A 538,971-nucleotide genomic window follows, 5' to 3' on the forward strand; every position below is an offset into this window, starting at 1 on the left:
CCCCAAGCAGGAGGCTTAGGCAGCTGTCTCGGCTCCCCTTAGAGTTCCCCCAAATTCTCCCCACTTTGCACCCCTTTGGAGAATTGAAGGAAATAAGGCAGGACATGACTCTGATCCAGTTTCTGGCACCTCCTAAAACTCACCTATTTGCCCAGGAGTTGGATGGCTAGTGGTCCATTGTTAGGTCATTGTGTTTTATCGGTTCCAGTGGTTTGAGTGTTATTTTAAATGTTAGTGTTTGTGGGCTTCATTGGATTATGGAACTGTTATAGTAAAATCCTTGGGCTCACTTGGATTGCCAAACAAAGAAACAAGCCAGGAATATAGGAGCAAAATAGCAGCTGGTAGGTCTGATTTTTATTCAGATGACTGTTGCAACAGGACTTCCACCCGCCACATGGAAGAAGCAGGAAGTATTTATAAAATTGAATTGTGTTGGTTTGGGGGATAGGCTGGGGGTGCAGTGTCCCGTTTAACTGGAACCCCCCCCACCTTAATAAAAATTCTAGTAACAGAACTACCTTCTCTCTCTGCCTGGATTCTCACCCACATTCTCCACATCTAGGCATCTTTTTAAAAACATGTTTGTGCACCAAGAGGTCTTTCTTGGTGTTTTACTGTTTTTTACATGAAAACTCCATCTTTTGTCTGAGGAACAAAGTACAATTCCTCTCCAAATTATCCTCACAATAACCCTGTGAGGTAGGCTAGGCTGAGAGTCTGAAACCTGGTCCAAGGTCACCCAGTGAGCTTTATAGCCAAGAGGGGATTTGAACCCTGCACACACGGGTCCTAGTCAGGTCTGGACACCCTGGTATATAATTTAACTGCCCTGTTTTGTCAGCTCCATTTCCCCCCTGTATTTCAAAGCCCATCTAGTCCAGCCTCATGTTCTCATGGTAGCACCCAGATGTCTCTTCTGGGAAGCCCACAAGCAGGACCAGAGCACAGCAACAGCAGCAGGGCTTCCCCCACTTGGAAGTCCCAGCAACTGGTATTTGGGGGCACTCCTCACTGCCTCTGATACTGGAAGTGGTAGGGGGCTGTTGTGGCTTTTAATGATGAAACAAACACACCCTTGCAGATGAATGACTTCCAGTGAAACTGGGTGAATTTAAATACCAAGCAGCCACTAGAGGGTGCAACGGACACACATTAGTTCCTGTTGCAACTGGGGGTGCAGTGGGGTAGTAGGGGCTATGATGATGATGATGATGATGGTGATGATGATGATGATGATGATGATGATGATAATAATAATAATAATAATAATAATAATAATAATAATAATAATAAAATTATTTATACCCCACTTCTGGCTGAGTTTTCTCAGCCACTCTGGGAGGCTCCCAATCGAGTGTTAAAAACAATACAGCGTTAAATATTAATGCTAGTTAACCTTAGTAATTTATTACATTGTGCCTTTATTTATTTATTTAGCATATTTTTACCCCACTCTTCAGCCAAAAAGGCTCCCAGGTTGACTTACATGAAATCAGAACAAGACATATAGTCATTTACATAGACACTGTATATGGAAAATAAAAGTATTTCTAATGTTAGTTGGTCCTGATTACTTAGTCTGATGAAAAAAAAAAGTCTTTGGACTAGGACCTGGCAGACCAAGACCCCCCCCCCTTCAGCCACGCTGCAGCTCCTTGATCCAGCCCTTGCATTGCATTGCATCCAACGCTAAGCATACACTTAAGACCCACTTAAATTATGATTATGTCCCTTTTTGTCAGTGGGTAGTCTGAGTAACAAGAGATGTGTACAACAAACTGTATTGTAGCCTGCACTACTTTGCAGGGCTGTTGTGAGGATTCAACAGGGAGGTGGCCACGGGGGGGGGGGGTGCATAGAGGCTCCTGCCCAGTCACAGTCCCATGGCCAGCCTTGTGTTGTTGCACATGTGGCAGTGGGAGGAAGGTGGGCGCCCTGCCTGAGAAAGCGTGACGTGCAAGGAGAGGCTATGGCCCTTGAGTAAGCACGGCGGCGGCAGCGCCTCAGGCAGGCGCCCACTCCTTCACTTGACCGGGGTGTGGGGTGGGCACTTCCTCTGCCACCCAGCCGGCCAACTCCCAGTAGCCCCAACATCCACCAAGGCCAATAGTTAGTGAAGAAGTGAGTTGTGAAGCTGAAGATAGCTTCTTGAAAGTTTTCTATGTGCATAAAGAAAAGGGGGGGGACTTTTATTGTGGTTTCCAAGAACTTCTGAATGAGTTTGGACACAAGCACCCATGTGAATAACCTGCTCTCTCCCTTTTGCTTTTGGGCCTTGCCTTTTTTGAAGCCTAGATGGGTTTTTGCCCTTCCACATTTCATAAGTTGCTGACAGCAGCAGCAGGGCAATTCTAACAACTCAGGCCTGAGGCAATATTCTGATTACCTTTTAGCATGCTGAGATCAGCAGGTTTCGTAGTCCAAATAAACTGGGTGTTCTTCTTAAACCAAGGCCCTTCTTTCATTTGTGCTCTGATGTTGAGAGCATCCAGAAATGGCTGTTTCTCCTACAGGTGAGATCACATGTTTAAACCTCTGCACATTTTGCAAGGAAAGGCAACATGATAGATCAGGCATGTCCAAAGTCCGTTTCGGGGGCCTAATCTGGCCCACTGGTCAGTTTAATCCGGCCCCTGTAGCAGTTTATTTCCTTGGGTAAAATCCTAAAAAAACCCTCAACAACTTTGGTCAGCCCTTCGGTCGGCCCTCACGACCCTTCACTTCATCAAATCTGGCCTTCTTTGAAAAAGGTTTGGACACCACTCTGTTAGATGTTTATAACATTATGTATGACAGAGTAAAAGTGCCGGATAAAAGTTTTTCTCCCTCATAATGCTGGAACTTGTGGACATTCAATGAAGCTGAAGGTTGGAAGATTCAGGACGAATAAAGTACTTTTTCATGCAGGGCATAGTTAAACTGTGGAACTGACTCTCACAGGAGGCAGTGATGGCCACCAACTTAAAGGTAAAGGTAAAGGTACCCCTGCCCATACGGGCCAGTCTTGTCAGACTCTAGGGTTGTGCGCTCATCTCACTCTATAGGCCGGGAGCCAGCGCTGTCCACAGACACTTCCGGGTCACGTGGCCAGCGTGACAAGCTGCATCTGGCACGCCAGCACAGCACACGGAACGCCATTTACCTTCCCGCTGGTAAGCAGTCCCTATTTATCTACTTGCACCCGGAGGTGCTTTCGAACTGCTAGGTTGGCAGGCGCTGGGACCGAACGACGGGAGCGCACCCCGCCGCGGGGATTCGAACCGCCGACCATGCGATCGGCAAGTCCTAGGCGCTGAGGTTTTACCCACAGCACCACCCGCGTCCCCGCTGGCCACCAACTTAGATCCCTTAAAAAGAGGATCAGACCTATTCACGGAGGAAAAGGCTATCAATGGTTACTAGTACCCACAATGGCTATGCTCTGCCTCCATGACTGGAATCAGTAACTCCTCTCATACCATTTACTGGAAACCACAGGAGGGGAAAGTGCTCGTGTGCTCAAGTCCTGCTTGAGGGTTTCCCACAGGCATGAGAACATGACGCTGGACTGGATGGGCCATTGGCTTGATCCAGCAGGCTGTTCTTCTGTAAAAGCTTATCTTGCAAATGCTGGGGTCAGCTGCCACCTCTGCTTTCACCCCCTCCCTCCCCCTCTGGGCATGATGGACACCTATGACAAAGGCTAAAAAGGCACCCCAACAGCATTTCATGTACAGAAGCCAATGAAGCACTCCATCCATTGCACCGAGGGCAATGGGCAAGCTTGGGAGCCACAGGGCAGGTTGTATGTCGTACACAACTCTGTTCCCCATCATCCTGCCCCCTCTCCCCTCTCCCCGCCCCGCGTCTGCTGCCTCACTCTGCCTATTGGTAGGGCCAGGCCTGTGAGAAAGCATTTCATCTTCTTGGTGGATTATCCTTTGTTGTCATGGACAGGGGCTGGGACTTTTTGTCACAGCATCCCCAGTGGCAAGATGATGCTATTCATGTCCACTTCCATTGGAAGGATGCCTCCTCCCCACAATGCTCTATTGATGCACCTTAAGTAGTTGTTGCTGCTATTACATTTCTACCCCACCTTTCCTCCAAGGAGCTCAAGGAGACACACAACAGTTCCCTCCCTTCCATTTTATTCACACAACCGTTCGGAGGAAAACAACAGCTCCTGCAATAAGCTACTTGGAGCCAGTGGGTGGCGACAGAAGGGCAGCCTGTTCTTCCGCCTCATGGATTCTTTCTCTTTTAGCAACTAGTGTACTTTCGCTTTTTCCCTTCCTCCCTGCTACTCCAATTTTATTTTAGTTCAAGCCAGTTAGTATGAGTTACTTTGTGCTAGTGCCTCTGTATTAGCCAAGTGTGAAGCTTGTGCTCAGAATAGCTTTGTGTGCCGTGACTAATCAACCTTAAGTTTTCTTTGTCCTTTCAACCAGTAGTCTTATCAGACTATTTCTGTGTGCACTCTGCTGTAACATATTTGCCAAACTTTGACAACAACCACCTTGTGAGGTAGATTAGTTTAGGAGACAGTGCCTTGCCAGAAGTCAGCCAAGTGAGCTTCATGGATTTCAACTCCAGTCCTCAGGGTCCTAGTCCAACACTCCAACCACTGCACCATACTTTCAGTGATGCTGAATCCTATTATCAGTGGACCACCCAAAGCTTCATTTCTCCAGAAAGCAGTCATTGTTGCTGTTGTTGCAGAGAGCAAATCGTATCTGCAAGTCATCTGTCTTGTGACTGTGTGACCCATCCGCTTTTTGTCTCTTTTGGATGGGTTGCCTGCACTGCTGAAATGTGATATTCTGCCTATGTTTTATTCTTTTCATTCATTAACCGCTTCCCGTGAAACATCCTGAAGTGATTTAACAATAAAAACATCCAAAGTAAAACCATTTCAAAAGTCCGATACAGATTCAAACTGGGATAAACAAAATCTCCACAGAAAAGGCTTGTCAAAAAGGGGATTTCATAAGCACTGAAAACAGATTAGTGATGCACACTTAGGAGTAAGCCCCACTGAAACAAGCAGCAAGTCTGCCAAACAAACCTGACCCAACAATGAGTTTCTCTCACATACGTACCGGATTGGGTTATAAGCCACCTCCCTGGCTACCTTGGAGGAAGTGGGGGGCCCACAGATGGGGAACAACAGGGAAAAGGCTACATTCTCCCACTCCCTCACAATATGGAGATCTCTGTTTCAGCGTTTGCCCCATGCCCTGTTTGTGAGCTCAGTTTCGGGCCTCCTGGGTCACACACCTGCAGCAGGTGCTTCTATCACTGTTATTCATGATTTATTCTAGAAAGCGCTAAAATATACTACGCACTACAAGGGAGTGAAATGAACAGGCTCTGACCTGCAAGCTGATGATCTAATCTTTTAATCTACCCAAGGCTGGTTTGCTGAGGACTCACCTTTTCCTAAGGGAAGCTGTCTCTCTGTCTGACTGTCTCCTTTTTCTCCAGCCAAACTGTCTACTAGCTCGCTTCCCAGTCCCCTCAGGCTTCTCCTGTGGGCCTCTAGCTCAGTTTTCAATCCTCTTTCTGAAACAGGTTTCCTAGCCTGTAGAGCCTTTGGCACAAACACAGACCCATCCCACATTCATCTGGTACAGTTTCCACCTGTTCTCCTGAGAACAGGTGCCGACTTCCCCTTCTCAGGGTAAGATGAAACTCATTTGGTGCAGAAAGGATTCTCAGGTGTATCTCTATATAAGGTCACATCTGCCCCATCTATTTTGTTAGCATATACAGCAGCAAAAGTCAACTGCAGTTCACTGAATCCTTGGTTGCAACACACTTGCTCACACCTTTGTTCTCAGAAGGTAAGATTCAAGATGACTGCAGGCCTCAAGGTCCAGAGAAAGTGTGAGGAGGAGGAAGTGGCAAATAGGATATACAAGCTAAGATGCATCAGTCTAAACCTGAAAGGATAGAGGAAAGCCAGCAGAGATAAAAAGATACAAGACTAGTCTGGGAATCTGGAGGTCCCTTACCATCTAAGCTCCAAGCAAACCTTTCTCGGCAAGCTGAGTTGCACTCTAACTTCCAACACACACTTTAAACAGTCTTGCCTTCCCCCATAGACTCCTGAAAACTGTCATTGCTAAGGATGCTGAGAGTAGCTAGGAGGCACCTATTCCCTTCAGAGCTACCAGTCAGTGTTGATAGACTAGAAGACATCTAAGGCCAAATCCTGTACCAGCAGCTGTGGCATAAGGCAGCCTGTGTTTCTCTCTGTTCAGTTTCTTACTCAACTTTAATGTTAATTTTTGTGTTCTGGAAACTAGCACCGAACTAAGAAGCATTGTGTGGATAGGGGTCTGCTAAGATACCAGAAGCAAGCAAGCAGAGACCTTTATACAAATGCTGTATCCAGCAAGGAACTTCTTTCCTAAAAGGCAAACTTGACCATGTTTCTCCTACTTGGATAATGAAATGTCTCAAGCACAATGACAAGGAAGGAGGAGCACCTTTGCTGTTCTGCCCTGCAGGTGATTTTCTTATGATGGGGTCCTCCAAGCTTATATTTATTCCTAGTGTTGGGAATTTCACCTGCTCGATGGGCATATTGCAACTGTACACAAACTTGAAGTAGCCCAAAGGCTAAAAAAGCAGACAGTGGTCCTGCAGACCTAGGGAGTTTCAAAAGAAAGGAGTATTTCACCAGGAAAAACTATTCAGAGTAAATGGGAGAAAGGCACATCTACTACGCTTTTTTAAACTTCTATGGACCTCCTGGAGTCTTCTGGTCCTGCTTTGCGGGCAGTTAGGGAAAGCTCCATAATACAGTGGTACCTCGGGTTAAGTACTTAATTCGTTCTGGAGGTCCGTACTTAACCTGAAACTGTTCTTAACCTGAAGCACCACTTTAGCTAATAGGGCCTCCCGCTACCGCCGGAGCATGATTTCTGTTCTTAACCTGAAGCAAAGTTCTTAACCTGAAGCACTATTTCTGGGTTAGCGGAGTCTGTAACCTGAAGCGTATGTAACCCGAGGTACCACTGTACTACTTTAGTCAGATATAGAGATTTGGGGTTGTCAAAAGCCTACTTAGCACCATGGATAAAATGCACCCAATTTGGGGCATGTTTGTGGTGGTTTAACTACAAAAGGTTCATTTCAGTCATTTTCATGTTTGTCATCTGGTTTCAAACGATTGGAAAGTCTGCAGACTTGCGTTATAGGCTCCCATTAGCCTTTAAAAAGGCTATACAGACCACACCCAGCCAACACAGTTCAAAGTTGTCAAGTTTAAAATACTTTTATTTTTCTGAAAACATTTTTCTTCCTTTTATCTGTATGAAAGAGCAACTACAAAATAGGAAAATTGTCTCCTTTTTTCAAACTGCATTTTTAGGTGCAGCAGCTGCATTTATCCGACAGTGGCTCTTTGCAGACACAATTCTTAGCACATTTGGCGCATCCAGCTGGGCAACAAGAGCAGCAGCCTGAAAGAGATGGGCAAAAAATGACATTGGATGTTTAGCGTGCCAAAGAGATTAATGACCTTTAGTAATTTAAGTGGCTGGCATTATAACAAATTAAGCGGGATAGTGAAATGTCTCAAGCACAATAAGGAAGAAGGAAAAGTGGTTAAGGTGCCATCAGCTTGTATAAGGGGTACAATGACTGCACAGCAAATACAGATACAAACGTAACTAGCCCAAAATCTGAAGTCACTTTTGGCAGATCAACAGCTTCAAAAAAAATATGAGAGGAAAACAAATTCTTCCAGCTTACTAAAGCTTTTATGCCTCCTTGCGTCAAGTAGTTTTCACCCACATATTGAATGTCAGCTAATAAGGGGAACTTTCTCTATTTCTTTTCCCCTGATGCTGGGCATTTAATAAGCCTGGCATGATTTACACTGGGTATGGGTGAGAGAAATACAAAAGTTCAAGTTTAGGAGGTTTCCCTAAATTCAAAATTAATACCAAGAGATGTTAATTTTTAATGAATTTGTTCAAGAATAGAACTTAACCTTGTGAAAGGACAAGCCTTGGAAAGGAGGCTTATAAGGGAGAACATTATGTCCAATCCTATGTATATTTTGTCAGAATCAAGTCCCAAATAGTTCAGTGAGAATCACTCTCAAGTACACATGCTAGGACTGCACTGCAAGTTCCTGTGTGAGATCAGCAGCCAACACCATTCATTTAGAGCACATGGCTGTTCCCCAGTATCCTGGAAACTGTAGATTACCCTTCAGCGCTGTGGTTCCCAGCACCCTTAACAAACTACCATTCCCAGGATTCTTGGGGGGGGGGGGAGGAGAAGCCATATGCTTTAAACATAGTGTGAATTTACCTGCAAAACTCTTAGCTTCTAGGTTTTAACCAGCTCCTTCTGATGCATGGAACTTTTATTGGGTTCACAAAGAAATACTCACTTTTTTTGCATGAAGTGCATTTGCAATTTTTGCATTTGCAGGAGCCGGCACAGGAACAAGAGCCACCTGGAAGGGGGAGAAATATACATGCCACTGAGTTAAATTAAAATAAAACTCCACCCTTCGTCCCTTTCAACAGAAATATATGCTTGCACTGAAGCCACTGAAACCAATGGCTATAGGGTTGCATACAGACAACTTCTTCTCGTTAATAAAAAATAGAAGCAATACAAGTTTGCCAAATTGCCACCTATGCCTATAGGATGGAAGAATAAAATTCAGAAGTAAATTGGAGGCAAAGCTCCTAAGTTTAATGAGAATGCTTTGGGAGGGTTCCAGGACTCAGAAGCCAAAAGGGGTAAGTTCCCAGAGTTTATACTGTGGGCTTCTTTCTTAAGTGGGACTGCTTTGTGATGGGGAACAGTACCACTAGCTTGGATCAAGCACTAGAGCCAGTTCTAAAGTGTAGAAAGACTGATGTTCTGAGAATCTGAACAGAGATCACAGGTTCTTAAACAAGTTAGTTACTAAGCATCCCACAGCATTACCCAATTAATGAATGCATTGGGACAACTGTAAGCAAGAATCTCCAGGGTCACAGATTCCCAGAGAGTGCTGCAATACTTTTTTTTCATAGTAGTAACATTCAAGTGCAGAAGTGACTAGCTTTAGTGCATCAGAGTACTTTCAAGGTGATCAGCACTGCCAAAGCAGGCATCTGAAGAGCAAGGAAATCACATTTTTGCTCAATATGATTTTGTGGATGCTGTAAGGAGGCTAAACAGAGGAAAGACGGGTCTGCTCAAATACATCATCACACCTGGCATCAGTAAGCATGGCAATTGTAGGCCTGTAGATGTCGGTGGCTAAAACTGATTAAAGATAAAGGTAAAGGGACCCCTGACCATTAGGTCCAGTCGTGGCCGACTCTGGGGTTGCGGCACTCATCTCGCTTTATTGGCTGAGGGAGCCGGCGTACAGCTTCGAGGTCATGTGGCCAGCATGACTAAGCCGCTTCTGGCGAACCAGAGCAGCACACGGAAAAGCCGTTTATCTTCGTGCCAAAGCAGTACCTATTTATCTACTTGCACTTTGATGTGCTTTCGAACTGCTAGGTGGGCAGGAGCAGGGACCGAGCTCACTCCGTTGCGGGGATCTGAACTCCCGACCTGGCAAGTCCTAGGCTCTGTGGTTTAAACTACAGCGCCACCCGCATCCTGTATCTTAAAAGGGCTGTTGAAAGCAGGACTCCCAATGAAAATGGATGCTGCACCACAATCCTAAGGCAATTTACTTAGAAATAAATATTTGTGTAGTAAAGTGCTTGAGAATCACACCCTTTAAAAACATCCCCTGTGGTCCCCCCCACCATGCAAGCTATAGAAGAGTATAGGAAGCAACCCTTATTGCAGACTCCGCCTCCACCCATCCCCTGCTCTCTTTAGACGGCAATGAGTGTTAAGCCCAGCGCACTGCAGCATTTGGGATCCTTTGTGCTCATTCTGCAGAACTGGCCCAACAAAGGCCCATTTTCCCTAGCCGGGCAGCTTATCCCTCTGCTTCAGCCTTCTGCCGCCCCGTACCCTCCAGATGCTGTTGGGACTGACTCCCATCAATCCCGGCCAACACAGCCCATCCGTCGGGGATTATGAGTGTTGTTGTCCAACACATCTGGAAGACAGAAGGCTGGGGGGAACCTGCTCTAAGTCACCTGCCAGGCCCAGCAGCAGCTCTGCAGAGGTACAGACAAAAGTCTGAGACCAGGGATGGAACCTGGAACCGTCTGGGTGCAGAGCGCGCTCTTTGAGCCACCGATCCCTGGCTCTTTCTAAAGCAGTCGAGCAAGTGGAATGAAGACTCACCAGTGGCGCAAGCGCAGTCCTGAGGATCCATCGCAGTTGCAGGAGTGATCACAGATCGGAGGATTAAACGAAGCAAGAGGAGATGTGTGGCCTGAGGGCAGCCTCTGCCGGCATATTTATAAGCAGCCGGAAGGCAGGCGCGGCGAGTGCAAAGCGCCCGCCCCTTTCCTGCGCACGGACCGGCCCCGGGCAGCGGGCAGCGGCGGCGAGGGGTGCAAAAGCGAAACCCACGCAGCGCCGCGTGCAAAGGAAGGCGGCCCGTGCGCACATTTCGTAATCGGCGCCCTTGCCAAAGGTCCAGCCTCTCCTCCCCTCCGCTTATGGAGCTGCGTGCAAAAATTAGTCTCTCTTTCTCTGAAGCATTGCACGATCGAGCCGTCGGCTCCGCGTGCAAATATCGACCGCTTCCAGGCGGGGGAGGCGCATGAAAGATTTTGCAAGGAGGGGGAAAACTTGCAGTGAGAGGGAAATTCAGTGACGGGTCATTTTCTCTTCCCGTTGGAAGAGCGTGTCTATGTTTACTTGTGTGGATCTGAAATGGATTTCGTTATTTAAAGCATTAAAAAGAGATTGTGGTTGTTGTAAACAGAATCTGCCCTTTTTCCCTTATGGGTTATCCAAGAACATGGTCATCAACGCAAAAAGGAGCCCAGATAAGTGCAAGTGAGAAAACGGCCCCAGTTCTGAAGCTTTCAGTATTAAAAGACGCCGCGCAAAATGGAAAAAGTGATTGGAAGGGGGAAAGTAAGCTCTATTTCTTCGTTACCCTGTGCATTTAAAGTATAGTCGAGCTGCTTCATTTTATTTAGGGCATCCCTTCCCAGCAGGGGATTAATCTGAACTCAGGAGGGCTGGATCCTGAGACCTATTTACAATTATGGGACTCGGTGCTGTGACAGCTGAAGGAATAACAAGTAATGGCTTCTGAACACCGTAAAGAGTAGTTTCCACCTCATTATTTAGCTACACATCTGGGGATCAAAAAGGAAAAGGCGTTTGAATCCCACTTTTCATTTTCTTAAGCTGTTCAGCCATGAATCTTGTCAAAGAAGGAATCTTTAGCCTCAGTTGTCCATTTGTAAAATGGGGGTAATAACACCAGGAGATTACAGTTCCAGGTTGGTGGCTCTGTTTCTCAGTTATGCCAAAACCAGAGTCCTCTGCCACCTTTAAGACACTGACCTCAAAAAGGTTGAGATTCCTGCATTATAACGGGGTTGAACTAGGTGACCTTTGGTGTACCTTCCAACTCTGCAGGTCTGTGATTCTACAAGGACATTGTAGAGCTAGAAAAGTTTCAAAAACAGGCAGTTTGCCTCCCGCAAGATATAGTGACATCCACCCACTTAGGTTTGAAGAAGGATTGGCCAAATTCATGGAGGGTAAGGCTGTGTGTGGCTGCTAGTGACACAGTGGCTGTGTTCTTCCTCCGCTGTTGGAGGTCCTGTTTGCAGACTTCTCAGAGGCATATAATTGGCCACTGTGAGATCAGGATGCTGAATTAGATATGCCACTGTTCTGATCTTATGTTCTTATACATCTATGTTGTAAAATGCAAGGGTGTTTTTTTGTTTTTTTACAGGAGCATTCAACATTAGGCTTTCTCCTGCCCTGCAACAGCAGTTTCTGACTTTGGAAGGCATAATGGCCTTCAGGCACAACTTTCTAAATGGTACTGTGCATTATTTCATTTGCTTCCTAATTCAGCCCTGCTGCATTTGGGGGCTCATTCTTCTGAATGGGGGGCCCTGGACTACGGCCACCAAAGTCCTGCCTTGACAGCGCTACAGGTCACAGTAATAAATCTGATATCTTTTGGGTTGCTTGCTGTTGTGTGGGGTGAATCTAGTAATAATGTTAGAGCACTGTGTACACACATCCACCCACACAGAGAACAAGAGCTGGAAATGACTGAGGTTTCTATTTTGGAGAAGAAACAGACTTCTGTCACTGAACTTTTTGAACAAAGCACACTGAGTCCTGTACACACGGTATGCCTTTCATTTGCATTTCCTCTGCACCCCATTCAAAGCAGGCGCTACTCCTCTTGCTCAGTCTCCTGTGCTGTGTGCAAACAACACATGGCAATACAAACATATCTTGTGCCATGTGCAAACTCCTTCCGGGGGCAGTGCAGCAGTTTTATCTGGGAACATGTTTAATGCTGACTCAAGGGTGAGTCAGCCATTGTGTGACCAAAGGGAAAGAGAAGTAAAAGTGAGGGGGGCAGTTCATGAGAAATATGATTGTGTTGCAAAGGTTTGTGCTCATGGGATTAAGCAAAAACTTACATAGCAAAGGCGATTTCCAAAATCCGCATTTTTATTAATTTTTCTTTCCTTTCATTCCTTTTTCATTATTAACGAAGTGCATTTAAATCAGACAGTTTTGACATTCCATCTCCTGATGAAAATATTTCTTTTTTTGCCATTCTTAGACAATTTGATTCATCGTGAGTCATTTGTTCTGTATTTTATTATTTTATACTTTAATAATGTTATTGTTCAGTGCCATCTCCCAATGTTATTCTCACAACAACTGTGGAAGCTACGAGGGTAGGTAAGGTTAGTCTTAGAGATGGTGACTAGCTTAGGGTTGCCCAGTGAGCTTCACGGCTGAACAGGGATTGCAGGGTTTATGACACCAACCAAAGTACCACAAAACAGTAACAGTGAGCAAGCTTCTGTATTCTCTGGAACACTTCATGAGGCTATATGTTAAATGCAGCAGGGCTGAAAAAAAGCATACTCACTGATAGTGATGCCTGGAGTCTGCATTTAGTCATCATCTTTTTTTTAATTAATATATATTTTATTAAGGATTTTCTTGTTTTACAGAAGTGTAGTGCCTCATATTTTTCCCCCCATGTAACATTTTTACAAATCCGTTTCATTTGTTGAGGCATTAGGGGGAGAAGAAAAGAAAAAAGAAAGGGGGGTGGAGAGAGGGAAGATGGATAGGGGTGGGGTCAGGTGGCGGTGTTTCTATTATGTTTAATGTATGTTTTAGTCATCATCTTAAGGTGGAACGTGGGAGGAGGGAGCAGACAATGAAGTTAAACTGTCCTACCTGCCCTGAAGGGTTCATGTTGCATCACAAGGGGTTTCTGTTGAGTGATTTGAAAAAGAGAGAGAATTATCATTATGTCTCAATGATGATACACCACTGCAGTTCACACTTCAACACTGGTGTTGTCAATATGTGCCAGGTCTTGGGGGAGAGGGCACCATTGCCATGATAGAACCAAGAAGATACAGTCAAGCTGCTTGAAAGGAGTTGCTCCAGCCTGAGGGATGAAATTATTTGTTTAGTTGTGTAGGTGTGTGTGTGGGGGGGGGGGGTTCTTCCCCATCTTGCCACTGTGGAACCTTTAGAAGAGTCTTCCTCTTCCTAGTGCCCTCCAGACTACATGTTCCACCAGCAACGGCTGGTTGGGTCTGGTGGGAGTTGCAATCCAAAACATCTGGAGGGCAAAACATCTGAAGAAGGCTGAAGTGGAAACTGATCTATTAGGGCAAACAGGGCTTTGCCCCTGCAGCCTCAAGCCCACCTGCCTGCCATCTTACAACCAGGCCAAGGGGTGGTCCTCTTGGCTCTCTGCTTCCACCTTAGTCTCAGTTGTGTCTGAGTGAAACTTAGCAAGGAGGAAGATGAGGACAAAGCTAGAACTGGTTAGCTCTGCTTGTCAATGGTTGTGTACACACTATACAAACACATATTACCCCTCTCTCCTTACCTGTTAAGGGTGCTGGGAATTGTAAGCTACAGTTTCCAGGATCCACTGGGGGAAGCAAAGTACATTACATGCCTGGTGTGTACACAGCTGCCATTGGCTTCCCTGCCTTCTGCCCTACCACCCACAATGAGCACCAGTCTCCACTACATGTGGGTATAAGTGTGCATATTTGTGTAACATTTGCAAGGGTGAATCTCTCCTACAAATACCCACCCACCCTTTTTCATTACTTCTCTGTGGTGATCCCTGATTTTGGAATGTTGTCCCTAAGGAGACACATCTGGCATCAGCTGAAGATTTTCTGAGTCTGGTTAACACTTCCCCATTTCTCCCAGGCATTTTAGATACAATTTGTAGTCAGAACTGTTTTTAGTCTTTAGTTTTAGGTTTTCAACTTGCCTTTTATTTGTTGCTTCTTCTTTTTAAATGCATTTTTGCAATGTGGGGGGGTCTGCTTTCTCCATAATCTTATTTACCTTTATCATGTACCTTACTTTCCCTCGCTAAATTAAAAAGTCGTAAATGAGGCAATCTCCCCCCCCCCAGGAGAATTTATCCAGTCCCTTGGTCATGTTGGTTGCCTTTTTCTTAGCCTTGTCTATCTCTGCAATATCCTTTTTTAGGTGAGTTGGATCAAGCACGTTTTGGGTGGTTTGCCTTTTTGCCCCAATTGTAGCAACACTTTCTGGCAGAGAAATGTGGTGGCCTTATATGTTGACACAAACGTTCCAGCAAATGTTAGCACTTGTTTTGTTTCCAAGGTGCTTGCTCTCAGGCCCCAACAAATGAGGACCCTGCCAGTACCAGTCATTCATTTTGTGAATGTTTATTCACAAATGCTGACTTCATTTTGCTCGGATGCTGGCAAGGTTTGTGCTGTGTGTGTATTTAATTGCACAACTGGTAGCTGGAATTTATGTCTCCACTGCTCTAGAAAAGACACGGTGTTCCTGGAAGTAGTTCATTAATTTCCAAATGTTTTTGGTGATGGCTGTGAATAGGGAAACAAACCCCTTCCTCTCAAAGTGATGTTGTTGACTCACCAATGACAAGAAACCAGCCACCCAGTTTAGATTCTGTACAGGTTATCTTTTGGTAAGCAGAGGAAAGAGACAGGAGTGAGGAGAGGAACTGAACTGCAAGGAGGGTGTATATTAGAGGGACATTCAGAATCAATGCCACAGGACATGCAAACATGGGGCATTCATTGAATCACACTGAATCCTGGAAAAAAAGTGTTCTCAGTCTAGGAGGTGGGGAAGCATCCTGCCCTGGGGGTTTCATTTTGGGGGTGCTCTTGGAGACTCAGGTGGCCTTGATGGCTAGGAGTGCCTCTTCTCAGCTCCGGCTGATTTGCCAGCAGAAACCCCTTTTGGAAAGAGGATCTGACCACTCTACTCCATGCTCTGGTAACTTCCATATTGGATTGTTGCAGTGCACACTACATGGGGCTGCCATTGAAGACAACTTGAAAAAGCTTTATTTGATCCAAAATGCAGCCAGATTTATGTCTAGGGTTCTATGTAGATCTCACATAAGCTCTGGTTTAAAACAGCTGGCATGGTTGCCAGTTCACTTCAGGGCCCACTTCAAGGTGGTCACATTAGTGTTTAAAGCCCTAAATGACTAAAGACCCAAATATCTTAAAGATTGCCTCCTTCCCTACAAACCCTCTCAGAGGTGTTTAGATCAGCAGAGGCTTGGCATGGTGGTGGCCTGAGAAGCAGCATTATCCGTGACAGATTCTCCAGGACTTCAGACAGGAATTTCCCCCAGCCTTACCCTGGGATGCTGGGAATTGAACCTGAGGCTTGCACTGGCTTCCCATCTGCTACCTGGTCAAGTTGAAGGTTCTAGTGCACAAAGATCTGAATAACTTGGGCCCAGGGTAGCTTAAGGATCACATTTCCCCATACACCCCAAGTTGATCACTGAGATCATCAGGGAGCAGGGAATCCTTTTAGTGGCTCCGTCTCTGACTCATGTCAACAAATAGTTATGCCTTCAGAGCCTGGGGCCAAACTCTATGGAACTCCCTCTGACAAGGAGTTAAGACAGGCACCATGCCTACTGAGTTTCAGGTACCTGCTTACCGGTAATTTCATTTCAGGTCTTTGCACCCTGAATGCTTCTCATGTTTTGTGTTTTTGTTTTCTTGAGGTTTTAATTGGGGGTGGGTGGGTTGTGTTTTAAAATTTGTATATTGTATATGTTAATGTTGAGACCTATGTGGTGAAAAATGGAATATAAAATTTCAATAAATAAATTCTACTTACAATACATCCGTTGAAATGAATGAACCTAACTTAGTCATGTATACTTATTCCAGTGGCTCTACTCTTGAGTAAAACTTAGTTGGATACTACCTCATTTGAGTATAGGCTAACCCAGTCTCTTCGCCCTGTTGACACCAATTCCTTGGGGTGAAAGGGGAGCCACTGGCCTGTTAACCACCATTTCTTCTGCTCCACAGAATCCAATGACAACAACTGATAACTAAATTCCTTCCTTCCGACCTCTTTACTGATGTAATCCCTCAGTGCATTATTTTGTTCATGTTGAACTATGACATTAGAATGTGACCATGAGATAGAATATGGAAATTAGACAGATAACCTCCCAGATTCGGTGCTAACAATTGCTCCATTTATACATCCCTCCAGCAATGACTAGATTAGAAAGACCTGTGTAACTGGTGTTCCTTGTGTGGCTTCAGTGTTCATACACACAGTGGAACTGTGTGGGTTGGCTTCTGTGCCAGGAGAGCTGGATTAGGTGGTGCAGTTGGAATCTGCTTAATACAAGGATTCCCAGTGTGTGCCTGCCAGAACCTAATATGGTGCTCACAAAAGGTCATAGTAAATATCCCATCAAAATAAAATATTTAATAAAAAGTTTTTTAAAATAATAATGCACAATGATCTCTCTGCTCAGGTCCTGTTTACGGTGGCTTAGCCTCTCCTACATTATTCACCCCCTGCTACCCAAATGCCTACATACATTGTATGGCAGGATTGGAGACCCACCCTCTTGTCTGTTCTGAACTTGGGAGAGGTGCAGAGAGCACCTTTTTTAAAAAAACAGAAAACAATGATTCAGTATGGCAGCAGGTGATACTTTTCCCCCACTGAGTGGGTGGCTGATGGGTTATGCACCCACACCATTTTGTGGTCTTGTCTCTTTTTCTTCCCTTTTGGATGTGGCAGCCATTTTGTGCTATGCCATGCCCTCGTGGCAGCCATTTTGAGACTGGTACCCACAGCTCAAAATTCCAACTGCACCCACTGGCCCAAAAACGTCTTTTAAGACCTAATCAATTCACCTTGTGATTAGATGTACATTGGCAAGGACTCCTAATGCCCAGTTGTTTAATAGCAAAATGATTCCTCCTCTAAATTATATAGCTTAAATGAAGAAAGCTGCTGCAGGTGGAGCATAGATGAGTGGATTTTTGTGTGGAAGGACTAAGAGTTCAGTTCAGTTTTAGTATTCAGAACAAATCCCTGGGCTCCGGAACCTTTAATTCTAAGTGAATGCTGTTTGCATCTGGCTGTGGTTGGTGGATCTTGGGGTTGTAGAAGATCTAGCAAGCACTAGCACTACAGACATATGGCTGTGAATGAGGTCATGGGTTTATCATAGCATCTTGCTTAATCCCCTCCAAATATGGAATCATTATGGACAGTAGTTTGCAACAGTGCAAAACTTCAGTAGTGGGAGAATGTGCCCATCCAGATGCTTGTTGAAGTACAAATCCCATCAGCCCTGAACATTAGCTATGGCACTTGGGGCTGATGGGAGTTGCCATATTTGAAGAGGGCAGCCAGCTCACACTCTGCATTTAAAGCTTCCCCTCACAGAACCGTAGGAACAGTCATTACCCTCACAGGGCTACAATGCCCAATGGTCTCAGCTAGTGCTTTAAATGTATGGTGTGTGGATGTACTTAAACTTGGGTTAAGGAGAAGGAACTGAGAAGAGGTTCATATTTTCAAGATGTGCATCAACAGTTAGAGCATGGGTAGGCAAACTAAGGCCCGGGGGCCAGATCTGGCCCAATCACCTTCTAAATCTGGCCCGCAGACGGTCCGGGAATCAGTGCGTTTTTACATAAGTAGAATGTGTCCTTTTATTTAAAATGCACCTCTGAGTTATTTGTGGGGCATAGGAATTTGTTCACCCCCCCCCAATAAAGTCCGGTCCCCCACAAGGTCTGAGGGACAATGGACCAGCCCCCTGCTGAAAAAGTTTGCTGACCCCTGAGTTAGAGCCTGGGCAGCAGACCAAGCAGGCACACAGGTGAGCTGGGCAAACTCTTCTCAGTTATGTAGATTGTAGATATATGTGCTGCATTTCCATTTAAATCACAGCAATTACTTGTAACATTTCCACCCATATTAGCATATACAAACATTATGTAAATCTGTCTTCTGTCCTTTTTTACTGATGCTAATGTAAACTCCTTCTCTCTGATGGGATGGGTGTGTTGCACAGTAATGTCTAGTTGGGAGACAGAAGAAATGTGTGTTGTGCATGATTTGTGTTGCGCATAACAAGCCTACTTTGTGCTTTGCCAGGAAAGCATGAAAAGCTGTTCAGAGAAGCATCTTCTAAACATTCTTCCCCAGACCAGCCTCTTCCGGGCAGTGTAGCTATCCCCACACCACCAGCAACTTGGAATTCACCAGGAACAGATTCATGATTAAGGCTCCACAAAGTAGAGCTCAGAGGCCATGCACATTTCCAATGTTTAAAGCAACCCCCCCCCCAACATCAAAAGAAACCTGGGAACAGTAATTTACTTTCACAGAACGATTGCCAGCAACCATAAAAAACTACAGTTCCCAAGGTTCTTTGGAGGGAAATGTGCTTTAAAGGTGTTACGTGTACAGAGTCTGAGTTTCAGGGCTCATTGCCTCTGTCCTCTAAGAAGGAAAGAACCACTACCAACAAAACATTCTCCAAATGTTTCTTATATACATACAGCTTTTATTATTTTCCACATAGCTTGTGTTACTTCCCACATAGCTTATTTTCACATCTAAAGGCTACAAAAATGCACAGGCAAATATATAAATGGACAATAAGGTTACATTCCTGCTGGCAATCAAATATACAGATCAGTGCTTGGAGAGCCAGAGAAGATTCACTTGCAGCAGCTGCATTTGGTGGAAGGGGGACCTTTGCAGATACATCCCTGGGCACACTTGCTGCAGCCCACCGGACAACAGGTACAGCAACCTAGAAACGGAAATGAAAATTTACCTTTGTGGTTTCAGCCAATGAGGATCTCTTAGCAGAGCTGGGGAGTGGACCCAGCAGACAACAATGCTGCTGGGATCAGAATATGAGAGATGGATGAGGACAGCAATTCTGATATATGTGCACATGCTTTAACCACACTAGCATCAGCAGCAAACCATTTGACTCCAAACAGTTTGCAATGCCATTTCAACAGGGATCAACTGAATGATGTTCTCTGCTTTATGTTCCGTGAAAAAGATATGCTCTTGCATGGAGCAATACAAGCAGGGAAAGGATGCTAGAATTTTCGGATTTGTGGCTGTAATGCGAGTCTGTTACTGAAAAACAAGGTCATTCTAAGGAGCCCTGGAAATGGTGGTGAAAATAGAACACAGTAGGGTCCAAAGAGCTAAGGTGCCCTTTTTGAAGCAAGCATCCTTCACATTTGCTCCCAGGGCTATTGCATAGTCTCAGCTGCTACATCTGGCTCTTTTTTCTGGTGGAAATTCTACTCCAAGTCACTAAAAATAAACTCTGGGGTTTTATTGTATGGTTTTAATGATACTTTTGTACCCATTTTCAGCTGCGATATTTTTCTACCCTGCCCTGGAACCCTTCAGTCCAGGTGGACTTCAAATACAAATAATATCATTTTTAAAAATGTACATAATAAAAAACTCATGTTATCTTCTGTTTTTAATTGCTGCTTTTAAATAGATTCATGCTATTTTATGTAAACCACTTGAGTTCTTAAGCACTATATAATAATTATTGCACAATAAAAAATAAATAAAACCTGCAAACTGACCCATGGCTACCATACATGAAGTCGCAGTTACACTAGCCAACCAGTGCTTCATGCACACTTGGTAACAACTTGCTGAATGTCAGACATGCAGGGTTATGCCCACAAAATTCGCTCTCTAATACAGCATGTAAGTTAGGGCCAGTCCCATCTTACCTACTCTTGTCCCAAGTACTGTATCTACTCGAGTCTAATGCACCATCGAATCTAATGCACACCTCAGTTTTCGGAACCTTGAAACCAAAAAACGTATTTGCTGGCAAATGTAAATGTGCCATCGAATCTAATGCACACCTTATTTTTCGCAATGTAATTTGGCCAAAAAAGGTGACCATTAGATTCAAGTAAATATGGTAATCTTTTCATGTGCTGCATTCGATTGTGGTTTTTGCCATTCCAGTACTAAAAAAGAAAAAAGGGCTGCTCCCAGGAACAAAATACATAGGAAAGGAAGGAACTGTTCATACTCACTCTTTCTGCATGACTTGCACTTGCAGTTTTTGCACTGACAGTTGTTGCCACAGGTGCATGAACCACCTAAAAGAGGAAGGGTGGAATCCCATTACAATTACAAACTTAGCATCTCCTGCGTACATTTACATTGACACTCAGTAAAGAAGCCTTCAGAAGCCTAGAAGAATTTAGGAGGCAATTAACTTTCTCTTTCCCCCAATAAACACCTCGAAAAAGGGCAATATAGCGTTCTATAGGACTTAAATATTCCTCCAGAAACTTGAACACTTGACAACGATTTTATTGTAGCAGAGTGGAGATATAGCAGAAAGGAAGAAACGAAAGACCTCCGGTATAGGGCGGTATATAAATTCAATAAGAAATAATAATAAAAGGAGGAGGCGGCGGCGGCGGCAGGGAAAAGTCATAGTCCCCCGCCGCCACGTTGGTACCCTCTCTCTCATGCCCTTCCAGATGCTTTGGACTTACAACCCCCATCGGCTCCTGATGGGAGTTGTAGTCTAAGAGACGTGTGTGTGAGGGTGGTGAACAAGGCTGACCCAAACTCATCCTGGCAAAAGCGGACATCATCTTAGGTCAGTCTCCTCCCCTCGCCTGTAACACAACCGGCCTGATTCGCCCTGGAGTCAGAAAGAGGAAAGAGCGTCCCTCGTTGATAGGGACGCAGAGAATCCAAGTCAAAAACAGAGCGCTCCACGTGGCCCGAAGCAGCGCCTTGTCAAGCAGCAGAAGCAGGGGAAAGAGGGGGAGAGGCAGATCGGAAGGGAAAGCGGGTGGGATCCAGATGTAAGGAGAGAAGGATGAACAAGCGGAATGAATAGAAAGAGGAAGGAAGGTTTCCTCACCACTAGAACAGGGACAGTCCTGAGAATCCATTTCTCCTGGGCTCGATCTCTCCAGCAGCTAAGACGACGTTCGGGTGATCGGTTAGCAGCTGAGCTCCGCAGTGCCGTCCGCGCCTCTTTTTATTTCCCGCCGGCACCGCGTGCAAAGCGGCCGGGCTCCGCCTCTGCCCGCGTCCCGTGCGCACGGCGCTCTCTCTGCGGCTCCGCCCCCCGCCAACAAACCGGCTGGTCGGGCGCTCGCCTGCGTGGCGGAGCGATGCGGGATGATCAGTGGGCTGGCGGGCGCGGACACGCCTCGCTTTGCGCACCGGAGGGTTCTCACGGCCGTGTGCAGCCCAGGTGGGAGGGGTGCGGCCATCCTCCAAAGCGGTGGGTGCTTGCAGAGAGCGGCTTGGGGGGGTTGTCTTGGTGATGCGTGCAAAAGTTTCCCGGCATCAAAATGCCTCCCCCCACATAATTTGGATTTACTTTGGCGGGGGGGGGGTGTTAAAAAGCTGTTGTCACCGTGGTCTCTTCCAGAAGACCTTTCAATTGAGCATCCATCGTGATTTGTTTACCCAAAGTTTGGAGGACATCCAGTGCTTCCAGATTGTCAGCAAATGCAAAGTGTGCAATTGGACAATCTTGCGCAACAGACATACCCCCATTTCCCAGCCCCGCCGACTGTTAGCATAAAGAAAGTGATGGCAAAGTGCGCAGGAAAGGGAGGTGGGGACGTTTGCTTGATGCAACGTCGTCTAAACACATTGCAAATAAATCATAGTTAATGCTCAATAAACAGGCAGGGAAGTCCCTGATGTTGTGCCAAGCAATTGTTATTTTGCACTCTCCTTTTCATCCTCAAATTGTTCTTTTGACATGTAAGGGGGAGCAGGTAGGTTGTGCAACAGTGCCAGGTCATCTTTAATTGCACACCCTGAATTTGACTGTACTTTATTGAATCCCACCTGGAAATAGCTCCGCCTGAAAGCAGCCCAGATGCAGAAAAGCATTTTTTCCTCTTTCCTGAGCCACTTATCAATTTGTGGTACAAATTGTACCATGTTGGACCACCACAGTGTCAAAGTTCTTGCCAGCTTGTCCAGAGCATTGTGTGGCTGCCAAGAACTTTGCATATTGAACATCCTTCAGCCAGCTTAGTTCTACCTCATTCCCACAGTGTTGTGACTACAACCCTTTGGGTGGGGGGTGCTGGTGGAATGGTTTCCTGACTCACCCCTCTCTAACAAATGTTCACAAGCCCACAAATTGGGGTTAAACTGTTGAATGAACTGCTGGAGGATTCTTGCATATGAAAGATGAAATATAAAATAGATTCTTTGCTCAGCCATGAAGTTCACTGGGCAGTCTCAGGCCACTTACTATCTCTCATCCTAACCCACCTTACAGGGTTGTTGTAAGGATAACACTAGGAGTGGAAGGAACCTTGTATCTGCACCTGAGTTTTTTGGAAGAAAGTCAGAATAAAAATCTGTTAAATAAATCGTAATCTAATTTAATAATTGAAATTTACCCAACAGCTTGTTTTTAATGAATTGTACAGAACAAATGGAGTTGTCCCTATGCCCATTTTACAGATGCAGACCTCAAGGCAAGGAGAGGCAACATAGTGATTTCATGCCTAGGCCTGTTAGTGCTTGCAATTTTTCAATTTAAAGTAAAGCCTTTGTGCTCAACATACTTTAAAACTAGGTCAGAGAGAGAGAGCTAAGTATAGAAGTAGAAGCCTTTACCACTTGCTCTAATTTGGACATAGTGCTTTAAACAACTTGTCTTCCCAAGCCACAGAGCAAATGAGTGGTCAAACCGGCACCTGTGATGTGTATTTTCTATTTCCCTAGCTGTTGCCTCCAGACCACTGTGCCTTGTAAAACCTAAATTAGGCGGAGTGCACGCCTTTCACTTTGTGGTGGCTCAGCTGGCAGGCTGTGGGTAAGACATCTGCATTTATTGCCAATCCCTGAAAATTTCAGATTAGCACTTGCACGCCTTATAATTTAGCACCTAGTGGGCAAGGAGATGTGAAACTCTTTTGCAAGCTGGAAGAATGATGAAAGTGCTTTTGTTTTCCTTACCCATGCAGGCCACCAAACGAAAAGAAAAATGAAGATGGGAGAAACTCCTTCACAGAAACTACAGGTTCAAGGCTACCATATGCCGTAGTCAGACTCAAAATGCTGTAGCAGGAGTCTCAGGCAAGAGAAGAAGAGTTTGGATTTGATATCCCACTTTATAACTACCAGAAGGAGTCTCAAAGCGGCTAACATTCTCCTTTCCCTTCCTCCCGCACAACAAACACTCTGTGAGGTGAGTGGGGCTGAGAGACTTCAGAGAAGTGTGACTAGCCCAAGGTCACCCAGCAGTTGCATGTGGAGGAGCGGAGACGCGAACCCGGTTCCCCAGATTACGAGACTACTGCTCTTAATCACTACACCAGAGGCGGGAAATGCTTTCCAGCTCTGTTACTTGAGCATCCTTCCCCTACCTGGCACCTTCCAGATGTTTTGCACTACAACTCCCTTCAGGCCTAGCTAACATGACAAATGGCTGGGGATGATGGGAGTTGCAGGCCCCAGGTTCCCCCTGCTGAGGCTAATCAAAAGCATCTAGTGGACTCCATGCTGGACAAGGCTGAGGCAAGGCTTTACGGTAGCTGAGTTTCCAGTTTCTTATCTGCTAGGGAGGGTGCCTCACAAAAAACATACAACACCTCCACCCAATGTACAATGGGAATACATACTCCTTATCCCTAGGTTGGATGCCCCAGAAGATTAGATATTGTTGACTTCATCAGTGTGCTCTGGAAACTATCAGATTAGATATTGAAAACAATAGTCTATGGGTGGGGCTGTGTTCCATTCCTGTACCCTTCATCGGCTGATGCTCTCCAGAAGTTGCAGGACTACAGTTCCCATCAGCCCCAGCCATCATAGAGCGCTGGCTGGGGCTAATGGGAATTTCAGTCTAGTAACATCTGAAAGGTGCCAGCTTGGCCAATGCTTCATTACCATGTAGAAGATGAACGTGAGACAAGTCAGGCTTAGATGCTGGTTGCTTCTGCACAGCAGGCTATTGTGGGCTTAGTGCTGTGCATGTGTGAAAGTTTGGTGCCACATTCACACAAGACATTATCCTCAAATGACATCCTGTATCACCCCACCATGATTTAATCCAGATTTACTATTTCTGCAGAACACTGCATACATTGTTAAGGGAAATTTTCTGTGAGATATTTCTCATATTATGAATAGCCAGTTTCCATGAATTAATCTGATCTCATGCCTACCTATATATATTATCTCTACAAACTAATAAACAAGCAGGCATCATTGGCACATCCTCACTCCAATATCACCAATAAATTATTTTCTGATTGATGTTCCGATTTATATAACCAATCCCAGTTGCTGACTCATCTAGCCTGGATATTGCCAGAAAAGGCAACACTGTTATGTAGGGCAATTAGCTTGTGGTAATTCAGTTTTTTTAACAGGGATGGATGAAACTCTAAATTTCTCACTTTCCCAGCCTTAAGTTATGTTTTCTGCATTTCTGCATAAGTTTGCATTTGTTAAAACTCTTCATGAAAATAAACCAGCATCTTGGTACACATTGTTCTTAATATGAACATTTTTAATGCAATTTTGACTATTGCACAAATTTATGTGAGGAATTCTTTTTCTAATACATTTTTGTGTTATTTCCACCACCATATGCATTTATATGCACACTTCTCCCTGATGTATACACCTTTATATACATTTTTGGGGGGATGCAAACTGGCTTCCCTTTCTCCCCCATTTCCCTTTCTCCTACTCTCCCATCCTTTCTTTCTGACACCTCTTCTCACTCTCTTTCTAACACATCTCCCTCTCTCCCTCATCTTTTCCACTCCATGAGCTGCCAGAAGAGGGACAGATACCTCTTGCCAGGCCTGATTGCTTGCAGGGTGCTTCCCTTTTCTTTCTGCTTCAGCCAATCTGTCTTGGCTTTTCTCCATTTTCCCATGCCCTCCTTCTCTCCCTCCAGGCTCCCCGCTGCATGAAATTAGGCTGAAGACTGCATTTCCCACCCCAATTTATGACCAGATTATGTATGTGCGCATTGCTTTGAACATTTGAAATCACAAACATCAAGTATTCTCTTTTTATTCTAGGCCTCCTGATGCTTGGTTGTCACTTTGGGGAGCTAACTGGGATTTCATGACAGCTCGCTTCTAGCCCCACTGGATTGGACAGACAGCCCTTCCTGGGACCCAGAGACATGCTCCCTTGAAGCCTGGCTCCTAGTGGATCCAGACATGTGCTCAGAGTCAGCCTCAAACCAAGGATTTCTTAGCTCTTCATTTGAGTATCGACTGCAAACCTGCGTCACCTTAGGTGCTGAGTGCTGACAGGCCTGGAGCTAAAGCAGAATCCCTACAAAAGAAGAGGACAGTATTAGTATCCTTGAGGGAAATCTGAAGCCTATATAAGTAATTTAAAACCACAACCTTGAAAGGGGCAATTCCCAAAGCCCACGAGGACTGAGCATTCTCAGTAGTCCCAGACAGTCAAAGGGAAAAGAAAAAAGGAGAACTCTTTTATTTATTACATTTATAACCCATCTTCTTCAAATAAGATCCAAACCAACACCAGCAAGTAGCCCCCTGGCCAGATTATTACTACCTGCTTAGTGCTGTTTACATCTGTAAAAGCGAGATTTGAGCTTGCTCCAGAGGTGTCATTACGCCCCAAGGTGGTGTGTATGCATGTCTGTGTGTGCCTTCGACACAATAGCCAGCATGAACAGATCACAACTGTTGATTATATCAATGTCAAAACCACACTGGGGTGGGAGGAGTCCCACATTCATGGTGATTCTTGGTCATGATGCTCTTGGGGCAGCTGTATGCGATCCTCCTCTCATTATTTTTTGTGCCTGTGACAGTTTTGGGGCAGTCATACTATTGCACTTACATTCAGTGCATAATGCCCTGTAGCTTCCTGCTGACATGCCATAATTTCTTAATTATTCCATAATTTCAGTAGTTTTTTTCCTTTTTTTGTCCTGCTTTTTAGTGCTAGAGCCTGCCTGGATAGCAATAATATGTTCACAATGAGGAAGCAGAATGAATCTTCCATCAGTGGATGGTTATTGTGTCAGGAACCTGTTGCCAAAAAAACGCCAGCATGGAGGGACCTGCAAGCACCCAGTATTGCTCAGAGGAGACAGGAGTGAGTGGTGCAGGTACATCACGTCAGAGACTGACATCTGTGAGAGCCTAAGTGCCTCCACCCTTGAAATTAGGCATTTTGAAGAACTATGAAATTGGATATTTGGCACTCGAATATGCAGTTTCACTTAAAAAACAACAACTTGTCCCACCCCAAAACTTTAGGTGCCTATAGGTCTCCTATCGTCTCATAAGGCCAACAAACTGGGTTAGCTTTCCCTTTATTGAGCTCACACGAAGATGGTTTTGGTGGGGTGATGCCCTCTGGCTATAATTCTAGTAGGAATTGGTATGTCTTTGAATGTGCCGATGTGTGTTTGGGCCTGTCTGAAAGATGAAAGGAGTTTGTTTCCCTTTGATGTACATCGGTAACTTCTATAAATGTTAATAGAAGGTATAACATGATCATAAGACATGGGGGGGGGGGACCAACTGTTGTCTCCCTTCCAGCTTCTCTGAGTAATCTGGGAAGGAGGAACCTCAGAGCTAGGAAGGGCTTGAGTTGACAAAGTATACCTAGAATTTACCTTGCTTCATCTTGTGACCACCATGTTCCCACTAATCCCCTGGCACTTCTGTTCTTGGCAGGCACGGATTCTGACAGGACGACCATCATCCTCCAGATAAGATCTAACAGGTTAATATCCAACAACATGGGGAAAGTGCCCTTCCCCCGACTTCCCAGTTCAGTCTGGGAAATGCAAAATGAATACCAGCAAGTGCTTTTGAGTCAAAAATGTGTTGATACGAGTTGGAGGGGTAGGCTGTATGCCTGAGCCCCCTGCTAATTCATGTATCCAGCACGGATTCAATTTCTGGAATAGTCAGGCTAGCTTTCTGGTTAGGTAATGGTCTTCTAAGTACAGGCCATTAAGGTAACAAAGGAAGTAGCTCTGTGCTAGATACCAAATGGGTGGGCTGTAGGCTAGGAGCCAGAGCCATGCCTGATTTCTGTTGGAATCCAAGGCTGTGGCTATGAGAGAAGCCAGACCCTCTTGGGGTGTTACTGCAGTGAGCCACTCCATTGTAGGCTCAGGTGTAAATAAACCATATACTGTATCCTAAAGATGCCACAGTCTCCGCTGTCCCTCATTCCAAGGAAACTGAACCCTGGGCAAGCACCTGGAAGCCCTGAATCTTGCATGGCTTGGAGACTGGGGTGGCATGCAACAGTATTGCTATTATTTGGTAGCCTGGCACTACCACTGGACAAAGTGAAGCCACTCCCTCAGGCACAAGATGCTGAGGTGTGTCAGTGACATGGAGGACAGGGCTATGTGTGTCACTTGCTCTCTCCTACACTCCTTAAGCTAGCCTGCTGACCACTCCTGCTAGCTGCAGCAGTCTCGTGATTTTTCAAATAATTTCCTTAGAGACATTGCTGTCATTACTAGTAGGGTGAGTAAAAAGAAACCCATTAAACCTTCCTCTTGGCTGACGTTGGCCCTAAGCATCGTCAAGCCTTGGAGAAAGCTATTTAAGTTTTTGTTGCTTACTAATTTTCAGAATTAAAGGGAAGCTTTCAAGAAAGCCAGTGAAATGAATCTTCGTGATGCTAAGGAGATGCTTGTCTGGGCTTGTAACATCCAACCACTTCAGTGTTTCATATATATTGGCACCCGATTTACAAGATCTGCAGCAATCTCTTAATGCACTGACCATGAGAAAAGCTAGGTAAAGATTTTTAAAAAGGAATGGAATTGTCACAAAACATTTACCTAGGGATAGCTGTTTAATGTATCTGTTTTTGCCTCACTTTTCCCTTTAAACGGCTCTGGGTGTGTCAAGTTATCTCATTTTATCAGCACAACAACCCTCTGAGAAATGTTAAACTTGGAGAGATCAGTTTGACCTAGGTAACGTCTAGACCAGTGTTTCCCAACCGGTGTTCCGCGGCACACTAGTGTGCCGTGAGACATCGGCTGGTGTGCCGTGGGAGGAAGGCGGGCGAGTCGGGCGGTGAGAGGCGGCGGCGGCGGCGAGGATCCGCGTCGAGCCGGGGGCGGCTCCGCGGTGGTGGTGCCGAGCGGCGGGGCAGCGTGCGCAAAAGGGAGGATCGCGAGACAGCGGAGGAGGAGGAGGCCGGCATGTCCGGGCAGCAGCAGCAACAACAGCAGCAGCAACTCCCGCCGCCGCCCCCTCCTCCGCCCGCTATCGCCGCCACCACCACAACAGCCGCCGCCGCCTCAGCTGCCCTCGCTCTGCTGCCTCCTCCCACCCCGGCAAGGGGGAGGGAAAAAACTTTCGCTTTTGTGCGTCCCTCCCGGCGTGACGCTGCGCGCTGACGTCACGGGGCGGGGCTTTAATGGTGGTGTGCCGCGAGATTTTTTTCCGGCTAACAGGTGTGCCGTTGCCCAAAAACGTTTGGGAAACACTGGTCTAGACAACCTATTTATTGAGCAACAACCCCCATTTGTTTAAGGGGAGACATTGCTGTGCCAAGCAATTGTTGTCCAACACTTTCCAGTGCATTTTCCTAAGAACGTAAGAATCTGCTGGATCAGACCAATGGTTCGTATAGTCCAGCATAGTGTTACTCACAGTGTCCAACCAGATGCCTGTGGGAAATTAGAAAGCAGGTGCTTCCCACAACTAGTATCCAGAACCATTTCAACCTCTGTGGAAGCAGAGCATAGCCATATCCTCCATTTGTCCAATCCTCCTGGCCAAGTTGATGGCCATCACTGCCTCCTGCAGGCACAAGTTCCGTAGTTTAGCTATTCACAGTTCCTATCACATTCCTTACTGTAAGACATTCATGGTTTTCTTTTTGGTTGGGGTGGGGGGGAGCAGTGTTAGGGCTGGAATTTCACAGACATTTTCTGAGAAGTCTTCTTTTTCACACATCCTAGAAAAAAGGACACGGGTGGCGCTGTGGGTTAAATCAGAGCCGAGGACTTGCCGATCAAAAGGTCGGTGGTTCAAATCCCCGTGATGGGGTGAGCTCCCGTTGCTTGGTCCCTGCTCCTGCCAACCTAGCAGTTCGAAAACACGTCAAAGTGCAAGTAGATAAATAGGTACCGCTCTGGTGGGAAGGTAAACGGCTTTTCCGTGCGCTGCTCTGGTTCGCCAGAAGTGGCTTAGTCATGCTGCCCACATGACCCGGAAGCTGTACGCCGGCTCCCTCGGCCAATAAAGCGAGATGAGCACTGCAACCCCAGAGTCGGCCATGACTGGACCTAATGGTCAGGGGCCCCTTTACCTTTACCTAGAAAAAGAAGGCCACCTTGAACAATTTTAAGAACATAAGAAGAGCTCTGCTGCATCGGGTCAATGGCCCATCTAGTCCACCCTCCTCACAGTGGCCAAGCAGATGCCTGTTGGAAACCCTCAAGCTTCTTGATGCCTGCTGCAACAACCTTTTGCTTACCTGTGTTTCTCGGCAACAGGCATTCAGGGGCATGCCACCATCATTTTCTTCTAATAATGAGCGTGGTGTTTTTTTTAATGCATTAATCTTTCTTAAGCTTCTTGAGATTGGTTCTCTTTTTGTCATGCCATTGAACGCTTGCTATTTTCTGTGTGCATCGTAATATTCTCTGCCACCATCCATCCATCCCTGCAGTGGCCACTATTCCGTGCCTCTCCCCCACAGTGCTAGATCTGGGGAATTGCAATGGATGCAAAATGGTAGCCCTGCTGCTAAAAGAGTTGCAGCTGTAGTAAAAAAAACCAGCCACCCCCAAACCAGTAAACTGTTGTCACTGCTAATGGTGAGTCCTGTCCTTGAGAAACTATTGGAGATTATCCTACTCTCAAGAGAAGTTCCGTGAAATGGTCCCCACCCACCACACCATTTCCCTGCCCACAAACTGGGAAGAACAGCACGGCTCACTTATTTGGACAACCACAGCACCATGCGAATTGCCAGGAGATGGGCAGAAAAAATATTTTTGGGGTGAGCCAGATCAGGCCCCCAAACTGGAGGTTAGCTATCTCTAGAATGGAGATTTTTCAAGAAGTCATTTATGCATTTATGCACAGGCAATAATTCAAAGGCAAAGACAGAGAGCTTGTGCTGGATGCAAACAAGATGAAAAAGCAATGTTGTGATCTGAGAAGAGGCCACCTCATACAAGTGTGAGACGTGAGTGAGGTACATTGGTAGCAGAGTATCAGGAAGATATTTATTTTTCGGTTTCTGTGAGTTTTGGCACTGTTTTACAATTTTATAGTATCACATTTCCTTCCATAGATTTCATTTATCTCACATTGTGTGTTTCAAATCTGAAAAACAAAACTCCCAGTTGCTACGTCTTGGGCTCATCTTTTTGCTATGCTGATGTCTGAGAAGCCTGTAGTAGTTTCTCAACTCAAGAAACTTGCCAATGTTTTTATGTGTGGACTGGCATTGTGCCCAGGCACTCTGTTACATAAGACTTCCCTCAATCACGTGAAGAGAAGTCACAGTTACGGCTTGTCAGACCAAACTTGCATCTACCCACAACAAAATGACACCACCAAACAGCATTATTAAAAGATATGAGGTGCCAAAATCAAGGTAGTTTGTGTTTATTTTTATTTTTTAAAATTCCCATCCACCTTTATGTCAATATTGGCATCCTGATATTCTTAATTAGGCCAGGGGACTGAAGCTGAACCTATTACTCTGTTTCCGCTCACCCCATCTCCCCAACTTCTCTCTGAATGCTTCATTTGAGACCATACAATTGAAATTCTGAACAGTGAAGGTACTGTTGATTCAAATCTTGCAGTACAATGCTGCACAGATTTTATTATTCTTGTCATGTGTTAAGCAAAACACAGCTCTCCCCTCATAACTCTTTCTGAATGAGGTTTTTTCTTTTCTGAAAGCCACTTCATCTTATGTCTTTCCAGTTCTCCAAATAACAAACTGTTGAATCCTGTGCATGTTTACTCAGCAGTTGATCTGACTGAGTTTGTAGGTGTAGAGTTTGCAGACAGGCCCAACAAAGCTCTAGCTACAAGTTTTTCTCCTTGAACATCTGCTGAAGTTAATGGGACGACACATGGTGCATTATCTAACAGGCATAACACTTTGCAGGGTTGTGTTCAATCAATCTTTGATTCCACCCCACCCACCCACCATGTCTCAGATCGTAAAGCATTCTTGGATTTGAGAGAATGGGATTCCTACTACCTAGTGCCCAAACAAGTCACTTACCAGTTACAGCTCTGACTTCAGGACCAATGCAACATAGTGACCAATGCAACATTTGTAAGTTTCTTTACATATTTTGTGTTTTAGTTAGTATTATTTGAACTCCATTTAACACTGAACAATTTGTTTGTTAACTGGATTGATTTTCCCTACAAAAACAATCAAGAAATATAACACAGTAAGTTGGAATACTTCCTCCCCGCAGTGTGTTTCAAAATACATGTCTAATGTAACAGTTTTGCATCGTTAAGAATTTGTATCTTGAATAAATGTTTTCTCTAAAAGTATAAATCATTTTCCCCATCTGTGGCCATATATATAAGGAGCTTGTGTTTCATGAGTAACTATACAATTTATGGTAATGTTTATTAGAAACTGGAAAAAAGGGTTTTCTGGCAAATGAGCTGTGACCAATCTAACATGATCATTGTAATATGTGTCAATTTGTTGACAGACATGCACTAATAAATGCCTCCAAAGCAAGGTCCTGAGCATATTACACTTTACTATGCATTCATAAGTTGCAGGTTGGCATTAAGTCCATGCAGGAGGTTGTAATGCCCATGGGAATTTTTACTTAACTGTGGCAACACCCTAATGATTTATCATTTGCAGGGAATACAAATGTCACAGAAGTCCTGCTTTAAAAAAAAAAATGATTTCGATGCAGGACAGAAAACAACATGGCATCAGCAATTTAGCCGAAAGAAATATGAGAATAAGTGATGTATAAGAACAAAGATGAAATTTGGATTAATATTATGTCAAATTCAAATATCTAAGTATAAAAATATCTAAAGTTGGAGACATAATATTTGAAAACTATAAAACAAGAGTTGAAACAAGGGGATAAATTGCTGCTTATAATTTTATAATTGGGAACGCAGGAAAGGGAGATGTGAGGAAGTCCGAAAGGTTATGGAAATATGGTTTTATGACACTTGATTATGTTGTATTTTATCTATTCTGTGTTAATCTTTTTGCTTTTTTCTTTTTTTCTTTGTTTGTTTTATCTGGGTGATGGTATTTTATGTGTTTGGTGATTTATTGTTTAAAACCTTTAATAAATATCTTTAAAAAAAAATAAAAATAAAAAATATGATTTCATACTAAAGAATAAAATATTGCATCACCTGGCCAAGAAATTTTATTTTATGTTTCCCAGTCTCAAACTCAACAATAATGAAGTTGCCAACTTACAACTGAACTTCAGTGGTTGCTTCTGCACTTTCTTTCAAGATAATCAAATTTCCCATAGGGACATTATTCCCTGTGTCTATGGTCTTTACTTTAAATTATACAGTGATACCTCTGGTTACGTACTTAATTTGTTCCAGAGGTCCGTTCTTAATCTGAAACTGTTCTTAACCTGAAGCACCACTTTAGCTAATGGGGCCTCCCGCTGCCGCCGCGCCACCGGAGCACGATTTCTGTTCTCATCCTGAAGCAAAGTTCTTAACCTGAAGCACTATTTCTGGGTTAGTGGAGTCTGTAACCTGAAGCGTATGTAACCTGAAGCGTATGTAACCCGAGGTACCACTATATTAGAATTCATTTAAACTTTCTGTTCAAAACTGCCTTCAACCTTTTACAGGGTTGTACTGTTCTCACACACTTTTCCAGCTGTACCAGAGTTGAAGTTACTGATAATTAAACTAAGGAACACATCTAATTACTAAATATATGAACACATAATTATATAATATTTCTTCTGAAAGCAATAACATATGCCCATTGCCCTTGTCTGATTTGTCTTTCAGACTGTAAGCTTCTTGAGGGCAGACACCTGTCTCTTTCTGTGAAACTCTGTAATATGCCCTACATAGAGGCCTGGATAGCTTAGTTGGTTAGAGCATGGTTTTTATAACACCAAGGTTGCAGGTTTGATTCCCATATGAGACAGTTGCATATTCCTGCATTGCAGAAGATTGGACTAGATGATCCTCATAGAGTCCCTTCCAACTGCACTATTCTATGATGCTATGGTTGATGGCATAGTGCCAATAATTGGCTTTGGGGGCACACCTGTGAAAAAATCCACCAGGATGAGCAACTTAGGATGCAGCAGATCTCTGTTGGCAGATAATAAAACTTTGGAACTTAATAATATAGCATTTGTTAACTATATAGGAAAATGAAAAATAAGTCTATAGGTTGACATTTTATGAAAACATTGATAGGTGGGAGCAGCTGATCTGTCTAATGTCACAGAAATTGCTTAGAAGGGTACCTGCACATTTTGCTTTGTAACTTCTTTCCTAGGAAGACTAGAGACTTACTTTTAAAAAAAAAAATTGAAAGGTTAAGAGTCTGAGACCCCTGCTGGGGGTGCCAATGAAGGCATGCGAATGGCAACCTCTGGTATAATTGATTATGATTATACCCTCCTACTCCTGTCCAATGACTACCCATGATGTTATTGGGGCAGTTATGCATGATCATGCTTTCAATACTATTTCTGCCTGCAAACATTTCAAGGTGGTCATACTGTTTCATTTGCAATAAGCATGTAACTGCCTGCCTGCTGAAACCCTGTAACTTTTCACAGCACAAATGTTCCTGCTTCTGTTGCACTGTGGCTACAGGAGCGCTGCTTCTGATAGCAACAATGCATTAACATTGCAGAAGCATCACAGAACAACTAATAAGATGGAATGACGGGTGGGCGGTGCAATATAGATCCACTACTAATGCACTGCTTTTGTGTAAATGGCATGCTGCAGAATACAATCATTCTAGAGGTGCCCAAAGATGACGCAGTGCTCTCTTACAGAACTGTCCCCTGCACCATCTGGCGTTGGCAAGAGTGGAACATGAATGCTGCAGTAGACGGATGGCAGGTCCGATCAAGGGTGCGCAGTAGGAGCATTCCCCAGTGTTACGTCATATGATATGCATGCTCTCGGCATGCGTGTTCTGGATTTGCAACACGTCCCTTGACATCTGGGGGAAAGAATAGTTCTGTAAACCTGACCAAATAGATTCATTACAAAAAGCTGCATGTACGCAAAAACAGCTTTGAAGTTGCTTTTTCCCCAGACTACTGAGTGGTTTTAAAATATGTTATTTGTTTTTATAGGTTCGTTAGCTTCGTTTGAAAATCTATTTTGTAAGGGAAACAGAATGCTAGTAAAAATGCGAATAACATCAGTAAATTTCATTCTACGGAAGTAGGTAAGATGTGGTTAGTTGTTTAAGATATTGTGTCCTAATCCTGCCAGGGTGCCCTGAAGTGTATGGAGGGCTATCAGTCCTTTGCCTGAGTTAACTGTATAAAATTGCACTACCCTTCATTTATTTCAGAGGTTGCTAAAATGTGCTAATGTTTCTGGATTGCAACCAGTATTGGTGCACGTGGTGGGACAGAGCTGAGCTCCTGATATCACCATGACTGCTGTTTATATGGGTGGGGCAGGCTGCTGGGGTTTGGGGTCACATGGTTGCACTGGCACCAGCACTAGATTGGCAGAGGGGGGTCTCACTGGTGTAACTGTGTGGCCTCTGGCCTTGCCAGAGCCCCATTGCAGCCCCATCTAGGTAAGCTGCGCCAACAGCGGTGCCAGGAGGGCAACTTTGTCTGACCACATTAAAGAATCTACAGTAGGGGTAGCCAACCTTTTTATATCTACCGCTCACTAGTGCATCTTTCCTGATGGTAAAATTTCCTCACCGCCCACCAATGCTTGATGGAAGGAGGATTCAGCTTGTGCCATAGAACCCCCTACTGCCCACCTAGAATCCTGAAGCGCCCACTAGTGGACTATAGGGACCAGGCTGACAACCCCTGGTCTACAGGCTGATGGGATTTGGAGTGCCACAGCTTAGCAACCTGCTGATTTTCTAACACAATTTAAAGGCCCCCAGAGTGGCTTAAACAAGATCTGCCTGCAAGTTTACAATCTAAAAGCCAAAATGGCACAAAAAAGGGGTGGTGGTGAAGGATGAAGAGGGAATTTTCCGACATGACTAATTATTGTTTTGCAAGTAAAATAATTGATTATATTGTTACTGGCCACCCTAATTTCTGCTGAGAAATGCACAAGATTCCAGGGGTCTTGACACTTAACCAGGGTTTTTGTTCCTTTGGAATGTGGCATTACAGAGACTGTAGTTTCTTTTTTAAAAAGGTTTATTTACACATATTTACACCTGAGGTTTTTATGTATCTGAAGAAGTGTGCATGCACACAAAAGCTCATACCAATAACAAACTTAGTTGGTCTCTAAGGTGCTACTGGAAGGAATTTTTGTATTTTGTTTCGACTGAGGTTTTAATGGCGTGCAGAGCATTACACCCCAAGGGTGTCTCTTGTTGCTCCCCTCATAGCTTCAGCAAGCTTGGGTCCACAGTGAAGGCCAGCCATGCTCCTCAGCCTCTGTGTGCAGCCTCTCACAGTGAGCTCCACATGGAGTTCTCCTCACTTCCTCCAAACCTGTTTTAAAAGGACACCTTTTTGCCCTGTGGTGACATCACACCTTCTGTTACCCTGGCAACCTCCCCCTCCCAGCTTACATCACGAAACACTGAAATCCTAAATCTCATGGGAGGAGGGGCTCACACTCCTTTGCTGCTTGACACAAGGTAACTCTTTGTGTCAATCACCCATCACTTTGCACTACATATATTTCTTCTTTCTAGTGATTTCTGGCCAAGAAAATATGTTTTTATGAAGCCTTCCAAGTGGCCTGGTCCTATGAAGATTAATGGGTTGGGTAGGCCGCATTAACCTAATGCCCTGTGTGACCATCATCTTCCAGACAACCTGTTTTTTTATAATTCATCCTGTTTCGTTTTGAACAAGAATTTGCAGGAGGTTTATACTGTGTATTAAGCATTTGTTCTGATTTGTTTGTATGTGGGTGGGTCAAGTTACACCACCTTTTCAAGTGCAATCTTATGTCCCTTTCCTTACCACAAAAAGCTTGATACTTGAAAGTGGCTTTGTTGCCAAAGAGTGTGAAATCCATTTTGACTGTGCAACCTGAATTTGCCAGTATGCTAATGAATCTCACCCAGAAAAAAGTGACTGCCTGGATTTGGCTCAGTGCCAATTTACTTGCCATGCTCACACAGATGTAGGTAGCCTTACTTTTGAAACTTTATAGAGCTTACAAGGGCTTTGCTGCAATATGAGATGTGGCTATTCTGCTGCATTGTAATTGGCCTGGGGAAGTGTGTACTTCATGAGTCCTGTGGAATGACAGGTTATGGACATTATGGAGCTATGGGTAGCTCTGTTCGTGCTTTTATGAAAGCCTGATTAAATTGGCTACTTTTAGTTTATTTATTTACTTGGCAATGGGGCGCCAATCCAAAGCACATCTTATGGCAGTTTCCTGCCCAAAATTGCCTGCCCCTCTTCTGGCTTCTGTCTGTCCCTGAAGGTGTTGTTTCTCATCCATGGAGTGTGGCCCTCAACATGACACATGGACATGATACAGAAAGTTGTGTGTGTATAAAAAGTAGAAAGAAAAGGTTATGACAGCCTTTCTGGGCTTGAGGATATATTTGGAACTCTAAAAATACTGTTGTGAGCACCACAAAATACCCATTTCACAAAAGAAAAACTGGTGGTCCACAGAGGAACCCCACTGTAAAAGGGCAAAACAACTCTACCCACCCCAAAACAAATAAAACAGACAAAAAAGTTGGCAACAACCCACAAAAGCCAATAAAGAAACAAACCTCAGGCATCACTCTCATTAAACAACCCCTACCCAAGGTTAAGAAAAAACATCAGTTAAAAACAATTGAGGGCAGGGAGTTTTGGTGAATGTCAAGGGGGTGTCTGAAAGTGCAGTGGTGCCCATGGTCATCATGGGGTGTGTGTGGAATCCGAAGAGATATTATATGTAGGGGGCAATAGTAGGTCAGTGCCATTTCTGTGCAGACTTAAATGTATATAAGAGCAAACTGACCCATTCTCAACAGGAGTTATATTTCTAGATATGCTATATTAATTTAATACACGTGGTGGAAAAGAGTTCTGATCAAGTCCAAACTGAATGGAAGAAAATTTGCTGATTAATGTTAGTTCTGTTGGAATAAGTTTCCTTTCAAAGTCCTGTTGTTGAAGTATTGTTACTTTGACTTTCAGCTGCTGAAGTATCCTCGAGACTGAAATGTTCTCCCACGGGTGTTTGGATGGTGCCATTTTTCATATCAGATTTATGCCCATTTAATCTGAAGTGTCTTCTCCTAGGTAGACAGCAGACAGACACTGTTGGCAGGTGGTAGCATACCACGCTGGGAGGAGAATGAGCAGGTGGAATAAATCCTTGAAGCTACAACTGATGTTATTAGTAGTGCAATAGTTGTTGCAGACAAGAGGAACAGGAAGACCTGCTATTGCCAGTCTGAGGAAACTCAGGTTGCTACCTGTTTGTCTCCTAAGAAATCGCTATTAAAAATCAAGATAAATACCTTATGCATGTACCGAGTTAAGCAAATGCAGACAGTATGAGGAAGATTGCCTGTTGAAAAGGTTGAATGTGAATAGCAAATGGCGCATTACTTGTAGCTTATGATCTATGATTATTTCAACATGTTTTAAACTAGATTAACATAAGTAGTGAATGAAACTGATTTTGATTTGTTTGTTGTAACCAGAATGTAATTCACTTTTGTGTGATGCAGCAGTTGAGGTAGCACAGTGGCTAAGGCTCCATTCCTAAGTCTGAGAGTATAAACCCCACTAAAATCAGTACTTACTTCTGAGTAAAGATATTTAGAAATGCAATGTATGGTTTCAATTATAAAGATACTATGGAGTAAGCATTATTGAATGTGTTTGAACTTGTTTCTGAACAAATATGCATGGGACTACAATGTAAGTCTGTGATCCTGTGCACACTTATTTTGGAGGAAACCCCATTGAACTCACATGAGAATGGCTGTAGCTCCTTTGTAAAACACATGGTTTGCATGCAGAAGGGCATCTCCAGGCAGGACTGGGAGAGACCCTGCCTGAAATCTGGAGTCACTGCCAGGCAGTATAGGCCAGGTGTGAGGAGACTGTCTGCGGACAAAAGCTAGGTCCCGCAGCCTGAAGCAAGATGACCATAGTCACCTTTGACTGGACCTAACTGTCCAGGGGTCACTTACCTTTTAGCTATATATACTGTATATATATATATATACACACATTACTGTTCACCTTTTTATGTGCACAGCTTCTTTGAACTAGAATCTATTGCACCATATATTTAATGCACATCATCAGTGCTGGATTTACGTGTAAGCTAAACAAGCAATAGCTTAGGGCCCCACTCTCTTGCCCCCCCCCCAATTTTTTTTGAAGGAACAAAAAACAAACAAACTGGATTTACATTTCCAAAATATAAGATAACAAATAAAATAAAACCTACGTACAGCAGCAGTGTTTTGTGTTATGTAGGCTCCTATGAAGTAAGTAATGGGCCCTGCCTACTAGCCTGCTCCCTAAAATATCACCGGTTTGCTCATTTCTATATATAGGGTGCCCATAAATTACCATATAGCATATATTCAACAAAAAAACAGCAACAATTTGTTGTTGACAAAGGACAGCTGGACATATAAAGGGCCCCATTACCTTCAGTAGCTTAGGGCCTCATCAAACCTAAATCTGGCCCTGCACATTGCCGCCACCACGCCACAATAATTTTGGGAACTATAGTTTTCCAGGATGCTGAGAAAGGCCATTCTGTGAGGGGTTATGTTAAGTTGTGGGTGAACATAGCAGACGACACAGCGATTCTTCAAACAGCTCTTGTTTATTCGCAGTCCAGAACAGAACTAAACTGAAGGGTTCAGCCAGCCTGCTTATATAGAGCTCCAGTACAATGTAACTGTAACAACTTTCTGTAACTATCCAATCACTGAACGTCACTTTTGATCCCTTATTTGCATATGTGGACCTGAGTGAAAACTATCTACAGTATCCCCCTGCTGGCCCAGGGTGAGAACTTCAATCAGGGGCGCCGACTTATAAAAAATATTGGGGGGGCCCATACCGGGGTCCTGCCGCTGGTTCGCTCGGGTAGCCGGGAGAACGCAGTTCGAGGTGGCGGTGTTGGGGAGAGACCCTCGCTCAGGGCGCCACTAGACTTGGCGGCCGGCGGCCTATCTGGGGGGTTTTGGAGCGTATTTCGGTGGAGCGATTGGGGAGGAGGGGGCTTGTTGCCGGATTCTTCAGCTGAGCCGGAGATCCGCTGCTGGGGGTCCCTGGGCCGAGTTGTGAGCACGGCCTGCTGAAGGGAGATCCAGCCGATTGCGCGACAGGGACGGCCGGGGCTCTCCGGCTAGGGCGCGCGGCTGGCTGGCTGGCGAGGGAGCAGGTGGGGAGGAGGCGGGGGTCCTCACTCTCTTAGGAAACGCACCCGTGCGCCCGATTGCCATGAAGTCCGAAGGGTGCGTGTGTGGAATTAAAAAGCAAAAACGAGATACGGGCAGGGCAGGCAAAGAGTTTTCTGCAAGAGGATGGAGGGCAGGTTGAAGAGAAAATCACTCAGGATGAGACAGTCAAATCAGCCATGATAAAATGGGCTCAGGATATTGGGTATAACATCATGTTTGAGGACTGGGAAAGGTTATGGACCACCGGAATGAAATTCACGGCATGTAATGCCTTGAAGGAAAATATTATGAAAATGTTTTATAGGTGGTACATGACCCCAGTCAAGCTTGCAAAAATATATCACCTGTCTGATAATAAATGTTGGAAATGTAAGGAGGCTGAAGGGACATTCTTTCACCTCTGGTGGACTTGTCCAAAAGTGAAGGCCTTCTGGGAAATGATCTATAATGAATTAAAAAAGGTATTTAAGTATACCTTTCCCAAGAAACCAGAGGCCTTCCTCTTGGGCATTGTTGGCCAGAAAGTGTTAAAGAAGGATAGAACTTTCTTTATGTATGCAACTACAGCAGCAAGAATACTTATCGCAAAATATTGGAAGACACAAGATTTGCCCACACTGGAAGAGTGGCAGACGCAATTGATGGACTACATGGAACTGGCTGAAATGACTGGCAGAATCCGAGATTTGGGAGAAGAAACAACGGAAGACTGGAAAAAATTTAAGGACTATTTACAAAAACAATATAAGTTGTATGAATGTTAAAAATTTACACGATTCGGAAACTATAGCTTCAGCAATTAGATTTGGGAAACAGGAAATTATATTTTAAGTAAGAAAAGGTCAAAATCTAAGGTAATACTATGTTTAATTTAAGATATAAGTAACTGATGAAAAGTATGTTAAATTTAGAGGTATAGTATTTGAAAAGTACAAAATAAGGTACGAAACAAGGTAATAATTTGCTGATATCTTTATTATAAGGAATGCAGGGTAAGGGAGATGCGAGGAAGTCCAGTTAGTTATATAAAAAATGTGTTGAATGGTTGGTTTTCTTTTCTTCTTTTTCTTTTTTTCTTTTTCTTGTTCTTTTACTTTTTTCTTCAGTGTATGTTTCTAACTTTGTATTTGAAAACTTAATAAAATATTTATAAAAAAAAAAGAAGAGAAAATCCTTTCGCTTTTCTGGGGCGCAGGGAAGTCTCAGAGCCGGAGGTTGGGGAAGGGACCCCCTTTGCTCTGCCCTCTTCTCCCGTCTTAGATTTGCATGGGGGTCCCCGCCCAAGCTTGCCTGGCCACCGGGCCACACAAGGGCCGCGCTCTACGCGGCACACCTTGCTAGCCGCGCAACTGTCCTCCGCGGCTGTGGAGCGGCCCTGCCCCGGTGCCCAGCCCCTCTGGGCGCCCGCTGCGCTGCCAATGACAAGCGGGCGACGTCGCGGGCGGGGAAGGCGTCGCTTTCTTTCCCGATCCTTCATCCTCCCAGTCTTCCAGCCCTTTTTTGGGTTGGAAGCTCGTCTCGTTCGCCCTTCTCCTTTCTTCACCCTGCGCGCAATTTTCCTCCCTCGTCTCCCTCCCCATTTCTCCTTCCTTCCTGACTGACTGACTGGCTCTGGCTCTGACTCGGGCTCTGGCTTTGGCTCGGGCTCGGGCTCGGGCTCGGGCTCGGGCAGCCACAGCGTCGGCGGTGTTGGCGATCGGCGGCGCGGGGGGATGGCCCTCCCGGGGGAGCCGGCGCTGCTCAATGGGGTTGCCAAGGAGACAGGCCGGCCGCCCCCCTCCCCCGGCCCGGCGCCCCCCGCCGCACCGGTGCCCGTTATTGAGCTGGTGCGCGCCGGGCGCCCTATAAAAGCCGCGGACGCGCCCACCGCCGCCCGAGATTATTGGGGGGGCTGAGCCCCCCCAAACGAATTTTTGAGGGGGCTCGGGCCCCCTCAAGCCCCATGGAGTCGGCGCCTATGACTTCAATACATAACAGGTAAACTAATATCCTCTTCCAAAGCCCTCTAAGTTGGTGGCCTACACTTCCGCCTGTGGCAGAGAGTTCCATAGTATTAACTATGCGCTGTGTGAAAAAGTACTTTTTCTCTGTCTTGAATTTCCTGAGCTTCCTCCTCATTGGATGTCCAGGATCTCTACTGTTAGGAGAGATGGAGAAAGACTTATCTATCCACTTTCTCCAGCCCATCCATCATAAACTCCTATTGTCTCCCTTCTTGCTCGGCTTTTAAACTATAAAGTCCTAAACGCTTCTACTGTAACTTCCGTTACAGGAAAGTTGCTCTACCCCCGCTCACAGCCCATTCCCGATTATTTTGGTTGCCCCTTTCTGAGGCTTTTCCAGCTCCACAATAACTAATATCCTTTTCTTTATTTTTTAAAAATATTTTTTATTAAAGCTTTCTTACAAAAATCCGCGCATTGTCTCTCTTTTTCCCCAAGTTGTGTTTTCTACAGATCAGCCACATTTGTTGTGAGACATTTAGTGTTGCATGCAGTATTAGGTTGGGAAGGAAAGGGGGACGGTGTGGGGATGGTGCATGGGGGGGGGCGGCAATGCTTCTATTTTTCTACTTAGTGTACGTGTGGGGTTTGGTGGCAGCGTCACTTGCGAACAACATCCTTTCGAGGCCGCAAACGATATTCCACATGCGATGACGCCATGGATTAGCATAAGGGTTTAGTGATCTCGGCAGGAGGAGCCCCACCTCCTCGCCCTTCTGCCCAGGCGCGCCCCCTCCCCACCCACGAGTCAGCTGGGCCTCGCACACACCCTTCTAGCTCGCGACCGCCGTTTCCATAGCAACGGCCCAACATGGCCGCCACGTCGACGTCGTGACGCTACGGCCAAGCGCGACCGGGCCTGTCAGCGGCGGCGTTAGCGGCGGTCCCTCTTCTTGTCTGGCTCGGCTCGGCCTTCCTTCGCTGCCGCCATGCTGGTGCCCGTCTTCACGCTCAAGCTGAACCACAAGATCCTGCCGCGCATGGTGGCGGTGGGCAAGTACGACGGCACTCATCCATGTCTGACGGCGGCCACGCAGGCCGGCAAGGTAACGCGAGGACCGGCGCCCCCCGCCTGGTGGGTGGTGCGGGCTGCGGGGCTTAACTTCCCCCGGCCGAGGCTCCTCTGCCTGCTCCTCCGTTTCGGATGGCCCCTTTCCTTTGGAAAGCCTGTGAAGTGGGCGCATATTCTGCAAAAACGCCCCCCTCCCCCCGCCCCACGGCTGTTTCACAGAAGAAAATGCAAAGCGTGTACTTGATATATATGTATCCTGTGTGTGCAGTTTCGAGGAATGCAAGGCAGAATGCAATTCCTCCCTTCCATTTTCCTGCTGCAACAACCCTGTGAGGTGGCCTTGGGCAGGACTTGGGCCAGAGGCAGAAGTCATGAGCCTCACGCAGCAGGATGAGCAAGCAGGGCTGGCTTATCCGTTTTCAAGTGTGGGGGTAGCTTTAAGGTCATGGAATTTAGAGTCCCTGGGCTTCCAGGCAAGTGTTTATTAAGGGATCGGTGCTCCTTAAGCATACCTTTCTATATTTATTTTATAGTGTCCACAAAGGAACATGGGACGCAGTCTTATGTGAGTCAGACCTTTTGTGTCCATCTAACTCAGTCTTGTATCTGCTGAATGGCAGTCACTCTCGATTTCGGGCAGAAGTGTTCCTTTTCCCTACCTATAGATGCCTGGGGTTGAATCTGGGCTTTTTTGCATGCACGTCAGATAGATGTTTTACCACTGAATTAGGTTCCTTCCCAAAACATCCTTGTCATTCCCCCTCCCCCGCAACCCTCAAATTATTTTGGGTTTATCCCTTCTGAACAAAATTCAGTAAGGAAAAAAGACCTGTTGCCAGCATTCCATTTGTAATTCTCAACAACCTGTTGTATGATATTACGCCCCTGTTCTGGAAGTGCTGTGAAATCACTAACAGCAGTTTCTGCCAGTGATCAGCATGCCAAGTGAGAGAATTGAAACTGCTTCTCCCCAGTCTTAGACCAGCACTGTATAACCACTACTCTACAGTGCCTTGACATCATCCCATAGATCACTTAGGAATGCCATCTCTTTTAACTGCTACATGTTGTCAAAGTCTCCCTGGTGCTGCTGCTTTTATTTACTTAGCCATAATCTGTATGGCCCTGATTTAAAAACCAAAGTTGCATCCCCAAAGCATAATTGCCAAGCACTTCAAAATGCACTTTGCAGCTGTAATTTGCCAAATGTGTTAAGGCTATTTACTACTGTGCCTTGGTGTTCATGTACATTCATTTACAGAGATGTATGCTAGAGGCTGTGATCTTTCAGATATTGCTGAACTACAGCTTCCGTCCCAAACCACTGACCACGCTGCTTGAGACTGATGGGGTCTTAACAGCATCTGGAGGACCACGTGTTCCCTATCTCTGCCCCAGAGATGCTAGGAAGGGAGTTCAGTTTTGAAGAAGCAACTTTCTATTGGGGTTATTTCTGTCCCCAGTGAAGTGACTCTATAAGGTGTGGGTACCTCTGAGCACATTTAGAGTGCCTTATTTTTGCCATTAACTAATGATGTCTGTAAGCTGTTTCCAGGTATGTCTCTGAATGCCACTTGCTGGGGAATAACAGCTGGAGAGGGCTATTACCTCATTTCCGTGCACGTGGGCTTCCCATCAGTGTATCTGCTTGGCATTTGTCGGAAACAGAATGTTGGACCAGACAGGGCTTTGGTCTGATCCACAGGGGCTCTTCTTGCATCATGAAAAAACAAAACCATTGTTTACTGTTTTCAAATTTCTGTCTCCCCACCCCCAGGTTTTTATTCACAATCCTCATGCACGTGGCCAGCGTATTGGTGCAAACCGTTTAGTGCCCAGTGCCCAGGATGCTGATATTTCTCTTCTGAACATTAATGAGGCAGTCAGCTGTTTAACTGCAGGACAGCTGAACCCCGACCTTGGCTGCGATTCCCTTCTCATTGGCACACGGACCAGTTTGTTGGCATATGATGTGCACAACAATGCTGACTTGTTTTATGCAGGGGTAAGTTAATTCCTTTTGTTTGTCCTTTCCCCCCCCTGCCCTCCCACCCTCAGTGTTTAAGCAGTTTGAATACTTGAATTTATTCATAGAATGCAGTGGGACTGGACCAATGTTTTTCAAACTTAATCAGTCTTTGGGCTACACTTTGCACATTGACTTGTATGCTGAGAAACTCCAAATTGTTGTACCTCTTCCTCTGCCTGCTTCTTGCCTTTTGCTCTGCCCACCACTAGTATGTGGTCCCCAGAAATGTCCCCCTACCATTGATCTAAGGCATACATTCAAAGAAAACACTAGTCAGGCCTTTTGGGCCTCACTGCTGTTCTGTGTGAACTGAGCGCACACCCAACACATCCAGTACACTCCTGTTGTTGTACATTGAAAAATAATATTAGTCACTGTGGGCATAAGGTTTTCAGGGAAGCATGTCCGCTATTACTGATTGTCTGTTTTAGGAACCCTCTAAAAACTTCAAAGGGATCCCAGGAATCCTCTGAAACACAGTTTAATTGGGATTGCTGTGCTGACGCTCGAGTCAGAGAGTTTAAGCCTAAGAACATGGGCATGACATGGTCACTCACCGTTACTCTTAAGGCTGTGGTACCTAAAGATTCCCTTTTTACCATGTACCATTTAATATAACATAGATTTTACTGTTTTCTTTTGAAACCTGAAATTGGCTGGTTCTGAACATTCTTGTTTACATAATATGCTTCTCTGTGCATTGTCTGCAGAGGGGGCAGAGTTACTATATTTCTATATTTTTTCTTTGAAGGTACCTGATGGAGCAAACACGATAGTGCTTGGAACCTTAGGAGATATTTCTTCACCTCTTGCTATTATTGGTGGGAACTGTTCTTTGCAAGGCTTTAATCATGAAGGAAAAGACCTTTTCTGGACGGTGAGGGCAGTTTTATGTTTTTGGTATCAAACAATATTAATTTTTCACTTAATGCAGCACAGCATCTAGTGTGGCCAAATCAGTCACACTAACCTAAAACCACCTCTAGTGAAACTGAAGGCCTCTCTGAGGGGGAGTGGCCTTAGCCCATCTCAGCCCAGTCAGTAAGAGAACCTGTGCACGGAGATGGCAGCTCCTTTCCATTAGCGGCTTCTTTTCCAGCCCATTGGGGCTTTTCACCAGCCTCTCCCCCCAAGTGGCCCACTCTCCCTTATTATGCATCTTAGCTACTTTCACCTGGCCAAGTAGAGCAGGGGTCAGCAAACTTTTTCAGCAGGGGGCTGGTACACTGTCCCTCAGACCTTGGGGGCGGACTATATTCTGAAAAAAATAAACGAATGAATTCCTATGCCCCACAAATAACCCAGAGATGCATTTTAAATAAAAGGGCACATTATACTCATGTAAAAACATGCTGATTCCCGGACTGTCCGTGGGCCGGATTTAGAAGGCGATTGGGCCAGATCTGTCCCCCGGGCCTTAGTTTGCCTACCCATGAAGTAGAGACACTGACAGTGGGCTCTTTATACTCTCTCCACCCCCTCCCAAGAATAGCTACTGGAGACTACTGGAAACTTCACCATGCATCTTAGTGCTCATGAAAATTAGCTGGCTGAAATGTTGAAGAGGGGAACCTGCACAGAGTCTCTGTGGCTGTTAATCTCTGTGTGTGTTACAGATAGGTAGCCGTGTTGGTCTGCCATAGTCAAAATAAAAAAATTCCTTCCTGTAGCACCTTAAAGACCAACTAAGTTAGTTCTTGGTATAAGCTTTCGTGTGCATGCACACTTCTTCAGATACACTGTGTGTGTGAGAGAGAGAGAGGGGGGGGAGGGGCTTGTGGAGATTAAATACCTCTTTTGTCTGTATCTTGGAGTGTGTAGCTGTGTATAATAAAGGGAAGCTCTGCCTATAGCCCGTTTGGGGAGGAAGAATTTGCCTATACTTGTGCTGTGCAGAGACACTGTTGCTGGATGTTCCATCCTTACTCAGACCAATATACTAGCTAGCAGCATTTAAAATGTGTTGTTAATACAAAAATTAGTGTGAGGCTAAATAAGTAGAGACACTGCCATTTTAAAATTTTTGATTGTAGGTTACTGGTGACAATGTCCGCTCCCTGGCATTGTGTGACTTCGATGGTGATGGAAAGAAAGAGGTAAGTGGTTTTGTTTTGTGTGTGTGTGTGTGTTGCAGGAACTTGCTTATATCTTTTCTTGAAGTAGCAGATTTTGCATCTATGGCCCTTGCTTTATGTGACCTGCTGAGGCGCCCCTAGTGGGAATGTTTTGAACTGTGTGTCTCAACAACTTTCCCAGCCTATCCCCTTCCCAGGGCAGGAATGCAAGCAGACTTGCTGGAAGAGCCATGCGTGTGAGGGCAGAGCACCCCACTGATCTCTCCCTAGGCAAAGGGAGTGTATCCTTGTAATCTGAAGCCACATTTTTCATGCACTAAGTTATACTTATTCCTTTGCTGTGCAGTTTGGTAGTTAGAACTGACATTCCTGATCTGACATGTATTTTAATAATTGGTTGTAATACTTAAGGTTCAGGGTCGGTGAAGAACTCTGTCCAGAAATTGGTTCCTTAAATACCTTAAGTCTGGTCATGGGTTACTTTGCACTGCATTTTCATTCATGGATGTAATGAACCTCATGTTGAGCTGACCACTTCCAGCAGTTGCTGCAACCAAGATCAGGGATATATTTCAGAGCCTAAGTGTTTTAAGAAGTTGCTGAAGCTATGATCTAGAAGATACCAGCTCACATATTACATTAGCTATGTGAGTAGACAGTCCTTTTGAGTAAAATAGAGTAAAAATGTGAGTAAAATGAGGTAGCACCCACAGGCTCTTAAAGTTGCAGAGAAAGTGGGCTCAGATTTCTGGACTTGGGTTTCTAAGACTGGGTTGGCTTGCCAGGGAGACTGGTTCTTGTGGGCATGTGATACCATGTATTAAATGTTTGTTGTTCTTTTGTTTGTTTGTTTAGCTGCTCGTTGGATCTGAGGATTTTGACATTAGGGTTTTTAAAGAAGATGAGATTGTGGCAGAAATGACAGAGACTGAGGTAAAGGGAAATAGTAAATTGGGAAAAAAATGTGCCAAGGGATTTAATATGAATAGGAAGATAAGAGAAATATGTGAATATGGTATTACAAGATGGCCACACAATTTTTGACTCTAGAACAGTTTCTTCAAACAGATGAGAAGTGTTTTAAGATTCTTATTTTATTTATTACTTCCATGGTAATCATTCCTGCCCCAACAGGCTCCTTTGATGCTAGCTCCTTCAGGTAGTTGCTTTGCCTGAGGTCTTATTTGAGGAAAGTAATAAGGGATTTGGGGTGGAAATTCCCATCATTACTTCGATTGGTTCCCTCTCCCAAGGTTGGTAACAAAGTGGGAAACTTGCCTGATCTGAGCAGGTATTACTTTGAGAGTTTGGATATGTAGCTTTCATCCTAGGAAGACATTGTACAGTGGTGCCTCGCAAGATGAAATTAATTCGTTCTGCAAGGTTTTTCGCCTTGCAAATTTTTCGTCTTGCGAAGCACGGTTTCCTGGGTATTAACGGTTTTAAGAAAAAGGAAACAAACTCGCAAGACGTTTTCATCTTGCGAAGCAAGCCCATAGGGAAATTCGTCTTGCGAAGCAACTCAAAAAACAAAAAACTCTTTCGTCTTGTGAGGCATTCGTTTTGCGAGGCATTCGTCTTGCGAGGTACCACTGTACTACAAAGTGGCTTGATGCAATCTTGTCCTTTTTGGAGGAAGATTCACGGCTCTGTTCTTCTCACACCCCTTCCCCCAGGCAAGTCATTTCATCTCAGTTGGTAATCAGGATGGAGCAAGGGGCTGGATTTGACCCAGGAACCACTGGCAGCTGATCCTTATTCAATATGCCTTTTCTTTCAGAAGCAGCCCAAGTGGGTTGGCCCTCACCTTGGAGTCTTGACTCAGATGATTCTAATACAACTGCTTTCGGTCAATTTAAAATGGGGATTGAAAAAAAGAACAAACTCAGCAGAGTACAAAACGGGTGGTCTAGTTTCAAGAACTAGTTTCATCAGACTTATGGCAAGAGCAGTCTGTCTCTTCCCCAGCAGCCAACTAGGCAGGGAGAAAGATGGAGGGAAGATTGAGAGAAAGGGAGGAGGAGGGGAGAGCAGGTGAGGAATGGAATGTCCCTGTCCACTTTTGGCTTGGGCCCTGCATACAGTTGGCATGTGGCCTCCAACAGATTACATGGGGAGAAGCTGTGGATCTGTGGTAGAGCAACTGCTTTCCAAATAGAAGGTCCCAGGTTTGATTCCTGGCATTGCCAGGTAGTGATGGGAATGTCCCCTGCCTGAAATCCTGCAGAGCTTCTATCAGTCAGTGTAGACAACGCTGAGCTAGGTGGACCCAGGGCTTTGACTCACTATATGTTCCTACCTCTGAGGGCCTGTGGCTCTTGGCAGGAAAAGAAAAGGTTGCCCACCCTGGCAGAATTAGCCTTAGCAGAATGCATTTTGAATGTACTGTTGGCATTTGCACACTGAATCTTGCTGTGATAGGCTTGTTGAAACAGCATAGTTAATGAATGTGAATAGCGCCAATATCCTACAAATTTAGCTGAAGGGTATCTGCTTGATAGAAGTGGTTTGGCTTTTCCAACTATTTACTGTTTTGCTGTAGCAGGTGTTGCTAACTGTTCCCTTCTTTTCCCAGACTGTTACTGCGCTAACCTCGATGTGCAGCAGTCATTTTGGCTATGCCCTTTCTAATGGAACAGTTGGCATTTATAATCGGACAGCCCGCTACTGGAGAATTAAAGTTAGTATGATCACACTGAAAACAAGAAGGGGTAAAGTCAGAAATGTGGGGGGGGGCATTTGGGGGCATCCAGTTGCAATGAATGAATGCTATTGAGGCCTGCTTGTCAAGTTCATCATGAAAATGTTATGTTGGATTATAACATTTTTATTACAATCAAGTGGTATATAAATCTTGTGAAGTAACTAAACAAACCATCTAGCATATACAGTGGTACCTCTGGATGCAAACGGAATTCATTCCGGAGCCCTGTTCACATCCTGAAGCGAACGTAACCCGTGTCTGCGTGGGTCGCAATTCGCCGCTTCTGCACATGTGTGTGATGTCATTTTGAGCATCTGTGCACGTGAGCGGCGAAACCCGGAAGTAACGCATTCCATTACTTCCGGGTTGCCGCGGAGCCCTACCCGAAAACGCTCAACCCAAAGCTACTTCAACCCGAGCTATGACTGTACACATTAATAGTTTAGCTTTGCATATCTGTTAGTGTAACCACAGCAGTTCTGACTTACCCCACAGAGTTGCAGTAGGGATGAATGAAATGATGCATATGGAGCACTTGAACACTTGAGAAGTGCTATATAATTTATCAGTGCATTTGTATAGTCCTTTCTGAATGTTCAAGGCACTTCATATATGTTATCTCAAACATCAATGCATCAACTCTGTGGGGCAGGATAGTAGCGCTCTGTCTGTTTGGTGGGGAGGAGAGCACATGTGTGCTGCTTGTCTGGAGCTACCCAGTGAGCTTGTAATAGTTGGCGAAATTTGAACCTAGGATTTCTCTTGGCCTTGGCTGCTATGCTACATTAGCAGCTCCCCACCATTAGATGTGTGAAAAGCTTAAAGTTAGTCCCAGGAACTTGCTTGACTTAATAGTTTTATTTTCCCCTCCCTCCAGTCTAAAAATCAGGCAATGAGTATACATGCATATGATATCAACTCTGACGGGGTGTGTGAGCTGATCACTGGCTGGTCCAGCGGGAAGGTGAGCAACAGTTGTCATTTATGCAATTCTCCCTCCCTTTTACGAGTGTGATACTTCTTTCCAGCTAGATGTCACCAGGCCTTATCCAGAGACCACTACAAGATACTGCTGGCATTGTTTGGAATTTTGCAGCTAGATAAATCATCTCCTGCAGTTAGAATATGTAGTAGGCAAATCTTCATAGAATTTTTAAATGGATTTTTTTTTCTTTTGGCTGCTTCCCCCCCTACAAAAAAAGTAACTATCTTTTCTTAAAGATTATGAAAAGAAAAGTTGTTGAAATGCATATGCAGAAGGGCAAATGACCCACAGGAGTGATTTTGATGTAAACTGATTTTGTACACCTAGAAACCCTGTTTTGTACACCTAGAAACCCTGTAAAACATGTAGTTTTGAACACAAATTTCCCATTTTAAAAAAGCCTTTCCTCTATAACAATGTGAATTAGAGGTTTTTAAAAATACATTAAAACTTGGGGTTCTCAGGCTCTTTATTACAGGCAATGTTTTGTGGTAGTCATGCAGCCTTGATATTAAGGATTTTAGGCTCCAGTCCTAAGCCTTAGAGCATCTCCCTGGAAGTAAGTCTCATTTATACCCGGTAGGACTTACTTCTGGATAGAATTAACATGGTTAATTCACCCCCTCGTTTTCTTTTAATCCTGATTTGGGGAATGCTTTGTGTTACAGGTTGATGCACGTAGTGACAGAACTGGAGAGGTCATCTTCAAGGATAATTTTGCTTCCTCGATTGCAGGAATTGTGCAGGGTGATTATCGAAAGGATGGCAATACAGAGTTAATCTGCTGTTCGGTTGATGGTGAAGGTAAGAGCATCAATCCCCTTTGCAGGTTTAAGGCCTTTTGTCTAATATGAGTTGAACTGCGTGACTGTTTGTATTAAATTAGAAATGTTTTGTTGCTCCCAGGGCAACCAGATATGTTGTCTAGCCTGCCAAAACCAGTTTTCTAAGTCTTAGGGAGTACAGAGGGATGAAATTGGATAGAATTTACACTGGATCTTGCAGCATGCAGCTGTTTCATGCAAGCACTCATCCCTGTGTTTTCTGTGTGGAACATTGGTACACAGCTGCAAGTTGTATGCTTTAGCATGTTGAGACCCCCCCCCCCCCCACAAGTTGGATGCACTTGCACTTAGCTCCCATTGAAATCAATGGGACAGATTAACTCACCATTACCTTTTCACATTGTTTCCTGTGACACCTAAATTTAGCTGACAGTCTGGTTGTGTTTATGCAGGCAAACATTCTACATAAGATACTTGGGGATACCACGCAGTTGTATGTTATTTACTTTGATTCTGCTCTTTTTCTGGAGTCTCTCAACTTTCTGCATGCCTTGGACCAGGACTTGTCATACTGCAGAGTGATTGTGGCAGTGGGCGGGAAGTTAATGGGTTGGAAATGAAGTCTGCAGCCTGCTACCTTTTTGGAACAGGGGTTTGCTTTATGATGGTGTTCTTTGGAATGATACATTGACTTCCATGAAGTCTGTGCTTCAAAAGGAGCTGTTTTAGTTTTCCTTTTTTTCTAATGAGTTGTTCTTGTGTAGTGACAACTTTTCTCTGTCAAGAGCCCCTCTAGGTGGCCCGGCAAATATTTTTGCTTTGCTTTTGTGCAGTGCGAGGCTACCTGCCAGCTAGCCAAGAGATGAAGGGGAAAGTGATGGACACCAGTGTGGACCAGGACCTGATTAGAGAGCTTAGTCAAAAGAAACAAAATCTCCTGCTTGAGTTAAGAAATTATGAAGAAAACACAAAGGTATTACTGAGTGAGTGGGAGGGTCTGGTTCTGATCGCAGTTCAGAGTAAAACCTGACTATCCCTAGCACAAGCAGTTGGGTACAACTTAAAAGAGAACCGACTAATCATCTACTGTATTCCAACATTAGAGACGACCCTGCCTCTTACAGTGGTGCCTCGCAAGACGAAAATAATCCGTTCCGCGAGTCTCTTCGTCTAGCGGTTTTTTCGTCTTGCGAAGCAATCCTATTAGCGGCTTAGCAGATTAGTGCTATTAGCGGTTTAGCGGCTATTAGCGGCTTAGCGGCTAAAAGGCTATTAGCGGCTTAGCGGCTTAGAAAAAGGGGGGGAGCGGAAAAAATCGCAAGACGTTTTCGTCTTGCGAAGCAAGCCCATAGGGAAATTCGTCTTGCGAAGCGCATCGAAAAACAGAAAACCCTTTCGTCTAGCGGGTTTTCGTCTTGCGAGGCATTTGTCTTGCGGGGCACCACTGTACTTTATTTAGACGTTCTTCCCGTTTTGTAGAGAGGGACTGGAGAATGAGTGATAAAACATCTAGAACAACTGATTAAATTTAGCTGATCAGGGAGGTGAATTAAGACCTCACAAGTCCAGTGCTAAACTGGGGTTAATAAGCAGTTTAAACTTGACTTAGCATTTCAATGCAGAGTAAAACATAGTCATATGTTTGGACAGAAACAAACTACAAACCCTCATTTGCACATAACGTAAACTAGTGCTGTCCTTTGTTGTCTCCCCACAAAGTGGAGCAGGGTGGGCACAATTTGAGCAGTACATGTTCTGGGTAACCTATTGTTTGTTTTTGACTGTGGCTTACCACTACATGTGAACAGGGTTGTTGTCAAATAATAGAATGTTAGCACTATTTTCTTAGAAAGTAAAAAACAAAACAAAACAACAACAACAGAATTTGATGATTACATAAACAAAACCTGCCATATTCTAGAAAATGACAGTGCTCAGTGGCTCCCATAAATATTACAGAGCATTATTACAGGTCACATGGAGGCCTTCCTCTCCACCTCAAATGCAGTGAACACTATGATAGTAGTCCTGCCTTCCACACACACTGGGTGACCTGTGTCCTTGTAGTGGCTCTCATGTCCTTTTGCTTCATTCTTCTTCCTGAACTTTTCTGTGGTCTTGTCTCTATTCAGAGATACTTCGGTTATAGTCAGGTCAGATGAAGAAGTTGGTTTTTATGGCTTAATGGGGAGAGGAGATGACAGAAGAAGCTCTCTGCTGACAGTTGCAGAACAGGAGTGCTTTCTCCTAATGGAGAGTTGGGGGTGTGTGGAGAAGAGAGAGAGGATATCACTGACTGCCTGGGTCTGGGCATTCTTGCTGTTGCTGTCCAGTGACCACATGATGCACCTCATGATGCACCAGGAAACAGGCAGCTGCTTTCACAAGGGTATTTGTGACTTCATGGAGTACAGTGGTACCTCGGGATGCGAACGGGATCCGTTCCGGAGCCCCATTCGCATCCCGAAGCGAACGTAACCTCTGTCCGTGCATCTGCGCGTGCACGGGTCACGTTTCGGCGCTTCTGCGCATGCGCGTGATGTCATTTTGATGGTCTGCACATGCGTGCGCCGCGAAACCCGGAAGTAACGTGCTCCGTTACTTCTGGGTCGCCACGGAGTGCAACCCAAATTTGCCTAACCCGAAGTGTATTCATGGTATGACTGTATTTGTCTGCAGTCAGATAAACAGGTGGTCAATTGACCAGTATTCCAACACCAAAAAGAAATGTGGAATTTCTGGCCATCTAAACAAGGGTTGTTGATGCAGAACAGCAGATCAGAAGCAGCAACTTTTGGTAGTATTGACTGGGTTTACATTTCCTGGGTTCACATTTCCTTTGGGGAACTTCAGAAGGCAGCTTTAATAACCTTCCAACCCTGATGTCAGAGCTATATGCCTCAGTAAAAGAAATAGAAGCAAAGCTAAAATATTCTGTGAATACTAAGGAAAGCTGTTGCAATTCAATGCCTTTCCAGGACACGTAATCCAGTTTTGGATGTGTTTTGTTTAATCACTTCTGAAATTACACTCGCAAATAATCCAGCTTTTGAAATGGTTGAATTTGGAATCATGTTTTACAGCAAGTGGAACTAAACACCCAAGTGAATGAGATGGATGGACAAAGGGGTGTGATTCCTGCAAACACTCAACTCCAAACAGCACTCTCGGTCAATCTGGGCTCAGATAGTGAATCTGCTCACGTTGAATTATGTATTTCCACGTCCAATGGTGAGAAAGGCTTAGTCCAAAAGCTTATTTCCATAGGTTAACCTATGCTTTCTAGCTCTTGTTTCAGCTCTTTCCAGTCCTGAGGTGCATATTTCCTTCTGTTTGGATCATTTCTCAGATTGGCATGCAGGAGGCCTCCATGAGACATGGAAGAGCAGCTCTTCAGCCTTTAAGCTTTCTCAGCTATCCATGCATGGAATATACATGTATTTGGGCTACTTGGTCTGAAGAATGCTCACTATTTTAAGCTTTTAGCATCCTTTTGTGTTCAAAGATACAGGGTTCTGAAACATTACACTGAACTACTCTTTGGCAAGAAGCAAGATTGTTTGGGAGGCATCTCACGTTGCAAAGATATATGGTTAGCACTAGGCAGCATAAGGGGCATACATGGCATAAAAGGCACAAGGCTTACAAGGCATAAGGCATATATGCCATACGATAAAAGGCACAAATGGCATAAGGCATACGGCATAAGGCTTGGAACAGCCCTGCTTTTTTCTTTTCTCTGCAAATGTTTGGACAGCAGCACTCTAAAAAGGCAGAAGGTGACCCTGCTTCTCTTTTGGTTCCCTTTAATTGTTTCTGCCCTGTCCTAGAGAAGCTCATTGGGCCTTGGGAGAGGAATGTTTAAAATCACTCAGCACTTTAAATAAATAGCTATTGCTGTTTTTCTGGTACTCACTGGAGAGTTTCAATGAATCTTAGATGCTGTGAATCGCACCCTGAAGGGGAGTGTGTTCATATGGTGTCTGTTTTATGAAGGTTAATAATATCTGGGTCATACACACCCTCATCACCTAAGCACTAGTATATTTATTGCAAGCCCAAAGATTGGAAGGTATTGGAGAAAGAAGAGAAAATAATTGGTAATTATGAAGGATTCCAATAACAGTGGCTCTTATTGTACTTTTATAAGATTCCTTCATAGTTGTCAGTTACTGTATTGCTTTCATTGTCTTTAACTATGCAGCAGAGTTTGGCACAATATGGTGCACCATTAAATCTACATTATAGTACCCTCCTCCCCCTTGCTTAATTTTGAAAGCCATGCCAAAGAAAAGCCACTTATTGGTCAGGTCTTTTCTCCTCTTTAAGACACAATCATCCGAGCGGTGCTGATCTTTGCTGAAGGAATATTTGAAGGTGAGAGTCATGTGATCCACCCTAGTCTTCAGAACCTCTCGAGCCGCATTAAAATTCCCCTCACCCCTCCCAAAGATGTTCCAGTGGAGCTGAACATCAAGGCCTTTGTCGGCTACAAGAATAGGTAAGGGTGATGCTGGCAGGTAGATACAAAAGAGGCTTTATCTAGCTGTGTGTGTGTTTGACACATTTGCTTGAGCTGCCTGGTTACTGTCACTTTGATGGGGTGCAGCTTCACTTATGCTCTCTGCTTGGGGAACAGTACAATCTAAATCATGTGGGTTAATAGTCTTTGTTTAGTCCTTTGAGCCCACAAATACCAGCTTCAGCATTTTCAATTTATCTGCATATTTTAAAGGAGAAGGTTTTAAACAATTATCAGTACAGAACTGGATTATTTATATTGGATCTGTTCATTCTTTTGGTGTTAAAGAAGTCAAAGCAACCTTTCCCCCTGCTGCAAAGTCATGCTCATGATCTTGTGGAATCTATTTGCTTGACAATTAGGATTCAAAGGAAGCTTTGGTCATGGCCTACAGTAGTCTGAGAAGGCTTCTCTCCTGAACATCCTTGTGTCTATCTCTCCCTTGCCCCTTCGTCTGTCTTGTCTTTTCCAAAATATTCTAAATTTGGTACCAATCCAAATGAAAGTTTTGGAAATAATGTGTGCATCAATAAAATGCAGCACCCCATCCCCCCTCATTTGGATGCTCTACCATAACAATCTCATATGAGATACTGACTTATCAGCATCTTTAAAACAGAAGCAAATTGGCTCTAATCCTACCTTCTTTGATACAGAGAAGTCAGATCTGTGAGGTATAAAGCATGTGAGGTATATAACCATGTGATACCAGTTGAGTCCTCTTGATTGTTCTGTTGGGTGTCTTTCCAGCATGCAATTCCATGTCTTTGAGCTGTCAAGGCAACTCCCTCGCTTCTCAATGTATATTCTGAGTAGTCCAGACTCTGCTCCTGGTCCTTTAAGCTTTGTACGATTCACAATCAGTGAGAGGGTGCAAACAGTAAGTCTTCAATTCTTTTCTCAACCTCGATGTAGTTAATACTTTAAATGTGTATTTATTAATTATTTTACTTCTTTTATGAATCACTTCCCATCAGGCATCCCAAAGGGATTTGCAGTAACATATATATAAAAATAGTTCCGTATGTGGAAAGTTAAAACAGTTGCATGTATAACATCAGTTTAGAAAACAATTATAAATATTAGAACACTTTGAAACAACAACAGCACATACATAAAATCAGTTCCAATCCAAGGCAGAGATTAACCAGGATATTTTTTTAAGAATAAAGATCTTACTTAGATCCCTGTTCTCATCACAGAGCTACAATTCCCAGTTGAACTCTGAGAATTTTAGCTCTGTGAGAGGAAAAGGGGTTATCTTAACAATTCTCAGCATCCTTACAACTTCCAGAATTCTTTGGTTTGAAGTGGTATCATAGTGCTTTATATGCATGGTGTGAATATCGTGTTCCCGGCATCTCAAGCTACATTTAGTTCTTGGGTAGCAGGGCTGGAAAAGATACAGTACCGAGCCCATGTAGACAATAGTCCAGTGGTGTTCATATCTGTTCACTTAATGCGATATGCAAATATTATAAATTTAACCTTTTCTCTGGTTCTTTAGATGGCTTCCTTTTAATTTTGCCTCCTGTTTTGTGGCACTGGGAAAGGACCTGATTAGTAGGTGCTGATACTTTGCTGCGGGGGAAGAGAGAAAATAGCCTGTTTTATAAAAGAGGCAAAAAGGGGTGGCAGCAGATAGCAGCACTCTTGCCCATTGAGGATAATTTAAAAGAGAGAGAGGGGAGTGCCCAGGACACTGGTGTAGGTCAGATGCACACCTTGTAACACAAACCTGGTTGGAGATGTATCAGGGTGACCAGGTGCAGCTTTTGGGAGCAGGAATACAAAGCAGTCTAGGTAGGTCAGGCTGAGAGCTGAAACCTGGTATCATAAGCTCATTCCTAGCATCACCCCAGAGGTATAAGGCATTCTGGAGGAGCAGGTGATCGTTGCCACCATTGCGGCAATGCTGCCTAAATTGCAAAATTTTCATCGGGAGCTTCCTGTCATCGACCTGCAAGACTTGGAGCAGGTTATTAGATAAACATGAAATATCTAGTCTGAGTGTGGCACTTGGTAGCCAGTGGTGAGAGAGTGCAAGGAGCTGGTCCTGGATCCATTGATCCTGGTGCCACATCTGCCACTGATGCTCCTCTCATGAACATAAAAGGAGCCATTGTTCCTCTTGCTCCTCTCCCTTTTCCAGCAGCCCCACCCACTCTATGAACCCTCATTAGGAGCTAAGGCTCCCTTCCACTGTATCCAGAGCACAGCGTAATCTGCGAAAAAGGCCAGGCATTGATGGTGTTGGTAGGGGCAATACCGCCTGGATCCTTACTGATGCCTTGGTAGGTAAAATGCTTGCGTTTCCTGATATGCTCTCTGCTTAGAATGAATGCAGCTGCATGTTCTGCCTTAGGCTGGCATTCAGAGTTTGCAGGACATGGAAAGCTGCACATCCTGGCTCCTTGTGCCAGGCGTGGTGTATACGTACCACATCAAAAGAGCTTTGAAGCCTTTATAGATTACTCATGCTGTGAATTTATGTTTTCAAGGTCATCATGTGGCTGAAACAAAATTTCCTGTTACCAGAGGACATGGCGATCCACAATGAGTCCTTTGAAGTCTGTTTTACCTCCCTGCGTGATGCGGGGCAGCTGTGCATCAAAATGAAGCCCAGTGGGGAGGTAACATTTTGCTTTGTGGTGTTGCAATTAGTCTTGTAAATAGGCACTGGCTTGGTCTTGGGGCAATGCAAAATCTCACCTAAGGTGCCCAAGTAGGGAAATGTTAGTTAAAGCATATATAGCTCTTTTCTTTTTTCTTTTGTGTACCACAAATGATTAGTAGGCTAGTAAAAACATTTTTGATTAATTACTTTGGTGGACTTACTTGCAGAGGAAGGGAAATTCTGCTCTCCCCCAATAGATTTTCTGCCATACTGCATTATTGGAACTATGTGGCAAGATTCTCAGGTGAGCACCGGAGTTGGTGACAGAGAACGTGATGGGGAGAACTGCTCAAATGGGCCAGGCAGTGGCTTTCTGCTGCCTCTTCATCTATTTGGTGTTGATTCTTAAGTAATGTGTTGGAAGCCTCACAGTGGACAACTAGACACTAAGAGATATAAGGGTTGAAGTGGACAAAGAGGTTTGTCCCAAACAAGGATGGTGTTTTCTGTAGGGTCCTCTTAATGAAAAGCTCTTTAACCACTGCCTTTCTCCCTTCTCCCCTTTAAACTCTGCTGCTGTTACATGGGTCTGTCAATACTCTCCCATCCAATTGAATTCCTAGGGCTACACCAGCTCTCAGCAATGATGCAGTCTCAGGATCAAGATAATCCACTTATCCCTAGTGTTGTGAAGTGTTTGAGTTGCATTCAGCATGGCACTAAGGCTCTGTTGGTGTGAGAATTTTTCCTTGTGCAACAGAATCAGCTCTCCAGAGCTGATTTTGGGACAGTATAGGGCAAGCAGCAGGGGGTAGTGGCAGAAGTCCTATTGTACTAACAGTAACCCTTGTGCTTGTGGAATAATTTATTTGCATACTATCCTTTGAAGCGCTGGAGAGTGGTTCAAATCTGACATGTCTCTTGTTCTTTTTCTGGTCTATTAGATCTCCATTAACACCGACAACATTGACTTGGCTGGTGACATTATTCAGTCGATGGCTTCCTTTTGGGCAATTGAAGACTTGCAGGTTGAAGCAGATTTCCCAGCATATTTTGAAGAGATGCGAAAGGCCCTAGTTGTTGTAAGTGAGAAAGAGTTTTCAAATGCTGCTGAGGGATACAATACGCTGGAAATAAGCTTACACGAGTTGGAATGGATAGGAGCTAAGCACATCCTTGGTTTCAGTGGGCCTTGTACAAGGGATGTTTTTGAGGAATTGCATACAGAATATGTTGTTTATCCTTTTGCCTAAAACTGGGGGATCTGAAATGGGGAACTGGTCTATCTAGGTAGTAGCTGAAACAGCACCATGCTCTAGTTTTCCCCACTGTTTGGGAATCGACTGCTTCTCTCATAGTAGCCAGGCTATTCAGATCCATGCCTTCTGTTTGGAGAGTTTCTAATTTGAGACCTGCTTTTAACAAGAGAACAAGTTTCTAACATGGTTGAGGAACCTCTGGCCTGTCAGCTCATGAGGCCATTTCCCCCAACCCATTCCCACTTGCCCATCAGCTGACATCACTCATGATGCCAACTGGTGGGTGCTAGGGTTGGTTTAAATCCTGCACTTGCTGTGTGTTCCTGTTCCCAGCAGTGAATAGCAGCATGCAGCCAAACAGAACAAAATTTCACTCCTGTTCATCAGCAGATCCCACGCAAACCTCTTCCAGAATCAGGAAGGGATTTTCAGAGTTTATTTCCTGGTATTTTCACAGGGTATTTTTACCCTTGATTTAGCAGGGGTTCTATAGAAACCACTGCTAAAGGAAGGGGACCTTCCCTTTTAGCTGTGCCTTATAGGGGGCTTTGAAGTCCCAACTTCAGGACTTTGCACATGACATCATTCTGAAGCCATATGATTGATCTGGGTGACCTGTTTAATCCGACCTGTGGAACCAAAAAGGTTCCCCACCCCATTTAAACAGCTTCAATTACAGACTGCATTACACAAAAGAGTGTGAAAGCCTTTTTCTGTCATTATGGTAACTTGGGCTGGACTGGGAGCTTAATGACCTTGGGTGCCAGATAAGCAAGACAATGGGGTAGAAGTACCGCAGCCCTCTGAAATCTCAGGGAGGGCCCCTGTCCTCTTACCTGTCCTGAGGAGGGAACTAGCCCTCTGGCCAAATGTCTTTGAGAACTCCAACATCATGGGTGCTGAGAATCTGTTTGGCTTCTAGGTCTTGACCAATGCCCTAGTAGAGTGTCCCTGCAGCCTAAGACAATTTTTGCCTGTTATTCCAAAAACCGTTTGAATCTTTTGAGTCTACCTGATGTGTACCTTAGTTGCCCTAACATGTGATTGATGCTCCTTCGTAGGTGGATAATTCTCACACATTCTCTCAGAAGCTCACAGCTGACATGGCGGAGCACTCCAATCTCATTCGCAGCATGTTGGTTCGAGCAGAAGATTCACGCCTCATGGGAGACATGTAAGTTGGCCTTGTACCATTTCCCCTGCATTAATATTTCTGACTAGCTATTGTTTTTCTGGCTCCAGGGTGCACAGCCAATTTTTTTGACTGTAACTTGTTTAAACTGTTTTATTTTTTTTTTTATAAAATTTTTATTAGTTTTACAAAATTTTTGAGAACAAACAAACACTTAAAAAGACAAACATACACGTATAATTTCATAACATAATTTCATAAACCTCTTTTCTGGGACTTCCCCATACCCCCCCTTTCTGCATCCCAATGTCCATAATTTTAAGCAACTCCCAATTGTTATTTTCCAACCTCTGTCATCTTAGTCATCTCTGTGTTCTGACCTTATACCACTGTATCCCTTTGTTCCAGAAAACCACAACACTCTAACATTCATTAAGTTTATAATAGTCCTTAAGATAACTTTTGAATTTTCTCCATTCTTCTTCCGCTGTCTCTTTTCCTTGGTCACGGATTCTGCCTGTCATCTCAGCCAGTGTCATATAGTCCATCACCTTCATCTGCCATTCTTCCAGAGTGGGTAGATCTTGTGTCTTCCAATATTTTGCAATAAGTATTCTTGCTGCTGTTGTAGCGTACATAAAAAAAGTTCTGTCCCTCTTTGGCACCAATTGGCCGACAATGCCCAGGAGAAAGGCCTCTGGTTTTTTAGGAAAAGTACATTTAAGTACCTTTTTCATTTCATTATAGATCATTTCCCAGAAAGCCTTAATCCTCGGGCATGTCCACCAAAGGTGATAGAAGGTACCTTCAGTCTCTTTACATTTCCAACATTTGTTGTCGGGCAGATGATAAATTTTTGCCAGCTTGACTGGGGTCATGTACCACCTGTATACCATTTTCATAATATTTTCCTTTAAGGCGTTACACGCCGTAAATTTGATACCGGTGTTCCATAACCATTCCCAGTCATCTGACATGATGTTGTGACCGACATCCTGTGCCCACTTAATCATAGCTGATTTGACTGTTTCATCCTGTGTATTCCATTTCAGCAACAAGTTATACATTCTAGATAAATTCTTAATACTGGGTTCTAACAATTCAGTTTCTAATTTTGATTTTTCCATCTGGAAGCCAATTTTCCTGTCCTGTTTGAAAAATTCCATTATTTGATGGTATTGAAACCAATTTTGTACCTTGTGCTTCAGTTTCTCATAACTTTGCAATTTGAACTTATCTCCATCTTGTTCCAAGATTTCCCAATACTTCGGCCATCCGACCTCCATATTGAGTTTCTTCACTGCCTTGGCCTCCACTGGTGAGACCCATCTAGGGGTTTTGTTTTCCAACAGATCTTTGTATCTTATCCAAACATTAAACAATGCTTTTCTAACAATGTGATTCTTAAAGGCACTATTGACTTTATCATACCATAGATATGCATGCCAACCAAAAGCATTATTAAAACCTTCCAGATCTAAGATGTCTGTATTTTCGAGGAGCATCCATTCTTTCAGCCAGCAAAATGCTGCTGCCTCATAATACAATTTCAAGTCCGGCAGGGCAAAACCCCCTCTTTCTTTAGCATCTGTCAATATTTTAAATTTGATTCTGGGCTTTTTGCCCTGCCAGACAAATTTCGAAATATCTTTCTGCCACCTCTTGAAACATTCCATCTTATCCAGAATCTGCAAGGTCTGGAACAAAAATAACATTCTAGGCAATACATTCATTTTAATCACAGCAATTCGGCCTAACATTGACAATTTCAAATTTGACCATATTTCTAGATCTTTTTTAATTTCTGACCAACATTTTTCGTAATTGTCTTTATACAAATTCACATTTTTAGATGTCAAATAAACCCCTAGATATTTCACCTTCTTAACCAATGTCAACCCTGTCTCCTCTTGAAACTTCTCCTTTTCTGTATCTGTTAAATTTTTTCCTAAGACTTTGGTTTTTTGTTTATTCAACTTAAATCCAGCTACCTGGCCAAACTGTTGTATTATTTCTAAAACCTTTTTCGTACTAGTGTTTGGCTCTTGCAAAGTCAATACTAGGTCATCTGCAAACGCTCTTAACTTGTTTAAACTGTTTTAAATACTGTATTGCTACGAGCCACCCTGGGATTTTCTGGTGAAGGGCACGTAATAAATCACATTATTATTTATTATTAATAATACTATGCAAACAATTAACTTATCTAATTCACAAAATTTACTTAAAGCAGTGTGAAAAATTTAAAACAACAATCTTAATAAATGTAAGAAACAACAATCTTAATAAATGTAAGAAACAAGAGTGCTTTGAGTACCAAGCATTTTCCAGTGCTATTGGCTTTTTTTTTGGTACTGGAATTCCTAGGTTAGCAGAAGCTGTTCTTGAAGAGCATCCTGGCCAGTGTGAATAAATGGTTATTGTAACACACACATCTCAGAGCCAGGACCCACTTTTAACTCAAATGTGCATTTGGGAGCCCATTTTTTATTCTTTCATCATATATTTGTCATCTTAGTCACATTCCCTGTAACAACTGAATGGGACTGGTTCTGGGCAATGATTGATTTCCAAGGCCTGTAAGTTACACTCTTTGTGTTTATTCTCACAGGAAAAATATGAAGAAGCGATACAAAGACCTATATTATCTCAACAGGGATTTGCAGTCCCAGTACAATATTCGCTGCAGCAATCACGCAGAACTTCTAAATAACATCAAGGCAGTAAACCAGGCTATCCAAAGAGCAGGACGCTTGCGTGGTATGTGCTTGAGAAGGGGTGGGGTGAACCAGCATTTTCCTTGTGCTCATGCCCTCCTTGCTGGAAAGATGAAAAAATGAGGGCGTTTTCAGGCAATGGCTACTTTTCATCTCAGCTTGGCAAGCCACAGGTTTTGGAAGTGGATACTCAGTTGGGAAAATAGCCAAAGGTCCACCATCTTGCCCCACTACATGCCTTCTTTTCCAGAGATGTATTTATTTGTAGTTCAAACAGACTTCAGACTTCTTCCAACACAGAGATGTTCCCAAATTATGCAAAAGGAATGTGAAAAAGGAGGATTAGGGAATATGGGGTGGCAGTTTGAAATACAGTGGAACCTTGGGTTATGTACAGTCTTCCTTATGAACGCTTTGGGTAATGAGCTCCGCTAACCCGGAAGTAGATGCTCCTGGTTGCAAACTTTGCCCCGGAATGCGAGCGGAAGTTGCGCACTGGCTGTGTGGCGGCAGGCCCCATTAGTGAAAGCACGCCTCATGTTAAGAACGGTTTTGGGTTAAGAACGGACCTCCAGAACGAATTAAGTTTGTAACCAGAGGTACCACTGTATCTTGAAAGGATGTAGGAAGGAAAAAGGGAGAGCAGTTACTCACCAGGCTGCTTGAGGGAAGGGCATACTGGCATTTCCTTTCTATTGGCAATTAAATCTGTTAGTTTGTCATGTGGTAAGAGTAGGGAAATTTGCTGAATACTTTTTTTGCAGAGCTTCTGTTTTGCAGTGAGGGTAACATTTTGGGAAGTGTGAAGTTGTTTCTCTGAAAGAACAGTGCTGTACTAGAAACAAAGCACTTGCAAAAAGGATCTGGTTCCTTCTGGACATTGCCTGTACCTGTGGTTCATCTTCCTTTAAGCAGCTGCAGTAGCCACTCTAAGACAGTTGAAAGGCAGAGGGCAATCTGCTCCTCCTGTTGCAAAGGTTAGGGGAAGATCTAATTTTGCTCCCCATACCATGCTACCGATCGCAGTGTCTTCTATATCTTCCCTTCCTGGCAGCTGAATGGGGTATGCTTTCTGCAGGGGTTAAACCATTGTGTATGTGTGGGAGGGACATAGAATATAGCTGGTACAAAAAATTGTTACTGGCACAGTATCTTAGTCTAATCCTGTGACACATTTGTCAGAGTTGCAAATGCTATGACACCGAGATGCTCCTTTACTCCATTTATTTTGTATGGAGTCATGAGGGTTGTTTCCCTTGCTTTTAGACAGGGCTTTGGTTTTCTGTTGCATGATATAAACCCCCTAATCCTTGGCCTCTTTTATTCTGCATTACCAGTGGCCTTTTCCTAGCATCCTGGATTCCTCCTCCTGTGTGTGTGTGGAGATACTGGCACACAAGTGCCAGTTTAGCATTCCTCCCAGATAGAATTGGTCAAAGAGGACAGTTAGAATTTAGAAAAATCATGAAGTAGCAAGATGGATGAGAGCAGGTATCTCTGAATAAGCTGTCCCTGTTCTTTATGGGAATATGTCAGTGGATGGACTCTGTTCTTGAACACATTCCAGTGGTACTGCAGAAGCTGGTTAACAAGATTCTTAAACTTGTTGCAGTCACTTTGCAATTTGAGAAAGAACCGAGTTTTTGAGGTGCTGAAGAAAATATCTGATTTTATCAGGACTCAGGGCAAAATGACAGTGTGATGATTGTTTCCCTTCATGTCTTCATCCCTTTTGTAACATACTGCATCAAAAAATATTATGCACATTCAACCTACTCCCATTATTCATGTTTAAGGTTGCAGAGTTCATTATGTACTACCAGTCTTTAATTATTGTTTTTCTTTCTATCTTGCAGTTGGTAGGCCCAAGACACAGGTGATTGCTGCATGCCGTGAAGCTATTAAGCACAACGACGTTAATGCACTCATCAAGATAATGCGTGTGGGAGTCACTTCCTCTTTATTAAAGAAAAGATTGACAGAGACTGCAGTGGGATGATTGTTTTAAAAGGCAGTCAGCTCAGCGAGATGGGCAAAGTGGTGTAGCAGCTGACGTATCACACACCCTGGAGCCTGCTTGGGTAAAGGAAGTCCAGCAAAATAGGATGCACATATAGTGCTCCTGTATAGAAATATTACTATGAAACTGTTAGCAGGAGCTGAAGCCTATAGTAGTGGGAGGAGAACAGAGAAACAACTGACTGTTCTATACTGTCAGAGAGGACCAAAGTCTGAAGAGGAAATGTTGGTTATTTATGAATCTTATATAGCCATGTATAGTATTTTTATTGATGAAAGCAATAGTATGTTGCAGCACTTATCGGTAATCTTCAATAAAACAAACAGACCTCAAGCTCCCTCTTCTCTGTGCTCAAGAAATTTGTGACCACTAAATATCATTAGTTGATATTCTTATGATACTTGAGCCCTTGTAAATGGCAAAAAGGGAAGTATATTTGATTTTCATGTATAAAATCAAATATACCCCTTTGTAAGCTACCTTAAGGCCCCCATTCAGTCAAAAGGTGGGTTATATAATGAAATCCTAGAACTACAGCTTTTTATTGTGACCCTCTTGTTTTAAATTGCTAGGACACATGTCCCTAAGTTCTGTTTTAAAAATCACTCTTATCATGCCTGATGTAACAATTATGCATTGCCCTTCCATGCAACAACCCACAACCCCTAAGCACTACAGCAGCAGAAACCGGCTGACCCCCTTCCCAGGAAAAAAAAAAGTTTGTCTTGGGCTTCCATACAACAGTAACCACACTTGCCAAAAAGGATGACATGGTGGTAAGCAATGACAGGAGGAACACCCTGCCCTTCCCACCATTGAGAAGAATGTGTTTGCAGGCCTTGCATAGGATGAGGTAATGGTACAGAGAATGAAATACACATTCCAAATCACCAGTAATTAGATGAAAATGAAGCCCTCTTTTTGTAATCCTGGTTTCCCTATATGGTTTCAGCTTGCACATTTGATTTCTGACAGTAGAGCTCATTCAGACCACCATCTCCACTTGCAGCAAAGATGAGGTGCAGGTTTTGCTCCCTATCCTATGTATTGGACTGGTGAGAACTTGATGCAGCATTAATGTAAATGTTGAAGTTGCTCAGGGGTACTGTCCTAGGTTCCTCCAACACCATATTTGTTTACGGAGTGCAGGTAGACCAGCAGCATTCCCACCTGTCTTTGGGAAGAACCAGCTGCACCAAGAGTCCTGTGTCCAGTTCTGGGTGCCACAATTTACAAAGGATATTGACAAGCTGGAACATGTGTAGAAGGGGATGATCAAGACAATCAACAGTTTGGAAGCCAGGCCTGCTGAGGAACAGCTGAGGGAGGTGGGTATTATGCAATAGCCATACCTAAAGAGCTGTCACACGGAGCAAGCTTGTTTTCTCCTCCAAAGGCTAGGACCTGAACCAATGTCTTCAAAGGAGATTCCGACTCAACTTCAGGAAGATCTTTCTGACTGGAAGAGCTGTTTGACAGTGGAACAGACTCCTATGAGAGGTGGTGGACTCTCCTTCCTTAGAGGCTTTTAAGCAGAGGTTGGATGGCCATCTGTCATATAAGATCTAGTTGAGATTCCTGCATTGCAGAGGATCGGACTAGATGGCCCTCGGGACCCAACTATACAACTCTTTGAGTCCATGTGGCGACTGTCATTCATAGTAAACAAAGCAAATGTCCCAGAATCCAGTTTGCTCTGTCTCTCTGGCTGTTTGCTTCAAACAACGGTGGTTGATATACTTCACAAATTTCAGCGACTCTGGGTCTCTATAAACCAAGGCCAAACAGTTCATCTCTGGAGTGATCAGCAGCAGCTTGAAGAAAAAAACCAAAGGAAGTATTAAGGAAACAAGCTGATACAATTTACTTCTGCAGAAGACAGACAGAGAGAGGAGACATTCCGGTATCAGGGTCAGGTTAAAGAACTTATTTTGTACACGTGTAGAATAAGTGAATCAAACTCCTGCTCCAGTTAAATTAGAAAAGGTTTCAGTGCAGATTCCTTGAAAACAGCAACACTACACAGCCCTCCAAATGAGAGGTGTGAGCAAGAAGATGTCCCCTCCCCACACCACTATACTGTCGTCCCCCCAAGCTTAAGCCAATCTATGTTTTGCCATAAGAAAAAAGAAACGGGCAACGTGAAGTGCTGACACTTCAGGAAAAAGTACTCAGTTGCCCTGTGCATGTCCCAAACCTATGTATGGGTCATGGGGAGCACGGAGTAAACTGCTTTCAAAATGGTCTGATAAAGCACAAGAGGGGTAGAGACAACTGCTTACCTCTTCATCTTCATCTTTTGCAAGGTATGAAGTAAAGCCACCATACTCCACGTCCCAATCTTGAAAAAAAGAAATGAGCAGTTGTCATTTGTTTTGTAAAGTTTTCCAAAGTCACTGCTCACTCCCATTGAACTATTAAGAAATGTTGTATGCCAAGCATATGACTTGTTTTAGATGTAGCTTTTGTCAAATTTACCTCAAAAGAACCTTCTAGGGGCAGCTTATGGTTTCTAACACAAATACAGTGGTACCTCTGGATGTGAGCAGGATCCGTTCCGGAGCCCCGTTCGCATCCTGAAGTGAACGCAACCCGTGTCTGTGGGTCGCGATTCGCCGCTTCCGCGTGATGTCATTTTGAGCGTCTGCATGAGCGACGACATCCGGAAGTAATGTGCTCCGTTACTTCTGGGTCACCGCAGAGCATAACCTGAAAACGCTCAACATGAAGCACATTTAACCCGAGGTATGACTGTACTCATATTCATGGGCTACATAAAGAAAAGCAGCAGTATAAAAAGCCCAAATCCAAGTCTTAGCATTAAAATGATGGAACAAAGGTTTTACAGCTTGCCTTTTAACTTTTCATTATGTTTAGGGCAGCCTTTGCCAACCACGTGCCCTCCCAATGTATTGGACTACAACCTGGTTCTGGCTAATAGTTGTAGTCCAAAACTTCTAGGGAACATCTGATTGGCAAGGGTTGCTTTAGGGGGTGGTGCTTCCTGGATGTCTGAAGGAAGTTTCATTACTCTCCTCTGTCTCAGGCAGCTGAGCAAGTATTTCTTATTCGTTGTCTTCCTTTTAATATAAGAAAAACCCTGTTTACTAAGAGACAAAGCAAGAGGACCAGAGTTCTGGGAAATGCCAATAGACCATTCTTGCTTCCAGTCCCCACAATACACACATTGGCTGAATGAGACTAGCTCAGCTGAACTGTTTTCCGGCTGACTTTTGTGCTCAAGCACAGATGCACCTACAGGATTGTCCCTACCTGGGTTGTGCTGAAAGCTGTGTGCTATGACATCCTGGATTGCTCCCTCTGGGCATACTTCAAGAAACACTGCGGGAGATGCAAGTCTGGAACAGACCCATCTTGCGCTATTTATGGGTCTCTACCCAGCTTCACATAAATGCTCAAGGCAGCTTAAAACCAAAAGAAAGCACACCAATGCATTTGAGGAAGAATGCATTTAAGAAGGGCTTATCTTAAATTTAATGATATAACTACAGGACAGTGGACAGTGAAATACATCAGGCAGAAGAAGAAAAAATTACTTAGAAAATAAATATATGGATTTTGAAGCTGAAAAAAAAGGTGGCCTTCTAGAAACAGTTGCTGAATGCATCAAGCACCAAAGAGTTTAGTGGTGATCCCTTTTCTTTTTTCACGAAGGCAAGACACCTATTCAATTGTGCAATTTGAGGTGGGCCTCCCATAAGATTTAGCCCAAGTTCTTTTATAACAGAAAGTTCTGCGATTGGGTTCACTAAGAAATACAAGTGAGTGTGTTTATATATGGACCATAACTTATTGGCCGTTTGACTTGCATACAAGTTTGTATTATATATTGTCACATTTTAAAGTATTTATAAAAGTTTTATGTAGCTTAGAATCTTTACAGCATTATCTTTGCACATAAGCCCTTAAGACATTCTTGCCAAAATGCATTGGGCGTATTGAACAATAAAAATTGGCATCGAGATATATTTCTGCTTTTGTTTTGTCAGCTTAAAACCAAACTAACCTTCACACCCACAGAAGAGCAGCAGATCTAGTGAGAACTCTGTTGTTTCAGCATCATGGACTAGAGTGTAGCAACCTTTGGTCCAATGCCTCAGCTCTCCAGTACACAGAGGGACACTTGAGTCTGAGGAGGAAGATAGCCAAAAGGACATGACTGGTGAGCAGGTGACAGACCCCACAAGTCTCCTATATAGAGCCTAGCATAGCTTCAGATCCCAAGGTTTCCCCATTCAACCCCATTCCCCATTCAACCCAGCAGCTTTCCTCCAAGCTAAATGACAGGCAAAACACTCTCTAACCCTCTCCAGATCTAGTAAGAATAGCCAGAGGCTTTGGAAAAAACCCTCTCCAGTTATGTGCACTTTTGATCCCCACATGCACAAAGGCAACAGAGAAATGGATGCGAGCTCTGGAGAGTCCCTCTCAACATACTCCAAGGCAATTCAATTGCGGCACCAAGGAAAGCTCAATTCCACAATGAAGTGCAAAAATTTCCTCAATCTGTATACAGCTTCCCTATTTTGCATAGTTCCTTCTGATTTTGCTAGTCAAATCATCAGGAGGGGCAGGAAGTTATCTGGGGCATCCTGTCACACTTCTGTCTTTGGAGATTCCAGCCTAGGCAGCTTCAAACATACCCACGCAACTTTAAGGGATACAAACTAAGTTATAAATATTAAATCTGTGTACTCCCAAGGAATCATATATGCTTGTCTACTCTTAATAGTAACATATTTAAAAACTCCCACAAAGACCCTCTAATATAGGAATGCAGGACTTGATAGTTTTTGGCTAAATTTCCTCTTCGGAACTCACAACTTTCAGAATATTGATTTATTTTAGGTCAAATGATATTTGATCAGCAGGTGCTAGTCTTGTGACAAAAAATGATCCCAAGAATATTAATCCAGCCAAAGTAGAATGTAGCAACTGTGGTTTGAATTGTCTAGGATCTGGGCCCTGAGCACTTCATGGTTAAGGCATACCATAAAGCAGTGGCTATGTTGAAAAATAAGGTATCATTGCAACTAGATAGCAGTGATTTACACACCACACTCTCTGTTGACCTTGTCAGAGATGCTCCCATGTGCCTCTGTGTACTCCCGACTGCAAGTTTCCTCTTGGCTGCTTTCTCCTTGTGTGCATCTGGAAGAATCGCCGCCTGCAGCAATTTCTCCTTCCCCTTCCTTTTCATCGTCTTCTTCCCCAGGAGCGAGAAAGTGCAGCTTCAAGCCTGTGAAGTTGGAAAGAAGCAGGAAGAAGGCTTCTGAGCGGAATAGCTCCATGCAATTTTTCAAGATGTCCGGCAGGCTCTCTTCTTCAGCTTTGTCATAATGCCTAAAAATGACAAGAAGCATTCTTAAGAGGGGCTACATCACTCTGCACACCTCAAGGATAGCCTGTTCAAATTCTGAACTAAGGCAACCCCAGTTATACAAAGAGATTACATTATGCAAATAAAGCACATGATGCAATCACAAGCATTACTGCCTCCAACAATGGAGGCAAAGCACAGTCATTGTGGCTCGTAGCCATTGACAGCATCATCCTTCATGAATTATATATATAGGAGTGGGGGGGAAAGAGTGGGAGAACGGTTTAACGGGAGAATGGGAGTACACTTCTACGCCCTCTGCCTCCAACATTACCAGTGGGGTTAGGGACATGAAGCAAGGCAGGATGCTGAAGCCCTAGATCCAAATCTAAAGGAGTCCTGCTCAGCCCAATCTGTCTTCAGGGATTTCAAGCAGCGTTAAAATATAGAAGGCACTCTCTTGTAAACGTAAAGATTACCAAATGGATTTACTGAAGTTCTCAGCAAATCAAATACACTCAAATTACAATCGCAGAACAAAATGAGTTCAAAACACACAGCCTAGGTGAGCTAGCATGAACACAGCTGACCATAAGAAGCAAGATGCAATATAGACAGAAGCAGCCTGAAATGGCCCTACCTTTTGTTAGGGGGCCCCCTGCTGCTCCATTTGAGTCCTTCCTTCTTCAGAGCCTCACAGACGAGCTGAAATTTCTCTCTCTAGGAACCAAGGCACATTCAAAAAGCTTTTGAAGCAAGTCCCACATTTCTGCCTAAGCAGTACTAGCCCTTCTGCTGCATGCCAGGCTTTCTCTAGAAAACTAGAGAAAGCAAGTAGGTCCAAATAGGATTTAGTTAAATCACACATGGTTTTTCATTTTCTTGCAGGGGAATGCCTCACGTAGCTGATCATTGGGCCTCCATCTGATTAACTGCATGAAAGTAATGGCATTCCCAGCAGTGAGGAACCTTACTCAGCCCAAGGACTGCACCATCTTATGGGCAAGCTTTTAGACCATGCCTTAGTGGTAGAGGGGCAAGAAGCAAAATTGGGGCAGAAATTGACCTGAACTACCTTTATACCACAGGCTACATTCCAGCCACACACAAGTCACAGGTTTTTACACACAGGTGCTGCAGTACGATAACCGACAGGAGTGAGACCCTGTCAGAGTATAATATCTCTACTCAGATGTGCACTGGCTGTGATTTGCGGGGATTGGTTTTGTTTGGGCATAATTGTTTTGGTTGTTTTGTTTTCTATTTGTAAATGGAGGTTAGTATGAGGCTTGGGATTGCGACCGTGGAGGGGCGAGGGAGGTATGGCGGTGGGGGCAGATGTTATAGGCGAAGGGGATCGAGATATGGATATGCTCGTACCCCTTCCAATCTGCGCCCCATCCCGAGAGACGAGGGTAGGGTGAGCAAGGATTACTCACCTCCTTCACTGGTGTTGTGCAATGCCAGGTCTATAGGCAACAAAACTGCTACCCTGCGAGATTTCTTTATCTCGCAGGGAGTTGACCTGGCTTGTGTGACGGAGACCTGGGTGCGCGAAGGGGTAACTGTTACCTTACGAGAGATGGCGCCCCCGGGTTTCTCCGTCCTCCACCAGTCACGGACTGTGGGCCGGGGGGGAGGGGTGGCAGTATTAATCCGGGAAGATTGTTCTTTCAGGGCTCTACCATCGCCATCGATCCCCGGCATTGAATGTGTTGGCCTAGTGTGGGGCTCCGAGGAGAGCTTGGCTGTCTGGCTGGTGTACCGGCCACCTAGCGCACCAGCAGCCACCCTGTCAGGCCTGCTGGAGGCGGTGGCCGGCTGGGCCTTGGAGTTCCCTAACCTATTGGTATTGGGAGACTTCAACTTCCACGCTGATGCCACTCCCTCCTCACAGGCTCTGGACCTGGTGTCTTCCATGGCGACACTAGGGCTCTCCCAGTTTGTTTCGGGCCCCACACATCAAGCAGGCCACACGCTGGATTTGATCTTTGGCGCCGGTATAGATGTGATCATGTCTCCTTCGATGAAGGTGCCATGGTCTGATCACTACGCTCTGAAAGCCAGGATTGACTTTCCACCCCCACCCTGCTTAGGTGGCGAGCCGATTTGGGCTCGCCCGCGGAGGCTGATGGACCCGGATAGATTCCGTCAAGCCTTGCGGGACCTTGCTCCCCCTGGCGACTCATTGACTGAGCTTGTTGAGGGCTGGAATACCCAGCTCCTGGCAGCCATCGATGAGATCGCACCTAAGCGCCCTCTGCGACCCCGCAGAAACCGGGCTCCCTGGTTTACCGAGGAGCTTCGGAAAATGAAGCGGGACCTCAGACGGCTAGAGCGAGTATGGCGGGGTGCCCGTGACGGAGCCTCAAGAACATCTTATAGGGTTTTTATGAAAACCTATGAGATGGCAGTGAAGGCTGCTAAGAAGTCTTACTTCTCGGCCTCCATTGCATCCGCTAGCTCTCGCCCGGCGCAATTATTTAGTATAATCCGGTCTTTAACGTCCCTTGAAGGACAGCCAAATTTAAATAACAATCTGACACACAGCTGTGAGGCATTTGCGAGCTTTTTTGCGGAGAAGGTCCTGTTGCTCCGCCATGACCTCCCTGCCAATTTGGATACAATAAAGGAACTGGAGGCCCCTCGACTGTCCTCGGGTCCAGTATTGGACCACTTTGACCGGATATCTCCAGCCGATGTGGACAGATTCCTCCAAGCTGGAAAGCCCACCACCTGTCCTCTTGACCCGTGCCCGTCATGGCTGATTAGAGCGTGTCCAGACGAGGTGCGGGGCCCCCTGGGGGATATCATCAATTTGTCCCTTGGCACCGGGATATTCCCAGGGGAACTGAAGGAGGCGGTGGTGCGTCCGCTCTTAAAGAAAACATCATTAGATCCCTCAGATCTATCCAATTACCGCCCGGTCTCGAATCTTCCATTCCTGGGTAAGGTGATTGAGAGAGCGGTTGCTGAACAGCTTGGTAGGTTTCTGGATGAAACATCTGCTCTGGACCCATTCCAGTCCGGCTTCCGCGCTGGTCATGGGACCGAGACGGCTCTGGTCGCCCTAACAGATGATCTCCGCAGGCAGCTGGATCGAGGCGGGTCAGGGCTGCTGATTCTTCTAGATCTGTCAGCAGCCTTTGACATGGTCGATCACGAACTCCTGGACCACCGCCTTGCCGACGTGGGGATCCAGGGCACAGTCCTTCAATGGCTGCGCTCGTTTCTCTCTGGTCGGGGACAGAGGGTGGCGCTTGGGGGGGAATTGTCATCACGCCACTCCTTGGTGTGTGGAGTGCCTCAGGGTGCAATTCTCTCCCCGATGCTTTTTAACATCTTTATGCGCCCCCTCGCCCAGCTTGTCCGGAGTTTTGGGCTGGGTTGCCATCAGTATGCTGATGACACCCAACTCTATCTGTTGATGGATGGCCATCCTGACTCGGCCCCAGACACACTGACCAGATGTCTGGAAGCTGTGGCTGGATGGTTACGTGGGAGCCGGTTGAAGTTAAATCCTTCGAAGACAGAGGTCCTCTGGCTGGGGCGGGACGATATGGGATCGAGGGGGCAACTCCCATCTCTTGCGGGGGTGCAATTAGTGCCAGCACCGGTCGTTAAGAGTTTGGGTGTAATCTTCGATACCTCCCTCTCTATGGAGTCGCAGATTACAGCTATAACAAAGGCGGCATTTTTTCATCTCCGCCAAGCTAAGCAGTTGGCCCCTTATCTCTCTCGTCCTGACCTAGCCACTGTGATCCATGCGACGGTCACCTCCAGACTGGATTATTGTAACTCGCTCTACGTGGGGCTGCCCTTGAGACTGACCCAGAAACTCCAGCGGGTGCAGAATGCCGCGGCGAGACTCCTTATGGGGTCTTCGCTGCGAGAGCACATTCATCCGGTATTATACCAGCTGCACTGGCTCCCGGTGGAGTACAGGATCAGGTTTAAGGTGCTGGTTTTAACCTTTAAAGCCCTATACGGCCTAGGACCCTCGTACCTACGGGACCGCCTCTCCTGGTATGCCCCACAGAGAAACCTACGGTCTGCAAATAATAACATCCTCAAGGTCCCAGGCCTCAGAGAGGTTAGGCTGGCCTCAACTAGAGCCAGGGCCTTCTCGGCTGCAGCTCCAAACTGGTGGAATGCTCTGTCAAAAGAGACTAGGGCCCTGCGGGACCTGACATCTTTCCGCAGGGCCTGCAAGACAGAGTTGTTCCGCCAGGCCTTTGGTCAGGGCGCAGCCTGACTCCCTCCTCTGGCAACCTGCACATAATTCTGCTTAATTGGTTGCCATCAATTTGATTTAATTAATTTTTATAATGAAATATTTTTAGATTGTGTGATTATTTGACTGATTATTTGATTGTTGTTAGCCGCCCTGAGCCCGGCTTTGGCTGGGGAGGGCGGGATATAAATAAAATTTATTATTATTATTATTATTATTATTGTCACTAAGCCAAATTCAAGGCATTACTATTAGTATATCACACCCTTAACAGATTAGGATCTATTTCCATATATCCCCTCTTGACCATGTCAATCTGCAGAACTGGCACTTTGACAAGTGTCATGTAATATTTGTATCTCATTTGCAAGAACTGATCCTTCAGGGTAGCACCTCCTCCTCTCGGGAACTCCCAACACATTATTAAGCAGGCATCCCCATGGCATTTTCAACTTTTCTCTTTCCCTTTTTAAACCGTCCTTCTGCTCACCCCATTGTACTGAACAACATTGTAAGGTAGGAAATGACTTTCCAAAACCCACCTTGAGAAAATCCTTTAGCAGGGTCTCAGACCGATCTTCAAACTCCTCTTGGATCTGGGCCTGGGAATCCATGTCTAGATAAACTGGATTGATCCAATCATATAAAATTTCGTGCTAGGGAAAAATGAAACAAGGAAAGGCTAAGAAAGAAAAATCCAACAAAATATCCATTATGAAGAAATCTCCCTCACCAGGAACCCCCTTTAGGACAAGAATCTGGAATAATTTTACTGAGTGGACTCTATATCTGAAAAACGTGCCCTCCCCTTTACTCTGAGCTAAAATTTGATGAAAAATTTGGCATGGATGCCAGGAAACATAAAACTGGTGTCCCCTCATTTGGCCTGTTACAGGCACAGAATTTCCTGCCCCCCCCTTGAGTGGAATTAAACTTCAGCCCCAAAGGATTCTCTCTTGTGTGGCAGCCTAGTGGCAGAAGAGAAGCAGAGACCAGTGTGGAATCTGAAAAGTAGGTGTTTGTGCTCCCCCGTCCCATACAGCAACTGAGTGGTGAATATACTGTTGAATTAGGTCATAGAAAGAGCAACATTTATTTACATCACGAGGGAGGTGAGGGCTCCGTGGCAAAAGCGGTTCCACATAGCGCACTGGCCTTGCCACTGAGGGACCGTGAAACCAGCCGCTCACAGACAAGCGGCACTTCCCTTCGGAAACAACCTCAGCCACCTGGAATGGGAGAAATCAAAAGGACATGCTTTTAGCACTTTTGTCTTTGGCACAGGGACCAAAGAGAAATCACAAAGGGGCTTCTGCTGATTTAGAATTGTGTCTTACACCATCCTGAAGACTGGGCCATAGCAGGATTTGAAAATAAATCTAGTATCAATTATGAAGCATCAGCTAAATGAAATGTCACAGATCAAAGCTGCACCGAGCCAGATTAACTCAAGTTTTGAACCAAATAAATAAAACATGTCTGTGGGGTGACCAAACTATATGAAGCTGAGACCGCGGAGATCTTGAGCACCCCTAGCACTAGAGGATCTGGCTAGGGTACTGAGTCTGTCTGGTATTCCTATTTGCCTCCTGCTCCCAAGTGCTCTAGATGAAAGGCAAACCTACCCCAAAGCACAGGGGTAAGGCTACCTATGGACTGTCAGGCTTACGCCAAAGGCAGCTGTCAAAGCAGAACGAGGAGCTGAAAATTTAGGTTTGGAGAGTCAAGGCAGAAGGCTAAAAGCTGGGCTCACAATGAGTTTGGCTTGAAGGTCTACCTCCAGGCCCACAAATCACAGGAAGAGGGCAAGCATCAAGTAAACTGGAAGGCCGAGTTTCCTGGAACATAGGGTATATCAGAGGCTAGGAGAAGAATGTGGAGGAAAATTATGGACACATGCACAGAGGATGTAAAGAACAAAGAGAGATGTTCCTTGCCTGATGGAAAGAGACTGGTGATACTTCAAAGAAAGTGAGCGAGTTCCATGAAGGGACCACAGACTTGACAATCTCCAAAGGTTGGAAGTTATCTGCCAGGGGGAAAAGTATCACACAACGTACACAATTGAGTATGCAGTTCTAGCACAGTCACATTTCTACCATGACATCTCCAGATCAACCACAAAGCCAGGGAGAAATTGCCGGTTTTGAACCAATATTTTACCTCCTGCTCCTACAGGCCATTAACCACCACCTGCGTTTGTGCAGACTCTCACTATGGACAGCATTCATGACCCACTGAGGTAGATGGCATCCAATCCAAAGTATTGAAAGAGATGGAACGATCAGGTTTCCAAGACTCAAGTGTTGCCCTGAAGCTACAGACCACGACCTATTAGCAACTAGGCCTGGGCGATGTATCAAAACATCGCCAGGACCAGTAAGAGGGCCAGAGCATGATGGCTGTTTCGCCTGGCAGTATTTCGCAGGTGAGGAGATATTGCAGTATTTTTACAGGCACCACATAATATTCGTACCACATCTGTTAAGAACTTGATTGTTTAGCGTGGCAGCACCGACGCTCTGGAACTCCCTGCCTATTGATATCAGGCAGGCGCCTTCACTGTATCCTTTTTGGCACCTGCTGAAGACATTCTTATTTAGACAAGCCCACCCAGATGTTTAGAAGGTTTGTATGAGTTACCGTATTTTTCGCCCCATAGGGTGCACCGGCCCATAGGGTGCACCTAGTTTTTTTTTTTTGGGGGGGGGAATCAAGAAAAAAAAATATTCCCCCCCCCAGGCGCGGGTCTGGGGCGGGGCAAGCCCGAGCTTCCCCCAACCCCAGAACAGGCTGCTATCCACAAGCCTAGGGAGCCCGCGGGAAGTCGCGCCGGTCTCCCCAGGCTTGCGGATATCTGCCCGAAGGCTTCGGGATGCAGGCACCTCTCTTCGGGATGCAGGCAACTCCACAAACCAGGTCGGGGAACAGTGGGATGGCGGCGCTCCGCCTCCCCGTTGTCCCCCGAGCTTGTGGGGCTGCCCGATATCTGCACGAAGCCCGGGACGCGCTGTGCAGTGCGCCCCAGGCTTCGGGATGCAGGCTGCTATCCTCAAGCCTTGGGAGCCCGACGGGAACTCCCAAGGCTTGCGGATAGCTTCCGGAAGCCTGGAGAGCGAGAGGGGTCCGTGCGCACCAACCCCTCTCGTTCTCCAGGCTTCAGCGAAAGCCTGCATTCGCCCCATAAGACGCACACACATTTCCCCTTCATTTTTGGAGGGGAAAAAGTGCGTCCTATAGGGCGAAAAATACGGTAATTTGTTTTAGTCTATTGTGGTTTTTACTTTCTGTATGTTTTAAATTATGGTTGTGAATTTTTAGTGATAATTTTATTGTTTTATCTTTTTTTTGTAAACCGCTTTGAGGTTTTTTCTGCAATCAAGCAGTACATAATACTTATGAAATAATAAATTAATAATAATAATAATAATAATAATAATAATAATAATAATAATACCAGGTTTTAAAAATGCCTAGATGGCTGCTTGTCCCTTGTGCAGTCTGCTGGCCATCCAGATGCTGCAATATCAAGGAATGTTCACATACACTCTAACTTGTGATCAACCAGGGTTGGCAATCAGTGCAACCGCTATGATGGAATCAGATCCCTTGAGTTAGAGCGGCAGTGAGGGAGAATCACAGAGAGCTTAAGGCTAACCTGGATTGTGTGGTATTCATGAGACATGGTAGGTGGTTCTCAGGATACCAAGCATGGGGGAGAGGGTTACAGGAAAACGCTGGAGAGGTGAGGAACATAAAAATTATGTTTCTCACAGAAAATACGGTTTGTCACAGAAAAGGAAAACCTTACAAGCACTATTTTAGAAGCACTCTAATGCAGAGTTAAGACAGCAATCCTGCTATTCAAAAGAACCAGCTAAAAGTAGCATGGAAGCTTTACTTTTATAGCTTGCTTGCTTAGAACCTGCAACAGTAAATACTGCAGGAGGAACTGGATTACTGTATTGCACCTACCATCTGTGCTGAACAGATCCAGGGTACCTCCGTCACTTTTATCCCATGGTGGTACAAGGTAAAGGATGAAAGCAATTCGCCGTCCCTCCAACTCATCATCATGGCAGAGCAAGGCATCTGCAACAGCATATGATTTAGTTGATCAAGATCAGTGCTGAGTGTACTGGATGTGCCAGATAAACTACCAGGCTTCAGTCTTTTGCCCCAACCCTAAGTCAACAGCATCCATCAGAGATACTGTTCCCAGACCCTCCTACCAGCACAGCGAACTCATCTCTGCAACAGGTCCTGCAGGTAGGTTGCTTACCTGTATATTCATATTTAGCACAGGACAGATCAATGGTTGACTCCAGCTCCACTTGGGTTACATCAGAAAGCCAAGCCTGGAACTCTTCAAAGAGAACTTTTCTAAAAGGAGGAACAACATGGAACGTGAGGCTGCTAAACCTCAACCATTTATGTTGCATGTGGAATAAAACATGACCTTTTGGCATCTATCTTTACTGATAAAAAGACCATGATCCACCTGAAAGGTCTCCATATACTCCAATACATGTTAAAAAGCAAGCAAAGGTTGAGTAGGGTGTGGGGGCCAATGATTAAAGATATTGTAGCAGTCAGCACATATCTCAGTCAACCCACACATTCTTCAGTCCACCCCCACCCTAAATCTTGTCTAAAGGACAGAGACCTGTTAGATCAGACCAAAGGTCCATTTGATCCAGCACTCTGCTCTCACAGTGGCCAACCAGATGCCTCTATAAAGCTCATAAAAAGGACATGAGAGCAACATAACCCTCCCCTCTTGTGCTCTTTAGCAATGGGTATTCAGAGACATACTGCCTCCAATACTGGAGTTATCTTCACATTTAAAAGGAAAAACAATTAAGATGGACATGCCTAGTGCTCAAAATCCAACACTGAAGCGTGGCTTATGATCGCTGACCCAGAAGTAAGTCCCAAAGAAATCAGATGGGCTTACTTCCAAGTAAGTATGCATTGCTTTACAAGTGAGGGGATATAACTAGCATAACACAAGCAAGCAGGCCAAATTGCCACGATCTTTTTAAGTATCTTGGAAAATTAGGTCGCAGTAGTTGCTCTTGTTCTCAGCATACACAAGAACACCCCTGCATCTTTGACTTGGCCATCATAATCCACAGTAGTCTTTGGCACATTACAAAGCAGCAATTTTACCTTAAAGCAGTGATGTAAGGCCCTCCTTTGTTCTTCAGGTCATCAGACTATGCAACAAGAAGCAAAAAGAGTTACAACTTTTACCCTACACTCCAAATGGCTTTTATGGTAACAGCAAATTTCATTTGTATCTGGATGATCTCCCTAAAACAGCTGGCCAAATCCAGTCCCCAACCCCCACCGCATGTCATCTAAAAGGTGTGCAAGAAGGATAGGGATTTGCTGAATTTGATGGTAAACAGGAACACAAGGAAGGGAGGTGTGGGGAAGTCAAGAAACAGGGTTAAGAAATGTAGAACTTTAAAGGGGAAAATGTTTAGTCTTTCTTTTTTTTCTTTATGTATTCTTTATTTTCTTTGCTTTATGTTTCGTATTCTTTTATTTTTTATATGTTCTTGTGTATCTCTTTAAAAAATCTTAATAAAATATCTTTTAAAAAAATAAAATAAAAGGTGTGCAAGGAGAATGAAGAGTCCTCTGTGAAGAGGGAGCTGACCAAGTAAGCTTTGCCCTCCTCGGTATGGTCACTCAAAAAACCAAAAACAAACCACAACTATACAATAGCTAGTAGTATTTCCTCCTGATTCCCCCCCCAAAAAAAAAAGTATGGAAAGGAGAACCCAAACACATGAACAGAACTTGAGGCCATCCTGGTCTCCCAGCAACATTCTTATTGAAGAGGTTGGGCAGTGGCTGCAGCTGTTGTAAAGAAAGCTCTACCAGCCTGACATAAAACTGCATAAAACTGATCCGAGCTCTCAATCATTACCACCACTGACACTACTTCTGAAAAATAGATGTATGAATCCGATAGTCATGCCCTATAGGAAAATGACCATAAGAATCCATCCAAAGTAGGGAATTTTGTAACTAAATAACTAGTGCCAGAGTTTGCTTTTTCTTGCACTCTTCCAATCCCTTGTCTTTTGGTGTCATGTCTTCTAGACCATAAGCCTGGAGGGTAAGGATTGTTGATCATTCTAAGATGCTTTAGCAGCCTTCTTTGGCTAGGGCAGAGTAAAAAACAAACAAAAAACTTTTAAAAAATAAATATGCCAAATAAAGCACCTGCTTGAATTTGTACAAGTCATTGCACTTTTCATGGAAATCCAGGCTCAAAAGTTCCTTTTGCAGACCTTCTGAAAAGTCCTCATTTTGGAAGAAGTTTGGGATGACACAGTGATGGAAAGGAACAGGATCTAAGACAATGGCCTCTGGAGAAAACAAAACAGACAACAGCTTCCTGAAACACATAACACAGCCCTGTATACATTTTACTGTGCTATCTAGCTGCAGGCATGTAACTCTTAATCCTGACAAAGTTGGCCTTTTCATCATCAGTTCTGATACTTAAACCAAATTATAGACAGCATATTAGATTATAGTTAACTTGCAAATAATTCTCACTGGGTGAGGTGACCTTGGGTCAGTGAGTCTCTCAGTCTAACCTACCTCACACGGGGTTGTTGTGAAGATAAAAAAATAGCGTAGGGGGAGAGAACACCACCTGAGGTGCTAGGAGGAAAGGTGGGGTATGAATGTAATAAATAATGAAGCTCATTAGTTGGGGGCCAAGTGGCATTCAGTTTAGGAATGCAAGGCATCCCTTAACCCCACATACATTATCGCTGGCTCAGGGAATGCTGCATATCCTCCTTTCAGGCCAATTTGTAGGGCTTTGTCAACTATTTTCACACTGACAACTTCAGGGATTAATGAGAGTCTAGCTGAGTCCCAGAGCTTGCTTTCAAGGACAGCATTTGTCCCTGCAGTCTCAAGCAGTTTTTGAACACTGTACCATCAGATGACTCTTCCAACATCAATCTGTGAACATATGGAAGGCCCTCTGGGTCAAGCCAAAGACCCATCTAGTTTTGCATTATATTCCCACACCTGCCAAACTATGGGAAGCCCACAAAAAATCATACGCCCATAGAACACTCCCAGTCATGACTCCCAGCAACTGCACACAACCTCTGATCCAAAATAGCATGGAGGCATCACAACCACTAGCAATTGATAGCCTTAAATTCCATGGATCGATCTAATCCTCTTTTAAAGCCGTCCAAGTTGGCAGCCACCATCACATTTTGTTTTGCTGAAATCCACAGTTAAATCTGGGCTGTGTGAATAGGTATATCCTCTAGTTTGTCCTGAATCTCAGCTTGGCCCTGAGTTCTACTATTATGAGGAAGGGAGAAAACCTGCTGTCTCCCTCGCTCCACATGTGTAATTTTAGAAATACTGTACACATTACCCACCCTTTTTCTAAGCTAACAAATCCCACGTGTTGCAGCCTTTCCCATAAGGAGCTGCTCAAGACCCTTGATATACAACGTACAAAAAGTTATTAAACCCAATTTGGCTATTAATTATAAGGCAGCCGACACCAAGGCATAAACACAGTAATTTGGCTTCTAATAGGCAAAGGGCTGTTCTTTTACAAATTCAGAGTTCTCGACCGTTCTCCGATATTTTATCCTCACAGCAGCCCTTTAAGGTATGTTATGCTGAGACAGGTACCAGCCCAATATCCACCTAGCGAGGTCTACGGCCGAGCGGGGTGTGTGAAGTCGGGTCCAAGCGCAACTTTCTGCCCCACACCACTTCGCGAAACCGGTTCTGTCGGCGCGCCCAGCTCCCGCACTTCCAGTCTTGGGCACTTGGGCAGCACAACGCAGGCACTGGCTTCATACTTCCATGAGGACTAGAGTCTTGGAGGCGCCCATGGAAACGGGGTCCTAAGACGGAGGGCCCCGCCCCGGTCCCGCCCCCCTCGCCTCCAAGCCCCGTAAGCCTACCGTGGTCGAGCGCTTTCTGGCAGGCCCAAGCCGCGGTCACCTTCTCCTTCAGGGCCGGCTCCCTCAGGGCTGCAGAAAACTCCGCGCGAACCTCTTGCTTGACCCGCTTCTTGGCCGTTTCTCCGTTGACGGGCGAACCAGAGTTTTCCACACGAGCCGAGTGGCTCCTGCTGCGCCTTCCACTCATCTTCCCCGCACGCATGTGCACAGTACGCAAGAAACTACGGCTCCCGTCACACTTCACGCTTAAAGGCGGGCCTTATTCCTGGTCTAGCCAATCGTAGCGGTGGGCGCGAGGCGAGAGCGGGAATGAGCGCGAACGAGCGAAAAAGGTGAAGGAAACCACGCAGAGATAGGATACGTACTCTTACGCACTCTAGAGTCTCCTAACTAGCTGCTAGGATGGTTAGTTGAGAGGCGGGGCTGCCGCGGGATGTTTTCATTGGCTGTGGCGTTTCTCATTTGCTCTCGAGTCATGTTTGCTTTCTCTATGGTACTCAGGCCCGGCCAGAGGGGCCGGTACGGTTTCCTCAGGAGCGTTTAACACAGATGGGCGGACTCGGCTTCATTCCACCTTCGTCTCTATGGTTCCCGGAAGTGTGGCCTACTGGTTCCGGTGTGGGATTCGGCGGGTGTGAGGCGAGCGGTGTGCGGGACGGAGCGGAGGTTCAGCGCGGCCGGGGAATGCTCGTGGCCTTCTGAGCCGCTTTCCGCTTTCGCCATGTCCGTCGTGCCGCCCAACCGCTCCCAGACCGGCTGGCCCCGTGGGGTCAACCAGTTCGGTAACAAATACATCCAGCAAAGCAAACCCCTCACGCTCGAGCGGACCATCAACCTGTGAGTGGCGCTCGGTGCCCCCCTCCTTCCTCCCCTCCCAAGAGCAGCGGAGAGCCACAGCGCCACGCCTCCTCCGCCCCTTTCTCCCGCGTCTTTACTATAATAGGGTTGTTTCCCCCCCCCCCCCCAGCATCCTCTCCCTTCCGCGATTCCCAGCACTTTGTCTTGCTCCCCTCCATGCGCGATAAAAAAAGTCGAGGTCCCATTCACATGTGCATAATTTGCGCGGTTTCCCTGCGCTTGGTTATTATCGGCACCTGGTTCCTTTGTGCATGTGTCGTAGCTCAACGGTAGAGTAGCTGTTTGCCGCTGCATGTCGGGCTGGGAATACTTGCTGCCTGGAACCCTGGAGAGTCGCGGCCAAATAGTATAGGCGACCGTGAACTAGAGGGGGTCAGACTTTGCTTTAATGTAGATCCCTAGGTTCCTCAGTCGCCCACACTTCCGCTCTGGGGACACCTTAATCTGCCTCCACCCCAAGTGTCTTGCAGCTTGCAGACCACATTCTCTCCCCACCCCCACTTTTTATTAAAGGATGTGTATCTGTTTACTGATGCATTTCTTTTCTGCATGTATCACTTGGGGGATTTTCAGTAGTAAAATCGTATGGGGTGGGGGAAGGCAGTCTGGATCCCCTGTGCCAGCTAAGGAGCTTTTTGTAAACTTCTGGCAACACAAAATTACAAATATAAGCAACTGAGTAAGAAAACAGACCCAATGATTTCCTTTTTCATTGAGTCTATATGTGGCATTGTCATTTGAATACTGTATATATTTCAGTAAGTGCAGGACAGGAGGAAAAAGGTCTTGACCTCCAGCCGATACGTACGGCGAGGTGGGGGGGGGAGAACAGAAAATATATTAAATGTATGACTCCAGGTAGGGCTGCGAAATACTCTTCACTGAAACCCTGGAGAACCATTGCCAGCCGGAGTAGATCCCCTGTCTGAAACCCTGTAGAGGTGCTGCCCGTCATTTTGTAGACTAGACTGAGCTAGATGCAGCAACTGTCTTGGTTCAGTGTAGGGCAACTGTCTGTTTTGTGCACGTTGTTTTGTGCACGTGGGGCTGCAGCTCCAAAGCATACAGTGGAAACGGACCGTGTAACACAGCTCACAGTCACTGGCCATACCCTGCTCTGTGTTCAATGTTTGAACTAGATTGTCAGTTTGCATGAAATACTGTATTTAAGGTGTAATTCCTTTTAGGTATCCACTCACAAATTACACTTTTGGGACCAAGGAACCCCTATATGAAAAGGACAGTTCAGTGGCTGCCCGGTTCCAGCGCATGAGGGAGGAATTTGACAAGATTGGAATGAGGCGGACTGTCGAGGGGGTCCTCATTGTGCACGAACACAGGCTGCCTCATGTGTTGCTTTTGCAGCTGGGCACAACTTTCTTCAAACTGTAAGTGAGCTTTACCAAACCTAGCACTGCGTAATGATACATGTTTGAAGCTCCACAGAGAAAGTAAATGACTTGTGCATGGAGGGCAAAGGCAGTTTTAGGGTAGCTCAACCAGTGTGGCTGCACTGCAGCGAGCACCATAACAATGCTGTAAAACTGAGTGAGAGACGGGGTGCGGGTGGGATTTTAGTGTTGCACAGAGCACCACTGCAATTTGAGAGCCTTGGTCTATCACTGTGGAGGGGCAATTTGGAGTGGAGAAGCAGCTGGGCCTGGGTAGTGAAGCACCATTCTCCCCCTGCCATTCTGTCAGGGAGAGGTGAGAAAGTGAAGTCTGTCCTTCAGCCTTGTGTTGCAACCAATGTTCTTTAGCTCCTACCCTCCCAGAACTGCTTTTTACAGTACCATTTCTCCTTATTGTTAGGGTTTGAAAGAGTTGCTCCTACCTAGAACTTGCTTATTTTTCTTGCATTTCTCTTTGTTTGTACATAATGTTTCTTAAATTGTGAACCACCTCAAGTGTTTCAGCCAGAAAAACAAAGTATCAGTGTTTCAAGTAAATATGGAGGAATGTAAAAAGCAACTTTGCCAGATCCTTAAAAGGCTCAGGTAATAAGTAGCATGAGAGAATTCTACCTGAGACCCTGGAGAGCTACTGCTAGTCAGAGTAGACAGTACTAGCCTAGATGGCCAAATACAGTCCAAACTGATATAAAGATGTAGCCAATATTCCTATGCATTTTCTGTAGCATGCTGATTCCCAGTTCCAGTTCTGGGGAGTTCACACACAGTTTAGGCAACTAACTGTCTTTGTAGCTGGCCATAATAGTAGCTTTAGACTGCAGGCTACTGGGGAAATCTGAAGAGGGTAAATCATATCTAACTGAGGTCCATTGATTTCAATGGGTCTGTCTGAGTAATACTTAGCAACAGACCATGGTCTTCCATTTTAAATAGATTGTTGGTCAAGTAGTCAACTCCAGTGGGGCTTTCAGGTAATTTGGGTTACTTCAGCTTTATTCCCTCTACAAATTACAATGTAAAGCAGTATATAAATGGTTGAAATAAATAAAACGCTGCGTTTTTTCATCTATCCTTTCTGAATATTGCTCATTACCTTCCTCCTGCTTCTCTTAGAAAACTAAAAGGTGATGGTGATCCGACTGCACCACACATGACTCTTCTAATCTCTTTGCAGCATTAGTTAGTCTAAATTCTTGGGAATAGTTTCACAAGTTTCTGAAGTTAATAGGTAAGCCATTTTTAATGCCCTCAGCCAATTCTGGAACAAAATCTCTGGGTCCATTTTTTGATTGCAGAATTTGCACAGAAGTAAAGCAACACCATAGTTCTTCTAGGATATTGTCACCTCCACAGTAGTAAACTACAATACCTCAAGGACTGTCTCTCCTCATATTAGCTGACCCTGCAACAGAGCAGAGCTATGGCCCTTCTACAAGAAGTCTGGATAGTGCCAACACGAGAACAGGCCTTTTCTGCAGTGGCTCCTCTCTTGTGGAATGCTCTCCCCAGGGAGGCTCCTGTGGCACTTTCATTACATATATTTAGGCACCAGGTGAAAACATTCCTCTTCTCCCAGAGCTTTGACTAATTAAACAATCTATGGCCTTTTAAAGTTGGCATCATTGTTTTGTTTGTTATTATGTTTTGTATTTTTGTGTTTTTATACTGTTCTGGGAACTTCAGATGCATGGCGGTATATAAATTAAACAAACAAACAAAGTCCCCAAATTTAAGCTGCTTAACCATTGGCAGTTTTCTTTATGTAAACAAATAAAGAGTCCAGGACATAAAATGTGCCATTGAATCTATTGATTTTTACCACTGGTTTTGTGTTGTATTAAAAAAATATATCTAATAGGACTTAATGGGGGGACGGGACCTGGTCAAGATTTGTTTTGATACATTTTACTATCCTGAGAAGGTGAAATTTGGCTGAGGTAGTAAAACATTCTCAAAACAGCTTTCTGGACATTTACTGCAGTGTTACTTTAAAAAATATTTTAATTATGACTGCACCTAAAACACATCCTTTATCTTTTCCACAGGCCAGGTGGTGAACTTAATCCGGGAGAAGATGAGGTAGAAGGTCTCAAACGTTTAATGACAGAGGTAGATGTCACAATTATTTGCATTTATATCCTGAGGCTTTAGGATGGATAACAATAAGCCTTTTATGGTTGCATTCACATGAACAAAGGTGAATAGCATTCAACACACCTGTAAGGTAAATTCAGGAATTAAAACACCTTAATTTTTAATAAACTCTTAGGTGCGGAAGTATGTTTGCAGTTTTGCCAATCCATGAAAATTCCAGTGAGTATGTATTTTGAGTTCTGAGTTTTTCTGGTTTTCCATATGAAAGCTAACAAACCCTCACTCTAAAGCAGCTCTGGTGAACTTTTTCTAGCTAGCTGGCAAGGTCCTTCACTCCCCACCCATGGAGAGCCAAATTTGACTGGTGGTCAGAGCTGCTCACCTGTCAATCACCTTGCCAAGCAGAACATCATGTCATATTAATACTTCATTTCCTGTTCTTTTCAGCAAGCTTGTAAGGCACCCAGCTAATTGATCCCCAGTGCCTTTCTTTCCCAGTATTTGGTACTGGTGCTGGCCTCATCTGAGGCTTGTGTAGAGTTTAGGCTTTGGGTAAGGTGCAAACATCTGGTGCTGCTTTTGACTGACCCTTACATAGGAGCACAAATTCTATCTTAGTTGTAAACTTTGTGTTTATTGAAAAGTGCCTCTTCAGTTAAAGAGGCCCAGCCTTCTCCACAAGTGAAGCAGGGAAGGCTCTGGGGCTTCTGTAATGGAGACTTCTGTAATGGATGACAATGGAATATTCTTCAGACTAATGTGCTCACCAGTTGTTCCTGGGTCTGACCTTTGATGCAATTCCGCTTCTGACTCAGAGTCATCAGTTTCACCTCCTGAAGAAGTGGGTCATGACAGCTCCATACCTCTCAGCTCACTGTCTTTCTCCTTGGAACGCTGGGCGCTAGTTGCGTTTTCCTTAACTATGTTTTGTTTTGGATTCTTTTCATTCAGCTCTCTCTTTCTTTTCCCTTCACTTTGTGTGAGCTTCATCTGCCTCCACCTTTCCTGCACAGCTGGTGCTCAGCTTGTTTATTATTTTAGTTATGCAAACCACTTAACTGTGGTTTTTTTGGAAATGGAAAGACAGCATATAAACTGTCTTAGTATTCCCATGGGGTGGGGGTGGCATTGGACAGTGGAGATTTGCATGCTGGGCACCAGCTATATTGAAAATTTTGCACCCTTTGATAGAGATTTGCATACTCAGCAGTATCAGTTGATACTGGGAAGGGAGTGGGAGGGTTAGGAGACAGGAGCTCATGTACTTGGCATTGACCAATGCTGGGAAGGTGCATGCAGGAAAACGTGGCAGCAGCTGCAGCTTTGCTCTTTAATGCCATTTTGTCTTTCTTAACTTCCTTCTCTTCTCTCCCCATCTCACTCCCTGGTCCAAAAGTCATTTCAGATTCCATTACACAAAGAGAAGCAGATGAATGCCAAGTGTTGCAGGAGACACAGGTGAAGCTAAGCTAGTGAGCTTCTCAAAAGCAATACTTGGCCATTGTTACGAGCAGGCTACTCGACCATATGAATCCTTAATCTGCCTGAACAAGGTCGTTCTTAGCTACAGTTCTTGAGATTATCCACTTAAAGAGGGACTATACCTTTGAATACCAGTTGTTGGGGAGAAATATTTGTTGCATAATGTTCTGTAAACAAAGTATGGCTAGCACTAAAGAATGCATCTTTTTTTTTTTTTGGTTTATTATACTTTTTCTTAGTCTAACAATCTTTTAAGTAACAGCACCATTGCTTATATTTCTGTACTTACTCTTTTGTGAACTAGTGAAAAAGTTAATCGAAACCTATTACTTTTTTTTAAATACACCACTTTATAAATAGCGTTTTCTTAGCGTCATACTGTAAATGATACACTGTAAATTAATGGCCTGGTTTGCATTTAATGCTAAATCATGGTTTGTTTAATGAAACCATAGATTAACCATGAGTTGTCCCACAGACTATTTTTTTAACAGCTTGCTCCTCCAAGCTTGTTTTGTTTTCCACCCTTGTTCCTTTGTTGCTTGATGAGTGTCTGGGGTGGGGGTGGTCAAAGAAGCCATAGTTAAGGAATGGGGCTGGGTTCTCACATAATGCTAAAACAAACCAAAGTTCATAAGCAAACAACAATTGTGGTTTGACTAAAAACAAATAGTAGTTAAATCACTGGGCAGGGTTTGAATGATCAAACTATGACTTAAATCATAGTTTAATAAACCATGGCTTTGTGTTATACAGTGGACACTCGGGTTGTGAACGTGATCTGTGTGGGATGCACGATCACAGCCCGCAGCATTCACAACCTGCAGCAGCACGTCTGCGCACACACAGGCTGTGGTTCGGTGCTTCTGCACGTGCACAAGGCGTGATTTAGCACTTCTGCGCATGCGCGACCGCCGAAACCCGGTGGTCCATAACTCGAAAAAACGCAGCCTTAAACATCTGTAACCCGAGGTATGACTGTATATGAATCAGATCATTCAATTAACAGTATTTGTTTGCACTTCTATATTGATTAAAGAAATTTAAAAATTTAGACGATACTGTTGGGGTAGCATTCTTAATATATGACATTCTGCTATTGTGAAGCACTGGCATAGAGCATGTCAGGATTTTCCTTGCATTTCGATTTTGGCAGATCCTGGGTCGCCAGGATGGAGTGCAGCAAGACTGGGTCATTGATGACTGCATTGGTAACTGGTGGCGACCGAATTTTGAGCCCCCACAGGTGAGAATTGAAGTTGCTACTAGCATTTTCATTTGATTTATTTTTTGGGCTTACAACAAAACCCCTCCCAAGAACTAATTAATTATCCTACTACACGACTCTATTGCTGGTAGAAGACTGGCAGGCTCAGGCTTCTGTAAGTCAGAGAAATAGAATTAAGTCACTTAGGAGCAGCATAGTTTCTTTGAACAGGATGAGAGGTTTTGAAATACAAAAACAAAAAAAGTGCATTAAATAAGGAGCAATGGCATTCTCCTCCCAGAACAACTGATGGCCTTTTCAGGAGCAGATGGCACTTGCCCTTGAATTTTCTTTCTTTTGTCTTCCCTCACGGTATGCAGGCCTTTCTTAAGCAGCCCCAGGGAATGTAGGAGAAGAGACTGCCTCAGCTGTTCTCTCCTCAGGGTGTTGATAGTCAAACAGCCAATGTTGCATGCTTCCTTTTTTTCTGCAGATCTTTGGCTTTTTGTTCAAATATTTGGTTTGTCAATTCATACTAAAGTTAGACTTATTCTTTGCATCAATTGATTCATTATGCTGTTCTGAAATTACAACATTGAAATATAAGTGTTGTGTCCAATGTTGGTGCCGCTTCTGTCCATGCATGGAAAGGTTGCTGATTCTCCCTGTGCCATTCCTCCCTGGCTAGCAACATTGCATTCTACTGCAGAACATGAACGGAAAATGACCTGCTGTGTTCATGTTCACGCATACAGCCTTTTAGTCCTGGCCCTTATTTTACCACAGAGCCTTAACTTTTTTTAATGCACAAATTGTAGCTATGTGAAATTTCTGTGCCAAACCCTGAACAGCTTTGAACCTGTGAAAGACTGCTAGCCCCCGTGGAGTCCTGGCATATAACCCGGGGAACTCGTATCAGTGGCACCTCATATTGCAGACCATGGTGGGGACCCACAAAGGTGCATTTTCTGCTGTCACCTCAGTTCTCTAAAACAGTCTTCACCCTGCCATGCAGGAAGCATCACTGCTTACTAGCTTTAGAAATCTTTTGAACACCTCATCCCTGCCCCCCGCCCCCGGCTTTACCTAATTTGTTAAAGATGGATCCTGTTGTTTTGCACATTGTAATGCTTTATTGCACCTGTACTATTTATTGCAATCTTTAGTAACTGGTATTATTAGTGTACATTTTTGTAATATATTTTTCTTTAGCTGTAAATGATTTAGTTTTATATATAGGTGGTATAGATACAAGCACATTTCTAGAATTTGCAACCTAGAATTTGAAAGCAAGTGTTTTGAATCTGACTTTAAAAAAACCCACAATTATGCATGATCCAGTGGCATGATTGGCATCATGTCTAGTTTGGCCCTTGACCTGTGTTAGAATCTATCTATATTTTGCATTTGAAATATATTTGGAAAATAACTGAAGTGCTCTGGCTGTGGATATGATTCAAAGCAAGTAGATTCTAACTGTCCTGGTTCAACCCCATGAACTCTCATAACGTGTTAAGTACTTCAGTTTCAGGAAAGCTGTACACAGACACGAACTAATCATTATTTTTTATTGTTTCCCACAGTATCCGTATATTCCAGCTCACATTACGAAACCAAAAGAGCACAAGAAGCTCTTTTTGGTTCAGCTTCAGGAAAAGGGTAGGCATTCTGTCACATCTTTAATTTTCATATAGGTTTTCATATAGGTTTTATTGAGAGATGGCAGCAAAATCCTGGGCAAGGTCGTTTGTGTTATCTAAACTTAAAAGAAAATTCTGAAAATTCATTTCCACTGTAGTGGTTTATATGCTGCTCAACAGCTCCAGTGGTGCTCCTCCCCCACTCCTGTGCCGTGGATGAAACAAGCCAGAGTTGTTGTGAGAAGTGAGGTTACAGGGAACCAGGCAGAGGGCCTTCTTGGTAGTGGCACCCTCCCTGTGGAACGCCCTCCCATCAGATGGCAAGGGAATAAACAACTATCTGACTTTTAGAAGACATCTGAAGGCAGCCCTGTATCGGGAAGTTTTTAATGTTTGATCTTTTAGTATGTTCTGATATATGCTGTGTGCTGCCCAGAGTGGCAGAGTTGGGCAGGGTATAAATAATAAAGCTATTATTATTATTATTATTATTATTATTATTATTATTATTATTATTATTATTATTTATTATTATTATTATTTATTATTATTATTATTATTATTATTATTATTATTATTATTAATAATAATAATAATAATAATATTTATTATTTGTGTGTTACAGTATGATGGATTTTATTGTGGGAGGTAGCATTTCTTCACATCTTTTCTGTACACAGTTTCACTTAAAATTGCTTAAGTTTGGATGGCTGTGGCCTTAGGTTTTTATGACTCATTCCAAGTTGCTTTCAATTTGTATGTTGTGCCTGGATAACTTAGAATAGCTTGAGGAGTCCTCATGCCAGGCATGGTATCTGTATATTCAGACTGTGCAAACCAAAGTTCTAAATATTACTATTCTTCATATGATGCAACCTAGGAATTAAGAAAACTAAGCTTCACTCAATATTTGTCTTGTCCTTGCTTGAAGCAGATTTTTATTTGATTTGATCTCTCTTGATTTGTTCTAGCTTTGTTTGCGGTCCCCAAAAATTACAAGCTGGTAGCTGCTCCATTGTTTGAGCTCTATGACAATGCGCCAGGTTATGGGCCTATCATTTCAAGCCTCCCCCAGCTTTTGAGCAGGTAGAGTATGCTGTGAGATTCCATGTTGTGGTTTCATACTGCTGCAGCTGCTACAGAAAAGCTTTCTTTAGCTCTTTCACTTGCTTCTGTAGGGAATAGCTGACTGAGTGCTCTGAGGATTGTGGTGCTTATGTATCCACATTGGCTTGGATCATAGGATAAATTGACTTAAGGAAAACCACAAAAGGAAGGTTTCCATCCTCCCTACAGCTGCCTGAAAGGTGCCCCTGATGGGTTGGGCCTCCTGAAAATGTATGTTGGGTTGCCAGGAGGAAATTCTACAAACTTCCTTAATTTATCTTAGGATTCAAGACACTGTATTTACATCATATCATTCAGCAGAGTACTTTAAATTAGTTTTGAATTACAAACAGTACTTCACATTCCTTATATGTTCCCTTTCACTTTTCCTTGCTTATCAAAAGCCAACAGAAGGCACCCTACAAAAATTTCCTTCTGTTGCTATAGTCATTGCCTGCCTTATCGTATGAGTACATTACCTCAGGAGAATCAGGCTTGATGTACTTTCTTGAACTTTGTTTGCTTGCTGGGCCTCCAGTTGATGTATTATGTGCTGGCTGGCTGTTTTTCAAGCTGTGTCCCCTCGAGATTTTGGACTATAATTCCTGTCATCCCTGATGGGAGTCATGTTGGCTGAGGCTGGGATTTGTAGTCTGGAGAGCACCACATTGGCTACCCTTATGTAGGGCAATGCTAGGCTCAGTAGAGTAGAAAAAAGAAAAAAAACATCAGCCCATGGGTTGGATTAAAACTAGTCAAACTTCCAGGGTGCACATTCCAATGGTAGGTGGGGAAAAAACCCAAATAAAGAAAAACCACTTATCCCCTAGCCACCCATCTTCAAACATACAGTGGTACCTTGGGTTACATATGCTTGAGGCTACATACGCTTCAGGTTACAGACTCTGCTAACCCAGAAATAGTACCTCGGGTTAAGAACTTTGCTTCAGAATGAGAACAGAAATGGTGCTCTGGCGGCGCGGCAGCAGCAGGAGGCCCCATTAGCTAAAGTGATGCTTCAGGTTAAGAACAGACCTCCAGAATGAATTAAGTACTTAACCCGAGGTACCACTGTATTGGAAATCAACACAATGGGAAAAGGTGGGGGGAGCAAAGCACACACACAGCCACCAGCACCTCAACAAAACCAAGTTCCCCACTGGATGTGGCAGGGGGTGTGGAGGTGGGCTCGCTGTTCCTTTCTGCACCCCTTGAGATTGTTCAGCCAGGTGAAGGAGGAGCTGGAAACAGGTGCACAGCTTCTGCATACTGTGAGTCAAAGGTGGGTGGCAATTTCAGGCTATTAGCAACATCCTTAGAAGCAGCAACGCCTTGCTGCTTCCTAAACAGGCCAGTGTTGTAAGCAGCAACACAACAGCAGCTTCCTCCTTCCTAGATCATAGCAAATTCAAAAGCAGGTCAGTATTTTATTTAATAAAATGCCTGCCTCATGTCAAGAGAGCAATTCCCAATCAATGGCTTGCATACGAGCCAATTGCTCTGAATTTCCCAAGGTAATTGGGATTGATGTCACATGATGGACAGGTGGATGTGATTTGACCAAAATGACCTCAGGGTCCAAATGGAGAGTCCCGGTAAGCCTAGTAAAATCCATGGGCCAGAGGTTGCCTACCATTGCAGGAGGACCTCTGACCAGTGATCCAAGTGTGTACCTATAACCTGCTGGAGCATCTTTTGCAATTCATAGAAAGCAGATCTGTTATCCAGCCGATTAAGTGTGTAGTTCATGATCTTCAGTGTGAGTAATCATTACTTATTTTCCCCCTCTGCCAGGTTCAATTTTATTTACAACTGAATTCCTGAAGTATGTGGTAGAAGCCGTCTCTGTGAGAACAGCTTTAAAATGTAGAAGAGAGAACCTGACACAAAGATTTTTTTTTTATGTCTCCCCCTTCCCCAAACTCTCTACCATCTGAATAGGAAAGTGAATCTTGACTGTTTAGATAGTGGAATGATGAGTGTATTTGCATTTTAATCACCTATGTTGTAATAGTCACTTGACTTTTTTTAAAAATAACATTAAAACAAAATGATCTCCTTTCTGTTTTTGTGTGTTCCTTTTCCCAATGGGACTTGATGAGAGACACCTGCCCACTGATTGATACCACAGCATTGCATGTGAGAATGAAAGAGTACTATCTTCATCCATCTAAATATACCTTTGGAAATGTAGGCCACTTGTTAACTAACTAAAAGCAAGGTCTTTTGTGCACAGGAAACATAGCAGGTGTTGGGACTCAGGTTGACAGCAGGTCTTGAAACAGATGGAGGGAATTGATAGCTTGTTCTATCACTCAGTGCAGCCTGAAGGAGGGAACTAAGCTAGGCTAGCTAACAATAAAAGAGCAGTGTTTTAGGTGATGCTGCCTTGTCACATAAAAGTTCCCAGTTTTAGTTTGCTTGCTACTCTTATCAGCAAGAGGAATAACTCCGATTTGGAAAGCTCTGCACTAGTCAGTCATGTGAGGTGGTGCTGAGAATAGCTGATTGTCAGGCCAGTTGTCCCAAACGGGCGTAGTGTGAGGGGTGCCAGGGCTCCAGGCGCACAATTTTTGAGGTGGCATGAACCAGGTGCCCCCATGCAGGCGAGCCCAGCACAGCCTGGCGCTCCTCTCCACCCCCTAAGGGCTGCATCGACTGGCTGGGCTCCCCACTGTGTGGAGAGGCAGCTCAGCATAGCCCTGCTTTGCTCCGGTGGGGTCCCTCCAGCAGCATCTGGCATGTGTGCACCTGTTCTGGGTGCTGGCAAATGCCACTACACTGCTGGTCTCGACCACCTCAAAGTTTGGCCCCACCCGTTCTGCTAGTTTCTGGATACAGTATTGTTATTTCTGCCCTGTGTCCATTTTATTAATTTAATTTATGGATTTATCTATTCAATATCTATACCACCTTTCATCCAAGGATCACAGGAAATTTTACAATACACAAACACCAGAATACATAACATAGTAACAAAACAAAAACAATAACCTCTCTCTTGCAAGGAGATTGGCCTCCACATTGGGAGATGAGCAGGCAAACAAACACATAACATTGCGGCTGATGTAATTAGGGCCTATGATAGTGTTTGCTATTTGCTGTTTATAAACAAATGCAGACCTACAACACAAGACTTGTGAGAGAGGGATCAGAAAAACCTTTCTGTTTTAGTGGGACAATCCAGACACATGAATTGGTTACAGAAGTTCTTAAATTTATTTTAGATGCTTTATTGAGGGAGTGTGGGATGTAAATGTAATAATAAATAGTCCATACTGACGCAAGTTCTTTTTTAAAAAAATATATTTTTATTATTTTCCTCCTTAAACAATATTTTCGATAATCCAATAACACAAAAACTTTTTGCTCTGCTGAGCACATTGACTCCCCTCCTTCCCTTCAGTAGGTTTTCAACTTTCAAGTCCTGTCTCGCAATTTAGTTCTTTAACTTCCATTGTCCACATTGTAGGATTTATTTCAATCTTGCTAGTGTCTTCAAATTTTTGCAATTGTTATTCAAATATACCATAAATTTACTCCAATCCCTTTGAAATTTTTGATCGCCCTGGTCTCGAATCCTGCAGGTCGGTCTGGCTAATTCTGCAAAGTCCATCATCTTCACCTACCACTCCGCAATCGTAGGTACCTCCTGTAACTTCCATTTATGGGCCATTAAAATTCTCGTCACAACTGTGGCATACACTGATGCAAGTTCTTTTGACAGACAGTATTTGAAAAATGTGGGGGCGGGGGTGGAACTGAAATATGCAAAATGTGTCCATGCTATGGGAATTTTATTATTCATAAAGCTTGCAGAGGGCTCCAACCCTGATGTCAACAGATGGAAGATGTGCATGGTGATATCTTCCAGGAGATACAGTATGTACTGTACCCACTCAACTTTGATCTGCACAACTGGCTCTTTTACAATCGTTCTGCACTTGCAAGGAATTGCTTCTTCAAGGTGGAAGCACCAGCCCTTTGGAACTCCTTCCTCATTAATATTAGACAACCACCTCTCTATTGTGTTTGGTGCCTGCTAATTTTATTATTTTTTAAAAAACCCATAGTTTCATCTGTTGTGATGAGGCCAGGGGAGTTTTACAAAGGACTGGAAATGTAAAAGATTGTGTTACAAGGCAGGGGATTAGTTGGCAATAGAAAGAAAGAAACCTCAATTTAAAAAAAACCTAATTATTGGTCAACAGGTATGCACTATATTTTAATAAGATGGGCAGAGAAAATTGGACTACTGAATTCTGAACTGTTTGCAAGAAATGTGTTTGAATATATTGTGTCATATACATACAAACCCATGTCTCACACACAATATATTTATTTAAATTTGCCTGCTCTTCATGTTTACAAGACACCACCAAGGCTACAATGTTAAAATCTAAAGCTGTATTTTAAACATTTAAACAAACTAAGCATTATACACCCAAGCATGCATTACATTGCGTATATAATTAATACACTTTAATTAGAAGTATAACTTTTGGCATAGATTATGCCTGATGATAATAATAAAGCGTGCGTATACTGTCCGTAGTGTGTGTGTCTAACATATTGTGTGTCTAAAATAATATTTTGTGTGGTTAATATATGCACACAGCACAGAGCGTGCGTGTTTGCCTGTGTCTAGGTGTCTAAAATATATGTAGGGGGTGTGTTGTGTTAGATGTGTCAGCGTATTCCGACAAGAAACCCGCCCCGCGCGGCCTGTTCCCCCCAAATCCACCCACCTTTCCCTCTGTCCGTCCCCTTTCTGTATTTCCCCTTCCATATTTCCGCGCCCGCCGGTCACTGCCTGGGAGGGGAAAGCTCAGCTGGGCGGCCTGTCTCGTCCCTCCACCCCGAAGTCAGCGCCGTCCGCCTTCTCTCGCAGCCCGAAGCTGAGCGTCTCCTTCGCCCCTGGCCGGAGAGGCCTCCGCCTCCGAGTCAGTGGGCTGGATTCGCTCTGCTTGCCGCGACGGAGCGGGCGGGCTCCTGAGGGAGGCGCTCATTCGCTCGGGAAGAGGCCCCGGGGCGGCCAGCAGCGGGCGGGCGGGCGGGCGACTGCGCGGCTTTCGCTCCCGAGTTCCGTGCGTGTGGGCCGGAGTCAGCGGGAGTAGGCCTCTCACTGCGGGCGCTAGGCCGTTGCCGGGAGACCCCGCGGACCGCGCTAGCGAGCCCGGGCTGGAGCCCGCCAGGCCTCCGCGATGCCGCTGCTCTTCTTGGAGCGCTTCCCTTGGCCCAGCTTGCGCACTTACACGGCGCTCAGCGCCCTGGCCTTGCTGGGCAGCAGCCTCAGCGCCTACCGCGCCCTCAGCCAGGCCGCCGAGCACACGGAAGAGCCCCCTGGGGTGCGGCTGCAGCAGGAGACCGGAGGAGAAGAAGGAGAGGAGGGCGACCTGTCGCCGCGGGCCGGGCCGGCCGCCCTGGACGTCGCCTATTACTTGCTCTCCGACAGCCTCTGCGTCTGGGTGAGCCGCCCGGGAAGGGAAGGCGAAGCGGGGCCTGAGGGGATTCCTTGGAGGTGGGGAGGCGTGATCCCCGGGGTCAGGGGGAGATAGACGGCCTGGGGAATAGGCCCCGGGTGGGGTGCGCCAGGGGGATCACTTCGAAGAAAGGGGCGAGGAGGACGGGGCTGCTGAGGGCGAATTAGGAGACGGGGCAGGAAGGGGCGCCTGATTTGGGCGAGAAGGAGAGAAGTCATGGGGCACAAGTGGCCCACCTGTAAAGGAGGAACACCTCTGGGCAACGTGGGGTGGGAGCCAACAACCCCACTCAGGTCGGTGGGCTGGATCCCACGAAGTTGTCCTCGGAGTAGACCCAGTGAAATTAATGGGTGCAAGGTTGTGGGACTAGGCCCACTGAAATCGCTAACACTTAAGCATGTCTGAGTCTGGATCCAGCCCCGTTGGTGAGTTTGTTTGCTTTTTTATGGAAGAGAAGGTGCCTGGAGGAGAGGAGGGTATTGTGGGGAGTGGGCACCTGATGTTTGGAGGGAGTAGGTGTTTGGAGGGAGTAGGGCAGGGGCCAGCAAACTTTTCCAGTAGGGGGCCGGTCCACTGTCCCTCAGACCTTGTGGGGGGCTGGACTATATATTTTTTTTTGGGGGGGATGAACAATTCCTATGCCCCACAAATAACCCAGAGATGCATTTTAACTAAAAGGACACATTCTACTCATGTAAAAACACACTGATTCCCGGACCGTCTGCGGGCTGGATTTAGAAGGTGATTGGGCCAGATCCAGCCCCCAGGCCTTAGTTTGTCTACCCATGGAGTAGGGTGTATCTCCCATCTTATTCCCCATAGACACCCTTCACAGCAGTAATTCCCTGGCCAATATGCTCCTCCCTCTCAAAGAGGCCCAAAGAAATGTGGTCCTTGTGGGGTGGGCCAGAGGGTTTCATCTTGCAAGGTGTAGTGACATAGTGGGACACACTGGTGAAAATATTAGGAAAGAGGATATAGATTTCTCTTTCCCGCACGTTATGGGATGTGTGTGTTGTAGGGGATGTTCAAGGTAGCATCAGGGTGATGAGAGTAACTCTGCATGGCATGGTGTGGGTATAATGACAGGGAACAGGGTATGTATGCCTAAGGATCAGTGCAGGGATTACATGTGCTTGTTTGGGGAAGAGGGTGTTAGTCACCCACTGCTCCCTGACATTCTGTTTCTATTTGCACATCTGAGTAGGTGGGGGGGACATTTTTTGGCAGAGTGATAAAGCTTCTGCCAGGAGAAGGCATCTGAAAGGCAAATGTAAAGATCGTTAAGGGTCAAAAAGTGTGGGGACAGAGTAGCAGATTAGGGAGTACTAAGGGTTATTCATTGTCCCTAAGAAAATATTTAGTGGAAAAAAGTAGTTGCTGGAAGTGGTTTTGATTCTTTAAGGAGTAGCTAGGGAAGCGAGGGATGCTGGCCTAGGAGTTTTGGGGGATACATGATAGACAGCACCTAGAAGAATAAGGAGGCAGTGTAGTAACTAGAATGTGATGGTGCTAATGAAGAAAGTTCATTTAATGTTGATTCCAAGGTTGTCTGGTTGCCTTGTATTCTCTTTCTTGCCTTGTTCTGAAGGGGTATCCCTAATTTCAAAGCATCTTGACTCCATAGTTGTCTGGTTCAGGGGATTTGCAAGGTACTGCAGGACTTTAATTTTATTTCGGCTGTTTGTCAGTTGCTTTTCAGGACCAAGTCCTCACAAAATGACAGAGAGAAAGAAATACAATAGAACCTCAGGCAGAATATGAAGCATTGAGAGGATTCAGACAAATAGATGTATTGGAGATACTGAACTAGATTACCAAAATTCTCTTAAGGAAAGGCAGTAGTAAAAATATAAGTTTATGGCTTTCCTGAATTTGGCTTAAGGGGCCAAAGCAAATATTAAGTCGAATACAGTTCTCCAACTGCAGAACCACTATTGTAAAGATCCTGTGTTGTGTGCTCAGCACCCTAATTGATTTCCTGCCCAGAGTGGCTGGGGCAACCTAGGACTCAGCTAGACTGGAAAAGAAAAAGTGATTTATATGCATTGTAAAAGCAAGATGAGCGCCGCAACCCCAGAGTTGGTCATGACTGGACCTAATGGTCAGGGGTTCCTTTACCTTTTACTATGTGCGATATAACATTGTACCACCAGATGGCAAGCTGGAGTCTCATTTTTCTCTAAGTGTTTTCCCTGTTTAAATTTACAACACTTTAAACACTTCTTTGATGTGTCTAGATCCAGCCCCAGTCAGTTGGGCAGCTAATAATAATAATAATAATTTCACCAACAGACACACAAGGAGGACCTCAGACACAATTCTTAAATTTACAGGTAGGGTCATATGAGAGCAGGCTTCATTTTAGATGATACAGTCTTGAACCATTTAGGACTTTGCAGGTTAAACCATTTAGGAATTAATAATTTTATTATTTATACCTCGCCCATCTAGTTGTGTTTCCCCAGCCACTCTAGGTGGCTTACAGCATATCTAAAAACATAATAAAAACGTCAAGCATAAAAACTTCCTGATACAGGGTTGCTTTCAGATGTCTTCTAAAAGTAGTAAAAGTCGTGTGTATCTGAAGAAGTGTGCATGCACACGAAAGCTTATACCAAGAACTAACTTAGTTGGTCTTTAAGGTGCTACAGGAAGGAATTTTTTTATTCTAAAAGTTGTGTAATTCTTTATCTCCTTGACATCTGAAGGGAGGATGTTCCACAGGGAGGAATTGGGCCCAGACATTGATGATGATGATGCCATAGAATGTTAATCAGCTAGAGGCCTGGTTATAGAGAAATGTTTTTGCCTGGCACCTAAAGATATGTAATGAAGGCATCAGGTGATTTTTGCTAGGGAGAGCATTCCACAAATGAGGAGCCACTGCAGAAAAAGCCCATTCTTGTGTTGCTACCCTCCAGACCTCTTGTGGAGGAAGCACACAAGGGCCTAAGATGATGATTGCAGGGTCCAAGTTGGTTCATATGGGGATAGATGGTTCTTGAGGTAATGCGGTCTTGAGCCATTTAAGTCTTTATAGGTCAGAAGCAGCACTTTGAATTGGGTCCGGAAACTGATTGACAGCCAGTGCAGTCAGGCCAGGATTGGCGTTACTGTATATGCTCAAACCAAGTGAGCAACCTGGCTACTGAATTCTGCACCAGCTGAATTTTCCTGTCTTCTGAGGCAACCTTACATATAACATGTTGCAGTAATCTAAGCTAGAGGTTAGCAGAGCATAGATACCAGACCTGAGGCTATCCCTGTTCATATAAGGATGCAGTTGGGCCCCCAGCCAAAGCTTATTGAAGACACTCTGCACTACTGAGGATACCTGACCACCAGGCTATGTACCCACTCCTTCAGAGGGATTGTAACCCCATCACGAGCATGCAACCTCCCTTCCATCCAATCTTGTGAACCACCCACTAACAGTTACTTAGTGTTACCTGGATTGAGCTTCAGTTTGTTGGCTCTCATCCATTACTGAGACAAGGCAACAGTCCAGCACATCCATTGCCACACTTGTAAATCTAAAGGAGAAGTAATGCTGTGTGTCACCAGCATATTGCTGATGACATACTTCAAAACTTTGGATAATCCCACTCAGTGCTTTCATGTAGAAACCACTGAATGGGGATTAAACAGCACAGGGGATAAAATAGAACCCCAAATTGAATGCTTTACAGGGCCTCCCCAAGTATCACCCTCTGGAAATAATAATCCAAGTTGAATTGGAACCACCGCAAAACAGTGCCACCCAGCCCTAAATCAAACAGCTGTTCTAGAAGAATATCATGGTCATTGTTATCAGCCAAGAGGAGCAAGGGTCCAGAGTGCAAGTGGTTGCCCTGACTCATTCAAGTATTTTGTCCACATCCTTGAGCCTTACTAACCGAAACACATCCAACAATAGGACTAGACAGTGCTCTGGACATTCCTTGAGATTCATCTCATGTAACGGCAGAGTCAAGATCCCAGTGGATGCAAGTGATTTTATCCTCAAATGCTTTGCAAACAAGTCACAGCAAGCTACTGTCAGTTCTCTCACCTCATTTGGACCAGACTGTAAGGGGCCCCACACACCTGCAAAAGCTCTGCCAGATGGCACATTGAAGATGCAATGGAGGCAGCAAAGTCTGCTTCAGGAGGCAGCAACAGCTGCATAAAATGACTTTGGCCCCTGAGTCATAGGTCATAGAGTTTTGTCCTACTCAGTGCTTCCTAGATCTCCCCAGCATAATCTCCCACAGCTCTTACACAAGTTCAGTGTTGGCAATTTGTGACACAGGAAATATATCTTAAGTACACCTCAGGCATGGTATGAGCAGGCTAGCTCCTTGGTGTCAATGAAGTGATCTGCCTTCCAGAACATTCTCTGGCCAGTTTTAAACTTGTAGAGCAAGGTCATTGCCTTGGGGTTGTTGTTAATGCTTATGCAACCTGATCAGTGGCCTCAGTCCTATTGCTACAGGCTAAGATTATGCTTGAGCTATGTATTTCATGTTTGCCCAGAGTGTGTGGAGAAATACACAGGGGTTACTTAGATTTTGCTGGCTGCATTCTGAAGCTAACATCCAAAAATTGTACACCTCATTTCTCATCAGCTTTACCTGATTTTGTAAGTGAAATAAGACAGCGTACTTGATGCATTTGATAATTGCCTATAAAATCTCATGCCAAAACAGCAGGTAGAGTTCAGTTCAGTTAGAGTTCAATTCTGTACATCATAGGTGGATAACCTCATGCCTGGGGTCTGAATGTGGTCCTCCAGGCCACTCCGCCTGGCCCTTGGGACTTTCTCTATGCCACACACTCACCAGGTCTACTCTGCAACATTCTCAAGTGATTTTTCCTTTCTGGAATGTGTCTTTGAACTGTGATAATGCCACTTCCTTGTCTGGATAGAGAGAGAAAAGTGTGTGTGTGTGTGTACGTGTACACAGACACACACACACAGAATTCTAACATTTGCAGAATTCTGTCTTTAATGGCCTTGCTGTACAAAGTTAAGAGTTGCATCCATTGCTTTTGCTTAGGCTCCTGTGTCCATTTGTGGTGTCAGGGCAGGATCTGGGGCCAGAAATCTAGGGCCACAATATGCAGCAAGACTGGCTGATCACATTTGAAGTAATACACGTTACCATCTAAGAGGAGGGGGCCTATGACCATTAGGTTCAGGGTCTAACCCAGGCTTCCTCAATCTCGGTCCTTCAGATGTTTTTGGCCTACAATCCCATGATCCCTAGCTAGCAGGACCAGTGGTCAAGGAAGGTGGGAATTGCAGTCTCAAAACATCTGGAGGGCCGAGGTTGAGGAAGCCTGATCTAACCTCATCACTGCCCCTGTCTAGTAACAAAACATTCTGACTTCGCCTTGGTTAGGACTGAAGACCCATTCACATTGTATAGCTATTTCAATCTGATTATTTTTGTGCTGTAATGTTCACTGAATTGAAATTACACACTTGACCCAGAATATCACTTAACTGATAAAGAGGTAGAGCACTTCAGTTATCTCAGTTTTTGAAAGAGAGTTTGTAAGCCTTGAATATCCTGCACTTCATAAATTTATTTATTTATAAAATATTTACCGTATTTTTCGCTCTATAACACGCACCCGACCATAACACGCACGTAGTTTTTAGAGGAGGAAAATCCGTAGGCATGCCACCCGTAGGCATTCCCTCCATAACACGCACAGACATTTCCCCTTACTTTCTAGGAGGAAAAAAGTGAGTGTTATGGTGCAAAAAATACGGTATATACTGCTATGTAATTAAAATAATCATAGTGGTTTACAGCAATAAAACACAAAATCATATTTTAAAAACTCTATAAGCAAGTTAAAAAGACGTTAATCATTGTGGAGAGGCAAGCTTGCACATGAGTCTTTTGGGGGTAATTCAGATGCAAGATGTATTATCCCGGGGAGGTGACTTAGTCTTGTTAGTCTTCAATATTATTCAGCAGTGTTTTTATGAACACCTGAAATGCCAGGTGCCTTTGGCCAGCCTTCAACAGTGGCATGTATTCTTGCGCAGCAGGAGCCACATGTGATCATTGTCTGATATTTGAACAGTGGTGATTCTGTAAACGATTGCTAATTGAAGACATTAATCACTCACCAGGATTACCCGCATCCTTACAATTGTGTCGTTCAAACTCTTTCCTTTCTCACAGCCTCTGGGGAAGTCTGCAGTGTTCAGTGAGATTTTCATCACTTATTTATTTCGCATCACTTGTTTATAACTGTGAGCTGCCCCAGCATTAACAGTATCAAGAGTCTTTTAAGAAAAAGTTATAGCAAAAATGTTTTTCTTTTTCTCACCATTTACTTTCAATACTATAACTCCTAAACATTTTTCAGTGTTTATGAATAGTCATAAATATGAATTGCGACATAAATAACAATAGTAGGATAACTTTGACAAAGATATCTCAACGTCTACCATGTCTTGCAAAGGGAGTCTTGTGTTTCATCTTTGCAATAGAAATTGGTCATGTTGTAACATTATGACAAACCAGGGTTGCTGAATTTTTGTGGTTTCTTTTGCACAGGCAGAAATCTGCACACAGCCCGATTGCTCCCATTTGTTCCTCCACTGGCAAAGCCAACTAATAAGCTGTAATTGAGCTTGGCTTCCCATGAAAGTCAAACTCCCCAGGATCATGGTTTATTTCTTAAAAACAAGCCAGGACAGCAAACCATGGTTGGAGGTCAGCTAGTGACCCTGGTTTGTTAGGGAGCCACAGACCACAATCCCTAGTTAGACGTCATGGGAAGCAGAACTTAAATGCAGCTTTCTGACTTGTTTCTCCTGCTCACGCCAGAAGTAACTGGCCATGATTAGTTGGCAACACTGGTTATAATAATGCACTAATGCAGTCAGTGAGCAAGGGTCAAACTGCAGATGGATGAGAGAGTTGGAGCCTTTCCTCTGTTTGCTGCATTACCCCATGAACCCCCCCCCCCCCGAGACTGACTGAGAAAGCTGTAGGCTGTTGTAAAATCTTGTTTAATTGATGTAAAATCTTGTTTAATTCTGCTATTACGAATGAGGCAGTAAACTTAGTTATATACAAATCTTGCTGGTAAGTGTGACTGTATTTTTAAATGTAGAAATTTGGTTGCACAATTTTTAAGAAACATAGCTCTTCGCTTTCAGAATTCAACATTTTGGAAATGCATTGTACTATTGTTCACATTGCGCTATCTGTGTTACAAACCACAGACTTGAGTCTCGAGGTCTGTTCAGCTGGGAACGTTGAGCAGCATTCATTTTCATTTAAAAAGGCAAAGGCAAACTGGCTCAGCCACATTTTTATGTTGTTTGGTTCATGCTCTTATTTGACTTATTAAACAATATACAGTGGTACCTTGTGTTACGGACAGGATCCATTCCGGAGGCCCGTCCGTAATGTGAAATGCCTGCAGCTCAAAGCGCTGTGTCTGTGCAGGCGCGTGGTGCAATTTGGCACTTCTGTGCAGGCATGAAGCGCGATTTAGTGCTTCTGCGCGGGCACGAGCAGCAAAACCTGGGAGTAACCAGTTCTGGTACTTCCGGGTTGCCGTGGGATATAACGCGAAAAGATGCAACACAAAGTGGACGCAACACGATGTATGACTGTATGGAATTTTAAACTGGGGGAAGTATTGTTTTTGTTTGTTACCATGTTATATATTTTTATATTGTAAACAACCTTGCGATTTGTTGAAATGAATTGTTGTATACAAATATTTGTATAAACAAAACAGTAACATAGGTTTCTGGAGGTATTTTCTTGTATCCTAGGATGTCCTCTTTTCCAGGGAACCTCCAACATACGTAGCCTTTAATATTATTAGGAGGGAGAGAACCTAATAACCACCATTTTATACCACTAAACACTTGAAGGAGGCCAAGGCTGATCACAGTTGGGAGAAACATGGTTCTTGATCAGTTGGGCAAATTGGCCAGGGGGTTCCAAACCAGTGAGTTTTAATGGAAGAGAATTCATGTTGAGACTCAAGACAGGATAGGCATAACATATAAATATATTTTATTTTTTGTTCCAGGTACTGGTGAATACGGCTTGCTGTATTTTGATGCTGATTGCTAAACTAATACAGGGTGTTGTGTTTGGTCCCCTCCGTGTTAGTGAAAGACAGGTAAGAAAGGCCTGTAGGTCTTGCTGGTGGGTAGACTTAACAAAAAACTTTGTGATAGGTGGATTTGTGATTTTCATTTTTCATCTGGGAATATTTAACTTCCAGGCATATGTTCGTACGTAACCTTCTTCCTCATTCACTATATATAGAAAATAAAGTCTTGCTTACAGGTATATCTTGATCTGACCATGGTATGCAGATCAATTCAGGTAATTATAGATAGTACAGAGATTCAAAACGTAGGCTGTGTTGCTTAGAGAGGTACTGGCTCAGCTCCAAAGTTGAGAGGCCTTTGATTATACTAGATTAGAGAACAGATGGGGAATCTGTGGCTCTCCAGATGTGTGGCTCTCCAAATGTTGTTGCACTAGAGCTCTCATCATCCCTGACCACTATCCACACTGGTTGGGACTGAAGGGAGTTGTAATCTAAGAACATCTGGAGGACCACAGGCTCACCATCCTTGTATTAGAAATTGCTGCTGAGATATTTTGATGGAGGATGGTATATAAATATATATATATTTAAAAATAATGTTAATAGAGGAAGAAGAGTTATGCTTATGTACTCTAAAATGAATTATGGGTTTGAAAATGAAACCTAAGAGACTTTGGCCACCCTCATTAAGCCATAGACTAGATTTTTCAAGCAGCCTAACAAGCAACAACATCCTGATTACAGAGGAAAACACCAAATCTCTCAATAGTTCTTGAACTTGCAGCATGTACATGTGCAATCCGAGTAGTAATACGTACCCTTGTGGGGTTTGTGTAGACCAGGTTTTTGACTGATTTTTTAAATAATCCACCATTTTTGTAGTATCCTCCAGAATTTGTAGCTTACAACTATCATTATCTGTGACCATTGGCCAAGCTATCTGGGGTTGATGGGAGTTGTAGTCCACACAATCTGGAAGGCAACACTTTGACTAACCCTGTCTTAAGAGTATAGCCTGCACCATATTTTTCTATCTCTTACTTGCTAGCAAGGACCTCTTGCATTTTAAAGAATCAATGGCTTTGAGGGTTAGATGACAACGCTCCACATCTAAGGTAGATTCTTAGCTAAGAATGTGGGGATAACCCCTCAGCATAATAGCTTTAACAGCTGTTTTCATGTGTGTGTCAGTAGCTCTATTCTTGAAGAACTCTTTTTAACTACATGTACAAATCTCTTTCAGCATCTCAAGGATAAATTTTGGAACTTCATCTTCTACAAGTTCATCTTTATTTTTGGTGTACTAAATGTTCAGACGGTGGAAGAAGTGGTCATGTGGTGCCTTTGGTTCTCCGGGCTCGTGTTTCTGCATCTTATGGTTCAGCTCTGCAAGGATAGGTTTGAATATGTAAGTTTTTGGCTGGTGGTTTGAAGTTGAGGATGAGGGTTCTTTTATACAGGAGTGTATGTATTCCCTTGCCAAAGAAATCTAAAGTTGATACGTAGATTAAATGATGGAAATCAGTTTGAGTTGTTTATTTTTGCTTGAGCTTGTCGATCACCTCTATGGTAAAGAACAAATAAATACTGGAAGGCTTTTCAGCATATACCTCCTGTTCAAGTTGTGCTTGAGAGTTCAGTCTATGTGCCAGTTTTCTGTGCTTTTTTCAAGTTCTTTAACATATTTTGGCTCTGCAGGAATTCAATGTGTTTTGGAAGTAAATAGGAGCAACTGGAGTTTTCCAATGCCTTCATTTGTATATTTCAGCTCTCCTTTTCACCCACCACACCAATGAACAGCCACATCAGAGTCCTGACCCTTCTAGTAGCTATGCTTCTTTCCTGCTGTGGACTAGCAGTAGTGTGTGGTATTATTGGCTATACCCATGGAATGCACACATTATCTTTCATGGCAGCAGAGGTGAGATTTCCTGTTAGTGTGAGATTAATGTGCTCAACTTTTCTGGTTAGCCTTGTTTTATTTGTGCAACCTTGTTTGTGTATGCTCTAATTCTCTAGCAGAATATATCAGAATTTATTTTTGATTCATAGAGTATCCACAGAATAGGGCTTACTGCATTTTTATGCTCAAGATTATGAATATTTTTTGCAGAAAGCAGTATGAGCAGTTAACATTCTGTTGTCTGGGCTTAGGAAAACTTAAGCCACTATATGAAAAATTGGTGAATGTAGTCTGTTTAAAATAATTGCCATCTGTATTAAGGGTGGAAGAGGGTTCTAAAATAAGGGTTCTAAAATATATTTTAATTCAGGATGATTTACAGCATTCATTCATAACTGAGTTTGTGAGCCCGTTGATCTCCAGGAGTCCCCTAAACTGAATGAGTATAAGAGAAGGAAAGGAAAGAGAAAAATCTAAATTTAAATGACTTACCAGTTGTATAGAAAAGAAAATAATGTTTGCAAGAGCAATCTTCTACAAGCTAGTGCCTTTCAGGTGTTTTGGACTACAACCCCCATCAGTCTCAACCATCATAACCAATGGAATTATGCTTATTTGAACATAGAGTAGCACATGCAAATGCTCTCCTCCCATAACTTGTGAGGAGACAAGTTGCCCAATAATGCCTGTAGTAGCAGTTTTGGTGAGCAGAGGAGGAATTACTGAAAAAAGACACCAGACAATGTTTTTAAAATGAAAATTTAATTAATTAACAACAACACCACCAGAGTTGTACCAAATTCAGCCATCAAGGACATCTCTTTTTATACGTGGCTTATTATTTTCTTATTTCCTTATACAACAAGCTACTACTTGTGGCTCTGACCTTTTAAAAAATAAATGGAAATCTGAAAGAAATATAATCCTCTTATGTCTTATGACAAATAATTATATCAATTTTCACTTCCATCTCTAACCATTCTTAAGCTTGTTCCCTAGAACAATGAGAACCATTTGCAAGAAGCTCCCTTCCTGCTCTGATCAGTCTTCCAAGGGGGAGAGCTTACAGACCATCTATTGTATGGTACCATTCTGTTCTCTTCTGAAGGAGCCTTTCTAATTCCTGGAGCTTATTCCTTCCCATCTTGGGCATATGCAGGAAGACAGCATAGACTTGTTAGCAAAAGTTTAATACTGAAATTTAAGAAGCACATTTTGTCCTGTCTGTCTGGAAAATCAGTTTTATTGTTTTTCTAGTTCTCTGCCTCAGGTTTCTAGTTCTCTTATCAGATTTCAAACAATTCCAGTGAATTGTTTCCTCTTTTTGTTCCCTACAGTCCCTACTTGTTACTGTGAGAACTGTGCATGTGATTTTACGGTAAGTAAGAGATTGGGGTTTAGGTAGGGAACAAAGGGCATGTGTTTGATTTCACATATAGAGCATGTGTGTTGTGAGGAGCATGCTTCAGTTGCCAAATTGTTCTTCCTTTTCTGTTTTTTATTTACCCATGCAATTATTTTCAATAAATTATTGAAGGGGATTGGGCAACCTTTGGCCCTCCAGAAGTAGCTGGACTACAACTCCCAGCATTCCTGACCCTTGACCCTACTGACTGGGGCTGATGGGAGTTGGAGGCCAATATCTGGGTTACAGCTGAATTGCAGGATGATATGCTTTGTTTTATGTAAAAGGCATAGAATAAAACATTAGTGTATTAAAATATAATGGTGTTATTCTGAAACTTTGGGTTAAATTATGGTACTTAAAAAGGCATGCAGTAGGACTAGGATGTACAGATTGATCAACACCAAGGGCTACAACAGAGTGACTATCATGAGATAGAAGACCACATCTGATTTTCATATTAAATTTTAAAAAAATTAGTACTCTCTTCTTCTAATGGTATAGTGACCATTTCAGTCTGGCTGGTGCACCTGTTCTTATATTCTTACTTATTCAACAAATGAGTTAAATGAGTCAGTCTTAAGAAGATGTCTGATTTTATCAACATTAAAATTGAAAAATATAATGCACTTGAGTCCTTCCCCGCCTCCTTTAACATCTTAGATTGCTTGCCTCAATATTTTCTGTTTTTTCTTTAAGGACTTCAAACTTCTGTAGAAAAAATATGCAGTTAAATCAGAGTGGTTTATGGAATTTATATAGGTTCCTTTGATCATATCTCTGGTGCAGTATGTGTTTTGGAGGCTAATTTTTTTCCAAATGGATATTTTTAATTTAAATGAAAGTGTTAAAATTTAGATTCATATTTAAAAACTGTCAATAAGTGCCAGGGTTTAAAATCAAATCTGAATCAAAATGTTTAATATAAACATGTTATCTATTCACTCATAATCTCTTCCATCTTAATATGAATCTCTGTGAAACACACGAGTTAAAAAATAATAATGTAAAAGACTGTATCAGGAATGGTGGGCTGGCATTACACGCATGCTTGTATTTCTTCTTGTGTGAGCTGTAAATATTTACTTAGATTGTTAGCCACAATTATTTTATTAAATTTGTATATTGCCCATCATCCAAAGATCACAACATAAAAATACAAAATGAGAACATAGATACATAATAAAAACAAAAACAAACCAATAACCCCACTTCAACAAGCACATCTGAAAGGCCATAGATTGTTTAATCAACCAAAGGCCTAGTTATAGAGAAACATCTTCTCCTGGTGCCTAATGATATGTAATGAAGGCACCTGGCGAGTCTCCTGGGGAGAGTATTTCACAAGTGGGGAGCCACTGCAGAAAAGGCCTGTTCTCCTGTTGTCACCTTCCAGACCAGGATTGGTGTAATATACTGAGATCGCATTATTTTCCTCAAATAAGGACACTCGGGTCTCTGAGCTTTGACTCCACCTGCCTTTGTCATTCCTAGCCTGGCCAAGTAAGGGGAGAGGGGAGAATAGAGCCCACATGATGTAAAACCCTTCTTTACAGATGTGCTTTAGGTGAGCAGGTATGTACTAGTTTGTGTTAAGAATGAGTCTTTAATGTTGATATTTCTAAAACTGGCAAAATGCTTTTCAAATAATACAGTGTTCACTCCTTCCCTCACTTAGGTATGTCATTCATCTCTGGGATCTCAACCATGAAGGTACCTGGGAAAGCAAGGGAACGTACGTTTATTACACAGACTTCATCATGGAGCTAATGCTTTTGTCCCTGGATCTGATGCATCACATTCACATGCTGGTATGCATTGTTAACTGATAAATCATGGCCTATATAGAATGGGAATAATATAGAACTGGCTTTTATAGAAGTGTTTAAAAACACCTTTATTGTTACTATTTATGGCTTGTTACGTCCTGCATCCTTAAGCCATACTAAAGAAGGGTTGTGAGCATGTGGGGAGAGAACTGTGTGGGAGAGAACTTCAGCTTTGATTGCTATTTTTGCTGCAGTATTTCCTGCTGTAGAAGAGAAGAGCCACTTTCTCTTCTGGACTCTCTGATTGTGGGACCTGCTGTGGTTAAAACAGCAAGCGTAGCTCTATTTATGGATAACACTGCTGCTTTTCAAAATTAAAAGTTTTCCCCAAGTGACATACAATTGATATCATAAAACATTTAGTGGCAGCCCACCTTGTTATAGCCCAGATTTTTACAATCAATAACTGGCTCAAAAATACTTTCTCTGTAAATTGTGGGGGCCTGCAGTGGCCATAATCTTTATTTGGGCCTACCTTTAAAACCAGCCTGAAACATGGGACCCATTTTTACCTTCTATCTAAATGGCCCCATGTGTCACTTTCAGCCCTACAATTCCGTGTTTCTGTGCTGTTGTCACTCTAGTTAGGTCTTTCTCCTCCTTCCTTAATATGGGGGGGGGGGGAGAGAAGTTTGTTGCTGTTTGGAAGCCCAAAGTAAGCAACACTCTGAATGAGAACTCCATGAGCAGCTTGTTTCTAGTAAACTCAGACAGAGTGCTGTGGCTGCACTGGGACTTCAAAGAGAGTGCACCGCAGGCTAATTTCTGGCATTGTCTTTTTATTGCCTGGTGTGTTACCATGCCATTCATGCCATTCTCTTCTTTCTCTCCCTGTCCACCCACACCTTCACTTATGTGCTGCTGGATTACTTAATGCTCTTTTAAACATTTGTTTGGAAGCTGTTTGGCAATATCTGGTTGTCGATGGCCAGCCTGGTGATCTTTATGCAGCTGCGTTACCTGTTCCATGAGGTTCAGCGCAGACTTCGTCGCCACAAGAACTATCTCCGTGTGGTTGGAAATATGGAAGCAAGGTGAGCAAGTTCCTCTAACTGCGCAAGACTAGGAGAGAGTCCAGTCTCACAGTCTTCTCTTTTAGGGTTGTACCCAGTGTTAGTCATGCTCAGAGTAGACGCATTGAAACATGACTAACTTAGGCCCATTAGGTCTGTTCCGAGTAAAACTTAGTTGGAGACAACCCTTAATTTCCTTGCCGTCTGACTGTTACAAAACTGGTTTGCGAGGAGTAAACTTGCTGATCTTCACAGTTCCAGTGATGATATGGTAATTTATTACTTATACCACGCCCAACTGACTGGGTTGCCCCAGCCACTCTGGGCAGCTTCCAGCATAATAAAAGCACAGCAGAATGTCAAACATTAAAAATCTTCCCAATAAAGGGCTGCCTTCAGATGTCTTCAGAAAGTTGATAACAAGGATAGGCTTATTATTATTATTATTCCTTATCAGTGTTTCTTTCAAGGCTGTCACTTGGATGATTAATTTCACGAGTCTTAATTGTTTTCAAATCAATTGGGTGGTGGCAGAGTGGGAGCCTGAAGCTCCTTGGGGTCTGTTGTAATGACCAGCCATGGCTTGGTGTTATTTCTGAAGAGGCCCTTGATGAACTAGCCGAGCAGGTATTTTGAGTCTCCCAGTTCTAGCATAAATAGGCACTGAAATGGCATCCTCTTCAAGTTGCAGTTTGCTCCAATGGCATTTTGGTCTAGCTAGATACCATAAAGAGCCATATGCTGATGGTGGTGTGACCATCTTGGCTGTCTCTTGGTCCCAGACCCAGGTCATCAAACCGTCACCTGTCATGAACCACCATTGTCAGGATTGTCAGCAGAAGCAATGTTCTATGCTTATGATAATATCTTATTTTCTTGTTAATTATGCTGTTTTAAATGCACATTTTATGTTTAACTTCCTTTAGTAATATCTATTTATGAAAAATTAAAGATAATTATTTTTGTTAACTTTGCTGTGTTAAATGTGCATTCTGTAGTTGCCCTCCTTTTATTTTGAAATCTTTATGATAATACGTTAGTTTCCAGTTAATTACATTGCTTTGAATGTATACTTTTAATGGTATTTGACTTTCTTCAATAATGTTTTATCTGAGGTTTTAATGTCTTGTAAACCGCTGTGAGGTTTTTTTCTTTATAAAGTGGTTTAGAATTACTATTATTATTATCAATCATAACCAGAATTTTCACTTCTCTTCTAGGTTTGCGGTGGCAACACCTGAAGAGCTGGCAACCAACAATGACGACTGTGCCATCTGCTGGGATTCCATGCAAGCTGCACGTAAACTCCCTTGTGGGCATCTTTTCCATAAGTACGCACCTGGGGAGCAAACCAGGGTAGAACAAGTAGTGTGCTCTAATTGTCTATAGTTAATGGTTGAATCTCACTAGACACTCATTTTGTCATTTTCATATTTTTTTTTTTTAAGAAAACCAATTCAACACTATTGTCAGGGAACTGCCATCGGAGGAACAGGTGGTGGAAGGGCTCACAGAGGCTGGGAGGGAGTCAGCAGCGAAAGCAGGGACCAGCAGGGGGAGAGATGGGTCTCTGGAGGAAGGTCTCATGAATGCGGAGAGAGACGGAGCAGCTAAAGCAGGAACTAGCAGGGAAGAGGGAGGGCTCAGGGACACGTCCAGCGAGAACAGCGGGGAGGTGTCAGAAGCTCCCATAGGGAGACCCATTCCTCGCAGGAAGCTGTCACGTCGTGAGTCCAGGAGACGTGTTTCCGTTAAGGAGCTTCTATGCTGGAAGCGCTTCCGAAAACAACCACTGTCGGAATCTGGAAGTGACTAGGGCAGACATGTTTGAGGAGCTCTGTCACACACAGAGGTTTGTGGAGTTGCACAAACTCTGAGGGACCACGATTTTACGCACAAGCAGCTAATCATCCCATCACAACTATATATACTGGTTTTCCTTGTTAAAAGTCATGGAGGAGTTGCCTGTCCTGTTCTGGCTGTACCCAGTGTAGACTGTGACATAGGAATGTAGTCTTCTAACAGAATTCACGGGACAGAGTTTTTATATACTTATCCAGGACTGCAAAAATTTGTTTAATGTACAGAAGCCAACATTGATAGTGCAATCTTCTCAGTACTTTAAAAAATGCTCATTTTTTCCTCTGCATCTTACATAGTACAAGTGGTCTCCAACGTGGCACATCTCCAGCACCTAAATACTTGCAGCCCAGATTTTCAACATTGTCAATAACTTCAGGTCGGCGATACAGTTTTAACAACTCTGGAAGGCTGTGCATAGTCCATCCTACCTTGTAACCCTCACAAGGTGGTTTACAGCAGTCAGCCAATGTAGCTGCTCAGCCACACTTAATAACAAAGCCAGCAAATTAATGCTTAAAACCTTACCTGACCTCATATCAGATCATTCTATGTGCATGTAAGGAGCGAGCATGTTGCTTGATTTGGTATTCATGAAATATTGGGATTTCAAAAGGGCTTAACATTCTGTTGGTTATCAGACTTGTGTACCATTTCATGCAATGTATTCCCACCCAACCCCCAGTACATTTGGATACGGGAATAACGCTATTTACCAAGGACATACACACACCCTTCTGGTTTACAGTGCAATCCTAACCTTGTCTGCTCAGGAGTAATTCCTATTGCATTAGATGAGTCTTACCTCCAGGTAAGTGTAGTTAGGACTGCAGAATTAGATTTTTAAAAACTGATTTATTAGCCACATTCATGAAGGATAGGGGTTCTTGGCCAGGTTCTGCTGAATGCCTCTTGCTGGAGGGGCAAACTTAATGGCAGGCTCTTGCCATCATACCTTGCTGGTGGGCTTTGTGGAAGCCTTTGTCTGGCTACTCTTGGAGGCAGGTTGCTGGACTGGGTAAACATTGAGTCTTATCCAACAGGACATTGTCAGCTTCGCCTTTGAGCCAGTGCCAACGACTGGGCTCAACCTCTTCAGCCCCGACTGGGCCAGGCGAGCTGGAAAAGCACTCCCAGAGACCTCCCACCTCTTTGTAGTTGGGTGGTTCAAAAACCGCACCAGAGTTGCTAGTAACAGCAGCTTTAGCAAACTCTTTGGAGAACCGTTTAGGTGATATGGCCTTTGTAGTTCTTTTAGATCTGTGCAAGACTCTCTGGTCCTCTGGGTCTGGTGTCTCCTCCTCCTTGGGAGAATGATGACCTAAAGTAAATGAAGGTGCTGTGTCTGAATCAGTGTCAGACTCATCTGAGGCTTTTGGACTTTGATAATCTGTGTCATCATCAGAATCTATGTTGGCATCAGCATTATCATCAGCAACAACAGAATCTGCCTCTTTCTTAACTGCTTTTGAATCATCATCATCTGAAATGGGATGACATTGAAAAATGCCAACTCTGTCCCATTTTGGATTACAATCCATGCTTCTGGTCACCCTAATCGCTTTTGTGTCAGTGATTAACACACGATAGGAACCCTTTTCATATCCCAGAAAAATACCAGACATGTCTTATGCAATATATGAAGTATTCCTTGATAGGTGTGTCATTTGGGTTGGCATCTTTTGGCAGTTGCTTCTACTTATGTCATCAGTAACAAACTGGAGGAGAATAGAAACCAGGGACCAGTTTGTTGTCATTCATTACAAGCTGTGTCAAAAGTATTTGTCAACGTTTCAAGGAGCCTCTAATAAGATAATTAGCCACTACCAGCAGACACATTTACTCCTCTGAGAAATTTGGGCCACACCCCTTCAGAGCTGCTTTTCCACATACCTGAAAGGGTAGCATTGCTTTTCTATGAAGCCAGCTTATGCTTCAAATTATTGGGTTCTAGTATAATGAAACGAGTGATTTTGGTTGCCTTAAGTCACAATATGCCTTGAGAGAGTGGGGTAGCATGCTGGTTATAATATGAGAAAAATGCTAGTTAACCCTTTCCCTTATCCATCGGCGCCCACACATTTTGGCCTTGGTCACTCCTATTTTGAGAGAATGTGGTGGGTAGCATATCTTGGCTGCAATGCACAGTGCATAGGAGTCTAGAATAACCTATTAAACAATTATTTGCATTGTAGGTGGCAAGTCAAATTTCAGAATGTTATTAATGGGAAACAACTAGTGCAGCAGTAAGTCTCAAAAACAACTACCCCAAAAGGTTGCACCACCTTAAGTTTGTTGGTTTTCCAGGGGTACCATAATAATTATAATTATGTTTAGCCTGGAGGAGACTGAAAGGCGATATTATGGCCACCTTCAAATATCTAAAGGGCTGACACATGGAAGAGGGATCAAGCTTATTTTCTCCTGCTCCAGAGGGCAGGACCTGAACCCAATGGTTTCAAGTTACAAGAAAGGAGATTCTGTTTCAACATCAGGAAGAACTTTCTAAGGGTAAAAGCCATTCAGCAATGGAACAGACTCCCTCTGGGTTTGTGATGGACCCTCCTCTCACTGGAGGTTTTTGAGCAGAGGTCAGGTGGCCATCTGTCAGGGATGCTTTAGCTGCCATTTCAGGGAGTTGGACTAGATGCCTCTTGGGGTCCCTGCCAATTCTACAATTCTATGACTCTATTCTAAATTACTGCATATTCTTTTTCTTCTTCTGAGAGCAGATGAACATTTTGTAACTTCTTCCCAAGAAATTTACTTAAACCTCTCATTTATTGGTAGCTCATGCCTGCGCTCCTGGCTTGAACAAGACACTTCCTGCCCTACCTGTAGAATGTCCCTGAATATCACTGACAATCACCGTGCCAGGGAAGATCACCAAAGGGAGAACCTGGATGAAAATTTGGCTCCTGTGGCAGTACCTGAAGGCAGACCTCACCTGAACCAGCACAATCACTTCTTCCACTTTGATGGTTGGTTTATTTGCCTTTTACTAGTTGACTTGGCCAGAACATCTTTGTAAATGTAGGATTTTTTTCTTTTCTTTTCTTTCTTGAGAAGCTGTACCTTCCCCCATGAGTAGATGAAACCTAGATGAAATAGTCCCTGTGTGCAGCAGGAACAGGCTTATGGGTTTCTTTCAGGATAATTGTTTTCTCTTCCATGGATGGGAAGGATGAGTCACATATGCGGGGAAGAGTTAATCCTTCCCTGTACACTGTCGCCCCTGCTGGAAATACTCTCATACTTCACCTTAAAAAAAAAAGAGCCATAGATTGGCTCCAGTAGCAGGCTTCTTGAAATCCGCCTTACTGTGATGAGGAGGAGTAAGATTAAGAAACTGTCTCTGTGTGTGAGAGAGATAGAGAGATTTAATGAACAAGTTTGAAGCACAAGCCAGCTCTGTGTGCTGGGCACCTGAAATGTTGCCAAGAACACTCACTCTATCCCTGTAGTACTTTCAAAAGTTTGATTTTTATACTATAAGTGCAGATTATGTTTAATCATATATAACAATTGCTTTTCAAGAGAGGAAAATAAAGGGGAGGAGAGAATTGATAAGAGCATCTAAAATGCTTATGGCATCTATTGAACCTTGTTATAATAATTAAGAACTGAGGAATCATTAAAAATATAGACAGAACCGTAGACGATTGGGGTAGAAGAAGAAGAAGAGTTTGGATTTGATATCCCGCCTTTCACTCCCCTTCAGAAGTCTCAAAGCGGCTAACATTCTCCTTTCCCTTCCTCCCCCACAACAAACACTCTGTGAGGTGAGTGGGGCTGAGAGACTTCACAGAAGTGTGACTGGCCCAAGGTCACCCAGCAGCTGCATGTGGAGGAGCGGAGACACGAACCCGGTTTCCCAGATTACGTGACTACCGCTCTTAACCACTACACCACACTGGCTCTCAATTACTCAAAAGCACATTTCACACACCTTAACTGTTGCTTTTTCTTTTCCAGGTTCTCGCATCGCTAGCTGGCTGCCCAGCTTCTCAGTGGAGGTGATGCATACCACCAGTATTCTTGGTATTGCGCAAGCAAGCAACTCTCAGCTGAATGCCATGGTAATTCCTATTACTATTTTGCACGCTGCTCTGTTTATTCATTTATATGTCACCACCAGTGTATGTGCTGCTTTAGAGAGTAAGTGCAAAAAAATTTCCTAGTTCCAAGGAACATAAAAACAAAACTTCATCAGTGTGGTGGTGAAGACAAGGAAAGGAAGAGAAAAAGGTAACTAGGGACGAAAATGAGCAAGTGCAGTTACATGTACTTCAGACCCATTTTCATTGAGAATGGAGAACTAAGTGTTTAGTCAAAGACATTGTGAAAGAAGTGAGTTTTGAAGAGAGATTTGAAAAAAGAAGCACACACTGTTTCAAACATACACTGTCTATCTTAATAAACTGTGATTAGATAATGAACATGAATGGAATGAAACCACCATTCTGGATTCTTTTGTGCTCTAGTAGCAAAAGCCTGACCTTTTGAGATTTTAAAGGCTTTGGCTTACTTTAAAGTTTTATAAGGTATTTAGTGTGCCACAGTTGGGTCCCCAGATGGTAACAGTGGATACATTTTCTTTTTTAGGCACATCAGATTCAGGAGATGTTTCCTCAGGTTCCTTACCACCTCATTCTGCAGGATCTGCAGATGACGCGTTCTGTAGAAATAACAACGGACAACATTTTAGAGGGGCGTATTCAAGTGCCTTTCCCAACACAGGTTGGTCAAACGTTACTGAGGCAGTCGGCACAGCAGCAGACCTGCTGTGTTTATTTTGCAACATTAACATTGTGAAATGGTTATCCTGATGTTTAAGGTTTTTTTTTAATGTGTGTGTTATGTTTAAGTCAGTGTTACGTCAAGTAATATTGATCTATGGACTTAATGATCATGAAAATCGAAAAAATGATTTTATATAGCTTTTGCTGCATTGTAAAATATGAACAAAGAGGTCTATCGTAGCCAAAAAGGCCCCCAGAAATTCTTGTGGTACTTCAAAGACTAACAAGCTTATGTCACAACTTTATAAGGTGCCACCAGAAAAGTCTTGGTTTTGTTTTTACATTTACTTTGTCTAGTTTTCAAACTTCTGTCAGTAACAACAAGGAATGGATAAAAAAAGCCCAAACTTCCTTATTATTCTTTTGTCTACCATGAAATTGTTTATATGGCAGCCTCTGCATATTGGTTACATTTGGGGTTTGCATGTTGGTAATTATTTTGTCCCTGAGGATGAATGGATAAAAATGCACCTCTGTATGTTCTGTACTTGAGTTGTGATTTTGTTGTCATTTCATGAACTCATAAGTCTTAAATGACCACAGCTTTTCTGTAGCACTTTTAATATGCAAAGTTCTTCTCAAACCCATATGCAAGTCAAAATCCCTGCAAAAAGTAGCTTGTTCCCATTTCATGCAGGTGATCACAGTTTTTAAGGAATCAGATATTGATGTGCTGTCAAAGATTGACAGATGAAGCCTAGTTGCTAGATTGCTGCAGGATAGTCTGTTGAAAATAAGATGATTTTATGGATTGGTCTATTTTCGTTTTATTGATAGGATTTTAAATGAAGTGTAGTTCAATTCACCATAAAGTCCCAGGGTTGGCTACAATAACATAATCATACAATTAAAAGCAGGAAAAGCAGCTTACACAATGATAAAAATAAGTAGTTAAATTATTAATTCATTTCGTATTTGTAATTTATTTTTTTAAAGTAGATAAATACAACATACATATAGAGCATTACAGAATTCATGGACAAGACCACAAATCTTACAAATGTGGAGGTTACATTGTCCCATTAGTGTTTCATAAATGTGTGTATTAAATCTTATTTATTTCACCCTATTTGAGTTTTATGCTGCATTTTTAATTGCAGCATATGGCTGAAAGAGGCTTGCACAGTAAACCCTGTGACAGCTAGGTTTTGAACATGGGTCCACCAACTTGCCCTGCAGCATAAATTCTTTAGAAAGATTGTTTGCGGGGGTTTTCTTTTCAATTCATATCAGTTTTGTCAGTTTTATTTATGCTTACAGCGTTCAGATAGCATCAGACCTGCATTGAACAGTCCCCTGGAAAGACACAACACTGATCAGGAGGACACAGAAGAGGTTACTCAGGTAAACTTGGCAAAGGGGGAAAAAGGTGCATCATAACACAGGGAAATTTGATAGTGTAATGTCCACAAACCTTGGCACGAAGTCCTCACAAGAACTCCTGGTAGATATCCTTCTGTAGCTTTGCCACTAGTGGATTTGAAGTCTTCATTGCAAAGAACATCTGTCTTAAAGGTGCAAGTAGGTTGCCATTTGTAAGCATAATTGTTCTGGGTCTGACTATGGAGTCTTACTTGCACTTCTCTTGTGTTTTGATGGGGAAGGGATCTGGAGAAAAGGGAATAATGTTTTTGTAATTCAAAGGCCTCGAGCAGTTAAGTCAGGGATAGCCAATGTGGTGCCTTCAGATGTAGTTGAACTGCAATTCACCTGCTCCCCATCCAGCATGGTCAATGCTAATGAATGATGGAAATTGTAGTCCAGCAATATCTGGAGGGTGCTGCATTGGCTATTCCTGAGTTAAGCTACTGGCTATTAAAGGGGATACATGGAGGTCTTTGTTCCTCAGGTGGTGGTCTACTGACTATAAGGAGGATTTGAGCTGCTCCACCTTTTGCCTTTCCCTCATTTATTTTTGAAAAAAATATTAATAATTTAGTACAAAAGTTTAAAAGAAGGACACAGAAGGAAGTTATACCTAACAAAGCCATGATACTTGTGCAACACCTTCTGCTTGTACAATGGGATTTCCCCCTCTCCCCGGAATGTCTTAAATAGTAAGATGTAGATTAGTTTTAACATAGGGAAGACATAAGGACAAGACTGTTTAGGAACATATTGTTCCAGTCCATTACAGATACTTGTAAGTAAATGTGTGTGTGTTTGTAGTTCAATGCAATTCCTCATAAAGTAAAATGATTTTTACCCAAGTGTTGTTTGCCAGAGACCCTTAAATCCTTCTGGTTTCTCTTGCTTTTTCCCATAGGACAATATACATATGTAGTGGCCATAAGTAACTCCAGATCAATGTTAACAGTCCTTTTCAGAAAACCTTCCACATCATCATAATGTAACCATAATATCAGATGTCCTGTTATCATCTATTAGTCCAGTTGTTTCTAGAAAAAGTCTATGTGGAGGGAGAAGTGTTCTTTTTCTTCTTTAGTAGTTTATGCTTTTGTTTTCAGTGTGCATTCTTCACAGTATTATTCAAAATAACATGTGTGAAAGGATAACTGTCTCTGCCTGGCTGTCACCTGAATCTCTACCCCAAATGTGCTAAAGAATAGTGCCTTCACTTATTTCCTTCCACACATTCACAAATGGGGACAGGGAGAGCAGGACTGCACTTTCTAGCCCCATCTTGATTGCTCTCCTGGTTCTGTCACGCCAACCCAATCTCCACATGTTCATCAGATATCTCCCTTCAATGCCTCCTGTCAGACATGCAGAAGTCTGGATAGCAGAGCCAGCCAAGGTAGCGATGATGTGGGTAATTTGTTCACGTGTGTCTGGCCTTGGAAAACCCATGTTCCAGCACAGAAAAGAATTGGCTTTGACCTGGAGTCTTTGGGTGTGGGTGCAGGCCAGAGCTTTCCAAACTTTTCACATTGTTGACACACTTTTTAGACATGCATCATTTTGCAACACAGTAATTCAGTTTTACTAGCAAGCTGGAGGTTAAACCAACCCCTTTCTAGTCCTGGGAGGAGTGCGGGGAGTGTTTGCGCGACACACCTGCAAACTGCAGCCAGCACACTAATGTGTTCTGACACACAGTTTGGAAAGCTCTGGTGTAGGCCTTCCTGGTTTCATCTGTGTTAAATGCATGCTTACCCTTCCACATGTTGTACATGATGCTTCTCTTTTTCTTGCTGCTTCTTGTGTAACAGGAGTTAGTTAATAGGAAAATATTTTGTGTGTTGCTGAAGTTAGTCTTTGGCCAACTGAATAGCTGCCTCCATTGTAGAAGTGAGTGACAATGAGCCATGAGCACGAGAAGTATCCCCTTGGCCCCAGCCATCCGGTCTTGGATTACCTATCTCAGTGGTATGAAACCTCAGGCCCTCCAGGCCTCTCTGGCCCTTGGGACTTTGTCTGTGCCACACCCCTTCCTAAGTCTGACACACCTGTTTCTGGCTGTCCTCCATGCCTTCCTTTAGCACTTTTGCCTGGCTGGAATGTCTCTTTATACTGTGGCAGTGCTTCCTGCTTACCTGGATGGAGGAAGGAGCTGTATGTTTGACTGGCTTTTTCTTGGCTGGAACATAAGCTACTATAAAAAGAGTCACATCTATTGCCCTGCCTGCTTTTTGCCTCTGGCCTCCACTCACCACTAGCATGTGGCCCCTGAAGGTTGCCCATCGTGGAAAGTGGCCCTAAGGTTGAAAAAGTTTCCTTGCCCCTGGCTAATGTGAAGACAACTTCCTCCCCCCAAAACAACAACAACACTGTAGCATATATTTTTGGGAGAGAGGCAGCCTTTCCATTTACTTTGGCAGTGTTTGCACATCCTAGCACCTCAATAAGATGAGCTAAGTTTGGACCTCCCCAGTTCTTCTGGTAATGTTGTATTAGATTATGGAGATCTGTATTAATGTGCTTTCCCCAATTTCCTTTTGTATGAAAGACGGAGAGAGACTCACTGGAACTCAACTCATGGTTGGAAGACGTGGCAGAGTTCAATGAGGCAGAAGCAGAATCCATTGAGACAGAAGACTTTGAAGTGAGAGGGAGCCGGTTTTCCAAGTCAGCTGACGAAAGACAGAGGATGTTAGTACAGCGGAAGGAAGACCTTTTGCAACAAGCTCGCAGGTGTGTATGTTTTGTGGGTTACGGTTACAAAATGTTTAATGTGGAAAAGCCCAGGAGGAGGATTTGAGGAGGTGTTTAAGGGAAAGTCATTCAGAGATCTTTTGCATATCTATCTGGCTACCTCTCACTGATGCAATTTCTCCTTGATCGTGATGCAGTAGCCTGTTTTGTGTTGCCCAAGGGCAGGGATGGTGAACCTGTGACACCGACTCTCCGAAGTCCAACAGCTTCCATTAGTTCCCGCTACCTTGGCTAGTGGTCACAGATGAGGAGAGTTGCAGTCAAGCAGCATGTGGAGGGCCATAAATCCCCCCCTCTCTTAGTCGCTCAGAGGTAGTTTTGGAGTGGTGCAACCGGTGTGGCGGCACTGGGTGCTGTGCTGCAGGGGGCGGCACTACAACGCTGTAGAACGGAGTGCGAGAGGTGGAGGCGGTGTCAAATTTTAATGTTGGAAAGGGTCTGCTGAAATTTGAGAACCCAAAGTCTGCCACTGAGTAGCTGAATAGTGCTGGCCATATGACTGGGAGTTGGACTGGATGGCCTTTTGAATGCTATCAGAATCCAAGTCACTAAGGCAGAAGGAGCTGGCTGGGTGGCTCTCCCAGGCATAGCAGGCAGGTGAGGCCGAAGGTGGGAACTGGACTGGAGAACAGAAGGGGATCTGAGAATAACAACACAGATCTGTCTTTGTGTAGGAGCAGAGCATTATCTGATAGCATTCAATAATTCTTTAGGTCTCATGGTCACTATCAGCTGCTCATGTAGGGCTGTGCTTATGCCACCATGAGTGGTCTGAAAATGATATTGAGCACAGGATTCAATTCTCTCAGAATATCAGCTTTCATTAACGATAAAATGTACAGAGCTTTTTATGGCTGAGAAGAAACATTTTCAAATGTCTTAGCATCACCTCCTGAAGTATTGAATGCCAGAGGTGTGGCTCAACATTTCCAGTTGTTCAGGATGAAGCTTCAGAGCTTCTGACATCAATCAAACTAGCAAAACCAGAATAAAGTGGTCAACATAATAAGCACATATTCAAAATTTGCAAAATCCACACAGGCCACAAGATCCAGCTTTTCTTGGTGCATTTTTTTGAAATGTGTTTTAAGACCTTTCCCCTCCTGCTTGGAAAGGTTAAATGCAAACCAGGCAACCTCTATATTCAGAGTGAACTTTATGTTACTTTCCCTTCAGCCATCTAGTTTTTCTCCCTCCAGGCGTTACCTCAACAAAACCTCTGATGATCCTAGCTCAGATGACTACTTGCAGGCTGAAGGAGCGACTTCAGACCCTATCACCCTGCGCCGGAGGATGTTGGCCGCTGCAGCAGAGCGAAGACTTCAGAAGCAGGATCCCTCTTAACACTTCCTGTCTCCTCCTGTTCTTTTTCCACACAAGCAATGTTTATGCCATCCTACACTCTCCCTGCCCACAAGGAGGGTCTCTTCAGAACTCAGCAAATGTGCCGAGGATGACTGATCTGGCTGCATCTTCACTGTATAAAGCATGTGATATCTAATAAGTGTTTGGACAGCTGACAAATTAACCTTTCTTGGGTACTTTTTTTGAGTGACACACATTTTCCTTTCCCCCACCCCCTTTGCGAACAAAAAATGCAGTCTTTAAAGCCCTGGGCATGGTGTGCTGCTTAATGTGAGTTGCAGAGGGACAGTGGCTGAGAAGCGCAAGGTCCATTTGCTGCTTATGTGCACTGAGCTTGCTGGCACGTCCCATTTAAGCTCTTTAAAGTGGAAACTGAACAAGGAATGACAAAAGCACTCTCCTAAGTAAGCAAGCATCACTGCCGAGTCATTGCATGTCTCGAGAACGACATGCTTAAAATAAAAGAAACACATTTGGATGCTTTTGCAGAGTCTTTTGGAGAAAACTGGCATTTCTAAGTGTTGGAGCATGGAAGTGGAGTGCACCAACAGGAGGAGACATCTTAAAGAGTGGAAAATGTTGAGCAAGGTTTTAGAACAGTGGCCCCCAGACAGACAGTGTGAACATTCCTGGATTATTTTTCTACCAGGAGGCTGGCTTGGTTTTTAATGCATTTCATTGCTAGTAACAGACATGTGGCCAAGGGAGAAGCACCGGAAAAAGGGGCGTGAGCCCCCAGCTATATTTGGCATCTTGATTCAGCATTTCAGTAAGCAGGCAAACTGGGATGGTCTCATAGTTTGGTGTCAGAGGCCATCTGCAGAGAAGGCTCCATTCAGGAATGGAAGTTGGCTGCTATTTGAGAGGCAAGGGAGCGCGCAAAAGTATCTTTATTTTTGTAATCTCGCATCTGGCAATACTCCATATGCCCATTAGCTTAATCAGAATTGAGAGAATTGAGGGCTACTAGATCTTAGGCTAGGTGTGCTCAAACTTTTTTCTTTGGTATTGTAAAACTCTGGTAGCTGTATTAGAGATCTCTGGTCTTAGGTCCGTAAATGGGTTTTATGATGGCAGCCAAGTAATTTTTAAGTGTTTGGCGAGTATCGCTATCCTTCAGAAGGTGCCCAGTATTTTAAAAAATATATTGTAAATTATCTTTTTACAGCAGGATTTTAATAGGGCTGTGTACCAGATTTGGCCAAGGTCTGAATTCCCGAGTCAAATCAAGCCTATTTGGAGGAATCCTGGCTTCACTCAAGTCAGGTTGAAATAGCACCGATCACTACAGGTTGGGTTGAATGACCCACAGCCATCCAGGGCTGCTGGGGCGGGGCATCAGGCAGGCAGGAAGGGGCAGCGCGAGTGAGAAGAAGTCTGAGAAACGGCAAACAGGAGAGGCCTGCATCTTTGTGGGAGATAGTGGGGGGGTCTTTCCTGCCAGGCCGTTCGTTATTCTCACCATTGCCTCTTCTCCATTCTGCCACCTGAAATACATTGCGTAGGATTGGATAATCCTGTGTAATGACTTTTAGGCAGGAGGATCCCATCTTGTGCAATGCTGCTCCTTTGTGTGTGGCTCCCATTCGATGCAGGGAAGCTGCTTTTGAAGGAGCAGCACCATGCAGGATCAGATTCTCCTTAACAGCTCAACAGATCCTGCCACCACTTGACTGTTTTTTTAAAATAAGGTTTAAAAAACCCTTAGCCCCCCTCCCCCATTACTTTGGGGACAGATCCAGGGTGGAGTGGGCAGTACAGATGAATTGGCTCAATCTGGGAGCTATAGGGCAGATGGAGGGCAGTCCGTGCACAGCCCCTGTTTTTAGAATATTTGAAGGTGACTATAAGAAAACTGAATTGTGTAAGTGTTAAGTGAAGATAACTTATTTCAGTAACCCCCTTTGGGAAGCCTTACCTTGCAATGCTGTTAGTAAACTATGGAAGAAGAAAGAAAAGATTCTTGTGATTCAGTTTTGCTTAGAGCGCAGCTCTTTGTTTTTATTGTTTTTAAAAAAGGAAATAAAATTCTTGATCAGTGTTGGAAATATTTAACAAACTTCTTTTTTGAACACTTTGCACATCTTCTCTCCCCACCACTCTCAAGTATCAGTGAATCCATACAGATAGTTTGTCAAACTACAATCTCTCTTACCCTGGAGGAGGGTCTGTATCATCCAACCAGAAGTAATGTTATTACACAACAGTTGCCGATGTGTGGTAGATCACCTATGGGTTCATTATTTGGACACTTGATCTGAAAGCTCTTCCTCAAATTGCTTTGAAAGCGAAGTACATTTTCTGGATATATTTGAAGACATCAAAGTAGAAAAGCCATTCTCTGCTTACTCCCTTCCATCAACGCCACCTCAGTTACCCACATGGTGGCAGTCTTTATATTTGGATTCTCCATCTGACTGACCCACTTCAGTTATCGGAAGGGTGAAAATGAGAGTGAAACATAAAGGGACTGGGAATTTTACTCAACTTTAGATCAATTCTTTTGGATGAAGCAAAGTGAGGCTTTTGTATTGTGCTCTTTTGCTTCATAATATTTTTTACTTTCTGGCTGCACTTTCAGGAGGGACATGAGTATCCTCATTTTGTCATTTATGCCCCAGTGTATGCTGGAAGCTCAAACTCAAGTCTGGTTTGTAACCTATTCACACAACCAACTTAGGTGTAAGCTGTTCGGTTTCTGTCACCAGCTGTTCGGTGGTTGCACGGGGATATCTTGGAAGAAGACCTTTTCTAGGACTAGATCTGCATTTCTGGCTTAAATTATTGAAACGAGTGGGAAGTTGTGTGTGGATTCTGAAATGAGAAGGGGAGTGGGGGGAAACAAAGCATAAGTCTTGTGTTGCATTCTGTGCAACTGCCTTGTTCCTTCTCTGCTCCCTGAAAAACAAGGCCTAGCCATAAAGAGAGAGTAGCCAAGCAATGCTGAGGATTCCCCTGAGAAGAGCTGGAAGGCGATTCTACTGCTTGCCTGTTGCAGCTGTCATCCAACCGGAGCCTCCCATAAAAAATCTGGTTCATGAGCTGCTGTGAAAACCAACGCTTAAAAAATTCTGAATTCAGTGATACTTAGTAATAATCCTTCTGTTTTTATGTAGATTTGATATCTAGATATCTAGATTTATAGTTCCTTATTTCTTTGATAGTGTTTATATGGTTTTGTCATGGCCTTTGTCTAGTACAATAAAGCTTTATTATTACATCTACAGTGGTACCTCGCAAGACGAATGCCTCGCAAGACAAAAAACTCGCTAGACGAAAGGTTTTTCCGTTTTCGATTTGCCTCGCAAGACGAAATTTCCCTATGGGCTTGCTTCGCAAGACGAAAACGTCTCGCAGCTTTGTTTCCTTTGTCTAAAAACAAAGACATGTTTTGTTTATAAAGTTAATTTATTTTCCCTTCAATTTTTGAACTGCTCTTTACAGTATGTGTGACTTTAAAGAGCAGTTAATAAACTGTTGTTGTACCAAATTTGGCTTTGTTTCGACTTTTTTTGACCATAGGAACGCATTAATTGATTTTCAATGCATTCCTATGGGATTTTGTGCTTCGCAAGACGAAAAATTCGCTAGACGACAAAAATTGCGGAATGAATTAATTTCGTCTTGTGGGGCACCACTGTAATAATAATCCAAAGGCTCAAGCAGCAACACACAAAACCAGCTAGGGCCTATGGACACTTCGTTCTTTGCAAAGACACAGTAAACTGTTTCACGAGTCAGAGGAAGTGAATCATCCCAGGGACAAGGGTGAATGTTCACAGAGTCTTAGGGTTCTATATGGATAGATTTGAGAGTAAGAGCAAAAGTTCTTACTGCATTTCTGTTAGGGAACGGAAATGCCTGCACCTGCCATTTTCAGAGGACTGAACAGTTCCATTGTTACCCACCTGAATCACACTTGAAAGCTGCAGCATTAAGAGAAGACTTCCAAGTCTGAGTAAGACTAGCTAATTAATTCCTAAAAGAGAGTTTTCATTACCACCTCAAAGACTTTTCAAAGTGGCCCCTACCTTCGGCTGCTATACAAGTGAAGATGAATCAAGGAATGTAGATGCATGTGTAAATACATCCGCACACATCTTCAGCCTTTTTCGGCCCAGGACTCGCTTTTTTACTGTATCCTGTGACACTGTCAATCTTTGGCCCCATATGTATGCATGTTCAAACTGCGTCATTAGCTGTAAAGGAGAAAGAATTCTTGCAGAAGAGGGAAGGAGGTGTGGCATCTGCAACTATATTGGTATTAAAGGTTAAATAGTTTTGCCTTCCTTTGCATTTGGTCTCTCCAAGTCTTTCTGTTTTCCCTTTTCCTCTCCACTTAAAACCAAAAGGGTGCTGAGGTCACTGCTGTGAGACCCAGCAGCTAAAGCCCATTGCCTTTGAAAGTCTATCACCCTTGGGGGATTCCTGTCCCTTTGCCAGAGGAGAATGAGCACCTCTGTCTGCCTTGGAGAGCTGTCCCAGTCCCCACTCTTGCCAGGAAGGTATGCACAGACCTTCACAACACATTGCAAATCACAATACATTGCATATCGCAATACATTGCATATTGTGGAACCTCAGGGCTGAGGGCCAAATGTGGCCCTCCAGGCCTCTATAGCTGCCCCTCTCCAGGTCAAACCCTTCACTTTCTCCACTCCATCCCCTCCTTGAGTTCTTTTGCCTGGCTGGAGTAGGTATTGTGTCCATTTCACAGACAAATAAGTCTGGGACCTAGGGTATTTTCTGGGTAAAGCCTCCTGCAGCTGCTGTTAGCTTCTATGAGCCACACTTCCCAAAATAGGACTTGAAAGCACTCTTCAAATAAAGGCTGTGCTGGGGGGGTGGGGGGACTGGCACCAGAACTCTTCAAATGACGGACGCACAAAGAAGAGCTTGCTAGATCAGGACAGTGGCCCGTCAAGTGCACCATCCCATTATCACAATGCCCAATGGGAAGTCCACAAGCAGGTCTGTGTAACAGCCCTCCCCCATCCTCCAGCTTCCCAACAGTGGAGGAAGGTAGCCTTATCCTCCACAAATTTATCTAAACCTATTTGAATACCACTTGAAGAGCTGGAGAGGAGGCAGAACTTGGCAAAGCCAAGAGAGAAAGCTGCTTTTGCTGCTTTAAAAGGATACCCTTGGCCCACCATAAGGGGCACTATAAAGGGACACACCCACCTATAATGCCCTAATGCATAGTAAAATCACTGTTCCTGGGACTGCCAGGGGCACGGGATGGAATGATACCTAATCAGGCATATTGAAGCCCACTGAAATCATCGGATTTACATATATAACTCGTGTGTCAGTTTAAGCCTCAACAAGTGAGGCCTTGACCTGCACCTGTTCAGAGCGTCAGCCAGCCATGCCCTGTTCCTATGTACCCCATTCCGTTTCACCTCCTTTTTAGTTTTCTCTCTGCTCAACAGACACCAGAAAAGTGCACTAGGACAACGTAAACACCATACATTTAAAGCGCACCCCCCAAAAAAAAAGAATCATAGGAACCGTACTTTATTCTTCAAAGAACTACAATTCCAGCACCCTTAACAAACTCCAGTTCCCATGATTCCAAGCCCCCCCCCCGGCTTTTTTGGAGGGGAAATGTGCTTTAAATGAATGTTGTGTATGCAACCTTAAGTTAACCCTGTGTCATCCTCCAGAAGCTGGAAGGTGCCTCTTTAATGCAGGGAATGTCCTGTCTTCATGTGAAGTCACAGTACTACCTTGCAGGGTGAGGTCCACAAGGAAAGGAGGCTCCCCACTTCAGAAAGTCACCCTCCAACTTGTGAGGGGAGGAGATAGCAACAGGGGGGAGAGGTATTGCACTTGTCCCTGCTGCTTCCCCCACCCCCTTGGGTGCTTGAAGAGGGCAATTGGTACTCACTAAAAGTGGCTGACCACCCTAGGTATCCTCGGAGGCCCCAGTTTGAGGGGGGTTTGTTTGAGGACTCTATAAAATATCCCAGGATATGTCTATCATACACATATACTTGCTCAAAAGGAAAACCAGTGAGGGAACATAATATATATATTTACAATAAAACGACTGTAGAATCAGAAGGTGAGAGAGAAAGAGCCTCAGTGGTACAGACAAACATTCTCTTTATTAAGCTACACATGAATTTTTTTTCCATTAGTCAGAGAAAGAAATTGGCAGTGTCTAATAAGATCACAGAAACCTCACCGATTGGTAATAGAAAGGCTTAGAAAGACCTGGCGCTTTTAGAATGTGTGTATATATATATATATATATATATATATATATTCTTGTGTGTGTGTGTGCATGTGTGTGATTGATATATATATATATATATATATATATATATATATATGAATTTCTCTTTATTTTAGTCTGTTTTTAGACAGGTGCAGTTGGCTTTTTCCAGCAAAGGTACCTCTTAAAAGTGAAACCGTGAAGACATCTGATCGCTAACCAAAAAGTAGATATGACAAAGGGTCATGAAAATGGTGGCTTTTTAAATAATGTAAACACTACATTCGATTTTTGTTTTTGTTTTACTTTTTTTGGTGGTTTTTTCTGGTGTATTTTTTATTTTTTTTAAGAGATTATTTTATTTTTTTCTTTGTTTTTTGTATTTTTTCCCCTTTTGTTTTTGCAGCACAAACACCCCCACATGAGAGAAAGAGAGAAAACACCATTCACTAAAAGGAAGGATTGTAAGGGCAAGGGTGCGAGGGAGGAAGAGGAAGCAGCATGAAAAAAAAGTATTCACAGGAAAGCATGGTGGGGGATTAAAAATGAGAATGGAACAACAAAAATAATGCCCTCTCAATTTAAACTAACCCACTTTAAAAAAAAATAAACAGAAAAAGGAAAGGACATTGGTAATGCATAACACAGTGTCATTCAGAAGGGAAAAAAGTCAAAGACAAGAGCATTTAGGGAGGCCAAAGACAGCTGTGCTTATTATTATTATTTTTAAAAATACAAATCCAGAGAGTGAACGAGACAATTCAGAACAGTGAATCATTATTAAACGAGAAAGTTAAAGACACATCCCTCTCTGCTTGCCTGGCCCACTCTGAAGGCAGGTGTGTCGGATCATCGTGTAGACAAGAGGCTTTTGGGAGAGAACGCTTTCCTGGAGCGGGCAACAATTAGTACAGCAACGATTAAAATACAAAGAGCCACTAACAATTCCCACTGGGATTCTGTTGCTGACAATCTTTTTGCACCTAAATGTTACCACCTACAAGGTCATGGCTAAGGTGAGTGAGATGCAAGGGCAAAGGAAGGGACTTGCCTCCATTATCCCATCCCCCCTGAGCAAAAAGCAGCACCTGTAATAGTAGAACGGGAGAGGGAAACTGGGAGGCCCATAACTCCTCCGTTTTGTTTTATTTTTTACTTTGCTGCATTTCCCACAGATGTAGGGTGCCTTGTTGGCTGGGCAAGCCGTTCCTGAACTTTCTTGGCTGATCCCCAATAGCTGGCAACCCTCTATATGAAAGGTTGTTGGGGTCTGCGTCTTAATGGCCATTAGAATCTGCCAAGATTTAAGATGGCGGTTTGTATGGGTCAGACTTCTGCTTGCTCAAAGGTTTCACCCTACCAGTGCCAACAAGCAACCGGAACCAAGTCCAATAGAAAATGTCTCTCTTAGAATGGGTTCACAATGCCATTGTGTGTGTGTGTGTGTGTGTGTGTGTGTGTGTGCATTTATAGATCTCTGTGTTTTGTGTGTGTGTTTTAAATAAAGCAAGAGGGGAATCGGGGGTGGGGAGAGACCTTTCTGTTCTTTTCTTTCTTAACAAAATCCGTAAGGAAGTCAAATCTTTAATTTCTCTTCTTTACCCTTTCATCATCATCATTAAAAAATTCTCTTTTTGTTTGTCTTAGGTTCTAAATGTAAAGACTAGTCTAAAACCAGGTTTTACACAGCAAACCTACAGAAGTGCACAGCCACCATTCCAAAAATTCAGGACATCAGACACTGAGGCGATATGGAAGGCTGCGTGTCTTTATATAAAGGCTCAAAGTTCATGCTACTAGTGAAGAGGATCCGCGCTGGAGAATCAGAAATGGAGAGTTGGGGGTGGGGGGCCCACAGGAGGCCTGGTCTGAACATAAATATTGGGTGGATGGGAGCACGGAGACCCGGAATCAAATATATTAGAAAAGGAGTAATCCTCCAAATAAAAGCTGTACTTAAATTGCGATAAAGGATGGGGGATGTTCTCCCCACCATCTCTCCTGCATAAAGAGCTTGAGCACGGACTGTTTGTGAGAGAGGGGGAATTCTTTCACCTGACCTGCGGGGCGTAGGAGGGATGCTATCTCAGGTACAACTTTCAAATTGCTGATAGAAATTCCCTTTGCCAGTCTCCCATGCTGGTTTAAAGAAGCAGAGACAGAAGCAGGCCCCTTTCTTTATACTCCTGAAGGATTATATATATAAACATGGTCAACGAAGGGTGCTGGCCTGTCACCTCTATTCTAACCCTATTCTGTTTCTTTCTTCCCGCAAGCTCCCCCTCAGTTCCCCCCCTTTTAATAGGCTTTAACTACTCCACAGCTGAACGGAACTGAGGATCCCTGAAAGCTCAGCGGCCCTGTGGCAAATGATGCATTGCAGCAGCAACTTAAATGGTGGTACATCTTTTTAAAAAATCCACAGGAACTGGGCAGGGGAAGCCATCCTTCCCCGCTCATACCCTAAAGCACCCTATGAACAAAGGAGTCTTAAAAAAAAAAATATTACCACTTTTTTCTTTTCTTTTTTTAAGAAAGTTGATTCCTTTTAAAACTCACGTAGTATCTTATGCTATGTGGACGGCGAGTTTAGAAAAATTCAGAGTATGGTCTTTTTTCTTTCTTGTTGTTTTCCAAAAGCATCTTTTGCAATGAATTACCTGCCATGACTAGTGCAACCTGATGCATGTCTACAAAGAAGTAAATCCTGCTGCTTTCAATGGGGGCTTACTCCCAAGTCAACAGGTATAGGCTTGCAGGCAACGTTACTTTAGCAGAAAGGAAGGATTTTAAGGTGATGTCAGGGGCATCAGTGCTCTTCTGAGGCAAACTAAAATAAATAAATAAAAGGAAAAGGAAAAATGTTTTTATATAAAAATTTTCATTATGCCTTTTTATTTACCAACTTGCATGATTCATCATCATCATTATTTATTATTATTGTGTTTGTGTTTGCATGTGTGTGTGTGAGAGAGACTCATATTTTGTTTTGCCTTTTTTTTCAAATATTTTATTTTATTTTCCTCTCGCTGTGATTGTTTCCAAATAAGTTGCTTGCTATACAGGATGGGATGGAGAAAAGGGAGAGGGGTCAGTATAAGCCGCAGCCTCGGAGGTTGTTGGCAATGATGATGTCGGTGACGGCATCGAATACCACCTGGATGTTACCCGTGTCTGTCGCACATGTCATGTGACAGTAAATCTCCTTGTTGGGCGAGCGGTTTTTGCTTTCAAATTGTGCTTGGATATAGGCTGCAGCATCTTCATATGTGTTGGGACCTGCATAGAGAGGGAGGGAAGGATAGGAGACATTTTAAAAAAATAAATAATAATGTTATAAAAATAAAAATACAAAACTCAGCACAAGTTTAGATGGTAGCTATAAAATAAGAACAGGAGAAGAGCCTCACTACTCAGTCAGGTCAAATGCTTATCAAGCCCAGCATCCTGTTCTCACAGTGGCCAACCAGATGGAAAGCCTGCAAGCAGGACTGCAAGCAAAATTTATTCACGGGAATGATGACTAATACCAACCAAACATACTCCTCTGTGCATACGGATCTTAGAACTTCGGAAACGGCCTCAAAAAGGTCAGATCTCATAGTGGTCGACCGGATGCCTGAGGGAACTCATGAGTGAGCCCTCTCCTCACTGGTATTCTAGAAGTAGGATTCGTAAGGATGTGGGAAATAAAGTTATTGGAAATGTGATCTGATGCTAATCTGGGAATTGGGCCCTGAATATAATGAGCTATTTTCCTGAAAGCAGCTTTGTTTGCCAAATCCACTTCCAGATCAATCTGAGGTGAGTCCACTAAATTAGGTGGATCTGAACCATTTCCCCCTAATCTGAATGCATATTTGAAACACCCACCCACCCCCCTAGTATGTGTTAAGGCTCAATGATCACTCATTTTCTTGACATGCTAATTTTTAAAAATATATATTAGTAATACTGGGAGTGTTTGCATGTTGGGGTGGGGGGCTTTCAAACATGCAACCCCCCCACTTGCCCTGTGAAATGGCACAGCCTGGCAGAAGCTGCCTTGTGTGATTAGTCTGATGCTTTTTTTCTGCTCATAGACGGACACTTCCTTCCCACTGATGAGAATCTGCCAACTCTCTGTGACATCATGGTAGCTCAGCTGATGCCTCGGGCAGAAAACAGGAAGGCAATCAGCCAGAGTATGTAGTCTGTTTTCTAGGGGAGTTATCTCTCAGGCAGGACTGGATCAAATATCTCCTGGTTTACACTTGGGGTTTCAGCAGACTCTGCTCCATGGGTCAGTCTGTTGTTTTTCGTTTGCTCCACAGCTGGATCTTGAGCACCTCAGGCGCTGCCATTACATACCTGTATATTCAGGGAAGCAGATGGTCAGAGGTGATTTCTTGATCTTCTCACCAAACAGGTCTTTCTTGTTGAGGAAGAGAATGATGGAGGTGTCAATGAAGAATTTGTTGTTACAGATGGAATCGAAGAGCATTAGAGACTCATGCATGCGGTTCTATGGCAAGGCACATATAGGAAGAGAAGAAAAGAAAGACAAAGAACGAGAGAGAGAGAAACAGAGAGAAAGAAACAGAAAGTTAGGATTAGAGAAAGAGAATAGTTACCAAACCAGCAACTGAGAAATGATCAAAGATCCACGTGTACCGAAAACCCAAAGAGTTACATATCATGAAGAAGTGAAGTCAAGAAAATGGGTGGTGTTATGATGTCTTCAGCACCTATTCTCCACCTAGCTTTTCTGTGTCATTTAGACAAAGCTCTCCTGGAAAGATATGCCCATGAGAATTACAGAGAAACAACAGTTGCCATATCTGTCAATTAGGATCAGCTTTAAAAAAGGCCTTTCCCAACCTGTTGCCCTCCAGATGATTTGGGCTACAATAGCCATCAGTCCCAGCCAAGATGGCTGCATGATGTTCGGGCTGATAGGAGTTTTGTAGTCCAAAACACCATACCCTCCAAGTGTCCCTGTTGTCCAGGGACAGTACCGTATTTACAGAAGCCACCCCACTTTTCCTTAGGACATCCCTATTTTCAGCGGAAAAATGTTGGAGGGCATGACACACCTGTAGGGCAAGTAGGCCTGCCAGAGAAGGCTGAGCGAAAACATCTCAGAGCAATGAGCTCTTAGAACCCTTTATGATGGTTGGTTGTTAAAGAAACAAACCAAAAGGGCTGAGCCTTAGGTGGAGAGGACAGAGAAAATATATTGCTGAGGTACATGGGAAAATGTCCCGTTTCATTCTGATTTGTTTACAAGGAGATTAGATGATGTTGGCTATTTAATGAGCATTCAGTCTGATTTGTTTTCAGGGAGGTTAGATGGGAGTGTGTCAAAGGAAGGGTTATCAGTACACTTTCCAAGGCACTTCATCATCCTTTTCCTTATTGCAAAAACCCACTCTTTGGGGGAAGCAGGTTTGTTGTGCAAAACAACCCAATCAGCTATAATGAAAGAAAACTTAATTTGCCAGTGTGTGATTGGATCCCACCTGAAAGCAGGGACAGTCTGGAAGCATCAGACTGGCTCAACATGGTGTGCAGGAGGTGTTGCACAGAAATCATTAAAACTTAGGCTAGGACAGTTTTCAGGTTGCTCCAAGAGCTCCTGGTCCAAAGAAATACAAAAGTCATTATCTGGATCTATGTCTAGCGCTAATCATTCTATAAACAGATGCAGCCCCAAACAGGCCTCATTTATTTGAGGGACTGATACCTTGCCTTTCAAGAAAGCTATTTCCAATATATATATATATAAAGACTCTTGTGAGACACATACCTTTATTTAGACTATTTCTAGGCTTTCTTTTTAGGATATAATCCTCACAAGCCAGTTTATAATCAGAATTAAAATACTTTAAAGCATAAAAGTATTTTATAACTTTTTATACATTTTTATACTTTATAATGGTATAAAAATGTATAAAATAGCATCTTAGAAAGAGTATAAACCATTTTAAAAATGGTCCATAGCTTTCAGGAATTTCACACACACAAATTAACCACTGAAATCTTCCCCAATCTGGTGCCCTCCCTAGGTTTTGGACTACCACGTCCACCAGCCGAAGTCAGCTGATAGAGCTGTAATTCAAAACATACAGAGGGCACCAGATTAGGAAATGCTGCTCTTTGAAATACATGAGCTTTTAAAAGCCTTCTGAAGATCTTTATAGCAAGGATCAAAAGTGCATTTTGCTGGAGGCCCAGTTATGGAGCTCCCTTCGAGTTCCAGTACATAACACTGAAGATGATCAGTATTGACATCTCAAAAAACCACAGCAGCACAGAGTCTCCACCTGACTTTCCCCATCCAAGCCTTAGTGTCACCACTTGCATATTTCCCAAAAAGATGATGCAGATTGGCATAAAACATGCACGTCCAAAGCGAGATAAATGTTCTTATATGGTCACAGACCCAGCATAAATAAATTAATACACCAAAATAATACAATTTCCAACACACACTGAGTTAAGAAATATGATACTTAGAACCAAACAAAGACAAAATTAAATCAACAAAACCCCTTTATGGTCTTTGCAGCAGAAAGTAGAAACCCACCATCTGTTTCCAATATTATCTTGTTCATGTTAGTTAATAAGTAAGTTAAATACCATCCAAAAATCCTTCTTGAGTTTCCCATTTTTTCGTATTCTTTTTCAGGGCACTTGAGAGAGTCTTTAGACTTTCTTTATTGTTTGGATGAATGAAGGGTTGAGCTTAATTTATTGTTACAAGATGGCCATGGGTGCTGTTGTCCCCCTTCCCACCATTTCCACAAAACATTTCCTTAGTGCTTCACAGCTTTCCTGGCTGCCTGCACTTCCTGATTTAGAAAAGCTCTGGGGGGAAAGTTATGCTATCTCCCTGGAGCATTAACTGAAACATTTGATGACAGGAAAGATGGCTAACAAGTAGAAATAGGGAAGAAATTTGATTAACTTCACATTTAGAGGTGAACCTACTTAATTCACACTTTCTGAAATAACACACAAACCAAAATAGAGCCAATCTTCAAAATGGACACTTCTCTGAATTCTACAATGCAGTTCTCCAGCCAAGTAAGGACACTTCCCAAAATTAACATACCCTGTTATTAGTGCTGGGGAAGGAGAGGGCATATACTAGGCCAGAGGAGAAGCGGTCACATACTACTGGAGTGAGAGTCCTATAGCATGGAACTGTGCTCTTCTTGGGTGGGTGATGGCGGGTGAATACTTGTCCCAGGTAACAACTGAGGGTGGGTTAAGCCTGATCTTGTTGTACAGCAGGTATCTCCCAGTTTGATGTTTCTTGGCATTGACTGATAGAAAACCTGTTAGTTTTGAATAGCTGGCTGTGTGAGAGTATACTTGTCTCTGGCATGCGTCTGGGAAATGAGGGGGTGGGTAGGAATGGGGTGCCTATTTCCAACCCAGTGATCATGGGGAACAGGGCTTACCTTCTGCCTGCCACCTCTTGTGGGGTGGACATTGGCTTTAAGCCCAGTAGCCATAAGAGAAGCCTTGTTGAATCAGATGAAAGGGATATTGTTCTTGGAATTTCAGAACATAGGAAGAGCCCTACTAGATCAGGCCTAAGGTGTATCGAATCAAGCAATCTGTTCTCACAGTGGCCAACCAGATGCCTCTGGGAAGCCTGCAAGCAGGACAGGAGTGCAGCAGCACTCTTCTTCACCTGTAATTCCTGGCAACTGCTTTTCAGAGCCACTGATAACCTTATCCATCATGAATTTGTCTAATCCCCTTTTAAAGTCATGCAAGTTAGTGGCCATCGCTATCTCTTGCGGGAGCAAATTCCACAGTTTAGCGACGGAGAACACTTCCTTTTGTCTGTCCTGAATCTTCCAATATTCAGCTTCATTAGATGATGGCCCTGAGTTCTAGTATTATGAGGGATGGAGCAAAACTTCTTATCCTTTCTGCAACTATACTATGCAGAATTCTATCTGCCTCTATCTGCCTTCTATCACATGTTCCCAAAGAGACAGGACAGACTTTCATCGTTTTCCTAAACTAAGCTGGCACCAACACCTTCTAGTGCACAGCAGATGGAAAAAGAAGTCTGCAAATCACATGGCTACCCTAAAGTTAGTCTTTGCTGGCTCTCAAAGAGGCATTGCCCTCAAGGGAAGCATGTCTCTGTCAGGGTTGAGCCCAAAAGAGAGTTTTAAAGGGGCCTCTTTGACCTCCTGTTCCTTTGAACAGCTGGGCCATTTGGCTTCCCTACTGCATCGCAATTAAACATCCCTGCATTAATTGGAAGAAGAGTACATTGCAACAGTTCTGGCTATTAAAACCTGCCGAAAGTCAAACGCAAACCACCTCATAAAACAATTTGCCAAGTCAGAACCAGGAAATGGGATTCAGATAGTGTACTGGTAATTGACTGTCCAGAAACCCTATAAATGACACTTGTTACACAGAGAATTTCCTGCTTTCCTGCTTTGTTTTGAGTGCCACCATGTATTAATGGCTGGGGATCTTATGTAGGAAAAGAGCTTGTTACAGAAGCAGGTTGGCCGACTGGTGACTGCATCTTGTGTAAGATAATGACTTTCAGGCACAAAGCAATCTCCCCATTGGAAGAATGGTTTGCGATGGTGCGATGACGAGAATATGGCAGAAAAGGGGGAAGCCTTGCAGGCCTTTACATGAGCAGGATTTAGGTATGTAGAGCTTGTCTACAGAAGTCTCTTCAACATGAGGCCCTCTAGATATTTTGGGCTACAACTCCCATTAGTCCCAGTCAGTGTTGCCCATCAGCCACCATCCAGTAATTAATCTAATCCAGGGATAGCCAACATGGAGCTGCCCAAACGTTGCTGGACCATCCCTGACCATTGGCCATGCTGGTTGGGGCTGATGGGAGTTGGTATCCCATCTAGAGGGCATCATGTTGGTTGTCGCTGATCTAACCCTTTCAAAAAGGCACATGCAGCACAGCCCTCTCAACTCCAATGTTAGTTCCACTGTGGTCAACAGAGTCCCAAGTAAGCATACTTAAGGTTGCAGCTTTACTCCATCGTTTTGCAACTGTGCAGAGAGTGTCTACGCACACACAATATGTACGTCCATTGGCTTTGTTCAGAACTTTAGCTGAAAGTGTAGTCATTGGGAGTCACCAACTCAGTACAGTAGTCACCAACCCAGTTCCTTACATGCATCCACTTAATGTGCAAAAAGGATGAAACATTCAACTTACCATGGAGGAATCCTCACTGGGCAGAAATTTCCTTATGAAGAAACATGTATTATGCCACTCACAAACCTATTTACAGCCCTCTTGCATCAGGCCAAAGACCCATCTAGTCCTACATGTTGTTCTCATAGCAGTCAATGAGATGCCTATGGGAAGCCCATAAGTAGGACCTGAGTGCCACAGTGCTCTTTAACTTCTGATTCTTAGCATACTGCCCTTGGCAGTGGAGGCAGATCAACATCACTAGTAGCCACTGATAGCCTTATCGGCCACAAATTTGTCTAATCCTCTTTTAAAACCATCCAAGTGGGTGGCCATTGCTACAACTTGGTTTTGGGCGTTCTCTAGTTTTACCTATGCACCATGTGAAACAGGACCTCTTTTCACCCATAACAGACAAAACTGTTAATCATTCTGCGATTTCCTTGAGGCTTTCTCAGAAGAGGAAAACCCAATAAAATATCTCAAACGCTAGAAAAGAGCTGGCATTTTATTAACATTTGGTAACTAATAAATACATTACTGACAGCCAATAAATTATTACAATAAGAATCAAAAGACCTATTAAATCAACAGACAGTCATTCACACTCCATACAAAATGACAGTTAATAATGGTTCAGAACAATCAAATGTGCAAAAAAATTAAAAACAAAATTCAGCAACTAACCAGCAAAGAAAAAGTAGGATTTAGCAAGCATCAAGGGCCCTTCAAAATTTTTGTATTTATTTATTTAAAGCATTTCCCTAAAAAATAAAAAAATCTACTGTGGGGGAAAGAAGGGTGGGAGGCCAATGACGACCAAGTGTAAAGATGGTTGGAATGCAAGTTTAAAGAATATAGCTGAATTGTTACATTAGGACAAGGGCAAAATGGTTTGTGCCAATCTAGTGATGCATGCACACAAGAAGCAGGCTTTTCAAAGTGTATAACTAGCCTAGCCTTCCCCAACCTTTGGATTTTGTGGACTACAATTCCCGTCAGCCCTAGCATCATATAGCAGTGCTGGATGCAGACAATGGTAGTTGTCCAAAGCATCTGGAGTGGACCAGGTTGGTGGATGTTGTCCTAACTGGATGATGAACTGTGTCTGCAAACTTTGCATGTGGGTCATCCCCCAATACTGTTGCCAGGGGTGCATGTGTGCAACCAGGGTCAAAAATTGGGCAACCCACCAGTTTCGGCCCTCCCCCCACATCAAACAACTGATAGGTGCCATGGCTGATTTTCTGACAGGGAATGCATCTGCAGACAGTGGGACTGAAGTCTTGGCTTGAAAACCTACTTCAAGGTGCAACCCAGAGTGCACCCTGAAGGGTTTATATCAGGGATGGGGAACCTTAGGCCTCTCCATCCAGCACTCAATACTCTCTCCAGGCCACACCCACTTCCACTCAGGAAACACCCCTCACTGGCCCTGCTAAACACTCTCTTTGAATGCTTTTGATCAGCTGTAGTGTGACTTAATATAATGTCTCTAGCTTGGCAGGATGAAGGACGGAAATTGTGTGTGTGAGAGAGTGGAAATCTCTGGCATGTGTGGCTTGAATAAGTTGAAGGTAAAACTCATACCTGTTAGTCTGGCTACTTTGGCCTCTGGCCACACCTTTGGCACATGACCCCTCAGACAGGAATGTGTCCCTCAAGCTAAGAACGCTTCCTTACCCTACCCTTGGTTCCCTCTTTGGAGGAGTCTATAGTGAAATAAATGAGTGAGGACTGAATGAATGAATGAGTATCAAGAATCTCTCCAAGCCACAAAGCAAAATCTAAGAGAAGAACAAAGTACAGTCATACATTGGTTTTCGAACAGCTTAGTTCGTGAACGTTTTGGCTACCGAACACCGCAAACCCGGAAGTGACTGTTCCAGAGCTTCCTGCAGCCAATCAGAAGCCGCACTTTGTTTTCCAAATGTTTTGGAAGTTGAACAGACTTCCGGAACAGATTCCGTTTGACTTCCAAGGTACAACTGTAGTGTGAAAAACACACACATCTACTTTATTACCCTGGCTGCCATCTTGCAAACGATGGGTTGTAAAACGGAACCAAATATACAGAGAAGAAAATAATTGTAAGAGGGAAATCCTCTGTATTGGGTGGCGGGGAGAGAGACTTTCAAAATCAGCTAATTAAGGCTAAGATGCAGAACCATAAACCCATGGTAGGGGCACTGCAAAACATACGGATTCCCAGAAGAGTGGGAGGGACGGGGTTGGGTGGGGGGGACAGGCTGCCCCAAGTTCTTCAGCAGTTGCAGCAGTCTTATTTATGTGCTGCACATAAAACCTAGGGTTCACAGCCAACCCCCCCCCCTTATGCATCAAGGCAGATGTGTGTATGTAGAAACAGGCTTCCACGTGCATAAATGGCACGGTGCACAGTTGGTACACATCAAAATGGTTGGGCACATCTTCTGTTGCCAAAGGGAAAGTGCTGCTCTGCCCCAGAGACTCTAGCTCAGCAGTCAAGCACCTGCTCTGCATGCCAAAGATCCCAAGTTCCTGGCATTTCACCTGCTTCTCATGAGTAAGCATTCTCTATGAAAAGGACCCTGGAGAGCCAATAGCAGCCAGAGGAGCAACTAGAGGTGGAGGAGTAGTAGATAGGTAGCCGTGTTGGTCTGCCATAGTCAAAATAAAAAAATTCCTTCCAGTAGCACCTTAAAGACCAACTAAGTTAGTTCTTGGTATGAGCTTTCGTGTGCATGCACACTTCTTCAGATACCCCTCCTCTGAAGAAGTGTGCATGCACACGAAAGCTCATACCAAGAACTAACTTAGTTGGTCTTTAAGGTGCTACTGGAAGGAATTTTTTTATTTTGACTAGAGGTGGAGGAGGAATTCAAGTTTGCTTGCATTTTAATGAGAAACTATCTAATTCACACTTTCTGAAACAATATGCGTTTGGAAACATGGATATTCTTAGAGATTGGCGTGTCTCCAAATGTTGCGAATCAGTTCTCCAACCAAAAAATATTTTTAAAATGCACAGTTTAAGGGAAAACATGCATAAAAATGCATCTATTAGTGAAAATAACACGAAAAACCAATTATATCAAGGGAATCATTTGCAAAAGTGTGTGTATTAGTCAAAACTGCACACATAAATATACTTATTGGGAGAAATTTGTACTGTGCAGACAAATTTTCATTAGGATTTGTTTTTTTAAATCTCAAATTGCTGCAGAAATGTGGAGAACTGAATTTGAGATGGGAAAAAAATGAAAAGTGTAAGAGAACAGAAATGGACAGATTCCTCCATCCCTAACTTCAACACTGGTGATGGAGCAGCTTCTTCCACCACACTTTGAAAGCAGCTTAGGGAACCCAGGGCGGGCTTCAAGACACGGAGCTCTGTCCTTCAGTACCTCATGGCTGCCCCTGTGGCAGACGCCACACCCTGTTTAGTGGCAGGGTCGACCCTGGCCCTAGTCTATTTCACTTATATAGGACCCTGCTTCCCTGGAACACAAGGGAAGTTACAATGGAGATCTTGCATCTAGGCACTAACCACAACTAGGCTTGCTTAGCTTCAACAAGGTTGCTGCATCAGGCTCCTCCAAGTCATAATCAAAACTGCAGGTTGCTGAGTTGGCTCACTAAAAAAAGAAAGATAAAAAGAAATCCAAAAGCTGCAGCTTGGCGATCCCTTTGGTTACGATAACCGAAGAAAGGTCACAAAGGAATGAGCAAGCCTTTGACTTCAGAAAGGCTCTTTGGCCCCCATCCTAGACACACTTAAACCCACTGAACTCCATGCAGCTTATTTCTGCATAGACCCATAGAGGATTTTTTTGTGTTTTGTTTTGCTTCACCTCCAGACTGATTAAGAATTGCTGGGGACACATGAGGCCACCACCTTGCTGAAGCTAAGCAGTGCTTGGGGGTGACTGCATGTATCCCACCTGGGGCTCCAGGACTGAAGAAAGGTGAGCTAAGAGCAAATTCAGAAGACTGCGCACCGCTCTGCACAGTTGTCCTTTGTGACCATTCACTGGGTTTCAATAAAGGGATTACCTTGCTATTACTACAGATGTGGTGCTATGTCAATTTCACACATTAAGATGAACGTAACTGAGCAGACCAGGCACCAGGAGACAGCTTTGTCAGGCAGCTGCCAATGGCAAAACGATGCCTCCAAGGCCCTGACGTAGCATTGCTCTGGAGCTGGATCCAACCCTAAGTCTTTAGACAATTCATACAACTCCTGTTTTCCAGTTTTGCCTTTGGCTTAGTAGATTTTTTTTTTTTACTGCACTTCTTATGGTTTATCAAACTAATCCTATGTTTTAGCAATGTTATTAGAATTGGATGGTTGATTTTAACACTGGGAACTCTTTGCTCCAATCTAACCTAAGAAGAAGGTGTTTATAAGGCTGCAGAGATTCTACAATTATTCTCAACAGCCTTCCCCCTAAAGAAGACTTAATAGTGTTTTGTTTTGCTTTTTTTTAAAAAAAAAAAACCACAGCTTGGAAATTGCCGGTCACTGCCATGCTAAGGCCTTGAATACTGCTAAAACTTTCTTTTCTGCAATCAGCTGGAAACAGAATTAAAACAGTGGTTCAAGACGGCAAGGAAAACTTTTTTTTATCCTTCCAGTACCAAACACAGGTGGTATGTGCTGACAGGACAGTAGTTAAATGAGGTTGCTGAGAAACAAGAGGGGTGTGTGTGTGTAAGAATGCTTGGAGGAATCCCAAGGTTTGCAGAAGTGCCCTGTATAATAATAATAATAATAATAATAATAATAATAATAATAATAATAATAATAATACAAACTAAGGTGGCAACTCTCCAACAGAAAGCAGCTCAATGAAGAATGATCATGAGCACTAAGCACGGGTCATCACGGGATGCTCTGTTTCTCCAGAATGGCTGGTTGGGGCCCTAAAATTTCCTTTTAGGAGGAAGGATACAATGCAACATTTCATACAGGCCCCACTCGTTTTTACCCAGTAATACCATCGCATGACTAAGATCTTTCTTTAATATTTATCCACCCACCCGCCATCCCCATTTTTCTAAATAAAAAAGCCACACAGGTCATAGCCTTTCCTAGGAAAGGTGCTTCAGTCCTCTGGTAAGTGGCTAACTCATAAGGCAGCAGTGGGGAACCTTAGGCCTGAGGGGTGTGTGTCAAAAGCCTCTCAGTCTGGTCCTCAAGACTCTCCCCAGACTCTCCCCAGGCTTCATCTGGCATACCACCTTTTTTTCCAGGCCGCACCCCTCCTCAGCTTCACCCTGCACCTTCTTGCCTTGCTGGAATGTGTCCCTGAACTCCCATAAGGCCTCTTGCTTATCTGGACGGAGGATAATTATTGGGACATCAGTATCACAGGAGGAATTCACAGTCAGATTTGCACAACAATGGCTGTGCAATTGCTATCCATGAATATAAGGTAGATACATACATTCTGCTAACTTCTTACCAATCTCAACTTTCATTCATTCATACAAACAAACAAACAAACAAACCACTAAGTTTCTAGTTCTTATGGCTGTGACAATATGCTTGAATCTGAACATGCGTGGGTGATGACTTTAAAGGCTTTAATGTCTTTGCCCCTCCCTTGTTGTTAAAAAGACGACTCCAAGAGGCATTATGCAAAACAATAGAATAAACTATGCACATATGCTAAATTTACATAATTCATACAGATTGTGGTATCCAGTTTAACTTGGCACAGAAATTGGATTTATTGGATGCAGAATTTCAACTACTTTAAAACACAGACTATGTGTACACCCATAATCTGAGCATCACAGGCACATTAATGTTGGAAAAGGCATAAACACTAAATAAACAAGCTGGTTTTTTCCCCTGGAGTGACCCCACAAAGGGATTTACTTTGGTACTGAATGTTATGTTATTGCCATTTCAAGAAGCGCAGCGCTCTATTCTGCCAATGGAAAAGAGGAAAGGAAGAGCAGAGTGGAATGAATACGATTGCTGTGGTTACTAGAGGTGGTTGTTGCCTACTGAGATGGTAGGGAGCAAAGCAGGGAGGTCAACAGTAGGTGGCGCCAGAGGCAATGACAGGTGGGGTCAACTATAGTTTTATCTCCATTCTCCTCCACCCGGCTGAATTCTACAAGGGCAACACTGAGACTAAGGAGGAGAAAGCTGACAGGCAGTTCCAATGGTCGCAAATAGAAAGGCAGGCAGCTTGGCTGAGGGCAGACTGAGGCTGTGGGGGCAGGCAGGCACTGCCTCATTCACCCTCGTTCATAGATCAGCCTCTATTGGTGGTTAATAGTCCTTGTAGAGGGCCATTGTAACATGAGGAATTTGGGTTGAAAATTTGGCACTATATTAATCACACGGACATACATCTGGTTTTAGTAGTTGCACAGCTTTACAAGGGCAACTAGTATATTGCTTCTTGAAAGAGAGCAAGCGAGATCAAAGTCCTGTTCGACTGCCATGAGATTTAGGCAATAGCAGATTAAAGAAGAGGTCTCAGGATATTCCAGGCAACATTTGCTTTACTAACAATTACCACCTGATTTTTTGCTCTTAAAAATGAGCACACTAAGTTTGCTTTGAAAATGCGGGATGAGGAAATCCAAGAGTTCTTCCCCACATCTCCATGGCTTCAAGGCCCACTATGGTTTGGGATACTGAGTCCCGTCTTTTAATGCTCACATTTTGGTGTCCTGCTACAAGGTTTGGCAGTGAAATGTAGGGCTTCTCAAGCCTTACTCACCTTCGGCTACCAATAATCCATAATGACACAGGGACTTGAGCTCCCAGACAATGTTATAGAACGAATGTAAACAATTCCATCTCAGAATTTGTATTTTTGAATTCACTCATCAGAGTAAACATCTCATCTATTTCGAAATTTCACATTCATGTATCAGGCATGCACATTTCAGTCCAAATTAGCTTCAGCTCAACTTTGTTAAGCCACTTCCGCCTTAGGAGGAGGTGGAGTTGTGGGCACTCACAACCCCTTCACGTGCGCATGGGTGTGGTCAGCCCTGGGCGATGGGGGGGGGGGATTCCCAGCTGCATCACTACCCAGGCAACCAAGCCGATTGTTCTGGGGTATGTGGCCTGATTGATTTAAGCAGGACATAGTGGGAATCTCACCCCTTTTCGTGCTTCCAGCTGCTCTCGTTTTCCCACCCTCCCGCCCTTTAGGTTTTTTCATCTCTTGACCTTGCTATGGACTTCGGTAGGTCGCCGTTGAGGGCCTGTTAGGACTTTTTCCACTTGGCAAATTGGCACTGGCCCATTTTTCGCCTACCTCATAGCAAATCGTCACAGCTTTGTAAGGTTTGGCATTGGAATATTGCTGGAGTAGAGAGGAGGGGAAGTAGCACCATCACCTCCCCCGCACATTGAAGGGTATTCCGTTAAAGGATTCCGGGGGCGTGGCCCTGTCCGAAGCCTGGGGAGACTAGGGCCTAAGGCAAGATCCCTATTGGTGGCCCTGGGGGAGCTCCTAGTTGATGTGCATCAGCAGGACTCCCTCTACTGGTGGTTAACCCTTCCCGGACTCCATGCAGACGGGCTGGAGTCAGATATAGTTGGTTAGGTCCAATGCTTAAGCCAATACCGCTCACAATCTGTAACCATTAAAGTTGTGGCCTTTTTTAGCCCATTAACCTAATACATTGTTGTCAAGCGTCTTATTCATCAGTCTTGGGGGGGCGGACCTTGTCACGCAACTATTGTTGCTGTGACCCAATGTCCTTTACCCATCTATTTGAGTCTGAGGTCTTTTCCTATTTCTTGCCTTCTCTCTTTCTGTCACCTTCACCTACCCACACATCATTCCGAAACTGCATCTGGCTTGCTGACACTCCAGAGGAAACCCAAATTGAAAAGTCCACATGGGCATTGGTATAACACTGCAAGAACAATCTGTGGATGACTCATTGGAGTGTGTGTATGAAAACTTCATCTAATGAAAAACTAATCCCAACGTATTAGGATTTCGCCAAAATCAACAGACAAATCACTGAAGGTGCCCCTTGCTCTATTGACATATTGACTTTATACCACTTTAATGGCCCTCAAGGAATCTTGGGAACTGAAGTTTGGTGAGGCTGGTGAGAATTCTTCATTAGAGATCCCTAGCGATGGTGGCTCAAGACATTTTGGTGCATGAAGGAAAGTACCAAATCCTTATGTGGAGGTCAACACTTTAGAAAGTTTCACTCCCTGCCTTCATCTACCTCCTCATTTCACTCTGCTGCATCACCTTGCTGAGGAGGAGGGTCAGACTTGATCCCAGGACAATTTGCTGACTACAGCCCCAGGATTTCTGAAGACCCTCAGAATAATTTCCAGCCCTCTGCAAGCAATCAGTTCAGAAATAGAATCTGTCCCGCCTCCTGGCAGCCTGCTGTGCTAGGAGAACGAGAGAGATCAAGGGAGGGAATAGAGAGAGAGGGGGAAAGGGAAAGGGAAAGAGATGGGGGAAAGGATGGAGCGAAGCTCCATTGGCTCTGGCTCCACCTACCACTGCCTACTGAAGAGGGATAAATAGGAACCTAGAGAGCTCCTTACACCAAGTCGGACCACTGTCCTATCTAGCATACTAGGGTCTGCAATGCCTGGCAGTGGCTCTCCAGCCTCTTCAGCCTTTTCAGAGCATCTCCTTTTCAAGCCAAAGGTTCCAAGTTTAATCCCTGGCATCTCCAGGTAGCGCTGAGAATTTCCTCTGCTTGAAACCCTGGAGAATTGCTGCCAGTCTCTGCAACCCTGTCCCTCCCAAACAGGGAGGACTAACTTGTGTATTGAGTGTGCCTTATGCTACCTCCTGCAACTTCCAAACCCACCAGCCTGTCCTTGGACCTCTTCCTCTCCTTGCCCTGCCCTTCCTATGAGACCTTCCTTGAGTTCCTGACCCTTCCTTCTTCCTCCCAATCTTGCTTCTCTGCCTCTTGCCCACCTGCACCACCAAGTCTTGCACCTGACCCCTCTCTGCTCTGGATCAAATCCTACGCTGTCTTCCATTGGACCTGATTCCATCCTTGGATTGCTTATTTCTTCATTTTAAGCCTGCCCATGCACTAGGCTCAATGCCCCCCACTTCCCAGTAAGCTGCCAAGAAATGGTGTTGCCAGAAGTGTGTGTCACACCACAATGTTTCTTGTGTAATTTGCCATGCTTACGGCCCTCTTGAAGCAAAAGTGCAACCACTCTAAGCAGGGCTGGTTCTGGGCATTCACCCTTGCCCACAATGCACCAGGGCAATGAAGCATCCCTCTGGGACATTCAAGGCAATTGCAATCGTGGTTGCCTGGCACCCATCAGGGCACTGGAAAAGGGGGTTGAGGACAGCAGCAACTACCTGAAGACAAAGGATCTGCTCGGCCCCTCCTTGAAAATGTGTGTGTGTGTGTGCCTCTGCATGATACCCTAACACAGTGCCTGCATTCAAATGGTGGTTTATTCTGTTTCACAATTTCCCCCTAACTATTAACTTCCACATCACATTTGAGATTTGACATGTCATAAAAGCCACTCCCAGAACTATAGTATAATATACTGCAAGCCTAGTGCTAATTTCTGTGTCATCTGCTTCCAGGAAAAATCAGTTTGCAAATAATATGGAAATGAGTGCACTGTTCTATGACGGGGGGCAGGGGGGCGCCGGCAGTTATAATACGATAGATCAACACAGCTGCCTGAATTTTTGGACACATCAGAATTTAGCAGTAACACCGCTGTCACTGGGCCTCTGCACTGGGTCAAGCACACAATGTGTGAATCTGCCTCTTGCAAACATGCATGCACCCGTACCCACACAACCCACGCCTCCTATAAATCTGATGAGTAAGCACACATAACTGAAACCATACAATTCCTACAAGGTGGTTCACAAGCACTTTTACCAATTAATAGCAGAGGACTGTCTAAGAAACACTAATTTATCAGCAAGCTGCCCCTCACAACCTCCACAACACTGTGGAAAGGGTTATAAATAGAAACAAAGCAAAGCAAATCTACCACAAAGACAGAATTGAAACGACGATGAACACTTTCAAAAGACTGAGGTAAAAACTGTTATTAGCAATGTAGATGCATTTGGATCTGGGTTTTTCTATCTTTCTACCTTCAGGCAAACTGCTGCAGAGGAACCTCTGCTCTCTGGAGGGAACTCTGCAACATCTCCCAGGGCTGATTTATATGGGTTTTCTTATCATCTGAGTGGGGAAGAACGGGGAAGTTCAGGCCCACTTAGAATATAATTTTGAACTTTAGCAATGCCTCTTGAATGCCTAGATGGAGGATAGAGAAGGGTGGGTGAATTTTCAGAAACTTTGCCTATTGCACAAAGGTCAAATTAACAAGTGTTGCTTCTCCTATTTTTGCCTTTGTCCCTGCCCCCACCAGTGGCATGTGCCCCACCCCAGGCTGCCCAGAAGGAAATGCGGAGAAGGATCCCTACCATTGGAATCCACGCTAGAACACAGCCCACGCTGGGAGTTTCTAGGCAAGGGCGAAATTTGCAAGCAGGTTATTGAAGTATCACAGACGGGTTATTTGCAACAGGTTTTGTGTTTTAGCTTATCAGATTCCAAGCAGAAATGGCAAATGCAGGTTAAATGGAGGGTGGGAAGATTGCATTCTGATGCAAACAATGCTGCAAAAACAAAACAAAAAACAAATGTGCATTTCTGAGGGACACTGATCCCATAATAAGCAACTGTCATCTGCCCGTCTTCCTTGTGGCTGTGCTTGCAAAAAAAGGTGGTGGCGGCGTTGGGGGGGGGGGCAAAAACCTCTCAGAGAAATGTGTTTGCCATTATTGTCTTTTCTCACCAAAGGACCCTGATAATCCAAATGACTTTAGGTTATTCCAGAATTACCAATTATATTCCACTATACACTTATATTTGAACCTGTTCTATTAAGAGGCACTTCAGTATGACTTCTTCGGGCATTCCATTTTTAATTTTGGAAGCAACTAACATGCCCCCCACAACCCTCAGACCTCAATCTAAGCCATACAACCCTGTCCATCTGATTTTGGAATAGAAACTTGAGTTTCAGTGTATCTCCAGATTATTTGACCTTCTTAAGGAACTAGAAAAAAGGAGATGGAAACTGGGGAGGTTCCTATTGCCTTGCTTTGGAGAATCAACATTTCATGATGCTCCAAAACGTATTTTGGGCAAAACCAGATGTGATACTGGGAGATCTGCAAATAAGGTGTATGTGTACCTGTGTGTTTATGTGGCTGAAAAGCCTTTTCAATGAGCATTCATCAAGGTTCAGGCAGTTATACATGAACTTGCTTTCAATATAGTTTGTTTCTGCAAAAGTTCAGGGGTGGACATATTGCTTTGTTTGCAATGGGTGCCATGCCTTTGCACTTCCTGCTAAAATCCTGTAAGTTTTTATACCACGAATGCTCCTAGTTCCCCCGCCCCTTCACCGACGTTATTTTTTGGCACTACAGTACAAGGATGGCTTGCCGGGTGACAATAATGGGTTGGTAACACTCACAAAGCATTGCAGAGCAACTAATAAAGCAGAATGATGTGCAGACTGTCCACTATAAATCTGCCACTAATGCACTATTCAAGTGTCCATGACATGGTGCAGAAGACACTGGCAAAAACAAAAAACCACAGCTCTGGAGGGGTGCTCAATCTGAACCGTTTTTTTAAAAATTGCTATTTATTCCGTGGAGCAAAACATATAGATATCTGATACCAGTATGCTTTACCTCACAGATCAAATGGCAGCTTTAGTGTTTTTTCTTTTTTTGGGGGGGGGGGTAATTGAAAAATTGAAACAGAACAACTAAAAGAACTAGCCTTCAGTCCCCTTGGTCCCATTCCGAATCAGCCCCTCCACCTTCAGAAGTCACCACTAACACTTTTTTAAAGAAACCCACTGGAGATCTTATCCGCACATCTGCCACAGTACATTGAAGTTTGTCCCTTCAATGTCAAACACTTAAGGCTTTGGATTGCCTTCTTAAGAAATAATGATAGCAACTTGGCTCTTGAAACACATATTCTGAGGGCCTTAGTGAAGCCTCCTTTACATTAGTTTCAATATTGGCTCCTGTTGCATGAAGAGAAAGGCAGAGAATGCCATCAAAGCATTTTCAAAAGCAGGGGAAAGGGAAAGGGGAATGAGTGCTGGATTTTCTTCTGTTTGGAGAGTCAGGAAAGAGGGCCATTTTGCTTTTTCTTCCTCTTTCAGAAGGGGCAACAGGCTACCTACCCGCTCCCCCTGCCCCTCAATGTGTGCATGATAAAACTGTCCTGTGAATGCAAAGCTTTACAGTGACAGTGTTACTTTCACAACATCTTTTTTTTGCCGCATGAATACTGAAGTAGGTACTGGGCTCTCCCATCTAAAAAACAGTTGTAGGCTTAACATTTGAGAGGGGGGAATGGAGAACAAACCGGTTGTTCTGACCACGAGATTGCTTCCCCAATGGGTGAACGGGAAGGAAGAGAAGAAAGGGAAAAGAAGAAAGGAAAGAAGAGGGCTTTAATACAGTCCGCAGCCACGCAAATTGTTGGCAATGATGACATCAGTTACAGCATCAAAGACAAACTGGATGTTGTTGGTATCGGTGGCACAAGTGATGTGTGAATAGATCTCTTTGCTGGACGACTTATTCTTGCTCTCGTATTGGGACTGGATGTAAGTCACGGCTTCGGTGAAAGAGCTGGGCCCTGCAACAGAGAGAGAGAGACGAAAGCCAGGAGCAAGGTTGTCCTGAAACGCAATACAAAGCCCACCCAACTCAAGCTGACTCCACTTGGAGGTGGACCCAGCTCATGTGGGAATGGGGATAGGAGTTGTGCAGAACCAGAGTTTGGGTCTTTGCAACACTCGCATCAAAACTTCTTTACACACACACACATGCACGCACACACACACACATACACGCACACGCACACACTGTGCAAATTGTGCTTTATAGTCCTCAGTTCAGTTAGTAATACTGACGAGCTTTGGATGATGCAATTCATGGTCACCCTTAGCATCTATACAGTGTTCAAAACACTTCACATGTTATCTGGAAGCCAAACAACATGTTACGTTAATTGTGTGAATGCAATGGACATGCTTCATTTTTCCAAGTTTAAATTGCAGTTACTGAAATGCCCGGTTAGGACTGGGTTTGCAGTTTTGCGGGGGAAGATAGATTTGACTTCATTAAAATCCCCACTCCTTGCAGTTACCATTAGTGCCAGTGTAAGTTTCCATCCCAGAGATAGCAGTAGGCCTGTGGGGGGGTGTGAGGGTCCGGGGGTGGGGAGAGAAGGGATTTTTCACAGGGGTTAGGGAAGCTTCCCTACACCCCATCCTCCCAATCCTAATCACCCATCCTTCATCCCACAACTGTAATTTAAAATTTATAAAACCCAAAGCACCTTGACTGCAGGCACACAAATAATGTAACGTGTAGCTTGCCTGCCGGTAATTCTCAGGAAAAGGCTGTAACGGAGGCCCATATTAAAGATGGGGATAGTGGCTCACTCAGAGCTGCTGAGCAAATTCAGAGACGATGTGAGATTTGAACATGGAGCCTTGAGGCTGGTTTTCAGTAGAGTTCCCCTACACTCACTCTCAGCATTTGAATCGATTTATGAGAAGAAGCATGCTACATTATTGAACATCCTGCCTTCCTACATGTCCTGTCTTGCTCATCTTTTCACAGAGCAACCACTAATAAGCCTCCAGGAAGCCCAGAGTTTACTGGAACACACTCTGAAAATCACTGTAATTTCACTGAGGGAAGGGATTTCCCTTTTTGCCATATAACCAGTCATGTAAGCTGATGGGATGTCATCACCACCATCATTGCTAATGTATTCATATTAATAATAACGTTAGTATTGTGGTACTATCACCATTGTCGTCAAGACAATGTAATCATAGTAATAACTGATATCAAGAAGCATTATGGAGCTGACACCACATTTCTGCACATCCATCCTTAAAACAGGGGTGTGGATCCTGCAACCTGGGGGCCAATCTTGGCCCACCAGGAGGTTCAATTTGCCTCTAACCCTAACTCACCACTGACATGTGGCTCTCAGAATGCTGCTTAGAAGAGAAGGTGGCCACCAGGCAGAAAAAAGTTCCCTCCTTGCAACAGGGAGAAGCAAAATAGGAGTGCTTGGATGACATGCATCAGCCTGCAGCTCTCATGTGGGGTGATTTCTTAAGCCAAGCTTCTTGGCTCACCATTTGTGCAAACGCAGCCTGTTTCCTTATTTCCAACCCCTCCTCATGCAAACCTGGAGCTAACTCAGCTCATGTTGGTGACATGAATTTTGCAGCAGCAAAGCAACCTTGATGTGAAACCTTTTGTGTCTGATTACCACGAGCCACTCCCTCTTTGGTCTTCCTCATCTTCCCCACAGTGCTATGAGCATACAACACCTAAGAAAGCTGCCCTGCCTAATCAGAGCAAGAGCCGTTTAGTCCAGCAACAGCCAGCCAAAGACTTTTGGAGATAAAAAACCCCCAATGGCCTTTCATTACTGCTTGTTACTAGACCAGTGGAACCTCGGTGTTAGAATGTAATCAGTTCCAGAAGACCGTTCGACTTCCGAAACATTCGAAAACCGAGGAGCAATGGGCAGTCGGCAAAATCCATTGAGAAAAAAGAAAAACGCGCAGCAGAAGCCGTTTGACTTCCCAGGTGCATTCAAAAACAGAAGCAATTACTTCTGGGTTTTCGGCTTCCAGCTTCCGAAACGTTCGGCTTCTGAGACACTCAAAAACCAAGGTTCCACTGTATCTGGAATTCAGAGATATACTTCCTTTGAATGTGTAGATTCCATGGAGCCACCATGAGGAACACCCATGGCTCAACTCAGTTCTTTTTTCTGGGGGGGACACTGGGGTATGAATACCCCTAAACATTTTGTGAATCTGAGTTTGGCCTCATTGAGGGGCAGTATTTCAATATGAGTAGGAAAATGAGAGTACCCCTTTTTAAAGAAAAAAAGCACTGGCTCAACTGATCCTCCACAAATGGGTCAAATATTAGGCTAGCTAAGCTACTGCCCAAATTCCCATAAGAACCTATGGATTGTTTGGAGCACAGAGCTAACACAAGGGTGGGTACCCTGTGACCTTCCAGATGTTGATGGACTTCTGCTTCCACCAATCTCCAGCCAGCATGGTCAATGGTCAGGGATGATGGGAGCTGTGCTCCAGAAACATCTGAAGGACCACAGTCTCCTCATCTCACTGCTGAACTAAGGAGAGCAGTGTGTGGTTTTTTTAACAGCCAAAATAAAGGTATCAATTACAGGGCAAGGGTTTCTGAATCACAAAGGACTCTTCCTGCATTATGTTTTATTAATATATATTTATATATATATATTGAAGGTTTTTCTCACCTGTATAATCTGGAAAGCAGATAGTCAATGCAGATTTCTTAATCTTCTCTTCAAAGATGTCCTTCTTGTTGAGGAAAAGAATGATGGAGGTATCTGTGAACCACTTGTTGTTACAGATGCTATCGAAGAGCTTCAGTGACTCATGCATGCGGTTCTGCAACACAAAGGAGATGGCAAGTTAGGCAAGAGCTTTACTACCACCTTCAATGTGTAGGGAAGCATCTAAATTTAATAATAAAGGGGGGCGGGTAATAACACAAAAGGAAGCAGACAACAGTGGATGTAATAAATCAATGTATACATACTGGGAAATGTGTATACATACATAAAGAGATGCAATCCCTATAGATCTGAAGTACAGTTAGTAGCACTGTAGCAGTTTTTACTTTTACAGAGCTGTCGATTTTGCATAGCACATTTTTTTTTTTTACAAGATTCCAGCTCAGCTAAATTTCATCATGCACCATGCGTGTATGGCAAGTGGCGGCGGTGTAAACAACTCCTGCCCTTAAAAGGTCAGAGATCGAAACCGAAGTGTGGGTCATGCAGATTTTCTAGAACATTCTTTGTTAAAATGCTGATCATTTCATTGGGGTGTGTGTATGGGACACGTATTTGGTCAATACATTAACCAAGGACTGGTAAGATCCTTGAATTAATTGAGAGTTGAAAGCAGACCATAAGGCGACATCTTTTTGGCAGTGACCTTGCCGTGAGCTTTGGTCTTAGTAGCTTGTTATTTCGTTTAGTACTGACATTCTCCAGTTGATGCTTTTTAGTGTGAGTCTTTATTTGTTTAATTTTTTGGAAGATGGTTTGATCGAAAGCAGATCACAATAAAACGAAAATAAATGAAACTGAACTGAAGGAGAAAAAGAGAGCGGTGAAGGAAGAAAGGCAGAAGATAGAATACTTAAGAACAACCAAAACACTAATCAGCAGAGAACCCTGCTGATGTCAAATCATGCCTTTAAGAAAAAAAAGATTAGATTTGGGTTTTGGGAAGGGTCTTTTTTCTTTGGCAAGGCCACAACAACAAATGCACAAATAAAAGGAAGGCAGCTTTTTAGTTGGAATTCATGCAACAAATAATAATTATAATGAAATGAAACAAAAGATGTAAAATAAAAATTGCCGCATTGGTTAAGAAGCTGCACAGTTTGGTGTATACCGAAAGAGCTCACAGCAAAGTCAGCCTGTTAGCGTCCCGTTCCTCCAGCTGCTTTCAACTCTTTATTTTTTCTCGGTTCAAGAGAAGCTTCATACCTGCCAAATTTGGAGGGTCTCTCAATAGCTCATTATTTTGGCCTTTGTTTGGTTAGAAAAGATCAGACGGCCGAGGAAAAGTGGTGATGGCGTAGAGGCCTGCTGGAGTTTGGTGCGAGAGCTGTGCCGCCTCTCCCGGCCGGAAACGGAATAGCAGAGAGAAGCAGCCGCGACGGAGGTCGAAGCCAACCCAAAGAGCCAAGGGGTTATCAAAAGGCAAAGCAGGTTACAGAACAGAGAGCTTTCCTGTTTGACATCGGCAGCAGCTCCTCAAAGTGTGGCAGTTCCCCGCCGCAAACGACTGGTACAAATTATAACCGACAAAAGAAAGAGGATAGACATAAATGTGTTCCGGATAGCTAATGGAAGTGCCTTTGGAATAGCAGGAATGTAACTGACTCCCCACCCAACCTGAAAAGATTGCATAGTATCACTTGACTGACCGGCTGTCCCCAATTTGTTTCTCTGCAGACCTGCCGGCTGGAGCTGACAAAAGTCCAAATGGTGGTGATGGCTGGGGTGGGGTGGGGGAGAGATGCAGCCCAGAAAGGCTGTGCTGCCTGAGATGAATGGAAGTTATTGTTCGAAATGTGCAGAGAGTACCAGGTTGGGCAACGCTGGGCTAGACTGTGGTTTCTTAGTTGCAGTCACCAAGGCATTGGCTTCCAAACTGTGCACCAGGGAGTCAAGAGTTCCTTGGAAGCTTTCCAGGGGTTCCTCAATGAGAAGATGGCCAGCAATGCTGAACAAAATTCCCTGACAGACATCTTGCTTACCCATCCAATGGATAGCTTTGTGGGAATACAGGTCAGGATGGACTGATAAGCTGACTGTCACATGTGTCCATTCTATCATAAGTCCATTCTGTCCTGTTTTCCCAGCAATCTGCAAATTAGTATTTTTAAAAAAATAAAAAATCCATACAGAAGCTCATAATTAGAAAGGCATTTTAATATGAATTTCTGTATTATTTTTTTAAAAAAAGGTATTCTAAAATATGTATTTTGAAAAGCATTTTGGTATTATTTTAAGCAGAGAACTATTATCATAAAATTCAAAGAGCTGCAAAATCCTAAGGATAATGACATTCAGATCTGTGTACTAGTCCAGGAAGATTAGGAAAGTTCACTTTGCAAGGCTGACCAAAGGAAATTCTTCTCCAGCCCTAGTCCTGGGTGCATTCTAGGGTTTACTTTCTGTTCAAGAAGAGCAACGGTGAGGTTCAGGAGGCTTAGCCAGTGCCCCATGTGAACTGTTTGTGCTACAACATACCCCAGAAATCCACTCCAACATCATCTCTGACATGTTTCAATGTGGAATGTGGGCTCTCTGAAGTTGCTACACAGGCAAGGCATTAATTTGCTCCTCTCAGGTGCTCATTTCCACATTCTCCAGTTCTCCACAATTCCACATCAGTTTGAGATTTTTCTTTTTAAGTCTTCATGAAAATTAATTACTATTTTAGTGCAAATTTCCTACTAATTTACACATTTTTGTAAATCATGTTACTTAATATGCTCATTTTTGCAAAGCAGTTTTCTTGAATATAATGCATTTTTGGGTGTTATTTTCACTAAAATATATATGGCACACTTTATTTATAGTGTATGCATTTTGTACGCATTATTTGGTTGAAGAGCTGCAGTGCAATATTCAGAGGAGTGAGTATTTCGAGGAATGCCTGTGTTTTGGTTCACATATTGTTTCGCAATATGCAAATTCTGTAGGCCTGCCTTTAAATGAGAAATGAATCAAATTTCTCCCTCATTATCGGGTGAGATTGCCTTGTTGCCACATCTATGGCCACCAGCCATGTCCTACGCCCACATCTATTTGCAGCCACAGCCAAGGATCAGTTTGAGATCCCTGAAATATACATCACATACTTCTGCAGGGTCCAATTTGACAGGCTTGCTTCCTGTTGCTATGACTCCCTGGGTCATTGCAACTACTGGTGTAAAGGGCCCAGGTGTCATCATTACACACCGATTACTAGTACCCACTTCCAATACCCCCAGCCTTGCTTTAACAGGTACAAAATATTTTCTTGAAATTAAAGAATGATTCTTGTGAATCATGTGAGATGTGCTAGGTCCCCTTTGTTGTTTAGATAGACAGACAGATCAGAATGAACATTAACGCTGGCACAGTGTTTTCAGTGCTGTCACAAATATGACTTCTAAGTATGTGGCTTGATGTCTATGTGCTCTTATATATGTGAATGACATCTGTTTATGTGCATATGGATGTATTGCTGCTTGCATTCTTAATTTTTGTACTTGCATAACAACAGTAATAAGAATAATGTAAAGCAAAAACCCAGCAGCAAGACTGGATCATTGTATCTGCATGAAAACAGAAGAACCAAATGCTCAAGGAAATATTTCAACATCTTGCCTGCAGGGAAGGGAAGAGCAAGGACAACACCCATTGAAACATACTACAGGTGGAATTCTGGGTTGTACAGCAGACGCAGCACTACAAAGGATGCCTCTAAATAGCGCTCAGTCAGGTCATTTAGTGCATAACTAGAAACTTGAATCGTGTCTTTTCCAGGGAGAAGAAGAGATGAGATGTCTGATCTCTCACACCAACATTGCATCTTCCCATGTGCTGGCTGCAGCACCAATATGTGCTCTAGCACCTACCCTGAGGATAGGTAGTGGGTAGTGTTAGCCTGTTTTCAGACACTTATATGACTTTCTAGGTGTTGGGTGTGCTGAGTAAGTCCAGGTTAATCCTCGCCCCCATCTTTATGTGAAAGTATGCTATGTGCAGTTTTGTGCAGCGCCCCCCTTTAATCTAGTGTGAAATCTCAGTTGTTGAATTTAGGCAAATCCAGTGGGAATCTAGTTTGCCTAAATTTTATCTGCAGTAAAATCCACTGCCACCATAGTTTCCAAGAGCAAGATTTCTTGGGTTTTCTTTAGTCTTTCCCAAAGAGTGATGTGGTTGCTTAGTCCAAGGAAATTGCCTGTCTAATAATTTTTGCTGTCTGAGGTAGAGCGCAAATTATTTCCCATACCCATTCCATGAGACCAACTGGACTGGCATTTAAATGTTCCTTTAGCACGGGTCCACCACACCTGAGGGGAGCAGAGCCTGCTGTTCTGTTCTCCAACAACCCACCCCTACTGCCAGCCTCACAGAATATGCCACCTGAGGTGCCTCCCTCAGTCTGCCTGATGGGCTCAGTGCTATCCCAGTGGATTCCCCTCCCTTAGTGACCACAAACATCTTTGGGTATATATATATATATAGAGAGAGAGAGAGAGAGAGAGAGAGAGGGAGAGAGAGAGAGAGAGAGAGAGAGAGAGAGAGAGAGAGAGAGTTGCCTGAACACTCCATAATCTGATTTTACACCCCACACCTGACACCTGTAGCTGAATGGAGGAATTGTAAGACACTGCAAGACAGCCATTACAATTACCTGGCCCAGTCCATAAGATACCCCCTACTACATTATCCAGCAGCTCTATTCCAGGCTGTCCTGGACCAAGTTGCCCAATGGACCACATCAAAAAGCTGGAACAAGTACTAAAGGCAACAGCTAATACAAACAGGGGTCTGAAATCCTTTCATGGTAGAATTACCCCAATGTTGTTTTGTTTCACAGGGATGGGAAAATCCACTGTTTTCTTAACTGGATGAATCCCAAGTTCATTGGTTTTCCTGTAAGCTGTACCAAGAATGTATATTCTACATAAGCAAAAATACATTACAAGTGTATTAGAGATGTTGACGCCCTTTGCCAGGTTTCAAAACAAGTATTGGGGAAAAACACACCTTAAAATGGTTATTTCAACTGATCCTGTTAAATGGAGGAAAGAAGAGAGTTGAAGATGGTAAAGCACAATATACTTATAATATGTTGGAATTGCCACCCCTCAGAGAAGAAATATTTGTGTTGTGTTCATGACGGTATCTTAGTGTGGACCAAGTGCAGGCATCTTTAAGGTAGAGTTCATAAGTCATTGATGGGTCCATACTCCTTGTTCCCCACCATTCGGCAAAGTCATGAATGTCAAGTCTACAATGACATTAGAAGCACCTTCATTTTTGTTCCAGTTGGAAACCATAACATTCCTGTAATGGTAACAATACTTACTGTTGTTTTAGTTTTGCTGCCATATTAGAATTAGAAAAAGAATCAGAAGAGGTTAAAACAGAGGTGTGAGTACAGATTATTAAATATAAGCAACTTGTACTGCAATCACACTGCCTGCATATGACGGGTAGGGGCTGAGAGAGCTCCCCCCGCCCAGTATTTCAAACACGCCATTCAGCAAGATTGATTATAGAGTGCGCCACTCAAGTGCCCGCATCCTGTTTTGATACCGTTTGAGACACCTATTTCTTATAGCTAAGGAAGGCCGCAAAGACACCAGCTGACAGGTAAAGAAAGAACAACGCCATGGTCCCCCATGCAGCTTAGTTACTCGAATGTAGATTGGACAAGAGACAAGGACGCACAGAAACCGCTACCGGGGAAATCATTCGCAGGTCCTTGCAACGGTACAAATCCTCCTCGCAGTGAAAGTGCATGATGCAGTTCAGAGATGAAGATAAGAGGATTCTCAGAACAGATTGTTGTAAGCAGTGGAGACTGGCCCATGAGAGTGAATGGGGCATGGCCCCAGCACCATCATTCTACCCTCAGCCAGCCTTCCTATTTGCAACCAATGGAACTGCCTGTCAACATCCTCCTCCTCGTCCTCCTCCTCCTCCTTAATCTTGGTGTTGCCCTGGTAGAACTCAGCAGGGAGGAGGAGAGGGGCACAACTAGAATTCGTTGGCTCTGCCTGTCTTTGGTTCTGGATCCACCTAGTGCTACCTTCCCTCCCTACTGCCACACCAATGGGCACTAGTAATGCTCAATATGTCTTGAACATGGAAACTGAGCAGAGGGACCCAGGCTAATTACCCTCTGTGCTAACGTGGTGGTAGCTTGATCTCTGCTCCTCTTTAGCACTGAAGATGGCGAGAAGGTAACATTGCAGGTAGCAGCGTTCCATCTGGACCTGTAAATCCCTTTAAAAGCGGAGGAGGAAGAGGAGGAATAAGAGTGGGGGCAGCATTGGAGGACACATCCTGCAGTGGTAAGGTGGGTGGGTCATGAGTCTGATTTGCTCCAGGCCTTGCACTTCCCTAGAGGTGGCCCTGCCACAGTGCCTGGGATGGTTTATGTGGAATATACTTCCAATCAGAAGCACAGTTCTATCCCTCCTCCTGCAGTTGTGTGTGTCTGCAAGAATAAGAACATCAGAGGATCCCTGGATCTTGACCAAATCAGCATCCTGTTCTCACAGCGGCCAACCGGCTATCTTCACTGGAAGCCCACAAGAAAAACAAGAGGGTAACAGCACTCTCCCCACCTGCGAATCCATATGTCTATTTTCACTTTCTGTATTCCATACTTATTTATAGTTCGAGTGAGCTGTAGTTCAAAGGGGATAAAAAATGCAAGGCGAATGTGGGAACAATGCCTCTTCTAAAATGCTTATGAATGTAGCAGCAACCGTGAAGTAGTGTGGAGGAAGAGCTGAATCACAGAAGGACTCCTTGCTATCTTTGCCAGCTGAGCACATGATGAGCTAACCTTTTCTGCAAGCATCACTAGGCAATTCATTCCTTCCTCTTTATCCTGATGTATTCATTTTGAATGGCTTCAAACCATTAAAAAAAACCCCAGATTACTTTTAAGAGAATAAAACTTCTGCCCTCTGATCTTCCCCAGATTCTAAAGAGGTGGCAGAACCTTGATTCCAATTCTGCTAGAAGCTGGGGTTGAAGTCAACTTGTACAAAAGCAGCACTGATCACTTGTTTTTAAATCTCCCATGGTCCTCTTCAGGCATTTGCTGTGAATGCACAAAGAGGACTGTGGGCTAAACACTCAAGCCCCACATCTATCACCCCTGTTCCCACAGGAGACTTCCCCCAGTTCAGCAAGAGGGTGTGAAGGAAGGCCATAGCTCAGCGGCAAAAGCTATTCCCCCACGTAGAATGCACTTCTGCATGTTATGCCCACTAATATATGATTATATATACAGTTTATCCTAACATATACAGTGTACCTTGGTTTTCAAACAGAATGTGTTCCGGGAGTCCGTTCGACTCCCAGAACCATTCGAAAACCAAGGTGTGGCTTCCAGTTGGCTGCAGTAGCGTCCTGCAGCCAATCGGAAGCTGTGGAAGCCACACTGGACATTTGGCTTCTGAAAACCGTTCCAAAACCAGAACCCTCACTTCTGGGTTTCGATTGTTTGGGAGGTGATTTGTTCGGGAGCCAAGGCGTCTGAGTTCCAAGGTATGACTGTACATTTATGGATGAAGAACCATATTGCAAAATTTGGAATACTGCACATTTTGAAGGACAGCTTTGTTTTGGTTTGCATATTGTTTCAGAAAGTGTCATTTGGTACGTTTGCTTTTAAATGTGAACTGAATCAAAATTCTCCCCTATCCTTAGTTCAGACATAACACTCAAACACGGCAAGTAATATACATTTAAGGTCAAGACTACAAAGCTGCAATCGCGTTACATATATTTTTGATACATTCTTTGCTTAGTGTCTTCTCATGGGAGCTAAACCTCAGCTAGGGCTGTTCCTCTACCCCTGTGCTCTCCATTTACAGTATAGTTTTCCTCTTTTAAGCATTTTGAAACACTGCTGTAAAATTCTTGCAACCATCAGACAAAATAAGAGTTTTCACTGCTTCAGAGATAAGCTTTCTCTCTACCTTTTATTTTCTATTTCCTGATTTGGCACCAAAAAGACCCAAGAAAACATCTCTTGAGCACGGGACACAATTCCAGACATAGACAAAAGCTCATGAGCAATCATGAAATATGATCTCTTGCCAAATGCATAGCAAACCAACAAATGAACAACTTCTTAGCCTCCTCTTCAACCTACTGGGAACACCCCTTTTGCTCATGTGCACCTAGCCCCGGCCCTACCTTGACATTTGTTTTTAAAGTGGAAAAGTGATTGCATGAATCCACACAATAACCAAAGAACAGGCATCATCAGAACTTCTGGGTAAAAATGTCACTTGCCCACATTCAGCCTCCATTTTTTAGGCCTGTCCTTTTCTAACTCTCTTCTGGTTTGTTGTCATGCTATAAGCACTCTGGGTCAGGAACCCATATCTACCCCCTCTTCTGTTTCGCAAGCTCTTTGTGGGCAGAACAGTAATCAAGAATAACCACTCTTTAGGGTTCCTGAAGAGCTTTTGTTTCAAAGGGAGACCCTTCTGCACCAGGGACACTTAGCTTGGGATAGCCAAAGAGAAAGGGGAACAGATTTTGGGGTCAAATTCTGGACCAGGTGAAAGCGTGCAAGTTACCTGTGCTAACGCCATCCTGCGGAATGGAAGACTTAAATCCAGCTGTTGGTGGTAGAATGGGGTCTCCATGGCATTTAAGAGTCAAAGGAAGACATGTGAGTAATAAAGTATATCTGTTAGATCCTTTTGGTCTCAGAACTGAGGACGGTTTGTGAGATGACCTTGGAACAAATGAAGTAAGTAGAAAAGCAAGGCTATCTCAGGGAACTCTTCCGCCCAGAGAATACTCACCGTAGTTTCATCTTCATGGAGCACTTGGTCATACCCGCTCAGCGCGACACAGAAAATGATTGCTGTGACATCCTCAAAACAGTGGATCCATTTCTTACGTTCTGACCTCTGACCTCCAACATCAAACAGCCTGAGGAAGAAACACAACCCTTCATTATGCCCAGAATCCAAAGAATTGCATGGCTAGTCCCACAAGACCAAGCATCGTTCTCTGCTGCGCCAGAGCACAGGACTAGAATTGACGGTGGAAATTACAGGGGAGTTGTTGTTGTTTTTTATAGATCAACCTAAGGAAATGGGTGTGGCCTCCAGAGAGTTCTAAGGAACAGGTAGAGAGGCTTGGAGGCTGCATTCAGCTCCTGGGCCTCAAGCTCCCCAGTCATTGCCAGCTAGTAGTCATTACACACACATCAGTGCCATCTCACATCCCATTTTCTTTTCAGATTTCTTAGCAGTAGAAAAGTGACAGGAGAATGATACTAGAAAGTGCGGGCTAACAACCAACTTTTGTGTCAATAAACACCCCACCTGGACTTGCCCTTAGTCATTTTGATTTTGGAACTTTTTGTGTGTGAAGGTTAGTGCTGCTGTTTAATTTCATTTGCTGTTTAAATCTTGATGGTTTCAGAGTTCTTTGATGCTATTGCTTGGCATGTTTCTACCTCATGTTCCATTGTCCATTCCTTTTCAATGCCTTTAGACAGGAAGCTACAAAGAACGTGTATAAATAAATAAAGTTTGATGACGTCATATTACACATTTATAGCATGAGCCCCGCTTTGTTAATTCAGGTTGGAATTTTCTTTGTCAATTTCTGCTCTGTGCTATGTTGCACGGTTATGAAATGCGAGGGTTGTTGTCTGGCTTGAGCAGAAAGATTGTAATCCCACACAGCTGAAAGTTGCATAGTCATGATAATCTGTTTGCATTTTCACATCACACTAACCGGAAGTGAAGGTTTTTGAACGTGAAATGGGTTTCTACAATGCCAGTTGTTTTGACCCTGGTTCGAAGGATGTCTTGCTCTGTAGGCTGGTAGTCAGCACCTCCGATTCGATCTAAGCTGTCTAGGTAGCTGTAAAGTGGAAAACATTAAGGAAAAGCATAAGCATATATGAGTTATAAGAATAAAATACGCTGTAATGTTTTTCATTGATGCTTAAGGAGAGAAAATTCTCTTTGGGAAAACATACTTCTAAATGTCAGAAGTTATTTAAACAACAAAGAACAGAATTAAACCACATATAAATATACTGTGTGGGAGAAGGGGTGTGTTATTGTTTTTGTTTGTTACTATATTACATCCTTTTTTGGTTTTATATTGTAAATTGTCCAGTGATCCTCGGATGTAGTGTGGTATAGAAAATGAATGAATGAAAGAAATAAGCAGTGAGTGCTATTTTTCTAGAAAAAGAGATGCCAGAACTCATTCTCTTAGAATGGCACCCACCTGAGAAGTGCCAGAACTGAGTTTCCATGAGTTCCAGCTGAAAAAAGCCCTGCATGTTATACATTACTTATGCAGTTGTTCAGAGATTTTCAACTGACATGTAGGTCTATGCCATTTTTTCTCCACTGCCACCGCTTCCTCTATTCAAGTCAACAGAGATCTCTTGCTTCCAGGGGAATGTGGATGAATCCCCCCCCCCCCAAGTCTATGATGGAGGTTTGAAGTCCGCTCTCCAACATTTCCCCATTCCAGTCTTTCCTGGGATATATGTTCCCTTCTCTACCTTGCTCCTATGATTTCTATGGTGCCAATCCCCAAGTGGTAAAGTATGGAAGGAAAACCTTTTTCAGTTCAAGGGCCGCATTCCTTTCTGAGGGCCACATGCCAGTGGTGGGGAGGGCCAGAGGCAAAAGTGGGTGGAGCAATGGATGTCAATTTTACCTTTGAACCGTGGGCTAGTTACTACACATGCTCATATATCCCCCATATTTTGTCCAGACAAGTAAGAGGCATTATCAGAATTCAAGGATGCGTTGCAGCCAGACAAAAACTCTTAGGACATGAAGCAGTGCCAATGGGGGGTTTGGTCTGGAAAGAGCTTCAAGGGCCAGATAGGAAGGCCTGGAGGGCCACATTCCTGTGGCAGTCTGGAGAACAGCTGCAGCTATAATTCTGAAATTTTGCAGGCTTTGTGCCCTCAGAGGGGAAAGGGTGATCATACCTGTAAATTGCATCAAAGTCTGGCAGAAAATAAAATAGATTTCCTTTCTTTTCTGTTTTAAAAATCAAACTTTAAAGCTGCCCTGCACAAAACCCCATGATTCTGCCTACAGATTGTACAGCTTAATCCACTGGAGGGCTATTATGCCTGCAAATTTGATCCACTTCTGTGAGAAAGGGAAAAAAGAGCTTTGTTTTTAACAGATCTAATTTGGTCCTGAATAATAAGCTGAACTGGAAATACAGAGTGACTCTGAAACCAAGCGGGGATGCTTCTGATACAAGTCCTCAACCCATATGCATCGCCTGAATGTATTGATCTTATCTTCTTAAATGTTTTGTATTGCAACAGAGTACCATTTTATGAGTCAGTCATTAGCGGGGTGAACAAGCGGAAAGCTCTATTGCAGTTTGCTGCTGAAGGCAAAATTACATCTCTTGGGGCACAGTAGGAAAGAGAGTGGTTGAGCTATAGGAAAGAAAGCAGGAAACCATATCAGGAAATGCCCTTCTGGACATCTTCACATGTTAGCATTCAGCCTAGCAGAAAGATTTTCCCCTTTCCATTTTTTTAGGCTGCACAGAGACATTATTTAAGTGAGTTGAAAGTGGTGTGGTAGAGGCACCACTGATAAATGAACACATGCATTTCTTCTCACCAACATCATCTCTGGCCAACATGAGTTTCTGAAGCACTTTGCCAGCTTGTGATAGCCTGGTGCCCTCCAGATGTTTTGGACTACTCCCAGCCCTAGCCAGCAAAGCCGGTGTGGCAAAGGACATAGTAGACTCACCAGCAAACACCTATTTTCCAGAGATGACTGTGGCTTGAGGGTACATGCCCAGGGCAACAAGGATTCTCATAGAATTTCATATATCATCAGCAGGGAAGAGTTATAACCACTGGCATGATCATATGTCTCCTTATTATTTGCATGTGACCTCAGGTAGACTGCATTGCATGTACCGTATTTTTCGCACTATAGGACGCACTTTTTCCCCTCCAAAAATGAAGGGGAAATGTGTGTGCGTCCTATGGTGCGAATGCAGGCTTTTGCTGAAGCCTGGAGAGCGAGAGGGGTCCGTGCGCACCGACCCCTCTCGCTCTCCAGGCTTCAGGAAGCTATCCCAAGTCTTGCAAGCCCGGCGGGATGTCCCGCGGGCTCGCAAGGCTTGCGGGCAGCAGCCTGCACCCAAAAGCTGGGGACAGCGGGGAGGCGCAGAGCCGCCACCTCGCTATTCCCCGACCTGATTTGGAGGCTGGCGGGGGGGAGAAGCAAGCCTGCTTCTCCCCCCCCAGCCCCACAAGCTCGGGGGATAGGGGGATGGCGAAGCGCCGCCATCCCGCTATTCCCCGACCTGATCTGGAGGCTGGGGGTGGGAGAAGCAAGCCTGCTTCTCCCCCCCACCATCCCCACAACCTCCAGATCAGGTCGGGGAATAGCGGGATGGCAGCGCTCCGCCATCCCGCTATTCCCCGACCTGATCTGGAGGCTGGGGGTGGGAGAAGCAAGCCTGCTTCTCCCCCCCCACCATCCCCACAACCTCCAGATCAGGTCGGGGAATAGCAGGATGGCAGGCTTCAGGAGAGCCCCACCGCCAGCCCCACAATTACAGAATGGCTTTTGAACATATTAGCCCTGCTGAAGATGACAGTTCTGTTAAGTAGCTGTTGGCATCTGGCTCATTTGACTGTCACATTGGGGCAGTTGTTGGGGCCCTGAGCCATTAAGGCGGCAGAATATTCATCCAAACCACCCACCCCCCCAAAAAGTATAGGCTAGTTTGGGACAGAAGAGTTCCAGCAACTGTATTACATTTTGGCTGTAAGTCCTGGAAGACCTGTTCCCTGCCTTTCAGGGCTTTTCCAGCCAGCCCGGGAGCGCAGGGCCCTGACTGCAGTGTCTACAATGACTGTTAGCAGCTCCCCAGGGTTTCATGTTTGAAGCTACCCAGAGTGGCTGGGGCAACCCAGTTAGATACGTGGGGTACAAACAATAAAATTATTGTTGTCATTTTTCATACAGAACCCAGAACCTTCTGCATACAAAGCAGCACCGTTCATCCCTACTGCTCTCCCAAACCGACTGAGGAAATGCCCAGACAAAAAAAAAAAAAGGACAGTAAAGAGATTATGTTCTCACATTACAGAATCTTGTCCTTTATCCAACTGAGGTGACATTGTGACAGCCATTCTTCGCTCCCTAGCTAATCCTCAAGGCGGAGGCTGGTCCTTGGGCAACACTGATATATGGGCCATACCAATGAAATATATTAGAACCGTACTGAGCTGCTTGCACCTTGAGAATATGTAAGCTTTTGAAAGTGATGAACCAAATGCATGTTGTACGAGACAACTGGGAGGATTTTATCCTAATGAGCATCTCAGCGGCTGCCTCAGATGAAAATTGAAGTTGATACAGTCGAATGATGCAGACCTGCTATTACCACAGGGGAACATCTGCAGTGTGGGCTCATATGAGTTCAGTCTGCCAACCGTGCACTTAAGAACATAGGAAGAGCCCTGCTGCTGGTTCAGACCAAAAGCCCATCTAGTTCAGCCTTCTGCTCTCACAGTGATGCCTCTGGGAAGCTCCCAAGCGGGACCTGAGGGCAGCAGCAGTTTCCCCACTTGCGATTCCCAGAAATTGGTATTCAGAGGCATGCTGTGTCCAGCAGTGGAAGCAGAATACAGCTAGTGTGCCAGTCTTATCCCCCACGAACCTGTCTAATCCTCTTTTAGCACCCTCCAAGTTGGTGGCCATCGCTACCTATTGTTAGAGCGAGTTCCACAGCTTGACTGTGCTCAGAATGAACAAGTGCTTTCTTTTGTGTGTCCTGAATCTTCCACCATTGAGCTTATTGGATGGTCTTGAATTCTTGGCTGCAGTGCCCACAATCACCACTACCCCAACCTTCAAGTGCACACAGACTCCTATGGGTACAGAGGTATAGTGGTCCAGGTTGAGGGGACCCATTACTATTTCTTAAGCAGGCTCCCTGTCTCCAACATCCTAGAGCTATCCAGTCACAGCATGAAAAGGGAGCTTCTTAGCCACTGAGAGGAAGTCTCCTCACCCTTTGCGCTGACTGGAATGAGAGCAGTTGAGTCAGTCATGGAGGAATGGCTCTTAGAGTCACTATTCAGTAGGTGCTGGGGAAAACAATGAAGACTTGTTGTTCTGTTTGCTCTAAAGCTAAGCATTTACAAGCATCAAAAACACCTGGTGCTTCAGTTTCAAGAGACTGGTGTGCAGGTTCCATTATATACCATGACATTTCAATGAAAACAACTTAGGTCACTCCAAAAGAAGATACTGGAACCCTCAAAATCAATTGCCCACGTATGTGCACAGAAAACAGTAACTAGCTGAAAGACAACATATGGAGATCTGCACTGATCATTGCAATACATCCTAGATGACCCTTAGGATCCCAACTCTACAATTCTATGATTCCTAAACACTTTTATTCTATAAGATTATTGTACAATCTTAGAAAGGGCCCTGACTATGACTGTCATGAATTTGCACATCTGAAATTGCCACTATACTACTGGAATTTTACCATCTTTCTCAGCTTCTGAGTTTCTCCAGGGGTATCTGACTGGCTGCAGTCAAGAGAGGCAGCACGCTAAGCTAAAAGCATTGCTCTGACTCAGCATCCCTTCAAAAAACTGAAAGGCAAAATGTACCGTATTTTTCGCTCTATAACACGCACCCGACCATAACACGCATGTAGTTTTTAGAGGAGGAAAACAAGAAAAAAATATTCTAAACGAAAAAGTGGATGTATGATTTTTGTGGTTCATACTGTGGCCACAGACATGTGATCTGACGGTGAGTTTGGGGTAGCCCAATGCAAAAATCCTGAGGATCCATGTGGATCCATGTTTGTAACAATGTTTTTGCACCACTGCAGCCCCAGGCAACAGTGGGTGCGTAAATTTTTTTGGTACAAACTGTAGCCATGGACATGCTATGTGACCTGATGGTGAATTTGGGGTGACCCAGTGCAAAAATCCTGAGGATCCATGTGGATCTGTGCTTTGTAACCACGTTTTAAGTGGGGAGGGAAGGAAAAGCACTCAAGGGACAAGACGCACGCATGGAGCAGGCTCTGCTTCTCTCCCCCCCTCCCCTTAGCAAGCTGAAAAACTTTGCTGAAGGGACAGAGAGCCTGCTTGCTTTAAAGGAGCCTGCCGGACAGGAGCCGCTTACACGAGTGTAAGTGGCTCCTGTCCGGTAGGCTCCTTTAAAGCAAGCAGATTCTGCTTCTCTCCCTCCTCCCCCCCCCCACCCTTAGTGAGCTGAAAAGCAAAGCGTGAGGACACTGAAAATCTTGCCTGCTATTTCCAGCAAAGCGGGAGGAAAGAGATACAGAGAGCCAGCTTGCTTTAAAGGAGCCAACCGGACAGGAGCCGCTTACACTCGTGTAAGCGGCTCCTCTCCCACTTTGCTCCTTTAAAGCAAGCAGGCTCTGCTTCTCTCCCTCCCCGCCCCCACCTTAGCGAGCTGAAGGAGCGAGAGGGGAGAAGAGCCGCTGAGTGGGGAGGAGGGAGAGAAGCAGAACCTGCTTGCTTTAAAGGAGCCAACCGGACAGGAGCCGCTTACACTCGTGTAAGTGGCTCCTCTCCCCTCTCGCTTTGCTCCTTTAAAGAAGCAGGCACTCTGTCCCTCTCTCCTCCCCACTCAGCGGCTCTTCTCCCGCTGGAAACCACGGAGGAGGGAAGCATTCGCTCCGTAACACGCACAGACATTTCCCCTTACTTTCTAGGAGGAAAAAAACGCGTGTTATGGAGCGAAAACTACGGTACTCAACTCTAAAAGGACAACGAAAGCTCCGCTCCCAAGAAATCCAAATTGTGGGCCAGGAAAAGCTGAATTCTCTGAGCTGTGAAACCATTGTGGAAATTGATCTGATGTGCATAATTTTGCTTCCTTTGCATCATTTATTTTGGTTTTCGTTAGCCATGGAGAGGAATGAGCATCATGAAGTGAAAGCGGCTGTGGGTTTTGAGGAGCCTGAATAGGCATTTACTTACGACAACTCAGGGAGGAGTTGCTGTGCCACTCAAGTCCTGCTTGTGAGCTTCCCATTAGTGGTACCTCAGGTTACATACGCTTCAGGTTACATATGCTTCAGGTTACAGACTCCGCTAACCCAGAAATAGTACCTCAGGTTAAGAACTTTGCTTCAGGATGAGAACAGAAATTGTGCTCTGGGGGCACGGCGGCAGCAGGAGGCTCCATTATCTAAAGTGGTGCTTCAGGTTAAGAACAGTTTCAGGTTAAGAACGGACCTCCGGAACGAATTAAGTACTTAACTCGAGGTACCACTGTACCTGGGTAGCCATTGTGAAAAAAAGACACAGGACCAGATGGTCTTTGACCAGATCCAGAAGGGCTCTTCTGATGATCTTAAAGTAGACCAGTACAACACACCCCAGTCCAAGAGTACGTTAGGCTGTGACTGAGATGAGCTTTAAACTGGGGCCTTCTAGCTTTGCTGCTCATACTATTGTCATTCCACCCTCCCCCCCTCATCTTCACCTTCACAACAACCTGTGACAGGTAGATTAGGCTAGGCGCTTGCAGGAGCTTTGTGGCCTAGACTGAGTGCAACACTCCAGCTCCTAGATTACACTGCCATCTTTGTAAGCTTAAGAACTTTGGCCAACCTTGCAATATCTCAACCTCCATTCCTCCCTCCGGGTCACCCAGCCAGCTGGAGAGGCCCACTGTCAACGATTCTCTCTTTCTCAGCTACTGTTTTATCCTGGTTCACTGGAAAGGTTGAGCACGCAAGATCTCACTGGGGTACGGTCTGGTGTATGCCACCAGCCAGCTCTGGGCGGGCCTGACTTTGTGCCAGGATAGGACGACTTCTTGCAAGCTAGTGGCCTGCATGAATTAATTCCTGGCCTCAGTCCAGTTCAAAGCTGAAGGCTGTCTGTGCAGTAGTTTATATGCAAACATACAGCGCTCACCATCAGAACGGCAGCTTGTCTCTCTGTTGACAGACAAGCAGGGGCAGAGTGGCCAGAAGAGTGACCTTGTACCCCTCCGCCATTTTCTTATTTGAAAAATAAAAATAAAAATAGGTGGAACCTGCCTGCCTTTTCCGTTGCGTATCTGACAGGCACTGTCTTTACCATCTTTTTGGCATCTACTAAAGACCTATACTTCTATTGGACCCGAAACTGTTCTTATAAATGAAAATTGTTTTAAATGGTTTTATATATGAAACTGTTTTACTGATGCTGGAACTCCGTGGACAGAGAAAGCATAACATTTATTTATTTAAGGATATTCATAGGTTGCTTTTCAGACAGAGATCTGAAAGTGGTTTATATGAAAGCAAATGACAATTTGATTGCTTTTGAAGAAGCTGTGAATAACTGGTGAGTTGGAGATGACAAAGGGTGCAGAAAGAGCGGTGAATAGAGAGGGATCCTTTCCCCATCCTTTGGACCCCATGGGAAAGTTCTTTTTTCTTTTTCAGCCATGTATAGTGATAATGCCATAAACACTAAGAGTGCAGCAGAAATAAGTAACTAAAAGTGTAATCCTCACCATTTCTACTCAGTAAGCCCAACTGAATTCAATGGGGCTTACACCCTAGTAAATGGGGTTAGAATCTTTCGCAAGTCTAACAAGATACATCATTTTTCCTCTTTTAAAAAATGAGATAATAACAGTGTGCTCTGATCTGAACCCAGAGTCAAGCCTTCCGGGAACCGCTCAAAAAAACGGCGTCCGGGTGGATTTTTGCTGAATCGGCAAAATGTCTGGGAAAATCCAGACGTATGGCAAGTTAGGCCAAGAAGAGCCCCCCAAATGAATGTGTGTGTGTTTTTTGGGGGGGGAGATGTCCCCCCCCCCAAGTCTCAAACAACCTAAACAACTTTTGGGAATATGGCAACCCTAGTCAAGCCTCCATGTTCTCAGTGAAGCCATGGTGTTGTTCCATGTCAAGCCTCTAGGGGGCTCTCTGTGTATGGGATGAACAGACCAGCCCACTTCAGTTTTGCATAAGTTCATTCGAAAGCTGCTCTGTTCTGTTTCCATGCCAGTTTTTTTTTAACTGCACGAAAATTTGCATTATATCCACATGCTTGTATGCATTTTACCCTGAATGCACATTTTTGTACACATTCTGAAATACACATTTTTAGATGCAGGCCAGGCCTTTTTGTGACTCAAGGACAGTACTGTAAAATTAGGAGGAGTAACAGTGGGTAACAGTGTTTGAATCTGTTGTCTGGGAAGTTCAAATTTGCTTAGTTCACTTAAAAACGCAGGCTGAAAACACTCCTCAAGCATCCACACTGTGTATATGCAGAAACAAAGCAAGCAAGCAGACCAGGAAAAAAAGACCCTGTTGAAGGAAGAAGCCACTATGACAGGGTGTGACCAGCATTTATTAATGGGACATACAGATAAAATAAACACTCATGTCTCCCTACCTGTCTAAATCCTCTCTCCCTCAGAAAGTAGGGAAGGGGGGGAAACCATCAGTATCTGTTTCCCTCTGTTTCTTAATTTCAGTTCCCCACATTTCCATAACAGTTTGTGATTTAATTTTTTTAAAAAAGCAAAATCCTCCTCTATGAAATTCTCCTCATATACACAAATTTTTGCGTTACAAACTTGCCTAACACGCACACTTTTGCAAGCAACTTCCCCTCATAGAATCTATTTTTGTATGCAATTTTCACGAATATACCGGTATGTATTTTATGCACGCTTTCGTATACACATTTTTGTACACGTAACTTGGCTGCAGAAGTGCACTGCAAAACTCAGGAGTGCAAATTTAATTTCAGTTCACATATTCTTTCCGAATGTGCAAATATGTAGGTTTGCCTTTATATGAAAAATGAATCTCCAATTATTGGATAAGACTGCCTTGTAGCCACATTGACAGCCATCAGCCCTGTTCTGTGCCCACATCTGCATCTGAAGATTAGCTTGAGAACCCCTGAACCAGATCATTTGCATATATATCCTTTTATAGCGCCAATGTGGCTTAGTGGCTAGTGTTGGACTAGGACCTGGAAGACCAGGGCTCCAATCCCCACTTGGCCATGTAGCTCACTGAGTGGCCTCTGGGTCAGCCACCGCCTCTCAGTCCAGCCTACCTCACAGGGGTGTTGTGGGGATTACATGAGGAGGATGGGGGAAACCGTGTGCGCCGCCTTGAGCTCCCTGAGGGAAAAGGTGGGATTGAAATGCAGTAAATAAATGATTGTGTATTTCACAATATTCAATTTGAAAGAATTTCATGGAAATGATCTATAGATGGTATATCACACCAGTGAAAAAGGCAAAGATGTTTAGGAAAGAAAATAACAGATGTTGGAGATGTAAGGAAAAGGAAGGAACATTTTATCATATGTGGTGGGAATGCAAATGCATTAAAAATTATTGGGAAATGATATACAATGAATTGAAAAAAATGTTTAAAATGAATTTTGTTAAACATCCTGAATCCTTTTTGTTAGGTATTTCAAATCAAGAGCTACCAAAAGAAAAATGGATATTATTTATGTATGCTACAACAGCGGCAAGAATCTTGATTGCACAATACTGGAAGATGGAAGAAATACCATCAAAAGAACAATGGAAGAAAAACTGATGAACTATGCAGAATTGGCTAAGCCAACAGACAAACTATGAGAGAAGGACAAATATATACTGCGCATATATATATATATATATATATATTTGCTTTCGTAGATTTTCACGGGTACAGGAATGCAGGTTTTGGTGTCTTCGGGTGTCTTCCCGTGTAAGAGTTGGGGTGTCTAGGCGACGTTTCGACGAGGTCTCACTCGTCATCTTCAGGCTGGTGCTTTCGGCTTCTTGTTACTGGAACAGAGCAGGATCTCAGTGTTTGAGTTCCTATAAATACTGTTGAGGGGGTGTGGTGTATAGCCTCCAACGTTCTGGGCAGAGAGGAAGTTCCCAGGTTAGTGTGTCTTTTCTTCTTTTGTTCATTAATTACTTGAGGGATATCTTGAGTGATTTCTTGAGTGATATTCTGAGTACCACTTAGGAGGGTCATTAGGTGTGGATTAGTTGCTAAAGCTTTCGTGTCTTGACCTCTTGAGCTTGTAAAGAGTTTTTTCTGAGAAGATGGCTGTACTTCACTTAGTTGTGCTCTGGCTTGGCTTCGTGTATAGGGGCGAGCTGTGGTTTTGTGCCCTGTGCCAGCCAGATCTGTGTAAGGATTGCAGGGGGGTGCAGCATCCGGAGGTGCCACTATGGTTTGGCTACTGGATGGTGTCTGTAATTTATCTGTGGAGAGGGTCTGGGTTTGGGTCTGGTGTGGTTGATTGGAGATGGCGTTCTGTGTGCCTCTGGTTCTGGTGTCGGTTTTTGTGGGGAGGGCTATTTTCCAGATGTCTGGCAGGCGGGACGTATCGTCACGCTTGTTCATGTTGTGAGGGTGTTTCTCTATCTCGATGGCTTCCATGATTATTCTCTTGTGGTGGTGTTCCGTGTTAAAGAGCAATTTGGAATCTGAAAAATTAATTTCGTGTCCTGTTTCTTTCATGTGTTGGTAAAGAGAGGAAGTTTTTTCTTCTTTTTTGACGGCATTCTTGTGTTCTGCGATACGTGCATTTATTCGTCTGTTTGTTTGTCCAATGTACGTGGCTGGGCAGACTTTGCAGGGTATTTCATAGACCCCTTGGTTTTCTAACTGGATTTTATCTTTGGGGTTTCTGAGGATATTGGCTATTTTTTGGTTGGTGCAAAAGGCTGTTTTGATATTGTGTTTGTGGAGGATTTTGCTAATTTTATCTGTAGTGCCCTTGATATAAGGAAGGAGGGCCATGCCATTGTTTTCTTCTGTGTCTTGGTTTTTGGGGGGTGTTTCTTTTTGGATTAGCTTCGTAACCCTGTTTTGCTGGTATCCGTTGGCGATTAACACATTTGAAAGATTCTGTAACTCAGTTGTCAAGTGGTCTTTGTCAGCCAGGCGTTTGGTTCTGGAGATGAGAGTCTTGGCTACGGAGTTTATTTGTGCAGGGTGGTGGTGTGATTGTGCATGTAAGTAGCGGTTGGTGTGTGTTTTTTTCCGGTAGATAGTGTGTCCTAGGGAGCCATCAGGTTTTTTGTAGATTAGGACGTCAAGGAAGGGAAGTTGGTTGTTGGCTTCTATTTCCATAGTGAATTGTATTTTGGGGTGTAGGCTGTTGAGATGTGTGAGGAAGCTATCTAGTTTTTTCTTCCCGTGTGGCCAAATTACAAAGGTGTCGTCAACATACCTGAGCCAAAGTTTGGGTTTGTGTTCTGACTTGTCTAAAGCATTGGTTTCAAAGTGTTCCATGTACAGATTTGCGATGACCGGTGAGAGGGGTGATCCCATAGGTGCTCCTTCTATCTGTTTGTATCTTTGTCCATTGTGGATGAAGTACGTGTTGGTTAGGCAGTGGTTGGTCAGGTCCAGGATGTATTCGGGGGGATTGTATTTGTTTTGAATGGCTGTCAAGGCTTCATTAATGGGCACTTGTGTGAAGAGAGATACAACATCGAAGCTCACAAGTAGGTCGTCGGGATGTAGGTTTTGCTTCTTTATTGTTTCTATGAACTGGAAGGAGTTTGTAACGTGTGAAGCGATAGATTCTGCATAGGGCTGAAGTTGCTTAGCGAGAAATTTAGCGAGATTTTGTAGAGGTGAGCCTATGGAGCTGACTATTGGTCTGAGTGGTGTTCCTTCTTTGTGTATCTTGGGGAGACCGTAGAGTTTGGGGCATCTGGATGATTTTTCTCTGGGGATGATTCTTAGCTGGATTTCTTCACTGATAGGAGAGGCTTTTATTTTGGATTTGGTGGTTTTTTCCAGATAGGTGGTGGGATCTGTTTTTATAGGTTGGTAGGTAGGGTCTTGGAGTAGATTTGATAGTTTTGCTTGGTAGTCCGATGTGTTCATCACAACAGTGGCATTACCTTTGTCTGCTGGGAGAATGATTATGTTGTTGTCTTTCCTCAGGTTGGTGAGTGCTTTCTGTTCTTCTTTGTGTAAATTGCTTCTGGGTGGTTTGCTGGAGCAGAGGATGTTGGCCCAGCCACGTACATTGGACAAACAAACAGACGAATAAATGCACGTATCGCAGAACACAAGAATGCCGTCAAAAAAGAAGAAAAAACTTCCTCTCTTTACCAACACATGAAAGAAACAGGACACGAAATTAATTTTTCAGATTCCAAATTGCTCTTTAACACGGAACACCACCACAAGAGAATAATCATGGAAGCCATCGAGATAGAGAAACACCCTCACAACATGAACAAGCGTGACGATACGTCCCGCCTGCCAGACATCTGGAAAATAGCCCTCCCCACAAAAACCGACACCAGAACCAGAGGCACACAGAACGCCATCTCCAATCAACCACACCAGACCCAAACCCAGACCCTCTCCACAGATAAATTACAGACACCATCCAGTAGCCAAACCATAGTGGCACCTCCGGATGCTGCACCCCCCTGCAATCCTTACACAGATCTGGCTGGCACAGGGCACAAAACCACAGCTCGCCCCTATACACGAAGCCAAGCCAGAGCACAACTAAGTGAAGTACAGCCATCTTCTCAGAAAAAACTCTTTACAAGCTCAAGAGGTCAAGACACGAAAGCTTTAGCAACTAATCCACACCTAATGACCCTCCTAAGTGGTACTCAGAATATCACTCAAGAAATCACTCAAGATATCCCTCAAGTAATTAATGAACAAAAGAAGAAAAGACACACTAACCTGGGAACTTCCTCTCTGCCCAGAACGTTGGAGGCTATACACCACACCCCCTCAACAGTATTTATAGGAACTCAAACACTGAGATCCTGCTCTGTTCCAGTAACAAGAAGCCGAAAGCACCAGCCTGAAGATGACGAGTGAGACCTCGTCGAAACGTCGCCTAGACACCCCAACTCTTACACGGGAAGACACCCGAAGACACCAAAACCTCCATATATATATATATATATATATATATATATATATATATATATATATATATATATGCAGTAAATAAAATATGCCATTTTGTACACATGACTTGGCTGGAAAACTGCATTTCAACATTTAGAGAAGTGTGAATTTCAATGGATGGCTGCATTTTGGTTTGCATATGTTTCGGAAAGCATGAATTTGATAGATTCGCCTTTAAATGCACACTGAACTGAATTTATCCCAGCTCCACTCCTTATCCAGCCTTCCCTGTGCCTTTGCTCTCCACTTTAGTTGACTTTTTTCCATTTTTATTTTTTACAGTTCCCATCTTCCTTTGCCTAGCAGGAACAAACTCCCCTAGCAACCAACTATCTGAAAATGGCATTTGTTTCCTTTATGGCAGACTTGCGCTTGTTAGCTGGTCTCTGCTGAATAAAATGCTTTAATGGGCCTCTGTGAATGAGAGCCAGAGAGAGGGAAGGAGCAAAGAGGGGCAAGGACAACAGGCTCATTGGGTATTCCCAGGTTGTAAAGGGGAAAAGAGAATAGGCTTGTCCAGCAGGCCTGGCACAGCCAACGCTTCTGTAAATGCCGCTTTGGAGCACTGAGGACTGCATACAAATGATGGAGTCTCAGAGGCTTGAGGATGGCAGGATCAGGGATGATATGTCTGCAGGAGTGCAGGAAGGGAGGTCAGAATGCCAGGCTCATCTGCAAGCGTTGAATTGTGAGCAAGGAGGGCCCTATGGCATCGCCCTGTGTGTAGCGTTGCCATACTTCAAAAAGCAAAATTCCTGACTCCTGCAAAGTTGTTGAGCATTATTTAGGACTGTCTTGCCAAAGTGGTGCATGCTCTAGTTATCTCCCGCTTGGACTACTGTAATGCGCTCTACGTGGGGCTACCTTTGAAGGTGACCCGGAAACTGCAATTAATCCAGAATGCGGGAGTGGGAGTGGCCGCCGGGACCACATAACACTGGTCCTGAGAGATCTGCATTGGCTCCCAGTACGTTTCCAAGCACAATTCAAAGTGTTGGTGCTGACCTTTAAAGCCCTAAACGGCCTCAGTCCTATATACCTGAAGGAGCGTCTCCACCCCCATCGTTCAGCCCGGACACTGAGATCCAGCGCCGAGGGCCTTCTGGCGGTTCCCTCATTACGAGAAGTGAGGTTACCGGGAACCAGACAGATGGCCTTCTCGGTAGTGGCCCCCACCCTGTGGAACACCCTCCCTTCAGATGTGAAGGAAATAAGCAGCTATCTTCTCTTTAAAAGACATCTGAAGGCAGCCCTGTTTAGGGAAGTTTTTAATATTTGATGCTGTATTGTTTTTAACACTCGATTGGAAGCCGCCCAGAGTGGCTGCAGAAACTCAGCCAGATGGGAGGGGTATAAATAATAAATTATTATTATTATTATTATTATTATTATTATTATTATTAGGAAAACCCCAAAATTGTTGAGCTTTTTAAAGGAAACCACCAAAGTTGTTGAGTTTCCGGCTGCTTTTTCCATCATATTGCCATATATCCAGGTTTCCCCTGACATTTTGCCACTTTGGCAAAATTTGCTGCTTTGGGAAAATTCAACCCTGATGCCATTTTTACACCTGAAAACAAGGACATGTCAGGGATTTTCTTGACGTATGGCAAGACTGTATGTAGTTCAACAACATCTGGATGGCCACAGGCTTCCCACTCGGGCAGATTCCTGCCTGTCTCAATAACTCCCAAAACAGGAACAGAGACCCCTTTTCAGCCATACTTGGCAACCTTCTGAGGGACACAGGCCAGAGATGGGTTGGCCAGGGCAAAAGCATGGAGAACCAAGAATGTGAATTGTACCTGTGCACAGTAGGCTAGTTTCTAGACACACTCGCCCACCTCTCGCTCGCTATCCACCATCCATGATCCAAGCAGGATCAGAGTTCAAAATCACATTAAGACAGCACAAAAAAAAGAAGAGTGCAGTGCAACATTGCTGGTGAGGGGCAAAGAGGCCTGGAGGTTTGCATTTGGGCCTTGTGTTCCCCATGCTTCTCCCAAAATTGGCAGCCCAAAATCCTCCCCAAAGAGAACAGAGAATAGTTTGCAAAGGAAGGGCTGGTAGCCATGTTCACTGCAGAGCTTACGTGAGTGCCGATGGAGACAACTTTAACAAATAAGGTAGGCTTTATGTGTATTGATTATCCATTCAGTCTCTGGCAGAGGAAGGTGCATGTGCTCTTATGGGGAGTGTCTGTGGCCAGTGATGATAAAGAGAGATGGCTGTCCATGAATGCATCTTCTTCCAGATGCTGCCAATGAACAAAAACATATGTATATGTTCTCTCACTATCTATAGCATCTCTGATCTAAGTAGGAGGAAGGCAGTCAAAGGACTTACCCATCCTACCGATCTTAAATGGACTCACTCATTCTGACCTCCTCCTGCCAAAGACCCTTGAAGTTGGAAGTCACTGTCTTGATATACCTCAGGGAGGCGGCCTTCAAGGTATCTGGACCACACACCTGGCTGGACTTTGAGATCACTAGGAGATGCCCCTTCTCACAGCACCCCAGATCTCTGAGATGTGGCATGTGGTGCAGACCTACATTCAGTGAAGGGTCAGAATTGGAGCAAACTCATAAATTCATAGATTTGGGCTGGAAATAACAAGAAGTAGCTTCCTCGTGAGGTCAGCCTGGCGATGGCTCACTGTGGGGTGGGCCAGAAATTCCCTACCGTTGGTGAAAGGAATTGCAATTCTTTTTAAATTAAGCTTTTTCTAAATTGCCATCTATGCATACAAAATTGCATATGCAAAGCTGTGTCTGCTTTTTGTTGATTCCCCCCCCCCCCTTTTTGGTGATGTGTATAAGGCGGCAACCTACCTTTGGTAGCCTTCCCTTCCATGGACTATTGCAGCCCCTTTTAAAGGTCACTGAATATTTACTTATTTAATTTCCATGCTGCCCTTCATCCGAGGATCACAGGGCAGTTTACAATATAAAATCACAAAAATATACACCATAGTAACAAACGAAGACAAAAACCCCCAGTTTATATGGTTCAAAAGATTGTTTAATTTGCCCAAAACTTGGGAGAAGAGAAATGTTTTTGCCAGTCGCCTAAAAATATGTAACGAAGGTGCCAGGCGAGCCTCCCTGGGGAGAGCATTGCACAAGTGGGGAATGGGTCTGTGCTGAGCATTCCTGCAGGATTTCAAAAAGGGGCCTTTCTTGGCCCTATGCAGAGAGGTAAGGGATTGAACCTGGGACCTTCTGCGTGCAAAGCACTTGCTCTGCCTCTGAGCTGCATTCCCTTCTCCTAACAAAGGTCTTAACAAATCCAATCATTTGCTGTTGTGCCGCCGCTGCTGTTTCCTGTGGGTGACGTATTGTATCACTGGCCAAACTCCTGAATCTTTCCTCCCCTTTTTTCGTGTACAGCTGTGCCAAATTATGATTACTGATACCTAAATGCACAGGATCTCACACTTTATTCTGTGGCACTTTTACAAAGTTACATCTGATGGAGTTGCAGTTGCCAGCAAAAGCGCACACCAGCTCTGCTCAGCAAAATATAGGATAAAATTAATTTTTTAGACACCACGCTGGTTGCTACTTCCAATGTGCAAAAGCATCTTTGCCAAGTGAGAGCTTGAAGTCTGAAATGAGTTCCCATCTCGTATGCCATGAGGCATCGTAGTCTTCCCAGCAGGGCCAGCCTAGGGCGTTTTGCAGCTGGAGGCAGAACAGAAACTGCCACCCTCCCACCTCCTCTTCCTCTTCCTTTTCCGGAGGCAACTGGAGCACCCTGGAGAAGCCCTGGCATGCTAAAGCAGTGGGGTAGAAAAAGGGAGTCTGGAGCGGAGCAAGGAACAGTGATGGGGGTCCGGAAAAGAACAGAAGGCAGTGAGTGGGTGCTCCTTCACTCCCTGGGTCTGCTGCCCCAACCAGCTGTTCCCCGGCTTCCACCTGAAACAACTGCCTCACCAAGTCTCCTGGCAGTGCTTATTTTTTTTTTTTATAGAAAAAATGATGTTGGTACTCATCATGAAGTTGTTACACTAACTGACACACTTTTGGCGGGGAAGGTGCCAGTACTGTGTACCCTTGAGTACCTCTAGAAAAAAAGCACTGCCTCCTGGGCAGGTAGCCCTGCCTCCCAGCCACTTATGGGTAAGATGATAAGGGACATCACTGATCCATCTAGACAGGTATGGTCCACACAGGCCAGCTGAGATTCTTGGGCAGATGTTACCAGCAATGGCCCATGAGCTGGGATGGTGATGGTGTGGCAGTCCTGTGCTCACCAAGATGGGGATGGGACAAGGCAGTGGCAAAGTCAGAGGAACTCCGGGTTGGCCAACTCACCACGGCCAACTCAGAGCTCTCCTGACCTCACCACAGGCATGTGCCTGCAGAGCCACAACTAACCTGGAGCTCTCCTGAACTTATCACTGTTCCGCCCCACCCTACTGCTGCCCCAGAGAACGGCAGCACTTTTCCCACTGGGAAGGCACTGCTGCTGCTCTGCCCCCTTCACGGGCCACTGCTGGAAGTTGCTGCTTCCAACAGTCCTGCTGTTTCGAACTCTTTAAGTGAAAATGCCTTAAAATGGGTGCAAAGCTTGTGGAAAGCTATAGCCTCTCCTTGAGACCTATGGGACCTATGGGATACTCACTACTGAGCAGAGTCGTTGAGCTGATATTCTCGGGACCGGTTGAAGCATTCTTGGAGGCCAGAGTCTGCCCAAAGTCTCATCATTGCTGAAAGGAGTTCTGGAGAGAAGGGCTCTGTGTCCTCCATCCGACTGACAACGTCACAGACCATCTTTGCATCAGCCTGGAGAGAAAGAGAGAAGAAGCGGGACATGTCATATTTGCACAGTGTTGAAGAATCCACAGGAAGGAAGTATGCAAAAGGTGGGAAAACATTCAATTTCTTAAACCATTCATTTTTCCTACAAAACTCATTTGTTTTAGTTTCATGTACTTAGAAAGGCACTCATTATCTGAAGAATTACCACCAGCTTTTGTCACTCCCACTCATTTCCCACTGATACTCATGTGAGTCTCTGGTGACCCACTAATTGTGAATTTGGAAGCAAGTACAGAATTTCACACTTGTTGTTTTGCATTAGAAATGAAGTTTCTAGTCCTTAAGGATATACAAATAGGCACAGAAGGGTGTGTGAGCAATGCCTTGTGAGATTTTAAAATAGCTTGGGGAGTCTAGAGAGAACTTCTGAGGTTTCAGGGTAGCATCAGTGCCCTGCATAACTCTGTGCCCTTCTACCCAAGCCCTACAGATGTGGGATACACTGGACCAAGTAAGGAAATACATGCAAATTTGCTGACGTTTCACAATTGATGATGATGGTGGTGGTGTCAACTGCAGCCCAAATAAGGTTGTTCCCTTAATGTGGACAGCATTATCGATGAGCATATGTTGCTTCACCTCTGCCAGGAGAACAAAGGAGGAATTGATAGTGCCTGTTGTATGCATACTTAAACTCTGGAATAATAATACTATAACAACCAATCACCCATTTACTGAGCACTCATCCTGATTTGCTTGCAAAAAGTTTGCAGGGAGATTAGTCAATGTAGCAAACATTATTCCCCACTCCCCACTGTGTTTCCCCACCACTTTCCTTATTGCAAGAAGTCTGATTTTGCAGGGCAAGCAGGTTTGCGGTGCAAGAGCTCCAATCAACTATAATGGTGCAAACTAAATTTGCATGTATGCAATTGAATCTTACCCCCAAATAGCAACAATTTGGAAGTTCTCTACATTAACTTTTCTTATCCATCAGATATCTGGTTGCTAATATACATAATCAGAATATTCATTCTCTCTCTCTCTCTCTCTCTCTCTCTCTCTCTCTCTCTCTCCTCCCCCCATCTTCCTTCTTCTGTTTTCTACCTTTGAAGCATGACTGCAGCTTTTCCTTTTCTGGCAAGACCTTCACACAGTGCTGTAGCTCTGCTGAGGAAGCTGTTTGCTAGAATGCATCAATTTCTTTTCTTCAAACTGCAGAAACACACTGTTGGAAGGGGCAGGTGCTTGTTCGCCAGCAATGGGTTGGGTGCACATGCCTCTCAAGCCAAGCAGTGACACAGTGTAATTTATTGCGGCGCTACTATAATTTGGGGAAACTGCACGCCAAGGAAAATACGATGGCAATTGATGACAATGATCCTGTGGTCAGGAGTTGGCAATGTAAGGCCCCACAGCCTGTGTCTTGCTTGCCAAAGCTTTCCCCATACAATGACTTAAAAGGAGGATGAGCCATTGCAGAGCAGCAATGCAGAGAGCCTGGGGAGAGCCTGGTTGAGCCAGATAGGCTGCCTACCTCTACTCTAGTCTGGTGATTCCCAAACTCTCCCTGCCCCAGATCACTTGCTGAGGGTTGAAGAGGTCTGCTTAATGATTTTTCTGTTTGTTGTAACAATTGTAATGAGCTGCGCTAGATGCTGTGTAGCTTTTCAAAATGATGTCATTTTTAAAATAGAATTTTAACACGTAAGCAAAACAGATATACACAATAAATTAACTTCTTATTTTTTAAAAAAAGAGAGCCTTACAAAACAACTTTGCAGCCAGGAAGAGAACTGTATGGCTTTTAACCGGATGAAGATTCAATTCATGGGTAGGCAAACTAAGGCCCAGGGGCCGAATCCAGCCCAATCGCCTTCTCAATCTGGCCTGTGGACGGTCCAGGAATCAGCATGTTTTTACATGAGTAGAATGTGTCTTTTTATTTAAAATGCATCTCTGGGTTATTTGTGGGGCCTGCCTGGTGTTTTTACTTGAGTAGAATGTGTGCTTTTATTTAAAATGCATCTCTGGGTTATTTGTGGGGCATAGGAATTCATTCATTTCCCCCCCTTCAGAATATAGTCCAGCCCCCCACAAGGTCCGAGGGACAGTGGACTGGTCCCCTGCTAAAAAAGTTTGCTGACCCCTGATTCAACTCCTTCATTATAGTCTCCCTTAACTTTGTTGGCAATCTTCTCCACTCCTTTCAAGTGCCTCCTCCTATCAGTTCCTCTTTAACTTTTGGACAGACACTCCCCCCCCAACACACACACACACACACACACACACACACAACCCCCCAACAAGCTAATGAAGATTAAGCATGCTTGAATGCCCAGTGTCAGTTGGAAAAGAGAACTGGAAAACGGAGAGTTGACATGCAAACAGAAAGGCAACTGTTTGGAGGAGCACGTAGCTGGCTGGCTGGAAACCAGGAGCACTCTTGTTAGGAAGTGAGGATATACTGCAACATTTTGTCGCAGGTCATGCTTGAATGCTAGCAGGTCTCTATAAGCAAAACAGAATCACAGAACTGTAGAGTTCGAAGGGACTCCAAGGGCCATTTAGCCCAACTCTTTGCAATGCAGGAATCACAACTAAGAAATTCCTGACAGGTGGCCATATACTTGAAAATCTCCAAGGAAGGAGAGTCCACCACCTTCTGAGGGAGTTTCTTTCACTGTCAAAGTGAAAACCTCTTCTTAATGTCCTTTATTGTAATTTTAATCCTCTGGTTTGGGTCCTACCCTCTGGAGCAGCAGAAAACAAGCTTGCTCCATCCCTATGTGACAATCCTTTAGATATTTGAAGATGGCTATCATATCACCTCTCGGTCTCTCCTTCTTCAGTCTAAACATACCCAACTTCCTCAGCTGTTCCTCATAAGGCTTGGTTTTCAGACCCTCTGTCATCTTAGTTGTCCTCCTTTAAGCATGTTGCTGCTTGTCAATATCCTTAAATTGTGGTGCCCAGAACTGGACAGAGTACAGTGGTGCCCCGCAAGACGAATGCCTCGCAAGACGGAAAACTCGCTAGACGAAAGAGTTTTCTGTTTTGGAGGTGCTTCGCAAAACGAATTTCCTATGGGCTTGCTTCGCAAGACAACAATGTCTTGCGAGTTCCTGCTGGTTTTTTCCCCTCCCCCCTTTTTCTAAGCCGCTAAGCCGCTTATCAGCTGATCCGATCAGCAGATAAGCTGCTAAAAGCCGCTAATAGTGCTAATCCGCTAATCCGTCAATGGGCTTGCTTCGCAAGACGAAAAAACTGCTAGACGAAGAGAATCACAGAACGGATTCTTTTCGTCTTGCGAGGCAGCACTGTATTCTAGGTGAGGTCTGACCAATGCAGAATAGAGCAGTACTGCAGGCAGTGACAATTTTGTGATGCACAAGCCCACCCTGCCTCCATTCCACCCTTGTTCTGCCCTTTTCCAGGTCCAAAAGGACCCACACGCCGGCGGTTGTGCATCAATTGGACATGTGCAAAATGGTCCACAGCTATATTAATTCCCTTGATCTGGGCACTAAACTTCTGTTGATGCAGCCTAGAATAGAATTAGCTTTTTTGCGGCCGCATCACGTTGTTGACTCACTCTTGGTGTACCTCAAGGAGTCCTTCACTTGTAATAGCCTGCCACACATGTTTATGCTGGCCCCATGTAGGCAGTCTGGGCCATCAGTCAGCAGGTTGTTGGCTGTTCTTTCTACAGTTGCTAAAAGTTCTGGGCTTCAGACTGAAGTGTTCAAGGAAGATGGTTGGGAAGAGTGAGAGGAGAAGGCATCTCACAGCTGGCAAAAATGTGCGATGAGTTGCTTTGGGAGGGGCTGATATGCAAGCTTGTGGTCCTGGAGGCAATCTGGCTGTCAGGATATCAGTTCTTTAAGAACCAACATGTCCTTAAGGACTTGTCCTCAATCCTTCAACTTGCACACGTGCTTAAACAAGTGCTGTGCCAAAATCCATCCTCCTGTTTCTCAAACTTTTCCTCCCCTTGCATTTTTCTGTCTTGTTCTCAAAATGTCGGTGGGGTTTCAAGCTTATCTTATCGTTGTGAGGTGGCCAAGACTGATGCACATTTTCTTTCTTTCCAGCAAAAAATGACTCCAGGCCTCTGCAGCCTTCCCACCCACGCTTCCTGATCTGAAAAAAGTCCCAGGAGGGGACTTACCCCATGCTGCCTTCTCCTGGGCTTTAACTGAAGTACAGATAGCCAGGAGGAAGCAATGTAATGTGGAAAGCTGGGGAGACGGTTGTGCAAAGGAAAGGAAAGACACTCACCAGCCCCCTTGGCCACCTTGACATTCAAGCAAATGCAGCAGAAACCCCAAACTCTGTTCCACAGAATGTCACTGTTTTTTGCTTTGATAATTTTCAAGTGTGATTTCTTTTTGGAATTCATTGATGAAGAGTGGGTTAAAAAAAAATATTGGGAAATTTCCCTCTGGTGCAGCACTCACTTTAACGACATTGGACTAAATGACTAAATGCATGTCTATATCAATTTGCATTAAAAAAATACTTTCTCTAAATAGCTCCAGTGAGGTACACGAATACTTCACAATTGTGTGCGTGATATTCTGCCTTCAAATATTGCATTTTACAACCTTTGAATGTTAATTCCTTCTTTCTCTTGTCATCGTTGTTTCTGTGTTAGTCTTGTTGCAGTTAAGGATGGCTGTCAAACATCGCATCTCCCCCCACCCCCCGGGAGCACCGTGCTTTTTGACGCCATCATTTCACCCGCTCGAAAGGCAGTCACGTGGGCCTATTTTACCCATACATGTGCACCAGTGGATCTCTTGGCAGACGGGAGATGGATGTGTGACGCGGTTCTGTCGAAAAGCATGGCACTTGCAATGCTGTGAGGAGACATGAACGTTCCCTCCTGGTGGTGCTATTACCATAGTAGAGGCTCATTCATGCACGCAAGTCATTATTTGGTAATGCTGCCATCGTATGCAGAGAGGAACCTGCCCCAAGTGTATAGTAATCGGGCACAGAGAAACCAAACATTGTGCGTCTTCACGAGCCCTTAGCTAAGGCCACTGGGGGCACTTTTGCTGCTTTCCCTCCCACAGCTATATTTTAGAATGTGCCCAGCACTTTAAAATTAGGTCAGGAATGAGAGGTTGGCTGATCCAAGTAAGTCCTTCCATGGGAGGAGGCGGTTTTTGCCGATTCCTCCTCCTTCCTTGCTCTACTGCCCACTTGGTTCTGGGCGCTCCCCTATCCCTAAAGAGCAGGTTTTTCTGGTGTGGCAAAGTGAATGAGAAGCTGAGACTTAAGGCCACTCCATTCTGTGAGCAGAATCTCACTTAGGGATCTTTGGGTCCATCCCAGGCTCACAGGGAACCGGTGCACAATTTGAGGGCACTCTCACATACCACATTCTCATTGGAGGCAAACGTGTTTGAAACCATTTTGTTTAAGCAAGCCTAACCAGACATGTCTTTTAAAGCCCATTGTTGATTTTAATTATCTTTTGAATACTTTTAAATACCTATCTTTAACATACTTTTATTGATAGTTTTAATGTTCTCTTGTTGCTGTTTTTAAGTCGTTTACATGTGCGTAGCCAGGATTTGTGGGTTTTTGGGGGGGGCAGGCATTATGTTGGGGGGGGGCAGAAGTGAGTTATCTGCGATACGATCGGTCAGTTAGTTAAGTATTTCTAACAGGGAGAAATTGAAGCAAGCAAGGCGCAAGAAAGAATTCAATGGCACATTCCAGTCAGGCAAAAACATATGGGCGGCATATAGAGGGGACTGGGGGCCACATTTGGCCCCCAGGTCTGAGGCCTAGATTGTTGCTGTTTAAATCATGGTGCATTGATAAGCGTCCAAGGTGTTGCAACAGCTTTACGCTCCTGTTTATGCCACGTCCTTCCTACCTATCTTGTTCCGTGAGAAATGGTATTTTCTCTCCACTTTCTGCTATGTGGACAGAGCTTGCTTATCTTAGGAAAAGGCACCTTATTCAAGGAATGCCAATTGTCACAGATCTGATTTATGATACAAGGGAAGAGGAAGGACATCAATGGAGAGTGATGATATAGCAGAAACAAAATCTAAATAGGGATGCAGGACAGGAACACATCTCTAGTGACGCTGAGATCCTCAGCTTGGGACAGATGCTGAGCTAATGTGTCAAGACAGAGGAGTTATTTTGGAACCCACCAGATCAGCAGAAATGGCACCTCCCATCCACTCATTTAAAAAAAACAAAACCCCACATGATGGTTTTCACTTTTATCTCCTTTCCAGTGGAAGTCCTTATGAAGGAACTATCAAAAGTCAATGGAAAGGAGATGGTGACATAAATGTGTCCTTGGCACATTTCCTCAGAACAGAGGTCACAAATTGCCCCAAAGAGAATTCCTAAGCTCTTGAGCTCCTTCCTCCTGTTACCGCCCCTTTGATCCCTTGAAGAGTACCTCAAACCATAGAATCACAGAACTGTAGCGTTTGTCGGGACCCCAAGGATCATGTAGTCCAACTGCCTTCTATCCAGGAATTTCAACTAGATTGCACATGACAGATGAAAAACCTCCAAGGAAGCAGAGTCCACCACCTCTTGTGGAAGTCTGTTACACTGTTGAGCAGCTCTTACTGTCAGAAAGTTCTTCCTGATGTTTAGTCAGAAACTCCTTGCTTGTAACTTCCTCCCATTGGTTCAAGTTCTGCCCTCCTGAGCAGAAGAAAACAAACTTGCTCCATCCTCCATGCGACAGCCCTTTAGATATTTGAAGATGACTATCATTATCTCCTCTCATCTCCTCTTTACCAAGCTAAACATACCCCATTCCATCAAGCGTTCCTCATAAGGCTTGGTTTCCAGGCCTTCCATCATCTTGGTCGCCCTCCTCTGCACACAGTCCAGCTTGTCAATATCCTTCTTATATCGTGGTGCTCAGAACTGGATGCTGCACTCCAGGTGTGGCATGACCACGGCAGAATAGAGTGGGACTGTTACTTTCCTTGACTGGGACACTAGACTTCTGTTGACTCATGCTGAGCTTATAGTCTACCAAGACCCCTAGATCCTTTTCACATGTCCTACAGACACGCCAGGTGTCTCCCATCTTATATTTGGGCAGCTTCCTGCTTAAGTGCAGAACCTTGTGCTTGTCCCTATTGAAATTCATTTTGTAAGATTTGGCCCAGTTCTGATCCGTTATGGTCATCTTGAATCCCGATTCTGTCTTCTGTTATGGTCATCTTGAATCCCGATTCTGTCTTCTGCGGCATTGGCTACCCCTTCAGGTTTAGTGTCATCTGCAAATTTAATGAGCAGCCCCTCAATACCTTCATCCAAGGCATTTATAAAGATGTTGAACAAGAACAGGCTCAGGACAGAACCCTGCAGCATCCCACTTGTCACTTTTTTCCAGGTTGATGAGGAACCATTAGTGAGCACTTTTGGGGTTACAACTACCAGTTACAAATCCACCTAACAGTTACCTCTTGCAGTCCACATTTTACCAGCTTCTCTGCAAGAATATCATGGGGGACTTGGTCCAAAGTCTTACTGAAACTGATACACTACATCTACGACATCCCCCTAACACACCAAGCAAGAGAGAGATTTGTCTGACATGACTTGTTTATGAGAACCCCAAGCTGGGTCTCAGTAATTATAGCATTGTTTTCTAAGTGCTCATGGACCAAAGGACCTTAGCTGAAGGAACACATTCCATTCCATTTCTTTATTTAAATATTTCTAGAACACACTTTTCACAAAAATACAGTGATGTTCAAAATTACAGTGCCTTCGATAAAAGCTTCAATAAAAGCTGGTTGCTGGTGGAAAACATGTTTCAAAGATCTGCCTGAATCTATTGGATCCAACTTTTACCCAAGATCCCTTGGAAAAGTGACATTTGCATGCACATACATTCTCTCTCTCTCTCTCTCTCTCTCTCTCTCTCTCTCTGGGGTGAGGGGAGTTAGAAAGGGGAGAGAAGTAACCAGAGGCACTCACACAAAAATCAAAATATGCCTGTGGAACTAAAAAAGTTGCCAACTCCCACCTTAGCAGATTGGATTGAAAAAGGCGGAAGGGTTCCTCCCCTGAAAACTTGCTTCATTTAAAACTGAACAAGTTTGAAAAGGAAAGAAAAAATAACAGCCACACGCATGCACCAAAGGATCTCCACACAACGCAGCCACCCACTGAAAGGGCACTGAGCCCAGGCCTCCACAATATGCATTCGTTAGCTGATTTAACAAGCAATTAACAGTCCAGGCAGAGATGATGCCCCTTCCTTTTCGAGCTCTCCAGGACATGTCTCAAACTGTGAGTGACCTTAACATCTCTCCCCCTCCCCTCTGGGCCCAGCAGGTAAGATTTTGAAATGCGACCTGGCTGGGTCCCCCCCCCCTTCTCTTTCCAGGCCAGCCTTCCACTCTCCACCTCCCTCCCCAGCCAGCCCTCCGAGGCAGTGGGATTCAAACCTCCTGCCAGGCTATGCCATCTGTACCGAAGTGCACAATTAAATAAGACAAAACAGGGAAGGGGGGGGGGAAATCCACCACCCCTCTGCATCCTAGCAGTTTCCATCCCACTGGGGTTTTGTTTAATGAATACCACGGTGGTATTTCAGACAGGAGAGAGCTAAAAATATATAAGTGGGCACTCGAGGGATGGCTGGACCAGGGCGGAGGGGAGGGGGAGAGAAAAGGCAGCTTGTTGAAAGGTGCCACAATTATTCCTTTTCCCACCCTGGCTGTTTTCCCATTTTCTTTCTTTCTTTTCTTTTCTTTTTCTTTTTTTTAAAAAAAAAACCACTCTGTTTTTCAGCTGCTACAGTCTCAGGGTTCTCTGAGGCTTATAACTACAGAGCAATGCTATTTATTTATCATGGTGAATTACTGCTGGGCAGGCATGCACTAAGCGTAAGGAATGGGGGGTGGAGTCCTTGCCCCAGTTCTTGCTCCCCTGTGAGCAAGAAAAAAGAATGAGAAGGATCGGGGCCAGTGGCACTGGTAGGCACCCAAGAGCCAGTGTGGGGCAGTGGTGAGAGTGTCATACTAGGACCTGGGAGACCAGGGTTCAAACCTCCACTCGGTGATGGAGCTCATGGGTGGCCCTGGGCCAGCCACCAACTAGCACTTTAACCTACCTCACAGGTAGCCGTGTTGGTCTGCCATAGTCAAAATAAAAAAATTCCTTCCAGTAGCACCTTAAAGACCAACTAAGTTAGTTCTTGGTATGAGCTTTCGTGTGCATGCGTATCTGAAGAAGTGTGCATGCACACGAAAGCTCATACCAAGAACTAACTTAGTTGGTCTTTAAGGTGCTACTGGAAGGATTTTTTTTATTTTGACTACCTCACAGGGTTGTTGTATGGGTAAGATGGAGGAGTACGAGAGCCATACATACCACCTTGGGCTTCTTGGAGGAAAGATGGGATAAAGATGCACAAACAAACAAACAAACAAACAAACAAACAAACAAACAAACAAATGGCTCCCAGCAATGCTGACTGTTGGTCCAGCCCTCCCTCAGTCCCTTGGCTTATCTTGCAGTGGCTGAAAGGCAGTCTGCCATATTGAATTTCCCACAATCCTCCTGGAGTGACCGCTACAGGTCAAGGAACTTGGTGGGCCTGTTGGCTACTGTTCACCCTGTCACCTGGAGCCACCGCTGAAAGGGTGTCCCCAAATAATTTTTAACTGAATAACTGAAGAGGCTTGTTTTCTTTATGGTGTCTAGAGTAGCCAGGTGAAAAAGAAGACAGGGCTCCTGAAACTTTAATTGTTTGGTGAGTGGGGAGAGAGTGAGAGCTATTAAAGGTACAGGAGCCCTGCCAGTAGCTGTAGCTTGTCACAAAGCGATTAAAGGTGCAGCAGTCCTGTCCTCTTTTTCACCTGAAGCATTGCAACTATTCACATGCTCTTGCTTCTGACCAGCAACTTGTAAAGCAACTTGTGAAGTTGTAAGTTGAAGTTGCAGTACAGCCATCTTCTCAGAAAAACTCTTCACAAGCTCAAGAGGTCAAGACACGAAAGCTTTAGCAACTAATCCACACCTAATGACCCTCCTAAGTGGTACTCAGAATATCACTCAAGAAATCACTCAAGATATCCCTCAAGTAATTAATGAACAAAAGAAGAAAAGACACACTAACCTGGGAACTTCCTCTCTGCCCAGAACGTTGGAGGCTATACACCACACCCCCTCAACAGTATTTATAGGAACTCAAACACTGAGATCCTGCTCTGTTCCAGTAACAAGAAGCCGAAAGCACCAGCCTGAAGATGACGAGTGAGACCTCGTCGAAACGTCGCCTAGACACCCCAACTCTTACACGGGAAGACACCCGAAGACACCAAAACCTGCATATATATATATATATATATATATATGGCTTTTTTTTCCCCAGCCAGAGCTCAGCTCCAGCACCTCTCAGGTGGGTGCCATTACCATTCTAAGAGAACAAGGAAGAAGTTCATGGTGAGTTCCGGCAACACTTTCTCTAGAAAAATAGCACCATATATATGCACAGTGTATATTTATTGTGAGTTAACACAAGGTAAAGAAAGGAGGGCATGAGCATTCTGTAACGACAGGGGCTCCTTCCCATGGGCAGTCCATTGCAGCCTACAGATGATGTTCCCAGATCTCCCATGCGCTGACAATTCTGCTACATTAATTACAGCGTGAATATTTGTCCCCACCTTCCAGCGCTGAGCTCTGAACAGGCAACTAATTACTGGGTCCTTAGCACGGCGCGGCTTCCCAGCATGAAGGGAGCACCCTACAAATCATCCAACGCGAGCTGTATTTAACTACAGATGTGTGTCCGATTGTATTTTTAAAAAAGAGTAGACCACACCGCCCATATCTTCTCTAAATTTGCATTTTCTCATCTTGCTGCCTCTGTCACACTCTATGCCCATCAGATCTGATCCCCTTTAAGCTGCTCTTTTTCAGTGGCTAAAACCAGTGGCGTAGCGTGGGGGGTGCAGGGGGCCCCGGCCGCACCGGGTGCAACATCTGGGGGTTAGGGGGCGCAAATCCATGGGTTAGGGGGCGCAAATCCATGGGTTAGGGGGCGCAAATTACTTGCCTTGCCCCGGGTGCTGACAACCCACGCTACGCCACTGGCTAAAACAACTTCTTCCTTCCTTCCTGACCATGAGTAGTGATGTCTCGCAGGTTACCAAATTTGGATGAGTGCTGCAGCCTGCTAGCCAGCTCCATTTGCATGGCTGGTGGAACATCTGCCTTTAAAGCCAGTGCATGCAATCACCCCCACCCCCCGAGATAGATCACTGCCAGGTGACATTTTCCCATCATTAATTTGTGGACCATTTAACATGGGTACTATTTTGGATTTTGGTTTGAGAGTGGAGATACTCTCCACAGGGGTTAAAAGCCCATCCTTGGACATGTTCTTGATAAGATACACTGCTCTGAGTAATTAATAATGATAACAGGACTTATTTAAAGCTTTGCAACCGTGCTCAGCCTGGCCTCCGAACCTTTGCAGTTGCCACTGTTTATAGCTGCTGCTAGAGATTAATTGGCTACATGGAAGCAATCAGGGTGAGGGTTTTTTGTTTTGTTTTTGTTTTAAAAAACACAATTCAACTTCCTAACTCCACTCTGCCCAGTAATTTGAGCACTGCTTCAAGTTTCCGTGGTGCTTCACAGATATTGCTGCTGTGGTCCTCATAACCAGACAAGTTTGTATTATTATCCCCAGGCTGGCCCAGGATATTTTGTTGCTTGAGGCAAAACCCCTGGTGCCATGCACCACCACTACTTCCTGTCCTCACAGCCGCCAACTGCTCACCACTTGCCACCGCCAGGTTCTCGCTTCTGCTGGATGCCTGCTGCTGCTTCCTGCTCCTCAGCAACTGTGCCATGTCCCTGCCTTGGTGTCCTCCACAGCCATGCTCCCCGCCCCTGGGGCTTCCCTGGGCCACCTCCAAGCAGTGATGGAGGAGGCATGGCATAGAGTGAGCCACGGTGGTGGAGTGTAGCTGGTGGCGGGCAAACTGATGCAGGCAAACTGATGCAGATATGTGGAGAATTGAACTTAAGACTGACGAAATGAGGAACTGAAGTAGATAGATTTGTCCACCCCTAGTTGGGGCTGGTGGGAGTTGTAGTCTAAAAAATCTGGAGGGCACCCGGTTGGGGAAGTTCATGGCAGAGACCAGATTTGAACCGGGGGCTTCCTGGTTCACAGCTCAGCCTCTTCTCCAGAACACTAGGGTTTTTTCTCTCTTTATACCTCACAATAACTATAAGGAGATTGTCAACAAAGGTCAGTGCTCCATAAAGGAAAAAAATTCCTTGTATGATATAATAAAGGGAAACGGAAAAAGGAGAAGTAATTCAAATTAATAAAAGAAAGTGAAACTGAATTAACACTATCATGATATTGTTTGCTTCAATATACTAGTCTTTTTAAATTGCCTAACCCGTTGCTGTTATTTAAAAAACTCATAAAAACAAAATATCAGACAACAAGTTGCTTTGAGAACAGACACCTGTGGACACAATCAATTATGTTTAGTCATTCTGTTGGTGCCTCAGCCAGAACAATAAAAGGCTGTAACTGTTTTCATCATTCTAGAATCATGAGCTTTGGAAACACACTCAGAGAGAAGTGGGATGATCAGGGTTCGGCCAAACACAGGAAGGATCCCTCTGGGTCCTTCCGCTCAAGGTGGGAAGGGCAGGGGCTGAGCCAAAGCATCGGGGGGTGGGGTGATTTAGTCTGTATGACTCTGCTCCTCCCAACATGGGTTTAGACAACACCACCTGGCTAGAACTCAAGTCTTGTTGTAGGAGAACCTTCTGCCAGTCTCAGCACAATCTCAAGGAGAGTCCAGTTTCCCTCTCCCCAAGGGTGGGGTTCTCTTTGAGCCTTTCTTTCCAGAATAATTAAAAAAAATAGTGAGCCAGTGGGTGCTTTTGTGGATCCCTGGTAGCAGAACACATCAAACAGCAGGTTTGTATGCCAGTGATGTTTGCCAGTGTACAGTGGTGCCTCACAAGACGAAATTAATTCGTTCCGTGAGTATCTTCGTCTAGCGGTTTTTTCGTCTTGCGAAGCAACCCTATTAGCGGCTTAGCGGCTTAGCGCTATTAGCGGTTTAGCGGCTATTAAAGGCTTAGTGGCTTAGAAAAAAGGGGGGGAAGCGAAAAAAAATCTCAAGACTCGCAAGACATTTTCGTCTTGCGAAGCAAGCCCATAGGGAAATTCGTCCTGCAAAGCGCATTGAAAAACGGAAAACCCTTTCGTCTAGCGGGTTTTCCGTCTTGCGAGGCATTCGTCTTGCGGGGCACCACTGTATATGGTTTAAGATATAACTGATCCTGTAGGCTGATGGAGTACAACCCCCAGTTTCAATCCCCAGCAGCATCACCAGGAAAGGCTGGGAATGTCCCCTACCTGAAACCCTGGAGAAGCACAGCCAATAGGTGTGTAGACAATACTGAGTTAGATGGACCAAAGCTTCAGACATCTTGTGAAGGCTTATCTTTTGGTCCACAAGATTGGGCCCCATTTTGTGTGTTTGAGTCCCCTGACATACTGCTGTTCTGTTGTTGTAGGTTGAGTTTTTGCTTTGATGTTGTGATATATTGTTTGCTCGTACATAGCACGCGCGCGCGCGCGCACACACACACACACACACACACGTAGTTCATAAATGCTTTTGAATGAAATAAAAGGTCTGACTCAATATAAGGCAGCTTTCTATGTTCAAGGTACATAATAAGCCAAGACAGAAAAGGTAAATTTTTTTTCTGGGGAAGGGGCAAAGCTCAGTGCTAGAATATCTGCTTTGAATGCAGAAGGTCCCAGGTTTCAATCCCTAGCTGCTGCCAGTCAGTGCGGACTCCCATATTCCCTTGAGCTTTCCTGAACTGGACACTGCTCTTACCTTAGCTGAGCTTACACATAATAGCACCCCCCCCCCGCTCTCTTTCTGAGATATTATTCTTAGAAGTTGCAATTTCCTTGCAGACATTCTGCCGAGCAATGTGCTGCAGAGGAGAAGGAAGGGAGGAAGGTGCTGGTGACGGAAGGAGTGCGGTCAGGGACGGCAGGCTCCTCCCCTCCATCTCCCTTGGTTACTGCTCCATTAGCAGTGAGCCTGATGGATCTTTGTCTGGTTAATAAAAATAACATAAAAAAGAGAAAGTACTCAGGACTGAGCGCAGTGATCCCAGAGCTTCCAACCATCTAAAGGGCTTTGTTACCAAGGCAACGCCTTGTCTCCTAGCTGCAAAAGGCCACGAGAATGAAGGCAGCCGATGGAAAATGAATAGGGTGATGGCAAGACAACAACAACATCAGAAAAGGAAAATCTGCCAAGAAGAGTGTGAGGGGGTGGGGGAAGGGAGGGGCGCATTTTGGGGGGTGGGGGGCATGGACAAAAATAAAACCCTGCCAAGGTTAGTTAATGAAGAGCTCAGCAAAGCCTCGGTACCAGAGCTGCTGAAAAGTGTCAATGATGAAGAAGGAAGGGAATGGAGAACAGCAAAAACCAACTCCTGGTTTGTTAAAGGGCAGTACAATGGTACCTCGTGTTACAGATGCTTTGGGTTACAAACACTTCAGGTTACAGACTCCGCTAACCCAGAAATAGTACCTCAGGTTAAGAACTTTGCTTCAGGATGAGAACAGAAATCGTGAGGCGGCAGCGCGGCGGCAGCAGGAGGCCCCATTAGCTAAAGTGGTACCTCAGGTTAAGAACAGTTTCAGGTTAAGAATGGACCTCCAGAACGAATTAAGTTCTTAACCCAAGGTACCACTGTATTCAGAAGGGCAAAGTAAAGCTCAAAGATGGATGCCGTTTCCCAGTATTCTAATTGCATGGCTTTTATTGAGGTAGTTCCACCTGATCCCTCCAGTCCATGAGCTGGGATTCAGAGAGGGCACCAGGGGAAACAGGAGAGGACAACACAGGCAGCCACAGCTTCACTCACAGCATTAGTTCTCACTGCACAATGGTGCAGTAGAGTGCAGGACATTTTTTAGAGTAGGAGCAATTCCGTCGTCTGCCAGAGCAGCAAGGTACTATAATTGTTCTGAACAGTGACCAAAGGGATAATGAGGCTTTCAAGTTTGTTTGTGACATTCCGGCATCAGTGAAGTCAGAGAATATGGAGAGTAACAAACAAACATAGACTGGATTCTTCTTTCCTTTCCTTTGATGAGGTTCCTCCTTCACGGTAGCAATCTAAATGGTAACACTTTTTTGCAATACAGTTTGCATTCCTAATTAAAGCCCAAAGGTGGTGTTTCAGCTGACTAAAGATCTTTTGCTAAAGGTCAATACGTAAAGCTCAGAAGTCAGCACTGTGGAGTTCAATAAAGCTCACGCCCAAGAAAATCCGCATAGAATTGCAGTTCTGCTGCTAAACTGTGTATTCTTGCTATGTACTATCGCTCTTTGATTCCTGGGTGTGTATCAAAACATAAACACATTAGAGCCTGTGTTTTTTAAACTCTCCCTTGGGCTTGCCTACGTGGGCTGTTATGACGAGGTCCTGCACTTCAAAATTTACCACTACACTGCTGCCAAAGAATCCAGCCACTTTTCAAACCAGACAAGAGACTTGACTCTTTGGCCATAGGAACCTGAAACAGTGTGAACTGGCCCATCAAGACTCCATATTCCCTGTTCCTGAACCTCAAACTGCCTGCAAAGATGTAGCAATGACCCTGACACAGAAATCTGGACGGAGGGTTTATTGGCCTTGCGTGGAACATTCCCTCCCCGAAAGACCAATTTAGGTGATGATGCCTTCAGTGCTCTGCCTGATGTTAAGCCCTTTCCCATTTCCCAAGTCATCTGCTGTACAATACCCCTGTTGCACTCGATCAGATGGAGCCGACAGGGGAACTGGCTCACCTTGTGAGATGGAACACTTCCTGCCTGCTCCCTATGGGGCTGGAGACTGTACACGAGAGCCAACCTGCTGGCTTCCACTGCAGCTGATTTACTGTGATTACAGAGGCAATTTCAGATTGGGTTTTCCACCCGCATCTTCTCTATCTGCCCACAAGGGAGGGCAGGGTGGTTGACGACTCCTCTTCCCTTGCAGACAGGAGCTTAGAATGGGGATGGTGGGAGTGCTAATCTATTGGGAGTTGTAGTCCAAATCAAGTTGGTGAAGGCTGGTTTAAAGCTTCAGGGGTGAGAACCAGCAGCTTGGAATTCTGATAGTGCCTCTTACATGCCTGGATGGGGGATGGAGAGGGGTGTGTGAGTGAGAGTTAAAACTAGCCTCTTGTATAAAGGTGAAATGGGCACCCAGTGTTCCGGCCACTTTTGCCTCTGGCCCCGCCCACCAGGGGCATGTGCCCCCCCAAAAGAATGTGGCCCTTCAGCCAAAAAGGCCTTCCCACCCCTACTCTCCATCAGTAATCACTGCCCAGCAACTGTCTTCTTTCCCCGACAGCTCGAACCGGCTTGGAAAGCTGTGTGCCGCCCCTCCTGTTTGCTAGAAAGTCCCAGAGACCAGTAATGGGGCCATTGAGAGGGCAGAGACATGTCCCCATGTTCCCGCCAACATCACACTTGTCTCCATTCAGGGCTTCCAGATGGAAAGCTCCATCTCTGCCAAGTGGCAGCGTCTCTTGCCAGAAAGCAAAAAGCACCACAGAAATAAAAGGAAACCACGGGAGCGGAACTGTTGCCCCAAGCTGGCATTGCAGCTCCCAGGATGGAGGCAGGCTACTCCTTGAGCCCTCGGGCAGAAAAATAGCGCAGTTCAATCTGGGGAGGCCACGTTCCCCACTTTACAGGGCTGGCTGGCCCATCTCCAGTTGAAAGAACTGGAAGAAGGGAGAACAGGAAGGGCTTTCAAGTGAAGAACATGAGACGAGCTCAGCTGCTGGATTAGGCCAAAGGCCCATCTGGTCCAGCCTCCTGTTCTCACAGTGGCCAATCAGATGTCCCAAGCAGGACTGGAGCAAAACTACACTCACCCCATTTGTGATCCACAGCAACCCCTTCACAATGGAGGCCTAACATAGCCATTGTTACAGTCATCCGTAAGAACCAACTCCTAGGGGCTGAGGTCCCTTCGCCCACCCCCCAATAAAATATTTGAGGGGGCCAGGCCCCTCCCCCAGCTTATGGACATTGCCATTCAAATGAACCACATCTTGTGATTGATTATGCGGGTTGGGGCTCACCTGCCCCCCTCATATTTTATTCAAGTTGACACCCCTGCACCCATCGATAGCCTCCTCCCCTTTGAATCTGTCTAATGCTCTCTCAGAACCACTGAAGTTGGCGGCCATCACCGTCTCTTACAGTAGCCATAGTTTAGCTACATCTGTCCATGGTTACTCACCACAATGGCTATGTTCCTCCTACACTGGCAGAGGCAGTAATGCTTCTGAATATCAGGTGCTGGGGACCTGCTGTGCTCAGGTCCTGTTGCAGGCTTCCCAGAGGCATCTGTCTGGCCATGGTGAGAACGGATTGCTGGACTAAATTGGGCCCAGCAGGCTAGTGTGTGCAGCGCCACTGGATTGGCTGTTCCCACGCTGTACCAATCTCCCCTCATGTTTTGGGTTACTGGCAGCAACCTCCGTGCTGGGTTGCCAGGTAAGCAACACCACACCAGCCTCCTCTGCCAGCCACTCCTGAATCCAAGGGAAGGGGCAACTTCTCCACACCCAACAGATCAGCCTTCTCCCACCTGGTGCCCTCTTGATGTTTTGGGCTACAACTCCCATCGTCCCCAGACATCACAGCCATTTTGGACAACAACTCCCATTTCCTCCAGAGAGCATGGCTAACAGAAGATGCTGAAGATGGCTGCTGTAGATATTATCTACTGAAATTCTTTGGAAAAAAAAAGAATTGGATGGATTCATGGAGGAGTTTATCATAGGTTATTAGCTGTGATGGCTAAATGAAGCTTTCACGTTCGGAGGAAAATCTGAGCACCAAACATAAAGGGAGGAACCACCTCATCTTTATGCCTGGCTTAGGTGCTTCCCATTGGGGAGCCTGTTGGCCACTGTGAGAACAGAATGCTGGAGTCAATAGGTCAGCCTTGCCCAACCTTAAGGTTTAGGCTACAACTCCCATCAGCCCCAGGCAGCTTTGGATTTGCAGTCCAAAACATCTGGAGGCCACCAGTTTGGAGAAGGTTAAGACAGGCCTTTGGTCTGATCCCGCAGGGCTCGGGCAGCTGCATATTGCAGGGGGCTGGAATAGATGATCGTCAGGCCCCTCTGTAAACTCCTGCAAATGATTTCTCTTGCTGTGCTCACATGAATGGGCTATTTTCGGAGTAGTTGTTTTGTAAGCAAGCCCTGAAAAGCGGCACCTGCCTCAGTTCTTAGAAATGCAAACCTTCCAGTATTGCTGAAGTCCACCTGCACTTTTAGGCCTCAAAACAGTTCTCTCTCGTTCTGTCAAGTGGATGGCTTGGACCAGAAGAGCCAATGCTAGTTTACATCAGGCCTCAGAATCCAACCCTCTTTCAGAGTTGCATCCCGATGCAATTTCTCCCCCATCTCTTACTTGATGGCAGCGGCATCAAATATTTACAGCCTAAAACAACTAATCTCTTTTTGCTGCAGCCACATTTTCAGGAGAGCTGGGAATTGCGCAAGTTATTTGCCACCTACAGAATTTGGAGCTTAATGAAAGTGTTCCCATCCAACGCCCCAGCCCCCTGCCAGTTGCTTGCTTTTAAAACCAACAAACATTGCAAGCTTAGCATGACTGGAAGGCCAATGCAGAACAGGCCCAGCTGAGTTGCTGCCAGCTTTGATCACTAGGCAATACTGCCATGCATCTAGGTGAGGGCCGCCCTTGGGCCTGGTCTGGGAGCTCCAGCTGATGCAGAATGCGGCAGGAGTTACAGTGTGGTGTGCTTAATGCCAAGGTTGCAGATTCGATCCTTGTATGGGGCAGCTGCATATTCCTGCATGGCAGGGGTTTGGACATGATGATCCTGAGGGTCGCTTCCAACTCTATGATTCTATGTGGAATAAAGTGGAACTGTTACTTTGCATGACTTGGGAACTACAGACTTAATAGGTTATTCTAATAGTGTTGTTCCTTTGTCATCCCACCTTTTCAGAAAAGAAAAGAAAGGAAAAACAACACTCCGTGATCAGCTTCATGCCACCCTGATTTTTGAATTTATTTTTAAAGAAAACTATTTCCATTACATAGGGACGTGGGTGGTGCTGTGGGTTAAACCACAGAGCCTAGGACTTGCCGATCAGAAGGTTGGTGGTTCGAATCCCCACGACGGGGTATGCTCCCGTTGCTTGGTCCCTGCTCCTGCCAACCTAGCAGTTCGAAAGCACGTCAAAGTGCAAGTAGATAAATAGGTACCGCTCCGGCGGGAAGGTAAACGGTGTTTCCGTGCACTGCTCTGGTTCACCAGAAGTGGCTTAGTCATGTTGGCCACATGACCCAAAAGCTGTACGCCGGCTTCCTTGGCCAATAAAGCGAGATGAGCACCGCAACCCCAGAGTCAGCCACAACTAGACCTAATGTCAGGGGTCCCTTTACCTTTACCTTTGTGTGCTTTGAAAACAGATTTCCTCCCTAAGATTTGCGTTTTTCATTGACTGCATTTCCTGCCTCAAGTGTGCCTCAAGTGCCTCATAACGATGAGGTGAATTTGTTTGTGTGCGCATGTGTGCGTGCGCGAGAGCATGAGTGAGGAGGGGAGAGGAAGAGAGACAGAATTCGTAAAATATTTCAGTGGCACTAAGAAATTATGTTTCCCCCTCTGTTCACATTGTTCGCTTGTTAAGGCGATGGCTTCCATGCTGTTGTGCCATACAAATTTAATCACAACTGGATGCCTGTGTTGTATATAAATATGAATATGTTTTCATCTGAGAGAGATCCATTAGTGGAGAAGACGAGTCCTTAAATGATTTGAAGTACTCAAAGCATCTTGGGTAATAAAGGGTTTTGGTTTTATTTAATGGCTCAAGGAAGAGAGATACACGCATAATTTGTGTCACCTTGATTATGCTGCTTAGCTAATGTCTTGAGAGTAAACGGTAGACTAAACCCCAACAGGGGATGAAGACATGTCCTAGTGGGCCTCTCTCTCACTCATGCTCTGCTACAGTCTCTGCCAACTAGGGACGGTTGAATCGGCCAATCTTCATTTTTCTCCATTTCTCATTTTTCCAATCTTAGGTTCAATTCTCAACATTGACAAATCAGTTTGCATTTTTTTTAAAGCCTCATGAAAATTCATCCGCCCTTAGGGCGATTCCCCCCCCCCAAAATACAAAATTTCGCAAAGCAATTTCCTTGATACAATGCATTTTGTACATTATTTTCTCTAGCATATGCATCTCCATGCACACTTTATGCATTTTTGTACACATTACTTTGAAAACGGCATTGCAAAATTCAGAGAACTATGAATTTTGAAGGATGGCAGTGTTTCCATTCACATATTGTTCTGAAAAGTGTGAATTACCGGTAGGTAGGTTTGCCTTTAAATGAAAACTGAACCACCACCCCCATTCCATGCAAGACGGGGCTGATGGGAATTGCAGCCCAAGATATCTGGAGAGCTGTGTTTTTCAATCTTGCACAAGTTATACATTGCAAAGCTTGAAGGCTGCCTAGAATGGGGAAACTTGCACAAAACAAGGGGGCTTTTGCCTTGGGTCCTGTGCATATCATTGGCCACCACTGGAGAGCGAATGCCATCTAATATTTCCAGGCAAGGTGTCACTGGAGACAACTTTTTTGCGACAGTTACCACAGGTAAAGCCGTAGGATGACCCAGGACCTTCCTGAGTGAGTAGTGGAGAAGTTCGGCAGCAGGCCACAATAAAGGAAGCAGAAAGAAGCTCTGCCAAAGGGATTTGAAGGAGGTACTCAGGAAGAGTACAATCTAATCCTTACTCCCTTATCCACATATAATAATAAGTGAAGCACATCTGTCATTCTGCTTGACCACAGGCCAAGGAGGAGCTGCAGGTGAGACTTTGTAGTCCATGTGTGAAATAAGCTGGGAGGTCCTTCATGGACCTCCCAGCATTGTATATACATGTGTGCCCCCTCCCAACATCACACCTGCGCCAGGCCCTATCAACCCTCTGGGTGGCCCTTCAAAACTGACCGGGGAGGGGGGGAGAACAGGCACAATCCTTGCCCAGGATAGTATTTACCCCAGGGTTGGACCTGGCTAGAGGGACCAGTGGTCTAGCTCAGCATAAGGCAGTTTCCTTGGTTGCACAAAACAATGCTTTACAAGTAAATCGTTCAGATATGTTCACAACTTACATGCTATCATTGGCCTCTCCAGATGGAGCTGGAAGAGGTCCCTGTGTATTTTAATTTTTGTATTTATTTGTTAAATTTTTATACCGCCTTTCAGCTAATGATCTCAGGGCAGTTCGCGGCATAAAAATGCAAAATAAAAACACAAAGTACATAATAAAAATAAGAACAAGAACAAACCAAACCAAACCAATAACCCCCTTCCCACAGACACATTTAAAAGGACATAGAATGTTAATCAGCCAAAGGCCTGGTTAAAGAGGAATGTTTTTGCCCGGTGCCTGAAGGTGTATAATGAAGGTGCCAGGCCAGCCTCCCTGTACAACGCATTGTACAACTCCCACCATCATTGACCATTGGTCATGCTGGCTGGTACTGATGGAAGCTGGAGTCCAACAACATGGGAACATAGGAAGCTGTCATAGACACTGTCTACACTGACTGACAGTGGTTCCCTAGGGCAGGCATCCCCAAACTCATCCCTCCAGACGTTTTGGAATTACAATTCCCATCATCCCTGACCACTGGTCCTGTTAGCTAGGAATGATGGGATTTGCAGTCCCAAAACATCTGGAGGGCCAAGTTTGGGGATGCTTGCCCTAGGGTTTCAAAGGAGCCTTTGGAGATACCAGGGATTGAACCTGGGACCCTCTGCATGCAAGACAGAGGCTTTGCCACTGACCACAGCCCTTCCCCAACCTCTGAAAGGCCGTAGCTTCTCTATCTTGGGTCTGACTGGATCTTGGTCTGATGCAATGAGACAAGTTGTGTGTCCCAATATCCTTTAGAAATCAACTTCTCCTCCTAGCCGGATGTGCTACCCTTCCCGAAAGCCGTTGGAAATGCATTTGATTCCAGGAGACGCTGGAAAGCAGAGTGCCTTATGCAAGGGAGCAGAGATACACCAGTGGAGCTGATTTGTCTTTCATTAAACCGTGGGGGCAGCCAAGGAGGCGGGCTTGTCAGGGCTAAGTGCTAATCCATTATGCATTGAAAATCATTGTCAGGTCCAACGGAGCTGGTGGGTCAAAAGGAGGCTGCATCATCCCCCCCCCCCCCCGTACACTGCACAGCAAAGCAAGGAGGAATTAGTGGAGGCTGGTTCAAAATCATCTAAGCATGGTGCAGCCACCCCCTGGTCACCATCTCTGCTGCCCTCAATGAAGCAGGGAGCTTCCTTTACTTTTGGGAACTCCATGAGTAATGCAGGAACCTGATTTCCCAGGAGGCTCCCTGTTTCAGACGGGGTCACCCTTCACCTTGTGGGGGGCAATGGAGAGGGTGGTGGGAGGTGGAGTCAGGGCACATATCCTCACAGACCCCTCCCACATTTGCTTATTTAACATGCAATCCAAACGCCCGGTAAGCCTAGACAATACTTCCCCCAATGCCATCCTGATTCTGCAGGCATTTCTCTGGCTCTGATTTAACTTTGGCCTCTTTACTTCGGGATTAGGAATGGGTGGCGGGAAACGGGGCTGTGTATTAGCACACCGCGTTGGGATAGTTCCTAAAGCATTTGGAATGGGTTGCTGTAAAAATCCAGGCAAATGACCTCACTTGTCTGCACTGCATTAGTACAAGGTTAGGTGAAAAAGCTTCCAGACACCGACGGATTCTATTCAAGTCTGATTTCGCTTGTTTTACCATATGTTTCACCTCTTGAAGAACCTGCTAGATAAATAACAGGAAATGGAAAATGAGAGATCTGAGAGGCTTTCCCCTTAAGGAAAAACCTGCTTTTGTTTCCAACGAAGACGGAACACTTAACACACACGAGTGGGCATCTAATTTCTAACTTGCTGTGGGCGGCATGTACCAGCACGCTGGCCAGTTGCGGAGGTCCTCAGTGGCTTGGCACTTCTGAACAAATGAGAAAAAGTTTGAAAGCATCTCTGAGGGAAGGGAAAGAAGGATGAGCATGCCTCATGGGTGCAAAATGATATCTGCATCATGCATGGTGGGATGTAGTCTTTGGTGTGGGGTCAGCAAGGGCACCTCTAGGGAACAGACTGGAGGGAGAGACCTGAAGCCCCCAGGCATCTCTTTCTGGCCAACGGGGCCCTCCACAGGCCACACCCCTCCCATGCCTTGCTTTGCACCCATCTTGAGTGCTTTTGGAATCTGTCCTAATTTAACTCTGATAATGCATCTTGTTTGCCTGGTTTTAAAGGATAGATTTATGGTTTGATTTATGTTTTAATTTTTGTGTGTACTGTATACTTTTATCATTCATATATATATAATATTTGTGTGCGTGCGCACATTTTTTTCCTAAAAAAAATGTTTAGGGGTACTCTCATTTTGACTCAAGAAGATCACCATTTTATAGTCTGAGATCAGGTCCTTGATCACATGCAAGTTCTACAGTTGGTTCCCCCAAGTTTCTCACCCCAGGACAACCTGCTGTCTACCTCCAGTTGTCAACCCATGGGCTTCTTCACCAATAGCCCAGGAATGGAGACTAGGCTATGAAAAACAAGTGTTTGACCAGCACAAAACATTCCACAGGGAGTGCCTACTTGCGAAAGAGAAGAATATCACCTGCTATGTAACATTCTCTGTAATATTTTACATTCACCGTATTTTTCGCCCTATAGGACGCATTTTTCCCCCTCCAAAAATGAAGGGGAAATGTGTGTGCGTCCTATGGGGCGAATACAGGCTTTCGCTGAAAGCCTGGTGCGCACCGACCCCTCTCGCTCTCCAGGCTTCAGGAAGCCGCGCCGGGCTCCCGAGGGTTGTGCGGAACTGCCTGCACTCCCGGGCTCCGCGCAGCTCCGCGCAACCCTCCGGAGCCCTCTTTTTATCTTCTGGTGGAAGATAAAGAGAGACTTTATGAAGACTAGGTGGGAAAAGTATATGCTAATGTGTATTCTAATAATTCCAAAGGTGTGGCTATTCTTATACACTGTTTTTATAGATGGTGTTGCAGTGTTACAAACAGTAGTCGATCCAGCTGGGGGAATATTTTAATTTGATGGAGAAGACCTCAAACATGATATAGTGGTACCTCAGGTTAGGTACTTAATTCATTCCAGAGGTCCGTTCTTAACCTGAAACTGTTCTTAACCTGAAGCACCACTTTAGCTAATGGGGCCTCCTGCTGCTGTCACACCACCGGAGCACGATTTCTGTTCTCATCCTGAAGCAAAGTTCTTAACCTGAAGCACTATTTCTGTGTTAGCGGAGTCAGTAACCTGAAGTGTATGTAACTCAAGGTACCACTGTAATTACTGTAGTGAACATTTTTGAACCAAATTTTGATTCTCCTACAACATTGAGGACCCAAATAATTATCGCCCAGTCACTCTGACATCAATACTAGGGAAGATTCTGGAGCAGATCATTAAGCAAACAGTCTGTGAGCACCTAAAAAGGAATGCTGTGATCACCAATAGTCAGCATGGATTTCTGAAAAATAAGTCATGTCAGATTAACCTGATCTCATTTTTTGACAGAATTACAAGCCTGGTAGATGAAGGGAACGCAGTGGATGTAGCCTACCTTGATTTCAGCAAGGCATTTGACAAGGTGCCCCATGATATTCTTGTAAAGAAGCTGGTAAAATGCGGTCTTGATTATGCTACCACTCAGTGGATTTGTAACTGGCTGACTGACCGAACCCAAAGGGTGCTCATCAATGGTTCCTCTTCATCCTGGAGAAGAGTGACTAGTGGGGTGCCACAGGGATCTGTCTTGGGCCCAGTCTTATTCAACATCTTTATCAACGTCTTGGATGATGGACTCAAGGGCATCCTGATCAAATTTGCAGATGACACCAAACTGGGAGGGGTGGCTAACACCCCAGAGGACAGGATCACACTTCAAAACGACCTTGACAGATTAGAGAACTGGGCCAAAACAAACAAGATGAACTTTAACAGGGAGAAATGTAAAGTATTGCACTTGGGCAAAAAAAATGAGAGGCACAAATACAAGATGGGTGACACCTGGCTTGAGAGCAGTACATGTGAAAAGGATCTAGGAGTCTTGGTTGACCACAAACTTGACATGAGCCAACAGTGTGACGCGGCAGCTAAAAAAAGCCAATGCAATTCTGGGCTGCATCAATAGGAGTATAGCATCTAGATCAAGGGAAGTAATAGTGCCACTGTAGTCTGCTCTGGTCAGACCTCACCTGGAGTACTGTGTCCAGTTCTGGGCACCACAGTTCAAGAAGGACACTGACAAACTGGAACGTGTCCAGAGGAGGGCAACCAAAATGGTCAAAGGCCTGGAAACGATGCCTTATGAGGAACGGCTAAGGGAGCTGGGCATGTTTAGCCTGGAGAAGAGGAGGTTAAGGGGTGATATGATAGCCATGTTCAAATATATAAAAGGATGTCATATAGAGGAGGGAGAAAGGTTGTTTTCTGCTGCTCCAGAGAAGCGGACACGGAGCAATGGATCCAAACTACAAGAAAGAAGATTCCACCTAAACATTAGTAAGAGCTGTTCGACAGTGGGATTTGCTGCCAAGGAGTGTGGTGGAGTCTCCTACTTTGGAGGTCTTTAAGCAGAGGCTTGACAACCATATGTCAGGAGTGCTCTGATGGTGTTTCCTGCTTGGCAGGGGGTTGGACTCGATGGCCCTTGTGGTCTATTCCAACTCTATGATTCTATTCTATTCTATTCTATGATTTCATGTGTTTTTGAACTATTAGACTGATACGACTTATGATCAGGTGGTAAAGAGGGTAGATTTTATGATATTCTTGAACCAATTTTAGATAGGAATACTCCCCACCCCCTGCAAAATCCAATCTTCAGCAAGTCCAATGCTCAAAGTATACCTATCTGAATTTGAATTGATGGATGTTTGGCACCTATAGCACCCTATATCCACATGATTACAGTTTTTTCATCAGTACACTAAAATTGTTTCTAGTTAGATTACTTTTTGATTTCTTCTCCCCTGCTTCAATATGTAACAGCATGCCATCTAGATACAAGTGCTATTTCAGATTATGCTCCAATGTCTCTTACCATGCAGTCATCCAATGTGGTTAAAACTTCTGGCTCTTGGTGCTTACATATTGCACTTTTGAATGATGGAAATGTTAAAACACAGAAGGGGGTCTGAACTTCTGGAATATTTTGAAAGTAATGAGGGTACAACTTCTTCATGAGCTGTTGAATAGGAAGCATGTAAAGCCTATATTCGAGGCTGGATTGTATAATATGCTTCCCATAAGAAATGAGTTAGAGTTTAGAAAGAAGAAAATTTAGAGAAACCAGTGAAGTCTTATTTGAGTCAAATTGCAGCAAGCCCTTCCCCAGATCTTTTTTCTCTTGCCAAATTTGGCTATTATTGGAATTTATTAGTTTTCCAATATTATTGCAATAATAGCCAAATTATAACAATACCAATTCATACCCAATTAATACAATTATTCCCCTTCCCCAGATCTTTGTCAAAGCTTGCAACTTGCTAAGTATGAGTTGAATAATTTCTGGTGAAGCTGGATTTGCATTTATGGGTGTTTGTGTTTGTGTGTGTGTGTGTGTGTGTGTGAGAGAGAGAGAGAGAGAGAGAGAGAGAGAGAGACTTAGAAAAAGATGAGAGGTCAGGGAAGATTTGTTGGGGTTTTTTTGTTTAAAACAAAAACAAAGTAAGAATTATATTCCACTGATTACAAGAGAACACAATACAGTATACACAACACCAAAAGAAATAAATTCAGAGTTTCAGAAGTATGGTTCTAAATTATACAGGAAAAAATAATGATCCTTTTGGGCTATGCTTTTAAATCCTTTTTCTCACAGTTGGTTCTCCCACAGCTCAACATGAAGCAGAAGGAAGTTCTTTGAAAACCATTACAGATCGAAGAGATTCAGAACGATATTCACAAATGAAGACCAGGAAAGTGCCAGGGCCAGACAATTATTCTGCAGAATGGTACAAGACATATTTAAGAATTTTGGCTCCTAAACTTGGCCTTTGAATTAGGTACCCTGTCAACTTCCATATATTTCTAATACACCTAGGTCTGGCAAAAACCATCCTAACTGTGCAGATTATAACTCAATCTCTAGCTAATGTAGATGTTAAAATAATAACAGTGAGTTTGGCTGCTGGAGCTCAGGCAGGAATATAAACAATAGTGCATTTGGAGCAAGAGGATTTCGTATAACATTGGATAGAGCTCATCACCTAAGATTGGTAACCAAGAGAAAGGCCTTAAATGGTTATATAATGGCTTTTGACAAAGCATATTGGCAGTTTATGCTTGGTACTTTGGGAAAAAATGGGATTTCATCAGGAATTAGCAAAAAAAATTTTTAACTCCTTCCTAAATCACAGGTAAGAGCAAACGGAATTCTTTTGAATAGGTTTGGTTTGGAGAGAAGTACAAGACAGGGGTGCCCTTTGTCTCTGTAGATATTTATGTTTGGGACCATTGGCATGTACTCTTGATGAATGCAGAGCCTGGCCCCACATAGCTGTAAGGATGGCAATGGTGCCATCAGGACTTGGGGGCAGACACTCTAGATGGAGCAGGAGGTCTCCCCGATGCAGAAGGGCTGCCTTATTACCAGGGTCACCATGTGTCAACGGTTGATCAAGTCCAGCATCCTGTTCTCACAGTGGCCAACTTGATGTCTCAGTGGGAAGCCCACATCTGAGTGCAACAATGCTTTCTGCACCTGCAATTTCCAGTGGCTGGTATTCAGCAGCTGCCTCCAACAGTGCATGTAGAACACACTCACACTGGCGAGTAGCCACTGACAGCCTTTACAGGGAACAGTCCTCTATTTGCAGGACCTTAAAGTGACATTTCTGTATTTAAAGGGGTTCTCTACTTGAAGGGCTGTCCAGTCTGACTATCTGTACCCACTGTTGTCCTCTCTTTTTTGGTGACATGTAGCCACCTTACTTAAAATATTTAGAAGTACATAGAGTGATGCACATCACCATACAAAGTGGGGTATCCCTGTAAGATCATTGAGTCTAGAGTCTAAAATTACCCAACTGCATCGCTGATGTATGGGCACTCTCCTCCACACAGCCAAGATAAAGGAGTCTGACAAGGATCTGTGGTCCTATTCTATGGTGAAACCCAGCCTTGTCTCTGCAGACCTGCACTTTAGGAAACCTGAACACCAAGCACCTTGGATGACTATTTGCTTTTTTCAAATTGGATAGGATCTAAGAAGTAACACATGATCCATGGCAGGCTCATGGTGGTATTCAGTCATTTATTTAGGATGTGTGTTGTCTTTTGTAGGAAGGCACTTTGTCAAGTCAACTTGCTAGTCCAAAAAGCTTTGCTCGTTTCCAGTGCCTGGCTGCCTTATCCTGAGATGAGGCCCTGCAGAAGTTGCCCTGGAAATCCTGCCACTCGGCCCGTCTCCTGCCGACTCCCCAAGAGATAATTTCTGAAAATGGCTGCCATGTGATTGGAAACTTGCAGAGAAATTCCTCCCTTTCTTCTCTTAATCTGAGACCTTCCAGTCCCCGAAAGAGGCTGATTTCCAACGGTCAGGCCTGCATTGAGAATGAGCCAGCATGGCTTTGTTAGGGCCACTCTGCTCCCATTCACAGAAGGCATTCAGTGCTACTCAAAGCATTTCCTAATATTGGTAGCAAGGAAAGAGATAGTTGGGGTGTTAATGTGATTATAACATTCCTTGACAGGGAAAGGGGATCATATGGATTTGTTTATCTGATATCTGGAGGGTAACCTCTGCTCAAGTTGTTGCCGGTCACTGGTTTTCATACCAGAGGCTCCAGGGGGAAGCAAAGCATCATTGCCAACACTTTTTTTTTTTATTAAAACAATATTTTGGGGTTGTGTGTGTGTGTTTTTTAACAACCTTTGGAATGGGTATTTATTCAAGGCAGCAGGGGGATTCTGATAGCAACTCTTTCTCTGTGCTGCAGAGACCCCCCCCCCAAATAACTCACACACTTCAGTTGCAGAAAGATAACCAAACCTTCAAACACACACACACACACACACACACACACACACACACACACACCTCCTGTCATTCTCTCTCAAAAAACATGCCACTTTCCCTGCTGCATGTGATGGACAAAGAACAAAGTTTATAAGATATTAATACACTGAAGACATCAATAGGATTTGCCAGTGAAACTTTCCCTCTATACACTAAGTTATCTGTTGTTGTTGTTGTTGTTTAGTCGTTTAGTCGTGTCCGACTCTTCGTGACCCCATGGACCAGAGCACGCCAGGCACTCCTGTCTTCCACTGCCTCCCGCAGTTTGGTCAGAACTAAGTTATCTAGTACGTCAATTTCACACAGAAGGTTATACTTGAAGGCAAAATATCAAGTGCCAATGGTGTTTTTTGTGTGTGTCCACTTCGGTCTGGAGCAAAGGCTTCACACTTGAATGCTTCTTCAGCACAAAGAATAGTAATCACACCAGGGAGAAGTCATGGTGTGTATAGCACAACCCTCCTTATGTCTGCTTGGAAGTTTAGAAACACAAAGAGTTGCAAAGGGCTTTGCAGGTCATCTACTTCAGTGCTCAGTAGTAAGTGGATCAGTGGCGTAGCGTGGGGGGTGCAGGGGGGCCCGGCTGCACCGGGCACAACATCTGGGGGTTAGGGTTAGGGGGCGCAAATCCACGGGTTAGGGGGCGCAAATTACTTGCCTTGCCCCGGGTGCTGACAACCCACGCTACGCCACTGAAGTGGATTTAGCAATACAGCTTGAATCCTCCACCTTGCTAGCCCATTTTTCTGTGTATATGGTTATTATTATTATTATTATTATTATTATTATTATTATTATTTACACAATCTCCTGAAATCCACAGCCAGAAGTGGCAGAATCCAAGAAAAGATATATATTTTTCTGTTCGTGCCAATGCAAATAAAACCCATCATTATTACACCCATGTTATAGGGGGCAGGACAGGGCAGAACCATTCCTGGGGGAACTACTGTGAGAACCGGACGTTGGCTAGATAGGCTACTGGCCTGATCCAACAGGGCCCTTCTAATTAAGAAGCGAGGTAACTTCATGAATTGTTTGTACAAGGTCCCTCGGTTAACAAGCTCTCTGCAGTAGGCGAACTGGTGCCAACCACAGTTGACAATGTGGGGCTACTAGATATGCACCATTAGTATGGCTTCCTTAATATGGGGGCAGTCCTTTCCTAGAGAGGGTGGTGCGACTTGCCAGGGCAGCAGCAGCAAGCCATAACAATTCTCACCCACCAGGGGTCACTGTGGCACTTGCAAGTTTCTGACAGCAAGGAGAATTTGGGACCCAATGCCTGCACATACAGGTGGGTTGCTTCCATATCCCATGGCCTGAGATCTGCCCAGTTACAGGCTACCTGCCTGGGCAGCAAATTCTCACATTTTTTTCAAGCAGCCACCTCTGGCAATAACATGCTTTTGATAGAGTGATGCTCTCTCTCCCTCTTTCTCTCAGCAGTGTCCTTGGCTCCAGCTAGCTCTGGTGGAAGGTATATCACTTAGGAAGAATAAGGCGTCTCTCTCTGCACAGAATGAACTTTCAGGGAACGGCATGTATGATGATGATGTCCTCTTTAGTGCCTCTGCGTCAAAAGCTGCGGAGACACTTCATCTGAAACACATTCAAGGTCCTTAATGGGACTGAGACGGTCCTTGTTGAGATCATTTTTCTTAAGTGAGGAAAAGGGCCTCTCAAGGCTTGCCCCCTTTGGGGATGGTCAGCTTTTATCAGGGTTCACTATTCTCCCGACGGTTCTCTAAAGAGACGTAGCCACACTAAAGGGGGGGGGCACAAGTCTGGTTCCTTTGGGGATATGTCAAAGCATCCTTTGAATTCAGGACAGAGAAAAGGAAGCATTTCTTCCCACATCATGTAGTGAAACTATGAAATTCCCTCCCAAATGATGTAGTGATGGCTAGCAACTTGGGTGGGTTTAAAAAACGGTAAGACAAATTCATGGAGGATAAGGCAGTCATTGAATACAGGCCATGTTTCATATCTCTCATCAGAGGCAATATGCCTCTGAATACTAAGTGCTGGAAATCACAGGTGGGGAGAGCACGGTTGGGCTCAGTTTCTGCTTGTGGGCTTCTGACAGGCATCTCATTAGCCACTGTGTGAACAGGACGCTGGACTGGATGAGCTTTTGCCTGCTCCAGCAGAACTCTTATGTCCTTCTGAATGTTCGGCCTCCATTAGAATGGAGGGGAGGGGGGATGCCATATATCCCCCAAGGAAGGTATCCCCAATCAAGGTATGCCATATATCCCCCAAGCAGGACATAGGAGCAACAGGCTCCCCTGTGGTTGTTCCCAAGTGGTTGGCATTTAGAGGTACAGTTGTACCTCGGAAGTCGAATGCCTTGCGACTCAAATATTTTGGCTCCCGAACACCACAAACCCAGAAGTGAGTGTTCTGGTTTGCGAACGTTCTTTGGAACCCGAATGTCCGATGTGGGTTCCATAGGTTCTGATTGGCTGCAGGAGGTTTCTGCAGCCAATCAGAAGTCGTGCCTTGGTTTCTGAATGTTTTGGAAGTCCAACAGACTTCCGGAACCGATTCCATTCGACTTCCGAGGTACGATGGTAGTATACAGTGGAGGTAGTACGCAGTCATCATGCTTAGTAGCCACTGATACCTTGTCTGTCATACTGCCTAACCCCCTTTTAAAGTTGCCTGTTGGTAGCAACACTACACGTTGTGGCAGCAAATCCCGCAGCTCAACAGTGTGAAGAAACACTTCCTTTTTGCCTTCCCTGAATTTTGCAACATTCAGTTTCATTGGCTAACCCCAAGTTCTGGAGTATTACAGAGCCTCCTGGTTCTTGTTATTCCCCTGTTGATTTCTATCTATATCTCTTTTGAATAAATGTTGCAGTTGATGAATTGTCCAAAAATCTAACCAGAATTAAACTGGAGCCCGAGCCAACAGGATGTCAGGATCCTGGTCAATAACCAAGTGATTTTGTTTTGCTTAGTTTTGCCCCGATGGGATACCTGCATGGGACACCCTGTACAGCATCTGGGGTTCGATTGTGGAAGAAAAGCAGGATGCAACCATGCCCAATGACAAAAATGCTGATGGGTAGTTGAGGAATGAAGTAGAAGGAAACCCTGGGCAGGAGAGAGAGAATGGAATAACATGGAGTGGTTAGCATCTTCTCATGCAACCTTTCGTTGGGGGCCTCCCCAGCTCAACATTTGGGCTGAAGAGCCACTCCTTGGAATGTAGCTTCCACAATGGATGTGGAATTTATTTTTGTGTTCTTGTCTTTGGAAGGAGATGGAGCCAACTACTGCTACTGCAGCAGCAGCAGCAGCAGCAGCAGCAGCAGCAGCAGCAGCAGCAGCAGCAGCAGCAGCAGCAATTAAGCCGAACTTGCAAGATGCAACACCACCAGAGGCCCAGAGGAATTAAGACGGCTGCAGAAAAAGCACAATGATTTGAGGGTTTAACCCCTTGAGAAATAGATGAGATCAGCCATGGCTTTAATGAGCTCCTTGTGTCAGCTCCTGCAAAGGTTTCAATGCTTCAAGTTTTCATTTTTTCAAGTGCCGCATTGCCCACAGTGGTTGCGTGCAGTGGCTGCTGAAGTTGCAAGAACTATGGGATGCAAGGAAGATCCTCTGTAGAGCCCTTTAGGGGACGCCTATCAAAGGAAGTGATGTGGCCCTGTTGACAGGTTGAGTCAACTCCACAGGATATTTTGTCAGTTTGGTTTCTTAGCCACCAGGTTAAACGTTGCTGCACTGCAAACGATTCCCTTTTAGAAAACAGCCTGGGCTCTTCCCCTCACCCCTCCTGGTTATAGAGAGGGAATGGGGGGAGAAGTCATACCAAATAAATAAATAAATATAATAATTACTATTACTATTACTATTATACTATGCGTCCTTCACAGATTACGGGCTTTGCCCAAAGATTCCTGAGATCTGTAGTTTTTTAAGAATCCGGCAGAGATGGTAACTCTGGCCAGCTAGGGAAATAAGTAACAATATTGATAAGCGATGCCGCATTTGTACCGGATCCTATCTAAGATCCAACAGAATGAGGGTCAATAGGATTTGGCGGGGGCACTACTGCAAACAGATATGCCATGACAACGCCCCAAAAGAATGACTACAATGAGCCATTGTCCCACAAGATGTGGCCCATCAAGGGGAAACATACTCATGTCCAAGTTTACACCATTCCCAGACCTATTGTAAGACTTTTTCCGCCTATTAACTTCAACGAACGGACAAAGCAATACAAATAAAATAGCTGCCTCTGCATCAGAAAGTATCTCACCCACATCATGATGACAGAGTAGAGAAGGTAATGGGTCACCCCAGGTCTACATGTGGTCCTCAAGCCCTCTCTATCTGGCCCAGGGACAGTCAGTGAAGGCAATACCAAGCCAATGTGGTGCAGTTGTTAGAGTGTCAGGCTAGGAGCTGGGAGACCAGGGTTCAAATCCCCCACTCGGCCATGGAGCTCACTGGGTGTGTCTTGGCCAGTCGCTGCCCCTCAGCCTAACCTATCTCACAGGATTAGGGTGGGGACTAAATGAGGAGGGAGAGAACCACGTGTGTCACCTATAACACCCTGGAGCAAAATGTGGGATGAAATAAATAAATATATATAAATGAACCAACAGTCTGATTTGGTGGAAGGTGTCTCCCTATTTTCCTCTGTGCCTGTCTAACAGGCGGGAGTCCACTCCCTTCTCCAGAATGCTAAAACAGCCAGCAGGATTCAGATGCATCTGTTCCCTTATTAGGAGGCTAACCTGCACAGCAGACAAATCGACAAACACACTGATGAGTCACAGGAGGAGCATGAAAGTGAACCGTCACATTTCCAGGGGGCAGAATAGTGCATGCTAAAATTATCATCTCCATACCTCGCTGTCTTCATTCGAGAGTTAAATAAAAGAAAACCCCTAAGTCAAAGCCCCACCACCCGAAAAGCATGACACAGAAAAGGCATTCGTAGATCCATGTGGAAGTCCCAGCGATTTACTTAAAAGTCATGGGTTGCAGAGGCGAAGGGTGGAAACTTGCACCAAAGTCCCCTTCAGTAGCACAGAAGACATTTTGAAATGGCAAGCATGTCCAGAAATTTGGATGACTCAGCAGGATGACTCAGCAACTATTTTAAAATGTTTGTCCACACAGGGGGAAGTGACAGCTCTTCCTACATGAAATGTCTTTTGATGCAAATGGCTGGGCAGCCTGCGATTATCTGGAAGCAGGATGAGACTAACTGGCTCACCATGGGGTCCCTGGGGATCAATTCAAAATTGTTCTGAGCAGAGAGGCAAAGATGGGTGCTATGGGGAAAGAGCTCTCTGCTTCTCCAGGCAGCGGCAACTGTCACTCAACTGCCGGGACTGGGATGGGGCGGGGAGGCAAGGAGGGTGGGGCAGCACTTGTCATGTGCATGCACAGATGTGCCTGTTGCCACCAACCCAGCACTGTGCTGCGCTCCCTACCCTAGCGAGTAGCCCTCAACCTTGCTGGCTGCGACTGCCACCATTTCCAGATTTGTACTGCAGCAGCTGTTCCCTTTCTCTTCCACCAAGACAAATAGGTGCGACACAAATACTGGTGGACTCCAAAGAGCCACCAGTCAACCGAGATTTTTTAAGCAATTACGTTATTTACTGAACTATGCAAAAGGTTGCCTGAAACAGTTAAAGAGCGAACAGCACTTTTTGAAATAACAAAGAGTGTGCTTAGCATAATGTTTTGGCCCCTGGCTACCAAGATGACCAGCTTACAGGAACTCTCTTCTCCAAGTAAGGGCATATCCAAATGAGTCAATTCAATTACGAGCTGGGCTTGGCAAAGCAAGGTATTGCACAAATATTAACTGAAAATACAATGGTTGATTCAGAGCCAAATTCAGGATTTGTTCAACTTTCAATGCAGTCATCAGGAGTCTAATGGGGCCTGCACCCCTCACCTGAATTTTGATGCAAACTCCATCACTCAGAAGGCCCCCAACCTCTTTCCTTGGCTGCTGCTGCAGCAGTAAAATTGTCTACTGCTATGGCTGCTTCAGCAGTGATGGCCGTGGGTAGGGAAGGGTGTGGAGAGAGAGCCCTTAAAATGCAGCTTTAACAGCATTTTTAACATTAGGGAATGTGGGAAGTATAATTTTCCTAAGGCAGCTGATAGAACTCGTGCCCCGGAAAGCTATTCCCCAGTGTTCTCCATGGCTCCATGGATATTGCTGCAGCAGTGTGCAGTTTGGGGAGTAAGAGAGATCTCTAGGGATAAGCAAACAAATCAGTTTGGGTTCCTCTCAGTTTCTCATTTTTCCAATCTTAGGTTCAGTTCTCTACAATTCCACACCAGTTCACTATTTAAAAAATTCATCAGTAACTTAGTGCAAAATTCTCCTAATATGCATGTTGGCATGCAATTTTGCCTCATACACATATTTTTACAAAGCAACGTTCCCTAATACAATGCATTGCAATATTATTCTCACAAATTCATGCATTTTTATGCACATACTACCTGCAATATGCATTTCTTCCCCATAGCATTAACTGCATTACAACATTCAGAGAACTGGTTGCATATCAGTTTGCATACGGTGAATTAGGCAGGTTCAGCCTTAAATGCCAAGTCAATCTCTTCCCCATCCCTGTGTGGCTCCCACAGTTGCTGGTCTTTAGAGGGCAAGTGAGAAAAGAGTTGTGCAGGTTACAACCTGAGTTGAAGAAGAAAATGGCCTGGTTCTGAATGCCAATACACTTGGTAAATATAAATTCTAAATTTATATTCCAAACTGGGGAATTATTTAGTTCAGTGACATCACTTCCTCTAGGTGCACACCCGGGAAATGATCTCTTTCAGCTTCTGCCTTCTGGAAGAAGGTACAGGGTTATAAAGACTAGGACTAGCCGCCTCAGAAACAGTTTCTACCCAAATGCAATTCTGGTCTTAAACACAGTTTAAGGAGTCTCTATAGGAGTATGTTGTAATTTAAAATGGGGTTTCAGAGTTTTTAGGGGTTTTTGAATGTCTTATGTAGATTTTTCAATTTCATTGTTCTGTATGGGACAATGACAATAAAGATATTGTATTGTATTGTATTGTATTGTATTGTATTGTATTGTATTGTATCGTATCGTATCGTATCGTATCGTATCGTATCGTATCGTATGCTGCAAAGGTAATTCCCAATAATTTTCTCCCAATAAAAAAACCCATCTCAATAATTTAGTTGGCTTAGAACTAGCTTATTTGCCCCCTACATCTTCTTTCCTGCTTTCTGCTGCACCTTCTCACGTGGCCGATGCTTTATGTCCCTTGGCCTTTATTCTCTCCTGGGTGCATCAGAAGCTGCTGCTATCTTTGAAGGAGCAAACAGTGAACACTACAGTCCCCTCATCATTAATCCTGTGTTAGTGTCACAAGCTTCTCAATATCCCTTCTAGGTCTCTTTTGTTCTGCCTCACAATCTCCCTGTGGCAGCGGCTGTATTTTAATATAGGAAGCACACTCAGAAAAGCCGCCAGCGTTTATGCAAGTGGAAATAGCTGAGAACTTAAAACCAAGAAGCAAAGCATATTCTCCTAGGAATCCTTGTGAATCCATTTTCCTTCAAGCCCCGCACCCCTTCTCCCCCTCCTGCTGTTGCAAACCCCTTGCTTGCCAAGTCGAAGAGGAGGCAATGACTGCGTAAGATCAGCCTTCCCCAACCTGGTGTCTTCCACAAGTGTGGAGACTGTGGTGTTTGGGGCTGATGGGAGTTATAGTTCAAAGAAGCTGGTGGGCATCAGGCTGCCTAGAATGGAAATCTCAGACCAAAGTGGAAACAGAACTGCTAGAACCCAATGTAAAGATACTTTCGAGAATGTATAATCTGCTGTTGAAATGGAATACTGAGGAAGAAACAGTAAAATCGGCAATGATAAAATGGGCACAAGACATAGGTCATAACATCATGTTTGCTGACTGGGAGAAATTGTGGACCACCGGGATTAAATTTACGGCATGTAATGCCTTAAGAGAGAATATAATGAAAATGATGTATAGGTGGTACATGACCCCAGTCAAGCTTGCAAAAATATATCATTTGCCCGATAACAAATGTTGGAAATGTAAAGAGATTGAAGGTACATTCTTTCACCTTTGGTGGACGTGCCCAAGGATCAAGGCCTTCTGGGAAATGATATATAATGAACTGAAAAAGGTATTTAAATATACTTTCCCAAAGAAACCAGAGGCCTTCCTCCTGGGCATAGTGGACCAATTGGTGTTAAAGAAGGATAGAACTTTTTTTATGTATGCTACAGCAGCAGCAAGAATTCTCATCGCAAAGCATTGGAAGACACAAGATCTACCCACCTTGGAAGATTGGCAGATGCAACTAATGGACTATATGGAGATGGCGGAAATGACTGGCAGAATCCGAGACCAGGGAGAGGAGACGGTGGAGGAAGATTGGAAGAAATTTAAAATTTATTTGCAGAAATACTGTAAAATTTATGAATGTTAAGGACATTGAAATGAATCGCAGGGGCTTTAGCAAGAAAGTAAAATGTAAGATTGGACTAACAACAGATAAATTAATAGGATATGAATTTGCTGAATTAATTTTTAAAAAGGGATACAAGAACGGGAGATGTGAGGAAGTCGGGAAAACAAGCTAATTGAAGATGAGAAATTAAGAAAGAGGGAATTTTTGTTTTTTGTTACTATATGTGTTTTTTTTTTATTTTTCCTTTGATGTGTTTAATGTTTGTATTTTTGTATTGTATTGTTTTTTGTGATTTTGTATTTTCTTTGTCTAAGTATGCTTATTTATTGTGAAAACTGAATAAAATATTTATTTTTTTAAAAAAGGAAATCTCAGACCAAAGGTAGCGGCTAACATTGACAAAGACTGCTATGTTGTTCTTTTTAAATTATTATTATTTATTTAAATAATAATAATAATAATAATAATAATAATAATAATAATAATAATAATAATGGCAATGCACCAGTGGCCACCCTGCAGGGATGCCTCAGAGCAAGGCCTCAGCAAAGCTCCAAGCCATGCCTTCCCTCCCTCCCAAAAGTCTGACACGTTGTTGATCTCATCACTACCTTGGTGGAGCAGAGGCTACAGGTATGGCAAGGGAGTGCAATGCAACCTTGGCCCAGGGGCAGCTGCAGTTCTTATTATTTTTATTAAATTTGTATACTGCCCTTCATCTGACGATCACAGGGTGGTTCACAACATAAAAATGCAAAATGAGAACACAAAATATATAACATCTCCACCCCCATTGTTCAGCCTGGACACTGAGGTCCAGCACTGAGAGCCTTCTGGCAGCTCCCTCCCTGCGAGAAGTGAGGTTACAGGGAACCAGGCCGATGCCTTCTCGGTGGTGGCGCCTGCCCTGTGGAACGCCCTCCCATCAGATGTCAAAGAATTAAACAATTATCTGACTTTTAGAAGACATCTGAAGGCAACCCTGTTTAGGGAAGTTTTGATGTTTGATGTTTTATCATGTTTTTAATATTCTGTTGGGAGCCGCCCAGAGTATCTGGGGAAAACCAGCCAGATGGACGGGGTATACATAATAAATTATTATTATCATTACAAACCAATAATTCCCCACTCCTACAAACATATTTAAAAGACCATAGAGTGCTTAAACAGCCAAAGGCCTGGGAGAAGAGGAATGCTTTCACCTAACACCTAAAGATATGTAGCAAAGACAAGCTCTTCTGGGGAGAGCATCCCTGCAAGTGGGGAGCCACCACAGAAAAGGCCTGTTCTCGTGCTACTGCCCTCCGGATCTCTTGCAGAGGAGACAAATGAAGAACGGCCTCAGATGATGATTGCAAGGTCTGGGTCAGCTAGCATCTCTGTTGGGATGAACTTATTTCAAACTTGATGATGATAGTGCTGCATTCAAACCCACTTTGAGCACAGTAATCACAAATAAAAGGTATATCAGGAGTGGAAAACCTTTTTCAACCCAAGGACAGCCACATTCTATTCAGAGGGTCACATGCCAGTGGTGGGAGGAGCCAGAGGAAAAATGGGCAGAGAAACAAAGGTAAATGTTACCTTTATACAGTAGGCTAGTTTCCACACACAATCACACACCCATGTGTATCCTCCACCCGGAGAAGCAAGAGGCGTTATCAGGGTTCAGGACACATTCCAGTCAGGCAAAAGCACTCAGGGAGCAAAGAAGGGTCAAGTGAGGAGTGTTGTTTGGGGACCATTCCAAGGAGCAGACAGAAAGGCTAGGAGGGCCACTCTTGGCCCTTGCGTCTGAGGTCCCCCATTCCTGGGGTATCTAAATAAACCTGGCTTGACATGAACTGGGTACTTATGCAATCAGCATGGAATACCCTCTTCACATCTGTGCGGATGTGCTCCCGCACCGCTTCCCAAGCGGAATGCTGCACCAGGTGCTGTATGAACTGGGGGTTCAGCAAAGGGGATTCAGGGCAGAGCTATGATCATGATGGAAAGTTAGTCATTTACAGACAGAACATGGCCTGAGCCAGGGGGGGGGGGGTCACCAGAAGCAAAGGAAATGCCAATCTATTAGCTGGAAGATGCCCCTGAAGAAACCTCATCATTTCTTCCATCTAGGTGGGTGGTTGAGAGCAAGCCTTTCTTATTTTTGGAACTGGTGGAGATGCACAATTCATGATGATCAAAGAACACCAAACAGGCGCTAGGCACGTCCCTGTCCCCCCTGAATATCGAGTCTGTCACTCTGCATGTGCTGATGGACACATGACCACTTTCCCATTAGTAATCCCTCAAAACATCCCCTTCCTGGTAAATTGAAATTAAAACAATAATTTCAAATGGAACCATCTGGACTGTTTGTCCACCAGTTTTGCAGATGTGCTGGGCTAAGCCCACCACAGATTCAGAAGGGGAGGGAGTTAGCAGTCTCCTCACTGACAGCTGAGCACATACACGACCAAGCTCTCTTGGTTTGAACAGCAGGCAGGAGATGGCACCCAGCACCCAGAAGACAGGCGTTCCCGCCATTGCTTCTGCCTTGACTGTTAAGAAAGGAGACACATCTGAGAAAGCAGGTTTGGGTCCACGAAAGCTTTCACAACAATAAATGAGTTGGTCCTTAAGGTGCAGCGAGATTCTTTTAATTGTTTTTTTGCCACAAGAGACTGACACGGCTACCTCTCTGGACCTTTTTATAAAATACAATAATAAACATCTAGGGTGCATTCAGATGTGGGAATTCTTGTGCAAGTTCTCTTGGTTATAATCTCCCTGTTTCCTTTTTTTCTGTTGCATTTTGAATTGATACACCACCATGTGGCGCTAAGTATCATGTACATCAGTGGGCGCAGTGTGACACTTATGTATGCCACCAGATTCGCTGTGACATGTGCTTCTATTCCCCCACAGCAAGAAAGAACTGTATGTCAGAAGATCACCCCCAAATTCACCCCACAATTGTTTGGGTTAATGGGGTTGCAAATGCATAGCAATTCATGCACGAATGAGCACGAAGAGTTTACGAGATTCTGTTGGGAAAGCAGAACAATGTGCTGTATGAATGCAGCCCTAGAAAGAAGCTTCAAGTGTTTACAGCACTCTACATATATCATTTCAGAAATCTGTACAACAACCTTGCAAGGTAGGGTCAGGATCCCAGGTGCTGAGGCTGAGAGAAACTGGTTCCTGACTAAGGCTACTGAAGGCTACTATTTTAGTCCATGCTAAAGGCAAGGTTAATCAAATTCATAGCTCAATCTCCAGCACAGATTTAGGTCCATTTAAGCACGCTGATTTCAATGTGCCTAACCTGGCCGTATCATCACTAGACACATTTTGTATTGCCCGAGACTAGAGCGGCTCATTCCTCAGGTGCGTGAGGCGGTGGTGGAGATGATTCTACTCTTGCCCAGGGAAGAAATGAACAAGAGTTGCTAGGCAACAGCAATGTGCTTTCTGCCTCCTGCAGACCTGATTGGCTCTGAATTTGGTGGCATGTTCTGGCTGCGCACATGGGGAAGTGCACTTTCTGGAATCCCAGGAGTCTCCCTCCTGCGGCTAACTCAACAGGCAGCAAAGCCTTCCGATGTCTCTGTTGCCCAAAGGTTAGCAGCATAGGAAGCTATTTTTTCCAGAGTCAGGCCACTGCTCCATTTAGCTCAGTGTTGTCAAGCATTGACTGGCAGCAGACATTCCCAGCCCTACCCCAAAGATGCTGGAGATTGAAGCTGTGACCTCCTGCATGCAAATCGGGAGCTTTAGCATTGAGCTACGGCCCCTCCCCAAAGGCTGGAGCAGCCTGGAACAGTCCACCCAACTACCAGAAAGAGGAAAGCGCCCCCCAGGAACCAAAAGAAGTGAGAAGACTCACTTTGGTAAGGACTCACGTTGGTAAGTGGAACGGCAGGACTGGACTAGGCTGGAGCAGTTGATGCTGCTGCTTAAGTGAAGTAAAGGTCACAATCATGCAGGAAACATAGGTATGGATCCTAGGAAGGCTGATGGGAGTGTGGAGCAGACCAGGTGGAGGATGAAAATCAGGAGTGGAGGACCTCAAGCTTGGGGGCCAAATGCAGTCCTCAGGGTCTCTCAAACTCAGCTCTGCATCCTCCTGGTGTGGCTTTGCCTGGTAGGAACATGCACATGAGCTGCAGCAATGCCTCTCGCTTGTGCAGAGACCTCTGGCTCTTGCAGGACTGGAAAGTAGCTTACTACACAATGACTGAAGTCCCATCTGTTGCTCTGCCCACTTTTGTTTCAGACCACACTTAGGTTTTTTTCTTTAGGCAAACATGTAGATGTCAACATGTTTGAATCTTTGTTAATTTTGATTTTCCTTCAAATGTTTTAAGTGCTTGCTTTTAAACTCTTTTCACATATAATTTTAATACTTCTTGTAAACCATCTATGACACCTTGTGTTTCACAGTGGGAACAAAAGTGGGCTAGAAATGGAAGGGAACTAAACACAAAATAATGTGGAAGGCTTTGCTTGGGGGGGGGGGAATTGTTTGACAAAGAGCTTTTTTCCCTTTGCAGTTTAATTAGTGGACCTCCACCCCTCGATGTCTCGATATTGCCACACTCAAAGGTGGCTAGAGAGAGAAGGTCGGCCGTATCCTGGCCCAGTCCAGCTTCATATTTTACGCTGCTGATAGATCCTTTCTTTCTTCTCACCCTGATAAAGGCAGCTCCATGTTCAAAGAGAATCAAGGAAGCGGGCTTAAATGATTACTTCTAAGTGAGGATTAGAGATGCTGTCATGACGACAGAAGCTACATGACCAGGATGTAGAGCAGACTTCAAAAACACCATACTGGTCGGCACTCCAGTTACATTTTCAGGAGAGCCACACAGACAAGTACAGACACACGGCTCCACATCCCTCTGCCTCCACCAGGCCTTCCCAAACAGGGGTGGCGGCAGAGTGGGAAGCCCTCAAGGGTTCACAGGTCGACTGCTCTCGATCCCACCTGCACCACTTTGTGGAATTCAGGGAAGAAGCTGGACTCCGCTTCTTCAAAGCTACAGAGGGCAGATCTACAGAGAACCACAGAATTGTAGAGTTGGAAGGAACCTCAAGGGCCATCTATTCCAACCCCTCTATGACGCAGGCATCTCTAGTAGATCATCCATGACAGGTGGCCATCCAACCTCTGCTTAAAATCCTGCAAGGAAGGCGAGTCCACTATCTCCCGAGGGAGTCGGTTCCACTGTCGAACAGCTCTTACTGTCAGAAAGTTCTTCCTGATGTTTAGCTGGGATCTTCCTTCTTGTCATTTGAAGCCATTGGTTTGTGTCCTACCCTCCGGAGGAGCAGAAAACAAGCTTGCTGTCATATCTCCTCTCAGTCTCCTTTCCCCCCCAGGCTAAACATATGCAGCTCCCTCAACCGTTCCTCATAAGATATAATTGCATAACAATTTCTCCCAATGCAATGCTTGTTTTAGGGTTATGTTCACTAACTTATCCAATTTTCATGCACACGATACTTGTACGCATTGCCTGGCCTGCGAATTGCTATGCAAAATTTGGATAAATGCGAATTTCAAGGGATGGCTGTGTTACTGCTGGCATACTGTATCAGGGAGTGAAGATTAGTCAGGTTCACCTTTACTTGAAAGCTGAATCAAAATTCTCCCCTGTGCCTAAATAAGCCTTTGTGGCAGCAACTCTCCAGGTGTCAGGCAGGAGTATTCCCACCACTTGCCACTTGGATATGCTAGAAATGAGACAGTCTTGAAACCGCTTTTGCTGACCACCAGCATTACGCTTTCCATTTTTAAGTTCAGAATAGAGTAGTTGCAGAATCCGAGACATGGGAGAAGACGCCGTGGAAGAGGACTGGAAAAAATTTAAGGACTATTTACAAAAATATTATAAGCTATATGAATGTTGAGAATTTGCTAAATGTTTTGGAAAAACATGCTTCAGTATTGAATTTGGTAAACGTTGAAAATTAAGTTAAGATTTCGAAATGTATAAATTGTGGACTATATAACTAAATGAAAACACAAAAACATATGAAATAAGGTATTAACTTGCTGTTTATTTTTATTGTGAAGAAAACAGGGGATGGGGGACGTGGGGAAGTCTGATCGATCATGAAAATGGATGTGAAAAAGTGAATCTTTTCTTTTTCTTCTTTTATAACTTTTTTTCTTTTTTGTAAAACTGCTTTTGATGTGCTATGGATGATATACCTTTCTTTTACCCTGGAAAAAAGCAATAAAACTTTATTTAAAAAAAAACAGAATAGAGTAGTTGCTTTGGAAGACGATCATCAGGCATCCGCACAACATGACCAGTCCAACGAAGTTGATGTTGAAGAATCATTGCTTCAACACTGGTGATCTTTGCTTCTTCCAGTACACTGATATTAGTTCACCTATCTTCCCAAGTGATGTGCAATTTTTTTCAGAGACACCGTTGATGGAATCTTTCAAGGAGTTGGAGATGGCGTTTATAAGTGGTCCATGTTGCACAAGCATATAGCAAGGTTGGTCGTTCAATAGCTTTGTAAACAAGCATTTTGGTTTCCCTGCGAATGTCCCAGTCCTCAAACACTCTGCCCTTCAATCGGGAGAGCTCAGTCGATGCTGGATTTCGGCATAAATGTTGACCCTTGCAGAAAGATAACTGCCTAGGTAGGAGAAGTGATCAACATTTTCCAACGTTATACCATTGAGTTGGATTTGTGGCGCTGCAGAGGGGTTATTTTGTACTTGTTGGTGCAGCACTTTGGTTTTTTTGGATGTTGAGCGACAGGCCAAGCTTCTTGTAAGCTTTTGCGAAGATATTTAGGATGGTTTGGAGGTCATCCTCTGAGCGTGCACACACTAGGGAACTAGTGTGTGGGAACTAGGCCACATTCAAACTGTACATTGAAAATGCTATAATACCACTTTAAACAGTCATGCCTCCCCTCAAGGAATTATGGGAGCTGTAGTTTGTTAAAGGTGCTAGGAGACCCCTATTCCCCTCACAGAACTACAATTTCCAGAGTTTCCTGGGAAGAGGGATTGACTGTTAAGCCACTCCAGGTCTCTCAACAACTCTCAGAAACCTTAGCAAACTATAACTCAGAATTCTCCCCTCTATGCAACAAATGTTGACTATGCACAGGAACCTAAATAGTTATGTTTCTGGGGTGGTAGCAGATTCAAACAAGAAAGGAGATTCCAACTAAACATTAGGAAGAACTTTCTGACAGTAAAAGCTGTTTAATGAAGGAATGGACTACCTCAGAAGGTGGCAGACTCTCCTTCAATGGAGGTTTTTAAGCAGAGGTTGGATGGCCATCAGTCATGGATGCTTTAGTTAGATTCCTGCATTGCAGGGGGTTGGAAAAGATGACCCATGGGGTCCCTTTATATTTATATAATTCCGTGATTCTATGAAAACCTGCCCCAGGAAAAGCTGCAGCTATTACAAAATGTACCAAGTTGGGGACGCAGGTGGCGCTGTGGGTTAAACCACAGAGCCTAGGACTTGCCGATCAGAAGGTCAGCGGTTCGAAGCTCCGCGACGGGGTGAGCTCACGTTGCTTGGTCCCAGCTCCTGCCCACCTAGCAGTTTGAAAGCACGTCAAAGTCAATGTGCAAGTAGATAAATAGGAAGGTAAATAGAAGGTACCTTCTGGCGGGAAGGTAAATGGTGTTTCCGTGTGCTGCTCTGGTTCACCAGAAGCAGCTTAGTCATGCTGGCCACATGACCCGGAAGCTGTACGCCGGCTCCCTTGGCCAATAAAGCGAGATGAGCGCCGCAACCCCAGTCGGCCACGACAGGACCTAATGGTCAGGGGTCCCTTTAACTTTACCTTACCAAGTTGGCATATATCATGCATGATTTCTCTCCCTCTCTCTCTCTCTCTCTCTCTCTCTCTCACACACACACACACACACACACAATGTATTTTCTTTTTTATAACTTTTCCTATTTCCTATTTTATTTCAAGAGCAGCAAGGAACTCCAGGTTCCGAAAGATTTGTTCAGTGTGCTCTCATACTTCAGGCATTTGAGTTGGTATTGCCCAGGAACTTTCAAGAAGAACTTTACCACCATAAGGTCTAGAAACTTGCTTTTTTAAAAAGAAAAAAAAAATCGTAAGAAAATTCGTAAGAAAAATAATATTCAAGGACACATTCAGTGCTTCTTCCATGAAATTCATCCTAACAACCCCAACTACTAATTTGAGCCACACTACTGCCTCCAAATAGCTTAACAGAATCTGGCAAAGCTACCATTTGAATGTCTACTCTGGAAGATTTCTCTCTCCCATCAATTAATATCAAAGCCCTATTTGGCTGTTTACATAATCCAGTGTGCATTAAACATGATTGATTCCGGTATTATTGTGTACCAGCTAGCTGATGCAACAGCTGGACTGCAGTCATTTTGACCCTAATGTCCTCCCATTTTAGAACATTTGCCATCCAAAGGTTATGAGGTGCACTCCCTGAGCAGCAACAAAATCAGGTTGCATCTCCCGTATGGCCCAACTGATGTCTCATCAGCGGGAGATGTGGCCTGTGTCATCATTCTATCAACTCTTCAGTAACTCTTCCACATTTTAATCAAAGTGGGCCTGTCAGGGTGGGGCTTTTGGGTAGAAGTCCATCCCATTCACAGAGAATGATGATGAAGGACCTCAAACACAGCAGAGTGGGCTTGTCACATTGTGAAGCAAATGAAGTAGCCACATTGCCACCTACAGAGCCACCACAGTAACACCATTAGCCCAGAGTCTAAAATTACCTAACTTGCATGAAGGGACTATCTGCTCATGTGGGGCTTGGGGCTGAGGGGGTTGCTCGCTACGCAGTGTGACTGGAGCTGGTTCTGGGGGGCTTCCATCATCCTGTGTGGCTGGTCACTTGGTGCCACCCACCTTTTGCTGCGCCAGATCCTCCATTTTGAGCAGGCCTCACCTACAGGGCCCATTGGGACAGAGGCATGGGGGACGGTTCCCTCTGCATCAAGGGAAGATTCGTTTGCTTCTGAACTCTTGGGAACGTATACAAGAGAGGAGAATGAGGGCCATGCCACTTGGCGAAACCCCCATTGCAGCCAGCTAATGGATGGCAAGAAAAGGAATTGCACAACCAATCATGAGCAGTCGAGGCAGCAATAAACAAAGGGGATGGCAGAGCACAGAACGGACAGCTGGCCATGGGGCAAATGGTGAAATGCCCCTTAGAAAAAGCCTCCTGAATAACGAACAAAGCGGAAGAGATCATGATGGGCACAGCAACGTCCCTCAGGCTAGAAAATAAAGCTGCATTATGCTTAGTAAATTATTTGTTTCATTTGAGAACTGACATACTTGGAGAGCCATAATGAACATGAAGGCAGTCCAAAGGCATTGCCCAGCATTCTTCACTCCCATTTGGAAATAGCTTGAAAATCAATTTCCAATTTCTACAAGTCCTCAGACTTAAAGTGCTGCTCATTCATTCCCCCCTTTCTCTTTGTCTTTTTCTCTCTCTTTTATTTAGGTGGCTGGCCTTAGAACTCAGGTTTCGCTAAAGAATGACAATAATCCACTTGATTATGACATGGAACACCAGAGGAATTTTCCCTTGACCCATTTGCATTTTACAGGGCTGCATGGACTTCTCCTTTTATGCTACATAATGTGTATTGAACTTCATTTCATGCCGGATAATCTTCCTTGAACAGTAAAAGGAATACACGAAAAGTACAGCTCCTGCCCGATGGTGCTTTCCTCCCCTGATCATCCCTAGCTTGCAATAGGAAAATGAGTGGGAGCTGAGCGGATGCACCTAACAACATAACAAGAGCCTGGCCATGGGATCAGACCAAAGACCCATCTAGTCCACTGTCCTATTTAAACACAGGCCCTGAACACAAGAGCCATTCTCTCCACCTGCAGTTCCCAGTCAAAATGTGAGCGTCTGGAACTGGGCCTGGAAAGGAGCAGCAACCATGAGCTGCGAGATATGGGAGCAGGCAGGATAGAAGTTCAAAAAGCAACATGAGCACAACTCTTCCTCCCTCCCTCCCTCTCTCCCTCTCTCCTTCTGCCTTGTGCACCCTTTCTATTCTCCATTGGTGAAGTTCCCATATCTACTACGTGCAATTTCCACAACAAAGAAAGGTACTGTGAGGAGCTTCTTCACTGAAGACTTCACCACCAGCAGAGTATTAAGAGACCCATCTTTCCTTCTCAACCCCCTCCCCCCAGTCCATAAATTTCAACACCATAACCATTGGGAGGCCAATTCACAGGCCTCCATGTTCAGCACTTGATAACGGTCTCATTAAGTGCAGGCCTGTATATGACAGGAATAAGCCAAGGCAGATCTAATGCCACAGTTCATCATAACTTCTCATGTCGACTCCAGCCTACAAAGCTCTTGCATCTGTTCACACATTCAGCTGTGAGTCATTCCCACTGAGCTACTGATCTGTGAAAAATCAAGTGATTGATGTGCATGCGCATAGCTCAAAATCCCACCACAGAGTGCAGGGAATTGGTTTTGCAACACAACCCTGCACCGCAGCAGAATGATATGGAAAGAGCTGACCAGGAGATAGAAAACTGCTGGTGTTTCCAGGAACAAACTCTCAACTAAATAAGCTCCAGTAATGAAGGGATGCAGCCAAGCCGTTTGACATGGGAAATCACCATGCAGCTCAGCTAGACACTCAGAAATGAAGTCTACCAGAGCAGAACTAAGAGTCACATGGGCTGGATCTAGATACATCAAAGAAGTGCTTCAGCTTAAAGCGTTGTAAATTTAAGCAGGGAAAACAGGTAGAGAAAAGCGGGACTCCATGTCGCCATCTGGTGGCACAATGTTATATCGCACATACAATGCATATAAATCAGTTTTTCTTTACCAGTCTAGATGAGTCTATGGACTATTCAGAACAAGTTTGCTCCCCTAACTTAGGCACCTCAATGCCACAGTTCAAAGACAGTCCTTATGCTTCAGGTGATTATCATTCTCTACAGTAGGCATGAGAAGACAGCTGGTTTGTGGGCTCTACCTTGTTTTTTAAAATAAAGACCCTGAAGTCCAGCAACTGGAACCAGGCGCACAATGGCAGCTTGGGAGGGGTGGCAAAGCCGGTTATCTAACTGTGTTCTAAAAACTCTATGAGGGGATGATCTGCCATAATCAACTTCAAATCTACATCCTGAGTTATTGCAGGTCATTATTCTAATTTAGGGTCAAAGGGCTTGGTTGTTATGGGGACTGCATTTTTATTTTTAAAATTTATTTTGGGAAATGGTGTAGGCACTTTACGTGTTTGGGAGGGGTTCTGAGCCTCACTAGTCTTTCTTAGGTTATTTCCGTGGTGTCCATGACTGTTTTTTAGACCTCCAAATATGCACCTGAACCCAGAGCAGACTGCTAACCTCTGATGCAAAAGAAACAATGCGCTTAAAGTAAGCATGAGCTGCTTTGTTTTCTATGGGAAAAAGCGTGGCTTTGTAAGAACACCAAAAACAAGGAGTTTCACACTCACAGGACTGTGAAAGTGGTACCTTGGTCAGCAGCCAGACATGCCAGAGGGCCACTGTGGGAAGAGTGCCAGGAGATGCCACATCCTACCCCAAACTGGCATGATCACCAGTGTTGCTTCTCTGCATCCTTCTTTCACATCCAGTGTTGGCTATTGGAGACATGAGATGGCCAGGGACCACTGCAATGGCATCATCAGGGATGCCAGAAGGATTTCCTGGGCCTTCTACATTGCATTCAGATTGCAACCCTTGCATTAACACTCACCCAACCCCAAAACTATATTGACAAAAGCTGTTGCCTACACACATGTATTAACTTAGCCTAGCCCACCTCACAGGGCTGTTGTAAAGGGTGGGGAATACACAGCCTTTTGCTCCTGGGTGGAAAATCAAAGTACAAATATATAATGCCGCTGACATATCATATAAACAAACCAGAAAAAGGAGCCTCCTTGCTTTAACCACAACGGTTACATAGTCCTGATATTTGCAGCAAAACACCAAAACAAACAGGTTTGCCGACCCTAATAAATAACAACAAGGGGGAAAAGTTGTGCCGTTTCGCAATTTTGGCATCTGGATGGCCAAGTCTCAGTCTAGCCTTCCTCACTTCAGATGTTCCCCTACCAACCCATTGAGGACAGTGGGGCTGAGTGAGGAGGGGAGGGGGGGTGGGGCTAGCAAATGCTGGCATGCTCTTCTGCAACTGTAACAGCAAGAGGGCAGATGCTTGAATAAGATTCATGTGCAGAGAGTTTTCTTGCAAAATGGAGAGTCCTTTGACTGCGCACCCCGAATGATATTGCCCAGGAAGAAAAGCAGCAACCCTGATCGTTTGCTACCTGCCACTCATTTGTTTATGCCATTAATAGCCAGCCTTATTGTGCAGCTGTCTCCAACCTGGTGCCCCTCCCCACTTGCCTTGGTCCAAAACAGGTGGGGAATACCAGTTTGAAAAACGGTGTTATTGCGGAATGAGCTTTTCCTTCAAAAATCACTTAGTGTTCCATAACACATTCTACCCAAAATAAAAAAATTCCTTCCAGTAGCACCTTAAAGACCAACTAAGTTAGTTCTTGGTATGAGCTTTCGTGTGCATGCACACTTCTTCAGATACACACGAAAGCTCATACCAAGAACTAACTTAGTTGGTCTTTAAGGTGCTACTGGAAGGAATTTTTTTATTTTGACTATGGCAGACCAACACGGCTACCTATCTGTAACATTCTACCCAGGCAGCAAGACTTTTCATACTGCAAAAGCACCCGAAATAATAGTTTCTAATTCAACAGTTGTATACCTGCTGGTAGAGAGACAATGAGAATGGCTGTGCAAAATGTGCAAAGTAGTTCCAGAATCAGCTTGCATGTGCAACTGGAACATTGCAGTTTACATCCTATAGGCTTATGAGATATTAATTACTTAAATTTATATCCTGCCTTTCCTCCCAAAGGAGCCCAGGCCAGCAAACAACAAGTGATAAACAATTAAAAACATATTAAAAATGTATGTGTACAAGTTGGTGGGTTTTTTCATGTTCCTGTCATTGCTGATAATCTATTTATTGTTGCAACTTATAAATTGAGACCAGCTTACTTGTGAGATTGTCTTACCCCACATATATGCCTGCTTGACCACTTCAATCTGTGGAAGTGTCACTTTTACAGGCGCCACATAAAAATGTTCTGCATATGTAAGATATCAGTCTTTTAGTGTGGCAGCCCCTACACTTTGGAACTCCCTGCCTATTGACACCAAGCAGGTGCCTTCACTGTGTTCTTTTCAGCACCTGCTAAAATCATATTTTTTTTAGCAAGTCTAACCAGATGTGTAGAATGTGGGTGTATGTTTTAATCTGTTTTCAGTTTTGCTGATTTTGTGATTTGTAGAGTTTCTTTGTGGCTTTTTCGCTGATGTTACTGTTTTATTCTCTTTGTAAACCACTTTGAGGGTTTTTAGACAACCAAGCCATGCATAAATTCTATGAAACAAACCAACAAACAAACCAGCCCACTGCAAATCACTTGTTCCTGGGTTCTCACTTACCCTTCTCTCCTTGTCTCCATATTCCACGCCCAAAGTGTCCATTGCACGGACAATGGCTGCCAGTGACTGGATAGTGTTGCTATAGACCACAGGCTTGTACTGCTTCACATCTTCACCAGAGAAGCCATCTTCGTGGATGATCCTTTGGGAGAGGGGAAGGAAACAAATGAGCTTGTAAAAGTCTGAAATAGTGCTTCATTTACAATGAAGTCATTCCCAAACCAATCCCCAAGGTTTTGCATAGTGTTAAGAGCTGGACAATGGACATTGCTTGCATTGTGTGAAAAGTGGCTCCATATAAACCTGGCTCTGGCTACTGGAAATTCTGAAGCATTCATGGAAGAGAAGGCCGTTGATGGCTATTAGCCATGATGGCTATCTTCTGCTTCCAAGGCTTCAGAATACCAGTTGCTGGAAAGCACAGGAGCGGAAAGAGCTCCTGTGCTCCAGTCCCGCTTGCCAGTGTCCCACAGGCATCTGGCTGGCCCCCTTGAGACCAGGGTGCTGGATTAGATGGGCCTCTGGTCTGATCCAGTAGGCTCTCCTTGGGTTCTGACCCCTGGAGATGGTCACGGAAAGCTGGTGGGGATGTCAGAGATGCTGGCCACATTCTTCCCTCTGTTGTTTATCAGTGCTCATCTGATCTCTCCGTAGCTGCTAATTGTCCTTGCTCCCCCCTCCCAACCCTTAGGGGAAATTAGCAGCTAAAGGAGAGAGATAATGAGCACAGATAAACAATCAGCGGCTCTGTGGTCCCCTCCAGCGTCCTCTGCTCATCTCTGAGGGATTCTTCTGAATTCACAACACTCGAAGCCTGGTTTATATGTGGCTTCATTTCATGTGTCAAGAAGGGGTGAAGAACATGTGCCCCCTCCAATGATACTCAACTACAATGGCCAGTATCCTGATCATTGGCCATGCTTGCTGAGGATGATGGGAATTGGAGTTCAGGAATATCTGGAGGGTGACCAGCTCCCCACCCCTTCGCATAAAGTGTAGCCAGACTCTCAGAGCATGAACTGTGAGACAAGAGGTCCTTACTTCTGCCATGAAGTCACTACGTGAACATAAGAACAAAAGTCAAAATAAAAAAAATTCCTTCCAGTAGCACCTTAAAGACCAACTAAGTTAGTTCTTGGTATGAGCTTTCGTGTGCATGCACACTTCTTCAGATACACACAAAAGATAAGAACAAAAGGAAAGTCCTGTTGGAGTAGGCCAAAGGCCCATATGGTCCTCCATCCTGGTCTTACAGTGACCAACCAGATCTGATGGGAAACGTATAAGCAGGATGTTAGCACAACAGCACTCTACCACCTGAGTGATACTGCCTCCAACATACAAAGGTAAAGGTAAAGGGACCCCTGACCATTAGGTCCAGTCATGACCGACTCTGGGGTTGGGGCACTCATCTCGCTTTATTGGCCAAGGGAGCTGGCGTACAGTTTCCGGGTCATGTGGCCAGCATGACTAAGCTGCTTCTGATGAACCAGAGCAGCGCACGGAAACGCCTTTTACCTTCCCGCCAGAGCGGTACCTATTTATCTACTTGCACTTTGACGTGCTTTCGAACTGCTAGGTTGGCAGGAGCAGGGACCGAGCAATGGGAGCTCACCCTGTCATGGGGATTTGAACCGCTGACCTTCTGATCGGCAAGCCCTAGGCTCTGTGGTTTAGCCCACAGCGCCACCTGTGTCCCTTTCCAACATACAAAGAGGCATACAAATAAAATGAATGAATGAATGAATGAATGAATGAATGAAAAGTGAAGGCAGAATATGAATGCAACCAGTGGTAACTGAGGCAAACATGTTGCCCTTCTTTGCAGCTTGTGGTCATGGCGGCAACATTAGGGGGCATTTTCAGCCCTCTAGGCGGAACGCAATGACAATACACCGATGCCTCAGTATCTCCCCCTCTGCCCTTTCAAAATAAACCAGCCAGTCTTGCTCAGGTGAAGCTCAGCCTGGCTACTGGGAATAGGCACGCCACAAAATAACAAGAGGACAAGAACCTGCACCACGACAACTCATCAGCAATTTTCATTTATGGGAATAAGCAAACACACTGCAGATGGCAATCACATGTTGGCACAAACAGCAGGTGGTGCCTGGGCCTGCAGAAACTCTGGAGGGAATTAAGCAAAACAAATAAAACTGTGTACAAGATGGGTTTTGGTTTTTTTAAAGGGGGAGGCGCAGAGACCGTGAAGACTGCAACAGCTCAAGAATGCACAGAGCAGGAGGACAAGGAGTGTAGCTTAGGATGAGCCCCAAGGGTCAGACAGAGGGACCGGAAGGCTGTATTTGGGCCCAGAGCTTAAAGTTCCCCACTCCTGGCATATGCACTAAAAGGATGGGATAGAAATGTCTATATGCCTAGATAAAATAAAATACACATCCATTCACATAGCTAGAAAGCAGAGTTCTGCTAACTATATTCTCCAGAACACCATGGCATCTTGGATAGCTGTTCCTTCTTCCCAATAACAAATCAAACAAATGAATCTTGGATGCCTTCAAAAGACAAAATCAGGGAGGTAAAGGCTGTCAATGGCTACTGTTCTACCTCCACTGTCAGAGGCAATGCACCTTCAAATGCTAGTTTTGGGGAACTGCAGGTGGGGAGTGGCACTCAAGTCCTGTTGGCGGGCTTCACATAGGGGCACCTAGTGGGGAACTGTGAGAACAAGACACTAGACTAGACGGCCCTTTGGCTTGATTGGGGAGAGCTCTTGTTTTCTTTTGCTGTAAAGTTAAGTGGAGTCTTTTTTGTTTTTGGAAAAAATAAAAATACAGTTGTTGTTTTAAAAGACCTTCATCTTTGGTAAAAATGGCCACTTTCTTGCATAAGGAAGTATACCACAGAATCTGTAGAACTGCAAATTTTGTCTGGGTTTGGGATCATGCATTGTTGTTGGCAATGCAAATTCAGCAGGTTTGCATCAAAATGTGAACTGAATTAACACTGTCTCCTACACACGGAAAACTGTAAGAACATATGTGTGTGTGTGTGTGTGTGTGTGTGTAGGTGTGTGAGAGAGCTAGAGAGATACTGGCAGTATAACATAATTCCTCTTGCTGATTTGTGGATGCAGTTGCACAGTTCAGCATTCAGCTGCTGTTCACTGTGCCCACAAAATTACACCCACAATTGATTGTGAGTGCAAAAAATTGAGGCTGTTTAAGTAATAAATGATTCCTGGTATTCCCTCGTCAGACAGCTGCCTTTGTTTTGAGTCACTCCTCAGAACTCCCTGTTCTAATACATCAAGGACTTCTCTATCCTGGTTGTGGGGAACCTTTGGCCCTCCAGATGTTGCTGAATTGCAACTCCCGTCATCACTGGCCATTGGTCATGCTTGCTGGGGCTGATGGGAGCTGTAGTTCAGCAGCATCTGGAGGACCAAAGGTGTGTGGGAGAGAGAGTGTGCATACAGGTATAGGGATGTAGGTTAAAGGGGCCTTGTCTGCATCATGCCAGGACACATTCTACTACCACAGGTAGGAGAGAACACTGTCAAAATTCATTCCCAGAAAACAACAAATTCATGAAGTATAGCGCTGCCAATGGCTACTAGTCATGGCGGCCATGTTTTATCTCCATTGTCAGGGGTCGTATGTCCCTGAATACCAGCTGCTGAGAATCTCAAGTGTGGGGGGTGCTGTTGTGCTCTGGTCCTGCCTGCAAGATTCCCACAGGGATCTGGTTGGTCACTGCGAGGACAGGATGCTGGACTAGATGGGCCACTGGCCTGATCCAGCAGGCTCTCCTTATATGCAGGGTTTGGTGGTTTCAATTCCCTGGTGGCAAAGTTGACTCAGATTGTAGCCTGTTTACTCTGTTCCATAGAACAGTATGTCAGCATACTGCTGTCTTACGTCCCTCTGTTATGATGCAAGAGCTGCATTTGCCAGACTGGCACCTTCCAGATGTTTTGGACTACATGCTAGCTGTGGCTGGTGGGAGTTGAAGCCAAAAGCCTCTGGAGGGTCAGTGAAAGTTTTGTTAAAGTTTGACTGAACCCTGAGACAATACAAGGTATGGTGATGTTGATTCTTCTGCTTTCCAAATTTTTGCATGTTATATTAAATGTTTTCTCTCTTTAAACCTAGGGATCTCTACCTCCCATTTCCATGAGAGCATGGCCTAATTGCAACATACTGTACTGCAGCATCAATGGAAATGGGGCGTGTGTACTAGGATTAAAGTGGTGGTGTGGGGGGAGTGGAACTGATGTAGCTGCAAGCAAAACATTTAATGTAACATGTAGCTAGGCCCTGTGGTATGCAATGTGCATGTCTTGCTCAACCTGGCAAAAAGCTCCCCCATTCCACGTCCCAAGCTCAGCTCTTACAAAGCTTACCCTAGCTTTATTACTGGTAACAATGGCTGCAGTATGTCTTGGCTGAGATATTTTGGGCAGGGAAAGTTACAAATGAAATGATAAAAAAGCCACGTGGTTGGCAATATTGACTATAAAGCTATCACTTGTCGTATCAGTAAGCCCCATCCTTTCCATGAGCTTCAGCTTCTGTGATACCACAGAATGTCCACAAATATTCCTCCTGTTCAAAGAGAAGTCTGAGCCAGATAAAGCTGACACAGGAGATGTTGAGATGGCTACCTAAACCCTGGTCATAGAATGTTGAGTTGGGAATGCCCGCAATGCATCAATGATCACCTGCAGGGTTCTACTTGTGTTCAAGTAAGAGCCCTACCTAGATCTCCCCCACAAAACATGGGAATATCAGGGTCTGAGTGAGCAGGGCCAACCCAAATAGTGTGTGTGCCCCTCCACTTTTAAATATCAAATGTTGGGTTCATGGAAGCAGAGAATCAGTCGGGCTTGGCAAAGGGAAACCTCACACATGGCCTATAAGGCAGGGCTAGCCAGCATGTTGCCCTCCAGATGTTGATGAACTGCAACTCCCATCATCCCTGCCTGTCAGCCATGCTGGTTAAAGCTAATGAGTGGTGGGTTCTAATAACATCTGGAGGGCATCCCCTTGGCTATGCCATGCCTTAAGGGTAAGGAGAGATTGCGTGCTGTTGGAGAATCCAAAGAGGCATTGGAAGGCTGCATTCCTTAGTCTAATTCAAAATAACCAATTCTGTGGAAGGGTTGGCTACAGGTTTCAAGAAATGCAAACATTAAAATTTATCCAGCTGTCAAATGCATACGTAGCAAGGTTTAAAAGAGTGCGTTTCACAATCGCAATCTGCCTACTGACAGCCTCATCTACATTCCCTCGGTGTGCACATCAAGTGCTACCAGCAGTAGCGTCCCAATCCTTGCTTATTATTACATTGGCTCATGGTGCAGAATACTTGTAGCCAGGGCTGGGTGGGTGGTGGGAAGACTCAGCTGTATCCCATTGTCTCTTAATGGGCACTGTTTCAAGCAGCACGTGATCAGCTGCTCTGTTCTGACCACAGAGCCTTTGTTAATGCCCATGAGATAAATGGCCAAAGGGCCCAGCTGTCTTTTTCAGAGCCCAGAGGATGGACCCTTAGAAACATAATCTTGGGTTTTGTAAAGCATTCAAATCTCAAGCTGATTCACAAACCCCAGAAATCAGAATATATAAGATGTTGCTGAGAAAGAACCAGAAATCTGCTCAGCAGTGGACTGAGGCCAATGGCCCATCTAGGCCAGAATCCTGTTCTCACAGTGGCCAACTGGATGCCTGTGGGAATCCTGCAAGCAAGGCCTGAGTGCAACAGCGCTCTCCCCTCCTCTGACTCCCAGCAGCTGGTGTTCAGAGGCATGATGCCTCCAAGAGTGGAGGCACCAGAAAGGCTGCAATAAAACATCTCAAACAGTTCAGATACATCTTGAAACGGAAGGGAAACAACAACAACCACTCATGCTTAAAAACAACCCATAATGGCCCAAGAAGGCACCACATGGGTTCCACATGGTCACAGTAATACTCAATCTCCATGTCATAACAGTTTTCATCTCATCAAGATCCCAGAGAGAAAACCAGACATGTATGAATTGCCAGCTTTGCACAGTTTCCCTAGGGCTAAGGGTAATAACATGAAAAGGAAAGCATATTGATCAGCTCAGGGTTTTTTAAAGGGGCGTGTGCAGGGCTTGACAAGTCATAAAAGGATACCTATCTTAGACCAGCAACCGTTGAGACCCCAACTCCCCTTCCTCTAAAGATCTGGCACTCAAGTACAGCCTGAGCTGCCCAGAGAACTTTTCATTATGGGATGGTCTACATACAATATCAATCCACATATTGATGTACGTACATATTGATCTGAGCAACCCTAATCTCCGAGTGGCAAGAGACTCCAGGGATACTTGCCTTTTCTCAGGGTTTGGTTTCCTTGGGGTGAAGGTCCATGGAGGCTGTGGGATCTTTATTTACACATATATACAACCCGAGTGTAGGATGGAGGGGCTCAGAGCATGAAAATCTTGCTTCCCTATTAGGTTTTCAGGGAAGCTCCAAGTCACAGATTTGGGTCTGGCACAGAGCAAGGCATGCCTCTGCTTCTCCAGATTCCAGCATCAGCCAAAACCTCTACTTCTCCCTCTCCCTCTCTCTCCCACACAGACCACCTTGGCTTATTGTTTTCCACCTTAATATGATGTGGCATCCAGTCAGGTAGGTGCAGATTTTCTGCAAACCTATCCTCTTATTTAGAGGGACGCGTGTGGTGCTGCGGTTAAACCACAGAGCCTAGGACTTGCCGATCAGAAGGCTGGCAGTTCGAATCCCTGCAATGGGGTGAGCTCCCATTGCTCGGTCCCTGCTCCTGCCAACCTAGCAGTTCGAAAGCACGTCAAAGTGCAAGTAGATAAATAAGGACCGCTCCGGCGGGAAGGTAAACGGCGTTTTCATGTGCTGCTCTGGTTCGCCAGAAGCGGCTTAGTCATGCTGGCCACATGACCCGGAAGCTGTCTGCAGACAAACACTGGCTCCCTCAGCCTACAGAGTGAGATGAGTGCGCAACCTGAGTCGGTCACGACTGGACCTAATGGTCAGGGGTCCCCTTTACCCTTTTTATCCTCTTATTTGGTGATGTGTATAGAATTCATGCATTTCTTCATAACAAGTACACCACTAAGGGCCTTGAACTTAGTGCTACATTGAATTCCTTCCAAAATCTCTGTAGCTTTTAATATTTCTTACAAGCCCCACATCAACACCTGATTCAGCAGTTGCCATTAAGTTTCCTAACAGTGTCCCTGAACAGCATTACGCCAGAGGCACTTTCAAATTGACTGGATGCTGGATACTCTATGGAAGGCTCCATCAAACCTGGATCTGGTCCTGATTTCTGAAAGTTCTTTATTATTTAACCTGTGACTCTCATGGCCCTAGACCAGCCTTCCCCAGTCGCCTGCCCTCTGGATGTTTTGAGCTACAATTCCCACCATTCTTGATTATTAAAATCATGTACCCATTGGTGAGTACCGGGCTGGGGAAAGCTGGTTTAGAACCATCAACGAGGAAGACAGGGTTGGTGCAAGGCATTTAAAAGTTTAATTGCACTGGCCACCACTCGCTTCATGTTACATCAGACTTCTGATGCAATGTTAACAATAAAAACTGTTTTTGAACAGCTAGAAAGTTTTTAGTAGGGATAAAACGCCTCCAGTCACAGAAGCCTCACCTGCTCCTATTTTAAAAATTAACCTCAGACTTAGGCCAACCAAAGTTGATTGGAATCTTTTGCACACAAATGACTGGCACAACCTCTCCAGCAACAGGGCTTTCAAAGTTAGCAAAAGGTGAAAGGTTGCACACCCAAAATTCTGCCTCTGTGTGCACAGAGATAATTATATTGTATCAACCTTTGCCAAACGGGTGCCCTCCAGCTGTTCTACACAACAGCTCTCATCAGCCCCAACTCAGGTTGGGTTGGAGAAAGTGGAGTCACGCCATCTGCTCTGCATTCACGATCCAGATTGCAAGAAATGCAAAATGCATAGTTAGGGGTGCTGCTTTGCCAGGAGGTTGAAGGAGGGAGCAGAAGACAGGGAAAGGAGGAGAGCTGGCCAGAGAGCTAAAACGTGGATTAGAAAAACACAGCAGGACTGGATTGTTAAGCGGGAGGATATAATGCAGAAAAGAGAAGAGGCCTGGCAAGAAGGGCACCCCCTTCTCCCACAAAAATGCCTAGAAGGTCTTTCCTTTTCATGGCTTTTTAGCTTTCTTCTTCGTCATGCCTGCCTTTCCTTCCTGCCTGATGCCACGCCCTGATAGCCCTGGGTGGCTCTGGGTCACTCATCCCAACTTGTAGTGATCAGGGGCTGTCTAACCCTGACTCCAATAAAATGTAGACCTCCCCCTCCCAGGTCCAATTTGGACCTTGGATGAATCTGGTCTACAGCTCTAGATTTCAGTAAGTTTTACCCCATGTAGCTGAGCTGAAGCTGCTCTGCCTGGTGGAAAATTCCATCACATTATATTACTGTAGCTCAGACATTGCTAGCTGCTGTCCTCTTGCTGTTTTGAACTACAAATCTTATCAGCCCCACCAAATCTGGCTATGCAGGAAGGAACCAGGTTAGGGATGGCTGTGGTAGTTAGGTAAAGGTAAAGGGACCCCTGAAAATCAAGCTCCGTCATGGGGTTGTGGCGCTCATCTCGCTTTACTGGCCGAAGGAGTTGACGTTTGTCTGCAGACAGTTTTTACGGGTCATGTGGCAAGCATGACTAAGCCGCTTCTGGCAAAACCAGAGCAGCGCACGGAAACACTGTTTACGTTCCCAGAGCAGTACCTATTTATCTACTTGCACTTGATGTGCTTTCGAACTGCTAGGTTGGCAGGAGATGGGACCGAACAACGGGAGCTCACCCCACCGCAGGGATTCGAACCGCTGACCTTTCAATCAGAAAGCCCAAGTGGCACAGTGGTTTAACCCACAGCGCCACCCGCATCCCTCGCTGTGGTAGTTACTTGCTCATTTACCTGCAGCTCAGAATCCAGAGTCCTGAACATGTAAAGATGTTTTGCTGTTGGGATGCAAAAGTCAGGAATCACCTCTTGACAGTAGCTTTGTCCTCTGGGAAGGTGAGCACCCAAATATAATTTAGCAATGTCACATATTTTGAGAAGGTGCCTACCTAAGCATAAATTGGTCAAAGGGTGTGCCCTTGGAAGGACAACACCTTCAGTGTCAATCAAAGAGAAGACACTTTGGTAGTTTTGTATCAGAAAAGCAACTGCTCTTCCAAAATAGGGAAATGATACCTTCTCTTTGGTAAAGGGACCAAGTGTCTTATCAGGAGAGCAATTCCTGGAATTCTACAGATTAGAGATGTACAAAAATTTCCTCTCTGAAAGCAATATACTAAGATATACTAATGTTTTTATCACTGTGCCAGTATGGATCCTTCTCCCATGGAGACCTCTGACTACTACTATTGGTACTATTATTTAAATTTCTATTCCACCCTTCCTCCCAAAGGAGCCTAGGGCAGCAAATATCAAAATGTTAAAAATATACATTTTTAAGAAAATGGAATTAAATCATAAAAAACTATTAAAAAGCATCTAGAAACATTTAAAAATAAAACCTCTACAAACAATTGCAAAACAAATGCACATTATAGCCCATAGTATAACTATAGCCCAACCTCAAACAGTACAGAGGGAAGCAGATATTCCTGTTTGCAGCAAATGGATCTGTGTCTTGACATGTGTAATTACACTAGTACCTTGGTACTTGAACAGCTTGGCTCCCGAACAAATCGGCTCCCGAATGCCGCAAACCCGGAAGCAAGTGTTCTGGTTTGCGAATGTTTTTTGGAAGCCAAACGTCTGACGCAGCCAATCGGAAGCCACGCCTTGGTTTTCGAATGGTTTCGGGAGTCGAATGGACTCCCGGAATGGATTATGTTTGACAACCAAAGTACCACTGTAGTACATGCAAGCATTTAAAAGCAGTGCTCCCCCCCAAGGGGGTACTCAAGAGTACGCAGTACTGGCACACCTCTCTCTCTCTCTCTCTCTCTCTCTCTCTCTCTCTCTCTCTCTCTCTCTCTCTACCTGGTTAAAAAGTGTGGCACTTACTGTAATAATTTCATGGTGAGTACCTGCACCTATTTTTCTAGAAAATGGCTTTTTAGCCATTAAAAGTTAATAACAGGTACAATCAAGAAAGCGGGGGGAGGTAGCTAGAGGAACAGAAGTGGAGGAAGGCAAGTCTGGCTGGCTGGCACACACAACAGGAACATGCCACACTGCAACTTTCTTGTTGCAGTTTCCCACTTGAACAGGATTCAAGTGGTTAAAATAAAGAAGTCAAGGCAAGGAGATATTCAAATTCCACAACGGCTATGGGCAAGAGTGCAGATTCTGAACATTCGCTGGAGGTAAGTTCACAGTATTTCAAAACAGGACCTGCCAAACACAGCAACCTGCCCCAGCCTGGTGCCCTCGAGATGTTTGGGGCTGATGGTGATTGTGTTCTGAAACATCTGGAGGGCACTAGGTTAGGGAGGCTGAATATAGGGTCTATCAGGGTCACTAAGCAATTTCAGAAACTGGTGCATTTATTTACTTATATTTATTTATGGGAGTATTTATAAACCACCAACTCGTAAGAAAAAATTTCACAGCAGTGAATACCGGAAACACAATCCAAACCGTTAAAACATCATGGAATCATAAAATACAGGGTCAAATGGCTAACAGTTAATTGAGTCTCTAAAAAGGCTTGACAAAACAGAAGCCTTTTCATCATGAGTCAATTTCCTTGCAATGTTCCAGCGGTCCACACTGCATGCCTCACAGGGCAGATATATCCTTCAGCAAGTAAAACAGAAGTCCTGTTAACTTCCCTAGAGCACTTTGAAGTCCATAAAGCCCACTTAGTGGTTTAAAGCTCTTTAATTCCATGAGCCACGATGCAAAAGTCCTGCATGGTGTACTCCTTCCAAAGTCACCTATATCAATTCCAGAGGTTGAATTTTTTTTTGCAGAGACTGAGACAGCTGCAGATTCCACCAGCTGCCTGCCAGACTTCAGGCTCTGCGTGTCCTGGGCTACTCAAGGAGCCTTTACCCTCTTTGCTTATTTAATGCAGCAGATCACATAGGCTGATGCCAAAATTGGCCAATCCATCTCCAAAATGTCGTCGCATCTCCCCATTCCCAATTTTTGTGTCCCGCTCAAGTTGATAAAATAACCCTCTCATTCTCCCACAGAGAAAGCAAATCTCATGGGGGGGCGAGGGCGGGGATGGTCTCTGTGAGGTAAACATTGGGCTAATACGAATCTTCGCAAATCTGTACTTAATCGGATAAGCCTTCTTGGATTATCTGCCGCTATCACCTCTTCCTAGACAGCCATTAATCACCAGCTGATGCCTGGCACCCTTAACTTCCATCCTGTATATATAAACTTGACCAATTGAATCAGCACATAGTTGGATCAAGGACAGAAACAAAGGAACAGAACCCCGTGGGGCTGGTTTCCTTTGACTGGCAGAGCAATAAAGATCAACTGCATGTCAATCAAGAATTCCAAAATGCATATTAGGAGGAGAGTACCTTTAGATAGGTCAATCAAAAATGTTACAAAATAGGGTGCACATTTTTGCATTCTCCATAACTCTTCATCCAAGGCTTCAACACTAGCCAATGCCGCCACCCCTCAGGCTCTGTTGATAAGTGTTCCAGAGAAATCAAAAGACTGCATATGATTTCATGACATTTTGGCTGTCCTAATACATTTTGTTGGCCATAATTACAAAAAAAAAATAAAAATAAAATTTCCACCTGGACTTTGGCTTTCAATTATTCAGTCTCCTTGAGTGCATGAGATGTTTTAATCCTGCTTCTTTAAAAAATAGAATGGTCTTTTAGATTTTAATGTATTGGTTTGGTTTGGTTTATTGTAAGTTGCTTTGAGTTACATTTGTAACTCGACTAATAAGTTAATTAATAATAATATGGATTTTGATTTTTTTTCTCAGTCAAACTTGTGTGACATGGAATATTTTAACCCAGGTATTTCAGTCAACAATTTCATTTTTCCAGTTCCAGAAGAGCAGTCCTATTAGTTTGTTTGCTATACAAAAAGAAAGAAAGAAAAATTAAAATAAAAAAGAGTCCCATGGTGCCTAAAGACTAACATAATTGTTATGGCAAAAGACTCATTCATGTTTTTAATAGTCAATGACAGCAATTTTCGAAAGCAACTGGAACCAATGGGGCTCCCAACTTTGTAGAGTTCTCTTTCCAATATTAAGAAAAGACATGGAATATTTAGGAAGATAGGAGTCAGAGCAGTGGCCCATTTAGCTTAGATTGCCCATACCACCTGGCAATGGTTCTTCAGGGCTAGGTAGGACTTGGCTCACATTTTAATATAAGACAAACTGAATTTATTCCTCACCCCTTTGGACAGCACAGTGTAGACTTTGCTATCTGTGCGAATCTAAAGAACACACCTGAACACGGATTCATACAGGCAGCTGCTTTTTGCAGAGGCAAACCATTGGGTCCCTCTGACTCAGTACTGTCCACACTGAAGGCTCATTACCTTTGCCCCACGCTTTCTAGGCACAAGGCCACACTTTGAAGCTGACCTTTAAAGCCACACTTTGAAGTCCGAGCATTTGTTTGTTTTTGCACCGTCACTTTCCCTGCCGGCATGAACCCACTTTTAACGGCTGAATCAGAGCAAATGGCAATCCAGGGAAAACCCGAATTGCTGTCGGTTTCAATTCAGCGTTAAAGAGTCAATCTTCCTAGGGAAAGCAGTGGGACAAAAATAAAAAAAGAAGCACTAGGACACGGACCAAGAAAGTGCAGACTTGTGCCTAGAAAGTGTGGGACAAAGGATAAGTCAGCACCAAATTAGATAGCAGAGGTTCTCCAGGGATATGTCCCAGCGCCATCTGGAGATGCTCAGGATTGAACCTGTGACCTTCTGCATGCAAAGGAGGGGCTCTAGCACTGCACTACGGTCCTTCTCCCCATTTTTCTTTTGTTGCAGTTGCAGAAAGACAACTCTTGCAAGCCATCCATCTTGGCTCAGCTCTTGTGAAATGCATCAATTTCGTCAGCATGGACCAAGGCAGCCACTGAATGGCGGGTGGGTGATTACTTTTGCTCTGTATTTTGTGTGTGTATTTCAATTCAGCCACTCAGCTGGCGCCTTGCAGTGCCAGCCTGGCATCAACGCGAGAAAAAAGCGCAGACTGCATGTGAGAGACCTATCCTCAGTACCAAATCAGAATTGATGGAAGTCCTTGTTTGAAATGCATGCAGCCCATTGCAGGGAATACCAGGATAGCTGCCACATGCAGAATTCCCCATCCTCAACATGGGAAAGCAGGAACCTAGGAAGCTGCCTTAAACTGTGTTAAGATGCTTGCTCCATCTAGCTTGCTCTTGACCACACTGACTGGCAGCTGCTCACAGGTTATCAGGCAGGTCCTTTCCCCAGCCATACCTGGACAAAGGATTGAACCTGGTAGATGTTCTACCATTTAGTCTCCATGCTGAGTATCTCCTGATTTTATCACAGAGGGATCCCTGATGGTATCAAAATGAATTCTACAGTGAGACTCAAAATGGCGGGCCGGTGGGAAGGGGACCAGGAGAGAAGAAAGAAGCAGGCTATATAATTTGCCTGACTTTACCTGTTCCAACATGTAATGGCTACGTTAATGTTTTCATTGCTTTTCTTTTTTCTTCAAATCAGGCCCTGCCTTTTTGGTCCTTCCGAGACGGTTCCAAACTGCCTCTTCTCAGAGCTGCATTGTGATCTTTATGGTCAGCCCAGAGTGGCCCGCGTGGCATCCTGCATGTGCCAAGGTTTTCCGATGAGGGCAGGCAGGCAAGCATTCCAGGGGGCTGTGTCATGCTGCGAGCACGTCAAGGAGATAAAGTGCAGGCAACCAGGATGGAAGAGGCGAGGCTTCCGAGATGCATTCTGCACACACCCCTTAGCCTTCAACCTAGATTGGAAGGGAAATGGGGAGAGAAGAGGGAGACGCATTTCCAGGGCCCCTCCAGCCCAGAAGCTCATTTCCGGAGTCAAAAAGGGCACAACATCTCGCATCCTTCATCTCCACTTCCCCGTATCTCTGGCTCCCCTTTGCTCGCTCTCCACACAGTGTGGACACAAAAGTCTGCTTTTCTCATCTGGTCTGTTTCGCAGGAGAAGAGGTCAGTAAATAACATCTCAAGGCTCTCTAGAACAAGCAAAAAAGCCTGCAGAAACCAGAGAAGATGTTTTGAAAAACTATCTTTCCTTTTTGCCTCCCTTCTCTGTTCATGTTCAGTTGTGGCCTCCCAGGGCATCGAAAAACATTGGTTCAAAAACCTAATCCCTTTCCCCTGTACATTAAAACAGAAAGTAATACTATACACACCCTGGGTGTACTTGCAGGGGTGACTTTGTTCTCCCCTTTCTGATGCCATCCCATTCTCGTTCTGCTTCCTTATTGTTTGTTAGGCACTCAAGATCAGCCTTTGACAACGTGGTGCCCTCCAGATGTTTCCCACCAGCCCCAGGCCACATGGCCAGTGGTCAGGGGTGCAGCATCCTTAGGAGAGCACCTGTTTAGGGATGGTTGACTAAAGTTGTTAAGCTGGATAACAGCAGAGGAAACTGGCACCCTCTGCAGCCACCTAATTATCCAGAGCAAATGCCACCGGCACGTCTTGCGGAAGTGACTACTCTAAATGGATTATATAGCCTGGAAGGGGGTACTTTCTAGTGCCTCTCCTGACAAACAATTTCATTGAATGATCCTGAGCTCCAGTATTCTCTATCCCCTTTCTTCTTACAATTTTACAATTTGATATATTAAATATTTTATAATTCCCTGTGTTACAAATCTCCATGGTTCAGAGGTCCATCATTTCATGAACTATCATGGAAATCGAAAACTCTATGCTCAGAATGAAGCACTGTACATTCAGCATGATCACAGATTAAGGGCATTTGTGTCATGGATGTCAATAAGAGAGTTAAGCATCTTCCTGTCCGTGGGGCTTCAATATGCTTAGCTTTGGCTAGAAAGCGTCCATTGTGTCGATTTAAATGCATTTGCCTCTACCATTTATACTTATTTGGTAAATTTCCCATTTTATTATGGGTAAGAGGCTTCCTCTTTGACATATATTGCAGTTTTCTCTCTGTAGGAATCCTGTATTTTTTATTGGGTAATAACTCAATGAAGGTACAGTCCATTCAAAAAAAGGTAACAGTCCAGAAATGGTTCCAGTGTGTGATGAACAGCTATTCTCATGAGCCTCAGATAAGGAGAGGGGAATTTAAATAGGAAAAAAAGAGAAAAAGTTATGTTCCTTCCCTTTATATCTGGCACTTTCCAAGACCGTCTTGTGATCTGGGGCAAGGAAAGTGCCCCTAGGAAAGGAAAGCAAGGCAATTCACCGTGGAAAAGAGGTGGGGGGAAAGGTATAAGATGTTGCAACTTTGTAGTGCAGGGGTGGGGAACCTCAGGGGCACAGCCCCACCCCGGCCCTCAGGACTCTCTTCAGGCATACTGCCATCCCTTAGGCCACACCCCTCCCTGCTTCACGGTCTGAGTGCTTTTGCCTGGCTGGGATGCTTCCTTGAACTCTGAACATGGCCCTTGTTTGTCTGGATGGAATAAAGAGAGGTGCATGGGTGAGTGTCTGTGGAGACCTGCCTACTGTACAACAGTGAAATTTATATTTGTTGCTCTGCCTCCTTTTGTTTCTGGCCCCACTGACCACTCGGATGTGCCCCTCCCGCTGAAGGTCGCCCAGAAGAGCACTTGGCCCTTGGCCTGAAAAATCTTCCCATCCTCTGATGTAGAGCCAGGAAGGAAAGCGGAAAATAAGAGTCAGAGACTCTAAGACACCACAGAACGGGTACTAAGCACAAAAGCTGCAGACACTCCTGCTTAACATTCATTGTCAGCTGTGTGCTAAGCTCTGAAGAGAATACAGACAATGTCCTTCCTCACTCCATTCCCCCACACCAAATCTACAATCTGATGGTCAAACGGCACATGATGGCAACAGGCCCATTCATTTCCATTCAGAGCCTGCCCTGATCAGTGGGTGGCAGTGAGGGAGAAATCTGACGCACTTCACACTTAAAGGTGAACTTACCTAACTGACCACTTTATGAAACAATACGCAAACACAGCTTTCCTCTGAAATTCACACTTCTCCGAATTTTGCTGTGCAGATCTCCAGCCAAGTAACGCTTACAATTCAAGGCACTGGTTTTGTACTATAAAGCCTGAGGACCCCAATATCCCAAGGACCACCTCTCCCCACATCAATTGACCAGGGTCTTGTTTACAAAGATTCACATGTATTAGGAGAAAGCATGGATATGGGGGCAGACCTTCTTCCTCCCCAAAATCAACAGATTGATGTGGAAATGGGTTGAACGTCGCTCAAGGTTGGAAAAATGAGAAACAATCAGATTTGTCCTTCCCTGGATAGATAGCCCCAGAATTCCCTGCTCCCCGAGAATTGAGGAACCTGATTTTGTCTGCAGTATAGCTAGATCCTTAGAGAGCCGTAAAAGTCATTCAGATTTGTCATGGGCACATTCCCTTAGATGCTTAGCCCAGTAGACTGACCTGGTGGTCCTCTAGATAGGGCTGGCTTTCGGTTGAACAGAAGCCAAACCTGTCCTTTTGACAGGGAGAGGACAAAGAGACACACACACACACAGAGGCGTAGGTCCTATCACAGTGTCACCCACTGTGCAAGAGCTCCAGAAGGTCTGAGGAGAAGCCTGACTGTGGCTATCCCGATCTCTGCACAAAATGAAGAGTTCTCGTTATTTCTCGGGTAATGTTACATAATTGCATTCTGATGAATTACTCGTTCTACTAATCCTCTTAGAGGTTTCTCATAGATGGATGGGGGTGGGGAGGGGGGGCTGAGGAGCTTGTGGATGATCCCTGCTCTTCCAATTCAGCTTCCTCACCTTGTCTCCAGCGCTCAAATGGAGGCTGGTGCTTTAAAGCTTCTCTCTCTGCAAATCAGCCTTTAAACTGGACAGAAATAAAAGCAGCTTTGTAATGTCCCCCCCTCCCCGCTCCTCTTTCAACAATTCCGCCTCCTTATGTAAACCCCTAAGCTGTCATCAGCCACCATAAAAGCCCAGAACGCAAGACAAATTGGATCAAATGTCCATTTTGCTGCTACAGCCCATTGATAACATACCCATTCTTTTTATTCCTATCAAGCTTGAATTGACAGCGGATGAAAATGGATAAGGTGGCGTTGGCTCCCCTCCCTGCAAGGACTGGGGTTTAACTACTTTGCCTCCAAGAGTGTGCTGTGTGTCTTATACAATACTGATGTACTCAATATATGTTTGAAGGTGGTTGTGCAGGAGTAACCTCCAGTAACTTGTATATAGTGGAAGGCAAGGTGGGGAGGCTAATCACATTAGGTTCCGGAGAAGGAGCATTCAGATTCTTGTCTCCCTACATCAAAAGAGCTGTCAAGAGAGGGAATGACTTCATGGACCATTACTGTTGAAGCCAGAACAGGTGACTTCAATCTGAACACAACTCATCACTCCAGAGCACACTCTATACACATGTAGCCAGCATGGTGCCCTCCAGATGTGTTGGACTACAACTCCCATCATCTCTGACTATTGTTCATTGTCGTGCCTCTCCCTATCAGACTCAGAACTCAAACTATCACCTTGATTTGAAGGTTTAAAGGTCTTATTCAATAAGTCAGTACAGTCTCCCAACATGGTCTACAACTACGTAAGGTCGGGGGGGGGGGGGAGGAAGGTAGACCCATTGTACAACCATAAATCTTTGGGCTAGCGGGGCATGTTACTCAACACCACAGTGGTACCTCTGGTTACGAACTTAATTTGTTCTGGAGCTCCATTCTTAACCTGAAACCATTCTTAACCTGAGGTACCATTTTAGCTAATGGGGCCTGCTGCTGGCATGCGATTTCTGTTCTCATCCTGAGGTAAAGTTCTTAACCCTGGGTTAGTGGAGTCTGTAACCCAAAGTGTTTGTAGCCTGAGGTGTTTGTAACCTGAGGTACCACTGTACTTTGGATGCAATTCTTGAAAGGGATCATAATCCTCTGACATTTACACACACACACACACACACAAACCCCAGATTGGAAAATCCCAGATCTTCTTCAGAGGACCTTATCCAGGTGTCATGTTTTTTGGAGCTTGTGGAGGGTGGGGTGGAGGTGTGTGAAGTATAGCACCCTCCTCCATATAGCAGCAGGATAGTACCTATTTTAACGTGGAATGAAATGGTTTACAGGCTTGGTAAAATACAAAAGAGGGGTTGCATGGAGTCAGAAAGACATCAGATAGGCAAAACATTTCATAGAAGGGAAGCAACCACTGAGAAGGCCCTCCAGAACATAAGAATACCTGGGTAGGTGTAGGTGTCGCAAAGCTATATAGCCTTAGGCAATCTCTTTAAGATTCTCTGTATAGAGTTACTAATATAGGCCTACTTTAAGCGCCAAGTGGATGCCTCCAATATCCATTCATTTCCCATGTTGTCAGAAGTAAAGACTGAAACTCACAGATTCTTAAAACAAGGAACATGGTATCATTCTCTTCACCTGAAGCCTTCAGATTTTATAAACCTGCCGCAGGGCCTGAATGGAAAGAAAGCTTTGCTTGGGTTTTGTCTCTTGGACACAACGCTCAACAAAGAGGAAGGAACAGTGCAAGTCAGTTCACTCCTTAATGTGATGGAAAAAGAAACCAGCAATGTCTATAAATCCTCTACCTTTGCCCTAAACACAACTATGGGACTGTTCTAGCAAAGACTGATGCCCAGCATCATCCCCAAGATGAATGAGCTTGATGAAGGACCTGCTTCTGTCAAAAAGCGCAGGAGGCCTTTGGAGAAACTGTTGAGTCGTTTGTCAGCATATATGAATATGATGAGTATTGCGTAACATTTTAGAGAGAGAGATTGTTGCTTGGAGTTCTAGACAAAGGGCTTTCTGAAAGGAAAAAAGTGGCGCCTGCAACAAAATATTGCAGCATGCTGTGCTGCTTTTCAGGTTTACAGTCATTCAGTTTCATCTCCCCCTGTTATTTAGGTTTTTTCATCGTTCTCCTCCTCCATCAGTCAGAAATCCAAGCCTACTAAGCATGTTCAGTTATCGTTGAGCTGTTTCTCTGCCCCTGTTTTCCCCTCTATTTTTTTGTGCTGGGTGAGGAGCTCATGCTGACCTTTCCTCTCATGGGAGCCCAGGGCTCACAAAACTACAATATATACAGTTAAAAAGCCCTTTAAAATACTTCCATAAAAATAAAACCAGCAGCTGAGGTGGCAATAGACATTTACGTCTCAAAGGCCAAAATTACAAATACGTCTTTAATCTGGTCTAAATGCCAACAATGTGGGGGACACAGCTTCACCCCAAGAAGGGAGCTTCACAAATGGGGCATCCCCACTAAGAATACCCTGCCCTGAATCACCACTCCATAGGCCTTTCTCATGGACAACAGTACTAACAGCAGATCTCAAAGCGAGGGCTGGCAGCTGCAAGGAGGCGGCGATTCTGTAGGTAATTGGTTTCTCAGTTAAGTCATCCATCAACTTCACATACAATTCAGTTAATAGAGGACTTTAACTTGGATGCCCTTAGCATGTTTGTGAAGAATTAAGTCCTGTGTTAATTGCATCGTTTTGTTGGCACCCGTCTGTCTCGGGGAGACAATGGAGGAGCGCACTTTTAGGGGTAAAATCAAACTGTTGGGAGAGTTAAGAGTGTCTGCTGTGGCTGTAGAGGGGTTGAGTGAAGGTTAGGACCCTGGTCTCCCACGTCTTAGTCCACTAGACAACACTAGCTTTGGGGACAACTGTTTTGTTCAAAACCTATTCAGGATCCTGCTTGTGGGATGCATTCCCCAAGGAAGCTCATATCTTTATGTGCCACGCAAAACCAGAATGGCTGGAGCAACCCATTCAGATGGGTGGGGTATAAATAATAAAAAAATATTTTAAAAAATTCTTATTCTTCTTCTACCATGCGTTTGGTAAATTAAACAATCTATGAGCTTTTAAACTAGGGGTTATTGTTTTTGTGGGTTACTGTGTAATGTATTTTTGTGTTTTTTTATATTGTAAACCACACTGTGATACGCCTTATACCAGGGGTGGAGAACATCCACCCCAAAGACCAAATTAGGCCCACTGGTCCTTCCTATTTGGCCAGTGAGGTGAGGGGCAGGTAAAGGCACAGCTGGGTCAAAGGCTGTGTACACCCATCATCTGCAAGCCCCAACAATCAGCTGATCGCCTGCATGGCAAAAAGGAAAAGTTGGAAAATGATGTCATTTTGATGCCAAACCCTGCCCACTGTCACATCTGGCTTCCAGCGGGTGAGGAAATTAAGGATCTGGCCCACCGGCTGACTCCAGTTCTCCACCTCTGTCTTACCCTGCCTTGGATACTCAGGCACACCCACAAGCAGCAGAGAGGAAAAGTTTGTGTCCACTGGATCATCTCCTCAGTGCCAGGATGGGACTCATGAAAACACCAGGAGGGCTAGAAGTGCATGGAGACACCTGATCTACTACTCAAAGGAGAACCTGTGGACATTGTTTTCACACCTGAAGCCAAACCATGCAGAATCTATACCCTCTTACAAGACAAGTTTGAAATGGAAAGATTGAGGGAATGCTGCTTAGAGATTATACAGAACATAAGCAGCATATAAATGCTTGAAAATAAATAGCTAAATAACTAAATACCACATTTTTCCATGTATAACACACCCCTGTGTATAAGGCGCCCCCTATTTTGGGGGACTCCAAATCAAGAAAATCCCCCTATGCACTATCTGTGTATAAGACGAGTCCCAAATTTTAACACAAAAATGTAGTCTTATACACGGAAAAGTACGGTAACTAACTAACGAACTAACTAACTAAGCATGGGACAATTGATGAAATCATGCTGTGTGTCAGTATAACTGCAATCATCAAGAAAATAAAAATAGGTTTTAAGGAATCCATCTGTGTAAGTTTAGTGATGTACTTTGCCCACAAGAGAGCCTTTTCCTGAAAGTGACAGATTTTCCCCCAATTGGATGCCTGGAATGGGTCGCAGTGCATATTGATGCTTAAGGCTTAAGCCCATGCATCGCCCATTTCTCTGCCTGCTTCTGAAAACAGGCTGCTTCATCACATCCAAATGGCTACCCATGAGCCACCACTTCAAGAAACCTTGTGAAAAACAGATCAGGGTGGCTCTTTGCAGTGCTTCAGAGATGGCCAGGAAGCATTTTGCTGACCATGGACAACAGATAACCAAGCAACTAGGAAGCTCTAATAACAAAATGACCCTGGATTGTCGTGAGGAAAGAAATCCTATGCCTTCCCCACCAGGAACACAGAGACATCTTGTGTGACTGACAGCAACGTTACTCCTCAGATTGACACTTCATCCAGCTCAGTTATTTGTAAGCCTTTGAGATTTAGAGGAGTGGGAGATTATCTCAACTATTAGATGTTTGAAAGGCAATGTTTTACTGAATTTTTTAAAAGAAAGAAAGAGAAAGAGAGAGAGAGAGAGAGAGAGAGAGAGAGAGAGAGAGAGAGTGTCATGGGATACTGCCATTGTATAATTTAGGCACTAGGTGGCAGTGGACTTAGTGGCATCACTAAGAAACGTCCCATTCTGCTCTTGCTTAAGAGAGACAATAAAGTTCTTCCTGACTGGTACACTTACTAAACCTTCCTTGCCATGCTGCTTTTAATTTTGCATGCTGTACTATTTGACTAAATTTGTAATGAGTAGTTTTGTTGCTTTCTAGTAATTTTTTTTGCGTGACTTTCAGGAATTGCAGGTGAGGAGTACTGTTGTGCTCAGGACCTGCTTGTGGGCTTCTCATTGGGGCATGTGGTTTGTCATGATGAGAACAGGACACTGGACTAGAGATGTGTGGTCAGTAAAATTCTTAGAGAGAAGGGTCTAAAAATGACAGCCATGACACTGGCTCTATAAACAAAAGCACTGGTGTCCTGCAGCATCCAATACTTTTTCAAAAATGGCTTTACACTTTAAGAGTTTGTTTCCCCCTAAGTTTCTAGCCCTCATGGTTGTAGAAGATAAATCTGAAAATGGGATGGGAAATCTTTCCCATTCAGCCTGGAGTGCTGAAGAAGTTGCCTCGCCTGTGCTTTTAAAAGCTCGGAGCACTAGCGACAGGCTGACACGCTGAGGTGTAGCACGCCAGAGCCCTCGGCACCTTGCAGGTACAAACTCCACTGGCAGAGTTTGGGAACGTGTGCAATATGTCAGGACCAAGCCGCTAAAAAAACCCTGGCTCTCATTGTAACAATGGCAGGCGGATGTTCCTTTGTCACCAGCCCTCTGGCTGCCAAAGAACTAAAGCAGATGCTTGTAGCGAATGCACGAACTGCCAAAAGGCTATAAATAATTGCTTCCACCAGATGTGAGTGGCTGTCATAACCGGATTCCTGAGCGCAGCCATCGCACAAAGGAATCGAGACCGGCCGCTTGTTCACCGGAGCTGCATGCACCGCTCCTCATTTGGAAGGCAATTAATCAGGACTTTTGCCTTTCAAAATTCATAACAGCAAAAGAATGGCCTCTCCCTCCTCCACTTCAAACCACCTCCCTTTTCCTGGCTGGATGTACAACAAAGCACAGCTAGAGCTTTTCAAAGGATAATAATAAACAAGATTGTTTTGCTCCTTGCACAGTCTATAGCCTGATAACTAAGAGCTGGCCAATGGGCATGCAGTGCACAAGGAGCACTTAAATGATGGGGGGAAGGGGCAGAGTAATTTTCAAACTCCTCCAAGGCTCTGGGAACTCAACATAGATTTCCTGCAGTCACAACTGCATCACAATGTACATTCAAATGTTGGCATTTGGTACAGAATTCAGTCCCTGGCTCACTTGGGTGAATTCTGAATTACATCTCAACTGGAGCTTTTCCTACAACTCTCTCAGTTTGAGGAGGATCCTTTTCTTCTTAGCTCCCTAGGCAATGCCTGAAAAGAACCATCTGCGTTTGTATGAAAAGATCACTAAGACTCGGGATCGTTCAACAAAATTGTTTGGCAGAAGAGTTAGAAAGACCATAGGAAGCACTTCTTCACACAATGTATAATTTATTTAGAGTATTCCCCACCGCAAAGTGTGTTGATGGCTTCTTGCTTAGACGGCTTAAAAACCGGGGAAGGAGAATTATGGAGAAAGCTCCATCATTGGGGACAGTATATATTTAAATGCTAGAGAGAACTGCAAGGGAGGGCTACCCCTTCCTTGCTCTTGTGGGTTTCCTGGAAGCATCTGATTGGTGAGTGTGGGAACATTGGTCTTCTGATGCTCTTGTGTTGTGGAATTTACGCTAAGTGCATTGGGAGCGAGGACTGCACCAGAGACAAGGTGCTCTTACTAATATTACATGTTCCAAGAAAGCCAGAATCAGCGAGTAAGCTCTGCACATAAAAGGCATCCTCCAAAACAAATGTACTTGAAGAATTCCCTAAGGAGGAAGAGGGCAGGGAGAAGGTCCCAAGCCCTGTGCCCACCTCTATTATACAGAAAAACTGCATTATGCATTAGAGATAGTTCTCTGCACCTCTGCTAGTCTAGACTTGATGTTGTGGACAGAGGAAGGAACAGCCTCTGGGTATGGTAAGTCTCTCATCTAAGAGCTTGGCTTATCTCCACTGCTGCACTTAAAATAATCTCACTGAATCCATATTACACTAATGGCAGTAATAGAAGTTCTGGTCTACCAAGAAATAACCCCAAAGTTAGGAAAAGAAAATCCATGGAGAAAAAGTTCCCCCTTTACTTTCTCTAAATATAGTTCCCCCCTCCCCAAATGTATACTCGTTTTATTGGGTAACATTAAAAGCTGTGCTAACAGCCTTCTTCCCCCACTCCACTCAAATATTTTTAATGTTTTTTTAATTAGTGTGTGACATCTGCTAAGCCACTACCTGTCATTGTCCCACCATCTCCTTGGTTTTGCTGTTCCTCAGCTTCTTGGACCTCTTCTTGATTACACAGCTGGCTGGAGTGGATGAGAGTGGTAGTCTAAAATATCTGGAGGGCATCAGGTTGGGGAAAGCTGTTTTATTCTTTTCAGCACTTGCTAAAAACATTTTTGCTGGCCAGATATTTAAAATATTGATGTGTTTTTAAATCTGTTTTTAGTTTATTGTCAGCTTTAATTTTTTGAATGTTCTATTGCTGTTAATTCTTTTCACTGATAATTTTATTGTTTCGTCTCTTTTGAAAAGTACTTCAAGGTGTGTGTGTGTGTGTGTGGTTGTTGTTGTTTTTTTTTACCAGCGAGCAGTGGATAAATTATGCTTATAATGTTATGCTCAGCTGTGGGTACAGCTGAATCAGAATGAGAACTGAAAGGGCTGAGAGTGTTCTCAACTGCGGCAGTGGTGAGGTTAATACCCATCGGCACAATTTCTGTGATAAGAATGAGAAAGTCTGGGGTGGGAGCGGATCTCACATGTCAGCAGAACTTCCAAGCATCAGTTAGAAGTTCTGCTTGTCTGCCCTCTTAAATTCCTGGGCACCCTTTTAATGTCACACACTCAGTCTCTCGCCCTTGCCCTCGTCAGCTTCCATGGCTCTTTACGGTGGCCAGCAGAAGAGAAACTGCTCATCACTGACAAATTTCTTTTGAAAGATGGATGTCAGCCATATCTGTCCAAACACTTTGAGGTCAGCCAGGAGCAGCTATGATGTTGGCTAAGGCAAGTCAAATGGCCCCAGTTGAGGGAACAGCCACTTTTCCTACAAGCCTTCTAAAATCTTTTAGCAGAGTTGGTATCTGTCTTGGATTTGAAATGAATTTGTGTGTGTACGGTTGTTGTTTTAAACTGTGTTTTACATTTATAATCTTTTTTTTTTTAAAAAAAACATGCTTTCCTGCATGCAATTGTTTTAACTATTATTATTATATATGTAACTGCTTAAATAAGTTAATATATTGTAAATTGCTCTGGGGTGTCTCATAGCGTTTCCTAAATTAAAATGACAATTCCTCTGTCAGATAGGAATTCGGAAGCATGCAAATGCCTTGGTGAGTTGAGGCCACTTTATTAATTAACTGGTTAATGCTGCGAGTCAGATTGTTGGTACCCATGAGAAGCTTAGAACCCAGGCAAATGAAGCATCTTTCCCACTACTAACCAGCTTGGAGGTCAAGATCTCTTGGGACATCAGTTCTGGTGGCCCCTTCCTTGTGGATGTTCTGGAAGGCTGCCACAAACAGCAGAGCCTTCTTGGTGGCAGCCCCCAAATCTGGAAGTCCCACTACAGGCAGTGGCGTAGCGTGGGGGGTGCCAGGGGTGCTGGCCGCACCGGGCGCAACATCTGGGGGGGCGCGCTCGCTGCCTCCGGAGTCGCCGAAGAGCCTCGGGCGCAGGCTGTAGCAGAGCCGCATGTCTCGCGGCGCCCGGCTGAAGGCGCCCGGCAGGCAGCGGCTCTCAGCGCTCGCCGTGGAGGACGCACCAGGCAGCCCCTCCTCACAGCCCCACCTCCGCCGGTGCTGCTGCAGCTGCTGGGCCGTTGCATTTTCCTCGCCTCTCTGCCCGCCTCCTCCTCCGGGCAAGCGGCGTCGTTTGGGCGGCAGCGCCAGCGGCAACTCGCAGGTTAGGGGTTGGGGGGCGCATATTACTTGCCTTGCCCCGGGTTAGGGGGCGCAAATTACTTGCGTTGCCCCGGGTGCTGACAACTCACGCTACGCTGCTGACTACAGGGCTACTATGCACCATGTAGGAACTAGGCTTTCAATGTGATGACACCTCCTTTTGGGAATTTCCTCCCAATACACATCATAGAAGTGGCGTCATTTCTCTTTGTAGAAGACCCTGCTTTCCCAACAAGCCTTCTAAGTAGATTTTTTCTATCCCTGTCTGCATCTGTATTGAACATGAAATTGTTCTAGATTTGTTTTTGTTGTGGATGTTTTTATTGCTAAACTGCTTCTGGGTGTCTCTTTCTTTCTTTCTTTCTTTCTTTCTTTCTTTCTTTCTTTCTTTCTTTCTTTCTTTCTTTCTTTCTACCTGTTTCACCCCATTATGAAGCACTTCCTATAAAACATCTCAAAGCAATGTAACAGTAAAAACATCAACGATAAAAACATATATTAAAACAATTTCATAGAGATATTTTCATATAAATACATAAATATTTAGATTGATGGTAAAGGTAAAAGGACCCCTGACCATTAGGTCCAGTTGTGGATGACTCTGGGGTTGTGGCGTTCATCTCGCTTTACTGGCTGAGGGAGCCGGCGTACAGCTTCCGGGTCATGTGGCCAGCATGACTAAGACGCTTCTGGTGAACCAGAGGAGCGCCCGGCAACGCTGTTTACCTTCCCGCTAGAGCGGTACCTATTTATCTACATGCACTTTGACGTGCTTTTGAATAGGATCCCCAAGCTCTGGCATTCACCTGTTGCCAGGGTGAGGAGAGTAAGGTGGGGAACAAATAAACTCACAGCCCATGTGTACCATCTCACTAGTTGCACAGGTTTGTCTTTTGGATGAAAGCAGTAACAGTCCCCCCCCCCCAATGCCCCTACCAAGCTGCAAATTACACAGTCATTGATAGAATGGTTGTTCCCCCCCCCCTCCTCTCTCTCTCTCTCTCTCTCTCTCTCTCTCTCTCACACACACACACACACACCTTAACCACAATAAAGCCAATGACAGCAAGGTTAGATGGCAACTTAAAATGGAAAATGAGCTTCTTTAAGGTTTATGCATACCAAATCCAAGTCTATCTTACTCAACGCCTTATATCAGTGGTTTTCAACCTTTCTGAGTCCATGGCTCCCTTGACCAACCACATTCTTTCTGCGGCCCCCTACAGTAGGGAACATTCCAACTACACAAGAGTCAGAGGTATTTGCAACTCCACCCCCCCCAAGCAAGGGGCATTATCGTAGTTCAAGGACAAATTCTGGGCAGGCAAAAACACTTGTGGAGGGTGTGCAGCAAGGCTGATGAGGGCTGTGGAGGCAGGGCCTGAGGGGAGTCCCGACACCTAGCTGAAGAGGCCTGGAGAGTTGCAATGAGTCTCTGGACCCATGGTTGGTTTCCCCACCCCTGTTCTGAATACCCCTCCCACTGAGATCTGTCAAGCTTCCCCTCTAAACTCTTTTCAACAGAAATCGAGACTGTATCTGTTTTATCAGGCATTGCTTGGATGCTGCTGCAGATCTGCTTTTGTTTTTAAACCATGTTTTGCTTTTAATTGGTGCTCTTGGCTCCGAATGGCATGGGTTTTAATTGGATTTTTTTGGTATTGTACTTGATGCACTTCAGATGGGGGCTGCTGTGAATACCATTGAAGAAGAATATAAATAAATTCTTGCCTACTTACTAGGCTCGCTGCGTCCTCAACCCTCCGCCCAGATTCCAGAACCTTCTATTTTAGGAGCTGGCAACTCCAGCTTGGGTGGCAAATTGCATCCCATAATAATGTCCCTAATCAGTGCCTCCCCCCCATTTAACTGTGAAGGTTTGATGCTGAAGCACAACCACCACCAAGGTTTCAAATCAGCACAAAGAACTCAACCCAAGACATGTTTACCCACTGGGACTTACTCCCAGGAAAAGTGAACATGGGTTTGTGGCCTGTGAGTGTGCGTCTTTGTGTGTGGAAATGTCTTATATTTGGGAAGAGGAAAAGCTCAGATCAGAGTCCTATTAGAAAGAGCAGTGAATCCAGCCTGGGAAATAATCAGAGGAATGTTTGAGTTTTGTAACTCAACTGAATCCTACTTCTCAAGGCATTCTGCTGAAAATTGACTAAGTCCGGAATGGGAACAGGAGAAGGATGGCTTCCAAACACAACAATTCATCCCTGAGGGATGTTATTAAAATGTCCCAGGGCATTTTGGCAGTTTCACAGTACAAGCATTCCCTTAAAAACAAAAAACAAAAAAAAATGAAACAGATCAGTTAAAAACATGGGAGGGGTGAGGGGTGAAAATCCTTTTGCAGTCAAAGTATGCAGCCTTTTACAACTCCTCCGTAAAAGCTAAGGCCACATTCACAAAATTTAAATTTAAAGCATTATGATACCAGTTTAAACAACCATGGCTTCCCCAAAAGAATTCTGAGAGTTGTAGTTGAAGAATGCTGAAAGTTTTGAAGAGGCCCCTATTTCCCTCACAATGCTTCAGTCCCCACATAGTGATTTAACCATCAATCACTCTTCCCAGGGGACTCTGGGAATTGCAGCTCTGTGAGGGGAATAGGGGTCTCCAAACAACTCTCAGAATCCTTAACAAACTAGAGCTCCCAGAATTCTTTGTGGGTCATCCATGACTGTTCAAAGTGGTATTGTAGTGCTTTAAATGTATGGTGTGGATGTGGCCTATGATAAAAAAAAAAGAGGTGGCTCAATGAATCCTCTTGCTGAGCTGTAGAGCCCATTCAGGAAAGGTAGAGTTGCAGGCTCAGCATGGACACATTGGAGACACCTGGCTCTTATCCAGGGCCAACATGACCACCTGGCCCTTATTAAGCCAGCCAGGCTCCAGCTATTTGCCTTCCAGGCCACCTTGAGCAAACTTCGCCCGCCTTTCCTGTTCCTGATCTCCTTGGAGGAAAACTGGGATATAAATGTAAAAATAAATGGATGCATGACATGGAAAGCTCCAAGCTGTAGCCAAAATGAAGAAGAGTCGGCAGAGCACTCTTAAGTATGCTCCAAATTCTCCATTTGAATCAAAGAGTTGGTGCATTTTTCTGCTGTAGTTGCTCGTTTGCATATGTTGATTAATTTCCAATGGCAAATTTCCAATTTCTCACCACCTAATGTCAGTAAGAGCCCTACTGGGCATAAGCAGCAGATCTTCCACAGATGTAAAAGCATGTAATAGCAGCTGAGGGGGTGGGTGGGGGGTTCGGATTAGAACAATGATGCTGAGGGAAAGTGGTTTCAATCCTCTCTCCATGCACTTTCCCAATTAAAATATCCTCTCCCCTAGAACTGCTCTCTGCCCATGACAGAAAGTAACACAAGGAAGTCTCAGTTGTTACTTAGAATGAAGCAGAAGAGTTCGGAGCCAGTGCTGTACTGGGCTAGGAGACAAGGGTGGGGTACAAGCCAAGCCCTTCGCATTACTTGTAGCTAGGATGGCCAACATTATGTTCTTCAGATGTTGTTGAGCTACATCCCAGCAGCCCTACCCAGTGCTGCCAATGGTTAGAGATGATGGAAGCTGTAGTTCAACCATGGCTGGAGGACATCGTTTTTGCGACACTTCAGCCAGAGTCAATAAACAGCATGCAGCCGGAGTCATTTCATGCAAGCATCTTGCAACATTAGCTGATTTTGGAGAGGGTGTGTGTGTGTTATTTATAGAGAACCTGATACAGTTTGATACATTTTTTAAAAAATACATTTGCAAAAGTGTTTATATACATAAAACACCATAAAAACAGCACAAAGGGATTAAAATGACTGGCTAATCAATTAACTGCATGCGACTGTCTTCCGAAAAAGTATTCAAGAGATGCAGGAAAACCAAAAGTGAAGGTGGCTGCTGAACCTCTGCTGGAAGACTGTTCCACAGCATGGGGCCACCAACACTAAATGCCCAATTTGTAGTTGAGGCCAGTTGGGTTTCTGTAACATGGGCAATGCCTAAGAGCACTCCTCCAGATTATCTCTCTCATCAAGACAGTATGTAAAGGCTCAAGCAGTCCTTAAAGTATCCTGGGCCCAACCTGTCCAGGGCTTTGTGGATTAATTCAAGAACCCTAAACCTGACTGGGTAGATACATGGGCCTCTCCAGCACCTGACTCTTCATTTGTTTGTGACTAAAGACATACGACTGTCAATCAAGCACTTCCCACCCATCCACGTCACAGGGAAATCCCAAGCAAGTTCTTTTTTTAATCCTGCTTGTGGCCGGCAGTGGATTCCACTCCTGCCACTCAAATCAAGCTTAGCAAACCGAAGACCGTTTGGAGATCATGCCTTAATCTGGCTTGCCCTAAAACCAATGCAAGAGGAGATAGAGAAGGTCACCAGAATACAGCTCGAGTGCTGCCAAGCTGTAAATGTCCTCGTTTAACTGAGTTAAGCCGTTCTCAAATGTTAACCCCTTCCTTGCCTACGGATGTAATCAAGCCCATCCCTCTGATGGATTACAATGCATCAGGGCGAGTGAGGCCCCAGACATTTCTGAAGCTTGGTTTGGTCCAAGGAGCTTTATATATATCCCCCAATCTCTATTTAGATTGTTCTTAATGGCCTGGCAGTGTATTGCTGGGTTATTTCAATCCCACCCAATGTTGACGGCTTGAAGAGGATCAGAAAACAGTCTGAGGGCACCTATTTACACCCATCTCTAACAGAGATGCACCATGACGGCCAAACTTCAGTTCCTAGGAAGTCTTTGAGGAAAATCAAAACAAAGGCTATATAGGTCTAGTGTAAGAGACATCACATCTATTAAAATATAAAGGATTGTATGCTCAGATGAGTTGGAATTAATCAGCATCAAACGCCAAGAAGGAAGTGCTGTAGCATTAGAAGATGTTCAGGGTCTGATGCATGTTGGTAGAAGGGCCCAGACTCAATTCAGAGCGTCTTCAAGTAGGGGTGGGAGAGACCTCAGTCTGAAACCCTGGAGAGCTGCTGCCAGATGGACCAGCGCTCTGATTCTGTGTAAGGCGGCTTCCTGTATTTTCCTATGATTAATCTCAGTGGGTAAGTGCAGCCACAAGGAATGTATCAGTGCACATTCTTTATACCTGTTGATAGCAAAGTCTAGGTTGGACTCTCGGAAGGGAGATTCGCTTTGGTTTACACTGCCTAATCCACGTTTCCTGAAGCAATACACAAACTGAAACGTGGCTATCCTTTGAAATTCGCACATCTCTGAATGTTGCGATGCAATCCTTGAACCAAAATATGTGTACAAAAAGGGGGGGAAAGTGTACATTAAAACACACAAACGTATAACAACGACATATAAAAATGCATTACACTGATTATGTTCCTATATCTGTGTGGAAATGCTTCCTGCACACAGAAAAGTAGCATGCCGTAAAAATGGCAAGGCTGAACTCTTTTCTGTAGCATACCAACTCTCTCTATGCAGGATGTTTTTGTTCACAGGATTGCCCCATTCAGCCTGAAATGGCACAATCCAGGAGAAAGCTTCACCACTTGATTTGGCTGAATGTATTAACCTGGGCCTCACTGTTCTCCGACAAGTGTAGAGGCAGTGATTAGAGTGTTGATCACAGCCAGCCTCTAGCTTACACATTCCTCACTCCTCTTATGCTCTGGAATAACTGCAAGAAGATCTGGAAGTTTCTGTTTCCATTTTAGACAAGCCACAGTTTAGTGTTACATCCAAACATTAAACTGCTTTTGTCAGAGCTAGGCAGTTTCTTAAACTGTGTTGTGAAGTTGTCTTGTTTCAATAAACCATACTTAAGATTAATCACAGTTTATTGGGTCTGGATGAGACGGTAAACTAGGTTTATTCTGAAACGTAAGCTGAAGTTCCTGAATTCTTTGCTGCCATGTTGGAGGAGGGGGGCATGTGAGACAGAGGGTTACCTAGGCTCACTCTCAAAATGCTCAACTATGGATAGCACTGTGTCCAAACAGTCCACATGAAATGGGCCAACACAGTTGCATCCTGGAGCTTTAATACTTTCTTGTTCAACTGTTGCCAGATGAAACATTTGAATGCTCTTTCGGTGGGTGTTGGGATTTTCTTTTGGAGGAAAGAACACTCCCACAGTCAATATGACATCTGCAGTGGGAAATGGTACAGCCCAGCAATGGATGAGCCACACAGATTTTTTGCTTGTCTCCTTTTGCTCTTAAATCCTGTACCAAATCTGGACTTGTACATTCAAGAAGTTGCTGGGGGGGGGGGAGTGAGAGAAAGCCAAACCTGAAAATGAAGCAAGATTTCAGCGTAAACTGTTAATGCTTCCACATCCAGTAAACGCTTTAGGTGTTATTTACTCCCTGTCCAGACTCTCACCACCTATGAGTGGAAGTGATGAAAAGCAGAGAATGTGCCAGGCTCCATTGTGAAAGGCTGGGATGAGGGAAAGGCTGCTTTGTGGGAAGGAATAAGTATTCTGCTATAGAGGGCGACAATGTTGAAGAAATATGTGTAAAATAATCCATTAAAGGACTAAAAGAAGCTGTAAAAAGGACTCGTAAGAAAAAGTTCATAAAGTGCCCTGCTGGCTGGGGGTGAAAGGAATTTTAGTCCAAAACACCTGGGGGGCACCTAGCTGGGGAAGAAAGCTTTAAGTCTCCTGCAATCTCCACTTTGTCCACATGAACATAGTTGATTAATCCTAAACTGAAGTGAGCCGAGGAGGGAAGGAACTCCTGGGTTGTTGGTACCGGTTTGTCTCAAGAGACAATGAAGTGCGCCCCTGGGGGTGAAGTCAAACCACTGTGTTAGCAGCACCGAAGTGACCTCCCCAGAACGCAAGCCTGGTCAGTGTGTATGGAGATCCTGGGCTGCCCAGGTGACAAGACACACACACCCCTGGCCTCACTGAAGTGGTCCAAAAGAAAGAAGAGCTATACATTTGGCACCAGCTTGGCTGCAGGAGTTGCCAGAAGGAGGAGTACGAGATGCCATCCAACTATCTTAGGGACTCCACTCTGGATTGTGTAGGGTTTAGTCCATAGCCTTTGCTTCTCCTGAAGATATAACGCAAGGCAGGAAAGGTTTAGGATCAGAATTTTCCTTCTCCTAGATGGGCTACTTTCCCAGGTTGACAAGCCCCAATACTTCCCTCTACAGCACATGCAGAAACTGCCTTCTTGGCCGTTGGACCCACTATTGGTCTCATCTACTCAATCTGCCGAAGTCTGTCCTGGATGACATTTCCCAAATTCCCATGATGCTCCTCAAATGTTCACTTGTTATGTATTACAATGTCATGTGCTCCAGGAGTCTCTATTTACTAAGCATCACCCCAGTTTTCTGGTACCTGTCCCCAGTAAATCGCTGTCTCAGCCTTAGAGCAATTATTAGTACATGTTCTTCCATTCCCAGTTTTTTAGGCTTCAGCAACCTTTTCAGAGGTAAATTCCAGTGGTAGGTGGTACAACAGATAAGATTCTTATGTTTGTGCAGTCATATATTCTATGCACATTCCCAAACACACATCTCTTCACCCAAGCAAGCAAGCAGCTTTATCACAGATCAAGAAGATGCAAACATACTTGAGGAAGGGGTGGGGCACGGCCAGCGAGAGGTGTGGCTTAGGGAGGGGGCATGGCCTGTGCAGAGTCCCAGGGGCCAGTTAAAGAGTCCTTGAGGGCCGCATTTGGATTCCCCATCACTGAGTAGGTCATGACTGGAAAATGCGATGCTAGACCAATCACCGACACTTGACTTACTAAAGCAGGGGACAAATAAGCTGCTCCCCTGGGGTGAGGAGCCATTATCACTGGGCGAGTAAATCAGGGATGCTTCTCTACTACTGAGCAAGAAAAATACTGTGTGGGGGGAAAATAGAAGGGGAGACAAAAAGCTGTGCCTGAGAGAATGAGACTGCCACTCAAGCTGCGTCAACCAGCAAAGTGTTGGAGGATTTGGCTTGTGGTTCACATTGCTGTCAAAAGGGAGTCGAGTGTGGAGAAAGGCAGCTGCCATGATGCTGGCAGCTTCCCCAACAAAATAGAAACAGAAAACTACTCAAAACTCTCCATTGTTTATTCAGGCTGCATCCCCACCCCCCACCCCAGAGAAGGAAATGGCAAGTGACCCAAGCAGAGGATCTTGAAATCCCTTGGAAAAACACAGAGCAGCCTTTGAGGTTATTCCAGGGGAAATGCAATCAGCAAAGCCAAGTAAATTGACGGAAGATTCCCAATGCATTTCAGGACACAACATTGCATTCCCTTCCAAATAGCTATCATAAGATTAACAAAGATATCAAAATGCACTGGTAGTTACTAGGGATGGGGAAGCAATTCATTTGGGTTCTGACTTTAACTCACACCTAATCGTACAAGCTGAAACAATATACAAACCAAAGCATGGCTGCCCTTTGAAATTTGCACTTGGAATTTTGTGATGCAGTCCATCCACCAAAAGTGTGTACAGAAATGTGTTCAATAGTGGACACTGTACAGAAAATGCATCATATCAGGGGAAATGGCTTGCAAAAATTAGTATATCAGACAAAGTTGCATGCCGAAATGTGTATATTAGGAGAAATTTGCACTAAAATGCTAGCAAATTAATCGCAGGTAAAGTAAGGTAAGGGGGGGTGTTTGTTTGTGTGGAGGAAAGATCAATATGGCATCTTTATTTGCTTCAGATTCCAACTTAAATTCACTTAGGTGAAAAAAATGTCAAGCAAATTCTCTCCAGCTGACTTTACTTCTGCAGATTTGTGAAGTTTCACAGTGCAATTCTGTAAGTACTCAGAAGCAAGCCCCACTGAATTCCCAGGTAACTGCATACAAGATTTCAGCCCTGGTATGCAGCCCTGTGGAAGGTAGGGGTGGTCTTGGGGCTTGTCCTGCCATATTCCTGCCAGCTGGGGGGCAGGTGGGCTGGGGAAGCAGTCTTGCCTTTCTTTCCTGTCCTTTTTTGGTTTTGTTTTTAAAAACCTATTTCCCTCCAACTGAGAACAATTGTAATTTTTTTTAAATAAAAAAATCTTTTTTATAAAAAGATCTTTTTTAAAAAAAGCTGCTAAGCTGGCATGGCTGATTTGTGTAAAGCACTGGTACCTTTGGATCCATGTCTTCCCCAGGCCCATTCCCAGCATACCCCCCAGATTACCTCCTGGCACACCCCTTGTTTACCCCAAGGAACTGGAACAACTATCTCACACCATTCGCTATGTCTATATTTATTTGAGAGACTTGCCCCAGGAAGAGATTGACCAACCACCTTCAAGCGATAGGCAATGGCTCTAGTTGTATGGAAGTCAGGCTTGCACAGCAGGCTGGCCAAAGACAAACCAATGTCTTGCATTGTTTTTGCAATGTCAGTCGTTAAGAAAGTACAGGCCCCAGGACCCCTGAGAAGCCGGCTGGTGTTGTGAAAGGGAGCTGCTCTCCCCGCAAGCCCAGGGCCCCTAAAGGAGACAACTCTCTTTTAGACAAGAAGTTTACAATGCCTTATAAATAGTTCAGGACAGGGGAGGGCTGTGTAAACTAGCTGTGGAGAATCTAAATATTTAAAGCGTTAAATAAATGACGCTCTAACACATTTTCGAAATCCATTATGCATCGAACACTGTGGCCTGTGTCAGCTTGCATAAATACTGCAAGGAAGAAGAAAAGGGTTTGGGGTTTTTTGGGGGAGGGGGAGGGGACTCAGCTGCTCCAGAAGACCCAAGGAAATGCTGATCTTCCTGCTTGTCCAATCATATCAAGCCTGGCCCGTCAGATTACTGTGGATGATCACTCGCCATTTCTGCTCTGCATACTCCACATTAAAAGAAAATTCCATATTCAGTCAAAATTCTGTGTCAAATTATGCAACGAGCAACACTGAATTCTGAGACCTGAATAAATTACCAACACGGGCACAACTCTTATTTTGAATAATGCAGCCTGCTTATTCACGGAGAAGAGCAACGAGTGATGCCAAAGACTGAGGCCTGCCCTTCGGATCACTAGAAATTTTGTTCAACAACGCCTCAGGCTTCATATGTGTCCTACTTTACAGAGGATAGTCCTCTATTTGAAGGGCTCTCTGTTTAAAGGTATTAGTAGCGTTTATTTGTTTGACTTAGTAGTTGCTTAAAACAGTAAAAACTCTCCAAGCGACTTACACAAAACTAAGAGCCAATGCACTGCATTGCATAAAATAATAAAATAAAATAAAATACCTCTCTGGAGGGAGCAAGAGGGAAGCCACAACTGAAAAGGCCCTCTCCTTAAAGAATTATCACAAGGGAAAACTCCTAGGGAGAGCACATTTAATGTTGCCAAACAACAGTTAGAGCCTGGAGAGCAGATGGAGCAGAGTCACCTGTCAACCTTCTCCACTATGGAGTACACACACCTATGTTTCTATCTAAATTATAGTGATTATTCCTAAATTTGCACCTATATGAATAAATTGGCACCTATAATTTTTATGCAAATATGCACCTCTGTCCTCTTTTTTATGATGTTTTAATGACCTCTCCTCCACACACACACACTTCTGGTGTCACACCAGATATACCCTATCCTACACAACCTGATGGGTTGAAATTATAATAAATATTTAATAAAATAAAAGCAAATAGTTGCAGCCAATGTTAGTCTTACTCAGAGGAGGTGTGCTGGTATTTATGGGCAGGATGAACTTAGGTACATTGATTTTAATGGGTCTACTCTGAGTAGAACTTTTAGCGGGATACAACCTAAAAATTCTGTAGTACAAAAACGATGTTGGTAGCAAGACTGAAGGTCTTGGATTATGATATTTGCTTGTCTTTTATTTATTTATTTCAGTCATATACCACTTTATATGATTCACATTAGCATAAGGCAGGCACCAACACTGGGGGGTTACTGGGTTGTTGTTTTTATTTTGATTATATATATTATGGTTTTATATTTTGATTTTGTTCTGTGAACCACCTGAGACCTTTGAGTATAGGGCTGTATATAAATTCAATAAATAAATAAGTAAATAAGTAAATAATACTGTATAGACACCTGCTGAAAACATTTGTTTTGGTGGGTCTATCCAGACACATGATTTGGTTACATCTTTCTTAAATTTATTGTTTTTATAAATTTTTAAAGCTTTTAAAATATTTTAAATATGCCTTTATTTTGGTTTTAATTGTACTTTTGTTTTAATCACAGAAGTGTTTGCCTCCTTTTGTGGCATATAAATAAAATAAAACAAAATAAATTATTTCAACAGAAATCTCTAAGGGGTATTTAAATCTCGTTGAGTTGCAGGCAGATCTGTGTCAGGATATGCATGGCCATTTAGGAAATCTACAAAAGAGCAAGCAAGGAACTTGGTTCAAAATAGTGATTTAAATAAACCAATCCGTATTTGCTGGACTAAAAAAGAATGACCAAGAATGCGTAAAAAGCTGGATCGTGTGACCAACACCATGTTCCACGGCTTTCATGAACTTCTGTTGAACTTGGCATATACTGTACACGGCTGGTGTGCTCATTTCATACAGTGAAAGTAGCAAATTTCAGAGACGTTTCTCTTCTTGAGTTGTTTGGTGCTGTGCTATGGCTGCCAAGATCTTGCCTGTACTGCTAGGAGTACTTTGGTCTCTCTCATCAAATGCCCAAGTTTCTGTCAACAGAGATGAGTTGGCTTGCCCTTAAGAGGAACCCAGAACATTTGGCAAATGTGTCTATGTTCCAAGAAACTGGCAGCCATTGAAGGATCCAAGAAGAAGAATTCTGCACTGTATCTAATAACCACTGTCAGGACTTCCACAGAACCAGCTTCAGAATTAATACAGTGTGGCCAAGTGATACAGGAGCTTGTGACGGCTAGAGCTACAAAGTGTTCGACTTAGATCAGTGAAAATCAGATTCTTGAATCCCTGCTCAGCTACACTGGGTGACCCTGGGCCTAGTCACTATTTCTTAGCCTACTTCACAATGTGTTCTAGCACCCATCTCGCAAAGAAACAAGGCTAGAAAAAGGAATTCTTTCCAAAGGTTTTGATTTTTAGGATACTGTGGTACATAAACAGCCTAAGGCAATTCAGCTAATACACATTGCTAATCCCATTCAGTGCTACACAAAAGCGCCCTAACTAGCTCAATGCCCTAGAAGGTGATCTGATGCTAGCAACCTCCCCTCATCCTTGGTTAATAAGAGGAGGGGTTGACTTTCACTAAGGCTGAAGCTCTAGCTGTAGCCACTCATATTCCTGACTTGGCCAGCCCAAGGTTGCTATGTGGATAAAATGAGTGTTAACTGCATGAATGCAACTGACGGTGAAATTGGGGAGGCTATTTTACCAAATATTCTCCAGGGAAGGATGGAAATTCTCCAACCGTTCTGAAGAAGCTGTAAAGGGAAAACATATAGAAATTTCACCCTGGCCTTAGTTGCCACCCAGAAACTGGTATTCCCTGCCACTGGAGGGGAACATTTCACTGAGCTATCAACAAGGATGGATAGATTCATCAACTGCAGTTTCTATAATTTCCTCATTTTTCTAACTTTACATTAATCCAATTTCTGCATCAGCGGGTGGATTTTTAAAAGTCATCTTATTTGTATGCATTTTTGTTTCCACGTCTCCCCAAATATATATATATATATATATATATATATATATATATTGCTTTCGTAGATTTTCACGGGTACAGGAATGCAGGTTTTGGTGTCTTCGGGTGTCTTCCCGTGTAAGAGTTGGGGTGTCTAGGCGACGTTTCGACGAGGTCTCACTCGTCATCTTCAGGCTGGTGCTTTCGGCTTCTTGTTACTAGAACAGAGCAGGATCTCAGTGTTTGAGTTCCTATAAATACTGTTGAGGGGGTGTGGTGTATGGCCTCCAACGTTCTGGGCAGAGAGGGAGTTCCCAGATTAGTGTGCCTTTTCTTCTTTTGTTCCTTAATTACTTGAGGGATATCTTGAGTGATTTCTTGAGTGATATTCTGAGTACCACTTAGGAGGGTCATTAGGTGTGGATTAGTTGCTAAAGCTTTCGTGTCTTGACCTCTTGAGCTTGTGAAAAGTTTTTCTGAGAAGATGGCTGTACTGCACTTAGTTGTGCTCTGGCTTGGCTTCGTGTATAGGGGCGAGCTGTGGTTTTGTGCCCTGTGCCAGCCAGATCTGTGTAGGGATTGCAGGGGGGTGCAGCATCCGGAGGTGCCAATATGGTTTGGCTACTGGATGGTGTCTGTACTTTATCTGTGGAGAGGGTCTGGGTTTGGGTCTGGTGTGGTTGATTGGAGATGGCGTTCTGTGTGTCTCTGGTTCTGGTGTCGGTTTTTGTGGCATCTGCCAGACATCTGGAAATTAGCCCTCCCCACAAAAACCGACACCAGAACCAGAGACACACAGAACGCCATCTCCAATCAACCACACCAGACCCAAACCCAGACCCTCTCCACAGATAAAGTACAGACACCATCCAGTAGCCAAACCATATTGGCACCTCCGGATGCTGCACCCCCCTGCAATCCCTACACAGATCTGGCTGGCACAGGGCACAAAACCACAGCTCGCCCCTATACACGAAGCCAAGCCAGAGCACAACTAAGTGCAGTACAGCCATCTTCTCAGAAAAACTTTTCACAAGCTCAAGAGGTCAAGACACGAAAGCTTTAGCAACTAATCCACACCTAATGACCCTCCTAAGTGGTACTCAGAATATCACTCAAGAAATCACTCAAGATATCCCTCAAGTAATTAAGGAACAAAAGAAGAAAAGGCACACTAATCTGGGAACTCCCTCTCTGCCCAGAACGTTGGAGGCCATACACCACACCCCCTCAACAGTATTTATAGGAACTCAAACACTGAGATCCTGCTCTGTTCTAGTAACAAGAAGCCGAAAGCACCAGCCTGAAGATGACGAGTGAGACCTCGTCGAAACGTCGCCTAGACACCCCAACTCTTACACGGGAAGACACCCGAAGACACCAAAACCTGCATATATATATATATATATATATATATATATATATATGACTCAGTTTTACCTAATTGAAAGCAAGTGTCCCTAATGTAGCACATTTTTGTACATTTTCATCAATATACACAGTTTTGTACATGCTTTACCCTAATAGAACAAGATTTTATTTATGTTACTTTGTGACTTATTTATTTATTATTTAAAGTGATTAACCAATATAATAATAAAAAAAAACAAATAAAGTAATACAACCATTTTGGACACATTTTTCTTTTCTGTTGGGAGTACTGCTTCACAAAATTACCCTCCTTATTTTTGTCTAATACCCCTTTAAAGCCATCTAAGCAAGTGGCCACTAGTTCTTTTATCAACCAGCTCCATAAGTTCATTATACATCACATGCAGGTCCCACTGTATGGACCTAATCCACTCTTGAAATATAGTTCACAAGCTGAGCATTTGTACATCAATCCGAACATCTCCATTATTTCTTCTGTGAAAAATTATTTCTTTTGTGAAAAATCTTCTTTTTCTTCATAGTTCTTTCCCTCTTTATCTCCTTTTTGTCCAGTAATTAATTTTGCAGTTATGCCTGGGGTAACTGACACTTGATCAAGAGCCTTTCCCAGAACAGGTTCACCTCAGAATGATTTTTTAAAAACCAACCCCCTGAACTAACTTCTCCCCCTCTTGCTCCCTACTATCTTTAGACATATGCTTCTTCAAGTCCTTTCCATCACTTTCTGTTGTTTGCTTCTTGTATCCACATAAGCACTGCTGTTTGCCTATCCATCGCATAGCTGGTCATCGCCTGGGTCTTTTAAAATTGTAGTGACTCCATATAAACATGCTTTATTCAAACAGCCTGAATCTCCTCTTGCCACATGGCCTGAATATGTCCATCTTAACATCACAGTCTATTCCACTACACCCGTGACTTTCAATCTTTGTTGTATCCAGTTATTAGTTTTGCTATCTTTTAATGATATTCCTGGCACTGTGCATTCCATGGCATGTTGTGTTATCCTTAAGCTGCTCATGTTTCTTTGTGTCATAGTCCAGCTCTCCGCCCCATAACACATCACAAGTAATATGAATAAAAATGAATATGCACATACTGCATGAACACTTTCGCTTTCAAATCTAGGGAAATGTTTTTATTTTTCATTATATAGCTGACTTTTCCAAAGGCTGCCTACAATTGTTTTAATCGCCTCTTTATTTCCACTGTTTAATTTTCCCTTCCCAGCATGATTTTTTTTTTTTTTGCCCTAAATAGTCATTCAATTTGCTCTGCTTCTTTATTTTCTAATTCTTTAAATATCACTTTAGTCTTGGCTGGAGTCATCTTCATCCCACTTTTTCCATTCTTTGTTTAGTTCTTCCGGAATTTCTTGTTATTCTTGTCTATCTTTGGTTATTATGACTATATCTTCTGAATATCATAGATTACTTAGATATATTCTATTGATGTTGAATCCTTTTTTAAAACCATTCCAGCATTTTAAACACATCTTCCAAGGCGGGAGTAAATAGCTTAGGTGATGAGCTATCTCCTTGTATTATGACTCTTTTCAAGGGTATTGGACTGGTCTTTATATGAAGATGATATGTTGCTGTTGTCTTGCCTGCAATCTCTTGCAGTAGTTGGTTATATCTCCTGTCAATCCTGGGCCAAGTTCTCCAATCTGGTAAGGTCATATTGAATCCTGATTCTGTCTTCTGCGGCATTCGCTCCCTCTCCCAGTTTGGTGTCATCTGCAAATTTGACGAGCGTCCCTTCAATACCTTCTTCCAAGTCATTACAGTGGTGCCCCACAAGACGAATGCCTCGCAAGACGGAAAACTCGCTAGACGAAAGAGTTTTCCGTTTTGGAGGTGCTTCGCAAAACAAATTTCCTATGGGCTTGCTTCGCAAGACGACAATGTCTTGCGAGTTCCTGCTGGTTTTTTCCCCTCCCCCCCTTTTCTAAGCCGTTAAGCCTCTTATCAGCTGATCCGATCAGCAGATAAGCCGCTAAAAGCCGCTAATAGCGCTAATCCGCTAATCCTTCAATGGGCTTGCTTCGCAAGACGAAAAAACCGCTAGACGAAGAGAATCACAGAACGGATTCTTTTCGTCTTGCGAGGCACCACTGTATAGATAATTTATTACGGTCGGAGACCAGCTTATAAAACACACTTGGGGGTACAATCCCAGAAAGAAAACAAATAGTTAAAACAATGTACAACAATAAATTTAAATTCCAAGTCATTTATAAAGATGTTAAACAACAACGGACCAGGACAGAACCCTGTGGCACCCCTCTTGACACTTTTTTCCATAATGGCGAGGAAGCATGCTTTGGGTTTGGTCAGTCAACCAGCTACAAACCCACCACATAGTTCCCATGTCCAGTCCACATTTTACCAGCTTCTCCACAATAGCATCATGGGGGACTTTGTAGAAAGCTTTGCTGAAATCAAGAAACACAACTTCTGAAGCATCACGGATAAAAAGCTATAGAGGCGACAGAAAAGGGGGGGGGAATTACAGATAAAATATAACAAATTAAAAGGAATAAGCAATGGTGTTAAAACAACCATAGAAGGAAAATTGGAAGTATTACAAATTTATGAAACCACTTTCTATAGAGCAAATTAGTGAAGAAGATTATTATAATGAACAAAATCACAAACATCATCGCCGTTACACTATGTACCTATATTTATTTTGCAGGTGTTGCTCTGTGGAATGTATTGCAAGGTTGACATCTTGAATAATTTGACACTGCTGCTTATTATGTGCCATTGTGTATTGTTATGTAATGCTCATTAGAATGAATTATATAAGAGTTTTAATTTTTTGTATTTTAGGGATATTACGTTAAGTATTACATTCCATTGTTTATTATGTTACTATGCTGTAAACCCCCTGTCACCTTTTGACTAAGGGCAGTAGATACGTTTCTTAAATAAATAAATAATATAATCATGTTTGACTAAGGCGTGTGCATGACACAATGCCATGGAAACATAAATAAGAGAGGGGGGGGGAGACCCAGTGCGTTTTTATGAAGTTTTTAACATTTCAATACTTAGAAGAAATTCAGGCTTTGGATATTTTGTGTTCTGACTTTTTGGATAGAGGGTATTTACAACTTTGGGAGGTGAGGGTGGGGGGTGGAAAACTAGATTTGCTCCAGCATAGCAAATGGTATAGCTTACAAGATGGTACATATTCAAATGGAAGGTCCACTATATAAAACTGGTGGTGAATTGGATCCAGGCTCATGCTTAATGTAGCCCAGTGAAATCAATAAGCGGTCAAGACTCAGTCAAGTCCCACTGACATCAATAGGTCTCAGCTGAGCATTAGTTACTCAAAAGCAAGTCCTATTGAATTCAATGCAGCTTACTCTCAGATAAATGAGGTTAGGATTACACCCTCAATCTGACCCAAGTCAGAAAGCAACAAGGCACATTCTGATGGCATTATGGGATTAGAGGTCTCTGAGGTGCCCAGGTGGTGGACCCTTTCTAATGCACCTGTTTGACCTGTCACAAATAAAAACAGCTCTGGCTGATTCAAAACAAGAGAAACTGACTCCCCCTCCTCCAGGCAATTAAAACATCCGCTTCATGCCATGGCCAGGCATGTTTTCAAATTGCTCTTGCGAATGTGATCATTCACATCGATTGAAAGAACAGGACACATCTCCTCTCTAATCCTACCAGAACGGGGATGCTCAACAGGCTGGCCAAACGTCCCTTGCCAGTGAATCAAGAGAGTGACTTAACGAGAACCCCACTGCCTAATGACTCACTTTCTCCACCATTAATCCACTGGAAAATAACATTGTCGAAGCATAAACATCTCTCTGATCATCGCAACTAGTAGCCCAGCTGCACATTGGCTTTTTATTTTCAATCTATCGGCAGGGGACCGCGGTCCTGCCACTTCAAGTCATCCTGCCCATTAACATTACCTCTTAATTACATGACATGCTTAACGCTTGGCGTCAAATGGGCTGTTAACCCTTCCCTGCATTAACGGCACGGCAGCCCAAAGTGTGTATGTTGCGAGGGAACTATACACACTACCATTTTTAAAACCCAGAGGCTGCTGGAAATAGAAAAGAATGTAAAGGACATAAGAAGCACCTGCTGGATCAGGCCAGTATCCCATCTAGTCCAGCAGCCTGTTCTCACAATGGTCCATCAAATGGCCAACTTGTTCTCATTCTGATCCCTGCTAATTCAAACAGATTAGCAAGATCAAGATAGGTGGGGTGGTAGAACCAGTCAACTACCGTATTTTTCGCTCTATAGGACGCAGTTTTTCCCCTTCAAAAATGAAGGGGAAATGTGTGTACGTCCTATGGAGCGAAGACGCCATAGCCCCGCGACCCTCTCCCGGCTGGAGAGGTGATGCGCGGCTATGGCAGGAACCTCTACAGCCCCGTGTCACCTCTCCAGCCGGGAGAGAGTGCGCGCGGGGCTAAAGCAGCCCCCCGCGACCCTCTCCCGGCTGGAGAGGTGACGCGCGGCTATGGCAGGAGCCTCTCCGCTGCGCCTTTCCGCTGCTCCCTGACCTGCTCTTTGGGACTGGTGGTGGGCTTCCCCCCCGCCAGCCCCAAAGAGCAGGTCGAAAGGAACCTGAAGCCTGGAGAGCGAGAGGGGTCAGTGCACACCGACCCCTCTCACTCTCCAGGCTTCCAAGGTAGCCACCTGAACGCACCTTAAACGGCACCTTGTTTTAGAGCGGGAAAACAAGAGGGGGAAAGTTCTCCCCCTCTCTGTGCAGCGCCTCCTGCCGCTTCACTGAAGGGGCACTGGGCAGAGAGGGGGAGAATTTTTTTTTCTTGTTCTCCCCCCTCTAAAACAAAGTGTGTCATATTGTCCGGTGCGTCCTATGGTGCGAAAAATACGGTACTACACTGCCAAAACTCTGTGCTAAGAAGCATCTCCCCTACGAGGTGCTCCTTGTGCTTGCCATCATGGGGTGACCACTGTCTAGCAAGCTATAGCTATTTCTAGTAAATGTTGTAAAAGGTAAAGGTACCCCTGACCGTTAGGTCCAGTCGCAGACGACTCTGGGGTTGCGCGCTCATCTCGCTCTATAGGCCGAGGGAGCCGGCGTTTGTCCACAGACAGCTTCCAGGTCATGTGGCCAGCATGACTAAGCTGCTTCTGGCAAAACCAGAGCAGCACACAGAAACGCCGTTTACCTTCCCGCCGGAGTGGTACCTATTTATTTACTTGCACGTGATGTGCTTTCGAACTGCTAGGTGGGCAGGAGCAGGGACCGAGCAACAGGAGCTCACCCTGTTGTGGGGATTCGAACTGCGGACCTTCTGATCAGCAAGTCCTAGGCTCTGTGGTTTAGACCATAGCGCCACCCATGTCCCTACTAAATGCTGTACTCCATCCTAGAATGCCACTTTTTCTTCTCTTGTGTTTAGATCCACTTGCAGCTATTTCTGGACCAATTTACTCCTGACATGGAATTCTTTCCATCACCATTTAACCATCTAAACTCAATGGAGATCACCGGGGTGAGGGTGGGGATTACGATGTAGCTCATATCAGCTCTTGAGCCAAAGAGGGGTCTTGTGACTTTTAATGGTACTGATGTCACAATTTTACAGGTATCGACAGAAGCACACCTTCCGCTACATGCATTAGCATCACAGAGCTAGGCTCCCGACAGTGCAGGCCTCTAACGTAACCCGTTTCAGTCCAGTTCAAGGATGGAAACCAGAACATCAATCAGGCTACCCCAAAGAAATTGGAGGACTGTGTCATGTCATATCAGATGAGCTCTGATTCATGAGATGGCAAACAAAACTTAGAGCTGCTGATCAATGTTTAGTGGGGCTGAGCTAGAAATGGAGCCCCCTCAGTGGGTTTAAAAGATAATGTACACAAGGCAGCCCAAGACCACTGCTAATCCGCCCCAGCCTCAAAGTCTGGAGTCATTTTCTGATGGCAGAACAAAGGTCAGTCATGGAAAGAAGCCGCTCATTGTTTCATTTAGCACTGCCCTGCCGAAGGAACCTTGAATGGTATCATTCTGCTGTAGGAGGCAGCAAGGCTTTTCCTTTGCATCTGCCTGCCTCACCACCACTAGGGCCACAAATTACCTGCATGTGGTAGCTCTGCAGCTTGACAGAACATCAGTCTGCTGACTGTAAATGCTTGTGGCAGAGCTTTGAACATGCTGACTTGAGAATATTCCTGAAGTAATTTATCCATTCTCCCCTCTTGTAATATTTATCATCTCCAGCCACCATTTGACCATCTAATTTACAAGCCATTACCTGAAAGGAAAAGCAGCTGTAAGGTAACGATGTGCATTTATCATCTCTCTGGTGCAGTCCACTCTTTTATGCAGAGTATTCTCCAGTGACACCCACCCCCATTGCCCCTTGTTTAGCTTGCATCACAGAATCCTTAAGAGCTCTCCCTGGGATTTCAATACCTATGAGCTCATGGCGAAGGGCTGCAGCTCCGTGGCAGGGTGTATCCTTTGAGTGCACAAGGCTCCATGTTCAGTACTCAGGCTCACCATTTACTCTTCTCGAGACCCTGAAGAGCAACTTCTGAGTTAGACGGTCTGACTCAGGAGATGGCAGCTTCATACAAGTGTGAGAAGGGATAATTCCTTTGTCAACTTGTAACTGCCAACCAGAATATTTGTAGTCCACCTTCTGGAGGGAAGGGGAAGTTGTTGGTTTGGGTGGAGTAAATTACTATGCCATAATTATTGTTGTTAGGCTCCCCCGCCACCAGAAATATGACAGGCAGGTGCCCAAGGCAGAGTGATTTCATTTCCTGTACCCAGGATTAAAGGTAGGCTCTGAACGGGGGAGCCCTTGGACTCACTCCTTGCTTTTGAATGGGAAGTGGAGACAGTCTGATTTCCGCTTTTACGGGGTTTTATTCTTAGTTTTTAGACTGCTTTAATTGATGTTATTTGATAGAGTCTTTCCTGTTTCATTATAGCCTGCGTACTTTCAACCCATCTGAAAGCTTTTGGATACTTTCTAGACAGGCAGGATGCAAATCTTTATAAAATGTAACAAAATAAAAAAGAGACCACAACACTTAGAACACACATACCTCTTTTGAATGTTCAGGGCACTTGGCAAGCATGGCATTGTTGCAACCATGCCAGGTAGGTTAGCATGAAATTGCTGGAAGAAGGCGGAAAGGCCACATGGCCACCCAGTGTGTTCATGGCAGAAGTGAGATTCAAAGCAGGGAAGTCTCAATTCATTGCTCAGTTTCTTGGCAACTTCAGTACACTAGCTCAATAGCATGAAGCTTATCAGATCAAATTTAAGTGCTCAGATTCCATACCAGATACAGAGAACTCCAATGATATAGAACATGCATCAAAGCATCCTATACTCCTTGATACTGTGTTGGTAACCTTTGATAAGCCACAAGCTTCACTTCAGAAAACATCCCATACCTTTCTAAGCCATTTGTTATTTATAATAATAATAATAATAATAATAATAATAATAATAATAATAATCTATTTCTATTTCCAAAAAATGATATGTATAAATTGCAAAAAGATCTGATAGGAGAGTCCAAAAGAGATAACTGTTTAGACCTGGTGTGAGGAACATTTGGCTCTGCAGATGCTGCATAAATAAACTCCCATCAGCCCCCAGCAAGCATGGTCAATGGTCAGAGGTGATGGGAATTATAGTTCAGCAACTTCTGAAGCGCCAAAGGTTCCCCACAGCTGATTTGCCTCCTGCCCAAACGGCAAGGCGGTGTTTTTATTTACTGATACTTTTGTGTGTCACACCCTTCTTCCAATGAGATATGGACAGCATCTATGGGACATATACCACCAATTCCATTTTATCCCAATACTAACCCTGTGAAACAGGGGACACCAAGAGGTAGTGACTAGTCCAAGGTCAATCACAGATGAGTTTGATGGTAAGTCCCTACTGTTCTATTTCTACCTCTATTTGTGAATTTTTTAAATTGAAAGAACATCTAATGCATTTTGCCCTAAAATACATATTTGGTACACTTTTAACTTAAAATGAACCAGATTTATACCTTTTGGCACTTTTTAAAACTCAGAACTTTATTACAACATTCAGAAAAATATGAAAAGCAACAAATACAATTACTAGGGGTACGCACAGACCAGAAGTAGTTCAAACTCCAATTTGGTGCTTTGGGAAGCAGCTCATCTCAGTTCAGAGCACTTTGGAGGCTGTCTAATACAGCCTGGAGTCTAAGGTAGAGTCTGCTTCAGAAAAAAAGCAAGGATCTCTCCCTGTCCCCTACATTTACTATTGAGAAATCAAAGAACAGCTGTAACTCCTTTCTTTTGACAGAAGTGGGTGAAGTTTGCAGGCATAATAGTCCCTCCAGAGTTGATGAAGTCTACCAAATTACAGGCAAAGAGGTCCTTGGCTTTTTGTGTTGGGCACCTTTAACACTTGGTTTTTAAAAACAGGGTGAAAGGCTCATATCCCCGACTAGGATCCTGATGTGGACCCTCCCCACCTCCCACTTCCTGCTATTTACTTTTAAAAACCATTCACACAGTCACTAACTGTGAGCACGACCTCACTCTAGTTTGGCTCTGAGGCAGCAGATAGCACACAGCCTGCCATTTCGTACGCATTGCAGCTGCTGAGATAAATTTTGCAGAATAATAGATTGCAGGACAATTGTGTTTGTCCTAGTATATCTTTCATCCAAAGAACAAGCCCTCTGCTTTCAAATCAAGGGAAGGCAGCCAGTTGTAAAGTAAATGAATACAGCAGATGGAAGGGAACCGCCAGCAAAGTATAATGGTGATGGGCTAGAGGTCCAGAGCCATGCAATCCTTGCTGGGAGGAAAAACAGGGTGTTAAAAGTGTGTATCTTGGCTAAAGTAGACCAGATGTTTGTCATGTAATGGCCTTGTGTGGCTGATTCCTTTTTAAAACAAACACCCAGTACAGAATTGGGTGTGGGCCTCGATTTGGATCAAGACTGTGGTTGGGGAAAGGAGATATTAATCCCTTAACCATGCATGCTACAGTCCCAGTTGGGATCTTGTCCTTGCCTGCTATTCACAATGGGAGGAAAGCTCTCAGTGGTGCCCACTGACTAGAAGATCCAGACTTGCAGGAAGCTCCCTGTCCACTAAAGTCCTCCTCATCATTGCTTCATCATGTGCTTTAGTGGGTTTACACAATCTGTCCTTGTGGCAAGCCTGCCTTTTTTTGGCTAGGAAATTTATATTGCTCCATAGTGTGTGGTGGGGGCGGGGGGCGGGGACAGCAAGCGGAAAACTCAAGGGTTTCAATGTGATCTCAGTACATGCCACAGGCTCACAAACCAGAAGACAACATTAAAATAACTTCAAAGAGATTGCTGCATTTACATCTTATGATTTCTCTGGCACTGCAGGGCTTGGATGAGCCACTCTGCAAAAAAAAAGGACCTCCTAAGACTACAGATCAAAGAGAACAGTTTACTGTTCCCCCAGGGGCACTTTCAAAACAAGTCAGGATCTCCCAGGCCCAGAGAGTCCGCTGACCTTGTAGGGCAGGGCTTTGTCAACCTAGTCTTCTTCATGTGTCTTGGACTACAGTACAAGTCTCATCGGCCACAGTCCTGAACTGAATCCACCAACCAGAGCCAGTTGCAAAAGACACACAGTGAAAATTAAAAAGCAGGATGTCTCTTAGGGTAGGAATTAATTTTCAGTACCAGAACTAATCTGAGCTCATGGCCCTTTCATAGAAACACCTACTCCTTCCTTGCAGCAGCTTAATTTAGGTGAAAAGTCATTTTGCTGTGACTGGTGTTGAAACAATTGGCACCCAGAAACCCTTGATTACTTACTGCAAATCAGCAAAAGATCTGAAGTAGATTCCGATCTATTTTCTACCCACCCTGTAGACCATCACAATGCAATGTCAGCATTGTGCAGTATTTATTTATTTATTGAATTTATATACTGCCCTATACCCGCAGGTCTCAGGGCGGTTCACAGAATAAAATCAAAATATAAAACCACAAAACACATAATCAAAATAAAAACAACAACCACCCAATAACCCCCCCACCCCCAAACCCCACATTTTAAAAGGGCATAGGATGTCAATTAAATCAACCAAAGGCCTGGTTAAAAGGAATGTTTTTGCTTGGCACCTAAAGGTGTACAGTGGTACCTCGGGTTAAGAACTTAATTCGTTCCAGAGGTCTGTTCTTAACCTGAAACTGTTCTTAACCTGAGGTACCACTTTAGCTAATGGGGCCTCCTGCTGCCGCCATACTGCCGCCGCATGATTTCTGTTCTCATCCTGAAGCAAAGTTCTTAACCCGAGATACTATTTCTGGGTTAGTGGTGTCTGTAACCTGAAACGTCTGTAACCCGATGTACCACTGTATAATGAAGGTGCCAGGCAAACGTCCCTGGAGAGAGGATTTCACAGACAGGGAGCCACTGCAGAGAAGGCCCGTTCTCGTGCTGCCACACTCTGGACCTCTCGAGGAGTATTTCCTGCTTTCCCAAATGCACCCATGCCCAGTGATGTAAAATCAGTGAATTAACTTGAAATAGATTTTACAGTGGTACCTCGGGTTAAGTACTTAATTCGTTCCGGAGGTCCATTCTTAACCTGAAACTGTTCTTAACCTGAAGCACCACTTTAGCTAATGGGGCCTCCTGCTGCTGCCACGCCACCGGAGCACGATTTCTGTTCTCATCCTGAAGCAAAGTTCTTAACCCGAGGTACTATTTCTGGGTTAGCGGAGTCTGTAACCTGAAGCATATGTAACCTGAAGCGTATGTAACACGAGGTATCACTGTATTTGTTTATTTATACTCCACTTTTTTGCCTGACAGGACTCAAGGCGACTTACAGATTTAAACACAACTCATGGTGTGGAGAAAATGGATGGGGAGCTTTTGGCATAATACTGGATTGCAGTGGGACCATCCACTGAAGCTGAAGATGGAAACAATTCAGGACAGACAACAGTTAACACAGCCCATGGTTGTGATGGCCGACAACTTGGGATGGCTTTAGAAAAGGATTAGATGAATTCATGGAGGATGAAGCTACCAATGGCTATTTGGCAGGATGTCTACATGTTACCTCCAGGGTCAGAGGCAGGAGGCCTCTCCAGGCCAATAGCTGGAAATCACAGTTGGGAAGAGTGCTGTTGTTGTCTGGTCTTGCTTGTGAGCTTCCCATGGGCATCTGGTTGGCCACTGTGAGAACAGGGTGTGGGACTAGGCGAGCCACTGGTCTGATCCAGCAGGACCCTCGTTATGTTCGTATGCTGCTGAAGAATGGGGTCTGAAAACTAGGTAAATACGCTCCTCCTAAATTACACTCTCTCTTGTCCTCAAATTTAGACAGAGGAGTGGGAAAGGGAGTAATGGTCACCCTTTGACTCTCCTCGTTTTAAAAGTAAAACAGTAAAATGTTAAAGAGCTCACCAGACTCATTCGACTCGGAAGAGGCAACAAGGGAAACAAAACATTCTTTATGAGGAGATCAATACAGAAACGCATCCTTCATTTATCTACCAACGCTGAAGGAGCTGATTCTTCTCCATCTGAAAAACAAACCGGGCACCACCCAAAAAAATAAAAATAAAACAGAGTGTGATCTTCCTTTTCTGCTGAGAGGCAGCACATGTCACATCGTCCTATCACATAGAGAAGCTCCGTGCCAGCCACAGTTGGGTACCAAGTCTGCTTCAGCACACAAAGGAGTCACTTGCTCATAGCTATCATACGGAACTGCAAAGTGGCATGGGTAATTTAAAACAAAATTAAATAAACCAGTGCTTTATTATCTAACTGAGATATATATCAATAACTGTCCTGCTTTGTCACTTTTTATCTATCAGCATCACTCCTCACTATCTTGTTTGAGTTGCCATCATCCCTGAGCTAGAGGTGAACTATATAGGATGGGCTCTCCCCCCAATCCAGTGAGGACTGAGCAGACACAGTTGCCATGGAATGTTAAGTGTCAGCTGAAAAAGAAATCTAGAAGGAGGGGTGGGGAGCAAATCTGTCTATTTCAGTTTTCCCTCAGTCTTAAGTTCAGTTCCCCACATTTGCATAGCAGTTTGCAGATTTTCTTCTTACAAGTCCTTATGAAAATTCATTTGGTACTGATGTGAATTTCTCCTAATATATGCATTTTTGTGTGCAATTTTGCCTAATCTGCCACATTTTTTGCAAAGCAATTTCCTGTAATGTAATGCATTTTGTATGTGTGGTTTGGTGTTTTTTTTGTTTTTTTTAATGAATATATGCATTTTTGTAAAGGCTACACAGCACCATAAATTTCAGAGGAATGTGAATGTCAAAGGATGGCTGTTTCAGTTTGACTATTTTCCTCCTCTTGAATGTCCAAATTAGGTAGGTTCACTTTTAAATGAGAACTAAATTGAATTTTTCCTCTACCCCTAAGTATGTGTTTGTAAAGTCCTGCTTCAGTCCCCTACAGTTTACAGTATCGTGGAGGAAGGCATGGCTGACTGGCTGAAAACCTGAAAAGGAGCACTCCTGTTTGGGATTATGGTGATGGAACATTTTACTGCATGCCTCAGTGGTTACAGTCCCACCATCGTTTGTGTGCGTTGATTTCCACTGCCTTCCTTTCTTTCCTTGTTTCCTCACTAGACTTGTGGCTGCTCTCCATTCTTTCCATAGTCACTGGTAGCCTTGGGCAGGGAGTCATTGCTGCCTTGGATTTTTCTGCGCCTTCTGTTTAATTGAATTCTCTTCCATATCTCCATAAGTGATTTTCCTCCCAGGCCTTTCCCTTCCTTCCTTCTCCGTTCATCCATGCATCATTCAGATGTTTCTAGCGAGCACCAGCTGCAGACATTAAGATTTCTTGAGCATCTTCTACATTTAGAAAACCACCAAGCAACTCAACCACACCAGCGATTGCTCCATGAGGCTTGAAGACTGATGCTTGGGAAGGTTTTTTCTTCCCTTTGTAACAAAAACCTTCCTTGCAACAAAATGTGGAGGACTAGTTACCTTCTACAGAAAAATGTGACTCTACTACAGACTAAGGATAGAGAAATTCAATTTGGTTCGCATTTCAAGGCAAATCTATCACACTTTTCAAAACCATGTAAAAACAGAAATACAGCCATGCTTTAAAATTTGCACTTACCTGAAATCTGCTACACAGTTTTCCAACCAAAGAATGTTTGCATAAATGCATATATTAGGGGAACGTCTGCATAAAAACGACTATATTAGCGAAAGTATACAGAAATCCATTATATCAGGAAAAAATGCTTGCACATTACATTATTCAAAACTGCACACTAAAATCTGTTTATTGAGCAAGGAGTACTAAAATGCTGAAGAATTGCAAAACACACAAAATCAAAATTCAGAAGGAAATAATTAACATTGAACAAAATTTTGCTTGAGAGAACAGTTTTGAATTAATTATGGTCCAGGGGAGATGTCCATTTGAGATCTCACTCATCAGATCTTCAGAGATCCCAATACCAACCTTAATAAGGACAATCATTTCAAGTTCCTGGGCCCACAGTGGACTTATCCAGCTTAGCCATACTCAAGAGCAGACCTACTGAACTTAATGGTGTTACGTTATTCAATGGCTGCTTTGAGTATGACTTAGTCAAATGCAACCCACAGTTGTTTTCAGGGTGAACATTTAAGAATTCACCTTTCCTATCTTGACTCTGTTACAATGTTCCTGATCCATTTCAGACAAGTCATCATAATAAAGAATGCTGTCAGCTCCTGCATCTGATAAAACCCAAGAGGCTGAGGAGTAGGGTATTTTTGTACTTGAATGAAAGACAGCCATGGTACCAGGCATTAATTATTCAGTGGGTCTTTCCTATCAGATTAATATCTTTTCCTTCCTGTCTTCTGAAACTGTGATAGTAACTCCTGGGGCCAGATTCACACATGCAAGCCATCAGCTTTATCCTGTCTGATTGCTACTGATTACCACAGGTAAGGGATCAAGATTTTTTTTTAAATGTAGTATGTGAACATGTTGCTGTGATTTCCACAATCATGGCAACACCATTTTGGAACAGCTGCAGACCACATGTGGCGGAGTATTCTGTGGATTGCCCTCCTGGCTGAGATCAGAGAGGGTTTTATCAAGCGCCTGTCATTCAACAGGGAGGGAGCCTATTTATGCCAGCAGGCATTTTAAGGATGTTTGCCATTTTTGCAATTCATTTTATCCACCATATGCCTTTTGCAATTTTTATAAACACCATTTGGAAAATTTTGGTGATTACGCCATATATAAATATAAACAGCTGAAATAAAATAACTAATGAATACAGTGGTAGCTTGGTTCTCAAATGCCCTGGTACTCAAACGCCTTGGATCTCAAACGCACTTGGAAGTAAGTGTTCCGGATTTCGAACCTTTTTCAGAAGCCAAACATCCGATGCGGTTGCTGGCTATTGTTTCCGGGGCACCTGCACCAATCAGAAGCTGTACCTTGGTTTTTGAACATTTCAGAAGTCAAACAGACTTCCAGAATAGATTAAGTTTGGTGCTTTTGGTTGTGCTATTTATTTTGCGTTTTTGTTTTTGAGGCTTTTTCGGTTAATTTGTTTTTGTGACTGTGTGGAACCCAGTTCAGCTACTGATTGATTGATTGTGTGACTGTGGAAATAGATAAAAGCCCCCCATCCAAACAATGACTTTCATCAGTGCAGATAAGAATTTTTTTAAATTTTTTTTTTTATCATCCACAATGCTGTCTTATTTATTTTATAGTACTGTGCATTGATTATTGCTTTCATTTTATGGATCAATGGTCTCGTTAGATAGTAAAATTCATTGCTGTTTTAGGGGTTGTTTTTAAAAGTCTGGAAGGGATTAATCCATTTTGCATTACTTTCTATGGGAAAGTGCACCTTGGTTTTGGAACGCTTTGGTTTTGGAAGTGACTTCTGGAACGGATGAACCAAGGTACCACTGTAATCATGAAAATAAATTTCTGAGATTTATAAAATCACAAATGGTATAAAGAAAACATACAATGGCAGGGGATACCCACTATTTCAAAGCACAAAATTGGGTATCCTCCCCAGAAATGGATGCACAGTCAATTTAATATAAACAATGTTTGTTTTCAAAAGGCATGACCTATGGAATGCTTTGTGGCAGCTAGCATAAGTTATTTGCCTTTTAAAGGAGGGGGGAATTACACAGGTGCAGAGAGAGCTGCATACAGAAAAAGACCCCACTGGTCCATGTATTGTCTTTACATTGACTGACAGCTGCTCTCTGGGACTTCCAGCAGGGTTCTCTCCCAGGCCTACCTGGGGATGCTTGGGATTGAATTTGGGACCTTCTGTTCACAAACCGGATGCCCTGACACTGAGCTGCAGGTAGAGCTCTTGCAACTGCTTGCGATGATGTGCCAATGGCGACCCTTCTGAGAGACTGAATTCCTTTCTTCACTAGAAATGAGGTGGTGCAGAAGAGGGCATTCTACAACCATCACACCCTGCTTGCAAATTTCCTGAAAGCTTCTGGTTCCCGGCTGCAGAGGAACTGGGTGCCATGCCGGATGGACCGATTCAGCACGGCAACTCTCCTATCCTTCGTGAAAACCTGGCCAATCGCCTCCCTTTTCAGTGGATCAAAAGCCATCCTGCCCCCCAAACAATAAACAATATGTCCATGGCTGCTTGGGTAAGGAATAAATGGATGTCTGGATCTTCCAGCTAATCCCTGTACAACAAGCCATTTGTTCTTGCATCTAATAAACTCTATCTGATAAATATCAATGAGTGGCTGACGTGCCTCTGGGGTAACTAAGGAAACACTTTGTGCTGTTCTCTTTCTCTCGCCTGCAAGCGCACACACGAGTAACTCTGCTGTCCTCACCTACAGAGGAAGTGAAGGAAGGTGTGGGTTTCCCCTTATCGCTCTTCACATCCAGGCACATGTCCCCCCTTGGCCTCTCCTTAGCCTCATTAAATGCTCCGTAATTCTGATTTGCTGCCTCTTCAACACTTGCTTTTCACAACTCTCAAAAGCAAGGTGTTCACTATGCCATGCATTCAGACCTGGGAAATATTGTTTTCATTTTCCTGTTTATAAGGCTAGTGTTTGTGTCCCACTTTCTAACGTTCCTTTCACACTGCAGTACAGTGGTACCTCGGGTTACATACGCTTCAGGTTACATACACTTAAGGTTACAGACTCCGCTAACCAGAAATAGTGCTTCAGGTTAAGAACTTTGCTTCAGGATGAGAACAGGAATCGTGCTCCGGCAGTGGGGCGGCAGCAGGAGGCCCCATTAGCTAAAGTGGTGCTTCAGGTTAAGAACAGTTTCAGGTTAAGAACGGACCTCCGGAACGAATTAAGTACTTAACCCGAGGTACCACTGTACCTATTTTGGTATGGAACTGTGGCTGTTTGAATACTATACCAACATGTTATGCTGAATTTCATTCAAACGGGCCTGTGGCAGGTTATGAGCACCACTGGACAACATCGCTCCTGCGTCACCCTAGCCACACGTGTGTGCTTTGCTTTCCCCATGATTTCCCCGTGAAAACAGCAGGAAAGAACCATATGCCAGTATATTGCCCCAAATTCTGTCACTTGACTCCTGTGATTTTCCAGACCGCACATACGCTATATTCTGCCAAATTTCCAGAAGCGGATGTTACACTGTGTAAAAGCTCAGATATCATTATTTAAAATTAGCAGCCAAGGGAATTTTGGCGAAATGAAATAAACTGCTTTGTGAATTCAGCCAAAGAGGTTCCCCCACAGCAGGTGAACTACAGTGGAAATGGTACCCCAAGGCAGAAAGTCCACCACCCTCTGGTTCAAAATGAAGGTGATGGGTGACATGCCCTCCTTTCTGAAACGTGCATTCCCCAGGCAGAAGACATTTTCAAGGATCATCAACTTGACTTCCCATTTCAATCCAAATACATTATAAATGCAGACACTTAGCAGAATCAGGATTCCCATTTAAAAACTGGCCATGCAGCAACTACCTTGAAAATCACCAAGTTGATACAGCACTTTGGGTTTTTCTGCTGAGCTGTAAAACAGGAGGCTATAAATTCACCCCCTAGCTAAATTACGGGGAAACAAGGATATGCACCCAGAAGACTTCTGCTTTGTTAAGTCAAAAGATTCTCATTAGAGAAGAAGGATTTCTCAAGTCAGGTCTAGTAATCAATCAGAACACGGCAGCAATAAAATGCAAGATGACTTTTTGGAATGATCACCTTCTACTGCTGCAGCTTCCTTTGCCCAGAAGTTTTGCACAGATCCTGATGCACAAACATTGCTCAACATATTTATCAGTGTTGATTCATATATCTTAACAGAGGGGTAAGTATAGTAACCTGTCCTCTGCCAATTACATGGGCTCATAGGAAGCTGTGTTACACCGAGTATGACCATTGATCTACCTAGCTCAAGGTGGCACTGTGGTCTAAACCACTGAGCCTAGGGCTTGCCGATCAGAAGGTCAGCAGTTCGAATCCCCACGGTGGAGTGAGCTCCCGTTGTTCAGTCCCAGCTCCTGCCAACCTAGCAGTTCGAAAGCACGTCAAAGTGCAAGTAGATAAATAGGTACCACTCTGGCGGGAAGGTAAACGGTGTTTCTGTGTGCTGCTCTAGTTTTGCCAGAAGCGGCTTAGACATGCTGGCCACATGACCTGGAAAAACTGTCTGCGGACAAACGTCAGCTCCCTCGGCCAGTAAAGTGAGATGAGTGCCGCAACCTCAGAGTGGTTTGCGACTGGACTTAACTGTCAGGGGTCCTTTACCTTTTTTTACTTATCAAACAAATTCACAGACCACTTCATGGGGTGTACATCAAAGTGGTGTGCAGGGTATTATCTATAAGAGAAGGAGCCTGTCTGGACTGCAGGCCATTTGGTTTGCAATTTCAGCCACTTGCCCCACACCTGATGTCATATTGGGCATCAGATGTCGGGCAGATAAGGATGTGGCTGACTCAAAATAGGTTTTTTTAGACCTGTGGATCAGCTAATCTCATGTACCAGGCATTGCAAACCCCACCAATCAGCTGATTCGCACACTAAGTCAGTTGCACTAAGCTTCAGAAGACCCAGAATTCTATGTGGTGGCAACTGGAACCTGTTAGGGCTGCCATTTTTAACTTTGCTGTTTTCATCACAATAATACTTATAAAGCATATATTGAGGAAAGTGTCCCATTGCACATGTACAGAGTGCCATTGCCTTCTCAGTAAAACAACAAAAGCAACATCCATTATTCTTTCCACCTCTATGGACAGAGAAAGCGCTTCCATGTAAGAGTGCCCAAGAATGATTTTCAGACAAGATCGAGCCCAAGCCTTTTGTGCAGAAATTCAGCCATACCTCATGACCTCAGTATTTGGATTTATGTGTTGTTTACACTTACACATGTTGCCCACAAACTAAAAACACAAACTAAAAATTCCAAAATGTGAGGAAAACTTGCTTCCGAGTGCATGCAGTTCTTTTTTGCAACCCAAATTTCTTAAAACAGTTTCAAACAGTTCTAAGGAATATATTGTATATTTAACAGTATACACTGCCTTTTCACTTAAAAAAGCCTCAGCACTGCTAACAAATACATTATGTTGTGCAATAAAATACATAATCAAATACCTCCATTAAAAACTACAAAAATAGAAGCAGCAAATTAATAGTGCAGCTGAAAGCAACTTGTTAAAAGAAAACACACTGACTTAAGATATCGTTAAAGGAATGAGAGGACAGGGCGGTCTTTGCCTAGCACCTAACTGGTATCAACAATGCACCAGGCAAATATGTCTAGGAGGAGCATTTGGTGGTTTCAGCACAACAGAAGAAGAACTTGCGGCTCTATGATTGCATAATAGTTTGCCAACTATTAATGTCTATTCAGAAGCAGCCGCAACTCAACACAAAGGGACTTAACCCCAGGGACATGTGTATAGGACTGCAGCATTCAGAGGAAAATGCTGTAAAGCTGGCTAGCCATGGTGTATGAAGTTGCAAGTGTGGCAAGCAAAAAATAAACACAATTGCACTCCAAATCTTCCTAAGGCACACAAGACCTGCCCAAGCCATGAATACATATTTAGAAAGAACTCTTATCTCAGATAAGTTTGCCTACAGTTGCAAACTGAATTAAAATTCTCCTCCATTTCTAGTTGCATCTCATGCTGGGTTGCAGCATCAGGATGATGACCTTGGATGGAGAGTGGGGTCCTTGCTGCAAACTCAAAGATATACCTGGACCTGGACCATCAAAATGCCCTTTTTCCCAGCATATGAACTCCCCTATCTTTATTTATTTGAGTTGTTGCCTTTCAAAACAAAATCTTCCAAGGACTGCTTACATTTCAAATGAATTAAAATTAATTAATCAATCTACAATACAGTATATCCTTCCAATAGCAAAGGTAAAAAGCATTACAAATCCTTCCACACTATCAAGCTGGACATTCCAATATGAGATTTAAGAACAGAGGTAACTACCCATCAACTCCCCCTCGCTACTTTTAAAAAAGAAACATTTTAGAGTCTCTTCTGTCCTATTTTCAGGTAACGCCAGTGCTTTTTTTCTGGGGCCACACAGGGGTACGCATACCCCTAAACATTTTGTGAACCTTTGTACTTGTCTCCATTTACTGTATTTATTTTTCCTGATTTGAACTATAAAACGGTGATTTTCTTGAGTCAAAAGCAGAGTACCCCTAAACATTTTTTTTTAGAAAAAAAAGCACTGAGTAATGCAATTCCTCTGTTTTGGAGAGGTATGAGTCTGTAGTATAGTATTCTTAAACAGTCAGTGATTCCATGGCATAGTACTCTTAAGTGGATTGATCTGCCCTCATCACCAAGCACTTGCAGCCTCTGCTGTCCACATATTGAGAAGAGCTACAGTTCCTTGCATCCCCCTCCCAAGACACATAGGCCACTTTCACACCATACATTAAAGCACATTTTAAACCAGGGTTTCCCAAACTTGGGTTTCCAGCTGTTCTGGACTACAAATCCCATCATCCCTAGCTTGCAGGACAGAGGTCAGGGATGATGGGAAGACTAGTCCAAAAACAGCTGGGAACCCAAGTTTGGGAAGCCCCATTATAAACTGTTGTGGCTGCCCCCCAAGAATTCTGGGAGCCTTAGTTTGCTAAAGGGGCAGGCTCTTGACCAGAGACCCCCTATTCCTCTCACAGAGCTACAAATCCCAAAGTTCCCCAAGAAGAGGGGTTGATTCTGAAACTATTGTAGCTATGGAAGGGGACTAGAAGTCTCCTAACAACTCTCAGCACCTTTAACAGACTGTTGTTCCCAGAATTCTTTAGGGTAGCTGTGACTGTTTAAAGCAGTATGATGTACGGCATGAACAAGGGCCTAGAAACAAGTTCCTTCTTCAGATGGCCTTAGATAGCATATTCAACAGAAGCAGTTCTTTTCCTTCCACCGGATTAATTATCATCAACAACAACAACTCCCAGCTTTTCTCCCTCACATACACTCTTCCCGTTCCAACAGCCCAATTTGCAATATCAAGACACTTCCTTTAGGAACAGCTTTCCAGCATAGTGGAAGAATGCACTTTGCACTGTCAATGTCCATTGGATGCAATTGATCAATACGTTGAAGGAGATGAGGAAAGTATTATCCTTGCCATTTATTTGTGCAAACTCCTGCTCCATTTCACTCCCGCAGCACCACCTCATTTCCCCTCAATCACACTGGGCTGGGAGCAGCGGTTGACACTTGTCAAGGCTTTGAAAAGCAACGTTCAAGTAGTGGGGGTGGGGGATTTGCTAGAGCATTAGAGAAAGGCCTTCCTATGTTAAATTTGTTTCAATTTGTTTTAATTAGCAACCAATTTGTAAAATATTGAAAATCATTTTAAAAAGATTTGGCAAAAGACAGAGAAAGAGAGGCCTTTCTTTGCAGTGACCCCTTGTCTCTGGAATGCCTTATCACCCAGGGTCTAGCAAGCCCTGGCGTTACCAGTCTTTTGAAAGGCTCTGAAGTCCCGTCTATTTTCCTCTTGAGATGTGCTTATTGGACTGATGGAATTAATGTTGTCTCTTACTATTGCATAAGAGCAGCCCTGCTGAACCAGGCCAAAGGTCTGTCTTGTCCACCATCCTGTTCTCAAAGTTCTCACTCATGGTCCCCAGAAACCTGCATTCCTGTGCATATTGTCCCTGACAATTTAGCCATTGTGATTGAACTCTTCTTTTAAGAAACTGGCTGTTGTTTTAATGGTTATTACTGGTTTTATCCAGCTGCCTTGAGAGGGGTTTTGCCCCCCCAAAGCATGTAAATATATATGTTTATTTACACCAGTTTCTTTGCCCACCTCAGTGTGAATGTAGAGCTATGTGATCAACAATTCGTTTTCAGCAGCATCATAAAGTAAAGGGCATTAAAGATTAAATGGCTTATATAAGGTTTTAGTAGACAATCCCCTGGCTCTGCCTTCTCCTGAGGTCAATTTTCATTATCAATCAATCAATCAATCAATCAATTGCCATCCAGACACTTGGGAAGTGGGGTGGGATATAAATTAAATGCATATATAAATGTACAAAATGCAGCAGAACACCTAAACCAGAAGTTTAGCTGCCATGTATGGCAAAATAAATGAATAAACGAGTCCCTTCTTTAAAAGTGATAGAGAATGGGGAAAAGAAAGGTGCCTTATATCCCAAGTTAGTTCATTAGTCTGTCTAACCTTTAACCAATCAGATACCCTCCAGATGTTTTGGACTATAATTCCCATCATCCCTGCCCAATGACGGTTCCAGCAAGGATTAATGGGAGTTGTAGTCCCTAATAACATGATGGAACAGACTGCTCTCCTTGTTTAGAGGTCTCTCAGCAGCTGCTACATGGGCACCTATCAGCGATACTGCAGTACTGAGTTCCCTGCATGAACAAGGGGTTTGACTAGATGAGCTTACAGGTCCCTTCCAACTCTACGGCCCCATCTGCCCTATATCTCTAAAGCAGTGTCACACCACTTAAAACAACCATAAAGGTAAAAGTAAAGGGACCCCTGACCATTAGGTCCAGTCGTGAACAACTCTGGGGTTCCAGTTACAGATAGGTAGCCGTGTTGGTCTGCCATAGTCAAAATAAAAAAATTCCTTCCTGTAGCACCTTAAAGACCAACTAAGTTAGTTCTTGGTATAAGCTTTCGTGTGCATGCACACTTCTGAAGAAGTGTGTATCTGAAGAAGTGTGCATGCACACGAAAGCTTATACCAAGAACTAACTTAGTTGGTCTTTAAGGTGCTACAGGAAGGAATTTTTTTATTTTAACTCTGGGGTTGTGACACTCATCTCGCTTTATTGGCTGAGGGAGCCGGTGAACCAGAGCAGCGCATGGAAACGCCGTTTACCTTCCCACCGGAGTGCTACCTATTTATCTACTTGTACTTTGATGTGCTTTCAAACTGCTAGGTTGGCAGGAGCAGGGACCGAGCAACGGGAGCTCACCTCGTTGCGGGGATTCGAACCGCTGACCTTCTGATCGGCAAGTCCTAGGCTCTGTGGTTTAACCCACAGCGCCACCCGTAACTTCCTACGAAGAACCATGAGGACTGCAGTCTGTTAAGCGTACTGAGTGTTGTTAGGAGACCACAGGAGCCAACTCCTAGGGGCCTAGGGGGCTTTGCCCCCACATAAAATATTTGAGGGGGCCAGCCCTGTCCCCAGTTGATGGGCACGTTGTGTGTGCAACGTGTCATATGATCAACTATGCAGGGTGTGGCTTACCTGGGCCCCCACATCATTTTATTCAAGTTGGCACTCTGGTAGGAGACCCCTATTTCCCTCACAGAGCTACATATTCCAGAGTTCCCTGAGAAGAGGAATTGACTGCTATACTACTCTGAGGCTTGTAGCTCTGTGAGGAGAATAGGGGTCTCCTAACAACTCTCAGCACCCTAGACATACTAAACTTCCCAGGATTATTTTGAGAGGGGCAGTAAACCATGACTGTTTAAAGTGGTATGATACTGCTTTAAGTATACGGGGCAGATAGGGCCTATCATTCTATGTTCCCTCCTGTTCTGATTTTAGCAGTATTTTGCTCTTGTAGTGCTCTCTCAGGGAACAGAGATCTTCAGCCTCTCCAAGCAATGCCACAAACAAATCCTGATGGTGGAAACATGCATGCAGAACAACTTTACATGCCTTTGTAATCTTGCAGATAACACCCAAGACCTATTTTCAGCTTCTGCGAATGGCCTGTGAGGAATGCACTTTCTGATGCAAACACAGCACAGACTAATGAGGAGACTAGCTGTATTATTTGTAGCAGTGCTACACCACCTCGGAGCCTCAGCTGCCGCTGCTACTGCTTGCAGCAGTCTGTTTGACTGGATATATGAAATCCATTGAGAAAATATAAGGGAGCGTGCAAGCGTACAGAGAAATCCCAACTGTGTGCTACTGAGAAAGGCAGAAGCCAAAACGAGTCACTAAAGACTGCAAAACATATTTGACCATTCACTTATTTAATAGTTGGTGTGGTGGACTGGTTAGAGGAGTGACCAACTCTCAATGGCCAATTGGAAGGGTGAAATGGGGGTGGTAAGAGACGCATAGACCAGACTAAGCTAATGTTTGTCCTTCCAGATGTTGCTGGACTGCAACCCCCATCATCCCTGACCATGCTGGCTGGGACTGAGTTGGAGTCCCTCAACATCTGGAGGGACTTGGATGAAAGGTGAGATATAAATGTATATGGTCAGGAGCTGCAGAATTTATCTAGATCAGGGTTTCCCAAACTTGGGTCTGCAGCTGTTTTTGGCTACAATTCCCATCATCCCTGATCACTGCTCCTGCTAGCTGGGGATGATGGGAGTTGTAGTCCAAAAACAGCTAGAGACCCAAGTTTGGGAAACCCTGGTCTTGATGAACCTTCCCTAACCAGGAAGGTGATCTGGACTACAGCACCTATCATCCTTAAACTGGCTGCCTGGAACTAGTAAGAGCTGGAGTTCAAAACATCTTGAGGGCACCAGGTTAGGGAAAGTTGATCTAGATCTAGATACACACATATTGAGGTATACTGAAAAGTCACAAAGATCCAAAAATTAATGGACTGAAGTTAGCCATATTTCTTAAGTTCTGTGGTTCTATCAAAGTCAAACTTAGTTGGCTACAACCCCACAAGGTGTGAACTAGGCCACACAACAGATAATGTTGCCAGTTTGTGGCCAGTACCACTTCAGCTAGCAGGTGGGACTTATGTAATTGAACACTCCTCTATTTAAAAACAAAACAAAACAAAACCAGCAACCCGTGTCAGGGAGAAAATGAAGTTAGAAGTTAGTTTCTAACATAGAGGCAATGAATGCAGCATCGAGGGGCAACGTGAGCCCCCTCTTACAGACCTGCACAGTGTTACAGGTTAACTGCTTTGTCTACTTTTTGCAGAAAGTAGGTATCACAGACAAAATTCTAGAATGAGAACTTCCAACTATCTATTCCCCATCTTGGCAGCAAGAATCCTACAGAAAGATACCTAGCCACATGGAAGGTGACGCTGTCAAATTGGTTAATCCATTCCTGTTCTGCAACCAATTCCTGTTAAGCTGATCTTGCCTTATATAACAAATTATGTCTATTAGATGCAATCTGTGCATTTCTGCTAGCAATATATGTGTGTGTGTGTTTGAGTGAGTGTGTGTGTGAGAGAGATATAAATGATCCCCCTGGAATTCAGCTGAAATGTTTCCTATCCCCCCTCCACTCCTACTGTTTGAATTAAGTGATAGGCCATTCCATATATTAAGGCACATTTAAAGAATGCTAGTTCTCTAGAATTCCTAAAAGGCGAATAAGTGCAAATGCCTTCCCTTCCTCTAAGACATCAACTCCAAATAATCAACAGATCCGTGGGACCAGGTGGGGCCCCAAAATAACAAATGACAAAAACAAGCCAGACTCCAAATCTTCCACCAGGAAGAAATTTAGGAAGCTGCCTTGTACAGCTCAGGACATGTTCTTGGTTCCTGCAGTATTTTACCAATTATCCATTTGTACTGGATTCTGTTGTGCTTTATTATGGTGTGAACGCTTTCATAAATGAAAAGCAATATAAAAATGTTAATAATAATAAAAGTTGCTTTTTTATACCTCATAATAACAACGGCAATGAAATACAGGCTATGCAAAGCCTCTTCCTCCTTTTTGTTTTAAAGAAAGTGGGTGTAAACAAAAAGGAAGGTCTGTAGCTCAGTAGCAGACCACACACTTGGCAGGCGGGCTAAATTAGTTCCACTGAAATCAGTGGAAGAAGTTCCTTAATGATTAAAGTCAGCCATCCCCAAACTTGTGCCCTCCAGATGTTTGGACTGATCAGATGTCAAAGAGATAAACAACTACCTGACATTTAGAAGACATCTGAAGGCAGCCCTGTTCAAGGAAGTTTTTAATGTGTGACATTTAATGTATTTTTAATCTTTGTTGGAAGCCACCTAGAGTGGCTGGGGAGGCCCAGCCAGATGGGCGGGGTACAAATAATAAATTATTATTATTATTATTATTATTATTATTATTATTATTAGACTGCAATTCTTATCCGACCCAGCCAGCAGGGCTGCTGAGAGCTGCATCTGGAGGGCACCCGGTTTTTGAAGGCTGGGGTGGAATGTGAGAAGATCAAATACCAATAAATAAATGGATGATAATCCCAGATTTCTTCCTTTTCTTTTTTTAGAACATAAGAGCCTGGTGGATCAGGCAAAAGGCCCATCTAGTCCAGCACTCTGTTCTCACAGTGGCCAGCAGCAGTGATTCCCAGCATCTGGCATTCAGAAGTATACCACCTCCAACAGTGGAGGAAGAACACAACCATTGTGTGTTCTGCCTCCACTGAGAACCTTCTCCTCCATGAATTTGTCTAATCCTCCTTTAAAGTCATCCATGTCGGTGGCCATCACTACAACTATGCAAAGTGCCGACTTTTACTTTAAATTTTATTTTAGTACAACCCACAAAGTCCCCAAGCTAGGATAGCTCAGAGCATGAGACTCTTAATCTCAGGGTTGTGGGTTTGAGCCCAATGTTGGGCAAAGGATTCCTGCATTGCAGGGGGTTGGGGAGTGGGCTAGAGGAGCCTCATGGTCTCTTCCAAACCCTACGACTCTATGATTCAAACCATCTGGGAGGTTGGCTTAAGTCGTGATTGATTTGTCCCATTGATTCCACAGTTCAGCTGCCTTTGACTGCTGCATCCAACTCATCTGTTTCCCACCACACAAACCTTACAATACATGTGGTTCTCCATGTATTGCTGGACTGCAACTCCCATAATCCCAGACCATTGGCCATGCTGGCTGCAGCTGATGGCCTCCGCCCATGCTTAGCAATTCCTTATTAGTACAGCCACTGCTGATGTCTGGCTGTTTCCCTAAAACACTGGAAGTTTAAAGACATCTACCCACCCTCATTAATCCCATGAGAAGGTTGGGTTCTGATCTGGATTCTACCACAGACACAAAAGTCCCTGACCAGACACGAGCTCACCCACTAGGCATTTCTCAGACCTCTGTCCACAAAATGAAGATAAAAGTGATCCACTTCACAGGGATGTTGGGAGGATAAATGGATATAAAATAATGTATTTGAACTATGAATTGTTTGTGTTGTGGAGCACAATCCATTGCACAGATGGAAGATGCCTTTAATTCAAAGGGGCTTCCTCCCAGCTGCATGCATAAGGAAGGAAAGGCATTGTAAAAACTGTTCATAATGGCAACATTCAAATTGTCAGGGTTTTAAATTCCTTCCCCAGTACTAAGGGCAGCTCAGAATATATACTGTTAGAAGCAGCTTTATCCTCTAGTCTAGGCCAGGGTCTTCCAGAGCAAAGATTTCTAGTCAGGAGGAGGACCGGACTGCAATTCCAGTCAGAAGAATCACAGCTAAATGCAAATTATACATGTGTTCCAATCATGGTAATCCAGTATCCGAACTGGGCCGAACCTTGCCGACGCATTTTTTTTTCCAACCGAACGCTTCCGAAGACAAGACAAGCGCTGCGCCCGACAATAGCCGAGACAAGCCGAGTCTTGCCGATCTCCCAAGAGCCTATTCGAGTCTCTTCTGGGCGCTGTCCACCACTTGCACAGCCTGAAACCTTTACCTGCCACCCCAGGAACAAGCGAAGAGATAATAGAGCCCAGGGGTGGGAGAACACACAGTGGTCGCTGTAGGGGTGTGTATGTATGAGAGAGAGAGAAAGGAAGCGCGCAGCTTTGCAAACGAGTGTGCATTTCTCCCTCTCTCGCTTAGCAACACGCAAGCCGCCTAAAGGGCGGGGAAGGCTCTTGCAGTCAGCAACAGCGAACCTCGCTCTCCTTTTCTTGCAAGGCAAACGCCTTGCAAACGGCAACTGGGAACCCAAAGCATTGCATTGCAATGCAATGCTGGGATTCTTTCCCCACGACCACCTTTTGGCTTCTTTTCGTTCTCTAAAATGGGAACACTCTATCCCATCGTCCATACTCCCCACTCCCCAACCGATGTCCCCCTTCCCAAAGGAACACCATTCGTCCACCTCCCAAAGCAAGGTGCAACCAGATGCAGAGACTTGTTCGTTGCACCGGCACCCTCACTCGCTCGGCCTGGGTGCACGATGGGGCTACACAACACCTGTGCCTAGCCAGCTGCCCAAACACAGCCTTTCTTCCTGGCACACATACACACACCTCATGGGATTTTCAAATCAATATCATAGATCGTTACGCAGGATCGGCCGCTGCGGAGCAGAGAAGGAAGGAAGTTGACCGGAATAGCTCCTATGGCGCCCCGTTAAGGTGTTGGGGACGAAATTAAGCAGGGTTTGGGTGTCGTGCGTAAAAAGAGAGGGGACGGAGCTGCATCCTTCGTTAGCTGGCTGCTGATTTATTTCCTCCCATATCCCAGCTTAATTTGCAGTTGCAAGCCAAATTCTGCCATAATTAATTAAATGGGGGGGGGTGTTTAGAGGCTCAAATCTAGAAAGGAGAAGATGGGAGGGGGGGGAGAGAGGACGATAAGCGTCAGCGAGGCTTGCTTTAAATCTGCCTAATGAGCAGATTTCCACCACCCGATAGAAAGAGAGAAATGAAGCAGAGATAGGCGATCCTGCCTAAGCAGCCCATGTCCGGAGATCAAATGAGGGAGGAGATCAGGAGGGAGCTCAGGGAAGGAGATAAGATCCCGACATTAAGCTTCATTGACAGTGTGATGTTTAATGGCTGCGCCTGGTTGGACGATCTCGGCCAGGCACATCCTTCCCAGGACCCTGCCAGCCCCTCCCTGCTCCCTCCTCCTTTCTTTGGGGTGGCGAAGGAGGGAGAGCAGCAGAGCAACCACACTTCAGCACCAAAGCTATAGAACAGCGGACACCTGGAGCTTCCTTGGTTAGCATAAAAAGGAGAGAGGGTGGGGCGGGGTGGGGCTGGATGCCCACCCCCCCTCTTGCCCATCCGCCTTCCCAGCCTCCTCAATCCCTGCTCCAGATGTTGGCCTCCCCGCAAGAGGGCCCCTCCAAGGCAGCCAGCAAGGAGCAATCCCCAAGCAGAGCTTCCCACTTCAAACATGGCGGACGCCCATTCATACAACCAAAAAAGACCTGTTCGCCTTTATCCTCCCCGTTGGTCTCTCTCCCCACCCAAGCCCACCCCGCCTTGCCAATTCCCACAACAAGAAATCGGGGGGTGGTGCCTGGGTTTCTCTCCCCCCTCCCTTTTGAATGGCAACATGCTAAAATCATTGGGATAGGCACAACACACACACACACACGCTAAATAAGACTGCTGTGATGATGTAAAATCCTCAAAGGGGGACTTACTTCATCTGCTTCACGATGGTGCTTTTCCCGGATTCCCCAGCCCCTGTTAGGACAAAAAGCCAAAAATAAAACCCCGATAAAGGCAAGATCTGGCGAGGGTGATAATATAAGGAGATCAAGGAGATTACATAGGAAGGAGCAGCTGCACTAATGGTTGCCACGGCGGGGGGGGGGGGCGAAGAGGAGAGATCATGTTTGTGCAATTGAGGTTTCCGTGCAAAAGAGATAATGGTAGGGTAGTTTTCAATGCAGAAGAATGGGGAGGTGGCACAGAATCATACCTGTTGGGTGGGCTATCGAAGGTTTCCATTTGGGCAATACAATTGATTTTTTTATTTTACTTTTTTTTGCACATGATGCAATGAGGCTCAGCAAAATCATGCCTAAAAGGAAAGGGCCTGCCAGTGTACGTGTGTGTGTAAGAGATGGGGAGAGGGAGGGAGATAGCGGAGGGGAGAGATGGAGCATAGTTGTACAATAGGTGGGGCAGAAGATGGAGGATGGAAAATAAATCACACCTAGTTGGTGGAAGGGAATGGGTGTCCGCCCCCCCCCCCGCGCCGCCCTTTTAACTGGAGAGAGAAGATCGTATTTGCGCTCTAGAGTTGACAAGGCAGGCAGGTGGGGCGAGAATGGCAAATAAGTGTGTGTGTGTTTGTTTGTTTCGAGGGAGGGGGGAAAGCGATGGCTCTGCCCAACAAATGTGGCAAGCAGAGATGAAATGCCAATCTAAATAGGAAGGTGGCCGGGATAGGGGCTGACACACGGGAGTGGTGGACCTGGGGGGGGGGTCTGGCTGTGTCAGAATCCTACCTGGGTGTGGAGGGAGGGAGGGAGGGGGCGCAGCTGGGCTCGAGCCCGCTTACCTAGCAAGAGCAGCTTCACATCTTTGGCCGCGCTGATGCCGTCCTCCTTGAGGTTCTTTTCGATCGCCTTGCTCCTCTCCAAGGCGGCTCTTTCTTCGGCGCTCAGTGTACATCCCATGGTGGCCGGGAAATGTGTTCTCCCGGGCTGGCGGACACTTCTTTCGGTCCCCCCAACCCCCCCTTTTTATCAGACACTCCAAGGAGGAAAAACGGGAGGGGAAACAAAAATTAAAACACAACCACCAACGCAGCAGAAAAGCAAGATAGGAAGGAGCGGGGTGGGGATGTAGATCTTTGCTTAGATGTCAAAAATAAATTAAAATGAAGCACCAGGGGGAATATAATACAGATTCTCTCTCTCTCTCCCTGGCTGGCTGCCCCCTCGCTCTTCTCCTTCTGCCTTCCCGGCTCTGCGTCTCCGTAGCCCCAGCAAATCAATGCATCCAAATGAGAGCCGAGCCTTCCGGGGGCTGGCAGGCGCTGCTGGGGGGGGTGCGCTGGAAGGAGACGAGGGAGATCTCTTGCGATGGGAGAAGGAGCAGGGCGCGATGGGCTCTGGGCGCCCCCTTGCCTGGTCTGGAGCTGGGCGGCCTCTTGGGGGACGCGGCAGCGGGCGGGCGGGTGGCGAGCGCGCTGGGGCTGCTGCTGGCGTCGGAGCGAGAGCCGAGCCCTTTCCCCTCTGGGCGGCTGTGTCGCCGGCGGGATGCCTGCCTTCGTCGCTGGGCTGCTGCCTGGACGGCTCTCGGGGCGAGGCGCTTCCTTCCTCCTGGCGAGTCTTCCTCTCCTCCCTCCCCCGAACCTGGGGGTCTCTAATGGGCGGCGGCGGCGATGGCTGCGAGCGATCGCATCGCTCAGCCGATCCTAACGGCAAGAAATGCAGAAAGGGGCGACGCGAGCTCGCGGCAGCAGCAGCGGCAGCAGCAGCAGCCAGGCGAGGAGGAGGGAGGGAGCGGGGAGGGCGGGCGAGTGCGCCAGGGCTGAGCCGCGCCGAGGCTGCCTTCCCTTGCACAGGCGAGGCTGGGCTGGCTGACGTCGGCCGCTCTGCCCGCGCATGCGCCCGCCCGGCCGAGAGGAAGCTCGGCTAGGAGGAGGAGAGCGGGCCGAGCGAGCGAGCGAGAGAACGGGCCGAGGAGCGGCTTCGAGATGCGACTGTTGCTGCTGCTGCCGCCGCCGCCGCCAAGGAGCCTCTCTCCCTCCCCTCCCTCCCAGTTCTCGGCGCTGCAGTTGTGCAGCCGAAGTGGGGAGGGCTCGGCGGAGCTTACAGATCAGGGATGGGGAGGCTTGTTGAGTCGGAGGGCCACATTCCCTCCTGGGAAACCATTTGGGGGCCACTTGCCAGCTGTGGGCGGGACAAGAGGCCGAAGTGGGCGGGGCAATGGGGGAACGCCTTATCTTTGTGTAGGATGCTAGTTCACACTCACACAGGGATGCCAACTTGAATAAAATGATCACATGATGTGGTGCACCCACAGTTTTTGAATGGCAATGCCCAGCAACTTGGGGGGGGGGAGCCCCCTCAAATATTTTATTGGGGAGGGCAAAGGGACACACACACACACACACACACACACACACACACCTTTCATCCAGAGGAACCAAAGGCATAAGAACATTAGACAATTCTGCTGGCTGGGTAGCTCAATTGGTTTGAACATGGTGCTGGTAACACCAAGGTTGCAGGTTCGATCCCCATATGGGACAGCTACATATTCCTGCCTTGCAGGGGGTTGGACAAGGTGATCCTCAGGGCGCCTTCCAACTCTACAGTTCTATGATTCTATAGCAATCAGGCAATGGCCCATCTAGTCCAGCATCCTATTGTCACAGTGGCTGACTAGACACTCCCCCGCTGTGGTTCCCAGCAACTGTTATCCAGAAGGATATTGCTTCCGACCGGCCATGGAATATACTTTCTCATAATTTGAATCCATTGATTTGGGCTCTACCCTCTGGAGCAGAAGAAAACAAGCTTGCTCCATCTTTCATGTGGCAGCCCTTCAGATATTTGAAGATGTCTATCACATCACCTCCCAATCTTCTCCTGGCTGAGCACCCCAACTTCCTCAACCATTTATCATGAGGCTTTGTTTCCAGACCCTTGAATGTCTTGCATCCCTCCCCCGGGTTTTTGTGAGGATACAGTGCGGGGTGGGGGACCATGTATACCACTTTGAGCTCCTTGGAGGAGAGGTGGGATATAAGTGGAATAAACAGATAAAATGAAAAAATGAAGAAGAGGAAGCTAAGTCAAGCTACAAGAAATATTCCAGCTGAACATCAGAAGAACTTTCTGACAGTTTGATAGTGGAACAGACTCCGACCAGAAGTGGTGGGCTCTCCTTCCTTGGAGGTTTCTAAGCAGAAGTCGGATGGTCATCTGTCATATATGATCTAGTTGAGATTTCTGCATTGCAGGGGGTTGGACTAGATGACTCTAGGTAGGTGGCCTTTTTGACAGCCTTTTTGTCTCCCACAAATCCAAATACTGACATGTCTGAGGCATTTGAAAAACAACAACATTTGTTTCTTTATTTGCAAATGCAGTACAGAAAAGAGAAGGAGTAACACCAGCTGATATTAGCCATAAAAAGATTTCATTTATCTTGAGTTTGGCCACATTCACTGCATGCATTTAAAGCACTATGATACCACTTTAAACAGTCATGGCCTCCCCCAAGGAATTCTGGGAACTGTAATTTGTTAAATGTGCTGGGAGTTGTTAGGAGACCCCGATTCTACTCCTAGAATTACAGTTTCGGGTTGCCAAGGCCAAGAGAGTTGGTGCTGAAACCACCTCTTCAACCCTATATAGGGTTGCTACTTATGCTTCACCCCCAAAAGGATCAGAGCAGAATACCAATTTTCATAAAATTTGCATGTGCTAATGTATATGCATACAGATACAAATTTAGAAATAATTACTATAATTTAAATGGAAATACAACACATCTCACTATGAAGCCAGAGACCAAATGACAGGTAGCCCTACTCAGTTTGCAGCCCGTTGTTGATGGGCAACTTCAAGATCTCCCCCCAACCCTCCCTTTCTATGGCCTTAAACCAGACTTGGACAATAGAGACCATTAACCTAGCATTTTCTAGGTTTGGGTCTGAGCAGTTTTCCCCTTACTCCTACTCCTTTCCCATGGAAAATTTGCTCTTTAGTGCTAAATCAGAGCAAACGTCAATCTGGAGAAAACCGGAATTGCCATTTGCTCTGCTTGGGCGCTAAAGAGCAGTTTCTTCTGGGGCAAAGCAGCAGGACAACAGGAAGTATGGATGAGCCTTCAAAGAGAATTGGACAAATACATGGAGAATAAGGCTACTATGATGTCTCTATGTTGTCCCTTCTCTGTTGGGGGCAGTATGCTTCTGAATACCTGGTGCTCTGGTGCTCAGATCCTGCTTGCAGGTTTCCCATTAGGGCATCTGGTTGGCAACTGTGAGAACAGGATGCTGGATCAGATGGACTTGGACTGATCCAACAAAGCTCTTCTTATGCCCTTACATTACGTCCTTGTGCTGGTCGACCTTTGACTTTGAAAAAAACATTTTCCTTCCACAATCCTTTCACCGGAGGAATTTCTTTTCATGTTCATGGCTGCCTAGGCTCCCAAACAGTGTACCCCTCCCCCTTTCACCTAGATCCTTTCTGACTGTGTTGTCTTGGCAAGCTAGCCAGCCATGACTGACCCCAAATTCTTACCACTTGAGAGTGGATTGCATTAGGCTTTGGAATTGCAGTATAAGCCAACACTCCGTGTGTGTGTGTGTGTGTGTGTGTGTGTGTGTGTCTTTGAATATCAAGGCTGTGCTAAAGTGGAAATGAATAGAAATCATGCTTGGCCTTGGGATGGGAGGGAAATAAACCAGCAAAAACAGTTTTCAAAAAAGAAAGGGTCTCCTGCAGTGCTAACCACCATATTCTTGCAGCATTTTTTTAATGTGGTGTGATGGAGATAAAAAGTAGGAAGTTTAAGTTGTGCAGGGAGTAATTGAGCAGCTTATTTTCATAAGCCAGGGTGTGGAAATGGAACAAAGAGCTCAGGTGGCGAAAAGCGTGCTACCCATTTAAACAATTAACTATGCAACAGACGATGAGGAATATTATTCAAAAGAAATATTTAGCTTGGCAGCCATTAATATTTCCATAGTGCTTAGTTCCTTAGCACGCTTATGGCATAGTTATGCTGCTGACTTTTACACACACGTACACACCCATACCCCAATTAGCTGCCATGGCTTCTCCAAAAGATCATGCAAAGAGTATTTTGGTGAGGGAGACTGAGAATGCTATTAAGGGATCTTTAGGACTCTCCCAATACAGTTTAAATGACTGTTAAACCTTTTAAATTCTGTAACGTAGGGCAACATTCACACCACACATTTAAAGCACCATGATACCATGGCTTCCCCTAAAGAATTCTGGGAACTGTTACAGGTGTGGAGAGTTGTTAGGAGACCCCTATTTCCTTCACAGTGTCCCATGTGAAAAAGGATTGATGGTTATACCATTCTGCAGATTGTAGCTCTGTGAGGAGAATAGGTACCGGTATCTCCTCACAACTCTTAACCCATGTCCCTTCTGCTTTGATTTGTATTTGCATAGCCTCCCCACATGGTTGAATGTGTAATGGCTGTAGGGCCTGGTCCGTGGGCTCCAGCTTGTGCAACACCCTTCAGCTAGACTGTTGATAGGGATAAAATATCACCACCACAAAATTCCAGTGCTCAAAAGCCTTCATTGGCTTCTCACATGCCACCAGGGCAGGTTCAACGTTCTTGCATGAATTAACAATGCCCTTAACAAGGGCTGCCTAATCCCTAATATTCCTGCCCGATCACTGAGGTCTTCAGGTGAGTTACTGCTTGGGGTCCCTCATGGCTTTGATGCATGGCTTATATCCAACAGGAGTGGGGTTTTTTTTTAGTATTTTGGACCAAATTTTAAGGAGCTTTCTTTCAGTTAAGGTCAGACATGCTCCCTTCCTGTTCAACTTCTAGCACATAATGAACACTTTTTTATATTATTACAACAGGTACAGTGGTACCTCGGGTTAAGTATTTAATTCGTTCCAGAGGTCCGTTCTTAACCTGAAACTGTTCTTAACCTGAGGTACCACTTTAGCTAATGGGGCCTCCTGCTGCTGCCATGCCACCGGAGCACGATTTCTGTTCTCATCCTGAAGCAAAGTTCTTAACCCGAGGTACTATTTCTGGGTTACCAGAGCCTGTAGCCTGAAGCATATGTAAACCGAGGTACCACTTTAATTGATTGATGTTTGATAGTTTAAACTGATTTTTTTGGGGGGGGGGATTTCATCTTTGTAAACAACTTAGAAATGATTGTACATAAGTGGTGTATAAATTGTTTAAATCAATCAATCAATCAATTAATCAATCAACCAATCAATTTGTGGTTATGGGAAATTGCAAATTGGGAGCTTATCTGCTGAGGGGGTGAATCAAGAAGCAGCAGCCAGAACAGCATGACCCAGAAGGTTTCCACTGTGGATTAATGAGGGTGGTCAAAGCTGGCTTTAGAGAGGCACCAATGGCAAATCACTATTTTCATTGGGAGGAAATGTGTATATCTCACATTCAAAAATGTGTATATGAGAAGAAATGGAAAAATATAAAATGCAGAGAAAATGAAATTTATATATTCATCTATCCTAATGAGGACCAGGGACAACCCATCCTTTTTGGCTTTGCGGGGATTGTACTTTCCTAGAAACTATAGGGAGTAGTCCTGGACTCTCCCCAGTTGTTGCAACTATTAACTTTGGATCTACTTCCAATCTTTTTAAAATTAAACTGGTTGTTTTTTTGCTCTGAATCACTGAGCAAATAGAGGTAGTGGTACTTAATTCCTCTAGCTGGAGTAAGCTTTTGTAATACCTTTCATTTTCTCTTCAGGTTACTAGCGTAGCTGCTAAGTGTGTGGGATACAGTATTGATGACAGAACTTTTTCATCTTTTAGCTTGGGAAGACTTCCTTTTATTCTTGTCCTGTTATGTTGTGATTTCACTCCATCATTTTGATTGATGATTTACTGCATTGCATCTATTGTTGCATTAATATGCCATTCCCTGGTCTGAGAACCTTTAAGCCCCAAAGCAGTATAGAAACAAACTCTACTACAAACTATAATATGGATATGCTTGGCCCGGTTCTGCCCCCCTCCACCCTCACCCCAGAAAACACTTCTGTGGTTTCTGAAACTGCTTCAAAGGCATCTCAATTTGCCTGCAAATTGCCCCAGTTTGTTCTTCCACACACAGCATAAGGAAGAATCAAATAGAGAAATGTTGATGGAGGAAACTGGTCAAATTCTAGGCAAGCATCAGAAGTCAGTGCTTGCTGAAGTCCAATCTCTGCAGCCACTGCTAAGTGCCCTGTGTTCAGGGTGGTTGTAGAGATTGAGAGCCAGCCGCCATTGTGCTCTCCTAGCAGCTCACCTAGAAGTGGAATCAGGTAGACTAGAAGGAGAATGTAGGGCCAGTCACCTTTCAAAGGGGATTTTCTGTGCTACGTTGCCCCAGCTTGAAGCAGGAGATGCAAGCATCACAGAGCTGTGAGTCAGCTTCTGCACTACTGGAGCTGGACAGAAGGCAGAGGCAGCAACACAGAGTGAGTAACTGGGAGAGTGACTGAGTGAGGGACAGAGCAACAGAGAGAGAGGTGGAGATGCACTGGCTTGGGGCAAACGTGCAGGAAGAAGGGCATTGGGGCTGGCAAGGATCTTTGGTGCAAGAGAGCTGGAAGAACTTAGCTAGTTGAGAGCGGAGGAAAGAAAGGAGAGGATGGAAGGTAGGAATCTGAGCAGGAAGCTCAGTGGTGAGCCTGTAAATTGTTCCTTCTATCCACCTGCTGATGAACTAGGACTTGAGCTCCCTTGGGAGCTTGGGGTCACCCTGTCAAACCTTGCAGAATAGGAACAGTTTGCAGTTCTGGGGGCCTCTTTTATGGAGCATATAATAAGCCCCCTAACTCATCTACCACTAGTCCCACTTTGAATGCTTGCTCCTGTGGATTTTTCTGCTGCTGCACCCAGGAATGATAAATCCGTCAGTTTCAGTGTCTCTCTCTTCCTCACATTTCTGCATCAGATTGCATGGGGTGGTGGTGGTGGTGGAAAAAGCCCCCCAACAATTCACCCGCATTTAAATGCATATTTCTCTGAATTTTCGTAAGCGGTTTTCCCTTATGCATTTTTCTACATTGTTTTCCAATAATACATGCCTTTCTATGCCTACAGTCCCATAATAAACACATTTTGGTACATACCATATTTTTCGCCCTATAGGATGCACTTTCCCCCCTCCAAAAATGAAGGGGAAATGTGTGTGTGTCCTATGGGGCGAATGCAGGCTTTCACTGAAGCCTGCATGCGGAAGCCTGGGTGCGCTGAGCTCAGCGCGCCCAGACTTCGCGCAACTCTCCGCAAAGCATGGGAGCCCAGCGCCGGGCTCCCACGGCTTGCGGAGAGTTGCCTGTTCTGGGGGCTGGGGTTGGGGGAAGCTTGGGCTTCCCCAGCCCCGTGCCTGGGGAAAAAATAATTCCCCCCCTTTATTTCCCCCCAAAATACTAGGTGCGCCTTATGGGACGGTGCGTCCTATAGGGCGAAAAATACGGTATTTTGTATATCCCTTTTGTAACTTCATTGTACACCAATAGGAAAATAGAATGTCAATGTTATGTACATAAATTGTTGGAGTAAATAATAATTTTGGCCCTGAAATTTTTGCAAAATTAAGAGAACTGCAGATTTCCAAAGAACACTGCATTTGGCTGCGTACTATTATGGGAAGTGTGAATTAGTCATTTCACCCTCATTCCTAGGCACATCCTTAGTGTGAGAGGGTCGGGCTTATGTTGGGGGGGGCAGAGCTGTACTGACCATTCCTTTCCTGGCCCATCAAATTTGACAGGCGTTTCACTACTGAAAGATAATCTGCCTGCAAATTTAACAGCAACAGCTGTGCAAGCTGCAGCTGGAGCAAATGGGGTGTCAGGAACATAGATTAGGCATTAGGTTTCCTCATACGGCTGCGGCAATTACAACCCCATAGCATTGATATATATCATGATAACAGAGTGTCATATATGGATTTTCAGTGTTTTGACTCGAGATAAATGGGTTACTTTGAATGGATTAATGGAAGAATGGTTGTAACAGTACACACGCACGGCTTTCTTTGATTTGTCGCTTTGATTAACAATGCAATAGTAATAAGAATAATACTTTTGCAGAAAACATGGTGACAATGTGGAAACTGATCAATCATGTCACATGGTCTTGGAAATCAGTTTGGTAGCCCCCTACCTCTTGCCAAAGAAGAGGAAATGCATCAGTCTCCCCTTCCCCCCTGCCAAAAAGAGGACAAAAGAATATGCAGATTTGCATAAAATTTGCAGATACTAATTTATATGTAGAGATGCAAATTTAGAAATAATTACTGTAATTCAAATAGAAACACAATGCATCTCAACACAGTGGGGGAGGCTGTGACCAGGAGTCTTCTGTGCCTGTTCTGTTTGCTACCCGGGTGCTTTTTTATTATTAGAATCATAGCGTTGGAAGGGACCCTGAGGATCATCTAGATCAGCCCCCTGCAGTGCAGGAATATGCAGCTGTCCCATACAAGGATCGAACCTGCAACACTGGCATTATCAACACCACACTCCAACCAACTGAGCTATCCAAGTTGACTGTTAATTGGCATCTTCAAGGGCCCCCCAACACAGCTCTCCCTTATTCAGATTTTTATCTTCACACCAGACTTGGACCAGACAGCCCTTCCGTCAGAGCAGGGGTCACTCTTTGTGGGTCCTGTGGGCACATGCACCACACACACCACACAACCAAGCACACCCTGCAACCTACTCTACTGACTACACGAGAATGCTTCTTTCCAGCCTCACGTCAGTGCAATGGGGAAGCGCCAGGGGAAGCACAATAGAGGACTTGTCCTCTGAACAGAGGCCTTGCCCCAGACCCCTCAGCTCCATTGGGATCTGCCATGGTTTGGTAGCAGAAGAAAATCAGGGAGAAGGAGGAGATGTGTGGCTGGAACCCAGGGATAGAGGAGGGTGGTCTTCTAGGTGCCAAGCAGATCCGCCAGCTCTCTCTGCATTGCTCCTCCTGCAGAGAGCAGAGCCTCCTCAGGGAGAGGGGGGGGGGTCTTCACCTAGTAAGAGGGAGGGTCTGAACAGGAGGACGTGGCAGCTGAGTTGGAGGCCAAGAAGCAGGACACTGTCTTCTTGCTGAGAACCAGGTGCTGCCTTCCTTGATGGGATTAGGCACTTCTGCTCAAATGGAATGACGCATGCATAGGGCAAGAGTCCACTTCATCTTTAAAAGGGGTGTGTCAATTGTTGGTACATCTTGGTAGCTGCCATCCAGGTATGAACCTCTGGCCTCTTCATGGGCCTTGGAATCTTGACCCTTTGGATGTTGCACTTGCTGCAGAGCCTGCATTGATGATGGTGATATATTTATACCCCACCCATCTGGTTGGGTTTCCCCAGCCGCTCTGGGCAGCTTCAGCCACTCTGCTATTAGCCTGAATTAAGACATTCTTCCTTAACCCGAAGTAAGAGCCACTGTCTTGTTTTGAGACCAAGGTTTTGGATGAGCTTTCTCTATTAGAAGTACAGTGGTACCTTGGTAGTCGAAGCTCCTGCAGCCAATTGGAAGCTGTGCCTTGGTTTTCAAATAGTTTCGGGAGGGAATAGACTCCTAGAACAGATTAAGTTCGAGAACGAAGGTACCACTGTATCTGATTGGACTGCCCTGGGCAAAGTAGGGCACGTGGTCACCCTCGAGCCCAGGGACTGAATGTGAGATGGGCCCTGCATCCTGTTCTCACAGTGGCCCACCAGATACCTCTGGGAAGTCCACAAGACTGAATCTCCTGGCCATCTACATTCCCCTCCCCACAGGAAAAGAAGTGTGTAGCACTGTAGATTTGTTATGAGCAGTGGTGTGGTGTGGTGAGTTTAACCCTTTCCCCATGCTGTTTTCCCAGTGTAACTCATAAGGCCAGAAAGCAGCCGTTGGCCTCACAGTAGAAAAATTCATCACATTTTGCTTTATCAGTCATGTATTGTTAAGTGGTTGTCCTCAAACGAACCACACAAATAAAAAAGAGGCAGCTAAACTGCACAGAGAAGGGCATTAAATATTAGGGAGGAAACTCCTATGTGAGGGTACAGTATTAGGGATCAACTTTGCAATAGATGCCTTTGTGTGCATGAATAAAACAACTTCCATTAACGGAGACTGTCAAGTTACTACCAAGAGAGCTTATGGAATCCATAAAGTGTGGTTTAATGAGTGGAGGGAGAGAAATTGCATCCTGGTTTTATGTGCAGGAAGTGGGTCAGGTGAATCTAATCACTCCATCCTCACGGCAAGAATAGTGGAATGCCTCCTAAAAGGTGTTTTCTGAACCCAAATGAGATGGCACTTGAGTGGTTAGAGTCAATAGCTACGGGATTGTAATGAGGTGTTGCTCATTTCCCCCTTAGCAAGGGTGTGTGAGAGTGTGCAGCTTCTGTAAAATATCATCATAATATTTCACCAGTATGAAATCTTACATATTAAAGGATTTTGCAGTCACGGAAAAAACAACAACAAACAAAACAACAACAACAGCCTAGTGCCAATCTAAAGCACAAGGAGGGGGCAATAATTATGTTTGGCTGCATACACATGGCAGTTTATTCCATTTTCACAATGCTTCCTTAACTGTTAATTTCCAAATTATATTTGAGCTTTCACATGATGTTAAAGCCACGTCTGGAATTCTAGTGGAATATAGTGCAAGTTTAGTGATCATTTCTGTGTCATTTGATTCTGGGGAAAAAATCAGTTTGCAAATAGGGAAATGAGTGCTAAACCTGCACTATATTCCGCTGTAGTTCCACTATATTCCACTGAGGCAACAGCCTCACCCTGCCTAATGGTTGGGCCAGTGGTGACTAATAGATAAGCATTTCCAAAAATAATAATTTGTGTGTGTGTGGGGGGGGGGGGGTTAATTGTTATTCCAACAGCCTCTATTCATCATAAAAGAAGAGAAATATAAATTTCCCTCTTGGATACAAGCAAGTAGCAGTTTTTAAATAAAAGTTCATAGTTGTTCTTATATAATAATCTTATCCCCAAATAGCAAACAAATTTCTTTCTCCAATTATGTTGAAATTTCTCTTTTATCTACTGTCCTAATTCTGCTGGTATGTTTATTTCTATAACTCTGTTTTCCCTTTAGTCTGCCTTATGTCTGGGTTTTCCTGGACACATCTGGAAATCGGAATGTCAAAATGGTGTCTGGGCAGATTTTTGCCAAATTGGCCAAATGTCCAGGAAAACCCGGACATATGGCAACTAGGGCGATTTTTTAAAAAGATAAATTCTGTAAAAATCCAAATGAAGCCCAAAGACTTATTTTTTTGAGGGTGGGAGATGTTTCCTTAAAAAGCTGAACAACTTCACCTCCTCCCCCCAAAAAGCTCAAAAATCCCCCCCCCCACCAAAAAGGACCAAAAACTTTGTCCGGATTTTCACTTTAGGGAATATAGCAACCCTATTGTATCTTGTTAATTCCCCATGATCTGAAATATTTTCTTCCCCTTTAAATATTGAGAGAGGCTTTATTAAGGCAATATCATTTGTGTATGATTTGATTTTTAAACTGCTTTATTACCAATGCAAAAAGAAGAGGTGACAATGTTGTAACCAGGTCTAAATGTGGGAACATACCCAGAGGTGTTGCAGTCCCAGAGTCTCAGACCCTTCAAAACTCAGTACAGCTCTCCTTCTTCCTTCAGGAGTAACTTACAGGTCAAAGTTACTATTGTCAAGAAATCAAGAGCTGGAAAAAGCATTTAAAATATAGGAATATGACATGGAAGTTTTAGAAAACAGGGGAAAAAGACAAGGCCTGAGATTTGTCAGTGTAAGCAAGTAACGTTCAGTGAAGATGGGGAAACCCATTTTCTTTAAATTCCCAGGTGGAAAAGGAGTGGGTGGTAGTGTGAAGTGTTGAAGAAGGCACACAGTTCTTAGAAATTATATAAGAAATAAACCACAAGGGGAGATGGACTTGGACACACACGCACATGCATGCACGTACATATGAGCGAATCAAGTGAATTGGATTTTATTTTTATGGTTTTATGAATAAAATAAATACAAATGTACACAGGAATGATGATTTCATTAATTTTTTTCCCTAAAGTTAAAAAGTAAAAAGAACTAGCATGTGTCTGCTTACAGGAAATGACCATGAAAAGGTATATTTTGTGTGTGGCACAGAATATGGAGAATACAATGAGGGGAGCAGTAACAGTAGGAATGCATGTACAAAAAGCCCCGATGAGTGTCAAATACAATAGGAGAAATTTACACTAAATTGCTAACGAATTTTCACAAGCAGTTTCATGAGTGGAAATATGTAAAAGTGAACGGAGAATTGGGGAAATGGGAAGCCAAAATTAAGATTCTTTCATCCCTACCTATATCCCTCCAGGTGCTGCTAAACTGCAATTCCCATCAGTCCCAGCCAGCATGGCCAATGGGCAGGGATGGCGGGAGTTGTTCTCCACATTTTCTTCCACCCGTTCCTTTTCTTTGTATGCCACTTTTCCACAAATGCAAAAATGCTAAAATAGACCTACAACCAAGAAAGCACATTTCATAGCCAAACGGAGCAAAAGGGATTTCCGAACAATGTAGCAAAACACATTAACAAATATATATAAATAACATTTCAGAACTACAAATATAGCAAGATTATATAAACGACATGCAGCATTTAATAACAAAAATAGCAAGGGAGCTCTACAGTTTCACCTTGGTACTAGAAGCACTGCCAGCTCCCCATGTTGTGGTGTAGTGGTTAAGAGCGGTAGACTCGTAATCTGGGGAACTGGGTTCGCGTCTCTGCTCCTCCACATGCAGCTGCTGGGTGACCTTGGGCTAGTCACACTTCTCTGAAGTCTCTCAGCCCCACTCACCTCACAGAGTGTTTGTTGTGGGGGAGGAAGGGAAAGGAGAATGTTAGCCGCTTTGAGACTTCCTAGGGTAGTGATAAAGCAAGATATCAAATCCAAACTCCTCCTCTTCTTCTTCATCATCATCCTTCTCCTGCAGCCACTTGCAAGGCTTTCAAAGACAAGGGGTTGGGGTAGTTGGAAACCCCCCTCCCAGGTTGTTTTCATTCGCGAAAGTCCTCATGAAAATTCATTAGCATTTTAGTACACATTTCCCCTAGCATATACCACTATATTCAATTTTGCGTAATATACACAGTTTTGCAAAGTAATTTCCCCATATATGCTCATATACTCTGGTACTGTGTATGCATTTCTGTACTCATTATGTAGGTAGAGACCTACATTGCAAAAAATTGGAGAAGTATGAATTTCAAAGGATGAAGGTGTTTCGGTTTGTGTATTGTTTTGAAAAGCGTGAATTTGGCAGGCTTGCCTTTAAAATACAAGTGAAATCACATTTCTCCCCTGGTCAGTTTTACACTTAGAAACCATCTTGAGTGTTAAGCGGTATATAAATTAATAAATTAAATTAATAATTAAATTAAATTAAATTAATAAATTAATAATGAGATTCATAGGCGTTCTGCTAGGAAAAAAGTTTGCCAGTCCTAGGAGTTTAGAAAACATGGAGGTCTGTTGCAGCTGACACATGCAGTTGCCCAGGGGGTAGTGGCCCCCTTGCAAGAAAGAAACTGCAGACTTCAATTCTGTTTCCAGAATCGCAGAAGAGCTCGGGGGTGAAGCTTCTTGCAGGATGCCCAATTATGTTCTCCAGTTGCTGGGTGGTTCTTAATTATTTCATTAGCCATGCAAATTCAGTCTGAGAATTTTTGCATGTTGAAATCATTATGCCAACAATTAGAAGGCAGCGCTGATTAGCTCTTTTCACGCGGCATGGAGCACAGAGGGCTCTTATCTGCCCTCTTCCGAGGAGGCAACTGGTTGGCCTGTGGTGTTGTAGACAATGCTTGAAATACTTGCTAAATTATGCCGCTTAAATCCCATTGACTTCTATTATTAGCAAAGTGAAGTTAAGGAGGAGGGAGAGGTATACAGCAAGGTTCAGAGGCCTGCACTTGAATATACCCAAGATTAAATGGAGAGAGGGAAAAGGCAGGGTATTTAAAGAACTTTACTTTGATTTCTCTTTGTTTGATTTTTAAAAAATATCTCATCATAAGTTGTAACACTGTTCATGACATGAGGTCAATGACATTCACCTGACTCTTTTAAGCTAAGGGATTTGTGTACCCCATATACATACAGTAGTATTTAATTATGTTTTACTCAAAGTAGATGTGTTGAAATTAAAGAACATGAGTAAGTTCGGTCCATTCATTTCACTGAGTCAGCTCTGAGGAAAAACCTGAATACCACCATGAAAGGGGGCCCAGACTCTCAGCTTTCATTTTTTTTAAAAAAATAGTGCATCAATTGGCCTTTTAGGGAAAAAGTTAGGAAACAAAACATGCAGGCAGATGAGCCAGCTTGGCTGCTGTCCCATTTTGGCATTTTTTCATCAACAAGTGAAGTCAGAGTTGTGATTGGCAAGTGATTTGTTTGAACACTAGGGGTAAAAAAACATATCTAAAGAGCTGAAAATTTCCCTTTCCCTTTAGGACACTTTATTTTATCTCATTTCCTGGTCAGTTAGTTAAGAAAATGATATGTGTAATTAATGTAGTAAAGGTAAAGGGATCCCTGACCATTAGGTCCAGTTGCGGACAACTCTAGGGTTGTGACGCTCATCTTGCTTTACTGGCCGATGGAGCCGGTGTACAGCTTCTGGGTCATGTGGCCAGCATGACTAAGCTGCTTCTGGCGAACCAGAGCAGCGCACAGAAATACCGTTTACCTTCCTGCCAGAGCGGTACCTATTTATCTACTTGCACTTTGACGTGCTTTCGAACTGCTAGGTTGGCAGGAGCAGGGACTGAGCAACGGGAGCTCACCCCGTTGCGGGGATTTGAACCGCCGACCTTCTGATCGGCAAGTCCTAGGCTCTGTGGTTTAACCCACAGCGCCACCCATGTCCCCTAAATTAATGTAGTACAACCTCATATACCCTAGGTGTTTGGGGTATGTCCACCCCATGCTGCAGCACACACAAAACAATCTACTAGATGAGAAAGTTTGGAGGTTTGGGAACAGGAAGTGTCTTATCGCGCTCTGTGGAAGCAGAGTTAGGTCTTTGGCTAAGTATAATCTTAAGAGGGCATGTTAAGGTTTCTGTTTGGTTCTTGTGCAAAGTGCTAATGGTGAAAAGTGTGTGTGGAGAAAGTGGCTGATTTGGAAACATACATTTTTTATCATGATGATTTGTCTTATTGCTGATAATTATAAGCTGCTCAGGAAACAGTTTTGGGCTGATGGGAGATAAAAATACCTTATCTCCCCTCCACATTGTATAGTATACAAACCTTTGTATGTTGCTCATAATTAAGTCCCCCAGGACATCCTACAAAACAAGCTACAAATTCAGAGAACACACTATAAAAACGGACCATTGTGTCTAATTAATTTCTATTCAATTGGTCATGTCTATTAATTTCAAACCTATCCATTCTTAAGGAAATCAGCCCTGAGTGCTCACTGGAAGGACAGATCCTGAAGCTGAGGCTCCAATACTTTGACCACCTCATGAGAAGAGAAGACTCCCTGGAAAAGACCCTGATGTTGGGAAAGATGGAGGGCACAAGGAGAAGGGGATGAAAGTGGACGAGATGGCTGGACAGTGTTCTCGAAGCTACCAGCATGAGTTTGACCAAACTGCTGGAGGCAGTGGAAGACAGGAGTGCCTGGCGTGCTCTGGTCCATGGAGTCACAAAGAGTCAGACACGACTAAATGACTAAACAACAACAACAAATTAATTTCAATGGGCTTACTCTGAGTAGAACTAACATTGGCTGCAACTGAGAATAAGTGGAGAGGCTCCACCAGGGGTTAGTATTGCTGGTCATATGGCAAGGCCTCCACTCCAGCAGAGGTCCTACTAGGATGTCTCTGCCAGAGCATATAAAGAGTGAAAAGAGCAATGGGAAGGAGCATTAGATTCCACATATCTTGGTCCTCTCCCTTTGCGTAGTGGCATGGATTGGGCCCAGACTACAGGGCAAATGAAGGGCAGTGGCAAGGAGGAGGAATCCACCCAGGAAAGGGATCCACTGAGGCATCTTAGCCAAGGACTCCACAAAACCCACAGCTGGTTGTGACGATGCCCCCCCCCATCTAAAGATCACGGCCTTGAAGCATAAGTGGCAGGCAATGAGCACGCCCAACGGTGATGCCACAGCACAGTGGTCATGATAACAATCCCCCTGGTGTAGGAAGTCAATGAAATGAACATAAAATTCTGCTGGGGTAACCATGGGATTTCTGAGCTGAGAAATTTCACCTCCGTCCTGGGTAAGGGAGGACACCTGCCTTGCCTGACCGAAGGCCAGCAGAACTCCACTGCCCCAGTCACGTTGGACATGTGTCCTGCAGAGGGTGCAGGGATAGATGTGGAATCATTCTCTAATAGGGCAATGAGATAACAAGAAGAGGGATGCCAAGCTTTGATTTCCACATGCACGACTAATCTCCTAAAACCTGTGTGTGTGTGTGTGTGTGTGTGTGTGTGTGTGTGACATTATCAGGAAGCAGGTGGGGATTGTAGGGGGAAAGGGAGGGGATGAGAGAATTGACCATGTTGTTACCATTAATATAGTAAATAGCTTTGGTAAGCTGACTTTGGCAGTGGAACAAACCAAGGTCTTCTCTGCACTCCCCCCCCCCCCCCGTCACGCCTCTCCACAATCTGTCAAAGGATGTGTGTGCTCGAGTGTCACATGAGTAACATGCACTGGAAGCAGCCAGCTGAGGCAGGGACAACATCTTGTTTGGTTTAGCCACCAATATTAACAGATACCCTCCCCTTCAATGAATAAACCCCCAGGTTTCCTCCTAGCAAGAAAGGCTGCCTGTGTACTTAATCTTCCCATTCACAGGCCCCTATTTACAAACACCATTCAGAAATCAGAGCAGCTCTCTCTCACTGAGGGAAAGGAGCTTCAGCTGTTGGGGCTCTAGGGAGGGGAAGAAATTCAGTTTTCTCCTAAAGCAATACATGAATTGAGATGCAATTCTCCATATTTTGAAGTGCAGTTCTCCAACTAAACAATGCATACAAAATGCATATATTAGAGGAAAGTACGCACAAAAATACATATATCCATGAAAATAATATGCAAAAGCTAGTTTATATTGGGGAAAATTGTTTGCAGAAATGTGTGTACAGTGGTACCTTGGGTTACAGATGCCTCAGGTTACAGACTCCGCTAACCCAGAAATAGTACCTTGGGTTAAGAACTTTGCTTCAGGATGAGAACAGAAATTGTGCTCCGGTGGCGCAGCGGCAGCGGGAGGCCCCATTAGCTAAAGTGGTACCTCAGGTTAAGAACAGTTTCAGGTTAAGAACGGACCTCCAGAACGAATTAAGTTCTTAACCCGAGGTACCACTGTATTAGTCAAAACTGCATTAAATCAGAACTGTAGCTATTGGGGGGGGGCTAGCTAGGTTTTTTGTCCTGGGTGAAACCTCCAGAGGAGCGCCATTGAGGGTCCCAGCCTATGTGTATATGTACACAAATGTGCATGGGGGGGGGGCGCCAAACTGGGTCTGTAACCTGGTTTTAAAAAGCTTAGTTTCACTGCTGATTAAATCTGTGTTTCTGAGGAGAAATTCATACTAAAATGTTGGTGAATTTTCAGGTGGATTTTTTCCCCCTTAAAAAATTGCGGTTTAAGCTGAAATGTGGAGAACTCAATTTAGGACTGGAAAAATGAGAAACTGGGGGAGAATGACATTGAGAGATTTGTCCATCCCTACTGGGCTCTAGTAGAATGACAATGCTTTTCAACAGCCAATGGAAATTATAATAACCGTCCCTTTGCTTCTTGTAGGCTAAGATGTTTATGCAACCAAAGGCTCTGCAAATTGCTTAATAATCTGGTTCAGAAAGAGACATTTTGAACATGAGAGTAAAGAGAGCAAGCGATCGCCAGTCCTTCTCATTAAGGCCCTCTTCCTCTCCAGATGCAGGCTGCTTTGCCTTTGTTTTTTTTTTTTAAATTCATATTTATTAAAATTTCCAATAATAACAGAATAAGAAAGATAGAAAAGATAGAGAAAAGAAAGAAAAAAAAAGAGAAATTTAAATCCTTACTTTCATAACCTTCTTTCTAGGACTCCCTCCTTCCCCTCCCGACTGTATTCCCCTTTCCTTAAGTTGGTTCCACAAGCTCTCATTCCCAATTTAAAACCTAATGTGTTTAACCCATTAACCAATTTAAATTTATACAATCTTACCATCACTCCTCATCTTTAACAGAAAAAGAAAAAAGATTTTCCCCCCAAGATCTGCCCCAATTTCCTTCCACGAGTTCCCCTTTGTTTTTTAAACATGTTAAATCAAAATACAAAAGTTATATAAAGAAATAGAAGATAAAAGATATAAGAAGATTCAAAAAGTTGGTTACATAGCCTTTGGATTCCAAGATTCCCCCTCCCTTCCCCGGTTTGAATTCCCCATGTCCATCAGTCTGTATGTTGTCAGCCTGGAGGTCTCAAGTCCATAGCCAAATTTCTCCCATTCCACCTTGCCAGTTTTCTTTTAATTTGTTTGTTTTAATGATGTTTAACTTCAAAAATCCAGTCTAATAGAGTCCTTTAGTTTCCTTGGTCTTTGTTGCTCCTCCCATTGTTCTTTCCGTGTCGTAGTTGGTCCTTTGTTCTTTTTATTCCTTACTTTCTCAGGTTTCTTGTCTTGTTCAGCTGCTAAAATGTTCTTATTCCGAGATCTGGTATCTCTACAGAGGTTTGTTATTCAGGAACAAAAACTTACGTCCAGTCCCTTCCTTTCTTCAATAGAAAATTCTATTGTCTCCTTTTAATGTAAACACCTCTGTAGACAAAATACTATTTCAGTTTTGCAGCTTTCCCAGAGGATAAGACCTGTACACATCCCAGAGTAATTTTCCACATACGACCACTTGTAATGTTGCGAAACCCCTCTAGGGGGATTGCAATAACTTTGTATCCTCTAATCCAAAAGTCAGATTGTTGTTTCTTTCCCCCCCGACAGTTTGTATCCATATTATATCAAATTATAACAGAATTAACCAGCAAAATACTTGTAACAAAGTCCTCTTTATATTCTCAAGATTTGACAGCTACTTTGACAGCTGTCAAATTCTCCGTCTCTCTTCGCCAGGTTCTACGAATCGCCCCGGTTCCTAGGGGGGGTTGCCTTTTCCCTCTCACCCTCCATCTTCTCCTCCAGCACAATTCTTGTAATTTCCCATCGTGGAATTAATAATTTTTATCAGCAATAAACTTCTGGATCGATCTTGGTTACCCAGTCCTTGTTTTAGCATGTTTACAATCAGGGGGGGACTGACTTCCTTTTTAGATCACCCCCGCTCGTGCCGAATCCGAAAAAAAATTCTTTTTTTCTCCTTTTGTACCCGGTTTCCCAATTACTCACGGGTTGTTGTTAAAAGTCCGAATTTCCAATGGAAGAAGCCAGCGCTCTCCATCGAATAGCATGCGGCTACGCTCGGCAGGGGAAGCGAAGGACTCACAGCACCACGCCACTCCCCGGCACCCGATCGGAAGCCTTTAAAAAGGCTCCTTCACGAGTCGGGAGGGCGCTAGCGGTGCCAGCCGAGTCACCATGTCCACGGGCTCCGTGCCCGTGGTTATTAAGGGTCCCCGCGTCGCCGGCGCGGTAGGACCCAGCCCCTGCCGAGCAGACTCCCTCCGGAGCTCGGAGGGAGTCCGCCATTCGGCGATGGCGCCAACCCGGAAGTCTGCTTTGCCTTTGTAAGAGAGAAGAAAACACACCCTGCTCTTGAGCATCAAGCCAGCGACAGCGAAGGATTGAAGCTGGAAGATATCAGTGTGATGAGAGGGTGGCATTTCTCAACTGCTTGCCCATGACAGCCACTTGCAGGGAAAGACCCCACAAAAAAGCCTGCTTCATGTTCTCATTTGTGCCTCTTAGGACGTCTCCTAATGATGTTTTTCGGCATAATGATTGCAGAAGTGTGATTCTAAATTATCCACACACCAAAGGCCTGTTCTTGCATGTGAAGCGTGTAGGATCAGAACTCCCCCTCCCAACAGACACTGTCATTTCTGTTAAGTGGAAAAACCATAATGTGAACTGGGCCATGAACAAAGACAACCCATGGCTGTTGCTGTGTTTGCAAAAAGTCCACCGTCCCAATCAGGAAGCTCCTCCTTAATGTATCTCTCCCTGTTACTCGCTGGTGCTCTCTGGGATCCATGAAGCATGCAAACTCTGATCACCCCACATAGAAGAGCAGCAAGCAGCAGAACTTGACAGTCTCCAGATGTTTTGGACTACAATTCCCATCAGGGTTGCCCATCCCATTTTGCCACCTGTTTTGCCACCTGAGGCAAAACAGAATGGTGTTGTCCTGCATGCATGCCACCTACCTTGCTGTCCCCACTGCCACCTCACTTACCGGGGTCAAATGGCTACGGTGGCTTCCAGGTTCCAGTGAGATCTTGCAGGGCCACCACAGGAAGCCACCACAGTCACTTCTCTGGCATATTTTCCCCTTACCCTCATATTCAGCCAAGGACCCTCTCGAAAGTAGCTGCCTGCTCCATTTGCTGGCAGGCAGCAAAGCAAACACAGCAGTAAATATACAATTCCCACCATTCTTCCCCCAACCTCCATCTTTTCAAAAAGTCCCCCAATAAGTCCTTTCCTGGGCAGCAAAGCAAAGAGAAGACAAATGGGCACCACTCTCCACTTTTCAAATTAACAAGGTTAATCAACACACACACACATTTTCTAAGAAATCAGGTTGGTTGTTTATTGGTTCACTTTGTGTTTAAAAGAGGATGTGCAAATGCAATTTTTGCTGCAGTTTTTTAAATAAAAAAGTAGCCTCCCAGGCATCTCTATCCAGAGTGCTCCACTTATTGCCTCTGCTCTGGGGCCTCATTGAATGCCTTTGCCTGAATAGAGCGTATCCTTAAACGTTGATAAGACCTCCTGCTTGCATTGATGGAGTATGCAGAAATGTGTGCATGGAACCTCTTCCTATTGCACATGTGGATTGTCGCCTGCTTTACAAAACTAAAGGGTCATATCCATTGCTCCACCCACCTTTGCTCCTACCCTGCCCACCACTAGGTTGCCAAAGAAGGAATGTGGCACTCTGGCCAAAAGGTTTTCCCACCTCTGCCCTAAGGGCTTATTTATCACACAGATCTATGTTGTCAATATTTTGGTGGCAAAGCACAGAGTTAAAAATTGGGGGGTTATCCTCTGGCTAAACTGGATGTTGCTGCCGCTCCCATCAAACTGCAGCAGATGTATCACAAATTACTTCTTTTCTATCTCCAGCTGCCTGCTTCAGAGGTTATTAATAGCTGTTGAACCTTGGGCATGGGGCCACAGACAATTAATTAAACTTTGTTAAACCAACAAACAAAAAGGTTCAAAGAATGGAAAGCCTTTCTAGAAAACAAACTGAAAACTTCATTAGGATTCAGTTGTGACTCTGGTGCAGAACTGTCATTTAATAAATGAAGGTCCAGCATGGTGTATGGCAGGCATAGCCAAAATGATGCCCAGATGTTGCTGTGCTACAGCTTTTGCCACCCCTGACCATGTTGGCTGGGGCTGATGGGAGTTGCAGTCCAACAACATCTGGGGGGGGGACCAAGTTGGCAACCCTGGGATTATGGGATGTTTGGGACTCAGGCAGTGAAATGTAATAGTTATAACCATGGCAGTGGAATTTGAAAGATCGAGAGGAGCCAGTCAGGCAACCCTTTTTGCTAAGAAGTGGGCAATGGAGATACCAGTGTGTTTTTGCTAGATAGTGCGTCCATTGCTGGGAAATGGCGTGTGTCCAAGAATGATCTGGTAGATTTTGTCCCTGGGGAAAGCTAGCTGATCTATTACCATGCAGAATGTGGTGTGCATGGTAGCATCATAAGACCTGTGGGTGCCTAGTTCTCAGGGCTCTGCATGTCAGTGTGTGGAAAAAGTTTCCTGAATGTGCTCTTCAGTGCTGGCTAAAGACCACACCCCATGCTATAGCAGCCAAGCTATAGCAACAGCAGCAGTGTGTGATGGTATCAGGTCCAAGGCAATTTCCAAACTTTTGAGGCCAGTTGAGAGGAATCTGTTTGCTTCAGTGTGTTTTTTAACCTGAAACTGAATCAAAAGCTGTCTGTACCTAAGTAATACATTCTAGCAATAACCAAAGGTGGCAACTTGCACCGCTTGCAATATGCTGTTATGAATTAAAAGCATCTTCCACCTCTTCTGCTTCCACCTGATGACATCAAGTATCTCCTGAAGAGAAAGTAGCTTATCAGACACATAATGTGCACAAACTTTTCATGGAGTTCTTGAGTCTGCTATAACACTTCCTGGAAAGGTAAAGAATACATTGATTTCCCTTGTGGTATTTGCAGCCTGATTCAACATGTTTACTCAGAAGTAACTCCCGATTTTAGTGAGGTTTTGCTCCCAGTAAAGACGCTTAGCATTGGTAATATTATGCAACCTGCTCAGGGAGGCTGTTGAATGCCTCACATCGACCAAATGTGACAATTTGGGGGAGAGACGATGCCTGACTGCAATCTACTCTGGGAACAGTTGGGCCGGGATTATGCTCATTCTCTTGACCTCATCACTATAATAAAAAGCAGTTATGTTTATCAACTCATCATCAGCCATGCCCATTTAGAAGATTACCATATTTCCAATCCCATTTCTAGTAAAAGAGGATTGCTGTCCACTTTTGAAGCAGGGGTGGGGGGTGGGGTTGTTTATCTGCTCCTGGTGTTTATGAAGAGAGAGGCTGTGCATTTATTCTCCCTATCATCAAACCCAGCTGGGATAATTATTTCCCCAGAGAGCATGAACAGAGTTTAGTGGCCCGGGGCTTTTTGCGAGAATCAATAATATTTGTGCACCTTATGAGTTCAAGGCTGGGAGGCAGACTTTTGAGAGACATTTCTCCAAATAAAGGTATTTAGGACCAAGGTGCTAAAAGAAAAAAGTCATCAGCAAAGAAGCCAAGTCTTTCACACACTCAATATGCAATTTTCTTTACTCAGACGAAAGGATTTCTTACAGACTGGGCTGCCGGCAGCAGCATTTTGCACCCAGGCAACTCTAAATCTGTGAGCAGAATAAACCATGTACAGTATTTTATTCATTGTGAGGCCATTCCTTCCACTACTCCGGGTGCCACAAACTAACAGTACAATTGTGAGTGACTGGTGGTGGCTTGAGCTGGCCTGCACACTTCATCAGGTCTGGCCTGACTTGGATGCAAATATGAGCAGAGCCAAAAACAGTTTTGCACAGTGACAACCAGTTGCTGGGAACACCTTCGCCTTCCTTGCCATCATGGAAAGGGGGAACACAGCTCACAGCTGGGAGAGACAGAGGGCACATATTCACACTATACTTTTAAAGCACTGTGATACTGCTTTAAACAGTCATGGCTAGGGTTGCCGGCCATGTTAGCATCCCAGGCCCTGAGATATCATGGGGTGGAGGCTGCGTGCAGAGGTTAATTGGGAGTGGAGGTAGGCAGAACCCACCCCCACCCTCAGAGTGCCTATGCTATAATTTGCAGCTGGCTAAAGCTTGCAAATAGCATGCACAGTCTTCTTCTTCTATATTGTTGTTACAGGGCACCCCAATCTCTGCCGAGAGGTGCACAGCAATCCAAGGGTCTTGGTTTCTGGCTATGCCAACGAGTCAATGGTGGATGTTTTTCGCAGCCCTCCAGGAGAGCCTCTGCCAGACAGTGCAGATAATACTGAGCTAGATGGACCAATGGTGTGACTCTGTATAAGGCAGCTTCCTAGGTTCCATTTTTGAGATGCCAGGGAGTCAGGACATTTTCCCACTCTCTGCAAGTCACCAGGGAATGTGGCTCGGCTGGCCTCCTTGCGGAGCTCACTGGCTAGCAAGAGCTTGTTGGATAAATGGAGAACTAAATCTGGCTCTCTTATACTCAGAGGACTGCGAAGTGGCTAAAGGGAAGCCAATCTTTAAAATGGAATTCGTGGAGTGATGGGGTCCAGGAAATCACAGGCTGGTTAGCTTAACATCTGTTCCAGGAAAATTGCCAAGCATATAGAAGAACAAGACTTCCCGAAATAAACATGGTTTTCACAAACGTAAGTCCTGCGTAACAAACCTTATGAAGTTCTCTGAGAGTGTCAGTAAGCATATGGTGCATAAGGCAAGCCTGTTGGGTCAAGACAATGGCCCATCCACTCCAGTGTCCCATCAGTGACCAACTAGATGCCCCACTGGGAAACCTTCTGAGCACCAGAGCCTTCTCCCTTCCTGTGGCTCCCAGCAGCTTGTATTCTGAAGCATACTGCCTCTAACCATGGGTTTAGTAATTTAGTAAGCACTGTATGCTTGTATTTCCAGAAATCTGAGCTAGATGGACCAATACACTCTGACTCACTATAAGGCAGCTTCTTATGATGTGAGCAGGTTTGCTGGTGACAGCAAGCTCTACAGGATGGTAAGAACAAACACCCGACATATGTGATTTATAGGGCAGGAGGGCATAGCTTGGCTGATATGGCCCAAATGGGGAGGCTGGACAGGCCTGATTCTGCCCCTTGGCCAGAATTTCCTCACTCCTGGTGCACTGAATATGGAGATATGGCCATTAGCTACTATGGCTATGGCATTTATTTAGGGTTACCATTTTTCAAAAAGTAAAAACCAGAACACCCTGAGGAATTTGCCAGGGATAGATAAAAAGTCCAGCATTAATGCAGAAAGAAAAGGTGATGGAAGCTTGAGTGGCAGAATATGGCAGTAATGGATTTCCTGCAAAGGAACAACCATGTCCTTTTTATCAGAATCCAGGGCTAGTTCAAACATTACATCTTTCTGCTAACCTTACTGGCTAAAATTGTGCTAAATTGGGAAGGCTTGACTAGAAACCAAGTCAAGAGATTTAAATGAAAGGAGCATTAGCATGGAGGCTGGGTGCTTTTTCAAACACTATTAATGGTACCCTAAAGGGAATCAAAGAAGGCCATACCTTGGAATCTAGGTGCACAGCTGACAGTTTATGTCCTGGAGTTGAGTCTACAGTGGAGGGGTGTTCTCACAATCTAGGGCTTTTCAGGCTGCCTGACTCAAGATCTTTCATTATTGAGTTACTACATTTCTTTCTTGCTTTTTCTGCAAGTAGCTCAAGGCGGTACATGTGGCTCTCCCCCTCCCCATTCCATCCCCACAACAACCCTGGAAGATAGGTTCGGCTAAGAGACAGCAATTGGCCCAAGGTCACAGAGCAGGCTTCATGGCCGAGTGAGGATCTGAACCCAGGTTTCCTCCAGGCCCTTGTCCACTATAACACACTGAAGAGAAAGACATTGCCCAGTTTCCCGTGTTTCTGGAGCAAGCACCCTGGTTACCTATTAAAATGGCACTTGTGAGATTGATCAGTCATCGCAGAGAACAGTGATCAGCAGATGTTCTTGCTTAGCATGCTCCTGGGCAAGAAATGTACACACAGACCATCTTTACATTAAACCACCTTTCAAAAGGAGCAAAGCATCCTTTCCCAACCGTTCCAATTAATGCTATCAGTGGCAATTTCTTAGCTGAGTGGTTTCCCAGGAAATATCAGTTTCTCAACCAGTCACTCTACCACCGCCAGATAGGATAGTCACTTTTGCAAGAACACCTAGATTAACAGCTTTCTAGCAAACAGTTAAAAGTAAACAGCTAAAGTAAACTTTGATTACATAGACAAGCGTGTCCAGTTCAGCGATCGAAACTCCAGCTTCTGCAGGTTGCAAACTAGGGGGCCAAGGGAACCTTTCTCAGCCTGAAGGCCAAATTCCCTTGCGAACTAATATTTGGAGGGGTCACATGCCAGTGGTGGGGCATGGCCAGAGGCAAAATGGGGGGAACAGCAGTTGTGACTCTGGCCTTGGCACTGCAGTTGTCAGTGGGCGCACAATGAGTGATGGATTAGGACCTGGGAGACCATATTTCAGGTGCCCACTCAGTCATGAAGCTCTCTTTCAGCCTAAGCATCTCGCTATCAGAATTCCTAATGGTTGAGGGAAAGAATGTAACTATCGGGTAGACAGCCTACATCTGCTCCATGGATAAAAGCTGAAGGATGACTGAATAGTGTTTGAGAAAACTAGTTCATATTCCCCAGAGATGAGCATTTAAGTGCCTAGCTTCAAAGTAGCTCTCACCCTTCATTTTACCCTGTAGTTCTTCAGAAACCGCATATGAATGCAGGCGACATGCCCAGCAAAATCAGTGATGCCTGCATACAATTTCTTCCTCTGACAAACACAGGTGTATGTAGTTTAATTATTGACCATGTGGATTTACTGCACTATCCATACATTTCAAAGATCCGTGCTACTCAGAGTGTAAATAAGCCCTACCTAGCTTTGCAGCTTAAGTGTTCCTCCAGTCCATTCTGCAATGTGCATTCAGTGTGCATGTCCCATCACTAGATGGCTGCACACGTTGAGGCTTCCTGTTTCTAAGCAATTCTGTCTGTCACTGTGCATGACAGAAGGCTGTGGATGGTGATGATGTCACAGCATCCAGTCGTGGGCAGTTGCAAACGCAAACACCTCGGATCAAATATTTGCAAGCAGGGTTCGTATGAACTCAGTCCTGCTTGTAAGGTCATGCTCACCCTGATCTGACAGGCTGCCTCCAGCCTGTCCCTTCCCTAAAACAAGCCCCAAACACCCCACCCCACCCACCCCAAAAAACCTATTTGTGCAGGGGAAAGAAAGAGGTGGGCTATGATTTCTGCTGGGGTGTCCTGCTTTTTCCTGAGGAGCCGCATTTAGCTGTTGGTTCTGAGGGGCCCCAGATTGAGGCCAGATCTGAGGCACTGTGGAGGGTGCAAAATGATGGCCAGGCTGCTGACACAAGAATTGCTGCTGTCATTTGCAGCAACAAAACAAATGCAGTATTTGAGCAGGGCCCCAGAAGATGTCTTGTTGCTGCTGCTAATGGTAAGTCCCAGCCTGAAAATGAAATTTGTCCTCTGGGGAAATTTGTTACATGTACCCCTGCAACCCACCCACCCTCCCTCCGCATCTGCTCAAATGTTGGGTAAATCATTTGGAATGGCCAGTTGCACACAACTATACAATAAACCCCAAAGGAAGTTTGTTACAGTACTCCAATATTTTGCCCTTGCCCCAGACTTGGGAATGGTTTCTCATGTTATTTTATTTTGCCATCCGATGATGATGTTCACTTTGTACTGAACGAGTCAATGATTTCCAGGTCTCTGGCAGATTCCTAATTTGCTTGGCATGCCTAGCTTAGGAGGCTTACAGCCGATAAAAAACTTTCTTTTGGGTTTACTTAGAGAGAGAAAACCCTGAGATTTGGGCTTTATCCATGAGTTCAAAATAGGATGCTTTGAAGTGAAATGAACAAATAAAAAACCCAACAACCTCAAAGCTGCAACAAATGGCAAAAATCTGCAGCCACGTGAATTCTTAGCTCCTTTCTTATGAAACAGTGGATATAAAAATATTAAAACAAAAAAGGCCCCTTGGTGTTGGCTACATCCTGCCAAAGTATTAGTGAGATAACCTTTTGTGCTTGATGAGGGATTGCAGAGGGTGACCTTCTTCCCTGAGGAATGACAGTGCAAAAACCATCTGATTCCAAGGCTCAGTTATTATGCAGCTACATCAGAATTTGGATCTACGATTGGGTTTGGAGTTGTTATTAGTATTATTATAATTTTATATTTATTTATGCCCCACCATTTTCCCTGACAGAACTTAAGGTGGCTTACAGATAAAAACAAGAACTGCTAAAAATGTAGAAATCCCAGTCATTAAAATACCATTTAACAATGATAGAATTAAAACCATAAGCATCATACCCTTTAAGTGTCCCGATTTTCCTGGGACATTCCCAGAATTTCAGAAGTCATTCCGGCTTCTGATTTGATCCCTGAATGTCCTGTTTCCCCCCTCCAGAGTCACTGCCGATCTCAGGAAGAAAGATGAGCCTGAGCAAGACTTATTTGACAGGATTGGTCAATGATACTCCTTGACTCCAACAGAAGCTTCTAGGTGGTGTGTTCTTGAAGCAACCTTGGAAGAAAGGAGGCCTGAGCCTCCCAAAGGGCAGGGTGGTGGTAGGCAGGGAACCCTCTTTGCAGTCATAACCTGGCCAAAAATCCAAAGCTACTACTGTAGTCAAAGCTTATTGATAAAGAGGAAGGAGAGGTGCAGCCCAATTTCAAGGACCTGACATTCAGCATGGTTTTGACTGCTAACCTTCTGGATCACAGCTTTGCTGCAAAAGGAGGATCTGAGCTGAGCCCAATGTGTGGATCCAGGGAGAGGAAGACAGTTGACTGGCTAGATGCAGAAGAATGGTGGGAGGCACCAGCTAGGGAACCCCTAAGGGACCCCTGAGGGGAAGAAGGCTCAGAGCCAAGGGACTGGTGGTGATATAATGATGATGATGAGTGGTCAAAGGGAGAAGAGGGAGCAGACAGAGGAGAGGAGGTGTCAGAAGCTGAAGAGGCAACAGGGTTTAGTGAGCAGGAAGAGGTTGGGACAGAGAGCAGTCCTGATGCAGAGGCTGGAGAGGAGGCTGATTGCTGAAGAGTCCAGAGGGTCTCCCTCGCCTGCTGTGGCCAGCTCCCCTCCTTCCCAGTCTCCCAGAGCACAAGGAGAGATGAAGAGGATCGAGGAGAGATTGGTTGCAGATGCAGTCTCCGATTGCTTGGAAAAAACCCTGGAGAGGAGGGGACTTTGGCAGCTGTGGGGAGGTGGGAATCTTCAGTCCTCCCAACTGCCTCATTGGGGCAAGTCCTACTGGGATTGCTAGGCCTGTGCCATTTTGGTTTCTTTGAATAAAGAGTTAACTTCACTGACACCAGTGTTTTTTTTATTGCTGACCTTCAGCTGACTCTAGTACCTGACAATTGAGGATGAGAGCGATGAGGTTGAGCCCTGGAGGGTTTGAGAGCTGAGTTCTCAGGAATATACAGAGAAACAATATATGATCACTGAGTGGATAAAGATGAACAGATGTGTGGTGGAAGAGATGAATTAGCTTACCTAAATGCTTTTAAAGAAAAGCAAGAGAGAGAGAGAGAGAGAGTGTGTAAGAGAGAGAGAGAGAGAGAATATTTAAGGCTTTTTTGAATCCCAAAACTTAAGGGGTCAAGTGAATTTTAACTAGACAAGTGTTCCACAACTGCAGAAATGGCACTGAAAAGAACCCATCTTATGCTCATCAAACTAACCAATTTCACTAGGGGGCACACAAGCAAGACTTCAGGCACAGTTCTTAGTTGGTCTGTTAAGTAACCAAACCATTTAGGGCCTCAAGGTTAACATCAGCATTTTGAAGAGAGACAAGAAATGCAATTGGCTAAGAAATGATATTACATTCTTAGCCCTCCTGGTCCCCATTATGGAATCACGACAACTGTGTCTTGCACCAACTGATGGTTCAGAGATGTCTTCAGAGGCAGTCCCATGTAAGTGCATTGCAGTAACTCAGTATGGAGAAAACTAGAACATGAGTGATGGTGCTCCCGGCAGGGTTGAAGCTGGTGTATAAGCTCGAGTCAGTAGAATCCTGGCCACTACCTCTTTCTCGCCAAACCGTGATGAATATAAGAGAGCCAGTGTGGTGTAACGGTTAGAGTGTCAGACTAGGGCATGGGGAACCAGGGTTCAAATCCCCACTCGGCCCTGAAGCTCACTGGGTGACTATGGGCCAGTCACTGTCTCTCAGCCTAACCTATTCCTCACAGGGTTGTTGTGTGGATTAAATGAGAAGGCGAACCATGTATGCCACCTTGAGCTCCGTGGAGGAAAGGTGAGGGATATAAATGTAATAAACAAAATAAAACAAGACATAAATTAATAATAAAGTGGAATGGGGAGGAATGTTGGGTGAAGTTTCCATACATGGAAGGAATTGTACAAGATAAAAGTTGGCAATAAAGGGTTAGTTTAAATCAAGTGGCTCTCGCGAAAGGCAGCTTCAAAGTCCTGCCTGGTTATAATTGGTGAAATGTTTGCATGGGCAGTGCTTTTAATACAGGGAGGCCAAGGTCAAATCAACACTCCAGCTGGAGATGGCAGTTCAGGGCCAGTAATCACATTAGCAAATATTCAGAGGAAGCCCTTAGACCACCCCCACCCCCCAAATAACACTGTGGGTCAAAACTAATTTAACAGATATTCACAGATCAAAAATATTTGCCTTGTAAATTCTCTGAAATAATAGCAGTAAACAGAGCCTTGCATTTCTGAACAATTAAGTTTCAAATCCTCCATTTATCCAGGGAACATTTATTCTACTACCACCCATAGCTGTCAACCTTCCCTTTTTTTGTGGGAAATTCCCTTATTCCAGCGCCGTTTCCCGCTGCTTTCCACCGCTATCCCGGATTGTTAGATATCCCATAGACTGTCCCCGGGACAGGTGAGGCTGCTAATCCCTTATTTTCGAGGCTCCTGATCCCTTATTTTCAAATCTGAAAGTTGACAGCTATTCTACAACTTTTTTGTCCCATTAGCCCGACCTACCTCACGAGGTTACTAAGAGAAAATGATCCACCAAAGGTTGCCCACAAAATTTTACTATTACCCCCCCCCCTTGAATTGTGGGATAACCTGCTTCATATAACCAGCATGCTAAAGTTTAATTAATGCATGAAGAGGTTAAGACCATAGAATAGGCCAGAGGTTTTCAACTTTTTTGAGTCCATGGCTCCCTTGACCAACTTCATTCTTTCTGTGTCACCCCTTGCTTGCAGGGCTGGCAGCCTCTCACCCTTTTTTGAACACCCTCCCTTGTGGAGTGTTCCCTCAGCCTCCTCTTTTCTCCCCTCTCTCTGGGAGTCCTCTGGGCAGCAGCTGCTGCCCCTGTTCTCTGAGCTGATCCCCTGCCCCAAAGAGAGGTGCCTCCTCACACTACCCCACAGGGCCCCAGGAAGCACCCCCTGGGCAGCCCTAGAGGCACCATTCGCCTGGGGAGCTTGTAGCCAGGGCTGCTGCAACAAACAGCTGTGCAAGTCTTGGAGAGGCAGAGATGCAACAGGGAATCAGAGGAGGGAGGGAAGGAAAGAGGGATAGACACCAGTGTTGCCTGCAGCACCCCAACCATCATTCAAGGCACCCCAGGGTGCCACGGCACACTGGTTGAAAACCACTGGACTAAGCTGTCCTGACCGGCTTAGTTCACCTTGGGAAGGACTAGGTAATCAAGCCTTTGTTCTCCCCCCAGTCTACCTGAGAAGCTCAGTGACTGAAGGGGCTAATCTGGTTGCTCCAGATTAGCCACATGCCTCTCACAGTCCACTCTTGAGTTCCTATGCCAATAATTCAGGAATTGTCACCACTGTAACTAAGCCAAGATTTCCTGCCTATGCGATTTTCTGAAGCATATGAATCTGACCTTTGAAGAGTTTGTAAGTAAACCATTTTTAACTTACCAAACGTGTAGTCTTTTTCTATGCTGGGAGAAGAGAGAAACTTTTAAAGGAAAATTTGGAACTCATTTTAAAGGGGGCATATCTCAAATGTCTAACAGACTATATTTCCATGATTTACTTTTCTGCATGTTTTGTGACTTTATATTTCTTTTGGGGTTCTCTCACCAAAGAGAACTTGCACCATACCTGCATCTTAGCGTTGCAGGAATTCTTCTTTTTATACCTCCCCCACCCCCGAACCAACACAAACCCCATCATGGAAGAAAGGCAAATAAACAACAAAATAAATAACTGGTTACTTGAAGAACTGAAACATCAGAGTTCTTTTAGAACTGGATGCTTTAGGAGATTGGTTGCTGTTGTTATGCATTTTTTATTTATTTGTATTGCACATTTATTAAATAAAAACATCAAACAGAAAAGAAAGGGGGGAGGAACAACCACAAAACCGTTAACTCACCTTTCAAACACAATAATCATCAATACAGCTGTCTTAGTTTACGGATTGATATATGTTACCCAAATGTATGAATAAATACCCAAACAATGTTGGTGTTAACAGAAAGTACAATGAAATATGCTTATGAGGAAGGAATGGCATTCAACATGTTGGCTCTCTGATGCTTTAGGTAGGGTCTCCATGCAAGTCTGAACCTGTTTAGTCCTGGGCTGCATCCTTTCAGGAGTGAATTTGTTTTGTCACACAGCAGTGGTAGGGGGGCGCTGTGATCTTCTGGCAAGATCACAGCCTGAGAAAGTGCATTGATAAGGGAAGTGGGTTTCCCTTATAGGCCATCTAGATAAGGCACTGGACAGCTGCCAAACACCTCTGTTGTATGAAGTAGAAGGGGAAAGGTGAGCCGTCTCCCTTGGCCACTGGCCAACCCTTTGTAGTCACACATTGGCTGTGCAGTAAGTAGCAAGGAGGGTGGGAAAGTTTGGGTGATGTCATCGCTGATAGAGTTACATATGTTTCTGGATGGAAATTTAGATCTTAATCATAATGAGCTCAGTCATTTACTCTTAGCTGCACAATCAGTTGTGGCTCGGAATTAGAAGATGCTTCAGAGCATAAATACCGTATTTTTCGCCCCATAAGACGCACTTTTTCCCCTCCAAAAATGAAGGGGAAACCGGGGTGCGTCTTATGGGGCGAATGCCTGCAAGCCTCGCGCGCCTGGCAGGAGGTCCCATCGGGTGCGCGAGGCTTGGGGCGGCAGCCTGTCGCCCGAAGCACGGGGAGCCCTCTGGAGGGCTCCCCCTGCTTCCGGCGAGTGTCTGCAAGCCTCGCGCACCCGGCAGGAGGTCCCACCGGGTGCGCGAGGCTTGGGGCGGCAGCGGACTGCTTGCCCGCACCTAGAAGCTTGGGGCGCGCTGAGCTCAGCACGCCCCAAGCTTCTAGGTGCGCGCAAGCAGTCCGCTGCCGCCCCAAGCCTTGCGCACCCGGCGGGACCTCCTGCCGGGTGCGGGAGGCTTGGGGCGGCAGCGGACTGCTTGCCGGGATGCAGAAGCTTGGCGCGCACTGAGCTCAGCACGCCCCAAGCTTCTAGGGGCGCGCAAGCAGTCCGCTGCCGCCCCAAGCCTTGCGCACCCGGCGGGACCTCCTGCCGGGTGCGGGAGGCTTGGGGCGGCAGCGGACTGATTGCCGGGATGCAGAAGCTTGGCGCGCGCTGAGCTCAGCACGCCCCAAGCTTCTAGGGGCGCGCAAGCAGTCCGCTGCCGCCCCAAGCCTTGCGCACCCACCGGGACCTCCTGCCGGGTGCGGGAGGCTTGGGGCGGCAGCGGACTGATTGCCGGGATGCAGAAGCTTGGCGCGCGCTGAGCTCAGCACGCCCCAAGCTTCTAGGGGCGCGCAAGCAGTCCGCTGCCGCCCCAAGCCTTGCGCACCCAGCGGGACCTCCTGCCGGGTGCGGGAGGCTTGGGGCGGCAGCGGACTGCTTGCCGGGATGCAGAAGCTTGGCGCGCGCTGAGCTCAGCAAGCCCCAAGCTTCTAGGTGCGCGCAAGCAGTCCGCTGCCGCCCCAAGCCTCGCGCACCCAGCGGGACCTCCTGCCGGGTGCGGGAGGCTGGGGGCAGCAGCGGACTGCTTGCCGGCATGCAGAAGCTTGGCGCGCGCTGAGCTCAGCAAGCCCCAAGCTTCTAGGTGCGCGCAAGCAGTCCGCTGCCGCCCCAAGCCTTGCGCACCCGGCGGGACCTCCTGCCGGGTGCGCGAGGCTGGGGGCGGCAGCGGACTGCTTGCCGGCATGCAGAAGCTTGGCGCGCGCTGAGCTCAGCAAGCCCCAAGCTTCTAGGTGCGCGCAAGCAGTCCGCTGCCGCCCCAAGCCTCGCGCACCCAGCGGGACCTCCTGCCGGGTGCGGGAGGCTGGGGGCAGCAGCGGACTGCTTGCCGGCATGCAGAAGCTTGGCGCGCGCTGAGCTCAGCAAGCCCCAAGCTTCTAGGTGCGCGCAAGCAGTCCGCTGCCGCCCCAAGCCTCGCGCACCCAGCGGGACCTCCTGCCGGGTGCGGGAGACTTGGGGCGGCAGCGGACTGCTTGCCGGCACGCAGAAGCTTGGGGCGCGCTGACCTCAGCTTGCCCCAAGCTTCTGGATTAGCGCAGGGGTCCGCTAGCCCTGGGAGAGGCGTCCGGCTCTCCCACGCTAGCGGAGACCTTGCTGGCACGCAGAAGCTTGGGGCACGCTGAGCTCCGCACGCCCCAAGCTCCTGGTGTAGCGCAGCGCACCTGGGGGGGAAATAAAAATTTTTTCCTTTAATTCCCCCCCTAAAATCTAGGTGCGTCTTATGGGCCGGTGCGTCTTATGGGGCGAAAAATACGGTAACAACCAGTGTTATCAAAACATTTAGCAGTATGCTCTTTTAGAGAAATTAGCACAAAAACTAAGGGTAACCAGTGGACCAAAAATAAAGAACTCATTTGAAAAAAATATGGAAACTGCTTGTTGATTATACCATTGTAAAACATAAGGCCTGCCACCCCACTCTTTATATACTCTAGACCAGGGTTTCTCTCACTTGGGTTCCAGCTGTTTTTGGAGTACAATTCCCATCATCTCTGACCACTGGTCCTGCTAGCTAGGGATGATAGGAGTTGTAGTCCAACAACAGCTGGAAACCCAAGTTTGGGAAGCCCTGCTCTAGACTATGTCTCCAAACCATGTAAAGAAAATATGAAGGAGAAATAAATCATTAAGATTATTAGTGTGTATAGTCATTGAGCTGTCTTGTTAATAACATACTATTTGCATCTGTTTTGTTTCATTTTTCATTTGTATCTTCAAAAAGAGTTTAATAAGGATTTTTAAAAACAAAGTAAAATAAGACATTCAAAAAAATTTATAAGGTCCAGTAGTGTCCCTGCTTAAAGAAGTCCCAATGTGAGCCATAGGCTGAAGAAAGTGAGGGGATGAGCTGCTTCTCTGAATTAGCTTTCCCAGCAACTCAAAGGGTTGCGAGATCTCTGCTTTTTTGTGCTTTCTGCTGTGTATGCTTACCTAGCAAATAAACATGGTTAATGAACTTGGTGTTTCCTTTGTTGTCTACCTGAATCCAAAAGAGCCCCCTGGCAAGGCAGAAAGTACATTCAAATGCAGCACGGGCATTAAGGTCTTCAGGCTATTGGATAATAGATGGTGAGCATTTATCCTTCCAGGCTCAAAGTATAAGTCTCTTAGTGACCATAAGAGCATCACATGCCTCAGTGAGGCACTTCCAGCATCACACAGCCAGCATCTATCTGCGTTAGACGCTGTGGAGCCCAGTATACGCAAAACATCATTTTTTGCTGAATCAGTCTTAATTTTAAATCTAATTTTGTTGCAATGTATTTTATGTTTTGTTGCGTCATTTTGCCGTAAGTCAGTTTGGGTGATTTGCAAAGAGATACATTTTATACACATGGTCCTGCAGCAAAACATTGCAGTGTGGAAAGTGCTGACCACTCCATTCCTCCTTCCCCCCACCCCATTTTCACCAACAGTCAGTCAGCATTCTATGACCAATGAGCATGCTGCTCCATCCTCATTCCCCCCACCCCTGGAAGAGGGACTGATTGTTAAACCACTCCAAGAACTGCATCTCTGTGAGGGGAATAGTGGTCTCCTCAGAACTCTCAGCACTCTTAACAAACTACATTTCCCAGGATTCTTTGGGGGAAGCTATTGCTGTATAAAGTGATATGATGCTCTTTTAAATGTATAGCACAAGAGGGGGGCCTTAATGTGAACTTGTTTAATTCACATTTCCCAAAACAATATTTGAATGAAAAACACAGCTGTCCTTCAAAATCATCACTTCTTGAAATATTGTGCTGCAGTTCACCATCCGCCCAAGTGTTTTTTCAAAAAGTGTACATTAAAATCATTTGGCTTTGAAAATAACATATAAAAACGCATCCGATTAAAGAAAACTGTTTCAAAAAATACTTATTTGTCAACATTATTATTTACTTCTGTAAGTTGCTTTATACCTTTTAAATTGCAGAAACTTAACAAGATAAAACACAAACTGAGAAAGGTCAGAAAATTTTAAAACAATACAGAATACAAAATTTCCCAAAAACTTCTCCAAAACCACAAAGACAAATCTTGTCCCCTGCCCAAGAAGAGCACCACAAAAGACGGTAGCTAAACTTCCAAAGGCCTAGTTAAAGAGACAATGCCTTAGCCTAGTGCCAATAAAATGGGCAATGATGATACAAGGCACATTTCCCCAGGGAGAACATTCAACATGTTAAAGGTAGCATACCCCAGAAGAAGAAGAAGAAGAAGAAGAAGAAGAAGAAGAAGAAGAAGAAGAAGAAGAGGAGGAGGAGGAGGAGGAGTTTGGATTTGATATCCCACTTTATCACTACCTGAAGGAATCTCAAAGCAGCTAACATTCTCCTTTCCCTTCCTCCCCCACAACAAACACTCTGTGAGGTGAGTGGGGCTGAGAGACTTCAAAGAAGTGTGACTAGCCCAAGGTCACCCAGCAGCTGCATGTGGAGGAGCGGAGATGCGAACCCGGTTCCCCAGATTACGAGACTACCGCTCTTAACCACTAAACCACATTACACCACACTGGCTCTCACACTGAGTGATCACCAGAGAAGAAAAAGACCCTGCAACCATCCAGATCTCCTCGGGACATCCCAGAATTACAGAAACCATCCCAGTTTCATATTAGATGCTGGAATGTCCTGTTCCCCCCCCCCTCGAGTGCCGCTGCCACCGAGCTCAGGGAGCAGGATGAGCCTGCAGCTGGCGCTTGCAGTGGTGCCATGCTGTCTCATGCACAGCACTGAAAGACGCACATCCTGATTTTCTTCAGCAGACTGTTTGGAGGTGTGGGGTAGGTTAGGCCAGTGTAATGCTTTTTAATAGAGACAATGCCCAGATTTTGCTACCAGTCCTCAAGTGATGCACAATCAAGTCATGTGAGAACTAGCCCGTAGACCCATCAAAGGCAAATAGCTGTGCATCGATAGAAGAGGACTTTGAGTAAGCTGCACTGTAGCAGTTGCAAACTGTACAGCTGTTAACGGTAAAAATCAATCTGAAAACTAAGCAGGCACGCACACGTTTGCACACGTAGACCCAAATAGTAGATGCACAGCTTCTCTTGCCTGGTAAGTAGTCCAGAGTTTAGTCAACAGGTGTGAACTCCTCAGTTGCTATGGAAACCAAATGGTGGGAATTCTTTAGGAAGATGGAGCAAGCTTGGACCTTTTTGTTTAAATAATAATAATGGCAGGGGGAGGGGGGAATCACAATTTAATTATGGTAGAGGCTTGCAGTTGGAAGCCCCGTCCAAATGCAATTAAGGTGCAGCTGCACAAATTATATTAAAGGAAAGTCATTAATGTATTTGGCTATATAACAATTTCCGCCTTTCTTTTGATGGTTTTCTGTCTTCATTGCTGTTTTCCATATAAAGCAATGCATTTCCTTGCAAACCGCACTTGTGTCTTATTGGCAAAAATCGATTTGCCCAATTTCTGCATAAATCTGTACACCTCCCCTAATATATGCATTTTGTGCACAATTTTGCCTAGTATATGCATTTTTTTCAAACAATTCCCCCCTACTGGAGTACATTTTTGTATGCTACTTTCAAAAATGTATATATGCATTTTTTCCTGTGCACTTTTCACTAATGTAGACATTTTTGTACCCGTAAATTTGTTTGAGAACAGCATTGCAAAAAGCGGAGAGGTGTGAATTTTGAACCACAACTATGTTTCAGTTTGCATACAAGTTTGGGAAGTTTGCATAAAAATGTGGACTGAACAAATTACTCCCCAACCCTTGTAGTGCTCTAGATTCTAAAGACTAGTCCCTCTCTAGGCCCTGTGGGGTGGACAAACAGATTGGATACCTCTCTTTGCCCCACTTGCTGGGAAAAGTTGGGATCAAGTAGAGTTATTGCACACCCTGGAACAAAAATGTCTGATGCTACCTAGCTGTGCTTTATCATATTCTTCAAGTGTCCTGATTTTCTGGGACATCCTGGAATTACAGAAGCCATCCTGACTTCTGATTTGAATGACCTGTTTCCCCCTCCAGCGCTGTTGCTGCTGTGCTCAGGGAGGAGGATGAGCTGGTGCAGGCGCTTGCAGTGGTGCCATGCTCTCATGCGAGTCAGCTGCCTCCCACAAGAGCACAGCACTGAAAGACACGTGTCCAAATTTCATAAAAGGTACATTGGAGGGTATGCTTTACAGTTGTACCTTCGATCCCGAACGCACTGGAACTTGGACGTTTTGGCTCCTGAACTCCACAAACTCGGAAATGATTGTTCCAGTTTGTGAACCCTAATGTCCAGCAGGGCTTCCGCTGCGTCTGATTGGCTGCAGTAGCTTCCTGCAGCCAATCAGAAGCCGTGATTCGCTTTTCAAATGTTTTGGAAGTCGAACGGACTTCTGGAACAGATTCCGTTCAATTTCCAAGGTACGACTGTATTGGTAACTCATTACCAATATGTTTCCAAGGAGCTATTTTGTGTCCATGGAAAAAAATTAACAGCTAAGCACAGGGCCAGATTTAGGTTTGATGAGACCCTAAGCTACTGAAGGTAATGGGGCCCTTTATATGTCCAGCTGTCCTTTGTCAACAACAAATTGTCACTGTTTTTTGTGTTGAATATATGCTATATGGTAATTTATGGACCTAATAGGTATCTAAAGCCATTTGCACATAACAAATAGGAGCCTACACAACAGAAAACGCTGTTGTTGTATATAGGTTTTATTTGTTTTTGATCTTATGTTTTGGAAATGTACATCCAGTTTTTTTTTCTTTAAATTTTTTTGGGGCCCCCAAGAGAGTGGGGCCCTAAGCTATAGTTTGTTTAGCTTATACATAAATCTGGCACTGGATTAGCAGATGGAGGAACTACAGCAACCTCTACAGCAAGGGTGGGGAACCTCAGTCCCAGGAGCCAAATGTGGTCTTCCAGGGCACTGGGACTCTGCCTGGCCATACGCCTTCTCAGTCACACGCCTCACAGACATTTATTGACACCCGTCTTGAATGCTTCTGCTTTGCCAGATGGTGAGCAGCACACTTTTCAGGTGCTCCCGGCTGTCCCCTCCTGGCTGTCCCCAGCCTGCTACCTGAGGCTACAGCCTCACCAAACCTCATGGGAGGACCTGCCCTGTGGATGAGGAAACCCCTTTCAAGAATCCACCCAGCCTTGGAGCTCACTAGTGTCTGTATCTATCAGAGTAACCTACCTCCCAAGGCTTGTTGGGATATTAAAGGAGAGAACTGTGCATGGTGCCTTTTACTCCATTGGCAGAAAGTTGGGGCACCAATATAACAAATAAATAGGCTTTGAAGCCTGTTTGGCCATTCAGCATCTGAGTGGCTCACCCCAAAGCCCAGACCACTCTGAATCTGATCATTCATTTGTCTTATGGACTCTGGTTTTAATGAATGGGGAAGGGACCAACGTGCTTCCTTATCCGTTTTGCAGCTCAAAAGCAAATGCACATGATACGGCCTGCGTACTTCAAGGAAAGCTCCCCCCACCCCCATGCATTGCAAATTACAAATCTGCTCGGCTGTGTGCGTACATGCGCTTGCCTAGTTGCCTGGCGTCTCCTCCTGTCACCGCCGCTGCAACGTACAGTCTGCTTAGAGCCAAAAGCATGAGAGCAAACAAGGAGCTGGGAGTGCAATGAGGCAGACTGATAGCGCAGTTTGCAGAGCTGGTGATGGGAGCTCAGTGTGAAAATGGGAGCCCTGAACTGCCTCTATCCAAGCTTGTGCTGCCTTGGAAGCAATTCCTCCCTGTATCTGCCTGCTCATGTATTGTGAAACATCCCCCTCCCTCCCTCTATTTTTAGCTTCTCGTAGAGGAATGGCAAAGGCAGCCACACATTAGGGCTAGCATAGTGGAAATGCCAGCAAGTATTTGAATCAAAAGCAGGCTGCCTGCAAATCCGTGAGTCCGTGGGTCTGTCTCTGTGTGTATAGTAAGATCACAGACGGCAAGGGGAGGAAGAGATTGCTTCCACCATTCATTTCTCACATGGAATCCAGGGCAGACAGCTCTGGGATTGCCACACAGAAATGGCTCAGCTAGGGTGGTTGCTGGCAGCTGTGCAGTGGTGGAAAGGGAGGTGAGATGAAGAGGAGGACAAGGAACCTTCTGGTGTGGATCATAGGAGGCATCTGGGGACATCAGATGTTCACCACAATACAACCCTAACCCAGACTGCCCTGTGCCTTGCCAGGGTTAACATGCCTTTTGCCACTGCCAACAAGACTGATGTTCACCTTTCTAGGGAAAGAGGGAGGGAGAAAAAATGGATGAAGAAAAGCACACACACACACACACACACACACACACACACACAAACACACACACACACAGTTGCTAGGCAACCACAACATGTTCGTTCTCTTTCCCACCCCAAAATAGATCCCAGTCAGACCCAAGACATGCAGATTTATGGAGGAGAAAGCAAATTTCTCGTGGTGGCTGCTGAAGCCAGGACCCCTGAGAGACCAAGTGGTACACTGGGAACCATCTGAGCCTCTTTCTCCCCTGACCTTTCAGCCTGTGTTGCTTGGTGCTTCCCTACTCTCTTTCTAAAATCATAAGAATAGCCTGCTGGATCAGGCCATCTAGTGCAGCATCCTGTTCTCACAGTGACCAACCAGATGCCTGTGGGAAGCCCACAAGCAGGACCAGAGTACAAGAGCCCTCTCCCCTCCCGTAGCTTCTGGCCACTGCCTCTGACTGTGGATACAGAGCACAGCAATGACTGATTGTTATCTCAAAGGAAAAGCCTCGCCTTTTTTAGCAGGGTACAGACGGCTGGGAGAGAAGAGGTTTCTGGCAGGAAACTTGGTGTGATGCTCCAAATCAGTTTGGGGGCATGTTCTAGATCAGGGTTTCCTGGTTGCTTTTCCTTTAAAGTAACAGCGACTAGTTTAAGCATGCTTTAAAAAATTAAAAATAAGTTAAATTAAAAGACCTGAATAACAAAACGGGTAGTCTGGCCTTTATAGGCCTTAATGGGAAGTTAACTGAGCCATCTAGGCTCCATTCCACATCTGGCTTTTCTGGTTTTCCATGTAGCAGTGAGCTGGTTGGCTGGCTTTGCTGAATGAAATATTTAAAATCTAGGCAGCACTAAGCAGAGCGGTGGGGAGGGGCTCAAGCAGCGCAGGATGTTAGAAGAGGAAAACTCACCTGGGCCTCATTGCCTTGGTGCTTCTTCTTCTTCTTCTTCTTCTTCTTCTTCTTCTTCTTCTTATTATTATTATTATTATTAAAATGGCTATGCTTGGCAATATCATTTTTTTTAAAAAAACATTATCCTGAAAAGAAACCCCCACTGTACCCAACTACAGAGTTTATGCTGATCTTCCTCAGCTGGCAAATCCAGCTGTCTTTCAGCTAGGGGTGGTGGTGTGGAGGGGAGGAGAGAAATTTGGTTCACTTCGTATTGTAATGGAAATTTGCTCTCCCTTGAATTATATGGAAACTGAAGTGCAGCTATTCTGAGACACTTGGACGTTTCCAAATTTTGTGATTCTCCAACCCCCCAAATGCATACAATTTAGGGGAAAGCTGTGCATATGAATGCATATATTGGTGAAAATAATGTGCAAGGAATCAAGAGTGGATTTTGTTAAGGGAAATTGCTTGCCAAAAATATGCGTATTGGGCAAAATTGCATACTAATATGTATTAGAAGAAATGCACACTAAAATGCTGATGGTTAAGAAGTTAAGATTTGAAAAATGAACAACTGGGAGGAGCCAAATTTGACAGTCCTGTGTCCCTGCTCTCAATTATCCAATTCCATGAGTGTTTCTGGAAGGGGTTAGGGTTGATGGGAGTTGCCATCCAAACATTTGGCAAAGACTGCAGGAAATAGGTTAGACATACTTTTTTAAAAAAATTAAGAAGTGTGCATGTAGCGTGTCCTTCTTGTTCTTCTGAGCTTAGCTAGATGTGATCATGGCAACCAGCCCAACTGATGCAAACTAGTGGGGTTGGGGTGGGAGATTCACACATAGAAGGGAGCAGGAGGAGGGACATGCTGAACCTATGTTCCACCTATGCTTCTTCCTGTCCTAGTCTGACACTTTAACCACTGCACCACACTGAGGCATATGCACATATTGCTTGCCCAAGTACAGACTGGGGCAGAGTAGCCACTTTATACCCACTCCTAGCTATCATCTTCCTTTAGCAATGCAGACACCTGTACACAATATTATTATAGTGTTATTAAGGAAGACATAATGGTGAGACGTGGGGCTAAACATGTGGCCCTGTTCTCATCTCCATTCAGGTATGTCCTACATGTGAGTAACACATGCATAGGGTAAGTCCCTCATTGTACTTTGCAATGTTTTGCAAACTGTGGCTTCTCTTTTTGCAGGGAGTTGATTATTGATCTGCAGCAAACCACTGGTGGAGGAAGAGGAGTGCAGGGGTAGCACACTGCCCCTGGCAGTGCGATCCCCAGGGTGCCATCGCGGCTGCCCCCCTGCCCGCGCTGGGTGCCCTGCCCCCACAGGTGGCACGCCCCGCCCCCAGGAGCTCCGCCACTGCAGCAAATGTCTCCTGCAGTCAGCAGCAGAATTCTTAGGCTCAGAATTTTATCTCCCCTGCAGAATATGCTAAAAAAAGAGAAGGTCTTTTGAAGCACTGATACACTGAAATGACGTGTGTGTTGGGTAGGAAAACAGTGACAACTGCAATGATGGAGAGCCACTGTTGTTTAAGTTGACAGCATATATATGATCATGAAAGCTGGTGTGGGAAAATCAGGAAATCAGCAGAGAGCTATAAATTTGCCTGTCCTCATAACAGAGTTTGGGAGGCACTGAATGAAATGAATAATCCATGAATTTTAGTCTGGAAAAAAGGACACTATATCCCCCCCCCCGGTATAAATTTAGAGAGGTTGTGTTTTCTACTGTACATACAGCAGCTCTCTTTCCTCTTTCTTCTAAATCACCCTGACACTGCTCTCCTGATCACAAAGCACTAAAGTGCGATGAGCTGTAGTTCTGTGTTTAAATTATAGCGATTATTTCTAAGTTTACCTCTGTTTGTGCATTTTATGCAAAATTCAACCCTCTGTTTTTGGCGACAGAATTTATATGTTGTGGGAAAGGACTGTAGTTCAGTGATAGTCCTATGCACTCTCACTGGCATTTCCAGATAGGGGCTGGAAATGTCTCCAGTCTGAAACCCTGGAAAACAACTGCCCATCAATATTGTTATGTACTGAAGTTCTCACCCTGGGCCAGCAGGGGGATACTGTAGATAGTTTTCACTCAGGTTCACATATGCAAATAAGGGATTGAAAGTGACATTCAGTGATTGGATAGTTACAGAAATTTGTTACAGTTACGTTGTAGTGGAGCTCTATATAAGCAGGCTGGCTGAACACTTCAGTTCAGTTCAGTTCTGTTCTGGCCCGTGAATAAACAAGAGCTGTTTGAAGAATCACTGTGTTGTCTGATATGTTCACCCACAACTTAACAATAAACAATGAATCTGATTTGGCAGAATGCGTCTATCTATCTTCCTCTCTGTTTATGCAGGCAGGGGTCCTGGAGATCACCGGCATGATGAAGACAAAGGAATTAAAAGCTGAAGGCTTTGGTACGGGTTATGTCACTCCTGCTGGCCTCTTTAGTATTGTTTACAGTGCGGAGCTATTGAGGCACCTTCTCCTCCCAATTAAGAGTGAGCAGAAGTGGCTGTGGGGACGTGCGGCAGGTGCATCAACCCTGATGTGCTCCCCTGCCGTCTCCCATGAATTTGCTGCATTTGTCCCTATAGTCCATGCAGCTTCAATGCCAGCCTGTGCCCACAGCCATTACTTTCCCTTCTCATTCCTTCATCGCAGTTACAAGCCTGTGGTTGCTCTTTCACCTTGCTAGGTTGCAGAGGCTAACCTCAGACCACATCTTCTACACCCACCCACACCCCTCCCTCCTCAGTTAATTGGTGGAGCTGGGCTTCAGTCTGCTCCTTCCCTGGCAAATGTCTAAGAAGTACTTCCCCTCACCCCCAAATTGTTGTGAAGATATGGTGAATGGAAGCTAAGATTGATGGGGGGGACCCTAAATTGACAGATTCATTCATCCTCCACCTTCCACATACTTTCCCTTGTCTTTCAGGCTCAAGTCCAGATGGGGAAAATAGGAATCCACAAGGGTGCCCAATGTTGTCCCAGTGCCGTATTGTCTTACAAAGCACCTGCACCTAATGGTCTTGCTAGAGGAATCTTCCTTTGAGTTGACCTGCACCTCTTTGGAGCACCATGAGCAGGCCTATAAAGGGAGAGAGGAAAGTAGCAGCGGGCTTAGAAGCCGATGCAAAAACAGGCTGTGTTCATCTTCTCTCTCAAAATCCGATTAGGTGGTAAGAGGGCTGATACCGAGAAGGCAGCAAAGCATCTTTCCCCGTTTCCTCCCCCCTCCCCATCCCCACAATCCACCCCGATGCAAGAATTGATCTATTGATTTATGAAATGCGCTATTGGCGTGTGCATGACAAAGCAGGAGAAGGGAGGGAGGGGAAATGGATCGGATCGTTCTGCCACTCCTTCCGTCTCAGCAAAACCTGGGCATCCAGTATTAATTGAAAGCCAAATCAGATGCCTCGCCGTGCCTTTAAAATAAATAAATAAATAAATCCAGAGTCCATTTGCTAAATGCCTTGAACATCTGGAGCACACAGCCATTCCAAAAGGCATTACTGCGGCTGAGCGGCGAAAGGAGAGTTTGCACATGTAACTAGCTTAAAGGGATAAAGAGAACCAAATGTTTAAAAGGCTGATGAAAGCATTTTGCAGATGACTGGTGGTGGGAGGGGTTTCAGAGTTTTTTCCTTTTTCCTTTTTTGAACAGATGATGGCGTAGTGCTCCTCTCAAGTGCAAGAGAGTCATCTGTCACGGCTGAGTCCCATTGCCCCCCTGCTGAGTTGGACTACAGTTCTCGCCTGTGCTGGCTGGGGCTAATGGGAGTTGTAGTCCCAAACTGCTGGAAGGCATGAAGCTCGAGGAAAGCTTTCTGGCTTAGGGCCATGAATCCCAGACACCATCCAGCATTGTTAGAGAGCAAGACACATTCATTGGATGGAGCTCCCTAGTGGCCTGTGGCAAGCTTCCTCAGATATTTGGCTCGGTGACTGTCATGAGATATTGGGAAGATGAAGTAGGGTCATGTCCTGTCACATGAATCAGCTGATGCACTGGCAACAGCACAACAAAAGAAAACAGCAGAGTATTGCAGGCCCTGCCAAGTCCTCTTAGGCCGCCTTCCCAGATCACTTTAATGTAAGAGATCAGATATGCTCTTCAGAATCTGGACATAAGCCCCTGCTGAGCATGGATTGGAGAGGAGCCAGCACAAATGTATGGGTGTAAGGTAGAATTGATGCAAGAGGTTGGGCAGGGAAGGCCATATAGAACACTTGGCCGCATCTACCATTTATCCAGAACTGCAAAGATGAAGGGAGATACAGTCAGGTCTCTCCCATAGGTAGGAAAGCATTGGGATGCTGGAAGAGTACCCACCCCCTCCAGTCACCAAAGTATTTCTTCATGCAGCACAGTTAAACTATGGAACTTGCTTCCACAGGAAGCAGTGATGGCTCCAAACCTGGATGGCTTTAAAAAAGTATCTAATGGATTCATGGAGATGGCTTTCAAAGGCTACTATCCATGACAGCTGTGCTCTGCCTACACAGTCAGAGGCAGTAGTGCTTCACAATGCCAGTTGCCAGAAACCACAGGAGGGGAAAGTGCCATTATGCTTGAATCCTGCTTGGGGGTTTGCCGCAGGCATCTCTGCTTGGCCACTGGAGAACAGGATGCTGGAAGACATGGGCCAATGGCCTGATCCAGCTGAGCTTTTCTTTTGTTCTTACACTGGGCTCTGGCCCTAGACTCACCCAAACCTGTTCAACACACTTCCATAGCTCCATCCTGCCACTCAGGGATCCAGCTCCTGACCTACAGAGCTCTGCTTCCTGGTCCTACCCAGGCACCTAAATGTTTGATTTGAGAACACGAGAAATTCCAGCAGCCCCACAGTCAGGGCTTTACACAATGACCTTAAGTAGGAAATGTAGGCACTCCAGTCCAACACTGTCCTGTCAAACACAGGAAGTCAGACCTCTAGCTTGCTACTGTCAATGGTGACCAGCAGTGGCTCTCCAGGGTTTCAGGAAGGAATATTTTTTTATCCTCCCTGTAGATGTCCAGGGTGGAACCTGAGAACTTCTGCATGCAGAGCGTGTGCAGCATCACTGACAGAGATGGGTCCCAGCCTATCGTCTAGGTACATAGAAAACTACCATGGGTCCAATTATATGAGTATTGCTCACACTGACTGGAAATGGCTCTCCAAGGCTTCCTAGCTCCATCTGGAGTTGCTAGTGGTCGAAATTGGGGCCTTTTGGATGCAGAGCAAGTACTCTGTCACTGAGCTATGGCAACGTTGCCTGACCCACTCACTGTCTGGAGGATAGAATGGCTCCCAATAATACAATGCATGGCCACATTGTAACATATAGTACTGTTTAGCCACAAGGATGACATTTCCCGTTTGACCAAACTGTGGGAGGCAGTGGAAGACAGGAGTGCCTGGCGTGCTCTGGTCCATGGGGTCACAAAGAGTCGGACGCAACTAAACAACAGCAACAAGATGACATTTCCAGCTTGCCAAAATCACTGACTGGCAATGGCTCCTCTAGGGTTTCAGGCAAGAGACACAGGGGATGGAACCTGGAAACCTTTGCATCCAAGCCATGCACTATACTACTGAGTTATAGCTTTTCTCCAAGGGTGTTCTTTTTTAAAAAGCTTTTAGAAGGGTTACTGAGAGTGGGAATGACGTGGGACACGGGGGAATGGCGAGTTGTCAAGCTTTGCTACCACATGGATCTCCAGGGAATTCCCTGCCCCGTCTTCCTGGCCTGTTTTGTCCCATTGTCTTCCACTGCAGGCAGTAATATTCCAAGATTGACCCTGATAGAAGTCATTGTTCATTCTCCCTTGGTTCCTCTCCAAAGTGCTTATTGTGAATCCTCTTGGGGAGCTGCCTGCTGTCTTCCAAGCAAAATGGAATGTGTGGCATGACTGCTTTGGGAGCCTCCATCTGCACTTAGAATTCTCTTTTGCCTGGTCCCCACCCACTACAGCTATATACAGTCATACCTCATGTTACGTTTGCTTCAGGTTGAGCGTTTTCAGGTTTTATCCCATGGTGACCCAGAAGTACCAGAAAGGGTTACTTTCAGGTTTCACCACTCGCGCATGCACAGATGCACAAAAACGACGTCACGTGCATATGCAGAAGTGGCGAATCATGACCCGCGCATGCACAAACGCGCAGTCACGGGTTGCGTTCTGCTCATGTTGCGAGCGGGCCTCCGGAATGGATCCCATTCGCAACCAGAGGTACCACTGTACAAACAACTCACATGGGTGTTGTGGGGACTGAAACAAAAGATCTCTGTGGCATCAAAACATGATGGAACATCAGGTGTATGGGATACTGAGGTTCCACAAGACAGGAGCAACTTAGTTCAGAGATGGTGCCCTTCAGGTGGTGCCCTCTCATAAGTTCCAGCCAGCGTAGTCCATGCTCAGAGGTGATGGGAATGGTTGTCTAGCAACATCTGGATGATGCCATGTTGGCTATCCCTCAGAAAGCCTACCCCGACCTGATGCCCTCTAGATATTCCAGACTACAAAGCATGGTCAATGCTTGGGGATTATGAGATTTGTAGTCTAACAACTGTTGTAAAGTACCACATTGGCTATCCTTGAGTTTGTGGATTGCTTCACCCCCCCCCCTTCTTTGCTACACTTTCTGAAGACATTCCCAGCTCAGCTGCTAGCTTCAGTGGTTACAGCTCAGGAAAGAGGCCAGAATCCCAAAACACTGAGGGGAGTTGCAGTTAGAAATGGTAGCAGTTATCAGCATGACTTGCAATGGGACAGCAATGCTCCTAGTCTCAGGTTTACAAGCCAGGACCAGCCCAGCTGACACAGCTACTCAGGTTCCCCACCAAAGAGAGAATGTTAACCCATCATTAAAACCGCAGTGGCCCCAGGCAGCACCACAAGATGATGGATAGAGGAGATTCGCAGTATATGCCAGGCCCATCCTGAAACCACAAGCTGGCAGTCTCAGCTGGTGGTCAGGGAAGAACAGTGTGGTTCAGTGGCCAGAATGTTTGAGTAGGACCTGGGAGACCAGGGTTCAAATCCCCACTCAGCCATGAAGCTCACTGGGTGACCTTGGGCCGATCACTACCTCTCAGCCTAACCTACCTCACAGGGTGGTTGTGGGAATTAAATGAAGAGGGAGAGAACCATGTGTGCCACCTTAAGCTCCTTGAAGGAAAAGGTGGGATATAAATGCAACAAATAAAAAATCAGAGTTTGTGCCGAGCTCAACTGTGGTACTGGGAAGAAGGACACAGCAACTCTGTAATTATAAGATTTATTTATTCTTATGTGATGCCTCAGGATTCCCAGGAAGTGATGCACCTCCTTTGCACTGATGAAGAGGTTTATTAGAGTCTGCCAAAATGAGTCTCTGCAAGTAGCAGCATTTGAAATTGTACAAAAAGAGTGGGATGGGTGAAAGAGCAGCAGCAACAACAGAGTAGCAGCAACAATATGCAATTCTTGAATGTGACAGGTTACCTGAGGGCACTGTGCTGAAGTAATTCCTTGGCTTGCCTTCTTAGTTTAGGTCTTCAACAAAATTGCTCATTTTATGTGTGCACAAGAAAAATCGGATGCTGCTTCCAAAATATTGATGCCCCTAACCTGCCCATATAGTTCACCCATGGCAGATAATTGCCATATTTCTGGCTTCAGCTTATTGAGATGAGCAAGGTTCGCATGAGAGAAGGATGAGAAAGTCATTTCAGTTCACATTTTAATGAGAAACTACCTAATTCACACTTTACAAAACAATAACAAACTGAAACTCAGCTAGCTCTTGAAAGTCACATATGACTGAATTTTTGCAAAGCAGCCTGTACAAAAATGTGTATATTGGGGAAATGTGTGCATAACATTGCATGTACCAGCAAAAATAATATACAAATATGCATCATAAAGGGAATTTTTTTGAATTGCTTGGAAAAAATGTGTTTATTAGTTAAACTTGTACACTAAAATGCTGATGAATATTTTGTTAAACATTCACAAAACAATGCAATAATGTGAAGAACTGAAGACGAGAAACTGAAATTGACAGATTGGCTGGCATAAGGGCTGGGAAAAACATTGGAAAGTCACTGTCCCTCACTGTAGGCAAAATTGAGCTAGAGAGTCCATTGGTCTGACTCAGGCCTCATCCAGACTTCCTTTTGTGCTGTGTTTCTAGGCACAGGTCCATGCGCTAAAGTGCTGTGTACGACACACACACCACCCTTTTTGCCACGGCGCTTTTGCTGTGAAAACTTGCTCTTTACCATTGAATCAGAGCAAACAGCAATTGCGGGAAAACCTAAATTGCCATTTGTTTCATTTCAGCATTAAAGAGTGGGTTTTCATGGGGAAAGGACCAGGGCAAAATTAAAATTAAAAATGCTCGGACATAGCACTTTAAAACATGGACCTAGAAAGCATGGGGCAAAATGTAAGTGTGGATGAGCCCTCAGTATAAGTCAGTTTCCTATATTCCTCTTGTGGAACATTCATTCATTTTCATTGGGCTGATAGTTCCCTGGGGATGGCATGGCGCCCTTGATAGTTAAGTGTCAAGAAGAACACTCCTTATTCAAAAAGGATCCAACTCCTGAACACATCCCTTAAATAACATTTTTAATGTATGCCTGGCCTCGAAGTGCTATAAGATCAGTCGCCTTTATTTCCATTTGATAGATATGGGAACTGACCCTGAAGTAAAAGGCTTTGCCACTCAAACAGACTGATGCACATCACAGTGGCTGGAGCAACCCAGTCAGATGCTCGGGGTGCAAATATTATTATTATAATTCACGCCTGTGTCCAGCAGAGTCCAGCCACAACTGCAGCTCCAACTTGTGGCTTGTGGAAATGATGTCACTGGCCAGCGCTGTCTGGAATGGGCCATGGATGCAGCTCTCCAAGGCTCTATACCAGGCCCTCAGAACTCTCACCAGCCCAGCCCCTGCAGCTGCTGCCAGCCCCTCGCCCCAAGCCATGCCCCTTGCTGACCCTGGTTCAAGGACATATTCTAGCCAGGCAGAAACACCCATGGAGGGTGTGAAGCAAGGCCGGTGGCTGTGGTGAAGGTGAGGTGTGATAAGAGTCCCAAGGGCCAGGCAGCGAGGCTTGGAGGGCCACATCTGTTCTCCAGGCCTGAGGTTACCAACCCCTCCTCTAACACTGTTTGTTGGGGACTCAGGGAACAACAGCAGGAGATAAAGGTATTGCTTCCATGTTTGCTTTGGGACTTTCCCCTGGGGCATCTGGATGTCTGCTGTGGGGAAATGGGGTGCCAGTCTAGAGGGACCTCTGGCATCCACTAGGGGCTGTTATTATCAGTGCAGCCTATTAACCTGCATAAAGGGTTGCTGTTCATAACTCAGATGTTCCAAGCAAGGGAACATTCAGCCTTATCTGGTTAAAGGGATAGATCACATCAGATGGCTGTCTGGTATGTTTACAGCCTCTTCTAAAGAAATGGGAACCCAAGCAGTATGGTGGAAGCATGTGTGTGGAGTGGAGGCTTTTTGCAATCAGAGGAACAGATTAGCTGATTTGTAGGATCCTCCTCCTCTAGCTCCAGACTACACCCCAAATCTGCCACAGTAAGCTCTTCATGATAAGGTATCACAAATATATTAAGTTGCTGCAATTCACTGTGGAACAGAAATAGGTCAAAATCAAACAAGACTCTCAAACAGCTATGAGTCATCTAACTTCAATGGAATATTTATGACAACTTCAATCCTTCTCTCTCTCATATATATATATATTCATATATATATATATATATATATATATATATATATATATATATATATATATATAGACTCAGAGCTCCATTGCAGAAAATAACACGTTGCTCAGTAAGTTAGCTTTCTTCAACCTAGGACCCTCCAGATGTTTTGAACTGCAACTCGCATCAGACCCAGGAATGTTGTGCGAATGCAGCCCGAGGAGGGAGCTGACAGGCAGTCAGCTTGGACCAGTTGTAAGAATACAGGTTGGGGGTTGAGGGTGAGAGCTGGCTGAGGGCAGAATGAGGTTGGTAAGGCAATGCTCCATTTGTCCTAATGGACCAGCCTTCCCTGCCCTACTCTCAGGCTTACAGTCTCAAAGGTTGGTTTGGCTAGGACTGATCTGGTGGTTTCCCCATTTCAGGGTGTGCAAGGAAGGGCTGTGCCCAGTTTCTCCTTCTTCTTCACTCATTAAGCAAACTAGGTTACTTATCACGCCACAGTTATAAGTTGTGATCGGATGGGTGAAGACTAAAGCTGCTGAGCTGACTTAAATTATTTAGGATAGTAGGAGAGAGACAACCATGACTAGCAGAACCGAGGGATTGGGTGTGGGGGACCAACGTAAGCTAGAGTGTCAAGTTGGAATTCAAATTTTATGGCAGGGAGTTCTATTAGAGGCACCTCAAGGGGAGTGGATGATCTTGATGCTCTTTCACTCAAAAAGCTTAAAACTCACTTGACAGAGAACCAATGATTGTACAATAGGGATTTTGCAGATACTGGCAGATAGAAGATTAACAGGCCCTTTTAGCCTAGTAGATTGATCCTCCACCTATGCAGGTTCTTCTAGATTGTGATCCTAAGCACATAGCATCATCCAAAGCATATTTACTCCACTGCTTTCAGTTGGATCACTCCGTCTATAGGCAGAGCTCAGGCAGCCAAAAGGGCACAAAAACCTATGTTGACTTCAGAGATCGCTTCCAGCATCAAGAAATGGTAACGTGCACGATGGTTCCCAACATCAATGATCAGGTTTGAGTCTCTGTTTGGATACAATTAGACACCATTTTGCATCAAGATGACAGACTGAACATTTAAACTGCACTGATTTTAACCTCTGGTTTTTGGTTTCTTACTATTCCCAAGCAGGCTGGGTATGAGAATGCTAGTAATTTATAAAATACAACAACATTTTATTGCTGTTTGGGGGACAAAGCTCCAACTAGAAAACAATCCAGTCCTTGCAACAAAACTGCTTTTGGACAAGAAGAGAAGAGAAGAGAAGAGAAGAGAAGAGAAGAGAAGAGAAGAGAAGAGAAGAGAAGAGAAAAATGTACTTCTCTCCCTTTCCCAAGGGGCAAAGGAGTAATTGATCTATCAATTGATTCCAGATTACCGCCTTCAAATTAGGAGCAACCACATTGAAGGAGGCAATCCTCAGCACAATCAATGTCTGATCTCATCTCTTGGCAAAGTGTTTAACGCCTTAGCAATAGTCAATGGGGATGTTGTCAGCGGTGGGGTGGCAGCATGCTGCAGGGGGTGATGCCCTGGATTTGGGTGAGAAAATGTTGGAGGATATGATATATGTTACATATGGGGGTGGGGGTGGGTAGTAAAAAACAAAATAAGGTGTTGATATTCAGACTTTGATAAAAGTGCCAGGGGTCCATAGTGTGTGTGTGTGTGTGTGTGTGTGTGTGTGTGTGTGTGTGTGTGTGTGTATTTGGTGAGCCTAATATAAGAACTTAATAAAATGCTCATATATATGCTATTGGTAAGCATTTTAGGATGCTTTTACTCTGCTTTTGGTGTTGCTTTGAGTTCCTTTCTGAAAAGAAAGTGACATGATAATGAAGATGATGAAGAAGAAATAAGTGGCAACCTCCTTTCAAAAATTTTGATTGTTTTCCCTCCTCTCCTTCCCCAAATGATGTTTTAGAAAGGTTTTGCTTTGCTCTCATGAGCCCAACAAATGGTAGAAAAAGATATTTTTGATATCTAACAATAAGCAAGAACTTGTATCTTTAAAGGGGGGAAATTGTATATTCTATTTACTGGGAGGGAATAGTTGGTTCAAAGAAACACCTGTGTCACAGGAGATCGCAGACTCTGGATTTCTTTAAGTGGCTTCAGAGCACACAGAATGCAAGTGAGAGCTGATTTTGTTGCCTATCAAAGGAAGCCACCCCAAAGTTGCACAGCTTGTTGAATAATTCAGTGCCCTAAAAATACTGCTGCCTGCCCGTTTGGCTCGGGGTTAGCAGCACAGAGATTTCACATCAGTCGCCATAATAATGGACCCCGCACGTCCTGTAACATGGGAATCAAAGGTGCAAATAATAAAGAGAAACACAGCACCATATGAATCCCAAGTACAGAGATTATTTTTTTATTTGGATGCCATACCATGCGGAGATTTGCAGCAAAGTCAAATAAGAGAAAAAGAAAACAAAAAAATCCACAAACCCTGATAGTCCTTAAAAATCCAGAACTCAACCATTCAAAATGTTTCAGTGAATAGTAATTTACTAATCCTTTTTAATAATAATAACAATAATAATTTATTATTTGTACCCCGCCCATCTGGCTGGGTTTCCCCAGCCACTCTGGGCGGCTTCCATAGAAACAAAAAATACAGTAAAATATCACAGATTAAAAGCTTCCCTGATCAGGGCTGCCTTAAGATGTCTTCTAAAAGTCTGGTAGTTGTTGTTTTCTTTGACATCTGGTGGGAGGGCGTTCCACAGGGCGGGTGCCACTACCGAGAAGGCCCTCTGCCTGGTTCCCTGTAGCTTTGCTTCTCACAATGAGGGAACCGCCAGAAGGCCCTTGGCGCTGGACCTCAGCGTCCGGGCAGAACAATGGGGGTGGAGACGCTCCTTCAGGTATACTGGGCCGAGGCCGTTTTTAGTTGAGCATGTCTTTCCTCCAAATACCAATGGGGGAAAAAGGGTGTCTTAACCAGCTGCCTAAAAAGAGATGGAACCAGACAGACCTCAGTGGGGAAGGAGTTCCAGATGCTATGAGCTACCACTAAGGTGAGGATGTGGCTCCAGAACTGGGATTGTAAACTGAGTTTCCAATTGTTGCTTTGCAAGCAGGGTTTCTGGTTGCACTGATCAGCAGTTACAGCAAGTCCTGCTGCGATATCTGACCACGCACCTCCCAAAGGGCTCACTATAACTACAAATCTAAAATGATAAAAACCTTCTATGGAGGATGCCTGCTGCTTCCTTGGGTGGAGGATAGAGATGGGTGTATGGAAACTAGCCTAGTGTACAAAGATAACATTGTCATTTGTTGTTCTGCCCACTTTGACCTTTGGCCTTTCCCACCACTGGTGTGTAGCCCTGAGAAGATTTCCCAGAAGGCCCTTGGGCTGAATTAAGTTCTCCAGCATGAGGTCTTGCCTGTTTAGCAGCATTTTCCTTCTCAACACTCCTCCCTTCTCTCCCCTCCCCTTAATGTACAGTATGCACTGGGTCTGCCCCCTTCCAGATCACTCGGTTTTTAAGCCTTTCTTGTCTTCTTCAATACCCTGTGTCAGTGTCCATGACAGACCCTTTCCCTCTGCTGTGGGCATTCTTTCCAGAGCTGGCTCTCCAAGCCCATGGCTCACAGGGAGATAGCCAAGCCGAATCTTCTCCATGCTATCCCAATTTTAGTACATGTGCCAACAACCTGAGTGTTCACATGGGCTCATCTGCTGCGTGTGAATGTAAACGGAGCAAGTACTGGAACCTGAGGAGGAGACTCTGGTTGCAGGGCCGAAGATGTGCAGAGCTTTGCATATGAAAAGACACTTTTAATGCTAAACATTGGCATACGCCGTTAGGATCACTCATAGAGCTGAGCAGGCTTTTTGCTTTGGGAGCCAATCTGAGCAGGCTGTAAGCAAAGAGTAAGGTTACCATAACTTCCGTCATAGAGCTTCAGCATGCTGATGACAACGTAGTGTGCGCATGCTCAGAGGATGACCTCCAAACCATCCTAAATATCTTTGCAGAAGCTTACGAAACGCTTGGCCTATCACTCAACATCCAAAAAAACAACAAAAAAAACACCAAAGTGCTGCACCAACAAGTACAAAATAACTCCTCTGCAGTGCCACAAATCCAACTCAATGGTGTAACGTTGGAAAATGTCAATCATTTCTCCTACCTAGGCAGCTTTCTTTCCACAAGGGCCAACATTTATGCCGAAATCCAGCATCGCCTGAGCTCTGCAAGTGCAGCTTTCTCCCGATTGAAGTGCAGAGTGTTTGAGGACCGGGACATTTGCAGGAAAACCAAATGCTTGTTTACAAAGCTATTGAACTACCAACCGTACTACATATGCTTGTGAAACATGGACCACTTATAAATGCGATCTCCAACTCCTCGAAAGATTTCATCAACAGTGTCTTTGAAAATTTTTACACAACACTTGGGAAGACAGGCAAACTAATTTCAGTGTACTGGAAGAAGCAAAGATCACCAGTGTTGAAACAATGATTCTTCAACATCAACTTCGTTGGACTGGTCATGTTGTGCGATGCCTGATTTTCGTCTTCCAAAGCAACTACTCTATTCTGAACTTAAAAATGGAAAGCGTAATGCTGGTGGTCAACAAAAGAGGTTTAAAGACTGTCTCAAGGCAAATCTAAAAAAATGTAGTATAAACATTGACAGCTGGGAAACACTGGTCTGTGAGCGTTCCAGTTGGAGAACAGCCTTTACCAAAGGTCTTGTGGGCTTTGAAGACACTCAAACTCAGGACGCAAGGGAGAAATGTGCTAAGAGGAAGGCACACTTGGCAAATCCACACCGTGATCAACTCCTACCCAGAAACCAGTGTCCCCAATGTGGAAGGACGTGTGGATCCAGAATTGGCCTCCACAGTCACTTACGGACTCATTGTTAAAACCGTGTTTATGGAAGGCAATCTTACTTAGCTACAAGTGATTGCCAAAGAGAAGAGAAAGCATTCATTCATATTTTATTAAAATGTCTAATGATAAAGCAACATGGCAGGCTTATAAATAATGGCAATTCATGCACTCATGCATTAATGCTTAATGAACCTGCTTGCATGGCATTGGTAAAAAGAAAATGTCTGCATCCTACAACTGCTGACATTTCCAAACTGCCCCCCCCGGGTCCTAAAAAGCCCGCAGACGCAGCTTAAGAGCTGTTGCATACAACCATCATTGGGGGGGGGGGGAGAAACTTTGGCCTCTGTTTCTGCAAGGTGAAAGGCCTCGTAAAATTGTCTCTCTCTCACACACACACCCCAGCCAATTTGGAAAGAATCCACATGCTTTCAAGAAAGCAAGGCTCAGAATGTGGCAACCTATAATCTTGCCACATGGAATCCAAATTCTGTTGGTTGTCAATAAACAGCTAGAAACCTATTTCCCAATGCAAAGCATGCCTGCAAGCAATTTTCCAGGGTGCTTACTAGGATTTAAAAAAAGAGATGAGTGAGGTTACAAATTAAAGTACAGAATGTGTAAGTTTGTGACAAAACAGTATTTATGTCAATTTATTAGTTTATTAGCTTTTCCTCGCATCTCCCTTTGAGTAAACTTGACAAAAGAAAACCTAACATAAACATAGAGTGCAGCTTTTGACGTCTCTGCAGCTATTAGCTGAGGGAGCACAAGTGCACATTTTACACAAGTATATGCATTTTTGTACACATTACTTGGCTGGAGAACAGCATTGCAAAATTCAGTAATGTGCAAATTTCATTGAATTTCTGTGTTCGAGTTCACATATTGCTTCAGAAAGTGCAAATTTGGCAAGTTTGCCTTTAAATATTAACAGAATGGATTTTCTCCCCCCATCCCTAGAACTGGCCTGATTTGTACCTCCTGAATTAATTACCTGGTTGGAAATCCATTGGCTTTTGTGCTTCCTGAATATTCCAACATAATTTGACAGCTCAAAAAAAAAGTGTCAAAATATTTCTAAATATATATTTTGAGGCAAAATAGGCTTAGAAAAACACATTTTGAGAAAAATACCCTTAATAGATGTCATTACATGTGAATTTCATGAGGATTTTTTTTAAAGTAAAAGGTATAATTCGCAGATTGATGAAAAATGAAACAAAATGGATGCTGAAATGAACACATGCATATAGTGACTTGGCCATCTGTCATTATGTTCCACCTCCACTGTTATGCCTCTGGATACCAGAGGCTGGGAATCGCAGGTGGGTAGAGTCCTGTTGCGCTCCTCTCCAGTTCTTGGGGTTTCCACAGGCATTTGGTTGGCAACTGTGAGAACAGGATGCTGGACTAGATGGGACATTGGCCAGATCCAGCAGGCTCTTTTAGGCTTTTATTTATGTGTGTAGCACTGTTTGTGCCAGCCTTGCCTGCATGTTCAACATCCCTGCCAGTCCCACCCTCCCCCCTCCTCTGCTAAATTTTGTGTACTGAGCATGAAGAATATGAAGGTCCGCAGGGAGACCTCCAGTTGAACATGGGTAGAATCTGCTTTTCAGTCAGGAATCAGCTGGGCTAGCACACACCACCACACCTTGAGCCTAAACACCAGGGGAAGTGGTGCCCTTCTGATTTTGAACTCTACCTCTCATCAGTCCAGGCCAGCATGTCCAACAGTGAGGAATGATGGGAATTGCAGCTGAGTAACATCTGGAGAGCACCACACAGTGCTACTCATGCTTTGAACGCTTGAAGAGGGCTAGCAACTTGGCAGATTCCTCATTTTTTCAAAAATACAAGGAAACAGTACTGGACTACACAGAAATGGCAAAGCTGACAATGAATTTGAGAGATCAAAATGATGAACTTTTCCTAGAGAAATGGAGGTCTTTCATGGACTATTAAAAAAACCACGATAGTCAAATGAAATTGTGGGCAGGATTCAAGATAAAAGCAGCAGAAGAAAAATGATGAAATAATTGTCGTTAGAGAAACGTTTTGCAACAGATAAAGATATAATGCAGTAGAAAATGTCTGAGTAAAAACGCTTTGGAAACAGGGGTGGAAAGTCAATTTATGAAAGAATGTAACTATTTGATATGAAGATTATTGTGAAAATGTTTGAAAATTTAATTTCAAAAAATATACTACAAAAGAAAATTACAACGAAACAGCAAGAAGTCAGAGTACAGATCGAGTAGAAAAAAATCCCACAGAGGATTCTGAAAGTTTGGGGCTGGGTGCCTCTGAGGTGAGAGACAAGCAAGCGACAGTACGTTCCCCGAGAAGCAGCGTGTGAAGTGTTTCTGAGAAATCCCAGCCTTCACCACCAACACATTTCACTACATGCAAATCAAATGCTTTGCCTTCTTTGCTGCTTCTACAGGAGAGAGACGACAGAATTAGAACATTGGGGAGGTCTGATCAGCACTGCAAAGGGAAATATTGGCATAATTAGGAAACTTACTGACTGTCATGGCTTCAGTCGGTGACCCAGAAGATGACTACCTGAAGAAGGGCGTGGCCTTACATGAGCATAGTGGACCCAGCTGGCTCTGCTGGGTCGGACGTAGTCCAAAAACATCTGGAGGGCACCGGGGAGGGGGAAGGCTGTTCTCATGTGCCATTCTGTCCTCCTTTTTAACAGTTCTCATCTGGCAGCCTCCCAGTTTCCCCACAGATAAGGCTGTGGTCACAAATTGCTTTGTGAGTGACTAACGTTATCTCCTGGTTCTACCTGGTGAGGGGAGAGGAAGTCAAAGTATTCAGTTCAAAAATCGTATTAGGCCAATATTTCTGAAGAAGAAATGTGCTGAGTGTGTGTGTGTGTCCCTTCACTTGAAAACATGCCTTAATCTCAGAGCGGAATCAGCTTTTAGGCCTTCATTCTTGGTTACCTAGCAACCCTGTTTGCTTCTTGTTTATGGACGGCATTCTTCTGTTCTCTCGGCCACAGTGATGCATTGTCATTTAAAATTTTTATATATATCAGCAAAAGCCCAGACCTTTGAACTTTGCCAAAACATACAAATGGCACCAAATTGCCACTCATCAGCAGCGATCCCTTTTAAGCCTGCTCTATTTATTTTTTAAGGGATCAAAGTGCCCCTTCTGGAGTCATATAAATCAGGGGCTCTTGAACGCTGATCAGTAAGACTCACCAAGTCAATCTGAGTCCTTCAAAGGGTAAAGGTAATGTTTCTCTCTTGTGCAGCAGCAACAGATTGACGTTGTTTTTACTGCTAGAGCAGGGGTAGTCAACTGAGTGCCCTCCAGGTGGTGTTGGACTCCAACTCCCATCAGCCCCAGCCAAGATGGCCAGTGGCCAAGGACAATGGGAGCTGGACAACAATGTCTTGCGAGGGACCCCTGTTGGTGAATCCTGTCCTAGAAGAAGGAAAAGCCAAGAGACAGCCCCACTTTTAAAACTATTTTATTTTGGCTTTATTCTGTTTATTTATTTCATTCAATGCAGTTTCACATATAAAAACAATTTCAAATTTAATTCAGTTACAGACTGGGATAGGAACACCTTCCCCGCCCCGTGTGTGTGTGTGTGTGTGTGTGTGTGTGTGTGTGTGTGTGTTATAGGCTAGTCTAAGCTGAGTGGTTAATGTGCCTTTAGAACATTGGTGAGGAAGCCACCCTCCCTGATCATTGATTGTGCTTGCTAAGGCTGATGGGAGTTGTAGTCCAAAATTAACTGGAGGGCATGAGGTTGGCAAAGACTGGTCTTATTATTGTTCTTTTAGTCACCTTGCATTGCCACCTCTTTACCTCAAACTGCTTGAATGGGTGCTCTTGTCTAGGCAACTTGTTAATGTTGATTCCTGTACAGATCGCAGAATACCAATAAACCTTTCAATTAATTTCACTGAGAATCTTAAGTCTGTGGTTCTTGTTCGTGGTTCAGTTTTACCCACTGAGATGCAAAGTCAAACCCGGATTAATGAATGATTCCTGGCTGTAGCGAACAAGTAATGAAGTAAGGCTAGAAGATGGCCGGATCCTACAAATGGCAGGGTGTTCAACCTGCATTTTGCCCTCCCCAACAACCCAGGCATCTGGACCATGGGTGTGTACACAAACAACTATGAACTGTATTTTGTGCATAAACAGTTTTTAATCAGTGTACACACATTGTCGTCCTTGTCGTACATAGTGTTGGCGCATTTTGGTGTTTTGAACGTGCCTTTTGGTAAATGATTGTAAGTCATCTTACACCTTACAACCCGTTCTGATGTGCCCTTTGCCTTGTGGGGAAACTGCCGAGTGCCTTCTCACTGGGAACTTCCTACTGGGGAGGGTCTTATGACATTGACTGCCTGTGTTTGGTTAGCCACTCCCCCACCCTTCCATGGAGATTCACCTGAGCCATCTGGTACTCTGGACCTTGAAGATAATCAAACTGTTTTTGTAAAAAAAAATTCCCCCATGTATTATTGTTGCTGTTTAGTCGTTGCTGTTTTAGTCTTCTCATGAGGTGGCCAAAGTACTGGAGCCTCAGCTTCACGATCTGTCCTTCCAGTGAGCACTCAGGGATGATTTCCTTAAGAATGGATAGGTTTGATCTTCTTGCAGTTCATGGGACTCTCAAGGGTCTCCTCCAGCACCATATATTTCAGTCTTTGGAGAATTGCTTAAGTTTCACTAATGCTCTTTAAAAGGAGGGTATTCCATTAAGAGTTTGTATTCTGTAAGAGGAGAGGCAGAAACAACCAGAAGTAAATCTTGCTCCTTTGTATTTGAACACAACTGGAAAGGGTAGTCCGCCTTCTACCATTAAGTATTTAATATTTCTTAAGTAATCTCTCCAGTTTATCAAAATCCAAAACCTTGATCAACATTTTGATATGTAATAAAAAAATTTCTTCCAGTAGCACCTTAGAGACCAACTAAGTTTGTTATTGGAATGAACTTTCGTGTGCATGCCCACTTCTTCAGATACACTGAAACAGAAGTCACCAGACCCTTATATATAGTGAGAGGGTGGGGAGGGGTATTACTCAGAAGGTGGTGGGAATGGTATGCACACAAAAGCTCATACCAATAGCAAAGTTATTTGGTCTCTGCTACTGGAAGGAATTCTTTTATTTTGTTTCGACTACAGCAGACCAACACGGTTACCTACCTGTATTTTGATATGTAGTCATGAAGTTGCCTGTGTGGTACAAGCAGAGTCGGCCTACCCATGAGGTGGGATGAATCAGCTGCTTCAGGCAGGGAAAGCACAAGAGGTGACTTTCCTCCTGCCCCACCACTTCTGCCATTGGTGGATGCCCCCTCTTGATGGGGGTGTTCTGGTGTGCCACTTTGTTGCTCATTTTCTTTGCCCTAGGGGTGAAGAAGACAAGTGCCAGGGCCTTGTGGACTGCTCCCCCTCCTGCTGACTTTGGCAAGAGGGGGTGTTCTGGTGCACAATGGAAGTGGGGCATGATGCAGTGGTGGGGGGCAGGGAGTGGCACATTCCTATTTCGCCTCAGGGAGCAAAATGGGACAAGCCGCTCCTGGGAACAAGGGAAGGAAACTTCTGGCTCAGAAATAAGCAGGGCCATTTCCCAATTTTTTGAGGGGTTGGAGGTAGTATTTTAACCTCCCCAACTAATCCAGCATGAACCAGTGAGAAGCATAGCTGTCAACTTTTCCCTTTTCTTGCGAGGAATCCTATTTGGAATAAGGGAATTTCCCTTAAAAAGGGGAAAATATTGACAGCTATAGTGAGAAGTTACTCCTCGCTAAAGGAAACTGAAAGAAATTAGTGTGGACCAATGGATTTAAGGAATGATTTCCATTTGCTTTTCTTAATGGTAGCACTCTTGCTTGCACACCATCCTCTTTGTACACGGTTGGCCAAAAGTGGTCACTATATTAGAGATTACTTTTGCTATGCTTTAAGTCAATTTCAGATCAGCAGTGCCAAACAAAATTAGAAAAAGTCTGGCCTCCTTCAAGTACTTGCTGACAGGAGAAGACAAGGCTATGGGTCCATCCCATAATGACATTTGTCCGCAGAAGCATTCCTGTGAAAAACAAGGCTATGGACACATACTCCTGTTTGTAGCACAAATAAGTGGCCTTCGCTCAATACAGAATTGTGCATGACTGTCCTCAACATGCTGCTTTCAGTCAAGATTGATCCTAATCCTGCAGTCCACAAGTGGGTGTGTGGTTACTTGTTATGCATTTGTAAACCTTCCCCTTTATTAGGTTATGCAGGCATTTTCCTCCCTACACATGGTGAATGAAGAAGGAAATGGTAATCTTAGTATACACCCACCCACAACATCATTGTGCAGGTCTGGTAGACACCCCCTCTCCTGCATTGCTGGGTCTGCCTCCATCCATTTTCTAATGGACACACTGGGCGTGGGGGGGGGGGCTGTAATGCAGAAACGTTCTGCATGGAACTTTTACTTTTGAAATGAACCTTGTTTGGGTAAGCACATATTTCATGGATATTAAATATGCAATAGGTCCAGATTGTGTGCAGACTATGTGGGATGTGTGTGTGTGCATTCAGTGTAGGATATAAAGTTGTGTGTACACAACCCAAGATTAGGTAGATTCCTAGAGAGAACACCAGAATATATTTTCAAAAGGTAGTCTTCAGCTAAGAAGGAAGCATTCCGGGAGGTTAGATACATTTTTACAAAATCTTTGAAATCTGTGTGTTGATTGATAACATATATAAATGTGTGCCCCCGTGTGGTGAAAGGAAGCCATAGCCATAGCCTTTTTATCCCTGATTTTCAGCAGCCAAAACCACCACAGCAGCAGCATTGTTGGTTAGATTGTATTATTATTTCCAAATCATATAGTGCTCAGGCACCCCTTATGGCAGCCTGCCCTCTAGATGTTTTGGACAACAACTCCAATTATTCTCAGCCAGCATGTGGGGCTGGGGTTGATGCAAGTTGTAGTCCAAAACATCTTGAGGACACCAGATGTCATGAGTGTCATGGAGACATCTTAGAGGGAGTGACTGGATGCTAAGGAGGAATGGGGGAGATCGGGGAGCCGGAGATGGGGGACCTGGATCCTGGAGAGGGACCTGGTGGGTTGTTGGGTCCCATGACATTAGATACCCCAAGACAGACATCACCCTTTGATGCCTTACCCTGGAAGCAAAGATCTCATCTCTCTTGTGGAGGCATCTGGGCCAAAGTCAGATGTCGTCAGCACTGACTCTGCCCTCATCTCCATGCATGCATCAGTGCCAGTGGAAGGAAATTTCATGGAGTCAGCTTCTGTGGAGGAATAGCTGCTTGCTTACCCAGTCCTGAGGCTCAGAGCACAAACAGCACAAACAGAGTTGCCTGCCCTGTTCTTCAAAAGGAGATAGGGTGTGAATCAAGGGTTGGAACATTGCCTTAGCTATATCCAGCTAAGTTTGCCATGCTTCACTTGTTTATAACCTGTAGACCCATGTTCAGCTGCTGTAGTGATTTGCTCAATAAAGCTCTCCAAACTTCCAGATGTGGCGACAACTCCAGTTCCATGACTGAAGAGGAGAACCAAGTTGGTGACGACTGCCTTATAGGACATGGCTTATGGACCAAGCCTGTTTGTAACATTGGCAAATGGTGTGGGGGTAGAGGTATCTAGTGCCCTGCATAGCGATATGCCAATCCCACAGCAGCCCTTGGAAAATGGCTAGCTTTCCCAAGGACTACTGACGTTACATTAGGCTTTAAGGAAAGTACATCTCCCAGAGGCTTCTGGAATCCTGGCATGGCACCTAAATTCCCCACCCCACCTAATGATTTCATAGCTGTGGTGAGATCTGAGTGGGGACTCCTTGTTTCCAGGGCTCTCTTTTAGGCACTGCACCCAGTCAGGTCAGCATTCATTAGCTGCATGAGCCGCAGAAGGACTGCAGAAGATTGTTACATCTGTGGCTAGAATTCTGTAAAGTCTGACTTATGATGGCCTCATCAGTCAAAAAGGTAAAGGTAAAGGTTCCCCTGACCATTAGGTCCAGTCATGGACGACTCTGGGGTTGCGCACTCATCTCGTTCTATAGGCTGAGGGAGCTGGCGTTTGTCCGCAGACATCTTCCGGGTCATGTGGCCAGCATGACTAAGCCGCTTCTGGCGAACCAGAGCAGCACACAGAAACACCGTTTAACTTCCCACCAGAGCAGTACCTATTTATCTACTTGCACTTGATGTGCTTTTGAACTGCTAGGTGGGCAGGAGCTGGGACCAAGCAACGGGAGCTCACCCCATCACGGGGATTCGAACCGGTGACCTTCCAATTGGCAAGCCCTAGACTGTGTGGTTTAGATCACAGCACCACCCGAGTCATATGTTGGCCTAATATGACAGGCAGAGGCAACTCCAGTTTTGCCCCACCTTTCTCTCTAGTGAGTTCTATAAGGAAGACACTGAAACTAAGGAGGAGGAGGGGCAGGAGGAGGAGGAGGAGGAGGAGGGGCAGGAGGAGGAGGAGGAGGAAACTGACAGGCAGGGCTATCTTCTGCATCATTTGCAGGGCTGAGAGCAGACTGTGGTTGGTGAGACTGTGCCCCATTCGCCCTAATGGAACAGCCTCCACAAAATGTCAGAGTGGATGCTTAGAAGATTTTGCTGGTGTAGCACCTCGTTCTTTCACAACCTCCATTTCTAGCACATTCCCCGAGTCGCTTCTGTGCCATTTGGGTCTTCCTCATTGAAAGCACGACAGTGTTTATTGTGGGTAATGGAGCACTGCACTTTTTTAATGGTAGTGGATGGCTTTAAATGCATAGAAAGATTTATGAAATAAGTCGGGTATGAATGTCTAAGAGAAGATTACTGCGAGTAAAAACAATTATATACTTAAACAAAGGTGGGGAAGGGTTTTAACGACATCTTAAAAGTTATTTAAATCTGGTTAAATGTGTGTGCGGGTTTTTTAAAGGTTAGAGGAAAGATTAGTTTCAGCAAATTACTCAACAAGTTTTTTAAAATAGGAAAATTGCTGACCGAGACATTTCTGGGTGGATAATTGTGCAGCCTAATTAGAGGTGTTTTTGAGGACCAACAAAACCCCTTATATTTAAGATGGACAGCTTTAGAGTTAAAAAAATATGAGCCCTTCTGGAAGGTGGAGCCAGGATAAGCCATGGTGGAGCCAAATTAGAACTTGGTGGATTTTGGAAAAGAGGCTTGTAGATCATTTATCTGGGTAGATCCTGGGTAATGGAACAGAGCCTGGTGGATCATTGAAAGAGCCCTGATGTTTTTAACATGGGAGAGCATCCCCCAAACATTGGTGGGCTCCAAAGGGTTGGGAAACCAGGAGTTGGTCCCCTGGTAGCTGTTCTGGCTTTGCTTTGTGGAATGACAGTGGTGCTATTGCAAAGGAACAGAGGGAGGAACATTGGTTTGAGTAATATGATCTCAAATAGCGGCAGCAATAACATTCTGGGCAGGCAGGTGCTTAATCAGTCTCCGGAACCTTTGCCATATCTAATGCAAGCACACGCCCTGATTCAGCCATTAATTTTCCCTGAATGGTTTCCTCCAGCAAGCCTCTTCCACCAGTAATTAGACTGAATCTCAATTTGCATTTCCTGGAAAAGTGCCACTGCCTCCTCCAGGACTGTGAGTTCTGCTTAGCCACAAACCCTTCAGGACCACACTGCAGTAGTGAACTTGCACTGATATGCCTGGGAATGACTCAGACTTCTTCAGCTATTGATCGATTGATCAGTTGTGTTTATAGATTGGGGTTCTGCCAAGGCACCCAAGGCGGTTTACATTTTAAAAATCCTAAGTCAAATTAATGATATAAAATCTAAAATTGGTTGGGGAAGAGGACAAGAAGACAGTATGACTGGAGCAGGCTCTGATGTTGTCTTGGCTTCCCTCCCCCACCTTGCTCCCCCCCCCGGCAGATGTATAATAATAGTATTATTATTATTATTATTATTATTATTATTATTAACCACCCAGCAGGTCTGCTTCAAAAAGTGGGCTGAACAAATACCTCCTTCATCCCTAATTATAATGGCAAATACATGTCAATGTACTCAATATAAAACTCATTGGGGGCAAAAATGAATAAATAAAAGAAAATTAAAAACCCCAACTTTACATATGCCTGGATGGGGACTCAGCCAGGGCTTTTTCTGCAAAAGCACCTGAAATTCAGAACTCCCTCCCATATCAAGCCCACCAGGCACCTTCATTATTATCTTTTAGGCAACTTCCCGTCTCTTCTTAATGATATTTATTGGTTCTATGTGTAACATGAGCAGGAACTAAAGTGGTTTAGAAATGGTTGCATGGGGGGGGGGGGCTCAGTTCTGAGTGAGACTAGTCAGGAGCGGAAGCTCATATCCTGCACATGTCCCAGAAAAACTGGGAAATCCTGTTTGTATTGCGAGAGCACAGTGGCCATTTTGATTGCCATGATCTTGCACGATTTTGCAACACAATTCCTCCCCAAAAAAGTGCTCTAGGAGGGCTGTGATCTCGTGTAGCCATACCCAGAAAAGCTTTGGAGGGGGGCCACAGCATGAAATTGTGCGAGATCATGGCAACCAAAATGGCTGCTGTGCTCTCACAATCAAAATGGGAGGATGGTGTCTGAGAAAATTGTGTCCTTGATTTTGGCTTCAAGGTGTTGGAGGGTATGGATGCCTTGAAGGCACGACCAGTTTCAGTTTTGTATATGGTTTGGTAGTAGCATGTTTGCTCCGAACCTGATTATGGGTCATTTGTAATCTTGTAAATTATGTCTCTCTCTTCCTTCCCTCCCCCATTGGATTATTGTTTCTTGACTGCTCTAGCTTTGTGTTTTATATATTATCTTTATATATTTTCTTTTGTTATCACCCCCCACACTTCCACATTTTTATATTTATTGTTGATAGTGGCCATGAGGCTTCAACAAGGCAGGATCTACATTTCCACACAAATAAAATGGAGTAGAGAGATTCGCAAAGATGCTACTGCATTCCTGTATCAATAGCAACAGGAGGATTCCCATTCTATGTGGGAAAATACACCTCATGCCCTGGCCGAGCTGACGATAATGGTCACCATTCAAAGGACATGCCTGCGTTCTCCCCTAAGCAGATGCCGGCAATGTCACTCTGGAGGACAACACAAGAATCAACGTATTGAAGAGGCCTTTAAATTGTATGGTTAAAAAGCACCAGCCCCCCCCCCCCATTTCTCCTTTAGAAGAGCAATTTTATTTCTGTAATCAGTCCTTTGTGCAAATGTTAGAGTGTTAAGAAGAAGTGCAAACAAATGCTTATTTCCAATGGGCCTTTGACATTGGCAAGTGACACATTGGATGTCTAAAGCTGCTAAAACGTTGAGACACACACCCAGAAAGCCATATGCCCAAAGTTCATTCCCGAGGCTGGTTTCATTTAAGGACTTGTGAATACTAGGCGGGTTGGGGGCATCAGAAGTTGCCTGAGAGTTGGTTGGTGTGAGAGCATTTCTGGAACCAGAGGGACCAAGAGGGCTTCCTTAGATGTGCCTGACATTTAAGCTGGCACACCAAAGTTATTGGGGTTTTTTTTAAAGTACTCTCAGTCAATCTGAGATCTCATGTTGAGGCCTAACAAAGACATATGTTGAACTTAAGCTGTTCATTTCTTTATAAAGCAAAACCAGCACTTATGGGGATGAAATAACTTACTTTTTATAAAGCTTTGCCAAGAGTTAGCATTCAGTCAACTATGCAATGTATATATAATCATGGCTTCAGTACGTCAATACTATACTGCCATTGTCCCGGAAAAACTGGGACATCCGGTTTTGTTTTTGTTTTACTGTGAAAGCACATTAAAAATGCACTGCGAGATTGTGCGAGATCATGGCTCTCATGATAAAAAAAAAATGGGAAGATGGTGTCCAGGAAGACAGCATTCATTATTTTGGCTTCAAAGTGTTGGAGGGTATGCTATACCTTGCTCTAATCTGCTGTCACAGATTACACACAGTCCTTGTTTAGACTTTGCCAACAAAAGAAATAGGATTGACAAAGCGTTGTTGTTGATTACATTTGTATCTCACCTTTCCTCCAAGGAGCTCAAGGTAGCTTACATAGTTTTGATCCCCACTTTATCCTCACAGCAACCCTGTGAGGTAGGTTAGGCTCAGAGTAAGTGACTGCCCCAAGGTCACCCAGTGAGCTGCATGGCTGAGGGAGGATTTGAACCCTGGTCTCCCAGGTTGTAGTCTGACATGCTAACCACTATGCCACGCTGACTGGCTCCGGTGCTGAGACCTCATACACGGCTTCAGTGCTCCTGCTTCAGAACTCCCTTCCCCTCCCTTTCTTTCTTTCTTTCTCAGGACCAGGAATGCAACGGGAAGAAAGTGACCTGGCCTACTCCTCTGCCTTTAACAGGACCTTGACGGACAGGAACCAACATGTGAAATCCTTTCACAGCACAGCATGGCCGCCCACTAATATCTGTTAAAACCAAGCTGCTTGTTAAAACCCCATCAGCCCTCTGGTTCAAAAACTGACAAGCTTGGTAGCTCAGTGATGGCACACGAGCAAGTGATGAGTCAGGCTTTGGCTTTACTTATCTGTCCAACAGGAAGGCCTACAAGCCCAGCAGCAGCTTCCCTTCTGACTGCTTGAGAATGGCTATGGGGAGGGATGCAGCTCAGTGGCAGAGCCAACGGTCCCAGGTTCAGTTCCCAATGGCAACCCCAGGCAGGAATGTCCCCTGCCTGATACCCTGGAGAGCCACTGCCAATCAGTGTAGAGGATACTGAGCTAGATGGACCAATGGTCTGTTTGATGTGAAGATAAGGCGGCTTCCTCTGCTTCTGTCCTAGAGCCAACCCCATGTTTGTGGGGCATTTGGCAAAGTGGCCTTCTGTTGGGTCCTCTCCTCTGTCAATGGGCCCTGGAGTCCCATCCAGCTGCAATGGCCAAAGTAATGGGCAGTTGTGACCAGCCACCTTTCCTCCAACACTCTGAGAGATGCTAGGTTTGGCAGGGGAATCATTGTTTGAAAATGATGGCTACAGCCCGTTGCCCAGTGCTGCTCAGAACTCCAGGCCAGGAAAATATATGAAGAAGGGGAGCAGGGCAAGTTTCAGCAGGGTTGGTTGCCAGGTGCCCAGAAATGTCATGTGCTGCTTGCATCCACCCTGGCTGTCGCTTCCATAACTTCCACTGAAACAGGTTGCGCTCATGGCGCCGCAGAATACAGACACTAAGCTCCTGTGTTCTCTTTCTCTTTCAATAGATATATGGGAAAGGGCTGGAGCTCAGTGGCAAAGTATCTGCTTTACATGCAGAAGGTCTTATGTTCAATCCTTGGCAAGTAGAACTAGGAGAGAACCCATTCAGAAATGCTGGAAAGCAGAGTGTAGACAATGGTGGAACAATGGTCTGTCTCAGGGAAAGGCCACGTCCTGAGCCCATTACATTGCTGTAAGTATTTTTTTGTAAAAGCCACAGCTTAGTGGTAGAACATCCAGGTTCAATCCCCAGTATCTCCAGGTAAGACTGGGAATGTCTCTCACCCCAAACCCCAGGGAGTTGTTGCCAGTCAGTGTAGATAATGCTGAGCTAGATCACAGAATCATAGAGTTGGAAGGGACCTCGAGGGTCATCTAGTCCAACCCCCTTGCAATGCAAGAATGGACCAGTGGTCTGACGCAGTAGAAAGCAGCTTCCTATGTTAACTACCATTATTACCATCCCTGAGAAATGTTCACTTGCATTTTATTTTGGGCACATCTGCATTGTAGTTTGCAAAGCATCTAAAGGACACCCAAAATTAATGTTTTATCATATAATTCAGGCAATAACAGCCCATGGATTGTAGGTGAGGTGACCACCACTCCAGAAGCAGAATCACAAAGTTGGCCACCTCCGCTGGCTGTCAAGAGCATTGATGGTGAGGGCTCGGTTGCTTATTCCTCCCCCACCACCAGCAAAAATTCCCATCGGGCATCCAACATCTGCTGCCATCCTGCTATAAACAGCAGGGGAAATTTGGAGAGCTGTCACATGACTGCAAATATCACAGCTGCCATGTTTTACTCAGTGGCATCACATCTGTCTTGCTTTGCATCAAGCCTGCCAGGAAGATTGAATTGGAGACAGGGGATCTCCATCAGCATGAAGAAGGGGGCCAAATTTAAAACACGGCAAATTCCAATTGTCCTCTAGAGATGGGCAAATCTGTCAATTTTGGTTTCTCTCATTTTCCCAATCTTAAATTCAATTCTGAAGCAATTTGAGGCCTTTTTTTTAAATCCTCATGAAAATATGTCAGAATTTCAGTGTGAATTTCTGCTACTAAACACCGCACATAGCTTTGATTAACACGCACCCTTTTGCAAGCATGTTATTTTAACTAATATAAGCATTTGTGTATACACAGTTTGGTTGGAGAAATGCAACACAAAATTCAAAGAAGTGCAGATTTAGGAGGATAGCTGCCTTTCTGTTTCTGTATTGGTTCAAGAAGTGCAAATCAGGTAGTTCCTCCTCCTTTATTATTATTATTATTATTATTATTAGTATTAGTAGTAGTAGTAGTAGTAGTAGTAGTAGTAGTAGTATTAATAATATTCCACCTCATCCATATTGATCTTAAAGCAGTTTTGTTTGTTTTAGGTGTTCTCAGGCGTTATTCATTGCATTTGCTTTTTGGTATTCTGGGTTTGATCCAATAATTCAGTCACAGTCAGACTAGACCCATTGAAATTAATGGACTTAAGTTAGCTAAGTCTATTCATTCTAATGGGTCTGCTCTCTGTAATTTCTGCACATCATCTTTCTCTCTCTCTATAAGTGCAAAATTTCCCCAAAAATGTAGTTTCTAAGCTATTTTTTAAAGGAAATTCACCCCAAAATCACACTTCTGATATGGGTTGTCATATGCCTCGGTTTCCCCAGATACTTTAACCGCTTTCCAAAAATTCCACCTGGATGCCATTTTGGACAGACATATGGCTGCCCTATTTATCGCTATTTTATTGCTTTGTTGGGGTTAGTGGTAGGGGTACTTATATGCTAACCAAAACACAGACATCCCGTGAAATTCACATTTCTCTGAATTTTGCACTTCAGCTCTCTGCCTAAGTAGTACAAAAATTTAATGCAAAAATACATTAAACAAGGGCAAATGGCTTGGGAAAATGATGTGCATTAAGTAACCTTACATACAAATATGTGTATATTAGGAGAAATTCACACAAAAATGCCGGTGAATTTTCTTGAGGACCTCTATCTAAAAATGGCAAACTGATCTGCAATTCTGGAGAGCTGAACTGAAGACTGGGAAAATGAGAAACTGAGAGAAACCGAACATGACACACACTCTGTTGTAAACAGAAAATACTCATGGTCTGTTCCCACTGTGTCTCATTTTTTATTACAATGGACTCTCAAAAGATATTTTCATTTGGGCTTTTGCCACAGTGGTTGCATTATTACAAAACACACACGCACACACATCACTGCTTGGTGTTCTGCCTCCTTCAAAAAGATCTATAAGATGCCATCTGGAGAAGACCGCAGGTTTGCTGCAGATGGAAAGTGCTGCATGAAACACACCTGGGCCTTGTGGGCCTAATTCAATTTTGTAATGGCAAGGGAGTACAGTCAGCCTGGTAAAAACCAAGGATTAATCAGGCAGGGGAGGATGAAGGAAGCAAAATTTAGAAAAAGGCTCCCCATCCCTCTGTATGATGCAGAGCCCAGCAAGCCTGATTATTCAGCTCAAGAGAAATGGTCACTGAGTTCTGGAGTGTTGCTGAGTAAAGAAACTAGCACAGAAAAAAACATCTGGGGGAAAGAAAAAAACTGGCACAGGGGAAAAAACTGGGAGGAGGGAATCTAGCCCTCTATCACCATTATATCCTAATCTTCAATTCACATACAGAGAAGTGTTGTCAAAATGCGACAAGGAAATCATACCCATTGACCCAGACATTTGGTTATTTTCTTCTTTGCAGTTTGTGACATGGCTGCAACTTTTAAAATGTTGATGTCTTTTTTTATCTCACTCTATGCGACTTTGATTTAGTTCAAGTTATTCTTTTATTACCCTTTTATACACATCAGGATAATGTGTTCTGAGTGTTTCTTACTTGGTTTCCTTAATGCTGGCCATTGACCATAACAATAAAGATTTGATTTGATTTGAGGAGTCTAAATGTGATCGCATACTGATATCAAGGTTTCTTTTCATGCTGGTAGCCTATACACTGGTACCTCGGGTTACAGACGCTTCAGGTTACAGACGCTTCAGGTTACAGACTCTGCTAACCCAGAAATATTACCTCGGGTTAAGAACTTTGCTTCAGGAGGAGAACAGAAATCGTGTGGTAGCAGCGCGGCGGCAGCTGGAGGCCCCATTAGCTAAAGTGGTGCTTCAGGTTAAGAGCAGTTTCAGGTTAAGAACGGACCTCCAGAATGAATTAAGTTCTTAACCAGAGGTACCACTGTAACACAGAAGGGGCAGGTCATGAGGAGGGGAAAGGCAGAAACTAAAAACAGCAATACTGTACACGGTACACGTACTAATTCAGAAATTTATCTGAGGTATTTTCCAAGTTAAACAAGAAACTAGAATGGAACTGCAGCAGAACAGAAGAGAGGAAATCCTCTTGACCTTAAGATCCTGACATCCAGTCCTGCTCAGCTAACATGACACAGCCCCACACATCCTCTAGTCTGGTCACTGCCGCAAAAGTGATTTCAGCAGGAAATCCGCCACCTCACACCGAGTCCCCTTGCCTCCAGAGTTGCTTCCGGTGCCAGTAAGTAAGGGCAAGGCTGCTGCAACATGATTCTGAGTCTCCCCCGCCGCTAAGCGGTAAGTAATTAGTATGGCAGAATTTGCAGCCCAACTGGGCTCTGCTAAGCTTTTATGAATTAAACCACAAATCCAGGCTTTGTTAGCTACAGTGATTAGTTAAATACTTGGAACTGATTTTCAATGATCCCGAAATGACCCCACCCCCCACATCATCTCCACTCCAAGCCAGGCCCTGAAACGGCTGAGCTGGAGTTCTGGGAAGGAGCGTTGATCAGACAACGAGGCCTGCAAAAGCTATGGCAGCACAGCTTCACTTCATTTTCCCCGATGTTCACGTAAAAAAAATATAGGAAATGCGAAGAAATGTTGTGTGTGAATGGTTCATGAGACACATTGCCCCCTGCAGAAAACTGCCCCCTCCCCAACACACTGCTTTCCAAATAGGAACTGCTGACCAAATTGCAGAAAAAAATCACATTGTCTGTTTATCATGGGGGAAATAACTTTCATGGAGGGTAAGGCTATCGGTGGCGAGTGGAGGGAAGCCTGTGCTTTACTTCCCTGTCTGTAACACAGTAGCAGTATGTGTAGGGTAAGCAGCCTCATGGAACTCACACAGATGGTGGCAGTGTCCCGGGGAATCACACTTTTGAATCTTCTGCCACTTCCAGGGGCTGTTTTGGCTTTCTTTTTATGGGCTAAAAATTAAGAAGGGAGGGAGAGAAAAACCCAGACTTCTATCTGCTTGCATGCAGAAGGCCCTGCATTGTATCTTTGGCAACCCCAGAGAGGGCTGCAGGAAACCTCTGAAAGAGTCATTGCCAGTCAGTGGACAATACTGAGCTAAATGGACCAAAGATATGACTCAATAGACAAGATAGTCAGCAAGATCAAACAGTGAATCAGGACTGTAAGCCGACCAAAGGGAACAATGCCCAGGAAGATCTTCAAGCAATGTGGAAGAGAAAGCCCTTTATATTCCTTCCTGCACAACGGCCAGCCTGTGGGGGGGGGCAGCTCCTGGGCCTGGGGACACTGAGCTGCCTTGGCAGGTGCTGCAACATGCCATCTGATGGTTCTCCACATGTGGGTTTGCTGAAGGCTCCCACTCTGAGCCTCGGCAGCTCCTGACATTCACATCCTCTAGACGTTTGCTGCCAATGCATATTTAATAACTAATAATAGGATTTCTCTGTTGATATACTCCTTGCAGTTTCCCTTCCACCTTGATAGGCTTTCAGGTTAAGTGTATGTGCTTCACTGGGTTCATTTCAGCTACACAGGAAGAAAAGACCTGTTCCTTCGGAAAAGAGAAAGGCAGAAAGGATTAGCTTTAGAACATTTCTGACTGCTTCCTTCCTGCTAGTGCTGGCATGCACTGGAGAGTTTGCTGAGTGTTTGCAGAAGAAGCCGTGGTATGGTGGGTCTTCCAATCTGGCTCCATTCCTTATAAATTGGAACAGTGCAATGAGATGGCAACAGGAAATGCTGTAGCAGCAAGCAGCTATTGCATCTCAGGCAGAGAAAATGGGCCTGGCACTCCCTGCTCTAAAATCCATTTGGCAGCTTACGGTATATAGCCAGTTGACCAATGCAAGCCTTCAGGGAATCTTTTTGGTGTTAATAGCTTCTGCTAGGACCTGACCCACTAGGTTTTGCTTGGCAGCCAGGTTTAACAGGGACCTCTGAACTGACTGAGATGATATCTTAGAAAAGGCTTCCGCAGCCTTGGCCCTCCAGATGTTTTTGGCCTACAACTCCCATGATCCCTAGCTAGCAGGACCAGTGGTCAGGGATGATGGGAACTGTAGTCTCAAAACATCTGGAGGGCTGAGGTTGAGGAAGCCTGTCTTAGAACAAGCTCCTTTTCTCACACGGGCGTCCTCACACACTCAGATCAACACTGAAGGCCCTTCTGTTTTCTGCCAATGTCCGAGGTAGGACAGGTGGACATTCTGCATAGAACCATATCAGTTGTTGCACTCCACTTATGGGATTCCTGGTTGTGGAATGCCCTCTCGAGGGAAGCCAGCCTGGCCCAATGGCTAAGATTTCATAGCAGCATGCATTGCAAATATATGACACTCTTGAACAGCTTTGGGGAAAGCGTTTCCACAATGGCATCTATAGGAAGGGCTGGGATAGTAACAACAATAATAATAATTTATTATTTCTACCCCACCCATCTGGCTGGGTTCCCCAGCCACTCTGGGCAGCTTTCAACGGAACACTAAAAACAGAATAAAACTTCAAACATTAAAAACTTCCCGATACAGGGCTGCCTTCAGATGTCTTCTAAAAGTCGGATAGTTGTTTATTTCCTTGACATCTGATGGGAGGGCGTTCCACAGGGCGAGTGCCACTACCGAGAAGGCTCTCTGCCTGGTTCCTGTAACCCTTGTCTGAAATCCTGCAGAGCTGCTTCCAGTCAGTGCAGACATTGCTGAGCTAGATGGACCACAGGTCTCACTCAGTAGAAGGCAGCTTCCTGTTTCCTGCCCCTCCAGCCGTCCACTCCGTTATGCTCCCTCATTAGAACATTTCTGGCTACTGGCCGGCAACACAGCGGAAGCTAAAAGCCCAGCAAGTCTGATTTCTGTCTGAACGATGGCCCAGAAGCATTAACATGTGCTTCTTTTCCACCCAAATCCAAGGTCACAGATCATTGCTGGTCACTTTTAAAAGGACAGGACAGGGAATTCCTCCAAATGCCATTTCCAGGGTCCCAATCCACTAATAGCAGAATAATCCTCTTACAAGGGCCAGATAAGGGCGCTGACAGGAATTCATACATATTTGCACATTGGCAGAAATTACAGCTACGCTCCCCCCACCCTACTCAACACACACCCGGCTACTGCATTAGTGAGATGTTCTAATATAGCACACAGGTTCATGCTGTCCACTTATATAACTTAATTTGAGCCTGGGCTGATTTTTGGACATCAAAAATCTTCATGCAAGAAGGATTAACGACTGCAGTGGTCATTTTCGTGCCTTTCGTTTGGTCATTCTCCCCCACTCCACCAAGCAGTTCCCCAGTGGGGCAGTTTTGTCAGGATTCAAGTCCATCATAATGCAAAAGCAGCTCACTGCCCAGTGCGACAGAGCCGCAACACCAGCTTCCTGGCAGCGGTGTTGCTGCTGCTTACTATTCTGAACCCCATGGAGACACCATGAGAGGGTGGTCTGAAGACGAGGGGGAGTGGGAGGAGATTGGGGTATTAGTGGAGTCCAATGCGGAAAGTTCTAGCATGGGGATCAGGAACCCTGAAAGGAGTCTGACCCTGGGGAGAGCCCCAGCAGCTTGTGAGGTAGAGTCTTAGATCCAGGGGAGGGACTGAGAGCATTGTCAGTCTCAGTGCCACTGGAAATCCCAACCACAATGTTACCACCAGCTGAGGTTGCTCAGGCACCTCCTTCTATCAATGAGGAAGGAAGCACCTAGGTATGACTCTGGCAGCAAGGAAGCCCCATGCCAGTCAACACTGCCGGTGTAAACAAACAGCACACTCAGCCTTCATGGAGGAGTGCCTGCTTGCTTGCCCAGTCCCAAATTTCAGGACATCAACTGAGCAAATAGCTGTGCCCACTCTGTTCTTCAAAAGGACATCATGCAGAATGGACCTCCAGATGAAACAACATCTGCCCTCATTGGTCCCTGATGTTCTGCCTAATTTTGCTGCTGCTGATTTTTCCACCGCTGATATTACTGCCACCCCCAAATGCTCACCATTTCCTACTTCCCTTGGCAGTGGCTCTGCTCTAGCAGCTGCTTTCCAAGGGCAGGTCACAGGCAGTGCCAGAGAGAGCATCTACTCTATGGTCTATATGGTGCAATCTAGAGTCAGGCATTGAAACAGCAGCCAGACAAACAGACACAGAGTTGAAGGAGGGAGCGTTTTTTGCACTGGGAACCAGTCATTAAAGTTCCTAGGAATTGGATTCAGGAGTTGTCCCCAAATTGGGATGCAGCTGAGAGAATTAAGGGGGGGTGGTGGTTCATTTTCTTGCTAGAAAATCCTGCAGTCTCTGCCTTCTGTTGCAACATTTCACTTAGGATTTTCTTTAGGGTGCTACTTTGCAGATTTAAGCTCAGTCCCTAACCTTGAATTTCAATAGGGGGTAAGAGATATTGACACAGGTGCAGTACTTTTCAGTGGAGCTGATTCATACATACAGCTGCCAATCATCTAATGCAGAAAATAATCATGGGGAGAGAAAACAAGCCATCTGCACACATGTGTCAAACAACAACTCACCATCATCACCTTAAAGTATATTTGCTACATTTAAACACTCTCCCCCACCCAATTTCCCCCTCCTCACAATTTTTCAGAAAGTAACAGTTTTGTTCACTGGCAGAATGAAAGGATGGCCATCTGATTATTAAAAATAAAAACTGGCATCCAGCCTGCAACCTACTTACACATTAATCTTTTCTGACAGATGCTGACTAGCAAACACACTTTCAGCTCCCAACAGGAGAGCTGGTCCTCTCTCTGTGTTTTATTATCCTTTAAAAGCTATCGTCTTAGTCTAATTATGAACTCCAAGCTTTGAAGGCCTTGGTGCCAAGGATCAGGCCTCTGTGAACATACCAGGTCTTTTTGAACCAAGAAGAGGGGCAAATGAATGCAGGATCAAGCATGCTTCATATTCTCTGCAAGGAGGGGGAAAATTCTCAGTGACAAATCAACCTTAACACTGTAAATATAAAGGAAATGGGAAGCATTTGGTTGGCTGACTTTGCATGATTTTGGTTGCATTATCGTGTTATGGATTGGGGGATTTCTTTTTAGCTTTAGAGGACTGGTGTTGCAAGCTGAGCTGATGCCTCTACTTAATGGCAGGGATCAAGTTCAGGCATGATTGGGGACTCCTATTTGGTTAGTTTGCATTTTAAAGAGGACCTACCTAATTCACACATCAAGAACCAAAGTGCAGCTCTCCCTTGAAATGGACACTTCTCTGGATTTTGTGGTGCAGTTCTCCAATCAAAATGATCTATACAAAAATGAATATATTAAGGGAAAGTGTACACAAAGATATGAAAACAACATACAAAAATGCATTGCACCAGGGGAAATGGCTTGCAGAAGTACAGTGGTACCTCGCAAGACGAATGCCTCGCAAGATGAAAAACGCGCAAGACGAAAGAGTTTTCCGTTTTTTGAGTCGTTCCGCAAGACGAATTTCCCTATGGGCTTGCTTCGCAAGACGAAACGTCTTGCGAGTTCTTGCAAGTTTGTTTCCTTTTTCTTAAAGCCGCTAAGCCATTAATAGCTGCTAAGCCGCTAATAGCCGTGCTTCGCAAGACGAAAAAAACCGCAAGACGAAGAGACTCGTGGAACGGATTAATTTCATATTGCGAGGCACCACTGTATATTGGGCAAAATTGTGAACAACAGTGCATATATTAGTAGGAAGCAGATGAAAATGTGTAGGTAGAATTGGGGAACTGAACTAACGAATGGAAAAATGAAGGACTGAGATAAATCCAAGTTCACATATTCACCCATTCCTGCATCAGAAGTACAGTGGTACCTTTGGTTACGTACTTAATTCGTTCTGGAGGTCTGTTCTTAACCTGAAACTGTTCTTTTTAAAAAAAAGATATTTATTAAAGTTTTTAAAATATAACAATGAAAATGAAAAATAAAAAGAAACAAAATACAAAATACAACATAAAAACAGTTAAAAAGCAAATAATTTTCCATAACATATCTTCCTTACACTTATTTCCCCAGCCCTCCTCATACCTCCCTTCTTTGTATTCCACTTCAATTTGTTAGTTCAGCAAATCCTTACCATTAAGCTTTTACCCATTTGTAAACCTTTTTTTTTTCGTATCTCCTAATGCATTACAGCTGGAAACCCCTTAGTTTCTATCCAACATCCTTCTAACATTCATTAATTTTACAATATTTCTGTAAATAGTCTTTAAATTTCTTCCAGTCTTCAACCTGAAACTGTTCTTAACCTGAAGCACCACTTGAGCAAATGGGGCCTCCTCCTGCTGCTGCGTTGCCGGAGCACAATTTCTGTTCTCATCCTGAAGCAAAGTTCTTAACCCAAGGTAATATTTCTGGGTCTGTAACCTGAAGCGTATTCAGCCTGAAGTGTATGTAACCCGAGGTACCACTGTACCAGACTAAGCCATCTTAGTTTCGAGACATAACAGAACAGGAGTCCCTGACAGAGTCCTTCCTTCACAATCAGGTACTCCCTTTATCAGAAGCAACCAAATGTCCCAAATTAGTGATCAAACTTCTGTGATCTCTAGGAGTCTTCTTCAGGCTGTAAGCAGGATAAACAAAAATAAAAAAGTATAGGAAGAATGAAAAAGAGATTATAAAAAATCTATTATGTCAAACAAGACATGTATCATATGCCAATCATTCAACAACTGCAACCAAACCTTTCAAGGGACTTGTATGTTCCAATTAATGAGTATGATTATTTATTTTCTCACTTTTACTTTCCACTTTTCTTCCATCATGATATCCGTGGCCCTGACAGACCCTTCAGTTCCTTAGTGGAGCATTGCATTCTAGGTGACAAAAAAATAAAAGTTGGCAACCCTGTCCACTGTCCTTAGCTTCATTTGAGAAAAAGCTGTGGTTACCACAGAACAGATCTCTGTTTGGACGCAGTGCATGCCTGATGGCCAAATTCAATAAGAAATGTCACCCAGATCTAACTATTGCCCAAAGCCACAGAAGTCCCAGATAACTGATTCCTTTGGGGATTTGACTGCATATAAGCAAAACATTTTGAATTTCAGGTTTGTGTATATCAGTGTTTGCTTTGACAATAGGAGAACTTTTGTTAGCACTATCAATCGACATGGCAGCCTCTTACCCAGTGTTCCTCAGGAATATGACCCAATTTTAGACAGGAAAATCCAATCTTCAGCAAGGCTGATGCTTAATGCATATACATCTGAAAGTGCAGTGACTGATTTCGCTATATACTGCACCCTACAGAATGCAATTACACTTTTTAAAACCAGTACACCAAAATTGCTTCCAGTAAGATTATTTTATAGTTTATTCTCCAGTATGGAGCAGTATGTCATTTAGACATTCCTGTTTCTGTGAAAATAAAAAAAATCCTTCCTGTAGCACCTTAAAGACCAACTAAGTTAGTTCTTGGTATAAGCTTTCGTGTGCATGCACACTTCTTCAGATTCCTCCAGATACAGGTTTGAATTTCCCTATGGCCCTCACCACCGCTGCTTAATGAGCATCACACACAAAAGGGAGGGAGGAGAGCCCACACAACACAGCACCGACATAGCTTCATTCTGGATTGTGGGAGAGATTTGGTTCAATGCGCATTTTAATGCAAGCCTACCTAACGTAGCACTTGCTGAAATAATACACAGACTGAAATGCAACTGTCCTTCAAAATGCACACTGCTGTCATGCAATTCTCCAACTAAAAGATGTGTGTATTGAGGAAAATAGCTTGCAAAAATATGCACATTCTGCAAAAATGCATATATTGGGAGAAATGTGATCTAAAATGCTGATAGTTTTTGTGACGACTTAAAAATAATAATCACAAACTAATGCAGAAATCTTGTGACTTTAGAGTGGGAAAATGAAGAAATTGCTCATCCCTAACCTCCATTAGGGGATGCTGGTGGCACTGTGGTCTAAACCACAGAGCCTAGGGCTTGCCGATGAGAAGGTCGGTGGTTTGAATCCCCGCAATGGGGTGAGCTCCCGTTGTTCGGTCCCTGCTCCTGCCAACCTAGCAGTTCGAAAGCACGTTAAAGTGCAAGTAGATAAATAGGTACTGCTCTGGCGGGAAGGTAAATGGTGTTTCTGTGCACTGCTCTGGTTTGCCAGAAGCGGCTCTGTCATGCTGGCCACATGACCCAGAAGCTGTCTGTGGACAAAAGCCGGCTCCCTAAGCCTATAGTGAGGCATCAGGCATAAGCCTGCATTTTATTAATGTTTGATCAGGACTTGTATATTAAAGAGGGCTTAGATTTTCTAAAGTAGATTTTCAAATGTTTCATGCCAGGCAAGAAGGCTAGCTGCTTAAGAAAACACTGGTAATGTTTTCCTAGACAAAGGGGCCCCTTTTGATTGATAGCAGAAAGCAATTCTCAAAGTCGTAAAAGCTGAAATTACAGACTGAGTAAGAACACTGACCCTACATGTTATAGAAGATAAAAAAGGCAGAGATAAACATGATTAGGAATGAGTAAATAGTAAAATGATACCATGGGCCTCTCTTAAACCTTGAGCTGTATTTTCTAAGGCCAGAGGCAAATGGGGAGAAGCATCTAGCTGACAGAGAAAGAAAGCATTTTTTTGGGAAGTCTTTTTAAAGCTGTATCTTTCTTAAACTGAGAGAGTTTGAGGAAGAGCTAATGGGAAAAGCAGCTGGCTGGAGAAGGGGGGGATGTAAACTGAAGAGGTTTCTTCTGAAACTGTTTTAAACTGAGTTCTTTAAACTGAGTTCTTTTTTTTCTTTCTCTCTCTACTTTAAAAAGGCCTTATTCTTTTAAAAGGTTACCTATGATAATGTATGAAATATATTAGCTTAAATATATTGGCTTAAATGTAATTATGCAAAGGATTTAACAAATGCTAGAAGAGTTGTATTTATCCTGGAATTAAGTCAGCCAGCAGTTTAGCCCCCCTGCCAGACAGGAAGACGCCATCAAATGCTGTCCTGATATATTAGCTGTCAGACATTTGTTTAGAAACCTTCAAATGAAGGATATCTTTCAATGTTGATGTGAAACTCAAGATCCTTGACATATGTTTAAGATAAAAATTTAAGATTAACCATTTGTTTTAGAAGGCAATAGGGCAGGGAGGGCAAGAGGTGAGCTGGTAATTAAGATTCCTTGTTGAGACACATGTAAGATATATTACTACTTATTTGTCATTTATAGATGTAACAATATATAGCTGTTTGTGTTCCATATAAGGACAGGAGGATGTGGGTGTATCTTTTAGGATTGGTTCTAGCAATCAGCCAATAGGAAATCCAACTAGGCTGATTGGACAGAGGCAGCCACAGGAGGAGCAAAGGGGGCTGGATTAAGGGAATATAAGGGCTGGCCATAATGGCAGGAGCCAGGCCAGAGCTTGGTAACCATATACCACTGTGCCTCTCATTTATTTGTCTGACAAATAAATAATTATTTTAATTTCTCTATTGCTGCGTTGAATATTTCATTCCAGCTAAGCGTTAACCACAAGCAGGGTGCTACATTTTATGGTGCTCCTGTGACTCGGATAAGTGGTCTGCTGGAACGCAGCCCCTTCGCTCTACTGAGCAGGGTACAAGAGAGAGGATCTCTAAACTGCTTACCCAAGCGCGCACTGGTAAATTTTTCCAGGGGGAACGCAGAAGTCTCGTCTGTCTGATACCCTGCTCACTGGCGGCGACGGACCGGGGGGGAAACGGAACCAACCAGGGGTAAGTGCACAAAGGGATTTTTGGCCCTCCAATTAATTGGGAGGAAGAGAAGTCTTGATCAAACTTCTGCGTCTCAGTAAGTGGGAACTGAGTACGCTAGGTGGCTGGGTACATCAGATGGTGATCTGGTGGGGGAAAAGGGAAGAATGGGAGGTAGTGTGTGGTGAAGTATCTAACGCATTGTATGTGTGAGAAAGTACAGAGCAATCTGTAGCTGACCTGAGTGTGGAGTGGGTAGTACTTCGGTTCCCAGTGAGGCGACTCCATCTGGGCAAGGAAACCCACGAAGCGTGTGTGTGAGTGACTGAGTGGATACTTCACAGGGCCATACAATGGGAGTTGGGGGTTCAAAAGGGGAAAATACACCTCTTGAATGTATGTTAAATAATTTTAAGAAAGCCTTCTCAGGGGCGTATGGAGTCAAAATGACGCCAGAGCGCCTGAGAACGTTATGTGAATTAGAGTGGCCGAAGCAAAATACTGAATGGCCATCTCAAGGAACCTTTGATATAAATTTAGTAAGCAAACTTTGGTCTAACATCGCCAAAGAAATTGGAGGGTGCCCAGAACAATTTTCATATATAGATTCCTGGCTGAGCACATTAAATAAAAATCCTCCATGGATAAGGGAATGCAAAGTCCAACGATGCAAATTATTGGCTGTAAAAGCCGAAGCTAGGAAAGGAATCTTGCCAAATAAACTCAAACCCATTTTTGAGGGACCAGAGGAAGAGCTGCTTCCACCTCCACCTTATGCTCCACATCGAAGGGAGCCTAATCCAAACACTCCACCAGTTGTAACCCCAAGGCAAGAAAGTGGAATGAATAATGGGGCTGGAGTCACAGAACTTGATTCCTTGATAGATTATGATAAATATCTTCAGGAGGCATTGGAGGCCTATAATAAAGCCCAAGCAGAAGTGGTTATTCCATCTGTGAGTCCCAGTAGAACTCCATCTACAGTCTCTTTTAGTGAAACAACTGATTGCCTACCCCAAACCCCTGTACATCCAAGTCCTAGAGAATTATTACAGAAGTTACAGGGAGACCTTAATCGGTCAGCAAGCAATACAGCCAGGCGTATAAAGCTGCTAAAAGAACGCCTTGGGACAAATACCATCCCCTATGATTTGAGGCCCCTAGAGCAAGGCGAAGAGAAAGATCACGTAGTAGCCCCTCTCAGAAGAGTATTTGATGCACTTGAGGAGCCTGTGCTGGTTAACGGGCAACTCGGACCACGGCCACCTCGAACTTCGACCCTGCAATATATTCCATTCACGACTACAGATCTGATGAATTGGAAAACACACACCCCATCTTTTGCAGAAAAACCTCAGGCTATGATGGACTTGGTGACTTCAATAATAAATACTCATAGTCCTACTTGGACAGATTGCCGCCAGCTCCTGAATACTCTGTTCACCACTGAGGAAAGGAGAGACATAATTGAAAAGGCACAGATATATTTGCGTGAGCAGGCCAGAGTGGGAAATATTTATAATATTGACCGTCATCTCCAAGACAACTTTCCCTTGGAAGATCCTAATTGGGATCCAAACAATGTAATTCACCTGGCCAGACTTACCACCTACCGCCAGACGCTTGTGCAAGGTATCCGCAGGGCATGCCAGAAGCCCACTAATATGTCTAAAGTCTCAGAAGTAGAACAGAAACCAAATGAGAGTCCAGGAGACTTTTTAGAGAGGCTGCAAGAAGCCTATCGTATATGGACTCCTTTTGACCCTGAAGCCCCTGAAAACAGCAGAATGATTACTGCTACATTTGTGGCCCAGTGCGCTTCTGACATTCGTAAGAAAATTCAGAAATCCGAAGGATGGGAAGGGATGCTGATGAGCCAAATTATGGCCATTGCACGCCGAGTTTATCGGAATAGGGATGAGGCTGAGAAACAAGAGAAGAAGAAGTGGCAGAAGGAAAAGATGGTAATGCTAGCCACAGCAGTGAAGCAAGACTACCGCCCCTTAAATGGAGGAAGAGGGCGGGGAAGGAATCCACCACTGGGAAGGAATCAATGTGCAAATTGCAAGAAGGAGGGTCATTGGAAGCGGGAGTGTCCTGAACCCCTGAGGTTGGAAGAAGTACGCCCAGGCCCAGGCCCAGGCTCCGGCCCAAGAAACCAGGGACGGGGACGGGGAATGATCCGAGATGGAAGATATCAGAGACCTGGACAAGGACGGAGTAGGGACAATGTCATTGGACTGGCAGAGGAGGATTTTACCCAAGACTAGGAAAGACCGGACTCCATAAAGTTAGGCTTCCAGGAGCCCACGGTCACGATCCAATTAGGAAGCCATTTAATAGACTTTATGATTGATACTGGGGCTGAATACTCAGTACTCCCAGAACTATTGCAGAAAAAGGCATCCAAAAGTGTAGTCATTAAAAGTGCCACTGGTCAGTCAGCTAAGAGGTCTTTCCTCCAACCTTTGGAATGCCAGATTGGGGGACATCGTTTAACCCATCAGTTTTTGTATATACCTGAGTGTCCAATACCTCTCTTAGGTAGAGATATGCTGTCCAAATTGCAGGCCCAAATCACCTTCACTCCTCGAGGTCCAGAAATGAAACTGCCATCAAAGGCAGCAGGAATAATTTCCCTCTCAGTACCTAAGGAACAATCATGGCGCCTAATGTCAGCCCTGCAAGTCCAACCCACATTGGATACAGAGTTAAACAAGCTCCTCCGAACTCTACAGGTGCCACCAGGAGTATGGGCCGAAAATAGCCCACCAGGAATGGCCAAGAATATAGCTCCAATTGTAGTAACCTTAAAACCTATGGCTACCCCTGTATCTGTAAAGCAATATCCTTTACCCCGGCGAGCAGCAGAGGGCATCCAGAAACATTTGGACCGCCTATTAAAATATGGTCTGCTTAAGCCCTGCCAATCAGAATGGAACACACCCCTTTTGCCTGTTCGAAAACCTGGGACAGATGAATACAGGCCAGTGCAGGACTTGAGGCTCGTAAACCAGGCTATCGAGACCTTGCACCCAAATGTACCAAACCCATACACCCTGCTGAGTTTGATCCCACCAGAAGCAACATTTTTTACTGTATTGGACTTGAAAGATGCATTCTTCTGTTGCCGGCTGGCACCACAGAGCCAACCTATATTTGCCTTCCAGTGGGAAGACCCTTTGACAGGAACAAAAGGCCAGCTAACCTGGACGAGATTGCCCCAGGGATTCAAAAATTCCCCAACTTTATTTGGCACTGCCTTGGCGAAGGATCTAACAAGTTACCCCTCAATACCTGGAGAAAAGGTGGTTCTGCAATATGTAGATGACCTTATACTAGCAGCAAAGGATTTTGATACCTGTAAAGAAGGTACAGAGGAACTGCTCCACTTGCTCTGGGAAGCTGGCTACCGAGTTTCCCAGAAAAAGGCACAGTTATGTTTAGAAAAGGTCAAATATTTGGGCTTTGACATCTCACACCAACAACGAGCATTGAGGCCAGAGAGGAAAGAAGCTATTTGCCTTATCAAGGAACCTACCACAAGGAAACAACTCAGAGGATTCCTGGGAACAGCAGGGTTTTGTAGACTATGGATACCTGATTTCAGCAGTCTGGCCAAACCCTTACATGAAAGCACTCGAGGTGCAGAAAAGGACCCATTCGTATGGGGACCTGAGCAGCAACAAGCCTTTTTAGTTATCAAACAACGACTTATGGAGGCCCCAGCCCTTGGACTGCCTAATTCGGAAAAACCCTTTCAGCTGTATGTACATGAACAGAATGGGATTGCAGCGGCAGTCCTGACCCAGAGATTAGGAAGTTGGAACCGTCCAGTAGCTTATTTGTCAAAACAATTGGACTCAGTAGCAAAAGGATGGCCTCCATGCCTAAGGGCAGTAGCGGCCACTGCCAGCCTTGTCAAAGAAGCTGATAAATTTACCTTCGGCCAGACGATGTATGTGAATGTACCTCATGCTGTTCTGACACTCATGGAATATAAGGGTAGTTATTGGCTAACGAACCCAAGGATGGCTAGGTACCAAGGCCTATTGTGTGAAAATCCCAGGATTCATCTACGAGTAGTGAATATGCTCAATCCAGCGACTTTGCTGCCCCTACCAGAGGTAGATGATGAAGAATCACATGATTGTCTCCAAATAATGGATGAAGTTTATTCCAGTAGACCCGATCTGAAAGATGAACCATTGAAAAATCCAGATGTTGTATATTATACTGATGGTAGCAGTTACCTGCATGAAGGTGCCAGACGAGCAGGATATGCTGTGGTCACCAATGAGGAAGTTGTGGAAGCTGAAGCTTTGCCTGCTGGCACCTCGGCACAAAAAGCTGAACTTATAGGTTTAACTAGAGCTCTGCAATTGGCAGCCGGATGTAAGGCAAACATCTATACTGATTCTAAATATGCCTTCTTAACCCTGCATGCACATGGTGCTCTATGGAAAGAAAGAGGTCTAATAGGAGCCCACGGGAAAGCCTTGAAATATGGACCTGAAGTAGAAATCCTGTTAGAAGCAGTATGGGCTCCAGAACAGATTGCTGTAATGCACTGCAAAGGTCATGGACGAGGAAGGGATCCAATAACCAGAGGAAATCATGCTGCTGACAAAGCAGCTCGAGAGGCAGCCCAAAAGCCTGTGGGAGGATTTATAGCAGCCCTCATACCAGAGGTAGTTCCAGAAGAAGTTAAACCTCACTATACCCCAGAAGAGAGGAAGTGGGCTGAACAGGAAGGAGCAGTTGTGAAGGACGGTTGGATGATCCTGCCAGACAATAGGATTTATGTACCTCATCATCTAGCAGGCACAATTGTAAGAAATTATCATGAATCTACTCACCTTGGCGGTACTGCAACCAGAGAGAGTCTCAGTCGGAAGTTGTATATTATTAACCTATCACAATTAGCAACTTGCATTTCACAGAAATGTGTTCTTTGTGCTAAAAACAATCCCAGGCAGGGACCGGTACAACCTCCTGGAATCCAACATGTGGGATATGTCCCCATGGAAAGCCTAATTGTGGACTTCACAGAGCTGGTCCCTTCTAAGGGATTCAAGTATCTCCTTGTGTTTGTAGATACTCTTACCGGATGGGTTGAAGCTTTTCCCACCCGAACTGAAAAGGCACGAGAGGTAACTAAGAGACTCCTCACTGAATTGATCCCGAGGTTTGGATTACCTAGATGCATTGGAAGTGACAATGGGCCAGCGTTCATTGATCAAGTAGTACAAGAAGTATGTCGAGTCCTACAAGTGAAATGGAGACTGCATGCAGCCTATAGGCCTCAGAGTTCAGGGAAAACTGAAAGAATGAATCGGACTCTGAAAACCCAATTGGCAAAATTAACCCAGGAAACGGGATTGGGATGGGTAGATGTGTTACCCATAACACTGTTTCGTGTTCGGTGTGCACCCACAAAAAGACTTAAGTTGTCACCTTTTGAGCTCCTGTATGGGAGACCGCCCTCCTTTGTTCAGGATATTTCAGCTGATCTTAAACAAATAGGAGACCATGTGACACAGGGACAAGTGCAATCTCTCTCCCGTGTTTTTGTTTCTCTTAACAGGTGGGCCCTCGAGCGCACGCCGTGCAGCATTGCCGAGCCGATTCATCAGTTCCAGGCTGGCGATAACGTATGGGTGAAAGAGTGGAAACGTGATCCACTTGCACCTAAGTGGCGTGGACCTTACACCGTCTTGCTCTCTACTCCAACAGCGGTGAAGGTAGCTGAGGTGACCCCCTGGATTCATCACTCCCGTTTGAAGAAGTCCGAAGGCAGTTGGACGTGCAAAGGTGACCCCTCTAATCCTCTTAAACTGACTCTCTCCAAAAACCCCTGTATCTAGCCCTACCGGGAACGGGCTAGGTCACGGGCAACATTTGACGACCGGCCTGCTGCAGCCACAACCTGGAAGCTGGCTGACCTGCGCACGCCTGAAGCTTGAGGAGCATCTGAACCAGCGATTGTGAAAGGAAAGATTCTCTTATACAATTAATTGACTGCCCACCCCCTTGTGGAACAATTATCAGATATTACTCATTGGGGATCCTCGGGATATATGTTTTGGTCTTGGTGGTTCCCCATTCCTGTCACTGGGGGAATTATATTGGGACTAATATTTATTTGCTATCACAATAAGGTAATCTTTTGTGGAAGGAATGCATATGCTAGACATCAACATGATTCTATTATTAATCCTGATCCCTTGGGAAGGGGAAGGGTCCTTGAATCTGGCCAAATTGACTAAATATGGATTCCACCATGACCACAATATGTGGGTAGGTTTAGCTGAAATGGTAGCCAATGTTGCAAATAGGACCAATTGCCTTGTTTGCTCTCTCGGGCCAGATGATTCAGAGGGAGGTATGCCCTTATTACCGATACCATTAGATGCCATTGGTATGGTAAGCGAAATACCACACCAAACAGAAGTACAGAATTTCCCCGGATGGAACTCAACTAAACCATTACGAGTTATACCTGTACAAGGGGAATTCTGTGTACATAGATCATCAGATGCAGCTGATTCTACCATGATAGGCTCTTCTCATTGTCACTATACATGGGATAATATTAAGAATACCTGGGCACACGATACTACCTATCGAACTCGGGATGCCTTGCCCTGTGCACCTCCTTTTATTCATGCATGGAAAGTGGTATGGAACATAACTGTGACAGAAAAAGGCAATCTAACATACTGCACTGTGAACTCTCTACCTCTTTTGCTATTTCGCCTTCTGTACTCCACGTACCAAAGACCTCAGACACGATGGTTGTGGTGGATATGTGGAGAATGGGCATACAAGAAACTCCCCTCCAAATGGAGTGGGACTTGTTTCCTGGGATGGGTATTACCACCAATGTGGATTATGCCCACTAATTTGGCCAAGCGTACACGAAGAAACGCTGATATTTCTCATATAGCAGGAGGAAGTACCCAAAGTTGGAGCGGTACTGATGATTGGCCACCAGAGCGCATTATAGCCTATTATGATCCTGCCTCCTGGAATCCTGGTGAGCTCATACAAGGGGCACGGGATCCTATTTATAATCTAAACAGAATAATTCGATTGCAAGCAGTAGTGGAACTTGTAACCAATGCAACGGCCAAGAGTTTGAGACTTATTGCACAACAGTTGGATGAAAGTAGAGCCGCCATTTTGCAGCTGAAAATGGGAATGGATTATGTACTTGCCAAGCAGGGAGGCCTATGTGGAGTCTTGAATTTGACAGGGAATGCCTGTTGCTTTAACATTTCAGATAATGGTGAGGCAATCCGTGTGTTGGCCACAAAGATGGAGAATATAGCACATGTCCCAGTACAAACATGGGAAGGATGGGATATGGGATGGCTCACCAATTGGTTACCTAATGTCACAGGACTCAAAGGGATACTATTGTCTTGCTTGTTTTTCTTGACAGTAGTGGTAATGGTTTTATGTATGATGCCATGTATCATTTCATGTTTTAGAAGTACAATTAGCAAGATGGTTTCAAATGAAACTCTACCTCATATCATGGCCCTATACAGAGCTTTACCTCAGGAATATGATGAAGGTCAAGCTATCAAGGACACTTGGGATGAAGGTCCTTGAGCTTGAAAGGGGGGAATGAGGCATCAGGCATAAGCCTGCATTTTATTAATGTTTGATCAGGACTTGTATATTAAAGAGGGCTTAGATTTTCTAAAGTAGATTTTCAAATGTTTCATGCCAGGCAAGAAGGCTAGCTGCTTAAGAAAACACTGGTAATGTTTTCCTAGACAAAGGGGCCCCTTTTGATTGATAGCAGAAAGCAATTCTCAAAGTCGTAAAAGCTGAAATTACAGACTGAGTAAGAACACTGACCCTACATGTTATAGAAGATAAAAAAGGCAGAGATAAACATGATTAGGAATGAGTAAATAGTAAAATGATACCATGGGCCTCTCTTAAACCTTGAGCTGTATTTTCTAAGGCCAGAGGCAAATGGGGAGAAGCATCTAGCTGACAGAGAAAGAAAGCATTTTTTGGGAAGTCTTTTTAAAGCTGTATCTTTCTTAAACTGAGAGAGTTTGAGGAAGAGCTAATGGGAAAAGCAGCTGGCTGGAGAAGGGGGGGATGTAAACTGAAGAGGTTTCTTCTGAAACTGTTTTAAACTGAGTTCTTTAAACTGAGTTCTTTTTTTTCTTTCTCTCTCTACTTTAAAAAGGCCTTATTCTTTTAAAAGGTTACCTATGATAATGTATGAAATATATTAGCTTAAATATATTGGCTTAAATGTAATTATGCAAAGGATTTAACAAATGCTAGAAGAGTTGTATTTATCCTGGAATTAAGTCAGCCAGCAGTTTAGCCCCCCTGCCAGACAGGAAGACGCCATCAAATGCTGTCCTGATATATTAGCTGTCAGACATTTGTTTAGAAACCTTCAAATGAAGGATATCTTTCAATGTTGATGTGAAACTCAAGATCCTTGACATATGTTTAAGATAAAAATTTAAGATTAACCATTTGTTTTAGAAGGCAATAGGGCAGGGAGGGCAAGAGGTGAGCTGGTAATTAAGATTCCTTGTTGAGACACATGTAAGATATATTACTACTTATTTGTCATTTATAGATGTAACAATATATAGCTGTTTGTGTTCCATATAAGGACAGGAGGATGTGGGTGTATCTTTTAGGATTGGTTCTAGCAATCAGCCAATAGGAAATCCAACTAGGCTGATTGGACAGAGGCAGCCACAGGAGGAGCAAAGGGGGCTGGATTAAGGGAATATAAGGGCTGGCCATAATGGCAGGAGCCAGGCCAGAGCTTGGTAACCATATACCACTGTGCCTCTCATTTATTTGTCTGACAAATAAATAATTATTTTAATTTCTCTATTGCTGCGTTGAATATTTCATTCCAGCTAAGCGTTAACCACAAGCAGGGTGCTACAATAGAGCGAGATGAGCACCATAACCCCAGAGTTGTCCACAACTTGACCTAACAGTCAGGGGTACCTTTACCTTTAACCTCCAATAAGATCAGTGCTTTTTTCGGGGGGGTTGGGGTATGCATACCCCTAAACATTTTGTGAATCTTTGTACTTTTGTCCATTTCCTGTATTTATTTCCCCCCCAATTTGAAGTGGTGAGCTGAATTGGTGAGTTGAATTGAAGTGGTGAGTTGATTGAATGGTGAGTACCCCTAAACATTTTTAAAGAAAAAAGCACTGATTAAGACTAATTGTTTTGCAAGTTGTGTGGCTTCCCAAAATGGAGTCTGATACTTTTGAAATGGAAGCAACTCAGCTTCATGCCAACCAAAATTTAGGAATCATGGGCAATATATGCCCAGGCCTTCTCAGGTGGCCCATTGAGATGTCAGGATCTGTCAGATTCTTTTCTTATTTATCAGGCACTAGGCGGAGACAGTACTTGTGTTAAATATTTAAGAAGCACGCAAAGCTACATTGCAATTTGCTCCTGCAGCACAGGCTTGGAAGCCATGATGGAAAACTGCAGGCCTCATTGCCTAGCCTGGCAGAATGTCAGAAAAACACCTGCATGTTGCATCCATGATAGCAGCCTAAAAAGATAAGGTAGAAATGATCCAGAGTGTAGGCTTCGTTACTGGGATGCATGCAGGACATGTGTGGAAAGTATGCAATTCTTGCCAGTGCTGTATTCTGAGCTGCTAAGATTTGACACATCTGTGGAGAACGGCAGCCCGTGAGGAGTTGGGAGTAGGCGGATGTGAGAAAATGAGCCCAGATTGCCAGTAAATGGACGATGGGTGGCAATTCCAAAAAATCACTGCTTGGGTTTTTGGTAAAGCTTTTCAAAACCTCTTACTCAAAAGCACTGCACTGGGTCTCCCTCCCCCTTTAGCAATCTGTGCATAGGAGGCAAAATGACAGCTTCCCATATGGCTTGTGAAATGTCTCCCTCTCCCTTTGACCTTGAGTGCAGGAAGGCTTTATAGATCAACATTTCCCAAACTTTTTTCTGGGGGGAAAACAAAACAAAGTTAGGTACGCACGTTGCTCCTATACTCAATAACTTTTAGAGCATATAAAAGGACTGCTGCTCTAGTTGGATGTAGGTCTGCTCCACACATTTTAATAATAATAATAATAATAATAATAATAATAATAATGTGCTGGTTCTCATATATTGATAACTTAGGACTGCTGTACCTACTTGCTCCACCCATCAGCCAGCGGCAGAGGAAGCTGCTCGGGTGCCTGGGACAGCGCGCCCAGGGGTGGGGCGCACTGCAGGGCCTCTGGAGTCTGCCTGCCTCCTCCCCCTCAGTCACCCTACAGCTGGGGGGGGCAGTGGGCGGACCATTTGGGCAGCGTGGAGCCTGCGCACGCCCAAGCCACTGCATCTCTCCTAGCAGAGACGCGTGGCTCGGGCGCACTGCAGGTCCTGCAATGAGTGCCGCCCAGCAATTTGTCACCCCCCTCAGTGGTGACACCCAGAGCGGACCGCACCCACCACACTCCCTTCCTCCACCCCTGCCATCACCCCCCCAACCTTACTGAGGAAACCACTTCTGACTCTGCTTGTTAGTTGGCTTTGTTCAGCCTCAGTGGCACAATCTAATTGGCTATGTAGCCATGTGACATCATCTCATTCACCTGATTAGTGGGGAGTGCCATGTCTCTGAGCCAAAAGAAAGAAAGAAAGAAAGAAAGAAAGAAAGAAAGAAAGAAAGAAAGAAAGCTGCAATTGCCAAGTATGTGACAGTGAGAGAGGGCGTAATGGGGGCAGGATAGTGCCAAAATGTCAGCCCGATCAGGAGAACAACTGTACCAAAGTGCATAAGGAAATAATGAAAAAAGAAGTGGTATACAACTACGTTCTACTCAGAGTAGACACATTGAAATGAATGGACATTGTGCCATGTGCCATTACACCCAACTGGAAGTTGGAAAGACAACTGGAAAATGATCCTAGAGTGGAAAGCAGGAACAGGAGAGGAGATGGGAGCAGACTGCCCACAAATGCAGCTCCAGGAAAAGTACAAGGAACTTACCTAAACATTAGGAAGAACTTCCTGACAGTAAGAGCTGTTCGACAGTGGAATTTGCTGCCAAGGAGTGTGGTGGAGTCTCCTTCTTTGGAGGTCTTTAAGCAGAGGCTTGTCAACCATATGTCAGGAGTGCTCTGATGGTGTTTCCTGCTTGGCAGGGGGTTGGACTCGATGGCCCTTGTGGTCTCTTCCAACTCTATGATTCTATGATTCTATGTTTTAGGAGCAGTTTAGGAAGTAGGCAAAATCTCTCTTTGGGTTTTCTGAAAGATCCAATTCCATGGTTCACTTCGGATTTTAACCAGAACATGCAATGGAGTAAAAATAAACCCCTTTCAAACCCATGACAAGAAAGCAGTCTAGAATATTGTTACACACCACATCTATCTCTGAGCAATGCGAGATTCCGGGGTACCTGGCTCACATACCAGGGTCTGTGTTCCCTTTTGGACAATGTGGTGTCTTTAGGATATATGGTTTATTTACACATATATACCACCTGGGCCTACTGTGGAGGAGCATCACATCCCAAGCAGCACCACCTTCTTCCAAAATTAGCAGCATCCCTGCCCTGCAGCTTGCCTTTCCCAGAGAATAGTAACATCCCACCTGTTCTAACCTTGCTACCCTAAGCCCTGGTCTTTTGTGACACAGAGAGAAGCTATCACTACAAAGGAAATTAGGTTGACTCCATTACCTTTGAACTCATGTTGATTTCGCAGGGTTAAGGACATCTGGCACATGGTCCAGCACACAAGGGTTGGACTTAATTAGCCTTCACACATGCTAATTAAAGGATTAACAGGGACTATCACGCAGCTTGAATACACGTCTGGATCTATATTAAACACACATGAGTCTAGCTATCACCTCCCATCAAAGCACTAACCTTCCAAATCACTATTTTCAACCTAAAAATCAAAATGGGGAAATTCACAACACAGTAAGTACAGAAATAAAAATTACCCTGTTCTGTCAAGCGACAGAGGAAACACAATTCCATCAGGATCCAGAAGTCAAACAGCATCAATTATAAGCATCTTGCTAGTACCAAAAGGTTATCTTCAGTGTTACACATAGCCAGATATTTCTAGGGACGGGGAATAGTAATTTCTCAAGAGCAATAGTGCAACATCACATAGCAGCATTTTAGTAGGAAAACAGATGGGGCAAAATTATATTATCTGTTTTCCAAACATGCACAGGCACGCACACACCACATTTGTGAGTAAAAAGCAGCTCTGTGCAAAATTCCTTTATTGGCTATTATTACTGTAAGATGCTACGCTGTTGTGGTCCCAGGAGTGTTCCTTCCGAGAGGGTCTAATCCAGGTTCTCTCTTCCCTTAATTACTTCTGGTAAGGGCAAACTGTAAATGTCTAAAGAGCTTGAGAACTCTGGCTACAGCGCCTCATTAGTGCTGTGATTAAAGCATTGAGAGAGTCTTTTATGAGACCTGCATGGTGAGAGTAACACACACACACACACACACACACACACACACACACACACACACACTAATCACATGAATCCAGCATCTTGGATACAGTGCTCAAGCCAGCAGCCTCTCAGTTTGTACCATTTCAACTACGTGATGAGCAAGTTAAACTCTACCTTTAATGAGAAAGTAAGTTGTAGGTCCCAAGAGTGTGATCCATCTGGAGTTAAATCACTTTTAAGAATGTAAGAAGAGCCTTGCTGGGCCAGGCCAATGGCCCATCTAATCTAGCATCTTCTTCACACAGTGGCCAACCAGATGCTTATGAGAAGCCCGAAAAGAGGACCTGAGGGCAATAGCCCTCTCCCCACTTGTGATTCCCAGCACTTGGCATTCAGAGCAAAGCAATATGTCCGATTGTTTAACTCTGCTCCAGAAATGATTGCTGACATAAAAATATATATCCATTGGTCAAGAACCAGGCAATGCTATTTAATAATAATGCTTACACCTTGCTGTTCCTCAGAGGTGGCCTTTCGGGCAGAAGTGGAGAAGCCTTTCGCCTCCAGATGTTGTTGGACTGTAACTCCCACAATCCCTGCTCCTTGGCCATGCTGGCTGGGGCTGACGGGAATTGGGAGACCAATAATAGATGGCTCTCAAATCCAAAATGGCACCCTTGGAGTAATCCCCTCCTCCGTTTTCTGATTCATCAATAATGGTTGCTTCTATTTCATTTCCAAACTCATTTATCTCTTAACTACCGGCCATCCGCAGCCTTGCTTTTGATAGCTCATGACAGCCAGGATTTTCTGACACATGATGGCGCAGGTTCAGTCATTAACTGTGTTAACAGCACATTTTGGATGCCAAAGGCTGAAAGATGCACTACTAAGGCCAGCTGCTTTGCTAAGATGACATAAGCAAGTGCCTGTCGATGAAAATGTGAAATCCCTCCTCTGTAAAACACAGGCCATAACTTATAATTAGAGACTGACAACAAACAGTGGACCACAGTACATCCCTCACAAGTGAATCATCCCTCCAGAAATAAATGCGGGGCTGCCTGAACCCTATAATGAGTGCTGAAAGGTTCAATTAAACAGGGACAGACCTCCAAGATATGCTATGCTGGCAAAGTACAATATCTTTCTTTCCCCTCAACAACAGTAAGGGGCAATTATGGCTGGCCCTCTCCAAGGGCTTCATTTAATAGTCCTACCTGCTGAGCTGCCTGAGTGCACCTGGGATAGCTGCAGGCCAGCCAAGTCAACCAACACACACACACACACACACACCCCTCCTTAGACGGCAATAAAGCCTGAGCCATTTCTTGAAAGTCTCTGAATGGTATCTGAAGAAGTGTGCATGCACACAAAAGCTTATAGCAAGAGCAAACTTAGTTGGTCTCTAAGGTGCTACTGGACAATTTATTTATTTTTTATTATTTTGACTGTGTCAGACCAACACGGCTACCTACCTGAATCGAAAGTGTCTGTTGAATTCAAACTGGAAAAGTGTGTGTGTGTGCTACTGGTTCAAATCTTTCCAAAGTTTCATCTGATATGCATACTAAAAGGTTGTGGGACTTATCAACAGCTCCACAATTAGCAAGTGTCTAAATCTGAGGCCTCCGTTGCACTTGAGACTCCAGGGAAAATCCCCCTCTCTGATGAGCCCAGCAGTGCTTTGGAGTAACTAGCAGAGTTTCACAGTTTGGGCTCCATGGTCAAGATGGAAGCCCCACCCCCTGAAAGCTGCATCTGACCAGTTTAAGGGCCAGCGCAGTTTTTCTGCAATTGTTGGCTTCTTTTAAGCAACAGGGTTTCAAAATGTAATAACATTTTGGGGAAATGTTCCTGTTCGTCTGAGGACTCTGTGGCCAAGAGTAGCCCAGTGGCCAAGGTGTCCCCTCAGGGTTCAGGGAATGTGGTACAATTTGTGGTTCACCTCAGGTGCCAAAATATCTTTGGCCATCCCAATATATTTATTGTTGTAGGAAGACTTTGCATCTGAGGATTCCTGGTCTAGGAGCATAGCACACCTCCTGGAAATAACCAGTGACAGTCAGACACATATTGCTCCTGTCAGCTCCGTCTTAGTATATTTATTTCTACTGCAGAAAAAGAAAGATCTTTGTGCATATTCAGCTGGTCCCAAATGTCTAGAAGAGAGCAGTTCTGCTGCAGTAGAGACGCACAGTTTTTGCTCTGGGTGGACAGCTCACCCAGGCCCATCTTTTATGCTGGATGCTTTCATCTTCCATTCCATTTGGCAGGAGAACTGAGAAAATGTACTGCGTTCCAAGTGCTTTGTTTGGGAATAATTACCATTAATTAGTTACAAAGCAATGCTTATTCCTCTGTTACTCGGAGCGTGTTAGGGAAATTAGCTGCTGCATTTCATTTTCTCTTTTAAGTTTGCAGTGGTTCCCATTTGCTTTCACATCATCTCATATGGAGAATGTGCCCTGGCTAATTTTAGCTGATTTGAGTGTTGCTACACTATGATTGCAGGTGAGCAGTTTTGCTGTGCTCCCCGCACCACTCCCCTAAGGTTAATTTTTTTTGGGGGGGGGGTAGAAATATTTATACTTATACTAATGAGGTGTTGTTTAAATGGCATGAAACAGGAACAGTGGAACTTCTAAGCCTGGGGGCCACATTCTTTGGGGACCACATGCCAGTGGAGGGTGGGGCTGTAGATATAACTGGGTGGAGCAAATTATGCAACTCTTGCATTTGTATAGAAGGCTACCTTCCAGCCTCCCCACCCTCCAGTCAGGCAAGCAAGGGGCATCATTACAGTTTAAGGGCAAATTCTAGCCAGGCAAAAGTCCTTGATGAGTGTGTAGAACAGGGTTGGTTCAATATGTGAGGCATTTTGATGAGGAACATAGGAAGCTGCCTTATACCAAGGCATCAGTCCTTCTAGCTCAGCATTGGCTACAATGACTGGCAACGGCCTTCCTGGATCTCAGACAGGACACATTCCCAACCTTCCCTGGGGATTGAACCTGGGACCTTCTGCATACAAAGCGAGTGCTCTACCACAGAGCTACGGTGCTTCCCCGAATAGGAATGGAGAAAAATTGCATTAGGAGTGGACACATGCAGAATTTTGCACAGAACAAAACGAACCCATCCATCCCCATTTCTGATCGCAGACATTCAGTTTGCTTTTGGGCTCAGTTTTAAATTCTGGCATTAACCTTTGAGGCCCTAGCAGTCTGGGCCCAGGCGCACCCTTCAGGATGAGCTTGCCCAGCTATTCCATCCAGCCACTGGGGCTCTGGTCACTTTCCCTCCATTCCCTGGGTCAGGTTGCAAGGCAGAGTCTTTTCAACTGCAGTGCACAAAGCAGCTTTGGGCAACCTGGTGCTCTCCAGCTATTTTAGATATGACTCCAACCAGCCCCAGCCCCTATAGCCTCCCAATGGGGCTGTGAAACAGAAAGGGCGATGCCACTATGACATTGACGTAGATGAAATAATGGCTAGGTTCATACCTTCCAACATTCCTCAGATGAATATGGGCATCTTTCTCACTCCCCACCCTCCCCAAATGACCTTCCACTCTATCCCCCAGATCTACAGAGGTGGCAAACTAATGTCAGTGTACTGGATGTAACAAAGATCACCAGTGTTGAAGCACTGATTCTTCAACATCAGCTTCATTGGACTGGCCAACTTGTTTGTTTGGGTGCCCGATTATTGTCTTCCAAAGCAGCTACTTTATTCCCAATTTAAGAATGGAAAGCGAAATACCAGTGGACAATAAAAGCGGTTCAAAGACACTCTCAAGGCAAATATTTAAAAATGCAGTATAAGCATGGATAATTGGGAAACACTGGTCTGCGAGCACTCCAGTTAGAGAATAGTCTCTACCAAAGCCATCATGGACTTTGAAGAAGCACAAACTGAGGTCAAAAGGGAGAAGTGGAAGGCATGTTTGGCAAATCCTCACCATGATCAACTCTTGCGCGGAAACCCATGTCCCCACTGTGGAAGGATGTGTGGATCCAGAATTGGCCTCCACAGTCACTTACGGACTCACTGTTAAGACTGTGTTCATGGAAGACAATCTTACTTGTCTATGAAGAAGAAGAGAGACATTATACACTTCCACTCTTGCTAAGTTGGTGGGTCTCTTTGTCTTCCTTCACCTCTCCTCTCATTATCCTGACAAGGGGAGACCCAGGCTATTCATCAATAATGCACACAGCTCCAGGTGTGCTCACATACCTGTTTGCAGACAATTGCCCTGGTGGCTTGATTGCACAAGGGGATTAAAAAGTTACTCATTTGGATTGACCTTTAAACAGCTGGTGAAGAGCCTGGAAAAACAGCACTTCTAGTCAGCGACAAGGTGCTGAGGATGCCTTGTCTCCAGTGTATGGGCAGAAAGATAATGGGAACCAGAGGACTCTCAAAGGAATGTCTTTGGCTGCATTCACATGGCAGTTTATTCCATTTCTCTGATGTTTCCCTTAACAGTTACATTCGACATTATATCTTAGGTTTCACATGACATAAAATCCACCTCTGGAAAATGAACAGTGCATGTTTATAACTCATATTCATGTTATTTGATTCCAGAAAAAATCCATTTGCAGCCCCCTTAACTTGGAAAATTGTCGGAGTTAAGTGATGAAATTTGGGGTGGTTTCCCAGCATATAGTTCATTCCTGCTGTTTTTACGGGGGGATCTTGGGGCACAGAAGCACACATGTATTGAAAGGGTTGGGGAATATCAACATTGTCCAATGAAATTCATTGTTGTGTCACAACATACCCTATGGGTGTGCATGAAATTTAGTGCTACATGCCGGTATATCGGTAAAAATATTGCACAGTTCTGTAACGCAACAGGTGCTTCAGTGTGAAAGGAACATTAGAAAACAAGACAGACGTGCTGGTATTATAACCAGGAAAATTAACACAATGTTCCCCCATATCTGAACACACCCTTGATCAAAACTGTTGATTGTTATTTTATTTTTGTGTTGCTCATTGTTGGTGTTTTCTGCCGCTGATGGCCTCCCATCTTTGGTTACAAACTAAGGTTGAGATCCTATGTATAGATGGGGACTAAGACCACAGGAAGTGAGTTGGGCAAGCTGAAAATGCCAAACTTGTGGCTAGACAATACTATACATTAGGAGGTAGCCAGGTTTCGTATTTGAGGGGGCCATTCTGTCTTCTGAACAGTGGGTAGATCAGGAATGATAACCTTCAGTTCTGTCCCAGGTTCAGTCGCTGCCATCATTAGGTGTCAGGCTGCGAGAAAAGCCTTGCCAACTGGGCTGTAAATCAGTAACAGGCACACGACTTGAAGGCAAAGATCTTTATTGCTTCACAACCAGAGAAACCCAACACCGACGCTCTCGGGGTATGAAAGTTGCAGAAGCTGGAAACCCCTCCCCTCCTTCCCTTATTTGAGTGTTTCTGTCTGTACATTCCTCTGGCATGATCCAGCTTTTCTTATCTGCTCTTTCCATTTTTCAGCTCTCCTTTCTCACCCTGAGAAAAGGAGTGGGGAGGAGAAGGGGCCGGAAGAGGATTGTCCCCTTCGCCCTCACTCTCTGGCTCCAAGACTTTCCTGATGGTTCCCTCTGTTGATTGCTCCCACCAGTCTGAGTTAGACTCAAAATCTCCCTCCTCCTCAGTGTCACTCCCTGGTGCTTCCTGGGCAACTGGTAGCCACCACTTCTCTCTGTCTAGCCAGTGCCTGACATCAGGCAGAGCTGGAAAAGACTATTCTCCAAACCCCAAAGAGCTGTTGGCAGTCAGCACTAACAATACTGAGCTAGATGGTTAATCTTCCAAAGTTCTCCTTGAAAATCCTGCAGGGTAAGATGTGTTAGCATGTCAGACCCTCGGGTATGTGCTCTAGTGAGTCTGTAGCTGAGCTAAGGTAGTTGTTTTAAATACATTTCTTAAAAAACAAAACAAAACATGCATTGATGCATTAATCCAGTCTTAGCCAACCAAGTGCCCTCCAGCTCTGCATTTAAATGATGCTACATCCATAATGTCTCTACTTTACATGTTTGGCAAAAGATTCCTGTATTGCAAAGGGTTGGACTAGATAAGCCTCATGGTCCCTTTCGATTCAACAGTTCTATGATTCTACGTTTTGGTTGGCTCCCAGTGCAGGTTAAAGCCTCTCCCTTGATCCTGCCTATAGGCCGTGCGAGATTCAAAATCAGGGCTTTTATAGCACAGCTCAAACTCTTCACCACAAAAGTGGAGTTAATTCCCTACTGTTAACTGTGATTTCCTATATTGTCCATGCTGATACTAATACACCTGTTTTTGAATGGAAGTGATGAGGTCATCATAGAATCATAGAGTTGGAATAGACCACAAGGGCCATCGAGTCCAACCCCCTGCCAAGCAGGAAATACCATCAGAGCACTCCTGACATATGGTTGTCAAGCCTCTGCTTAAAGACCTCCAAAGTAGGAGACTCCACCACACTCCTTGGCAGCAAATTCCACTGTCGAACAGCTCTTACTGTCAGGAAGTTCTTCCTAATGTTTAGGTGGAATCTTCTTTCTTGTAGTTTGGATCCATTGCTCCGTGTCCGCTTCTCTGGAGCAGCAGAAAACAACCTTTCTCCCTCCTCTATGTGACATCCTTTTATATATTTGAACATGGCTATCATATCACCCCTTAACCTCCTCTTCTCCAGGCTAAACATGCCCAGCTCCCTTAGCCATTCCTCATAAGGCATCGTTTCCAGACCTTTGACCATTTTGGTTCCCCTCCTCTGGACACGTTCCAGTTTGGGAACTTGAATACTGGGACCGTACTCAAGTTAAAGAGAAAGATATGCTGCTGGTGACCACATCAACTCAGATGACAGCAGTCCGCCTTGTTTCTTGCAAAGACTCTGCTTGGCCAGGGCTATTTTGGGAGGGTACCAGGAGGATTTCAGATTTCATTTTTTGCATGACTACACATACTGAGACAGAAGTACAAATAAAAATCAATCAGCATTCATATTTAATTGCCCTTTTTCTTTCCAGTGCTTCCCTCTCCTGCCCATGGCCAGGAAGTCTGGATGGGAAGACACTCCTAAACTTTTGAACCAACACACCATTCATATGGCAAATGTTGAAAGGCCATAGTGGACCTCTCATTCCTCCGGACAAAGTATAAAATAATAAAATTATTTTGGAAATGGGGGCTCTGGAAAACAGTCAGTCTGTAGTAGGAGCAGCAAAAGGTACTGTTTGGAGATAGGACCAGGTAGAATCGGGTTTTGATTAGCAGTTGGCTTGTAAATCTGATCAGTGTTCTTGGTTGTACAAAACAAAACCAATGGAGGTAAGGAGAAAGTGAGGAAGCAGGGTCAGGGTGAAGGACCCTGAGATCTGTGTGCCACGGTCCCCATATGCCACAGAATTGCAGATTGGAGCAGCTGCCTGAGCAGTTTAGGACCTCTAGGTTCATCATCATCCTAATTTATTGCAGTCAGATACCAGCTCAAAAAGCACAACCGGGACAACTTTCACAAGAAAAAAATATACATTTAAAACATTGTCCTTTAAGTTAGGATTGGGCAAATCTGTCCGTTTTATTGGTCTGTTTCTTGTTTTTCAACTGTTAATGTTCAGTTTGTTTCCCATCAATCATCAATTTGCATTTTAAAAAACAAACTAGTCCTCACGAAAATTCATCAGCATTTTAGTGCAAAATTATCCTAATATACATCTTTTTTTGCAAAGCAATTTCCTAAATATACTGCATCTTTATGCATGTCGTTTCCTAGTATATGTATTTTTCTATACATTACTTGACTGGAGAATTGCATTGCAAAATTCAGAGAAGTGCAAATTTCAAAGGATGGCTGGGTTTTGTGTATTGTTTTAGAAACTTCAAGGTTCACCTGTAAATGCAATTGAATTTCCCCTACCACCCTTGCCTGAGGCCCAGAACTGGTCTGCCTGTGAAAGCTGACAAGTTAGAGAACAGACAGGACCTTGGACAGCTCCAAAGAGTCCAGCAAAGGTAGCTTCAGGGGATAGTGTCTCTGCAAGGAGCTAGAACCAGCTGAAGCTTTATGCAGGCTGACCACACCTGCTGCATGGTTATATGTGTGGTATAGTGGTTAGAGTGTTGGACGAGGGCCTGGGAGACCAGGGTTCAAATCTCCACTCACTCTCAGCCTAATCTAACCCACCTCATAGCGTGGTTGTAAAGATAAAATTGAAGTGGGGACTATGCACATCACCTTGAGCTCCTTGGAGGAAAGATGGGATATAAATGCAACAAATAAGCAGACATATAACTTGCCTGAACAAAAAATAGGTTGAGGTTAGCAGACAGTGCAACAAAGGTGCCTGCCTAAATACTATTGCAGTGCCCTGACTGGCAAAATGGAAGTGAGCACCTTTAAGGACTGTAGAAGAGGAAAATATAAATCAGTATTCCTGAATTAAAGTGATGGTTAAACCAATCACTCCATCTTACACACCTGGCATGTCTGATACCACTTGCAGATAGGCTGTACCCCAAGGCAACAGCAATGCTATGAAACCAGGTACACATTCATGCCCATTCCTTCCTTGATTTCTCTACATTTATTTACAGTCTGTGCACTTGAGAGCTGGCAGAATAGCAGGGGAAGCAACTCTGTGTGAAAGTGAGGTGTCTCAGGGGGCCCCTCTTTCATACGGCTCTCCAGTCCATGTCCTGTTTAAAGATAAACAACCATAAAAAGGAGATTGCAAGGGGAGAGGTCTTGAAGTTACCCATCAAAAGTGAGCAGTCCCTGGACAGCACAGCAGCAGGTACACAGGTCACCTGGCCACTGCCTTACCCACTACAGTGAGAGGTATTGTAACTCCATGTAAATTATAATCATAATTTCTCACACTGCATCTACTGTATATAATATTGTCCTTAAGTTGCCTAGTTAGCCTTTGAAGGTTCTGATGCCCCATTGACTGGGGCAGGAAGTACCACCACCACCACCACCCCACTTCTTGAAAGAGCTGTTTAACATTCATCCTTCTCCCCTCCACAACCACCAAAAAGCGAATGAAAGGAAACTTTTAAAAGATCAGTGGCTGGGAAGAGGTGGTTTATTGAGTTTCCCCTGAGGGGAGGCACCTGCAGTACATTGCAATCTCTTCCATCAGTGCAGCAAGGAACCGGTAACAGGTGCTACTTGTCGTCAGTATGGATCTAGCTGAAAAGTATCGCTCAGGCAAATGGGGAAACCTCAAGTCTTCATTCAGGTAAGTTGTCCCTTGAGATGGAGCCTGTCAGAAGACCAAAAGCAAAGAACCATGGGTTCTATTTCCCCATATATTTTTAATAAAGGTTTGGGCTGTATATCAGGGAAGGAAGAACTTAGGGTATTCATAGCTCACTGATGAGCAGTGCTTTTTTAAAAAATAGATGTTACTGACAAATATGAAGTACCATCACACCTCCTCTTTTTCCTGCCATCCATGGCAGCCATTTTGTGCTGGCACAGACAACATTTTTAAATCAATATGAGAACTGCTGTTCTGTAACATCTGGTTCTCTTGTCCTCTTCCTCCTCCTCCCTCCCACCGTCTTACACCAGCTCTGGCGTTACAAGGCTGCCAAAGCACACTGAGGACTCAAGGGATGTGTTTACGTTTCTGGTTTCATGTTGCAGCTACAGCTGCTGCCTTTTTTTAAAGCCAGTAGATCAAACTAGCTTCAACCAATAAATCAGTTAACCGATCGATCGGATCTACAAAGCATTACATATGGCAAAGACAACAACTGTAAAGAAAAAAAGCTTTCTCTGTTTTTAGATGTGCCCTCCTGTGTGAAGGCGAGATGCCTCTCCTAAGGTATTTTTGCAAGAAAATATTAATGGCTTGCCAGCTCATCCACCAACTGCCCTCACCAACCCACCCCCCTTGCCAAACTCCCCCGCTTTACATTTTGCTAACCCCCACCCCCATACCTCTTCAACCCCCATCCCATCACAGCTCCTCCAACTCCCCCATCCTGAGCTACTTACTAAATCCCCCCTATTGCCAGCCCCCCCCTCATGGTTTGCCCCAAACCTAAGATCCCCATGTCACTGCTGCCACTGGCAAAGGGTGGAGGAATGAAGAGAAGACATCTTTTCTCTCTTTTTGCCCCCACCCCCTTTATGCCACCAACAGAGAGAAGAGTGCATTTTTTTATTTTTTTTAATACATTTTTATTAAAGTTTCACAAATTTTTAACAGACACAAAAACACAAACAAACACAACACAAATAACAGGTATAATTTCAAATCCTTACTTTCTTAACATCTTTCCCTGACTTCCCCACCCCTCCCCTTCTTGCATTCCAATTCCAATAGTTAGTTCAGCAAGTTCTTGTCCCCAACTTTTACCTTATTATTATTATACTTAATTCATCTTAATTAACCAATTTTAACTTATAGACCTCAATTTAAACAACAATACTCATTCTTTACACCCTTTTCTAAGGTCGACCCAAATTCCCTTCCACGAATTTCCCAGTTTTTATATTAATTGCAAAACAAAATAACAAAAAAAAAAGAAAACCACATATAATTATACACCCTTTGGATTCCAAAACTCTCACCCCCCCCTTTCTCGGTTTCGATCCCCCAAAAAATGTCCATCAGTCCATCAGCTATCAGCCTGGAGACCTCACATCTGAGGCCCTCAAATCTCTCTCAGTCCCTCTCTGCCAGTTTTTTTGGTAGTCTTTTATATTAGACATCAAGTCTCGGAGAAGCTCTGTCCCAAGAAGAGTGCATTTTAAAATGACGGGAGGAGAATGGGAAGAAGAAGAGGAGTTTGGATTTGATATCCTGCTTTATCATTACCCTAAGGAGTATCAAAGCGGCTAACAATCTCCTTTCCCTTCCTCCCCCACAACAAACATTCTGTGAGGTGAGTGGGGCTGAGAGACTTCAAAGAAGTGTGACTAGCCCAAGGTCACCCAGCAGCACTGGTGGGGGAAGAAGAGTGCGGGGGGAGCGCACTGCCCCCAGCAGCGCGATCCCAGTAGGGTGCCATCGCAGTTTTCCCCCGCCTGTGCTGGGCACCCCGCCTCCGCAGGTGGCATGCCACACCCCCAGGACGCACGCCAGCCCCGCCCCTGCATGCTCTCTGCTCCCCGGTTCCGGAGCATGAAGCTCCGCCACTGCCCAGCAGCTGCATGGGGAGGAGCGGGGACACGAACCCGGTTCACCTGATTACGAGTCCACTGCTCCTAAGCACTACACCACACTGGCCACCCCACACTGAACCGCCCACCTGCCTCTGGTTACCTCCTCTTTGCCCCTGCTGCCTCTCCCCTGCTGGGGCAGCTCCCCATCACTTGCCCTGGTTTGTTGCTGCTTTCCTCATCCTTGGCCTCCAATGCTGATGAGGCTAAAACGGCAGTGCTGGCAACAGTTGTGCAGCAGCAGTAGCAGAGCCGTATGGTTGCTGGGGAGCTACCCTGGCCCATCCTGGCTCATGTGGGCCCTCCACCCAACACCATTTGCTTGCTCACTTGCTCACCTGCACCCACCAGCCAGCTGCTCTGACTTCATGCTACAGTTGGCATGGCCACCCTTCAGTGGCCATAGAGGTGTTGCAGCATGAAAACATCTCTCCCCCCCCAAAAAAAAATAGTATAGAGAGGGCTAGGAATACTGTTTTGACTGCTTAACTGTGGGTGCCTTTTGTGTTGATCACCATATTTCTTTGGTTGGAAGGAGCTCTGGGATATATGAGGACAGATTAAATGAGAAGAGGGGTGGGGTTGTGTGTGGTCTATCTCAGGAACAGCCTGGCCTGTCACCTTCCTCCTCCTAAGTCTGTGTTGCCCTTGCAGAACTCAGCACAAGGAAAGATGGGGACGGAACTGGCATGTGGCCCCTGGAAGGCTGGGAAAATGCTGCTCTGGGCCATTGCCTTGGCATTGGGGGAGGCGAATATTAACTCTTGAAATAGAAGCTGTCTTTGTTGTCTTTGTTAATTGTTGAATCAGCACATTTGTAGAGGGGGGTGGGGGAATGGTTCAACATGACTGTTCGCTCTGGGAACTCTGCCAAAACATACAACAACAAAGGCCCTTGATTTGAAACCATCAAATCAATATAGCATTTTCGTATATAGTTGCTTTAAGTTAGAAGAGAGGCTAGAGAAGGATCAGGGTCCTGATTTAAGGCAGAATGGAAGCATTTATCTTCTCTGCCTTAAATTCCAAAGATGCTTGTTAATACATCAGCAGACTCAGTGCTGGGGAATTTGCAGGCAAGATCTTGGAGATGAATTTTTATCAAGTAGTTGTATAAAACTTCCATGTATCCCCATTTAGAAGACAGGGTACCATTCTATTCTCCATTTAATACATTTTTTAAAAAAAACTGATGAAACTGCAAAAGTTTAAGAAAAGGGCAACTCAAAAGAAGGGACCATCTTCTCAAAGAGAAAAGACTGAAGAGTTTGGGCCTTTAATAGCATAAGAACACAGTAACAGCCTGCTGGATCAGGCCATCTAGTGCAGCATCCTGTTCTCACAGTGGCCAACCAGATGCCAGTAGGAAACCCAGAAGCAGGACCCGAGCACAAGAGCACAATCCCCTCTCCTGTGGCTCCCAGCAACTGGTATGCAGAGTGTAGCCATCATGGCTAGTAGCCACTGGAAGCCATCCAGGTGGGTAGCCTCCTGTGGGGGATTGAATGAATGGATGAATGAATGGAAGAATGAATGAATGAATGAATGAATGAATGAATGAATACATTCTTAGGGAATAAGCACCATTAGAAACAGTGGGTCCTCCTTCTAAGGAAACACGTCTTGGGTTGTGCTGTAAATGACTGACCAGCTAGCACAAATGTGCTAGGTAGGGATGGGGGTGAAATTTGATTTAGTTCACATTTAAGGACAAACCTACCTAGTTTCCACTTTCCAAAACAATATGCCCACCTGTCAATCACCTGGCATCACAAGGGGTGGCCCGTTTTTGCGTTGGGCTGTGCAGGCAGCTCAGCCGATTAGCGGTGCATGCAAATCCCTTTCTGCCCAGACATATCTTTGCCTGCCCCCTAAGGAGGGAGGAGAAAGATAATTCACTTCACATTTAAAGGTAAAGTTACTTAATTTGCACAGTCTGAAACAAGATGTGAACTGAAATATAGCCATCCTTCAAAATTCAGATGGCTCTGAATTTTGCAATGCAGTTCTCCAACTAAGTAAGAGGGACGCGGGTGGCGCTGTGGGTAAAACCTCAGCGCCTAGGACTTGCCGATCGCATGGTTGGCGGTTCGAATCCCCGCGGTGGGGTGCGCTCCCGTATTCGGTCCCAGCGCCTGCCAACCTAGCAGTTTGAAAGCACCCCCGGGGTGCAAGTAGATAAATAGGGACCGCTTACCAGCGGGAAGGTAAACGGCGTTTCCGTGTGCTGTGCTGGCTCGCCAGATGCAGCTTGTCACGCTGGCCACGTGACCCGGAAGTGTCTGCGGACAGCACTGGCTCCCGGCCTCTAGAGTAAGATGAGCGCACAACCCTAGAGTCTGTCAAGACTGGCCCGTACAGGCAGGGGTACCTTTACCTTTACCTCTCCAACTAAGTACGGTGTACAAAAATATATATAGTGGTACCTCGGGTTAAGAACTTAATTTGTTCTGGAGGTCTGTACTTAACCTGAAACTGTTCTTAACCTTTAGCTAATGGGGCCTCCTGATGCTGCTGCGCTGCCGGCACACGATTTCTGTTCTCATCCTGAGGTAAAGTTCTTAACCCGAGGTACCACTTCTGGGTTAGTGGAGTTTGTAACCTGAAGTGTTTGTCACCTGAAGCGTCTGTAACCCAAGGTACCATTGTATATTAGCCAAAAGGATATTTAAAATGCATTATATCAGGCAAAATTGCATAGAGATGTGTGTCTGTTACAAGAAATGTACACACAAATGCTGATGAATCGACATGAGGACTTAAAAACAAACAACAACATACAAACTGAATTGGAAACATGGAAAATGGAAACATGAAAAAGTGAGAGAAACCCAGACTGGCAGATCCATCCATTTCCAGTGCTTGGTAGTGATGGTTGGTTGGTGAAGGACCCTGTGTGAGAGTCAGGGAAGGGAACATCTCCCAGGGTGAGACTAGGAGAAGAAAGGAAAACTTCCTGGTGGCAGCTGGGAGGGTCCACCTCTTTCTGTGGAGACTCTGCATTTTCTTTTCTCTTTCTCTTTTTGTTTTTATTTAGGTTAGTTTTTCTTTGTTGTATTGTAATATTAAAGCCTTAATAAAATCTTATGGGGGGGGGAGAGACATTTGCACCCTGACTTTTGCTCTATAAAATAAAATAAAAACCCACAAGCAGGCTAGCAAAATGTAAAATCCACAACCCAAGATTCAGTAACGTTTGAAACCAGAATTAAAAAGCAGAGGCGACAGGACAGCAGTGGATGAATAATTGATTTAGCAGGAGGGGTGAGAGGCCCGATGGGAAGAGCAGACCAAGGAAATGTCAAACTGAAAAGGTCCCAAAGGCCGAGAAAGAGAGGGAGGGAAGGAGGGAGGGAGAGAGAGAAGCTCTGCCTATCTTGTCCTGGCATCTCAAGTTCAATAGAGAGCGCACAAGCAACCAGTTTGGTGTCGAGAAAAGCCCCATCTTGGTCTATCCACCACTGTGAATCCTGACTATTTCTGCAGGCGCCAAACCAGTCCATGCCAAATCACTTCCCACTTTTCCTGTGGACTGGCCTGGGGCAGCGGCTGGCAGAGCAGATAATCTAGCAATCCATTCAGTGCCCCTGCTAGCAAGTATTCCATTTTCATTTCTTTAATTTAGAGCATTCAGCTAAAGAGGCTCCCAGAGTGGCTTACATATAATCCATGAACACAAGTCAGTTCCTGTCTGCAGGCTCGCAATCTAACAAACCCCCACAACCATGACACACAAGGAAATAGGTACAAGGAAGGAAGAGAAAGAAAGCAAACCCAGTTCACAGTGTTCACTGGGAAGAGGGATTGATTGTTAAATCAGTCTGAGATCTGTGGTTCTATGAGTGGAATAGAGGTCTCCTAACAACTCTCAGCACCCTTAACAAACTACATTTTCCCCACCAAGACCCTCGAAATTTATGAGTGCCACTTAGGTGTTTTTCTGTTAAGGATCTTCACTCTTCTAAAATGTGTTTGTTTGTTTTTAAGTGTGAAAATGTAGAGGCAGGGGAATATTTATTTGCTAGATCCTTTCCTTTCTGCAAGGAGCTCAGAACAGCCTTGTTAGTGAAGCATTTAGCTCTATTCTGCACCACCCTCAAATTTCAACATACCTAAAACAAAAAGCTAAAGCTACAGAGCTGTGTGCTTGGAATACATGGCCTGTACAGATTTTTCTTCCAATGCTCAGCTTACAAAAGTATATTGCGGAAAACAGCACCACCCCCTGTTCAAAATAATTATTTGGCATTTGCTTAAATGGATTTGACTAACTTTTGAGATTTGGCAGATGTGTTAGCTATGATTTACGCTGCTTTAATTATTGTAAATGCACTTTTGACGCCAGAAATTCTGACTCCTGCACAAGCAACAGTGTGTTCAAAAGCTTATTGTTTGAGGCTGGTCACTGATGCACTTGAGAGTCCATTGTTAAGTGCTCTCAACTTCGCTGGGTTGTGACAACTTTTTTGGGGGGTGGACACTATAGGGTTTGTGTCAGTTTGCATGAGAGAGTGCCCAAGTGCATCTGAAATATTTGCAAACTTGCAGGCAGGGCCTTTGGGGGCAACAGATCTAGTTTCCTGCTTGGCAGGGGGTTGGACTCGATGGCCCTTGTGGTCTATTCCAACTCTATGATTCTATGAAAGAGCAACTAAAAACCTAAGTGCATAAAAAGAAGTCCAGCTGGATCTGGCCAAAGGCCCATCAAGTCCAACTTTCTGTTTTTATGGTGGCCAACCAAATACCTCTATGGGAAGTTTGAAAGCAGGACCTGGAGAACAACAGAACTCTCCCCTCCTGCAGTTTCCAGCAGCTGGTATTCAGGAGCATAATAACCCCTCTGACACTGGATATAGAACATAGTTGTTATAGCTGGTAGCTACTGATAGCCTTTCCCTCCATGAATTTGTCTGTTTCAGTAGCCCATGCAAGTCTATATCCCAGCTTGCAAATATCTCTAGAGAGAGCAGGCCTGCTTGTGGTCTATATAAAAAACTGCTAAACTGCTGACCATTTCTTTCTGTTGTTCCTTTAGGCACAGAGTCCGTCATCTCAGACTCCACCCTGACATGTAGCCATCCACATGAGACATCCTTTTTGTCAAGGATCTTCTGGCCACTCCATCTCACTCAGCAAAGCCAGTCAGAATTGCCACCCCAGTAGGATAGAGGTTCTTTCATCTTTGACTTGGATTGTGATAGTTGTTTTCTATCCCACTGCAGGCACTGATTAACTTGGCGATGCTAGGATCCTTGCATGATCATCCATCCAGCTGTGAATGGTCACTTTGCTTAGTTTGTCTATGCTTAAGCTTGAATGTGGTTGTCACAAACAGCATTTTTTACACTGAATTTTCCTCTGACTGCTCCACTTACTTTGCCCCGCTTTACACCCATGTGTTTATATATGGGCTTACTGGAGAATGCCTTGTATGCATCTGATGAAGTGCTTGCTACTTAAAAATAAAAGCTTATCCCATAATAAATCAGTCAGTCTTTCAGGTGCCACAAGACTACTTGCGGCTGTTGTGGTTGTTGTTTTGCTACAACATGTGCATGGCTTCTCTCTGGGTAGTGTTCCTGGCTTCCTTGCTGCCCTGGTAGAGAGTGGGGGGAAGCCAGAGCTGTTCATAGAGCAGATATTCTGTCCTAAGCACATCCAAGAAGTACAGGGTTGGGAAACATCTGTGTGCCTCTCCAGATGTTGCTGGATTCCCATCTTCCATCAGTACCAGCCAGCATGGCCAATGGTCAGGGATGATGGGAGTTATTCATGTGGTAGGAATGCAGTTTCTCATTGTTGTTTTTTAATTTTAAATTCAGCTTGCCCCATTTCTGCATACATTTGTGATATTTTAGAATGAAGTCTACATGAAATTTTTATGCATTTTCATGTGCATTGATCCTAAAATAGGCATGGATTTGCCTCATACGTTTTTGGTTTTTTTACAAGCACCCCCCCACCCCGGTGGATTACATTTTTGTAAGCTATTTTCACTAAACACTAATTATTTGGCTGAAGAACTACACAGCAAAAACCAGAGAGGTGTAGATTTTGAAAGAGAGATGTGTTTTGGTTCACCATTTGGTTTAGGAAGTGCAAATTTGGAAGATTCACATTTTTTAAAAAATGTGGCCCAAACAATTTTCTTCCTCATACCTAGCCCACAGAGGTCAAAGAAGGTTTTGAATCTTCCAGAAAAGGTTTTTGCCAGAACTCTTGGCTTGTGTTGGAAGAGAACGAAAGAAAGAAAAATGGATGAGCCAGGAAATACAAATATTTTTTTCCATAAATTGATTTTTCAGCAGAATTGGCTGTAAACAACAACCCCACACCACACCATGACTTTCTGGACCCTACTGTGCAATAATCACAGGCCAACCAGTATCTCCCTGACACATTCCGCTTGTCAGGTGGTTAAAAGCAATGGGGGAGAGCACTCTGTCAAGCGCGCCTGCAACCCAACAGAGTGTTCTTGTCTAAGCGAGATGTTTATAGTTGCTCCAGGAAAAACGTGTCTGGTTGACGCCAAAGTAATAGCTGGGAATAAAGCTGTCCTTGGGCTGGCGAGCATTAATATGAACTTACATAACATGCTTAATGCAGGGGAAACAACTAATCCCACACCATGAGATTCACAAGCTGGGGGTGAGAAGCTGTTTCATGCATCAGGGCAGTTTTTTTGTTTTGTTTTGCTTTTTTTGCAGAGCTCTGTGTCTACTGCCATTTTTTAGCAATGCAAAGAAACCCCTTCCTCCTGTCTTCGTGGGTGCATGATTTGAATTCCTGAGACTCTCAGGCCCAGATGATACAGGTTGGTTTGACAGTGGGAAAGCCCGTGGGTGAGTTCAAGAGCTGAATCAAAATCCCCCCCCCCCATTTATCCAGCCCATAGCTCACAAAAAGGGGGGGCATTTTGACAGTTTTCAGCAGGGCAAATTGGTGTGGGTGGCTTTGGAGGTGTTATGTACTAAGCTTGGATCCTAGAACAATAGGCAAGTAGGATTGTAGAATGCAACAGCTGATTGGCCTGCAGGAAAAGACCAATCAGGCTCCAGGAGGGAAGCAGAATCAGCCAATCAGACGGGACTCATTGTGTAAATAATGTAAGTAAAAGCCTGAGGTTTGGGGGGCAATTCAATCACTGTTTTACAAGCTGCAATAAAGAGCATGAAATCACTACAGGACTCCGAGTATATTTCAGGAGGGGAGAGGGCATTTGTAGTAGGAACCAGCAGCTTCCTTTCTCTTTTCTACACACTGTTTTAAAATGCTTCCTGTCACTTTCTTCTACTTTTAGCAACTGTTGCATGCACACACGCACTACTGCTGGACAAAGGAGAACTCTTCCTACTGCCAAGTAGCCACTCCAATACCAATGGAATGATGGAAGCCTTGTGGCATTAGTGCAATTCTGTGGGTATTTGAAGTGAAGAAGCATGACAGCAGCTGGTGAAGGCTGTGGGGGAAGAGGGTGGGTGTTTGGGGTGAACTGGGTGGGGGACGGGTGAGCCATGGAGGAGGGGTGGGGGTTTGGTTAGGTTTAAAGAGAGGGAAGACGGGGGGCAAGGGGGGAGTGTGGTTGGCCAGGTTAGCATGAGCAGGGGCAGCAACCCCTAGTTGATAAAACACTTTTTTGTTTCTAATTTGTTGAGTTTCCCCCCTTTTTTAACCTAACATCTGAACACACCTTATTGCTTGAAGAACCAAGTTGCCTCCACTGCCCTGAGGCATCATTGCTGTTATTTTTCAAACTATACAACTGAGAAGAGAAAATTAAGGCATTTTTACCTCCACAGCCAAAAGAGGCTGCAAAGTTTGGGAGAGTCTTCATACCTGTGAGAAGAACTGTTCACAGAGTTGGCAAAGTTGACATATAAATTATGTGAGAAGGACAACAGTGACTTCAAGGAAGAATGGGAGCTTTTTTACAAACTATTTAAAAAGACAACAAAATGATTTGGACTCCTTGGCAGGTTTTGAATAAACATCCACAAATTTATTAGTAGAACATAAGATGGATAAGGTAATGATATGTACAATTTTACAATATGCAGAGAACAATATGTATAAACAAATCAGAGAGGGAAGCTGAGAGAAATCTCTGGAGGGTGGGAGACGGAGGGAGGGAGGGAATAAAAAGGGGGGAATGTAATTAGTTACATTGATTGATAATTTGTTGGTTAATTTTTTTTAATAAAAATATATTTTTTTAAAAAAGAAGAACTGTTCACAGCTCAAATTTCCTGTTCACCCAAGCAAATGTGCTCAGTATATTACTACAAACACGGTTGTGGAGACAATTTTTCCACTGGAGGGCGGCATTCACCAGGAAGTCCCCACTGGAATGCTGCATACTTGTGCGTTTTTAAATTGTTGTTTTAATTTTTATTTAAAGCATTTTTACTCCACCTTTTAGCCACAAAGACTCCCAGAGTAGCATGCAGAAACCAGTAGTAAGACAGTCCCTGCCCTGAGGCTTATAACATGATGTGAACAAGATTTCATCTTCAATATTAGGTGTCACAGATCACATTCTGAAATGCCAACCTTGGGTATCAGATAAGAGTAACTGTAAACTCTGTCATATGAAAATATATCAAGGCAAAAAAAGTGTGTGGGGGGGAACCAACTAAAAAATCTGACTTTGAAGTGCTAATGACTTTAGAAAGTGCAAAGGGCTTAATTAAAGAAAATCTGTTGTCTACTTTTGGATCGAGATAATAATATTCACCACAATTACGTTTAAAGTGGGGAAAGAGATCAAGGAAGCAAGATTCCTAAGAATGAGTGGAGGTGGATCTGGGGAAAATGTGTGGTTGGATACCAGTGGCTAAAATTTTAAAGAAAACTTCCTAAACTTTCCATCCTGGTGTCATTTGATACCTTGTAGAACCTTCAGAAACCCCATTCAAAGTGTTGCACAAAACAGCACTTTATAGGGAGCTTCTGAAGACCTCTGTGGGCATTTCTTTTTGTAAAAAAAAATAAAAATCACCTGGCATCATTGTGAATTTTCCCATCTTTAGCTTAGTTCACCTTGTTTCTGCATATGCTTGTGATTTTTTTTAAGTAAATCATGCACACTTGTGTGCATTTTCATGCACATTTCTCCAGCTAGACACATTTTGCCTAGTATATGCCTTCTGCTGAGCAGTTTTGCATTTTTGTACATTATTTTCACCAATGGACTGCATTTTTTTCCTACTGTGCACTTTTTCTGCATGCTTCTTTGGTTTGATGGACTGCATTGAAAAATTCAGAGAAGTGCAAATTTCAAAGGCAAGCTGTGTTTTGGTTGACATATTAGTTTGCAGAGGGCAAACGTGGTAGGTTTGCATTAAGATGTGATTGAAACAACTTTCTTCCCCATTGCTAGCCCCCCCCTTCCTTGCCACACATCGGCTTGCCAGGTGAGGGACAGATTCCTAGTGCCAGTGGTCTGGACTAATCACTTTCAGAGGCCTTTTGAAATGAATTGGAGGGCCACAGGCTCCCCACCCTGCCCCACAGAACTGGCAGCAGCAGAGAACCATCATGAACATCTGAGTAACTGCAGTTGCCTAAATATCACACTGGTGCCTTGAATCCATTGTTCCATGTGATAGGGAAAGTTGCATGATTTCCTTGTGGTGTTAAGATTTCTTTCTGCCTGCTTGTTTCTTTGGATTCACAGGAAGGATCCCTCCCCCTCTTGCATCATTTATATTAAAGTCTCCAAATTAAAAATAATTATTAAAGGCACTCATTTACTCATAATGATTCTCCAGTGATTAACTATTTTGCTGAAAGCATCTTAGCTGCCTTTGAATGAGGATGCTTCCCAGGCTTTTCCACCCATGACACTTTCATTTAATTGCAATAATTAAAAAGCCTTTTCTTCCCAGTTCTTAATGAACTGGGTTTCTTTCATAGGAAAATATTCCTACCCAGATCTGAAAGATAAGGTTGTGTGTGTGTGTGTGTGTGTGTGTGTGCTGCCTGGTGTTTAAAAAATAGAACTGCTTTGAGGATGAAAAATAAGGTTCATATTGAAGAATCCTTTGGTATTTCAACGTAATAGGTGTGATGGGAGTTGCAAATGTCAATTGGAAGAGTTTTGTCATTAAAAACAGGCAAATTGTTTTCTTGCAGCAGTGAAATGGTTTCCTTTTTTTTCCGTCTTGCAAAATCATTCTAACCAAAAAAGCAAAGAGGCCTCTCTCTCTCTCTATGGGCTAAACTGGGATCAATGCTACCACAGCATGCAGAGTGATGCAGGAAACTGATTTTGGTGACAGAAACCAAACAGTAATTATCTAATGTGTTGTTGTTGTTGTTGTTGTTGTTTTGTTTCCTGTAACTGACAGGGAAGAGGAACACTGGCTGGCCCATAAACAAAACTACCTACTGAAGTCCTGGGTAGGTAGATTTCCTCCAATATTTGTTCTCTCTTATAAAATCATATCTTCATGGAGTTGAAGGTTCCTCAATGGTCATCTAGCCACCCCGTGCCAATTCAAGAGTTTCACTACTACAGCAGTCCAGAGGGTGAAACTTCAATGGAAAATAAGTGTGTGTTGCAGGGCGAGGGGAGCTTTTAAACTACTACCCCTAGGCAGGGCTGGTTCCAAGTCTGAGAAGGCCCTCAGTAAAATGCTCTTTGGTGACCCCCTTCTTCCCTTGATGGTCCTTTCCTTGCTTTCCTGACAGTGTCCCCTGCTTCACTCAGCCCCAGGCAGGAGTTCTTATTGTATTCTGCAGCCTGTAAGTTTGTGTTTCAGAAGTTTGTCCTGAGCAGGAGCCAGGAGGAGAGGGAAGCAGCAGAGCAAAACAAGCAGAAATCACTTAGGCTAAGGATGTGATTAGATGTAAGGATGTAATAATGATCTCCTTAAGAATCACTGAAATCTATTTCTCATGGATAAGGGGGTAGATACCAAACCCCCATTTCCCTTTCCCACAGTGTCCCTGAGCGATGTTATATTGTTAAGTGGTGGCTTTGAGACACAGCTGCTTAAAACTCAGTGCAGGTGAGGCATCCAGGACCAGGTGAGCCACACCAGGGATGTTGGGTGCTGATGCAGGACATGCCCCTTCCCCAAGATGCTTCTTCCCATCCCGTGAGGGGGCATGGAACCTTCCTCCTTGCACAAGTCCCATTACAGACTGGGGCTTCCGTGAGCTCAGTTCAAGAAACTGGTACCAGTACAGTGGTATCTCTGGTTAAGAACTTAATTTGTTCTGGAGGTCCATTCTTAACCTGAAACTGTTCTTAACCTGAAGCACCACTTTAGCTAATGGAGCCTCCTGCTGCTGCTGCGCCGCCAGAGCACGATTTCTGTTCTCATCCTGAAGCAAAGTTCTTAACCCAAGGTTCTATTTATGGGTTAGAGGAGTCTGTAATCTGAAGCGTATGTAACCAGAGGTACCACTGTATATCGAGTCCTATCCAGATTGGGATCAGGCTACTTAAAATATTGTTTCTCTGCCTTCCAGGCACAACCAATCCATTACAGCACTCTGAAGGCAAAGACCTTCTGCAGAGCCCATCTTACCAGAAGGTCCATTCTGTGTGATGCCAGAATTTCACAGGGGCTCTGCTCTGCATCTACGGACAGTGGCAGCAATGCTGCTGAATATCAGTTGCTGGAAATTGCAGTAGAGGAGATGCTCTGGTGCTCAAATCCTGCTTGCAGGTTTCCAACAGGCATCTGGACTAGATGGGGCAATGGCCGGATCCAGCAGGTTCTTTTTGTGTTCTTCAGTCTCTTAGCATCTACACATTGGAACTTCCTCCCATGACATATCAGGCAGACATTATCTTAATTATCCTTCTGGCATCTATAAAATACTTTCTTCTTTCAACAAGTCCTTTAAGTGTAGATCTTTATCCTTTCTGTATTTGTATTGGAGTTCAAGTTGGTTTTATGCGTGAATGTGTTTTTAATTGTTTTTTTAATTGTTTTTATTGCTGATGTTTTTATTGTGAAATCACTTTGAGGTATTTTATGAGAAGTGACTCACAAATGGAATTGAATAAAGAAGAAAATAAAGAAGAAAATTTATAACAGAAGAAGCTACGGCTTGGCACATGGAGAGAGACTTTTTCACTGCATGGGTTTTTAGAGGTGGGGAGGGAGAGTTCAGACATTGAGAATATGACTTTCCAGTTTTCATTTTCTCTATTTGGAAAGGGGGGAGGGAAACTACACACAACTTAATGTTGTGTGTCATTCAGCCTTTAGCTGCTCCAGTGGGCAATGACCCCCCCACACACACTCACTTCAGTCCTCCTGTTGGCTTGACTCATTTACCCTTCTGTAAGCACTCCCTAAAGAAGAAAATAAAGGCATCATGGGAGATGATGAGCTTGACTCAGTTTAAGACTCATATGAAGAAGATGGCAGAAACATATTAACAACCTTCCTTTTCAAAGTTATTCAGACTGTCTTCAGCACACATTCAAAATATCCATCTCTGCTACCCATCTTAGCTTCTGGCACAAGGTTTCCCAGGCTGCAGCTCAGTGGAAGAGCATCTCCTTGGCATGCAAAAGGTCCCAGTTTTGGTCCCAGGCATCTCTAGGGATGGCTGGGAGAGACGCTTCTGTGAAATCCTGGAGAGCCACTGCCGGTCAGTGTATATACCACTAAGCTCAATGGACCAAGGGTCTGACGCCATATAAGGCAGCTTCATGTGTTGCTATGGCAACAACAATGACCAGAACGGATGCTCTGCTATGATAAAGAGAAGCATCTCTTCATAACTGTAGTAATTGGTTGTTGTTGGCATCCATTTGTCTCAAGAGACATTGGAGTGCACCTCTGAGGGTGGAGTCAAACGTCTGCATTAGCAGCAACAAAGTGACCTCCCCGGGGCACAAGCTTGGATAGTGTTTATGGAGGTCCTGCGCTGCCCAGACAACAAGACCCCCCCTCTTGGCCTTGCTGGTGTGATCCAAAGGAAAGCAGAGCAGTATGTTTGGCACCAGCTTGGCTGCAGGAGTTGCAGGAAGGAGGCGTATAAGGCACCATCCAACTGTCTTAGGGACTCCACTACAGATCTGTGCAAGGTTTATTCCTTAGCCTTCTCTTCTCCTAATGATATCCCACAAGGCAGCAGAGATTTAGAATTAGAGTTTTCCTTCTCCTAGATGGGCTACATTCCCAGGTGGATGAGCCCCATCTGCTCCTCATTTCCCTCTACAGCACATGCAGAAACCTCTTTTTTGCCCATTGGACCCACTATTTGTCTCATCAGTTCAATCTGCCGGAACCTGTTTTTGCACGCAGCAGAAGTCTGCAATTCACCAAGGGTTTGAGACCCAACATCTACCCTGGTTTAGCCAAGTGGTTGAGCAGAGTCAAATACAGTGGTACCTCTACTTACGTTCACCTCTGGTTACATATCCTTTGGGATACATACACGGCAAACCTGGAAGTCCCCCCCCCCCAGGTTTTGCCACGCGCGCATGCGCAGAAGCACTAAACCGCACCATGCGCAGAAGCAGAAGCAGCACCTCTGGATACGCACACCTCGGGATCTGTCCGGAGCTCCGGAACAGATCCTGTGCACAACCGGAGGTACCACTGTACTGTCTCCATTTATTATGGATAAGAGCTAAGACTCCATCCTTTAGCGTGTTCATGTAGTTACTGTCATTTTCCAGTGTAGTTGTGTATTAGTCTGTTGTTCATCAATAAACAGCCTCTTGTTCTGTGCCTACAAAGTGGGTAATCAGGCCCAGTTTCAATCCCCAGCATCTCTGGGTAGTTTAGGGAATGTTCCTTGTCCGAAACCCTGGACAGCCGCTGCTAGTGCAGACAATACTGAGCCGAATGGTCCAATAGTCTCTTGATATAAGGCAGCTTCACATGGAGTCCTGTGTTTCTTTGTACACAGAATTTTAAAGATGCATCTGGAGATAATGAAGGAGATCTAAGTGTCATGGCTACATATGATTCTGGGAGAATTCTGAATAGTTTACCAAGGCAGATCAAGCTAGAACTTGATGGAAGCCCATCTTAATGAAATGTTGCAGAATCTGGCCCTATCACCTTTACATCTTCTCCACCTCATGGGAAATCTCATAGGAGCAATTAAGCCTCTAGCTTCTTTTTGTGCTGCCAAAAAACAAAAAGCACAAAACCTCGCCTAACTAATGCAAGCAATAAATTGTCCTCGGATAGTGTAGAAACAAAGTTACTCTTAGAAGAAGAATCCACATTCCCCCCTTCTGGAAAAGTCTTTTTCTAAGAATAACTTCTAAAATCTTTCATGCCTTCAAAAAATCTGTTTCTAAGTTATTCTTACGTGAAGCAGTGAAGCAGAATGATTTAATATTAACCATTCTTTCTATTTCCAGTGCTTTAGCTGTGAGTGCCGTTAACTTACATAGCTAAAATAGCATGTCCATATATAAGAGGGCATATCAGTAGAGGAAACACAGAGATTTGCAGAAGTAAATAATAATAATAATAATAATAATAATAATGGGAAACCCCTAAGGGAGTGGGGCACAAACAGCCCTTTGCTTAGTGGCCACAGAATGCTAACTGTTTCGGGAAGGAGAAAGAGAATGAGGTGAAGTAGAATCAGGGCTTTTTTCAGTTAGAACTCTCCAAAACTCACTTCCGACACCTCTCAGGTAAGCACCATTGTCATTCTGGGAGGTGTTCGTGGTGAGTTCTGGCACCTCTTTTTCTAGAAAAATAGCACTGGGTAGAATGGAAATATGTGCCTGGGATCTTAAACAGGGACATTGGTGGTGGGGAATGGCATTTGCCAAGAGGAACCACAGGTATTGGCAACAGTTATTATTTATTTATTTTTAAAAGGAGAAACTGCTATCTCTGGTGACCCCTGAAACATTTCAAAATAATATGCACCCCCTGAAAAATCATTTTGATGCTGGTCATTTGCACCACCTGCAAATTGAGGTGGTGATTTGATACTACACTACACATGATACTACACTTGATCTTAGCCAAAAGGCCGATGGAGGGGAGCATTTCAGAATTGCAAAATGTAAATGTTATTCCAGAGCGTTTCAAGTGTGTCTAACTATATTAAACATTTAGATTTGTGGTACTGAAGCTAAAGCAGTTTTTTGTTTTTTGTTTTTGTTTTGTCTTAGAAAAGCAGATCACAGCCATGCTGCTACGCCCACTTTTCTTTAAAGGAAAAATCCAAACAGGTTACTGGTCAGTTTTGCTGGTAGAATGTTGCATCAACTGTCATAAGGAAGGGCTAATTTGATTGCTCTTATTGTGCCTGGCAGGAGTGCCAGACCATGAGCATTGAGCAATTGCTGTGGCAACCTCTGAGGTCATGGAAGACAGAACTACTCTTCTGCAGTTAAAAAACGCTAAAGTTGATCTGACAGTCCCCACTAGGTGTCCTCTTCCCACCAAATAAAAGTTTCTCGCAATTGTATACAGTAAAAACCCACTTCTATGTGTATTTGCAAACAGAGCCCTGTGGAGACATCAGCTAAATCTGTGCATGCAGAGAAGGTCTAGATTGGCCCCTAATGGTCAAGAACTCAAACAGGGGCCTGTTTGCATATACTTTAATACACATAGGCTTTCTCTCTGTGTGTTAAAAGGGATGAGTAAATCTGCCAAATTTGATTTCCCTCTGTTTCTCATTTTTCCAGTCTTAAGCTCAGTTCTCCACATTTCCACATTAGTTTGCAGTGTTCTTTTTTCTTTCTTTTTTTTAGGTCCTTGTGAAAATTCATCCCCGTTATAGTGCAAATGTCTCCTAATGTACATATTTTTGTATGCAGTTCTATCTACTACACACATTTCTGCAATGCAGTTTTCCCTGACATAGTGCATTTTGCATGTCATTTTCATTTTTATGTTTACCCCAGGATATGCATTTTTATGCACACCACTTGACTGGAGAACTGTAATACAAAATTCAGAGAAGGATGAATGTCGAAACATAGCTGTGTTTGGGCTTGCTCCACCCCCCACCCCGAAAGTGCCTGTTAGGTATGTTTCTTTTTAAATGTAAACTGAATAAAATTTCTCCTCCATCCATGCTTTTGTGCCCCATGCCTCTATATGCATATGCTCCTGTGCAAGCAAAACATGGAACACATGGAAGATAGAAGCAGAGTCAGTCCAAATCTCTGGTCCATGAGAGGATTGGGCAAATTTTCCCCTTTCCAAGTTGTGTCACCTTTGCATGCTTTCACCCATTATGCCATTCCATTCCCTTTCTGCATTAACCTGCACTTAAAAAAAAATCCCCTTATAATAACATTTTAATACATATTCCAAACTGTACTTTATCTCAAAATGCATATTAGGCAGTACAATCCTTCACATTACTCGGAACAGAAGTAAGCCCCATTGAATTCAACATGACCTATTTCCAGCAAAGTATGCACAGGAAGTGGGAGTCACATGCTTCCTGTTCCATCCTCTTATTGTCACATCTAAAGTGGGTCAAAGAAAACACTAGGCCTAGAACTAGATCCCAGCTGTGATAAATAGAATTGAATCTTGGGCTCCCATTTCAGGGGTGGGGAGACATCCAGATCCTGGCTCTTAATTTAGGTGAGGTAATGTTCTCCTGTCTGTAAATAGAATGTTGTGCCTGAGGTATGCAGGCTACTTCAAATGCCAAAATAGCATCAATTCTGCCGTCCACAGGAGAGGCTCGTGACCTTGCCTGCCTCTTGTCAATTTAAATTCTGCCATCTGTGTATTGACTTCTTGTTTGGCCTTCTTAATGCTCAGGACCTTTCAAAGACTAACCACAGCTTTTGAAGAGAAATGGATTTTATGTGATAGCCTGACAGAGCAATCCTATACTTAGGTTATTTCGGGGCTTGGGCAGATGGGAAAGAGATGCTGCCACTCTGCTGCGGAACAGCCGCAAAATAGAAGGTGTGCTCAACCTGGAAGGAGAAAGGGAAATCACTGCAGGCAAAAATACAAAAACGAAGCAAGAACACCGGCCCCAGCATCCCTGAGGTGCCTTATTTAGGAATGTGAAAAGCTGCCTTCTACCAAAGTCAGGCCACTGGTCCATCCAGCTGAGGACTTTCTGCCCTGACTGGCAGTGGCTCTCCAAGATTTCAGACAGGGAGTCTCTCCAGCCATACTTGGAGTTGTTGGGGGTTGAAGCTGGGACCTTCTGCAAGCCAAGCATGTGCTCTACCACTGAACAATTAGTCCTTCCTCCGAAACAGCTCTTTCAATTGGCTACCTAAATACAGGAAAGCAAACTTCAGTGCCTGATGCTCAGAACTTTTAGGGGGTTGATATGACAAAGTTCCTGCAGAGAACAGATACCGTCCTTGTAGCAATGAAGAGGTAGAGTCGGTTTTGCACATTTTCTCCAAACACAGTTTTTACCAGGGGGGAGAGACACAATGATACACTCTTTTTACACAGCCACCCACAGGTTGAGCTTCACAGTCTCTGTTCATATTTTATTGGAAGTTTCTACTTTTTTAAATCAAAGAGCAAGTTGCACAATGTCTAAAAAAATAAATAAATAGCCACTTCATTTAGACAATCTAAAATTGCTTTCAAATTTTTTTTAAAAAAACACAACACAAACAAACCCACTGCCTTTTAATGGACTTTGATTACTCTGTTTTACTTGTGGTCAGCTGGACTGTAAATAAAATCTGTTTAGCATGCATACACAGTACCCAAGATGACACTGCAGGGGCCCAACACCATCAGCCCTTGTGGGACAGAGAGCAACACTGCTGCTCTTGGCAGGGAAGGGTCCCTGTGTGGGCCTGCCAACAGCATGGTTTCCTGGAGGCCCCCAGGTGCAGCCTCCCTCATGGGACCACCTCTATGTTAGCAAGACTTCTGTTGAAGAATATCAATCACGGAATCTGCAAGCGTAGAGGAGGATGCCTGGATCAAGAGGAACAGCCTGGTGAGCGCTGCTGGTCATGGGATGCATGTGATGGATCCTGTACCTTTCAGAGAGCTGTCTGTGGAGCACAAGGAGAAACAGGTAGAGAGCAAAGAGCAATAGGCAGGAACAGTTAGAGGGTGTGATCTTTGGCCCAGCATCCACAGGAGGTAATTGTGAGTCTTTGGAGAGTGAAGAGGGAGTGGTGGCACCTGAGTCGTGCTGTGTGGGATGGGCATAGCTGTCGATTTTGGTTTCTCTCAGTGTCTCATTTTCCCATCTTAAATTCAGTTTTCCACAACTCTACATTGTCTCTCCCCCCCCCCCCAATTTCTTAAAAAGCCTTTGCCCTAACAGATGGCAGAATTTATACACGGTGCAAAAAAGGAATCCGATGCAACAATTGCACTAGCAGAAGCTTGTTGCACGACAGCTGGTTGTTCTGAAACAGCTGCTTCTGGTTGTGCAGTTCATTGCTCAAAAATCTTTAGTATTGTGGTTTCAAGAAATATTGGCTATGGTGTAAGTGTGCCCCCGTGCCCCATCCATCTATCCACCACATTTCAGCCACTCTATAGGGGTATGTCTGCCAGCAAAATGGCTCTGTTGGTGGACTGTTCCATCAATGCACTGGAAGATTTTCATCAGCTTCTCTGTCATACTGATCGTGCACATGACTTCCACAAAACCCTAAAATCCCTCAGCAGCGTAATTCCAGCATAGGATGGTACCTTTAACAAATGACTTTTTGTTTTCCATCAACTCTTCTTCTCCACTCCCCTGCCAGCAACCTTGAATATTTTTCCATGAAAATATGCCTGGCATTAAGGGAATATGTATACATGAAATAAAATCACTCCATCATGCAGCACTTTCCCTGGGTAATGCAATCCAGCCCACTGAGGTGCATTGTTCTTAAAATAGTCCAAGAGTCTGCCATAGGAACATAAGCTGGGGGTTGATTGTTGCACAATTTCCTCTGCTGTGTTGGAAAAAGGAAAAATCTATCATAAACACCTGGCTGAGATTCTTGTGAATTTAGCTGTGTATATACTCTTTGCCAAAGAAGAAAATCCATATTTCTGTGCTCAGAATGATTTGTGCAGATCAGTAATCACGATTCCAACTGCTTTCAGTTAGTGTGCTTTACTGTGAACCCAGACACTTGGGTTCTGCACCCTTTGGAATACCAGATGGCAGAGGGGGGCAGAGATGCTTCTCTTTCTTGCAGATGAGATGCTGCTGCTTATTGGGGGGGGGGGGTTAGCAAGGCAAAGGGAAGGGCAGCATGATGCAAACCCACCTGGAAGAGGAAATCAAATGGAATCTAGTGAGAAGCACTCATTTCCCTGTTAAGTGTTCCCAGGAAAAAAAACATTGTTTGCAACCCCATTAGCTCAGAAAATTATGGGGGCTTGACACTGTAATTTCACACGACAAAATTTGGAGTGAGATCCCATCATACAGTTCTTTCCTGCCATTTAAATTTAGCACACCGTGGTGGTGTATCTCTCAAAAAGCCACACTTCCACAATACAACAGGTTCTGCAGTGCAAAAGGGGCATTAGAAATCAGGTCAGAAACATTAGTATTATTACCAGTTAAACTAATGCAATTAACTCCATGTCTGAATGTAGCCAATTTAACTTCATGTACATCACAGGACTATTAAGCTTCCAGTTGATTCCAATCCAGACCCCCTGCCCCAAGAAATCGTCTTTTTGCCAACCACCTGTGACCCATTATGTTACACCCATCTACCAAATTCTACCCCACTGCTGCCAAATCAGAATGTCACTGGTTTTCTGTTTAATGAAAGATATATAAAAAAGGTAAAAAAGATATGTTCATATCTATACACTGGCAGAAGAAGAAGAAGAGGAAGCGAGTTGCTGTGCAAATGAACCGTCTTTTCTGGCTTTTTCTATGTTTCCTCATAAACATGTCTTGTTGCTCTTCAGTTCTCTTAGTATAAAGCGTCTCACCTCTGCCCTTATAACTTGGATGTGTGCATAATTGGGAGAACTTGTGCAAGGCCGGGCCTCTTGGGGTGAGGGCAGATAACCACCAGAGACAAGGTGAAGAATAACTCTTCCAGCTTAATTGGATTTTCCCAGAAGCCAACCACAGATATCTCATTATCTCAGCCAGACTCTTCCTTCTGCGCAGAGCACCCTCCTCCCACCGCCCCACCTGCATCCTGCTCCCTGCAGCCCTCCCTTCTCCTGTGTCTTATCATTACAGCTTAGAGATGAGCCCAACATCCTGCCCTCCCTGACATTCCAGCACAGGATCTCTCCGTCACAGATGTTCTGCTGTTAGATGTCATTGTTCCTCCTCCACCAAGGCCATAGCTCTTCCTTCGGCCTACAAGTCATAAAACTGAGTTTTTGCAAGGCTGCCAGAAATGTCAAACAAGAAGAAGATGACTCCAATGCAGGGCTAAGTTAAAGTGGCTTGGTGGTATACTTGTTCCATGGGCAGGGTGCTGCTGTGCAAGAGATTGCAGAAGCATTGAATTCCTCTGTCGTGAGCATTAAAACTCACCCATCTGCTAGCAACAGGAGCCCTGTGTGCACCAAAGTCCTGCTGAACCCAGCAGTGCTGGGAGCTTTTGCAGGTAAGGTGTGAACAAGGCTAAAGTTTGCACTGGACACAGGATGGCGTGGCAGCTTTTAGTGCACCAGTTGTCAGGTGACTCCAGGGGGCCCAACTCTGGTCTGGCTACTCCATCTGAACTTGAGTGGAAACCAAGAGGAGGACCTCAAACTAGCCAGAACTGCCTATCACTTTGTCTGCCAATCTGGCATCATGCCTGGTGATGCAACACCCAGAAGCATAGCTGTGTTAGCCTGTTGCAGTAAAAACAGCAAACCAGAGTCTTGTGGCACCTTAAACACTAACAGAGGGGCTAGTGGCCTGAGGGTTTTTCCTGTCCCTCTACAAGTCTTAATCAACATAGCAAAATCCTGCCCTAATACATGCATTTTTGTAAATATTTTTTGCTGGAGAACTGCACCAGAAAATAACAAAAATAAAACTACAGTGGTACCTCAGGTTAAGTACTTAATTCGTTCCGGAGGTCTGTTCTTAACCTGAAACTGTTCTTAACCTGAAGCACCACTTTAGCTAATGGGGCCTCCTCCTGCTGCCACGCTGCTGCTGCACGATTTCTGTTCTCATCCTGAAGCAAAGTTCTTAACCTGAAGCACTATTTCTGGGTTAGCGGAGTCTGTAACCTGAAGCGTATGTAACCTGAAGTGTATGTAACCCGAGATACCACTGTACTATTATTACTACTACTACTACTATATGGTTTGAAGGAGCATGGTTTGAAGGATAGTTGTGTTTTTGGATCAAGGATTGTTTTGGGAAATACAAGTTAGGTACAGTAGAGCAAAGTCAACTGAATTCACACACACACACACACACACACACACACACACACACACACACACACACTGCTGCTGCTAGGAGTGGTCACTTTGCTTTTTGTAAGCTTTACACAGAACTGTCACATACTTTCTTCTTCTTTTTTGCATTTTGCTGCCATTCAGATTATTCCCTTCCCTGCTTCTCATTTGTGACCATATATATAGTATCCCTCTTCACGCACATCAGTTACTGTGTGCTAACTCAAAGCAGACAGACCAGAAAAAAGAACGGCTTGTCCTCCCTTGATTCTGTACATACAAAGGGAGCTTTCTCTGGCAAAGAAACCAAGCAACAAGTCTCAAGCACAATAAATACCGGCAATGTGCAACTTTAATTGACGTTCAGGAATTTGCATGCAAAGATTGTAAAGCTGGCAGTGCCAAGTTTTGTTTTGTTTCTCATTACTTAACTGCTTCTGAAATCCCTGCACTAGGGCTGCTGTTCTCTGACACCTAAGCCACAGACAGCTTGCCAAGTCCCGGAAAAAGGGGCTGCGCTCAGGCCCCAAGCGTGGACTGTTTCAGACAGCTCTGTGGCTTTTCCGTTCTAAGCCTGGGTGGAGACCAACCAGACTTATCAGTCGGTAGTAATCTATACCTTGCTGGCCTCTTTCCCCCTACAAATACAAAACAGGCAGCGGCAGCCCCTTTGCCTGCACCACAAATGAATCTGTGAGTTATTTGCTTTCTGGGCATCCCTTAGACAGGCCAGGGCATTGTGCACTTTGCAGAAGTGGCTGTTGTTTTGACTGATTAAGGTATCTGGAGCCAGGGTGGAAATTCTCCCCAACTAAGAATAGGGATGGGGGAGAAAATCAATGCATTTTGCATTTAAAGGAGAACCTGCCTAATTTGCGCGTTGCAAAACAATACACAAACCAAAACACAGTCAACCATCAACATTCACACATCTCTAAATTTTGCAGTGCAGCTTTCCAAACAAATAATGTCTACAGAAATGCATAAAATGTGCATTAAAATACAAGTATAAAAGCATTATATTAGGGAAAACAGACTAGCATGTGGTAGAGTTTAAAGGTGTGCTACAAAAGGAATCCAATACAGCAGCTTGTTGCAACAACAGCTGATTCTTGGTGCACAATTATCTTTGATAAAGTATCTGTGTCTTCTCTTGAGCAACAGCTGACTCTTGCTGTGCAATCCATTACACAACAATGTTTGGTAATGTGCTTGTGCTTTCTTTTAAGCAACAACATTGGATACAACCCAGAATATCCCAATGGGGGGGGAGGTCATTTGGCCAGCACCTAAAGGCCATCAGGGTCAAGGCAGGTAACTGGCAGTGCTTGCTGTCCCTTCCCTTTGGCTTGATGCTTCACTGTATCTCCTGGTTCCGGAACTCTCAGCATTTACTAGAACTTCCTACCAAGCTACTCTTTGCTTGATTGACTAATAACATTAGTACTCGCCTCATTCCAGCCCATTGAGTTCAGCCCTTTTCTAACAACGGAGCTCTCCAGGATTTTAGACAGGGATTTTGTGTGCCATAAGAGCCAATCCCTAGGGGCCGTGGGGGCTTTGGCCCCAATAATAATAATAATAATAATAATAATAATAATAATAATAATAATAAATTTTATTTATATCCCGCCCTCCCCAGCCGAAGCTGGGCTCAGGGCGGCTAACAACAATAAAACAGTACAAAAGTAAAGCACAAACAACACTCTAAAATCATTCATTATAAAATTAATTAATTCAAGCCACTGGCAACCATTGGGCCAGAGCTCCACGAAGATTGCCGAGGGAGGGAGTCAGGCTGTGCCCTGGCCAAAGGCCTGGTGGAACAGCTCTGTCTTGCAGGCCCTGCGGAAAGATGTCAAGTCCCGCAGGGCCCTGGTCTCTTGTGACAGAGTGTTCCACCAGATCGGAGCCACGGCCGAAAAAGCCCTGGCTCTAGTTGAGGCCAGCCTAACTTCTCTGTGGCCTGGGACCTTCAAGATGTTTTTATTTGAAGACCGTAAGTTTCTCTGTGGGGCATACCAGGAGAGGCAGTCCCGTAGGTACGAGGGTCCTAGGCCGTATAGGGCTTTAAAGGTTAAAACCAGCACCTTAAACCTGATCCTGTACTCCACCGGGAGCCAGTGCAGCTGGTATAGCACTGGGTGAATGTGATCTCGCAGCGAAGACCCCGTAAGGAGTCTCGCTGCAACATTCTGCACCCGCTGGAGTTTCTGGGTCAGTCTCAAGGGCAGCCCCACGTAGAGCGAGTTACAATAATCCAGTCTGGAGGTGACCGTCGCGTGGATCACAGTGGCTAGGTCAGGGCGAGAGAGGTAAGGAGCCAACTGCTTAGCTTGGCGGAGATGGAAAAATGCCGCCTTTGTTGTAGCTGCAATCTGCGCCTCCATGGAAAGGGAGGTATCAAAGATTACACCCAAACTCTTAACGGACGGTGCTGGCACTAATTGTGCCCCCGCAAGAGATGGGAGTTGCCCCCCCAATCCCATATCGTCCCGTCCCAGCCACAGGACCTCTGTCTTCGAAGGATTTAGCTTCAACCGGCTCCCACGTAACCATCCAGCCACAGCTTCCAAACATCTGGTCAGTGTGTCTGGGGCCGAGTCAGGATGGCCATCCATCAACAGATAGAGTTGGGTGTCATCAGCATACTGATGGCAACCCAGCCCAAAACTCCGGACAAGCTGGGCGAGGGGGCGCATAAAGATGTTGAAAAGCATCGGGGAGAGTATCGCACCCTGAGGTACTCCACACACCAAGGAGTGGCGCGATGACAATTCCCCCCAAGCGCCACCCTCTGTCCCCGACCAGAGAGAAACGAGCGCAGCCATTGAAGGACTGTGCCCTGGATCCCCACGTCGGCAAGGCGGTGGTCCAGAAGTTCGTGATCGACCATGTCGAAAGCTGCTGACAGATCTAGAAGAATCAGCAGCCCTGACCCACCTCGATCCAGCTGTCTACGAAGATCATCTGTTAGGGCAACCAGAGCTGTCTCGGTCCCATGACCAGTGCAGAAGCTGGACTGGAATGGATCCAGAGCCGATGTAAAATACTTGAGGGGGCTTGGCCCCCACAAAGTTGATGGGCATTCCCATTTAAATGGTGTGTGTGCACTTTGTCATGTGATTGATTATGTGGGGTGGGGCTTTCCTGGGCCCCCACAATATTTTATTCAAGTTGGCACCCCTGTTGTGTGCTCTACCACTGGGTTACAGCCTAATTCTCCTAATCATCACAGCTGGCCCCCAGATCCCAGAAAAGTGATTGACATAGCAATGTTTGTTTTCTCTTAATATTTAGAAGTACAAATGATAAACTCCAGGTTGGCAAATCATTCACTGCAAAACCACGAGTTATGAATTATTGCTAATTAGAAACTCAACAAATTAATCAAAGTCAGCCAGAGTTCATGATGGCTTTCCAAAAAGTACAAAAGCAAATTCCAGGAACCATATATATGATTCACAAATTTGGCAAGCACTGATTTTAAACTATTTTCTTTTCATTTTAACAAAAGGTAGAAGAATTCAATTACAGCCAGGATACAATTAATTAAAATGCAATCAATGCAAAATGAAAACATGACATGTTATCAGTGCCAAGTTTTATTTATTTTTATCAGCTTCAAAATCTAAAAGGATTTGTTCCACAAACAAGTTAAGTCACCCCCACTTATCAACTTTAAGATGGTGCCTTTACATCCCTGTCTCATTTTAAAATCCTGTGGTTTTATTTTCATTTTAACATGAACGCTGCCTATTACCTACCTTGACTTTCATTCAGTTCATTAAGGGTGGCAAACCAATCTTTTGCAATACCGTTAAATTATTTTTCCAGCTTTTATTTCTCAACTTTACCAGTTGTTCAGGCACTATTTATTGCAGCTTTGCAATCTTCCATCTTTCCGTCGGCTAGCCTATTAGTGCTGGGAACATCCATTTAAAGTTAAGGGCTATTGTCTGGTCTCAGCTGGCAATGCTCTAGTGACCTCACACTTGGACTACTGCAGTGCGCTCTATGTAAGGCTGCCCTGGAAGACAGTCTGGGGACTGGAGCTAGTGCAGAATACATCTGCTAGGTTGAGCAGCCCAATGGGCCCATGTGGTACCAGTCCTGAAACCTACACTGGTTGCTAGTGAGCTACTGGGCCAAATTCAAAGTGTTCATATTAGCATACAAAGCCCTAAATGGCTTGGGACCCTGGAAGGTTAAGGAGCACCTTCCCCATCTTGGACCCTATGATATGATTGGCAGGTCAGTGGGGGTGCCTACTTGGTGCTGACCCATAACAGGGCCTTTTCAGTGGACTATTCCCAGAACTTCAGGACTAATTCAGATGAGCAGAGAAACACGGGGGGGGGGGAATAACCTCCACCCCCAGCTCTACATTCATAGAAAACACCGGGGGGGGGGAGGGGCTGTCATTTGTAACTGATGGCTCTAGCTTCACATCACAGGAAATTTTCACCAAAACTATCCAGTCACAGTGCTTTATGGAGGGATATTGGCGTAATATATCAGAACTAAGCAACCTCTAAGATTTATTTATATTTCTATGCATGTTGCTCACAAGACCTGGGGAGGGGGGACAAATCTTTTCCCCAATTCAACTTTAAAGGCACTTACCATAAACGCACAACATCTGTGCCTATCTTTCTGAAATCTGGCAGGACTCATACCCTCAAAAGGGCCCGCTATGCCTTCAAATTTCATTCAGTTCTGCCAAAAAACGAAAAAAAAGGCTATGTCCATTTGTTGGTTTTTTCCATTATGTCGATGGAAAGATGTGAAGCTTCCAAAACAAGGATCTGGTTCAGACCTGATGTGAATTGGGTACCCTGTGAAGTCCAAACTGAATCTTATTTTATTGCACATCCATAGTGTAAAGAGTCTTTTTTTCTTGGGCATTTCCCACTGTGGGAAATGGCCAACGGCATTTTCAGTGCTGAAGCGAAAGCCACCCAAATCGTAATGGATTCAGCTCATTCATATGACATGCATATGTCTCTCAAAGAAATTCAGGATCTGAATCAAATACAAAGAATGTATTGCTGCAGGGCAGCCATTACGTTTTGTGATGGCAGGGGTTGTTGTTTTTATATATATATATAAAAGTTTTTATACAAAACTTTCAAAGCTTCTAAAAAGTAAGACAACTTCACAATAATCCCGTTATAGAAAAGGAACTGGAAAAGAGAAGCCTGGAGCTCGAGAATGTGAATGGCAAAATTGTCCTAGTTTTAAAAGAAGAGTGTAAGTCTTGAATATATCTGTGCAAAAAGGTTTTTTATTAGAAAGGCGTTTCTCAGAGGAAAGGGTGCTGGATGCGTGTGGGTCACTCTTAATGGCCTCTTATAGGAGCACAGTGATGGCTGGTGTCCAGTAACTCAAGCCAATGGGTGTATTCAGATGGGTGGAATATTGTTTTCGTTTTCCTGATTATAACGTTAGGGCTTCTGCCCCAGTTTCTAATGTTCCTTGTGACAATGCAGTACCTGTTGTGCTATGGAACTGTGGCTTTTTGGCCAATATGCTGCCATGTCCCACCAGTGGGCATGTTGTGACACAACAACAAACATCATTGGACAACGTCACTACCCTCTCTGCATATGTGGGCTTCTGTTCCCCCATGAAAACAGCAGGAAAGAACTGTATGCTGGCATAACACCTCAAATGTTGTCACTTTTCTCCCGAGATTGTCCTGGTTAAGGGGATTTTGAACCTGTCCTGTCCCAACCGTCCCCCCCGGGAATCAAGTAGCATGGAAATAAGCACTAAATTGTTAGTTTTTCAGAACTGACTTTTATATTGTGCAAAAGCCCAGATATAATGCAGGAATCAACTGCTAGGGAAATATTCATTGGGGGTCTTTTAAAAAGAGGTTGGATGGGCATCTGTCAGGGATTCCTCAGCTGTGGTTCCTGCATGGCAGGGGGACAGACAAGAAGACCCTCGAGATCCCTTCCAGCTCTGCAGTTCTATGATGTTAGGTGGGGTTGGAAGTACAATATCTGGGGTTGGCGGGGCAGTGTCCCATTTGGCTTAACAAACCAGCCTCTACTGGAAGAGCAGCAGCTTTCCTTCAAGGTCCTCATTAAATTCAAAGCAGTTCGCAGGGCATCAAAGCTCCCCTCTCCCTCCAAAGCCTGACATCACTGCAGGAGTACCAACATCATCCAGCCCTGGCATTTGCTAGCATTAGCAAGTTGCAGCAGAGCCTCAGGGGTGGTCAGACCACACCAAAAAGGAAAAAGAAGAAGAAGCTTGAACGGCTTGCTCAGACAACCCCTCATTTGGAAACAGCAATGAATGTGGGGTTGAGGGAGGAAAGAGTGCTAAGTCTTCTTCTCAAACTCAAGCGAAGATTGTGTGCTGCAAATTATAGGGAGGGGTTTTTTTTAAGGGATCTGTAACCAGAAAGTAGCTATTGCATTTTTGATGTTTAAATATTTGGAGTGGCGATCTTCAGAATACTTTGTAGCTGACGCCCACATGGAGAAATACTTTCTTTGGCACCCAGCTGCCGCCCCAGCGATGCATGTCTGGAAAGGACTGGAGGAAATAATTACCACAATAAACAGCTAATTAGAGGGCCCAAACCCCTACTCTGAACACATTTTTATGTATTCATATCAAAGGCTAAAGCATGAAAGCAGGCATGGCTGTATTTAGTTCCACTCTTCACTACTGTAATTAAGATTTTATGTTTACCGCTGCCACCCCTCCCCTCATTCTCTAAAGTTTGGGAGCCAGACGAGAGCTGGGAATTTTGGACAAAGCTTGCCAAATGCATGTGTTTCTGGTAGACTGAAATGCCACCAAAGCTCAAGTGTCAGGCCCCACAAAGGCTTGCAGACTGAAGAACACAATGGAGGCTGATCCATTAGGGCAAATGGGGCGCTGCCCCAGCAACCTCGGTCTTGATTCCTTCAACGTTGCCTGCCATCTTCCTTGCATCCAGTCTAGGGGGTGGCCCTGGCTGTCAGCTTTCTCCTTCTCAGTCTCAGTGTTGCCCTTGTAGCACTCAGCAGGGACGAAGATAGGGACGTAGCTAGAATTAGTTGTCTCTGCCTGTCATTGACTGTTGGATGCCCTGCCAGTCTTAATGGGCACCAGCCATCATGGATAGCCACCTAGGAATAGGACAGAATCTCCAAGAAGGAAAAAGGAGGGTGGACATTCGATTTCTGCTCCCTCATCTCCCTTTTATACAGTGGTACCTCAGGTTACATATGCTTCAGGTTACAGACGCTTCAGGTTACAGACTCCGCTAACCCAGAAATAGTGCTTCAGGTTAAGAACTTTGCTTCAGGATAAGAACAGAAATCGGGCTCCAGCGGCGCAGCAGCAGCAGCAGGAGGTCCCATTAGCTAAAGTGGTGCTTCAGGTTAAGAACAGTTTCAGGTTAAGTATGGACCTCAGGAACGAATTAAGTACTTAACCTGAGGTACCACTGTATACCTTTCAAATGGCCAGACCACCTCCAAATGGATCAGTTTCAGTTTGTAGAAGTGGCCCAGTGCTTTCTTGGCTGCTACCCCCATCCCGCAAATTAAGGTGGGAAGTAGCATGGAGAGGATATGCAGCAGTTTTCAAATGCCAGGTCCTGGATACTGTTGAGAGCATGCACAGCAGCATTGAAAGATTCCAGGAAGCACGGTACCCGTCACCTGAAAAAGGAAATCAAAAGCCTGGCTCTGGGCTGACCTGCAAGAGAAACATCCACTGACTCCAGAGACAGAGCCTCAGCAGGATGGCATGGGAAGGAGATTCATGGGGTTCAGTGACACTTTTAAAAAGGGTGGTTGATGGGTCAGAGCTGCATGGGACCTCATAGTAGTTTAGCACAGCCCCCCTTTTTCAGTACAGTGGTACCTCAGGTTACATACGCTTCAGGTTACATACGCTTCAGGTTACAGACTCCGCTAACCCAGAAATATTACCTCGGGTTAAGAACTTTGCTTCAGGATGAGAACAGAAATCTCATGGTGGCAGCGCAGCGGCAGCGGGAGGCCCCATTAGCTAAAGTGGTACCTCAGGTTAAGAACAGGTTCAGGTTAAGAACGGACCTCCAGAACGAATTAAGTTCTTAACCCGAGGTACCACTGTATATTTATTATTTGTTTCATAAAATCTATACACCACTTGATTGTTAAAAACAACAACAGCCCCTCAAAGCAGTTTTCAGGCTCTGATCCTTTCAGCAGCTCGAATTGTCAATGAGACCGTGATGAGGATCGGCAAAAATAAATACTGTAAAAAAGACATATCAATTGGAAACATTCTTTTTTTTTTTATATAGATTTTTTATTGCGTTTCTTTTCACAGGTTAGCAAATTTGTTTACATGGCAACATACAAGAAACATTTTTTATATATATGTATATGAAGAAAAATAAACAAAGAAAAAATATTAAGAAACTTTCCTTAACGTCCTTCAACAGTCCTTCAACTTTTGGACCTCCTCACATCCTCTCAGCATTGCATTCATTGTTCTAGCCAGTTCAGCAATTTGTTATCTTGTTTCTCATCTTATTATACCTTTAAATATATTATGTTACCAATTTCAAAAATTTGTAATTTAATTTTAAGACTCTTAATAAACATAATATTTTGTTTCAAATATGTCTCGTTTTTTCCATCAATACTTACTTTATCATTTGCTTAAAATAAAATGCAGAAGCATAATGTTTCTTAATCGTGCGCTATCTTAACATTCAAACAACTTATAATGTTTTTGCAAATAGTCCTTAAATTTTTTCCAGTCCTCCTCCATTGTTTCTTCGCTCAGATCTCGGATTCTGCCAGTCATTTCTGCCAACTCCATGTAGTCCATCAACTGCGTCTGCCAGTCCTCCAGTGTGGGTAAATCTGGTGTTTTCCAGAACTTAGCGATGAGAATCCTAGCTGCTGTAGTTGCATACATAAACAAGGTTCTGTCCTTCTTTGGCACCTTCCGGTCCACCATGCCCAGGAGAAAGGCCTCTGGTTTCTTAGAAAAGGTATATTTAAATACCTTTTTCAGCTCATTATGTATCATTTCCCAAAAGGCCTTTACTTTCGGGCAGGTCCACCAGAGGTGAAAGAATGTCCCTTCTGCCTCCTTGCATTTCCAACACTTATTATCAGAAAGATGATATATTTTAGCCAACTTGACTGGGGTCATGTACCACCGGTATACCATTTTCATAATGTTCTCTTTCAAGGCACTACCGGTGCTCCATAACCTTTCCCAGTCCTCAGACATAATGTTGTGTCCTACATCCTGTGCCCATTTAATCATAGCAGATTTAACTGTCTCATCCTGTGTGTTCCATTTAAGCAGCAAGTCATACATTCTTGAAAGTACCTTAGTCCTTGGTTCTAGTAACTCCGTCTCCAGTTTCGATTTCTCCAACTGGAAACCCACTTTTTTATCCATTTTGAATACCTCTTGAATTTGAGCATAATGTAACCAATCTCGCACCTTACCTTTTAGTTTATCCTGGCTTTGGAGCTTCCAATTATCTCCAACTCTTTCAATCAGTTCCCAATATTTTGGCCAATAGGCCTCCATATTGGGCCTTTTTTTAGAAATCTTAGCTTCCACAGGTGATAACCACCTCGGGGTCTTACTTTCTAATAGATCCTTATACTTCATCCAGACGGCAAAAATTGATTTTCTGACAATATGGTTTTTAAACAGTTTGTGAATCTTCGCCTTGTCATACCACAAATATGCATGCCAACCATACACATTGTCAAACCCTTCCAGATCTAGGACATCGGTGTTTTCCAACAGAAACCAATCCTTCAACCAGCAGAAGGCTGCAGCTTCGTAGTACAGCCTTAAGTCCGGCAGGGCAAATCCCCCTCTGTCTTTTGAGTCGGTTAGTATTTTAAATTTTATTCGGGGCTTTTTGCCCTGCCAGACAAACTTAGAGATATCCTTCTGCCATTTTCCAAAGCATTCCATTCTGTCCACGACCTGAAGGGTTTGAAATAAGAATAACATTTTTGGCAAAACACACATCTTTATAGCTGCGATTCGGCCTGACAAGGTAAGTTTCAATCTTGACCATATATCCAAGTCTTTTTTGATTTCCAACCAACATTTTTCATAGTTATCTTTAAAAAGATTTAAATGTTTAGTGGACAAGGATACTCCCAGGTATTTCACTTTTTTAACCACACTTAACTCTGTCTCTTTCTGATACCCCTCTATCTCTGTAGGTGTCAGATTTTTAACCAAAACCTTAGTTTTTTGTTTGTTTAACTTAAATCCCGCCACCCGACCAAACTCCAGGATAAGTTCCAAAACTCTTTTTGTGCTAGATTCTGGCTCCTGTAATGTCAAGACTAAGTCATCTGCGAAAGCTTTCAGTTTGTATTGTTTCGCTCCGACCACTATACCTTGCACCAACTGGTCCTCCCTAATCATGTTCAGCAATACCTCCAGAACAGAAATAAATAGCAGAGGGGATAAAGGGCACCCCTGTCGTGTCCCTTTTTCAATTCGAAGTTCCTCTGATACCACATTGTTCACTATCAGTTTGGCTTTTTGTTCTGCATAGATTGCTTCTAATCCATTTTCAAACCCCTGTCCCACTCCCATCCCTTTCAAGTTCTTCTTCATAAACATCCAAGAAATGTTGTCAAATGCTTTCTCCGCATCAATAAAGATTAAAGCAGCCCTTGTGTTTCTAATTCGCAACAGCTCCAATATATCAATAATGTTCCTGGTATTGTCCGACATGTGTCTACCAGGGAGAAAGCCTGCTTGGTCCTTGTGAATTACTTCATTTAATACATTTTTAAGTCTACTTGCCAAAATGTCTGCAAATATTTTGTAATCCACATTCAGGAGTGAGATGGGACGGTAGTTCTTAAGCTGAGTCTTTTCCCTTTCTGACTTGGGAATCAATGTGATGAATGCTTCTTTCCACGTTTCCGGTGCCTTTCTCCCCTCCATGATCTGGTTACAAACCTCCAACAACGGTTGTATCAAGAAATCCTTCAAAGTTTTATAATATTTGGAGGTGAGTCCGTCCGGGCCTGGGGATTTGCCCAGCTGCATGTTTTGGATGGCACCTTCAATTTCCTGTTGAGTTATTTTGCTGTTAAGGATTGATCTTTTATCTTGGCTTATTTTAGGTAGTCCATTTGTTTCCAGAAATTGGTCCATTTCCGATTCTTTCTGAGGCCCCTGTGCATAGAGCTCTTTGAAATATCTGTGGAAACACTTTCTTATTTCTTCTGGTTTCTGAACTATTTTTCCTTGAATCTCCAAATTTGTAACCGTATTTAACTTTTGTCTTTTTTTCAATTGCCAAGCCAGCAACTTTCCACATTTATTTGCTGATTCAAACGATCTCTGCTTCATTTGTTTGATTTTCCACTCAATCTCTTGATTGATCAGTTTCGAATATTGTGCTTGATGAAATTTGATCTCTCTTAGCACCTCTTTTGACTTTGGTTTAATTCTCAGCTTTTTCTCTCCTTCACTTATTTTCTCTAAAATTTTTTCTTTTTTTCCATTCCAATATTTTCTTTTTATCGAATTCTGTTGAATCAGAAACCCTCTCATTACAGCTTTACTTGCGTCCCAGATTGTTCTTTTCTCCACCGTAGTATTCAAATTTATTTCAAAGTAGTCCTTTAATGTTTTTTGGGCCTTCTTCACAATCTCTTGATCTCTTAACAAGGTGTCATTCATTCTCCATCTGAAGGATCCAGTTGGAAAAAGTCTCAGTTCCATTTTTAAGGCATTATGGTCGGAGCAGGTTTTTGGGCAGATTTCCACTTTTCTCGTTTTCGGAGCCAGCCCTCTAGATATCCAAATTTGGTCGATTCGTGTCCATGACAAGTGGGCCTCAGAATAGAAGGTTCCTTCTTTACCCAAGGGGTTCCTTGTCCTCCAGATGTCAATCAAGTCCATATTGTCTGTCATTTCAAAAAAGGTTTTAGGGAGTCTGCCGTCTGTTGTTAAGTTTTGATTTTGGGATTTGTCCATATTTGTAGACACCACCCCATTCATATCTCCCATCACAATGATATTAGCATAGTCCAAATAGTCCATCATTGTCTCATGCAGCTTCTTGTAGAATTCTGACTTTCCATCATTTGGCGCATAAATTCCTAATATCAAAATCTTCTCTCCTTGTGTTTGAATTTCAATTGCGAGAATTCTTCCATGATCATCTTTGAATAAAAATTTTGGCGACAGGTTCTCCTTTGCATAAATTACAACACCTCTTTTTTTAACTTTATCTGATGAGATAAATTCTTGACCAAGTCTTTTATTGATTAATACTTTCCTGTGGAGCCTAGTCACATGTGTTTCTTGCAAACATATTACATCCAATTGTTCTTTTTTTAGGATATGAAATATCCTTCTCCTTTTTTCCAGAGAATTCCCGCCATTTATGTTCCAACTAAGTAGCTGCAGAGACATCCTGTTTTATTTAAAATGTTCTTAAGATGGGGTGTCTTCCTTTTTCTCAGATCCCGAGGGTGTAGGCGTTGGCCCACTTCCGGGCAGTATTGGTGCTGGTAAACCTGGAAGCCAATCCGCTCCTTTTTGGAGATCTTCTCCGTGGTCGTGAAGGAACTTTTGGTTATCTTCAGGTGTTCTTATTTTAACCTTCCTTTCTTTGTAGGTGAAGGATAATCCCTGTGGAAACTCCCACCTATAGGGAATTGCGTTGTGTCTCAGCAATTTTGCTAATTCTGTATAGGTGGCTCTAAGGTCCAGCAGTTGCCTCGGGATATCTCTGTAAATTTCCACCCTTTTGTCTTGTATTTCAATTGCTTTTTTGAAATGAAGGCCTAGGATCTTGTCTCTCTCTTCCTTTGTTCTTAAAATTATCAAACAGTCTCTGGATCTGTCTTTCCTTACCAGTCTTCCCAGTCTATATGCCGAGACTATCCTAAAATCTGTATCTTCCTTTAAACCCCAGAACTTCGAGAATTCCTGTGTTAAGTATCCAATCAAGTCTCCTTGCTCGAGTTCCGGGATGCCTCTCAATTTGATGTTGCTCTCACGGTTTTTCAGTTCCACCATTGACAGATAGACTTGTTGTTCACCCACCTGTTTGTGCAGGGGCCTAACTTCTCCTTTTATTTCTTCAACCTCTTTTTGTAGAACTCCCACTTTCTGGATTGCTTCTCCAGCTAATTCCCGATTTTCCGCTGTTGCTCCTTGCAATTTCTCTATGGCTTGCGTGTGCTGGGAAACTTGGTCAGTCAATTTTTGAATCGAGGAAGTTGCTTTATCTATCTTCACAGACTGGTCGTCCACCTTCTGGTTTAGACTTGATAATTGCTCCAATATTTGTTTTAATAGTGTATCTGACCCACCTGCTGCCATATCTTCCTCAGTGGACTTCTCAGTTGTTTCCCCTTGTTCTCTATGGGTCACCAGTACAGCTGGAACCGACGAACGGCGTCCTTGGGTCAACGTTGTTTGTACAAATTGTCTTCTTTCCTTTTCTTTTTCCTTAGCCTCTTTAGTTTCCTTTGCTTTAGATGCTCTTGTTCTCCCTGCACCACTCATTACACATCTGTCAATGTTCAAGGTCAAATTGTCTGTTGTTCCATGGGAAAGGCAAATTCAGAAGTAAACAACCAGTGAGATGGAATTCAAAACAAAAGTCAGTTCCCAGGATTTTATAATCCGAAAGCCCTGTAGGGGGAGTACCACCAGGTTTCAAAGACAAAGAAGGAAGTAATCCGCCATTAAAGTTCCAAATTGTTTCAAAACAGTAGATTCATTAGTCCAAAAGTCCCTTCATAAACTCAAAGATTCCCAAAGCACCTTTTATAGATCAACAAAGTTTCATGAAAGGTGCTTGTAACAGTATCCCATTCAGTCTTTTCTGCTCAAGTATAACAGTTACGTTTCAGCAAAGTTTTGCAACTGTTTCCGCAGTTTGACACAGTCTCTCTCTCTGGCAGCCCGACAATCTGGCTCTTTAAAAAAGACAGCCCAAAGGAGAAAAAAGATAGGAGGAAAGTCACCATTTACTACTTCTTTTGGTCAATGTCCATTTCCACCTTCAGCTCAGTGAAATAAGCAGATCTTATAGCACGAAAAAGTTTAAGCTTCCCACAGTCCCGTTTCAAACGCTTCCGTTTTTAAAAGCTTTGCTTTGATCTTGTCAGCAATGTCGGAAGACGGACTTCCCTTTTCTCGTCTCCCGCTTTCAGCCAAATTTACCGAATTTCTTCTGCCAAATTTAAAACCCCTTTACTCACGGGTATGTTGCTTGCAGTTTAGCGTTGATTTTAGGAAGAAGGATCAGCGCTCATCTGTAACAGCCGCGCGGCTTCGCTTCCGCGGAAAGAGCGATGAACTCACAGCACCGCTACCCCTCCTTCACTCCGGGTCTCCTTACGGGGTCCCTTCTGTGTTTTCGGAGCAGCTTCTGGTGCCCGCCAAGTCCCACGGCCACGGGCTCCCTCTACCCGTGGTTTATCTTGATGGGTCGTCGCTATGCCGCAGCGAACGACCCTTTTCCGCGGAGCCCCTCTTCAGAGCTCGAAGAGGACCGCCATTACAGTTTCGCGCCGCCCCCGGAAGTCCCTCAATTGGAAACATTCTTAAGAATGAATGCATTGATTTGTTAGGCCTGTTTGCTCTCTTTCTCACACGCTCTCACTCTCCGATATGCTCCGATATGCCAGAGTTTGTTTGACATCTGTTCCAGAAATGTCTGTGGACAGGATAGTGATTGCAGTGGCAAGTCAACATTTCCTGCCTTTGGTGACAGACACGGCCGGGGTGGGGTGGGGTGGGGGGATGCCAAGCCATTTTCTTTGAAATGCAGGGAGAGAAAGATCACCATACCCGAGGGTATAACATTTCAGTATGCTTCAAAGACATTCAGTCCTGGCGTCATGGGAACATTGGTGGAGGCTGGTTGCCGAGCCCACCACAGCCAAGCTCCAAATTGGTTTAATGTACATTTTTTAAAAAGGAAGTGGGTGGCACCCAAACAACCCTGGGTCTTTGCCAACCACTGGCAAATACTGAGTTGATGGTACAAGCCAAATCTGAGGACTAACACAACTGGGCATTTGCTGCTGCAGGAGGAAAGGACTTCTGGGGATCTGTCTGTACAAGCGTCCTGCATTTCCAAATGCTTCCAGAAACATGCAAAAACCAGGCATGGTGGTCTCTTCTTTGTTCACTGCATCTGGTGCCCTCTGCCCATCCTGGCTGTCCACCTGCTGTGTGGTTAAAAGGACCCCATTACAATTGGTTGTTGTCAGTGCAGAGTTCACTGGTGCTGAAGCATCATCCATCCATCCATCCATCCATTCATTCAAACCTCTCAAAATAATGTAATGGATCGGGCATCTGCAACATGCCATCGAGTAAGCTAGATTTTGAGCTGTATTGACTTTGTCTCTGCGATTGGATCCTAGTTATGAAAAGCCATTACACTTCTGAGCTTCAACATCTTTTGTAAGATGTTTATGTTCAAAATGGCATCCCTATATCATTTTTTTCTAAATTTGCATCTATAAATATAAATATAAACAAGACAACTGCTTCACAGACAACTCTGCATAAAGCCTGAGAATCCAGTATAGATCAGGATGACCCTATACTTTAGCCAGCTCCAAGGGGCGGTGTTCACTGTCATGTCTAAGGGTTCCTTGCCAGCAGAAGAAATGTAAGAATGAAACAGTCTGGGAAGGGTTTTATTATAATAGTGCATAAATGCTTAGTGGTTTGCCTTTAAACTTTGTGCAGGCTACATATGTGTTTTCATGTCCAATGCTTGTTGTATAATCACAACCAGTGCTTTTTTCTAAAAAAAATGTTTAGGGGTACTCTCATTTTCCTACTCATATTGAAAAACTGCCCCTCAATGAGGCCAAACTTAGATTCACAAAATGTTTAGAAGTATGCTTACCCCCACGTACCCTCAGGAAAAAAGCACTGATCACAACACCCAAAAGCATGTTTATTGTCTACATCTCCAAAGGAAAAGCTGCCCTTCACAGAACAGTGGCCTACTGCATAAAGGTAAGAGTCACATCCTTGGATCCACTCACTTTGAACTCTCCCCTGCCCATGTTTGCATCTGGCCCTCCTCAGCCCTGGCATGTGGCCCTTAGAAGTGACTGCAGCCTTCAGAGTGAAATAGGTTCCCTACTCTATCCTAGATCTCTCTTCGGCTTGGGGGTGTGTGCATTTTGTCCTGGCTCTGCTCCCTAGGCCCACAGAGGAAGCCATCAATAATGTCATAGATGAAGAGTTTGAAGCTATCAAAATGGAAAGACCTTGAGCTGGATTTTGTTACTTTAATAACAAGGAAATAACTTCAGCCCCGCGCCTGCCTTTCAGATTTAAGATCTATTTTTACAAAGTCATTGGAAAGTGCAGGCCTCACTCTCATATAGTTTACCCAAAGAAAATCAACCCAGCCGCAAATAGCGAAGCAGGCAAAATGTGAACAGTAGAGTCTTGTCATGGGCAAAATACCGGTAGCAGGTTGGGTGAGAAGAGAAAATATCAACCAAGAATCCAAAGTGAAAAAGGTTTCCCTAAGGTCAGAGATGCTTGAGCGGTTGCCAAGTGGGTTTGGCATCCCCTGTAATGAGATACAATCCAAAAATATTATTCAACCACACACATGAAACTCTCGCCTTCAAGGAACGTTAAGAAACTTCCTTGGTTTTCCAGCGCAAGATGTTCCATGCTTTCGTGTGTGCTGACAACTTCCCGTGCCCATTGCCTTGGTAGTTGGGCATGCACACAAAATGAATCAATCTAGCTGTGACAGCTGAAAACGTTTAAAAACCAAAAGAACCATTAGCAGGGTTGTCTGGGCTTGTGGTTGCCATGGGGACAGGCTAGGTGTGGAGGCCACAAGACTCATGGCAAACCATACCAGTGGTACACCTGCCACCACAAGCCTGGGATTTGGCCCTCAGCAGACATGAGCAGGCAACTGAATGAATACGGCTGATGGTCCTTGAAGCACAGAAGGGCTGAGAAAGCTTGTCTGTTTCATTCCCCCAGCCCACGAAGCAGCTCTGGCAAGTCCACTCATCGCGGTCAGTTTTTAGCAAACCTTGCTTACCAGGATCACCACACGGCCAAAAGTATATTGATTTATATTCATCTTGAGTTTCACCCCCACTCTTCAAAGTGTCACGATCATTTTGTGATTTCCATACTTAAGGAATTCCATACTTAATTAACTGCACAATTAATTACAGTGGTACCTCTGGTTACGAACTTAATTCGTTCCAGAGGTCCGTTCTTAACCTGAAACCTTTCTTAACTTGAGGTACCACTTTAGTTAATGGGGCCTCCTGCTGCTGCCACGCCGTCGGCGAAGGATTTCTGTTCTCATCCTGAGGTAAAGTTCTTAACCTGAGGTACTACTTCTGGGTTAGCGGAGTCTGTGACCGGAGGGTTTGTAACCCGAGGTGCTTGTAACCTGAGGTACCACTGTAATTGATAAATTAAACTTCAGTTCATCTAGGACAGGGGTGGGAAAATGCATCCAACCAACAAGACAGATCCTTATCTTCCCCACCCCTCACAGGCCAGGTCTGATGGGGTGCTGGGCCACCCAGCTGTCAATTACCTGATCTCACGATGACATCAGGCAACCCAGTTTTGCCCTTGCCAATGATCAGCTGATCTTTGGGGCTTGCAAAGCCCCAGGCACAGAGTTACGGGAGCCTCTATGATCAGCTAATTGTCAGGGCTCGAGTGCTTTGCACGTTTTGCTATGCAAACTCTGAGGACCAGTTGATCATTGGAGCTTGCATAGCACCACACACGGAGCCGTGCAAGTATCAAAGATCAGCTATATTATAGGAGGGTGTCCAATTAAAAACAGAAGCTCAGTCTATGCATGAAGCAAAATGAGGCACAGAATGAGGTGGGAACAATCCAATCAACCTGATGTAGCGGAAAGCAGTGCACCACTTCAGAACTGTATATGTTGGGGGGGGGCAGGCGTGTAGCATTTTTAACTAGGAGATTTCTAAAGCTGTCTTCCCCAACCTGGTTTGGACTACAACTCCTATCAGCTGCAATCCAAAACATCCAAAGGGCACCAGGTTGCGGAAAGTTCTTTTAGGGTTAATCCTAGAACTAGTGCCTGCACAATTTGCCAACTTTCAGTTCCTTCAGTTCATTAGTATCTCCTCCCTGTGCCTTTGTTCAAGATGAACAGGCTCTGATATGTTTTTTTTTTAAGAACTGCAACAACAACAATGTTGCAACTTTGTACCTGATGTTTTATTGATGTACACACATCTACTCCTAAGCACTGGTAAAATGCCATCATGGTGCATTTCTGCATACAAACAAATTGTGATGCAAGTATATGTATAATCAGATCACATTTTCTTTCTTTTTTTAAGCAGTGTCTTATTGATGCCAGTATGCTGATTAGTAAAATTGAGGAAGAAAAAATACATACAAGACCTGGAAACCTGGAAACTGTGGCAAATCATTACATGCACAGAGCTCTGAACAAAATTCAGGAGCGGGGGAGAACACAACAGTGGTGGAGAATTCCTGATGTGTTGGTTCTGTTTTGTGGATCAGATCACGTGATTAGGAATTCCAAAATCCCAGGAGAAATATAGATGATAATTTCATCTACAGCCCGGGTGACCTTACTGTCTAGGAGTACCTTCTACCAGGTTTGGTAGAAGAGAAACACCAGACATTGATTTATCACTTGTTGCTTGCTGCCCTGGGTGCTTTTGGGAGGAAGGGTGGGATATAAATTTAACAAACAACAAGGGAATCCAAGCAATCTCTACTTGAGAATATTTCTAGACCGATTCCTTGACGTATCTCACTCTGGAAAAGAAGGCATTGGTTATTCTATTGTAGCTCCAGAACCCAGCTAATCAAGCAACAGCAGTGATTTCTCCAGATTGACTGTTCTTCATGGCCAATTAGACCGAAGCTGTAACACCTTCTACTTGATTCACTGATGGATGGATAGGGTTTTTTCCCAGTCATAGATGGCTTGGCATACAAAGTGACAATATAGACCAAGATCAGCTTGTGGGGAAAGGGGGAGGTGGGTGCCTTTTGAAGCCAATTGTAACATGTGAATCCCCCATGATTATTTTAAGTAGAATACAAGTGAGCATTTGGCATGTTTCCTGGCTACCCAAAGACACCCCTTCCTTAAAAGGCCCACTGCTTTATAATCTTTTCTTCCTACACAAGGAAGAGCCAACAAAATTATCCTCAAGGCACTGTCTACACAGTGTTCAATCTCTAGTATCTCCAGACATTTCCACTGAGACTGGCTCCACACGAGTTTCGTGTCTAAACTGGCCTGCATTCACCAGGTGCCCAGAGATTGCGTAAGGCCTTCCCCCTACTGGGGAGACTGTCTGCCTTCTGGAACTCACCCTTCATTGGCATCATATCCACACATCAGCACACGAGAACATGGGCCATCTGTTCTGAATGTTGTGATTTTGCAACATTGTGATGTTTCAGTGATTTTGTTCTACTTTCATTTCACATTCCCAGCATGTTCGCACTTCTGTCTTAGCAACGTCTAGGCTGGTTTGGTTATGTCCACAGAATGGAAGGTGGCAGGATCACCTGTGCTCCACAGGGAGCTGGCTTCGGGTACCAGGCCCTTTGGAAGACCAACTCTGTGTTACAAAGATGTCTGCAAACATGACATGAAGGCTGGCAACATTAACTCTGCCGTATGGGAATCCCTTGCTGATGATCACATTGCCTGGAGACAGACAGTAAGGTCATGTATCCACAGCAGTAACCAGATGAGGAATGACCTCTGGGAGGAGCACAGAGAGAAGAAATGGTGTGGTGCACTTGCAACAGCAAAACTGGATGGCTTTATCTGCCCCACCTGCAACAAAACATGTCTCTCCTGTGTTGGTCTCTACAGCCACAGCAGGAGCTGTAACTTTCCAGTGGTTTTACTTTGCCCCCAAAGGCACACTCTTCCATTGTCTCCCGAGTCAGGTGGATGACAACAATAATGTTCTGCTCTGCCATTTTTTGTTAGGAGATGGTGGTTTTTATGGCTGGGGTAACCCAGTCAGATGGGCAGCATATAAACAATAAACAAATAAGAATAGGAATAAGAATACAAACAAACAACACCAGTGAATTTCAAAAATGTTCAGTGACTTCCTTTGATCCTGAACAAGTTAGGAAAATACTCTCAAGCTGGTATTGTGCTTATTAGGTTTTAACAGTATAAAGCACCTGCCCTGGACAAGACTGTGGTCCGAGACATTTTGCTGCCTGAGGTGAAAGTCAAACGAATGTCCCCCATGTATATGTACAGAAGCAACGGTACAGCTGGCCCTGTTAGAGCTGCAACATGGGCATCCGTGATAATCTGAAATAACATTGCAGAGAAGGCAGTGAAATGATGCCACAGACAACCCTTGCATTGGGCAGGACAGAGGATGGTGGGGAGGTTTGGGACTGGGCATAAGGGATGGATCAGGGGAGAGTCCGTTGCAAATCAGTGCCTGATTCAAGAACTCCATCTGGAGGGGAGCTGGAATATCAGGCGGTAAGCAGGCAGCTGACAAGTGAGAGGTGGGAGCCAAATAGACAGATACTTGGGGGACCTCATGCACAGAAGTAACTCCCACCAAATTCAGTGATTCCCATGTGACTGCGCAACTTTGCAAGTTGGATCTTTGCCTAGTTTGCACAGTCTTCGGAAGGGAGAGTCATAATACCTTAAGAAGAGCCTGGCTGGATGAAGTACTTAACCTGAGGTACCACTGTATTTTTAATAGGGGCAGCAGCAATGAAATCCAACCCAAAAACTAACAGCACAAACACAAAGCAGCAGATGGAATACAGTTTAACCAGCCTCTGTCAAAACATATCTAAAGAAGAAGTTCTTAGGCTGCAATTCTTTACCACCCCAGAGTGGGGAACCTTTCTCAGTCCAAGGGCATCGTGGGGGAGCCAGAGGCAATCAGTGGGTGGAGCAATGTAGATAACTCTCACTTTTCTACAGCCAACTACATTCCAGCCTTCTACACATGCAGGCACATCTACACCCATCTCTCCGCCCTCCATCCAGGCAAGCAAGATGTGTTATCATGGTTCAAGGACACATTCAATGGCAGCAAAGGCACTTGGGAAGGGTGCAGAGTGGGGCTGGTCAGCTGTGTGGCCTGAGGTGAGTCGCAAGGGCCAGATAAAAATGCTTTTCTTCAGCCCAGTTCTTGGGGCTTTCAATTTCTTTTTTCATTTTACTCCTACTTTTCAGCCTCAAATCTTTTCACCTGACAAGGAAACCTCTCCTTGGCAAAGCCCCCCTTTGAGGTTCCCATTTCCACCTTCCTTTGGTGCTATGCTTTTGTGTGTGTGTGTGTGTGTGCGACAGTGAAAAATGGCCTTGGATTCTTCCCAAATCTCTCACCTTTTCCACGCTTTGCAGGCGCTTTTCGCAGCACGTCTGTCAAGTGGTGTGTTATTGCAAGATGGTGGAGATTAGAGGTTGACCGAAAGGGTACAAAATGAATCGACTGTCTTAGTCGAATTTTGTTAGAGGGAGGGGGAAGCAGAGAGATTTCACCCCCCCCCTTCTATACGCACACACATACTGACTTGAAAGAATACAGTTTATTCTTCCGTACTTTTAGCTGCCAGCCAAATGGCCCATTCGGCCTCTTCATATTTCTTACACCTCCATTATCGGTACCCAAATCAATCGGAGCTTGATGGCTGGGCTGTTTCAGGCCCCAAGTCATATCATTGCATGTGTTGTGTGGAAAGCATGAATAGCCTCCTTGTTGGAGTTGTGCTCTGTTCCCCTTCACTGTCAGAAAGCCCAGGTTTTGATTCCACCCCCTTGTTTTCATTATGAAAAGCTATTGCACAGCAAAAAAAAAAGAGGGGTGTGTGAAAATAGCCCCTTGGAAGAAATTAAATGAATCCCTTATCTACTTGGTTAACTAGATGTTGCACTATATGGCACAAAAATAAATTGTAACGAGGCACATAGATGGCCTGCATAAAGCATATTAAAGCATAAACAGCACAATAAGCTTATACAAAGCTGAGCAAATCTAAATAAGGCATAAGACTACAGTCTCTATTGCTGAATAAAGAGTTAAACATAATAAAGCAGAAGGCAAGGCCCTACTGCTCACATAGTTGTTAAGACTCTGGAACAGCAATGGCAAGATCCTGGTTTCTTTTCAACCTAACATTTATAATTGTTCGCAGGGAAGGCAAATGCCAAGGAAGTCTCTTTTCTTTAAGCATTGGATTTCATATTTATGGATGCCTTATTGCCATCACCTGGCCAACAAATTTTCTTTTCAATTTCTCTGCCTCTGTTGCAAACAGATTTTTTTTCTGGAAGCAAATAATGCAGAAGTGGACATTCAGCTTGTGCTGTATTCTGCTGCATTTCTGGAAAGCTCAAATATCATGCGGAAATTAACAGTTAGAGAAACATCAGGAAAACGGAATAAACTGGTGTGTGAATGTAGCTCAAATTTCCCCAATAACATGAAACTTGAAAACATCAGTAATAAGCCTTTGGGGCCCGTTTGCCTTCCCATCGTTCCAGCACTTTAGTCCTATGATGGTTGGTCCAACACTTTAAAACCATTAAATGTTGCAAATCCCAGACAAACTTCTTACTGACAGCAAATATTACAAATGCGCTTCTCCGCCTTCTGAGTTCGAGGGTCGTGCCTCTTGTAAGCCTTCTTTGGCATCTGATTTCTCCCATTCTAAGCTCCTCTAAAACTACCCCAGATCTGTTTACACCTCCCTCTTGAGAAGCCAGGCTTTCTGCTGAGGTTTCTGCAGGCAGGGACGGGAGCCAAAGGCATCAAACAGAATGTTTTCTCTATAAATATATACGTTGGAGACTATTACTTGCTTCTGAAGCAGGCCAAAGAAAGACCTACATGCACTATACAATCGTGCATAAGAACTGCGGCAGAAGGTGCAGAGTTTTTTTTTAAGACTGGGGCAACGCATGTGCATCTTTGGTAGCAATCTGCCTAAATGGATAGTATTCCTTCTTTGTTTTAAGTACAGTGGTACCTCGGGTTAAATACTTAATTCGTTCTGGAGGTCCATTCTTAACCTGAAATTGTTCTTAACCTGAAGCACCACTTTAGCTAATGGGGCCTCCTGCTGCCGCCGCACCACCGGAGCACAATTTCTGTTCTCATCCTGAAGCAAAGTTCTTCACCTGAAGCATTATTTCTGGGTTAGCAGAGTCCGTAACTGAAGCGTATGTAACCCAAGGTACCACTGTACTTGATTTTCTACTGCAGAATAGCAAAAACATGGAAATGATTCTCACATGCATGGCCATCACTTGATAACTGTAGCAGCAACAGAAAATAAGAAGCTGCCTTATTCTGAGTCAGCCCGTTAGTCCATCTGGATTAGTATTGTCTACACTGACTGGCAGCAGCTCTCCATTCCCTGCCCTAGCTGGAGATGCTGGGTGGAGACTAAACCTGGGACCTTCTGCATGCAGTGTAAAGACTCTTGCAAATTAGCTGCATCAAGGGACGACAGTATCCCATGCACTTGCAACAGGGCCTGCAAAGGAGAATTTTCTGGTGTTTTGTCCCCTGCTAGGCATACAGAGAGAGTGCTGCAGATTTCCAGCTTGAGACCACAACGTGAAGCTAGTATTTGTCAGATGTTGAAAGGTAAGTATGTCCCTGCACACAGGTGACCAGATGTTAGCTTAGATTGAAAAAGAGGCGCCACCGCTGGGGAGGAAAGATGGGAAAGCAAATAAATGTGCCTCTCATAGAAAGGAGTCATATTAAGAACTAGTTAAGAACATAAGAAGAGCCCTGCAGGATCAGGTGAAAAGCGCATTTAGTCCAGCAAAATGGCAAATGAAACACCTATGGGAAGTCCACAAGCAGGACTTAGGTGCAGCAGCACTCTCGTTTCTTGTGATTCCCAGTGACTGGGACTCTGAGGAGTTCAGCTGGACAGCTCAGTCGGTTAGAGCATGCTGCTGATAACATCAAGGTTGCAGGTTTGATCCCTGTAAGGCAGTGGTTTTCAACCAGTGTGCCGTGGCACCCTGGCGTGCCTTGAATGACGGTCAGGGGTGCCACGGGCAACCCTGGTCTCTGTCCCTCTTTCCTTCCCTCCCTCTTCCTCTGATGCCCTTTTGCTTCTCTGCCTCCCCAAAGCTTGCAGGGCTGTTTGTGCAGCAGCTCTGGCTACTGCAGGCAAATGGTACCTTCGGGGCTGCCCAGGGGGTGCTTCCCAGGCCCCTGTGGGGCAGTGTGAGGAGGCATCTCTTTTTGGGGCAGTGCGATGGCAGCTCAGAGGTCAGGGGCAGCAGCTGCAGCTCCCAGAAGACTCCCAAGGAGAGGGGAGAAGAGAGGAGGCTGAGGGAACACTCTGCAAGGGAGGGTGTTCAAAAAGGGGTGATGGGCTGCTAGCTCTGCAGGCAAGGGGTGACATAACTGGGCTCCTGAGCCCCACAAGGGTGCAGCAGAAAGAAAGTAGCTAGTCAAGGGAGCCATGGACACAAAAAGATTGAACACCTCAGCTGTAAGGGACAGTTGTATATTCCTGCATTCCAGGGGGTAGGACTAGATGAACTTCAGGGCCCCTTCCAAGTATGATTCTTTTATTCTAGCATGATATGGGACTCAATTCAGCACTCCAGAATGTCCCTAATCTGACTGACCCAGGATAATTTGGGCTAACCTGACTTGGGTCCAGGCCCTGAACTAAATTAGGGGCCTTGCAGATGGTTTGATGAAAGTTATAAACCTTAATTAAACATGCAGTCTTATTTGCCCCCCCCCCATGTTTAATCGTGGATTAAAACTCTAATTAAACATAAGGGCGGGAATGAAGGGGGAAGGAGCTGCAGGTTGGCTGACTGCATGTTTTAACTTGTTCATTCAGGGCCATAAACAAGAATTGTTTTTGTTTAGTTAGTGTTCAGATCCCTGATTCAGCACGTGCTTGGGAGTGGGGAAGGAGGAGATTCAGGCTGCTGTGTCTCTTTCGCTCTCAGCCCCACTCCCACTGCCTGACTGCAGCCTCACCAACTCTTGAATGGCCATCAGCACTCCTGCAGATGATCTGAGTGATCGAGTCGGGATATAAGGGTTCAGGCAATCCTTCAGTTGTGCAGGGCTTTGCAAATTGATACAACAACCTGGAGCCTGGCAGCCCTCGTAGCTGTTTTAGCAACGGTGTTGCATCTTCTCGGCCAGAAGCTCCCATCAGCCGCATTCTACACCCACTGGAGTTTCCAAACCAGACCTAAGGGCAGTCCCACATATGGTACAATACAGTAATTTAGTCTCAAGACTGGATTATTTTACCATAGTGGGGGAGACTGTGACCAGGTGATCTGAGTGTAGAGATGAGTGAACCTGTCAGCTTCAATTTCTCTCACACACTTTTCCAGTTGTAAGCTCGGTTTTCCACATTTCCACATTTTGACCTTCTTTTAAAATCCCTCTAGAAACTTCGCCGGCATTCTAGTGTGAATATTGCCTCACACACATATTTTTGCAAGGCATACATTCCCTCATATAATGCATTCCCCTGTGTTATTTCCACTAATATGTAAAATGTTATGTGCACTTTAGTCTAAAACAAACCCTGGACTCAGCTGCATCCCTCTCCTCAAAGCTCAAGGCGAGGAATGTGAGAAAGGCTGGTGGGAAGGCTGAGGAACAAAACTTACCTAGAACAAAATATTGCACCCACTCCTCCACTGGGTAACTGTCCGTTGTTTGGAACCACAACCCAGCCAGCATGGTCAATGGCTGGGGATGGTGTACTGTAACGTCTAGAGGATGCCATGTTGGGAAACACGGAAGTAATTTTAGGTTGTTGTTTTTATTAATCAATTAATTGCCTGCCCTTCACTGTAAGGTCTCAGGCTGAGTTTTAGTGTTGTTGTTGCTTTTGTTGTTGCTGTTGTTGTTAGAAGGGGATTCATCCCCTTCTCACTGAATCCCTACAACAACCCTGTGAGGTACGTTAGTCTAAGAGAGAGTGACAGGCCCAAGTTCACTAGAGAGTATCGTGGTTCAGTCCCGCCCCCCTTGCTACAGTAAGCTGTTGACTCTACCTCTCAATAATTATACATGGGCAACAGTTACAGATAGGTAGCCGTGTGTTGGTCTGCCATAGTCAAAATAAAATAAAAAAGTTCCTTCCAGTAGCACCTTAAAGACCAACTAAGTTAGTTCTTGGTATGAGCTTTCAAGTGTGCATGCACACGAAAGCTCATACCAAGAACTAACTTAGTTGGTCTTTAAGGTGCTACTGGAAGGAACTTTTTATTTTATTTTGACATGGGCAACAGTTATACATGCAAACATACATACGAAGCAATTGCCTGCTTCTTTTGAGTGTCATACTTAGGATCAGAAAGCAATCGCCGTCTATATTTTTCTCATAAAAAAAGAAAAACATGAAACACTTTGAATTTAATTTTGGAGATATTTGGGAGGGAAATTACAGCAATATTTGATGGCAAGAATAAAAGGAAAAGAAGTGAAACAGAATAAAAGTATAACACTTCTAGAATTTTGGGGAATTGCCATCTTCTGGATAAAAGTGTTTGATCCCAGTCCTGTGTACATTTATGAGTTGTATCTGAGAACGAAATAAACAAGAGGGTTTATGAGGATACCTTAAACATCTCAGAGGAATGGCATTTCGTAACCCTCTAAGAAAAGCAGCTGTTTAAATCCAGGCTTGCTTTTCATCTGGCATGGCTGCAGTCCCTCTCAGCTAAGTTTGGTCCAAACTTGGGCATTTTTGACAAACAAATTGGATCCTAGAATACTGACAAAGTCAAAACTCCAAAGCTAGGGGTTTTAGCAAAGCAGCACGGCATGCCATAAATCAAAGAAGGCAATAAAGGGTTTTTTAAAACACAGTTCATTTGAAGACATCTACATAATTCCCCCACCCTAACTAATCAAAACATAGTTGTGTATAATGCCTACTCTCAACTTTCAGTGCAAACCCAACTGAAAATGACCGAGGTCCAAGCTACACGTGGTGCTGATCATGCCTTTGAAAAAGCAGGCTGAAGCTGGCCATTTAAAACAGCCTCAGGACATGCTCCCAATCCAGATCAAGAAACTGCATCAGCTTCCTACCAAAAGCCACAAACACACACACATACACTGCAATTTGCTGTTTACTGGAAATGGCACTGGGGGCAGGGGCAACTAACAGCCAGGGAGTTTCATTTGAGACCAAATGAAAAGTGGGATCTTTAAAAATAAAAATAAATAAAGATAGATCAGGGAAATCAACATACAAAAATGCCTAATACTAGGTGGAATTGCTTACAAAAATGTGTACATTAGGATAAATTAACCCTAAATGATGATGAATTTTCATGAGGGCTATTTAAAATTTAAAAAAATAATAATAATCACAAACTATTGTGGCAATTTGGAGAACTGAACAGGGGACTGGCAAAATGAGAAGCTAAGATGAGCCAAAACTGACATCTTCAGTCTGCTGCCCAAGTCCTAACGGCTTATGAGCAACTTCACAGTCTCCCCACTCTCTCAGGAGATGCAAGTTAAGGAACCTTAGTCTTCATGAGAGAGAAGGGCTTTTAAGAAAGATGATTTGTTGTATGGGGAGAATGAACATTTGGGTGTGCTTGGAAGGGGATAGTGACTGAGATAAAACTGAGCTTGGTTTGGCCCACACTAACATCCCTGACACTGGTTTTGAGTCTGAACAAACAATCATTTCCCATTTCTCAATGCTTTTCCCAAACAATGGGTTCTTTGAATTTATTCAGGCATTATTTTTTGAAGAACTAAAAGCTGCTTTCACCTCTTCCTGTGTCAAGATTAAAGACTTCACCTCTTTGTGCTGGGAAGAAACGGCGCATTTCGGAAAGTCGTTCTAGTATTTAGACATGTCCAGTTTTCCTTGAACACGGTTGCAAATTATGCACACTTTTTGCAGCTAATGACTACATTTTAATGCTGAGATTACATCCCCCACCCCACTGCCTTTCTTAATTACAGGACATTTCAATATTATTTTAAAACAATGGCATTGTGAAAAGGCAGCTACTGTTTCTCATTACGTGGCCTCTTTGAGACAACAAAAATGGTCTAAGAAAATCCCTCATGTACTGTAACACAGGCGGTAATGGCTGTTACCGCAACCACTCTAAGAAAGTGCCTTCCCGTCACTTCAGATAATAAGCTTGTTTGCTTCTACCTCTCCCAGCACACACATACCTCCCCCCCATCTTTTAAGAAATACTTTTCACACACAGCTTCCAAGCCAACCACAAGATTATGGCATCTAACGGATGTAATAATTAGAATGGGCTACAAGCTTGTGCTTCTCCTATAAAAGAAGTTTCTTCCAGTGCGTCAGATTTAAAAACAATTGCAAATATTGCAACGGACTTGGCGAGTTTGCATGGCCACTCATGCAGAGGGTAACTTGAATTGATTCTCACGTCTCACTCCTCTTCTGGGTTGCCTCATGGGATGCCGCCATATTGAATCAGCAGTTTGAAGGTTCTAACATGGGTCCAGTTCAGGGCGGATTATGTCCTGAGGAGCAGTAAAGAGCTTAAAATATGTCATTGCTGCATGTCTTTAGGCAGCAGGGAAAAACATTCCTCTTCACCCAGGCCTATGGCTATTAAATTATGGCCTGTGAAAGTGTGGGGGAAAGGACTGTTATTATGATGAATATTTTATTATTAGGATGTCTGTCAGTATGGTTTTTATTATGTTTTTTATCATTTATGTTCTGTAATGTGTTTTTAATGTTGTACACTACCCTGGGATCTTCTGATAAAAGGTAGTATATCAATTGAAATACTACTACTACTATTACTACTACTAATATAATTTAAACATACTTCAGGTAGACGGTAGAGCCAAATAGCACCACTGGTCTCTCAGCAAGGCAGAGGAAGTCAGTCTCACCCTCACTGTCCCATATTCCCCCTCTGGCAGCCAGGTAGCAAGGCCACTGTTGGTGGAAATGTTTATACCTCCCTTTACAGGTAAAAGGTAAAAAGGTAAAGGACCCCTGGACAGCTAAGTCCAGTCAAAGGTGACTGTGGGGTGTGGTGCTCATCTCGCTTCAGGCCGAGGGAGCCGGCATTTGACTACAGACAGCTTTCTGTGTCATGTGGCCAGAATGACTAAACCGCTTCTGGCGCAACGGAACACTGTGACGGAAGCCAGAGCACACGGAAATGCTGTTTACCTTCCCGCCGCAGCAGTACCTGTTTGTCTACTTGCACTGGTGTTCTTTTGAACTGCTAGGTTGGCAGGAGCAGGGACAGAGCAACGGGAGCTCACCCCGTTGCACAGATTCGAACTGCCGGCCTTCTAATTGGCAAGTCCAAGAGGCTCAGTGGTTTAGACCACAGTGCCACCCTATATCCTCTCCAGGTAGACATGAAGGGGACCTGCTGTCTGAAGGCAGTTTTAGACCATGGCATGGGGTGAGAAGGCAAAAGACTTCTTCACACAGCACATAGATGAAGTGGAATTTGCTGCTGCAGGATGTAGCTATGACCAGCAACTTAGATAGCTTTAAAAGGAGATCAGAGAACTTCATGCTGGGCAAGGCTATCGGAAGCTGCTAGCTATGTTCTGTCTCCACTGTCAGAGGCATCGCAAATGGGAAACTGCTGTTCTGCTTCGGTCTTGCTTGTGGGCTTCTAACAGGCACCTGGTTGGCTCCTGTGAGACCAGGATGCTCGACTAGCTGGACTTCTGGTCTAATCCAGCTGCCAGGCTGTTCTTCTGTTCTTACACAAAGATCTCTTCCAGATGACCAGTTTATTAAGCATTCATCCAGATTTGCATGCACAAAGCTTATGCGGAGATTAGACTGTGTCCGGTTATTTCCAGAACATTCCTTCTGATTTGTTTGCAGGAAAGTTATATAGGATGAGGAATATTTGTCCTGTATTCATCTTATTTTTCTTAGCCTATAAACTCTGACAATTAAAAAAAAGGCTCGTCTTCAGCTAGGCAGCCTGAATGTCACACACACACTGACTGGAGCACAGAAAAGTGCACTGCAGCCCTCTTGACTCCAGTCAGAGCACGGGTGTGGCATTGGCACACGGAGGAGCCATCAAGGCCGGTGCCAGAACTGCCACATTCTTCCCCTTTCAATGGGAACCGTTTGTTTAGCTACCCATTTCTCCAGTTTCATCCAGAGTGCAGGCAGGACAAGCCCTGCAATCAGATATAGAACTGGCTTGAAAACTGTTTACCTCTTTTCATGCTCATTTTCGCGAGTGTTGAAAAGTGCTTCACATTTAGGGGCATTGTGGGCACTTATTGCAAACATATGCACATTGCTTTGGTTGCTGGTCTTTGGGATACTGTTTTCTTTTGCTGTAGGAACACAAAAGCTGAATCAGACCAAATGGCCATCTGGTCAAGCCCCCTGTTCTCACACCGGCCAACCAGATGCCTGCAGGATGCAGGACCTGGGTGCAACAGCACTCTCCCCACCTGTGATTCCTGGCAACCAGTATTCAGAGGCATACTCTCAAAAGAGGAGGGAGAATGTAGTCAGCATGGCTAGTAGCTATGTAGAGTAGCCTGCCATTGACAAGGCTGCCCTGCAATTAGGCAGATATATATGTTGTATAAGTTAAGAACAGATTAAAAATTCATACAATGAAGCAAAGAAGGGGCATAAAAACTTATCACAGAGATAAAAAAAAACATGGGTTCGCTATCAGATTCTGATAATCACATCTGTCAACATCCCGTTTTTTCTTGCAAGTGGTTTCTTGCAATGTCGGGCTGCACTCTCATCCTGAAAAACACTTTTTAGGGGAGTTGGAATCTTATGCAATCACATAACCTGCGTGGAAGTTTAGCCCCAGAAGATGGCATCCCAGTTTGGGGCTGCTTTGTATTGGAGTGTATGTAATCTATCCTGGGACGTGGGTGGCGCTGTCGGTTAAACCACAGAACCTAGGACTTGCCAATCAGAAGGTCGGCGGTTTGAATCCCCGTGACGGGGTGAGCTCCCGTTGCTCAGTCCCTGCTCCTGCCAACCTAGCAGTTCAAAAGCACCTCAAAGTGCAAGTAGATAAATAAGAACCGCTCCGACGGGAAGGTAGATGGCGTTTCCGTGCGCTGCTCTGGTTTGCCAGAAGCGGCTTAGTCATGCTGGCCACATGACCTGGAAGCTGTACGCTGGGTCCCTCGGCCAATAAAGCGAGATGAGTGCCGCAACCCCAGAGTCGGTCACGACTGGACCTAATGGTCAGGGGTCCCTTTACCTTTAATCTATCCTGGAGATTGTGCAGTCATCTTGACTACTAATACTTGATAGCTTTATTCTCCATGAATTTGCCTAATGCCCCTTTTAAAACTATCCAAGTTTGCCATCATCACCACCTCTTTGTCCTCACTGCCCTCAGCCTTATATGCACACACTGCCATTGAATCCAGCTGCCTCTGGTGGCCTGTGTGGTTTTATCCGAGACAGCATGCCACTGGCTCTGCTACAATGATGTCACAGCTGCTCATGGATAACACATGGGTCATCCCCTGCCAATCACATCAAACAGCAGAAAGTGGGCAAATGTGGCTGAGGGCAGTGAGGGCAAAGAAAGACCCTGAGAAGCAACAAGGGAGATGAAAGGGAGTCTTGTGACATAAAAGAATGGAATTTCTTGTCAAAAAGCAGTTCCTCTGGGGGAGGGCTAAGTAATTTGTTCAGCTGTATGCTACTCCCAAAGTGACTATTGAAATCAGAGACTATGCCACACATCCCTAATCTGATGCAGCTAGTTAAGCCGCCTCAGTGACGTGTTCCTGTCGCTGCTGCTGCTGCTGCTGCTGTTGTTTTCGTTACATCAGCCAACAGACAGCAACTTCTCATGAATCAAAGACACCTTCCCACAGAACTCGAGGATCTTCCTGCATTCCATGCCCTTGGTATTCACTCCCCACCTTGATCTTCCATTTGTTTCAGCTGCTGCAGCCGCTTGTCTGCCTTGCGGTTCTCAATCAAAGGCTTCCCTGCAATCCCAATAAACTGTAGCATATGCTGACCCCGGCACGTAACAGCTCAGGCATGCTGTGCAATGAGATTGTCCCGGGAGCTTCCCCGGGAAGTGACCGGGTTTGCCAATTTGCCGCCTCTTTCCATATGCTCCCCACAGGCAGTTGCATCCCATGCTCCATTTTTCAATGACTGAAGCCCCAGGATGAAGAGACCGTGTGTCACCAATATGGAAATGCCTGTTTCCTTTACTTTAAGGAGCTCAAGGTGGCATACAGAGTTCTTGTCCTCCTCATTTTATCCTCACAACAACCCTGTGAGGTAGGTTAGGCTGAGAAGCAGTGAGTTTCATGGCAGAGTGGGGATTTGAACCCTGGTCTCCCACGTGTAGGGCTTCCACTCCTGGCCCACTGTTTGCCTGTTACTGGGCATTCAGCAGCTGTATGGCTCTGAATCCCCCTTGCTGAAGTGCACAAGTGGTGAGAGTGTTGTTTCTGTGCCCAGGTCCTGCTTGCGAGTTTCCCATCAGGGCATCTGGTAGGCCACTGTGAGAAGAGGGTGCTGGAATGGATGAGCCCAGCTGATGGGAGCTGCCCGGAGTTCAACATCAAGTTCCCCTACAGTATAAAGGTGGCCTATAAATAAATATGCCAACACAGCTGAGGCAATCATTTGTCAGAGGCACAATGGGAAAGTTTAATAACCGTCTCAAAACCCAGCTGGATTGATGAATGATTGTGAGAGAGTACATTTAACTGATATTCATCAAATCCCTTTTCTAATTTTTCAGGAAAATGCCTTTGATTAGCTTTACTGAAGTTTAAAGGGCTGCTGTTTTAGATTTTCACTTTTAATGCTGCTCACAGTGAATACAATTCCATAAGGTTTTTGAGAGCACATTAATGGTGCAAACTGGGTTTTCTCACTAAAGTTAATTGTGCAGAATATTGATGAGCACCTAGAGGTTATAGAAACCTTGAGTTAGAGGAATCCACTCCGGAGACTTGTTGAAGAACAACAATAAAAACCGAAAAGCACAGCTATACGTAGGGAGAACTCCAGGTCCTACCACACGACAATAAGTCACAATGCTAACCTTCCAGTTAAGGGCCAGAAGTCCGGGGAGCATGAGAAGGCCTTTGCCTGGTGCTTAAGGAAAGCTCTTGCACAACAAACCCGCTTCCCCAAAAGAGCAGACATTTTGCAATAAGGAAAGTGATTGGGGAAACATACTGCAAAGTGTGGGAGAACCCTGGCTGGGACACAATGTCAGCTGACCTTCCCTGCAAACCAATCAGAATGAACGCTCAGGAAAACCAGTGTTGCCATTTCACCCTGGAAACAAATCGGAGTGAATGCTCACTGGCCAGGTTGTCTGGAAGACACCCACTGAATAAACTTGAGTAGGTCAACAAGGCAAAGTCCATAGGCAAATAAGTCCCAGACAAAAGGAAGTCTGGGGAAAGAGTCTAGAGACACAGCCTTTGCGAAAGTGGAACAGACAAAGAGATATTGTGTGGAATATGAGCACCTTTCAAGGCACAGCAAAGCATAACAGGTAGGACAGCCTACATTCACCAGTGTAAAGAAGTGTGAGGAGAGAGGAAGGGAAATACTTCAAGGCCTGGGGTCATATGCCACTAAATCCTATCCCAAGTAGGCCCATTGAAATGAATGAACCTATGTCGGCCAATTGGTGACAAAGAGGGATAGAACTTTTTTTATGTACGCTACAACAGCAGCAAGAATACTCATCGCAAAGTATTGGAAGACACAAGATCTACCCACTCTGGAAGAATGGCAGATGAAAGTGATGGACTATATGACATTGGCTGAGATGACAGGCAGAATCCGCGACCAACGCAAAGAGACGGTGGAAGAAGAATGGCGAAAATTTAAAAGCTATCTCAAGGACTATCATAAACTTAATGAATGTTAAAGTGTTGTGGTTTATAGAAACAAAGGGATACAGCGATATAAGATTAGAATACAGAGAGGATTAGGATGACAGAGATTGAAAGTAACAATTGGGAGTTGCTAAAAATTTTGGACATTGGGATGCAGAAAGGGGGGGGTATGGGGAAGTCCTAGAAAAGAGGTTTAGGAAAATACGTTATGATATTATATGTGTATGTTTGTCTTTTTAAGTGTTTGTTTGTTTTTAAAAAAGTTTGTAAAACCAATAAAAATTTTATAAAAAAAAAAATGAAATGAATGAACCTAAGATAGTCATGTCTATTGTCTTCTAAGTAGCACTAGCATTGAACACCATGCCTTGGCTATTTTACATGCATCAGTTTTCTGTTAAAGGGAGGTACTGCTCCTCTGCTCTTTCCATTGTGGTGCCCTCCTCCATAATTCTGGCTATTCAAAAGCAGCTAGAACAGGGATAGGGAACCTGTGGTGCTCCAGATGTTGTTGGACTATGAAATATACTCGGAGTCAAGTGTGGATTTCACGCTCTTTATTCAGCTCAGAGTAGTGAGGAATGGAAGTCTCCCCGAAATGTCTGCTTTATATACATTATTTACACAATGGGCCCCACGTGATTGGCTACTTATGGGATTCTCCTGTAGGCCAATCAGTTTGTGGATTCACTTCCACCCGGAGTTGGATTGGGTGGCTCCTGCGGACCAATCAGACTGCTGCATTCTGGATCCTGTTGTTCTAGGACCAGACTGCTGCATTCTGAATTCTATTGTTCTAGGACCAATCAGACTGCTGCATTCTGAATCCTATTGTTCTAGGACCAGACTGCTGCATTCTGAATTCTATTGTTCTAGGACCAATCAGACTGCTGCATTCTGAATCCTATTGTTCTAGGACCAATCCTATTCAACTCAGTACATAACAGACTAGATCTCCCATCAGCCCCAGCCAGCACAGCCAATGGTCAAGGGTGAGGGCTGTGGGTTCATTGCCTCTGAGCTTAAGCAAGAACAAAATCATACAAAATTGTGGTTGAGCTTGCTTTTCCCTCTACCCTCCTGTGCCTTTTTCCTTGTGTGTCATGTCTTGTTGGAATGTGGTCCTGAGGGTGAGGACTGGCTTAGTCTTAGTACTCAATTCTGAAAGCCACACTGGCAACTTCTTTTTTGTGGGGCAAGCGGCAAGCGGGGGGGGGGGGGGGAGAGAGAGAGAGAGAGAGAGAGAGAGAGAGAGAGAGAGAGAACCAAAGGGTATAAATGTCACAGATCATAAATAATGCTTCTGGAAAATACTCAGGCCTCATTGTGGCATTAGCACACTGGTGCAATTGCCCCTGAAAAGAGTTCCCACATGTTGGGGTTCCATATGCTTGTCCTAATTTGGGGCATCCTGAGAGTTTGGCCTCAGGAATTGGGCTTGAGGACTAGAATGAGCCTTCTGCAATATGCTCCCTGCCCCCTATTCTCCACATCTAATTAACACAATATATTTCTCCTCCCCTCTACCCAGAACATTTCATTTTCTGCCCTGTATATGAGAGATGCTGCCAAATGGTGAGATAACAGTTGTTTTTTGTTGCCCAGACATCACCAGTTAAACTGAGCTTCTCCCTTGAAGCTCAAAGATCAGCAGGAAAATATTTACAGGAAAATTCCTCCCAGGACCTTGAGAGATTGAGTCATGACATCCCTCAAAGCACTGTCTGCAGCAACACCACAACAGCACCCTTGCCTGGATGGTTTATAGCTGATGAGGGGGTTTCTTTTAAAGCTGGTTGCACCAACTTGGTGCCCTCCAGATGTTTTAGACTATAACTCCCATCAGCCCCAGGATGAGAGTTGTAGTCCAAACCATCTGGAGGGCACCAGGTCAGCAGAGGCTGTATTAAAGTGCCAACAGGCCACTGAACTTGCACTTAAGAAAGGAGATTCTGGCCAAACATTAGGAAGAACTTCCTGACAGTGACAGCTACTTGATAAAGGAATGGACGACCTCAGAAGGTGGTGGATTCTTTGAAGGTTGGAGGGTCATCTGCCAGGGATTCTTAGGCTGTGAATCCTGCCTTGCAGGGGCATTGACAGGATGATCCTTGGTGTCCCTTCCAACTCTACAATTCTAGCATTCAAGGATTCAAAGACAAGCTTCCACAGCATTTATCCTAGATAAGCATCCACAGCCCAGATGCTCACAGCGAATGCATAGGAAGGTGGGGGCAGGGGGCAGGATGATCAGGCCCAATCCCTTCACCAGTTCCATGCTGATACAGCAATCAGGGCCCTGTGTTGTCACATGGTGGCAGGAAGACCAGCTGAGGATCCAGGAATTTCTCAGCTGGCATAGCCCTGCCACCTTCCCATCCTCAAAGCACCTTGTCTCACAGCGTTTTGGCTCAGGTTCCTTCAGTAAAGTGTTATCAGCATTTCCATTCTCACTGTACTCTGTCATAGTTACTTAACAGACTGCAAACAATCATCATGACTGCTGAACATTCATCACCTGCCTACAATGTAGCTGGACAGCAGCAGTTAAGTGTCATCAACTTTGCATTTCTTTCATATAGATAGAGATTTCTGCCCCACCCCTTGCAGTGCTAGATTCCCTTCCTGACTCCAGAAATGGCTTACCCTGGGCTGTCAGTGAGAAACTGTGTGACCAGCTCAGTGAAGTGTGAAGCCATCATTTGTGCTTTGTTTAATAACTGGGAGGGGAAGAGAGATTCTGCAGAAGATAACAATGGGGTGGATTCGACTATAACATCTGAAACAGAAAAGAGAGGCAGTCCTAAGGGAGGAGGGATGATGATCACTCCCCCAATGCAAGCCCCCACCCCACCTCTGTCACTATGCAATGCTCAGAAGTTCAACACCCCAGTCTGCATATGCCAGGAAGTGGAGTCTCGGTTCCTGCATCTACTTAATAATTTATCTCCCATTGCCAACAGCGCAGCCTCTATAGCTCTATTATGGTTTTCCCCTCGTCTTTGTTATGCATAAGTCAAATCACAGACAAAGAGGCACCATGTGTATAAAGACTTGTTGCATCTTGCCCAAAGGCACTTTTAAAAGGAGAAGTTACAGAGCTTGCCAGTGGGGTGGGGGGCTGTTTGCCATAATGCTCACATGAACTGCTGTACAAAGTAGCAGCATTTGGGTGCATTCAGATGCTGGGGGGCGGGGCACGGAATCTAGCCTTTTGGGGGGTGAAAAGTGATGGGCTGGGCTGTGAAGGCTGGCACATGGGAATGCAATGAAAAAGCCAGTCAGGTGCAATGGAAGAGTGTGAGACTGGATCAGGAAGACCTCTAGGACCAGGCTGCAGGCAAGAGAGAGGATGCAAGGACACTCTCTTGGCACAGCAGAGGGACCAGCAATGTTTAGTGCCTCCTAGCGATGGGTGAATCTGACACACTCAATTTCTCATTTTCCCAGTCTTCAGTTCTCTACATTTCCACATCTGTTTGTGATTTTTTTTAAAAAAAAATCCTCATGAAAATTAAAGAACCCATGAAAACTCATCAGTGTTTTAGTGCACATTTCTCCTAATACACACCTCCTTACATGCAATTTTTCCTAATTGCTTTTTGCAAACTATTTATTCTAACATAACACATTTTCATATGTATTTTTCACCAATATATGCATTTTTTTGTATAATACTACACTTTCTCCCAACGTATGCATTTTTGTGCCCATCTTTTTAGGTGGAGAACAGCATCACACAATTTGGAGAAGTGTGGGTTTTGAAGGATAGCTATGTTTCTGTCCTCGGATAGTTTCAGAAAACACGTCTAAGTTTGCATTAAAATGCAAATTCAGCTGAATCTCTCCCCCATTGCTCCCACTGCAAGCTTAGATAGGGAGGGGACCTGGGTTCAAATTACCTCCCAGCTGTGGGTCACTGTGGACTAAGGATGTTGGAGAATTCTGACCAAAATGGAAATGGGAATGGATATTGCTGGTGTTCACTTATTAATCCCATGTTCAATAAATATGTTGCTTTCACTCCGCAAACAATACATGATTAATTATGCCCCCCCCCAACCTGCATTGTGTTTCCTTTGCATTGAACTTAATGGGATAGAATAGTGTTAATGTCAATGTAATGTATGTAACTTATATAATTAGTTACGTAAGTTGTATAATTTTGCCACAGTGAACAGCAAGTCAAATAACATCTTTTTCTGGTATAGGGGAGATGAACTGCAGCAGAATGGAAATAGCACTGCATGCGACAAATAGATGGAGAAACAAAAAAACAAGACCTTATTTCACCCCTCTTGCAGACCAGTTGTCCTCTCTCAGCCTCACCTAGTCAAAGAGTAGTTTGTTGGGAGGGGAAATAGAAAAACTCAGCATAGGCTACCCCAAGGAATGGTGGGATATAGATATTAAGCCCATTACAACTCTTGAAGAAACACTTCAGAAATGATTTGTCAGATTTCCCAATGCATTTACTTGTGTTATAGGTTTCAGGGAGGAAATTGGCACTCCTTTCGCAAAGTCCAATTTTTGACACGGCGATGCACGCTGTGCCTGCACAGAACCCCAGATGTTTCCAATGCAGAACAAACGCTTGCTCTGCATCCCTGAAGTCAGCACTGACACACACTCCTCCATTCCAGGAAAAGCTTATAGACATTTCAATCATTGTTTTCTTTATGGCCAAACACTGTTTATGGAACACCAGGCAGTGAGCCAAGACCCCGAGCCACGCTCAGGTTTTATGGAGCAACACAGCATAGGCCGACCACATTGCGTGCACTTTGGGAGAAAGCTAAGGCGGGCCGGGCTCTTCAAGTGTCTTTCCTGCAGCTACTGGGCATATGGCAGCAGCCGTGCAAATTGGCCAGCTCACACATACAGGTACATTGCTTTATTTCTCATCGCTTTCATTACTTGCAGCTCTGCATATAAACTAGGCCAGACATAGGTGTCTCTCCAGATGTTTGGGACTACAATTCCCATCATCCCTGACCACTGGTCCTGTTAGCTAGGGATGATGGGAATTGTAGTCCCAAACTTTTGGAGGGCCGGAGTTTGCCTATGCCTGAACTAGGCAGCTGCATTATATCCAGTGGCAGCAGGTGCCTATGAGGACTGATGGGGTAGGAGGCAAGGAGCCCAACGGCTGGTGGTGCCAGATCCAGCTGATTCTAGTTTTGTATCATCCCTGTTCAGTTCTACATGAGGCAACACTGGATTGGTGGTAAGTAGGAATGGAGACAGGCAGAGGCTGGCTAAGCCAGACTGAGGTTGGTGGGTCTGTATCTCGTTTGCCCAAATGAACCAGCCTCCATGCCTTAGTGCAAGTTGGACGTTCAATTCATCCAGCCCAGAAAGACAATGGGGAAAACTAACACCATTATGTCCTGCATACCCAGAGGCATCTTGATGGCCCTTACTGGAAGTGAAATGCTGGATCTGATGGGTCGTGGTCTCATGGTGATGATCACCTGAGCAACTTTCAACAATTTGACAATCACAGGATCCAGCAAAACAAGTGTTACAACAGGGGTTGGGGACCCCCATCAGCATGGCCATTGGTCAGGGACGCTTTGAGTTGTGGTTCCACCTTCTGGACACTGGGTGAGGCAGCGATACAAGCTTTTTGCCACTGTTGCATCACTTTTTTCCATATTCCATATGGAATATTCAGGCTCTTCTTTCTTACATTTGTTGTAGCATCCCTGCACTGTAGAATATTCAGCTCATGAAAAAGGCCGGAGTGTTTTATTTTTAGTCTGTTGCCAAGTCAAAATTTGAGAAATGAGGCTCCCTGTGGACCTCTGGTGCTGGAAGAGGAATAGAGAGATGTCCACGGAAAAGGCAGCAGCCCCATTCTTCTGAAGCAAATAGCTGCAGTTGCATTCAGCGTATTTGGAGACGTTCTGAGCTAGCCTCCAAATAGACTCAAACTAGAAAGTTCTCTGAAAAAAAGGTATTTCCCATACCACTGATTTCACTGTGTTCATAGATACATTTTTCCAAGGGGCAGGGAATGTCTTCCTCATTAGCTTGATACATTTGATGAACTGGCTAGCAGTATTTTCTTTCCTCTGCTCCTGTCAAGTTTGTATCAACGAGGGATTTATACTCTCCTCTTTCTGTCTTTTGTTTTGGGGGGTGTGTGCATGTGCCCAGTTTTTCTTTTTGACAGCTCTTTATAGAAAAGCTGGAAACCCCCGTGATAAATTGTGTCCTGGCTCTTGCTGGACTAAGAATGCAAACTTGGGTGGTGGTTTTTGCCAAAACATTTACTGCTCAGATCAGTACAGTAAGGCAAGGCAAGGGTTAAAAGGCACCACAGGTGAAATGCAAGGCTACCAAGCTAAGAGTTGAGTCAGCGAGTGACACACCCCTGGCTCTTTGCTCTTAAAGGGTCGGCACAGCTTTAGCACAGTGAGTGAAATGTGTCTTTAGACCAGGTGAGCAAATGGGCCCTCCTTCAAATGGGTCTGAGTGGTCTGTTCACACTTGTGTCCTAGGAGATGGGAGAGGAGAGATGCTTCCTTAGCATCTTGCGCAAACTCACATGTTCTCCAAGCAGGGAAGGCTGGAGGGCTTGGGAAGCCGCAGAAACACAGGAGGAATCTCACACAAGGTGTGTTCACTCCAACAAGAAGCCAACAGCACCAAACCACTTACAGTGGTACCTCGGGTTAAGTACTTAATTTGTTCCGGAGGTCTGTTCTTAACCTGAAACTGTTCTTAACCTGAAGCACCACTTTAGCTAATGGGGCCTCCTGCTGCCGCTGCGCCGCTGTCGTGCAATTTCTGTTCTCATCCTGAAGCAAAGTTCTTAACCCGAGGTACTATTTCTGGGTTAGCGGAGTCTGTAACCTGAAGCGTATGTAACCTGAAGAGTATGTAACCCGAGGTACCACTGTATTATCGGTTTTGAAAGGAACCATTTTTCACAACAATCCCTACCTCAGCTACACTAGGCGGATTGAGGACAGTAGTGTTCGTTGATATTTTTCCCTGCCAGATTTAACTCATATAGCCGAATGCAGCAAAGGCAAGGCATGGTCTACATGCAAGCTAGTCTACATAATTCTCTGTTCATTTACCATCAAGGCCTGTCCAAAAGCCCTCTGGATGCTTTGAAAAACGGTTGGATTGGCATCAGGGGCTTTTTCTCCTTTAAAATTACCTCTCTCATGGGACATTTTGAAAGACTCCACAGGCAAGTGTTGCAGCCCAGCCCTTTCCACAAATAAATCCCTCCAGAGAGAGAGACAGGCTGGGAAAGCCAGCTCTTTTCATGGTGTCTGATGAAAATTATAGCAGTTACATTATTATACTCGCCTGCTTAGGCAAAGCATCAGATTCAGATAGCCTACTGGGGGAAAAGATTCAAAAGTGGAGCTCTAGGGATCTCTGCAAACTATTATTAAGATTATTATACATGTTCACTCATGCAATCAACCAAAGGCAACTCTTGAGAACACCCCGGTCTAGCCCAATTCTCTCCTTAGCAGAAATCCAGATAAAAATCCACACCTATCCACCCCTCCTTTAAGCTCAGAAAGAGATAGGGCAGACTTAGTTTGGATGAAGCAAACAGCAGCCGCAGTTGCACGCCTTGATGATGAAGCTGGCATGCGGCCAGTCAGATTAACATCATCCAATTTACGTTGAGCCTTCAAAATTACAGACAACCTTCTCAACCACTAAGAATGTGGCATGTTCATGAATAATGACAGCAGCAATGTTTCCATTGACTTGCACAGGACAGGAGCCAAACCTCCATTTGATTCTTGATTTATTTGTTTGTTTTAATTAAATACCAGCTTTTTCTTTCAGTGTTTTCATCTGGGTTGCTGTTTTGGTAGGAGGATCCCTGAAACATCTTCTGCTTCTTTCCAGTTAGTAGCGCAGCTCTCTGTTTATTGTGATGATTCGTCAAGATGCAGCTCAATACAACTAACTGGGTCTAGCAGCTTTCCGCAACCTGGCCCCATTGCAGAGGGTCTGGGACTCCAACCCTAACCCCAGTCCACCCTAAGGGGAAGAATTCCCAGGTTTGCAAAGACCATGCACCATGGAGACATTTATCAGAAAACAATCAGATGGATGTCATTTTAATCTAGCACTCGCCAGTATTTACAGTGGGAAAGCTTTTCAACATGCTCTCTGGTTTTTTTTTTTGCTGTGGTTTTGGGGTCCGCCAATGGTCCACAGATCAAAACATTGGAATTGCTGTTGCAGGCTCATTGTGGTACCAGTACCATATTTGAACTGAAATTAATTCCCACACACAGACAGAGAAATTGTCTTGGAATTACCCTCTGTGGATTTTTATAGCAAATATTCTCTGGGTTTTAAAAACTGACCCAGAGCCCTGCCCTCCCTCTTCTGTGGCCTAAGTTGCAGCTGCCCTGTGACACTGATGCTCAGCATTCCGGATATTTTTCAGGGCTCAAATTTAGCCCTGGACACAATAAGCTCATTGAAGATGCTGAGCATCCCAGTGTGGTTTTCATTCCTCTCCTACCACCACCACCGCCCCTCGTCGCTTGCGGTTCTCTGCATACAGGAAGGCTGTGTGCTGAGTGTTCTGAAGTCTCATCTTGTTCCATCTCTGATGGAGGTTGACCATCATCCCTGCAGAATAAGACCACCAATCAGATTTCAAGGGGTGGGTGGAGAAGGGTCCAATAGTGTGCTGGATGCAAGGGGCATGTCTTCAAGAGAGTTGGTGGGCTGCAGGCATTAGTATGTCAGGCTGTAGTGACCCAGGTTTGAATCTCCACTCAGCTGTGATGCTGGAGTGCCCTTGGGTCAGTCACTGTCTCTCAACTAAGGATGTTGATGAATACCAACAAGTTCGTACACACACCTGTGGTCAGGAACAGAAATCAGCTGAGAAAATACAATCAATATTTGCTCACATCATTGTTGCTCTTGTTTTTAAAAATATGCAAACAACACACAATCACAGGTAGTTGATTTTTTGCTTTCTCGACATTGTTTTCACGTTTCCTTTTACATTGAAACGAATGCAAGTTATATAACTTACATTAAACAACGGACGGTGAGATGCATGATGTAGTACTTGGCAAAAACAACAACAAAAATGGTGAAAAACAGCGCTGAATAGAGAACAGAACAGAATTAGCTGCCTCCTTGCATCTGTGCTCTTTGACAATATCACAAAATTGTTGTGAGGATAAAATGGGCAGATGGGAGAATCATGTTTGCTGCTCCAAGGTCTTTGCAGGAAAGGCAGGGTGAAAAATGTAATAAAGTGATGGGACTGATGGTAGCCAGCCAAAAGCCTTATTGGAAAACAATGAATAAAAAAAATGAAAATTCATTTCCTGAAACTAGAGATCATAATTACTGGGAGGTGAGTGTAGTCTGCTCATTCCTCTCGTCCTACGCTTGTTTCTGGCTAGGCGGATTCAGATAAGTACCTCAAAAGTTATTTAATCAATCTGTGAAGGGCTTGATGTATAAGGACCTGATTATTTCTCTCTTAGCTGCAGCTAGAATGGAAATAACCCTTCACTGGAAACACCCAACACACTTTGCTATTCAGAGATGGTGGGCCAAGGTCTATTGCTCTAACCCAAAACAACAGGGATGAAAGTTAACGTGTCAAATTTGCAGGCACTTAGGATTCCTTTTGCATTATATAGCTGGGCAGGGAGGCATTAGAACATCCTCAAGTGTTTAAAAAGCAACAACCCATTGTGACTGGACCTATTAGCCGAACACTTTCCTTATGAAATTGTTCCTACAGATTCTCAAACTTTTATCCAGATGTGACCTTCTGGATGTGGCTCCTTATGCTTCTTTGAGCAATTGATGTGCACTGTTATGTTATGATTCTGTTGTATTTGTTGTGGAGCCCTCTGTTATTTTTAATGAGCATTTTTTAAAAAGTTATTTAACCAGAGATGATACTGAGCAACAGAAACAAGTATGTACAACCAAGGACAAATGATGATGGGAGCTAGAAACACCTGGAGCCCACATTGTGTATCCCCCACCTGCTTTAGATGGTTTTGATCCATTAATGTATAGGGGGGAAACTCCAAACGCTTGGGATTCATGTTGGGCTCCCATGGGAGTGAGCCCAAGCATCCACAGCCTGCTTTTAAGAGGTTGGATCAGGGATAGCCACCCTCCAGATGTTTGTGACAGCATCTCCCATCATCCTTGCTTGTTGGCCATGCTGGCCGAGGTAGAGAGCACCCTGATGGAATATTCCTGAGCTGGAGGAAAGTTTGCTCAGATATGTTCCAGATGCACAGCTCAGCCATGCCCTTTCCTTCTCTGCGGTCAGGCAGGGCAGCCAGGGTGCAGCTCAGCTGGGCCTGTTTGTGACAGCCTGCCATAGCTTACAGCAAGTTCCTTCACTTAAGGTCTGGCCATTTCAGATCACAGTGGGAATGCCATACAGCCAAAGTCTCCCAACCGCCACCGCTTCCTCGCAGACATGTAACAACATAAACAAAAATGTGCTCCAAAAGAAAACCTCAGAAAGCTGGTGTCAAGTATGCATTTTTTTATTATTTATGTATCTCCAACTCCTGGTTTTCAGATACCAGAAACTGAAACTCCTTTGAGAGTCACTGTATAATGTGCAGTCAAATAAATAGATTGCAAACAGAGACCGTGGCAGAGGAGCCAAGAGAAGCCCACATCAGGGCTTCTCCCCATGGGCTCTTTCTCTGGGGTTTAGGAGGGGCTTAAACCACCCCGTCCAAACTCAGGGATCAGAAGCATGTTTGCATCAGAACCTTGGAAAGACGTGTTCTGGGAAATCTTGTCAGTTACAGATGCGTGGGAAGGCTGCTTGGACTTCAACGGAGGAGCCTCGAAATTGGACAGCGCCTGCTGGAATCCAGCAGCGTACTTCTGAAGGTCATTGCTGAGCCAGTTCACCACATTGGCTTCGTCAGAGGAGCCTTGCTTGAAAAGGCAAACGGTGTTGATGGCATTGTTCCGCTCGTTGTCCTTGATCACAATGACGTCTTTCTCTTCCAGGTTCTCCAAGGCCAGGTCAAAGTCATTGGAAGAGACAGACACGATGCTGGATTGGCTGGTGGTCTTCTTGGCTTTGTTGGGATCTTTCTCCTTCAAGTTCAGGCTGGAGATGTCGATGAAGCAAACCACTTCGCAGTTCTTGTCTTTGGGGACATCATGCTTGTACAAGTCGACTCGGCACAGGCCCGCCTGGCTGTTTAACCAATCAATTTCCTGAGCCATCTCTGTGACTTCAAAGTAGAACAATAGCTTGCTCCCGGAGGGTTCGGGGTTTTTTCTGTCAGTTGACGGGCCTGGGTGACTCTGCCAGACATGAGGTGCTGCCTACTGTCTCTGCTTTCTGGTCTCCTTTGGGCAGAAAGCAGCTGTTTCCTTGTGAGGGCACCTGGTTTCTATAACAGCAATGACGTCACAAACCACCTGTGTCCTCCACCAACCCATGATGCATTGGCAAGAGGTTGCTGTGCAACTTTCTTCTAGGGAAAGGATGGGGAAAATTTTCCAGCTCAAGGGCCAAGTTCCCACATGGACAGTCTTTTGGGGGGCCACATGGCAACGTTGAGTGTGGCCACATACACACATCATTCTTCACCCTCTATCTAGGCTAGCAAGAGGCATTATCACAGCTTGAGGGTACATTACAGCCTAGTAAAATCACTCATGGAGGATGAAGAGCAGGGTCAGTGAAGTGGGCAGCCTGAAGAGGGAGTCCCAAGCCTGGAAAGAGAAAGCTGGAGGGCCACTTTTGCTCCCAGGTTCCTTACTGCTGTTTTGGAACACAAGGCCAGGAAGCAAACCACATCCCAGTGACAAAATCCTACAAATGAATAGCAGACTCATTCTATGAGAAGGGACCCTTATAAAGCAGGAGTTTGTTGACTTTTTAAACGATCAAGTGATATATACATTTTACAATATTAAATACATATACAAATAGCAACGGAGGCACTCTGGCAGCCTCTGTGGCAATGCCGCCAGTAACCGCTAATTGCCACATGGCACAATTCAGTGGAGCTCAAGATGGCATATATGGGTCTCTCCCTCCTCATTTAATCCCCACAATAACCCTGTGAGGTAGGTTAGGCTGAGAGGCAGTGACTGGCCCAAGGTCACCTAGTGAGCTTCATGGCTTGAGTGACAATTTGAACCTTGTCCTAGTCCCACACTCTAACCATTATGGGATCCAAGCTCTCTGTGGTACTGCCCTTAGAGGTGCCTGAGTATCTTTGCCAGAAATAGGCTTAATAAGGACATTTAAAATTGAAGAGATGACAATGAAAGTTAAGATATTTGGCAGTTCATTGTGCCATGTACTTACCGTAGTTGCCGAATAGCAATACAGTAAAATGCAAGAATGTTTTATTTCCCCGTGATGTCCTATTTATCATGAACTAGCAAAGAGTGTAACTGTATTTTGTAATGCAGTTCTTGGATCAAAAATCATGACAAAATGCATATTTTAGGTTAAATTGTGGGTAGGAATGTGTATTTTGGGATAAAGTGAGCACAAAAAATGTGTATTTTGGGATTTTAAAAGCTTACAAAAATTCCTGTTCTGTGAAAAAATATGGTACAGATAATGCAAATTTCACAGTGTTGTTGTTTTAATTGTAGTGATGTGGAAATGGGAGTAAACAGATGTATGAATGAACATGGAAGCTTACATGGACCCGGAATACACTGATCCAGCACTCCATCATGGCGGCGCAACCTTCCTACTCCAGAGATCAGCTCTCTAATGTTACAGCTATCCACAAGAGAAAGACATGGGCTGAGGCCTTTGTAATCTTCATAGGTTTGCCCAAAATGCTCCAAAAGAGACAGAGGGTGTCTCCGTAAGACGGCAGCAATCCATGGGTGGTAGTGATCTAGTGCTGAAGAAGGAGGGACATCATCTTGTTGGTGTTCCAGTTCCCATTCCAAGCCTGGACAAATCAGCCACTTTCCGCCCAGTTTTCCATTTGTCCAATCTTAAATTTGTTTTGCACCTGTTTAAAAAGAGTCCTCATAAAAATATGACAGCATCTTAGTGCACATTTTCTCCTCATAATGGACTGTAACCGATATCACTTCTACACACCGTAGACCCATTTAAATTAATGGACACGACTAAACCCTTCGCCGTAGTTAACCCTTTATGAGTTTCAAATCCTCTGAGCATTAGACCTGCCTTTCCTCATTAAAACAACAGCCACGTTGTATTTGCATATTGAGTTTTTAAAATAATCCATCCACAGCTCTTTGAGAACTAAAATAAAATGAGAGATTTTTCAACTCATTTGCTGCTAGAACTACAAAGGGGCTTTTGTCCCCCTTCATTCTCCTTTTGTCTTTGTTTCCGTGGAAATGCATTTAATTACAACCAGTGGGCAAAAGATGTCTCAGGAATACTCCTCCCTGGAGAGTCATTTATCTGAGGCAGGAATGTTATAACTGCATATCTTTTTGTCCTGGCGCTAGCTTTCAAAAGGTTTTCCAGATTTACCCTCGCTCTCGTGACGCACATACACCCCACCCTGGCCTTGTCTGGGCTTTATGTCTTGGGACTGTTCTTTCTAACTCATGCACTGCAGATCATAGGAGCATATGACTGATCTCTCCGGATGGTGTGCTAAAGGAGTAATCCTGGCAGAAGGCCAGCTGCGTACGAGAATTACCCCTGCAGCTCCTGGGCTGGAAACATTTTGGAGAAAGTTGACAAAGTGGTTTGTGAAAGCCTCTCTCTTTCCCATGGCGTACGTCTGATTAGTAGCTATTGTTGTGGTATCTGGCTGACCACTGTGAGAACAGGATTCTGGCCTCGATGGGCCACTGGCTTCGTTTAGCAGAGCTCTTCTGAATGCTCTTCTGAGGCTTTACAAAACTCTTTTTTCAAAACGGAGCACCAAAAGGAGAGCAAGAGCATATTGGCTTTTCTGTGCCATGAAAGGTTCACCAGCCAAATCTCTTGTACCTCTGAAGGGTGTGGGCGGCTTCCTGAAGAAAGGAAGGTGTCCCTGTAAAACATGACATAACTCTCGAGGCCCACGTGACAGAGGGGAAAGTTAGGTAAGTGACGTCCCACATAACAAGGGTGCCGGTGCGAGGGAGTCAGTGTGTGAGAGAGCGATTAAAGTTCCCTTCAGATGAATACCAGATGAATATTGGCAATCAGGTGGAAACAAATGGGAGATGGGCTGAAGGCCAACACCTCTAGGAAACAACACGTCTTATAAAGTACAAAGCTTCGCTCACGGCAGAATGGGGGAAAATTGGAGACAGAGCATCAAATTAATTGCACTACAAGAGACGACGTGGTTTTGAGCCACATCTAAAGATAAACTACCTGAATATGGAGCCCATTAAGATGAGAGAACGGCTTCACATATTAAAAAGGCTTTTTTTTGGGGGGGGGGTTGTTGAAAGAGCTCTGGTGGTGGGTTGTTTTTTTGTTTTGTTTTTTAAATGTCCATTCCATATTAGAAAATACTGGATTTGATTATGAAAGCAGCAGCAACATAATAATGGCTGTTTTGGGATAGGCACGGGAGCAATGGCAAGTGAAAATTTGCTGGTACCTAGTGGTGGATCTAAGTTAAGTTTCATTTGGGTCCTAAGGTGAAAGTCATGAATTAAGTCCCAATAACCTCAGTAGAAACTAAGTGCAATTTACTTAGGATCCAGCTCCTAGTTTTAGTCTAAGGACTGGAGAAGGGGGTGGAGGCGACAGATGTAAGATCTAAGCTTCCCTTTGAAGGGTCTGCATTGCTACTTAGATGGTGGCGGCTGTGGTGACTAAATGTTTATACCGTCCTTCCAGATAACTTTCATAACAGATTTTTGATTGAACAACAACAATAACAACAATTTTATTATTTGTGCCCCACTCATCTGAATGGGTTGCCCCAGCCACTCTAGGTGGCTTCCAACAAATATAAAAGCATAATAAAACATCAAACACTAAAAAATTGCCTATACAGGGTTGCCTTCAGATGTCTTCTAAAAGTTGTATAGTTGTTTATCTCCTTGACATCTGATGGGCGGGCATTCCACAGGGTGGGTGCCACAAGGAGTAGCCCCTTTACTTGGATCCCTGTAAACAGAACAAGTGAAGGACGACTACATCCTTATTAGGAATATAGGGATGAATCTGTCAGTTTAGATTTTGCTCAGTTTTTTCCCCCCAGTCTTATTCAGTTCACCATATTTCTGCAGCAATTTGCAATTTAAAAAATCCTCATGAAAATTCACCAGTGTTCGGGTGCAAATTTCTCCTAATATACACATATTGTAAATTAATTTCTGGGCACCTGTAATTAACGTCCTTTTTGCAGCCCCACAACCTGGATATTTTATGTAAGCTTCCTGTAAACTGACAAACTCTACCTTCTGGTAAAAAAAAGGAAGAGAAAAGGAAAGTTAGAAGAACCCAATACCTGTGAATTTCTGACACACACAAACCCTTTCTCTCACCTTCTCTCAGATATTAACCACAAGTTTAGTTTGGAACAACGTCCACAAAGCTGAGAATATTTTTAGCTATTAATGATCTGCAGATATTTGCAAATGGCACAAGAGGGAGAGACGCAGAACAGGACACAAATATAAAACAGCCAAACAACTCTTGCTTTTAGCTCTGTTAGGCAAACAAACATATTTTAAAAGGGCACAAATTATATTCCACTATATTTGGAGAAAGCAGACACGTTGTCCGCCATGGGCCCTATCAAGCTGGCAGGCTCCCCACCCTGATGAAATGTAGACCTCCCGCCTTCGCTGGAAGCTGTCCAGCCAGCAGGATTTATGGCCGACCACTGACCACCTCTTTCCTGGCAATACGGGGAGGGGAAAACTATGGTTTCTTTTGCTTGTGGCATTTGAAATACCTCCAAAGTGCTAATTCAAGACGGGTTAGGAAAGGCATGGGTGAGGGGAGTGTCTGCATAGACAGATTTATTTACTCTCTCTTTCTTGTAACACTCAAACCCAATTAAATAGATTAGCAGCAAGTTTGGTAGAAAGATAAACCCAAGCACTTCTTTGAATAGCTTGTCCACGTGTTTCACTGAGCACATGTGTAAAGATACAGAAAACCTCAGAGAGGCACAGGAGTCATTTTTGTGTGTGGTAAGACAGTGCAGGCAGTTCTGACACTCAACACAAACTCCATGGCTCCAAATCCTCTCATTTGAACCACTTCTCTCTTGCACCTGGGTCTCAGGTTGATTCTATAGCAAAAGAATGAAGTGGATATCCCAAGCCTGAAGTCTGCCCAGCACTGCCTTAGTCTATATGCTGCTTTGATTAATTTGGCACCCACCCACTTCCTTGTTTCCAGCAATAACGTCAGCATTAATGTGATAAATAACACACCTTTCCCCTGATAGTGTTAATGTGTCCCCCCCACCCAAAGGAACATTGTGTGCTAATACCACTCCTTGAGGCATCACTTACCATCAGAACAGCTAAAAAGCACAATAACTTGTATTAATAAATGAAAATCCCACACTAACACTGTGCTTCTAAAATATGAGCGCCGCGATTTTTTCCAGTCAAAGTCGTCTGGCATTCCCCTTAGTAAATCCAAAGTTGCTCCCTGGCTTAATAATACTCTAATGGCCAACCGTTCATTGCAATACTGTACCCTTCTTTTGTCAGAGTGATTGGCAGAACAGGTTTGGTAGTGGCGTTTTCTCAAGGAGAGAAATTATGGGAAGGGGCACATTTTGCCACCCCATCTAAGGGGTGCAGACTGATTTAAAGACTCTGTATGTCGCAAGAGACTGCAGTTGAGAGGGGGAGAGAATCATAGCTGTCAACTTTCCCATTTTTTAAAGGGAAATTCCCTTATTCCGAATAGGATTCCTCACAAGAAAAGAGAAAAGTTGACAGCTATGGTATGAACACGCTGTGAGCTCTGAAGGCCCCCCTTTGTGTTCGGATAACTGAATTTTCGGATAACGAGCATTCCAATAGCAGGTACCTGCATGTAGTCATGAACGCATATGAGAAATAACATCTGGAGGGGACCCAACATGCTCCCAAAGAGGGCTTTTAAAAAACCTGCCATATTTCTGAGTGTTTCTACTGGGAAGAAGAAGAAGAAGAAGAAGAAGAAGAAGAAGAAGAAGAAGAAGAAGAAGAGAAGAAGAAGAAGAGTTTGGATTTGATATCCCGCCTTTCACTCCCCTTCAGAAGTCTCAAAGCAGCTAACATTCTCCTTTCCCTTCCTCCCCCACAACAAACACTCTGTGAGGTGAGTGGGGCTGAGAGACTTCAAAGAAGTGTGACTAGCCCAAGGTCACCCAGCAGCTGCATGTGGAGGAGCGGAGACGCGAACCCGGTTCCCCAGATTACGAGACTACCGCTCTTAACCACTACACCACACTGGCTCTCTGGGAAGAGAAGCAAGCAAGCTATTTTAACTGGGAAATCGTCAGAGAAGTCCAAGTTCCTCCACATTCACCTCCATCCTGCATTGCAGCCTAACTGAACAAGTGTTGTTGACCAAGACACTGTTTCAGTGTTTTCATTTGTAATGCCTGCTGCACCTTTACTTCCATCACTTTACATCAGCGCCTGTATCCTGGGCAGCTGATGGAGACTAGAAGGTGCTCCATCATGTCCTCTGGAACGCAAAGCCTATCTGTTAGATGCCAAGCAGCTAAGCTGACTTTGCCTGCCTCATCCACAGTGCAGTCAGTGTCTCTTCTTCCAAGACATTTACATAGCTGAGGCAACAGGCACCCCTGGAATCCCAGAGCCCCAAGGTGGTTGTCTCATTTGCCTCTATGACTGGGCTGGTCCTGTGCAAATTATATGTATCTGCACATGCCAAACACCCATTTTAAAGTTCCTGCAATTTTGGAAGTCCTCCAGCCTTTGGGGCGTTGGCAAAAAATATGCCTAATATCATGGATAGCATGTAGCCAAAACAATTTTGCATTTTTCTAGAGTGTGTGTGTGTGTGTGTGTTTAAGTTGTGTTTTATTTCTAATGTCAGTGCTGGAAACAGAGAAAATAGTTGCACTTCCTTTGCCAACATCCACATAGGTAGCATTGAATCATGCAGATGGATTCCTATTTACCTTTTTGCTGTTTCTAAGAGTGAATAACAGGCAGAGTCGGGCAGCTTGTTTGGAACATCTGTTAACATAAGGTAGCATACATGCCCTGTTACATCATCAGGTCTGAATAGCCAGCTCTGGCATTCTCTGGGCGCCATTCCATCATGGTTACTGGCAGGGCTAGCAAGCTTTAAGCAATGAATGGATGTGATTAATTGAGACCACCTTTAAATGCAGATTTCTTCTGAAAAACAAACAAACCGCAGCAGTTAATTCACTCTTCTCCTGGACAGCCTTGATGTGTGCTCCAAAAAGTACCCACCCAACCCAAGCCTCTGACAGTGAGTAAGATATGGAGGGGAGCTGTACGGATGATGGCAGAAGCAGGCTGTCCTGGATCTAGTGGTGCCTGGTCCATTACGGCAAATGAGGAACTGCCCCACCAACCTCAGTCTGCCCTCAGCCAGCCACCACTGGCTGGATCTTGCAACTTCTATGATTGTAGCTGCAATGAACTCTGAAAGGGAACAACCCCAAGTTTCCCTTTCTATTTTCTGATGATGACACCAACACAGCAGGAAAAGCCATATCCAGCCTCCATTTCTCATTGTATCATGGTTGTTCTGCACTTTCCAGGAACCAATCCTTTTGTGTGGCAGGACTTACACTTAAACTGGAAGTCCCTGCAGTTTTATTAGACAGGCACCTTCCCTGTCCTATACCGGTTTTTGCACCTGATAAAAACATATTTGGCTACCCAATCATGTAAGTTCAGCATATATTTATTTTATAACATATGTTTTGTAAACTGCTGGTTTTATTTTGCAGTGGAATTTTTAAATAACTTTTACATCTGATTTTATCAGTATTTTTAATGTATATTTTATGGAAACAACTTAGAGGTTTTGATGATTAAGTAGTATATGAATCCTGGCTACTTTCCAGTCCTCAGGTATGGAGTTTCATCTGAGGAACTAGTTGCATATTTTTGTTAGAAGGTCAACAAATTCTGGTGGATGCCATCTGGACCTGGTGGTTTGTTAGTTTTTCTTTTGTCAGCCGGCAGAGCATGAGACTGCTAATCTCAGGGTCACAGGTTTGAACCCCACATTTCGCAAAAGATTCCTGCATTGCAGGGGGTTGGACTAGATGTCCCTCGTGGTCCCTTCAAATGCTACAATTCTATGATGCTATGATTCTGCTAGGCCTAGAACATGGGTAGGCAAACTAAGGCCCGGGGGCTGGATCCGGCCCAACCACCTTCTAAATCTGGCCTGCAGATAGTCCGGGAATCAGCGTGTTTTTACATGAGTAGAATGTGTCCTTTTATTTCAAATGCATCTCTGGGTTATTTGTGGGGTCTGCCTGGTGTTTTTACATGAGTTGAATGTGTGTGTGCTGGTCCCGGGGGGAGGTTACCGGGGGGCAAGGTCCAGGACCTGAGTCGAGGGTCGGCAGACAGTCCTCCACGGGCGAAGCGGGGTCCGAAGCGAGGAGCCGGGCAAGGACAGGAACTCTGGAGGAACAGGACTGGGTGCTGGCCGAAACAGCTCTTCAATGACGTTGCTCCCGCAACCTGGGACCAGGCTGACTGGCCTTTATCTTCTCTGAGGCCAGGGGCTGTCCCGGCCCCCAGGAGACCCGCCTCTCCTGGCCTTAAGGCGAGCACTCCTCCTGGGAGAAACCAGTTCCCTCCGCCTCTCTGCCCTGAGCCTCTGCAGCTCAGGAGAGGTTGGAGGGTTGCTGGACCCAGGGGGAGACTCACCTTCCCCTGACAGGGCTGTAGGCACTGTGTCCTCAACCACCTCCGGAGCCAGAGTGGATTCACCTGGTGCCTGCTCCTGAGGATCTGGCACAGGTGCAGGCGCTTCAGAATCAAGGCCCTGCCCCAGTTCAGCTGGCCCTGGAGGCGGGGACTCCTGTGCAGGCTGGTTTTCCTTCGGTTCAGCCTCTGAATCGGATTCCCAGGCCATCACAGTGTGCTTTTATTTAAAATGCATCTCTGAGTTATTTGTGGGGCATAGGAATTCGTTCATTCCCCCCCCCAAAAAAAAGACAGTCCAGCCCCCCACAAGGTCTGAGGGACAGTGGACCAGCCCCCTGCTGAAAAAGTTTGCTGACCCTTGGCCTAGAACTTCATCTCTAATCACCATGGTCTGTCTTATTTCCTCAGATGCGTGGAGCCAGTCTACAGCCTGGAGGCTAAGAGGCTGCAGTTATGTTCTTCACCGCATGGGGCAGTGATTAGTGTTAGAGTTGTTCCGTGGAATCCCTGATCTGAATCTTGTGTAGAAATATGTGAGCTTTCCATCCCAAGAAAGAGTTTCAAAGCTTTACTGCAGATCAGTCTTAAATACTGGTTTCATATAAACATCACATGAACAAAACAAAGTAATATATTGCACTCAAGTAGCAAGCAATGTGGTTCAGTCCTTTATTCAGTTCAGTAAACTTCCTTCTCTCTAGTCCCAGAGAGAGAGGTCCTAAGCTTATTCATTATTGCAGAGCTTATCTGCAATTGTTGCTACTGGCCACCTCTGACTTTTCAAGTTTCCTCTGCTGCTATGAGACTTGCAGCTCAGATTTCTAGGCGATGAGAGTTGTAGTTCAGCAACATCTGGTTCCCCATCTCTGCCTTAGAAGGATAAAGCAAAGCCAGCCATTTGAAAGGATTCCACCGCTATCCCTGCCCACCATAGAATCATAGAGTTGGAAGAGACCACAAGGGCCATCGAGTCCAACCCCCTGCCAAGCAGGAAATACCATCAGAGCACTCCTGACATATGGTTGTCAAGCCTCTGCTTAAAGACCTCCAAAGAAGGAGACTCCACCACACTCCTTGGCAGCAAATTCCACTGTCGAACAGCTCTTACTGTCAGGAAGTTCTTCCTAATGTTTAGGTGGAATCTTCTTTCTTGTAGTTTGGATCCATTACTCCGTGTCCGCTTTTCTGGAGCAGCAGCAGACACGGAGCAATGGATCCAAACTACAGTCTGCAGGACTGAGATGAAAGTTAAACTGGCGTCCCTAGGAGTGATATTGCTGGAACATAACCTGAGCCAAACCACTACACGACATTGCAGCAACCTGCAGTGGAAGGCTGGCAGGATGACAACCAGGTGGGAAAATAGACAGGGAAGGTGAGGAGATTCAACCCATTGCCACATTCAGGGCTCGGGTGTGGTGATTTTTAGCCATTCATCTTTCCTTTGTGCAATCCAGTGACTGACCCAAAATGCACAGGCTTTAGGTGGGTGGGATGAATTTCACACTAGCTGCACATAATTGCACTTTGCAAATAGTCTATTGTCTTCAACTTGATCTGTGTATTGCGTGTGTGTACATGCCACCGGGATCAGTCTCCCGCTTCAAGTGTCACACGTCAGTGGCTTAAGAGTACAGAGAGACACCTTGTTGGTTTTTCTTTCTTCTCGTTAATATATGTAATCCTAAGTCTGTAAATAAGACAAGACTATACCCGTACCAGGTAGTTCAAAGAAAGCCGTCAAAAATAACTACTAGGAAGATTGGCTGTTATACACAAACAACCACATACACACTTTGTGGAAATGAATTTAGTAAAGGCAAAAATTACAAAAGCCATAAGTTGTGGTTTTTTTGGCCAGATCAATGGTCCATTAGGTGTTGTACAAGCACTAGGTGTCAAATGCAAGGCAAGTTCATTGGGAGAGCACCTGCTTTCCTTGCAGAAGGTGCCATGTTTAATCTCCAGCATCTCTGGGTACAGCTGGAAAGACTGCTTGAAACCCTGGATAGCAACTGTCAGTGTGGACAGTACATAGTTAAATGGACCAGGGATCTGACTTGATAAAAGAGAGCTTCCTTTTCCCTTTTATGCTGGCAGTGAATCTGCCTCACCTGTGAATCAGTCTAGGTGGATTCCTCAACACTAACCAGCATGAAATCAACATCTTCCTTGGGATCAGTTTGTCTGAAATAAATAAGCAAGCAAGCAAGCCTTTTGCATTGAACCAAGGTGCTGGTGTCTGTCTGTCTAAACAGCTTCTCTGATGAAGGCCTGATCTCTGTTTCCCCCCAGGCTTCAGTGAATGCTGCTGAACTTTCAGAGTGGGGAGCTGGAATCGGTGATCAGAAAGCAGAAGGGTTTTCAGAATAAACAAATAAATAAAAATCCCACCCCACCTCTCAAGCTGGTTTCTTAGGCTTTCTCCTTGGATCGCTACATGAACAAGGACTTGTTCAGATATTCAGATAGTGAACATATTACGCACAGCGCCACCTAGTGGCACTTGCCACAAGATAGTCCAAGCATCTGGTCATCACCCTTCCACATTAGGTACTGTATAAAAATGTATACATCTTTACTCATTATTAAAGCATGTACTCACAGTTACTTTGATAAAATCAGTTCAAAATTTAAGACAGGGTGTTAAAACAGCTTTTTTAAAAAGGGTATTTAAAGGGTAATTATGTTGTTACATTTTTAAAAGTTCCTATTCTCTTTCTTAGAAGCAAGAACTACATAAAACTGACATGTGCTTTTAATGCTGCTCTTCCTTACAGTGAGCATCCCAATCTATTGATCTGGTTTACTTAAACAGAATGGCACAATGCTGGAAAACATTTGGATTTCAGGTCCCTAGCCCTGAACAACCTGGTGGATCTTGCTATAGGATTGCTCCCATATTTGCTTTTTGTTCTGATGGGCTCATTCCCTTTCTGCGGAGTAGAGAAGAATAACTGAAAAGAATGTGCATACAAGAGGAGTTGTATTGGCCCTCAAAGAAATGCTGCCTGTGTTTTATAAACACAGAACAACACATGCCACAAGGAGGCTTTTGCTGGCAATGGCATGGACACAAGCTTCATTTGCCACATACATATGCCTTGGTTTACAAACTTAATCCATTCCGGATTTCCGTTCGCAAACCAAATCCATTCTTAAACCGAGGCACGCTTTCCCTAATGAGGCCTCCAGCCACCAGTGCCCTTCCACCACTCGGCTTCCATTCTTAGACCAGGGTAAATTTTGCAAACCAGGACACTACTTCCGGTTTTGCGGAGTTCGTAAACCGAATAGTTCGTAAACAGGGCTGTTCTTAAACTGAGGTACCACTGTACTAGAGGTGACACTCCAGATACCTGCTGGGCTCTGGATCATGTCCATTGTCCCTGGGTTAAATCTGGAATGTGCCAAATCAACCAGTAGCAAATTACTAGGCAAGCAGAAAATCCTGTTTTTGTCAATGGCACAAGCGTTTGCTACCATTATGCAGAGACAATCTTAAATGTAGTAAACGATGCAAATTGGAGGGGATCATACATAGGGTGGGAGGATTACTGGTGATAAAGGTCTGGTTGGATCTCCATGATGAAAGACTTTGCCTGATCTTGTGCAGATGCCTACTGCTGGCAGGTAATATTGATCCCAGAAAGATTGGACACAGCTATATGTGTTTTTAAAAATAGTCATCATTCATAATAAGGAGCAAATCCTGAGTATGGGTGAACTTCAAGGGAAATGCATTTGTGTTTACCAAATGTCCTCAATTGCTGGCTGTGGCCAGGATGACACATTACGAGGCCAGTGCAATATTCCTGAACAGGAATATTGTTTGCCTGACAGGGCTAAAGTAGAGAAAGGAAGCATTACCCAGAAGAATTCTGGAATATTGTGCCTGAATATTGTGCCTGAGGATAAAATACGGCCCTCCATACCTCTCTATCTGGCCCTTGGACCTCTCCTCAGTCTACACACCCTCTTCACATGCCACATCATTCACAGGGCCTTGTTTCACACAAGTATTTTTGCCAAATGTGCAAATTGTATCCCCATTCCTTGCGTTGCAAGGTTGGAGGGTGTGAGTTTTTATGCATACTCCCACAGAAGCTTGGATTAGGCCATCCTTCCCCAACTCATTCACTCTTCTGTCTGGTTCATCCAAACCTGCTAGATTTGGGCTGCAGTTCTAACCATGTCTACCCAGAAATATGTCCTATTGAACTCAGTGGAGATTTCTCCCAGGTAAGTGGAGTTGGGTTTTCAGCCTAATATTCTTTTGTTGAAAGAAAAAGTAATAAATGGAGCTTTCACACTGCTACTCTCTTAGAGAGTGATTCAATCATGAACAGGCAAATTCAGGTTATACAATTAAAGTTGTTGTTTTTATTATTGTTTTGTTATCTTCATCATTATTGTTATCCTGTCCTTTTCCCAGAACCTGGACTCAAGGTGGTTCACAAAAATGGAAACAGATACAAATAAAACACACATAGCTAATAACATATAAAAAGTTATGGCTAAAAAGAATTAAACAATGTAAAAAGAACATATCTATTAAAATACAGTATTAAAAAACAGTACAGGACAATGTAAAGAGCCCTTTCCTTATAGGCAGTCAATTCTCAGCAGCCTGCTGGAATAAAATAGGCTTTACCTGCCGGTGGAAAGACAAAGAGGGAGCCCATCTGGGAGCCCTTCTAGCCTCTCTCAGAAGGGAGTTCCAAAGCCTGGGAGGAGCCACTGAAATGTGATTTGTTGTTCTTGTGTGACAAATCTGCTCCCCCCGACACATCCATTTTTTCCCTATAAGCAAAGTCATAGGCAGCGCAGTTATACTATGGAACTCCTTCCCATAAGAGGTTGTGGTGGCCACCAACTTAGATGGCTTTAAAAGAGGATTCAACAAATTCATGGAGGACAAGGCTCTCAATGGCTCCTAGTCATGATGGCAATGTTCCTCCACCACCGTCAGAGGTGTTATTCCTCCGAGTACCAGTCACTGGAAATCACAGGAGGGCAGAGTGCTCTTGTCCTACTTGGGTCCTACTTGCTGGCTCCCCTCAGGCATCTAGTTGGCCACTGTGAGAACAGGGTGGGCCATTGGGCTGGTCAAGCAGGCTCTTCTTATATTCTTATGCATCAGAAATGTGGGGTAACAATTGCTTGCTGCAGCCTCATATAATGTCCCTGGTGGCAAATCAGAATGCTCCCACCACTTCCTAGGGAGAACATCATGACAAGGGGAAGAGCAGGCTGGCTCCATCCATCAAGAGGGGCAGCTGCAGGGAGTTCCCTGCCACACTCTGCTCCAGCTGCCAGTTGCCCTGGAGAGAGAGGAAACACACCCTGACCCCTGTCATCAGTCAGAGGAACAAGGCCTGCCGAGTCAGATGCAAGCAGAGACTCTGCCCAAGGAAGATCACTATCAGAGAAATTCCCTGGGGCCGACTCACCATTAGAGATGGGCAGATCTGCCAGGTTTGGTTTCTCTCAGATTCTAATTTTTCCCATCTTCAGTTCCCCACATTTTCACATCAGTTTGCAGGGTTGATTTTTAAGTCCTCATGAAAATTTGTCACCATTTTACTGCAAATTTATCCTGACACACACCTGTTTGTATGCAGTTGGCAGTATACTTTTTCAGAAGTCATTTTCCCCACGTATAATGCATTTTTTTGTATGTCATTTTCTCTAATGCATGCATGCTTGTGCACACTTTACCTTACTATATGCATTTTTTTTAATTACTTGGCTGGAGAACTGCATTGCATAATACACTTTTCCATGTAAAGTCTGCAAATTTTAAAAAAGCAAGTTCTCATGAACACTCAGCATTTTAGGCTTAATTTCTCCAAATATAACACATAATTTTATTTGTATATATATACTGCTTGATTGTAACATAATCTATAAGCAAGTTACAAAAAGTATTAAAATTATCAATACAAACAGTTAAAACAAGTATTAAAAGTCTTTAAAAACAGTTAAAATCAACAGTTAAAAAAGAGATTAAAACATCTCTGATGTTAGAGAGGCACATTTCTTCAGCACTTGATAACATTATGCTGCAGGGGAAACACAATTCCTTCTCAGGGTGAGTATACCCATTCACTAACCTTGATAAAAGAATAGCGCTTCCTTATTCAGAAGCTCTATGGGCCAAAGACAGGGTGACTTTTCTACACCTTTGTCCTGCTCATGCAAGTTTCCAGGAGGCCCTTGACTGGTTGGTTAGAATGATGTGCTGAGTTTGACAGCTGCACTGCTGACTTGGGGAACTTGATCTGTACTACTGAAGAGATTACTGTACTGTGATTTTGTGACTTTATTTTTCCTCCACTGCATACAATGTTTTGCTTTCCTGCTGCCCTCGGGGTAACAAGGGCAGGTAGCATTATCATGGATGCAGGCAAGGCGTTTCGGCTGAGCCGTCTGGACCTCTGCCTAACAGCAGCTCCCAGGACTCAAAGCTGCTGCTTTGCTACTGCCTTCTGCCCGTTGCAGGCAGGAAGCCGGAAACCAGCGAGACAAGGCGACTGTGTGTGAGAGCTTTATGTGTGAGTTTGTGCGGCGGCGAGGGGGGGGGGGGGCTCAAATGACTCAACTCCACCCTCTTCCTTTTCTCCTTTATCTGCAACCGGCAACAACTTAAGAGTCTCTTCCCCGGTCAACACGCACCTTCTAGTCCGACCTCATGCATGTTTACTCAGAAGTAAAACCCAGTGATTTCGATGTAGCTTCTTTCTTCGCAGCTGATGCGCGCTGGAACTGCAATCGGGCAACCCGATCCTACGTTTACTACGAAATCAGCCTGTCCTTATTAGATACTTCTTTATCGCCTTCTGTATTTATATACCGCTTATAACTCCCAAACGGCTGATTTCTGGTCTAATGCAGCTTAGAAGGCGTTTGTGCAATACAACTTGCCAATGCGATGTGTGGAACACACTCCCTAAAGTATGCAGACTTAGGTCGTGTCTACCCCCATGGGCTTAGCCAGGGATGTGTGTGCAGGGGACGGAAGCTGCCCCCCATCAAGTAAATAAATATAAATACTTAACTAAGTGACCAACCGCGTAGCAGATAGCTCGGTTCCGCCCCCTAACATAAATCCTGGCTACACCCACGTCTAAACTTGTGGATCTCAACGGGGGTTTTTCCCCGTCTTGCATATTCGAAGTTCACGCTCCAGTGTGGCTTTCATAGCATTAGCCTTGCGACGGATCCAGATGCTTCTGGCTGCAAATGTCAGGCGAAGAAAAAGCTCCACTGAAATCAGCGGAACTGACTTCTGACCAAATACTAATCGGATCGGGCCGAGGGCGCGCGCAACTTATTTGCGTGTGTTGAAGCTGCTGAGGAATTAGCGGGGCTGTTAGGGCTGCAGAAGACCCATCCCAAACTTGCTTCCTAAGAAGTAAAAGGCATCCGTCTCCGCGAAGGACGGCACACAGTGGCGCAACTTGGTAATTTGGGATGGTGGTCTACATCTCGTTTCACCATCTCTACTCAATGGGGCTTGCTCCCAATTAAGTGGGAGGATTGCAGCCTCGGGTGCCAAATATGCCTCACCTACATCGGCATGGGGTTCGGCTAGATGACCTTTGGAGTACCTTCCATGATTTCTACTTAGCAATTTATTAACAATAATAAAACTAGTCGCGATAGTAGTATAAGCGGGGTATAAGAAACAAAGTATTAGCATAGAATCAAGTCATTGTAGGTTTGGTAGGGCACCCCAGGGGTCATCCAGTCCAACCCCCTGCCATGCCGCAATCACAGCTAAACAAAAACCCCTGACCGATGGCCATTCAACCTCTGCTTAAAAACCTCCCAGCGAAGGAGCAGGAACACCAATAATCTCACAATATAACAGCAACAAATTGTAACAACGATGTAGCGCGCCAGCTCCACGGTGCATTTAGGGCAGGGAGCCCTCCTCCCCTCTCTCCTGAATGAGGAGGGGGCGCTGGACTTCTGCCCCCCCCCCAGCCCTACTTTCTCCGACACGAGCACCAGTACGCGCGTGTACTAGTGATGGGACCCTCGCGCCCTCATCTAAACCCCAGGAAGAGGAGGAGGCATGCGCGCTCAGCCAGCCCCGTCTGGAAGGGGGGAAAAAATCCCACGCCGCGCGCTCCTTCGCCTTAGGAGCAGTTAGTTGTGAATGGTTGAGGGTGTTTGGCCGGAGTACTCCGGGAGGGGAGGGGCGAGAGGGAAGTTGCTCGCTCTCTCTGAGTCGCGCGCGCGCTGCGAGGAGAAACCGGGAGGAAGGAGGGAGGGAGACGCCGCTCCTTCTCCCTCAGTGGCTCCAGAGACGCCTCAGCGGGGCGAGACGCGACCGTTTGCCGCCCGCCCGCGTCGAGTCTCTCTTCTCTCTCCCACCCACCACCCACCCCTTTCTGGGTTGTGTGAGGGAGGGAAATAAAGACGGAAGCGGCGGCTTGAGGAGGGGAAGGGGAGGGGGGAAACCCTCACAAGATATATATGTATATATACAAAAGCAGTTGGGCTTCGTTGAAGCGCCGCCGCCGCGCCCTCCTCCTCCCCTCAGCGACGGCGACAAAAGCCGGCTTCGCCTGAGGTGAACGAAGAAAGGCGGAGGTGGGGCTCGAGCGCCGCTGAGGGAAAAGCGGACGGTTCAGCGCAGTCAGTCGCGGCGGCGGCTCTCGCTGTTACTGCCGCCGCCGCCGAGCTCGCTCCTGCCCAAGACCGCTCGCTCGCTCGCCGCCTCAGCCGCCGCTTCCTGCTCGGCCACACGATGCCGCGGGTCGTCCCGGACCAGCGCAGCAAGTTCGAGAACGAGGAGTTCTTCAGGAAGCTGAGCCGAGAGTGCGAGGTGAGGGAGGGAGAGAGAGAGCGCGGGGCGGAAGTGGAGCAGGGAGAGCGAGGGAGAGAGAGAGACGGAGGGCGACTCCGTGCCCAGCGGGCAGCCGGCCTCTGGCGGAGTCCGCCGGCAGGGGAGAGAGCAGGGAGCGGGAGGAAGGAGACGGGCAGGCGCCGCTGCTTCTCCGCCGGAGAGGGGGGGGGGAGGGAAGGCGGCGGCGGAGAGGAAGGAGGAAACTTCGCGCCGGCGATGGCAGCGCTCTGCTGTCCTGCTGTGGAGTTTTGCTCTCAGAGAGGGGCGCGGGGTGGGTCGGTGGGTGGGAGTTTAATATCGCAGGCAGGATTTTAAAACAAACAAAAAACCAAACCCAAAACTTGGTCTTAGTTATGGGATGATGGGGGTTCCTCGTGGCATGCACACGTTGGTGCCTACTTAATCCAGATTTATCCTTCAAAGGATTGGGATCTGATAAATCGAAGAAGAAAACTTGTTGCCCAGGTCCCCTCTTTGATAACTGAGTGACCCGTTTTGCAATGGTTACCCCTCTCTAGAAGCACCCACCCACCCACTCTTTTTTTAAAGAGAAGTTACAGCCCGGTGAAAGAGGAGAGAGGTGACATTTTGATGCCAACGGCGTCGTGTGGATGCTGTGAAAAACCTGCGTGCGTGAGCGTTGTTCCCACAATAAGCACCCGTTTGGAAGCACCCTTGGGGAGAGAAGCCACTCCCCAGGCAGCCCAACGCATTATTATTGTGTCGTTTAAAATGTTTTTCTTTTTTAAAAGCCCCGTTTTCAGGATGTGCTGCCATCACAAGGTGATTTACAAGACTTAATACACACGTTAATTACACTTAATTAATTCAGTTTTTAAAGTAAATAAAAAACCTCACTTTTCAATGGCAGGAGATACTGTATTCCCAGAGCAGTTTACAAATGTCAGTGATAGAACAGTTGCTGCCCTCAGGCTTATAATCTAAAAGAAGCAATCCAAAAGTAAAAGGAATTGAAAGGGAGGAGGGGAAAAAGAAGAAAATACATGAAAGCAACTTTACTTTGGTAAAAAAGCAACATCAGCCTCCCGCCCCCAAGTAACAGTACTATTGAACCAAACACAGACTTGACTGAAAGTGTCTTCAGATTATTATTGGATTTTTTTATAGTAGTAGCAATACCTTTTCAGTATTGCCTTTTGGAGGCAGTTCCAAAGATAGAGCCAACACTGAGAAAAACCTATCTATCCCTGGTACTTTTGAGCAACCGACAACAGCAACTAGGGTTTTCCAATGATTATGTAGCAGCAATGCTGCCCCAACCCTAGAACGGTCTAGGATCACATGCTTCAGGGTGGTGTGTGGTTATTGAACCCTGTTCAGGTTGCATGGGAAAGGGTGCGCTTACTTCCAGGTAAGCAGAAGGCAGGGAAATGCAGTCCTATATCTGTTAAGGCAGAGACCTCCTATACAGCTAATACATCAGAATGGGGATTACTACCAAATAAAGATACTAAAAGTCCTTATTGGGGTTATTGTGTGTGCGCGCGCTCTCCCTAACATCACTGGGGCACCCAGACTGGCCCTTCTTATCCTCTGCTCCACACCAAAAGGAAAAAGTGACCTCTATTCTCCTGCCACCCGCTTAACAACATGTAGTGTATTATATACCCTGCTTGTTCTTCATAATTGATTAGGTGATAATAATGACTTGAATTCTGTTGCTAATATGGGTTACTAGCTACACATAAGTATGTGCTGAAAAAGAATGAGAAGTTGTTCTTTGGACAGACTGGTGTATATTATCAGATAGTGACAATGTAGTTACAACTTATTTCACATAAGCGATGTTGAACGTTTGTTGTCCAAAGCATGTAGTGAAAGAAGAAAAGGAAATCCACTGCTGTTAAGTTTCCCTGGTTTTGAGTGCAGGGGCCCTGGGGTGTGGGTATCGGCATGGAGGAGTTTAACAATTAATATGATTGTGCAGCTGCCATAGGATGCTATCTCTTTTGTACACTTTTGTCCAAGGAAAATATTTTTTTTTGGGGGGGGGAGTCCTGGATCACATGCATTTTTATGTCCCTAATCACCTTTTCACACAAATATGTGGTTAAATAGTACTTTTATGCCCCTTACAATGTATGCTTATGTTAGGTAAAATATCAAATTATAATCCTTGTGTTGATGGGTGTGGATACATGCATGTAGAACATGGCAAAACAGTAGTTATTCCCCACTGATTAATTTTGGCTAAAGATTAATAACCTTGCATAGAATGGTTGCAGTGGACATTGAGTAGCTCAAATATTTCAGACTTTTTGTTTCCCTATAGCAAATGTGCTCAGTGCTAATTAGTTGGGGATACTGACTTTTTTCATTTGAGAGGGGTATTGTTTTAAAGGAGAAAACTGGAGCGAACTCCTGTGTTGACTTATACAATACTCATTAGCCTGGGATCTTGTGAACATGTTCCATATTCAGCGGTGGAGGGACTTCCTGAATTTGGAGCACATGTGGCAGCTCTTTATTTCCCCTTTCTCATGTGCTCATAGTGTCCGTATCTGGCATTTATTGCATCAGATGCTACTAATGCCATTAAAACTAGAAGTTCAGCTTCCAATTTCTAGGCTGGAGTAGTTCACACATACAAACCCTTGAATATCTGCTGCTGTTATTTTCTCTTTTCCTTCCTTCTGCCCCAAAACTGAATGGTAAATTCTGTGCTGGATTGTGCATTCTCTTTTGTCTTGCTTTCCATTTGCTGCTGCATCTATGCATCATGATAATTCTTTATACATAAGTTCTTAACCCAAGGTACCACTGTATACATCCACATTTGCATTGTTTTCATATATATAAAATATGCAGTTCACACAGAAGTTGCAGGATCTGACTGCAGCTCTACTAATTATTGTAATCTTGTTAAAGTGCTTGGAAGTGCACCACTGCAGTTTTGTTTTTCTTTCCTTATTAGATGCAAACTAATTGTGAAATATTTAGTGCCTCTCCACCATGAGCATTCTTTACACACATGTTCGTGGTGTTGTCGAGTCAGCTGTCCTCTTTGTGCCTTCTGTCCTTTCTGTGGAGATGTTGAACTTACATGTTTAATGGTCAATACATCCTATCCCAAGTGCTGAATTTTTAGAAGAGACTTTGTTTCATTCTTTGCCTGCTGCATGAACAATGTTGACATCTCTCTCCCCAATAACATTTCCTTGCTTGTCCTTTTCCATTTCATTGTCTATGAATATTTTGCTCTTAGCACTTTTATTCAAAGGTGGGCAAATACAAAGCTGGGGATCATAGTGTGACTTTTAAAATAATGTCTGAAGATGAATTGTGTACAGAAGTATTTCTTGGGGAGGAGAGCACCCTCTTCTCAGCCTCTCTGGAAGTAGAATATTGTATTCAATTTGTATCTCTGTAGGCTTGCCCTTATCTCTTTCCTGGCATTGTAGAGAAGGCAGGATTCAGGTTTTGATTTGGCTTGTGTTTATTGCAGATTAAATACACTGGCTTCAGGGACAGACCACATGAAGAAAGACAGGCCAGGTTTCAGAATGCGTGCCGAGATGGACGGTCTGAGATAGTAAGTATATATGCATGGATCCTATACATTGGTGAAGTTTACTTATGTGTCTTCCACTCTTCTGCTCTGGTCATCTTGGAGTCACAGCTAGTCTCACCTTAAAAAAGCATAAACTGTTTAGATCCAATTTTCTTATGCTAGCAAGCCAGAATGAAATAAGTGGTCTGAGCTGCTAGGACTTACAGAAGGGGAAAACCCCTATTTTCTGTTGTCTTCAAAAATGTATGGGAATTTGGGAAGTACAGACTAGATGGCTAAAGCCTAGATCTAGACTGTAAAATGTTATTTGTTCACATATGGTCATTGTCCATGGCACTTGCAAGACCGTTGGTCATTCCATTTCAGAAAGGCTTTCATCCTGGCTGTTTGAGAGTGATTCTTACTGCTCAAGTTGAAAATAAAATTGACTAGACTTCCTTATTTCTTTAAATTGCAGGTTTATCGATTGTTTTTAGATATAAAATGCCTCAAATTACTAGGTGCTGTACAATAAATTTTGAAAAAGAGAATGCTGTACCTGCAGACTTACAATCTAATTTTAATAAAGTAGGAATTAGTGTAAAAAGTACATAGAAATAGAATATTCTGTGTGCTTAAAGGTGTCATACTCTACATTTATATACACTCACTAATGGCTATCTCAGCAGGAACATTTAAGTACTGCTGTGCATGAGTACTAAGAGCTGTTAAGAGAGAAACTCTTGTCTATCAGTATTTAGCATGCAGCTAAATACAAAAAGCTTTTTGGTGGTGGAAAACAGCAACAATCATATTTACCAATTTAGCTGTATTTTGTATTAGGTTTTACAGCTAAAAATATTCCTTTTGTGAGCTTGGTTGTAGTAAAAGCTAATTCTTCATGTTTTAAAACTATGTTATACAAGGGAGTAGGTTGCTTGCTTATATCATTGCACTGTGGAATTTTGATGTATTAAAACTGCCTAGAACTTAGTTTTACTTTACTACTTTCTTTTTTCTCTCCCCTCCCCCTCCCCTTTTAGTTTCTACTTATTTCTTCAATGAGACCTGTGTGCTCACTAGCCACTACTGGCTGATTTTGTGCAAGGTTCATTTTCTTGAATTATGGCACTTAAAATATGACATTTTTGTATCCACCATTGTCTTCAAGTGCATTGTTTTTATGTGTAATGAAATTGGTAGAGAAAGTTCCATGTTTGAAGGCTGGGATATGATAGGCAATAAGCACATGTGTTGTACTTGTTCTTCATAATAAGACAGCATACCCTTTAGGAGTTGTGGCTGCTGGGTCTGCTGCTGTGGACCTATGATTTTAAGTTCATAAATGGTCACAATTATTCTAGCTTGTGCAGTGCTACTGTTCAAACAGCAGTATGATTTTTCTTTTCAGTTTGACAGAAACATTTCCATTGCAGCTGGTTCTTATGAGCCCCATCTGTTGTAACAAAAAATGTAGATAGTTCCCTTATAGAGAAATTGCATTGATCTGAATCCTCTGATTTTTGTCCTGAACATGTTGCCTTTCTTTTTAGATCTCACATTGGATGTGTTTGGATGTTGCAATAAACCACTGCTTATTGTGATGGGGATGAGCCTAGGAAAGATCATGCACTTCCCATCCTCTTAGTGCCTCTGGTGTAGTTGCAAGGAGGAAGCTTTTGTTTCCATTTTGATTAACTGCAAGTCACCATTTTGTCAACACTCAACAAACTGTGGTTAGTCTTAACTATAGTTTGTTAGAACTAAACCAACTTCATACCAAATCTTAGTTTAGGGTTTTGGATGAGATGATAAACTGTGTGTAACCAAAAAATGAAAGTAAAAGCTGATCTCCTTATGACTGCATTGGGAGAATTGGGAGAGCTGGAGTGTTCAAACCAGAGGCTTATGTACACGTGTTCCTGTCACAATAAACCATTGTTATAGTAACATCTGGTTTATTGTGATGTCCAAATATAGCCGTTATATTATTTTAATGGTGAAAACTAACAAGTAGAAAATGCTTGACACTCATTCAGACTTAACAATTAATTAATTAAATTTCTAAACACCTTTCATCCAAGAACCACAGGGTGGATTACTATATAAAAACACAAAAAATAGATAACATAATAACCAGCAAAAAACAAACATATTTTGCTCTTGAATACCACATTGTTGGTCAAGCATGTTAAATTTTGCATAGTTCCATTAAAAAATATATATATCAGACTCTGCAAAAGCAAATAGTTAACATTCCTAGGTTTGCTGAACATTAAAATTACCTCTCAACATAAGCAGGAAGCTTTATATTTTATGATATCCTTAAAGTTCATGTGAAGCAGCCTTCTGTAACCTGGTACCCTCCAAATATTTTGAACTACAACTCAAGTCAACCCCAGTCATTATCGGCCGTAGTCGGGGTGAAGGGTGATGTAGTTGAAAAAAATCTGGAGGGTACCAGGTTGCAGAAGGCTGCATTACATCAAAATGAAACTCACTTATTTTTATAACATATCCCCAAAGCCACATAAAATTCTTCATGCGATAGCTAATGTAAAATTATACAGTAGATTAGTTTTATAATCTGCTCTAACAATATTCATAATACCTAGTACAATTGCTCATTGGTTCTCATGATAGTCATATTTATTTAAAAGTGTATTCATATACCGTATTTAATCCAAAGGTCTCAGTGTGGGCAACACAAGTTAAATAAGTTAAATGTTAGTATAATAATCTCAGTAAAAACACAATATATCAAACAATATTCAGTTCAATGACCTCCAAATGATTACATAAAAAGCTATGACTAGGCCCTGAGCGTTATTTTGTGGAAGTACTAAAGATGATAGATGATGGACCAAAGAGTGTTGCATTAATTAGGAGTGGTCACCATCACTATTATATAATAACAACTGTGACCTACTCTTGAGCAAATTCTGCCATTGCCATCAGTCAAGCTTATGCATGATACGTCTATTCAAAGCTTCCACAGAAACATAAGACAGCAACTTTAATAAGATTGTATGGGTAGATGCTCCTGCCAACCTAGCAGTTCGAAAGCACATCAAAGTGCAAGTAGATAAATAGTTACCGCTCCAGTGGGAAGGTAAACGGCGTTTCCGTGCGCTTCTCTGGTTCGCCAGAAGCGGCTTAGTCATGCTGGCCACATGACCCGGAAGCTGTATGCCGGCTCCCTTGGCCAATAAAGCGCCGCAACCCCAGAGTCGGTCATGACTGGACCTAATGGTCAGTAGTCCCTTTACCTTTATGGGTAGATGCTATTTGACTGACAGTCTTAGACTAATATTTTAATTACAATTTTGTTGTTTTAGGGATAAACATCCAGACAATATTTGGCAAAATGTTACTTATTAGCAATTTATTCAATATCTCATTCATAGTGATTCTAATGTGACATTCTTGGCATTCAAAATACCAGTATATTTACAATACAGCTCATTTGTATATGTAAGATAATTGTATCAAAGAGTATATACACTATTAAATGCTTTCATGCCACGTTTGTCCATGTCTCAAGAACCTTGAGAATCCTTGCAGGCTCCAAGCTTGTAACACATGTGCCTCATTTGGCAATCTATGTAGATTCTTGGGTGTGTTCCGATTCTGAGGCATGGCTCAATATTTAATCTAAATAATAAATAGCTTATGAACCTGATTGAAGTTACAGTAAGTGTGTCATTTTCTGTACTTGAATGAAATGATACTACATATCCTTGTGTTGAAACACTAAATTCAAATATTTAATCTTACAAGTGCGGACCTGCATCAAAATGTTGCAGTATATCCTCAGTCCTAAACAAGAATGCTTCGGTTCAAGACTCCAGCAGAGCCCCTCCTTTTTTTCTTACCACCTTGAATCTTTCCTCCACAGTACTATATAGAAATAAGGCATTCAGAGCTTATTGCCAACCCCGAGCCCAAGTGCTTTATTGGCATAGGTTTGGGGGTGAATATTATGCATGGAGAAGGATGCTTTTTAAAACAACATGGTATGCATTTCCCCCAACTCTAATGGTCACCTTTAGGATACAGGGGCTCAAATAGGCCAGAGCTCCTTCTATTTCTCTCTCACACACCCCTTAAATACTGCATGGCTCAGTCACCCTCAGTCATTGAATTAACTGATAGATTCACACAGACTACCTAGCACACCCACCTCAGCATCTTTTATGTCCCCTGGTGCAGAGATTCAATTATTTGAATTTGCTAATTAGAGGGGTTATGTTTAACAAACTGGAGATCAGGAGTGTGACCTTTTAGCATTGAAATCTGTGCCCACCTATTCTGGCAGAGATTTTAGTGTATATTAGAATGCTTCTAAAGAATTCTACTCTGTGCTCTTAATGAGCTTCCTAAAATGGATTTTGAAACTTTTTTGAAATTAGATGCCTGGTATGTAGGTCTTGATTTGATGGTATAGTAGCTATTTCACTTATTCCCTCTTTGTTGTGACCATATAATGAGGCATTATTGACTTGGTGTAGGATAGAATATTTCTGGTGGCTGTCAGTTTATTAACTTGGGACATAACTTGAAAGTTTTATCATTAATGACATTTCTATTTTCTAGCCCTGTTAACTATAGCTGAATCTTAGAAAAAATTGCAGATTTTTGACTACCTTTCTATAACAGTCTTTATTGGCTGGGATCCCTAGCCATAAATTTGAAAGGTGTTCAGTGTTTAATGAATGCTGAAATAATTAAAGAATGGCTGATACTTAAATGTGAACTTTGAATTATTATAGCAGTCAGTTCTTTAGGCATTGGGGGGTTCTTTTATCGGGTCACCACATTAGGAAAGTAGATGATGATGGAACAAAATATTAATCTCTTTTAAAAACCAAAATAGTGAATGTGTATTTTTACAAAAATCAGTGAGAAGTACACTCAAAATCAGGAATTGATTTAGTTGTGTTATTCAAAACAGTCGGGTTTTTTAGTTTAAAAAAGGCAGCAGCTGCCTATAAAGACTGGCTTCTAACAAAACTTTAAGAAATACTCTTGGCTGCTTATCTGCAGCTGCAACGTTTGAATCAAAATGTTACTTTCAGTATCTATGTTCATTTCCCATCCTACTGCTGTACTTCCTCTAGTAAGTTTGTATGGTGTACATTAATCTTGTGTGTGTTCATTTGTTGCTGGCGATGGAGACAGCTTGAGATACATTTTCTTTTCAAATGAGAATTCACAAACCTTTGCTTCACATTGTGTTTCCCTCATTATACAACTGTGCAGAGTTAAGGCTTTTTACTTATAAGTTGCACTTAAAATATAAGCACCCCTTAAAACATTCAAACCACTTAGTCAGACTTGCACTGTAAACCAGTATAGAATTTTCAGAAAGTAAAGTATTGATTATGTGTTGTATCTTATATCTGAGACAGCCAATGGCAAATGTTGTCAAAATGAAATCAGATGTTTGTAACTTAATATTTAAGAAAAATGATGAGTGCATGTTTTTTACTTTGAGCATTCTTAGTGCTGCTCAGCTTTAAAGACATAAACTGATGTAAAAATAAATTTCTGCCTGCATAATTTATGTAATGTCTTGCTCCCTGATCCTGTTTGTATTGATTTTTCTAAAAGGCTTTTGTGGCCACAGGAACCAATCTGTCTCTCCAGTTTTTTCCGGCCAGCTGGCAAGGGGAGCAACGGCAGACACCAACCCGAGAGTACGTTGACTTTGAAAGAGAAGGAGGCAAGGTAAGGACAAAAAGTATAGATTGTGGTTATACAGGTATATATCACAGTGGCTTTAAAATGTGAGCTAGAGGTTTATGATATAAAATGAACTTGTAATAATACACATTGATATTTCTTTATTTTTATGGTGGCCAGTTGTCTATTGCTTCTTTAAAACCATGCAAAACGTATATGATACTATTACCATATATGTTGTGTAAATATGGCAACAGTTTAGTGGCTCCTAAATGGATTTTGCAGTACGCCCAGGATCTCGGGAAGGGGAGAACATTTAGCACAAAGAATAGAATAAAATATTGCTACTGCTTTCTAATACAGTGGTACCTCAGGTTAAGTACTTAATTCATTCCAGAGGTCCATCTTAACCTGAAACAGTTCTTAACCTGAAGCACCACTTTAGCTAATGGGACCTCCCGCTGCTGCCGTGCTACTGGAGCACAATTTCTGTTCTCATCCTGAAGCAAAGTTCTTAACCCAAGGTAATATTTCTGGGTTAGTGGAGTCTGTAACCTGAAGCGTATGTAACCCGAGGTACCACTGTAGTTTTCATGCTTTATAATAGTATTCAAATGTGTTTCACAATTTTTAATTGATACTCTAAGGCCACCTAACATATGGTATTTTCCTAACGCAAATGTAGGAAGGTCTGTATACAAAAAACCACACCATCATGTGTAAGACATTTTTGGAATGTGTTAGCATTCAAAAATAAATTAATTAAGGTATCCTTGGTCTGTATCCTTTTTCCTAGAGATGTAAAAGTCCAGAAAGAAACTGGATTTTTTCCCCCCCTGCGGGGTTTCCCAGGCCTTCACATCTTTAGTTTTTTGTACACCTGTATGTGAAGAAAAATGTATGAATCAGCCCTTCAAAGAGCACAGTAAAACTTATGCATCTCAAACAGATAAGCAGACAATAGAAAGTTGAAGTTTTGTGTGCATTTTTATAACTCTAAAAATAGATATTGAATTGTGTGTTCGGTTTTGTCTGCAATGGTGACATGCTGGCGTATTGAAGAGTTTGGTATGGTCACATTATTCTAGATAAAATCTACACAACATGGAGTTGTTTAGATATCCTTGGGAAAGTTCTTCTCATCCTAGTCTACCTCACAAGGAAAAACCACAACATTGTACCATGCATTTTAGTATTTTGGGGTAGGAAAACTAAATTTAAAAGGTAGATGTGTTTGAATATATTTTCCATTAGTTACTGTACAACAGTGGTTGCCAACCTTTTTGGGTCTGGGACACATTTGGAATTTTGAGGAAGTGCCAAGGACACTAGTCACAAAATGATTGCCAACAGGGGTGTGGCTTAATGCACAATGGCTGCTGCCTTCAGAAGAACAGGAAAAGAAAAGAGACGGGAACATAAAATGGTTCAAATATGAAGAACACTATGCAACATTTTTTGTTAAAATCTTTGAAAAACTTCCTTCTTTTCAGGCTTTGTTAAATCTTTGATATGCTGTCTGTTGCTGGTGTGCTGCTGTAGATTAGAGATCGCAAATAAAAGATAACTGAATCCAGGAATCATTTTGAATTACTAAAGCCAGGCATGAACAGGCATGGCCACAAATAAAAAGATATACTTAATGCTGGATGGCATTAAGTAATTTTATACTATCTTTTTTGAAAGTAATTTTAGGAATGCACAGAAAATACACTCTACAAACATGAATCACCCTCGTACTTGAATGCCATTGTACATCTATTTCATTCATTCTTCCTATGTCAAGAGGCAATACAAGTTCTTTATCGATAGCTGAGTAGATTTACAACACGTGGTGTGTTCTTTTCTATTCCTGGTTCAAACTTTTTTTGTACTGTGCTGTTTTGTTTCTGCTTTGTCTTAATGATGACATTTATTTTAATTCTGTGCATTGTCCTGATCATGTTTGTAAAGGGCAGCCTAAAAATCTTTGAAATAACACAAATGAATTTCCTTCAAGTTTTGCCTAAAATGAAGTTTAAATAGTGAATATAGGGCTTTCCACATCAGAGGAATTTTGAGGGAAGCAAAGCATTTAAATAATAGCAAAATATATTGAGGAGGAAGTCCTGCACATTTCATCACAAAGGATTAAAAGAATGCTTACTTTATGTTGCAAACTGGCAAATTTTAACTTCAAGTACAGAAAAATATACATATTGACTTGAGGGCCTTCTGGCGGTTCCCTCATTGTGAGAAGTAAGGTTACAGGGAACCAGGCAGAGGGCCTTCTCGGTAGTGGCGCCTGCCCTATGGAACGCCCTCCCAGCAGATGTCAAAGCAATAAACAACTATTTTACTTTTAAAAGACAACTGAAGGCAGCCTTCTTTAGGGAAGTTTTTAATGTCTGATGCTGTACTGTTTTTAATATTCAGTTGGAAGCCACCCAGAATGGCTGGGGAAACCCAGCCAGATGGGCGGGGTATAAATAAATTATGATGATGATGATGATGATGATGATGAATACTATTTAATATGTAGTTATTGTCTGAGTATATAGTTGGATAAATAAAAGTACTGAAGCAACAGAAGCTTATTGTTGGAGGCTGAACTGGATGGAGCAGTGTTCTGATCTAGTATGTCTGCTCTTCCATACATCCTTCTCTCTATATGAATATATGAATATTTATGGCTCCTGGCTCTCTACATGGCTGTTGGACTGGTACAGGCTATGTATCTTGTACAGCAGGCTTCCCCAAAATGAGCACAGAACAGTCTTGGAAGCAAAGGTACCTGTATTTTCTGTGACACACCCATACTACTGGTTGTGCAAGTCATGTGAAAATACAGTTTTGGTATGAAGAGGTATTGTGGTTTGTATCCTGAAATACTAAAACTGATAGATCTGGCTAGATGTACTGGCAGTTATGTGAGGATATAAGTGATAAGTCCTTGAGAAAGGAAGTGAGAGATTACCACTTTCTTGAAGTTTAACTCCTACTGCATTTCACTCATGGTGGTAAGGCAGTTCAATTCAGTTTTGTTCCTAGTAGTACTCTCTTGTTTGTATGTGTTATTCATCATCATCCCCAACCCACAATTGAATGCATATAGCATAAAAGACAAACAGGCAGCTGAGCTTGTGGAATAACCAATAACACAATGGCCAATGCAGTCGTACCTTGGATCTCAAACGCCTTGGCTCCCAAACAAATCAGCTCCTATTTTTCCGGTTTTTGAATGGTTTCGGGAGTCGAACGGACTCCTGGAACTTATTCTGTTCAAGAACCAAGGTACCACTGTACAAGCAAACTTTGGCATAAGGAGGACATGAAGAGTTCTAGAGAATGCATTTTTTTGCTTCTGGCCTCCTTTCCTAAAACTTGTATTTTTTGTGATTCTCGAAGCACTGCTTTCAGACTCATCTTTAAGGTTCTTGCATTAGGTTTTAATACAAACTTATTGTAAAAAGCCTACAAGTAAATGCAATTTTAGTAGATAAAAATATTCTGCTATCCAGTTTTCTGGATGTATATCATTACTTCAAAGTGCCTGTGTTTAATGTATCCTTCAACATTGGGAAATGGCATTAGGGCAGCTTCGAAGAACATTCAGCAAAGCAGGGGCAAGGAATGTGGGAAATGAGGCAAGGAAGGGATCTAGCTAAGGTTAAGAAGAAAGAGAATGCATAGTCACTTGCATTTTCCTTCCAGAAAAGCAAGAGGCATTATTGCAGTTCAGTAGCACATTCAAGCCATACAAAAGCAGTCAAGGGGAGTGTGGCCTTTGCGAGGCAGGTGTATCCTATGGAGTCTCCCAATGGCCAAATAGAGAATCCTGGAGGGCCACATTTGGCTCCAGGACCTGAGTTATAACATGTCTGAAAAAGAGTGGCATTGAGCAGCCTCTAGGACTGATTCCAAAGAGCTGAATATGCAGGGGGTGCCATGCCCACCCAGTTACAAGAAAAATGTATCCTATAACTTTCCCCTGAATATGAAAAAGCTTTTTGCAAAGCTTATGGGTCATTCTGAGTCATGTCCATTAAGTGTCATGATACAGGGCTAAAGCCAAGTCACAGGTACATTTCACCCTCTCAAAATTAATTCCCGTAAGGTGATCTTACTCTTGCTACAAGAGGGACAAACTTTGTACTTTTCAGGAAATGCAAAAACAGAGTAAGGTAAAAGTAAAGGGACCCCTGACCATTAGGTCCAGTCGTGACCGACTCTGGGGTTGCGGCACTCATCTTGCTTTATTGGCTGAGGGAGCTGGCGTACAGCTTACAGGTCATGTGGCCAGCATGACTAAGCCGCTTCTGGCGAACCAGAGCAGTGCACGGAAACGCCGTTTACCTTCCCACCGGAGCGGTACCTATTTATCTACTTGCACTTTGATGTGCTTTTGAACTGCTAGGTTGGCAGGAGCAGGGACCGAGCAATGGGAGATCACCCCATCGCGGGGATTCAAACTGCCGACCTTCTGATTGGCAAGTCCTAGGCTCTGTGGTTTAACCCACAGCGCCACCTGCGTCCCAAAAACAGAGTAGTTGGATTTAATTAAGCCAAGATATACTTGCCAGCTGACTCTAGTCATTCACTGGAGATGATTTGATTAATGGCTGAATTATAGGTGTTGCGTGCATTAGATATGGCACTAGATTCCGGAATTAATTAGGGCAATTGCAGTCTCCTCCTTGTGGCAGGCATGTGCTTGAACCAGCACTAACTCACACAATAGGAACTTTCCCTGATTCACCACAATGACACACTCAGAGCAAAGCCAGTTCTCTCACACAGCTTCAGGACATGCACAGAGTTCCAGCTGTTCCAACCTACTTGTCAATACAATTCAGACTCTTAACTCTTTGGCTTCCCAAGTTAATAGTTAATGTATTTGTACAAGAAGATGCAGACATGCTGCCTTGGAAGGGTGAAGTTGTGTGTTATATAATTACACTATTCCTTTTAGCTCTCTGTAGCCTTACACTTTATGCCCATTATGATCAGGTTCTGGAAACTTTCAGCTATGGCTTCATTAAATGTGCAGGTACCAAAACATGGATAAGGCAAGAAAACATCCTCCTTTCTTCTCACTCAGTCCTTCAGTTATCCTCTACCCCACTAGTTCTATTGCTTTAAAAATGTTGCCATGGTTTGCTATTGGGTGGGGGATAATTTCAACACCTCATTCAGTATTTCAAAGGTCCTGTGTTTTCCCTAGCTTCCCCTCCATTTCCCCCTATGTAGAATGAATATTAACTCTTTGGGAACAGGAGATAGCTTATCTGCTCATGATTGCTGTTATTCGGCATGAGAGAAAATCTATAAATCCAAATAGATATGTGGCAACAGTCTTTGGAAAGCTGAACTGTGGAAAATCCAGGAAAGGAAATGGAGTTTGATGTTACTCTTGGCAATTTCACTTTACATATGTGCCCTAAATCCATTTTTTTCTTGATAAGCTGGCAAGTAGGTGCTTATTGGGAGACTGCTGTGTGCTTGGTGGTAAAATGATTTCTGCTTGAAGGAACACGATGTTCTGAAACTGTTTATCTTTCCTTTTAAAGAGAAGATGCTGTAACAATAGTGTTTTCCTTCGAGGAATCCCTTTGCTGTCTTTTCACTAAAGAAAACCTACTTAATCTTCCATTCTTAGTAGTCAAAATGTCTCCTCTTGAGTGACATTATTCCAGAGCTGTGTAGAACATTGGCTATTCCTGCGTGGTTTGTTGTCCAGATGTATGGCAGAATGCCAGCTGGCAATCATGGTGGTCTTGCCATGAATAAGTGCTTCAGGGAAAACATTGCAATTCATCTGCAGACTTCTATTCATTCATTCTTCCTACCTACCTCACTGAGTTACGCTACTTCATTTATTTATAGATTAGAGAAAGCAATTTTAATAGGTTTTAATTACAATTCTATGTTACACCACTTTTACAGACTGAAAAATCAAATGCATTTCCTTGCTAGTTTCTATATTGAAAGCATTTGTTGTAGTGGTCAACACAACATTACAAATCCCTTCTGGCTGTCTCTGTCAGTGTTATACATACAGCCGGGTGTATTTCTTATAGTTTTAAATCATGATGTTGGAGGCTTTTGAGTTCCTTTTGTCTAGCAGCACTTCTTTTCTAAAAAAATGTTTAGGGGTGCTCTCATTTTCCTACTCATATTGAAATACTGCCCCTCAATGAGGCCAAATTTAGATTCACAAAATGTTTAGGGGTATGTGTACCCCTGCATCTCCATCCCCCAGAAAATGCACTGGATACCTCTATTTGGCTATTTGGCTTTTTCCTTTTCCTTTTTGTAACTTCTCTGTGCTGACTCCAGTATGGCAGCATGCTTCATCTAATAGTATAAATTAAACATGGAAACTTTTGGCATCACACAATAGGGTACTTTTCCAGTAATGATACTGATCCTAATGTATCTCAACATAAAACAATTATAATTATTCCAAGAAGCTTCAGTTCTGTCAAAGCTATCAACTCCAGCTTATTAAATAATAAAATTAATCATTTTGAAAGGCAGTATTAACAATATATTTTCTCTTGCTTAACATCAGCCACCAACTGACCATCTAGTAATCAATATGTTTGATCATATAGTTATGCTTTGGAAGTATTTTTCCTGTTAATTTGATATTTCATTTTAATAATTCAAATAAAATAAAGGAATGCTTTTCTCTATTGTACAAATGTCATCAGTATTTAATACATACAAACTTCCTTATTTGTGAAGAATTAAAAACACCACCCAGCCTATTAAGCACTGGAACAGAGAGTTGGAATAAATAGACAATTCCCCCAACAGAGAGACGAAGAAAGTAGTGTCCCTCAAGGATCAGTGTTGGAAGCTCTGATTTTTAACTTGTTTGGTAAATGATCTACAATTAGGGGTAAGCAGGAAGCTGGCAACATTTGTTGATGGTACTGAATAGTTCAGCGTCATTAAAAAGGGACTGTAAAAAAACTCCAAAAGACTTCTCCAAACTGAGTGAATAGACTGTAAAATGGCAAATCCAATTTAATATAAACAAGTATAAATAGTGCATGTAGGCAAAAAAAAATCTTAATTTGACATATGCATTCATGGGGTCTGACCAGGAATTAGACCTTGAAGTTGTAATACTGTAGGTGCTTCAAGGAGCATGTTGACCCAGCATGCAGCTGTGAACAAGGAAAATTACATGCAAGAGATCATTAGGAACTGAATGGGGGGGGGGGACTGCCATTATACATTTAATTCGTTCTGGAGGTCCATTCTTAACCTGAAACTGTTCTTAACCTGGGGTACCACTTTAGCTAATGGGGCCTTCCGCTGCCGCTGCGCTGCTGCCACGAGATTTCTGTTCTCATCCTGAAGCAAAATTCTTAACCTGAGGTACTATTTCTGGGTTAGCGGAGTCTGTAACCTGAAGCATCTGTAACCTGAAGCGTTTGTAACCTGAGGTACCACTGTACAAATGTATGGTGTGACTGGATTTGGAATACTGTGTACAGTTTTGGTCAGCACACCTCAAAATGGATATTGTAGAATTGGTAAGTGTTCCAAAAAGGGCAATAAAAAATATCAAGATAAAAGAGGGACTCCCTTGTGAGGAAAGGTTACAGAATAGGGAGCTTTTTAAGTTAGAGAAAAAGTGAGTAAGCAGTAATGGTATAGAAGTGTACAGTACAATCATTTCTTGTATGCAGGTAATATTCCAGGAATGGCGTGTATATGCAAAAATGTTTATGCCTGAACAATCCCTTGGAACTGTCCCAATGTAACAATCTTTGCCTTCCAAGCCTTATTTACTGAGCTCTGGGATGTTTTTTCCCCGCGAGAGCAGCCCAGAGCCCACTTGAGAATACAGTGGTGCCTCGCAAGACGAAATTAATTCGTTCCGCAAGTCTCTTCGTCTTGCGGTTTTTTCGTCTTGCGATGCACGGTTTCCCATAGGAATGCATTGAAAATCAATTAATGCGTTCCTAGGGAAACCGACTTCAGACCAGGTCCGGGGACAGTCTGTCCCCGGACCTCTTCTGAAGGCTGGGGGGGGGGGACAAGGGCTTTTCTTCCCACCCCCAGCATTTTAAAAAACCCTGGGACAGCGGAGTCCTCCGCTGTCCGGGGTGATCTTAAAATGCTGGCGGGGATTTAAAAGCCCCTGGGAAGGCAGGCAGGGGGGACAAAGACTTTCGCCCCCTGCCCGCCTTCAGAAGGTGCGTTCCGAAGTGGGGCGGATGGGGCAGCTGTTCCCGCCCCCCCTCCCCCCTTCGGAACAGCGTTCCGAAGTGGGGCGGATGGGGCAGCTGTTCCCGCCCCCCCTCCCCCCTTCGGAACAGCGTTCCGAAGTGGGGCGGATGGGGCAGCTGTTCCCGCCCCCCCTCCCCCCTTCGGAACAGCGTTCCGAAGTGGGGCGGATGGGGCAGCTGTTCCCGCCCCCCTCCCCCCTTCGGAACAGCGTTCCGAAGTGGGGCGGATGGGGCAGCTGTTCCCGCCCCCCTCCCCCCTTCGGAACAGCGTTCCGAAGTGGGGCGGATGGGGCAGCTGTTCCCGCCCCCCCTCCCCCCTTCGGAACAGCGTTCCGAAGTGGGGCGGATGGGGCAGCTGTTCCCGCCCCCCCTCCCCACTTCGGAACAGCGTTCCGAAGTGGGGCGGCTGGGGCAATTGTTCCCGCCCCCCCTCCCCACTTCGGAACAGCGTTCCGAAGTGGGGCGGCTGGGGCAGATGTTCCCGCCCCCCGCTTCGGAACAGCGTTTTAAAATGCTGGGGGTCGGCAGCGAACGCTCCCGACCCCCAGCATTTTAAAATCTCCCCGGGACAGGGGGAGATTTTAAAATGCTGGGGGTCGGCAGCGCTTCGCTCCCGACCCCCAGCATTTTAAGATCTCCCCGGGACACGGGGAGATTTTAAAATGCTGGGGGTCGGCAGCGAACGCTTCGCTCCCGCCCGCCAGCATTTTAAGATCGCCGGGGCAGGCGGGGGGAAGGCAGGCGGGGGGGGAGCAAAGACTTTTGCCCCCCGCCGGCCTTCAGAAGAGGTCCTCTTCTGAAGGCCGGCTGTGGGCGAAAGTCTTTGCTCCCGACCACCAGCATTTCCCTATGGGCTTTTGTCTTGCGATGCAAGCCCATAGGGAAATTCGTCTTGCGAAGCGCCTCCAAAACAGAAAACCCTTTCGTCTTGCGGGTTTTCCGTCTTGCGAGGCATTCGTCTTGCGGGGTACCACTGTATCCCAGACTCCCAGAGCCCAGTAAGCAAGTCTGAGAGTTTAAAAGCTTTTTCCATGTTGAGAAAACCTGACACAAAATGAGCTTTTAAGCTCTCCAGTTTGCATGCAATTTGTGGGATTTCAACTATGCAAGGTTGAAAATTGTTCAAGCAAACTGCGCACAAGATGTGATTGTACTGTATACATTTACTCGTATGGAGAAAGTGGATGAAGAAAAGTTTTTCTCCCTCTGCACTAAAATTCATGGACACCCAATGAAGCTGAAGATTCAGGACACACAAAAGAAAGTTCTGTTTAATGCAGTGAAGGAGACAGTTTTGGCAACTAACCTGGATGGCTTTAAAAGAAGATATTTGATGGAAGACCAGGCTATCAGTGGCTAGTAGCCATAACATAAAGCCTATGTTCTTGCTCCAGAGTCAGAAGCAGTAAGCTTCTGAATAACAGTTGCTGAAAACCACAGGAGGGGGAGAGTTCTCTTGTGCTCATCTCATGCTTGCTGGCTTCCTATAGGCATATGGTTGACCACTGTGAGAAAAGGAAGCTGGACTGGATGGATCATTAGCTTGATCCAGTAGGCTGTTCTTAGATTCTTAAATACCATCTCCCAAGGGCTTAGGGTGGTATCGATGGGATTGTTTATTTTTCAACAAACATGTGACAGAGTTTAGGAGGATTATGACTTGCCCAAGGTCCTGGCACTAGAAAATGTTCCTAGTATTTGAATTAGGGGGTGAGTGTCTCCTTGTGTCTGTGCTGATATTATGGGAAATGATCTTATGTTCTGCTATTGTGAAGCCAAGTAGAGAACTGGGCTTATAATTAGAAAGGATTTGTTGTAATCTTCTGATAATCCTTTAAAAGGGAATCATGATTTAGTGGCCTCTGGCAAGAAAATTCAGAGTGGAAATTACTTTTGAAATCAGGGTGTTAACTTCATTTCCTTACCTAGCCCCTAATAAGATTCTAATACAGTACAACTGTCCTTGAAATAAATGCCAGTTCCTTACATGCTACTATGTTCAGATTCATTGTTTGCTTGCTTCCTGAGAAAGTGGTCTGTTGCCCCCAAAGGCTAATGTCTCAAACTCATCAGTATGTTAAAACCATGAAATTCATTTATACTAAATGCTCTTATTTTAGCTGAGATTCCCCACCCCCCATGGCTGCAAAATAGAGTTACTCTATAATCTAAAGCTACCCTTTCAATCTAATAGTTGGGTCACTATTGATAAATTAAGCTAGGTAATGAATTTTTCTTCTCTACTGTGGATAAAATATACCCTAGTCCTTCCAAAGTGTAATATGCTTGAGGGACCTTGTGGGATATCCAGTATTACTCATGCTTAGAGTAGACATATTAATATCAGTGGACTTAAGTAAATTACATTCATTAATTTCAGTCGATCTGCTGAGTAGGACTTAGTTGTATATCACTTCTTATATTCTATAAAGTATTATGAAGTATATTATTATATTGTAAACTTGTTGACAGATATATTTCCCAGTCTGTTTCTGTATTGGAGCTGTTGTTAATATGTTTTAATTGTTTTATTGCTTGTGTGTTTGGTGTCTAGGAAACTTTGGGGTGATGGGCAGGATAGAAATTCAATAAATAATCACTTGTTGGTTCACTTGACATGTTTATAAATTATTTGTGCATAAATTTATTATGAAGTGTCTAAAATGGTTATGTGATGAATAAGGGAGTATTAAAAACTCTACTTAAAAGGCTTGTTGTAAGAGGTAGGTCTTCAGTAGGCTCCAAAAAACAACAGAGATTAAGCCTGTCCAATATTTAATGGGAAGGGTTTCCAGTTCTTATATCATGCAGAATGGTCCTCCTGATAATATGATATCTTCAGGATGTCCTTTCTTGCAGAGCATAGTGATTGATTGAGTATATCAATATGAGACTAAATTTTACATATTCTGATCTCAAACCATATAGGGCTTTATACATCAGAATGATACCTTGAACTTAGCCTGGCAGCTAACTGGCAGCCAGTTTAATACTTTTCAACAGCAACATAACATGGTGATAGCCAGCCCCAGTGACTGCAACTGGTGTGGGTCCAGTTGCGACCATGTGGAGATCTCTCTAGAGCTTATTTGTTGCATTTTTATCTCACCTTTTTCTCAAAGGAATACATGGTTCACCCCCCTCCTCAGTTAATGCCTACAACAACCCTGTGAGGTAGGTTCAGATGCTGTGACTGGCCCAAGGTGAGCTTCATGATTGAGTGGGGATTTGAACCCTGATCTCCCAAGTCCTAGTCCATCACACTAACCACTACACCACACTGGCTTCCTATAATACTACTGGTATGGGTGACATTTAGTAAAACTACATCATTTGAGTATTTGGTTACTGGTATTCGGTTACTGGTATGATTCAGGGGCAGGTGGTATCAACCTTGTAACTTAATTACTGCTTTACAGGCAGACGGGCAGTTCACTATGTGCTTATGAATAGGGAAAGTTGCATGTGATGAGAATTGGGCAGTGACTCACATGTGAGTGCCTTCTACAAGAATGCATGATGGGCATGTTTGCTGGGAATATGATTGAAAACAAATTTCAGTGCAGTGGTATGTTCTTGGCTTTCTGTTTCTGTGTGGTGACTGTTAGTATGCTGACTCACTAACTGATGGGTGGTAACTGGTGAACTACATACAATCTGACTTAGAAATGATTCAGTTGTCTTCCTGAAAACACTTCTGTGGTAACACTGCTATCTTGTGCCAGTGTTTTCATGTACACATTTGCTTGTTCCTTCCCACATTGATATTTCCAGTTGTAACTTATATATCCTTGATAAGATAAGGTGTTCATCATTCTTTATGAGGATTTCCTCACATTCTTCCTAAATTGACTAGCTAAATTATTGGGGCGGAGTCTGATTTGAAAAAATTCTAATCAAGGCTTCTTTGTAATTTAGATCTGTTTATGATCATAATCATGAGTAAATACTGTTGCCAATGCCATTAATTAAATCTCATCATCATTAAGTACCATTTATTTTCCTTCTTTTGAATTTTGTAATCACTCCTTTTATTGTGGATTATCTGCAATCCATGCAATGGGAGATTTGGGTGGATTTAACCTAGAGTTAACGTCATCTCAATTCTTTAGGAACTTAGATATTAAGGTGTCTTCATTGATTAACAGACTTAAGCACCTATCAGCATATTTGCAAGAGTGTCCTCAGATGTAGCTGATGAAGAATGAATTGTTAAAACAACTTTGTACCAAGTTGTTTTTACCCTGAAAAAAACACATTTTCATTGGCTAATTATTTTTGAGACATTTCAAAACTACTCCCTCATTTTGACAGCAACTGTTGGGCAATGGCTTATAGTGATTTGGATGTGTGTTCAGGTAACTTTATTTGATAGCTAGTTTATTTTCAAAGATTAAATTGGCATGGTGAGTGATATGACAGCTGCAAACCAAAAATAGTCTTAGAAATGGAGAGGAAACAGTTTTTATCTTAAAAAAGGAAATGTGGTCAAACGGCTTCAGCAATAACAGCAGACAGTTTTGCTTCTTACAAAATGTGCCCCCTACTTTCCCTGACAGAGGAAATTACAATAACATGATTTAAAGGGATGTTTGGAGGAAGAAAAAGTCAGAGCAAGGGTTCACTAGAGGTGGTTTATGCACTTGCTACAACTGGCAAGAAAGTTACAGGAATTTCAAGTTGAGGAGGGATCACTGTAGGGATGGGCAAAATATTATTCTACAAGTTTAAGAGACACACATTCTAGTTTGTAGCAATATTATCAGGCTAAAACAATCAGAAAATATGTGTCCTTCAGACACAAAAATGCAATGGACTGTATGTAAAAGCATCAAATAAAATAAAACAGGAGCATGGAAAATCATGGAATTTAAAAGACATCAAGACATCTACAGTTCTCAAATATCTGCAGCCAGATGAATTTCTGATATTTGGCTGCTGAAAATGCAAACTCAGCCATGGACTTTATAATACGGACTCTAATTGCAATTTTTAGGGCTTGCCTTGCCTCTCTTATTGTTATTACTGTTATTACTATTACTCTGTTGTTGTGGATCGAGGGCCCCGACCCCGCTAAGTGAAATAAATACACATGGACACGTGGTATAAGGTTAATGGGCAAGAAAAGGCCACAACTTTATTGATTACAGCAGTGAAAAGGTATTGGCTTAGGCATTGGATGACTATAGGTGGTGGGTTTATTCAACAGTAGGTGGAGCCTGTTGATGCTCATCCAACTATAGGCTCACCCCCTGATGTCACCGAGGGTCGTGCCATGGCCTCCCGCCAAGCAGGCATCAGACGGAATACACGACCGCCAGATTCCTTTAACGGAATAACCCACGGTAGATAGCATAGGCGATGGCCACACCTAGCCCTTGACACAGCACAACACATGAATCCAATGCCTAACCTACCCACCAATACCACAAAGGTTGTGACGACTACAAGGTAGGCGAAAAAACCAAAAAGCCTAATGCCAAATGGAAAAATTCCTACCAGGCCCCCCAGACAACCGGGGCAACCAACCTAAGGTCCATAGCAAGGCCAAAAACCTAGACCCTGAGCTAAATGGGAGTGGAGGGTGGGTGACTCGCTGCAGGACGACGAGGACTGAGGGAAGGTGAAGGTAAGGAGGGGCAGGGGCTAAGGCCCCTGCCAGGGCGGAGTCCGGGCTCCCGCCCACAACCACTCCCCTCTCTTGCAGGGAGGAGAGTCTTTGTTATATCATGGCACACACTTTTCTTTATCTGAAACCTATTAATCTCCCTCTTTTGCATGTGTTTTCTCTTTTCACCATAGTCAGTACAGTGGACACTCGGGTTGCGAACATGATCCGTGCAGGAAGCATGTTTGCAACCTGCAGTGCCACTTCTGCACACTCGCATTTGCATGCACAAAGCGCGATTTAGCGCTTATGCGCAAGTTCCGGTACTTCCGGGTTTGGCACAGTGTGCAACCCGAAGCATCTGTAACCTGAGGTATGACTGTAGCTCTGTCTGTTACTCCGTTCCTTTATTTCTTGTGTCAAATGTATTTAATTTCCCCTCCTCTTGTTCTTCAGGCTCTCTGTTCTATCTTCCCATTTGTTCTTCTTTTTCATCACTGAGTTCAGCAGACACCACACACACAAAGCAATTTATCTGTTTTACTTTCTCCAAGGAGTTCAAGGTGTCATACATGGTTCTCCTCCCCATTCAGTCTTCACAGCAACTTGTGAGTGTAGGTTCAACTGATAGATAGTGGCTGGCCACGGTTCCCTGTGATTTTTATTACCCAGTGGGGATTTGAACCCAGGGCCTAGTCCAACACACTAACCACTACATAACTAGTGGCTTACTGATGTTGTTGCTGTTTGCAGCATGGACAGTTGACTGAAATAGTTTAGAACTGATAGCAACTCCACCACTTGTCTCTGGATCCACAGAGGGGGATAATTTGTACACCATTTAACAAATGAATTGTCCCATTTTCCTCCCTTCCCTATAGCTGTTGATCCCATGTATGCTGCAGGTGTTTTCATGTAGAGGTGGGGAAGGAGTGCAGGTATGGTTATTCAGAAGTATTAGTAGCATAATAATCTGATAATAACATGATTATCAGCATGCTTCACTGTTAGGCTCCCTCCCCCTTTCCAGTCTTGTTTGCTTGCATCAGTAAAAAAGTTCCCTTAATAACTTTCCTGTTGAGAGAGGCACAGTTAGAAATTGAACTCAACTGATCTTGGCAGACATTTAATGCTCCTACTGGCAGGATCAGTTTCAAAAACAATCACAACTCATTTTTCATGCTGTCTTCACAACTGTTGGCAATGCAAACAGGGATTTAACTCCCACTCAAAATATAAACGCTGTAATCTGTATTACATACTACAGATCTCATTTCAACCTCCTTAGTGACAAGTTAAAGGAAAGCCTCCGAAAATGCATTTTACCATATATATTTCCACTTAATTGTTAGGCCCTGTTAATGTCACTTAATGCCTTCTGCAGGTGTGTCTCTAACTATGGAGATCAGGTTCATGCCACCTGCCATGTAAGAAGACTGATGGATCAGGCCAAAGTCCTGCCTAATTCAGCATTCTGTTCCCACAGTAGCCAACCAGGTGCCTATGGGAAGCCCAAAAGCAGCAACTGGTATTCAGAGATATGCTGCCTCTGATACTGCAGACAATATATAGCAATGACTAATAGCAATTGATAGCCCATTCTTCTATACAATTTCTCATCATGTCGTAAAGCTGCCCAAAGCTGACAGCCATCTTGGCATATAGAGTAGCCTGGTTGCTGTCTCTTGATTTTGATAGGCAACAGTTGGACAGATTAGGCCTATGTGTTTTGGGCTACATATGTATAAACTTTTACAGTCATACCTTGGGTTACAGCCGCTTCAGGTTGCGTTTTTTTGGGTTACGGACCGCTGAAACCCGGAAGTACTGGAACGGGTTACTTCTGGGTTTCGGTGGTCGTGCATGCACAGAAGTGCTAAATCACGCTTTGCGCATGAGCACCGAATTACAACCCACGCATGCGCAGACGTGGGTTGCAAACGCTGTGGGTTGCGAACATGCATCCCACACGCTTAAGCCCGGGGTAACTTAGCCGTGTCACCTTGACTGTTTTGCAACCATTTGAAGGCAAGAGTTTTTACTTACAAGCAGTTTCTGGGAACATCATTTATTGTGCCAAACTCATTGCAAGGATAAGCTCTTTCAGTAAAGCATTCAAGATTTGAGCAGTTTGGGGAAATGTCCAAATGTTAGAAGTATACTCTCCTTACAAACGTGTTTACTTCATGATTCTTGCTTACTACTAAGAATTCCTTTACTTTAAATCTAATTGGCAAAATGATGTGGCCACTTGTATGTGCATGGTATATTTGCATAGTTGTATGATATTTGCAAGAAGCAAAAAACTGTATAAATTCAAAATCTAAGTTCACTTCTTTCAGTGACCGTTTTTAGTGCTACCAGGTATCACATATTTGAAGCTGATAAAAGTTGCAGTGTTCATGAAGGTAGTTCTACATCTAGAATAGTGTTATGGAAAGCAGATGAGAAAAAATAGATAGCTATATGAGTAATTATGTAAGAGAGCTTGTTTTGGTCACTTTCTTGCTGGCAGGTTAAAACAATATTTGGATATAGTGAAAATGGGGAATACCCTTTTAAGGCTCATCAAAGTACATAACCATTGCTGAATGTAACAGGGATTTTCTCTATTCCTCTTCCCTTCTCCACAGCTGTTCCCTCTCTAGCATGCAAATTACCCCCTGCTACCCTTAACTGTGATTCATTGTTATGTCTACACAGATTTTAACCGTGGTTAACATTAACCGTTGTGTGATTATGGTGTAGGATTTGAAACTAACTTCATTGTTGGCAATTAATTATGCTCAAAATAATTTGGCACATGTGACTCATGACTTAAATAAATCTCTACGTATGCTGGGTTGAAAAGACTTCATTACAATGGTTGGAGCAAGCTGGTTGAAAAAAAAAACTCTTCCTCCACCATTGGTTCCCTTCTTTTCAGTCACACTCCTTTTTCTTTGACGCTTCTCTCCCCCACTCCATACGGTGGTCATTTTATTTTCCTTATTTGCCAATTTCCTCTCATGCCTCTTTTGCTGCCACCACTACATATCTGGTAGCTGAGCTGAAAAAAACTCATGATAAGGTCTAAGCATTTGCTGCTTTAGGTTGGCACCATCTTTTTCAGGTAGAGCCTGCTATATTAAACCTACCATGATCATATTGGTTGTCACTAGAGGTGGTGACAGTACCTCTGCTGGTGCAAAAGTAATGGGAGGACAGGCAGGCAGACAGCAAGGAAGGGGGAGGGAGCTTAGAATCTGGTGACCTATTCAAGGCACAGACATACTACTTTCAGTGACTGGGTCAGCCCTGATTGAAGCTACCATGGGTATGAGGTTTGTTTTGGCTTTCAATGTGACAAATACAATGTTGAAAACTATGTGTTTTTATTAATTTGCTTTTATGTTACATTTTCCACTGGTATGCTCAAAATGGCTAACAAAATTACAATTGAATATACACAATGTGTTTGCATGTTTTGGTAAGCCATGAACACACAGATCATCCCCACTTTACTCCTCCTCACTACTGAGCAAGAAATTGTGATCTTTGGCTTAGCAGAGCATATGAAGGCTTATTCTTAGCTTACTAGTTATAGTCTGTTTGAACGAAACAAACTATGATCCTCATTTCACAAGGAATACTAAGTTAAGAGTTGTAGTTTATTGCTCTTCATACTAACAGGGAGGAGTGAAATGGGAGTGAACTTTGCATTCACAGTAAATTATCAGCCATGGCTTACCTGTAATGACCATGAGTGTTGATTCATGCCTATGCAAACAGTCTGCATTATCAGTATATGTCTTCTTATATTTCAGGTCTACCTAAAAGCGCCTATGATTCTTAATGGTGTTTGTGTTATTTGGAAAGGCTGGATAGATCTCCAAAGACTGGATGGCATGGGCTGCTTAGAATTTGATGAAGAACGGGCACAGGTAAAGTAGGGGGGCTTCAAACTTCTCAAATCTCAGTTATATCGTGAAGCAAAATTTATAATTTTGGTATGCAGTACTTTATGACTTTGGATGGGGAAATCGTATAATGAGAAATTGAAAGCATAAGCAGGATCACTGTTTGGATTTAGTTCTTGCATCTTCAATCACATATGATCAGCATATTTCAGTCTGCCTTTTGGTCCAAGGAAGAAGTCTCCCCACTCTCCACTGTTTTCCTTCAAAGAAAAGAAGATAGTAGAGATAGAAAAACTTCTGTCATGTTCTTTCAGTTTCCCTTGTTCTTTCTAGGAGGTCTGCCTTTGGTCTTTAACTTCTTTATCTTTTCCCCTTTGCACTTCTGAACTTCCTTGTCCATAATTTAAAATGCATGCAAACCCTGTGCTTTCTAGTTCCATAGCCATCCTGCTTATTCTGTAGTTAAATGGAAGGAAAACTGAAGCTTGCTTATACCTACTTGGGTAGCAGTAGGTTCACTTGCACTTGGGGCATTGAATAGTCATGGTGTACTTTAGTGTTTATTAAACTAATCATGCATTTGTCTGTGATAACTGATAATTCTTCATTAAAAACCCTGAAAATTCGGCAACATAAACCTCTTATTGACCTTGACCTTGTATTAGGCTTTTCTTTGATGCTTCCATCTCATTCTCTTTTCTCAACTTTGGCCCTCCACCACCTCTTTTTCCTATAGTTCTGTACCTCATCCATGCATATTTCATCCAGGCCACTCCTTCTTTTGTCTATGACCTAGTTTTCACAACTAACCTAGCACACCTGACTCCTCACCTCCTCTGTCTTTTCATCCCATGAAATGCTAGAAACTGAAACAGTGGCAGATGCAAGGCTAACAGGTGACAAGAAGTAGTTTTCTTAATAGAAAAATAATTGTCTTTGAATATAATTACACAGGAAGAGCCTGCTGGCCCATGTAGTTTGGCATCCTGATGCCCATGGGAAACCCACAAGGCAGATTTGAGCACAGGACACTCTTCCCTCCTGTGGTTTCCAGCAGGGGATTTTTAGAAGCATTGCTACCTCCAACTGTAGAAGCAGAGCATACCCATCATGGCTAGCAGCAGTCAGTAGCCCTCTCCTCCATAAATTTGTCTAATCCTCTTTTGAAGCCATCTAAGTTGTTCGCCATAGTTGAACAATGCATGGTATGAAGTAGCACTTCCTTTTTTCTGTCCTGAATCTTCCAGCAACCAGCTTCATGGGATGTCCATGAGTTCTAGTGATATAAGAGAGCGAGAGAGAAAATTTCTGTAACCACTTTCTCCATACTGCACCCTATTTTATATCATCTTGCCTCTTCTCAATGAAATGAAATGAAATGAAAAAGTCCCAAAAGCTGCAACCTTAACTCACAGGGGAGTCACTTCATCCCCTTGATTGTTTTGGGTACCCTTTTCTGAACCTTTTCCAACGCTACAATATCTTTTTTCAAGTAAAGTGGTCAGAACTATACCCCAGTATTCCAAATCTGTTCACACCCTAGATTTACATAATGGCATTATGATGTCCTCAGTTTGGATTTAATTACTAATTAAAATATTTGTGCAGTTCACATAAAAGTCGTAAAACAGCTTCTACCTGTGAAATGAATTCTTCTCTTAGAAAAAGAGGGCTTTTATTTAATTATGGCCTTTTATTGAACATCCTGCTTTCAGCTGTTTGGGTCTTGCTTCTCTATTAAAAGATATTGATTTTTTTTAAAAAAAAAAATCAGATCCCTGAAAGACCTTGTATTATGCTGTTCCAACATAAAAATTGCCAAGGAGAGATGGAGCTGCTACTTAAAAATAGACCTTAATGAAAAATTTGCACATTGCCCTTTAGTGCATGCTGCTTGGGCCTAAGCTGATGTTTACTGATTGACAGATGTTTGTATTAAAACTAAGCAAGGCCACAGGGGGAACTCTTCCACATCATTTCACAAAATAGCTTTAGGGTGCAGGAAGTGCCCTAGGCAAAAAAGGCAATTTGACATTCTCTCACTACAGACATTTTATTTTAAAATTTAATGTACTTAGTCCCTTGGTATATTAAAATATAGCTGGATTCTCTGGAGCAGGACTTATTTAACCTGCACATTTTTGCAAAGCCACACTATTAAAGCAAAATCATCATGCTGAATGTAGCATGCTGTACTTTGACAAATGTAGTTTAAAAGTTTTGATTATTTAAAAAAAAACTATTAAAAGAGACAAGATGAAGAAGAAAGAATGTAATTCTGCCTGGGAAAAGTGCAAGAGAATTTCACTTTATTGCATATTGTTAGACAAGTAGTTCTTTAAAATAGGTCAATTAGTTTGTGGGGAGGACCAAAAAAAGAAATTTGAACAACCTCACTGCAACTATTAGAAATAAATGTTCTGAAGAACATTTAGAAATGTTCTATGGGAGTGGGCCAAACCTAATGGGGTGCACTATTTGGGCTTGGCTCCTAAGAGGCTTTGCTCCTTGCCCAGATATAGCATGGCAAAGCTCAAGGTTTCTTTGGTAGATGCCCCATTTCCCCTATTACTTCTGGCCTGGTGGCTGCCAGAGACATAGGTATGATTTCCCCAAGAATGTAGTGGATAGGTGTCCTGAAGTCTTTCGCCATAGGGCACATGAGGTCATACCTCTGGTAGTGAGGGTCATTGCCGCTTCTTCTGTGGTGGCATGGTGGGCTTCCTTTTCACTGCTTGAGGAGGTACCCTGTGGTTGCCATAATCTCTGCCAGGGTCTTCATTGGGAGTCACCTGTGGCTCAAGACCTGGAATGTTGATGCAAAATCCAAAACTAATATGGCAACTGGGCATTTCTTGTGGGAGGGAATATGTGGGGATCCTCTGGAGGAATATCTGATGGAGACCAAGAACAAGAAGACACTATCTTCAGGGTCTAAGGAGGAGGAGGAGGAGGAGAGATGTCACTTAGAGCAAATCTTTTTGCCCCTTTTGGGTGCTTATGGTCCCAAAAAAATAGCAGGAGCCAGTGGTACCAGTGCAGGGAGCAGGGAGAGGCAGAGATTTTCCTCTTCGTGATTCTGCATGATTAGTAGCTCATCTCTTTAGGTGGTCTTGTTACTCCGTTTCTTTAAAATAAAGTCACCTAAATCCAGTGGTTGCCCTTATGGTGCGGCAAAGCTGCCCTCCCAATACTAGCATTAATAGGATAGGACTGCACAGGTACACCAACAGAGCAACTGCAGTGCTCATGCTGGTGTGCTCATGCAGTCTTAATCTCACCACAGTCTGCCCCATATAGATAAGCTATGTCAGTGTTGGGAGGGCCATGCCACAGCCCACTACTGCCTAAATGATGTCTAGAGGTGAGCAATTGGAGAGGCCTTCCCCCAAAATCAGTGTAAAGGTGCTTCTTGTGTGACCCTGTACTTTTGGTTGGTAGCAGGAAGATGCATTGGCACAGCAGGCTTTTGAAGAAGCTCGGAGAAGAACTCGTGAATTCGAGGACAGAGACAGGTCTCATCGGGAAGAAATGGAGGTGAGAGTTTCACAGCTGCTGTCAGTTACTGGTTAGTACTCTACCAAAAATCTAGATTTTTTTTCTCAATAAACTACTGCCTGGAGCATGTTTATTTTGATGTTGTCATTTTAATGAATCCTGTTTGGGTTAAAAGCATTATATTAGTATATTAAGGGTACAAATTCTTCAATCAGTGCAATTTTGCCATTTGAAAGTACATAGCTGCTGATCTTAGAATCCCTAAAGCTAAAACATATTTTAATTTAAAATGATCTAATCCAGCATTGTTAACTTTCACCTCTTGGACAAAGTAATTCAGACTGTGTGCCCTATTTCTGCATATGCCACAGTAGTTACTGCATATGATAGAATTTTGCATTGAATTATGTATGTACATTGTTAAATAAAGAACCAAAGTTTGTCCTATCAATGGTATAGTAGACTGGCAGATTAATTTTTTTATAGAGCAATGGGGGGAAAGAGGCAAATGTACATATCTGTTGGGCAGTATACACATATACGGGACGTGGGTGGCACTGGGACACAGGTGGTGCTGTGGATTAAACCACAGAGCCTAGGACTTGCCAATCAGAAGGTCAGCGGTTTGAATCCCCGTGACGGGATGAGCTCCCGTTGCTCGGTCCCTGCTCCTGCTAACCTAGCAGTTTGAAAGCATGTCAAAGTGCAAGTAGATAAATAGGTGCCACTCTGGCAGGAAGGTAAACGGCATTTCTGTGCACTGCTCTGGTTCGCCAGAAGTGGCTTAGTCATGCTGGCCACATGACCTGGAAGCTGTATGCCGGCTCCCTCAGCCAATAAAGTGAGATGAGCGCCACAACCCCAGAGTCGGCCATGACTGGACCTAATGGTCAGGGGTCCCTTTACCTTTACCTTTATACACATATACATACAGACATACTTGGGAAGTAATACTTGTTTAAAAATACAAATTAAATATTTTTCCCCTTGTTCATTTCCCCTCAACTTTAATACATTTTTAAAAGTAGTCTTGATCATGGAGTAAATGAAAAGATTATCTTGGCTAGCTTCAGCATTGGTACTATTTTCATAGAGGGAAGATATAGAAAAATTTCTTTTAAAAAATCAAACCATGAAACACTGCTTTTTTCACATACATATACAAAGTAGACCACTTAAAGTCTGGAACAATGAAGATTGAAAGTTTCATTGTTATAAATCATACCTTGAGCTGCTGCAAAGTCTGCATATATATATATATATATATTAAATCATGCATCGTTTAAATAGCTTTAATAGATACCACATTTGAGTTCAGTGAAGACAGAGAAACCCATGCAATACTTTGTCTGCCCCTACCGAAAGAGAGGCGCCAGCCCTTGGGAAGCATTCAGCCAAACCTTAGCAGCATATGAAAATGATCAGAATTTATTCTTTATTTATACAGCTTTCTTTCCTAGAAAAGATGTTCCTTTATTTTATAACATGCTGTGCAATGCTTTTTTAACTATTAAGAAGCCAGTAGATTATTACATCTGCAAAGAAATCCAACAAAAAATTCTTACTGAATCTTTCAAACATAATCAGTCACATTTTGAATTTTATTTTATCTATTTTAAAGGATAAATCAGCTGAACTGTTCTGGATTTATTAGAGCTACTGTTGTTGATTACCACTTGAAGAAACTGCAAAAACAGTTTTTTTATAATCTTGCATAAGTGAAAGATTTCACAAATAAAATTATAAGAGCATGTTCAAATAACATTTGTATAAAGTAGCAAGTCAATTTTTTAAAAATACAAGACTGACATGTGCTTACTTGAAAGGAGAAAATAGATGTACAACACAAATAATATGGAAACAAGTTATGGCACAGGGCTTGAAACAGTATTTGAAAAATGTTTTCTAATTACAGCAGCCTATTAAAGTTTTTTTCTGAGCAAATAAGTTATTTTAGTTGTTGATTAAGTTTACAGATCTGTGTTAAATGAAGCTGAGATTTTTTCAGCCGCTGAATTCTACTGCTGGTACCTATTCTGCTGCTTTTCTGCCCTTTCAAAGAATTGCATAATACGCCAACCTAAACAAAGTCCAACATTTCTGGAACTGCAGGGCAAACTAGAATTTTATGCTAAACACCTCATCCAGCATCCTTCAATCTCTGTAGCAGGGATTGAGAGTTGAACTAAAAGTACTTTGCATATCTCTCTGTCTCTTCTTATGGACAAGCCTGCACAAAATAAGCATATTTGCATACATCTGCTTAATATGCAAATTTTATACAAGCCATTGAAATGAGTTTTTCATGGTACAGAATGAAGAATATTAGGCCCTTATGCTATTTGGTAGCTGTTCTTTATGACAGAAGGTTGACAGTTTGAGAGCAGGAAGGATGATAAAAATAAATGACAAAATCATTTTCAGCAAAGCATCTTTGATTCTTTGCTGGTCGTGCTTCAATAAGCATAATATGGCAAAATGTCCAAATCAGTTCAGACAAGAACATTACAAATGCTCTGTTTACTGTATATACTTTTGGCTGATGTCATGGACAGGCAATTTCCCAGTGTATTTGTTAATATTGTGGTAGCACTCTCCTACCCCAGCATAAAGAGAATTTGACAAAAAGTTGTTTTCTGTTGTTGAAAGACAGTAAATGTGCTAAAGTTTCCAAACTCTTTTCCTATCCTAATGTTTTGTATAATTTTAGTAAAAACAACCCAAATAACAATCAAAGCTTTAAAGGTGTGCCTATTTAACAAATATATGTTAAATTAAATGTTCTAATTATCACCAGCTGCAATTTATTTTGCATATAACTGCCAACTAAGATTTCACTTCATGCATCTGATGAAGCAGGCTTCAGTCCACAATAGCTTATGCCAGAACTGTCTTCAAGATGTCACAAGAATCCTAGAAACAAACCCCTCTGAATTATTTAAAAACAAAACAAAACAGAGTTTTGCAAATAAAAGTAGCTGTAGAAATAGAATTCGAAATGGCTCAGATGAATCTTTTCATTGGACCAGTTGTGTCTAGGGGAGGAGGAAAGCAAGCTTTCAACATGCAGCCTGGAGGCATCAGAAAGAAGAATGCAATCCAGAGTGTGAATATAAGAAATAAATGTCTTACCCCTTGATGGATTTTTGTATGGAGAGATTGAGAAGCTGGCATCTAACATCAGAATATATGGTGATGGAAACATTACTTTGCATGCTTTAAAATACTGAAATTACCAGTTGGCCATTTCCTTTAATAAGGAAACTTTATCACAACATGAAATTGTAGCTGAAAATTGAATCCTAGCCACCTAATACTTTTTCCAGTTTCACTAGTATCATATCTTTATGTCTATGAAAGGCAACTAAATATCCTACCTTTCTTATGGGTTTTTCCCACTAGGATAAAATGTACTTTCAGTAGAGAAAGTATTGTTTCATGTCTGGTGGAGATGCTATAAATATATAATTACTATTGATCACTGTCAGTCACTGTCTCGCTGATGCTCAGCCTCTTTCTAACCTGCATTGACTGGAAGAAGTTGCTTATATTACAGTATTGCTTGACTTGCAAAATTGATCTGCATGATACCACACTCAGCATTGATTTTGGACAAAATGTAAAAGGGTTTCTTAGTATGGCATTCAGTTGCACTTTTTATGTACACCATTTGCTGCTAGATAACATCTTTACAGTGCAATCCTGTGTGTGCTTACTCAGAAGTAAGTTCCAATATGTTCAGTGGGGCTTACTCCTAGGAAAGTTGGATTGCAGCCGTAAACAAATAAGGCTGTGCTATTCTGTTGCCATGATGTATGAGAGAAAGTGAACCTTGATTCTGCTTAAGTAACACAGAAATTTATTTTCCCCCAAAGCATTTCAGTAACAAAACAAAAATGTGTTTGTTTTGAAATGCTAATACATGAGACTTAATACTGTATATCTGTAAATATTTTATGTTGCATTTTTAAAGAAATGTCAAATTGAAATTTACTGTGATACAATTCAAGTTATTTGACATTGCAGTATGTATCTGGTATCATCACATTCCAGTGCTTGAATACCCTTAGCAAAATGGTTGTCGCCGCTATCTATTCTCTTTCCCACTGCATTTTGAAAAAAGTTTCCGTATATGAACTACATTTTCATTCAGATTTTCTTTGCCGTTTGTGAAACAGCATGAAAAACGTGCTTCTTACACAAAAAGCTGTGTTTGGTGTCAATTGAAAATGAATGACCCTTACAATGAAAGTCACTATTTTTTTCCTTTTAAGTAGTGATTTATATCCAGGGTACACTCTTCATATCTCTTGTGGATAGCAAAAGGTCATATAAAAAGCATCTCTTAGCCTCACATCATCTACTTCTAGTACAGATTTGGGCATTTCCCCACATCAGGTGGGGCAATGACATTTATGTACAAATTGAAAGAACAGATTTGAATTTTCTGTGGTTTTGCAGAGAATTCTGGATTATACTTGGTTTGTAAAGCCACATGCATTAAAAGAAGCACAAGAAGCTAAGGAACTCCAGTAAGAGCACCTTAAATTGTGTCTCTCTGGTAGCTGCCTGCCTAATCTGCCTGTATGACATAGCCAGCACCATCTGCAGGAGTTGCCATGAACTGGGTCATGGGGACTTCTTTGTTCATGCTGAAAATTGATTAACAGTACAAACTAAGTGCAGTTGCTGAGGTTGAATTTCATACACTCAGACCATGAAACAAAGAACTGTCTGTAAAACTCAGTTTATTTAGCTTAACAGAACTAAAGCTTAATTTGTATATATGGAATCTTGCCTTATATATTTGCTTTGCTAACTTGAATTGCTTAAACAGTTAATTCATAATTTTTCATTTTGAGGTAGCCAAGACAATAATATGCAGGTTGAGAGTTAATTTAACTAAAAATCATTTTGCAATTTCTGACACATGCAGGACCCCACAAGACAGCTCCCCTGATGCCAGCCAATGTCGAATCATAACTAGATGCCTATGATGGTATTTGTGCTTTTACTAAAGTACATTTTGGAGTTTGGCTAACAGGCACGATCTAACAAGAGTAGAACCCTTTTTTAGTTCAACTTACGTTACAGTGATATGTTTTAACTGCCTCTACATTGTACTGACTCTCTCTCTTCCCCCCCCCTTTTTTTGCTAAATACTGAGGACCAATTGGTATATAATAATTACCAAGGCTTGTCCCAAGGTATTTTTTCCCCTTAGGAAACTGCCAGTAAAACTTGGTTCCATGGTATGATGCATTCCACCAGATTGGGGTGCTCAGCTTCTTAAACACTGAGAACCAAATACTCCAATGAAATAATAGGTTACAAGAAAATATATGTGCCTACATCAATCTGAAGTTCTTCCAGGGTAGTACTAATATAGAGGTGTTTGCTTTTTTGAAGAAAAAACAGTAATATGAAACACAAACATGTTATCTTGGTTTTCAGCACAGTCTTGGGCTACAGAGAAGGTGCGATTTCCTAAGGCAGTGTTTCCCAACCACTGTTCCGCGGCACACTAGTGTGCCGCGAGATGTTGCCTGGAGGGAGGCGGGCGAGTCGGGCGGCGAGAGGCGGGGCAGCGGCGGCGAGGAGAGGCCGCCCAGCGCGGGGCTCTCTCCGTCTGCCTGCCTGGCTGCCTGCGAGCTCGGCGGGCAGCGCCTCCGTCCATAGCGCCCGCCTCGCGGCTCTCATTCCCTGCCCCTGCCAAAGCTCACCCAGCCAAGCCGCGCTCTCCTTCCTGCCTCGCTTTGCTGCCTCCTCCCCCCCCCCACCCCCAAAGCTTGGAGGTTCCCCGGCAAGGGGGAGGGAAAAAAATTGAAACTTACACTTTCGTGCGTCCCTCCCGGCGTGACGCTGCGCGCTGACGTCACGGGGCTGTAATGGTGGTGTGCCTCGAGATTTTTTTCATCAAACAAGTGTGCCTTTGCCCAAAAAAGGTTGGGAAACACTGTCCTAAGGGATGGGTACTTTAGGATTCAGATGGGCAATGAAGACCACCAAAGTTGCTCCTTAACAGGTTTTTCATTAACAGGATCAGGAAAATAAAGAACAAAGCATGAGGAAACAGACAAAATCTTATGGTCCCTTCTATTGCCAGAGAATCCTTTCCCTTCTTCTGCTGGCAACTGGTCAAACTCCTTACAGGCGATTTGTGTAGCTTCAGTGTTGACAACTGTCTTCACTGAGATTTTCACTGGCCCTCGGTGGGCTTGGGCCTGATATAAACACTTGAGCACTTGTTCTTGGGGTCAGCTTCCCAAGACCTTGTCTATGATTATCTGGCAAGGCCAGAGGAATAGTCATAACAAACAGCAGACTCCGCTTTTCTTTACCAACAAAGAGTGCAACTGTTAGACTCAGAGATTTGCAGCTCCTTGTAGCATACAGAAAAAAATGCTGTGACTGATTTCATTTTGAGGCTCTTTCGTAGTCTCTTGGGTATAAAAAGGGATAAAAATATAAGGATGATATCCAACTGTGGCATCCCACCTGCACAGCAGACTTCTGCTTTTGCAAAAGGCGCTTCCTTTTTCTCTTCTCCCTCCTTCAGCTTCCAGTCTGCCCCTAAAATCTATTCCAGCAGGTTGGGGAATCCTCCAGAGCAGATGTGGGGTGGGGAGAGGAGTTGCACCTGGCACCTTCGTTACATATCTTTAGGCGCCAGGCAAAAGCAGTCCTCCCAAGCCTTTGGCTAACTGGGGGAGTATTGTTTTCATTTGTTACTATGTTATGTATTTTTGTTTTTATATTGTAAACTGCTCTGTGATTCTCAAATGAAGAGTGGTAGAGAAATATTATTATTTCTAGTTTTGCTTAATGATGTTTGCTTAACTTTTTTAACAAAATTCATTTTTTCAATGAAAGCAGGTTGTCAGAAATGTCACTTGCCATTGAATAAATGCATCCTTCGTGCTGTTTTTAAGTTTTTGTCAATTTCCTCTTTTTGTCTTTCTGAATAGAATCAATACTAGCCCAGGTTAGACATAAGGGGAACCACTGGTTTCCCCTCTATGACTGAACTGGGCCACTGTTTCCTTCATGATTTATAAATTCCTGTCTGAGCAAAGCCAAAAAATGACTTCTACAGGTTTTCTTAAGGTCTGGTTTTTATATTAGAATATTTGGATGAAGGTGAGTACATGTAAATGGTCCTTATGCCCCCACTAAAAAGAAAAGTACAATTTCCATTCCTATGGCGTAAGTAGAAACAGCTTACAACCAAGTGACAGCAGTGGCAGAGATGCTTGTTCTTCCCTTTCCCAGGGTTAAGACTGCCACCTCATATCCTAACCCTTTTAATAGCTGGGAGAGCCAGCCCTGCTAGCTCTATGGGGCCCTTTTTGATTTGAGGAAAAGTGTGCCATAGCCATTCTGGGGAAGAGCATGGGGATAGAGAGGACCATTTTTGTCAAGTATTCATAGTGCTGGTTTAGAATGAATATTGATATACACCATTTGAAACCATATTTTGCTTTAAAATATTCAGTACATTTTAACTCTCTTCCTCCTTTCTCCACCTTTCCATGTTAATTCAGGCAAGAAGACAACAAGACCCTAGTCCTGGCTCAACCCTAGGAGGTGGTGATGATCTCAAACTGCGTTAAGTGAACAACGGCTGTGCCATGAGTGTGACGCTTAAACTTGGCAAATGATGGAATTAAAAGACCAGAAACTGTGATAACTGGGTATATACTATAGTCTATTCCCTGACCTGCGGCAACCAAACTATCATGTCCCGCCATGGTTTGCACTATGTTTGTGTTGTATTATCTGCATTTCTTTTCTTTAAGCATGTTGCCAATGGGGATTTGAAATTCTTGTTTCTCTATGCAAGCTTATAATTTTGTTGGCACTATTTTAGTGACGAGAACAATTAATGCAGCTATAAAAACGATTCCTCAACTGTAATATTCATTCATTTCAGAATAGGTCAAACGTTGCAGAATAAAGTTTTTTGTGACTTTTTTAAAAAACAAAAACTTTCAAAATAATTTTTATATGGGCTTTTGGAAGTTTGTTTGTCATAGTGTTCTTGCTTTTACACATGCATTCTTTGTGGTATTGTCTTTTTATGCACTTTCTCTTCTCTAACTTTCAACACATTTTATTCTTTTTACATTATGCAGCCTAGACCAAGTAAGAGTGTTGTCAATTGATTTACTGAATTACATGTTTATAAACTTTTTTAAAAACCACACTCCAATATACCATGAAATATTGTTAACTTAAAGTTAATGTTTTAGATGGCAAAATGTCTAAATGAGATTTTAATCTGTCCGCACGTTCTGTTGTAGATTCTGTTCTGCAGTTACTAGTTGTAGTTAATGTAGTTCAGATAACCTGCTGAAACTGATTGGAACTCATTGCAGTATGGCTCTTCAGGGACTCTGTAAAAATCTGCAATGGGATACTCCATCTTTCTGATTGCATTTGACATTAGTCTATGATGGCTGAGGGTGAAGCTGATATCTTGAATACAATCATGTTGAAAGTAGCTGCTTAACTCTTTTTGTATCCTATTCTTTAGCTTAGATTAAAATACGAATTGAGACATTTGAATTGTATGCAAAACAGTCTCATATTGGCCCAAAGTTGCCTTTGGTGTGTTTTTTTGTTACTTAACAATTTTGTTATGATACTTTCCAGTAGCGTAAGATTTGGAGAAAATAATTATTAAGGATTGTTCACTTTTGCACTTCAGTCCCTGCTTTCTTCTATTATATTACTCAAGAGTACTGTTTACCAAATCTTGTGTCAAACCAGTTTTGTTTCTCCATTTGTTATGTGGCGTGAACATCAACCTAATCTAAATTATCATTTTAGGCTTTAAACCACAACATTCATTTTCTGTGTTAATATGAGTAGAATGCAACATTCCTTGTCAAAGCTGGTAGTTGAACTTATAACAATTACAAATATCTGAACAACTTCCCTGGATATGACAACTCTGAATTTTTTTTAATACTCTTTAACAGTCATCCATAGGTACTGTCCCAAACAGATCTATTAAATAGAAATATGTTGCTCATGTTAATATTTTTTCCATGCACATTTTCCTCATCTAGTGAAGAAAGAATGGTCCAAAAAGTAGTTTTCTGTTGCTGTTCCATTTTTGTCAGTGATGTTCCTTTCCTTTGTATTTCAAATAGTACGGTGTTTCCTGATTACTTCTGATAGTAGTTTCAAATCATGAGTACACAAATTATACTATTGCATATATACCTTTGCTGTCTGTGTGTAAATAACCTTCTCCCCCTATTATCTAGAATTTGGCTACTTAATGGCCATGTTTGAATGATCATATCTCAGCTTAATAGCCCAATATAAAAATAGATGTTTTGCTCACGCACACAGCCCCTTTGCTACTGTAACTAATGATAGTTTCAGGTTTCCTGGTTTTACTACCTGCATCATCAAGGGAGGAACAAAGGTGCTGTGTGCCCAGGCAATAGACTCATTCACATATTGGCTTGTTGAGCCAAGATACAGTTGTCCAAACTGGGCCACCACGTCTTAATGCTGGCATTAAGATCACAAGCCCTCTCCCTGTGCTAGCTAGTGCAGACCTGCTAAACTTAAAAACTTTAAGTTATTGATGCAATTTGATATTTTTTCATAATTTCTATTTAAACAAGAGTTGCATCATCTTCAAACTCGTCTCTTTCAGAGTTGCCTTAAGCTTCAAGATTGCTTTTGCTATCTTTTTGTGCTATGTTAACCTTACGTTTATAATAAACTTATGTGAGTGAAACAAAGTGGTTGTAAATTACTTTGTAACATGTAACTGTCAAGTGCTGACACGTGCCATTGTATGCTTAGAGATAAAGGACAGTTCGGCAAATATTCCAAAGTACTATCATTTTTAGGGGACTTGTGGGTTGCTTATTGTGGCATCTCAGGGCTTTTTTAATCCTTTTATTTCCCTTTTAAGAATTTTGCTAATACAAGTCGAGAATAGAGAAGTTTAGTCAAGAGTTAAATCATACAATTAATAGATATTTAAAAGTTACATTTTGTATCTTTTGATTAGGTTCTGAAACATCCAGAAACCAGTTTTGAAATCTACTTCTGACATCTTCCCTCCCTCCCTCCATTGCCTTGATAGGTAGGAGTTGCTCATCATCACCAGAGAGCAAGAATGCTCTTCTTCTGAGATCATTTAGCTTGCCCTACAATTTAAGAACAATTAGTCTTTGAGGTCATGGGGCTGTATGAAGAACCCCAGACCTCCCCTCCATCCATTACAGTTCCAGAATGCCTATTTTGATTTTTGATTATTTAATTTATATACTGCTTAATATATTAAAAATATATTTAAGCAGTTTACAAAAATCTAAAGCAGCAACAGACAACTTAAACAAAATATTACAAATACATTGCACACACACAGAGTGGAACCTCAGTTCTCGAACTGCTCCGTTCCTGAATGTTTTAGCTCCTGAACATCGAAAACCTGGAAGTAAGTGCCAGTCAGAAGCCACGCCTCAGAATGCAAATGTTTCAGAAGTCGAGCATCCTTCCAAAACAGATTACATTCTCTCACTCTACGCTTGCTTTTTATGGGCAGACCCAAGGTGCATGGTACTTCCTCAGGCTGCCCACAGCTGTGTCCCATCCAGCTGCACTCTCCACACCCAGCTCCAGGTACAGCAGATTTGTTGAGTTCCCCAGGGAGTCCAGAGGATGCGGAAAGGGCTCCTCTCCACTCACAGTTCTTTCTTTATGCGCTGTCCTCTCCTCCTCCTCCAGCTGCTTTACTATCCCATGTCAGGGCATTCTTTTATTTTGCATTTGTTTTGACTGAGGTGCTCAATGTCATTTTTCTACTGCATTCTGCTTTTCAATACACTATATAAGGGCTTGGGATGACACTTCATTAAGAATTTAATGGCAGAATTGATCTGATTCTCACTGAACAGTCAGCAAATCTGCTTCTCAAATTCAAACTCTCTAGCCTTTTTACTGCGGTGGAGAAAATACATTCAATATAAAGACTTTGGATAGGTGGATGCATAAGGTATTGAGTTAGAACAATACCTTTAGCACAACTTAGAGGTAAAAATATATTTCAAGGAAGACCATGGTGCAAGTGTTTTTTAACCTGTTTCCACAAATGCTTATTGAAAATGCTCACTGTCTCAGAGAGATTTGAACTGCCTTTCTTTTCTTTTTCTCGTAATATAATATAGCCCTGCTGTTCAAAAAACTGGCGGTGGGGGGGCTGTTTTTATGTTTAGAGTCAATGAAGCCACATGCCAATGAGTTCACCTGCTGTTCTATTAGTACAAATAATATAGTTGTATACATAGCTTTCTTGGATAGCAGGTGTCAAAAATAGCCAGAGGACACACAGGTGCATACTGAAAAGAACATTTAGCAGCTTCTAAGCACTACACATTTCTTTAACTTTACATATTACAGGGAAATAGCTGTCATGAAGACTGTAGCAGGAAATACATGGAAGCAGAGGGGATTTTTTATTGATGAGAGCTTTTTTAAAGTCTTTATGTGGGAGAGATGCCAAGGGCGGTGCTTGTACACACTGCCCTTGGATCTTCAAATGCCAACAGAAAACAGTACATACAATTGTAAGCAAGGAGGAGGAGCCAGTCCTGTCTGAAATTCTGGAGTCAGCAAGGTTTACCCTGCCTGGGCTGGTTCACTCCAGTGGAGATCCCTCCATGGGCCGGATTGCGTGTGTGTGTGAGCACACGCGCACACATTTTCTGGTGTCTGCGTCTGCGCAGGTGTGATTTGCAGTACCACGAAGCAAGTCCATCCCTGCACCGGCTTGGTGCAGCGCACAGGGACTCGCCAAGCAGGCGGCTCAGTTCATGTGCCAGTTAAATGACCCCTGTGGGCCGCTTGTGGCCCATGGGCCTTAGGTTGCCAACCCCTGGTGTAAATCAAATTGAGCTAGACGGACCAATGGTCTGGCTCAGTAAAAGGCATCTTCCATATTTTTACACTTTCAGTGGGGTGTATATTTGAATATATTCCCACCGGTTTGCGCATACTGTAGAACAAAAGTCAGTTAGCATCTGCACTTGAATACACATTTTGACAGTGCAATCTACTTAGTCTGTTCTTTCTTTCATGTGCCACTGCTTCACTGAATGGTGATAAAATGGAAGAGGAGAGTGAAATGTTTCTTTTGGTGTTAAATATTAACATCAAATTTGTATTTGATTTGTAATGTTTAAAAGTGCAGTGTAACCAAAATGCAAAAGATAGGAAGAGAATGCACCAGCTGCTTATTTATAACACACACACCCTACACACACACATACACTGTTCTACATTTGTCATTTCATTTTTGTAAAAAGCACTTTCTTGTGTTTCTTCCTGGCCAGTCTCAGGACATTTTTCTCTTAAAATTCCAAATTCACCTTTCTCTTTCTCCACAGTGAATCTCTTATTTTGGAATTTAAGGTTCTTAAATGTATTCAGCCACATTGGAAATGTGACTGTGGAGATTACAAGCTTGCTATTTTCTACGTAAAAACACTAGTCCCAGTTCTCCTATTAACCACAGAAAACTATTTTTGTGACCAAAGCACACATGCTAAATAAGATCAAAACTTAGAGCAGTTCTCTTAAACAGTGGTTGCCTGTCGGGGGGGGGGGACACACACACAACAGCTTTAGGAAGTGAGTCATGTGCTTTCCAAACCAAGGGATGCTACAATACTGTGCCATTCTCCCACCCCACTCCTGTCCACTATAAGCTGAAAGAATCAAGCGTGGGAAAAGTCTTGTAAAATAGTTTCCACGCAAGAGGAAGGTCATGTTTTAATAATAATGCTGATAGTGTATATGAGCTCTATTCAACAAATTCAGGGTTTTACCAAAGCAACTTGTTCCAAGCACTGAATGATTACTGTAAAACAACGTGCAAACAGGGAATATGTAGACCTGATTCTTCCTCAGCTCTGCCTTTATATTATAACACCCCATTAGGCTGTATCCCTTCCTTGAAGGAGCTCAGAGTCTGTGTATGGCCACAGGTCAACAGTGTAGGTGACAGAAATAGTGGCTGCACCAAGGGAACACAGCAAGCTTCACAGTTGAATTGGGGATTTGAAGACAGGCCACTCTGGTCCAACACTCACTGCTTTATTGTGCTGGATATCCACTTGTAAAAAGTACTGTAAGCTCCGTGGCTGTTGTTCATGCATGACCAAGGCAGATCAATTGCCATGTTGTTGTTTAGTCGTGTCCGACTCTTCGTGACCCCATGGACCAGAGCACACCAGGCACTCCTGTCTTCCACTGCCTCCCGCAGTTTGGTCAAACTCATTCTGGTAGCTTCGAAAACACTGTCCAACCATCATCAATTGCCACAGAACACAATATTACATATGTTAACCCTGCACAATAGTCCAGTTACAATCCCCTTGCAGATAATTAAAATATTATAAAATTACAAGATCATAAACATGCACCAATAAGAAGAGCCTGCTGAAACAAGCCAATGGTCCATCTAACCTAGCATTTTGTTCTTATAGTGGCCAACCAGATGTCTGGGAAGCTCACATGCAGGACTTGAGCGCAAAGCACTCTCCACTTCTGCTGTTTCCAGAAACTGGTATTTTCAGAACCATATTGCTTCCAACATTCAGCTTCATTAGATGTGCCCGAATTCTAGTGCCAGAAGTAGCTCCGTAGTTCTGTCCTACCACACTGACTGCTACTGGTGGGCTGTCTCCCTCATGGGAGATCTTCAAGCAGAAGCTCTACAGCCATTTGTTGGCATTCTAGCTCTAGGTTTCCAGCATCAGGTTGGACTAGACAGCCCACAATGTCCCCTCCAAATCCTTTAATCAAAGACATGTATAGCAAACACAGGTTTGGGAACACAGGTTTGTCGAGGTTGTGTGTAGATCCCCCTGGGTTTGTAAGTTGCTCCACCTTAAACGGGCCGCAAGTCACAGGATCTGCTTGCAAGCCTCTTGAAATGCCCTTCTCGGGTGTCTTGACAATGTTTAATTTCTCAACTGTACCTGTCCAAGTGAGCAAACAAAGGAGGAAAGAGAAAAGGGATTCCTGATTTGCAACTTCCTGCTTTGCATATCAGACAAAAGTTGCTTTTGAGAGAGAATTTGTTTTTCTTCCTGCTCAGATGGGCTGGGCATAGTATGCCTTTGTCACCCTATCCTTTGTCTCTCTCAGCCAGGGATGCCCCAGAATATTTTTAAAATAGGACACGGGGCTCATGGTTTTTAATTCTTTTGCTTTTAACCTGTTTTTATTTATGCTATTGTAAACTGCTGTGATATATTTGGATAATACAGCACTATATACATATTTTTTATAAATAAATAAAAATGGTGGCCGAAAATCAAATTGAAATTTAATATCAGCACGAGTCACTGGAAAGTACCTTCTCTGAACAGAAGGCATTTCCTTGGGCTTGGCAATGATGTCCGTTGCACACTGCCCAAAATAAAAGCAGACATTCTAAAAATCTTCTGCCTTCCTAAATGGTCGTTGGCATTTGCCTGCAGCTACGCCTGGATAAGGAAGGTAATGCTGAACTTCCTGGCACAGGAACGAGGATTTGAGTTCCCAT

General features: G+C 44.1%; 7 protein-coding genes and 6 long non-coding RNA genes across 21 annotated transcripts; 7 read left to right on the plus strand and 6 right to left on the minus strand.

Annotated features, from left to right (window-relative positions):
* Positions 1-7,248: 7,248 nt before the first annotated feature.
* On the minus strand, positions 7,249-10,413 carry LOC308590715 (metallothionein). Its single transcript, XM_081200877.1, has 3 exons — positions 10,258-10,413; positions 8,396-8,461; positions 7,249-7,454 (listed from the first exon to the last, which is right to left on the minus strand). The coding sequence occupies exons 1-3, from the start codon at positions 10,286-10,288 to the stop codon at positions 7,360-7,362; spliced, it is 192 nt and encodes a 63-aa protein (XP_081057003.1). The 5' UTR covers positions 10,289-10,413; the 3' UTR covers positions 7,249-7,359.
* Positions 10,414-11,868: 1,455 nt separating this feature from the next.
* Positions 11,869-19,141, minus strand: LOC308590725. Its single transcript, XR_014009886.1, has 3 exons — positions 17,111-19,141; positions 13,327-13,363; positions 11,869-12,989 (listed from the first exon to the last, which is right to left on the minus strand). It is a non-coding gene; the product is annotated as an uncharacterized lncRNA (long non-coding RNA).
* Positions 19,142-20,780: 1,639 nt separating this feature from the next.
* LOC308590723 lies at positions 20,781-21,355 on the minus strand. Its single transcript, XR_014009884.1, has 2 exons — positions 20,988-21,355; positions 20,781-20,950 (listed from the first exon to the last, which is right to left on the minus strand). It is a non-coding gene; the product is annotated as an uncharacterized lncRNA (long non-coding RNA).
* A 32-nt stretch (positions 21,356-21,387) lies between these two features.
* On the plus strand, positions 21,388-27,644 carry LOC308590722. 3 transcript variants are annotated; one of them, XR_014009883.1, is made up of 3 exons: positions 21,388-23,293; positions 23,445-23,668; positions 25,518-27,644. It is a non-coding gene; the product is annotated as an uncharacterized lncRNA (long non-coding RNA). The 3 variants fall into 3 exon arrangements; XR_014009881.1 differs by having other exon boundaries at positions 21,388-23,668; XR_014009882.1 differs by having other exon boundaries at positions 21,388-23,668; positions 26,422-27,644.
* Positions 27,645-42,867: 15,223 nt separating this feature from the next.
* BBS2 (Bardet-Biedl syndrome 2) lies at positions 42,868-66,249 on the plus strand. 2 transcript variants are annotated; one of them, XM_081200821.1, is made up of 17 exons: positions 42,868-43,105; positions 44,849-45,076; positions 45,852-45,977; positions 47,134-47,196; positions 48,031-48,108; positions 49,751-49,855; positions 50,757-50,843; positions 51,533-51,668; positions 52,483-52,622; positions 54,733-54,880; positions 55,979-56,150; positions 56,922-57,051; positions 58,673-58,804; positions 59,733-59,870; positions 61,109-61,221; positions 63,791-63,939; positions 65,753-66,249. In XM_081200821.1, exons 1-17 carry the CDS (start codon positions 42,989-42,991, stop codon positions 65,893-65,895), a joined length of 2,205 nt encoding a protein of 734 aa, XP_081056947.1. In that variant the 5' UTR covers positions 42,868-42,988; the 3' UTR covers positions 65,896-66,249. The 2 variants fall into 2 exon arrangements, with proteins under 2 accessions (XP_081056947.1, XP_081056946.1); XM_081200820.1 differs by lacking the exon at positions 42,868-43,105 and adding an exon at positions 43,502-43,636.
* On the minus strand, positions 66,159-83,915 carry OGFOD1 (2-oxoglutarate and iron dependent oxygenase domain containing 1). Its single transcript, XM_081200835.1, has 13 exons — positions 83,465-83,915; positions 81,732-81,877; positions 80,664-80,710; positions 79,774-79,874; positions 79,467-79,583; positions 77,429-77,520; positions 76,592-76,720; positions 76,034-76,147; positions 71,898-71,977; positions 70,994-71,280; positions 69,944-70,066; positions 68,199-68,257; positions 66,159-67,730 (listed from the first exon to the last, which is right to left on the minus strand). The coding sequence occupies exons 1-13, from the start codon at positions 83,664-83,666 to the stop codon at positions 67,569-67,571; spliced, it is 1,659 nt and encodes a 552-aa protein (XP_081056961.1). The 5' UTR covers positions 83,667-83,915; the 3' UTR covers positions 66,159-67,568.
* A 145-nt stretch (positions 83,916-84,060) lies between these two features.
* Positions 84,061-95,323, plus strand: NUDT21 (nudix hydrolase 21). 2 transcript variants are annotated; one of them, XM_081200879.1, is made up of 7 exons: positions 84,061-84,301; positions 85,510-85,710; positions 87,780-87,843; positions 90,467-90,556; positions 92,101-92,176; positions 93,129-93,255; positions 95,059-95,323. In XM_081200879.1, the coding sequence occupies exons 1-6, from the start codon at positions 84,186-84,188 to the stop codon at positions 93,245-93,247; spliced, it is 666 nt and encodes a 221-aa protein (XP_081057005.1). In that variant the 5' UTR covers positions 84,061-84,185; the 3' UTR covers positions 93,248-93,255; positions 95,059-95,323. The 2 variants fall into 2 exon arrangements, with proteins under 2 accessions (XP_081057005.1, XP_081057004.1); XM_081200878.1 differs by having other exon boundaries at positions 84,063-84,301; positions 93,129-93,243.
* A 2,727-nt stretch (positions 95,324-98,050) lies between these two features.
* Positions 98,051-127,179, plus strand: AMFR (autocrine motility factor receptor). The gene is made up of 14 exons (XM_081200834.1): positions 98,051-98,732; positions 106,809-106,901; positions 108,082-108,246; positions 108,607-108,759; positions 110,079-110,119; positions 111,825-111,957; positions 112,876-113,009; positions 114,209-114,319; positions 117,639-117,829; positions 118,824-118,927; positions 119,454-119,588; positions 120,911-120,994; positions 123,561-123,745; positions 124,966-127,179. Exons 1-14 carry the CDS (start codon positions 98,469-98,471, stop codon positions 125,108-125,110), a joined length of 1,938 nt encoding a protein of 645 aa, XP_081056960.1. The 5' UTR covers positions 98,051-98,468; the 3' UTR covers positions 125,111-127,179.
* Positions 127,180-131,225: 4,046 nt separating this feature from the next.
* GNAO1 (G protein subunit alpha o1) lies at positions 131,226-305,241 on the minus strand. 2 transcript variants are annotated; one of them, XM_081200867.1, is made up of 8 exons: positions 304,258-305,240; positions 303,392-303,434; positions 234,954-235,095; positions 183,562-183,722; positions 165,709-165,837; positions 164,763-164,892; positions 135,705-135,858; positions 131,226-134,633 (listed from the first exon to the last, which is right to left on the minus strand). In XM_081200867.1, the coding sequence occupies exons 1-8, from the start codon at positions 304,373-304,375 to the stop codon at positions 134,446-134,448; spliced, it is 1,065 nt and encodes a 354-aa protein (XP_081056993.1). In that variant the 5' UTR covers positions 304,376-305,240; the 3' UTR covers positions 131,226-134,445. The 2 variants fall into 2 exon arrangements, with proteins under 2 accessions (XP_081056993.1, XP_081056992.1); XM_081200866.1 differs by lacking the exons at positions 131,226-134,633; positions 135,705-135,858 and adding exons at positions 146,390-153,225; positions 155,914-156,067 and having other exon boundaries at positions 304,258-305,241.
* LOC308590721 lies at positions 137,128-146,040 on the plus strand. Its single transcript, XR_014009880.1, has 2 exons — positions 137,128-143,150; positions 143,392-146,040. It is a non-coding gene; the product is annotated as an uncharacterized lncRNA (long non-coding RNA).
* On the plus strand, positions 238,918-249,577 carry LOC308590726. Its single transcript, XR_014009887.1, has 3 exons — positions 238,918-238,994; positions 247,929-248,027; positions 248,640-249,577. It is a non-coding gene; the product is annotated as an uncharacterized lncRNA (long non-coding RNA).
* Positions 305,242-362,347: 57,106 nt separating the features above from the next.
* Positions 362,348-363,111, minus strand: LOC308591470. Its single transcript, XR_014010186.1, has 2 exons — positions 362,709-363,111; positions 362,348-362,621 (listed from the first exon to the last, which is right to left on the minus strand). It is a non-coding gene; the product is annotated as an uncharacterized lncRNA (long non-coding RNA).
* A 130,147-nt stretch (positions 363,112-493,258) lies between these two features.
* CBFB (core-binding factor subunit beta) lies at positions 493,259-534,154 on the plus strand. Of its 4 annotated transcripts, none has more exons than XM_081200883.1 (6): positions 493,259-493,940; positions 497,428-497,514; positions 503,086-503,202; positions 520,800-520,916; positions 524,337-524,460; positions 531,935-534,154. In XM_081200883.1, the coding sequence occupies exons 1-6, from the start codon at positions 493,863-493,865 to the stop codon at positions 531,955-531,957; spliced, it is 546 nt and encodes a 181-aa protein (XP_081057009.1). In that variant the 5' UTR covers positions 493,259-493,862; the 3' UTR covers positions 531,958-534,154. The 4 variants fall into 4 exon arrangements, with proteins under 4 accessions (XP_081057009.1, XP_081057007.1, XP_081057008.1 ...); XM_081200881.1 differs by having other exon boundaries at positions 493,262-493,940; positions 524,337-524,429; XM_081200882.1 differs by having other exon boundaries at positions 493,272-493,940; positions 524,334-524,460.
* The last annotated feature ends 4,817 nt before the right edge of the window (positions 534,155-538,971 follow it).

Source organism: Podarcis bocagei, assembly GCF_964188305.1.
Source record: "Podarcis bocagei genome assembly, chromosome: 7".
Taxonomy (NCBI): domain Eukaryota; kingdom Metazoa; phylum Chordata; class Lepidosauria; order Squamata; family Lacertidae; genus Podarcis; species Podarcis bocagei.

Excerpts from the sequence above, each read along its gene's own strand:
- BBS2 (XM_081200820.1), top strand. The coding sequence starts at position 43,517 with ATGGAATTTAGAGTCCCTGGGCTTCCAGGCAAGTGTTTATTAAGGGAT. Across the intron at positions 52,623-54,732 it reads ATTATGAAGAAAACACAAAG|CAAGTGGAACTAAACACCCA; the intron begins GTATTACTGAGT and ends CATGTTTTACAG. Across the intron at positions 54,881-55,978 it reads ATGTATTTCCACGTCCAATG|ACACAATCATCCGAGCGGTG; the intron begins GTGAGAAAGGCT and ends CTCCTCTTTAAG.
- LOC308590715 (XM_081200877.1), bottom strand. The coding sequence starts at position 10,288 with ATGGATCCTCAGGACTGCGCTTGCGCCACTG. Across the intron at positions 8,462-10,257 it reads GGACTGCGCTTGCGCCACTG|GTGGCTCTTGTTCCTGTGCC; the intron begins GTGAGTCTTCAT and ends TCCCCCTTCCAG. Across the intron at positions 7,455-8,395 it reads ATGCACTTCATGCAAAAAAA|GCTGCTGCTCTTGTTGCCCA; the intron begins GTGAGTATTTCT and ends CATCTCTTTCAG.
- OGFOD1 (XM_081200835.1), bottom strand. The coding sequence starts at position 83,666 with ATGCGTGCGGGGAAGATGAGTGGAAGGCGCAGCAGGAGCCACTCGGCT. Across the intron at positions 76,721-77,428 it reads CACCAGTCTCTTTCCATCAG|GTGGCTGAGGTTGTTTCCGA; the intron begins GCAAGGAACATC and ends CTCCCATTCCAG. Across the intron at positions 76,148-76,591 it reads GCCCTCACCTCCCTCGTGAT|CACGAAATTTTATATGATTG; the intron begins GTAAATAAATGT and ends ATTTTTCCCTAG.
- CBFB (XM_081200880.1), top strand. The coding sequence starts at position 493,863 with ATGCCGCGGGTCGTCCCGGACCAGCGCAGCAAGTTCGAGAACGAGGAG. Across the intron at positions 503,203-520,799 it reads TTGAAAGAGAAGGAGGCAAG|GTCTACCTAAAAGCGCCTAT; the intron begins GTAAGGACAAAA and ends CTTATATTTCAG. Across the intron at positions 520,917-524,333 it reads TTGATGAAGAACGGGCACAG|CAGGAAGATGCATTGGCACA; the intron begins GTAAAGTAGGGG and ends TTTGGTTGGTAG.
- NUDT21 (XM_081200878.1), top strand. The coding sequence starts at position 84,186 with ATGTCCGTCGTGCCGCCCAACCGCTCCCAGACCGGCTGGCCCCGTGGG. Across the intron at positions 84,302-85,509 it reads CTCGAGCGGACCATCAACCT|GTATCCACTCACAAATTACA; the intron begins GTGAGTGGCGCT and ends AATTCCTTTTAG. Across the intron at positions 85,711-87,779 it reads GGCACAACTTTCTTCAAACT|GCCAGGTGGTGAACTTAATC; the intron begins GTAAGTGAGCTT and ends TCTTTTCCACAG.
- GNAO1 (XM_081200867.1), bottom strand. The coding sequence starts at position 304,375 with ATGGGATGTACACTGAGCGCCGAAGAAAGAGCCGCCTTGGAGAGGAGC. Across the intron at positions 183,723-234,953 it reads ATGGAGACAAGGAGAGAAGG|GCTGATGCAAAGATGGTCTG; the intron begins GTAAGTGAGAAC and ends CTTTCTCTCCAG. Across the intron at positions 164,893-165,708 it reads TTCAAAAACCTTCACTTCCG|GCTGTTTGATGTTGGAGGTC; the intron begins GTTAGTGTGATG and ends TTTCTTCCTCAG.
- AMFR (XM_081200834.1), top strand. The coding sequence starts at position 98,469 with ATGCCGCTGCTCTTCTTGGAGCGCTTCCCTTGGCCCAGCTTGCGCACT. Across the intron at positions 98,733-106,808 it reads CCGACAGCCTCTGCGTCTGG|GTACTGGTGAATACGGCTTG; the intron begins GTGAGCCGCCCG and ends TTTTTGTTCCAG. Across the intron at positions 119,589-120,910 it reads AAGTGCCTTTCCCAACACAG|CGTTCAGATAGCATCAGACC; the intron begins GTTGGTCAAACG and ends TTATGCTTACAG.